The sequence below is a fragment of the Psittacula echo genome, assembly GCF_963264785.1.
Source record: "Psittacula echo genome assembly, chromosome: 4".
In the NCBI taxonomy this organism is placed as follows: domain Eukaryota; kingdom Metazoa; phylum Chordata; class Aves; order Psittaciformes; family Psittacidae; genus Psittacula; species Psittacula echo.
Window position 1 is genome coordinate 56,277,923 of NC_137738.1, and position 576,716 is coordinate 56,854,638.

General features: G+C 39.2%; 12 protein-coding genes across 23 annotated transcripts; 6 read left to right on the forward strand and 6 right to left on the reverse strand.

Moving 5' to 3' along the window:
• Window positions 1-12,779: 12,779 nt before the first annotated feature.
• RFX6 (regulatory factor X6) lies at window positions 12,780-49,543 on the reverse strand (the record flags this gene model as incomplete). Its single annotated transcript, XM_080615836.1, has 19 exons — window positions 12,780-12,946; window positions 13,817-14,035; window positions 15,034-15,543; window positions 16,171-16,380; window positions 17,206-17,328; window positions 18,406-18,523; window positions 20,693-20,802; window positions 22,060-22,204; window positions 23,936-24,095; window positions 24,589-24,638; window positions 27,043-27,156; window positions 27,250-27,327; window positions 29,719-29,826; window positions 34,811-34,838; window positions 37,908-37,985; window positions 45,031-45,092; window positions 47,322-47,445; window positions 48,926-49,082; window positions 49,360-49,543. The coding sequence occupies 19 exons, from the start codon at window positions 49,541-49,543 to the stop codon at window positions 12,780-12,782; spliced, it is 2,745 nt and encodes a 914-aa protein (XP_080471962.1).
• Window positions 49,544-69,349: 19,806 nt separating this feature from the next.
• Window positions 69,350-87,509, forward strand: GPRC6A (G protein-coupled receptor class C group 6 member A; the record flags this gene model as incomplete). The annotated part of the gene is made up of 6 exons (XM_080616371.1): window positions 69,350-69,543; window positions 71,123-71,426; window positions 79,692-80,519; window positions 83,763-83,975; window positions 84,899-85,022; window positions 86,389-87,509. The coding sequence occupies 6 exons, from the start codon at window positions 69,350-69,352 to the stop codon at window positions 87,507-87,509; spliced, it is 2,784 nt and encodes a 927-aa protein (XP_080472497.1).
• Window positions 87,510-92,951: 5,442 nt separating this feature from the next.
• Window positions 92,952-99,680, forward strand: FAM162B (family with sequence similarity 162 member B; the record flags this gene model as incomplete). Its single annotated transcript, XM_080614598.1, has 4 exons — window positions 92,952-93,069; window positions 93,410-93,521; window positions 97,143-97,251; window positions 97,461-99,680. The coding sequence occupies 4 exons, from the start codon at window positions 92,952-92,954 to the stop codon at window positions 97,557-97,559; spliced, it is 438 nt and encodes a 145-aa protein (XP_080470724.1). The 3' UTR covers window positions 97,560-99,680.
• KPNA5 (karyopherin subunit alpha 5) lies at window positions 98,021-119,632 on the reverse strand. 6 transcript variants are annotated; one of them, XM_080614593.1, is made up of 15 exons: window positions 119,499-119,632; window positions 117,208-117,341; window positions 114,783-114,884; window positions 114,602-114,701; window positions 113,722-113,816; window positions 112,802-112,933; window positions 112,028-112,116; window positions 110,706-110,805; window positions 109,269-109,432; window positions 108,115-108,193; window positions 106,413-106,538; window positions 105,136-105,263; window positions 103,313-103,491; window positions 101,469-101,684; window positions 98,022-99,468 (listed from the first exon to the last, which is right to left on the reverse strand). In XM_080614593.1, exons 1-14 carry the CDS (start codon window positions 119,500-119,502, stop codon window positions 101,497-101,499), a joined length of 1,620 nt encoding a protein of 539 aa, XP_080470719.1. In that variant the 5' UTR covers window positions 119,503-119,632; the 3' UTR covers window positions 98,022-99,468; window positions 101,469-101,496. The 6 variants fall into 6 exon arrangements, with proteins under 6 accessions (XP_080470721.1, XP_080470720.1, XP_080470722.1 ...); XM_080614595.1 differs by having other exon boundaries at window positions 98,021-101,684; window positions 109,269-109,338; window positions 110,711-110,805; XM_080614594.1 differs by having other exon boundaries at window positions 98,021-101,684; window positions 119,470-119,602.
• A 66-nt stretch (window positions 119,633-119,698) lies between these two features.
• On the forward strand, window positions 119,699-129,991 carry ZUP1 (zinc finger containing ubiquitin peptidase 1). 5 transcript variants are annotated; one of them, XM_080617010.1, is made up of 9 exons: window positions 119,699-120,033; window positions 121,099-121,209; window positions 122,173-122,282; window positions 123,044-123,212; window positions 124,668-124,856; window positions 125,174-125,342; window positions 125,992-126,143; window positions 126,492-126,712; window positions 127,937-129,991. In XM_080617010.1, exons 1-9 carry the CDS (start codon window positions 119,718-119,720, stop codon window positions 127,982-127,984), a joined length of 1,485 nt encoding a protein of 494 aa, XP_080473136.1. In that variant the 5' UTR covers window positions 119,699-119,717; the 3' UTR covers window positions 127,985-129,991. The 5 variants fall into 5 exon arrangements, with proteins under 5 accessions (XP_080473136.1, XP_080473137.1, XP_080473138.1 ...); XM_080617011.1 differs by having other exon boundaries at window positions 126,564-126,712; XM_080617014.1 differs by lacking the exon at window positions 119,699-120,033 and adding an exon at window positions 120,063-120,257.
• Window positions 129,992-133,685: 3,694 nt separating this feature from the next.
• Window positions 133,686-144,292, reverse strand: RWDD1 (RWD domain containing 1). Its single transcript, XM_080616684.1, has 7 exons — window positions 144,169-144,292; window positions 142,374-142,439; window positions 141,034-141,164; window positions 139,867-140,010; window positions 138,317-138,449; window positions 136,585-136,647; window positions 133,686-134,810 (listed from the first exon to the last, which is right to left on the reverse strand). Exons 1-7 carry the CDS (start codon window positions 144,242-144,244, stop codon window positions 134,698-134,700), a joined length of 726 nt encoding a protein of 241 aa, XP_080472810.1. The 5' UTR covers window positions 144,245-144,292; the 3' UTR covers window positions 133,686-134,697.
• Window positions 144,293-147,692: 3,400 nt separating this feature from the next.
• On the reverse strand, window positions 147,693-176,299 carry LOC308220292 (calcium homeostasis modulator protein 5-like; the record flags this gene model as incomplete). 2 transcript variants are annotated; one of them, XM_080616131.1, is made up of 3 exons in its annotated part: window positions 147,693-148,867; window positions 149,614-149,718; window positions 175,760-176,299. In XM_080616131.1, the coding sequence occupies 3 exons, from the start codon at window positions 176,297-176,299 to the stop codon at window positions 148,463-148,465; spliced, it is 1,050 nt and encodes a 349-aa protein (XP_080472257.1). The 2 variants fall into 2 exon arrangements, with proteins under 2 accessions (XP_080472257.1, XP_080472258.1); XM_080616132.1 differs by lacking the exons at window positions 147,693-148,867; window positions 149,614-149,718 and adding an exon at window positions 172,749-173,138.
• On the forward strand, window positions 156,333-177,915 carry TRAPPC3L (trafficking protein particle complex subunit 3L; the record flags this gene model as incomplete). Its single annotated transcript, XM_080616133.1, has 5 exons — window positions 156,333-156,419; window positions 158,672-158,769; window positions 163,172-163,271; window positions 177,023-177,208; window positions 177,796-177,915. Exons 1-5 carry the CDS (start codon window positions 156,378-156,380, stop codon window positions 177,913-177,915), a joined length of 546 nt encoding a protein of 181 aa, XP_080472259.1. The 5' UTR covers window positions 156,333-156,377.
• Window positions 177,916-181,602: 3,687 nt separating this feature from the next.
• On the reverse strand, window positions 181,603-184,348 carry LOC308220110 (calcium homeostasis modulator protein 6-like; the record flags this gene model as incomplete). Its single annotated transcript, XM_080615896.1, is given in 3 exon segments — window positions 181,603-182,019; window positions 183,816-184,084; window positions 184,087-184,348. Coding segments are annotated over 3 exon segments (948 nt in total).
• A 10,495-nt stretch (window positions 184,349-194,843) lies between these two features.
• On the reverse strand, window positions 194,844-377,482 carry LOC308220632 (dermatan-sulfate epimerase; the record flags this gene model as incomplete). Of its 2 annotated transcripts, XM_080616878.1 has the most annotated exons (17): window positions 194,844-196,758; window positions 198,791-198,998; window positions 200,472-200,711; window positions 204,546-204,799; window positions 215,582-216,050; window positions 242,323-242,415; window positions 257,104-257,272; window positions 263,649-263,807; window positions 264,595-264,713; window positions 286,709-286,806; window positions 289,857-290,031; window positions 363,207-363,288; window positions 368,865-368,944; window positions 372,291-372,397; window positions 373,519-373,590; window positions 375,237-375,328; window positions 377,390-377,482. In XM_080616878.1, 17 exons carry the CDS (start codon window positions 377,480-377,482, stop codon window positions 194,997-194,999), a joined length of 4,272 nt encoding a protein of 1,423 aa, XP_080473004.1. In that variant the 3' UTR covers window positions 194,844-194,996. The 2 variants fall into 2 exon arrangements, with proteins under 2 accessions (XP_080473004.1, XP_080473005.1); XM_080616879.1 differs by lacking the exons at window positions 242,323-242,415; window positions 257,104-257,272; window positions 263,649-263,807; ... (7 more) ...; window positions 375,237-375,328; window positions 377,390-377,482 and adding an exon at window positions 226,920-226,947.
• COL10A1 (collagen type X alpha 1 chain) lies at window positions 349,522-356,284 on the forward strand (the record flags this gene model as incomplete). Its single annotated transcript, XM_080616920.1, has 2 exons — window positions 349,522-349,660; window positions 354,393-356,284. The coding sequence occupies 2 exons, from the start codon at window positions 349,522-349,524 to the stop codon at window positions 356,282-356,284; spliced, it is 2,031 nt and encodes a 676-aa protein (XP_080473046.1).
• Window positions 377,483-392,134: 14,652 nt separating the features above from the next.
• Window positions 392,135-444,344, forward strand: FRK (fyn related Src family tyrosine kinase; the record flags this gene model as incomplete). Its single annotated transcript, XM_080615897.1, has 8 exons — window positions 392,135-392,565; window positions 415,542-415,663; window positions 423,752-423,915; window positions 424,550-424,718; window positions 434,290-434,448; window positions 439,728-439,909; window positions 442,067-442,232; window positions 444,136-444,344. 8 exons carry the CDS (start codon window positions 392,135-392,137, stop codon window positions 444,342-444,344), a joined length of 1,602 nt encoding a protein of 533 aa, XP_080472023.1.
• Window positions 444,345-576,716: the final 132,372 nt, after the last annotated feature.

Here is a 576,716-nt window from a genome sequence, read left to right on the forward strand (position 1 = left end):
ATTATAAAGAACCCCAGGGAAAGAGATTGGCTACTAGAAACTGTTATTGGACTTAGCAAATATGATCTCAGACACCCAAAGTTACTCTTCATCTCTCAAACTCTGTAAAATGAATTATAAAGGGGTAACACAATTGTAAGAACTCCTCCGTGTTGTAGTGTCATTGTTGGAGCCTGTTTTCCCTCTTTCTTTAACTTCTGATTTTATTCTAGGGGTCAGTGAGGATGAGTGGTGAGAAAATCTGTTGAAGATGATCTCCAGTTTTTCTAGTTTTGCTTTTACTTTCATGAGTTCATATCTCTTGTGACCAGGTTGCCAAACCCTACTTTTACCCACAGAGCTTGGTAACAGAGCGGTGCCTCACAGCACTTTGTATGTAGCATGTATAGTGAGTATCTTACGCTGTGTCATAACAGAAGCAGATGGGACTGGATTTTAGTATATTGCAAATAAAGAAGAGCCAGACTTCCTCTGACTCTTCAGGCTCCATGTTTGAGTTGATGTTTATAAGGGATGCAAGCCAATAGAAGGAGGGTTTGACACTGTTAAAGAATACATAGAATACATACACACTCAGCAAAGACCAAGAAAAAAGCTCTCAGCTGCAAGAACACAGCTTAGCAAGGCTGTCCTACAACATGCTGTAGAGTTGCTGTTTTCCTTGCATGTGAAATATAAAATTTGTGTCATTTGAAGTCATCCTCAAATTGTCCTTTCCCTGTGTGTTCCCATGTCGTTTTATTTTTTTCTATAAAATCCAGTATAAAATAGGACATTGCTTATTTCACTAAATTTTATTTTCATTTTATATATAAAAACTTTACCTGGTCATCTTTTTTACCTCTATATTCATTCCTGGTAAGGTGCTAATAACTGTCTCAGTTGTATGCTTGTAATATTGGACTTTACATGCAACCTTGCTGAGCCTCAGCTTGCAGTACAGTCCTGCAGTTCGTTTCCTTAAGGTTGTCTGTGGCTCTCTCACAGCCATTGATACTGAAACAGAGATGGTTAACAAATAGAATCTGGGAAAATCAGTTGATCTTCCGTTTGCTGAAGGCCTGATGGAGAGCTGTACTGCAGTAGCTAATGCAAAGTTCTGGTTAAATATTGTCCTACCATTTGCACTATACCGTCTGTTGTTTTTACACTGAAGGCTTAGCAGAGGTTGGAGGCAGTATTGACTTTGTAATTAAACTATTTTAACTTCAGGATTTTGTAATCACCGAACTTAAGCCATCTGTTATAGTACATGGACAATTTCCCCACCCCCTGCTTCACCCCTCCTCTCTGGGAAAAAAACGCAATCATGTTTTTAATGGCAAAGCCCCTCATGTGATGGGGGTAGAAAGGGAGAATGAGCATAATTTCCTTTTTCTAAGACAACATGTTCATGCACCTTTCACTCCTTGCGAGAGGAGGTGCATGTAGGACTTCCATGCCTGGCTCCTCCTGTCTCCCGGTCCTAGGAGCAAAGCAGAGGGCTTCTTAGTGGGGGAACTCCTTTTTGTGACTCGTCAGGGGCTTCCACTGGGAGAATTAAGGAAAGGGAATGGAGCCGGAGCTCTACCAAATTAGAGCCTGCCAAGTGGGGTTGCTCATGGGGGGAACCACTGAGCCCTTTGTGCTTAGGGAAAGAAAACAGAAAAAAGAGTTAAGGCAGAAAACAGAGCAGCAGTTTCGTGAAGCTATTTATGTCTGTTGACCTACCTGTGTTTCTCCCTTGCTGACCAGGATATCCAACACCTTGCATCTGAAGCTCTCAATAAAGCTCAAGCAGCAGCACCACTGCACATATAATCTTGAACAAATCTCTTACGATTTGCCTGCTCCTGAAAGTCGCAGTAAGTGTGAAGAAAGCCATAGCAAATAGTTCCAAAGGTATAAAAATCCAGCATTCCCAATCAAATGAACATTAGCATTTGCAACACCAAATTCACCAGTGTAACTGTCAATGCTGAAAAGATGATCTTAGCTGGATCACTTATCATGGTAATATTGCTAGGTATTAAAGCATGGTCTGTCTTTCTATGCATTGGTAAAGCAAATGAACAGCACCTTTTCCTTTCTCCCAGTTGTGAGGGATACTTTTGTTCTGTTTTGTTTCACCATATTGATTTGGTCTGCAGTTTCATCAGATCCAAATGCATGCTGAATGTGTGCTGAGATAAAGTAGGGGTTTTCCTGTTTTGCATGTGTAAAGTTAATCAGAAGTCTGGCTCCTTGATTCCTGGTTTGCTGAAATTAAATCACTAGGACAGACATCTTTGTGCACCCCTTAGATAAAAATGTCTTCTGCTTCACCTCACCTCAGTTTCGTGTGTTCACTGAAATTTTCTTACTGGCTCTGCTTGGCAAAGCTCTTTTGACCACTGCATGAGAGAAACGCACTCTCACGTCTTGTCACATAAAATAAAGGTATTGAAAACAAAGAACGAGTTACAAGTGGCAGGGAATTTTTCCAGTTATATTGAGCAAAATTCACTTTTTTCTCTTGTTCTAGTTTCCTAAAGACAATTTTTCTTTCAGGACAGACAAAACTGCTAAATTAGACGTCAAATGTTCTATCTACCTACCTAAATATCAGATTCAATTGTTCTCCCGTTTATCATGCCTATCATACAAGTTGTGTAGATCTGTGCTTTGATCTCAGCCCAAGTTTGTTTGGCATCATAGCTTCTGAAGCTCTGTTTTGGGGACAGCAGATAAAGAGGTGCTTGTGAGAAGCAGACTTTTGCTGTTAAGCAGTGGAAGCACACCAGGACTCCTGAGGCTGCACTTATGCATATAGGTAGAAGGCTGGCCACTATTTGGTGTGTCTTATATGGCTTTCCCCACCAACTTAACAAACCTGTCTCAGGAAAATATGGTTCCTTCAAAATTCCCTTAGGCTGAAAGAAAACTGGTCAATGCAGCATGATTGTAGGTGGGTGAGAAATTCCATGTAATTCAAACCCGTCTGACAATAATAACCACTGTTATCAATGATACTGGGTTTCACTGATTTCTATGCTCCTTGTAAAGATATTGCATGTTTCTATGTATTTCTTTTCCTAAACAAGGACCCTTATACCATGCTGTAGTAGTGAAAAAGTGTAGCATTTTACACAGTGCTCCGTAGACCAGAAGCAAGACCAGTTCCTGCTCCCACCCAGCACCACTGTGAATTTTGTTTGTATCTCTGTGGCTCTTCAGCATGCCCTTGCCTGTCAAAGCCATGTCATTAATGCCAGTCAGTGGGAACTGCTGAGTGCGCAAAGCTTCGGAAGAACTGTTTTCCTACTTAAGAAACTAAATGCAGATGTGGAAGCCTTGCCTTACCTTTCAAACTAACAATAAGATGAAAGGAGGATAGCATTTTCAAGCTTTCGGCCAGGAGTCTCATGGGGTTTTAACACGTTTTCATGTGTTGTCCTCCTCAGCATTGCATGGGTGAAGATCTGTTTCTTTAAAGATAGATGGGTATGTATTGCTATAGAAGTAAGTTTTCTATGAATTAGGTGTGGATATTTTTTAGAAGGTGTCTTCTATTACTTTTGGGATTAAGGATTAGATCGTCCTATGTATCAAAAGTTCTCTGCACCCATCAGCATTAATAAAGCCAGACTTCAAACTCCATTTTAAGAAATACTTTGGCATCTGTTACCTTACCTCTCCTCTCTGGTCCTCTCTCAGCTTAGCCACCAGCACATGTAACACGTAGCCAGATGTTGATTAAACACATCTTCTCTACTGCACACTATCTGAACATCATCCAACTTCAGGTGAAAGGCAGTGTGATACCCAGTGCAATCTGCTCTACTTAGTGACTAGTATTTCTTGGAGGTTGGTGTTAACTCTGTGAGGCTGCAGCTAGGCTGGGGCTGGGGCTCACAGAGTAGCTCAAGCAGGTGGGCAAACATCACACCCCACCTTCACAGACTGCACTGAGACTTTCCAGAGCCAACAGCCATGAAGGGACTTAAAGCTTGTCATGTACTAACTGCATAACTACCACATGTCCTGTTGCAAACCAGACTTTTCAACCTCAACTAAAGCATCTCAGATTCCCACAGGATGCATGGAGAGGCTCATGTTTCACATGGAAATCATATGAGCCACAATCCTAAGAATCTGTCTGAGCAACAACTGCTAAGCAAAGGGCTTTGCTGAGCAAAAGCATTCCTCAGGGACAGCCACCTGCCAAGCTCTATTTTGCCTGGAGGTAGATGAGAGAGGACACGATTCCAATCCTAAATAGTTCAGCTTTGCTTGTGTCTGGGTTGTGCAGGACTCAAGGCCATATCACTTATGATAGATCATGCTTTGACTGCTGGCAGAAGTAGTGCGAACCTCATTCCCAGCTTCTTGAAGAGATCCCAAGACCTGTAAGGCTACTCTTGGAAATCTGTGAAGGGTTAGTGAGGAAAATGTGGTTCACATCCATGACGTAGAGCGTACGTGGATCCTAGAGAGACAAACTTTTGATTTTCACTCTTTTCCAGCAGAGAGAACTGGTTGGCTCAAGGATGAAGCCATTATTCCAGCAGTTATATGGGATGGACTGCATAATAAGGTGATAAAGACCACTCTGCAAAGAAAAGGAGCGAACCAAGCTGACTATAAAGACTATATAGTCTTCAGTTTCTTCTGATAACACTGTTCCACTTCATGTAAACTTTGGAGAGGGATCAGAGATCTGATTTTCTTCCAGGTGAGCAAACGTCATGATCAGCTGGAATACCTCAATGTCAAACTTAATCTGTGGCTTGGTTCATATTTATTTATTTAAGCAAAGTGTTCCATCTCCAGTGCAATGAACTGAGTCCATTTCAGTCTCATCCTCAATATTTTACTATTTTGAAAGTTAATTTTCCTAGAATTTCCCACACATCCTTCATTTAGAATGAAATTCAACTTTCAGTTTTAGAAGGAACTTAATAATGTAGGTAGCTTTTCATATTCTCTTTTAAAATTCTTTAAAAATTACCCATACTATCAATTATACAATGATGAGTATTTTTGTAGTTTCAGAAATGGAACTGAGTGAACTGTTACATCTAGGGCACTAAATGTAGTCCTTCAGCTCTTTTTCAGTGGCAAGAAGCTCGATAACTGCTGTCTTAAGGATGCCCAGAGATCAGCCATGAGATGTCTAAAATGAAGGTACTTACTAAGAACTGAAAGCTGGGGGCTAAAGCTCACAGCTGCTGCGGATTGGGTGTGGAGGAGGATAAAGCCAGTATATCAGCCAGTGGATGGCACACCTACATGGGAAACAACATGTAGAGTCAAAGTAAAGATGCTATTAGAGGATGCTGTACATCTGGGCTGATTTTCGAAGGCTGATCATACTTTAAAGATGAAGCTTGGTAAAGGCAGTATTAAACAGAAATGAAATTTGATTTATTGTTCACCTCTGTATTACATACAGTTGGTATTTTTACTGTAGCGGGGATTTTCTAAAACAGGTCATTTTAGTTAAATTTTTAATGATCTCTATGTATCTTGATGCAAAATAGGTAACTAATCCATAAAGTCAGCTTCTGTACAAAACTGAATGATATGAAAAAATTAAATATGACAAGAAGTATAAAGGCATATAATATCAAATTCTAAATGTACCATTTCACTGTATGTCTCTTTTTTACTGTAGCAACCAGGGCACAAGGGCAGTATCAACATGTGGCCCTTTATTTGATCAAGGATAATAATCAACTAAGCCAAAAGGAAGGGAAGTAGATTTTCCTAGTTCAGCTGCTAATATAATCTTTTACGTGTTTCCAATTGTGTAACCATTGCTCCATGTAGCATTGTAACATACAGCTATTGTTAAATGGGGAAAACCTGTGCAAATAAAGAATCCAAAATGTAGAGAAACCATATTTGGTGGCACTAATCGTGTAATGGGCATGATATTTTGCCTCCCTCCATTTCAGATCCCAGCCCTGGTTTTATCCTCTTTTGCCTGCTCATGCCTTCATTGGCAAGCTCAGACTCTGGTGAGAAGTGATTCTGCTGAGCCTTTTAATTGCTACAAAAGTCTGGTGACCATGGAAGCTGTATAGTTTGTGGTAGAATCTCTGCTTTCTGAATTTTTCATCATCCCAGTGATGTTGATCACTTGAAATCTGATCATTAGCAATGATGCAGCATCTCTAAAGGCTACAGATCTTATATTCCTTCCATCAAATACAGCGTTCTCATCTTAGGCTGTGAAAGATGCATCTCTTTTCCATCAGAGAGGTTTCAGCTAAGGCGTGCATTGATCCTGGCTTATGCAATTACTGACTTAGTCCTAGCCTATTATTCCAACTTTTAGCTGAAGGTAATGACTATGTCTGTGACTCTTACTAATTTCAGTAATGAGCACAGATCCTGGGAGGTCTTAAATCCATAATTAGTTCATTGCTTCATGTTGGCCTGAACTCCAAACATGACTTTAAATTCCCCAGTGCCAGTATCAGAAGTATGATTGAGAATGTGGTCTCCATCACCCAAAACCTCAAATCAGTCTCACTCATTTCTTCTAGACCTGGCTTTGGCCTAAATGGCTCATCTTCTTTCATTTCCAAATGTAAATTTCGAATAAACCTTAAGTCTGCTTTTAAGATTAGACCTTGAAGAAATCATATCTAGATCACCTGGTCTGGCAGTAGGTTTCATATGAGTTCAACAATTCTTTGTAAATGCAGAAATAACCCACTTTCATCAGTTTCTACCCAAGTGAATCTTGATTTTAATTCTGACTGTAATATTGATCTATACTGGTCTCTCTGCTGTCTGTTTTATGTAGAACTAAGCATAGTTCATGAGTCCCTCTAAGCAGTAGGATTAAGCCAAGCTCAATGGCCACTTCTAAATCCAATATTGATTCATGGTCTCAGCTTCATGTTGACACAACCCCTGAAGTTAATCCTAATGCCAAAGCTAACTCAGATTTAAGCTCCATCCTGAGTTCATCACTAAGAAGAAAGCAGCAAACTTTCCTGAATTAACTAAAGTTAAACACACCACGCAGACCCTACTGGCAAGAGCCAGTAAGCCAAGCTCAGGCATTATGCAGATTTATCCAACATTGTAGCCTGAATCCAAGCCCATAAACTCAGTTATAGCTGTTCCCAAATCCTACAAACAGACTTCTCATAAAATTTAGACCTGTGACCTGTTTCAGACAAGTGATTTAGTACAGATTTGCAGGCCCTTATTTGCAACAGTCATAAGGTCCATACTAACCAGCCCACCCTTGGCCAGACTCCATCCCCAAGACTAATATCAAATCTAGTCCAATCCCTAAAGCTACATTACTGATTCCAATTAAACTGTAGCCCAAAGCTATTCATAAAAAAGGCTGTTACAACCTGGGGCATATTAGACGTAAAACTAACTCTAATCTATCTCTTCTCAGTCATCAAAACCAGGTAAGGCTTCTTGCATTACCTAAATCTAATCACTAGCAGGCAGCCTCAGCAATTTTAAGCTTGGCTTGGTGGCCTCTTATATTTTAGTACAGTAGTATTGGCTGCTGCAGGACTCCTGGCCTCTAGCAGTACATCTGTGTCCAGAGATAGTGCATTAATGACTTGCACTTCTTACTCTCTTGCCTCTACAGATTCTCTGCAGATTCTTGCATTTCTCTGCCTGGTCTTTGGTTCTATTCTTAACAGACTTGGCTTCTTTAGTGTCAAACACCAGTTTTTCTAAGAGTAGTAAAATCTCCACAGTTTTGCTTCAAGTGCTGTAAGAGCGGTAACTTTTTTGTCATTGTTTCTTCTCTGGACTGCTTACTCCATAAGCCTAAAGTCCACTTAGTTCTCATCCCACACTGAGGGAAACAGCACTGTGCTGAATCATATAAATAATCTGTTCCTATTCCAGCATATCTGTAATATTCTAATAGTCTGCCTTAAGTATAAAGTTCTGCTAAATGGCTCATCTCTACTCACTGCAGTGCAGGCTCCCTTCCTCTCTGTGACCACTGATCACCCACATACTAGATGGAGATAGCTGGCAGGATGCTGATCTGACCTGTAAGATGCATATGGCATTTGGGATGACAGTATGATACACAGGCTTAATTTTTAAGAATAATTTCACTGTGTTTTCACTACATATTTAGAGGTAAAGACAAACTTTCTTTTGCTAATTTGAGTCTGGAGCAAAATTTCCATAGCCCTAATGGGCAGAGATGAAGAGCTGCGCTTCTCTTCTAGCACAAATTCTAGGCACACTAGAAAATCAGTTCTCCAATATTGCTTTGTCCTAGCTGATATAATTTAGCATTATAGAATCATAGAATCAGCAAGGTTGGAAAAGACCTTTAAGATCATCAAGTCCAAGCATTATCCCAGGACTGCTAAGACCACCACTAAACCATATCACTGAGAGCCTCATCTACAAGGTTTTTGAACACTTCCAGGGATGATGATTCCACCACTGCCCTGGGCAGCCTGTTCCAATGCCTGATGATCCTCTCGGTGAAGAAATTTTTACTAATATCCAATCTAAACCTCCCTTGGCAGGCTGTTATTGTTTGTCCTATCATTTGTTACTTGGGAGAAGAGACTGACCCCTACCTCACTACAACCTCTTTTCAGATAGTTGTAGAGAGCGATCAAGTCCCCCCTGAGCTTTCTCTTCTCCAGACTAAACAACCCTCGTTCCCTTAGCCATTCTGCCTGATTCTCCAGACCTTTCTCCAGCTTTGTTGCCTTTTTCTGGAACCACTCCACCACCTCAATATCTCTCTCGTAGTGAGGGGCCCAGAACTGAACACAGGATTGAAGGTCAGCCTCACCAGAGCTGAGTACAGGTGGATGATCACTGCCCTGGCCCTGCTGGCCACACTATTTCTGATACAGGCCACGATGCTGTTGGCCTTCTTGGCTACCTGGGCACAAGCTGGGTCATGTTCAGCTGTCGTCAGTCAGCACCCCCAGGTCCTTTTCCACCAAGCAGCTTTCTAGCCACTCTTCCCCAAGCCCAGAACATTGCATGGGGTTGTTGTGGCCCAAACGCAGGACCCAGCACTGAGCCTTGGTTGAACCTCATACCATTGGCCACAGCCCATTGATCCAGCCTGTCCGGATCCCTCTGCAGAGCCTTCCTATCCTTCAGCAGATCAACACTGCCACCCAACTTGGTGTCATCTGCAAATTTACTGAGGGTGCACTCAAGCCTCTCATCCAGGTCACCAATAAACGTTAAAACTGGCCCTGACACCGAGCCCCGAGGGACACCACTAGTGACTGGTTGCTAACTAGATGTGATGCTATTTACCACCACTCTTTGGGCTCGGTCAGCCAGCCAGTTTCCAACCCATCAAAGAATACACCTATCCAGTTCATGAGAAGCCAACGTCTCTGTGTGAGACAGTGTCAAATGCTTTAATTAAATCCAAATAGACAATGCCTACAGCCTTTCCCTCATCAACCAGGCAGATAAATTTATCATAGATGGAGATCAGGTTGGTAATCAGGACCTGCCCTTCATGAACCCATGCTAGCTAGGCCTATGTTTTCCAACATGTGCTTTATGATCTCACTTAGAATCATCTGCTCCCTGACTTTCCTTGGCAATATGGTCAGGCTGAGAGATCTGTAGTTTCCGGCATCCTCTTTCCTGCCCTTTTTATACAGGTGTCACAGCAGCCAACCTCCAATCCCCAGGGACCTGCCCACTAGACCAGGATTGCTGATAGATGATGGAGAGTGGCTTAACAAGCTCCTCTGACAGCTCCTTCAGCACTCCTGTGTACATCTAAGTGGAGCAGGAGGTCGCTAACCATTTCATCCTGAATTATGGAGAATTCAATCAGCTCCCCATCTCTCTCATCCAACTCAGGAAACTGAGTACTCTTAGGATAGCTGGTGTGTCTATGAAAGACTGAGGCAAAGGCAGCAATAAATACCTCAGCCTTTTCCTTATCCTCAGTCACTAGGATTTCCCTAGTCCCAGTAGAGGACAGAGGTTCTCTTTGGCCCTCCTTCTATTTGTATAAGAATCAGTTGTACTTAGAAGAGGAAGCAGATTTGACCTGTTCATCCATTTCTTTTGCCTTTTGTAGCACCAGTTCCAATTCACTGATATTGGCAAATAAATGAAAAGGATTTCATTTTTCATCTTTCCTGCTCAGAAAAAAAAAGAAGTTTTTTTTTTTCTTTATGCAATATTAATTTGACACTAATTGTATTCAATATGTAAAATTTTTTATCACAGATTTTCTGGCATGTATATATTAAAATCAATTTATTAACCTATCCACAAAAATGCACCTGACCTGAGTAATACAAAACCATTAAGCGGCGACTCCATTGATTCTTCGTATTATTTACTGTAATGCTGCTATACTACCAAAGGTAAAAATCTTCCCATAGGAAATCCATGAAAGATATGAATTATTTTATTTCCCACAGACAAAGCCTCCTGAATTAATCAAACCAATATTTGACTGAACTAATGGGTTATAAACTGAAAATTTCTGATTTGGTTTTGGTAGTTACAGTTATTATGGGTTTGTTTTGTTCTGCAACACTATGAGAGATTTCTCTTAGCTGGCTATTTGTATATTTGAATATTTTTTTACTGCTCTTTTCTGCTGATTGATTGATAATGAACTGCAATCTACAACAGCGTGGTACTTCATGCTACTCTGTGTTATGAGCCATCACAAGAATCTGCACATCTAATGATATAATATTGTTTCTTATCTTAGATGAAGTGCAGATAAAGTAATTTACACCAAAAAAACCCACCCTACAATGCAAAATGGTTCCCATGAAAAATGGAAAATGACTGGAAATGACGCATATAAATCACATATGAGTCACTATGTACCACAAACTGTGCTTTTTATGTAGGGCCTCATGGACTAAGACCCTGTCTGCTAGTGGCTGCATGCTTCCTCTAAATTCTACATATTGCTCTCACATAAACTCAACAATCTGAAAGTTTCCATCTTGATTACTTATGCTGTGCCATTCGTCAGCAGAAGGAGCCAAGCACTTCTGGGTAGTCACATATTCCTTTCCATAATGACACATCCCTTACCTTCACACTCTCCTTCCCCATCTTAAATCACTTGGAGTGGGAAGGATCTATCTCTTTATTGACTATAGACGTGACCCAGTTACACAGAAAGCCTGACTTTTATAGGACTAATTTTAGGGGCAAATATATCCTGCTCTGAATAATCATGATGAAATAACTCTTTTGCAGTACTTACTTGACTTGCTGTAAAGCCTTGCACAATGTATATTTGTTTGAACAGCCTGTATTACCACTTCATGTCATTGGAAATTTGTATTGAAACCAAAGCTTTTTTTGCATCATTATGGCATTTTTGATCACAGCAGAAGACTTCATCCTGAATTAGAAAGCATAGAGCTCAAGTCTTCTACATCTCAATTGCTGAAGTATGGTGTCTCATTCTGCATAAAAGTTTTTAATATCAGGAATTATTAATGAGCTAGCACAATCAGTGCTCCTTGTGATGCAGTCAGACTTCTCATGATAGAAACTAAAGGAAACTATACAGGATTAGGAGTACAAAACTTACCATGATACGCTACTATCAAAGTCTACAATATTCAGGATATATTCGGTAGACTGAATGGAATACAGACATCAACTAACCTCAGAAGACTGGATTTAAATCCAAATCTGAATCTGATATTGGGACAATATGATTATAAAATAGCATCTGTTATTTCATGAATGTGTAGCAAGAAGCTTGCTTTGTGTGTTCTTTTCTTCCTTCTCTTCAGTATCATTAGTGAATATTCTTCATCTGATTTCCCCAGAAGCATACAGAAATGCATGTTTGTATGCAAAATATCATGGCACTTGTAAAATATTTTTCTATTAAAGTAGTCAGTTGGGAGGGTTGCAGTATTTTTTAATCATCTTTACTATTTCTGGTGTCAGTATACACAGTTGCTCTAAACCCATGAAAGCTGATGGACATTTTTTTGTGGATTTCCACCAGCAGAAATTCCAGGTGCATAGCACAAGTAATTTTGAAATCCTGTGGCATTTTGTGGCATTGTTTCATTTGTTTCAGTTATCCGTCTACAGTGGCAGGCTACTGCAATTAGATAGCTTATGATATTTTAACGTTTCGTCGGGTTTATTTTAAGAAAAAGTGGTTTATTTTATAAGAAAGAAGAAAAAAAACCCAACAAAAAACAAAACTCAGTATCTTTTATTTATTTCCTGAGGACTTTCACTTACACAAGTAGGCACTAAATATTTGAAATTGACTTTTTAGAGCACAGCAGTAAAAAAGTAAGAATTTGGCTTAGTTTCATTTAAAACAGTAAAAATTGACCTTGTAAACATTTCCATAGGAGGTAGGATACTTACATTTGACAATCTGTCAAATAAGAGAAAGTAAACAGTTACTCTGTGGTCCTAATAAATAATGAGCAACACAGGCATTAAATAAACATCTTTATACAAAAAGATGTAAGTGAAAGACTAAAATAGCATTTTTAATAAATTAGGAATAGATGTAATAATTTCTTTACAACTTAATCTTGCTTGCAAGAATCACTGGCTCTTTCTGCTCACCCAGAATTTTTAACTGAAAGGTTGTAATGGTGAAAACAATCCTGAGTGATTCACAAGTAGGACCCAATTTGAATATAGTTATTTTTTTCTGCGTGGAGGACTGCTAATATCCCTCCTTTAACACCTATATGTAATACTTTTCTATTCCATCAACTCGGAGGGGATTGTATCATAGCCTTAATATCTGGATTTGGAAAGTAAGTTTAAAGGCACTGACATGACTCTCCCAGTTAAGTTCCTCCAGCAGCTGCTCCCATGAATACAGTGTTGATTGGTGGTAAAGATGACACCGTATCTCTGCTTGGTGGGCCATGGGGCTCCAGAGTTTCCTGAGAAGGGAACTGACCAAGTGTTCCATACATGCACTGAGAAGAAGATGTGGTTTGCATGTTTGAAGCTGTGGGGAAAAAAAAGGTTACCATAATTGCGAGTTTTCTATCTATTGAATTTAACAAAAAAACCAATCCAATTTCATCTGATGGAGACCTTACCTACCAGGCACATTATCTGAAGGGTGGAAATGTCAACACTTTTATACTACACTCAATTTACCTATACTTCAATAAATTTTCTTCAGTGGCACTGAATTCTTGCAGAGCCTTAATGAGGTAAGTAATGTCTGATCTTCTGCGCAAGGCTAACAGGTAAGTAGTAGGAAGAGGTAATCAACAACAAAACAAACAGTGCCTTAGCTTATATCTTCCATGTAACACTTTTTTGGAATGTGAGAAAAAACTCAGATGCCCTTTATTTAATGCACATACCAAAACAAACCCTTTGGGGTTAGGTAATTTCACCTAAAATTCACTGTCAGTGGGAGCTTTGCCTAAGACACACAACTGTGGAAGCACAGGACAGGAAGGGACTATGGCATAGGAAGCATATGTCTAGACATCTCTGACCCAGGGTTCATTTGATCTGTGTGACAGTGAGGATCCTTAAGAGCCCTTAAAAGAGTTCAGTCCATTATTAGCTCACTTAATAGCTAGTAAGTGTTTTCTAATATGGATTTTTCTGCAACTGAGGCCCAGGCCAGTCATTCCAGTCCTCATGGACAATGGGTCATAGTCCTTCTTATGGAAGCAAAGAGCTATTAAACCCGCAGTCCTGCAATATTAAGTAAAACATATCTTATGATGCCTTACTGAGCCATTTTATCTCAGTATTGCATCTTATATGCTATATATATGAGCTACAGTCTAATACTCATCACTTGTTCGGATGCTAAAAAGTTTGTAGCTCTTCCTCAGTCACTGGCTATACTTACACATAGGAGTCCGACAGGTGATTGAAGGTGAGGACTCTGTGTAGAATGAGCCTCCTTGTTTTCTTCCGCTGTCATCCAAGATATTCAGTGGATCATGTATATCATTGTATGATGGCAACGAACGAATGCTGCTTACACTGCTGATTACAGAAACATGTTGATCCACCATTGTTCCAAGTCTGTGAGATTCTGGATAATTTATATTGTTTCCATAATACCCTATTGAGAGGAGATTGGAAAAAAGCAGAGTGAAAATACAGCTGAGGAGAAAGGATAGGGTAGGAGCCTGTGACAACCTGGAACAAAAGTTAATTGTTACCAGCTGAGTCCCTTGAGAGTAAGATTATTTATGTACTCATACAGCCTAGCAGCATTAGAAACATATGCAGTGATTGACACCAAAAGAGGGGTGGTAACATGGGAGTAAAAAGATCCTAAGAGTTCAGTCATGCCTTCAGTACAGAATTGCCCTTCCATTCTAAGATCAAGAATCAAACAGTAGCCTACAGTCAGTGGCCGTAAGAGACACCATGGAGACTCCTATCTACAGTTCAGTGCTCCCTTCTGAAAAGCACCATCAAGGAAAGTACACATGGAAAGAAAATCTGCATGATAATACATACTTACTGCTTATACAAATCCATACAAATGCAATAATTACACTGTGTCTTTCTTCCAGAAGAGGGAGATGGTTTTGTTGACCATATCTCTAAAGCAGATTGGTGCAATAACTTTATGCTTGAACAAGAGAAATATTAGGGATGATGTCTCAAACTAATTCTAATGCACATATTTATACTGTGTCTCACCACTCTGACCTTGTGACTAGAACGGTCCATTATGCTGATCCCAGAGGTAAGCTATCTTATTCCTTCTGTTTCATAGTAGATGTCTGGGGGGCTTTTCAAGAGATTGTTAAATCACAAGGTCAGCCTGGTTTTGCTTCCTTTGTGCAAGACATGGCAGTGGTTCCAAAGTAAGATTAGCATAGGCACAGCAGATGCATTTGAGGTCTACTGAGAATGCACCAGAGGAAAATAAATCCTTAAGTAGCTTGTTAAGCTACTTTACAATCTCTGTCTGTCATCAGAGAAGTGCAAAACAAGAAGGTATAAATAAGAGCTGAGAAACATATTCCATAGAAAAAAGCAGATAAAAGGTGTTTTACCCCAGCAAGGAAGAAAAACAGAAGATAAAAAGAAAATATCTATTAATACCATTGGAAGCATTAGCAGGATATGCTGCTCCTGGGCATGTAGACACGGAGTTGCTCAAGAAGTTGAAACTCCCAGTATTCAGAAACTGCGTATTGTGTGCATCCTGAGACATGGATGAGGGACCATAGCTAGAAGGGGATCTGGCATTGTATGGAGACACAGCACAACTGTTGCTGAAGTAGTCTCTGGAGAACTGCTGTTCACTCAAGGCACTGAAGCGGCTGTGCTCTGCTCTGTGGTGGTAAACTCCTGGAGTGGAATGGGCCTGAGTTCTGAACATCATCTGGTAATTGGAATTGTTTCCATAGTAATTCTGATTAGTTTGTGACAGTGTCTGGTAAAGGGGTTCTGAATAGGAAGAGCATTGTGAATGTGTAGATAACACTGGATCTACACTTGGAGGTCTCACAGCCATTGGCCCCTGGTTGATAACACTTCCTCGGCTGACCATGGCTGGTGAAATGGGTGGAGTCATCAGGTGACCAGTGCTTTGAGACAGTTCCATCTGACCTGGAATAAATAAGCATTAGCTGCAATCAGAATTCATACTGCAGTACTGCTGAATAGAGCAGATCTTTTAAGACACTGTCGCTCTAGTGACCCCCACCTATACAACCAATGCTCTTTAATCCATGGCTTCAGGGTATGAAGCTTCCCACTTTCATTGTCTGGCTCAGAGGCTGTCACATTCAATGAGAATGTCCAGCAATTGGTGGAGCCACTAAACCTGGAGGTATTTAAAAGATGTGTAGATGTGGTGCTTAGGGACATGGTTTAGCAGTGGACTTGGCAGTCCTAGTTTAACAGTTAGACTCCATGATCTTTTTCAACCTAAGTGATTGTATTGTATGCATGTATGAATTACAAGTCACATGTGCTCCAGGTGTTACTGTTCATTCTGTCTTCACAAGAACCAGCCAAGAGCTATAGAATAGTTTTATCACTGTTCCAAGAGGACCTATTACTGGCAAGGCTCTACAATTGCCATTTTCTGTAAATCAACACAGAGGTTGAGTTCATCAAACATTATTTACTAGAGGTCTTTATAAATGCATATGGTCATTACAGCAACATGTTACTGTGGACTGAAAGCCTAACAAGGAAGAGGAAGGACAAACTACAAGAACTGATACATACCTGCCAGATGCATATTCTCGCTGTCTCCTGCGGCAAAAGGGTTCAGACCAGAAGCTACACTGCTTGGCTGACTAGCTGACAAGGACACGTAGGTTTGCTCTGCTAGACACTCATTTTTGACTGAAGCGTCACTGGGCAGAGGAGCAGCTTTGTTACGATTTGCTAGGAAGCAAGAGCTGGGTGATGCAGTAAAGGTGGCTTTGCTTGCATCTGGAAGAGTAAGTGAAAACTCTTGGTGGCTGTCACATATGCTCATTGCACATAAATTCATCATGAGTATATAGACAACATATGAGCTGCCTGATTTGTTCATATCTTTGCTTATTTCAAAACATAGTGAAGCCTCCATGTTTTGCATGTAGCCAATGAATACAAATATTGCCCTAGTCTTAATCTTCCCAGTGGAATTGTTTGTATCATATTCCCTGACCACAGATCTACATCACAGAGTATCAGCTTCTTACTTAACTTGGACTTAAATTTGATCCAAATCAAACTTCATTCATTTTTATAGCAAAGGGCCTGGAGAATATGACTTCAAACAGTCTAACCTTGAACAAGCCCAGTAGATGGAAAATGTTATGTTTTTTAAATTCATTTTGCTTCTCTTCCACATGCTAATACTTCAGCCAGATGCTAAACAGGGCTCCAAATTTGTGTTCCAACCTTGCAGGAATAGTTACATTTTAGCAACATTTAATATGTTCCTAGTTCCAGGCCCAATTACATATTGAAGCTTTGGCAGAAAAACTGGATGAGGAATTTGTGCTACTTATACCTCTTCTCATACTTCAGCTTGTGGACATTCAGATGTACCTACAAGTGTTTGTTGCACCCAGAGATCCAGTGTGTTCACATTCCCACAAAATGTTATTAAGGGAACTATGGAAGGAAGATGGGAATGAATTGCTGAGGGGTCACAAGCTTTTCAAGTGAATTTGACAACATTGCATATCGCTACACCTTCAGGAGAAGACAGTAAGCTTGTTTTCTAAAAATATTGGAGTACATTTAAAAGAACCAAGCCCTAGTTACCTAAATTCTTCATGTATTTGTCCAGTAGATTTTGGAGTTCTTGTTCTTTGTCATTGTTGAACTGTGTCTCCATGGCGAGCAGGATGTACTCATCTAGTAGCATGCGAATCAAATGAAAAGAACCTTTGGGAGGAGAAAGAGAGAGAGTAGCTAAGTTATCTTTGTGACCATCTCTCACCACTCTACAAGAAGCGAGTGAAACAAACAAATAATTGTGGACTTTAAATGACCTGGCAAGACCAACAAGGTATAGTGCCTAAGTTCTAGCTCTAATCTCTCTTTGCACTGGCCCACCTAGCTCAATTGTTTACTGTCCTGTAGGCTATTTGACCACTAATTACATCAAAGAAAAATACTGATGAAAGTGAGACATGCTTTATACTTGAAGAGGGCACACAGTGGAGCTAGATAAGGCCAAAGTCTGCTAGAATACCTCTGCTCTGCTTCTGTTTGCCTTGTGCTAAATAACCAGACAATAACTGGTGAAGTCTTTGACCTTATTTCAAGGATATATCACATTAAAAATGTGTGTCGCCTTACAGCCATTTAAAATACACTCTGAATTTTAAATTGCAATTTACCTGTGGCTAAACTTAGGAAATTATGTACTAGATTCACAGTGAGTTTCACTTGCTCTACCATCTTCTATTTTATAAAAGTTTCTTTCTGAGAGTCCCCAAAAAAGTAAACACTTCCAAAGATGGACATGTGAAAGTTAGGTTTTAAAAACCACAAACAGTTTAATTGACTGTCTACTGATCCCAGAATTAAACGAGTGGTGATCTGCCAAATTCATTTTGCTTGTGTTAAAACATAATATGCACAAGAACTTCTGCACAGCTGTATTTTTTTTTTTTTTTTTTTTTTGCCAAACTGATCCACATGTAAAACTAATGATTTAAATCTTCTCTCACCTACACTGAGGTATGCAGCTATATTTCCATTGCCATGTTAAAACAAACACAGCTTTTCAAATGCAAAAAACACCCTTTTAAAAATGAACGTGACACTGCTCACCAACAAAATATTGCTAGCATTTACGATGAAAGGCTAGTTTGAAAAGCACATTACACAGCATTTGTGGCTTTAAGCAAAGAATCTTTAGACTGGGATATGTTCCTCTGCTCAGGAAATGGTGGAAAGCTGGTAAGTGCTAGCACGTATGTACAAAACATGAGAGGTTTTATAAAGCCTAGGTACCAAAACTTGATGCGTTGTTTAGAGTTAGATTATGCATCACTCGAGCACCGAAAAAACTCCATTTGAGAAGGAAGTCTTGAGCTCTCTTCTTTAATGACCTCCCATTTTGCTTGCTTGCCTGAAAGAGAGTAGTAAAATACTGGTAAGTATGCGAACTTGTTTTCTGCACGCACAAGAATTGAATATTCTTGACAGTTCAAGGAGTCTTTGACTTGAGCTGATGTGACAGGGTTGGATCAAGCTGCCTCATTCAAACTATCTTCATAATATGTGTCCTAAAGTGATAAAGAGCATCATTCATTTATTTCAGTGCAATCAGAGCAGAGGTCTGACAACGTTAGATGAAGCAAACTGCTTACTGCTTGGGCTCTGCTGTGCCCTGAAGATATATAAATTGCCTCATATTCTAGTATTAAAGATGCCAAAATGTTCTGTAAATATACAGGTGTACAGGGCAGAAATAAATTTTAAAAAACCTACCCTCTGCCACTACGTTATTCCATATAAACAGTGAAATTAGTCTTTGTACTTGAATGTAGTCTAACACTGGCCAGACTTTCTCTTACAAAATAGTATGTTTACTAATGTAACACTGACACTTTTAATGCTGCTCATTTCATACTGTCACTTCGCTCTGGCAGTGATTTTTTCATGTGGTAACGTATGCCCTGTTGCTTTCTCAAACAGCAAGCAGAAAGAAGCTGTTGTGTGAATTTGACAGTAACCACAATTTGGCATGAACAGAAGGCAGACAGCAACGGAAGGATTACATGTTCTGTAAATTATTAGCTTCTGCTTATTTGACCTAGCCTTCTATCAGGAATCATTGGTATTTCTTACCCTTAACTACAGGAAAACAATGCTAGGAACCATACCTGTTAACTTTAATAATAAGATATCACATAGTAGTTGCTGAATGAGAGAGAGTGTCGCCCTTTCTGCCTGGCTTCTTTATCAGAAATTGTCATCTGAAATTGTGGAATGAATTTTAGACATAATCATTCAGTTCTTTAGATAAGTTGTGATTGCTTAGCTTCAGTGGGAGTTTTACGTCTAGGTAAGTGTGAATGAGGACTTGCTTTGGCTCTGCTACCCTGAATCATTCGAAGCTCCCCACTGTGCTGATCACTTATGACAGCAAATATCAGGAAACTCAAAGAGCTTTAAAGGAAATAAATTATCACTGTCTCCATTGAAATTTGGGAAAACACGTGAAGAAAGGAAAAAAGACATGCCTATGGTTGTTTTGTAAGTGGCAGAGTCACTGTCCTGCAAGTCAGTCAAAGCTAACTGCACTGCCTCCTCCTCTTGCATCCATTCATACGAAGATGTTCCCTTAAACGGCAGATAAAATATTCCATTTCCAGATAGAACAAGACCCGATGAGAAGACCAGTGTTCAGCTCTAGCAAGCAATGGGTAACAATTTATTCTGCTAGTTCACGTTAATTAGAGCCATAAATTGGTAAATATCTCTTACTTGAGCTATAACATAGAACTCAATTATTTTGTTCTGAGCCATAGTGTAATCATTCATATATAACTACATGCATATAAATACTTGTGATTATAAAGCATCTTGTAAATCAGGAGGAAAAAAAAAATCCCATCAAACCATCAATTACTGTGTTAAGAACCATAACAAAGCTACAAAACTGTATCTTTTATATCCTGGTCTGTAGAAATTCTTCTACAGACTTCTGAATTAGCTACTTCTGAATCCATCTGCTACATTAACTTACACCATTCAAATACCATGAAACCATAGAATCATAGAATGGCTTGGGTTAGAAAGGGCTGTAAAAATCATCTAGTTCCAATCCTCCTGCCATGGGCAGGAACACCTTCTACTAGACCAGGTTGCTCAAAGCCCCATCCAACCTGACCTGAACCTGGAAATAAAGAATTGCTTCTCTAAGGAACAGCTTCTGCTCATTCACTGAGCAATATACCTGTGTTTCTGCATACACATATAAGGTGGATGGGTTTCTTTCATGTACACTGCTGACTTTTATGTTAAGATACTTCTTAGTTTGTTGCACACATAAGATGGCTTAACAGCACTCAATAAGATTAATTGGAACTAATGGCACTGGAACTTTTCTCACCAAATTAAGAACTCCCCTGTTACAATAAGGAGATGGGAGCAGAGATAAGAATTCCACAAAGGTAACCAATGGGACGACCTAAATGTAAGGGGACTGTGTAAGCAAGGAGACTGTCTAACTGTGTGAGGAGTAAGGGCAGTAGGATTTGGTCTTGAGTCAGACAGAACATTTGAAAGGTACCTTGATAACCCTTTGCTCAACCACAGTATCCAACCATTCAATAAATGATTCCACAGTGGCATTCTTCTTTAGAAGGTCCTTCAGTTCTTGGAACACTGTAATAGAGTCATCTACCATGTAAAAAGGAGAACATATCATTTCATGCCATTCTGAATGTGAGAAAAAGCCACTCACCAGCAATATGACAATATTGTAGCATGGAAAGGAAAAGCAAAGAATTAGAGCAGTAAAGAAATAAGCAATTCCCCAGCAAAGCAAGCAGACACACATTCATCACACGTACACATTTAAACTACTTAAGCATTACAGTGATACAAGTTGTAAGACAATGAAGTTTCATAAGAAAATAAAAGCAAAAAAAAAAAAAAATCTGTTAATTTCAATTCCTTTTAAGATTCAGCCTTGAAAACATTTTTATTACTAAGTTTAGTTGTAAAGCTTTCTCTGTAACGTGGCAGATTGGTACCCTCTCTTAGGTTTACCTTATATTTTACAAGTTTGTCACAATAAAATATAAATCTAACTCCATAAGCTCCCATTTTCAAAAACCCTGCCTGAATGACCAGGTAGGTCTCTTCTTTTTCCTTTTTTTTTTTTTTTTAAACCAGTGTGGAAGAGCACACGGAACAAAATAGAAAACAATTACACAAAAAGCAGGAAATGGGCAACTCAAATGAAAATGTGAATAGGTTTCTGAACCATTAAAGACAACAAACTTTCATGATCAAGTAATAATATTTAGAGGACAACACACTGCTATTCCTTTCAGCTCTCCAAACTCTGATCAACATGATTCCTATGACAAAAGCTATCTTTTTAATAGAGAAAAAAGCTATTTTTTTTAACAACAGGTATGTATATGAAACTTAACACTCTCCACTCTAAGTCTGTGTATGAAAATAGCTGTTATATTTCGTAGAAAATTATGCATTTTGTTAAAGAACAACATGCAGCAAACAAAATCTATTCATAAAAAGAAATGTAAAGTAGCTCAAATGTCCATTAAATTAAGCCATAATGATGTGGAATTTTTGAGACATATTTCAAAAATTGATCTGTGCTAATATGCTCATATGATTAGGACAAAACTAAAGAGATTTGATTACACTTAGCAACTGACATGTAAATGATTTCTTTAGCAACTGTTTCTGACTTCTCAGCCCAAGCTTCTGTTCTTGTAGGACATGCTAGGGCAACTAACTGGTTTTCTTGAGATACTGAAGTTAACACTGAGCTAGACTAGAGGACACAGGGCATCTGTGTGCCTTTTCTCAGTCCATCTTGAAGTAGACTGGCATGGTATGAAACAAAAAAGCTAATTACTTTTAATGAGAGATATATATATAGATATATCACCATGAACTTACATTCACTGTAGACCTCCCCATCAGAGTCTGTGCTCCCTGAGACTGCAAGGAGTGCCTGAGATGCAATACTATTCAAATCAACTTTTTCAATATCTGACACCATGGAATTGACCACATGCTGATCAAAAAGGGCTGGCCGAGCAATCTGGAAGAGAAGTAAAATGTTGAGACCCTGTCATGGTTTAATCCCAGCCTGCAACTAAGCCACTCATTCACTTCGCAACCCTCTGTGGGATGGGTGGAGAAACGGAAATGTAAATAAGAAAACTCATGGGTTGAGATAAAAACAGTTTAATAATCTAAAAAAAAATAAATAACAGTAACAATACCAATAACAGTAATAATAGTAAGGGGAAAAAAATAACAGAGAAAAATACAAACCAAGAAAGACGAGTGATGCAAATGAAAACAGTTGCTCACCACCAACTGAGTCCCTGAGCAGTGCCCCCTCTGCCAACCTTTCCTCAGTTCTTATTGCTGAGCATGATGCCATATGGTATGGACTATCCCTCTAGTCACTTCGGGTCAGCTGTCCTCCCTGTTTCCCCTTCCACATTCTTGCCCACCCCCCACCTACTCTATGGTGGGGTGAGAGGCAGAAAAGGCCTTCGCTCTGTGTAAGCACTGCTCAGCAGTAATGAAAACATCTCTTAATTATCTGCACTCTTTCCAGCACAAATCCAAACCATTAACTACTCAAGCCAAAACCAGCACACAGGCACAGCTGAGGATCACCTGAATAACCCCTCAGAGAAGAATCATAGAATACTTAGGGTTGGAAAGGACCTTAAGATCATCTAGTTGCAGCCCCACCACACACTAAACCATGCCACCCAAGGCTCTGTCTAACCTGGCCTTGAACACCGCCAGGGATGGAGCATTCACAACTTCCCTGGGCAACACATTCCAGTGCCTCACCACCCTCACAGTAAAGAACTTCTTCCTCATATCCAGTTTAAACTTCTCCTGTTTAAGTTTTACCCCTTGTCCTACCACTACAGTCCCTAATTAAGAGTCCCTCCCCAGCATCCCTATAGCCCCTGTTCAGATACTGGAAGGCTGCTATGACTACTGTGCTTGTTACTGTGCCCAAAACTGAAACATATTCTGTTTAATCATGGCTGGGGCTTTTGTAGATCAGTTGAGAAAATGTTTCCCTTCCACTATGCTTCTAATGCTTTTCTAATGTGTCTTTCTATCAGATTATCTTCCTGATGTCACATATGTGTTACTTCTGTCTTAATATTTATGAAAGGGAAAACTAAATTAAGATGAATATATGGTGCATCTACAGTTATTCATGAGGATTACCACCTCAAAGCCCAAGCTGTTAGCACTTGAGTTCCCAAAAGACATTGTATCCTTTTGTATAATCTACCAAAACATCACGTGGAGGTGCCTTCTAATTGCAGATACCTGTATCTTGGCCAAGTCAGCTTTGGAGCCCTCGGCTACCTGTCACTCACACATTCTCCTTTCAGTCAGAACTTAAAAACAAATAAGCTCACTAAAGGACACCATGGAAAAGACAGCAAGCCTTTGCTAGGCAAGAAGGATCACCTTTCTATTTTCCAATTTGGAGCTAAAACAAATACACATCTATTTGTTTCTATGCTTCATCATTTGATTGCCTAAAGTTCCCATGAAAGTATTCCATCATAACCATGGTCTTTTCTCTCTCTTCCACTACAAAAGTTTGAAGTTTTGGTCAAATCTATTTATGGTCATTTCCTTCTTGTGTGGATAATACTACAAGATGATAAGTGTTCCATAGCTGAAGTTGAACCTTGAAAAAATAACGTATTGTATCTCATAGCCTGAAAGGTGCATGAAATATAATTGACAATTTTTTTATATATAGTCTTATTTTTTTTACCTGTGCTAGGTGTAGGAATGATGTCTGTCGTTTCAGGGAGGAAACAAATCTTCGTGCAATAGGCAGTTTCTTATCTGTCAGATTTTCTGGTAGATTTTCCAAAGAGGAAATAACCCACTGTTCCCAGTTTTTTGCAAAATTTCTTATATCTGCCAGTAAACTATACGAAAAAAAAAAAGTGTTTTAGAGAAACATCAATAAACTTTGCCTTGAATTAATTTAAATAATTAGGTTTCAATCATGATTAACAGAAGATTCAGAGGCAACTTACATAATGCTTAAATATTATTGTGATGCATAGGCTACAAACCTGAAAAATAGTCTGGAAAAAGGTAATAATTATTTTTCCTTAAGCAACACAAGTACATTTATTTCTTTTTTGATCTTATAGGGTGTTAGTGTAGAAGAAGCTTATTACAATATATCCAACAAGCCAGTAAAATGGGACATTAAAATACTGTGCAATATTCAATATACTGTGTAATGTTCTATAGCTGTCTTCAGAGCTAAGTGTATTTTGCCATACATATGCTACTGTTCTGAAAAAGAGAATAAATGTTGTAAGAAAATTTATCTGGGATATAGAATTTCTGCTCTTTACCTGGAATATGCCTAACAAACATCATTTAGCATTATTACTGACAAATACCTACCTTTCTGGCATTTCTTGCATTGTTGCAGGGATAAGTACATCTGTAAGGACCTTCAAAAAAGTAACAGAAAATTATATCAAGCTTCCACTGGCCATTTATTCACTCATATCTTTCTTGTCTACTTAGACTGCAAAGTGATAAGGACAGGAAATTAATGCAGAATAAAGACATTCAACTTATTGTCCAGATACTTAAGTGTTATTTAAAGCAGTAATTATTTGAAGTGATTAAGTTATTTAAAGTGATACTGAAGTGTTTGAGGCCAGGTTGGACGGGGCTTTGAGCAACCTGGCCTAGTAGAACGTGTATCTACACGTGGCATGGGGGCTGGAACTCGATTACCCTTAAGGTCCCTTTCAACCTTCAATGAGATTCTATGGTTCTATGATATTTATATACCTAGATGTCTCCCATCACTATTAGATAGGAACACATGAGATATTTTTATATTTAGGTAGCTCCCATTCTAATGTATGCCAGCATGCCAATAAAACAGGAAAGCGCTATCACTCCTATGATAGGTAAATCAGTAGAAGTGAGATGCATAAACACACTGTCTTCTCTAGAATCACTGCGAGTCTCAGTAAAGCATGTCCTAAGTCCTCATGTGCTATTAGCCACTTGAGTCTTCTCTCTGCCATACTGAATACGGCACTGAATGTGTTCAGAGTTTTGGACAAATGCCCGGCAGCTAAGTATGATGTAGAGCTGTTTAGGAAAAAAACTGTGCCATCTGGCATGCCTTCTGGGGAATGTTATTGCAGAGGGCAAAGCTGTCAGCTTATATCCTAAAAATCTGTTTCCACTACTGATGTAAATGGTTAGTTAACAACACACCAAAATTTCCTCTTCTTTCTGGCAGCTGTGCTGTCAAGAATATCTAACATTATTATAAGTGAGAAACAGTAAGACACAAAGAAGAGACACAATAGTAAATTTCTAAGCTTTTGAGAAATTTTGTCTTACTTGATTTATAACTTAGGGCTCCTGTAGTGTTTCTTCTTCTGTCACATTAAAAACTTATTACAAATAAAGTTAATATTGGCAGCACTTTTAGAGCAAGGAAAACCTCATAAACTTACGGTGCAATATAACCTCTACAAGTAATGAGGCTTAATGGCTCATCTCCAGGGCAGTAATTATGATCCTTGATGCTAATTACCTTTATGTCTCCCTGTTAGTTAAAACACCTCTTCTAACTTTACAGTTTGATATGTTTCTAGTAAAAACATATTTTCATCTTTTCTGGATTTTTCCATCATGTTTTTGTACATTAAAGAATGAAACAGATGACTGTAACACACTCAGTGATAAACAGTCCCAAGTCCCTTGCTTTGACTGCTTGGTGTTTTACTGTTAGCCCTCATAGCTATTTCTTCCCATTGATAGGTGGTCCTGAAATTTGTTAAAGAGAAGATGACAAAACTTTTCTATTCATATGGCATGTTCTACCAGAGGAACCTAAAGTACTTTGCAGCTATGAATTAATGAACCGATCTGATGTTCCAAATTAAAAGCTCCAGTGGCATTACATTTTTTCCCCAGTGTTCTATTAACTAATCCTGACCTTACAATACTCCTCAGTTTCACTTAGTTTCAGCTATTTCTGTGATCATGCTGTTAACTAGATTAAATAACACATATGGCACAAAACCTCTGCAAAACAAATGTTCCATAGATTTTTTTAAACCCAGACAAATTCAGTGTGCAGCAGTTTTGCTGGTACATCCAGCAGCACAGGAACAGAAGCAAAGTGTAGCAGGCAGGAGAGGCAGGAATGTCTTAACCCAGTATTCTTCCAGCTTTGTAACATGAAGCCTTGGCCTGACATAACCTGTGAGTAGCAGATTTGTGTGTGGAATTACCTCACTGATCTGCCACAGACTGTCTTTGCTGGTAGAAACTGCAATAATCATAGACTCATAGAATGGTTTGGATTGGAAAGGTCCTTAATATCATTTAGTTCCAACACCCCTGCAGTGGGCACGGACACCTCACGCTAGACCATGTCACCCCAGGCTCTGTCCAGCCTGGCCTTGAACACTGCCAGGGATGGAGAATTTACCACTTCTTTAGCCAGCCTGTTCCAGTGCCTCATCACCCTTACAATAAAGAACTTCTTCTTTATATCTAACCTGAATAATCTTTAAAGTAAAAACAAGGCTTCAGTTTCCATCCAGTCTTAATTTAGCCTCGTCAGTGAAGCAGCCAAGCAAGTAGGTCAGGATTTTACTGTTACTGAGCATCCTGTAGTCACATAACAAGTGTTTAGCAGAGCTGAGACTGGACTTCAGCTTTTACATGCACGAAATTTCATGATTTCAACTGAATCCTTCCTGATTTACACAAGTGAGAGGCAGAAAGCAGCCACAGCATCCTGTTATTCTAACTTCAATGCTGCTTTTACACAAGCAAAAGCTGTAATGTACCCATGAAGCTAAATGCTTAACTTACCTTATACAGTATTGAGTCACAAACACAGAAGATGTCAACAATGATGGGATTTTCAAGCAGAGGAAGAAGATGGTCAGGCATTCCTTGCCAAAAATGTAATAAGAAATGCTGAATCTAAAGGAGTAAGAACCAAATTCATGGACATAAATAACACTTTCTTGGCTCCCTGTGCACATATACCAAGAATGTGTGTTCAAACAACCTTACCTCTTCGAAGTTCCCATTAATTGCATTGTCAAGGACACACTGACAGTGTGTCTTGTACATCATGATAAGAGTATCTACCTATTTTGGAAGAAAGAAAGATTAAACAGAGTTTCTTAGCTCTCTCCTTTACTGCTAGTGATGTAGATTTCTGCTTTCTGTAGTTAGTATTTAAATATAGATTATAAATTGTATTACAATGCATATGCACAAATAGGCAGCCTGTATAGCCAGAAGTAATGAGGTCACTCTAGATTTTATTGACATCTTTGAGTCTTGATGCTGTTGTCAGAAATGTAACATCTGAGACTCTATACACTATGAAAATGTGGATATCAAAGCAAGGCAATAGCTAGATTATCCAGTCAGATGGCAAAGTAAATTCCCCTTTCTGAAGCTAAGATTAATCCCAAAGAGTAGCGCAAGTTAATCATTAGGCTACTATAGGCGTCTATGAGTGTTCTGAACCATCATCTGGTTAGACAAATGAGAAAATAGCTGCCAGTCATTCGGTCAAAGTTTAATCACTGCTTTACATGAACAGAACTTTAAAAAGCAGAACTCCCTTTCATCTCATCAGGCTAATTTATCTGAGTGGAGTGTTCTCCCATTTTAATAACTCTTCAGGGGTGTTACAAGACTTTGTAAAACATACTAGTAAATTTTAAAATCTGCATCAGATTATAAATCAAGAAATTTTGCAAAGTATCTTAAGGAAAGAAAAATGCTAGCAAAACCATTCTTATGGTCCAGAATTACAGAAAGTTTGTCACAGCTTGTGAACTTCTCTGGCAAACCAATATCAGGTTTCAAATGTACCTAGTACCACCTTATTTCAATAGGCTTAGCATACAGATTTCTTTGAAAACAGATCTTGCTGACTTTCAGATCTGCTTCTGTAATTACATATCTTTGAAAAACACGGGCAAAGTGTGAGATTCAAGAACATTTTATAGATTTTTTTTTTTTTTGAAGGGGTTGATGGAAGTTAAAGGTTTGAGTAAGCTTTTTTCAGAAGCTTAAAATGAAGAAATTATCAATCTATTTTAGCGCTGGCTGCTACATTTATTAATTCCACAGAGATTTCAGTTGCATGCAACTTCTTAGGAGTTTAATGCAGGAATCAAACTTCATGTACAGGATCTCTTCAACAGAGTACCTAAATATCTTAGGTTCAGTAACCCTTGGCCAGATAAGGTGAAGAAAGTGAAAGATGGTAAGAAAATAAAACAGGAAACAAGACAGCAAGGAATGAGGAAAAAGCACCAAAGAAAGAGAGAGCAGCAGACACATAGAAATTCATCTCTCTTCCCACAGTCTTTTCATAACTCCATGAGTCTGTCCACAGTCACCTGCAAAGCTCTGCTGGGCCCCCCATCATCTGGTTCAAACATCAGAGTAATTAAATGCTTCAACCCAAAATGAAGATAAAATGAGTTGCATCTTTTTCTTCATTGTTGGAGAGGTAAAATTCAGGTTTGCTTACACTACGGTGTTGGGACTGCATGGAATCTCAAATGTTCTTCAGATTTAAATGTTACAAGAACGCTGTATATACATGAGAGATGTCAATTCACTGATGGAGATTATAACAGCAATTGATGCACACTGCTGAGTACACCAATTCTTGTGTTTTCTTTAGGAACTGTAAGATTTGTGGCTAAGATCTCTGTCCTACAGATGGCTCCTTTTGTTCAGTCCTCACAACAGGAATCCTCAGCTTCATGACTTTCAGAGATCATAAACCAAAGGGATCATAAACCAAAAAGCTTTAAAGCAACATCTCTCGAGACAGCCACCATCATGACCTGTACTGGAGGCTAGACTGGAGAGTTCTTAATGTGTATCAAAAGGTTTCTAGTACAGTTCAGGAATGTAGCAGCCTGTAATGTGACCAGAAATAACACAAACGTAGCACACAGAGAAGGAGTCAAACATATAAAACATATACCAGCAATACTTCTAACAGAACAGTTACTTTTAGGATGAGCAATACTAAGTATTGATTTGGGGAATAAAATTTTACTAATTTAAAAAAAAAAATAATATATGTTCAGATTTTCACAGTCTCTTTTCCAGCAGTTAATCAAAAAGAGCAAAGTTCATCTAATTATTTGTTGTGCATTATTTGTTCTGATCTAATCAGAACAAAATTGACCTTAAAACCAAAGACATTTAGAATGAATACAACTCTCAGTTATTTGTTTGTTTTGCTCTCCCATTCTTACATACCATCAGTTTGTAAAATACCAGGTCAGTTAATAGGTAAATAATTCAACCACCTTTCCAGTGGAAAGCCAGTTAATCGGTGTTAGTAAAGGTTTGCCCCCTCTATAAATCAGTCACCTCTGTTTGATTATGGACATTTCTGGCTCTTTCATGTCAATACCTCAAAGGCTAAGATATGAAGAAACATTCTGTGGTAATTTTTGATCTGTAAGTAAGTCAGAAGAGAAGTAGCTCACATTTTACCTTGTCTTTAGAAATGCACCCTTGAAGCAAAAGGTGTTGAGCACTTGGAAACTCTGGGAGGAGAGTCCCAGTTTTGGAACTCAGAGAATATTTACGAGTGAAACCACCCTGAAATGGAAGGGGAAAAAACAGGAGCATTGAAATAACCAATACAGATTCAACTGAAGCCAGAAATTCATGCCAAGTTGCATATTATCTCACAAGTCTCTCAACATTCCCGAATATTTATGTTCAGATAGTCTTCCAAAATACTGATGCATATCCAGACTTGAGTTCCAGCTCAGGAAGGTAAATAGATATGTGCCAGATCTAAACTACACCAAATGCAGTTTGCAGAGTAATGCAGCCTTTAAACCACGTTACTTCATGTAATTTTACGACCTTTGGGTTGATCTATGTTTAAAAACTGAAGTAAAAAATTCTCTCCTCTACAGTGTGGACTGTCATACCCTCATGGAGATATAAAACCCAAAGTTTTATTTAATATGTATCTTGCTAGCAGAAGGATCTAGAGTTGTGGAGATATTATTGCTCTCCCTTGCTCTCTTCTTGCTCTGATAGTATGGCAATAGTGACTTCTGCTGGTTTACTATGGCAACCATTATTTTAGTTGATCATAAAGTTTGATAATATGTTACAGTGTTATGGATGTGATGGTATGTAGGGTCTACAGACACTTACGACCTAAGTATTTATTATTAATCTCTTTGTGATTGTTGCAGACTTGACATGAAGCCCCAGTTTCACATATCAGTAAGAATGGTATTCTTGGACATTTAGTGTTCTCCAGTTATTGCTGAGACACGGCCAGTGTTGACCTTGATACAAGTTAAATTCCTCCTGAATTATGCTAAATTCTGCTAAGTTTCTTTCAATTCTTAGAGTTCTTAAGCCTCTTAAACTGCTTTAGCTTGTGACATCTGAAATATTGTAGACACATCTTGTACTAGTGACAGATTGAAAAAGTATCTTGAATAACTATTAGATGCTAACCTTTGGAGAGATGGGATTGAAGGGTGAAACAACAAGCTGCCTTGCATATGTGGATACTGACTGTTAAGCAACATATGGTAAATCAACCCTTATTTAGACTCCTAACCTAATACTTGCACAGAATCTGATTTAGTCTACTTCACAGTAAAGCTGAGCAATAACGTTCTGTAGTGATACAGTGTTACCATGCTTATATTTATAATGCACACCACATTATGCTCAGTGTGCTCTCAAATGATATAACTAAGATGAAACCCTCATTCTCAAGAGAACCAATAAATTCTGTATTATGATTCTGTCCTTACTGATGGAATTGTACTTATTCTCATAGAATGGCATTCAAACCCAGAGAAGACTATTTGGTTGAAACCTTTGGTTCCATTTTAAGCCACCCAGTCTATATATCAAAGCAGTGTGCAGAGCCTTGAGAGGCCTTCTGCATATACCTGTGGTAAATCCATTACATCTGTGCAGATTCCCTTTGTACTAATGGATGGATATATAATCATGCAAAAGACATCTGAATGGTACTTGAAGCGGCCTTTTCCTACCCGTTTGCATACAGTCAGATTTCACTGAAGTAGAAATAGTAGGTATATAGTATAACACATAGTATAAAAGTGTACAAAGGGGAGTATTTTCCTATAAATGTTGACTCGTGAATTAGAGGCCAGTTTCAAGGGAAATTCTCTCACATACTGCGTTCAGAAAACTGTAACTGACTTATTTACCATGTATGTATCTCCCTATTTTTATAGGGTGAAATGTCTGCCAAAACAGACAGCAAGGAATGAAAGCATACACTATGTAAACACACTTTGACTGCCCTATCTACTATTCAAATATGTATAAAACTCTAAGTCAAAGAAATTGAAGAAATGTAGAAACATTAGTACTTCTTCCTGTCAATACTTCTGTGGCGTTATAGTTGCCTATCAGTACCAGGAAGTTCATTTTTTCTTTTTTAATAACAGGAGTAATCTTAATGATTTTATTATGTAATTACCCATGGAATATATTAAAAGTTCTGATTAAGAGGGATTAGTCCATTTAAAAGAAGGCAGTGATGCTGGTGGGAGGTTTAAGAGAGGGTAATCTGCAATGATTTTACCTTGCTAATGGTAATGACTGTGCCTCAGTTCTAGGCTTAATATTTTAACCCACTGCCACTTGCCCTTTCAATTTAATGCCATCTGTTTCTAATGACCATTTAACATTAAGATAATGACAGTAATATTATCTGTCTAATTAACCATGCAGACTCTAATGGTGCACTAACTGGTTTAGATAAAAGAATTTGCTGATATCTCCCCCTACAGAGAGAATACTAGAAAATGTGATAAAACATACCAGAAGTAAACAGTGTCCCTGGCACTCAATAAGTGTTCATTCAAATGCCATTTACTCAGTATATTTAGACAATCAGTGCTTTAACATCTTTTCAATGTCTTTATGTTCCTATTGAGAATAACACCTTATGCAATCATTGTAAATCTTTCTAGAATACCTAATTGCATGTACTTTTGAGCAAATGAATAAGGATATATGTTCACTTTTATGAAAGTACGCTGTCTAATCTTCAGTACACTGAGATTGTTAAAAAAGTTTTGACCATGAAAGATGTTTTTGTTTTTTTTCATTTAAGACCTGCCTCAGTAATTCCAGACAACGCAGAGCTAGACAATCAAAAACTCATACTGATGTGCTCTTTCTTGCTTATTTTCCCCAAACTCTCTGTGATTCTTTTTCTGGGAGGGCAAATGTATTAAACTTTGGGAGGACAAATGTATTGAACAGGTTTATGGGGCTGTTAGTTCCCAACCAGATGGGGAATGCCACATCAGAGATGGAAGTAAATGTGCATTAATTTATGCCAAGGGAGCCAAACATTTCCCATCTCAAAACTCTGAAAGAATGAATGCTGTACTAGTACTCACGAATCCTTGAATATGCTGGGGATATCCCATGGCATAGCACTATCTTTTTTTGATAAGATAGCTGATTACCTGAATGGTGAAAATGCAGCAGATCTAATCTATCTGAACCTCACTAAAATACTTGACATGGTGTCACCATGGGAAATCATTAGTTATGATGATGAGAATGGGGATTAGTACAAGAATGTTAAATGTTTAAGAAACTGACTCCAACTGAAATGCTAACAAGTTGTGTTGACAGGGAAGCTACTTGGTTGAAAAGGGATTGAAGATTTTCAAAGATCAGACTTGGAGCTGATCTCATTGAACATTTCATAGATTAAATTGGATGATTTAAGCTAATGAAATCATCAATAAAGAGGAAGACCAAGAGGTCATGTGGAAAGATCTGGATAGCTTTGAGATAACAGCAATAAATGGGATGAAAATCAATAGAGCAAAGCTACACTTCCAGGGACCAATAAGAACTTCTGCTATCAGCGAGGAGCTGCTTATCTGGAAATGAAAAAGGAGAAAGACTTTCTGTGTATCAGTTGATCATAGAGGGTATATTTAGTCTTGTAAACTAAATGGTGTCAAGAAACATTCTCAGGCAATGCTAGAACAGTGTTAATGCAGAATGGCTCCTGGCATTTTTTTGGCCCGTGCCAATTACTGGCCTCCCAGACAATTCCTAGTAATGCCTCAAAAATACCTGCATGCTAGGGACTTTTCTCTGTGGCAATGTGGATGAGATGTGCTTATGTTGTTTTGTAGGTTCAGGAGCTTAATAATAATACATGCAGGCCATGCCATGCCAGTTGAACTCAGTGTCAAAGCAAAATCCTGGGAACAATTCTTAACCCTTAATGTACAATAATCCATAATTCTCTAGTATGAATGTGTCCTGCTTTAGCAGTAGCAGTCACTTTTTCTCCTTCTTAGTAGCTGGTGCAGTGCTGTGTTTTTGATTTTTGGCCTGGGACAGTACTGATAAAACTGATATTTTCAGTTGCTGGTCAGAATGTCTGACCAAGGACTTTGTGAGTCTCATGATCTGCCAGGGAGGAGGGGAAGCCAGGAGGAAGCAGAGACAGGACACCTGACCCAAACTAGCCAAAGAGGTATTCCATACCATAGCACGTCATGCCCAGGATGTAACTGAGAATTACCCGGAAGGGCTGGATCATGGCAGGGTGGGGGCGAGGTACCGGTCGGTGAGCGGTTGTATTCTCTTCCCTTGTTATTTCCTTTATCATTATTATTATCGGTGGTAGCAGTAGTGATTTGTGTTATACCTTAGTTATTAAACTGTTTTTATCTCAACCCGTGGGAGTTGCATTCTTTCGATTTTCCTCCCCGTCCCTCCAGGAGGGGGAAGAAGGGGGGGGGGGTAGTAGACTGCGTGGTTCTGATTTACTGCCTGGGCTTAAACCACGACATGGCAGTGACTATATCATAGCATACAGTAGTGAAAATGTAGGTTTCCTGGGGGGGAGAGGGGGGGTGACGGGGAACCCACGAAGAAAACCCCAACAAATGAAACCAGAACAAAAAAAACAAACACAGTTCTAGAATTCATCAGAAGGCACATATCCAATAGAAATTGGAGATAAGCCATTTACAAGTCTCTATGATTTTTTTCTTCTATAAAGATACTCAAATGAGAACAAGTAGAGTGAAAGGCTATAAGGCTGATCAGAGGTGCCTAGAAGTGTTGCTTGTTCCATCTAGCAAGTTAAAACGGTGAAAATATGTATCACAAGAAAATGTCATAAAAAACCAAAAATTAGAGACAGACAATCCTGACCAAGAGGTATACAATTCTGTTTATTAAAAAACACCACCTTTTGGCTTCCAATCAGATAAATGAGATACTGAAAAAGCCAAAGTTATGGATGCAAAAAAATTAATATAGAGCTTGATCCTTTGCTTAAGAGGGTCTATTATGAGCCTCTGTGATTATGGGCAACTGGATCAGAACCGGAATCCCAGAAAGTGCCTTCCAATCTTATTTTTCTTTGAATATTCAGAGGAGCAAATGCTCAGCTCATGAAAAAGAGATGTTACACAGTCTAATCTTCAATGAAAATATTGTTGCAATTTTCAAAGAAAAGAAAACCACAGATCATGTAATATTTCAATTATAACAGAAGTAAAAGGAAACACCCTACAACACTTACCTCGTTCTTTAACTTGCTTCCAGAGAACCTTTGAAAATAAACACATTTGGTGATTTTTTTCATAAGAGGAACATTTTTAGAGTTTGTAGATATAAATACAAATAAAATAGATCGATTAGAAAAAAGATCACATTCCTCCAAATGTAGTTACCATAAAAACCATGCTTTTTTTTTTTTTTTTAACTTCTATTGATTTGCAAATGCCTGAGGATGTCAGGACACCTACTTCTAAAACATGATGATTCAGATCAGTGACTAAATGGTAAAGTATAAAACACAGTTTCAGTTTTTTCTTTGGATCTTTACAACTTCATAAATAGCAAAAGGGCAGCATGGGTATGAGTCCTTAAGGTCTTTACCAGGAAATACAAAAAAATCTTTGATACAGCTGACTAAATTAGAAGTAGAAAAAATATATCTATCATTTACTTTTCTTATGAAAATGAAGAAATCATAGTGATTTTCTGTTCTTTTTCACCACAGCATTATTTGGATACAGGTGAATTGCATTTCTGAGATCAAAGATTCATTAACTGGCAAAAATGTATTGCAGTATAGTGTATGTCCTACTAAGGGTCTAATTGAGAGATTCCCAGTAAAGTCATTGGACTATCAGGCAATTCTTCAGTGCAGAAATTAGAAGGCACACTTTTTAAATTATAACTACTGAACCAGACAATGTGTAATTACAGAGATTCTACGGGATCAGTATAATGATAAATGTTGTTTGATTATTGTTATTTTCTGTTCTGCTAGCTGCCAACTGATAAGATAATATAGGCAACATGAAGTCTTATAATTATTAGCAGCAATATTGTGTTTTCATGCTGTTGAGATGCTCTGCTGGCAGGACAGAAAACCAGAGGCTGAGCAGTTGTCCCACCCAGGCCAGGCACAGGTGCCTGACAGCTCCCATCATGTGATGATCCAGCACACATTACCTACAGAATTCTCTTGGTTGTTGATAGGTAAGTATGAAAGAAGACATCACTCAGCGTGTTACAATGTGGAGCTTATTACCTTCACAGCTAATGTATTTGTCACGGACTGTGGATTTCCACATGTGCAGCAAAATGTACACAGAATGTACAGCAAAAACATGAGGCAGCATCTGCTAACATCGTTCCTTCAGAGCCTTAATTGCTAGCTAACGCTACCCTTCACACAGTGCTGTGGATACTAAAATGATTTTTGGTGTTAGCGTGTTAGGTATGCTCCTTTCACAGCACAAGGCTTGATATTTAAATGAACTGGGAGGTCAAATTTAGAGTGGAATTTAAGGATTCAGGCATCTGCAACCCTGCATTTAAGGACTATTGTACTCAGCTCTATTACCTAAATCTTCATACACAAATACCAATTTAGTTTGAAATAGCAGTAGAGGCCTATATTTAGGCATCTAAAGTGAGCCCCATTGCCCCTCCTAATCTTTTCACAAGCTGCCATCTAACATGTAACCCTTGTGGTAAAGGCCTTCATATGCCTGTATTTGTGCACGAACATGGTGTGATCCGATACCATTATCAAACCCTTATATTTTCACTGCCTATTTCCCCCCAGGCTTAATCCAGGAACCATATGTATAGTTCACCTACCAGAATAGACATCAAGGGAGAGATTTTATGACGGATCCTTGTATACAGCAGCCAGCAACTGGGAGATTCACTCTCAGTTTTGAATCCCCATACTGCCTCACTCTTTCCTTACCCAGAAGCTTGTTCTTAACCCCAGGCTACTGCATCATTCTCTTCACACAGAAAAATCCAACCAGACTGCAAAATGAGCATTTGAGCTTCTGTTCTAAATCAGCAAGGGAGGCAATTTCAGTGCTGGACCTGGAAAATTCAACTTCTCATACATGAGCGCACAATTCCCACACAAAGACAAGTTTCCTAACTGGTGAATCTAGTGAGTACTCTTGAAAATCTTAGAGAGTATCTGTGCCACGTTTATGTGAGCGTTTACTGTTGGAAATGCAGCTGTGGGGAATTTTGCAGTACCTCCACTTTCTTTGTGTTCATTGTTGCTGGATTCTGCATAGACAGAGCCTTACACGAAAAGGGCACTGGCTGACATAAAACTGATGACTAAGAGTGATTATATTCCCTTAAAAGAAAATAATGGTCTTTTAGTCAATTAAATAAGCAAGTTGTTCAAGATAATTCTGTATTATTAAAGAACCTCATCTCATTGTGTACCAGCAACACCTCCACAGCTCTGGATAAACACTGGACAAGGAAATGGCATATTTCAGTCTATTACACCTTAAATTCTGGAGTGGAGAGATCCCTCATTTTAAGCATCATTTACAATCAATTTTTACACTTGTCGCATTGTTTGGAAAAAGTCTCTTTGGATATAACCTAAATCTGCCAGCAGTTGAATTTTCTATATGTAATCATAAACTCATTTATCCCTTTCCTTTCTCAGAGTCCCCACTTAATACAGATGTACTGCTGTAGGCAATGAAAGCCGTCGTTCAAGCCATATGTGAACAGAGACATTTGTTTTATGAACTATTAATCTTTGGCAAACCAACAGGCAGCTATCGTAGCGTATTGATCCTGCTAGCTGTCCCTTAAATAAATATAATTAGAGCTTCCTGGGTTAGGTTTAAACTGATATTAGCCAGTCAAAGGACCTGTAAATATTAATCTACACTGACCCCTCCCTCCTGCCCCACAGGTGTCAGCTTCACACCATTCTACAGACATTTCATAATGGGAAGCTGTCCTGGGGAAAGAACTCAGAGAGTGACACAAAAGCAAACAATATGATACAAGTGTTCTGGAAATGGTGTTTTGATACCTCACACAAAATTGAACAAATCCTTTGCTGTTATAAGTTGGTACAGATTGACACTGACTAAGAAGGGCCATACTGGAAGTCACTACCAAAAGGCCTAGATCAACCTGTTAAAACAAAATCATTGTGTTCAGGGAGCAAGCTGCTACTTACCTATAGAAATACAAGACACTGAGATAGGGAGCAATACTAGTTCTGGTATCAACAAAAATTAGTGTCCCACAGATACCTTCCTAAAGGAAGGTTAAAGTTAGACCTTCACGGACTAAGTCTCAGTCTTATGTTACCGTACCTGGTTAAGCCTTTACCAGAATACACAGAGTGATAGTATGCACTGCTTTCTTTAATGCCAATTCCATAATAGTGATACCTGTGGGGGGAAAAAAGGAGTGTTTATGAGTGATATATCAAGTAAAGCAAATTGTCAAATTGATTTTCAATGCTTTCTGAAAGCTTTTCTTAACAGTGTCTACCATTTCCTTTCACTGACATGAAACAAAATCTGGTCTCATAGAAAACAGTATTGTCATGATTTGATCCAAAATTCAGGGATAGGGTCTTTTTTAAATTTAAAACACTTTCTTTCTTACAAGAATGTAGCTGGGAACAGCAAATCTCCCAGAAACATGTTGCATCCCTTTTTCCCTAATGTGCTTTCTCCCTCATTTTATTTTATTTATTGAGAAAGTGCTGGGTTTGATTTACGGGTTTATTTTCTCAGGCTTACCACTGTTATATTTAGACAGTCCTACAGAGCACTTCCCAGTTGAAAATAGCTCACCAGTGTACCCTATAAATTAGTGTATAGCCTCCTATGAATTAAAATGCTAACTTGTCATTTATTCATTCTTCTTTCAGCTTGTAGGCTGATTGACAGAATTATTCAGCCACTTAAGCAGTTCTCATCCGCATTTGTCTTCCTTGCTGCCCTACTTCAGATCACTAGTCCCAAATACAGATGGAAGAAGGAAACATGTTTATTGCTCAGGCTCTGCAGTGCTGAGCTCAACACCTTAACCAAAGACACTAAAAAGGGTGGGTTGGTGCTAAGGGAAACAGCTATGCAGTATATACTGCTTTCCAGTGATTTTGCTACAAAAGAATTGACCTTCAGGAGAAGGGCAGGAGAGCAAGCTGGGGGCAGCTCTTTCTTTACCAGTCATAGCAAAGTTTGCTTGAGTTCATCTATCAAAGGTGATAGGCCCTGTCTTAAAAATCCCACTCAATAGATTTAGAAACTGATTGTGTTAAACCAAATTTGTCTAAGAATGTTATGGACAGTATACTCAGGTTCATTTGGGTTTTACTGAAGTTAGCTTGAAAACCCCATGGCAGCTGGTTTAGCTGAACTGCTTCAAAGTAATACTTGTAGTTCAAGTACATTGTACTGTGCTAGTTCCACGGAAACTTCTCAAAAGCTTGAAGAAATCCACTCTTACGACACAAAGCCCCCAACAAATAGTCATAGAACACATAAAAGTTTGCAGCTCATCTCTGCTGTTTGTGGTGATACCCATTAAAAGAAAGTACAATTTTACTGTTTGGGACAGTCATTTTTGTATGGGACAGTCACAGATAAGAACAAAACCCTCAAATACTTATATTTGCAAAGCTAACTAAAGCCATTAGATATAAAAGATGCTTAAGAAAATGTTCATTTGGGTGATATATATTTGCTCATCCTAGGTAGCTATGAAAATCTCAGCTGAAATAGTTATACTATTTGTGGACAGTCTGTGGTGTGTATTCAGGATTTTACAGCCAAGAAATTTGAACAGAAAGTGGCTGCTGTTAAATATCATAGCTTTTACTCTTTGCCTGAAACTGATGAGCCAACATAATACCACTAGATTGCAGTGGCACTTGGTGACCCATGGGAAGGCAAATAGTTTCTCCCCTGCATCTTTACTGTTAATTTTTTTGCTTATAACTGTATTCTTCTGAGGGATGGTGATGTGGTGAACTGACAACTTTTAAATACCCGTTAATAGCCAGAAGCTGACATAGGACCATGTGCTCATAACCATTCTCTTTTTACCCATCAAAGTCAGAGCTGACTAATCAAAGCAAAGTGACACCTCAACATGGTTTAGAATGCCAGTGGGACCTTTCATTAAGTGCCCTACTGCTAAACTGTTGTCCTTTGGTTCTCATATACTGCTGTGTCATCTATGTTGTGAGCTGAAGTCCTGAAGGTTTTCAACCACTACTTTTGGTTTAGAGTATTACACAGATAGACTTGGGCCAAAGACCCAAATCTGGAAATTCCTAATATTTGTCAGAGTTCTAACACAAATGCTACAGGCATCGATATTTTTTATTCTTTCATGACAATTACGCAATTTTACATGTGACACAAGAGGTATTGAAAATATATGTGCATGGATTCTTGCAAATAACAGCATTTACTTCATCTTGGCATTGCAAAGGTGGTGCACTGAACAGGATGAAAACCGAAACAGAGCTGTGACTACTTCTTAACAATGTTATCTGCACATTTGTCATTGGCCATGTAAGCAAGCAGTGGCCTACATGTCATTCCAGCACCCTAAATCTCTTAGTTGTAACCACATGCCTTTTTTAAAATTCTAAAGCTAAAACTCCATCCTTTCACTACAAACTTGGAATTCCCTTCTGTTAAAGTTGGAGTGGGCAGAGACAAGGAAAAACATTACTTCTTCACAAAGTTAGGATTCAGTATCTAGATTATTCAATATCTAATTCAACATTAACATATTCCGGCTAGAAACAGGAACTGTTGTATGATTTGGATTTTCAGGTTTCCAGTGGTAGACAATACACTTGTTCCTCCTCCAACATATCAGAATTTCCTGTTGTGACATTTTGTTATGGAGAATAGGTAATTTCAGTGCCTATTCTGAGTGTATCAAGACATAGTAGCTACCATTCCAATTTCCTTCAGCAATTTGTGTAGTTGAATTTTTAGCACTAAAAAATACAGCTTTCTAGTCATGACACAGAAGCAATTAAAAAAGAAGTATAATCTGTACTTTTCAAGCTCTTTTGGGCATACTTTGAGGAGTAATGAGTTGTGAAGATTTTTATTCTCTCAGAAGCCAAAGTTGTTAGCTGAATGGCTTATTTTGGGCTCCCTGTTGAGAGTTGAGTATACCCATCCCAGACACACTGATAACATCCTTAACCTACAACTGCAGGTAACTTCTCTCTGTGTCTTTATATGCATATTCCTATGTGTATGTGCAGTATATATGTATTTTACTATTTATATTGCTATTATAGAATTAATAAAATAAAACCAGTCATCACAAGCAACTTACTATCAATTTTTGTAACAAACCTTTTGAAAAACAAGCTGAACTGCTTTCCTCTTTTAATTTCAGTGGTTTGTTGTAACATATGTTCCTACACAACTAGTAGCCCTGATTTTAGCATACACTCACACAAATGATAGCTGATAAGGAAATGATAGGCTTAAGCTGTTGAGGGACTTGCAATAACTTGTTATCACAGGGGCCAGCTGCCATATCAGTTTTATTAACCCACTAAATCACTCCTAATAAATAAGATAATAGTTTTCAGACATGACGGATACAAGCTAAGATTCATCATTGATCAAAGTCTACAAAGAAATTAAATTGTAACTTGAGCTCAAAGAGTCCCCTGCGTGTATGGACTGAGCAGTACGTACGTTTCTCAAATAGCTGCTCCAGGTAACCCAAGTACCATGAAGGCTATAACTGAATTCTAGCAGTGACCACCGTATGTCCAATATTGCCTATGCAAAAAGGTGTACTCAGAACCTACTGCACAGACAACTGTTGCTTATGAAATACTGAACTAAGAGAGCAGTTTGCAGTATTTATCATGCTGGATCTTCTTCTACTTAGCAGGAATATAGAAACCTTCCCCTACAATCATCAATCTGGAGTGATTAGCATAAGCATGCAATGAATGAAATTAATTAAAAAAATTGCATCCAGTGCATTGTACCTTCTTGGCCAAATGTTTAAATGAGTGTTTTGGTACTGACACTTTTGTACAAATAGGTTGTTGGATGTAAACACAGACAGAGACACTCTAGACTCGAACTTCTAGGACCCCTTTTTAAGTCTCTCTTTTGCCCAGAACTGGAGATGACAAATGCTGCTTGGAATCAAAGAACTAACATTTGTGTGTTTCACACCTTAAAACAGAACCTGTATCACACACCTAAGAGCAGAATTTCTTTCTCAAACCCAATCCATGCTCATGAGAATGCCTGAAAGAGCTTGGCATTGTTGTGGTGTGGGAGAAAACCTATTTCTGTCACCTTGAAGATGATGGAAAAGGAACTGATTTTCTTTGATTTCTGAGCACAGTCAGGTTCTATCAATACACTACTGTGTGTGCATGCAGTGCCCAGTAAGGCATTTCATTCCTTGATATATATATAAAGAATAGTGATTCTGTTGGAAAGGAATCATCTTTTTCCTTTTATGCTTTTGCAGCATCTGGTGCAGTAGAGCCCTGGACCATGATCAGAGCACCTAGGCAATGCCATATGAAATCATCACTGTTAGTGATGATATCACTATTACTGCTCATACTAACATTATATTGAAATAATATAGGAAAAACAGAAACAACGTCACTACACTACCATGCTTAAAATATAGGGTTTAATTGCTAGTAAGAAGTGTCTCTTACCAGTCTCAGTAACCCTGCTTTGTTCCACACAGAAACAGCTTACAACATTTAGAGTTCATGTTGACATAAAAACAAAGGATAACTAGTCATTTTCTGAAACTGATGAATAGTCCCTTAATTTGCTTATTAATTTAATTTAAATACTTCTGAAATCAGATTTATGTTACTAACTGCTACCAGGTGAAAGCAGAAATGAATTTGCTCCTCAGTGAGTCTGTGGTTCTGAGGTGAATACGGTTCACAGCATCAGAGATAGATAAATGGATAATCAGAGACCATTATTTATACTGCCACTTCTCTACAACTGCTTGCTGCTCTATTCAGTCTCTGAACTGGAGATATTGTTACTTGTGCCTTTTATGAGGTCTTTCTTTTACACAACAAGAACAATGTAAATGTATCTTAGTGGAAATGAGAATTGAAGAGGAAAAGTCTCCAAGGAAATCTCAGATGATAAAAAAAAAAAAGGAAAAACAAGTGCCAGATGTTCAAACAAAACCTGCCAATGCCTCATCCCTTTAAGGAAATTGTTCAAGAACAGTTAATCCATATGAAAATGTGGCACATAATACCACCAAGGTCAATAGAGATATGGGATTTGCTGAAGAACTGTTGGGCATGAGGCATTTCCATGCTCATAATGTTAAATGTCTTAGAGAAAACGGGAATATAGTGACACATGTTCCAACACAATTTTGTAGCTAGATTTCCATGTCACAAACTAGATTTTCAATATATTCCTTTACTTAATAGAAGTTGATTTACAATGTTTTAAATTATGCAGACACATGATATGTTTGGAAGTTTGGATCTTGACTGGATCCTGATTATCAATTCATTAGATATGTCAGAACAAAACTCTGATGAGCATTTGGGAGACTTTCCCCCTTATATTATCTCATTCATTATAACTTGAAAGTGGTTCTTCAAATACGTTGGGTTATGAGCCTGTGTAAGACTCAACCAATGCACTGAGGACTTAGTAGGTTGTCAAATATTCCTGCACAGATTGTACCAGATATCCTAAAATCCTAAAACCAAGCACAACAACATGAATCAACCTCCCAAAATTATAAAAGTAAACAATGAGTTCTTTCAGACATTTGTTACATATTGCAAAGCACTGGGGAAAACCACAGCCTTGTATTTATTTTCCTTTACAGTCTCCTTTCATTTTGAGTTTTGCTTATAAATGACTGAGAGACAATAATAACTTTGTCTTTCAAGGCAAAGTCATTCAAAACAGTTTTCTCAAACAAACAGAATGTTTGAGTCTCTTCTACCAGTAATTCGGGTTTTCTATCTTATTAATTGGCAAATCACTTTGCTAATTTTCTGGGGTTTAGTTTTGTTTCAGTAAACCATCATTCCTCTGTGCTTTCTTCTATAAGTCAAGGATAGCTTCATGAATCTTATTCAGTAAGTACATAAGAATAATTTTAAGCATGAGAAAAACCCTAGGGCTACTCACATGTTTAAAGGTATGCATCTCCTAAAATATTCGCATTAATAATAAATGTTCAATTTCTGTGTTTATACAGAAAGCTGGACACAATATCTATCTTAATTTGCTCTTCATAGAAATAACTGATTTTTTGGAGAACCTATTCAGAAATCAATAGAAATGCACAGATAAGGATCTGGTCTAAATGGCATTTGGGATTGAAAACCATTAAGTTTCTGGAGGTCTCTTTAAAAGAACAAAATTATTTAACTAGCTCTATTTTATGTTGAATGGTGCCAGCACATTATTTAGGTTTAAATATTTTTTTTAAACTGGATATTAGTAAACACTGAAATAACAGTTTAGAGCACAACGCTCAGAAAATCTCAGAGCCAGACTTGGTTTCAGGCACTACAGAGAACTGTTGCATTTGTCACTCCCCAAACAGGGATAGAAGTTTTCTTAGAATTGCCTAACTCATAGCTTGACCCTAGCAACATCCTAGAGCATTATTTTGACTTCTCTACATTCCTTAGCCAACATGCTAGGCAGTTTTTTTGTTTCCCTATAAGTGGCATTCCCCTGTTAAAAAACAAAATCAGACTGGGGACAATTCATCAGTCCTTCCCCAGCAGTCTTGATATCAGGATGTAGAAGGGAGGATAGATGTAAGCAAATATGTTGCTACCACTGTTCACCACTGGTTTACTATGACCAAAAGCATAATGTCAGAACTAATATAAATATCACCACAGGTGATATACAATTATCTGATCTATTCCTACAGCCTAATATTCCACAGATCAAATATACAAATTAACTGTATACATTATTTATGAAATGACTGCGCTATAGGTGTGTACTTTTCAGAGTTTTTATGAATTACCTGCAACATAGACAAATGTATTCCTTCTTCTCAATTTAAGACAATGTTTTTTTCCTACTGTCTTTAAATTAATCCATATAGTTATGTAAGGAAGACAAATCTAACAAAGAAAGTTGTTAGGCTTGCAAAAGGCAAAGAAAACCACAGTTATTTACAACAAATGCACAGTTTTATAAATATAAGGTTTAGAACCTTAATTAGTTTAATTTTAGAAACTATGCCTGAAGTAATGTTTTCAAAACTCAAACTCTTTATCAGTTTCATTATTGAACATTATCATTTGCAGCTTGTCATCTGAATAAAACCCCCATGCCCGTCAGGATATTTTATACTAATTATATATAGTGGAGACACGGAAACACATGTCATTCATAGAATGAATTCTGTTAGTGGATACACAGATGAAGTGCGCCTTACTTTGAATGGCCCCTTGTTCCAAGCCTCCTTGTGGTAAGGAGAGGGAATTTCTGGCGAATTGTCTAAAGAGAAAAAAAGCTGTGTTAATTTCCAACACTGGTATGCTTTCTTAGCAATCTGTTCATAGAAGAATAGTAGTGTTAGTATATGGTGTAATGTAGTTCATGAATAAACACTTGTGACACGTCACAACAGAAACAATTAAGCATGCAACACTATAGGCTTGGAGAAAAGTGGCTGGAAAGCTGCTCGGCAGAAAAAGGCCTTGGGGTGCTGACTGACAGCTGAACATGATCCAGCTTGTGCCCAAGTGGCCAAGAAGGCCAGCGGCATCCTGGTCTGTATCAGAAATAGTGTGGCCAGCAGAGCCAGGGCACTGATCATCCACCTGTACTGGGCACTGGTGAGGCTGCACCTCAAATACTATGTTCATTTCTGGGCCCCTCACTACAAGAAAGATATTGAGGTGTTGGAGTGGATCCAGAAAAAGGCAACAAAGCTGGAGAAAGGTCTGGAGAATCAGTCTTAGGAGGAACATCTGAGGGAACGGGGGTTGTTTAGTCTGGTAAAGGCTCAGGGGGACCTTATCACTCTCTACAACTACCTGAAAGGAGGTTGTAGTGAGGTGAGGGTCAGTCTTTTCTCCCAAGTAACAAATGATAGGACAAGAGGTAACAGCCTCATGCTGAACCAGGGGAGGTTTAGATTGGATATTAGAAAAAATTTCTTCACAGAGAGAGTGCTCAGGCATTGGAACAGGCTGCCCAGGGCAGTGGTAGAATCACCATCTCTGGAAGTGTTCAAAAAACATGTAGATGAGGCCCTCAGTGATATGGTGTAGTGGTGGTCTTAGCCGTCCTGGGGTTATGGTTGGATGATCTTAAAGGTCTTTTCCAACCTAGTTGATTCTATGGTTCTATGATTCCATGTTTTTACACTGCAAGGGTCCTTTCATCCTTTGTCCCTCTTGCTATGTATCTCCAGTCTCCCCACCCATAAACTTCTTCCTACCCTTCCCAGCTGTTCTTCCCTTCCATTTTCACTTCTACAGTTTAAAATCTAGTTTTCTTTACCAGGATCCTGCTTCCTTCAGGTCCCTAAAGTGCAACTGCACCTTCTGCTTCAGAGACCTAAACAAAACCAGGGAAAGGTCTGCCCTCTAGCCATTCTGTTTACAGTCAAACAACTAAAAATAGATTTTTTTTATTTGGAAAGTGTGATCTGAAGGTTAAAGCAAGCAAATAGTCTCACAGGTACTTCTGTGTCATTGACTATCAAAGTGTTGAACAGTCTTAAACTTATTTATGCTCACTAAAACCCTATGAAATTTTCCTTTAGCTCTATGCTGCACATAAAGAATTCATGTTACGTGATTTAATCCAAATCAAGCAAAACATTCTGTCACTGTAGTCCTGAAGTTGAGATTAGCACCCTAAAAACATCCTACTCTTCTTGTGAAGAATGATGTTTAAGGCAAAAGGTTTATTAAGTGAAAAAGTAATTCGGTAATAGAAGTAGATGTAAGAAGTATCTACTAGATCATTGTCATAACAATGTTTATATGGAAAGCTATCGTCTTCCTCATTTATACTGAAACTGTAATGAAAATTAGACACTTTCTCAGTATATTCAATTCAAGACAAAAAAATTGGTAAGTGAACATTTCATGAACTGGATTTAAAACGCATTATTATTATTGAATTAAATCAATTCATTTTGCTATGTATGAATAATGACTAGATCAGTACTGTTTTAAAAAAGATGATCCTTGAAGCATTTTTGGTTTCCTGTTTCACTAACTACTGAGAATTTAATTTGGAGAGTTCACATTTCCCTTTCATTAAATGATTTTAGGATTAATTGTACAGAGGGGTAGAAAAGAGGATGAATCAACAGTTTTTCATTCAGGAGCTCTCTGTGTTATTAATTTTTATTCCTCTTCTTGTATTGCTTCTTGTGTCACATCTCACTTTACGCTGCCTTTAGTATAATTAAAAGTGTCCTCCATGTCAGATCTGGTTTTGTGGAAAGAACCCTATTAACATCATCATCAAAAAGGAAAATAAAAATCTCTCTGAGAGAATGCCTTTGTTTGTATGAAATAGCAATAAATGAAAGGGAATCTCAGTTTCCTAAATCTGATGTCACGAAATCCTGTCATATGAAACAATGTAGTCTGATTCCATGTGTGTAGAAAATATGAATTTGAAAGGAACTTCAACACAGGTGTACTAAATTGCAATTCCCTCAAAGTATTAATACAATAAATTATGAAAGCATTTACTCTTTACCTTCCCAAAAGTTGCAGCGCAAGCAGGTTCCAGCTTCTCTTTTCTGCAGAAGTCTAAATAATGTGCATATAGGATGCACCGTGGTAAACAAACTCCTTCACAGACAATGTAGTTTTCTTCCAACCTGTACAGAAAAAGAAACTGCCAGAGTAAGAAGCAACATTCCATGTCTCCTGATCTCATTTTCCTTCTGGATTTTGGTACTGCCCTCTTCTTTTTTAATTTTACTGAAAAATTCCATGAAAACACCCAAATAAGTTTCTCCTGAATAAGGCAGATAATACAGACTAACTCCACTCTTGATGCTTATGCTAGTTGCAGAATATGGGAAACCTGGGGCCAGGCCCCTTTTCTTCATGAGTCTTTTTCAATGTTTGAACATTTTGTTTTATAGAAATTATCATCACCCATGAGCCAGCCTCACCCTGAAAATAAGAGCACTAAGTAGACTATGAAAGGTTTAAGTCTGTCCTTTGAATAGAGCAGGAGCTTGGACTTGCATCTTCTGTCCCACCGTATTTTTAATACCTGTGCTAACATGTCTTCTTTTCCTACCTTTGCTTTTTAATGTCCACGCTGGACCTGAAACCATTTCTTGACCAAAACGTACTGAAAAGCAAAGAACTGGCTTTTTCTGAAAGGGGTGCCTTTTTTATGTAGCTTCCGAATCAGTTTACAGAATACAAGTGCCTACTGATGGTCATTATAGCAAAACTTTAAAAACTGAAGTAAAAAACTGGCTGTCTTCACTTGAACTGAACTTTTGGTAACAGCTGGGTATTTCACTGTTGCCCTGTTTCTTTATCAGTTTACATTATTCGCTATTCCTGGGATGATGTGCAGTCTATTTCTTTTTCAAATTACACAAATCTGTAAGAAAATACTGTGTAGTAAATGCTGCACAAAGAATAGTTTTGCACTCACTCATCAGACCCAAATCCTTACAATTTATGCTCTAAATCAGATGTAAACTAGACTACGAAGCTGAGTAATTTGGGTTACTCTCATTTTTCAGTTAGAAGGAAAAAAAATAATCTAGATTTACAGTCTGTATTTGGCAACTAAATTCCATTTAATTCAACACCACTCCTTCCTAATTTCAAATGTGCTTTAATAGAAACATTTATCAGTTAATGTCCGCAGAATTTTACCTGCTATTTGGTTATTTTTTGCCCAGATAAAATGAAGTTATAAGTTCCATGCAGGATAGATGCTGATGTAAAAATATATATCATAAGGCAGTGAAAATCTAACAGCCATAGCCTTAAAGGGTAATTAAAACATTCATTCACAAAAGTAATTCTTTAGTAATGCTTCCTTTCTACATTTTTTTCGATAGGTTTCATCAATAGCTACATACTGTGAGAATGTGTCAGAGATTTCGGCTGATAAATCCCTGATAGAAATTTGGGGGTGGATGTCCTTATTCGTAGACGAGGCTTATCTGAAAAAAAACCCCACCACTAACCAAACATCACCCCACAAACCCACAGATTACAATTATTCCTAAAGGCTCTGTGAGGTGCAGCACTCCTTGCAGCCTCGGCTTTTACAGGAAGGTCCCCCCGGGGAAAGGCGGCAGCGGCTCGTCTGGGCAGCCCTACCATTGCAGGGTGAGCTGCGTCTGCTTCTTCTTATCCTTCATGATCTGCGCGACGCTTCTCTTCGCCGACGGGCTCTGGTTCGCAGCTTTCAGTGCGCCGTCGCGAGTGCCTACATCCTCTTCTTCCGAGGACAGGGCTTCGCTGTTAAAGCGTGTTTCTGAGCGCCGGCGGATGAGCAAGAAGAGAAACCCAAGAGCATCGTTACCGTCCGGCAGCACGCCGCCTCCTCCCGACGCGGCTGCGACCCCGTAGGCGCCCGTTTAACCGTCCGCCCTGCCCGCCGCTGCCGGAGGGGACGGGCCGGGCCGCCCGAGGCAGGACCCCGAGCAGCACCGGCGGTTCGGTCGCCCGCCCCCCCCCCGCCGCGCCTCGCCCGGGCTGCCCGCCCTGCCCCTCGGCTGCCACAAGCGCGCTGCCGGCACCCCACCTCCTACCTGCCTTGATGCCGCCGGGCAGCGCGGGCTCCGGGAGCCCCCTCTCGGGGCCCTCCGCGACACACAGCCCCTCCTCGGCGTAGGGCAGCAAGTCAGAGTAGCAGTCCTCCTGCGCGGCGGAGGGCACGGCTTGCGCGGCAGGGAGGTGCAAGAAGGCGTCCTCTTGCTCGGGTCCCTTGGCCATGCTCCTCACCAGCGTCTGCTCAGCCCCATGGGCGGCGGGACGGGGCGACGGCGGCGTTAGGGAGCAGGGGGCTGCTCCTGAGCGGGCAGAGGCGGCCCGCGGGCGCCACTCCCTCCTCACGGCTGCTCCCCCGTGTCCGCGGAGAGAGCGTCTCCTTTGATTCTGTCGCTGACGGGAGGCAGCGGGGAGTTCTGCCTGTCCCTGCCTGTTCCTGCTTCCCGTCTCCCCGCCCGCCGTGGTGCTCAGTCGGGCTGGTCGCACCTGGCCGGGAGGGAACAGGGCATGACTGGAAGCCCGGGAGGTTCAGGGGAGCCTGCCTGGAGCAGATCTGCTGGGAACTTAATCATTAACTCCCGCCAGCGGTGGCTCCCGCTTGTGTGAGGGTGCAGCTCTTGGCCCGCCGCCTCGTCGCGACAAAGACGAGGCGGCCGCAGGGGATCCCCGCATCTCTTCAGAGCAGAGGGCTCCTGCAGGGACTCCCCTCATCCACTCCCGGTGAGAGCAAGGGGTGCTGATTGGCAGGCATTTCCAGGGATGGGGCAGCCGCAGCCTCTCTGGGTAACCTGTTCCAGTGTCTCATCACTCGAGAAGAATATTTCTCACCATAGAGAAGAATATTTTCCTAGAATCTAATTTAGATCTACCCTCTTTCAGTTTAAAGCCATTACATCTTACCCTGTCCCTCCACACCCCTGTCAGAAGTCCCTCTCCAGATTTCCTGTAGGTTCCCTTTAGGCACTGGAAGCTTCTCTAAGGTCTCCTCGGAGCTTTTTCTTCTCGCGGCTGAACAAACTCAACCCTCTCAGCCTGTCTCCATCTTCTGATCATCTTCATGGCCCTCCTCTGGACTCACCCTCTTGTGTTGGGGGCCCCAGAGGTGAATACAGTACTCCGGGAGGGAGTAGATGCACCAGAGTGGAGGGGTAGGATCACCTCCTTCAGCCTGCTGGTCATGCTCCTTTTGATGCAGCTCAGGATGCGGTTGGCTTTCTGGGCTGCGAGCACACACTGCCAGCTCATGTTGAGCTTCCCATCAGCTGGCACCCCCAGATCTTTCTCCTCAAGGCTGCTTTCAATCCAGTCTCTGCTCAGCCTGTATTTGTTCTTTGGATTGCACCAAGTTCTTAGCATAATCAGTTATTAGCATAACTCACTGAGACACTTCAGCTTCTGGTTTCAATGGCTTTGTTTTGAGGTAAAATCACATTTGACCCTCTGACTTCTTCTGTGACTTTTGGCTGACCTGAGTGCTTCAGAATTTGGCCCACGAGGATCAATATTTCTACAATATAATAAAATTTGCCAGCTACTAATCCTTGTGTTGAACTTTTGTGGGCAAAATTCAATGTCTTTTTGGTTGTAGGGACCTAAATGTAGTTATTTCTTAAGACCAGGATTTTCCTTTGCTATGACATTAGAATATCCGCAGTGATTCAATGAATTCTAACTATCATCAACACAGGGATTAACTGAACGAGGGGTCCAGTCCAGGGACCAGCTGGTTTTCATCCTGGGATTACAGACAGATATCATTATACCTGTATGATCCAAAAATAATTTCTCTCACTTGTTCTTAAAGATGTCCAGTGATGGAGGATCACATCATGCCTAGATCGTCTGTCAATTAGAAATTTGTATTAGTATCAAACAATCTCCCTTCAGCTTGTGTCCACTGCTTCTTTTTTCTATCTGTATAAGAACATGATTACTTCTGTTCTATTTTTGTCACTTTGCCAGTATTTGAGGACTGATAGCATGTCTCCTTTCTGGCTGTCATTTCATTTCCAAAACCAAACAAGTACAACTTAAAAATCGTGACACCTTTCCACTCTTGGAACTAAACCAATTGCCCTAGCTTTGGTTTTCATCTTCCACCTTAATTATTTCACCCCTCATTACCTTCTTTCAGACCATTCTTGCTTCCATCCAGTTCCAACCATTCTCTTTGTACCATGTTGCTTCTATTTACAGGCCCATTTACCAGTCTGTTGGGCCAGATTCAACTCTGCCTTTAGTAGCATCTTTGCTATTACTTTTGTTCATTTGCCTGACTTCCTTAGAGCCTTTGCCTCACAAATGCATTCTGAAGCACCTATTCCACCATAAGCAAGTCATCACTAGTCCATCTTCTGCTTAGGACCTTAAATGTGACAAGTTGTTGCACCTGCCTATTGAAGGTGTTGATTTGAGGCAACTGAAAAGGTCTTTTACAAAATAATTAGCACACTCTGTACTACTCTTTTTACCTCAGGGAGTTAATTCCTGGTTTTCTGTTGTTTGATGTAGTCTCAGAAGCATTCATCCTGATAGAAAGGTCATATTTCATATAAAAAAACCATATGTTTTCATTATCACTTAGCATTCTTACCCTTGTACTCTCTTCAAAGGCTAGTATCATAGTTAGAAAAGTGCTCTGAGTCCTTCTAAGCACAGATATCTGAGCTGCAAACCCAAATTTCTCAAAATGGATTCCATACTAGACAAAAATCTTCAGCATCTAACTCAAGTTTTTAGCCAATGGTCCATCTATAGCCTCAATGTATTTAGAAGAATAGACTCTTGGACCAACCCTCCTGCAGCAGGGATGGTTTTTCTCCCTGCGCTGTGTGCGAATCAGGTCAGCAAGATCTAACAAATAATGCAGCAGATGGGAAGAATATCCCTGTACTTTAGTTCATTACAGATAGATGTTCTGTAGGTGGTTTAGGAGTCAAAGCAGTAATTTTAGAGCAAGGTATTTCATATTTTGCCTAAAAAAATATATATATTTAAGTTAGCAATGTTATAAGAAAGAAAAGCCTTTCTCAAAGGCCAGATCTGATTCTCATCTGTGTCTCAAAAATTTGTCATAGCTGAGAAGAGACAGTTTCCCTGGAAGCTGGGAACATGGCTCTCATCCTGTATCAGTCAGAAGGCTGGCTTCTGCTAAGCAGTGCCTTAGACACAGGGCTGGGAAAAACTGTACCAACATTTCCTGACACTAGAATCGAACAGTGCAGTGCTGAGCTGTTTGGAGAAGAGGCCAGGGGAGGCTCAGAGTGGTTCATGTTGGCCTGAGATATAATTTTCTTTTTATCATCATTAACTCCACATTTGAGCTGTTGGTGACTTTACTGTTTGGTACAGGCTGCAGAACAAAGTGAGCCAGAGGGTACTGAGACCTCCTTCTCTCTCCCATTCCTGGGATTCAAAGACTGACTGTCCCCTCACAACACCTCTTCTTCACTCAATCTTTTTCTGAGATCTGCAAACCGCCTCTGACCAGCAACTCCGTGTGTTCCTGCTCTTTGCTGTAGCGAAGGATGGACATCAAAAACTATGTCAGGTGACAAGCCTACCCCACGTTTAAGCTCCCTGCTGCTGGGGTGGGCTGTGCACCCAAGATACATGATCTTAGCCTTTGGGAGACAAAAGGGAAGGGACTGATGCAGAACTGGGGTAGCTGGAGCCAGAAGTACCACAGACATGACAGCATTGCTAGGGCTTAGGAATAGTTATTATCATTTTGTGGTGTGTACACTGAGAATTATGATGCTATCAATATTGCTCATTACTGAGTGAAATCTGAATTATGAAGTAGAACTGTTAAATTATATGTCCACGTGTATCTATTTCTTGTCATTGTATTCAAAAATTGCATGTATGTGTGTGTATATATATATATTTATATATTTAACTGAAATCATGGCCCAGAGAGGCATATATTTAACTGAAATCATGGCCCAGAGAGGCGGTGGGTGCCCCATCCCTGGAAACATTCAAGGTCAGATTGGATGGGGCTCTGAGCAACAAGGTCTAGTTGAAGATGTCCTTGGTCATTGCAGGAAGGTTGAACTAGGTGACCTTTCCACGTCTCTTCCAGCCCAAATTGTTCTATGATTTTATGATATGTCCTTGAAGCATGGGATCCCTCTTGTCTAACTTTGTCTCAGAGTTAGTTTTCTGAGTCTGATGCAGTCACTTCAAGTCTCCCTTTATAGTCAGTACAGAAGAAAAGGTGTCTCCCAGGGATAATTCACACCAGCCACATTACCCACTGATGCAAATCATCCTCTCACAAATCTGTTTCTCTTCCTTGTCTGTACTGAGAGCCTAGGAAGTCTTCCTTAGTTTAAAGTGAATTTTGTAATGGTTCAATCCCATCAAAATTCAACAGATTCTCTTACGCAGCCTGAAGTGAATGCTCAGGCACACGTGCTCTGTAGCACAGTAGAATAATTTTTCAATAATTTACATGTGAAATATCTTTTATATCAGCACTCAGATATCACACCATTTTATCTTGCTGCAGTGTTCCTTTTTCTTGTTGCCAACACAGCACATTGAAATAAAATGTTTTTAACTTTATTTGTATCAGTGTGAATTGCCAGTAACTTACTTGAGGGATTCTGCGTGTTGTACTGGAAAAGGTCTGGAAGGTAAATGCAGCAATAGAAACACAATTTGTTATTGATCTCTTCCTGTGTAACTTCATGGTGTTTGCATGAGTGTTGGAAACTGTTTCACCTCATATCCTCGCTCTGATGCGGTGTTGATATCAGGACTATTTGATAGACTCTAACACCTATTTATTTCCAAATATGCTGACAGTATATTTGGAATATTTGGACAGTATGTATGTAACAGTATGGTACATACCAGTATTCCACAAGGAAATAATAAATTTCTCATTATCATCAGTGTTTGTCATTCCCTCTGCCTTGACGTAGCATGATTCTAGCTCTTCTCAATGCTCCGTTTCTGGTTTCCTGTGACTCGTTACAAGGAACAGTTCTAAATGCCAACAATTCCACAACAATTCCAATAAGATTTTTTTTATTTTCTTTTTTTTTTTTTTTTTTAGTTTTTGAGATAATTTTTTTCTCAACCAAAAAAAAAAAAATAAATCATTGCACTAATCTAAAAGCCTCTCTGCATTTTGCCCTGTCATTGACAATACCTGTTGAAATTATATAACCAGGAATAAGTTCTTTAATCACAAAAATTTATTTAGAGAAATATCTATCTAAGAATTAAAGAGTCTAAGCAATGAAGCATCCTCCATAATATCAGATTTATTGTTTCCAATAGTTATCCAATCAAACCTTTTGATAAACTAATTGTAATGATGGCTTTAGAACATCATTCACTATCCAGAAAAATTCTTTGCCTTTCCATGTTTATTACAGTTTATTTTCTGAGCCCTTCCTAAGGTGCTTATACCTCAGCAACTTCTTCTAAATAATTTCTCTCAAGAACTTGTTTAGTTCTGGTGGCTTGAGTCACTGCTTGTGTGAATACAATCAAATGAAGCCAAAGCAAATGAGAAAGCAAAGGGAAAGAAAGAAGAGGGCCCTCAAAGTTTTACCACTTCTCAATTAGATCTCTCTTCTTCTACAGAAGAGGATGCTCGTACTGTCCATTTCTTCCACACAGTGATGTGGCTTCTCTGAAACTTGAAGAAAAATGAGGTGGGGAGAGATGCAAAGTGGGATAAAGGGGGGAGAAGTATCAGGCAAGGAAAGAGCCATCCTTAACTGTGAGGCCAAGGACTTCTCTCAGTGGGGAAGGGGAGCATCCTTCACTGCTCAGCTGGGCCAGCCCAGAAGCTATAGCGGAGGACTGTAAACTGCACTGGTGCCTTTTGCCCTCAGCAAGCTCTGTGAGCCTTGCTGCTAGTCCTGATGCTGTAAAATCACACAAATAAGGCTGAACTTTCTCTATGCAGCCAAGAGAATGAGTGGATAATGTTCAAAACTATGGAACTGCAGTCAGCATGGGCTACCCGAGGGGACAGCCATGCAGCTCCGTGCTGTGCACATGTGCATGTGTGTCTACACAAACATACCACAAGAAAACAAACTGATTATTCAAAGGATATCATTGCCCCTGTGCCTGACTACTTCTACCTTCTGGCTTTTAAGTTCCCACTGCGGCTTATTAACAGTTTTACAGCCTGCATTATATCATCCTGAACTTCTTGAGTTTGTTTTCCTAATGCTGAAAATCTTTTCCCCACTTGTCACTGAAAAGGTCCACAAACCTTCACTTGCCAATAGCTATACGAGCAGTGTCAGATCTGTGAAAGCAGAGGCTTGTCTGACTACTTAATTCAGCATAGAAGTTTAGGGTTCCCTTTGTAAGGAAAAAATGCTGGCATCCAGTAGATGGTGATGTTTAATAATGTATTTCCTGCTCGGTCTCCAGCTGGTAGGGCCAGACATATCTGTCTGTCACATTACATTTGGATATTTTACTTATTTCTTGCTCTTAGAGTCACAGAATGGTTTGGATTGGAAAGGACCTTAAGATTATCTAGTTTCAACCCCCTGCCATGGGCAGAGACACCTTCCACTAGACCAGGTTGCTCAAAGCCCCATCCAACCTGGCCTTGAACACTGCCAGGGATGGAGCATCTACAGCACCTTTGGGCAACTCGTTTCACTGCCTTACCACCCTCACAGTAAAGAACTTCTTCCTTATATCTAACCTGAACTGCCCCTGTCTAAGTTTAAACCCACTACCCCTTGTCCTATTGCTAGAGACCTTGATGAAGAATCCCTCTCCGACATCCATTCACATGCTTTCTACAGAAAACCCATTGTTTTGTATTAAAGTAGACACTTTTGTTTTTCTTCCCAAAGAGGAAACTTCAAAATAAATAAACTATCATTATATATTTGTATGACACCAACCCCTTCACAATTCACATATCTTTACCCTCTACAGGGAGACCCCACATTTTGTTTGTAGTCAGGGTAAGTGCAGGTGGGGACTTCATAGTCTGACCTCATGTAGCTACATGGAAGTAAAAATTTCCCATGCTTACCTCTCTCTTGAGCTGATGTTAGACAATTATCTGAGGTTACTTATCTTGATCTTAAAATGCCGTTTTTCAGTATCTATTCTTTTTTCCCTTTGTCAAATTAGGAGAAAATGTTTGTATTCATATAAGTACATGCTTCTACAATCTTGCAGACTGAACAGCCACTTAACTACTCGTGTATTTGCACTGCGCTTTGGTGGGCAGGATCCAGGAAAAGAAAAGTAAGGAGGCCAGCTGAGTTTTTCACTGGGCAGCTACACAAACATCTCCAGATTCTCTGTGAATGACCCAAGAATAGAGCTGAATTTAGGGAATATGTTCGCCCTTGAAGAAGTGGTTTTGAGAGTTTCTGCAGATACTCCAAGTAGCTCTATCAGCAACACTTGTTCTTGTATACCTAGCCAATCTGCAAATAACTGCTAAATAGGTGTTAACAGAAGCAAACCACTAAAGTCAAGGGACTATTCTCTTTATGTAAAGCAGAGTCCTAAGGGCTCTACCACCAGCTGGGTAAAGCTCACTATGAGCTGCATACATGGGCAGCTCACCAATGCTAAAACCAGGTTGTTTTCGCCTTCTGTGTCTCTCTGGCCACACTATTTCTGGCCACACACTCCTGCTGCTAACCTTGTGCCAGCTTCAGCACTTGTCAGACACTTCTCTGACATTCACTGACATAACAGAAAACAAGACCAGAAAAAAGCTAGTGAAAAGCTTTCTGACATTCCAATAAGTTTAATCAGCCAGGGAGGGTGATGAGAGCCAGGATACAGGTGGGACAGTACAGCTGGGACTGAGAGAAAGGGAAGGAGGATGGGGAAGGACAGAGGAGGGAGAAGGTATGTAAAACTGGAAAAGGAGCAGGATTTCCTTACTTTTGCGGCAATAAGACCTGCTTAACTGCTTGTGGAACCACAGACCTATGAATAGTTGTCATGGGTAATGTGCAACTAGCAAAAGGTACTTTGCAGATTTATGCAGGTTTCTTTGTACAAATGATCTCCCAGTTGCTGTGCGAGTTTACAGTTCTGTAATGTATTACTAATCTCTTCTTTTTTTTACATATATTTTTTGCCCAGTCCCAGGCTTGACTTTCCATCTCTTATGGAATATTACCAATGTCCTTCCTGCTATGCATGAGTAGAAGTGTGCTGCCTTACAAAGCTGCCAAGTGTTGTGATGGGGTATATCTGATTCTGGTGTTCTGTTGCTTTGGATAATTCCGGTTTTCACTCGAGATTTTACTTTTTTTTCCCTCGAGATTGATTAGCCACAGTCTACGGAAGGCCTCAGGGACAGACTGTGCCTTCACTTGGAAGTTACTCAGGCCCTCAACCTGGAAACAAGACCACTGCTTGCCCTTTTGCGTATTCCTATTTGTAGCATATGGTCTGTATTGGGATGGAGAAATGAAGCTTGGAATCTGTTTCCTGGATGGAGAGGCATTCATGCATTCACTAGTCTATGAGTTATAATAATTCCAGCAAGTTTTTCTAAGGTTAGGAACCAAGTGTTTGCAGCTACCTGCCCCTGATTGTCACTGCCAAAATGGTGCTTGCCAGAAGCTGATACTTTATAGTGAATTATTATTAAATTCTGGGACAGAAGAAAAAATTATGACATTTTTCTGCATGACATATTTGGACAATATTTTTTAAATAATTTTTTATATATATTATACTTAGTCACAGACAATGTCAGAGCAATTCAATGCCTGATCTAGAGGCAATAGTCTTCTTCCCAATCACTTCAATTGGCTCTTGATTAGGTTTTTATTTGCTAAGTAAATAAAAGATAGACGTTCAGTTTCCCACATGTACACAATCATAGTGTTACTGTGCTCTAAGTAAAATCACATATTCTTGCCAGTAACAGATTCTGGAATCTGCTCGGGAGGGAAATGAATTCTGATTGATATCTGTGTCTTTGAAGTGATGTTGCTTACTGTGAAAGATCTCTTATTTTCAAGTACAGAGTGGTCATCTCCCTTTCAACCCTAACCATTCTAAGATTCTATGCAGTTTTCAGAACTTTGGAGCACAAATACTGGCAAAAGACAAGATCCTTGGGATCGTTGGCATAGTGGACAGAAACCCAGCCGTTCCTTGGAGAGGGCACAGTGTGAAGCCTCACATGCCACAGAGGATCTGTGTTGAGAACGGTTTCTTGGTGAAGAGGTACTAGATCTGCCCAGTAACTGTCAAGTTCTTGGTGGGCAGTGTGCTTTCCAAATCACTGATGTTAAATAAGCAAGCTTGCTCACTTCCTACTCTGTTCAACACATCAAGCTAAAGGAGGCTGAGTGTCTCCTCAGTCCCAGCCAGCCTCAGCTAGTCCTTTACTTCACCCAGAACTCCTTCAACACCACCTGTTCAACCTGCTAACTGTTTTGAAAACATCAGAAAGGTCTTTGCTGTGTCTCTTATCAACAGATTAAGCGAACAGAACATTTGTGCAGGATTTAGCAGTACATCCCGCTGCAATCTGAACAAACGTGAGCTTGAGTTAATGGCATACTGAAGTAATGGATGGGTTATTACAATGGTACTCAATAAAAGCTACTAGAAGAGACAGGTCTTACTGCTTCCTTTTAGCATGTCTGATTTGCCCTTGGAAAAGTCATATGCTCTCTCTGTAAAATAAAGTTAAATGGTTCCTTGGGTTTGGTTAGCCTGTAAATCTTTTTGGGGAAGAACTGTTTCTTATTATGTGCAGTGCCTAGTGTATAAGTGCCTATAGTACAAGTGCCTATAGATGCTTATAGTCACAAACTATGGAAGTATTACAATTCATAGTATACGCTGATATTTATGAAAAGTGCCATTACAATTATCTTGTGCAGGACAAAGAAGTTCTTACTTTTTGATAAGTATAGGTTTTTCCTGACTTTTCCATGCAACCTTCCTATTATTCTTTACAAGGACTCCACAAAAGATTCTCTCATAATACTTTTATTTCAACAGTCAGGGGAATCCCACAAAGAACTTTGTCAATCCCACAATACTTTCTATTTTAGGGTGAAAAATGATAAGATGTGGTAGCAAAGACCTGCCTTTTGTCTTTAGCTATATTTTTAATTTTTAATATACATGTATATAAACCTGCAGAAAACAGATATGGATTTATCTGCTTGTTTATCTAAATTCCAATCAAATGTTACTGCTACACTTCATTAAAAACAAGGCACTTGGACATGCACTGTTTACAAATGGGAAATAACATAAATAAAACAGACCAAATAAGGGCTAGACCTGGCGAGAACAGGAAAACTCTCATGGGAATGAAATTAATAAGAAACTCTGGGGACTGCGTTGCTTCAAAACATTTTCTGTTGGATCAATGGGATGAAATAATTCTGACCCTAAGATATTCATTTAAGAAGGATTTTTTCTCTGATATTTTATATAGCTAGCAACAGGCATGTTAATGTCTACTGAAACAGCAGCAACTTCCTCAAGTCCTCTGTTAAAGTAGAGCTGGAAAGGCAGTTTGAAGTACTTTTAAAAATCCTGTGCCTAAATTAGTCTTCAAACAAGGATATTATCTGTACTGTAAGCATAGAGGAAGCTGTGTACTTATGTGCAAAAGGGTTTAGGAGAGAGATTGCCAGTGGTGGTGTATCTGTGTTAAATCCTCTGAAACACAACTTCCCAATTAGTGAACACGAACCAAAAATGTTTTCCTTCTATCCTCTTTACTTATCTCACAGAATAAAATTATTTTTAAATTGAATATCTGTTAGAATAGATCCCCTACCTAAATCTGGAATGCCTCTTTGGTTTGTATTTTCTGATTACTACGTGGTAATGAAAGGTGACTCCAAGCCAGGAGAAGCATAACTATGGGCAACCTCCAAGGACCAGCATTTGAGATTTTCTAAGCAAAACTGCTGTAGAGAATTTCATTCTTCTTAGCGTAGATCGCTGTCCAAAGCTGCACAGGCCCACGATGACTGTTGCTTTTTCTTATCCTCTTGTAGAGGAGTTTCAGTGTTGTTGATAGCAGCAGGGTAGGTGACACAACATTGTTTGGCTCAGTCATATCTAGTATCATGTTGGGCAGCTAGGAAAAAACTGAATCAAGTTCACATACTCATACACCTCTTCATTCTACTCCCTTTTAGAGAATGCACTGTTTTTTTGAAGTGAAATGAGTTCTGTCATTAACAAGTCCGTTTAATTCTTAAAGCACTTGACAGTGCTGTTAGGGAAGCGGATGTGTTTTGCTCATCATTTAGCAGTGGTCTAGTCACTTAGGTATCAAAATAAAGGATGTATAATAATTACTTCTAAAAATATTCACTTCCAATTACAGTTGAATAGTTTGTTGTTGATTTGGGTTTGGTTTAATTTGTGCATGAGAAACAATAATAGAATCATAGAATAGTTAGGGTTGGAAAGGATCATCTAGTTTCAACCCCCTGCCATGGGCAGGGACACCTCACACTAAATCATGTTACCCAAGGCTTTGTCCAACCTGGCCTTGAACAGAACCAGGGATGGAGCATTCACAACCTCCCTGGGCAACCCATTCCAGTGCCTCACCACCCTCACAGTAAAGAACTTCTTCCTTATATCCAATCTAAACTTCCCCTGTTTAAGTTTGAACCCGTTACCCTTTGTCCTGTCACTACAGTTCCTAATGAAGAGTCCCTCCCCATCATCCCTATGGCCCCTCTTCAGATACTGGAAGGCTGCTATGAGGTCTCCATGCAGCCTTCTCTTCTCCAGGCTGAACAGCCCCAACTTTCTCAGCCTATCTCCATACCGAAGGTGCTCCAGTCCCCTGATCATCCTCGTGGCCCTCCTCTGGACTTGTTCCAACAGTTCCATGTCCTTTTTATGTTGAGGACACCAGAACTGCACACAATACTCCAAGTGAGGTCTCACAAGAGTAGAGTAGAGGGGCAAGATCACCTCCTTTGACCTGCTGGTCACGCTCCTTTTGGTGCAGCCCAGGATACGGTTGGCTTTCTGGGCTGCAAGCTCACACTGCCGGCTCATGTTCATTTTCTCATTGACCAACACCCCCAAGTCCTTCTCCACAGGGCTGCTCTGAATCTCTTCTCTGCCCAACCTGTAGCTGTGCCTGGGATTGCTCTGACCCAGGTGTAGGACCTTGCACTTGTCATGGTTAAACTTCATAAGGTTGGCATCAGCCCACCTCACAAGTGTGTCAAGGTCCCTCTGGATGGCATTCCTTCCCTCTGGCGTATCAACTGAACCACACAGCTTGGTGTCATCGGCAAACTTGCTGAGGGCGCACTCAATCCCACTGTCCATGTCACCAACAAAGATGTTGGACAAGACCGGTCCCAACACCGATCCCTGAGGGACACCACTTGTTGCTGGTCTCCAGCCGGACATTGAGCCATTGACCACAACTCTTTGCATGCAGCCGGCCAGCCAGTTCTTTGTCCACCGAGTGATCCATCTATCAAATAGATGTCTCTCCAATTTAGAGACAAGGATGTCGTGTGGGACAGTGTCGAACGCTTTGCACAAGTCCAGATAGATGACGTCAACTGCTCTGCCCCTGTCCGTCAGTTTCGTAGCCCCATCATAGAAGGCCACCAAATTGGTCAGGCAGGATTTCCCCTTAGTGAAGCCATGCTGGCTGTCACCAAGCACCTTGTTGTTTCTCATGTGCCTTAGCGTGCCTTCCAGGAGAATCTGCTCCAAGAGTTTGCCAGGCACAGAGGTGAGACTGACTGGTCTGTAATTCCACGGGTCATCCATTTTCCTCTTCTTGGAAATGGGGGTTCTATTTCCCTTTTTCCAGTCATCGGGAACTTCACCTGACTGCCATGACTTTTCAAATATGATGGCCAGTGGCTTAGCAACTTCATTCGCCAGCTCCTTCAGGACCCACAGACGGATTTCATCAGGTCCCATGGACTTGTGTATGTTCAGGTTCCTAATATGATCTCGAACCAGATCCTCTCCTACGGTGGGCCTAGGGACTTCATTCTCACAGTCCTCACGTTTGCCTTCCAAGACTTGAGTGGTGCGGTCAGAGCCTTTGCCAGTGAAGACCGAGGCAAAGAAGTCATTAAGAACCTCAGCCTTCTCCAAATCCAAGGTAGCCAGTTCTCCTGATAGCTTCTGGAAGGGGCTTACATTGTCCCTAATCTGTCTTTTATTCACTACGTACTGATAGAATCCCTTCCTGTTATCTTTCACATCCCTAGCCAAGTTTAATTCTAACTGGGCCTTAGCCTTCCTAACCTGGTCCTTAGCTTCCTGGACAACATACCTGTGTTCTTCCCAGGCTGCCTGTCCTTGCTTCCAGCTTTTATAAGCCTCTTTTTTTCCTTTTGCATCCCTTCTGCTGCACTTCCTTCTAGTTGGGATGCAGCACTCCTGAGCTTGCAGTAGGTGATCCTTGAATATCAACCAACAGTCTTGGGCCCCCCAGTTTGTCTCATGTTTTTCTTATCACTAGGAATAAAAGGAAAACAGAACTTACCCAGTGAGTGATGGAAATCTATGTAAACAAGTTGATGCGTGAAAAGAAGGTAACAGTACGGATTTAAATTAAAAAATAGATGGGAAAACAATACATGCACTAACCTCAAACTCCTGAAGTTCTTTTTCATCTCTGGAAGGGAAACTTTAGAGCAACTTGTAGTACACAGCTTTATGCTTATCCTTTCATATTTTAAAGTGGGTCCTCTAACAGAAAACACTGGTAAAGCAAGTAACCTTTTAAAAATAGATATTTAAATAAGATATGCCTCTAGGAAAATGCTAACTTTCTTTTTTCTTTTTCAAATAAAGGCTCCTTGCTTTTCTATGATATCATGTGATTTCTGTCTTGCAGTGTGGCAATAATCATTTCATCAACACAGGTCACAATAGGAGTACCTGAAAACTGCAGGAAATTGAATGCCTGAAAATCTAGTCTGGAGAAACATAAAATGAAAACATGAAAATTCACACAGCTAATGCCTTTTTCTTTTTGTCCTTGGTTCATTCTTGTCAATTCTCACTGTCTTTTGGATAGCAGCTGGCATAACTTGTTTCTTCTTCCAACTAATGAAGGTAAGGATAGTTGTTCTACCACCCTCAGTTTTTAAAGGCAAAGACATTTAATACCAAACTTAAGATCAGTCATGGTTTTATGTACTGTTAGCTGGTTTGTACTGTATTTCTAGAAGATGTGGATAAGCAGAATGCTCAGGGAAGTAACTGCAGATTACTCATCCAACATGATCTCATCCATTTCCTGTGGCATGTCTTCAAAGACAACTTCTTGTCAGAAGGCAGAAATGATTTAAAGAAAAGTCTTATTTCCTATTTTCTTATTAGTTAGTAATGCAGTTTTTCTATGTATGTGAGCTCTCCTTAACCAACAGGGTACAGTATTCTGTAGGAAGTGTGTCAAGTGATATGTTATTCTGCAGGATTATAAGATTGAACATTTTTAGCAAGGAATATTCCCAACAGGTTTAGTTTATGAACCTTTTTTTTTTTTCAGTCTTTAACTCTGAAGATTAAAGTCAGTCTCCAGAGTGACTCCTGCAGATTTGCTGTTTGGGGTTCTTTTCCTTATCTGAAAGGAATTTTTATGAGTGTCACCTGTTCTGCCTGTACTCTCTTTGCAATGTATGTTTACTTTTATAACACAATCAGTTAAACCTTGTAAGGTGAGCTGAGACCTTTTAAGATCTAAAAAGAAAACCAAAATAAATAAAAAATTCCAGAATAAGGGTGACAATGACAACCTTGAATCAATTTAAAAAAAAAAAAAAAAAAAAAAAAGTTGAGACCTGATGTCCTAGAGTCCAAAATGTTTTAGAGTCAATTTTAAATGTATTTAAGCGTCAAACCAGGACAGCCCAGGAAGGAGGCTGAAAGCAGTGTCACAACCATCCTCTAGGCTGGTGTTCCAGCACCTTAGTTTTCCACTAGAAGTACTCCAGCAAGGCCATTTGCATCAGGGAAAATTCAGCTTTCAGAGTACATCAGCAGCACATTATGGTATTGTGACCTGATAAAGAAAAACAGGGGTCGCCTTCCCTGTCTTGCAGCTCAGCTGACACCCTCTAGAGGACAAACTCAGTGAACTTGAAATCTGAGGAGTTAATTTCTCGGAATAAATGTAACTGTTTGCTTTCCATCCAAAATCCATTTCACCGTTGATGTGTTTTTAATATTTAAGTTTTTTATAGCAGACCACAAATCAAAATAATGGATATTCTCCAGCCCATTCTTTAATTTTAATATTTCATATTAAGCTACATAGAGTCCCAGGAAATAGAATATTTTTTTTAAAAGACAAGTAAAATTAAGTAATTAAATACCCATCACTTTTTTGTTGTGGTGTTTTGGTTTTTTTTTTACTCCATCGTTTAAAATTCCTTACAAGAAACTCAGTAATTCAAAATTGTTGGGTTAAATACAGTGGTTCTGTTGGTCTAGAAAGATGGCAGTCCTAACCAATGTTTACTCTTCTTGATGTTTTGACCTCATCATTATCTATTTTCTTTATTAGTATAGATGTAGTCTATCACACCGAAAGAAAATGGCTCCATAAACTGATTGCATGGAGATTCAAATCATTTCACAAGGGACAATTCTTTCTTCCTAGCCTGGAAGGTGTCAGTGTACTCATTTGTAATGGCTTCCCTGATGGCAACAATGGTTGCTTCCAATTGCAACCAAAGGGTTTTTTAGTTCCACATGTTTTCCTTGGTTTTTCTGGTTTTTAAAGTGTTCCCAAATTCTGCTCACGGTCAATATCTACAGAGCTTCACACTTAAACTCTCTGGTTTTCTTTTTGATAGATTAACCTTCAACCTGCCTTTCAGTCTTGGTTGTGAGGCCCAGAAGTGAAGTCCACATGGACTTCAGTAAGACCATGAGAGTGCAGCTGGGCTACCTAGAAGCCTCTCAAGCATGTTGTTTACTGTCCCAAAACAAAGGCAAACCAAGAGGTGGTTTGCTAGCCAAAGCAATAGGATACCATATTGGCTCTGGAGTTGAAGGGACATGGCAGCAGACACAGGCATTTCTACTGAGCTTCTGCAATCACAGCACTTACAGTATTGCCAGGCTCAATTACAGTTATGCAAAAAATAATACTTTTTTAAATAGACACTTCATACAAGGTATGCTCCTTTATTGCAGCACTGATTTTCACTTGGATTTGGCTTAATCTAACTTGTTTTCTCTTGCCTGGTCCTTATGTTATTTATTACTTGTATCAAAATACCCTATAGAATCTGGGGGACTATCATAAATGAAGGACAATAGTTATTCTAAAGAATTTATGATCTGAACGGAAAGACATTATTGTTCTGTTTCACAGATATGGCGTGAATCAGAGGAAGGTTAAGTCTAGAGTTTCAAGGCATTTTGAAACTACTTAATTTGAAAAATTGATCCCTTCAGAAACCTGGCTGCAAGCACCTGACTAGGGTTGGGAAGTCATGTGCATATCAGGCACAAGAAATCAGTGGTAGCATTGGGAGCAAAGCACTCAGTTCAAAATTCTGGCTCATCTTCCTTTCTTTGAACTCATGTTTTCAGCAGGAGCAATCAGAGGAGGGGTGGTCACTCCAAACTTACGCAAGCATCAGCTTCCCTGCAAATGATGGAGTTTATTTGAAATCTGCTGGGTTCTCCAAATAGGACAATCTCCCTAGTGTCAGGATGGGTCCTGTCTGAGTGAAAAGGAGTTATCCCACTCTTTTGAATAATGGTGAGAATACCCAAATTTCTTTTTTCTCTCCTTAATTCTCCTCTTTGCTCTATGTTGGTTTGGAAACAGCACAATTAAAAGCAGTATAAGATGAAAGTGATAAGATGATAGTGATGAAAAAACTCTTCCTCTGTCTGACTGGATGGGCTTCAGAGAAAAGGTTGGAATCTAAGCCATTAACTTCTCCATGAAAAACAACTGCTAAAACAAAGAAGTTCAGCCAAAATCTTCATGTTTGTTTCCTGCACAGTACAGTCTTTCTTTGCTCGACCAAGTTACTGACAGTTGCAAAACTTCCTTCTGCACAAAAGCAATAAACTGCCCAGGTCTAGAGGCTGTAAGCCCAGGAGAGAGGCAGGTGGTCCATTCACTGGTATCCACTGCTCTCAGAGTACACTCAGCTGATCGCATACTCAAGTTCCCCTGGCTTCTCTTGCACATTTTGGATTGTGGATTCTTTCAATAGGTTGCAAAAAATTTACAAGAAGTCACCTGCAGGTTTAGCTTGACAGGGCTGTCTTTCAGAACCCACCTATTATTCTCCTCCTCAAAGGGAAGCTGAAGCCTATGTAGAAGAAGTAGAAGAAGTAGCCATATTGGCACAGCAGCAGGTAAGTTTGAAGCATACAGAGATACTAACAGCGTATCTTTGTGTCCCACGAGATCCTCCAAAGCCTCTTGGAATTCATCTTAGCTCTCAGAATAGTTCCGGGTTTGGTAGGTCCTGCTTTCTGCCTTTGCACAGTCTATTAATGGCTGTTTCCTAGAATTCTCCTGAGTGTTATTCTTGATTCTACCTGCCAGGAAAGATTCCTATGCAGACAACTGTGAAAGTCTACCAATGTTATAATAATACATCACTAAATTTTAAGCAAAGAACATTTTACCACACACACATATCTACTGGTATTTAAATGTCAGTGAAAAAGGATATTTGCAAACACTTCTAGTTAATTCTGCAGTACTAGCTTATGCCGAACTATCTCAGTAAAGCGTCTAAGTACTTCTTATCACTATCAGCAATCATGATACAGGTCTTGAAAACAAACAACAGCAATAAAACCCCTTCCCTGTGAAAATACTCTACACTGTGACATAAACTCTATGTAGTTGAATGTGAAGCACACCTCATTTTGCGGTGTTTCTATAAATAACATTAAATTATGCACCAATTAAATGTGATGTTTGTTTTGTCAACTTCCACTTTCCAAAGTGACCAAGTAAGGGTTTGGGGTTTTGTAGGTAAAATCCTCTCCTATAGAAATTAGTAGCTTTTTAGAGACTGGCCAGAGTAAAGTTTCTTTTCTGCTTCTAATAATAAATTATAACAAATTTGAAGTCTCAGCTTATCAGTACTGCATTTCCATCAGGTCCTTAATGCAATACTTATTACAGTGTTACAAGTTACATATTAAAGGCACATGGTTGAATATTTTTTGTGACTTGCTTAAGCTCCAGTCTTATGCTTTAGCTACATCTAACTATACACAAGTTTTATACATAAAGTTATAGGCACAGTCAGGGTAAAGGAAACACCAGGGTATGTGGAACTAGGCTTTAGGGTGTATTACATGGGTGGTAAGGAGTGAGTGCATTAATACTGGCAAGTGAATGTCTCACAGCTCAGGGCCAGAGTTTGACAGCAGATATGCTGTTATAAGTCAAAAGGAAAACCTTTGGAATAACTGGAATTTTTGCAAGTCACTGCAGAAACAGAATAAATTGGTATCATCGTCTGCCCATAAATACATGGGATCAGATACTTTAAAGAGAGTGCAGGCAGCTGTTTAGTATATGCCCTGACCCAGGAGTGAAAATGCTATATGGAAAGAAAGAAGGCAGATGAAAGAAACACGATCTGTTGTAACAAAGAAGAGGCTGAATAGTAACTTAACTAGGGATTAGCACTTGCATTTGCAAGTAATATGTCTGTTACATTTGCATTTGCAAGAAATACTGTAAATGGAAATTCTAACCACAAAGAGACTAGTGAGGAAGAAGAAAAAAGCAAAATACAGTAATTCCAATAATTTATATGGAATGTATTATGCTCATTAGAAAGAATATGTAACAGACATCCCATTTCTCTTTTTTGTTTGCCAGGATACAAATTTTTATTCCAGTGTCAGCCCCAGCTTTTTTATAATACAATCATAGACAATAAACACTATGACCCCATTGTCTGGAGAGTGTTTTAGGCTTACTATCAAAAGACACAAAATCTGAAGAAGCCATTATAGGAAACAAATAAAAAAACAGAAATAAGCCGATGTCAAGAACAGAAAGTGATTATTGTGAAATCTGTGTCTTTTACATAAATTTACATAAATTTTACATAAATTGGGATTTTTCAGCAGCATCGTCATGTTTCTGTCCTACTAAGGTTCTTTTTGGTGTTTATGGTTGGAGCTTATGAAAGCTGAGAGTCCAGCCTCTGTTTCTCTTTTCCCCCAGTTCCTTTCTGATACAGCATCCGATTCCTGCAAATTTGAGGGGAATGGTGGCACCAATAACAGCTGCATCTTGGTCCTCCTGCAGCCAAGGAGCTGCTACACATGTCAAAGGGGGAAGAGAGTCAAAAAACTCGGGTTAATATCATGTTTTCCCACTGTTCTGTGTTTACCAAACTAACCAACAGCAGACGTGGCCTAGCTTGTAAATACAGAACCTGATCCAAAGTCCACTGAAGTCCCTAGGAGCTGTGTATGCATCAGAACCATGAATATCAGCTTATACAAACCATTTTTATACAAAAATTTTAAAACTTACAAGAAAATGGTTGAGAAAAAAGCAGTCTTTTGATAGTTTGGGGTTGCGGGGTTTTTTTGGACCAGAGTCTGTTCTATAGCACTGTGTGGCAGAGGGATCTTTTTTCAGTACTCTTTGGACCAGACCTTAAAATACAGTCACAGCAATATCAGTACCAATTGGTCAATCAGTACATGATTGCTTCTTCACGCCTACACTCAGTTGGAAGGAATTCAAGACAAGCCCAAATTTATACCAAAATATTTGCCATGTGTTTCAGGTATAATGAATTCTGAACACAGCAGAAGAGATTTTATGTCCAAACATTTCCTGCAACCTCACATTCTATGTGACAGCATTGCTTTACTACCTTCAGCAAAATAGCCTCAGCCAGTGAAGCACAGACAAGCACCTCACGAGGTGTGGCTAACTTTCGAGTGCAGCCTTTTTCCTTTGCTGTTTTATTTATAGGTGACATAGGAGCCCTTGTTGGCCCTGCAGTTAACTTAATAGACTTGAAGCTGGTAGAGAGCAAGTGAAACAGAAACATGGCATTTGTTAGATTTTTGATCCCCTGCTTTGTGATCGGCACTGATATCGCTTTCTCTTGCCAGAATACTGATGACCTTGTGGGAGCCAGTTCTCCGGGGGACATTGTTATTGGAGGCTTGTTTGCAGTTCATAGTGAAATGATGCATCCAGAAGAGCATCCCATCAAGCCAGTCATTCAGAATTGCGCTGGGTGAGTAATACTTGAAATTACGTATATAACAAAGAAGAGATCACTGATATCGGTCATGTACCCCTTACGTTAAGATCAGAAAAATCTGGTTCTCTCGCACTTCTTAGTCTGTAAGAAGACCTTGGACATCACATGTGTAAAATAATACACGATAACGAAGTATGGCAAAGTTACAATGAAAAATACTGTGGCTGCCTCAGGAAGGAAATGAGCACTGGATCCTGTTTCAATCTTCATATAAAACCAAATAGCCCTGGAGGTTTCTGAAGCTTGTCTGAAGTACTCTACTGTGCAGTTGTTCATTATTTGTTATGAAGTTGTACCTACATGATTTGAACACAGACAGAGTGCTCAATTTTACCTAAGCACATATTAAAGTAATCCCCTCGCTTCACAGGGCATCTTAGCTGTAATCTATGATGGTACCTTGCTGGCTAGATCGTAATTACTGTTATAATTACTGTAATTATTACACTTTGTATTATAATTGTGGCATTACGTTAGACTATATAAACCACAACATGTCACATATGCTTTCAGGTTCAGACTGTGCATCAGAATATTTATTTCGTGGGCTCCAAATCCTACTGTGCTTGAAACAAATTTTTCTGGAAACAATGCAAAGGAAGCCTGGTGGAAAATTTTCATTTTAAGTGCACAACAAAACTTTCCTAAGCCCAGGAATTCCAAAAATGCATTTTCTTTAATTTTGATACAGGTGCAAGTCCTCAAATTTTATTTGAATTTTGCATGCAACTTAATCCCACATCTGAATCTAATAATCAGTCGGACACGCAGGTATCCATGTGGATTTATTTCAAAATGGTGACGAAGTTCAAAATGTTGTCAGTCTTCCATTATTCTTCTATGGAGTCATAAAGTGCCTCGGGTCCATCTGAAATTAAATTTAGTTGGCAAGATTTGTAAACTTCAGAGAAGCTTGCCTGAGAGGAGGGTAGCTTGTGCTAGCACAGTTCTGATTAAGCATCTCATAATATCTACTGGAGATAAGGAGAATAGCTGTACTAACTTCATCAGGTTTAGAGAGGATTTTGGGAAAATCAGTGCAAGTACTAGAAGACCTCAACCTCTGAAATATTTTCTTCTCTTCTGACATATTTGGTCTTTTCTTTATTTCATGCTTTTATTTAAATAAAAAAGTAAATTTTTATATAAACTTACTGGGCAGAGGTAGCAAATTGCAATAGCTTCACGGACTTTGACAGATGCTTCCTGAATATATTACTTGCAAATTTTCATATAACATGAAATTTTATTTTTAGTACCTGGTTATTGGTTGTTATTGTTTGGTTTGTTTTGGTTTTTTTCCAAAAAAAACACCTCTGTTCAGGTATATTTTAAGATTTGTGTTTATTTTGCTTAATCTCCCATTTAGGCGAGGCAAAAATACACAGTTTCTAATCTTTGTTACACTAAACCCCATGCAAGTCACACAAAACATTCTATCACTTCTTTTCAGTAGTTGTCAAATTCTAAGGAATATATTCAAAATGCACTTTGCTTCAGCCTTGTTCCCAGCAATGTTTTTCTAAAATGAAACTTCTGTGTTTCCTGACAGCTTTGAAATTCAAATTTTTCTTCAGACACTTGCAATGATACATGCTATCAAAATTATCAACAACTCAACGCTGCTCCCTGGAGTTACTCTGGGCTATGAAATCTATGACACCTGTGCAGAAGTTACAAAAGCCATGGCATCTGCTCTGAGGTTTCTGTCTAAATTCAATTCTTCTGAGGATGTTGTGGAGTTCAAGTGTAACTACTCAGACTACATCCCGAGAATTAAGGCTGTCGCTGGAGCCACCTACTCAGAGGTGTCGATGGCAGTTTCAAGGCTGTTGGCTTTGCAACTAATCCCACAGGTAGGTTTGAGGCATTTATTTTGGTTTGATCAGAGGGCCACATTTACCACGTTTAAAATAAAGGTTTGGTTCTGATTACAGGGATTGCAAAAGCCACACCTGCTATAAAGCAGGATTTGGCTCAACCTAAGAACATCAGGAGGGGTGGGATTCAGTTCCAAATGAAGGGCTTGGTTCACTTGACCAAAAAGAGGCAGCAAGGGATATTTTATATGCCCAAGGCACATGCCTCTGAGTGCTATTTCAGGATGATGCTGGGCTCATACTAGCCTGGCAATGCCATTAGTCAGTCCTGAATGACAATGCCAGTTACTCCAGTGTGCTTTGGGTGACACTCAAGGACTTTGCTCAGGCAGCAAAGTTACACCCACCATGTCTAGACTGGGTGGTGGTGACTATGACAATACCCAGTTTCATGCGTGGGGTAGGGGAGGAATCAAATCAAATTTGGCCAGTAAGTTGGAAATTCTCTCCTGCCTGAGAGAGATTAGACATTGGAGTCTGTCATAACTGTTGGCAGGGAAGTGAAGAATATTGCTCTTAAACAGTTTTACTCCTGTTACTCTTCAAACAGTCGTAGAAGAGAGAGAACACAACCCTCCAAATCCACACTAGTTCTTCACAAAACATCCTTCTCTATTTCTGACCTCTCTAGGACTAGTAGTCCCACACTTGCACTCAGGCTGGTGCTTACATTTCTACTTTCACTACTGTAAACCAGTTGCGGTCCAGGCTAGAATGAACAAGGGAAAAAGAGATGGACTTCCACACCATCCTCTGTTCCACGTTAGGTTGGGCAATTTCAGATAAATTACCTCACTGCAAAGTATATGGTAGCCAAACACATGGAAAAGACCTGAAATCTGAACCAAGCATAACTTCTAACTGAATCTTTTCCTCTGCAGTGGTAGGAAGTAATTATGACCTTCAGCTCCACCACAGGAGCTACAGTAAGTATGAAAAACTAAAATGCCACACTTGAACATCATATAGAGGCAAGTGATGAAACAGATCTGCTTGGGAATGCAGAAATGAAAAAGGTGACCCACAGAGGTTTCTTACCAATGTCATCTGTAATCTTCTGACACCAATAAGATTTAGTACACCCCTCCAGACGGGTGACTCTCATTTTGGAAAGCATGTATTTAAAAGAACTGTCAAGCAATGTGGGAAAGTGTAATAAAAAAAACCTCCTTTAAACAAATAGGAAAGGATTAAAACTAGAAAGATGTAAATAACAATGTTCCATTTACATTTTTCTAGCTACATTCACAAGAAAAAAGGTAGCAAACTGTTTATCTAAAAATGTTCTAGTATTCTGCAGTATTGGTTACTGTTTATTTTTCTGGGAGGTTCTAACAGACTTAATGATCCTTTAAAAATACTCTAATTAAATCTTGGAGACAATATATATATATGTGTGTGTGTGTGCATGTGTAAGTGCTCAAACAATAGTTAATGCTTCCAATGTTTTAAATATTGTTTTGAATAGCAGGTTGATGGTATCTGAACAGAGTAGAACAAAATCATTATACCAGCATAATTGTCATGCCCATTTTGAAAAGTTTTATTCTCTGCCTTCACTGAGTTATGTGGATGAGAATAAAAGTAGTGGAAGTGGTAGTGGGCATGTGTCTGCATCCTAAGAGCAGGGTGAGGAAACCTGCCCCATTTGGCTGCACCTTACTGATGCTCACTGACAGGAGGAGGGAGCCTAGGTCAGGCTGGATGAAAGAGGAATTGTGGCAGCCTCAGGTCTCTTGCTGGCTGTCATGGTTTAAGCCCAGGCCGTAAATCAGAACCACGCAGTCTACTCCCCCCCCCCCCACTCCCCAGAGGGATGGGGAGGAGAATCGAAAGAATGTAACTCCCACGGGTTGAGATAAGAACAGTCCAGTAACTCAGGTATAACACAAATCACTACTGCTGCCACCAATAATAATAATGATAAGAGAAATAACAAGGGAAGAAAATATGATACCGCTCGCCGGAAAAGAGCCCGACCGAAAAGAGGACGTGCCCTTCCGGGTAGCTCCCAGTTACATCCCCGGGCATGACGTGCTGTGGTATGGAATACCTCTTTGGCTAGTTTGGGTCAGGCGTCCTGTCCCTGCTTCCTCCCGGCCCCTCCTCCTCCCTGGCAGAGCATGAGACTCACAAAGTCCTTGGTCAGTCTAAACATCGGTGTTATCAGCTCTGTTCCGAGGCTGAAAGTCAAAAACACAGTGCTGCAACAGCTACTAAGAAGGAGAAAAACTGACTGCTACTGCTGAACCCAGGACAGTATCCACCCCTTGTTCCATATCATTCACGTCATGCTCAGATCCCACATTTTCCATATACCCTCACTCTCATTTCAGTCCACTGTTATCTTAGTGCACGGACCAATTCCTATAAAGCTACTGAGTCCGTTCGGTTCATGATGTTGGGCTCCATCTCTTGTAACAGTCTTTCAGAGCAGGAGAAGCTGTGTGCAGTGTTGGATCGTTGTCTGCTGATGCTGATCATTCCTTTACTGTAGAACTCATCCGGTTCTATCAAAGTTCATTCTCTGTTGGGATGATGGTCGGAGGGAAGTCAGGGCCAGTTGCTGGTGCCCTGCAGACTTCTAGTTGATGGCTATAGCAGGCAACAGCGTACAATTGAGTTCATTGTCTGTTTTCCCCTAAAATCAAATCCCCTTGAGGTACGCATCGGACTTCCCCATCTTCCTGCATTACCCACCAAGTATATCCAGGTCCCTGAGCAAAAGCAATCCCACGAGTGGGTTTGCCTTTACCTGAAGCAGGAATAACCCAGACTGTCTTCCCCAGCAAATTCTTCATGTGCACCACAGGAACTTTGTCCCCCTCTACAATATGTAAAAGTTCTGACTGTGCTGGGCCAGCCCTGTTGGCAGATCCTCTGGTGTTGACCAACCAGGTGGCCTTTGGTAAGTGTGTATCCCAATGCTTGAAAGTTCCCCCACCCATTGCTCTCAGTGTAGTTTTTAACAGCCCATTGTACCGTTCGATTTTCCCAGAGGCTGGTGCATGGTAGGGGATGTGATATACCCACTCAATGCCATGCTCTTTGGCCCAAGTGTCTATAAGGTTATTCCGGAAATGAGTCCCATTGTCTGATTCAATTCTCTCTGGGGTGCCATGTCACCACAAAATCTGGTTCTCAAGGCCCAGGATAGTGCTCCTGGCAGTGGCATGGGGCACAGCGTATGTTTCCAGCCATCCGGTGGTTGCTTCCACCATGGTAAGCACATGGCGCTTGCCTTGGCGGGTTGGTGGGAGTGTGATATAATCAATCTGCCAGGCCTCCCCATATTTGTACTTCAGCCATCGTCCTCCATACCAAAGAGGCTTTAACCGTTTGGCTTGTTTAATTGCAGCACATGTTTCACACTCATGAATAACCTGGGCAATAGTGTCCATTGTTAAGTCCACCCCTCGATCAAGGGCCCATCTGTATGTTGCATCTCTGCCCTGATGGCCTGAAGTGTCATGGGCCCACCGAGCCAAAAATAATTCACCTTTATGTTGCCAATCTAAGTCCATCTGAGCCACTTCAATCTTAGCAGCTTTGTCCACTTGTTGGTTGTTCTGGTGTTCCTCAGTGGCCCGACTCTTGGGTACATGGGCGTCTACATGGCGTACCTTCACCACCAGGTTCTGCACCCGGGCAGCGATATCTTGCCACAGTGCAGCAGCCCAGATGGGTTTACCTCTGCGTTGCCAGTTGCTCTGCTTCCATTGCTGCAACCACCCCCACAGGGCATTTGCCACCATCCATGAGTCAGTATAGAGATAAAGTACTGGCCACTTTTCTCGTTCAGCAATGTCCAGGGCCAGCTGGATGGCTTTCACCTCGGCAAACTGACTCGATTCACCCTCCCTTTCAGCAGTTTCTGCAACTTGTCGTTGAGGACTCCATACGGCTGCCTTCCATCTCCGATGTTTTCCCACAATACGGCAGGACCCATCAGTAAACAAGGCATACTGCTTTTCACTTTCTGACAGTTTATTATATGGTGGGGCCTCTTCAGCACGCATCACCTCCTCCTCTGGTGACATTCCAAAATCTTTGCCCTCTGGCCAGTCCATGATGACTTCTAGAATGCCTGGACGACTGGGATTTCCTATTCGAGCTCGTTGTGTAATTAGTGCAGCCCATTTACTCCATGTCGCATCAGTTGCATGATGTGTAGAGGAGACCCTGCCTTCGAACATCCAGCCCAGAACGGGCAACCGGGGTGCCAGGAGGAGCTGTGCTTCAGTGCCAATCACCTCCGAAGCAGCTCGAACCCCTTCATAGGCTGCCAGTATCTCTTTCTCAGTTGGGGTATACCTGGCCTCAGATCCTTTGTATCCCTGACTCCAAAAGCCGAGGGGTCGACCTCGAGTCTCCCCTGGAGCTTTCTGCCAGAGGCTCCAGGTAGGACCATTCTCCCCAGCTGCGGTGTACAGTACATTTTTTACATCTGGCCCGTTCCGGACTGGTCCAAGGGCTACTGCATGAACTATCTCACGTTTAATTTGCTCAAAGGCTTGTTGTTGCTCAGGGCCCCATTTAAAATCATTCTTCTTCCGGGTCACATGATAGAGAGGGCTTACAATCGAACTGTAATTTGGGATGTGCATTCTCCAGAACCCCACAGCACCCAAGAAAGCTTGTGTTTCTTTCTTATTAGTTGGTGGAGACATTGCTGTTATTTTGTTGATCACATCTGTAGGGATCTGGCGACGTCCATCTTGCCATTTTATTCCCAAAAACTGAATCTCCTGTGCAGGTCCCTTGACCTTACTCCGTTTTATGGCAAAACCAGCTTTCAGCAGGATTTGGATTATTTCCCTCCCTTTCTCAAAGACTTCTTCCGCTGTATCACCCCACACAATAATGTCATCAATGTACTGCAGGTGTTCTGGAGCTTGCCCCTGTTCCAGTGCATTCTGGATCAGTCCATGGCAGATGGTAGGGCTGTGTTTCCACCCCTGGGGCAGTCGGTTCCAAGTGTACTGGACGCCCCTCCAAGTAAAAGCAAACTGTGGCCTGCACTCTGCTGCCAAAGGAATTGAGAAGAATGCATTGGCAATATCAATCGTGGCATACCACTTGGCTGCCTTTGACTCCAGTTCATACTGAAGGTCTAGCATGTCCGGTACAGCAGCACTCAATGGTGGTGTGACTTCATTCAGGCCACGATAGTCTACTGTTAGTCCCCACTCTCCATTAGACTTTCGCACTGGCCATATGGGGCTATTAAAGGGTGAGCGGGTCCTGCTGATCACTCCCTGACTCTCCAGACTACGGATCAGCTTATGGATGGGAATCAGGGAGTCTCGGTTGGTGCGATATTGCCGTCGGTGCACTGTTGCGGTCGCGATTGGCACTTGTTGTTCTTCGACCTTCAGCAACCCCACAACAGAAGGATCCTCTGAGAGACCAGGCAAGGTGGACAGCTGCTCATTTTCCTCAGTCTCCAAAGCAGCAATACCAAAAGCCCATCGGTACCCTTTTGGGTCTTTGAAGTACCCTCTCCTGAGGTAATCTATGCCGAGGATGCATGGAGCCTCTGGACCAGTCACAATGGGGTGCTTTTGCCATTTCCTTCCAGTCAGGCTGATCTCAGCCTCCAGTACAGTCAACTCTTGGGATCCTCCTGTCACTCCAGAGATATAGATGGGTTCCACCCCTTGACAGCTTGACGGCATCAGGGTACACTGTGCACCGGTATCTACGAGAGCTTTATACTTCTGTGGGACTGATGTGCCAGGCCATCTGACCCACACAGTCCAGTAAATCCGATTGTTCCCTACCTCCACCTGGCTGGAGGCAGGGTCCCTCTAACAGTCATCACAACGTTGGACACCTAAATCGTATTGAAAGGGATTATTCTTCGTTATCATAGGAGCTGGAGTAAAATCAGCTCTTCCGCTCCATCTGGGAACCTGCTCACCAGAGACTGAAGCCGCAGCTCTCATGGGATGATTAGTCTTGACCCTTGTTCCTATTTTCAATTCATGCACCCGTTCCTCCAAAGCTGAAGTAGGTTTTCCATCCCACTTCGTCATGTCTTCTCCATGATCCCGCAGGTAAAACCATAGGGTGGCCCGTGGTGTTTGCCTTCTATATCTTCTGTCTCGAACAATAGGACGTCTTTTGTTAACAGCTGAGACGTATGTTGGTACATGTGAGGAGCTGGATAAATCAGATAGATCGTCCCTCAATTGTTTGACATCCTGGGACAGTTTTTCCACAGCTGAGATGATGGAAGGGGTGAGATTGTCTTCGAACTCTCGGAGTTTATGAATCATTTCATCCACTGTTGGTGTTACTATGTCACCCCAGGTTACCGTTGCCAATGAATGGGCATATGATGACGGTGCATTCCGTGTAAGTTTTCGCCACATGGGTCGTGTACATTCGACTTCATCTGGGTCTATGGGTATATCTCCGTTATTCGGTTTGATGTGATAAATCATCTCTACGATGGCTGATTCCCTCAGAGACTGGATGCCTTTCTCTAAAGTAGTCCACTTGGCCGAACGACTCGTAACATCGTCCTTGTATGGAAACCTTTCTTTCACAGCTGCCAAGAGCCGCCTCCAAAGACTGAGGGACTTTTTCTCTCTTGCAATTGCTTTGTCAATTCCCCCTTCTCTAGCAAGTGATCCCAGCTGCTTGGCTTCCATACCTCCTAGTTCGTGACCATCGGCCCCATTGTCCCAGCATCGGAGCAACCAGGTGATGATGTGCTCCCCTGGTTGACGGGTAAAATCTTTTCGCATATTCCGTAGCTCGGTTGAGGTCCGAGGTCGAGAAGTCACCTCTTCTTCTTCTTCTTCGTCATGTGATGATGACTCCTGACCAGATGCTGTCCTGAGTGGTGAATACATTGTTTCTTCATCTTGCTTCACCCTTCTTGCCTCTTTTTTGCTTTTTCTCTTGCGTAGAGGGGCAATCGATATTGGTACAAATTGGTCCTCTGGTTTAGCTGCAGTCATCACTGTGGTTTGAGTAGCAACAGTACTTGTCGCTGGGGGTGGTGTAGCTGCTGTGGTTGGAGCTGGGGTAGCTTCGCTATCTGTTGCAGTTGGAGTAGCGGCTGTACTTGTCGCTGGCGGTGGTGTAGCTGCTGTGGTTGGAGCTGGGGTAGCTGCACTGTCTGTTGCAGTTGAAGTTTGAGTAGTGGCTGTACTTGTCGCTGGGGGTGGTGTAGCTGCTGTGCTCGGAGCTGGAGTAGCTGCGCTGTCTGTTGCTTCGCCCTCAGATCCAGGGACATTTTTTCCCTTTTGAAGGTGCTGGATAGCGTTGAACAAGGCCCGGTAAGCATAGGCCAAGCCCCAGCACGTTGACATGATTTGTCCCTCTCTGGTATGACCAGGATGACAGCACACCTCATTTAAGTGTTTCACTAATTCTTCTGGATTTTGCAGTTGTTCGGTGGTGAAATTCCAAAACACTGGAGGGGCCCACTGACCTAGGTACTTGCCCATACTATCCCACACACCTTGCCACTCATGGCTGTCCAGCCTCGGGGAAAATCTCTCAGTCCCCCTATTTTGTCGTCTAACCCCAGACAAGACCCAAACCCGACTCTGCTTAACTCTTGAGATCAGACGTAATGGTTGTGAACAAAACACACTCTGTATGCGTGCCAACATGGTGACCCCCATCACAATCAGCAAACAGGTCTCAACAATATTAAAAGGCCACTCAAAAATTTCAAAACTCTCAAACGATGCTGTAAACGGTCTGGGAGGGGCACTGGGAGGGTAAAAGAATGTCTCCTTCATAGGTTGACCACCCAGGAAGGAGAAAAAAGATGTATAGTTGCTAAGCATTTGTATTATATACCTCCCAAAGTATAAAGGTGGTGACCACACTGGGAACACAAGCCAGATCAGTTTCATGATCAATCCTTCTATTGTATTACAAGTCATTGCCACAAAATACAACGAGACAACAACCTTAGCCCAAGCCCCACACTTGAAAAACACCAACACAGCAAATACCGGCTCTAAGTAACCTACGGCATATTGAGACTGTGAGATCAAAAACAACAACTTTGAGAGCCAATAAATCAGCATTGTGACGAGTGACTATTAATCCAAAACACTGAATGCTTATCACAAATACGATTAGACACACTCCGGTCAGATCTGTCGTTATCTCAACCCTTCGTGCCCCACGTTGGGCGCCAAAAAAAGAACTGTCGTGGTTTAAGCCATTGAAGGAGACCACCTCTATAACTGAATTGTTCACTCTTCCTAGGTCAGTCCTGCATCATCAGCTGAAATCCTCAGTGACAAAATCCGGTTTCCTTCTTTCTTCAGGACTATCCCCAGTGATTTTCATCAGACAAGAGCAATGGCCCACTTGATCTGTGAGTCGGGGTGGAATTGGATTGGAGTAATAGCCATTGATGATGACAATGGGCGGTTTGCTGTGGAGAGCTTTGGGGTCCAGGCCATGGCAAACAATGTTTGCATAGCTTTTAAAGAAATGCTGCCTGCCTACCTCTCTGACAATACCTTTCACACCAAAGTTGATCATGCAGTTGAGAAGATTGTCAAGGAAACCAGAGTAAATGTTATTGTTGTCTTTATGAGACAGTTCCACGTGCTGAAACTATTTAAGAAGGCAATTGAGAGGAATGTAAATAAAATCTGGATTGCAAGTGATAACTGGTCATCTGCAGTCAAAATCAGTACATTTCCCAATATCAGACAGCTGGGAACCATTGTGGGATTTGGATTTAAAAGCAGAGACATTTCTGGTTTTCAAGACTTTCTAAGAAACCTTCATGAAATGCCCACTGACAACAACAAGTTTTTACGCGAATATATTATGCTTTTGTCAGTCTGTGCACACCTGGAATATTATGATTTTCAAGCATGCATTTCAAACCAGTCCCAGGATGATCTACTGCAAAATGTTGAGAATAAACATCACATCTGGAAAGATGATTTTTTGAATGCTAACATTGAACCAGGATTTATCCATAGTACTGTACTTGCAGTCTATACCATTGCTTATGCCATTAAAGGGCTATGCAAAAACAGAAACTGCAAGGATCCCTCTGCCTTCACACCCTGGGAGGTATGATGTTAATTCTTTCAGGTCTCTTTCTCTTTGCATAACTTTAATCTCATTTTTGTTCCCACATTTGTGGATTTACTAGCTTGGTCCTCTTACTAAATCACTTTTTATTCTTGTTCCTGCTTTCCTTCACCAACTGAAATCACAGACTATGTGCTAGAGCAGCAGTATCTAACTGCTGCAGAGACAAGAACTAGACTCCAGATTTGTCTCCCTTTTGGCCCATGTAGATGCAGAGGCTCCTGGTGCTAAGCCACGGCTGTGTTCTGCTGTAGATAGAGAACGATTAATGCATTTCACATATGGATAGCTTACTGATGGTGAGTAACTGCATGCTCACCATCTCCTCCTTCATGGGCACCACAGCAGTGGCTGTAAATGCATGACTCCACAAGCGTTAGAAGGAATCTTTACCTGCTGGGCTTCATTAGTTACCCTAACATTTTCCCTGCCACCTTCAAAGAGCACACAGCTTGGATGAAGGTTCCAGTCTGTAGGATCCTTGCTGGAATGTCTTGCTAGCTACTTATGTGAGATAGAATAAAATGTATAGTCGATCTACAGTTGATCTGTCAGGTATTCAGCTACTAGTGGTCAGTCCTTGTGATTTACGACATCACCTTCATGCTAGAGCCAGAGCCCACAACAGTCTACCAAGGGGCACACAGCCGTGTTCCAGTGCCAGGCAGAAGTGGACCCCGTGCTACACATCCAGTGGAAAAGGAAGGACAAGATTTTGGATCCTGGCAAGCTCCTGCCCAGGATTCAGATAATGCCCGATGGCTCCCTTGTGATTTACAACACACATGTATTTACTTGTCCATTTTTTCCCTCAGCTTCCTTTTTTCCAATAGAGGAGTGGATGAAGTGACAGAAAATCAAAACCTTTGTGTGCATTTTTGTCCAAAAACTTGGAAAATTCCAACCAAAACAAAGCAGCAGTTTATCCAAGAGCCATTTTTGTCAATGAAGTGCTCTGTGAGAAACAAAATCGAAAGCAGCCCTGGTCCACAAGCTAAACTGGCTGCACCGCATCCAGTATCTCAGCAGATATTTGGTCCACAAACCACTGCAATACACAGCAATGAGTGCTCCCGAAAGATGGGGATATTGCAGGATAGGATCATTCACCAAAGAATTTCAATTTTCCCCACTCTTTCTCCCCGCCCCATCTCTCTCTGTCCCTCTGTCTGTCCCCCTCTCTCTTGAGTTCAGGCTGTTTCCTCCGTAATGAATCTTTACTTCTAAGTGAAAATGCAACAGACTATTTCTCTGTCTGATCTTAATTTATGCTGAAGTGACTGGTAAGAAAATTAGACAAAATCTTTAAGATGGGTGAGGTACTTGTTATCAAACTCTATCGGGTGGGAAAAGAAAAGGAAAATCAGACAAGTAAACCTGGCCTGACCTTTTACCCAAGAGCCTGCTCACAGGTATTCACTTTTACACACTTTTACTCAGAGGATTAAAAGTTAATTTAAAAGTCAAACAACCACTGAAACACTGACTTGCTCTGACCTCTTATCATAGGTCAGGGCAGGTCAAACCAAGATAGGGGATTTGAAATAATAATTACAAAATAAAAAAGAAGTCAGACTTTTACATGAATTTGTAAATGCAAATGGGACAAATTCAGGACTGCTCTGCAGGGGAAGCAGCTCTACAGAGCTGCATGTACACCATTGCTGAGTTAAATCCCAAATCACCCAAATTAAAATTCCTATTAAAAGGCTAAGAATTCATGAAGAACACTGAGGTAGTTATTCTCCCTGTGCTGTTTTCATAATCCATTTTCTCTTCGTTAAACCGAAATCCTCTAGAAATGGATAGATATCCATAGAGCTTAAGATGCAACTAATCCGTATCACACATCTCCACGTACAGAAAAATGAAATGCATTGGTGCTACAGACTTTGCAAAAATAACCGTAAGTTACATTAAAACATTGCTAATTAATTAGCCCCTTCTGTCTGAAACTCAAGATGTATTGCAAAAGCTCTGTTCCCATATTGTTGTAGAAAGTGGAAAAGTGGAGAAGAGAAAGACTAAATGACTAGCCTCAGTATATACAATAAAATAATTGTATTCAGTCCCACACAACTATGCCACATCCAGCTCAAATGTAATATTGGTTAGAAGTACACTGTGGTTCTTCATAAATTCGTATAGTTGCAGTGAGAGTACATGAATTCTCCAAAAAAAAAAAGATGTTATACGTGAAAAAATGGTGTGTTATATACACCGGATGTGTTCTGTACGTATATGTTCGTTAAATGATACAGATATCACAAATGGATCCATCTAAGAGCTTGCTTTTCAAAGCACATTTTAATCCATTCTTTCATTAGAACCTTGGGGTTTTTTTGTTGTTAATTAATCCTTGTTGCCAAAAATCACTAGATCTGCAAAAGGATAAAGTCTTTGCTTCAGTTCAGAACCACAGTAGCTAATGAAAGCCCTTCTGTGGTTTCCTTATGAATTGGGAGTGAGTTATGGGCCTTAACTTGTCCTTTTCTAGTTTCACACAGAAATTTTTGATCTGGCTGTTTGTGATGAGGGAGACAGAAATGTACCCCTGTTGAATGGAATCGGTTTTGATATTTCCTATAATCTATCAAATATTCCCTAGCAGTTTATTCCTATTGTGCCATTGATCACTTCATCTGAGCAAGCTGGCACATACTGTTCATTGAACAGTTCCGAGTCTCACCTTGCAATACACAATATCAGTCAGAGTCACAGCTGAAAACAATGTTAGATGTTTTCAGACACGCTGAGAAAGCTTACTCTGGAAGCAAATGTTACCCATACCAATTCTGGTGACAGTAAAGTAACAACAGGATCATTGCTCACAATTGTTCCTTACAAGAAGAGGAGTTCCAAAAGGCCATTAGTACTTGCAAGCAAACAAAAATCTTTTCTTTCCCATTGTCACACCAAAATTTCCAAGGCTGGAAAAAAATCTAACATGAATATTTGTACACATGGCATAGAGTTCAGAAATGATGATTCGTTTTAATTGATAGATTCTTGAGATCAACAGGATTGTCTAAATAATGTAATTCCACGTCTAACACCAAATTAAACAGTTTTAAAAAATTGGTTTTATTTTGAAGATTTCTTCTACTTCTAAGAAGCAACATTTCTTTTCAACCTGACATTCTCATAAAGGCGTTAAACTGCTAAGTTTATCCCACTGACATGATACTGATGTATGTTATCATTCGTTATGCTTATGTTCAGCTTCTTGAAGAGCTTAAAAATGTTACAGTCATTTATGATGATAAAGAAATCAAGTTTGACTCCAACGGAGACATGAGCACCAGTTATGATGTATTTCTTTGGAAAGAAATTGATGGCCACATGAAAATCACCACTATGGCAGAATATGACCCACGGAAAGGAGACTTTATCTTTGAGGATGAAGAGAAAAAAAAGGCATTTCTGGATTTAAAGGTAACTTCTAATTTCTTGACATGTAAAATTTGTTTCATATGTTTTCTTCTCCTCCCAGTATTTACAACTGAAGTATGTGTCAGCTAGAAATCTCTCTTGTGATTTCATGTTCTCCTTTTAGACCAAAGAGCCCTCCCAAGGGCATATTTGACCTTTCATGCACTTTCAAGCACACTGAGAAGCATGTCATCCTGTAAGCAGGCTCAGTGATTTGAGACCAAGTTATTTCTCCAGAATGTTTATAGGAGGTTTCCCAAGAGGAGAACTTCTGTCTGTCCTAAGGATGCTATTCCTGTGTCCCTCAGGACTGTTGCTCCATTTTACAAAAATGGTCTTTGGAAAGAGGACTTGAACTGAGACCTGAGAGAAGGCCCTGATCACACACCATGGAGTGGTGCTTTGTGACTCAGGGTTGAGCTGCTGAGGTTCAGGAACGTTAGAGCTGAGGTGCAAAGCACCCACGCAGGTGTTTCTCCTGAGCCCAGATATCTCACATGGCTCAGAGCAGCTGAGCAGGGTTTCAGGATTTCTCTTGGGAAGTAGTCCACTCAAATCCCTCATCAGATGGAATTTTTTTGGAGCTGATCCCCAGAAGAACTAAGTTCCAGGTTCAAAGCTGGATGAGACACCTTGATCTGGATTTTAAAGGTACAGACAATTCCACTGATTGACATCCACTGCCAAAAAATAAAATTGCCAGGTAAGTAATGCCCCATCCTGTCACTTGCTGACTGTGCAGAAAAAATGCAAGAAACATGGAACCTACAATGCCTTTCTCCAGCGTCATTTTCGTATTCTCTCACAATACGTTAGATACAAATAGAGAGCGCAAATTGCAGAATTCCTGGAGATTTATTTTAAAGTTTCTTAGTAGTTAGTTAAGCCTGAGCTGATTTGTTGTTGTTGTTCTCTGCACACTGCAGAAGGTTCAATCAACATGCTCCCAGCACTGCACACCAGGACAGATGAAAAAGGTTACGGGAAGTCCACACACGTGCTGCTATGAGTGTGTTTACTGCCCAGAAAACCATTACAGCAATCAAACAGGTAAGGAATGGTGATCCAAATAAAGGCTTATTTAGACATCAATACAATGGTTTTGTTTGGGTATAATGTGCCTTGGCAACCATGGGTATAATTTTGGAGTGGGATTAAAATATTTGTTTATGCTCAATTTCCCAAATATGAGTGTTCAGCCTATAAAACTCTGTTTAAATGCTTTTTAGAAGACCAAACTATAAGCAATTAGATTGTCCAGCTGACTAGCATTATCCTTTGTTAGGATGCAAAGTCTGGCCAATTCATCAGAGCCTGACTCTTGTTTCCGTCTTTCTGCAGTACACCCAACCGAATAAGGAAGATTTTTTTTTATGATGATGGTGAGACATTATGTTGTGGGTTCCTCTCCCTGGCAGTGTTCAAGGCTGTGCTGGACAGGGCTTGAAGCAACCTGGTCTATTGGAAGGTGTCCCTGCCCATGGCAGGGGGGTGGAACTGGATGATCTTTAAAGTTCCTTCCTACCCAAACAATTCTATAAGTCTAGAAAGTTCAAGGGTGATACATTTTGCTTACCAGTTAGGGTTCTTCTATCTTACCAGGGAGTACTGCAAAGTTTGATATAACTGTACAGCAATATTTTGTATTATCAAAACTGACATGTATTTTACCACTATCTCATTTATAGGTTTGAGAACAGAATTTGTAAGAGGAAAATTAAATATGGAAGAGAGAGATGGAATTAAGAATATTGTGGTGCGATGTACTTTAATACCCTGAGAGCAGAAGGAAATTAATTTTTAATTCAAACAATTGTGAACTTTCTCCATATCAGAGGATAGGAATTCTAAAGCAAACCTAACATGTCAAAGCATAATCTAAAGCAATGTTTGTTCTTGCTGTTGTATTTCAAAAGCTGTCTTTAAAGAGAAAGCAGGAGTTTTTTCTTGTCAAAATAGGTAAATGAAAGAAGCATAGTTCAAATTTCTGCAAGAGAACTGATTTACTCTCAAGTCATTATTCAGGTGTCAGTTAAAGTTTGCTTCCCCTGATCTCTGGCCAGGTCACTTATTGCCTGTCAGAGATGTCCAAGGCAGTTTCAGGATCCTGGTCATTCTCCTTGTCCCCTTCTTGCCCCTGGCTGCAGGCAGCCCCTGCTCCCAGCTGGCAGGTATTCATCCATTGCTCCTTCTGCTGCTGCCACTGCTGCCACCAATGCCACCCCTGCCACTGCAGTCCTGCAGCTCCGCCGCCTGGACAGCGACATCAACAGTCGGAAGCAATCAGCCCTGTGTATTCCCCTTAGCATCCCTTCCCACATTGCTCCTGTACCTCATGTATCTCAAGCCTCGATATTTCACTGTGGGGCTTATTTACATTGGGTTTCTAAGTTATCTTTCTTCTTCCTGCTTTCAGATATGGATTACTGCTACCGATGTGACAACAAAACCTACTGGGCTCCTGTCAATAGTAGTACATGCTACAGCAAGGCAATCCATTTCCTCGCATGGACTGACTGGTTTGCTATTTTCCTCCTTCTCCTCTCTGCTTTTGGGGTTGTGTTGGTTTTGTCAATTAGTGTAATATTCACTAAGAACTTGAACACGCCAGTTGTAAAAGCATCTGGGGGTCTAACTGTCTGCTACATTATTCTCTTCAGCCACTTCTTAATTTTTTTAAGCACCACCTTCTTCATAGATGAACCCACAGAATTCAAGTGTAAAACTAGGCAAGCCCTCTTTGGCATAAGTTTTGCACTCTGCATTTCATGTATTTTAATCAAGTCACTAAAAATTTTACTAGCCTTCAGCTTCGATCCCAAGCTGCAGAATTTCCTGAAATGTATGTATAAACCTGTTCCCATTGTGGTCACCTGCACTGGAATTCAAGTTATCATTTGCACCTTCTGGCTGATATTTAGGACACCTTTTGTAAAGCAAAATTTCTCAATCTCAAGAGCAATAATTCTGGAGTGCAATGAGGGCTCTGTTTTGGCTTTTGGGATTATGTTGGGCTACATCGCTGCCCTAGCCTTCATTTGCTTCATATTTGCCTTTAAAGGTAGGAAGTTGCCAGAGAACTATAATGAAGCTAAATTTATCACCTTTGGCATGCTAATTTACTTTATAGCGTGGATTGTATTTATCCCTGTCTATGCAACTACATTTGGCAAATACCTGCCAGCAGTGGAAATCATCGTTGTTTTAATATCCAACTATGGAATCCTCTGCTGCACTTTTCTTCCAAAGTGTTATATCATCATTTACAAGCAAGAAACAAACACAAAATCTGCCTTTCTCAAAATGATTTATACGTATTCCTCCAAGAGTGCAAGCAGTGTTGCTGTTAGTCAGATTTCTTTGGATTCAAAGTCTTCTAGCTCCCGAGCTACTGCCTCAGACTTGTGTAAATCTCAGCAAAACTCTGTGAATGGAAATGGCCATTTCCAAGTGCCTGGGCAGACACTAATAAAAGGGAAGGCTTTTCCTAAAAATACTGTAAGGACTACGGCCAGGAAAAGACTCTCCAGCATATGACGGGTCAGCGTTAAAGTACTTGAAGATGAAAAGCCATCTTCGGGAGCCATTTCTCTTTCAGGTCTCTTTCCTTTTGCCATACCCAAGGAAAGCAGGCCACACAAAATGCCTCCTCCCCTGGTACTTAAGCAGTTATTCATTACCAGGTTTGAAAGGTTTTCCTGGCTCACACAGTCAAGCCTTGCGGCTTGCCTTGCCTTGCGGGCATCATGAGGTGCAGTTCCCTTCAGCAGCTCCCGTTTTTCCCTGGCTGCTCACATAGACCTGCAGGAACCTATTTCACAATCTCACTTCCCTGAGTGGGGCAGAAACATCAGGAAATTATGATTTCTCACAAGCATGTAGGTGGGACAATATGGGTTTACCCCACTTTTTTTTGCATCTCTGATGCCCAATTGTTTAAGGAGCTCTTCTTCTCACCTCACTCTGTTTTACAGATCAAACAGAACCCTCTCCCAGCCTTTGTTTGCTAGGATAAACAAGCCCAGTCCTTTAGTCTCCACTTTTAAGATAGGTTTTCCATTCTCCTATTTTTCCATTCTCAAAATAACCCTTTTCACCTGGTATCAGTGAATCCTTTTTTTTCTCCCCAGAATTGCACATCTTATTCCAGACGAGTGCTGCAGTAACTTTCAAACTTCCTTGTATTTAGCGGGATGATAACCAACCAGAGATTGGCCTATCTAAAAATCTAAGAACTTCTCTGGAGTTCTGTAGTTACCTGTATGTTCATCTACTTTTTTTTCCTCACACTCAAAGAAATACACTGATTCACCTCATGCACCTCCTCTGATCATGAGGAGAGACAACCCACTATGTTTGTCCCCTGAGCTGAAGATCTAATGTCAGTATGTAATGTCAAAACTTATAAACACTACTTGTTTCCTTTCACTAGCATAAATAATGTAATGACAAGGATCAACATGAGCACATCCTTGGAATTATAACTTTTTCATACATATTTTAAAAATATGATTTTCAACAAGAAAATGACAATGCACCATTCCAGTAAGCAGAAATAGCACAAGAATGAACTGACATGAGCTGTGCTGGATGGGTCTCTGCTCTGTAGCTCCGTTAGTGCAGCTATGCTGTGCCTTCTGTGTGAGAGGAACAGAAAGAAAAGCTCCGAAGAGGAGGAACTTTTCTGTCAGGACAAAAGGAATTCAGAGCCTTTTCCAAACCCTAAAGAGTGGAGCTATGTTGCCAGTCCAGGACTGTGAAAAATATTTTTCTGTGTTTATAAAGCCAGACCATAGAAACTTTGCTATATTAACCTCTGTGCCATGTTACTGGAAAATAATACTAAATCCCTTGAGTTTCATCCATGTTTCTGTTTAAATCTGGAATAACTGGATGTTGTGCAGGCCAAAATAAAGTTCAGTAGGTTTGGTGTTATACAGGCATATTGCATTATTGTTATGTACAACATATCTATTTTTCTATCATTTCTATTTATATATTGTAACCTTTATCTATATGTTTTTTCTACTCATGTTTTTTTAAAAAATAGCTATAAATCGCATTTCAACAATGGACACAGGCAATTAAATCATTGCCTGTGTAGACTATATATATATATACACTATGTGTCTGTGAAGCCATTTTTTAACTCATTTGAATGGCTAGTGTGCAACTTACACACTTGAGTAATTATGTAAGTTCTGTAGATGATTGGAAGAATGGAAGTTTATGCACATTTATTTCTATGATGAATGCTGCGCATACATCAGTTGTTGCAAGTACTGTTCTGAATGTGAAGGCGTGCACAATAAGGTTAAAATTCCTGCAATTTGGCTGCCAATGCAGCAAGTCTCTCCCTAGAAGAAAGACACACAGCTTTCTTTGCACAATGACTGTCAGCACTCAGCTGGTTAGGAAAGTTCATTTGGCTTGAACATTTTGCTTGTATTTATTGTTTTCAAAAGGGTTGAGCATAACATGTATTGAAGATATATGAAAGGGGATGATTAAAGCCATATTGTTATTTAAAATTGAGTTTGTTTATTTCATTTCCTTACTTTTTCCCTTGAACAGCAGCAACACATGCAGCTGCGCAGTGTTTCCACTGCAGATCTCAGACTGCACCTTAGATACATGTGTTGGGTTAAATAGGACATTTCCTCTACAGGACAACAAGGAAAGTGTCTTGAGGAACAGGGTGTGGTGATAGCAGTGTGAAATCTCTACAAAGGTATCTTTAAGGAAAGACATCACATCTGTCAGAATTTTGCAGGAGTCCTACATGCTGCATCTGCCTCTCCAGCTACTCAGGTCTTCACTGTAAAGCACAGTCATGCTAGAGCTGAGAGGACGTAACAGATATGCTAGCTAGACTTGGAAGAAAACAGACAGATGCTGTACCAAGCTGTATTACATGTTTTCAAATGCCTTGTCTGCAAGAAACAAGTGATCATATGTAGGTAGAACATAAGGGGCTTTTGCTACCCTATACAGAAAACATGAAAATCAGGGTTCATGATGCTAAAGGGAGCATTTGCAAGCATTACACTTCCCACAACAGTAAGCATGCCGGCAATCTATTCCCGTTACCAGGCATGGGGACACTGAATGAGCCTGAAACAGATTTTCACCTTCAGAGCACAGAACAGGAATCACCTTCCAGAGTCATAATGAAGCTTTGGCATGGGCTTCCCTGACTCATGGGTCAGACTGCAGGGCCAAAGGGATCAGCTCTTCTTTCTGGCTCAGAGCATGCTCTGCTTGCTTATGTTAGAAAGGTCCCAGCACCATTTCTTAAAGTACTAGCATCCATGTGTGCCCACCTGCATGCTTTTCACCTCCAAGAACAATTAGGGAGGGCAAATGTCCCCAGTTACAGTGCTGTTCATGGAGAAGTGAAGTGAGAATGCCATTTGTTGAGGTCAGCAGGAGGCTTCTCTAGCTCTAACCACTATTTAACCTTGAGTTTTACGTAATTCATTGCTAATAATGCCAAATTATTGTTTATATATGAATATATAAATAATAATAAATATAATAAAATTAATAATAAATAATATATTATTATCATTAATATTATTATTAATAATAATTTATTATTAATAATAAATAATTATTACTTCAGATGTACTCTGAAGCCACTATTACACAGTGTACAGTATCTTTAGGGAGAATGAAGACTATGAAGGCTAACAAGTTTTTTTAAGTCCTGTCCTCCAGGGGATAACTCCCTCAAGATTTCAGTAGCTCTAGCAGCTGTGCCGATGCCTTTCAGCTGCCTGTAATCTTTAGAGCAGTTTTTTGGTGAGTGCTGAGAGCTATTTGTGTGAGCTGCAGGCTTTCTCCCAGTAGCTCTGCTGGCAGCAGTTTGAACTACAATGACTCTTAAGTGTGTGGGTTACCAGCATGACTAGCAACTAATAGTGGCATTTGGGGTGCTGCTTATGATGTATGATGCTCAGCAGCCTAACTGTGATGTGCTGACTGTTCCTACCTCTCCCAGCTGTGCATCCAGGGCAAGGAGCACTGCTTGACACCATACCGCTCCCTTTGAGTAGGAAAAAGGCAAAGAGGTTATGGCCAGACTATAACCCCAGTATCACACTCTAAGTCAGTTCTATTGCTGTGTCTTCGTCTCCCTGACAGTGGTCTGAAATGGGACAGAGCTGCTTGGGGCAGGGTGGGAGTGAGCATCAACATCAACAAGGGACTGAAAATAAAGTGCTTTTTCCAGAATGAGATGTTGTCCAAATGGCATTTTAATAACAAAACAAAACAAAAAAACCCCAAAACAAACAAAAAAAAATTATAAAAAAAAAGAATTAAGGACACTAGAACTCACTTTGGTGATAAATTTTTTATTTCCTCTTCTCAATAGTTTGCTCTCAGAGAAAGCTGCTTACCTCTGGCTCTGCTCCTAAAATAGAAAACTGGAGGGTCTGGCTACAAACGGTTTAAGACTCCTCATTCGTGCCGTCACGCTGAGCACCGGACTTTAGCTGCTGCCGGGCAGTGATCCATCCCTGGGGAGTGGGACTTCCTCTGTTCATCTGCAGGCCTTCTGGCTTGGTGGCAAGATGTAAAATCTTCCATTGTTCAGTGCATCAGACCCAATTCTGTTAAGACATGGAGTTACACCATCACTGGTATCATGCTGACATGGGCTGTTGCTTACTGAGTATGTATTCTGTGATGCCTTTTCTGATGGATGGATGGATTTATTTATTTATTAATAAAGGTTTATTATGTCCAGAATGTGAAAGGGAAAAACCAAACAAAACCAAAACTTTTTCAGTTGAATCATAGAATATCAGTTTGGAAGGGACCATCCGGTCCAACCTTTCTAGGCAAAGCATGACCTAGACTAGATGTCCCAGCACCCTGTCCAGCTGAATCTCGAATTGTCCAACCCTAGGGTGTCCACGACTTCCCTGGGAGATTATTCTAAGGGCTGATTGTTCTCATTGTCAAAAATTTACCTCTGGTGCCCAGCTGGAATGTGCTCCAGTGTAACTTGTGCCCATTACTCCTCACCTTTTTCCATGTGACTCCTCGTAAAATGGGAGTCTCTATCTTTGGAAGCACCTTTTAAATACTGGAGCATGGTGGTGAGGTCTCCTCTGAGCTGCCTTTTCTCAAGGCAGAACAGAAACAGTTCTCTCAGCCTTTCTTTTTTGCTTTCTTTGCGAAGTGAGCTTCGCAAGTTTCCCAGTCCTCTGATCACCTTTGTGACATTTCTCTGGACCCTCTCCAGCCTGTCCACTTCTTTTTTTGTATAGTGGGAACAAAAACTGAACACAGGATTTCAGGTGTGGCCTGACAAGTGCAGAGTAAAGTGAGACAATGACATCTTTATCTCTGCTGGTGATACCCTTGCTGTTGTAACCCAGCATCCTGTTGGCTTTCCTTGCTGTAGCTGGACACTCTTCACTCATACTGAGCTTGCTGTTTACCAGGATTCACAGGTCCCTTTCCACAGAGCTGCTCCCTAGCCAGGCAGATCCCAGCCTGTGCTGCACTCTTGGATTGTGCTTTCCCAGGTGCAAGACCTTAGACTTGTCCTTGTTGAACTTAAGCAAACAGAATTGCATGTAATTGAATTAAACAGAAAAACGTGATGAGAATCAGTGGTAAGACAACAGAGGCACTGATATGGGCAGGTCTGTGTTGGTTGCGTAGAGCTTGCCTTACTCTAAATCATGCCTCTGAAGCACCGCGGTGGTTTCTTTAACCGAGTTTCGCCTGGACCGTTGAGGTACCAGCGCCAAAGCTGCATCCCGGCAGTGCTTTAGGTGAGCACGATGGCCTTTCAGGAGGACCAGCCCCCTCCTTGCCGGCGGCTGCTCCGCCCCGCGCCGCCTCGCCTCGCCTCTGGGAGCAGCTGGAGTGGTCCGCGGAGCGGGACCTGGACAGGGATCAGGACCGAAACCAGGAGCGGGACCGCTCCCGCCCCATCAGAGGGTCCTGCCGCTCCTCGCTATGCTGCCGGCGCGCCTCCACCCAGGGCGGCTCCTGTCCGCCTCGCCGCTTCGCCTGCCCGCGCCGCGGGGAGCCGCCGCCGGCGGGGAGCCCACCCGGAGCCCGAGCACCACCCGCGGTAGGGACGCCGGCGGGAGAGGGACGGGCACACGGACACGGCTCCGCGCTGTCGGGGAGGGTTGGTGGGGAGCAGGGCTGGGGCCGGGGCTGTCCTGGCTCGGGTGGACGCGGGCTTTCCCTGCTGGCTTGGGTACCCGCAGGCTACGGGGAGGTGCGGCCACGGCGTGAGGGGCTATTCGAGATACCCCGTGGCGATAGCTGCGAGGCGGACACCTCGAAGTTTAATCCCTGAGCTCTAGAGCAGTACGGGCAGGGTTTTCTTCTTCCACCTTTCCTACCACCCATCATTCGCTCCTAGTGCAAAGTGTGACGAAGTGCTTTTTTTCTCATTCTTGAAGCCGAGCAGGCTCACAGGGTGGTTGCAAGTTACAAGCCTTCGAAGTTTGACAAAAAAATCCTCGTCTGGACTGGGCGTTTCAAGACAGAAGAAGATATTCCTCAGAGGATCCCGTAAGTGCGCTGCTCTTGTCCAAGGGGAACATGGAGCTGAAGGGAAAGTGGTGGCGTGATCCTCATCTTGAGCGTTTCCACGGAGCTTGAACCAGTCAGTTTTTCAACACTGAAAACTTGGAAACAAATGCGAGGGCAGAAGAGTTTCCTGTCCTGGTTAGAGGTTAAGATGAAAAAATGTTCCTTACTGGAGTCCCCAGAGTCTGGGGTTAAAAGCTGGATCCATCTCAGTAGATAGCCTTGGTTACACTTACGTACTGGCTTGTTTATTTTGCTTATTCCTAACATGCAGTTGGAGAAGGATGTTATTGGTAAACTGATATAGCTCCCAGTCTAAGGGAGATGACTGTCACTGTATAATTTACATCCAATAAATTATGATTTATTATAGAATTTGAGGAAAAATAGAGAAGACAGTTATGAGAGAAACATACCCCACCAAGGAAAACCAAGTACTTGATGTAGCCTTAGCCTCCCATTCTTGCTGACCTGCTGGACTACATGATCTTTGAAGGTCCCTTCAAACCCAAACCACATCGATTCTGTGGCTCTTTGACTCACTGGAAATTAGCATCCCTGAAGACAGTCAGTCACTGAACACACAAACCTACTCCAATGCTGACTGCTGCCTTTTTCTTAGGATGTTGGACAACATCTTGGAGGTTTCTCTACAGGGCACAACTTTTTATCATCACAGGATGACCATGGTCCCTGTCTTGGGTGGCGTGTTCTCTTCATCAGGAACTGCAGAAATAGGACAAGGGGGAATGGGTTTAAAGTTAAGCAGGGGAGATTTAGGTTAGATATAAGGAAGAAGTTCTTTACTGTGAGGGTGGTGAGGCACTGGAATGGGTTGCCCAAAGACGTGGTAAATGCTCTATCCCTGGAAGTACTCAAGGCCAGGCAAGGCCTTGTGCAACATGGTCTAGGGTGAGGCATCCCTGCCCATGGCAGGGAGGTTGGAACTTGATGGTCTTAAGGTCCTTTCCAACCCAAACCATTCTATGATTCTGTAAGCAGCATGCAGATCTGTCTCAGGCAGCAGGTACATTCTCTGCCTTCTCCTGTTGGCTCCTGATGGTTTTACTGGTGGTTGCTTAGCTGGACAGTGGCTTTCCAAATGGTCCAGCCTTTCTTGCACTGTGTTGATTTCACCATCTTCCCCTAGAGAAAGGTTCAGACATTACTCGGAAGCTCTTAAAGCTGTTCAGGTCTTTGGGAGGTGTTTATAATGAGGCATACATTTGCCAGTCCATGCACACGTACACATAGTTCTGTGCGGTAGCTGGCTGAGCAAAGTGAGTGTCACCACTTTATGCTTTCTGGGTGAGCAAAGGCTTTTTAGAGCTGTAAGATCATAACTAGTGACTCATTAGAAGTTGTTGTGAGACATTAAAGCTGAACTGTGTTGCTGCTTTAACAATTAAAAAAAATAGACATAATTGCAAGCTATTCTTACCTGCAAACACAATATAGCTGCTGAAGGTAGTTTTACTAAGGGTCAAGTCTGCTGTCCTTATTCAAGGTGGTTGTGGTTTGTTTTTGTAAGATGTTTTGTTCTGTTTTTAAGAAAAAGCTGTTACTGACTGCAGATGGGTTTACCCAGAGTCTTCATTAAGGATTAAGTAGCAGAGGCCCTAACGTGCAATTAGGGAAGAACATAATCAGGTCTGTGTTACTTAAAGCAGAGGCAGTAAGCAGGGAGAAAGTGAAAATCTGCTTCAGAGGAGTTTCAATTAGTGTGCTGTGAAATATAATTAGGTTAATAAGCCACCCTAATAACATTTATGGTTTTGCTTTTGTTGCTACAAATGGATTAGTGGATTAATGATTTTATGTGCTGGTCTGATGTGCAGTTTGCTTTAGAGATGATTTTTACCATTGCATAAAACAAAAGCAGTTACTTGGAACTGCAGGCCTTGTCAGTCACCTGGAAGAAACACAGGAGGTGCAACACGTTTGTGTTGTGTGTGTTGGCAGGGAAGGGGGTATGTAGTGTGGCATAGCCGCTCATGAGGCTTGCCCTCTTCTGTGGAATTAAGCCTTGGAGAGCAGCATGGCAGCCCTCAGCCTTGGTACAAATCTCTGGGCAGAATTTCTACCACAGAAACCTCAGCTCTGCCCCATCCCACCGCCCATCCTCTTTGAAGTAAAGCTAAAGGTATTTTTGGGCAAAGAGATTATTACAAGATTTTGCTCGCAATATGAAGTCAGTTATGTCTGTATATCCTTTTGCCTATATATAAAACCATAACTATATATTATGTATATTCTTTATCTTATGACCCTTTATCTTTGTATTTATATATAAACCATTCTTATGTGACTTATGAAAGGAAAATAGTGTACAGCAAGCATTAGAATCATAGAATGGTTGGGGTTGGAAGAAATATTAGAGATCCACCTAGTTCCACCCCACCCTGCCATGGGCAGGGACACCTTCCACTAGAGCAGGTTGCTCATAGCCCTGTCCAGCCTGGCTTTGAACACTGCCAGGGATGGGGCATCCACAACTTCTTTGGGCAACCTGTGCCAGTGCCTCAGCACCCTCACAGTGAAGAATTTCTTCCTAATAGCGAATCTAAATCTGTAAGTTTAAAGCCATTCCCCCTTGTTCTGTTACTACATGCCCTTGTAAAAAAACCTCTCTCCGGATTTACTGTAGGCCCCCTTTTATGTACTAGAAGGCTGCTGTAAGGTCTCCCTGTAGGAGAGGAATGAACATCTGAAAAACTGTACTCCGAAGTACAATGTTTGACTCTGAAGACTTGCTGAAAGCTTTGAGACCATTTTAGTGATGCAGACATTTCCTGTCCCGCCAGTTAGCAGCAGCATGCAGCCTGCCTGGAATGATGGAGGGTAGAAACGGGAGCATGTCAAAAGGCAGCTCGCTGGGTTGTATTCTTGCAGCAACTCCTGCCAGATGCAGGGCAGGAGTTTTCATTACTTTTACCTTAGATGACCAGCAAAAGTAATCGTGTAGATTGTTCTTGTTTAGTTATGTGATCCTGTAACAGAGAGGAGGCTGATGCCAGCTGCCCACTTTGCAAGCTGTTGTTTTTCTAAAGAACTAAAACCTCTTCATTTGTAGCAGTTCAAGCTCTGTTTTAATCACCTACACACGTACGTGAAGTTCCTAACCAATATTATATGGGACACCATCTAAACAGATGTGACATTAATTACTAAAGTTGATTTTGGGCAAAAGGAACTTACTTTCACCATATCTCATTGGCACCACATCTATGTCTCCAGCTTTTTAAAACAGATAAACCCAATTTTACTTCCACTGTGTTTAAACAGAGCTAAAGGAATGATGTGTGGTAAATTTACCCCAAATATTTGAATACAAATATTTATTGCAGGAGTTTTGTTTTGGGTTGTTTTTGGTTTTTTCCCAGCTTAAGAAAGAAAGAATTTCAAATCCATTAGATGTTGATTTTCCACTGGAAATGGGTTAGGGTCAGAAAATGAGAAGTTGTTGGGCAGTCCATAACCAGTCACAGCAAGCTGGAGATGCATCTTTAAGAAATTGTTACTTTTCCATTGTGTTGTTAAGTCTGCGATGCTTTGAAGAAGAGATACTTCAGTTTTGTAATGATTCAATAATTTTAATTGCAGGCCAGAGATGCTAGATAAGGCAAGAAACAAAGCTCGAGTTAAAGCTTGCTACATCATGATTGGACTCTCCATTGTTGCCTGTTTTGCAGTGATTGCCTCAGCCAAGAAGGTGAGTACAGCACTAGCTGATTACCATGTAGCATGAAAGCAGACAACCTAAACAAACAGCAGAAGCTTACACCTGTCCTCACTGTAGCTAACCCATGACTCCACTGCCCCTGACATGTAAGTAGCTGCTGGCCGTTCTTGAGATGGGGTCCCTAGGGTGCACCATTATTCCTACTGTGCTACTCTAAAGTGGACGTTCTACCTCTGCAGGCTGCTGCACGTCACGAGTCCTTAACAAGCTGGAACTTGGCAAAGAAGGCCAAGTGGCGGAAGGAGGCTGCGCTAGCAGCGGAGGCAAAGACCAAGTAACTTCACGCACAACGCTGAATGTCCTTGTGGGAGCAGAATTAACGGTTGCTGAGAGCAGTTAGTGAATGTCCCCAGTAACCAGACAATTGTAGTATTGTACACACAGGAGCCAATAAAGTTAGTTACAGGATCACAAAAAGAACTGGAGGGTCTCTTTTATTAGAGATGCTCAACGTCCTTGTTGCATATAATTAAGATTAAAGTGTTTTGCATATGATTGAAATTAATTACTGCTTTTAAAGGAGAAGAGGTAGTTTCTTAAGAATGACAGGTATGTTTGGTTAAATATTTGCAAAACATATTTAAACCCCAAAAACTTTGTCTGGTGACAGTGCAGAGTTTTACAATGCACAAATCAACCAGTTTGAATTCATTTGCCTCAGTGCTGTATTCAAAAAGGCAGATGCATTTTCCAGTTTAAGCAGCCACACTTATTCAACCACTAAGTAAATACAACGAACATCTGTAAAATAGGTTTTATTGGTTTCTGTACGGTATTGGGAGATTTAATATTCCATAATATTGCATACTATTAATGTGTTCTGTTACAGTAATGGGCCTTTGGCCTGGATTTAAAGATGCACTATTACTATCTGAAGTTTATACAGGCAAATTTAGTTCTCACACGTTACATGAACATATTGTGCCGTAAGTAAATGAAATTTCTCATTCCAGATTTCAGTGAACTCCTGAGATCACAGTTAAACTTCAGGTATCAATTGGCAGATGTATTACAAAAATCCTCACTTGTACAATTTAGGAAATTTAAACCCAGCATTACCTGTGGAGGATAGACAATAGTGCAACTTTTCTATTTTTAAAAAGACAGACCCAACAATAAATATTTTCCAGTTGAAAATGTGTTCTACAGCTAGCTTATTTCTGTGTCAACATTATTACTATTTTCTGATTGCCGCTAGCAACAGTGTTTAAAGCAAATACTAGGAAATTAAAAAGCTGTATGAACCAGTCCTCAGACGAAAGTGCAACAAAGAAAAAATTAGATATGATTCAGTGTGTCAAGAGTAGGGAACTAAAAAAAATAATCTTATGCTCTGCGTAGTTGCATAGATTAGCTAGTTAATATTCACATTTAAGCAGAACAAATGGTACCCTTTTAATTAAAGCCAAAACCACAAACCTCTGTATTTTTAAACACTTTGTAACTGATGGGGCACTCCAGAGTCCATATCTAAAGCCAAACTTAAAGATTTTCCTCTCACAGTTAATTTTTTTTTTCCTCTATGCTGGTTTCATCATCCTATTCACACCCCTGCCTGCAAATGACTACACCAGAGTTGGCCTTAAGTCATTATCTCTGTTTTTTTTTTATTGTTTATGTATGTGCTTTTTAACAAAGTGGGATGTAAACCCAGTGATAATATAGGAGAGGCCATCCTGTACATTTAACCTTTAAAGAGCTTTCATTAACAATTTTAGGCTAAATCATATGTTGAGTTTAAATAATGATTTCTATTAGCCAAAGTCATCATTTTTAGTTCCCTTCTAAACCATTACACTTAAATGTATCAGAGGCATGAAATACAGTTTATCTAAATGCGTAAAGTGCAGTCACTAACTGTTCACACATACAGAATAATATATCCACACAACTGAAGACATTCTTTCAAAACAAATGTAATACTTTAAATGTCCCCTCTTTTCTTCATTTTCAAGTCTTTACGTAAAGATTTTTATAGTTCAGGTTTGGTTTAAATTAGAGAGGCTTATAAATGCAGTTTTTACAGGGTTCTCCAAATAAAAAGCAGGCACAGCTGGTTATGTTATCAAAACAAGGTTGTTAGAAACAACAAAATACCCTGTTACCTGAATATTTTTCTTACATTAGAAGAACATTGAAATTCAGCATTTACTAGTCATCCTGGTAGATTTCCATTGTTACCCTGTACTTTGAACAGATGGGGGGGAAAGAAGGAAGGTCAGTATATGAAAACCTAAAACTATGAGAGTAAAAAGGGCACAAATACAATCATCTAACATTATATGAAAATTTGGCAGCTGTACTCAAGATTATCACACTATTCAAAACTGTTGTATGCTGTACAAATCTAGGTTTAAAGTGTCATTTGCTAAAATATCTCATTATTCAGAGTTCATAAAGTAACAGCACTCCTGTACACACTTCTTTTACCTTTCACTAAAAAGACTGAAGAGGTTTCTTCCCTCCCAGTTACATCTTTAGTCAAAACTGACCATTAATCTTAGAAAATCCACTTCAAGTCGCATGTTCAATTACAATATAGTATATATTGCTGTAACATCAAAGTGAAACATCTTAGAATCTTAACTTGCATGGTAAAAAAATTATAACTATAAAATGGTACTGCAAATGATGCCGCCTTTAACCTGTATTTTTCAGTGCATTATAACACTGTTTAGTGGTAAGCACAGTGCCATAGGGTAAGTAATTTAAGTTGAAACTGCAGCTTTTCATGAAGCATGAAATGCTGTTATATGTCAAGGATTTCACTTAACCTAGGAGTTTGATATTAATACAGGTAATAAAAATAATCATACTTCAGAGTTAACCCAAAGTACTGATTTCTCCAAATAAGATATACTACTAATACACCAGAAACACTACTTATATGCAAGTCAAAGCAGAGCATACATTTTTCTGTATTCAAAATTGTTAAGGTAAAAACCAGAATTCTATTTCTTTTAGTGTTTAACAGCAAATACTGTATATTATAGAGCCTAAATATTTAGATGACATTAACTTCTAGTTAGTTTTGGTGTCCACATACTTAATGCTATTTACAGTACAACAAACTTTTCCTTCAACTGGAAAACAGTAATTCACTATTCATTCTTCACTGCAGTATTTCTATTGTCTTACCAAAAGAAAACCAAATTAGTCAACTTAAAGAACAATTCAAATGGTGGTAGCGTATTTGGTCAAAAAAAACCCAACACCTACTGTCTAAACTTTCAAGAACCTACTGTACTAGAAAGGCAAACATTGCAATGTTTCTCAAACTAAGTGGTGCTACCACACTTTGACAGGAGACAGCTGTAAGCCATCTGCTTGGTGATTTGTGCAAATCAGCATCTCTGTCACTCATAATCGCGGCATTCTTGTGGTAACTACAGCAACTGCTTCCACTGCAAAGTACTGTACTTGTGGCTGACTTTTAATGCCATTTAGCAGCTTTAATTACAGAGTCAACACCAAATGACCAGCAAGTTCTCTGCTGATTCCAATTGGAAAACTTCTGAAATAGTTCTCATTCCACATAATTCAGAAAAAGCTTTTTCATATACTCAATATTATATTAGGTAATTAGCATTATATATGTATATCTATTATGTCTTTAAATACTTTTTATAAATAAATTCCAACAGTGTGTGGTAAAGTAAGTAATGCATAAAAGTTTCACAATTTAAATAAATATTTGTCACATTCCAATTCAGCTTCTTGCAAGCTCATCTTTAATTCATGCCTTAGTTCTGAAGCAATGTTTTTGCTTCAATACAAGAGGTAGATTTGATAGAGACTGGGCAAGTCAAGCCTACTGCCAAAAATGCAACTGTCAGTAACTGTATTGCTGATATGCAGTTTGAGACTACATGAAAATTTCAGAACCACTACCTAAAATTCTACAAATTCTTAGCTTAACAGTTCTTGTTAAATCACATTTAATTCTTTACCTTAGACATTATTACTCACAGTTGTTTTCTGTACATAAGAGATAATGAAAAACACAAACACAAAACAAGGAACAGTTGTTATCTAACACAATATATAAAAGTGCATGAGCTGTTTCTTCATCTATTTCTGCAAAACATACTCAGCTTTTCCTCTAACTTTGGCCATAAAGAAAAGACCTCCGAGGAAGAAAAAAACCCAAAACCAAACACCTAACCCAAAACCTTACAAGTATTTACATTTTATGCTTGTCTTCACATCAGTAGTTTACAGCTGAAACCCCTCCATTGGAGCCTCCTGCTGTTGAAACAGAAACTGCTGCTGACTTTCATCGACTTGAGGTGCAATACTGGAGTCCTCTTCTTCAACACCAAAGTAATGTTCTATGAGTTCAAAAGCCTTTTGGTAGATCTCCTGGTTTTCATGCCTCTGGAGAAATTCAATTTTATCAAGTCCTGAAATCAAAACAAAACATTTCAAAATCTAGTTGCTTAAAATGAATGATGAATTCAAAGTTAAATTAATTCAATTGTATTGAATTAATTTCTGAACCCATGTATTTCTAGTCTTCTATTTCTGCTGTCCAAGCTAATTTTAAAACTACGCTAACAGAGTATCAATTAAACTAAGGAGGAGGAGAAGGCAGCAGTTCCAATACCTACAAAGAAATACGCCATGCCTACAAGGAAATTAAATCTGTGTAGAATTAGGACAGCACAAAAACATTTGCAATAGCAATTTCTAATGTCCCTATTTCTTTTCTTTTACTCTTTCAGTCTTCCTCAACTCTAAGTCCTATTATGGAGTTGTCACTGGGCACAGTCTGCTACCTTAAAACTTACAAATTTGAAGATACTATCTTTCCAAAGGCTTATCTCTTTGCCAGCTAGAGAACATAACCTTCACCCTGCTGACAGAATTAAGCACTTGACAGTCACAGTTAGGTTGATTCAAAACTCCTTTTTAGCTATTTAAGGTAACTCAGTTTTCACTTGAGTTGGACTAGGAAGAGGTTGTAAGAACTCTTCTGGTGACTAGAGGCCAAAGCAATGAGGGTGATATAATTAGTTGTTTCCCTTACTTATACCCTACAGCTTCAGCGGCCTACACACTTAATTGGTAAAAGAAAAAAAGAACTTAGACATTCAATGTTGAAACTATGAATGGACTCAAAATCTGGAACCGAATAAATTCCAGAAGAGTATTCAGTACTTTGCAATCTAATGTGTAAGTAGTAGTAAGTTCTCCAAGTACACACCTGATTTTAGAAACAAAACTCTGCAACAAGAATTTAGATTTAAAGGCTGCTTTATAGAAAAGTTACTGCCATCTAAACAGATTTAATGTGGTCACCTAGAATTATTATTAGCAGTTTCTGAAACACAAATGTCTGCAAATTTTGTTCTGTCAGAACTACAAAAAGGTAACTCTGTAAATAATGCCAGTTTTGCTGTAAGCCAGCATTAACATTAATTTTGTTAAATCAAAAGCATCTAGTCATATAATTCCAAATAGTCATTTTAGTTTTGATATGCTGCCTTTAAAATGTGGTTTAATTCAACAACTCTTAAGAGAGTAAACAGAACAAAATACTTCTACAAATTAAATACAAACTTATTTAACTTCATTACCTGAAGCTGATTTTGCCGTTACTGATATTTACTATGCTAAAAAGTGATCTGACTTTGGAAATTAAGTAAAACTCTGATCTCGCATCTCTGTTGCGAGTACCACACAGGACTATGTATTAAAGTAATAAAAATGTATTTAGGATTGGCTGATAAACTCATCCAAACCAAGGTTCCAACAGATTAGGACACCCGTGTGTTAAATATTCCTGAGAATGTTTCTCCTGAGGGACATTTCATAAACTGACCACAGACAAACATTCACAGGTTTTCTGCATTTAACCACTTTCCCATCATGTCAGATTACTTACGAAACTTTAATGTCCACTTATGCTCAAAGTAATTCTTATATTAAGCTTACCTACAAATTTCAGAACAGTTCATAATGGTTTTGTTTTTTTACAGCCTGAAATAATGAAGTTCAGATACATGGATTATAAGAAGTAATTTCTTACCGTATGCTTCCTCTATAAGGGCACAATAAGGATTAACGCCCATTCCATTTTGCTTAGACTCTTGCTCTCCAAGGCGCAGAATATTTTCAAGTCCATTTAAAGCCACCTGTACTATTTTTGAATCCATCACAGTCAGGAGGTCACACAGAGGCTTGGTACAACCTAGTGCTACCAAATACCTTTGTAACAGCAGAAAAACAGAGGGGTGTGGGAGGAAAAAAGAAGGACTGATAATCCAGCACATATATACTGACATGCCATTCTATCATTACTGGTCCTTAATTTTGCTTTAAAAAAGTGACTGAAGCAAAAAAAATTCTAGAACATGTAACAACACAAAAAATAAGCTTAGTCTGAATTTTAATGAATATTCTAATTTCTCCTAATGAGAAAACATAATGTGCATATTCCTAACTGGATGTGGAATTTGGAGTCTTTTCAACTCCTTTTCACTTATCTTCAGATGGGTCTAACTGAATGTAAGAGAAAAAGTTCAGTTTGGTAGGAAGTTCTTTTCTCAGACATCCAAAATTTGGTAGTGGCAAAAATATCTGTCTCTAATGTGTTTACTTCATAAGAACACTGGACACTGCTCTGTGCTAGTATAGTCCACACTGTCAGCTCACTAAGATATTAGCATTGCCTATTACAAAGAGAAGGACATAATTTTAAGTATATATAAAAAAAAGAATATTTGGACTCTGAGTATTCTATTCCTTTCTCTAACTTTGCGCAAAATTGTCTATGAACTTTTGGAAGTCAGAATCTGTGTCTTTGTTTCTAGTAAGAAAAATGAAGACAGTAATGTTTGCCTGCATCAAAAGGTTGCTTAAATTAAGTTTATTTAGTGGTTTTTAATCATCCTGAAGTTAGACAGTAGTACCTTGAGGACACAAAAAAAGACTAAAATTTCATGACACAGGTAATATATCTGTATTCTCTGACAAGAATTTACTTTTACCATGTTACGAACACATTAGAATTTATTTAAAATATGCTAGATTTTAAGATATTACATTATATGCACAAAGTAATAGCAAAAAAACCCACCAACAAACTTTCCTCACCTCTGATAACCATCAGTGGTTAAAAAAAAAAAAACAAACAGAATTGTTTACATTTAAAACAAATAAGCATGCATTTATAGCAACAGATTTCCTATATGCTATGATATCACTTTCAGTTCTGGCTTCCAAATAATACACTGCCATCTATAAATCCATTTATCGACTGCTGATTCAAACTGATCACTATTCTGACGGTATTCAGGGAAACTAGAAAGTATTTTATATTAGTCATTCAAGAAGTCCAGTCTCTGAAGCACATACACAGCTACTGACAGTAAAATTTTAATCAAACTCCATTTTGAAAAAGTTTAGATGCCTCCTTTAAAGTAATGTTGATAAGTAAGTTTAAAATATATGAAGAAACCACTAAAATTCCTGAAGTCTCTCCACAAAGATACAATCACATTGCAAAAGTTTTCTAAACAACTCTTCCAGAGTTCTCAATTTTCAACACTGACACTGTTCATTAACTGTTCCAGTTGTGTGCGTTCTCAACTCTGGAAGATAATCCTGTGAAAGCTTTATATGCAACACTACTGAAACAAAGTAGCATCAGTCAACTTATTATTAAGTCTACTGCATATATTTCACTATTTTTTTCTGAATTTCTACATTTTTAGTCCCTGTACAGACCATTTCAAGGAATTATAGTTGTGTTTAGGATTCTGTTGCTGTTTGTGAAGATTCAAATCCAGAAATAAAAATGCCTTAGAGAAGATACTCAGGCAGAGACAATAGTAATATATACAAACTTACCTAATCTGTTCATGGGTTCCTCCTGACGTGGCATTAGTTATGGCCCATGCTGCTTCTTTTCTGGTGCGAAATTCAGCTTTTTGAAGAATTTCAATCAATATTGGAAAAATATTTGCATCTATAACAGCCTAAGCGATTAAATGGTAATATTTATTACTGAAGATTAAGTATACACAAAGAACACTAATACACTTCATTACAAGAGTCAACAATGTCTGTTGATATCAGTGTTTTCTTAGAAATCACCACACAAACTAGAAACATCAAACTGAAATTCAGAAGAACTATTCCAACATTGCACTGCAGCAGCCATCCGAGTATCTTTTTTTGATTTCTTTGTGTCTGGTGGACAGAATACTGCTTATTGAACAGGCACATTTAAAAAGTTCTATGACATAAGCACTAAACCCGAGTTTTTGAAATGGAGATCAAGGCTCAGAACAAAACTTCACTTTGCCCATTTTATTCAGGTTTGTGGAATCCATAGAAGGATTAATGTCTCCAATTGGAGACATCAAGTAGTAACATTTTCACCTCTGAGTGAAGTATGAAAAAAAAAAAAAAAAAGTCATACTGAAACATGTACTCTGACTCAGAATTCTCATTTTTATTGACCAGAAACTTTTTTTCGGGTAGCTCCAAATACCTGGAGCAATGATCAGGATTTAGTAATTTCTGCAAGGATACAAATCAATCATCATGCAAGTTTTTTATCCAAGCAAAATGTTCAACATTACTAAATCGGCAGAACTGTCCACTTTTCCCTGGACTTTTTGGAAGATGTTTGTTTCAAGTTTTTTAAAAGAAAAAATACTTATTACTTTAACATATGTATTACAATGCAAAACAAAATTAAAGAGAATTTTCCCACAGGGAAAAATAACAACTGTTGATCTCAGACATAAGAGAAGTATCCTTTCATTTCATTTATAAGCATCAACCACATACCTTTGAGAGAAATTAACCAGTTTCTCTAGTACAAATCATGACAGCTATTTTTAAAGTATTACTTTATTATTTTTAAAGTATACTCTTAAAGTATCATAAAGTAATATGATGCTTTAATCATTTTATTCAAAATTATAAAAAAATAAGAGATTTATAGGAAATTCAGACGAAAAATGTAGACGAAAACATTTACATTAGGTAAAATAATACAGTTAATAAAACAAATAATGCAGAGTCGATGTAGTATCTACTTATTTCTCATTGTGAAGGAGAACCAAGTGGACTAGTAAAATGAAAACAAACCCAAGTAATAAATATACAGGCTTTACCTGAATCTGAGCTCTGTTTCCTGCAGTAATATTAGAAACAGTCCAGCATGCTTCTTTTCGAATAGATTCCTTGGGACTACTAAGCAAGTGCAAGAGACAGGGTAATGCAGAGCAGTTCAGAATCACCTAAAAAAATTTGAGAATTTAAAATTGGGTTCTAGAATATACATATATATATATATATATACACATAGACTTATGCAATATACATATGTGAGAAAAACACTTTAAAAAGAATTAATTTGCAACTCATCTATATTATACAAAGTATCACAGATAATATCCTGCAAAATAGAAGTGTTTCACGCTGTAGTATGTGAACAGACAATCCAGCAATTTGAAAGAATCTCCCCTCATTTAAGTTCAGACCAGAAGACTCACAACAGCAAGTCTAAATAAGGCTCCCCAAGGTTAGAATATGAATAACTGAAAGTATAAATCTAATTTGTATAGTTATTTATTAATTTGTCTTTTTGCAGAGCAGATGTTTTCTGTTAAATTCCTCAGCAGAATCCTCTCTGTCCTGGCTTTGGCTGGGATAGAGTTAATTTCCCTCACAATAGCTGGTGCAGTGCTGTGTTTTGGCTTTAGTCTGAGAATAATGCTGATAACACATCAATGTTTTAAGTTGTTGCTAAGTAGTGCTTATTCTAAATCAGGGACTTTTTAGTTTATCATGTTCTGGCAGTGAGGAGGGGCACAAGAAGCCAGGAGGAAGCAGAGACCCAAAGTAGCCAAAGGGGTATTCAATACTACAGCACGTCATCCTCAGCATATAGAATGAGGGGGAACTGGTTGGGAAGCGCTGATCACTGCTCAGGTCAGGCTGGGTATCAGTCAGCATGTGGTGAGCAACTGTATTGTGCATCAATTGTGTTTTCCAAATTTTTACTTCTCCTGTCTTTCTTGTTCCCTATTACTATTATCATTGTTATTATTTCTATTATTATTATATTTTACTTCATTTCAATTATTAAACTGTTCTTATCTCAACCCATGTTTTTCACCTTCTTCCAATTCTTGTCGCCATTTCACCTGGGGGAGTGGGGATGAAGGGGCATGAACAAACAGCTTCATGGTACTTAGTTTTCAGCTGGGCTTAAGCCACAACAGTCTCTATAGGCTCACAACAAATAATGTAATTCACTGGTTTCCTTATTTTCCCTTTAGACTAGGTCTCTCAGCCTTTTAGACGCCATTTTCTTTAAAGCAGAACCTGACTTAGTATTTCCTGCATTTCTTCAAACTCAATTTCATTGCCTAAAATTAAAATATACATCTTTAGGACAAATGGCATCAGTAAAACTATCACACATGAATTTATGGACAAATCAAGTACAACTGCTGAAGTTAAAGTTTTCACTTGTAAACACTGGAAGAGTTAAAAATGGGAATGATAATAAGTAAATGAAACTCCACTAAGGAGGAAGAAGAAAGTGGGGGAGGGGGGAAGGGAGAAGCAACACTTACAGTACCATACGGGAATGAAGCAATCCTCTACATTTAATACTGTAAAACAACGCTCATTATTGCAGTAACTTAATGTTTAAAATAGCAGCCCATACTGTCAAATTAACAACACAGAATTATACAGAGCTCTTTAACTGACATATGCAGATACCTGTACTGGACACGTATTGTGTCACAATTTTTACAAAATTCTATCCTGCCTATTATTTTTTCTTAAATCAAGTAGTCTTACCTGTGTTTGGATATCATCCCCCGTAACAATATTTCCAACTGCTCTTAATGCAGGGGATACCACCTTGTAATCATTATGCCTGGAGAGAAATATTAAATTGCTTGATATTACTAAATGTTAAAGTATAGTTTTGCATTTTCAGTGCACAAGGTTCACTTCAGGTGCTAAATTTTTAGTTATAAAAACCATTGTATTGCTTCTTACACCCCCCTGCTTAGCCAAATTTCACAAGTGCAAGCCCACAACTGAATTGCTCAAGCAAAGGGCATCTCTATGGAACAGCACAACTTAAAGCAATCTATCTGTCCAGCAAACTCATTTCACCCAGCTCAAGTATTATTCAGTACAAAACTGGAACCTGCACCATTCAATAGCCATAGCAACAGAAGGGGTGTTACTAGGGCTACACTAAACTTACCAGCCCCCCTTTTTAAGTGAACCCCCCTCTTTTATTCTAAGTCAATAAGCCAGTACATGAAGCCCATATTCAACCATCTGAGGTGTGGGGGAGGGAAACCTGTTCTACAGATTCTACAAAAACCAACCTCACTGTGTCCTGACAGGTATACTAGTGAGCTTTCCACAGGGAACTGTGCTGAGCTGTCAGTGCTAAGAACTACTATCCCTGACACATTCTGCAGTCCTCATGAGAACACAGGGATTTAGTCTCCCTCTCTAGGAAAACAATGAACCATAAACCAAATACACAGGAACAGTTTAAAAGTGGCATAAGCCTGCTTTTGGACTTCCCAAGGCCAAGAACTGTCTGTATTGCAACTACATCTCCTAGAAAGGTAAGAAAATAAAATACAACAGTGAAATTTAGAAAGTTAATAGTAAGATGAGATGAGAAATTAATTTACAATTCAAACTGGGTCTTCAGTCTTCACCTTTCTATTCCTCTATGTAAATAAAATCCTACCTTAGATTTTAAGCAACATAAATTAATACATTTGGAAAAAACTTTTTTCACTGTCACTCTCAGGAAAGAAAAAAACCAGGAGCCAAGTAACCTATCAAGCAACTTAAAAGGTTTCAGATAAATACATATTCATCACTCCATACAAAAATTCAGACTTAAGGTGAGAAAAGACAGTGCAGTCTGAATCTAATATTAACAGTACTGTAAAGACATTTATTTGGTGAAGACTTACATAAGCAACTCTACCAATCTTCGACACACTCCAGAATCAATAACAGCCTGAATTTTATCATTGGGACCATCTGAAAGGTAAGAGAGGGCCCAGCAAGCATCTGCCAAAACATCGGGGTCACTGCTAAACAACAGTCTTGATAAAACATTCAAGCAAGGAGCAACCTAGATTAAAGAAAAATATTGCATAAAATTAGGTGGTTTGTCTTTTTGAAGTTTCAGAGAACATTCTGCAAAGGCATAAAGGTGAAAAACTATTTCCTGCCAAAGCACATGAGCTCATTAATGAATCAGGATCTAAGCAGAACACTTCTGCTTGATATCCAATTCAAACAGGCAAACTGGATAAATTCCGATTCACAGACTATTTATTTAGATATACTACATTAGGTATATAATTGTTCATCAAAAAAACATCTGCTTTTACAGATGACTAGGTGATCAGGAATTACTGATGCTTTTTTGACTCACTCAGTGAACACAATTTCAAAGTAATAATGTTTTTTGATATTACTGTTTTTGTAGAAGTACTGGATGTTATTTGTAATAACCAATTTACAATTGCTTTTCCACAAAGAAACTGAAGAGTCATTCACAGAGGACTCAGCATTTACTGAACCAAATCAAAGATACAACAGCTGGCTTGGGTTCTCACTATAACTGTAGTCTCTGGCCTTAATCTCCTACAGGTTCCACACAGACAAGAGCCAAATGAACTAGAGCATCCTAACACCACCTGGAACCTGACAAGTTTCAGCTGTATAGCTTGGGAATTTCATATTCTTTGTAGAGCTTAATTCTTTACCTTACATCAGTTATGCAATTCAGCCTTCTTTAGGGGTCCTGGTGCTACTGCAAAGGGCAAAAAGCAAAGGAGCTGTTCTTATTAGTAGCTGCCTACAGGGCATCCTTTCCCACTGATGCTTTAAGCATTTAAGCAGCAAAAAGTCTTGCCTTTTTTTTTTGTTTTATTACTACCAGAACAAAACACTGCTGAAAGATACAACTTAAAGCAACTGTGAGGTGACTGATGAATTGACATCGGAAATTCACTGGTTTTGCTAGCATCTCTCCAAGAGTTACATAGCAATGACAGTAATTACTACTTCAAGAGGTAAGCGTCAAGACATGTAAATTCTCTTTAATGATCATTTAATGAACATTCATAATCATAATGAACATTCAGTGTTCAGTTCTTCAAATCTTTTTAATGCCATTAACCTCACGAGAAATTAATTGAAATGAAAATAAGAAGCTAATATTCCTACTAGCCTCTAAAGTCTTCCCATCTTTATAACCACATACTGGAGAACACTGTGTTACATTAAAAAGATAAGTTGAGTCTATCTCCAGATTCAAAGAGTGTGTGTTACAACATGTTACAAGCATAGGTCTTCTTTGGCTTTCTGATTTGTAAAAATGAATTACTTTATTATACCTTACTGAAGTCTGGAGGTGGGTTCTTTCCTCTACAGAGATTTGAGAGAGCCCAGACTGCATTTCTAGTTGTTGTAAGACGATTTGAATTTGTTAACAGTCTGTCAAAGAGACAATAATAATAGAAATAATCATTTCTTATTTAAAAGGTGGTTTTGTCTGTTATTACTAACAGTACCTCAAATTTGGAAAAGAAATCCTAATACTGTGTCCCAATCTCAATTTATTTCTCTTCATAGCTTGCATGCTGCAAAGCTTTTTTTTTTTAGAATCAAGTGAATCTGAATAGATTATTTTGTGTGGACAACTCATTACCAAATCAGGTATATGTATATAAAGTAAATCACTGCTCATATGAAAAATCATTCAACTAATCTTTTCTGAGAGTTTTCAGAAGGGATGGAAGATGGAACCCTCCCCTGAATTAACTTCAATGTTTTCATTCAGATAATACAATTAAAATAAGAAAAATAATTTCATAAAAAGTTAAAACTTAAAAGATCTTAAAAAAAAACCAAACAAAAAACCAACCAACCAAAAAAGCACAGAAACAAAAAAAAACCCCACAAAACCCCAACACCCCAACCTTTACTATTTTTGCTGAACAGAATGTAAAAGATTCAGCAGCTGAAAAATGAAGTTTACTTTGAGATACGTACCAAAAATCTAAAGCTGTTAATCCTCAAAATCCTCAAGGAAGGTAATCACAGTCTCCTCTGTATTTTAAGCTATTTTACAAATTTCTAAGGCATTTCCTCTGATAAAGTACATTTACCTCCTATTGATAGTGTATAGTAAATGCTGGAATGATATTCCTAGCAAAGAGAAACTTTCTGGTGGAACATAGCTCATGTAACAGCTCGTTTGCCAGGTCACCCCAATCAAGCAAATGGACAGATAGCAACATTGGGTCTTGGAGCTACTGGAGGTGGACAAACCAGTTTACTGCCCAGCCAGTTGGAATCACACAAATGCACGTGTAAATTAAATCATCTGTCCCACCCTACATATCCAGATTTCTGGCAACACAGAGTTCTGCACAATACAGAAATTGCCATAACTGTGAAATAACACTTTTCTCCTTTTGCAAACATTAGGAAGTTTACAACCATGGACTACCTAACTAAAGATAAGCATGAAGCTCAAGTAATACAAAAAACATTGGATTCATAGTAATATAATAAATGAGAAACATTCTTAATTTAGCAAAAGGTTTATATTCTTCTTAAATAAATTTTAAGTTTTAGTTTACAGTTATCTATATTGGTATTAGCTTATTATTTTATTATTATTAATATTACAGTACTAATTTACAATACTTACTCCAAGAGGGGTGGTAGTATTCCACAGTTCAAAACAAAGTCTCTGCATTCTGCATTATCACCAGCAATGTTACCAAGAGCCCACACTGCCTTAAAAAGCAAGCAGTCAAGTGAATTTATAAAATTTATATAGATCATATCTAGATATTTTACAGCAAATATTATATAATTTAAAATCAAGTATCATTCCAAATATAGCATTTCAGAAGACTAGTGATTTTTATATTACATTTTTTGTGAACTTGCACAAAGCCAATTACCTATTCTGAAGTCATCCTTTCAAGTCTTCTGTTATGAAAATATGTTGATTCACATAGGTTTTTAGGGTTTTTTGTTGTTTGTTTTGTTTTGTTTTGTTTTTTTACATAAAAAGTATGTATATACTGTTTTCAATAGTTACATGTGTTACTATGTGTAATAGACGGAATAAAACTCAAAAGTTGCAAACAACATATAAGGAATAAAAAAAGTTACATCACAAACTTTCACCATGCAAACTTTGAAACATGCTGAATAAAAGCCAGTAAATTACAGCCTCTCAAACATAACAACCCCCTCCTCACCAAAATCAAACCAAAACACAAGAGAAATTATATGTTTTCTTTAAATTACTCAGTAACATGAGATAAAGTACAGGTTCAAAGAAACACCAAAGGCATGTTTTTTTCTTCTTGATGCGAGACAGATGGGCTAGTAGGCAAATGGGGCTCAAAGCCTCTCTAAGAACATCCCCCCGAATTTATGAACTAATTTTAAGTAGTTATAAAACAGTTACCTGCTCCTGTACATCTTCATGTTCTGAACTAAGCAACTTAATAAAAATTGGAACAGCTCCAGTTTCAATTACAACTTTGGTGTGTAGAAAAGTTCCAGAGGCTATGTTTGTCAAAGCCCAAGCTGCTTCAAACTGTTTAGTACAAAGAAGACCATGTTAAAGCACTGAGCAGTAAAACTTAATGAAAAACAATTTGATGCAAGAGTCACAGAGGTCAATCTTCCAACATTTTTTTCTCTTTCCACTAAAATGCAATTATTACTATTATTGTACTTCCTATACAATAGAATAACTGGCATTAACAAAATCTCCACTTAATAACAACTACCAGTAGTGAAGTTAGCTTTAGGTTTTGGCTTGCAGCACGAACTCTAAGGAAGATTACAGATCTCTATTAACTAGTATAAATCCCTTCTGTTTACTTCATATTAAATGTAATTCTTCTAGTATGAATGTACACAGGGCCTAAGTTCCACAAGTAGACAGAACTAGTTACTTGTATTTTAATTATCTATTCTTCAAGGGTTTCCTAAAAGGGTTTTGTCAAGCCTTTCTGTTCCCTCTATTTTTTTTTCCTTCTTTTCTAAAATTTCCATTGAAAAGTACTACAATACACTCAACACAAACAAAACAGATTCTGCTTACACATCAGTGTTGATGATCTTAACATACAACTCTGGAAACCCTCCTGAACACATTCTGCTTTCAATACCCAAATATTTGAGCAGGTGAATACATAACCCTAAAGACTACTTGGAAATTGACACGAGTTCAATCACAGTTTCAGTGGCAATGGCTGACATTTCAAACTAAAAATTTATAGCTTCAGTGGTTAAAAATAATAAAACATGGCTATTAAAAAAAAAAAAAAAAAAAAAAAATCCCATTCCAAACCCCCAATGAGTACGAACCAAACTCACTTGCAAAGTGTAATTCTCATTCCTCTCCAGAAATTTCACAAATCTCTGTACTACTCCTGGTTTTTGTATAACTTCATCTATAGGTGGATTAGGCTCTAAGGAATAAAACCAAACACATTTGTGTTAAGCCTAACAAAAATCAACCAACCAAACAAAACAAAACACAAATTACTTTTTCAGTATGACACAAAAGATAATTCTCAGTTTTTATCATAATTTTTATCATTCAATCATTTTAATCTCAAATGAAGGCACTAAACTCTTGACTTTAGAAGACTGCAGTATCATCTCCATAAACACCCTATCATGTATAATAATACTAACATGTACTATTATCCATTGGCACACTAGTAACGCATTACAAAACACTGTTCCTTCAATCAGCACCTCAGGTCAGAGGAAGAGCAATTATGATTAGATACTATTTTAAATGACCACGTATACCTTTACCCATCATGCTATACAAATACTAGCATTAATTTCAGACTGCATGTCTTAGTCTCAACAAAAACAAGTTGCAACTGTTCTCTGGCACCATATAATTCTTCTCCCCTCAATTACAGAATGAGAATCACGAACTGAATCACTGCAACAAGTACTGTAAGTAACGTTAGTGTGTAGTTAGTTACTGTCCTGGACACTCCAATCAAAATATCCTTGCTTTTGTTACTTTGCCTGAAAGAGTTAACATTAGAATAAAGAAGCTTTCTGTGTTTAGCCATTAGGTCGGAACAGATTTGGCACAGTTTCTCTACAAACAGAACTAGAAGCTTCAGCAAGCTGTATTTTAAAGTAAAACAAAACTAAAGGTTAACTGACTACGACTAAAATAACACAAAAGGAACAACAACAACAAAATAATCAGGCAATGTGTATGTACCTTTAGATAGCAATTTTCTGAATTTCTGAGTTGCTGTGAGCTGCTGATCAGGATCATCCGAGAAAATCATCTGCACCATATCTACTGTAATAACTTCTTCCTAAAAATGAAAGGAGGATTTCTTACATCTAGTACTATGCACATTAACAGATAACCTTCTAAGCACACTCTAAAGTATTACCTCTGGAATAGGTACAGTGGAGCTGACATCAGGATCCTGAATTGGACTTTCTACCATAGATTCTTCATTTCCCGGTAGAGAAACATTTCTGCGTTTAAACAGCTAAACAAGGAAGAAATTTTGGGAGTCATCAGTACTCACTCTATGCTAAGTTTTAATGACATACACTTGAAGAAATGCTTTCACTAATACTACTCAAAGTATTTCATTTACTCACCTTCTCACTCATCCATGCAAATAGAAATCTACATGAAAGTTTAAAGAGCATAAAAGAGAAAAACACTACCATATCTGTACCTTGATAAACTGCACACTTCAGAGAGACACTTAAAAATTCAGATTCATTTTAATTAGCAAAGATCCATATTTTTTCCACATGTGTGAAAAAGATACAGATATTTGTGCTTTCAGTCTTTTATCCCTCACAATTAGCATTTATTTTTAAGCAGGAAATGGTATCCTACAACTTACTTTCTCTGTTTTTAGTTTATAGGTTAAAATCATCAACACAGAGCCAACGTTTGTATTTCAGCACACTGCGTTCCTCCCTGCAACAGAAGGTCTAAGATCTATGTGCTTTCTTTGAATGGCAATTAAACAGTGCCTGTATTTCAGGTACAATTGCAGAAAGATCAAAACAAAAACAGTATTTTAATATAGCTGGAGAAAAAACAGTGTAGGTTCAAGGTGAAGTTTTAAATTATGTTACATTAAACATTCCCTATGTCCAAAAATTACAGTGCATGCAGCCAAAAATCCATTGTCTGCTTGCACTGCCTACGTTCAAAATACATACCTGCACTTCAGTATTTAATCAGCTATGTTTTATGAATGCCTCTTCATTTTCTGGCATACAAGCAAAATATTCACACTAGCCTGTTTTCTTCCAGACACCAAACCTAATTTTTTACAGTACTACATTTACAACTACTGCAATTAACAATTCCAAGAATATTAACATTGATATCTTTAAAAATAAATTTAGAATCTCAGTCCCGTTACCAAGATTTCACTGTAAGCACAATAAAGAAACCTCCTACTAAATCCTGAAGGTTTCATCCTGTGGGTGTCTATAGACACCTAGGTTTCTACTATTGTACATACCAAAACTGCAGAAGCAACTCCAGCTTACATCTACCCATATTTCAAACCAAGGCATTCTCTCCCTTCTTCAACACACTTTTGGACTGAGCACAGTCCTGGGCACAAAACAACTGCAGAATCCTGGACGTAACCAAAGTTTAACTCCATTTAATCCCACAAAGGCAGAAGAAAAAACATTCCTCTTCAGGAAGACCAGCCATTCTTTCTAGCACTCAATAAGGACACAGCAGCTCCTGACTGACATGTATAAACTGTTATTGTTTGGGATCATGGTCTGTCTACCACTTATAATTTCTTCTGGAGCAAAAGCAGTCTCATCTCGCTGCATAAACAATGTTGTCCCCAGCTCAGGAAGAGTCAAAAAGCACCAGTCCAACATATTCAGATAAAGGAGAACATAACACCATTCTCATTGTTACGACAGTTAGCACAGGAGAAAAAACACCCCTTATTTTCATAATTTACCTAGGGAGTATTTACTACAAAATACACAAACAAAACTTTCAGCAGGAACTGCAATGCAGTTACCCATTCACAGGTAAACGCTCCAGTATCATATGACTTCTTACTCTTACCTCTCTGGCCTAACTAATTTAAATTCTTTTCCATGCAGTAGCATCACTTCCCCAGGAGAAGAGTGAGCATTCCCACCTCAGAGAAGATTGTAGATCAGTGCTCTGGACACTCTCTAGGTTGCAGGAGACAAATTCAGCCACTTTAGGCCAAAAAGAAAAACAAACTACATTCCTTAATTTCATGGCAAGAAACTACTAAACATTTGGGGTAAAAGAACTAACACAAATCACTGAATTACACAGTGCTCCATGTATTCCAATCACTAAAAATTCAATAAGGAGAATTGCAAATTATATATATTCAGGGATATATGTTCAGAGATCACTAACTGGCAACCAACTTACTAAGTTACCGTAGAAAAGCTCTTGGGCATTTGAAGTATGGCTTCAAAGACAAAAATAATCCTCAGCCTTCTAACAATACAACTTTGGCTCAACTCTCTGGAAGAGAAGGCAAGGTTTTTACTCCTTACTGGGAAAAAAAGTATCCTTTCAGCCCAGTCTTACGTGTGTAAACCAAGACTAAGCATTAAATTTAAGACACAGCTCTCTCCTCTGTGTGCCCTAGTGACTTCGGTGCTCCTGTTGACTTTTTTGAGAGGTGCCTGGTGCTCCCCAAGACTGCACAGAAAACAGACAGTCAATCTGGTGCTCTGGATTCTGCTCCATAGGAGGAGTCTGCTCAAGTCCTTTTATGTGTCTGCATCCAGCTTCATAAGCACTTAACAGCTCACCAAGATACTCACTTGTTCTTCCCTTTTCTGTTTCCGAAGCTGGATTCCCTCTTCCTCTCTCCGTCTTCGCATTTCTTGGGGATTAAGTGCGTTATTCTTGTAGCTTTTCATTCTGAAATTATCTTTACCCGGGCTCGCCATGTTGTCTATTAAAAAAAAGGAAAAAAAAAAAAGTAAAAATTAATCCAATAGGCCAAACCTTCCAAGGCAAACATGGTATCTCTTTTAATACAAAAGTATCTACAGCAGCAGCTATATATTCCTGTAGCTGCCTGCAATACCCAGTTCATCAGTAAAAACCTCTTAAGGTAGAAATCAAGAGAAAAAGCTTTGCCTAGACAGGCATTTCTAAACTGCAGATTAAACTTCAGTTCATCTCACAGATCAGATTTTTCATTAAAGGGCATAATCTCCTGCAAAAAGAAATTATGGGTTTTATAAGCAAACTGAGAAACTAAAAGCAAAATTATGTTGTTAATTTTTGATTGTCACAAGTAATTTGCTTCCTCCTCTCATAAAGGCGACATTAAATGTATTAGAAAATAAGGACAAATCAAAGAAGAAAACCTGCAGTAATTACTGCTTCATTTAATATACTACTGCATTTTTTATGCTTATCCTGCAAACATAACAGAGAACCTAAAAGTTGTGCTTAATTTCCTTCTAAACTGTATGCAGAAGAACAAATTAAGGGTCAGTAGCACCAGACAAGCATACTCTTTCCCATTTTAAACTAATGAAATGATTGATTCATTCTAATTAACAGCTCTTTTGATGGATTAGAGGATTAGAAGCTGACTGTCATTTCAGGCATATTGGTTGGAAAAGATAAAAATGATAAAACATGATTCTGTCACTGGAAAGATCAAACTGACTGAAAAAGGCCGTTAATAGCATGGTGCTAGCTTTTAAAGCTAAAATTGTAACCTTCATCTGAGAAATAACTGTCAAAAATATGATTTAAAACTCTACATGAACTCTTACTTGTCTGGAATTCTTCCACAAGAAGAAAGCATCTGAACTACAGCTCTTGAAATGTACACAACTCTCTCTGAACTTCCATGCTGGGACTACATTTCTTTTTTCCTTCCCTTTTTTAATGAATGTATCAGCAGTACCACGGACTGCTGAGCAATAAACATAAGCTGCGAGAGGAAAAGAATCTGCAGATGTACGTTGATATCAACAAGACACTGAGGACTCAGCAGCCTGCTTCACCCAAACACATTTGCTTCACAAGAACCTTAGTAAACTACTGCCATCTCTGGATCAGGAAGATAAGTGTGCCACTGTCTAAAGCAATTTTCTCTTAGTTGTCATGTAACTTTCAAGGTACTATTTAAGAAGATCATTTTCCCAATAACACTACTAGCTTAACTAGTCCTAGAACATCGTCACTTCCTTAATCACTCACACCTTACCAATTTAGTTGTGGAAGTGGAACTGTGAGGCCAAGCAATGAAACAAACAAGATAAGTGTGCACTCAAAAAGTCCCCCAGTTTAGGTCTCCAGCTCTATAAAGAGTTACAAAAGCTCAACTGGAAGGAAGATTTCTTCAGAGCTGTATTCCACAAGAAAGCTTATGATTTTATAGCTTCATTCCCTTCCCAAGGATTTCGCTATAGACATCACAAGGGCAAGAAGACTGGCAGCCCCTGATGTATTCAAGTTTCACGCCTTCTGCATCTAGATCCAAGGAAGTCCACGCTTCTGCTCTGCAAATTACGCTCGTTTTAACACTAAATCCCTCCACCCACCACATCCTGCATCTCGCCCACTTGTTGTGCCTAGACTAAGCCCTATCCTACTAGCATTTCTTTCCTCCCTTCCTACACAAGGCTCTCTAAATACCGCGCTGTACTGTATCAGCGTCCCTTCCCAGACTGGCAGCGCCGAGGGAGGCCAGGCACTGCCTGCATGCTTTGCACCAGCCAAGTCAGACCGCAAGCCCCTCGCCGACTGCTCGGCCGTGAGGACACCCACCCCGGCCGCGAAAAGTGACTGGCGAAGCGCTTCATCCACGTCTCACGAAGAGGGGGTGAAATCCCCCTCCGACAGCAGCAGGGCGGGAAAGCTGTGGCTTGGCAGCTCTGTATCTGAGAAAGCAGCGGCGAACAGAGCGGGAAGACCCGGTCCCAGCACCGACTGCCCCATCTGACGGGGACCGAGCTGCCGCGCTCGACAACGCCCCGCTGTTGCCTGCGAGAGACCGGCCTGCGCTAGAAGGCTTATGGGGCACCGCACCCAGCCTCAGAGGAAGTACAGCTCCCTACCCTTTTCCGCCGGTTCCCGGCGCTCTTACCCATGGAAGCGGAGGCGCCCGCCGCCCTCCAAGCGAGCAAACCCCGCTCAGCTCAGCGCAGGCACCCGCTCGCAGTTCAAGATGGCGAACACCACCCCGCCGCGCTCCGCACAGACCGGGAGGGCGGGCTCATTCGTTCCCGGCATGCTGCGCGCGAGCAGGCACTTGCCCCTAGGCAGGAAAGGACGTGACGTGGTACGTTTCGGTATAGGGAGTGTGATGTTGTTGTGTGGCGTGTGCGGCCAGGCGCTGTCCCCTGAGGAGGTGGCGGCGGGGTACCGCCGCCACCACCTCCGGCCAACAAACCCCGACCTCCCTCCCTGTTGCCCGCTCTACGGCGCCACCGGCTGCCCGCCGCGCTGCGTGGAGTGCCGCCGCCACACCGACACGGCGGAGCTGGGGCCGCCGGCAGCCCGCCGCCCGCCGTCCCCCGAGGGGCTGCCCGAGTGCCCCTTCTGCGGGGAGGCAGCGGGGCCGGAGCTGGAGGCGCACCTCTGGGCTCGGCACGGGCACGTGCTGGGGGACCTGGGCCCAGGTGAGCGGCGAAGGATTGGGGGTCGCGCCTGAAAGCCGCGGAGGTTGGGGCTGTGCCAGGGCCTCACCGCCCGGGTGACTCCGCCGTGTTGGGACGCTGCCTGAGTGCTCCTTCAGCCGTGTTATCGTCCTGGAGGATGTGGCTGGAGAACCCAGAGAGTGTTGGGGATGCGAGCTAAGGGCCTCGACTGAAGGCGGTAGGGGAAAGTCGCTTAGAACGTGACAGTGAGTGAAGGCAATGCAGGCGTCGCTTGCAAATTCTGTTCCAGAGCTGTAATGCTGACGAACCCGTAGTATTCTGCGTGCCCAAAATATGCTGTCTGTATCAATTAAAGTAAATTGTAATGCTTTCGTGTGATAGGGAGGTGGTTGTTAACGTATTTGGCATATAACTTTTGCTCACAAAAGTTTGACTTGTCCCTTGAAGTCTCATTCTAGACGGAATCGTAGAATACCTGTTTGGAAGGGACATCAAGAATTATCTGGTCCAGCCTTTCATGGCAAAACATGACCTAGACTAGATGTCCCAACACCCTGCCCAGCTGAATCTTAAAAGTGTCCAGTGTTGGGCAATCCACCGCTTTTCTGTGGAGATTATGCTGATGGCTGTTCTCATTGTGAAAAATTTTTCTGTAGATCCCATAGAGCAGTTGCAGGACATGTTAGGGAAAGGTAGCTTTTGGTTTGAGGCAGAGACTTAGGAAAGCTCCAGCACTCATGTGTTACGAAGTGCTAAACATTGGCTTGGAGACCACAAGGATATTTTGGTGAATGAAGTTGGAGTAAGGAAAATCATTACTTATTTGAGTACTGTATCTTATTCTAAGCATAGCTAGAATCTTATTCTAACTGTCCAAAGTTGCTGGTAACTATTTAAGAAACTTACTTATCTTAGACTGTATCAATTAGGGGATGATTCTCAAAAAAGAAAAAAAAAACAAACACACACACACAAAAAAAAAAAAAAAAAAACCAAACCAAAAACTAAACCACCACAAAAACAAAAAAGAAAACCCACCCTACGAATTGCATTAATCAAGAAACTGCATTTCTTCTTGAAATGCAGGAAATGGTGAACAGCTTTACGAATGTCCAATGTGTAGTCTTACCTGTACAAACATTCAGATTCTTGAAGAACATGTGGATTTACACTTGGCGGAAAACAGCTTTTTGGAAGGTACGTGAAAAGGATGCAGTCTTGATAATACTTGAAAGCATTGACAAGTATTTGCATGTTGTAGTATAGGATGTCGGACAAAAGTTAAACTGAATATTACCTTATGTGAAAAGAAACTGACACATATACGACGAAGTTAACATAGTTAATAGCAATTCTCTTGCCCAAGCTTCTACCTGCTTATACGTGGTAAAAGAAACACTTGTCTGTGCACGGTTGTTAAGTAAAGTCAGTGTATGTTAGTCAAAAACTAAAGCTCAGAGTGAAGAATGTTTAAGACGGCAATATTATATTTTCTTCTAGCTCAATAGGAGTTTTACATACACATAGTTTTACATAAATGGAATCTAGAGTGGCACATTCCAGTGGGATGAGCTGCAAATCTGTAGCTTATGAAAACTTCATATTTTTTTCCTAATTCTTTTCTCTTAAATGCTTGTGCTGATTCATTAGGTATAGCAATAAAGGAAAGGAATCAAAATTATTTTTATCTATTAGTATGGCTGATAAAATCCTGCAGATTCCCTATCTGGTTCTCTGATCCTAAATTTGGTTTAGTTACAAGACTGCTGGTAGTGATCCTAGAAGCTAATAAGGGTGTGATATTCAAGAAGCTGTGACTTCTTGCTAACAGTGAAGTGAAACATAGCAAACAGAAGCTGCTTTTTTACTAGTAGAGGTACAGGCATTACTCGCCAAGTAATTGCTCCTGTAACTGGTGAACTGCATCCAAGTCAAGATTCTTAGTCTTGGTAAACTGAATGCAGTCAGTCCTGTTTAATGTTCATTGCTAATAGCTCAGATTAACATAGGATACATCTCCTAAATTTAATGCCCAGTTGTGTTTATGTATGTCTGCTTAGAAAAGAATCTTAAAAAAAAAAAAAAAAAAAAGAAAATCCACCAAAGTGGTGTTAACCTCCCAGTCAAGTCCTCTCTCTTTGGAATGTTATTCCTGGCTAGGTGAAAACATGAGAGATCTAGAACTGGCTCAGCAGCTCCAAACTGAAGAAGATAAACAGCAGAAATCAGAAGAAGAGAAGCAAGAGAGGGAAGAATTTAAAAAGCTGCAGGTACAGTCCTGTTTCTAAATGGTAAACTGGTGAACAGTTGTGCCATTAGAAGCTGATGTGCCTATGTTGGAGCTGCAACGGCCAGGAATTGTCATGCCAGGTCAGACCTGTGCAGTCAGACAGGCTGTATTGAAGTAGTGATGCGGGTGTGGCTACAGGCAGATACAAGCTTCTCAGCAATGCTCATCCTGGCATCAGCAATGCTGATGCCTGCCTTGAGCTACTTGGGCTTACTGCTTTGAGTGATGCTGGCTTGGGATGAGGCTGGATGCTCATAGGGCATGCTGTACTCATCCCACTGGGGGCCTCAGCAGGCCTGCTGCCTCATACTGCACTCTGCCTTGCAAGGCAACCTGGAGCATGTTGCCTGGCAGAGTGCTCAAAGCCTTCAGCATGCTCTTTTGAATACCATCACCTGCTTCAGTGACCATTCGCTGCTGGGTCTTGCTTTTCTCTCTCCCACCTGACAACCTTTATAGCTCATTTCCCACTCTCACTACCTCGTGGCCATTCACTGCCTCTGTGCCAATGACTGGCTGCCCAAGAGGGAGCAGAGGGATGTTCCTCTAGGTGTGGCTTTCCTATTCTCACATTCCTATTCAGGACTAAAGCCTGGCAAGCTCTAAAACATAAATCTGAAGTTTCTATGTTTTGCTGTTCACTGCTTTTCAAAGTTACTGATTGTTCATGCAGCTTCTCAAAATCAGTAAAGGCTCATTTAAAAAATGTGATTTAAATCATGCACATTCTGTCCCTAACAGAGACAGTATGGGTTGGATAATTCTGGAGGCTACAAGCAGCAATTCCTAAAGAATATGGAAAGAGAAGTTGATAGAGGAAGAATGCAGCCTTTTGATTATCACAAGAGAAAAGCTGACATGATGGAAAGCTTGGCTTTTGGTATAGATGATGGGAAAACAAAAACCTCAGGTAAAAATGCTGTAACTGTACAATTAAGACTGTACTTTTTAGACCTTTGTTGTAGTGGCCAAACTTGTCTTAAAGTAAGTATATTATTGAATGTTTAGTATTAGTTGTATTCTAGTTCTAATCGTGATTTTCTAGATGAATCTATCCTATCTTAGTCCTAAACTAATAAGGAAGTTGAAGCTTAGTGTATTTCTAATTTTTATTCTAATGTGAAAACTTTTTTCTTCTTCTTTTTCCTATGGAACCTTGGAACCATGTTGTTTGGTTAAGAGCGCAAATACAAAAAGTATCAAAAGATACAAATGTCTTATTGCAAGTTGGTTGTCCTTGAGTGTATGCTTGTTTTCTACTTGCTACCCATTGGTCCCTGACTTAATGTAGCGATTAAAATTTACAGTTGCTTTTTGTCTTATTTCAGTTAATTGTAGTAACATGTTAGTGGGTCCCAAGTAAACACAGTGTTCATCTGATCACGAAATCCAGGAGAGCACTGGGAGGAGTAGACATCTACTTGACACATCTTCTTTGAAATGTTTTATAATTGGTACAATCATACAGAGCCAATGGATTTCATGGTCCTTTTCAAAAGGCTTCTTGTCTTTACTTACCAAGACCACAGTTCAAACATCTTTTAGCATATTGCTAGTTGTTCTAGCTTACAAAATATCTATCTGGTTCTTGACAGGTAAAACAAAGTTTCCTCTATAAAATGTATTGAGTGGAAATAATAGATTTAAAGTTTTCATTCTTGGCAGTGATTTAGACTTCAGAGAGGAATTCAGAAAATAACCTGTGGCTTTGGAATAGTTGTCTTCACAGTAGCACAGCAATAAAGGGCCTTTGAGAATTTACATTTACAGATTGGAGAGAGCATTCCCAGGCGCCTTCTTTCGCGTAACACAAGAGGATTTGGAATATCCTGCAAGTGGATTTTTCAAACAATATTTGTAGTAATTCTCAAATTCTCTACCATTTTTTTTCTTGCCTTAGTTTCTTCAACAAAAAATAGTTTGTGGGGAAAGAATTACATAGTATGCATAAGTATTTCCATGGTTTTAAGGGGAGCTTGCATTGGAGGTGGCAGCAGCATAGGAATGCTTTATTGGTGATGTTATTTTTCCTATTTCACTGTAATAGTTCCTATGTGTATCACAGCTTATAATGTAGTCCAGGCTGTTTAATTTAAAATATTCATTGCTTAGCAGGAGTGAAAAAGTAACGTGAATTTTGACAGCTTTATAGTGCATGAATTCATCAAAATAAAGACCATCAAAATTAAATAGGTGTAATGTCCACTGGTTTTGTGATTTCGGTTCTAGATGTAATGTAGGATCACTTATAAATTTTTAAATTAATTGTCTTAACCTGTGTCTGTTCCAAGCTGGGGAAAAATGTTTTCATGGCAAACTTTGTAGTTCATTTTACAGATAAACTTTGTATTTCATCTTCTTTTAGGAATCATTGAAGCATTGTGCAAGTACTATCAGAATGAAAACAAAGATGTGAGGCGTGTATGGCTTTCAGCAGGAGTAGATCACTTCCATACATCTTTGGGCGACAGAGGTTGGGGTTGTGGTTACAGGAATTTCCAAATGCTCCTTTCCTCACTGTTGCAAAATAGCCTGTATAAAGACTGCTTGAGAGGTATTAAACAAAATGCTGCCTATTCATTTAATGTACACTGGATGACAACCTTCTGAATGATGTTTTGCCATTTCATTTACACAGCAAGGCATACTAGGTCAATGATACCTATTAAATGCTTGTTATACAACTGTAGCTTCCTGTGGAAAGATTCAGAGGGGTAAATACTGGCAAGGCATAATGTGGTTGAAGTTTTAGCTTTAGGTTTGTTTTGGTGCATCTTTGTAACATCAACTGCTTCTTATAAAAGAAGCTGAACATTTTTAATAGACTATTTCAGTAACTGTGACCACCATTCAAAACCTTTTCTGTTCCAGATACTACAGCAATTCCTAGTATACCGAAGATTCAGTCAATGATTGAAGATGCCTGGAGAGAAGGCTTTGATCCTCACGGAGCATCTCACTTCAACAACAGATTACATGGTTCAAAAGCATGGATAGGAGCGTGTGAAATTTATTCACTGTTAACCAGTATAAGGATAAAGTAAGTATTGCTTTTTTTTGTTACTATGTGCTAGTTTAAGTGCTGTAACCTTCAAGGTCAGAATTGCCAACTGTGTGATTATAAAGCCAACTTTGTGGGTTTAAATTTAAGCAACCTATAAAAGATCTGGTTTTGCACAGCATAAAGCTGTGTAACTGCTTATGCAGGTACATAAACTGAATAACTACTTAGATCTTTGAAACTTGGTGAAGACTTACACCACGTGCATAAAATCAAACATGCTTAAAAACTTTATTTCTCTGGAAGAATCTGAATTTCAGCTATTCACAAATATAATTTTGAAAGCTGTTAATTGGATTCTGTAGTGTATGTGTATCACATACAAAAAAATCTAACATTTTAATTTTTGCAAGCTCCAAAAGTTCTTCTTAAACTGAACGATGTTTCTTTGTTATGGAATAAATTTTCCAGGTTTGAACAGTATATATTGCTTTGCTTTGTAATTACGTGTCCCCTGCTTCTGTATTTAAAAAGAAAAGAGGGGAAAAGGGTTAACAACCACTTGATGCCTGGAATTGCTGTGTTTAGAGAACATTCTTGGTGCAGAAGGAACTGAGAGGTGAAAAACTGTTTTAACAAACAGCCGACTCGAAATCTTATTTTTGCTTTCCTTCTAAATGTTCTGTAGGTGTCAAATCATTGACTTTCACAAACCAACAGGCCCTACAGGTACACACCCTCGTTTATTTGAGTGGGTTTTGCATTACTATTCTGCAGATAATGGAAGTGGTGCAAAGGTAGCGTGTACTTCCAAGCCACCCATCTACTTGCAACATGAAGGTCAGTATCACAATACACTGATTTCTTTCTATTCTGTATCTTTTTTTATATGTGCTGCAAATCAGAGCAGCATTTTATATTCTTTCTTCATTTAATTGAAGGCATGACTTTATTTCCTTTTTTTTTCTTTTATTTAGTAAGAACAACATTAATGCTTGTATTTTTATTGGATGAAAGAGCTGGATGTAATTGGGACCTAAACTTTTTGACATCTGCTGTTTACTTATAATGATCTTACTAGATTTCAAGTAATGTTTTTTTTTTATCTGAAAATAAGTAGTATGCTATGAAGAAGAAAATGGGATTTATGTGTTTTCAAAATACTGAAGCTTGATATTTTGAAATTAGGTCATAGTCGTACTATTGTTGGAATAGAAGAGAAGAAGAATAAAACCTTATGTTTGCTACTGTTTGACCCAGGATGTCCTTCCCAAGAAATGCAGAAACTGCTAGAACAAAACAGTGATGGTACTAGTCTCAAACTACTTCGGAAATATCTGGGTAGCTTAAAAGAAAAACAATATCAGATAGTGGCTGTAGATGGTGTGCTCGCCTTGGAAGAGAAGGCTGTAAGTATTTCAGAAAATAGTTTCTGTCTAAGAAAATTGAGAAGAATCTACATCTCTTCTTTAATATGCGTGTATGGTTTCATGGTGATATTTTTTTCATCTCTTCACTTTCCTTGTTGTTCTTCTTTGCCACTTTCTGCTTATTTGTGAATTGAGTAATCACAGGCTATCAAAACCAAAAATCATTTTTCATGTAAATGCATGCCACCTTGATGTAACTGACAACTTCAAAGTCTTCTATGTAGCTTGCAGATATTTGCAGATGTAAATTAGGCTTTTTTTTCTTTCATTTTTTTTACAGGGTTTTCTTCTAAATAACTTATTTTGAACATAAAAGGTACTTACAGAATACCCATAGTCCAGAATTATGTTCAGGGGTTTTTACTGTGACTTTACTGTAAAGCTATGGGGTGTCTGTATATCAAGCCTTTGATAGTTGAAGAGCAAGGCTCACAGAAACTGAGGCCTAACCATCCCATGTCTCCTCAGCTTGGACACTATAACCAGTGCATTCTGCTTTCTGAAAGTACTTAGATCTTTATATATTCAGAACACAGATCCGAGGAACTTATGTGTTTGAGCTGTTGACAATAAATCTTACCCACGTTTCACTTTGGGCATCATAGCTTTTTAAGACTTTGGAAGTCTTCAGGTGAATGTCAGATGTAATTGTTGTTTCTTAAGCTTTCTCTTTCTTACACTAACAAATTGATACTGAGGACCCATGTTCCAGTTCTGTGGTGTCTTCTCAGCACTATTCATCATATTCTAGCACTAGCTTCAGGGTGGACTTCTATTTAAGCTGAGAGGTAGCTGATGACTGAGTTACCTGCTCAACTGTATTTAACATCTGTATATTAAAATGAGGTATTAAGTGTTTTCTGGCCCTGAACATGTAAGGAATATCAGTTAAACACAGCCATCCTCTCTTCCTTCTATTGGCAAAAGCTTTAAAATTCAGGACACAAGAAAGAGAAGAGTATTGTATGGGATTTGTGTGTTGGGGGGTGGTGGTGTTTGGTTTTTGGTGTTTTCCTCTTTTCAAAGATTTGATTTATATTTAAAAATATCAGTTCTTTGGAATTTTGTCTTGAAAGCTCCCATTTAATTATGATGAAATATAACCTCTTATACTAGTTAAGCTTACAAAACTACTAATTTGGAAAATGTTCTTTAAAGTGGTTTTTCCGTTCATTAAACTATTCTCTTTCCACCTTTTGTTAGGCCCGTTGCCATGCTTCTCAGGTCTTAACATCAGAGAAGATTCCTTAAAGGATGCCTTTATTACCTATTTCTGCAATTTGCTGGATGCAAAACATGAAACTTCTGGACTGTGACCCTATCTCCATGATTTCTAGACTTCAGCTATGTCTCCATAAATGCCTGGGGGCTCTGGAGAAGCACAACACTGGAATAGACCTGTTGGTTTGCTCTGCAGTCAAAACTCTGCCCTCTTGATGACTCTGTAACTCTGAAGTATTACAGTGCTTGTCTTAAAAGAAAATTTGGTATTTTCTTTGTTGCTTAAATTACCAAGCAACACCTACCATTCCATAGCAAACTATGCACCACAGGTAACTGCCAGTAAGCAGTGGATAGATACTGTGGAACTACTTTATTGGAGTGCTAGGTCATGGTTTACCTCTGTAAATATATTTATGCTGCCTCTGTGGCCAGTGCTCTGTTGCTTACCAAATTTGATCAACAGATACCTATTATGCCTCAGCACATTCTCCTGCAGCTATTTGCAAGTACAGAGACAGTTTAGAGATTTCACAATACAGTATGTTCCACGAGGGATTAATTTGCTACTGAACTTCTTTTCAGTAGGTTAGCTGGTTCCTCTACATATGTGTCACATGTAAACATGAACGTGTGCTTGTGGGGTGGATCAGTGTTAGCATTGGCTGTGAGGTCTAACTAAGATAGTGGTGTCCAAAACGTGGGGTGAATGTGCTTTAGGGGCTGCACAAGACAATCCACTGGGGTATAGGGGGGTATAGTATCCTTTTTTAATTTCTATTTTTGTTTATGTTTTATAATGTACATCCTCCCAGGTCTCAGAGGCCTCTCAAAAGGATGTGTGAACTGATTGTCGAGTAGGGTCTTTGTTGTGCAGGGTTAATGCCATTTAAGAGGCTGCAGCTGTCTGCTGAAACAAGTATCTTGGGCATTTAAGGCACCCTGCTATATCTAAGACATGCTGCTCTGGCAGAATGTAAGCATCATCCCTCGCCAGCAGGGCAGCTGGAGGCTGGGAAGGATGGTTGAGTCTGTTGCAGATAGCACAGGATGCCTTTGTGTAAGCAACTGAATCATGCCATAGCATCTGTTTACTATAACTAGAGCTTAGATACTTACCTTTTCATTTAGACTCTTGCTTGTTAACATCTAGATGTAGGTGTAGGAATCTTACCATTAACCTGCTTCTGTCATGTTTAATATACTCTGGCAATAAGAACCAGTAGTTTTTGGAAGTATGAAACACATGAACATATAAAGGTATTACAACCCATAAATCAGCAATTTTTCTGAAACATGCATGAAAGTAAAAAATTTAAACTATGAAAATGGATTAATTTCAGTAAGTATGTAAAAGTGGCCTTTAACCTGTGAAAGAGTTAAATATTCAGGACACTAGAGGGGCTGAGACTAGGAATATAGTTTCTGGGAATTGGGGGACCATTAGCTGCCATATTAGCCCTGCTCTATGTGGCATATGTTCTTAGGCCATGTCAGATTTGGCAGCCATGTGATTATTTAATGTCTTGCAGATAGACTTCAGTCTGCTCTGTACTGTTCCTTCACCTCCGCTGTGACTGTGGCTGAGTCTGTTCCTGGCTAAGACTGTGCTAATTCCAGACCAATGCATGTTCTTTACTAATCTGACACTGTGCCTGGATATTTAAGCCTTAAGCAGCAGGAATTGTAGCTCAGCCCCAGCTCTTCATTTCAGCTCTTCACTGTGTTCAGCCTGCCATTGGGACTTAGCTGGTGTTTCAATGAAATGCTATAATGTGCCAAATTTGAAATAATCTCTTTGTACTGGCTTGTACATGCTGTTTGATTCCTATGTAATCACAGCAAAGCAGGTAGATTGTAAGTGAGCAAGAGTGGGAATCTCATTTGATCCAGCTGAAGATGCCATTACAAAGACTGTTGAGATGGCAATTCCTGGCACCTACTGGACAAAAAACAACCATTTGAGATGCTTGGTTGTTTGTGTAAGCATGACTTTATGCCAAAATCCTAATAAATTTTATTGTGTTTGTTTTTTTCCTTTTTGTTTTATATTTTGTGGTTGGTTGGTGGGTTGTTTTGTTTGGGGTTTTATTTGTTTAACAAGTGCTTTGGGAGTGTCAGAGCAACACAGGCCTAATTACACATTTTATAAAGGTCAAGTTCCTGGTGTCTCACTTCTTTTAGCTTGACCCCAGGAATGCCATGTGTAATGGTCCAAGCACCTCAGGTAATCATGGTATGACAAGCAATAGCCCTTTCAGGGCATTGTAGCTGGGGCAGGGTAGTGGGGTAACTTTCAAACGTTAGCTGGGCACCACTGGAAAGAAAGCAGAAAACAGCAAAATAACCTGAGGGAGACCCAGGGCTTTGCTTCCATTGCTACCAAAAGTTTGCCCTGAGAGAGAATGCATTTTGGCTCGATGCTAACTAAATTAACTGTTGCCTCTTGTCAGACTGGGTTCACAGAAGCTGAACTTTTTATAATCTTTGTCAGAGAGACAACAGGATCCTGTTTGGATCTATTCCCAAGACCCTGAATATTTGGTTAACTGAGGGGTGAAGAAACTGACAGTGTGTTCATGAAATTCCAAGATGGATTTTGATTGACTTCCTAGCAGGCAGGGCAAGAGAAGGAGTAATACACTTTTCTAATCAGAAGTAAATCACAGAGACGTCATTGCGGAGGCTCCTAGCTGCTTGTGTTCAGCTGCAAGCTGTATTTTCTGAAAACAGCGCAAGAGTGTCTGCAACCCTGCACAAGGCAGAGCACAAACTGATGACTGAAAGGCCTTATGAGTCTGCTATATATCGAGTGCTGATGCAGTTTATTCTTTATGTGGATTTTATTAATTCTCAGAAAAGCTTCTGGTGATTATTGTGATAATAATAAACTTGGGTTTGCCAGAAGCCATAAGTGTTCTACCATGATTTTGAAAATGTGTTCATTTCTCCTTTGGAACAGTGTCACAGCTCTCTCTAAATTCAAATTTGAGGGACAAAATATTTCACTTTTTTTCGTCTATTTATATTCAATTTAACTTATATATGATTTTTGCAAATACTTCTTTTATATATACCATGATACTAACTTACAAAGACTATAATGTGAATGTTACTGAAGTCATCCATCTACTTCTAGTATGCTAGTAATATTCTAGTAATTCTAATGTTTTAATTCTAATTCATATTGCTTTATAAATGTTCTTAGTTGAAAGTTCTGGTGAAAAATGTGTATTCTGGTGACCCTAGGTTTTTCTCACAGAAACAGTCTTTAGCACATGCTAATTATTCTCTTGGGCTATATGACAGTGGATTTCATTGCACTCTCCAGCCCTGAAGGTGACCGAATGCACTTCCCTGAAGGGGAAGGTGAGTTTTAAACCCTTATCCCTGCTTCCTGCTATGTTGTCTACATGATCAAACTGTGGTGACTGAATGCTTTTGGTTGGTATTCAATCAGTGTCCTACAACCAGCCACAGCAGGATATGATACCCAACTTAAAAAACGTTTCAAATAATTTTGATTTCACAAAAAGCATCTAACCTGGGCTTTCCGTTTTGTTTTTTTGGTAAAGTATCATTCCAGTTAACATAACTTGTTTGCTTCTTTCACTGATCCTAAGGGACCAGCTCTTCCTTATTTTCAATCCACCTATTTTAGCCTTCTGATACATTTTATTTGCTTTCTTCCTGGACAGAATTACTCCATGCGCTGCACAGTTAGCTGCTTGTATTAGGCAAAGGTGACCTCGTATGATTAGCCTATAAAATATTTCCATGTCCTTCAACAGTATAGCCAGATCATCTTTACTTTTGGAACTTTGCATCCCCCATTCCCTCCTTTCCTCCCCACCCCACTTATGTAGCTTGTATAACCAGTGCAGCCCCTCACCTCCAAGTTTGAACTTCCCACAAGGGGACCAGAGACCTGGAGGGAAGGAAAAAGCAAAACCAGACACATAACCCTTAGGTTTTCTTTGCTTTAAAGCAGATCATAATGCAGTCTTAATTTGGATGTAAAATCCTAGGCTTTGCAGCATGCCTGAGATTGTATTCCTACAGCATCTTGACATGGTGGGCACCATCCCCTAGATTTTAATAGAGTTCAGGCACTGACTATTCAACAGTTTAGCATGATAAAAATTAAGCTCTGCTCATAGTGCAGTGTTGCAACTCAAAACAGTCTTCCTTGTGTATGCTTTGGACTCAGGGAGTTAAAAGCAAGATAGAAGCAAAGTTGTCAGCACCATGGTTTTGAATTACTAGAATTCAAGCAAAGATTATCAATGTAGTTTATTAATACAAATTTGACTTTAATCCAAAGTACGAGTAAACTTTACACATTTCACCTAAACTTCTTCCACCAAAACCCCTTTCTCTCAGTCCACTACAGCAAACGAAAACATGCAAATATAGCCAAGCTTACTCTCAGTCAAATTCACTTTTATTTCACAGATGTTAATTGATAACAAAGCTAAACAAATCTGAAGTTCAGATTCCATCATTGAAACTTGTTCCAAAGACTTGAAGGAATAGAGTTTACCCATTTTTATGTTTTTTGTCACTTCAACCCTTCTTATTTCCTCTGATTTGAAATACAAGATGTAACAGTGAAAACACATTTTCAGATTTTAACTTGTTTGACATAATTTTAACAGTTTTAAGCTATACATCCTCTGCATGAAACTCAATAAATATGTTAGTGTGAAAACGGACTAGAAAAATCTCATTAATCTAGAAATACCATTAACAAGAAACTTTCTTTCATAAATAGATGATTCTTGTCTGTGACCCACTCAGAAAATTTTCTCAGATTATCACATTTTGCACAGATTACACAGCATTCTTGGATTCAGTCCAGATATAAAGAGAACCAGTTTACTCTTTTTATAAAAAAATGCCAGTTTTAAACATACATAGCTGAAAATGGAAAGCAGCCTTGAGAGCTGAATGTTTTTTATGCAGCTGAATTGAGACATACCAGAAGTACATTAATTTCAGTGCTGAAGAGCATTTTAAAGCATTCTAGCAATTACACAGGAAGCTGGATGTAGTCACTATGAAGCTTTCAAATCAACCGTATCTTTGGAAAAGTCAGATTTAATACCACATTAGCTCACATTTTAATATATTTGGTAACTCTGCTGGAACACAGATCCTGCTTATTGCTTTGAAACATTCATTATCACTGAAATCTAGATGCTTGTCTAGAGTTCTTCATAGCCAAAATTAAAAAGATCAAATAGAGGACAGTAGGAACAAAGGCACATGGTTAATTTATAAAAGTATTTACAGGGTACTTTAACATTTATTTCTCTCTACTAGAATACAAAGAGAAAAGAGTACTGAAACATGTTGAAGATCATCTGAAACAGGTATTCTCCAGCTATTTGGAGCAGAGGATCTTATACACCATTATTTCCAGAATTAAATTTGAATATGGAATTTCCAAATATTAAAGTTCATAAATTTATTATTCCCCTAAGCACTGTGATACTTTAGTGCAACCCTCTTCAATGGTTGAAGCTGGCATAGTTAAGGCAGTCTACTAACAGTATTTTATATTCAGCGCACAGTGTTTTATCATTGAGGTGCCTGGTCATTCTCTGTATGGAAAGCTGTCTTCTGAAACCCTTGTCCATGCTGTAATCCTTCTAGCTGATGCAGCCTCAAACACAGCATTTAAACACACAGTTCTCGCAGTGTTTGGGGGGTTTTTTGGAGGTGGGATAGGAGGAGGAGTCTAACACCAAGCTAGTAGCTCCATAAGCAACTCAGTAGGATAATTAACATTGCTGAATTGTTTAGTAACCTTACTGTACATTGGCAACCTGTAAAGGTTAGCACAACAAGATGCTTTTAAAACATCCATTACATTCAAATCTATAAGCACTCCACAAATCCTGGTACCATAATCTGCACTCCACTAACAGGTATTTTAACACAGTCTGTTACCAAAAGCAAATTGACTTTCCTAAGGCATTTCCCCCCACCATGAAGTTCATCGATGCACAAGTTCAAAAATCCCAGTAAGAGGACTTAATTTCATTCAGTTTCTTTTTCCCCCTACAGACTTAAAGTTAGCATTTTAAACTTAAACATTTTGAAACTATTATTCTCAACTACGGCAAAAGATTTTACTTTAGTAATATGGAAATGGTTTCCATTAAACTTTAAAGGCTATGTCTTATTAAAGGTGACTACTGCTGCCTAGCTACAGCTGATAGGTGAGGGCACCAGAACTGACTTAAGTTTTATAAAATTTCACAGAAGAAAAAAAAAAAGAAAAAAAAAAGATAACTGCACAGTATGAAATCCCTTTTATTCATCAAGCTGCCCATGTATATCCCAGGTGGAAGATAGCAGAACAGCTGCTCAGCCTTCAGACGCAGGTGTGTCTAGTGCTTGCTATAACATCTTTCTATCTTGCTAGTTGTCAAATCTCTTCAAAGGATAATTACAGAGGTGGGAAGGAAAAGATATGAGGAAACAGAATAGCATTTTCAGAGAGGTCAATGTCCCTCAAAGTTCTCATTTGAAATATTACTATAAATTTATTTACGATGAGAGTCATCAGAAGACCATTCTTCTGGGTTTAAAATATTTGTTTTCTTTTTTTCAAAGAAAAAAGAAATTCAAGAAAACCGATACACATTACTAAATCCACAGATGCTGTGGTTTTCCTGCCTGCCCCTCCCTCCTTACATACGTCCGTACTGATGACAGAACCAGTTCAGAAAAGTCTAATCACTATCTAAATTAACAGGGTTGTAGTCAGGGTCATCCTCTTCATCCTCCAACTCTAGATCATCCATTTCTTGGAATAAAGATTCATCAACCTCCACACTGTTTCCAGCTGCAAATAACAGAAAAATAATTTATTTTAATGCAACTATGAAAACAGTACCTCAACAACAAAATACACAACAGTTTTTTCATACTCAGACTGCAATGTCAGTAACTGTTAACTTACTTGGGCTTTTATATATAAAATGGATATAGAAAAGGAAACAGCACATTTTATCTCTTTACAGCTAAAGCAAAGCTTTCTCCTCATACCAAAACCCAGACAAGAGAAATGTCACACAGGACCTCAGAATCCACTGGAAGAATGAAATTAACAATTACAGTTCCCAGAAGCAGAGGTCCTTTCTCCCAGGTATTGTCAAAGCAGGAGCTCAGGACCTCACAGCTGGAACAGGTACAACTATCAGCCACAAGAACACATAGGGTTTATAAAAAACCCAAACCGTGCACACCATTTATATGCCTACATACATACATTTGCTTTCAGATTTAAATTTTAAAAGCAAGGTGAAGCTTTGCATGCTTTCACATTTTCTTCTGAAAGAGATGATGCTAACGTAAGGATAAAACTTGAGGACTACTGTTGTTTTATTTATGTGCATCAGCAGCGACATCTTCTGGCCACTGGATAAGGATCTATTTTTTTTCACTGGATTTGAAAGAGCCTTTATGACCGTTTCCATTTAAAGATAATGACGTTATCCTATTTAAACCGTGAAAATTAGTATTACTTATTACCTGGTACCATAATATTAAATTGCAGTTAGCAAACTGTTGCATTTATGATAGAATGCAAACAGCAATAAGGACAGGAATTTTTAATCACCGATGGCAACAGGATTGAAAGTTGACACATTAACCTCAAGACATTTGGGCAAAGAGCCTAAATAAAGGTCTGTTCCTCCCTTGTGACAGCCAAATGTTCCATCAACAATCCTTCTCCATTTTATGCATTTTGAAGGAAGACAAGGTTAACTTATGCTCTCTAAAAGAAACTCAACTCCCCCACTACTGCCATTTCAACTTTATACTCACTGGTGTCTGATGTTCATGAACAACTTTTTAATAAAAAAGAAGCTACCTGCACAGAAAATTCTTGACTCTCTCCTGCATTAGATAATGCAGCTACATTAAAGAATTGTCTTAAGTAAAAAAAAAAAACAAAAAAAACACCACACTTTTAAAATAAGGTAACTAAGATGCAGTACAGAAAATTAAGCAGATATGTAAGTACATTCAATTATCTCCAACAGATTTTCCAAGTTTAACATCTTTTGGCACAGGCTTACAAAATTTTCAGCTGGCACCAGAGCAGATATTCACAGTAAGATAATAGACAAATCTGCATGAAGAAGAACTGGGTTGCACAGAGGCAAATTGACCAGCAAGATGTTTACTATTGGTGTTGAGGTTCAGACAGAAGGAGACAGAACTTTAAGATCTGTGCTTAAGACTTAGGTTAAGAAGACTGGTTATTAGGAAAAAGAGAAAAAGCAGGTTTTGGTTGTGGTTTATTTTATTTTGATTTGTTTTGCTTATTTTTTATTTTGCTTCCAGTCTAAACTTGAATAGAAGTAACAGAAATAAGATCAACTAAAGCTCAAAACCACAAATGAATACATTTTAGCATCTTGAAAACTGTTTGTTTGGTTTTGAAGGACGTTAAAATCATGTCTGTTAAATCTGCAAAACTACTTCTTAGGAAGTTGTTCCAAAGTAAAAGTGATACTGAAGTAAGATGTTAATTCAGAAATAAAGATTTTACTTAGGAATTTTGACCTCTTTTAAGCCACTGCCTTTCAGTTGTGGAAACAGAAATTTACCTTCCTCCAAAAACTGGATGTCAGAAGTGTCAAGGTTGTGATCCATTTCAAACAGCTGTTTACCTAGAAATAAAAGACAAAATAATATATAAGCAAGTTAAATTCTGAAATAACTATCAATTAAGGCAACAATAGTTAGCACATATATTTTAGGCTTTTCAACTTAACCAATTCAAGCAGCCTTCTTTTTCTTTTTAAGCTGCTCATTTCTGTAAATTCCCCATTCTGATATTTTGACTATTCATCCAGGATTCTTTCATGCCAAGAGGTTTCTCCTCCTACATGTGAAATGGGTCAGTTTCTTAGTCACTTTAACGTTACTAAGGCTTTAATAATTGGGATTGGAGAGGGTACTGCCCTACAGCCTGTACTCAGTCCTTACTGCTTTAGTCCTCATCTTGCATTCCACAAGGAAGATTCTGTGGGAACTGGAAAGGAAATTAGCTGCCTCCATCTTTGTCCATACATCATCATTCAACAAACAACTTGGATCTACAAACAAGACACCAGCTCCTACACACATATCTGTGAAGGAAACATCACACAAGGCAAAGCATTTCTTATTAGAGGTAGGGAAAGAAAAGCTCAGGACTCTTTCTACACAAACCACTCATCTTCCATCTATATTTGCCTTGCTTATGCAGTTTTCTGCCAACCAGACTGCCTAGCATTCATAGTAAAACTTTCAAGACATCTCTAACTTCTACTTGGGTTATGCTCTTGGCATCTAAGAATAAGCCTTGTTCTAGTTTTGTAAAGGGGAGCTTCAATAAACTAGGCTTGTACAGAGGAAAACAGACACAGCACACTAACAATATTTTTAGGAACAGGAAAACTAGAAGAACCCTGATTTCCACTATCTCATCTCTGCAGATTACCAAATGCATTCCCTTCAAAGGGGAATCAAGCATGTCCCCTGCCCTGTACAGCTTTTCATTAAACTTACTACCATTAAATTCCATCTGTTAAATTTCATCAGAAGTAGCCAGAAGACTCAGAAGTTTTCAGAAGGGAGGAGAAAAGATAACAGTGACATAGAATGAGGACAATGGCCATCAGGTTAAAAAGTAAATGCAACATCACAGGAGAACTAGTCCAAAGCTAAGCTGTGGAGAGTGTGGAGGAGGATGCCCAAGATTTAACTCTTACCTAGGGGTTCTCCTAATAAAGATAATTTCCTCCACATTTTTCCAACCAGCTACAGAGTTTGCTTTCTGCTGGACAAACTGTGATCTCCAAAGGACAAAGCCTGAAACCACTGCTGTCTTATTCTCCAAATATCAGAGCCATTGTAAGCTTGTCACACGCAGCAGCCATCCTCTGTGTTGCTTCAGTCCAGCAACAGCATTCCTAACTTTTAGATGCACCTGAACGTTCTGCAGTCACTGTACAATTCAGTGCAATAAAGGCCAAGTCACTAAACTGATGCTATTTCTGCCAGAACGTTTGTCAGCAGCAGCTCTAAGTGGTATTTCTGTCTGGAACTAAACCAAAGCAGCTTAAACACACTTTGGGAACTGTAATGAGTTCAGCAGAAATCCTGAATCTATTAGCTTTTTATTTAGCCCAAAACCTGCTCCCAGAAAGGCTTCATGTGACATGGGGGACAAGAATAAAATACTGCATTAAGAGTTTATTTACTACCACCATCTTCCAGTGTAAAAATTACTTCTAGGCTTGTCACTCTAGTCTAGTAACATTGCAAAAAGTTCAGGAACAGTTAAAATCATACCGCTTAATTTATTTTTGCCTGCTTGTTCCTCTTCTTTCATTTTTTTCCTTTTTATTTCTAGGAGTTCTGCGTCAAACTTTGCTTTCCAGTTTAGGAAATTCTCAATGGTAACAGGAGTGCCATGAAAACGTTGCTGAAAAATAACCAAGCAGAAAACAAGGCTGCAAACACAATTTGCAAAGCTGTGAAAGAAGATGAGCATTCTCTTAATTATTTAAATTACAACATTCCAGAAGCACTGCTTGCTGTGAAGTATTCTGAGAAATTAATCCTAACCCTGAGAATACACAAAGAACACATTCTTGTTGTTTTTTGTCATAGGCCTCTCCCTTTAGAGAGCTGTACCGAGGTAGAAATTCTCATGGAAAAACCCCACGTACTACTTTTGGACCTACAGTGCCACAGTTAGCAACATATCACTAATACAGATTACCCATAAGCAGCATTTCTTACCAGCTCTTCACTGCAAATTACACCTAAATACTTTCCATTAAAATACATTACCCTTCTGTGTTGTTGAGACAGAATCACAGAATCCCAAGGGTTGGAAGGGACCTCAAAAGATCATCTAGTCCAACCCCCCTGCAAGAGCAGGGTAACCTAGAGTACATCACACAGGAACTTGTCCAGCCAGGCCTTGAGTATCTCCAGCGTAGGAGACTCCACTACCCCCCTGGGCAACCTGTTCCAGCGCTCTGTCACTCTCACAGTAAAGAAGTTTTTCCTGATGTTCACATGGAAGCTCTTATGCTCCAGTTTACACCCATTACCCCTTGTCCTATCACTGGACATCACTGAGAAAAACCTAGCTCCATCATCCTGACACTCAACCTTTACATATTTGTAAGCATTGATGAGGTCACCCCTCAGTCTCCTCTTCTCCAAGCTAAAGAGACCCAGCTCCCTCAGCCTCTCCTCATAAGGGAGATGTTCCACAGAAAGGAGTATTTTTTTTTCCAGCTACTTTTCTGTCATTTTCAGAAATACTGAACTTTCCAAGTCCTGCCACCCTCTAGCTATTTCTGAGGAAGAAAGTGAAGACTCAGTAGTTGGTCTTACCACACAGCACATTCCATGAATGGAGAAACTATTCCACAGCGGCTGGTAGAAAGGACATGTGTAAGGAGGACAAACTGGTCACACTTCCACCCTGCCCACTCAGTCTACCAAGAAAGAGAGACTTCCTCAGACCATGCTGCCTGCGTGCAGCATGCCATATTTTAGCTTTTATTGCTCCACATCCCTTTGTGCCTCCTCAAAAAACTGGCGACAGCAACTTTCATTTCATTTGCAAAAAATCCCTGCCCCTGCCTTACAGAGTAATGCTAGAAGGAATTGTGGACATTCAGTACATCTCCAAAAAGACTGCTTTAGAAAATGGGGGGGAAGGAATAACTTAAGTGCACTAAAGAATCTTTCAGTCCTTAAATTTTAATTATATCAACTTTGATTGATGTTCCTCTCCCACTGCAACTGAGAACTGCTCCTGCATCAAAACCCACACTCAGAAAAAACAGGAAATTTTTAATTGAAAACATTATTTTACATACTTTCTCTTCTTCTTCTGCTTCTCTTTCTTTCTGTTTCTTTTCCTCTTCTCTTCGTGTTTTTATTTGATCCACTATTTCATTTAATTTCTCCTGTACTGCTGAGACTAGAGTGAAGATCATTACCATTCCTAAATTTTCTTCTACCTACAACACAAAGAAGGCAACTTCAAACAGGAGAACCTCAAGCCTTCAGCAGTTTAATGCATGTTTAGAAAGCAGTATGCTGTGCAAATGCAGATAACACAGCTGAGATACTCAGCGCCAGCCTTCAAAGCCTGCTGTAAAATTCAAGCCAATTGGCCAGTTACTCCAGTTAAAGTTACCCCCAAATGGATGTGAAGCAAAACACCAATGATAAACACCTGTCCATAATGCTTTCAATATATTATAGACATCTGGAACACCTTTCCACTAATAAAGCAAAACCCATAGTAGGAATACAGCTTCAAGATTTGATTATCATAAATCACAAGAGACAACAGTCACTCAGAACCTCTCCTCTCCTGCAATGGCTTATTTATTCCTTAATCCCATTACATGACCCTTTGAAGTGGGACAGTTACCCATGGAAAAAACACAAAAACAAAACCAAGAACATCTGTTGATGGAAGGAAGGTTGTAAGAACTAAACCGTAAAGAAAGAATGCTTACTGAACATATTATGGAAATTTTAATGCAGGGATGACTCATCAAGGATTACTGAAACCAAGTAAGTGTTTCCTTCTCATTCCTTCACAATGTACTCTCACCGATCCCAAAGGTTGAAGAGTTCCCCCGAGTAATTATGTTATTGAAAAGAATCAAGAGTCAATTTGGCATTTTTTAATCTTTCCAAATAAAATTAAAGTGGCTTGTTAATATAAATATATATATACACAGTTAAACAAATTCACCTTAAGCTAGAACTGCAGAAGAGGGAAAACCTTAGAGCATTTTCATTTCATTATCACACATGTAGACACTGAATTAGCCCTATATATTACCCTGTTAAAATAATTGACCTCAATAATGTCATTTACCAAGCTCAAACCTCAAAGTTAGTCCCTACAGTAAGGAACGGGTTTCAAATCAATAGCACATACCTCAGGAAACAATTAATTTTTAGAGAAATTCAGGCTAAAGTTTTCAGTGATACCAAGCTGAATTGAGATATTCCATTTTCCTTACCTGTTGCTCTAGTAGTTTTATTATGTCCATGACATCATTATCATCAAGATTCTCCTGTGAGACTACTTCATAAAGCGGAGTTTCATCAGGATATTTCTCTCTATAGGTAAATTTAAGGGTTGTTTGGACAGCTACAAAATAAAAAAAAAAAACCACATTTTTAAGGTGATAACTCTATATAACTTTGTGTATTCTGCTACTACATTAGCAGCCTAAATGTTTTTAAACATAAAATACCCCTGTCTTAAAGGAACACTCCTCTTACAGATATGTTAAAGCAATATGAACAGATTCAAACATAATGCAAGAGTTCTGAGAAATTAAGACAAAATTTACCCTTATAAAGCTATTACAGACTATTAATGTCTGAAAAAGTCTTTCTGAAGACTGGAAAACCTTCAGTGATATGGTAGGTACTAGAGCAGTAATCTTTTTTCCCCCCTCATATTCCACTTAAAGCTGGAGAAAACAAGGAAGAGTCCTAATAAGAGATCTAGAGAGAATCTCAACATATTAATTCCTTAAATTCTGTGTGCCTGACTGGACTATCAACCTCTGTGTTGAGAACCAGGGCTTCACATAAATCATATGACAAGGACAACATCCAGCATAAGTTATTAACTAGAGAACTGCCTAAAGAGAACACATTTAATCTGAAGACTCCCAGAGCCAGGATAACATGGAAACAAGGCAAAAGAGAACCAAGTTCCCTTCATACATCCTGCCAGACTACCATGGAGTATTCTTCCTTTACTTTCAGACTCACAGTTATGGCAGCCAGCAGTCCCTTCACCACTGACACCTGCTCTGAGCACAACTTGCTCCTTTAAAACCATATGAGACAGCACCAGTTTCTTCCTTCTAATACAGACCAGCACCTCTCAAACTTACTTGGAGCAAGGCTTGTTTACAAGAAGCCCATGCAACCACTGACACCCAACAAATACACCAGGACTTGAGACCTTTGGGTCTTTGCTCTGGAACTTTTCCTTAAGGGCTGCATATTCACAGGACACAGACTCAACTCTTCAATGTAGCTGATATACATACAGTTTCTAAGAAAAAAAAAAACAACAATCCCCTCACAACATGGCTGTAAGCTACTACGTGGATGATGACAACCCATACTTTACGAAGCTTTACAAAGCATTTGAGATTCAGCATGTCAGAAAGCAGCCCTAGTGAGAGAGCACAACCTTTCTGTAAACTAAACACAGACTGCTGGAATCCTTGAACTACATTTTCTGAGGAGTGTTTGCAGAGGTATACCTACTGTTGGCAATAGAACTAGGCTTACACAGAAACCCCTCCTATAGATGTCTAAGACATGGTCGACTTACTTTCACCATTTTCTCCTGCTTCAGATGTCACAGTGATTGTGAAAGTTGTTGGATTTTCTGACAATACTGTTTGAAGGAAAAAAGAAAAAAAAAAGACAGAGATTGCTTGAATCAGACAACTACTTCTTCACATCATTAAACTTGAACTTCTCAAGGACTAATTAAGCAAGGAAGCTCCTGATAAAGTGTTAACGGCCTTTTTACTCTATTAATAAATACTTTCTAATTAACAGCTATCTTTCACATGGTGTGAGTTTGGAGAGCTCTTTGAGTGACACCATATAAGGATACCAAAAAGTTTCTGTTTTGGAAAGTTCTGTTTTGGAAGTTTAATTTTCCAAGAAGTGCAAATCTACTTACTTACCATCAAACGACTTGTGTTAGCGCACTCAATGTCTGCGGAAAGCTCCCAAGCCAGTTTGCTTTACTGCACTAGTAATATGTGCGACGAGCATTCAGCGCACTCTTAACCCTGGACTATTTTGACAGTATACCTGCACCTACTTCTATATTTAGGACAGCTTAACGTAACAATTGCTTCTTAAAACAAAGAGTGAATACAGAGTGCTTTCCTTCAAGAATGTACTACATGAAATTGCATGAATGAGGCAGCCAGAAGACAGATAACAAGTGGCCCTATAGAGACACTCAAAGTGCAAGTCCTGTGATCTAAAGTTTCAGACCAGAAACTTCACTGCACAATGGTGGGTTGCAGACCACATCCTCAAATAAGGGCTGCTCTGTGTCACTGTTACAGCATACGTCCACTCAAGTATACACGCTCTCACAGTATTAACTGAGTTTTACCTAATTGCTAATATGCTGCTACTACTACCATATTCTTTTTCTTCTTTTAGATATAAGAATATTACGTGAACAAATAGTAACTTGGAGTAAGCATCAGAGGCTACATGAAAGTATATTATTTCCAAATCATCATCAGTGATGCAGCATCCCCAGCTACCAAAGATCAATTCATATACCTTTGAGATAAAACTAAAGAACCTAAAAGATTTTCAGATTAAAGCAAGAGGCAAATATCTGTGTGATGAAGTTATTGCTAACCAAGACACTGTGGGACTTCATGCACAGTGGATACAGTGCAGGAAGGAAACAAAAAGTGCACAGATTTTGTCACTGTTAAAATTCTTTGCATGCTGAGCACCATAAATCACTTTGAATTAGTCTGCATGGCAGATACTCCGAATTGTTTGACAGTGACTAGGAAGTTCTGAAAACCTAATGACCAAACATATGCATCAGCTTGAAGTTTTAGCAATAAAGCATACTGCACCTGGGAATTAGAGCTCGCCTTTGTCCTACCATAGACCTGCAAAGGAACAAGCCACATACTGGCAATGTACTTGAAGAGAAAACGACCCCCAAGCACCCCAAAGCACCGGGTGCGTCACGGCTGTGAGAAGCTGCTACCAGAAAGGTAAACCGGCCGATACACAAGCCCAAGTCTCACTTAGGGCCGCATCTTTTGAAAAGCTTCTCCGAAGGGCATCCTTCCCCCAGCCGCAGCGGCGCCGGCACACCGGACCCGGTGCCCATGCCGGGTTGCCACACCTGGGGCGCCGCATACAGCAGCCGCTCGGACCGGCACGGGAAGCGGAAAGCAAGCAAAATCAAAACGCAAAACCACTCGACCCGTGCAGTTAAAAGCCGGTGGACACCCAAGGGGGGTAGCCCAGGCAGGCACATAGCGGCTGTCGCCCGGCGGGGCCTCCCACTCCTCCCTCATGCCGGCTCAACGTGACGCGGAACGAGGCGCGGGCCCCACACGGCTCACCTGTGAACGAGTCCGGGTAAATGGACTCCAAAGCCTCCAGCTCGTTGCGCTGCTCCTCGCTGTAATCGGTCATCATCGCCTGCCGCCGCCGCCGCCGCCGGCCATAGGCCGTCCACACCGCGAAGCGACCCCCGCCCTCCGGTGCCGCGCATGCGCACTTCTCTCCGCCATCAGCTGGGCATGCCTGGCCGCGCCGTCCCGCTCGATCGGTGGTGGATGGCTTTGGTCTGAAGGGAAGGGAGGAGGTGTTGAGGTATCTGTGCGTGAGGTGAAAGGCAAAGGGGTGGTTGTGAGGGTCTAGGCAATTGTGTTTACGGCTTTTAGGTTGACTCTCTCTGGTCAGCGGATTCCAGTATGTGCTGCTTGGGTTCAGTAGTGGGCAGAGCGGGCTCGATGTGTTTCCCCGCTTGCACCTGGCACGTTGTCCCAAACATCCTGCGTCCATCGCCTGCGCCACGGATGCCCTGGGCTTCCGCCGCCTGGTGGGAATAGCAGGGATTCCAGTAGGTGAGGTAGGCGGGCTCCCGCCTGGAGAGGCACGCTTCAGAGCTGCTGTAAAAAGTGCGTTGCTGTCGGGCAGGTCTTCACTCTTTGTCATTGTTTCACAGAAAATTTATAGGGGTTAGCAACCTGAAGGGGATTCAAAACCGTTGGCGCTAGAAATAGCATAAGCGTGCCATGGAGGCAGCTGAATGTGTTTTTAGGCTGAAATTTGAAGCCAGTATAGCTGGAAAAACCAGTTGAGGGTACAGCTTGGAGTTAAAAGCACCTGCTTTTAATTAGGAAATGCTCCCAGGAAATGTTCACAGTGATTTCTGAAGTCGCTGCTGCATAAGCAGCGTTGTTACGTGAGCAGAACCCAAGTCATCAAGGCTAGCAATACTGGGAGCCCCCATACTTGGGAGATTACACGCAAGGATGAATTTAAGACTGTTGAGGGTTAAGCAGCAGCAGATGCTGATGGGTGCTTGGTACACAGAGTAATTCTAAGGTACCTCAGTTCCCTGGGCATATGGCCAGCACTTTCTCTTCAGGTGCATTTTGCAAGGCCAGAGTTCCCAGAAAACTTTTACCATGGACATAAAGAGAATCATTTTCACTTCAAGTGAGCAAACTACAATTCTGAATTGATTTTGGGTAAGATGACTCAGGTTTTAGCAGGCACAGTTAGACTGTTTAGTACAACTCATTGATTTTTCTGTAATCACAAATTCCTTTGAAAGCAGTGCCATCACTTTCAATCCATGGCATGTTTCAGGGAGCGGGGGAGTGTAAGGAAATACAATAAATCACCTACAATACTCAGCTTTATTTAGTGGATTAATATATGCTAACAGGTTGATAGGCTATTTGTATACTGGCAGGTTGACTTCAAAATGATAGATAACAGTCAGTACTTCCAGTCAGTATTTTAAATTATAAGTGAAATCAAACAAACACAAACAGGAAAAAAAAAAAAAAAACAACTCAAACAAAACAACAAAAGCCACAGGGCAAATAGTAATTGGGACAAAATTGGAAAATATGAAGTTGAATTTGAAAATTAGTTAGTTTAGAAAGTAGTTAAAACAATTGGACAGCTCACTCTTAGCTGCAAAATATTGCACCATTTTATAGTGGTAATTTAAAACAATCCAGGTATATTGCACTTAGAAAATAAGGGAAGAAGTGGAAAGAACCTGAACCCACATGAAGACAAGTCGTTTGTCATTTGGATCTAGACATCAGCATAGGTTTTTTTTGCCAAATGTTCAGATACACAAATCAGTTGCATGTCTTCCAGATATGCAGTGTTCTGTCTTCAATAAAAAAATCACAAAGGATTTTAAAACTTAAATTAGAGATTGTGTTTACTAACCAAGGTACTTTGATTCCTATGGAGTTCATATAAACTGTTCTATTGCCTTTTATTGGGTTTGCATGGAAAGATTTCAGGATAGCAAAGGGGGAGCTACAGAGGGCAGTGAGAAGTTGCCAGAAGCTTCCCCTGTGACTGACAGAGCCAATGCCAGCCAGCTCCTGCCACTGGCCAAGGCCATCAGCAACAGCCTCTGGGATAACGTAGTTAAGAGTTAAAAAGGAAAACAGCAAACCTGTGCAGCAGAAACTGCAGCTGAAAAGAGGAGTGAGAATATGTAAGAACAGAAACCTTTCAGATCCCAGGGTCAGTGCAGAAGGAGGGCTCCAGGCACCAGGGCAGAGATTCACGTGGTACAGACTATGGTAAGACAGGCTGTGACCCTGCAGCCCATGGAGATCCATGGTGGGTCAGATCTCCACCTGCAGCCCATGGGGGACCCAAACAGGAGCAGGGGGATGCCAGAAAGAGGCTGTGACCCTGTGGGAAGCCGGTACTGGAACAGGCTCCTGGAAGGAGCTGTAGCCCCTTGGAGAAAGTAGCCCACGCTGAAGTAGGTTTGCTGCAGGGCTTGTGACCCCATGGAGGACCCATGCTGGAGCAATTCATGACAAACTGCAGCTTGTGGCAAGGATTGGAGGGCTGTTTCCCATGGGAGGAATGCAACACTGGAGCAGGGGAAGAGTGTGAGTAGTTCTCACCCTGAGGAGAAAGGAGTGGCAGAGACAATGAGTGATGAACTGATCCCAGCTCCTGTTCTCCATCCCCCTGTGCTTCTGGAAGGGAGGAGATAGAGAATTTGGGAAGGGAGGGGGGAAAAGTGTTTTAAGAATTATTTGTTATCCTACTTGATTTGATTGGTAATAAATTAAACTTACTTCCCCAAGATGAATCTGTTTTGCCCACGACTGTCATCAGTGAGCGATATCTCCCTGTCATTATCTCAATCCACATACCTTTTGTGGCTTATATTCTCTCTCCCCTGTCCAGCTGAGGAGGGGAGTGATAGAGTGGCTGTGGTGGGCAGCCAGGATCAACCCACCACATACATGAAAGTTTAGGATTCACATGAAATACATATGTGGGAATTTGTAACAATTTTAGTGATGTAAATATGCATCATTCTCATTTTTCAGTACATACATCATTTGCAATTGCCAGAGTGTTTGCTTTTGTTTAGAAGTTTAATTCTTCATGACTAAACACATTTACCAAGATCTACAATTTAACATGCTTCTGGCTCATTCATTTTCTACTAAGATATAGTAAATAATTGTATTTTTCCACTTCAGTACTCTGGGGTCATTTATTAACAGCAGATAGCATCCTACAGTCTAGCATATGGCTTTGTAGCACACACGTGTACATGTGCACATGGCAAGGCAACACAGGAATTATTAGGAAAAACTCCATGTATGGATTCCACCTTCCGCCCTCCACCCTTATAGTTCAAAACAACTGCACAGGAAGAAAGTTGATGAGATGCAGTAATATGGCATCATACCATACTGAATTAACAGAACATCATGAAACCTTCTCTCACTAAATTCAGTAGGTTTTAATCACAGTAGCATGACTAAATTGCAAGTTTTCCACAGGCAGAGCAGACCTTACACAAAGAGTGAGATTTGTATCCCACCCAGATTTGCTATTAGCGTAGTGGGCAAGTATACAAGTACCGAAGAGGTTTTCAAGTTTATCTAGAAGGAATAGGAGACTGACCTTATTGTTGCTTTCAGCTGAAATACATTTGAACTTTTATTTTCCACATGTAAGCATTCATACAGCTGATATATTTCACAGTCCTTCATCCTGCGCTTCTCAGTGGGCATTTTATCTCCTGACCAGAACTGGAAGTTGGCTTAACAGTATATCTAGGCTCAGTCTTCATTGCTGAAGTTTCCCCTGCTTCTGTTCTGCCGTAGACACAAGCTTTGCTTGTGGTTAGCTCAGTATATTCACACAATACAAGAAAAATGCAGAAGAGAAAAAATAAGGCATTTCTGCTAGGGGTCACTAAGACAAAGCTGAACATCTACTTTTGTTCTGTACAGAATGGGCTGACTCCTAGGATTCAATCAGGGCCTAGCTATTAATTTTTAAAGATTTTTTTTTTTTTTTTTAATGGTAGGAAAGAAAAAGCATTTGAGAATTACTTCCTCTCCTAGTGCATACACATCCTTTTAGCACAAATATTAGAAGGCAGAGAGCTGCAGCTTGAAACAGCCCATCCTAATCTAGACATAAACTATCAGACCCACAGGAGTCAGGCACCATCAGGAAAGGTATCTGTAAGCATGTGCTAAAGGACTAAATTAACAAGATGTACTTGATCACATACTGTACATATCAATGCAGTAAGACATTGGAAGGTTCCAGATCAGATCAGGCTGATGTCCTGCTTATCTAAGCAAGGTGTTGGTGGGGGTGTGGCCCTCAGACCTGTGTTCTGATCACAGGGTCTTCATCAATCTTCAAGTATTTCCCATTTGCAGACCCCTTGAGTGCCCAGTCATGGAGGAGACTGTAGTCATAGTGCTCTGCATCCACTCGTTTTAGAAAAGCCAGTCCAGAAATGGCTTGCCACTCCTTGAGAGATGGGATACGGATTTCCTTTACATTTTCAGTCCCTGGGACAAAGCCAAAGAACTTCCTTACATGCTGCATGGCATAGAGCCTGGAGTGCTGGTCTGTTGCTTCATCAAAGAGCTCCTGCTCATTGTGGACATAGCTGCTCCAGTATCTGAAATGCAGAAAGCTGAGTGGGGAGAAGCAGCTTGCCAGGCAGTAAGACAGGAAGACAGTGATGACTACCACAGCAATCAGAAGCCAGCCAGCCACCTTACAAAGAAAAAGAAGGAATCTGTTACAGCTGAAAATACTCACAGTGGTAAATTCTGAGAATAAGAAAATCCATAAGATGATCTTTACTTGTTTTTTCTGAATAAGGTTAAAAACACAGAAGTCTGGCAAGGGTGTGTAGCCATCAAACCCAGTCCCTGCCTACTGGAGGTAACCATGTAGTAAAAAGTCACTTTCTGTCAAGTTTAAGGAAGTTCTGTTATACATTTTGTTAAGGATTTTGCCTCCACAGCTATTACTGTGAGAAGAAAAGCCATGTAATTCCTAGCCTATGTTAGCTTACAGCCTATTTGAAACCAGTTTTATCTGAAGTGACAACTTAATGTTCCCCAATTTACCCAGTATGTAAGCTTTTAGACTTAAGCCTGATTAAAAACCAAAGATTTTAGTTTGGTTTATGTGGAGCTCTTGCAGGCACCTCACTCACTCTTCATACCCTCCCTGGCTTTTGAACTTGTATTTGCCTTACTTAATCATATTTTTCAAGATACTATGCAAAGAAAATTATATCCTCCAGTAGCAGATAACAACCAGGACAAACAAACATAGTAATTTAGATAGCTAAAGTTCAATTCCACTTACAGGAACAAAGCAGGCTTTGAAACACAGAGATTTGGCACTCCAGAGGATACTGATCCTGTTTTATTCTAACACTTTGCCTGCTGGATTAAGCGTAGTTCTCATCATGAGAGATACAAACAACACAAGCAACACGAGTTACTCACTTGTGACTGGTATCGGAGTAGGAGAATAACTTCATCTCTTGCCCGGGTCAGCTCTGGAGGAACTAACTGACTGCATGGAAATGCAGCCAGTATCCTTCTACATTCACTGGCAGTAATATTAGCATTAGCTTCATAATAATGCACAGGGACATACTCACTCACAGCACACACATAATATGAACCATTTATCAGAGTGACTGCCAGCCAGGTTACTGGAGCAACCAGTGCTCTCCCAGTGATGCTGCATAAGACAAAGCAGACTAGTTTGCATTGCAGTGACTGGTTTGGTGTAGTCTGTCCCTCAAGAGACCTTTTGCCTGTAACCAGCCTCCAAGTCTGGTTATTCAGTGCATAGCCAACAATCAGAAGGATAAGTGCAGGAACTCCAAGGAAAGCCAGCCCATAGATAAGGTTCTGCCCAACATGACATGGACAGCTGAATGTAAAAAAAGAGAAAAGCTGCTGCCCACCAATTGTTACTATTGCAATTATAGCATTAGCAATAACAACCTCTTTGCCTTTTAGAAAAATTAACCACTTTGGAAGGAAAGTCATCTTATACCTTACTCTAAGTCAAGTCTAAATTTTTATGTTTAGTTAATGGCAGAATAGAACTGAACAAACTCCAGCAGCTTAAAAAAACCTCCCAGAAAATCCACACAAGCCTCTCCCTCTCTCTCCCATAAGTTTTCTGCTCTAGTCCTTGACAACTGAAGCTGGTTTGCTAGCTTTAAATATACTTACAGTTATCAAATCAGGTGTTTTAATTGATTAAATTATTTATCTCAGCCATTGTGGAACACAGCTTTTAGGCAATTGTTAGCACTGCCAGCCCCTTGCTAATTGTCTGAACCTAAATAAAGTCTCCCTACTTTTTGGATGACATGCAGTGCTACCAAATTGATGGCTACCTTCTCAGGGTTATTTGGCAAGCTGTTTGCTAATCAGTGGTTATTAGCAGAAGCATGGCATGGGACTAGGGGGAAAAAAAACCAAAAGAGATCTTTCAGGTATTCTGCTTAAAAATCCAACCAAACAAAGCCTTGTTAAGTGGACTGATTGTAAAACCCAAAGCATTTAAAATAAAACCAGAAAAGATCCCATGAGTTTCACAAAGTTTGGAATCCCAATGCTGGCTTATGTCAGTTCTGGGGCAATTTGTTTTCCAGACCCTGGAGCCTGAGCTGTAGGTTGCTGGTGGACCATGAGGATTTTAGTGTTCCGCCTGTAGGTGGCAAGAAGCTAGCATGTCTCTTTTCCTGAGAGTTGAATGTTGACTTTGGGAAGGGTTTTTTTGTTTTTTGTTTTTTGTTTTTGTTTTTTTTTTTTATGACACTGTGTAATCTGCTATTCACACAGTGTAAAACCAGCTTCAGACGTGCCCATGATAATAGCTGGCGTTTATATAGTGTGCTTTTGGCTACAAGGGTTAAGATTTTCTTTAAGTATTGTCAGTCCCATTATGTGGACAGAGGTAGATAGAAATTTTTCAGTTAAACATTTCCAGAAATGGTTTCTGAATATTGGGGTGTATAATCTGTGCTCTCATCATCTCTCACAAATCAAGCCTTAAACAGAGGTTCGTTAAAAATGTTTCATTCCTGATAAGTTTCTCCAGGTTGCACTTTGTCTTACGGTCACGCTATCCAGTAGTTCTGCACGTTGCATATGCTAGGCTGATCTGAATATGCAAAAAGTTGTGTTAAAGTTCTGAGAAGTCTGCTTGTATGCCAGAGACACTCTCACAGCTGATACGCACATGGATAGCATGTTATACATGTCTTGCCTGTATACTAAGCAAGACTTTGTTCCTCCAGTGAGCTGTTAGGGTGGGCACCTGCTTGTCTCCCCAGTCACAGTCTGTGAAAGAGGTCCTTGCTAGTAATTAGCTTTCAAAACTATGTGACACCATTGCACAACATTAAAAGTGATAGAGAAGCATGCTGAAACATCCAGCAGCACTTTGCCACAGCTTTTCTGGAACCTGTTGTTGATTGTTTGGGCAGAGTAGTAAAACAACAAAATCCTGGTGCTGTCTGAACACTGCCGTTTGGAAGCTTCATTTTCTTTCAATATCACAGGATTTTCAGTAACTTTTTTGTTTTTTCCCTTTACTGGTGGCATTATATTAAAAAAACCCCACCTCCTTTAAATTCAATGTAATAAACCCATCGGGCTTTAAATTCAGTGTAATAAACCCATTACAAAATTATTTTGAAGGTGTTTCATAAGAGTCTTCCATTATACCTCAGTTCATTTTAAAGTCTCTGCTGCTGAGCTTTGTTTGGGAACCCATGTCTTATTTGGTTTATAAGGGAGGAAGGCTTTTCCAAGCATCACTTGTTTACTCAAGAAACACATTAGATGTGAAACTGAAGAGATGTACAACACTGAAATATTCATAGTCAGCCTGAGGCTGTTGAATGAGGCAATTTATACAATCAATACAGCAACTTTGTACTGCTGCATTTTCACTTTGGCATTTGCTTTCATGCTGTGCTGTAAATAATCCTGCTGGGTCATCCTATTATAGAAAAAATTACAGGGTTAGATCCAATTAAGAGCTTGGGCGGTGCATCAGACTTGGAGGTACTTGCCTTTTCAGAGGAACCCAGAGTCCTGAGGTAGACGTTTAAGCCCTTTATCCATTGCCCAGGGAGAGTTAGGAGTGAGTGCAATCCAAAATACCACTACCTGAGGTGACATCTCTGAGGCAAAGAAATGCTTATACCTGTTGTCTGAGTCAGATAAGACACATGGGCAAAACTTAGCTATAGTTTCGCTTGTCATTTTGCAGGACAGTGTCAGCTTGAACTCCCTGCAATGAATCTCACTTGTGAGAATAAGTGATTTTTTGGGGGAAGAACTGAGAATGGCTTGTCATTTTCTTTTAAAACGTGGCTATTGGAAGGCATATTACATTTGCCTATACACTCCCATGCACAGGCAAACAGGTTTTAATCTCTTATCTGCTTTTTCTTGAAATAATGCAGCCATGGCAAAAAGGAGAGATTGGTTTCAGTTCCCTTCTACACCTGATCTAGTCAAAACATGTTCACTCATCTCTTTCTTCCAGGAACTCAGTTGTTAGTAGTGTGGAGTTGTGAAGCTCTGTATTCTCCAGCCTTTCTGCCATAGTTCTACCAGTTGCGCTTAGTTACCCCCTTTTTTTTAATTTTTTTTTATTTTGATATTTATTGGATCACAAGAAGGTAAGGACTTTGTTATCCAATAACCAGGAGAAGTTGTAGAGAAACAGGGAAGTGTTCTTCTGTTTTCCATCTGGAGGTTGCTTCCTGTAAAGTTTGAAGGAGGACACTGAACTCTGATCTCTCTGGTCCTGCACAAATCTTTTCATCATGGAGTTAACACTCAGAAGGCTGACATTGTATGCCTCCTCTAGCTGCATTTTGAGTTATATTTTGCATGGAAGTCAAGCTTGCCTGTGTGTGTTAGAAAGCATGCTACAGATTTCCTGTGGGAGCATAGGGGAGCACTGCCCGTGTCCTGCGTTCTGCCTGGTCACAGATTAGCTTCAGCCTTCCAAGTCATTTTTATGGTCTCTCTGGCCTGGTTGAGGGAGAAGTTCCTGTTTCCTTAAGTAGGACATGCACTGATGAGAAAATAATCAATAAGCTTTATGATAAGGGAAGAATAAAAACCTGTTACTGATTTTTTTTTAAACTTATATCTTTGCTTCAGAATTCAGCTGTGCTATGAGACAAATTTGTATGACATTTGAAGTGTCTGTAGTGAATTTCACCAAAGAGTAGATACCCAAATCCAAAACCACTCTCTTGTAAAGAGTTCCTGAGATGCCTAACCTAACAGAGGAAGTTTCAGCAAGTCAAGCTGAAATGCTTCCCAGGCAGGGCACTACAGGCAAGGTACCAGCAACTGCAGTGGTTTATTCTGAAATAGCTAAAGCAGCAGCCTTATAGGGCTTTGAGTAAAAGCACTCATTTGTGATGTGAGAAACCTGTGTTCAAATGCTGGTTTTTCATGTAGATTCAAATCCCTATCACCTACCTTCTTGCAATTTGAAAAAATTTAATGTTCTGTGAGTAAAATATTTAACACAAGACCTATTGAGCTGTAGATGGGGAGCAAACAAAAGCCTGATCCTGTATTGTGCTAATTTGGACACGCATGTTTTGTGGTAAGCATATTCTTGTTTTGCCTCAAGCCTTTTTTTAAGGCATTTGCCACCTAATGCATTATTGACCTTTATATTACACTCTGGGATATTAATGTTTGGAAGAATCCTTAGATTCTGGGCTACTAAGGATACCCTTTGCTTAGCTCTACAGGTTTCAGCTTTCTCAGAATAACCAGTCCGCTATAAGAGATAGAGTGATGCCGAACACATTTTCATGCTTTTGAACTTCAGGAGAAATGTTGAGGCTTGGGATTTGGTTGTTTTGCTGTAGGTCTTTTTTTTCAGTTTTAACAGGAATAAAGACAACTGTCGCAGTCTAATGCTCAATGCAGTGTGCCAGATTAGCCTTCTTGGAGCTGAAGGTTAGAATCCTCACCTGACAAACAGACCAAAAGGGAGGTGCAGGGCGATGCTAACTTCCTCACTATTCAAATTACCTTGGGTTATTTCTGAGGTGTCTATGTCAAGGTTTAAAACAGGTGCCAGATATGTGCCAACCTCTACTCTTTTCACAGGGCTGCAGGTGAGATGACAGTTAAAATTAAGAAGTTGGCTTTGTTCTGTGCCTGGAGATGTGGATGCAGTCCATCATTGACTTGTTTCCTTCACTGGAGCCATTGAATCTCCAATTTATTTGGACACACTGTTTCAGCTTCGTTTTCTCAATCATGTGCAAAGCTTTCAAAATGTAATGCATTCTACCTAATGTGTCATATTATATGTGTGAATTCACATATACACATGTGTGCATATATGTATTTTCCAAACAGCGCTGATGTGTTTTTACCATGCATTACACTGTATGGTCCACAGTGTTCCTTCATGATTGTAATATTAATAATGCAGGCTGAAGTAATTCATCCTTATATTCAGAATGAGATAAATAAAATGGTGCTCATTTACGGGCAGCCTTAAGTGCTTTGTGATGGTTTTGTTGCAGTTAAATTATGCTAATAATGATCTTTTAGGGCTGTTTTTTTTAAATGTAATGCAGTACACTTTTATGAAATATGGGATGTCTCTTACAAAGAGATACATCCTTGGTGCTTGTTGCCAGTTGAAGACAATCTGAGAAACAAACCCATCTCAGACTCAATTTAGAAATGCAAGTAGCTATCTAGAGAATTGTGATGCCTGGCTTTTATAATTTATTTAAATTTAGATATGGGAAGTAACTACAATACTTTCGCTTATAAAATTGAGTTGGATATTACAGGGCCAGAAGAGCACCTAAAAGAAAATTAAAGTGGCTTACTGATTGTAAAGTTGTCACCACCAGCTCATTCTGTGTAAAATGAAAGCTTTTAGGATAACTATGTTTTCCACAGAAAAAGCTAAAAATCCTTTTATCCTATTCTTTTTTTTGTTGTTGTTAAATTCTATCATAATTTGAAACTACTTTGTTTTTAAGTAAATGAATCCTTCCTATCCCAAATGAATCACATCTGCTGGGTTTTATGTATCTGGAGTAGTAAATACCTGTTATTTCACTCAGCACCTAATCTATTAATTGGAATTTAGTAACAGCATCGCATTCAGATGAGGCCATGTATTTTTAACTGCCTTTCCTGAGAGAACTCAGAAGTAATGTATGTGGAAATAGATAAACCCTGAAAGGAAAGACAGCTACCTGATTAATTTCTTAATTCACTAATGACCACAGTCTAAATTTATTGCTTATCTAAACTAAGAGAGTAGACCAAGTTTACCTTAGGGGAAAGCAGAAAAAGTAAATCAAACCTTCCTGGATGTTTATAGCAGGGATGTTTACAAATAGGGCCTATAATACGTTAAGAATGATATAAAATCTCCTAGAAACATCATTGATGAATGTGCCACTTGCACAAGCTGGCAGCTGTAGCAGTTACACAGTTTATTCCTTTGGGGGTCTGGGTGCTCTAGATCTGTTCTGCCAGCTTTGCAGACACGTGGTGGTAGTAATGCCCTATAACCCACACTGCTCTGCCTGGACAGGCATTACCTTACCAGAGTAAAGCAGTCAGAGCTGTCAGAAGACTATAGCTCCTTTAAGTTGAAAATGATAAATTTTTAATAACCTTGTGTGGCAGTATCTTTAGGGACATGGTTTAGTGGTGGACTTGGACTTGGCAGTATTTGGACTTGATGATCGTAAACGTCTTTTCCTACCCAAATGAATCTAAGGTTCTGTGATTTTTCAGAGAGGGAGCTTTTGTTAACTCTCCAAACACCAAATCCTGACACAAACAACAGACTGAATTTGCTGTCCCTAAAATCGTTAAGACCTGTTAATCTCTTGTGGCTGCCCAGTTTACCAAGGCTGTTTGCTGTGTATTTGATTACAAATCATTCTTATGGATGTAGTGGTTATTTATGTTGTGTACAGAGGCAGATCTGTTGCTGGTCAAATTCCTCCCAAAGGGCTCAGTACACGTAGAGAATAGGAGGAGCATCAGCAGCATTACAGATTGCAGCAAACACATTTTGTGCAAAAGGCAGAAGAGCAGAAAGGATTAAAAATTAGAGAAGGAAAAGAGGAAATACAGTGATCGTGAGAAAACTATGCTGCTTGAGGAAGAAAAGACATAAACTGACAATCAAATACATCAAGCGTTACACAAGCAACATGTCTCGTCCACCAGGAAGAAAGCAGGAGAACCACAAAATAGTAAGACATTTTTGTAACGTGTGATTAAAATTGTGCGTGGGCTAAGAACAAGCTTTTATTGTATTGATACATTTTATACATTCGTATTTCTGATTAGCCTGAAAGTACTGAAAGGAGGGGGATAAGTCTGCCAATATGAGATCAGGGGTGCTGGTGGCATTTATGGCTACAGTGTGACCCCCTTTAAGCTGCCAACAAGCTGCCAGCTTTTAAGCAGTGACATAAAAAAAGCCTGCCCACAGGCATAGTTGTGACACCCATATCTGTGTATACATATATGTATAATAAACTGGAGACAGAGGAAGTTGCCAGTGAAGAAGAGAGAACATAGGCAATTCTAGAAAAGTGATGACAGACTAATGTTTTACTTTACGTCTAGTGCTGAGATTCTGAGCAGGCTTAGGAAAGGTGGGCACAAAGTTTCTGAGATTGGAAACTGTTCAGGAGCAGAGGTGTAAGTGCATAGAGACATTTATTATCAAAGATAGAAATTCCAGGTAAGCTTATGTGCCTCTCTGGTTTGATAGTCATTAAATGAAATGTAAAGAGAAGGATACCTCTGTTCTGTGTTTGAATTGCTCAGTTCCACACAGATCTTTCTTCAGGAACATAGAGCCTTAGGAGTCTTTGTATGGTGAATGATGAATTGTTGATAGGAGCTGGGAAAGTGGAGAAATTCCAGGAGTCTTTAAGACAATGTTGTGTCAATTTCTGAAAAGGGGACAGAGGTCTCCACTGAAAAAGAAATAGAAGAATATAATATAATTAAAGCTGAAATATGTTTTTGCCATAAAAAATACTCCCAACAAATTGCAAGAGTGGCTGATAAATACAATTATGTTGATGAAGTATGCTGAAGTTTCTTTCGGATTGTTGTCTTATTACAACATAGACTTGCTGAGATTACAGAAATGGAGAACCTGTACAACATCCATTTACTGCATTAAAAACTTGTTAATGAGAATTTGGCAAAGTTTGCAATATTAATGTAAACAGGAGTTATCACCAAGGTGAGTTTAGGAAATGGTTCCATACTACTTAAGATTTTAACCAGTGACTTCTTTAAATGGGAGCATTGATTAAACTCCAATCTTTTGATGCAAAGGGAGCAGGAAGAGATCTTTTGAACAAGCTGTTCTTCCTTTCCTTGTGTGATTCATTCTAATGTTTTATTGGTATTCACTATTATTTTTTCTACAGGCTATAAAAAGTACCTGTAGTGTGCCCACATGCCACACACCTGTAGTACTTCCTTTAATTAATGCCTGTCTAAGAAGTTTAGGGAGAGTCAACCTAGTCTCTCACCTAAGGGCCAGCATGTACTCCTGCTCAATACAGCCAATTCTGCAGTGCCATGGACGTGGTCTGGTGGGGCAGGGAGAGAAGAAAACTTTCCTCCAGATTGGAGCACAGCTAAAGAACCCAGACTAGTGCTTGTGACAGCAGCTGTGCAGAGATATGACTTTGACCTTTTCAGTTGTGTTCCATGCTCCTTGGGCAGGTGGCTGTAATCCTCACCCATCCCTTTCATCCTGCTCATGCTGGGGAGCCATACAAACTACATCTGTACTAAGATACAAAAGTAATATCACAGTCAGATTGTCCAGCCATTTGGAGAACTAGTATTGACAGCAATCCAACTTACATGTAAAGACTGATAAAGAAAAGGAAATGTCAATGGGACTGCTTCTTTTCTACTCTGCTTATCATTATTCTTTACTCTTGTGCTGAATTATAATATTTTGTCATTATTCTGAGCCATTTTTTTTAATCTACTTTTTATTTACTGGGGAAAGCAGCTGTTAATTTGAATCATGTCAACCATACCTTTGTGAAGGAACTGGAATTTCGGTGTATATAGTGTTTTTCCTATTGTAGAAGACTAATAGCTCATTGCCTCTATTATCTTTCTGCAAGTAAATGGTTGTCATTAATCTTGGATGGCATTTGACAGCATTTATCAAGCCAGCATACATATGTGTGTCTATAGGATGCAAGAATGCACCTGATGAAAGTATCCCAAGAAACGGTATTTCTGACAATCAAAATCCCTGTACAGAGACTCAAGTGATGATCAGTTCAGGTTCTTTCACACATGGACTGTGGATTTCAGTGATTACACATCCATGGACAAAAGTTTCTTTATTACTGTAAATATTATATTTGCTTGCTTTTAATACAGTAGCAGCTCACAAGTGTGGAAAAGTTTGATTCTAGTTTTCTTCATTTTTGATTTCCATCCTTTCTGGCAGAGCAGAGAACTTTTTGTACTCACGTATGGGGCTTTGGTAGCCCAGCTGTGCAAGGACTATGAAAAGGATGAAGATGTCAACACCTTTTTAGACAGAATGTAAGTACTGCTTTAAAAGGTCAGCCTTCTTGATAAAGCTATTTGTCCACCTATATGTTACATTTCAGCTTTATGTCCGTTATCTTATGAGTTCCAGCACTCTGTCTAGGATTACAGAGATCAAAGGGATAAGGTTCAATATTCTGTCAGCAGAAATAATGCTAATTTGTGAATTAAGATCAACAATTACCTTTTGAATTCTTAGGAAAAAAGTGTCAGGTTTGTTTTGGTAGCTTACATTTGTTCCTTGTTGATCTTTTGTTATGCTGATTAATAACATAAACTTGTAAATTTCATCTCTTATATCCATGTATTCAATTTCAACTTCCACGTTAGCCCTCCTCTTCTATTTCTTTGTACTCATGTTATTTCAATGTTATGTCAAACTAGACAAGCTTTTTGTTTCTCACAGGTATTTTCTAGTTGACATGCATTTCTGTGTTCACTGTTGATGTGGCCTTCCTGTGGCTTCCCCTCATCCAACTACACTGTGGTTTTGTGACTTGTAAAGCTAAGTATCACAACTCCAGGTTGTGGGAATTTGACTTAGGTGATTTAGTCAATACGCAGCCTCCTTTTGTAGTCATGTGCCTTCCCGAGGGTGTAATTTAGGAATCTGACTTGGGTACCCTGAATTGACCCCTGTGGGGTGGCTGTGTTCTCCCCTCTATGGGTTAGGGGCAGACAAGCCACTCACCTTTAAAAGACCATACAACAATGGGCGAGACAGCACAAGTGGTTGATGAGGAACTGATATTTTCATGGATAACCTGTTTTGGAAAATGAAGATCTTATGTTTATAGGAACCTGACATCCTGACTGAGATTGTTAGACAGTATTCTTAGCTCTTTCTCTCTATATATGTATGTACATATATAATCCGTAGAGAGAAAAGTATGTTTCACTATGCAGTTGCCAAATAACTGCTTGACAATTTGTTTTGATTTGACTTTGTAAATCTAAGGTATAAAAGTTGAAGAGGATCTAAGTAGTCTTGGACATCACCAATACATACCTTCCTAACTGCTGATGACATATTTACCAATGTTATTGATATTAATACTTTCACAATAAATAAATATTTCATGTTTCCTGATGCATGACATAATGCAGTTTTAAACTTCACACTGCCAAAACCACTTTTGGGTCTTGTCAATGCATTAGACATCAGATCACTTTTTGGCTGCTTGTCAAAGACATAGTACAAAATCAGTAAGAAAATCCATCGAGTTTAGGCTCCTTCACTGTGTAGGGCCTCTGACAAAGAGTCAGAGACTGCCAACGTCCACATAAATGGACACAAAATATTCCCTAAAAATGTTTCTGAGTTGAGTTCAGATTCTTTCATAACATTTGTGTTAATCTCTTTCCCTTTTTCAATAGGGAATTAGTATAGCTATTTTGCACACGCTGTAGTTACCGACCTTTGTTATTAAATGAGAGCTAGGAATAAATATTTGTTTTATAAAAAATTCCATTAGATTCCATCCTTTTTCATTTCTCTGAAATTGCAGTGTTTTTAATAGAAAATGAAGGTGGTGGTGTACTGAAACTGTATATTAGCTAGCAACTTCTGGATTCTTTCTGCAACTAGTAGATGAAGGGAGAGAACATGTTAGGAAAAAGACAAAGAGGGAAAAGCAAAAAGTGAGGTGAAGAGATAAAAGGATAAAGTGAAAAAGATTAGGTGTGAGTCCATCTTCCTATGGATTTTCCTGGTACTTGAATGCTGCAATGAGGCTGTCCAGGATTTCATAGAATCGTAGAATCATAGAATAGTTAGGGTTGGAAAGGAACTTAAGATCATCTAGTTCCAACGCCCTGCCATGGGCAGGGACACCTCACACTAAACCATGCCACCCAAGGCTCTGTCCAACCTGCCCTTAAACACCACCAGGGATGGAGCATTCACAACTTCCTTGGGCAACCCATTGCATTGCCTCACCACCCTCACAGTAAAGAACTTCTTCCTTATATCCAAACTAAACTTCCCCTGTTTAAGTTTTAACCTGTTACCCTTTGTCCTATCACTACAGTCCCTAATGAAGAGTCCCTCTCCAGCATCCCTATAGGCCCTCTTCAGATACTGGAAGGCTGCTATGAGGTCTCCATGCAGCCTTCTCTTCTCCAGGCTGAACAGCTCCAACTTTCTCAGCCTGTTTTCATATGGGAGGTGCTCCAGCCCCCTGATCATCCTCCTGGACTTCCTCTGGACTTGTTCCAGCAGTTCCATGTCCTTTTTATGTTGAGGACACCAGAACTGCACACAATACTCCAAGTGAGATCTCATGAGAGCAGAGTAGAGGGGCAGGATCACCTCCTTTGACCTGCTGGTCACACTCCTCTTGATGCAGCCCAGGATACGGTTGGCTTTCTGGGCTGTGAGCGCACACTGCCGGCTCATGCTCATTTTCTCATTGATCAACACCCCCAAGTCCTTCTCCACAGGGCTGCTCTGAATCTCTTCTCTGCCCAACCTGTAGCCGTGCCTGGGATTGCTCCAACCCAGGTGTAGGACCTTGCACTTGGCATGGTTAAACTTCATAAGGTTGGCATCAGCCCACCTCACAAGCGTGTCAAGGTCGCTCTGGATGGCATTCCTTCTCTCCAGCGTATCAACTGAACCACACAGCTTGGTGTCATCGGCAAACTTGCTGAGGGTGCAGTCAATCCCAATGTTCATGTCACCGAGAAAGATGTTGGACAAGACTGGTCCCAACACCGATCCCTGAGGGACACCACTTGTTACTGGCCTCTAGCTGGACATTGAGCCATTGACCACAACTCTTTGCTTGTGGCCAGCCAGCCAGTTCTTTATCCACCGAGTGGTCCACCCATCAAATTGATGTCTCTTCAATTTAGAGACAAGGATGTCATGCAGGACGGTGTCAAACGCTTTGCACAAGTCCAGGTAGATGACATCAACTGCTCTGCCCCTGTCCGTCAGTTTCGTAGCCCCATCATAGAAGGCCACCAAATTGGTCAGGCAGGATTTCCCCTTAGTGAAGCCATGCTGGCTGTCACCAAGCACCTTGTTGTTTCTCATGTGCCTTAGCATGCCTTCCAGGAGAATCTGCGCCAAGATTTTGCCAGGCACAGAGGTGAGACTGACTGGTCTGTAATTCCCTAGGTCATCCATTTTCCCCTTCTTGACAATGGGGGTTATATTTCCCTTTTTGCAGTCATCAGGAACTTCACCTGACTGCCATGATTTTTCAAATATGATGGCCAGTGGCTTAGCAACTCCATTTGCCAGCTCCTTCAGGACCTGCGGATGGATTTCATCAGGTCCCAAGGACCTGTGCACATCCAGTTTTTTAAGATGGTCTCGAACCAGATCCTCTCCTACAGTGGGCCTAGGGTCTTCATTCTCACAGTCCTCACGTCTGCCTTCCAAGACGTGAGTGGTGCGGTCAGAGCTTTTGCCAGTGAAGACCGAGGCAAAGAAGTCATTAAGAACCTCAGCCTTCTCCAAATCCAAGATAGCCAGTTCTCCTGATAGCTTCTGGGAAGGGCCCACATTGTCCCTAGTCTGTCTTTTATTTGCAATGTACCTATAGAATCCCTTCCTGTTATCTTTCACATCCCTAGCCAAGTTTAATTCTAACTGGGCCTTAGCTTTCCTAACCTGGTCCCTAGCTTCCCGAACAACACCCTTGTATTCTTCCTAGGCCGCCTGTCCTTGCTTCCACCTTTTATAAGCCTCTTTTTTTCCCTCTAAGTTTCTTCAGCAGCTCCTTGTCCATCCAAGGAGGTCTCCTGGCCCTCCTGCTACACTTCCTTCTAGTCAGGATGCAACACTCCTCAGCTTGTAGTAGGTGATCCTTGAGTATCAACCAACAGTCTTGGGCCCCCCTGCCCTTTAGGGGCTGAACTCCGCAGCCTGGAAGTGAATGCTGTGTCATGAGGGGGCAATTGTTTTCTTCTTGACAGAGACAGTGTGAGATGAACTCTGGGGATCACAGGGGAATGGATGGAGAAAGTCTTGTGCTATGTTATTCTATCCTATTTTTAGTGACAAAGCAGTATTAATCAGGTGTATTATTTGCATACTATTTCTATATTGCATTCATATACCTAACATATAATATTTATTCACATATGTAAATATAAATGTATATATAGAAATTGTGTATATAAGCAACTTTCATATCATCCTCACCAGCAGTATCGTGCTTAAAGGAGTATGATTCCTTAAATGACTGCATGAGCAGCAATCCCACTATGCTGCAAAATATGGCAGAAAGAAGAATCTAGGCCAGCAAAATCTGTTGCCCTCAAAGCCATGCATTTGGGAGCATGCAGCTGTTTTGCTGAGAAAGCACAAGAAAGAGATTAGGGATATGGTAGGTGGAAAGAAGTTGTCCATTTTGAATGTTAACTTTCTTTGTTTTCTCCTTAGGGGATACGGCATTGGTGTAAGGCTGATTGATGATTTTTTAGCTCGTTCAGCTGTGAAAAAGTGCCGCAGTTACTCTGAAACTGCAGACATGATTGCACAGGTAAGTAACATTTACATTCTCTAGAGATTCATCAGCTTCAATGATCTTAGCTTTTCCCTCCTCCTCTGTCAGTTTGCTCCAGAACACTTACTTACATTTTCTTCTATATCATGGTTGTTTAATCAAAAACCCACTCCTCTACACAGTCACACCCATGCTTCCATTGGGTGAAATACAGCCTTTTCCTTATCTATGACTTTGCATCAACTAATAGCTCACAGAGGCTGGCTTTGAGAGGAGGCATCAGTTTCTACCGGCATAGCATAGTGCTACATCAGGCTGGGGGGTAGGGGGAGAAATCAACAAAACACAAAAAAATGTAATTTTTTGTGAGATAAGAATTTTTTTATGGTCTTGATAAACCCACAATGGTAAGTTTACCATAAAGAGTTGTTAGAACCACCGAATTGGTTCACATGATCATTGCCTTTTATATCTGAGTTGAAGACAGAGAACATAAAATGGGATACCACCTGTGAGAGGCTGCCAACCACTGACCTAAACTGACCTTGAGTCAATGGCTAAGCTGTGAAATAGGAGCTCACTCCTCTAAACGAGATAACAGGGTTTTATTGAGGGACAAAGTCAATAAAGCAAAAGCAACAGTGCTGGGTGTGTGACCGTAACCAGAAGCGCACTGATTAGCATTTGTTACAGGTTTATATACTTTCACTATTGCATTAGCCATATACATATTCATAATTCCCACGTATAGGTGGGGAATATTATAACTAGCTCCAGGAACTTATTATCATAAGTCTCCTCCTCTTAGCATCTGCACACTGCTCTGTGGTGATTGTGGGCAGGGGTCTTGAGGGTGAAGTAAGCAGTCTTCCTCATGCAGGCAGGGGTCTTCAAGATGAAGTAAGCAGTCTTCCTCACAGTGTACTTTTCGCCTTTGGCACAGTTGGATGCCCCAGTAATCACAAAACTAGCTGAAACCAGCCATATCTGTAACTTTTCTGATAGCCGGCAAAGATTTAAAACAGTGTGACCCTCATACAAAATTTATTGCAAGCAAAACAGGACGGGCAGACAAGGAGTATCCAAAGCTAGCAGATGTTTGGGAGGCACTGTCTCTAAACTAACTGATAAGTAGAAGGATGGTGTGAAGTAATTCACTCATGTTTAGTGGGGCCACTAAATTCTGTTATCTCACCACAGACTTACAACACAAACATTGTTCTTTATCTTCAACCGAAGTTAAGCTAAAAGTACTTTAACCCTATATTTTCCAGGCACTAGCTTTCCTCATATCAACCCCCCCTCCCCCCCTTTTCTTTTACCTTTACAAATTCTTTTGCTATGTGACTCCATTTTGCTGAAGAGTTCTGGCCATTTTCAACTTGTTGTCTAATCTTGTGTCTTTAGCGAGCTTTGTGAACTCATACAGTTATATCCACATAGCAACACCTATGATTTGCGAAAGCCAATACATTTATGTGTTTATCACATAATCTGAAATTAAAATTCTTCTATTATTAGTAGCCCATGAGATGTTTTGCCATTAGAAGAATTAAAAAGTTTCTTCTGGTTTGCCGTAGCTTAAGCTGATTTCTTCTACCCTTGCCAGAGAACGCAGCAAACAACAAAAAATGATGCAGTTTTAACAAACTTTGAATCATATGTTCCCTCACTCCTTTTTGATTTCTAGGAGCAAAAGCATTTACCATCTCATACAGACGTTAAATTTTGATATTGTTATTCCTGCCATCTGAATCTCCTCAGCATCTCCATAATTATCTTAGATGTTTTTTAACCTTAAAATGATAATACTAAGAGGAAACAGCAAGAGTTTCTGCAAAAGGACGACTCAGTGGTAGCAGAGAAGAACTGTAAGAAAGGAAAGTGAGAGGAACATTTTCCTGAGTACCCACAAACATAAAATAAAAAAGATAAAAGTAGAGTGGGTACTTTCACCTTCTTTGATGGAAATGACCTTCTTATTGAGTAGTTGTTCACACTACTGTCAGACAACAAAGATCTGGGAGGAAATTTAGTGGCAATACAGGGCTTTCTAAAGATGTGGGTTTGTCCCATGGGCAAGTCAGATTTCTTGGGGAAGCTCAAATTGAAATACATAGTACGTTCAGTCCCTTTAGACTGCTGAGTCACTGTAAAGATGTGGTAGTTCATAGATATTGAATTGGCTTAGACTAATGCTTGCTTAGGTCCTGGTCAATGATCTGCTTTATCCTTTATGATTTTCAGCTATGAAGTGTTGCCAGTGAAGGTATACCTGGCCTTTCCCAATGGCAAAAATTAACCACACTTTATAAAAAAGAATTGTTTCATAGAACGAATAGGGTTGGAAAGGACCTCAAAGATCATCTAGTTCCAACCCTTCTGCCATGGGCAGGGACACAAAAGGAGAGAGAGCAGCGCATCAGTTAATTGAACTGAGATTAATTTCCATTGGCTTATTTTAGGAGACAAAAATGTGCCTGACTTTCATTGCTTGAGAATCATCGGCAGCATCAGTTAAATGTAAGCATTACGTTTAACCACTGATTGCAGAACTGGGAAGCAGCAGGCTTTCTATACACTGAAGTAAGACCCCAGTGTATGCTCGTTATAGAGGAATATCTTAGATCAAAGTATATGTGGCTGTTATCAGGTGGTGTGTAGTCCTGCTCACGTTAATCATGTCAGAAATAGCTATGTTACATCTGAATAAAATGGAGGGACGGAAGGTACCTTATGATTCCAGAAATGCTTGTCATAGAGAAACTGATGGCTGTCACAGAACTAGAGAAAGGACCTCTTTGCATTTGTTGTTGTTGGTAGGGCTACAAAGTGCACATGTGCACAGAACACACGTACACCACTACCTGCAAGTTTAAAGCAGAAAGAGGTAACTTTAATTACTAAAAACCAGCCAGATCCCATTAGCTCATAAAAGAGTGGAAACTATATTTCTTCCTGAAGTAAAGTGTATTTTGGACTCTTAGGTCAGGATGATGTATAACAAAGCGCTTCCTTTGGAGAAGCTGAGCCAGGGTATAGTATCCATTTGAGATAGTGAGGGCATCTGAATGAAAACCACAAGACAAGCAGCATTTCAATCACTGTATTAAAATATACTGTCTCATTAAAAAATGATGCCAGGCTGCAAAATCACATTTTTTTCACTTTTATGTTCTTTAGGTGGTATTTTTACTTTATTTTCTCTGGATTTTCACATATATTCCAGATATCTGTTTTTCTGGGTCTTACGGCTCATGGTTCCCTTATTTACAAATGCATTAGTACAGTTGAACCATCATTCTTAAATACAGGTTATTCAACAACAAAATACAGCAAGAAATTAACCATCAAAGTAAGGAAAAATACTCTATTTCTCTCTTCAAAAGACACTAACTGAGAGAAATAAAATTACTTGGAAAGATTGGAACAAACTTTAAAGCACACACAGTCTCTTGAAAAGACTATTTTTAGCAAACTAAAAGAGGAGTTCTGTAATGGTATATCCTTTCTAAGACAAAATGTCATATGGAAAGCATTTTCAGTTTTCTTTGACAAAATATTTTTATATGGTCTTCAAGCACATTTGTCTGATGCATATACCAACAAATCATATGTAAAATGACCAGCAAGTAACTGTAAATACGCCATTAATGTTACTGGTAAGGAATTGCAGGGCAATGTACATGATCTCTTTGACTCTTCCAACAGTAGCACTCTCAGCCAGGAGAAAGTGCTTAAATACTTAACTGCACTAACTCTTCTGAGGTAGAAATCTGTTTGAGGGTGAGTGTGTAGAGTAAAACCAGTTCAAAGTTAAAGTGATTAAAGCAGTTAATCAGTTAAAACAGTTAGAGCCAAGTGTCCTGTAAACAGCAGTTATCCTGCAGTCCTATGGAAAGCAAAGGAGAAGTCTGTAAGATCAGGCTGTCAGTGTTCCCTGTGGGAATGGAAAGAGATGAAGCAAAGGAAAAAAGAATGAGTACAAAGCCAGCTTGCCATATTAAGAAATAAATACAAGAAGAAAGGTGCACCTAAGGCAGTGACTGAGGGCTTAAAACTTCAACCAGTGGTTCAGACTGCAAAGCCTGGGATTTACTGCTGCCTTTTGCTGGAATGGAGAAGGGCCAACAAGTTTTGATAATGAGCCAAAGTGAGTTCCTCTGCACTGATTTTCCGTGGTGCTCACTAACTTCTTGTGTTGGTGCTGTGACTTTGTGTAGTTACAATTGGGATTGAATAAAAAAAGATATGTAAAAGTAGGCTTTCTGCTTACTGGCAAATTGGGGTAAGAAAATGGAAAGCAACTGAGGAATGGTATTATGATCTATTGCAGTTTAACCGCAGCTGCCAAGTGGGTACCACAAAGCTGCTCACTCACTCTTTCCACCCCTTCCCTGGTAGGATGGGGAGGAGAATAAGAAAAAAGGTAAACCTCCATGCATTGAGATAAGAATAGTTTAGTAATTGAAACAAAAGTAACATAATAATGATTATAATGTTAGTGATGATGATGATGATGATAATGATGATGATGATGATGATAAAAATAAGGGGGGGGGGAGAGAGAGGAAGGAATAAACACTGCCCCCTGAAAAAAAAAACAATACAGCTGCTCACCACCCACTGATTGATGCCTAGCTTGTCCTCGAGCAATGACTGGTCCTTTCCAGCTAAGTCCCCACAGTTTATACACGGGGCATGATGTTCTGTGGTATGGAATATCCCTTTGGGTATTTCAGGTCAGAATCCCTGTCTCTGCTCCCTCCCAGCTTCTTGTGCCCCTCCTCTCTGGCAGAGCATGAGACTGAAAAGTCCTTGATCAGAGTAAGTGCTGCTTAGCAACAACTAAAACATCATTGTGTTATCAGCACTGTTCTCAGACTAAAGCCAGAACACAGCACTGCTAAAAAGGAAATTAACTCCATCCAAGCTGAAACCAGGACAAGAACAAAGCTCAGTTGAATAAATGATGTCCAGGACTGGATTCAGAATTTGGATCTGAGTATAGCTGAGGATTACTTTTGAAATGAGATGATAATTTTTCTCTATAATCCTACAAAATGAAATTTTCTCATAAGACCTTAACATCATTTATCTGATTGAAAGAGACATAAAGACACCCCAACTTCTGGTTTTAGATCTAATCCTAGACAGTAAAGTCATCATGCCCCAGGAGGTGTCTGTGCATGCTGCAAGTGGGAGCAGCTGGACCATACCCTCTGGTCCACAGTGAACTAGTGCTGGCTCAAAGTTCCATAGCTGCGTTTGTACAGTGCTGTGCCTAAGGATATATCCCTTGCTGAAAAGCAGTGGCTGAAGAGATGGAAGATCTTTGGAAGCTCAGTACCCCCTAAACACAGCAAGCAATATGGCTCTTCAGCTGCTTGTTGAGAGGCCCTTGAGGACCAACAGGGCTGGGGTAATCTAACCATGTCACCCCCAATGCCAGAGCTGTTGGGCTAAGAGATGTGATTCATCTTCTCATGGAAGACCCTGGCGCACAAGGTCTCTGTATATTGACATATGGCTAGTTTGAAACTCTGGCAAAGGCTGGTGGAATTTAAAAAGCTGGGAAATGTTGCTTTTCAGATCTCAGCAGCGAGAGGGAAATGCATACAAGAGGTTGCTGTGCTAAGTTATAGACAGTAAACTGAAAAATAAAGTTCTGCACTGTAAAGAGTAAAGAAAAGTTTGTGAGTACAAGGAATTAGCAACAGATGGAAAGACCTTTAAAGCATTTTGCTCTTCCCAAACACTGACTGTGGAAAAGTACTAAGAATGAAAAGTATGCTAGAAAAAATGTTATTTGGCTGCCTTTCACTTTCTAAACAGATTAATTCTGGTCCTTCATTAATCTTGTTATTATGTAATCTAAGATGATAGTTTAAATTTTTTAATAGTCTGTATTATCACTTACTTTGCAACATTACTTGCGCATACACTGTTTTGTAGTGAAAAGTCTTCAATAGTATATAAAGGGATTGATGAGTTAGTGGCTTCCTAAATATTTCACTAATTCTAGACAGTATTGCAGCACCATCAAAATGTTAATGAATTTTGTTCTTGCTGCTTGAGAGAGATCAGATACTGTTTGAGACTTTGAAAAAGGGCAGTGGTACATTGTTAATTCTGACTGCATAGATTTCTTGTTTGATGTTAAGCAATATATAATCCTATAGAGTTGCAAGTAACATTTTCAAAAGAGAGATTTTGCTTTATGTGGGTATCATTTTGATTGTGAGCCTGTGTACATATTCTTTTTACTTCCAGTTTTTATAGATAGAAATGAGACAGACTTATGGATGCAACTTTCAAAACCTCACATTCATTTTACTTCTCTGTCTTTTAGAGTCACAAAGGAAGATTCTAAAAAACCTTTGTTTTATCCTCTGGGAAGTTGTGTATGGTAGTTTTAAAGGCATTTCTGTCCAGTCATAGCCTGGTTTTAAAAAAAATGTCCATATCTGTTCATTGCATTACTTATGTACTTATTTTTTCTGCTGAGACTTTTTACAATTTTCATTATAGCTTTGCAATTTTGCCTTAATTTGGTGCTCCATTCCAAACCAGCTATTGGTTTTGTACAGTTTCTGTGTGAGTTCTCTTTTACACAGGAAATTTTAATAATAGAATTTGGACAGATTCATCATACCAAAGTGCAAAGTACAGCTGAAACTAAATTGAAAGCATATGAGGGCTTAGCATGGTTAACTAATTTCTGCTCTTATAACAAAGACTTGAAGTTTGATGGAGCCGCAGATGTGCAGTGGAAGAACAGTTAAGAGAATTCAAATGAGAAAATTGAGTTCTCACAGAGGAGAAGAAATAGTAAACCATGGGACAAAACATAGAATTGAACAGAAGTTTCTTGTTTATTCGTGCACTCATATTTTGGTGGACATCAAAGTTAATGCAAAACCTAAATTTTCCAAGAGAAAATGTTGATTCTGCTGTTTGGTTTCTTTTCCTCCCGGTTTGTTTTGGATAGTGTTGACAATAATCTTTACCTCTTTCCAAGCTGCCATGGTAGCTGCTGAGCTCTAATTCAGGGACAATGTCGATACAAAATAGCTTTTGTGATAGCTGCTTGAAGGACAAGGTTGAATTTGCCAAAACCAGATTCCATTTGAAAACATAGCATCAAATTGGCTTTTTTTTTTTTTTTTGTCTCTTTTTATAGAAGTACCCACATGTCAATTGCATTAAGTCACAGGCATTTTGATAAGACAACTCAGAATAACACAGCCCTGGGAACAAGCTTCAGTGAGAGACTTAGGCTCCTACCAGGAACACATTGCAGTACTGTGTTAGTGGCTGCTCTTGGACATGGAGGCACTTGCAGCATGAGCTACCTATGAACATGAGGCAGGGTAGAGGTGAGAAGAGAATGCACCTTGATTTTGCCCCTCCGCAACAAAGAAGAAGGCCAGATTAGGAAACACTCCTGTTTCAGGTGGTCCTGGCTACTTGGGTGCAGAACTTTGAACTTTCTCCTGCAGAAAAAGAAGATGCCCAAGCAGGATCCCTCTGTCCTCCCACCTTTCCCTTTGCCATCTATGCTTTTGCATCTCTGTCCCAGCTATACCACAGTATACCTTACATCAACCTACTTGTTTCCCATTTTCCTTTATTAGCTCTTTAACCTAATTAGTGGCCTCTCTTTTGCATCCCTTCTTGCTTTGGTTTTCTGTGGTATCAGCGAGGAAGGAGATGGAAAGACAGCTTTGGCAAGGGAAGTTTGGCCTGGACAGTGGGGACATCCTGTTTGGTGGTGTTTCCTTTCCCCTTGCATGTAGGGAGGAGGTGATATGAAGCTGGGCAGTAGATGCTGGGGCATCTCTCATAGAGAAAGAGAAGACAAATGGGGAGGAATGTGTACCTTGGAAATACTTGCTATACCAGGAGAGGAGCCTGGGGAGAAAAAAAGTGTATGAGCCAGAGATGGTGTCAGACATGCTTGCTGTTGTGACTTTCATGCTGGCAATGTTGTGCTTGCGCTTTCAGCACAGGTACATTTAGGCCCATAACGTGTTCCAACTCTGCTGCAAAGTAGGTCAGCTGGGATAAAAAGCTTTAAAACATTTGCTCAAAGACTGCAAGTTCTTCAAAACACACAGAGAAGATTTTAAGCACACAGTGGAATTAGCTCTTGGATTTGTTTTTAAATATCTCTGCTGAAGAAGACCAGTGAGTATGAGAACAGCTGGGCAGAGTACCCCAGTTTATTGATAAGGACTGATTTGAGCAGAGCGAAAATATGATTCTTTGCAAACTCAAGGAGACTGATAGTTAAATGCTGCATAAAAGCCTACCCCGACACCCTGGATACCCTGTGTGAGAGCCATGTGGTGAATTCCAAATGGGTGAGGTAAAGCACAGGACTCTGGGGTGAAACACATTTGTCAGAAGCACTGATTGTGCATTTGTCACAACCTGCATTGCTGCTGGTCCCTCTTACTCCAGACATTAGGCTTCCCGAGATATTCAGTGAAATGAAAATCAACCTTCTGCAAAAATATTTTCTTGTCTTAAAATGTGAAATTTCCTTCCAGGCCCTCTGTCGTATGCTGTCTGCAGGTCCAGTACAAACAGTATTACAGAGTTCTTCAGGCACCCAGTGCCTGAAACCCAATCAAACCCACCAAGAGCTTTATGCCCATACAAAGAGAAATTTTCACTGAGAGAAGATAATACCAAGTACTCTACGGTGCAAAGTATCAGTGATGTATTTTCATTATTGTAACAAAGCACTAATAACAACTGATCATGTTTCAAAATGAGATGTTATTTTTTAACAAACACACAAAAATGGCAAACCATTTGGTAATTTCAAGCCGTTGGTACCATATATACATTCCTGCTCTAAGATTTGTCTAAAAAATTACCTGGCACATCCCTGTCAGTGGAGGTCTCTGCCCCATGTCCTAGGGAGATGTCTCAGGGACTAGAAGAGTAGGGCTGGTCACTGTGACCATCCATGGTCAACTACGTGCAGCAGGAGTCCAAAGACACTGAGATCCCCTGAGTCACCACTGGTACCTCAGGAAAATGCTGTACCTGCAAATGGTCTGCAAATGACTCAGAAGCAAGATCTTTAGTTTCTGTGGGCTGTCAGAAAGCCACACACATTATATTCACATCTTTTAAATGGTGTTGCTTCAGAGTAGTTTCTTGATTTACATAGGACAAGCATACTATAGTGCCTTTAACATAGGAAATTGTTAAAACCCTTTTGCAGAAGTCATTGTCCATCTCTTTTTTGCTGTCAGCTGTTGATGTGTAGCCAGCAACATCATTAGAGTATGAACCCTGGGTGCTATGGAGGACTGCATGAAGGAATTTTCATTGGCATTGGGAAATAATTTCATTGCATCCTTTTGAGCGAGTTTGTAACCGGGGAAGAACATGATGAAGAAGAAAGAGGCCATTGGAAAAAAAAAATGCAGAGATGAAACCACCTAGAAGTATGCTATATTAGCAAGATATAAAAAACCTGAAAACGTATTTGTTCTATGGTATTTCCCTTCTGTCTACAAAGTCCAGCACTGTCTCTCCTTCTTCATTGATTTCTTTCTGGCCTTCTTCAACTAGCCTGTGAATTGTGCTGTAATGCTGTTTGCTACTGCTGAAAGAGTAGAGCTGGGAAGCATCTTCCCATGCCTGAAAAGATGGCAGGGGAATCGCTTCTGGTTCTTTGTTCTCAAAAAAGCACTTCAGGTTTCTCTCGCTTAGCTTGGTGGCATAAAGCTGGAAAATCTGCTCCAGTTGCTCCTTCTCCTTCCCCTCGTACACCTTCCAGAACATCAGCTGGAGGTGGCTGACTTTTGACTGGCAGCTGACACAGCAAGTGGCTAGCAGGGAGAGGAGAGCTGTGGTAACTATCACACACCAGCCTAAAATCTGGGAAGACAAACAAAACGAGGTTCAGGTTAAAAAGGACCAAGTGGAAATGCTCCTTAAATCAAGAGTGTCTGACAGAGTGACCACACTTTGTACAGAGGGCTTGCTGCTCCTCTTGGGACCCAACCATGGAGGTCTCATCACAGGTTACATTCAGTACTTGGCATTTGTGTTAATGGGGTGCCATTAACTCTGGCAGTGGCAGGTTCAGGGGCAGATGATCTCCAATCAGATCTCAACTATAAGACTGTATGAAGAAAAATCTAAGGGAAGTCTAAATGATCAATCAAATAATGTTATGGCTGAATAGAGCTATACAGAAAACAGAGCAAAATAGTGTCTGAGTAATTTAGAGAGGATATCAATGAAAGGTTACTGCAAGACCATAACCACCTGGTATGTAGCATATCGGAATTGCTCACAGAATTTGTCACACAAAGGGAAAAGTTCATAAAATAAAATATCACAATCACTAGATGGTAAACGGTTTTCTGTCTCCTGAAAGTCTTAAATAAAATTACTCAGCAAGAATTAGGATTGACACAATTCTGAATTGTGATGAATTAGAATACCAAAAAGGGTAAGTAACTTTTGTCCCAGATCAATCGATCTCTTAAACTGTGACTATTTTTAGATGTGCTGTTTTCAGGCTTCTTTTTAATGTTAAATTAAAATGTTTTTAATTAATAAAAAATACCCCCCCAAAAAATAAAAAGTAATTAGCAAACAGCAATATAAAAGATGGGCTTAAATTTAAAAAGTGTTCCCCATTTCTGATACCAGGAGATTCACTGAAATCTATACTATTCTTGTGAACTTTTTTTGACTTTGATGAATCAGCCCTTTGTAGTGGAAAATAATTTTTATGCCAAAACTGGTTTAAAATTACCTTCTTGTTCAGTCCTGTGAGAATGCTGGGAGGAGAGGGCATGAGAAAGAAAAAATAGCATATGCATTGGCACTGTTGTACAGCACAATTCGTCTATGCTGAGTTAGAAATAGTTGCTGTATTTTCAGAGAACTTTGGGTTTTTCTGGTAGCAACTTCAGTTTGACAAAATTCTGTCAAGAACATCTTAAAAAAAAGAGCTAATTCCAGGATTAGAGCAAGGGCTGGGGGTGGGAAAATATCCCTGAAATTGATACTGTGGGATGTTCTTTTCTAAGGAGAGCAAGGTTTGAATGCAATTTTTTCATTCCTAGCAACACCGGCCTAGCCAATAGTTTTAGCCACCCACTGCACTGCAATGTGTAACATCTGCAAAAGAACAAACTCTAGTTTTCAAACAGTAGAACAAATTCCAGTGTGTAACTCCAGTGTGGAAAAAATTTTCTAGGTTTTGGAGACCTTTATGGACTGGAACTGATTTCCCATGCTTTAATAATGATCACATGGAGAGCTGCAACCTTTCCCACGTGAACTCTTGCACTGATGTTAAAAAAATAACTGCCAATAAAAATACATATTTTGCTGAGGGAATATAGCAAGTTTCCTCTGGGAAACAGAGAATCTTGACAGACTGTTATTCTTAGATACTGGTATGGAAGAATAGCTTCACTTTCTTTTATTTTTCCAGCCCTTTGTACTGACCAATGATTTCTGTGGGTATTTGAGAAACTGTTCTTTTTAGCAGCTTTTTATTTTCTTGCAGCTTGGAGAATGAACTTGTATATTCTCTTGCTATAAACTGAGTCACTGGTCTTTAACTATTTCCTATACATACAACTTAAAGTCGTAACAGCTATTTGTTATTTCCTTCTAAACCTCTCAAATAAATTGTTTTGTCTGCAGCGCAGGCTTTGGCTGCATTCCAGTCCTATTTGCATGAGGACTTGAAAACAAAACCAGCTCTCAGGGAGGAAATAGTTCCAGGTGGATACAATTGTCTGACAAAAAGTTGCTGGCTCTACAGTTTTTCCTTCCTGCTGACAATCATCTTTCCATCATTTTTTTTTTCCCCCCTTAGTTTTTATTTTTTGTCTCTGAATTTATTTACATTACAAGGCAGTGATCGGAACTGTATGACACAAATGTAGTGAAATGAAATACAATCTCAGCTTTGTGTGTACTGCATGTTTTATTTTAGTGTTTCTCCCTTCCTCCAAGCAGGACAAAAACATTCTGTCATCTGGCATCATGAACATGAGGAATACAAATGGAAACATATTATGTAAGCAGCCATAAATCTGTCACGTCTTATTTTCCAGTATTTTTCTACTGTTAGTGACCTAAGATTTCGTTGTAATCAGGATGATATAAAATAGGAGAATGTGGTATGGATTTTTTAGTAGGGCAGACCCCTTTAATGGTCTGACATCTGTTAATTCAGCCTCCTAAACAATCCAGCAATTTTTTCTCTTTAGAGCAATCTTCATTCAGGAAGAAAACTTTAAGTTATCTGGCCTTATTGATCCTGCCATCAGTGGGGACCCCCAGGAAGTGTGACGGAGCTCAAACTGAACTAAAAGATGTATTGATTGTGTTTTGCAAGGCTGCATAATGCCAAAACTTTGTTTATGTGAAACCAATGGTTTTATCTTAGCATCTGACATCAAGATCTTCCACAGATAAATCACAGTGACAGTATAAGCTGCATAATGCTCTTTATTTATTTTTCTTACCTGGGACTGTGCTTGAAGAGTTCGTTTCAGTTCATCACTCTCTGAAAAGGGCATGGAGCTTTTGTCACAGGCAATCTTGTGTAGCTCTTCAAAGCACTCTGCAGATTTGCTCTGGCAAACTGCATGTAAGTAGGTAGGATGCTTCAAGCCACTCATGGCACATTCGTAAAAGGTCCCGTTGAGCAAAGCCACAGAAAGCCACATCACAGGGGCTACCAGTGCATTTAAAGTGATTTGTCCGAAGATGTAAAAGAAATGGCAGATATTCCCTCTGGGGAATATTTTTCTGGGATTTGACCAGCAGCCTGTAAAGAGTTTCCAGGTCTTGCTGTTCAAGAAATATCCAATAACTAGCAAAACAAAAGCTGGAGAGAAAAGAAATACCAAACCATACCTGAAGTTTTCATTGCTGCAGGGACATCTGAAAGCAACAAGAGAAAACACACGTTCACCTCCCATTGTCAGCAGTGCCATGAAACTGTAACCTATAGCGGTTTTCTGGTTCATAAAGAACTTCAGGATTGTTTGGAAAGCATCCATGTTTGATACTCACTGGAGAGGTAAAAATCAAGACGCTTTTATCTTTGGTTGGAGCAGTCTGTAGTATGTAGCAGGGGAGAGCTCTCCAGAGGAACAGCTTGCTGCTAGCCTGCCCACATACACGCTGTCTAGATAATGCGGTGATGTCACTGTCTGGAGAAATGCACTCACAGGATACCCCTCCACTTCCAGAGCAGATGTTGCACATTTATGGTAACATTCATCAGTAGTAGAAGGAAAGCAAGTAATGCTCTGTATAATCAAGTAAGTTTGCAGTCTTGGCAGTCTTATTCTTGGTGGGTTGTTTTTCTTCATGACTGCGGATGGAGATCACAGTAAAAACACATACCAGTTGCGGGAGTTCTTTGAGCTGTGATTATCAAAGTTGCTGGCAATGCAGTGAACGACCTAATATAGGTGCTAATGGTCTCAGAAGAGTGCGACATGTCTGAAAGACAAGTGATAAAAGTAAAACCACTTTGTGTGGGGTTGTAAATGTAGACACACCAGAGATGGAAAAGGCAGCCTTCTGCTGTACTTCACATAGCTCCAGATTCGCATCTCTGGCTCAAGCTGATCATAGAAGTGACAACTCTGATTTCCAGCCTGTCTGGCCCTTCTCCTATTTTCCTGGGGTAGAACTGGTCTACAGGGTGCTGCATCTAAAATTTCACCTATGGCTTGCACACAACAGATTCAAGCAAGAGTTTCATCCTTTTGCAGGTTGCTTTCAAGATGTACCTTGGGGTCACTCCTAGTGTGAGCTGCAGTAACACAGCAGGAAATGAATTCTCCTTAATCCTGGACAAAAACCCACTAGTGGATTTTGTGGAGGAGTTGCCAGCAGAACGAGCATCACTTTGCTACTGTAACCTCCTCTGTGGGGTGATTCGAGGTGCTTTGGAAATGGTAAGGAAGTGCCATGTATTTTTTCCATTCTTTGTTAATATGCAGAGGCACAGGAAAGCAAAGCCACTTGCTCAGGTAAATGAAGGAAATTTGTTAGTGTTTAACCTCTCTCTCAGATTAAATGTCTACATCTAATTCCTAGGCTGCTTTGTGTTTCTGTCAATATCTAATTTGTCAGACACCTTATGTTTCAAGAAAGCAAAATCTGTACAAACATTATATATGTACATCATTCCAGGAATTATAGTGTCTGATATAAGACTAATTAACAAAAGTATTATTAATTCATGACCAGGAAATTTTGTGAACACAAAATCATCAAGTTCATCATGTAATACAGGTTCTTAGAAGAAAGCAAAGCATTGGAATGAAGGGTAATGTATTATACAAATTTCAGTGTACATAAACTTAGTTTTTACTAACTTTGTTGGGAAAGTTATTTTAAAACAGTCTAGAAATCTGCTTCTCATGAATCCTGAAAAGCGGGTCCCCTTATGACAAGAGAGAGAGACAAAGCTTGTTATTCTGGAGGAGTGGGGGAAACTGGGCATTTCTTTGCTTAACTGATCAGACTTAATTCTTTCTAGGTTCACTTAGCAGCAGAAGTTACCTTCCTCCAGGACAGGCTGAAGGGTGATGCTGTGACAGAAATAGGAATTACATTTTTAAGGAACGCTGAAGACAGAAAACACAAAAGAAATAAGTGAAAGAAATACTGGGAGAAACCCATGCTGAGGGATATTTTGCACCTTTTGTTTCTGAAGAAGACATGCAGGGTAAAAATGGCTTCGCTGAGCCAGGTTTGAAAGGTGAAGAGAGCTGGGCAGCAAACAGGAGGGGCAAAGCAGGGGCAGAGCAATGTTAATTGTCATGGCACAGATACCAGTATAAGATCAAAATGGCCTGCCCTTCCTTCTCACGTAACCATGCTCTTGAGCTGAGTGGAAGTTTTATCTCAGTATTTAGTGCACGCTGGATGCAAAATACTCATTTGGACACCAACTGTTTTCAGCTAACCATGACCACCTTTCCCCTTTCTGTTTTTTTGCTAATGTTTCAAAGCATGGTTGCTAGGTGGTGTTTTATTTCCCTGGCTATTTGTGGTTAGGAATAATGAATTAATATTCTGTGACTCCTGGATATAGTGTCTCGCTGCCAGGTGCCTGTTTTGATGAGTAATGGTTTGCTATTCATTGTCCTCCATACCGGATGTCCTGCTTTGAAACCAGAGAGTGATGTGGCTTCACTGATGCAGGAGCCTGTTTGGTCCATTACAGCTCTTTCAGACCCCAAGTGCACTTTTGCCAGCATGGCAGTTCAGCCCTGTGCATGCATGTACATCAGGCTGCAGCACTCTGACAACTGCAGCAGTGCTTGTGTTGCTTCGAGCTATGGTCTTTTTCATGTCAGCCTGCTCTTCAAGAGCACTGGTTTTATGACCAAACTGAACAAAGCATGGCGTATTTAATGTGTTATCACTGTGGATCTGTACTCACCTAAGGAAACTCAAATAAAAATTCAGAAAATGCCACACAAGTGGTTTGCTGGTCGTTATGTCTGTTCTTGCATCTTCCTTTTCGCAGTGGACTTGTTACCACAACGTGACTGGGAAGCAGAGAAATAGCAGCCTTGCAGAGGCCTGAGTTATAGGGAAGGTTTAATGTTGTCCTGTGTAATGCAAAATAATCTGAGTGAGGGTTGGACAAAACCCCAAGTCCTAGCACAGTACCCTACCCTCAAGGCCAGCTCAGCTTTTCACTGAAGCACTTGTTTTAAACTGAAATATGGACCCTCTATACAGTTCAGTGAAGCCCAGAGTGAACTCTGATTTTATTGCTGTTGATTTGTAGCCTCATCTCCTTTTTTTCCCTCAGTCTATTTACCTGTTAATCCTGCTAAGTGAGGGACACATCTTGGGGACAGTGGGGTTCATTTCCACTAGATCTGTATGATCTTCATGATAATGTTTCTCCCTTCATCTTAATAGTGTTGTACAGTGGTGGTTTAGTGTAATGGAGCTTTAAGAGAACAATTTTGTACAGAACAAAACCTAAGCTATTCATCACCCAGCCTTGGGCTCAGCCCAACATGCCGTTACCTGGTGCAAAAGAGGAGTTACAACCTGTGACAACATATTACAACCAGGAAAAGAAAATTTCGCTAACTTTTTTTTTCCCTTCAGTCAGGGCTGGAAGGTCTTAAAGAATTTGCCTCATTTCTCTACCTGCTGGTTATGCCCAGCTGGCTGAGGTGGACATGTTGTGACTTTGGCTGACCACAAAAAGATCCTTTACAAGGCCATGGCCATTTTTCTTTTCTCCAGCAACATCCTACCAACCAAATATTCTTCTCTTTTTATTATTATTCTCTGTGCTGGGCAGACATGCTCAATGCACACATATTTTGCCGTTAGTTTTTTTTGTATTTTCTTCCTGCACTGGATCACCTCATCCATTGTGTTCTAAAGATGGAGTAAGTAAACGTCAGTTAGAAAAATGGTAATAAACAATGAATAAAACAGTGACCAACACTACCATACCATTAGTTGCTGACATTAACTACCCTATGCACACACAGCTCTTGCTTGTCTCACTTGGTAGCATATTCACAGAAGTGTTCCTCCATGTTTCAATTTAGTGTAGTTTCTTCTTTTGAAGGTATCTAAGAGAGCACTCACAAATGTGCTAAGCTTATCTCTACAGTTTCTTTCATTACAAATATAATTACATACAGAAGATATGAGTGTTACATGAAGGTGAGAAAAAAGTAAAAATGCGAACATGACTGCATGCAAAACCAATATATAAATACCTGCTTCTATCCTTATACATAATACTTTCCTTCTCCCAAAAGTCACTTTATCAGTGAAAAATAGACTGCCAACATTGCCATCAAACTTGAAGATATATATGGAATCCCATTTGAAGACTTTCCTTACTGATTTCAATTAGAAAGGCTGGCTCTGTGTCTTCCCTGGAAAGCCAAGATAGCTTTGTTAATGAGACCCTGGCAGTTGCTTCTGTGATGTAGTAGCAACTCCCCAACCAGATGCAGCTGAGAGGATTAATGTGAATTCTGAGGGTGTTTTCACTGCACTTTCTCATCAGGAGATGAAATAAGGCATGGTTTGTTTCTGCAGGCTTTTAGGTCTATCCTGAAGTACTTTATTATACTTGTAAGGTAAACTCTTGGCCCTGCTGCAACAAGGAACATTTTGGCACTGACTGCAGTGGGACCGGGACATTGTTTCTTTCCCGTTTCTTTCCCATTTATTCCCGTTTACGCCACAGTAGTTTTACCTTTCCTTAGATATCAGTGAACAGATGAACTCTTCAATAGGAGAGGTAAAATGGAACATTTTTATCTGAACTATGCTTTCTGGAGGCACAAGTGACAAGTTGGATACTTGTTATTATCATCAGGTTTCTTAGAAGGGAAAGAGCACTGAGCAAGTCACTGACTCTGTGACAAAATGAATGCTTTTTGAAATTGTTTTTTACATAGAAAATTAGATCTTGTTTTCCCTTTATGTGTTATATTTTCAGTTTATAGTAAGAATCAAGCTTCCAAGCAAGTTACATTCAGCTAGTAAAAATAGGCTCTTCCCTTCTTTCCTCCTTAGAAAAATGTCTGTAACAAACAACTTAATGGTATTTCTCTCTGTCTGTCTGAATAGCTTCCAAGTTAGAGTTTACTATCTAGAAAGAGATTTCTGGGAACAGCCTGGACTCGCCTCTAGAGTGCTCTCTAAACAAACAGCTTTTCAGAGAAAAACTGAACTGGCTGGAATTCTTTTGCTCATCTGTAGAAAGTATAAGCAGCTGAAATCATTCTGATGGATTCCTTTGACATGCACAGGTAGTTCCAAAATGCTGATTGCTTCCTAGGTTTTAAAAAATACAGTCCTTGCCTTGAGAAACCAATTGACTGAAAGTAAGTATTTTAGTCTAGAGCTTGCGCTAAGCTCCCACGAAAGATACTCTGTCAAGTGAGAGCTAATAAACTAAGATGAATTTCTCATCAAAACTTCCAGTCCATTTTTTCTTTTTGATACTGCCAAGTACAAAGGTTTGGTATTGTCAGTCCAGCTGCCAAATGCCCCCAAGATGTTTGGTAATAATTTGACATAGTACATGCTGACATCTTTGTGGATGATGATTATTTTGCACATGCGGTTCTTAATGAACAGCAACATATGAAAACTTCCATCATGACAAATGTATTTATTTAAATGTACTTAAGCAAAAGTAGTAAAGTGCATTTTTAAACAAATCTGCTGAGGGTTACAACTATTAGCTTTTACATACAATTTGCGTAGATTTCAAGAAGAGCACAGAATAAGACTCATATCAGTAGGGCTGAAAGATTGCCAGTATTGCAAAGGATTTGTTTCATTAAAACCCTGATTGACTTGCAATTGTTTCATTCACAAATCCTAAACCAGTGGGATTCTGATCTCCTTTCCCAAGTCTGACGTTGCTTCCTCTGTTTGTGTTAATATACTTGTGTAGCATGCTGTAATGCTGCTCTTGTGAATTAAAAGCATACAAAAATGAAATCTTCCGCCAGTCTTCATTGCTGGGGGTCTGAAACGGTGCTGGGTCAGTGGGTTCAAAAAAGCAATTCACATTTCTTTCTGACAGCTTGCTTGCATGCTCTTTAGCTGTGGCCTCAAAGAGCTCACATTCCTTTTCTGAGTAGGTTTTCCAGAACTTGAGCTGAAGATAGCTAAATGGGGAGCAGCAGCTGCTGATACACTTCGCAATCAGTGCCACAGTCATGATGGCGGTAATCAGGAACCATCCTATCAGCTGGGAAAACAGATAGGCGAGTTAATGGTGGGTTTGCACAGTCATATGTAGGAGTATAGAACTTAACATTGAAGCAGACATGAAAAGTGTCAACAAAACCACCCTGGAGTGCCTGTAACAGCCTGCTTGCTGAGGAAAGAGGGGATCCCATGCACACAGTTCAGCTAGTCTTTCAAAAGGTTGTGCACTCCTGAGCTGGTTGTTGGATTGAGGATGAATACCAAAAAAAGAGAAAGTGAAGTTCTTTCCTCATTTATATCCAGCTTTCTTAACCTTAAAGGCAAGATACTGACCAGCAGTTTCTGCAGTTGTAGTCGCATTTACAGTATAGAGGGTGCAGAATCACTCTGTTCACCTCTGGTGCTGTGAACTACACCTGCTGACTGTGTTTTATCTGCTCTTGGAAAGTAACTGCTCTCCCTCCTATCTGAGCCTGTAAAAAATAGCCTTGTGTCCTGTGTGCTTGTATGCAGGACATGGATTTGACTATCAAATATGGGAATTCATTCTTGTTTCATGCATGATTTCAACATCCCTAGGTAAGTCTCAGAGGCCCCACCTAAAGCGGGTGTCCTAGAAGATGCTGGTCCCTCCGGTACCCAGTGGTACTTAGCTGGAAGCTCCAGGCATCCACTTTCACCTCAGGCTTTTTTTTTTTTCGAGTGAAAAACATTAAGTGCTAAAGAAAAATGAGTTGTGCTCTTGTTTGTTCTTAATTTTATTGGAAGCAAATCAGATATTAAAAATATTGGTCACTAATAAAAGTGGTGTCACACTTTTTCTGGGTTTTTTTGACTGGTTTCTTTTAGATTTCGTTGTAGCACCAGTTACAGTCAGTCTTCCTTGATATTGCTCCTTCCTGAATTCCATCATATAGAGTTTGCCCATTTCCCACCTTTTTCTTGGAGGAGAAGCATGCTAAATATGGTAATTTAAACACTTTTATTGTGGGTTTTTTGTTTGTTTGTTTGTTTGTTTTTTTATGTAAAAATTTTTATTGTTTTAATACGCTTTTGTACTAAACAGGAACTTATAAAAACCTAAATACTTAGAATCTCTTACAAACTTAACTCCAGGAACTAGCCTTAATGTTTTCATGAGAAAAAGTGACAAAACCTGATTTTTCTATTCAATAATGACCAAACAAACCTAGAAATCAGACTGGAGTGCTGCCAAAATTTGGGGGCTTCATTTCACTTCAGACAAATAATTACACCCACAAGTGCTGATTTTTTGATCATGTAGCTTGCCCTCAGCACAAGAACACTTTAACAAGATAAATACCTGTTTTAACTGTTCTAGGAAATTATTAATATGTTCAAGCGTTGAAATTTGTAGTCAAGCTGTCATTTGTTTCACTTGCCAGTTGTCTGTTTCAAGGAGACATCAGTTTCCTCTTTATTTGTGACTTGAGCTTCCCCTCAGCTAACGAATGCTTACAGAAGTTTGAGGTATATAGAGAAGTGGAAAAAGAGAAGAACTGGCACCATGCCTAAGTTAAATGAGAAGAAAACTTGCTGTGCAAAGTTCTGGTGTCTAGACTGGTTGCCTGACCAGCTTTGACAGAAGTTTTGTAAACTGCAGTGCCAAACAACTGCCATGCAAACATCCGAAACCAATAAATAGCACAAATACACACTTATTACTTTTCTGGTAGTGGTTTTTTACACATGAATTTTTGCGAATTGTGTACCTTTAATAATTATATAGTGTGAGAGAGGGGGACTGTGTACCCTACCCATTGAGAGGCCAGGGTTGAAACCCATAGGATGAAGAGCAGAGCAGCAAGGCTTTACCTGGGACTGTGCCTGAAGGCTGAGGGATTCACTCGATATCTTCTCCGATAACTTCTCATCACAGGGTATTTTGACCAGCATCTCATGGCACTCTGCTCCTTTATCTTTACACATGAGGTTCTTTATCAGGCTGCTCCCACTGGCCATGCACTCATAGAAGCTGGCTCTGAGCAGGGCCATTGCGAGCCAGGTGAGGGGGGCCACCACAGCTCTGGCTGTTGCCTGTAGCAGCACGCAGAAGCAGCCAGCACAGGTTCCCCAGGGCTGCAGCTGCAGCTCTTCTCCGGAGTGCAGATGCCAGTCAGCAGGTGCCACATCCTGGGGTTCGTCATGTAGCCGAGCAGGAAGAGGATGAATGCAGGCACTGCGAGGAAGACAGAGCCATACAGCATGTTCCCAGAATTGCAGGGACACTTGAACACCACAGCTGAGAAGATGTACTCCATAGCAGCTGTCAGCAGGGACACAATGCTGTAACCCAGAACAGTCTGGTGGCGGATGCAGAAATCCAGTGCCCTGTGTAAGGTGTTCATTTTCTGCCTTCTCTTATTCTGAGGAGAGTGAAATGTCAGTCAGAAAACGGAAAGATAAAGCCATCCTGAAGCCACCCCCAGTTTAGAGAAGCTTGCAGAGTTTTCACTTTCTGTTGGCAATGGTGATGCAGTGGTGCAATGAGTGAGTCATGAAGCAGCTCTTAGAGGAAACAGAAAAGGCTCACTGCACACTGTCAAGGTCATGAAATTCAACAAACTGAAGTGCAAGGTCCTACACCGGGGTCGAGGCAATTCCAGGTACAGCTACAGGTCCTTTCCAACCCTAACCATTCCATGGTTCTGTGATTCTATGATTCTAAGTGGAGACCACAGTGGAAACCCCCCCAGTAATCAACATCAAAGCAACAAAGATTTGTCTTTGATTCTGTAAAAAAATAGTTTGTATTTGTCCACACCATGCATTGTAACTAGCAATGGATTAAACCTTATCATCTTTTAGTGAAGATTTTCAGTGAGGCAACAGATTCAGTGTGAATAAAATGGCACAGCAAGTAGTTTCCACTGAAACTCCAGTTACCAGGGTGCCATTTGCCAGGAATCTGACTTTGGACTCCCTCCTCCATAGCAGGTAGTGATAGCTTTGTGGCCCAGAAAAAAAATCCCACCCAGAATCATCAGAAACTAAGCAGATGGCATGAAGTGGAAGGCTTGCATAATGTACAACAAATATCTGGAAGGGATTGCTGGGCTTGGAAGACTGGGCTGCCTGAGAAACATTTGCTCTCAGAGCCAATAGGTTTCAATCATGCGCCGGGGGAGATCCTAGCTAAGGTTTGCCATGTCTAAATCTAGATGAGGTGAACTGGCACTCAGAATTAAGGAAACTGAAGCTTTGTTACTTGCTCACAGCCATGTAGCTGAAGTTCTCTGAGGTGATGTAGACAGTGTGGTAGTTTGCTGTCATCACATGCTCTAGTGACACACAGATGTGCAGCTGGACTGGGAGCTGATGGTCACTGTCATCTTCTCTGCCACTTATCTGGGATTTTAGAGTCGAAATCACCTGCCTCTTGCATGAACCAGGAGCTCTCTGGCCTGACTGGGTGCATCAATTTGACAACAATTTGACAAAAATTTGATGGGTGGACCACTCAGTGGATAAAGAACTGGCTGGATGGCCGCACGCAAAGAGTTATGGTAAATGGCTCAATGTCCAGCTGGAGACCGGTAATGAGTGGTGTCCCTCAGGGATCTTTGTTGGGACCGGTCTTGTTCAACATCTTTGTCAGTGACATGGACAGTGGGATTGGGTGCGCCCTCAGCAAGTTTGCCGATGACACCAAGCTGTGTGGTTCGGTTGATACGCTGGAGAGAAGGAATGCCATCCAGAGGGACCTTGACACACTTGTGAGGTGGGCTGATGCCAACCTTATGAAGTTTAACCATGCCAAGTGCAAGGTCCTACACCTGGGTCAGAGCAATCCCAGGCACAGCTACAGGTTGGGCAGAGAAGAGATTCAGAGCAGCCCTGCAGAGAAAGACTTGGGGGTGTTGGTCGATGAGAAAATGAACATGAGCCAGCTTCAGTGTGTGCTCACAGCCCAGAAAGCCAACTGTATCCTGGGCTGCATCAAGAGGAGCGTGACCAGCAGGTTGAAGGAGGTGATCCTGCCCCTCTACTCTGCTCTCGTGAGACCTCACTTGGAGTATTGTGTGCAGTTCTGGTGTCCTCAACATAAAAAGGACATGGAACTGCTGGAACAAGTCCAGAGGAGGCCCACGAGGATGATCAGGGGACTGGAGCACCTCCCGTATGAAGACAGGCTGAGAAAGTTGGGGCTGTTCAGCCTGGGGAAGAGAAGGCTGCGTGGAGACCTCATAGCAGCCTTCCAGTGTCTGAAGGGGGCCTACAAGGATGCTGGGTAGGGACTCTTCATCAGGGACTGTAGTGACAGGACAAGGGGTAATGGGTTAAAACTTAAACAGGGGAAGTTTAGTTTGGATCTAAGGAAGAAATTCTTTACTGAGAGGGTGGTGAGGCACTGGAATGGGTTGCCCAGGGAGGTTGTGAATGCTCCATCCTTGGCGGTGTTCAAGGCCAGGTTGGACAGAGCCTTGGGTGACATGGTTTAGTGTGAGGTGTCCCTGCCCATGGCAGGGGGGTTGGAACTAGATGATCTTAAGTTCCTTTCCAACCCTAACTATTCTATGGTTATATGATTCTATCAGGACTATGATAATCCTGATGGATTTTGAATGCTGTAACTTATACTGCACTGATTCTTCCTGAGCGTTATCATGGCACAGAGCTAGATCCTCATCTCAGGCTCAGACAAACATTCCCTTCAGCTGTGCCATCCTGATTTTGGTACTGGCTCCTTCAGGCAAGATAGCAAGGTGTGATGCTGCCTGTATCGCTCCATGCTCTACCCACGGCTGCAGGAACCAAGCATGGTGGAAACAGAATGGCTTGTCAAAACTCTGTGAGAAGCTAAACTACTTTCAGTGGACTTTTGGAGTAATTTAAACCTTCCAAAGGCTCTTTGCAGCTCTTTGGGCAGCTGAGTAGATGGCATGGAGGGTGCCAGAGCAGGCAGGGTTTTGTGGGTGGCTGCTGTGCTCAGCACGGAGCTGCTGCTGCAGAGTCAAAATGCCACTAACTGAAATGCTTGGCTTGGTCTGGAGGAGACTTTGCTTTGTTATTATGCAGCAGAATTGTATAATAAATCGTATTTAAAGACATAACTCAAAAAGGAAGGAAAACCAGCAAGAGTGAATCAGACTGGATTGGACCAGTTAGTCTGGTCACCTCTAGGTTACAGCAGATCACTGAGGAGCACAGGGAGAGAGGAAACAAGATCAGGAACACACACCCCATGAATCTGCATTTCAGGGATTTCCTTTGCATCTAACACCCATTGAGATATTTCTTCTGTAAATTTGTCTGGTTTCAGTTTCAACCCACGCAGACTTGTAACATTCAAACCATCATATAGCAAGTGTGCTTAACCTTCATTCAAACCTGACACCACGCCGTTTGATGCCCCCTAGTTCTGGAAGGGAAGAGACAAAACAGTGGATCTGATCCTGGTGTCTCCATCAACTCTTGATCTTGTACACCTTTATCATAGCCCCTTTTTTCCAGGCTAAGAAGTCCCTAATGTATTTAGTTATTCCTTTCTTGATGTATACCTTTGTATACTTTTTTTCTTTTCAATCCATGTTGCCGCCAGAGCCATTCTATAGGGTTCAGGTATCATTTTTCACATGAGGAAAAATGTGGAGTATACCAGATTTGCACTGCAAATGCAGGTGCAGCAGAATCACAATTTGCTACAACGACATACTGAGATGACTTCATTTTCATAGAATCATAGAATAGTTAGGGTTGGAAAGGACCTTAAGATCATCTTGTCCCAACTCCCCTGCCATGGGCAGGGACACCTCACACTAAACCATGCCACCCGAGGCCTCATCCAACCTGGCCTTGAACACTGCCAAGGATGGAGCATTCACAGCTTCCCTGGGCAACCCATTCTAGTGCCTCACCACCCTCTCAGTAAAGAACTTCTTCTTTATATCTAACCTGAACTTCCCCTGTCAAAACTTGAGCCCATTTCCCCTTCTCCTATCTCTACAGTCTAGGATGAAGAGTCTCTCTCTGGCATCTTTATAGGGCCCCCTTCGGATATTGGAAAGCTGCTATGAGGCCTCCATGCAGGCTGAGCAGGCCAAGGTAATTTCTAGAATTTTAATTGCTTTTTGATCATCTGTGAAGCACTGAGTTGATATTTTAGTCAGCTGTGTATTATAATAAAACAGTCTCAGTCCTGGGAGGTAATCTCAGTCAGCTCTGAGTCTATTAATGCGTGTCTGAAGGCAGAATTTGGTTTTGCTTTGAACACCACTTACTCTAGACTGCATTTCACCTGCAGTTTTGCTTTCTGGTCAGTCAGTCAAAGAAAGTATATCTGCAGTCATTTAAAGCAGAGGCTTGTTTTTAAATATCCAGAATAACTTTGTATTATTGGCAAACATTCTTGCCTTGATTTTTACCTAGAGGCAGCTAGAGGCAATGAGTAGCATACCTTGAAACCAGAATTCACCATGTCTGAGAAAGTTTTAGCAGATGTGGGGACGGCAGAACTAACAGAAGCAAGGTGAAATCACTGCAAAGGCACCTCATCATGGAGACAGGGACATAGGCTGCCTCTGAGAACCACTGGTTTAACAAGGAAACCTAACGACCAGCAGCAGCTCCCTATCTGGAGCAAATAACGACCACACAGGGGAAAGAGTACAGCCAAGAAACCCTGCTACTTCTCTTTCTGAGCCTAATTTTAGCAGTGTTTTATTTATCTGTAATAAAATATGATTTCAGGATCAAGCTTCCTGGAAAAAGGGAGGGGAGCTCTGTGTGGAAAAGGATTAACCCTCTACTCCAAGCAAACACATTTCCAGTAAATACTCACAGGAAGAGGTGGGAGAGGGAAAAGAGACCACCCTGGTTGGTAAGTGGGGGAGTAGCTGTGCCAGGAGCTGAGTGGGGCCTAGCCATGGCTGGGCTGAGCCTAGCCTTTGGGCAGCCTCTTGACCCAGGGGCTGGAGGATGCCCTGGGCGGGAGGAGCTGGAAGGGCAGGGGGTGCAGAGCCCTACACCTAGCTGCTTTTGACACCCTGTTCACCTCAGAGCACTGCTGTCCCAGAGCAGCGCTTTCTTGCCATCTAAATTAACACTTGTCTCACTGCAACAGCTGTAAAGCATTAATGGGAAAGTATTCAGAAAAACAGTATTTTGTTAAAGAACAGAGAATTCCAATTTAATGGTTGGTTTTGCCTTGATTTGCACTAAATGTCATGCCTTCCAAGGGAGATGAAAACAATGTCAGAATGAAAAACATGAACATTTTTAGAACAGAATGATTATTTTTGTTATTTGAAACATCTTTTCATTTTGAAATATACTTTATTAAAATGAAAGGATCAGGTGAAACCAAATTGACTTGTTTAACATTTAATCAAGTTTCTCCTTAATGTTTTCATTTCTATCCTTTCATTTGCAGCTGAGTGATTCTCAAGCATTATCTACGTGCAAAAAGCTGTTGTCTAACTAGTTCTGTGGTTGTATCAAATACAGAATCTTATGCAGGTCTTAAACGCAGTGTGTGTGTCTGTGTGCATGCATGCTTGGGGGTTTTGCCAATACCTATTGAGAAGATCTTGGTTTAGTTATGTTAGTAAGTCCTTACAATTGGTTATTTATTTTTTTGCTGGGAGACATCCGCTATTTGTTTGGGATAGCAAAAGGCAGGTTTTGTTTTTCTACAAATCATTCTCGTTCTAGCAGCTCTGACCAAGGCCCATCCTGTCCCAAATTCCTGCAATTATTCTTATTAAGCTGAACTTCCTCTTCACACTATTAATTTAAAATCTTTCGCATCTGTGGATGCAATAGAAAAGAGCACCTCAGCACTGGTTTTCTTTTTATAACAACTGCATTTGCTTGCTCAAGTGAAAGAGCTGTAAGCTGCATTTCTCTGTGCCCACTTCAGAAAGACATACAGGAAAGTCATTTTATTCTAGGAAAATTCTTGTAACGCCTTTTGTCTCATTCCAGCTGAAATCGGTACTTAACTAGTGGGCGTCTTGTCCGCAAGCAGATCTGCACCTACTTTCCAGGTGGACTGACCTCCTCTGGAGGCCCATTACCTCAGTTTGTGAAACCGAGGAAGTTGTTCTGACTTTATGGTTGAACCAGTCTTTTCACATGTTTGTGAAGTGTCACACAGCTCAGTGGCACCACATAAATTGTTAGTAGTACTAACACTTAGCAGAGCAGCAGCCTAAGAAATAGCACTGTGACTGCACACGTACAGCTTACAAGCATTTGTGCACATTATACTGCTATTTTAAGGCATTACATTTATTTGCAGTTTTGGCTGAAAGCAGGTTTTAATGGGTAGGAAGGAATCAGGTCTGCAAAACCAAGTGTAGCTCTGAAGGGGGCTCTGATGGGTGAGCTGTGGTACAGAGTCACACAAGCCAACTGCACTGTTTTTCCTCTTGCTATAATTTACTGCTGCTCTTTTAACACTATAGGTCCACTACAGATCTCATTCCTGAACAGAGAGGGTCCTGTAACCCAGCCCAAGTGCCCTACAGCAACCAGCAGTGTGAGGGCTTTACTGGTCAATCTAAACTCGTCTTCAATCTATACATGCCATAAATAAGTCTTGAGTGATTCTTAAAGTGTTGGTTGTGGATTATGTGAAAAATATTTGCTGAATTTGTAAGAAAATATATGGTATTTTCATAGGATTAGAAAGGTAGAAGTTGTCAGGTTTTATGATGAAATTATGGAGACTTAGTGAGGCATTTGAAATCAGGTAAATCACCCTGGGCAAACAACTAGGAAGTTCTAAGAAAACAAAGCTCACTCTTTCTCACTTACTATGGAAAATGAAAGGCCATAAAATTACTTTGCAAATAACTTTTGCACATTAAGCCCCAAATATGTCTATACTTTTATTATAAATGTTTTGCATTCTATGTGTTCTTGCTTTCTTCAGGTTATGCCATCATATCTTGCTGTCTTGGAACTGCTGAATAGCTGGGATTTTATTCTGTTCCACACCTTTTGTGTGTGTGTCCTCATGCTATCTGATCGTATGCTACAAATTATGCTCTGTACTTATCATTCAATTAATCATTCTTCCTCTTTTTAAACTTTAACTAATTAACTAGTTCTGCAGTTCATGGTAGTATGCCCCTTTCCGACATCTCCAGTGGGGGAAAATGTCCCAGTGCAGAACTACAACTATTTTCTAATCACTATATGCTTTCAAATATGAAGAAAAGCTTTTCATCAGGGGAAAGTACATAGCCCAAGAGAAGAATCTGATGTATTTCAGACATATAATCCTTCAGAATAAGCTTTGATCTTACAAGTTTTAAAAAATGAGGCAATATGTGCTCCATTCCCTTTGCTTCCTTAGTTACAATGATGCATATAACATACACAGCTGATTTTTAGCTGGACTCAAAAAAATCATTGAAAAATCTAAGAACCAGATTTCACCCTCACATATACACAGCTACCTGCGGGCTGAATTTCCATTCAGTTTGGTCAGAGTACACTGAACCAACTTTAGACTAATTTAGACTGCAGCCCTGAAATGAAGCATGCATGACTGAACATCAGCTATTGAGTAGAAATTGAATGAAGTCAGCGGTGTTTCAGATGACTACAGGAACCCATCCACATACACTCAGTTATAGCATAGCCATCTTTTCCTGCAGCTGGAGATGCATGATATTAACATTTTTAGAAACCAAAAAGAAGGAGAATAAGAATGGTAGCAGAGGCATGTGCCAGAAACAGTTCAGTGTTGTAACTCCCTTTAAAATAGGCAATGAAAGTTAACTTCACTACTGAGTACCATACAGACACATTTCAAAAGTTGTTGAGTATACCCAATACAAGATGAAACTAGCGCAAAGTGCCTCTGCCATGGACATAAGGGTCACTGAGTCTGCTTCTCTCTTGTATTTCAAAGGACACAAAGGCATGGACAGCATCCTCTCTTGTGTCAGCAGGCACTGAGGAACACCAACCCTCTCCAGGCCTCCCACCAGCCAGTATGGCTATCTGAGCTGACCCCTTTTACCTGCTCTTCTTCACCACACTGTCTAGTAAAGCAAGGGCAGCTCAAGATTTTTCAGTGTATGCTGCCACCTGAGGACTTGAACTGTTTCTTCCTTGTGACACAGAGACTTCTACCCAGCAGCCTGGGTTGCTGGTTGCTGATGGCATAGAACCATCTATCCTTCTGTTTACTTCAAATTTCATTAAAAATTATGATCTTCGATAAAGAATGAAAGAGACATGAAGAACTGCAGCAAAGAATGGAAACAAAGCACAACCATTGGAGAGGGACTTTTTAAGGGCTCTGGCCTGGAAAAGAATAAGTCAGAAAGTATACAAGATTAATGTTGTATCTGAAATATACTCAGCACAATTAGGCTTCATCACTAGTTGAAGCAAACTTCAGTTGCCCTATTTGAATTGAAGTTACATCTACCTAAGTGCACTTCAGAATGGCCAGTAATGACAGTCATATGTAAGAAACTCATAAATCTGTAACAGAAAAGTATGAGATGCAAGCACAGGCTTGAAAACCCTTGGATTTCCACTTCATGCTGAAATGGGTCTGGTCTTCTATTCAGGAGAACAGACTGGTTCAGACATTTCATTTCCCTTCACCCCATCACCACATGTGCATTATTCATCTGAATGCTGGTCTGCTTTAAAAGCTGCTTTAAGACCTGGCTGTGAGTATGGGCAGCTCTTGCAGCCACCTTTTTCCTTTTGCATTGCTAAAATAGTGCAGGGAAGTGTAGTGTAAATGAGACCTAATGTGCATGACCACACCTTGCTTTCTAATCTCTGTAATTCTTCAGTTTCATTTGATAACTATACAAATCCCATACTAGAATTTAGATGCCACGTTACGAAGCAGACCAAGAAATGCAGGTATTTCTCAAAAGCTTTCTAGAGTATAGGCTGGTTTTCTACAGCTGATTGCTCAAAGCAATAGCAAATAGACACAGTGTACATGTGCATAGATGTGAAATAAAGTGAAGTATTTGTATTAACTCCACTGTTGACATTAGCCTGATAAAGGCTGAAAGCTACCACAGCTCTTTATTTTCCTTTGTCCTCAAAGAGGGCATGGATACACAAGCATAGATAATTTGCTTATAATGCATAACAACTCCTTGAATTATCCTGGGGCAGTTTTATGGCACTGGCTGCCAGTGGAAGGATGTGCCTGGCCATACAAGACTGCAATAGTACTTGCATCTTGGTTTTCCATTGACAATAATATTACCTATTTCAAAATTAGTATTACCTAATATTGAAAAACTAACCAACAGTGTCTTTGGAACTGAACATAACCCCAATGCTATTTCTGCCTGTCTTCATGTCATCACAGTGCAAAGGCAGAAACGAGGAGATTCCCAGTGATACACAGCCTGTCACAATCTAGTCATACTTCCAGCAGGCATGACTACAAACGTAAGAGCTATACTGGATGACACTTTCCAGGCGCAGCTCCCTTCACCTTAAGCAATTAAGTGGGTGATCTGAAGTTGGTGATTAACTACCCTACATGCCTTTTGCAATTAGGGAAAAGATGATTCAAGGTCTTAGGTGGACCAAATAGCTATCTGAAGGCTCTCTTTCTCCACTGACTGCATAGATCAGATATTAACCAGGGTTCTAAATCTTTGCTCAAACTAAATGCACCAAATTTCTTTAGATAAATCCAGGCATTGCAACCTGGAGTAGGGCTTACGTATGTGAATACAGTGCTCAGAACTGGCTCAGTAGCTGGAAAATATTTTAATCAAAGAACCACAGAGACAATTATAATGTTTTTATTTAGCAAATGTACTGGAAGAATTGTTTTTCTGTAAAGACATACACATATACCCCAATTCCATACAGCTTCCATTCTCTCAAATACTTTTTTTTTTTTTTTTAAATCAGTTTAATGAACAGAAAGGGATATATGTGGAGATGTCAAACTTACTTTTGTCATAAACCACATGATTCTACTTACCACTAATGCCCAAATAATTTACCTGGGGCCACTTAAGAGCTTGCAGAACCCTTGCTGGTGCTTTATAGAGAACAGGCTGTTCACACAATTTTAACTGCCCTCTGGTTTTAGTCACGTGCACAGCAAAAAGACATGAAATACTTCCTTAATACCTCTTTTTCCATACTGCAATTGCTGAGGTTGCCACAGGATCGCTTTGGTTTTTGTTTGTATTTTACAATTGCATATTGAAGGGCAGTGATATAGGACATTTTTTTTCCTACTAAGATGTTCTTCAAACTACAGAAAGCTTTTGTGAAATGCTGCCTTGTAAAATTGAGAACAGACCCTACAGTATTTATCCTTCTACAGTCTACAGTTGACTGAAAAATAAAAGGTTGGGGTTTTTTTCCTGAGAATTGTGTTCCTTTATACTTTGAGTTAGCCATATATTTGCCTTCTGCTACTGCCTACTACTGTTGTGCCTTTCACCTGGCAAGTACTGACACGACTGCCTTTTCCCACCATCCCAGATAGTAAAGCATGGAAGAGATGACATGATGTAAGGATCTGCAATAATTATACAGGAGTGTACCGTATTGAAGCATTCTTTGGTTTGGCAGTGAGAAATTAAGTCTACTGCTAAGATCTGCCTCATATACTTGTGTTTGAATGTCCTTTTCTTAAGAGAATGTCCATAGCAGCCTGAAATGAAAACTCACTAAATGCAAACCCAGTTCTGTATAAAAAAGCCCTTAGAAACGCATCTAGTAAGAGGGCTCTCCTCATAAAAAAATTAATTACATCTTTACATTACTGAACTCTGATGAAAAAAGCGTAACATCCCCTCAGATGCAAGGCCTGACTCAAAACACAAAAGAGGAGTACTTATTAAGTACTTAGTTTTCTGAGATATTCATTGCTTGTGCTATTCCTCCATCCCTTCTGGTCTGAAACCAACCTTCCCCCAGCTGTTTTTGGAATGTTTCAGAAATAAGAAGATAAACTTTGGCCCTATTAGGGTTGATGCTTTTGCATAGACATATATGACCATAAACTGGTCGACTAGTTGAGGTCTTCTGCTAACATTGTGACTGGGAACAGGAAGAATACAGCCACAATAATATACAGCTGTCTACTAAAAGTATTGCATACAGACATCTTTGGCCATGCAGTCTCTTGGCCTTCTGAAAATATGTGAGCTGCATTGCTAACATGACAAAAAAAATTGCAATGTTGAGGATTAGAAAGAGACGGGTATAAGAAGCTGATATTGATGGGGCACTACTGCGAGCAGTTGTCACCATCTGTGCTAGCTCTGATCGGCCTTTGATTGACACCCCAGTTTTGTGCTTCACATAAGTAATATCTGCAAAATCCAGAAGATCTTTCATTTCCTCATCTTCATCTATAGGCAACTCTTTTTGCGCTTGAGTCTGTGCCTTTTGTCGCACTCTTCTTTCATTTACCTCAATTTGTGCAAAAATGTCAGGAACGGCATCAACAAATTTGTAGCCTTTGGCTACCTTTCTGTTTTTCTTTGCTCTGCCATGTTGCTGCTGCTGCCTCTGTGAGATTGCAAATATCCTGTCAATGGCCTCCTCTGTCTGTCTTTTATCTGAAAACCTCAGCAGGCGCTCAGCGGTCTTCCTAAAGCTAGCCGTGTTACGTACACGAGACAAAATCTGCTTCTCAAGCTGCTGGAAAACAGGTTTAAAATGCTGCAGGTTCCTCTCCACAATCCCTATGTAGTCCTTCACTTCTGGCACTGCAGAGCTCCTAATGGCAGAGGCTCGGTCAAAGACAATTTTCTGTCTGTCAGCAATAACCTGTGCAAAGGCAGAGCGGGACCCATCCTCAACAGGCCACAGGTACACTGCATAGGCATGCTCACTGGTGGTAACGAAAACATCCAGCTGTGGGGAATCTCCATGGACGGTGAAACTCTGCACATCAACAGAGGGCCCAATGAAAAGGTAAATGGCCCTCGTGATGGGATGCCGCAAGAGGGTTGTTACATTCACGTAGTTTGTCCCATTGTAAGGGTAGCCCCGAGGATACATCCTTGAGGTGATGGTAGCTTTCTCGCTGTGGCCAGTGTCATCCATCCAGTACATCTTATATATGCCATCACGTTGCCTAATAAAAGCCCCATGGACATCATCAACAACTGTTTCTTCAAAAGGCACATCCACATTGTGGAAGAAACTGGTTGCTGCCTTCAGGGGACTGTCATCTTCTAGATGGATCTGGTCCACTAGCAAAAGAAGCTGGGGATGGAGAAGTATGAGGTTTCTTTGCAATTTTCTCAGCTTCAGTTTAGGATTGTATGCACCCACTCCTTCTCCCCTGATAAACACCACTCCGCTTCTTTCCATGGCGGCAACCACTCGTCCCTGACAGTCACCAGCCAAGTCATGTTTATATTTAAGCCACTTTGAGGAACAGTCTTCTGTAATCTGCCCCTCCCATGGGGAGAAGCAGCTCTTGGACACGGCAGGAGAAAACATCAACACATTATTAAAAAAAGTATATTTTGGCCCATACAGGGCTTCTGTTATGAAAGGTACACCATTGGGAGCAAAAGTAAAGGAGTTTTGGTCCGGGTGTTCATGGCCAGCATTAAAGTTCCTCCACCCCCGGATCCACTCTTTGTACTTGTTCTTATGAACAATATCATATATTGCACGTCCTCCCAGCTTTCCTGACTTGAAGGAAAGGAAAGGCCTGTTGATTTCAGCTGGCAAAGCACTTCCATAGGTTACTACTCCCCAGTCCTCAAAATAATGCAGCTTAGGAACCCCGTAGTCTGGTGGAGGTATAGAGCGCAAACTTGCATCATACCTGGCAAAAAGACAAGGAAAATGGGTTTATAAATCACTTGACTAATTCCATTATCAGCACCTGTACTAAATTCAAAAACTGATTCCATATTTACATCAAGGAGCAAGCTAACAGTATAAAGCCCACACGTGCTTCCTGCTTGAACTAACTGTATAGTTGTAATGGTATTTATCATAGTAATCCCTACTCAAATTTGTGATGTGCTTTTTACAGAACAATAGCTGAAAGCATCTGCTCCACATTTAAAGGAAGCAATCCTCCTGCAGTCTGAAAATAAGAGTACCTCTAATTTCAGACTAGCTACATTTTGTCTTATATCATAAAACTACTGACTGCAATACAAATCTTTAAAAATGTGCATTACGACCAGGCTGTAGACACTGTTTATTTTGCACTAGACATCAACATTTGCACCTATTTTTTGACTATTTCACCAAGAAAAGCAGATTACCTGTTTCCCCAAGTTGATGATTATAGAAGTGCATAGTCTCCAAACAGAATTAGCAATAAACTAAGAATTGATGAACAGGCATTTTAAAGGATAAATTATTATGATTTATATCACTTAGTGTATGTTAGTTCCCTTCTCCAACTAAGCTGAAGAAAAACTTGCATGGCTTTCTTGTGTAAATTGTAAGATACAAGACATTTGGTTTAAAATGAAGTTTTAATTCCAGAAAAGGTTACAAGGCTCATAATTTTTTTATTTGATCTACAGGAGTTAATAATCAAAAAGCTCAAAACAACCATGGAAAACAAATCCTAACCTTCTGGTATTGTTTTTAAGCAACCAAAATAAACAAAACCGTCATTAGGCTCTGCAATACTTCTGTTAGATGGTTCATTTCTACATCCTCTCTACAGCTAACCAGGAGCCCCTGTCAGGACCTGGACAATCACAGCTCATGTCCTGCATAAGGCTTTGAATAATCCCAACCAGTACGGGAGCCTGCTCTGTATCTAGTGCTCCTTGATGGAGATTCCCCCAAAACCAAACCTCTTTCCTGAGACTCTAATTCAAATGGCCATGTCCACCACAAGAGCAACACTGCAGTGCAGGGAAAAGGCAATTGTTGGAATATTCAGATATTTTTTTTCTTTTTATCTTTTTTTCTTTTCATATATTCATGTGCTCTCAGAAAATTTCTTTCCCTTTGACAACAAAAAGTATTTTATAAGTATAAATTCCCCAGATTTCCATGGAGATGCAGGAGAAAAGAATGTTAGAATGGGTTTGTAGAGGAGAGATTCTATATTTTGCAAATAACAATATTAAGGGTGCTTGGAGCCTAATAAACATGCATTGTTATACGCATATCATAAATGCAAAACAGTATCTATTCAGTGATATTTTTCTTCTGAGAGAGAGAAATGGAGCTACACTGGCTCCTTGGAAATACACTTGTCTTCACGGACTGAGGGAGTTTATATGCATATCTAGAGCATCTTGGGTCTTTTTCATTTCTTACCTTTAGAAGATTGACATACAAGTAAGCAGAGCTGTAAATTACATGGGAAATATGGATCTAGTCATCTATTATGTTTTTTTCTGGGCCTAACATATGAAGTAGTGTGCAAGAACAACTAATAGTAGCCTTACTGCTTACATTACTTTAGCTTTTAAAAGAAAGTTTATATTACTACTTAGAGCTTTCAGAAGAAAACTATGCTTTAAATATTCACCTAATTAACTATGACAGAACACAACGGGATTAAAAATAACAAGAATAGACCAAACAAACCAAATACATGCAAACAAGTTTTCAGTCCTTTTGGAACTGCTTGTATTCTATAAAAGCAATAGACAACAGAAAGAAAATGAAAAAGCAAATGTAAGACAAGACCAAGGTGTTCCCTGTAGCAACGTATACTGTGCATCAATGCTAAGTGAAGGAGTCTTTTGAGCCAAATGACTAGACACACATGCCCAGCTTAATCTTGGCTTCTACAGTACAAATATAAAGATAATGAATTATCATCAATAGCAAACAGCTGTCAGGTTCCTTTTGAGCCCACTCATTCCCTTTCATACCAGAGAAATTCAGTGTGGAGAGTGCACCACCTCTGCCCTTTGGATGCTGTCCCCGGGCCCTCCACCACTCGGTTCCTTCTGATCTGCTCTGCCAACCAGTTCCCACTGCCGTTGCGCATGACGAATTTGTCAAGGAATACCAGCTGGCTCTCTGGCCCGTAGAACCAGTTATAGTTGGAATCTGCGATGGCCACAGTTCTCTGAAACCCTTGGGAAAAAGTGAAAAGGAATGTAAGAAAGAACAAATAAATGTACAAAGATGTGTTTGTAGAGCATGACGGTGAAGCCAAGCAGTACAAATAGACACAAACAGAAGCAGCCTTTTCAGATGTTTATAGACCTACTTGTAAATGAACCGTAAACAGGTTACACAGGAGCTGTTTCCTTCTGCTGTAGCTAACTTGAATACTCACCTTTCTTCTTTGGCTTTGAGCTACAGTCAGTCAAAGTATTACAGAAAATGTAAGCAGCACTGTCCCATCCACTTCCTCTTCTCTCTCAAATCTGGCAAAGGTTCATAGCTTTCTTTTTTCCTATGTCAATCCAGACTTTCCAAACCAAGAAAACAGAGGTAATTTATTTTACCCCAAGGTAAAATAAATCAGCTTCACCCTAAACCAGCTAGCATGAGCTCACTTTGCTCTTAGGAAAAGATCCCCAGTAAATGCCTGAGGTTTCACACGGAGTCAGCACAATTCCTTATGTCCCTGTACTGGCATGCTAAAGCTGCACTCAACCCCCTTACATTCGTGGCTAGATCTGAGGTTCTTATAGCCAAAATAAAGTTATCACAGTCTTTTTAACTAGGAACAGTATAAGTTCCTGCAAATAAGCAACAGAAAACCATCATCAAAAACTTGAAACGCTGCTTAAACTCCAATCTTTTCTGAAAGCTAGAAGGTTTCAGCAATATTTATTAACTTATAACTGGTTTTGTATTTGTACATCTCCATTTTTCAGTCACAACTAAGACTTCAAATCAGAGATGCTAAAACTCACTGCAGTAGAGAGATCCAAAAAGAGAACAGAAATATTAAAAAGTCTGCAAGATTGACCTATTATTGAGTCATATATTTTTGTTTAACTCTTACGTTGACAAAAGAAAATGGTTCATGTACCCCTGGACTGCACAGAGAAACCTATAATTTGGTTCAGTGACATTTTCCAGAAGAAAAATATTATAATAAATAAGCTATAAAAATCCGTTTTAAAACTGGTGATCATGTAAAACTTCCGTACACTTTATTGATACTTTTACCGTGGCTTCATCATTTGCTGTTTCTTTCACCTAATCTTTTAGGGTGATGATTTTTGACAAACAAAAATATCAATATGAATCTTGAAGAACATTATTTTCCAAACAGAAGCCCCCAGAAATAGGTCTGTTTCAAACTTCAAAAACCAGAAATCAAATTGTAAAGGACTGCTTTTTCTCCCAAATGATATTTCTATCTTTTCACTGGTTTTAAAAGCTGGAATTTAATAAACAATGATCATTAGTAAGCAGTGCTAAACAAGGATGTTGCTGTTTCAATGAATGATGAAAGTAAAATCCAAGGAACAGGTTATTTTAAAAAAATCCAAGTACAAAGTTATTTTTCAAATGACCTTTTTCAAAGTATGAACTTTACAGCTGCTTCAAGAATTACAAGAGTCATCTTCATTCACTCAGTGGACCTACCTGGCAGGACAGTCCTGTACATAAATGCAAAGTGCTGCTTGAGCCAGGGGTGGCTGAAGTGATTGATATCAAAGTGCCTTTGGACGAGAAACATGTACTGAAACAGCGATCTAGTTGTGTAGCTGCCATAAGCCACGCCTTCATAAAGGGAGCCATCTGTGACCTCCTGCAGCAGGACTACTGACTTCTCCATGATGGCCAACACTTGCTTGGTCCACAAGTAAGCTTCCTGAAGATAGCCTGAAAGAGAAAGATGTTGGCAAATCTGATTACAACACTACAGATCAAAGATTATGTCACCTGTACTCCCACAGTGGGATCCGTTACAGCAAGTAATCTGCAATCCAAAGCTCTATATAATATGTATATAATATTATATATATATATGTGTATATATATAATATATAATATATATAATATATATATATAATCTATATAAAATGTATATAATACAGCCTAGTGCTGCCACATGTGTCCCTGTAGTTCTAGGGTGTAAAAACACTGTACTTAAACACAGCAAAGCGAGATTACGTGAGCAGGGAAAAATTATCAAACACCTTTTGCTAATTATGTGGGATTATGCTTTCCATCTTAAAAGGAAAGTTTCCTTAATGCATTCAAGACATGCAAAAAGGGAACAGCCATGCCAAGACTATTTATTGTATTTAAAATTACAGCTGTATGAAAACAACGTAAAGTCCCCACTAGAGGGCTCCAATAATGCAAATATTCTGATCAGTCATTTTTCACTGTCATGATCTCCAGTGTGGTAAGGAGATCCTCAGACTTTAAAAATACAACGTTCATATTTGAGCTGCAGTTAACTGATATTCTGCTAATTTGCTCTATTTTAAGACATGCTCCATTCTACTTACATTTACAGTTTGTTGGACAACCTAAAGGGTTATCCAAATAGAAGTTATTTTGGAAAAATTTTGCATGGTAAATTCCAAATACAGATTCCTCATTCCCAGAATAAAATTAATTTTCCAACTAGGTTAACTTTCAGCCTCCACATACACAAGCCCTAAACAGTTATATTTATTTTCAAGAAAAATCTCTCAGAGATCTTGCTATTTTGGTCTGCCCTACACGTATCAGGAGCTGGGAATAGGTTGTGACAAGACTTTCCCAAGGCTTGTCTGCATTCACCAAGGATGACAGCTTCAGTACTGCACTTCTGTATTGCAGAAGTCAGTATGTGGATCCCAGCAGAGGAAAGGCTACGTGCCTGCTCTTATTTTCTTTTTGATTTCACTGGCAAGAGAGGTTAGGGCTCACCAGAGATCAACTGCCTTGTACTTCTATATGGCAACTTAGTGTCTGTCTACCCATCTCAAAGTGTCTGGGCACAGACTTAACCAGACTTATTTCCACCGTACAGCAGAGCTCAGCTGGCATACATTACACCCTATTACGTGGTAAAGTGGTGCCTGCTGAATGAAGAACATGTGCCAGCATAAGGGAGTATGAGCTACATTCAAAGCTGCTACTTAAGACTGCATTTATGCTCAGAAGACTGATGAGCAATTCAGACATCCTCCTAGTCAAGGCTGCCAAATCCTGCTCAGTTAACAGAGACAAAAAAATTGTGAAGTCTAAGTTAAACAGACAACCTGAATCTAATGTGGTATTTCTACTGAAGAATCAACCAAGATGGGAAAGCCCTGAGCAACAGGGACAGGTGATGCTACTTACTTCCACTTACTTTACTCACAGCTATCTTGACGATGCTTCATTACTCTGATGGAGTTGGCAGCACAGGGGTCTGTTCAAATAAAACCCTAAATGCTTCTGCTCTTGTTTTCCCTTCTGACATAACAGCCACAACAGCTAGCTTCTGACTACTGCACTAGCAAGAATGGTATTTTCCATAGCTCAGCACAGTGCATTTACCATTGTAATATATGCATTTACCAACATATATGTGTTCTGTTTATTTAGTGTATGTCTATGATTTAAACCTATGCTTGTAGTATATTAAAGGAGCAATGAAAAAAGTAAGAGACTCAACACTCTGTCAGGCTATACAACAAACCAGAACAAATCTCACCTAAAATTAGCAGTATCTGTATCAAGTTAGGCCTTACTCAAGTTTCTTTTTTGAATACCTGAGTGTTTAATATCACTACAAAGACTATGTGTGTGTCTAGAATTCATTTTAATAAGTTTCATTTTTCATTCCCATTACAATGTTTACATATTTTTAAGCTGGATATTTAGCCTCTGCATGCTTCAATAGCTCAATTCTGTTTAAAATTATTAGTTGGAATTTAAACCTTTTGGGAGGAAGTTTTACACTAGGATACATTATTTGCACTTGCTATGCATCTGATACAGGAAGAATACTATGCTCACTCCCTTTCTCCCTACTTTTTTTTCTCCTTCAGAAAAAACCTTTCATCTTGGAAAGAAAAATTTTTAAAACCCTTTTTTTTTTTTTTTAATTTTAGGCTTAAATGTCTTTTTTTTTTTCATAAAGTTGCTCTATATTGAAAAGAACTGATTTTTTTTTTCATTTAGAAATATGCAATCTGTTCTGATTTATTTTCATTTGAATTACCACCACTATTTTCAAATTGTTCAAGTGTTGCTCTATTTGCCTTTGCCTCCTGCCCCCCATCAAAAAACCCCACCTACCTTTGGTGAAAGAAATACTGTCTGGCTTTATTTGTGATGTTATCATTGTTTGGCACAAAGCATACTTATGATCTACACTCTAATGAAAAGCAGAGTCATCTTGCAAACTGCCGGCTTTCTGCAGCAATGGAGGCTTGGGGAAGGATGGAATTATGAGGAATTTAGCAAAACCCACTGAATAAATATGGTCTGAGTCTTCAACTTGTGGAAGGCAAGACAGGAGGAAAGGGAGTACCTTACACATACACTTTTGCTGCTTTTCAACATATGCACATTGGGGAATGAGCTTGTTTTTGACAAACACTTGACAAAAGATGTTCCCCTAAATAGCGAGTGCCGCAGTTTTTTGTCACACTTCTTTGGATATCCAAAAGATCCAATGATGTGCAGATGCGCCTTTGCTTGGCAAGGCTGAGCAGATTGGCAATGCCATCAGCACCCAGAAACTAGATTTTCCTTGACTTGCAGCAAGTAAATAGTTCCATTGGGCATCATGTTTTCAAAATACTTCTAGCACATGTTAAATAACCACTTGACAAAGTACTGACATGTTGTCATAAAAGCAGAAGCTGGCTCCATGACTTCCATCTCTCAGCTAAAGTACCACTGGGGTTTAAAGTCAGGATGTCTTATCTGCTCTCTGACTCTGTGACTATGGCTCGAATTCTTGTTTACACAGAGTATCACTTCAGCAGGGGCAGAGGAATAGCTCCAGGCAGAGCAGCCAAAAGTCACTGGAAAGGTTATCCACCTGGGAATTGGGAAGTATAAGTTTAAGTTCCTGAAGCAAAGAAGGAGATGACATCTGGCAGACACCTCTTGAAAGAAGGTTGGGGGGTGCAATGGCATAGTTCAGAGGAATAAAGGTAAAGCCTTGCCTATATCCACAGAACAGAACCTGTTCTGAGGTCCCGAGCTGTGGCCTTTGAATGGATAAAGTTACACCTTTACAGCTCTCTCAGGGAGACAGGACAGAAGTTTTGGATGAAATTCCAGGTTATCCTGTTGTCTAGGTCCCAGCTCAGAGCATGGGGTATTCCTAACTGCTGACTTTCTCAATATATTGTGTAAGGAAACCAAGTGCATCACTCTTTACTGATAATCTACCTGGAAGACCCTGTGTGTAAATCTGGGCTAGACAGACTATACACAAGGGGATTTTTAATTCTTATAAACAATGAGGCAAGAATTTCAGAATCATTTAGAAAACTGGATTTATATACATAGGTATATATCCATATATACTATACCTTGTACATCTGCTCATAGATGTTTTTTTCTAGTCAGTAAACTATATTTTTCTAAGCAGCAAAAGAACAAACCCATTACTGCTGTAGTCTCAGAAGCATTTCTATCAGTTCCTGAACTCTGCTGCATAAATAGCTGATTGAGTTGATACACTTCAGAAAAACGTTCCTATGGTTTAGCACATACCTTGATTCATCAGAACAAGGCTTCCTGCCAGCAGGGCCACACAGTTGGTAGGCTGGTGGTTGTGGAGGTACTGGAAGCCCCATCCACGTCTGTATGATGTTTCGTACATATATCCCGAGGCATTGGCAATTACCTCAAGAAATCTCTCCTGTTGAGTCTTGCTGAGATAGCTGTATAAGAAGTCATACGCAGTGGCAAAACCAACTAAGGAGTGAGCAAGAGGGACTTCATCCCATGGGGCATCCTTCACTAGCCTGTCAATAAAGAAAGATGCCAATTAATTGAGTTTCACCTACTTCTTTTTCTCTGTGATTGTACTGTGAGTTGTGTATGACTTGATGTCTCTTAAGTTAGGCAATTAATGCTGAATTTTAACACAGTAGCGAGCTACTTACCAAGTCTCTGATACCATTTCTTTTTTTCTTTCCAGTATTTAACATAAAACAGAGGTAAAATGATGCCACTACTCAAAACTATTTTATAGGAACTACCTGCTTGTATCCAATGATTACACTGAACTTTGCAAAATAGTAAATTTGTACCAAGAAAATTCATAATGCAGGTAGGGGTACTGTAGAACAAATATTTCTCTTAAATCAAGCATTTATTGTGTATCAAAGACTAGTTTTACAGTACTTACAGTACTTCAAGGCCATGGTTCTACAGAAAAGAAAATATGAGGGAATACCTAGTGAAAAAAAATCTTTGATAGACTGAACAATGATCAGTTGTTTTCCTAGCTATTCCCTTCTGTCACTTTCTTTGCAATATATCTTTTGTTACAGAAACGAATCTTAAATTGTTGAGATGAGAGAGTGCAATCAGTGGAAATTGTATTGTGCTCCTGAAGACATGCACCTTCCCTGCTTTAACTATGACTATAAATATGATTTCATCTTAATTTATATAAGAAGTAATGTGACCAGATGACCAAAAGAGCAAGATTAAAAAAAAAAATCCTCATTCTGCTCTAGGAACATTTATTCGCATTCAAAATGCACGAATGAATGACTTAAAAATTATTACCATCAGCCCAGGGCACTGCAACTATGGTAAAACACCACATATATGAGTGAGAAAAATGACCTTTAACTTTTAGTTCAGCATTTCTAACATCACTGGAAAACCTCAAATTAACTTGGCACATTCACACCTGTATGTAAGGAAAGTCTCTGTAGGCTATTTGATTAGCTGAATTTCCAACACTTTTAAATGTTCACCTTCTTGAAGCTACAATCCCATTTTCTGCTGAGTGAAGTTATGCATTCAGTTTATCTTTTTTCAAAATGAAATATTTACCTCACAGAGTTTTAATTAAATACATGAATGCATTCAGCATTGATCAGCAGGATTTGAACCAGGGGTTTTATTGGACTAGAGTTTTTTGTTTGCCCAACTTTTTTCTTGGTTAGCAGACAGGCATTGACAGAAGATGGCTGTGAACAATACAAGACAGACAGCTGTAAGTGTGGTAACAAGTAACTGTCAAAGCATCAGGAAAAAAGTTCTAGAAATTTATTACTCATCATCTCCACATGCATTCTCTGTGGTCAATGTCAGGAACATCTCTTTGACATTCATTTTTCTGGTCCAAAATCTAAACTTACTAGTGAAGACTTCCAGCCAGGTATAGGAAAATATCTTACTTATGTTTTCACTTAATTCTTTTGCTAAAAATTACAGACCTGTAACACAAAACATTTACATGCTTTTCCTAGATGCTCATTCTTTTTGCATTTCCAGGTAAACTGGAAGAAAATGTAGCTGAACTGGTCAAGCAACTCTTCTGATTCTCCAGATTTATTTATACTGTGTCACTGAGGCACAAAAATTGAAAATCTGAGTTAAGTGGTTATCTGTCAATCTCAATTAATCCTCTGTGTCTCTATTCCTGCATTTTCATCTTTTCTTATCATGGAAAAAGTTCTTAAAATGTTGGTAGTCTTGTATGCAAACGTAAAATTGCATTCTATGCTGATGATATGCAACACCACAGCACCCTGATTGCTATCAGAAATCCTCTGACACATGAACATACCTTAAACCAGCTGTACCATGAATCCTAATTTCCAAAATATTTTTAGTTTTGCTTGTCACTAAACTATAGTACATTCAGAAATCACAGTTCAAATGGGTACAGGAAGTATCACTTTAAAGGCCTCTGTCTGGAACAGTTACAAAATGAGGCTAAACTATATATTAGGTGGAAGAAAAAAACTGACAGAATTTAAAACATTTAATTCAAAGTTCAGTCTCCTTGTAACAGACTACAAATTGCTAATTAGAATGTGCTTAAAGCTATTTAATGATCTTTACGTGCCTTCATCTTAAATGAGATTTGACAGTGGAACTGATTTATTGTAACTTTCATTTTGAAGATGTATGCTAACTTTATGTTCCGTTTCAAATGCAATATTGCATCAAATTCTATAGTATAAAAGAGATTTGTATAGTAAGTCTTGTATAGAGTTTAACAGAGGAGATGCACACAAGGAATAGAGAAAATTAAAGATGACAATTTAAAGACCCTCATTTCTAAACATACAAAACCACAGTCAACATCTGTTCTTAAAATGCAACCCTCTTGAAGTAGTAACTCTTCAGCTGATACAAATCAGGGCACCTCCATTAAGCGAATTTCAATGGGAACAAGCAATGTACACCAAACAGTGTGGAAAATGATTCACAAGAAGAATGGTCAAGTAGCAAGCATTAAATGCTTTATGTATCTAAATTACACTCTCATTTTTCAAACGTATCTCTAGTGTCAGATTTGATAAACAGCCTGGCTGATAAACTGTGGGAAACCATGATACCATAGGCTAGCACTGAACACATTATGTGAAAAAAAGTTTTCAGAACAACCTATTAACTCCTCTGCTCTGAATTATTGAAGAAGAGTTGTCTGTATTTACAAATTAAGATAGGTAAAAACATGCCAATGCTTTGCATTGGAAAACAGGCAGAAAACAGCTATTTTCTAAGCCTCTCAGGAGTAAAACTTAACATCAGACACTATGAACCTCAGCTTAGCAATTAACTGTGTCTAAAGACAGCAAGTAACCTTAACCTCAATGTTGCATTAGCCTCTTTGGTCTTTTAAAGGTATCAGATGTTACCAAAAAGAATCCAAAGTAAATAAAAACATCTATAATGGATTCTTTAGTATAGAGCAACTACTTAGTTGCAAACATAAGCACTCCTAGCAGACAACTGTTCCAAAAGTTCCAAAACGTATTTTAAAGTAACAGCTAAACCATAAATGCATCCCTATGGAGAGTAAAAAAAACCAACCCCGAAGTATTTTTTTTATACTTCTATACCTATATCTATCTGTATTTGGAAGAGGTCCTTATCTGGAAATGTGAGAAGGTTTGTAAAAGAGCAAAAGTGATGGTTTCCTGCCTAATGATTAAATGCCATAAACATCCTAAGTCATATGCACCATTCTGCACAAAGAACTGTAATCTGGACAAATTCTGTGAATGGCACAGGACAAACAGATGCCTGGGTATTCTTTCAAGTTCTCTTCATCTGCATCATATAAAATATTTTTGTTATTTTATTTTAAACATTAAGAGTCTGATATAAATCCTCAATGAAGAAACTGGATAAATAAGGACATCATGGATAAGGTTGGTATTATGTATAAGTAGTATGCTTTTCCTACATGTGCTGAGAATTTTTGCATGTTGCAACATGCCTATCTGTTTTAGATTTGCCACATTCTGCAATGAACAGTGCAACTGAAGAGGGAGTTAAGACCCAGTTCTTTTTTAGTCATCAATTTATGATGTCAAGAACCATCAGGCATGCAATGCATGTCCAACGCTAGGAGTGTACATAGCACTTCCACTAAATATGATTCTGTGCTCTATATACATATACTGATTGTATACAATTTTGGATGGGAAGTGAAAATCAGTATCAACAACAACAACAAAACCAACAAGAAATATTGTAGTAGAATTAGCACAACCTCTCAATTTCTCGACAACATTAATGTCTCCTCTCTCAGCAGAAATAGCTGTCTCTATTTTTCCCTCATTTCTGTCTACTACTAACTACTTCCTTACTGAAGCAAGAAATATTAGCATTTCTCTAAGAAATATAAGCCAACAGGGAAAAAATACTCTCTGCCGAGTTCAAGGCAGGATTTAAATCAAACTCTCATGCTTAATCGAGTTCCATGATCATGGCTTGAGGGATGTTTAGAATCGCCTTTATTTCATTTTGTATCCAGAATGTAAAATCAAGTTGAAGCAAATAGGAAAATAACACTCTCTAACTTGAGAAACAGAATACCCTCCAGGCACTGAGAGATCTGATTTCTGGCCTCAAGGTCAGTAAGTAATATGGCATCACTGCATGCAAAATGAAGCATTAAGCACATCCTGACACATATATTACACGAGTAATCCACACCCTGAAGTTTAATGGTCCAAACACTCAAATGACAAATTACCTACTGCAGAATAGCTCCTGGAGTTTGAGGGCAGATTAAGCTAATGATTGAAGGAAGCATGTCAGTATTCCCTCCTCAGTACTGAACCTCTCACTCTTACTAGGTGGATGCAAAGGAAATGAGTATTTTCTAAAGACAGGTGAAAATTAGTTGAAGGACAGCCCTCTAGTACATTTTGATGCAATTATCTTAGACAGCTAACAGCATGGTAGAGATTAATGCACATTAAATGTCAATTGTGGGTAAAAATGTTTCATGTAATGGCGCCAACTGACCTCTTGATCTTGAAATCAATTGTGTAATTGTACAGCCTTCCCAATGGCAATGCTTTGGCACTCCACAGACCCTTGCTATTGTTCTGACCCACTTCTGGGGGAAGGAGATACAGCTTTAAACCTCCAGTCAGGCAAAGGAGAGAAATATTCTTCTGTGTCCATAGGGAACATACATACCAAGAGGGAGTATAACCAATGGAAATGAGACCACCAACACTTCTTTTACAAACTTGACTAAATTTTCAGTATTTTTCTTAACAAAGCTTCCAAACCAAAATATTTTCTTGTGCTCAAATAGAATATTTTCTTCACTAATGGAACAGAAGCTTCCAATTTTTGTTTTGGAAAGAAAAATCCTTGAAAAAAATCTGTTTCATCCAAAGCAACCTCTCAACTTCCACCTTTCCCACATTTTTCTAGTTGGCTGACAAAACAGAAACCTCATTTCTGCATAACTTAAGTGCTCAGTCATTTGCAACAACAAAAACATTAAGAATAAGACGCATCTTTGAAACATTGATGATTTATATTTCTGGTGTCTAAACAAGAAATAAACAAGAAATAAACAAACTTGTCTTGTAAAACAAGTTTGTCCTATCTCTTTACCAGTTGTATTTCAGCAGCAGCCACTCTGACATGCTCAGGTTCGTTGCAGCTCAGTTCACAGGGAGACAACCAAAGGAGTGGTTAATTGGAAAGGGCTACATTCATACCAATATGGAAAAAAAAAAAGGCAACACAAAATGTTGTCTCAACATTTTTCAGAAGTTTTAAGAGCTTTCTATAAAAGTAGGGTTGTACTGCCTACGTGCTGAGAAGGCAAGTGGAACTTTACTCCTTTGGAAACTCATCTACTTTCTAGCCTCTTTTTCTCTGTTTCCCCATAGGTGTATAATCATCATTCTGCTGCTTCTGAAGCTTCTTTCAGATCCTTTTCTCTCATTTTCAGCTTTGATCACAAGAGAGTCCTTTTCACACTGGGCTCACTCTTAGTATTAATTATGATCCTTCTGTGTCGACACATTAGTAAACAAGAACTGAGCCTGTTTCAGTAATCCTCAGTGCCATATTAAGCAGACACAGAAGTTTTGTTATTATTTCAACAGATTAGTTCTTGTAGCAAATTTTTATATGAGGCATGTCACAAAGTGAGCTCCCTGTAGCTACCACAGAACTTCAGTTTCTATTTATCTCTTAGAGATCCTATCAATTACAAAAGAAGGTGTAAAAGAAGCTCTTCAAAATCCAGCTGGACATTTAATTTCACAGTTATGCACAACTTCTATTTTTAAATGCTACATATGAAAAAGATAAACCCAGCATGAGGGTTTGATATTTCACTTACTAACATAATATATATTCCAGATACCAACTTCATCTTCCTACTCTTTTCTTTTTCTTCCTCCCTGTAAGAGGCTATCCCATTGTATCAAGCTTCTTTTATGCTAACTTCTATGCCTTAGTCTTATAAAACCCTCCTAAGTTTTCTTTAAAGGTGACTGTTGGATTATTTGGAGTCAAACAGATGCCCTAAATCTCTGTGGTGTCAGCACAGAGACTCACTTTATCTCAACTCAGCACACATGAATTTATTTTAGTTATACATCTATCTACACATTTAATTATTTATATTTATGTATTTTTACTTTGTAATCCATATTGTTCAACACCAAGCACTACCTGGATACTAACAGCAATAGTCCTACAGCATGCTTCAATACTTCTAATAAACAGGGACTAACAGAAGGCTGAAGGATTGCTGTTTAACAAGAAATAGCAGAAAGGTCACAGATTTGTTATGCTGAAGCCTTCCCTTAGCTTCTCCTTACTTGCTGCTATTCCCTTGGAATGTTTGCACGTGCTTGACAGTAATTATCTCCCCTGTGAAACCCACCGAGCCTGGCTTACTGTCAAATCCCGCACCTTACATACGTTGGTAACATACTTGTCTTTAAAAAGAGTGTGTCAACTGTGTGGAAGAAAAAAAAAAAAAAAGCCAAACAAAAAACCCCAGAAATTTCTTGTTTGGCAATTGCACATGGGGACATCTTTCCTGCTACTGTAAGAAGGGTGCAGAATTTGTGAACCTACATGGTATTTGTTTATAAGGCGGGCTTAGCAAAGATGAGAGTTTTTCACTGCTTTGTCCAAAACACAGAATCTGACTGGACTCTTATTTCTGCACAATGTGCGACTCCGATTACATCATTCCACTCAGTGCGGGAGCAGGCCAAGGCAGCATATGGAAAGAATCACGAGTACAGATCCCCTCAGCCAAAACGCACTTCTGGCGGGGAGCGCTCTAGGGGCCAGTCAGAGATAAAATGCCAGAGAACGCATCTATATCCTCTGTTCTCTGTAAAATAAGATAATACACCTCAAATATAAGGACAAACTTTCCCTGAGACTTTAGACAGCATCTAGATATCAAATCCCAGGAAAACCAAGTGAGTTATTTAACACCAGCTTTTATTTTTTACAGATAAAACCATTAAAGTCCATCTATTTTTTCTGAAATACTAATGCACTATGTTTCCCCGCTCCTGCTAGTCTCCAAAACATTGGCCATTCCCATATTATTTTGGGTGATTGTTATAGTTAGCTATTAGCCATTGCCCTTTTGTTTGTTTTAAAATGTAAGTCTATTCCAGGATGTAGCAATTACAGATGATCTGTTATGAGCAGCATGCCTATCAACATCCGTTTTTATGACAAACGGCTCAAGCTCTGTTAGCCTACATAAATGGGAACACAGTGAAGGGTGTACTTTGTTATGTGATATAAAATGACTAGTGTAAGAGATGAGAAAAGACAAAACTGCTTAATTACATGCCTCTTCCATGCATGTATCAATTACCAGTAGATTTTCTCATAATTGTATCCTGAGATATTGAACCATATTTAGACTACTGAGGATTCTCGCTAATGTAAAGATGAAATTTAGAATGTCAGTCTTCTTAATCTTTTGGCATTCTGGGACAAATAATCAGTGACACTTTATATTTATTTTATCCAGCTACTGCACACACATCCAAAATCCACTTTTGTTTTCTGGTAAGGCTTAAATTTTCTTTAATGTTGCCACAAAAAATTAGAAAAAACTCATTCAACTGAATTTTTATTTTCTTTTAATTCTAGAGCTGTTTTAGAGGCAATGCCATGTCAGCAGAAGTAAAAGAAATCCAGATTATACTGTTGAAAGAACCAAGGCTGCTGACAATGAACCTATATGAGCACCAGATTAAACTTTCCAACTTTTGTCAGTGACAAAAACATTTTTGGGCAATTTACATGGCAGTATAGGCACCTACATTATAGAGGAAGTCTAGAGAGAGAAAAGTTCCTCTGATTTACTTATCTTATTAATACCACTCTGGGCAAGCCCTCTTTACTGATGACATAAAGAGTTTTGGCAGAAGAGTGCCCTAACATGCAAGGCTTCAAACTTGGGCAACATCAAAACTGCTTTTTTCCATCCTCCTGATCAGAACACATGACCTCAAATTATTTAATAAAGATAACATTTGTAATATATGACCCAGAATGATAGTTTTCCCCGAAGTCTAAGGAAAACTAAACATGCCTACATCGACTGGACAACATGGGGTTTTTTAAATTGCATTACTGTGAAATGCCAGAACAGTTTATGTACAGTCTTACACAGTGGTTTAGATACCATAAAAGCCACAACTCTCCTACTTGCCATGTTAATTTTTGTTCTCCTAGTCTTACCCTAAGTGGAGAAGTGTGTGCAGTAACGTGTTTTCTGGTACTTGAGAGCTGAGTTTCTGAGGAAAAACAGATATACGTAATTTGTGGGCCCCTCCTTCAGCTTCTGAACCTGCTGACCTACTAGAGCAGAGCCAGACAGAGCAGTACATACCACAGAGATGTTGCATTGATACAGTTTCCTTAAAACCACTGCTGGACAAGGGAGAGGGATCTATATTACTGCCATCACTGATGGCCCTATAGCACGAACTATATGTTGACATCATTCAGCCATTAGTTCTCAGGGAAAAACAAAACGGAAACCAGATTTATGTTTCTGTCACAGCATTTGAAAAGCTGGCCAGTTGGAGGTTTGCAAAGGCCAGCTTACCCTGGCCCTATTGCCTATGTTTCTGATTTCCTCCTTCTGTATTTTCCCCATTAAGTACATTGCACTCACTTCTTTAGCAAAGCGTAGAACCTTGATTAATCCTTGATTGTTTGCTGAATGACATAGGGAAGGGAAAGGTGGGAAAAACATGGTTTCTCTTTTACCAAGGTAACACAAGATACTTGAGAAAAATAGGATTTTGGGCAGGTAAGTATCGTCAAAGCCAAGTGGAAACAGGATATTGGCTCAGTTCTGATTGGTATCTGCTCAGCTGGGATGAAGGAGAGCATTATGGCAAGCGACAGAGGGACCACAATTATTCCAGGGCAGGAAATATAGGACACAAGGAACTGAAATGAGGTTACTGAGACAGTAAGTGAGACATCAGAAACCAAGAAAGAAACAAATAAGTTCCACTACTCAAAATAACACTTGCTCCTCTTTCTTTTTCCATTAAAACAGATGGCCATGTAACTATGTGTTTATACTACCCACAGCAAGTTAAGAAAGAGTGTGAACAATGAAACTAGGAAGGAAGGTGTTGACTTTGGAGCAGTCTGTAGGTTCTGCTGGAGATGGTTACACATCCTTGGATTTACCTCTAGCACTCTAACCCTCTGCCAGCGTGCCAGGAGAAACACAGAATTCTTCTGGAGGAAAGTAAGACGGAAGCTTTGTACTTCTGTACTCCAGTGGAAGATTTTGGAAATTACCACCATCCTGTTGTGCCAATACCTTTCTTCATAACTCCCATGTGTCCTCTCTTCTGTGACGTGAGAGAACTTAAGCCCAGTGTGTCCTTTCTCTCTCCCACCACTTCTTTTGTTCTAGTTCCTGTATTTCTGTGGCATTCATATTTTAATATTTAGTATAGAGGAACCCAAACCCTGTAATGTCTTTTAAATCATGCCCAACAGGAGGATATGGATCCCAAGTTATGCTGGCTCAAATCCAGCATAATTCCGACAACAGCCCATGGATGGATGCCATTTACAGGACGCTACTAGTTGGTCTTAACCCAAAGAAGGTAAGGAATAGTAATTTGAGCAATGAATACTGTTTGAACAGCTAATGCTTCTTCTTGTGCTGGCTTGAAACATGACTCAGATTCCTGCTGAGCTGCTGCCACCACAGAGCTGTAGAACAGCAGCTACAACAGAGGGGAGTGATGCCCCATTGCAGCTCCACCTCACTGCCCTTGGCAAGAGGCATGTTTCCATTCTCTGACCTCCTCAAAGTGGCAGCAACCCTGCACCTGTCTGCAAGGCACAGTGAGTGCAAGTGCTGCAGGGGGGTAGAAGAAATGCGCCTGCCTGAGGCAAAAAAGGGAGATAAATTGCTGGTGGGTCTGAAAAAGGAAGATGAGTAGGAGGAGAGAGAGCCTGGGGTTCCAATTGCTAGACTAACTCCTGCAGTTAGAACATTAGCTTCTGTCCCCATAGAAAGAGTGTGGCACAGTGAGGACAGAGTAACTTGCGGATGATAACTCACATCTAGGTTAAATTAATCCAGAAGGTGGTTATGAAAATGTAAGTTAATCAGGCAGTTCCAGTAATCAGATAGACAACCATCTTTACCATGTCCTAGTATGTTTTAAGGAGAGGCCCAAGAACTGTTAAGCCAAGCAGAGCTGCAAGTCTGAACTGTAGCTCAGACAGATGTTACAGCAGGCTGCAGAAACTCAAGCGTCATTTTTACCTACACCTGTAAGTTTTTCATAGTTCCAGGTCCCCCTTCCCTGAATTCTTTCTAAGAAGATATGTACAAGTCTGGGGAAAAAAAAAAAAAAAAAGTAGAAAAACCCCAGATATTAAATACTAACGCTTTTAGCACTTTTGATACAAATCAGATGTGAAACCCTGCCTTCTGATTGGGAGTGTGTTTGGATTTTTGTTGTTCTGTTTTGGGTTTTTTATAGTGGTTTTTTACACCTTACAGCAATTAGGAAGGTACATAAAGGGTTATGATGCTTCTTTCAGCATTAATTTGCTAAAGGGTAAGTCCAGCGAAGGTGAAAAGCTATGTGTCACTGCTGGTCCAGATGAGAGTAAATGCATTCAGCAAGTTAGTCGCTGTTAAAGTGAATGTTAGAACAACTGAAATAATATAAGCGATTCACTCACTCACTCCTCCAACTGCAAGCAGTTTATATGGTAAGAACAACTTCAAAAAAAAAAAAAAGACAAAAATCTACCAACTAGGCTGAGCTGCCATCCTCTCCATGTAATCCTTGGCCATGTTGATGGCCTCGATGTTTTCAGGGTAGAGTATGCAGAACATCGCCAGGGCTCCAAGGTTGTTGCCATAAATCTCATTCCATCGAGCACTGAACTCCTTCGGGTCCCAGGGAGGAAGGTACTCCAGGGGATTTGACAGCATTGTTTGTACTGCTTCAATCAGACGAGCTGCAATGTGCCTGTGTGTGGTGGTGGCCTGGAGACGCAGAGTCTCCATGTCCCCTTTGGAGAAGTAGAGCATGGGGTAGCTATCATAGTTGGCATTGACAAAAGGAACCATCACGTCCTGATCCTCCCTGGCGCCGTAGGCAAAGGCGAAGCAAACCGCATGTATGAAAAACACACTTGGGGCTCCCCGTGTGTGAGTCCTCATTGTGGCATCAGATCTCCAAGTCTCAATGGCAGCCAAACCATCTTTGAAATATCCTATGGCACATGGACATGTAAGAGAAAGTTAGAAAATTAATCTGTGAGACACTGTAATTCAGCATGCTCTCTAAAAAAGACAATTCCATCTAGACTTAAAAAAACCCCATGTATTGTCCCAGGTGGCTTTCAAGTAACTTCTATATGAATACTTCAGACAAAATACCTACTGAGCAATTCATTCTAAAGAAAAACCCGTACACCTTGAAGAAAGCCCGTCCCTTCCAAATCCTTCTCTCTAGTAGCTGATAGGAGGCAAAGGAACACACTGACAGCTCTTGTACTTGTATTTCAAATAATTGCAATGGTGCCTAATAGGAAGCAGTGATGACTGTACTGGCAAGCACAGAAGGACGAGAGGGGAGGAGAAAGGGGAAGAGCAAGGGGAAGAGCCAAGGAGCTTGTGCTGGCAGCAGCCAAGCCTGCGTGCTGCCTTGGCTGATGTTAGCAGCTGGAGAGGGAAGGATGAGGAATGCTGGAGGTTTGCGCGGGGGTCATTTTATACTGTGCTTGAGGCCTCCACTTCTGACACGTCCTCAGTTTTAGTTGGGTGGTGTTTTTTTTGTTTTGGTTTCTTTTTCTATTTTTTTCCCCCTTTTTCTAACCAGAAAGAAAAAGTGGCAGAGCCTTACAAAACCAGCTGAAATACCTTGTCTTCAGAGCATTTTGGGGTTTTGAAGTATTATTATCATCATCGTCATTGTTACCATTCTTTTTCTAAGGGGCTCTCCACTTTGCATGTGGCAATTTACTGCCAGCTACCAAGAAGGCAGAACGTTGAATGAAAGCACATATTCTCCTACATACATGACTTCTCAAAACGTGCTCAAATGGCAAATCTATGCAGAGGTTAAATGCAACTATTTAAACATACTAAGTTACTTCATAAAAATTACCAATTATCTAGCCTGAAGTCTCAGATAAAACATGGCCATGATCTCCCTGAGGAAAGCCAGCAAATTCCTAGAATTCTTCCGAGGGGAAAGGTTACAGAAACCAGACTCAAGAGACACAGTTTTATGTAAATAATGAACAGTAGTTTTCAATTATTAAAAGGAGAAATAGACAGAAGGAAAGAAAACCTAAAAAGAAACATGAAGTGTTTTTTTCCATGGAAAACCTGTTTCATAGGATTCAGTCATAAAACTCTTAAGAAGCTGAAGTACAAAGCAACCTTTTATTTCTCCCCACAGCTCCCTACCTATAGATGCCAACATTTTCTAACCAAAACTTAGGCTGTTAAAACCTTATTTAGAGACCCACATCCTGATTAAACAATGTCATTAACATGTCCATGGACAATATGACAACCTTGATAGACTAGATCCCTCCATGACCGCTGGGTACACAGACCCTCCAGGTGCTTGTGTTCAGCTCCTAAAATGAATTTGGAAGCAAGCGTCTTTGGCCAAAAAGTACATCTTTTCCTGGGCATTCCTGCCTAGAGTAAAAATAATATTGCACCCTGTAACTGCTTACATTTATAGATCACAGTAAGTAGCACAATTACTTTAACAGAGCATGATCGAAGATGACATTTTCATAGCATTTTAATGCATTTCGCAAGTAAGTTTTGCCCCTTTTTTGGATGTAAACCGATCATTACAGGACTCATTATGCAGATCAAAAGGTGGTTTACTTGGTAATGCTTTCACAATATCTACATAGTCTCACCACATACACACATACAAAGAAGCATGCACTGAAGTTTATCCAAACATACTCAAGTCTACTTGTATTCTCATCTATAAATAAGGAGACCATGCAATAGCATATTTTGCAAGGAAGGAGGTAAAACCCAGCCAAACCAGTACGTTATGTTTGCAACTCAATGTCATTTTTTTAAGCTGTTGAAAAAAACCTGTTTTTTCATAATTAAAAAACTTAAAACACCGTAATTTTTTTTTAAAGTCTCTATGATTCTTCAGAACTGGGGGCAGAGAAAAGAGCCTAAATAAACCCAAAAACCTGAAAAAAGGCAAAAAATGTCTGTAACTTTTTTTCTGTGATGACTATACACTGAAAGAAGTTTCTTGGCTTCCACAATCAGAAAAAAAATCCCAGCTAGCAGTAAGGACTTAATGCATTCTTTCACTTGGTTTGATTTCTGTAAATATTTCTGCACATCAATGAAGATTAAACACATATATATAATTTTAGGGATGGTTTTAGAGTTCCCTAAATTAGGGTCTTTCTAACCAGAGCTTAGGGAATATACAGGAAGGTTTCCCAGAACTCCTTCTTTGTCAATCTGGACACACATTTCCCAGCGTTTCACCATCACCAAACACCTCCAGTGTTGTCTAAAACCCTAGTCCATACTTTGAGAATTCAATAATCCCCCTCATTTTCTCCCTTCATGTATATGTGCATTTAATAGAGATGGTAAACCTTTTTTTTACCTTGGATGTAAGCAACTAGCTAACCTAAGCATCTAACCACCCTAAGCAACTACCATACCACACTGTTTAGACTAACAGCAACATAACTGGAAAACTGACCTATAGTATATTCATAGGCAGCATATTCAGAGTCAAGATCTGGAAGGAAGTCAACAGGCACTACCAAAAGCAGGTCTACAAAGTCATTCTTATTTATTCTTGGTTAAATTACACTGATGCCCTTCCTATGATGTGAAGACAACCACCCGTGATTCAGTAGGGCCAGCAACCCCTGTCCCGTAACTTTGCAGAGCTCAGGTTGGTGTGTATGGGAGGAAGCAGCTACAAAAGAGTCCACTTTCCTTTCATCCAAACCGCTGTGGAGGCACCAGCCACAAGTATGTGGAGAGAACTGCCCATGTGAGGTCCCAGGATGTATGACTACTCAGGAGACACTGCAGGCAAGCTCCCGGCATCTCTGCTGTGGAAATGCTGGCTTTCCTCTGCCTCCCCCACCCCTGAAACTACCTGGCTGCTGCCAGAGAAGGTGGGAGAAGCCCTGACATCCAGCTAAAGTATCCAACCTCTGTGCCTGTAATAATAGAATACATAAATAAATAATAGTTTAAAACTCAAAGTTACCATTTAAAGTCTTACCTGCACATATTTAACAACTTTTGGGCGGCTCCTGTTTTCCACAAGGGTTCTCCTTATTACTACCTGAACTACCTCCACAGGTATTGGCTAAGAGTTGTGTTCAAATATTTGACATAAAATCTGTTCACCATACTGACAAAAAGCAAATCTCCAGGTTCGGCCTGCAAACTTTTACCTTAGACAATGACCTCTGAATCACCAAGGGCTTAATTTTCGTAATTTTTTGCATCACTTCTTGATAAAGTATTAAAAGTGAAAGCAAACATTTCCTACTTGTTTTTTTTTTGTAATGCTCAATTTAATGTTGAACAACTTTGTCACTATACTTTGTCACAAATACATTATAAGATCACCTTGTTCGGCCATTCAAAAATACTAGCACTAAAAGCAGTTGATAATAAACCAAGCAATTTGAAATAAACTAACCAATTTTAGCGCCCAATGTTAAAACACGTAAGAAAGTCATAGATATTTTAACAAGAAATAATCAACCTCCAGCAACAGCTGTCGCCACACCATTACTGTGAAACTAACAGGTAATGTTGGAAAGAGAAGTGTCTGGTATCTTGTCCCATTAAATGGAGATGAGCGTGCAACTTTTTGTATTGATGCTGACAGCTGCCAAAACATAACTGCTTGCCACGAGGAGTGCTAGGTTAGATCACAGCAGAGAAAAGCAAACTTCTGTAGGAACTTTCTTTTGGCACTTTGTCCAAATACCTCAAATAATTAGCAAAACTTGTCACACATGTTGCAGCTGACTTTGTTACTGACACGAGGAGCAGCATCTATAAAGCTAAATTAATCAGCTGGAAACTGTAGTGTTTTAAAATCATGACACAACAACTGAAGAGCTATTTTGTCCAACAATTTCACCACTGATCTAAATATTTTGATTTTAAATTGAAGAGCAACTGAGTCCTCTAACTGAATCCAATGACATTTAAGTACTAAAAAATGTGGGGTAAGTCTACGAAAACTGAGAGGTGAAAGGGTCAATAGAGACTAAGTCCCATGTATACTGCCATTTGGTTCTTACTGACTCACAGAAATAGATCTGATACAGCAAAATGAGGTGACAGATGAAGTGGGACCAAGGAAACTATAAACTTATCTTTGTACTGTAACAATCACAATAAATCTACTGACCTAAGTCCCAAGCTGTATAGTTCCCACATCTCAGCAAATAGTACTGCTGAGTCCCTCTCAAAGCTGCAGGGCTAGACATCAGTGCACAAAACTCCTATACCCCAAGATAAGAACAGCTGCGAGTCCTTTCTCCACCTGCCTTTTGGTAAGTGAGATAAAATCAATGACCATCTGTCTCTCCAACAAAAATGCTGGAAAGGTGTAAAAATCACTGCTTATAACTTGAAAAATACCTATTATGACATTAACCACCAGGCAACGTTACTTCCTTGCTTCCTCTGTTTTTTTCAACATGAGAAATATGCTACATCACAATTACATAATGTCAAAAGTATTTAAAAGCTTAAATACTGAAATCCCAAATATAATTCAGAATCAAACCTACAATAAAGTACAGCTCAGGTACCCAGGTGTTAGCATTGCCCTTGTTCTGAAGTGACCTGGAACACTTTGAAAGAAGCTTTATATCAACTTATATGTCTGAAAAATGTGCTATGAGAATCATCAAGGCAACCAGAAACAACCAGTTCCTATAGGAATTATCAGCATATGACATCATGTCAGCAGTCAAGATATAAACTTGTATCCGTCCTTTGATCTACACACAAGAGTCAATAATCTATTTCCAGCAGTACACAGCTGTGTGAGACCATCATTCTGGGACAATGGACAGTTGTACAATCTCCACAATTGTACAGATAGGACAACAAATACCAAGTATTTTGTAAGTTTACAGTAAGATGTGTAAGGTACCTGTGATGCAAGTTTCATCTGTTTATTCCTTTCATTTAAAAGTTTGTTTTACCACTGTATATATAAATTATCAGGACATACACATGCACACAATGAATGTTTAACTTTCTCTCTGCCTCAAACAAAAACAAGATTTAAATTGTCTGCATGCCCAAATCGTAATTCGGGAATTTGGATTTTTCTTCCGTTTTTAAATTTATCCTACTGTATAAATGCTTTCTCAATTATTTTTTTTGGTTGCATAAACATTACTACTCCTAACCCTTACTGGGATCTTTTATTATGTACTTCACCGTATAGAATGAGTAAGAAAGTAATTTTGATATCCAGAATCCTGAAGGCAATCATCCCCAACCAGTACAGACACGCCTGTTAAGGCATCCGCATTCAGTGAATGAAAGCTCAGTCACTTTTACCATCAAAGGCATAAAACTAAAAGCTACCACAGAAAGATTTTCCTTAGAGCACCAGCATTTCATCTTCAGCTGAAGTGAGAATTTTCATATAGGCCAAAAGGATACGTTCACTACTTTTATCTGCTCCAGTAATGTCCCAGACGTCAACCAAACTACTCATCCATCTACTACACTGGACACCTTTGGGGCCTAGGACGATGACAGTAACAGATACTGCAGAAACACAGAACAAAAGCACCTGTAATAATCTGGGTAGCGAAACGCTATTCATGTGGCAACGGTTAAGAAGTAATACATCTGCCCATGCACGCAGACCCATTCAGGTGGTCTGTAAAGCTGTGAACCCTTTCACGTGAGGTATCAGAAGCCATGCTTAGGGCTTCCTTTGCCTACAAAGCAGAAGTGCAACTGTGCCTCACAAGAGGAAGTGAGCAGGTGAAGAAGTTATCTGAGGTAGTCAAGAGCATGGTCCCTGCGTGAATCAAGTGGTACAACCACGGTGCACAGGAAGAGCTGGAAAACCTTCAGAGGGTGATGGCAATGCCCAGGAGGTGCAAGTACAGGACAGAAAATAATAAATCATTAGTGCAAACATGGAAAGCAAACTTTACCGCTGTCAAAACAGAATTCCTCCTTCTGCCTAACCCAGCCCACTCAGACTGCTGCATGCCATGTAGCTTCCCTCACTTCTTAGGAGGCCAATTACAGCATCAGAAAATATGATAACAAGACTAGTGTTTCCATTTCTGACTTTAATTTCTATCATCTTTCCCAACTAGCACTTCTTTGTTAGCCTTGACCTTTACTCTTCCAAATACTTGTAAATGTTTTAAGTTCCCTGGCTTGTTGCTGTCCTCAACTATGTATAATTAACAGTTTTAATCTTATTGTTTTAATTGTCCTTCATTCAACTGCTTCCAAGATGTTGGAAACAAATGAAGTGTTTCCACTGGAGTTTTACCAAACCAGTTCTTGCTCTCTGTATATGTATGTATTTCTCTATAGACTTCAGTAGCTGAAGATATCAAATAAATATTTTAATCTGTAAACCATATCCATAGGATGTCATATTAATAGGCAGGAATTCTAGAACACATCACATCCTTCAGTTGCTATGGGATCAAAACTCATTTTAACACTTAACATGTTTCCATATCCTGTTTATGTCTTGGTCTTGCATACAAAACTATATTGATTTTTTTTTTGTTAACTATTTATTCTTGTGCTAGGTTTTGGCAGGGGTAGAGTTAATTTTCTCCATAGTAGCTAATATGGGGCCGTGTTTTGGATCTGTGCTGGAAACAGTGTTGATAACACAGGGATGTTTTTGTTACCGTTTGAGCAGTGCTTAGGCAGTCAAGGTCTTTTCTGCCTCTCACCCCACCCCACCAGTAGGCTGGGGGTGCACAAGGAGCTGGAAGCGGACACAGCCAGGACAGCTGACCCCAACTGATCATAGAGATATCCCATACCATATGGTGTCATGCTCAGCACATAAAGCCAGAGGAAAATGAAGGAACGGGGGATATTTGAAGTTGTGGCGTTTGTCTGCCCAAGTAACCACTACATGTGATAGAGCCCTGCTCTCCTGGAGATGGCTAAGCACCTGCCTGCCAAAGGAAGGAGTGAATGAATTCCTTGTTTTGTTTTGCTTGCGTGTGCAGCTTTTGCTTTACAGTACTAAACTGTCTTTATCTCAGCCTATATGTATTCTCTCACTCTACTGACTGTTTGCTAGAGGATAAATGCCTCTGTTTGTAGGCGTACGTTGCACCCAGAGAGACAGTTACATCTCTCTGCAGATCAATACACTGTTCATTATTATTGGTATAATTCTGTTATGTTTGCTGCTTTCATCTGTTAATCCCATTATCTGCAGTTTCTATGTATATCTAGATACAGCATACAGTTCCTTTCTCTCACCATAGATATAGTATACATTACCCAAATGCAGCTGATTTTTTCAAGGTACAAACTTGGAAACATGGTAAAATGCACTGGTCTGTAGTTCCTTCGGCTACTGTCCTCAAGGCTGCCCTTGACAAAAAGTGGCAATTACATTTTCATGGACTGACTCCTCAACTGCCGATGGAGTTAAAAGGCTACATTACTCCCACAGCTGGTGTGAGCAATTTGTGTGAGTAAGCATCAACAAAGCCATTAAATTGCAGGTTAACTCTGAAATTTATAATTGTATAATCTCATTTCTGACCTGGAGTTGTGCAGGCATGGCTCTGGCAGCAGCACTGAAACCTGACAGATCGTTTTGGCAGAAAGTGTGATGCACCACAGCTCCAAGGATCTGATTAAAAGGCTTTGAAATGATGCAACAGCCACCAAAATACTTTCAAACAACTTTTGAAAACACTTTAACAACCCTGGGCAGCCATTTGATTAGAAGACTTAAGAGGGCATATGAATTTCATGCAAAATATTCTGCAGTTTTAGTATTTCTAATAAAAATAAAATTAAAACCAACCAACCAAACAAAAACATAAACCAGGACAACCATGGTGAAAGAACTCTTCTGTTAAAACTATGTTTATCTGGTATGAGATACAATACTTGCCTGACCAGGGTCCCTACAACCCGTTTCCTGCTCTAAACAACACTATTGCTGAATCCTGCTGTATACTCTGTGAGTCTAAGAAAAGGGAAAAACAGAAAGAAAGGCCAAACAAAGGTAATTTCAGACCATGTACATAATGGCTGCTTCGTGCCTGGGCTTTCACACCTGATCATGGCCCAGAGCAGATGAAGGCATTATGTCAGCACCTGATGTGAGAAACTCTTTCCAGTGCTCCCTCTTTCATGTGATTCCCAAAATGACCAGACCCCTTGGTCAGCTCTCTGTTACCAGCCCTCACTCTTGCTAAACTTCTACTGTCAAAGCATTCATGAGAAAGATCCCAGGTGACATCAGCTGGATTTCTGTTTTCCTTGCAGCCTTTAATCCCCTTCTCTGCTCTGCTCCCTTCCTGAGTAGGTAACTGAGCCCGGGCAAAGTGCAGTGCACAAGAGTTTGGGGTTTCTGCTAATGCAGCTCTGTCACATCTCACCGTGTCCCAGCTGGGCTAACAGACATCAGTACAAAGCTTACCCATCTAAACAGAAAAGTATCTCAAAGGATGTGATTTCTGCCAAATATTGAGTCTATAATAAGTATGTGGCTACAGTCTTGAACACAAACTAGCACTATGGTTTAACAGCTTTAGCGGACTACACTACTGTAACTAAGCTCTTTTATCTACCTCTGCTGAATGGAGACAGCAAAGAGGTGTAAACAGCCAGGACAAACTCACTGCTGAGGTATCATATTTACCAATTAAATATCACTTGCTACGCAAGAACCACATTCTCTTTCACTCACCAGGCACTTGGATTACCAAGTCTCAACCAGGAAACAATGGTTATGGAAAGTTGTTTCTCTATTTTTTTAATCCCTTTAGGGAAAAAAAAAAAAAAAGGGGTGGGTGGGTGGGTGGGTGGGGGGAACACGCTTTAGTTCTTGCAAAATGTCCAGGAACAATAGCACCAGTAACTAAATTTCTTTCTGCTCATGTTGTGGTATGTTGTGGGTGCCAGATGTGCAGGTTTCCACACACAAGCCTAAGAATGTGACTCAGTTTTTTAGCTAAATGCAATCACTTCTGAGAAAAGGGACACTTCAGTTTTACAGATTTATTTACAGCCTCATTTAATCCCAGTTCTCACTGCTCAGACTGCTGGGTACTGATGGATGTGACCATTTCTCCACCAGCATACAGACTCACTATGTTAATTCTCAACCCAACAGCTTCCTGGTAATGGAATGACTTTCTACTATCACTGATCTTTATCAAGACTTCACTTGAATCCAGTTTTGGAAAAGCTTACGTGCTTGCCGTCACTGTACTTGAGGAAAAGAAATGGTACACGGACCTCATGAGCACAGAGTTTCTAAAAGTATGAACCTTTAGAAAGTACCTTTAAACTAGCTTTCACCTGCTCCTTTTTACTGATAAGTGTATGCAAACTAAGAAAATCACACTCAACATTTAGCCAGGTAATTAAACACATTTTCCTCTCCATGGTGGCGCAGGCAGTTATTTAATATCTAGTCAGAATATCTAATATACACTGTAATAAAACCTGAGCTCTCTTAGGCAACCAAAATCTATCAACTTTTACCATACACAACCAATTTGTTCAGTTCATGTATTTCTTCCTTTGCAGTCCATATTCTCTATGGCCAAAGAACAAGTTTTAAAAGAGATTGCATATGAATATGCAGTGGAAAACCAGCACCAAGTGCTTCTGAGGTCAGTCTCCATAGGCAAAGATACAGATATGTTTATAAACTAATCTCATCTCTTGTTCTTGTATTACATAACAGCACTCAGTTGTTTCTTTTTCAAGGCAATTCAGAATTATGCAAAGTAGTACAATGCTTCAAACAAAACAAAAGCAAGCTCTTACTGTAAATAGCAAGAGAAGAAAGTGACATTTGCTTAAAGCACCAGTAGTTCTGTGCCAGTAAATTATTCTGTGTTTCATATATTTTGGTTTTGCATCCTAGTGAAGTTTACAGAGTCAAGAAAACCCCAGTCCAGAACTGCTACTTTGTTGACTTTCACTAAAAACTTGGTTGATTTAGGTCACTGAAGAAACACACATAAGCAATGACCCACAGTAAAGGAACCCGTAGTTGAACTAGTACTTAGCGCTTCTGTGGAAAAATGCATCCAAGGATCTCCAAGTAGTTATGAAACAAATTAATTAATTAAACTTCTCAACACCCCGGTGAAGCAAGCAAGCACATTTATCTGTTTTATGAGGAAGGAAACAGAGCCATGGAGAGGTGGAGTGACTTGCTCAAGGCTACCCAGCAAGAGTCTTTCAGAGTAATAAACAGCATCTGAATTATTGATTCCCAGTGCTGCCCTTCAGCTGAATTGTTCATTTTATTTTGAAACGCTGAGTTATAGCTGTTGGCATGATAAACATAATGTGGCAATATTTAGCTGAGATTTTCTTTGTTTAGACTATATTAAAACTTTAGTGATATTTAAATCGCAATTGATCTTCTTAGGGTGACCAAAAATCTCCAGCTAGTTGAGCAATATTTCCTGTATTTCATTCACAATTGTATTCATTTCTTATTTCTTGTTTATGTCCAAAACAAGAAGACACTCCAGCTTGAAAATGTAGGGAAATACCATGGCCTTATATTGTTTCAAGCGGGAATGACAGAAAAGCAGAGAGAATTGTTACTTTCATTCATACCAAGCCGAATTTTAGGAGTTGGCACGAGATACACGGAGTGCTGATGCATCCCCTTCATGCAATACCAGCTAAAGGAACTGCAGCTTGCCGCCCTGGGGCTGGGGAGACCGAGCTTCGGGAGTTAACAGCTGTGGTCCCGGGACTTTACCAACAACAAAAAAAAAAGTAGCAGGAAGTTGCACGGGGCAAAGCGCTCTTTTCCTGTCTCTCAGCTCCCCTAGGTTTAGGGCAAGGATGCTACCGCTTACCTTTCACACACGCATGTTTGGGAGGCTTAACTCGGTAGCAAAAGGCTCGGCGGCTCTTGCGGTAACGGTGCTAACGGAAGAGCAGAACGCTGTTACCCACGGCGCCCACAGCTAAAGTTTCGAGCAGAAAAAGCCACGTCTCCCTCACGCACCCACCTCGGACATGGGGCCCACCCTGCGAGATGCCCAGCACCTCCGCAACGTTGCGAGTATCCGACCGGCGGTGACCGGACAGCCCGTACCCACCCCGCCGGGGACAGCCCGAAAAACCCCGTGCCTGGAGGTTACTCCCTCCGGGACACCCCCGGCCACCACCCCGCGCCTTCCCCACCCCGCTCCGCACCGCATCGACCCGGGCCCCGACACCCGCTGCCCGCTAACGCCTCCGCCGGCCGTTCTCCAGGGATGGGGATGCATCAGGTATGGGATCGCTGGCTCCTACCTCCCGCTTCCCAAACCCGCCGGTAACCGGCGCCCCCGGTCCCGCGCGGGCGAACGGGCGCTCCCGAGGCCCAGCCGCCCGGCAGAGGGGAGGCTCGGGACGGGACGGAGGGAACGGTACTGGAATGGAGCGGAGCGCTGCCCCGCACCGCACTGCCACTCACCGCCGGCGGCCCCTGGCGCGGACCAGCCTCCCGGCAGCCAGAACGTTTCTCCTCCGCAGCCCCAGGGGACGAAGCGGTGGGGGGGAGCGTTTTTCAACTCAGGAAGAAAATGACTCCCCCCTCCCGCTCCACCTCCCGCCTCCCCGCCCTCCGCCCTCCTTCTTTACCTCTCCCCGTCCTCCTCCTTTTCTCCTGGCCCCTCACGCCATGGCGGCCGCGGAGAGGGGCAGCGCTGCGGTCCCGCTCTCTTGCTGAGGGGACAGCGCGGAGCGAAGCGGCGAGGGAGCCCGCACGGCCCCGGCACACGGGCTGCTGAGCCACCCGGCCCTGCCCAGCGCGCTCGGTTAGTTCTGTGTGTGCTCGCTTATTTATTTATCGGTGGCGTGCGCACAGCTTTCCCTTCCCCGCCCGCTCCTCCCCGCTCGTACTTCACGGAAATACCCTGATTCTCTCTTTTAGCGAGAGGACTCGTTTCTCTGAGGGGAATGTGTTGGCCCCGATAGCAGGGTGTCGGCAATTCGATTTTCTGCGCCTAGAACTCCTGGCAGCGGTACCGCGGCTCGGGCAAAGGGGCTATGGAGGTTAAAGCATCCAGGGTGACTCATTCCTATGCAATATCCATCTCTAGTTCTGTCCCCACACTGCAGAAGAGTAGTAGGACCTCCCAGCCAAAAGTTCTCTCAAGCCAGCAAAGAAACAAGAAGGCCGATTAGTCAATCTGCTCTTTTATATACGGTGTGACTTACTTACGTAGATGTTTCCCATGTAAAACAAAAACCTGAACCACCATGGTCGTTCAAGCCAACCATCCTGACACTTTTTTTGCAGTCACTCAGTAGAAGATACTTACGAAAAAAATATAAAAGAGGATAAATTAAATTATCTTTTTTAGCAGTTCTCTTTGCCTTCACAGTCTTTCTAACAAACATAGAGAAACAAAAACCCCCCACATGAAGAATTCCAAATATTTGTCAGGTTCCAAAAGCTGAGCATGTTTTATCATCTTCAGACTATTGAAATGAAAATAAGAATATTTATATGTGATAGGGCACGATGGTGTCCATCTACGTAAAGTTTACATTTCACAAAGCTTACTCTTCATTTTAATAATGTGTGTACTGATGTTATGGGATCCATCAGTTCCCCGGCTTTAAAATGTAAAAGGTGTGTTTCTTGAGAATGGTTTTAAACAGGCCCTTTGTGGTTTACACTGTGATTTTCTGCCACTCTATCGAGATTAATAAACTTGTGGAAACTAGATGAAACTAGAAACTATACATTTCCCTTCACTCCTGTGGTATTTCCCAGTGCTACTTATTGACAGTCTCAGCGTAATGAGAAGGGATCCACAAGCCGTTGCTGCAAACTCTGAAAGCAATGCCAGAGCCTGGAATGAAGCATTACTCTTTTACCAGTAATGACATGTCTAAAAGCTCTAAGTGCTTCAGTTTCAGTCATGCAAACACTAGATTGATCATTAGAAGGTATGCTTCTAAGCGGCTATGTGAATAGTGCTATACTATACTGCATTGATAGTAGAGTTGTAAAATACCAATGTTGTGACACGAATGAGCACGGGGAAAGCTACAGACTCCCCCCATCAGATCAGATGTGACTAACAGGATGATTCTACTGAAATTTCTAAAATCATCAGGATTCCTACAGTGATAAGCAGAAGGTGCCTAAGTCCTAGTCACATGTCTGCATCATTAGGTATTTAAATGTATTAAGTGGCTGACTCTGAGTTAAATGGAATTAACCCTTACAATCCTATGGAACAGCATAATACCTGAATGGCTTTTGAAATCCTGACCATAGTCTGTGGTTGTATCTATCTGTATTGCAGAGAAACTGCACTATGCTGCCTTGTCATGACTGAATAGCTGTGCAAAGGACACTGTTTCTGTCTGTTTACTTGGGGTTCTTCCTCATAGAGAATGAGCTTGGATGGGCTAGGACCTTGCTTCATGCACATCCAAGTGCTTGGCATGTGGTGGAGATAGATACATACTGTCGTGGTTTAAGCCCAGGCCGTAAATCAGAACCATGCAGTCCACTACCCCCTCCCCCCCACCTTTCTTCCCTCCGCTTCTGCAGGGACGGGGAGGAGAATCAAAAGAATGCAACTCCCACGGGTTGAGATAAGAACAGTTTAATAACTAAGGTATAACACAAACCACTACTGCTACCACTAATAGTAATAATGATAAAGGAAATAACAAGGAAGAGAATACAACCGCTCACCAACCGGTACCTCACCCCCACCCCGCAGTGATCCAGCCCTTCCAGGAACTCTCAGTTCTACATCCTGGGCATGACGTGCTGTGGCATGGAATACCTCTTTGGCTAGTTTGGGTCAGGTGTCCTGTCCCTGCTTCCTCCCAGCTTCTCCTCCTCCCTGGCAGAGCATGAGACTCACAAAGTCCTTGGTCAGTCTAAACATCGCTGTTATCAGCTTTGTTCCCAGGCCGAAAGTCAAAAACACAGTGCTGCAGCAGCTACTAAGAAGAAGAAAAACTGACTGCTGCTGCTGAACCCAGGACAGTATCCACCCCTTATTCCATACCATTCACGTCATGCTCAGATCCCACATTTTCAATATACCATCACTTTCATCTCAGTGCACTCTTATCTTAGTGCACGGACCAATCCCTATAAAGCTGCTGAGTCCATTCGGTCCATGATGCTGGGCTCCATCTCTTGTAACAGTCTTTCAGAGCAGGAGAGGCCCATTGCAAAGTCCACCCCTCGATCATGAGTCCATCTCTGTGTTGCATCTCCGCCCTGATGGCCTGAAGTGTCATGGGCCCATCAGGCTCAAAATAATTCACCCTCCCCTCCAGCAGTTTCTGCAACTTGTTGTTGGGGACTCCACACAGCTGCCTTCCATCTCCGACGCTTCCAAAGCACTGGAGGGGCCCAGTGGATTAGATACTCGCCCATACTGTCCCACACACCATGACACTCATGGCTGTCCAGCCTTGGGGAAAACCTCTTGGTCCCCCTATATCGTCGTCTAACCCCAGGCAAGACCCAAACCTGACTCTGCTTAACTCTCGGGATCAGACAAAATGGTTGTGGGTAGAACACACTCTGTGTATGTGCCAACATGGTGATCCCCATCACAATCAGCAGGCAGGTTCCAAGGGTACCCAAAGGCCATTCAAAACCTTCAGAACTCTCCAATGATGCTGCTGTACTTGTCACTGAGGCTGGTGCAGCTGCTGTGCTTGCCGGCTCTCTCACCACCAGCTCCTCTTTTTCTGAGTCCAGATCTTCCTCCTCTGCCTTGCTGGAAAGTGCTGCGGGGTCTCCTGCATCCTCCTGCGGCTCAGGCTCACGAGGCTCGGCAGACGGCTGCTGGGGAATGCTCTCGGCCGCCGCGGGGCTGAGCTCGGCTGTGGGGCTCGGCTCCTCCACCGCCTCCCGCTGCTCGGCAGCCGCCTCCTTGCCGGCCTCCGGCCCCGCTCCCGCCGCCGCTTGGTCCCCGGGGCCGCTCTCCCGGGCCGCTTCGGCCGCCGCCGGCTCCCGGGGCCGCTCCCCCTCGGCTCCCCGCAGCCTCACACAGACGGAGGCGAGGACGAGGGCCAGGACGGTGAAGAGCAGCGGGACGGCCAGGTACAAGTCCACGGCCACGTCCATCCCGCCCTGCTGCCGGAGCCCGCCCGTATTACAAGCCATTACCATAAAGTACAATGAAACAAGAACCTTAGCCCAAGGCCCACACTTGATAAACCCTAACACAGCAAATACCGGCTCTAAGTAAGCTACAGCATACTGAAACTGTGGCATCAAGAGAAACAACTTTGAGAGCCCATAAATCAGCATTGTGCCTCGGTCAGTTCTGTCGTTATCTCAACCCTTTGTGCCCCACGTTGGGCGCCAAAAAAAAACTGTCGTGGTTTAAGCCCAGGCCGTAAATCAGAACCATGCAGTCCACTACCCCCCCCCCCACCTTTCTTCCCTCCGCTCCTGGAGGGATGGGGAGGAGAATCAAAAGAATGCAGCTCCCACGGGTTGAGATAAGAACAGTTTAATAACTAAGGTATAACACAAATCACTACTGCTACCACCAATAGTAATAATGATAAAGGAAATAACAAGCAAGAGAATACAACCGCTCACCAACCGGTACCTCACCCCCACCCCGCAGTGATCCAGCCCTTCCAGGAACTCTCAGTTCTACATCCTGGGCATTACGTGCTGTGGTATGGAATACCTCTTTGGCTAGTTTGGGTCAGGCGTCCTGTCTCTGCTTCCTCCCGGCTTCTCCTCCTCCCTGGCAGAGCATGAGACTCACAAAGTCCTTGGTCAGGGTAAACATCAGTGTTATCAGCTTTGTTCCCACGCCGAAAGTCAAAAAACACAGTGCTGCAGCAGCTACTAAGAAGAAGAAAAAATGACTGCTACTGCTGAACCCAGGACACATACACAGAGTGGAGAGCCTCAAATCCTCTTTGCCTTATGTCCTCATGTGTGAAATGGGGCTCATCTTAATTCCCAGTAACTCACAGGATGCTTGTCAGGCTACATAAATAGATTAAAAAGTATCAGATAATTCAGAGGTGTCTGAGAGGCAAGATCAGCTGCATGGAGACCTCATAGCAGCCTTCCAGTATCTGAAGGGGGCCTACAAGGATGCTGGAGAGGGACTCTTCATTAGGAACTGTAGTGATAGGACAAGGGGTGATGGGTTTAAACTTAAACAGGAGAAGTTCAGGTTAGATATAAGGAAGAAGTTTTTTACTGTGAGGGTGGTGAGGCACAGGTTGCCCAAAGAAGCTGTGAATGCTCCATCCCAGGCAGTGTTCAAGGCCAGGTTAGACAGAGCCTTGGCTGGCATGGTTTAGTGCGTGGTGTCCCTGCGCATGGCAGGGGGGTTGGAACTTGATGACCTTAAGGTCCTTTCCAACCCTAACTATTCTATGATTCTGTTATCTGCCCATTCTAGATTAATTTCAGCCTTGCAACTAATAGTTTTGAAATGAAAATGATCCCAGGTTTAGCAGTTGTCATGAATACAGAACAACTGAGAAAATTAGCCTAAAGGTGAGAAGGTTGGAGGAAGATGTGATATGTCCTGGTTTCAGCTGTAACAGTAATTTTTTTTTCTCCTTCCTAGCTGCTGGTGCAGTGCTGTGTTTCGGTTTTAGTCTGACAACAATGCTGATAACACACTGATGTTTTAGTTGTTGCTTAGCAATGCTTATCCTGATCAAGGACTTTTCAGTCTCATGCTCTGCCAGTGAGGAGGGGCACAAGAAGCCGGGAGGAAGCAGAGACAGGGCTTCTGACCTGAAATACCCAAAGGGGTATTCCATACCACAGCACATCATGCCCAGTATATAAACTGAGGGGAGTCACCCAGAAGGCTCAGATTGCTGCTCAGGTCTGGCTGAGTATCGGTGGGTGGTGAGCAATCGTATTGTGCATCACTTGTGTTTATTGGTTTTTCAGCTTTCCCCTTTCAGTTTTATATTCTCTCCCCTTGTTATTTCTCTTATCATTAGTATTATTGTTAGTAGTAGTTATTTATATCAAATAACTTCAGTTATTAAACTGTTTTTTATCTCAACTCGTGGGGTTTATATTCTTTCAGTTCTCCTCCCCATCCCACCCAGGGAGGGATGGAAGGGGAGGGGTGAGCAAGTGTGAGTTGCTGAGTTACCAGCTGGGCTTAAATCACAACAGATAACAGCCTTCAGCTATGTAAAAGATGCTGAAAAGAAGATAATAATCTCATATCCTCATTCTCTGAGAACAGCATGTAAGTTGCAGTAAGAGAAATTTAAGCTAAATAGGAAAAAAGGAGTATCTGTAAGGGTAAATGAAGCAGGAGTAAATGGCCTCTCTGTCCCTAGAGGCTTTTTAAGTACAAGTTGGACATATATTTGACAAGAGCAGCTCAGGTTTAGAAAGTCTGATGGATCTTGCCTTAGAGCAAGGGGTGGACCAGATGACCTGTCAAGGTCCTTTCCAGTCCTGTTTTGTATGATTATGTTCAAAATGCTACTTGCACAGGCAAGATTATGGCTTCTTTTTGATCTTCCTCTGCCCTTTACCTCTTTAACCATGGGTATAACCTCCCTTGCTAAGGTTAAGCTTCTCCTGATGGTCTGCTGTGTGCCTTGCTGCGTGCCAGTGAATTTGTTGCTGATGACAGCAAGAGGAAAACAATTAAACAATAAAACAATGTCAATCTGGAGCAGAAATTCTGGGTGGGATCCATCTAACCTCTGGATGTGTCATGCACTTTTGTTCTATACTTGACCAGCAAATACCTCTGATCTAGGCACGTTAGACTTTCTTTATAACTGCAGAGAAAACCAAATAATTTTAGGGCAGAATTCTGTCAGATCTGACCTGTTTTAGATGTCTTCTTTAGGATGTGATGAATCATGTTACATACCTATTCTTGCCACCAGCCATAAAGCTGGTTTAAATGACTGACTCAGTAACATACCATTTTACAATTTCCAGTCCCTTGGCGCTGCTGTTCCTGGAGTCTGTCACTCCCTCTCTGCTCCCAGGTATCAGGACCCTAGTTTATTTGTTCCCATCTTCTTTTTTACCGGAAAGGTCCCTGAGATTAATAGTTTTTGTAGCTGTCATTTCCTTAAGTTACATCATGCAACACTGACACATGCAGCAAACTGACCTTTCAAGTGGCATTGCTCCAGAATGGATTTAGGAGAGGAGCTAGGTTTACCTTTTGGAGCTAAGTTGTGCTTTGGCCAGTTGGGCAGACTGTGTTCCATGGAAATTGTTTGAAAACTGTTCAGTTCAGACAGCATTCTACTCATAAGTCACATGCTCTTTAATTTTCCTTGGCCTTTATGTCAAGCAACATTACCAGGAACATGAAATGTCTGATGTCTGATGTCTGGCTGAGCCAGATGTGTGTGGGAAATGTTGCTCTTCCCCAACAATGGCAGTTTTTTTAGGTCACACACATTGAAGTCCTTGTCTTAGACACCAAAGTATACAGTGCACATCTTGAAAATGTCTGCCACATTGGAGACACGGTGAGCATCCAGCTCCTGGTTACAAGGTCTTGGTAGCATGTATCCTTTTCTTTCGCTTATAGTAAATTATGTCTGAGAAGTGAAAACTTCCAAGAAGGCCCCATGGTTATCTGTCTTGCTGGGAAGGAAATGCACTTTATTTTCCTGCTGCATTGCCCAGCTGGGTCATGAGGACATGAGGAGGGAGCAAGCCCTTGTTGCTGTGCTCGGGCAGTGAGAAAGGAGGACAGGGGGTTGCATGAAGCCAGTCATGCAGGGCTCATCCTTTCTGGAGGAGATACCAAGGGTCTGCTGATGCTTCATACATTTTAAGGCCTTTGGTTCCCACTTAGTGGTGAAAACGAGCGGGATGATTCCTTTCTCTTTCTTTTTGACTGAAGATGTTAGCCTAAAGAGGGAAGCTGTTTGTCATTCAGCCTGTTCCACATACGTAGCTGTGGCCATTCTTTTCTTTCTTCCTGACCAGGCTATGCAACAGCATTTTTTTCCTTTTATTTTGCCTCTGTGTTTTTTTTTTTTGTTTGGTTGTTTTTTTGGGTTTTATTTTGTTGGTTTGTTTTGGTTTGCTTTTAAATACCTCCTTATCACTGAAGTCCTATTCTCTGTGTCTCTTTGGTCTCTAATTTCCATGTAAGAGGCACTTCTACTTTGTCATTAAGTGTCAAAACTCTTCAAATGAAGAGGCAGAAAAATACAAAATTCTCCAGATTCTTTCACTAATTCTCCAAAACAACTGATTTTCTTATGACCATAACCCTTGTGTTCCCTTTATCTTTTGTGTCCAGCTGTGACGATTTCTGATCTTAGCGCTGTGAGCTAAAATCTGTAGGAGAAGAATGTTACACCAGTCTCTTCTTGTAGCCGAACTGCAGAATTGCAAATCTGGATACTTGCGCAATGCTCACCCTGCCTTCCTTGATTGGGGCTGCTCTGCCCAACTCTTCCCCCTGGACTTTGTTAGTGCCACATGAAGGCAGCTCTGATTTTCAAAACTTATCCCATTATGCCTCATACAATGAAATGTTGGCTATCTTCTCTTTTCCAACCAGGGTGTGGACCAGACAGTGTCCTGACTTTGTTCTTGGTCCTACTACATCTTCCAAGTTTATGAGAGTGTTGCATGATGCATACCATTTACTGCTGAGGGATTTGGGGCTCTGGCTGACTGTGCAAACAATGGGCAGAAATAGTTACAGCTCCAAATCTAGGTAATGAAAAGGAATGGCCCGAAATCAGCCCTGAGAATCTGGAAGAATTGGAAATCTTGAAATCTTGACTAAGGTCATCAGGACAGCTTTCTGGCTGGGACATTTAGTGTGGCATGAAGCAATTCATCTCACAGGAAAATCTAGCTGATTGTTTCCTATGGGTCTCTCAGGTGCCAGGTGCATTTACAGGACTGGAAGTATGTGCTAATGTTTCTTCCCTGCTTTGTCTGGTGCTACCTCTACGGACTGAATATGCTTTTCTCTTTCCTACGCATGCCGTGTTACTCTTCTACTTTGTGGTAGCCGGAGTACCACAGTAGTAGGGTAGCTGGAAGGGGAAAGCACTAGATGTGTTTCCTAAACAGCTCTTCTGTGTGTGTAAATGGAACATCTTTCTCTGCTTTACATTTCCTTTCTTCCCTTTTCTCTTGCTTTCTTCATGTGTTCAGCCTGGTTTAGCCCGAGGCCAGCAGACAGAAAGCCAGATGAAAAAAAATTCCTGCAGATTTCTTGGGGAATGGGAAGCAGCTACATCAAGGTAAAAGACTGGTGAGTGGAGACAGATTCATGGTCCTCAGACTTGTCAGAAAGACAGCAGCCATAAAGTAGGTACTTTCTGTGAAATGCCAAAAGTACCTGTACCCAATCAAAAATGATGTGCATCATCTGGTCTGTGCCTTTCAACAGCAGAACCAGTTTTATTGCTTTTACATTACTGTAGACATCAACTGGGTTTAGGTTTATCTCCTAGTCAGGTTGCCTAACTGGCCTGCTCCTCCTTTAGCAGTTAACCTTCCCTTTCTCGGGTGACGATGGTGGGTACTGTGCAGACTCCTGTTCCATTTGTGCTGCTGCCATTTTGTGTCTTGCACCCTCTAATTTGCAAAAGTGGCTGGAAGCCATAACATGGTTTTGAAGTGGTTGCACTGGTTTCTCACCCCTGTGCAAGTATTTAGAAGTCATTATGGCCATGTGTGAGAGAACTACGTATGTGCTCTGGCAGCGTGAGTGGGAAGCACAGGGGATGTCTAGCACAGTTCTGATTAAATCAGTTTAGCTGCAGCCAGGCAGAAGTTAGATGCGGCACTTCAGATGTTTGCCCTTCTGTGAACTGTGACATCTGGTCAGCTGCAAAACCTCCGCGGTCTTGCCATCTTGCCAGAGGACTCCTGCGGGTACCCACCTCATCCTGAAAAGATTTCCCTTACACCTTTGTCCTATATTCAAGAAATGATGGCCACAGTAAGTAGTCCACTGAACTGTAGGTAGGAATCCCCAGTTTGCTATTTAAAGATGCTAGCAAAGCTTTTTGAGCTGGAAATCTCTGAGTCTGTTTAACTTCCTGGATTCCATCTCATTTTGGCCCTGATCCAGGCTCTGTTTTCAAGTTAAGCATTTCTATTTATAATGCTTACGGAAAAGCAGGATTTGTTTCTTGCACTGAAAACATTCAGAAGAAAACCTCTATTTTTTTACGTTATTTTTTTCTCTTCTGTGACTCACCAAGGGGGTTTGATGTTCCACTTACTCAGAATTGCAGGAAACAAAATTATAGGCAACTGGATTTATAGTGGGATTGAGCCTTTCCCTTGGGGGACTCTGGATCAGCTATATGCCTGCTGGAAGGGGTGGTTCATGGGCAGTTGTTAGCAATAGATGCCTGCGGCTACACCATTACAGCCATTATACCATCGTAGCTGGTGCTCTGCAGAGATAAGGTTCCCGTAGCTTAGCTGCATGCTTTCCCTCCGAAATCTGATGCTATGCTTCAGCTGAAATACTATCTGCCTCCAAGCATGTGTACAGAAAGAGGCTTTTCGCGTTTTAAAACTCAGTTGCTGAAATGTAGCAGAAAACGTGCCTTGCTCCTTCCATGATGCTGAGGAGCTACAGGCTGCCCCATGCCGTGCCCCATGCCGTGCCCCCTTGCCAGGGGAGTCAGAAGCAACATCTTCCTGTTAGATCCCTTGCTCTAGTGTGTAATACTTCTAGCTCATTGCACAGAAGTGACTTTACTTCTAAACCCAACTTTCTGAGAAGCTGTACTGTAAAACATCAATGTTGTGTACAAAAGCGTGTTTTACCTTCCGTGCATTTTTGTTTCCTGTGTTAGCAAAAGAAGATTGACATGGAAACTCAGACACTGCCTTCTCACAGTTGGCATCTCTCTGCTAATTTATACGTTTTTACACTCTGCTATCATTTGCCTTGGTACGATTCAATGCATATCTGGCCCCAGGAGGAAAGAGTTAAAGGTGAAACTATACTTGGACAAGTCATGGGTAAACACTTAAAACAAGGCCACTCTGAGTAATGTAAAACCACATCTCTACTGATGGTAAGAAAGATGATTACAAATTGTATATTGGTCTGCATAGCTAGAAAATACAGCTATATATCTATAGGAAAGAGAAGCACGACAAGTTCAGGTTGGAAACTATTCATTTTGCTAGGGCAATGGGTGTTTGCCATACCCCACTCCTCTCCCAGGTTGGCTTAGGGCTCCTGTAAAGAAAAAAAAGTTGAGGTTTCTACAGGAAAGTGACTTTATCAGGAAAACACAAGTGAAGAGTTTTGAATTAGAGCAACCTCAGGATGAGACAGCTTTTACTGATGATTACATGGTTTGCAACCTGGCTATAGCCAGATCCGATCCAGAGCGTGCCATGACTTGGAGCTGGGATAGAGTTTATTTTCCCTCAAAGAAAGATCAGTGTTGTGTATTGTGTGCGGTAGGTGATTTTCTGCATCCTATGTTACAATACAGAAGCTGGTAAGTAATGTTCAATTTGCCAATGAGGTATGTTACAGTTCTTCAATTTCTAAAGTATCTGCCAAAAAGGTTGCTAAAAACCTCACAGCCTATACAGCTGCTGGCAGAGCGCGACCTAGGAGGACATGGCAGGCACGGTTTTCAGTTGTCATAGTGAAACAGTCATGCTGTTGTCAGTTGTTATAGCCAACTGCTGCTATAAAACATCATGCCAGGCAACGTGGGCAGGGCTAAAGGTTATTTATATGAATGCAGATAACATTTGGAGCATACGGGTCATGGCAGGGGATGGTGAGATCAGTGGCTACAGAGTATCTTAAGCCCTAGGATACTGGAGGGTTGGTCCAGCCACTTTGCCTGGGGCACTGGAGACTTTCCACATCCCAAAAGCTCTGTCTGTCACACATCTGAGTACAAACTCACCTTTTTGTGATATTGCAGCCCTGTTTTGCAGATGGTTTTTTTTTTTCCCCTCAGTAGCTGTCATGCCGGGCTGGACAACGGCTGTTTGCTACTTACCCAGATTTAAACCAGTTTTGCAGATGCTGGTTCCTGGTACCCATCATCAGTCAGATTTTCCTGGGAATTCCCTTAGGAACCACTCCAGCGCTGCTGCAGTATCACACATCTGGGACTCAGATGAGCTGGAGAGCCCTAGCAGCCCAGAGAAACACCAGCCTCAAAGGCCTGAGTCCAGCAGTGCCCCATATCTACCGTGGATAAGCTATCTGCAATTGTTTATTTATCTTTCACTCACTGGGGATTAGGAGGCCTTTAGTTTCCAGGAACTAGCCCTATCCAGGAAACACTTGCCGTGAACTCTGCTTTGCCTCAAAGCTGTCTTCCCTATAGGTATTAAAGGTATTCATTTACTAAAGGCATTAATTTATACCAGGTTTTGGTTGATTTAGGTATCTCATTATGGGTGGGTCAAGTTTTGCTTTGTTCAGGGCTATAGCATGAACCTTTCCTTGCACTGCTTTGTGATGACCTTGTCTACCTTTTTGCTTTTTGCTGCTCAGCTATAAAGCAAATTCAAAGAACATGTATATGTATATATATATATTTCTTTTTTTCAGAAATATATCTCTTTATGTTAAAATTCAGACATGTGTGTTTTATACCAAAACAGATGCGAAAAGAGACTCAGTATTCATTCCTGCTTTTAAGAAAAACTGTGGCTCTCAGGGCTATGTAACCAGACACAGTGATTTTAATGAATCTTTACAACTTTGTCTCCCTGCTGATACTCAAGATAGTTTTGCAGGCACTTCAGTGATCTTTCTGTCAATGGCCTCTCACAACAGAATCCAAGAAATTTCAGAGATTTCCAGGGGTTAAGAAAACAAAGGAAGAAGGAACGATGGTGTCTTTACAGTGTCATGTTAAATGTGGCAAGCTCTCCACCAATTTTCTGCCATGTGCATTTCTTCTCCCTGGTCTTCACAACACTTCCAGTTCCAACAGCTCTCCCATTCCACAGCACTGATTGCCCTCCTAAGATTTGTCCACTGCCAACCTCTGCTTTGTAGTAAGAAAGACCTGTATAATTTTCAGAGATTCTTGAATAAGAGGAGTCTTTAGCAAGAGTCGTTCAGTCCTGATTTCACCGGAGCTCTGTTTTTCTTGCAGATGCTTCTGTTACTCTTCCTTAGTCTTCTTGCAGCCACAGGCTGTGGTGGCACATGAAGTCATGCTTATAGTAGCCTTCTGTTGTCCACTTCTTTCTCTGCTACTGTGTGGTCCTTCCTGCAGCAAATGCAACTGGCCGGTGACAGCCTTTGTCAGAAATGGGTACTATCATCTCCCATTTGAGCAAGTCTGAATATATATTTCTTCTGGTGAGCTTCATGTTCAGGTTGTCCTTAGAATCAGTCACCTTTACATTAAAGAAAATACTGCTTCTCCACCAAGAAGCCAAGAACCAAGAACTATTTAGATGATTTTCACTCTTATTGATTCAATTCTAATTAATTTTCTTAAGAAAAAAACCCAAGAAAAAAATCCCCAACCTAAAAGATCAGTTCCAAATTCAAAACAACAGAAGTGTGAGGGTACATAACATTATTTGCAGAGGATTACTTGATTCAGGTTAGAATTTCAAATGATGCTGTAATCGGGGATCTGAGATTTTAATCTGGGTATCTCTCTGCTTAATACAAATCATGTCCTTGTCATGAGCCAGATTTGCTGCCCAAAACATAAATGCTAATTAGAAAACTTCACAATAGACTCAATAAGTAATACTTGACTTCTTAAGTATTTTCAGCCTATACTTTTTGTGGAGGGGAATGGCCCTTCCGCTTCCCTTCCTCACCCACCTTTTCCTTTTAAGGAAAGATTTTTTATGTTTTTTCCTCATTTGTTTTCATGTTTCCCTTTCAAAAAATGATGTTTAATGTTAAATTGGAAATGCTGCACATTGCTTTTAAGTATACTGGACTACAAGAATGTAAAAATAACATCCCATGTAAAGATAGGAAGAAGAAAGATACGGAAACAAAAGCTGATATCTCTGAAATGAGATGGAATGGTGTCTGTGTCTGATTCTCACATCAAATATTTTAACTGGTGAACCTGCAAAAACATAGAGTGAGCTGCGGTGACATAAATTAAGTGCTAACACAAGTTAAATCCATTCTAATAATTTTCTAGGCCTAAGAAAGAAAATTCTCTTGAAAACAAGAAAATACATTTTCTGTTTGTTGTTCTTTAAACTTTGAGGGAAATTTATCCCAAAGTCTGCCATCCTAGTGTGCCAAAACTAAACAAGTATCTTTGATATGTTTTTGCGTCTGCTACCCTGCGTAAGTTACCAAAGGCTCCCTGCCCAAAGCGCTAGAGAACAGGTCTTTGGAACTGAATCCACAGAGAACAGGATTCCTGTTTACTTAAATTAGCTGATAAGAAAGCACATATCCAGCTTACGCTTTCAGTCCTGCTTCCCTTCTGGGCCGAGGCTGTACTTAGCAAAGATGGCTCTATATAGCTGGGTGCTATATCCTTCCTACTCTAGGGAGGGTTTCCCAGGGAGGTGGAGAATAAGGGTTTGAATCCACTCAAGCTGAGGTTTCCCTCTTTCTCCAGAAGAGCTCTGACTCGAGGTACTGAAGACTAAAGGAGGAAAAGGCATGTAGGGAACCTTACTGTTGAATAGTGGTTATGCACTTTGACAAAGGCTTTTAGGACCATCAGTCAGCATTTAGTTGCCTAAATCTCATTCAAGTCTCTTTCTGGGTATAAATGCGTCTTCCTATGTGGGCCTCAGTCTTTCTGTATCTCCAAGAATAGTTACAGTTGGAGAATAAATTCCTCAGAACCTGTAAAACACTGATCTATGGTGATAACCTGAGCCGTCCGAGGTAACTCAATGAAATATGGTAGAGCAGCTGGTTCATGTCTTTTCTGGGCTTGTGGTAGTAATAGTATTACCTTACATAGGGATAGTAGCAAAAATGTCCTTGAAGTTGTAGAATGTAACTTGGGATGAGTTATGATTATTACATTTCTTGAAGGCTTTGGGCAGTGCATACAAAAACCCAATAGCACTTTGCAAAAGGTAGTGGTGGTTGGAAGGTTTGGAGAAGAATGCATTGCTCACCTGTTCCGGCTGGACTAGAGAAACAAGTGAAACAAAAGGCTACACAAAAGTCTGCTTTAATCCATCATTCTATTTTATGAAGCATCACACAGCATTTTCACCAATTAGCATTTGACAGCAGTCTAAATAAGGACCACAGGGTTATTTAAGGAAAAAGCCAGCAACTTATTTCATAGTCACTGACTCCTCACTTGGCAGCATCACTCTTGGAGGGCTTGGGTAGTACCCGTCAGTTGCTGACCTATTTGAGGAAAATCGTGTAAATCTATAATCCAGCGGTAAATCTGAAAGACAGAAACATACCACATCTGATTAGCAACACAACCCCATATCACATAAAAAATAAGCCTGTAGTGAATAGCAGTACTTCTTAAGACCTTGAGCTGTTTGCTCACTAGCTTTAGAACTCAATCAGATTGTGTGATTACATATTTACTGGATGTGTTCAGCTGTCCAAAGGATTGACTTTCAGAGTTTACTCAACTGCAGCAAAGGATATTCAGTTCCTTGATTGCTGAAATAATGCTAGTCATAGAAAATGATTTAACTAATGCTGGAAAAGTAAACAAAAATCTTCATTGAGCCTAGATGGCCTTTTCCCACTAGAACACTTTCACATTCATTCTTCAATTTGTTACCTTTCTCTAGAAATCAGCAATCATAAGAGGGCTATGTTTAAGACAAAAAAGTCTGTTTGGTTTTTTTGGTTGGGTTTGGTTTTGGTTATTATAGCAAAATTCCCCAAAGGCACCCGCTCTTAGACCTTCCTGCAGTCCAGTGTTAACATCATTTTGTATTAATTCTTAGAAATCTGCACTTGTAACTTGGCGTACTCATCACTTCCAGTTTGTAAAGAACACTGAATGCATTAAAACAGTTCTGAACAGTCAAAGCTTTCTTTTCTGTACCTTTTTAAAACTCTTTGCTTCCAGCAGTGACCCACCCACCCTCACAGACAGAAAAGTGATACTTCCCATGCTCACCTCGCATTCAACGTTCAAGAAACCAAATTAAAGCCCCACACAAATGAGACTTCATTCCAGAAACAAGTACCCTTACAATAAATGAAAAAAAACCCTAAACCAAACAAACCCCCCAAAAATGGTTATGCTCCTCTCCAGCTTGTCTGTTTAGAACCAAAGCAAAAGATAAAAACGATTACTCAGCTCATCTGAACAGTAATTTATTAATGACGACTGTTATCTTTTTCCTTTGGAGTAAGTTTGGGGCGATGATAGCCTATCAGTGTGCTACAATTCTTTTTTAATTTTTTTTTTTATTTTTGAATTCAGCAGCATTTGTGAAACAGAAAACGCAATCTTAGCAGTTTTGGCACAAACAACAGGAAGTTCAGGTCTGTCTCACAAGTGATTCACAGGCAGGCACCAGGACAGCATCCAGGTCTGCAGCTTTAAAGCCATATTAAACATAACTAAAGCAAGCAAATTAGTATTTAGATCCAGCTGAACAATCACGTAGAGGCTGGAATGAAGTACGACTAGGAGGAGACCTGATTGGAAGTAAATTATGCTTTATTAAGTGGGTTACTTCAGCTTGTCAGAGTACATTTTCTCATTTGGTTGGAGTCGAGCACAGCACAACAGGCAGATGTTTTTCTAGTCTGCGAAAGCCCAGTGGATTTACTGGCTGCTGAGTCCATTTATGACAGCTCTGTTTAAAACAAAGGTTTCCAAAATAACAAATAATAATGAAAAAGAAGGCAAGTATTTCTGAGTATCTTTATGAGCTGTAAAAACACATGCCATACAGTTATTTTTATATAAAAAGCTTTCACTAGCTTTTTAGTCTAGCAGTCTGGAGTCTCCCAAAAGTAGTTTAACCAAAGGGAAGCACAAATGGGGCAGACTTGCTGCAGAGTTGCTTATGCTGAAGAGGAGAACCATTTGAATCAAAATGGTCATTTTGTTGATATTTCCTGTTAAATTAGCTTTACACAATCAGTTTAAACACCAAACCCATACAACAGACAATGCATAACACTCCAAAAGAGAATAATTACCTTTTTACGTATTCAAACCCCAATCTATCCATTTAAATATCGCCTTTGTCTGAGTAAGCTGACTTTGGAAGATGACCAGAAGGCACTTATATTTAAAAATGTTGCCCAAGGCATCCCTGAAAATTGCATGAAGCATGAACCTGACATTATTCTTCACCTATGAAGCAGATATTATGTATCACATAGGAAAAATATTCATGTATTTCCATTTTTTTTTTCAGCAGTGATTTTATTTGCTGCATCTGTTGCATCTGCTTTGCCCAGACTATACAACGTTTTACATTATTGCTTGATTTCTGATAAAATCTGGACTGATCAGAAAGGCATACTTGGAATCTTAGTAACTATAAATAAAAACACAGTGGGGGGACACCTTATAGAAGTCTTACGATACCTAAAGGGGGTCTACAAGAAATCTGGAGAAGGATAAGACAAGGGGTAATGGGTTTAAATTGAAGGAGGTGAGATTTAGATTAGATATTAGGAAAAAATTCTGCACTATGAGGTTGGTGAGGCACTGGCACAGGTTGCCCAGGGAAGTTGTGGCTGCCCATCCCTGGCAGTGTTCAAGGCCAGGCTGGATGGGGATTTGAGCAACCTGGTCTAGTGGTAGGGGTGTTCGAACTAGATGATCTTTAAGGTCCCTTTCAACTCTAATCATTCTGTGATTCTATGATGCTATGAATAACGTGAAGAATACAGGGATAAAATTAATATTTATTTGTTTTTAACTGAGGGAATGCAAAACCCATATATTAAAAAAAAAACACCAGAAAATCCAGAAACTGTCATAGATGAAGACTGCTCATTTAAACTAAGTTTTTTGAAAACTTTTCAACTTAAAACAAAATGCAGTTGCCCTGGATTGCAAAAGTATCATGTGAAATGTATAGCAATGTTCAATCCATCTTCTTTTGATGTAAATGGCAGTGGTATCGCTAGGTCCAACAATACTGTCTCGTCAACAAAAAACAGTGATACAGGTGTGCAGTCTGCCTTCTGGACACAGCAGCTATTAATTTAATATCTGGTCTTACTCCATATTATCACTGCGGACATACAGAAGAAATAAGCAACTCCATTTTCACTAAACTGACATGCTCGCACAGGCCACAGCTTGATGCAAAGGCATGCAAAAAATAAGATACAGTACTTGATAATAAAAGCAGTCTCAGGAAAAAAAAACCAACAAACAAATGTTGCTTATTTCCAAGTTGTTTGTTTCCCTGTGTTTTTGCCAGTAGATTTCTTCAGGTTCTGCTACTGTGCGTGCTCACAACTGCTGCTGTTATGGTAGACCTTTGCATCTTGGCACCTACATCCCACCTAACCCTGACAGAAAGTCCTAAAGTAGGTAGTGGGCAGATATGCAGTCCTCTGTGAGAGATAACTTGATAGCGAGGCTCTAATTGGTTCTAACCTACACTGATGATAAATTCAGCACAAAACTCATCCAACACTGCCATTACCCTAAAAAAAAAAAGCCAACCCCAAACCCAAAACACCGCCCTGAACAAACTAAACAGCTTGAGGCTGGAAGAATTAACTAGCTGGCTCTATCCAGTTGCTTCAGTACAATTCCAGAATTTTTCTGTCATGTAGGCAATTCTTATTTTGTTCCCAAGACACATAGGCTATTCACTTTTAGAGCTGTAGACTTTTAGAAGTAGGATATGGAGGGTCTCAAGGTCTATGTCCCTTTCTAGATCTACAGAAACTTCAAGTACTAGATGTATCGTCCTGAATTGCAGTCCCATTCCTTTCTTTGCTCTCACTCCAGAGCCTGAGTGCGAGTGATGAAAACCACTTCTTTTCTTTTGCAGTGACCATTCAGGATTATTAGCATTTCCCAAGACCTTGCTCAACCCTCATGGTTTATATGCTGTAGCCTGAGCTCAGAAGCAAGAGTCCTGCCCTGCCCTACCTTGCCTGAAGGACTCCAGCAGCCTTGGTGTAAATAAAACTGCAATGATGATATTTAAACAGCAACCACTGTCAGTAACTGTGTTCGAGCTACTGTGTTCCAGCCGCTGTGTTCCAGTTCACAGTATCACAGTATGCTAGAGATTGGAAGGGACCTCAAAAGATCATCTAGTCCAATCCCCCTGCCAGAGCAGGAACACCTAGATGACGTTACACAGGAATGTGTCCAGGCGGGTTTTGAATGTCTCCAGAGAAGGAGACTCCACAACCTCCCTGGGCAGCCTGTTCCAGTGTTCCGTCACCCTCACTGAGAAGAAATTTCTTCTCAAGTTTAAGTGGAACCTCTTGTGTTCCAGTTTGTACCTATTACCCCTTGTCCTATCATTGTTTGCCACTGAGAAGAGCCTGGCTCCATCCTCGTGACACTCCCCCTTTATATATTTATATACACTAATAAGGTCACCCCTCAGTCTCCTCTTCTCCAAACTATAGAGACCCAGCTCCCTCAGCCTTTCCTCATAAGGGAGATGCTCCACTCCCTTAATCATCTTTGTCGCCCTGCGCTGGACTCTCTCCAGCAGGTCCCTGTCCTTCTTGAACTGAGGGGCCCAGAACTGGACGCAATATTCCAGATGCGGTCTCACCAGGGCCGAGTAGAGGGGAAGGAGGACCTCTCTCGACCTACTAACCACACCCCAGTTATCCAGACCCAGGTATTAAGTGACATTAATTACAACATTGTGCTCTGATTCTTATGTATAACCATATCCACACATCTATTTAGGTGTTACAGATGGGTTTATTTCACAGTTATTAAGTTGACAACATCTCAGTTTCTGTGTGCTGTTCAGTTAGTGTAAACCAAGTAAATGAAAGCCACAAGGTTTTATCAGAAGAAAAGTCAGAGTTCCAGCCACAAGGAAGGAAAAGGAAACCACAAGAAGAAGGGAAAACGTAATATTCTCAGTGAGTGACCAGGAAAATATTTGAGTAACTGAATGGAAGACAATTATAATCTAATCCAGACACAGGCCTGCTTGATAAACTCAATGCTCACTTCTAATATTTTCTCTTTTTTTTTTGAGATTTCCCTGAACAAACCAACACATTGAGCAAATATAATCTTAACCAAGCTTTTTAGACGAAAGGCATTTTTTTCAATTAAAAGCACAGTCCAAGACTGAAACAGATTTCTCCCAAAATGCACAGCAGAAATGTCAGGAAACATTTTGCAATATTGATCAACAAAAGCAAAGCCAACATTTTTTAATCATGACACCACAGCAGCATCCCTGTGATGAGTGAGAAACCTTACAGAAAGCAGAACTCCCCTCCCCTCACTGAAGTCTGCAGTCAGCAGGGCTGGAGCCAGGCCCTGCAGAGACCTTCCAGTAAACAGCAGGGTTATGTTCTTAAGTGAATTCAAATATATCCTCCCGCTTATCACCAAGGAAAAGGCACAGGGAAGAAAACCAAAACCTCATTAGTGAAACCCAAGTTTTAACTTGAAAAATCTTTAAACTGCTTAATTGTAGCAAATCTCAGAAAGCAGACAGAGCTCCATCTTACAGCTCAGCATCCAGGTGGTGTGACTGCAGAGGCAGACTGTCAGTCAGTATCAATTCCCCTTTTACAGGAATTCCAGTAATTTACATTGGCTTAGGAGCTTTACCATACATGTTTCCTTGTATTTCAAGGTTGCTAATGAAGAAAAAGGAAAATATTAATTTCTTAATGGTAACAATTTCTAATAATAATTTCTTAACAGAGACTATAAGCACAGCTGCCACAGGGGAGCTCACCAGTCTGGCTGCACTGTTGACCCTTTACTGCAAGTAAATGATAATGGGTGTTGGGTTTGTCTGAATACTCAATGTGTTTATCTCCTGACCCATTTCTACTTTATAAGAGTCAAAGCAGGAACAGATCAGAGCGTGAGCGAGCGGACTAGTGGTAAAAAGGAAAAATACCCAAGGTCACAAGTAAATTTATCTGATAGCAGTTATTTTTAGCAAAACTTATACGTACCCTCAGCAAGTTTGCTGATGACACTAAACTGGGAGGAGTGGCTGACACACCAGAAGGCTGTGTTGCCATTCAGTGAGACCTGGACAGGCTGGAGAGTTCAGCGGGGAGAAACTTGATGAAATTCAACAAGGGCAAGTGTAGAGTCTTGCATCTGGGGAGGAACAACCCCATGTACCAGTACAGGTTGGGGGTTGACCTGCTGGAAAGTAGTGAAGGGGAAAGGGACCTGGGGGTCCTGGTGGACAGGAGGATGACCATGAGCCAGCACTGTGCCCTTGTGGCCAAGAAGGCCAATGGCATCCTAGGGTGCATTAGAAAGGGTGTGGTTAGTAGGTCAAGAGAGGTTCTCCTCCCCCTCTACTCTGCCCTGGTGAGACCGCATCTGGAATATTGTGTCCAGTTCTGGGCCCCTCAGTTCAAGAAGGACAGGGACCTGCTGGAGAGAGTCCAGCGCAGGGCAACTAAGATGATTAAGGGAGTGGAGCATCTCCCTTATGAGGAAAGGCTGAGGGAGCTGGGTCTCTTTAGCTTGGAGAAGAGGAGACTGAGGGGTGACCTCATCAATGCTTACAAATATCTAAAGGGTGTCAGGATGATGGAGCTAGGATTTTTTAAGTGATGTCCAGTGATAGGACAAGGGGTAATGGGTGTAAACTGGAGCATAAGAGCTTCCATGTGAACATCAGGAAAAACTTCTTTACTGTGAGAGTGACAGAGCACTGGAACAGGTTGCCCAGGGGGGCTGTGGAGTCTCCTACGTTGGGAGATATTCAAGGCCCGGCTGGACAAGTTCCTGTGTGATGTACTCTAGGTTACCCTGCTCTTGCAGGGGGGGTTGGACTAGATGATCTTTTGAGGTCCCTTCCAATCCTTGGGATTCTTGTGATTCTGTCTGATTTTCCTAAACAGAAGGTCAGATGTTTGCTGTACTAAAACAAAGCTTCTGAAATACTGAACAAAAGGAAAGTGTTCCTTCTGTCAGTTACATGAAAGTCTGCTGCTGTCTATACACGCTGCAACTCAAAGGTTAGACAGCAGGAAGGAGGGTATCTGTGCAGTGTTGTATGGGAAATGGGGGACTCTTCAGCATAGGTATGCCTTATAGAAGGAAGTTGCTAAAACTCCTGAGTTTGGATGTAATTTGTGATATGAGCCAGTGCAGTTTATTTCAGGGTATCTAGGAATAAAGCCAATTAACTAAGCTCTTTAGAGGGAAGGCATTTTTCTTTTTTTTTCTTCCAGTTAAATTCCTGGGCATCCTTGAATAAAGGAACAAAGACTAAAACTAGCCTCAGTGAAAATGCAGGTTTGCTGCTTTAATTTCACCTACATGGGAGCTTTTGCCAACACAGGTGTACTGGTTGGAGATCCTGCCTGTGGATCTGCCAGTAGACATTTGTAGCATGATCTTGGCTTGAGGAAGATCTTCACTGCCACAGGGGTTTATCATTGGTTACTTTTCTGATGTACGTAACATGGAAGATTACGAAATTGGAGAAAACCCAAGTGGCAAACTGTAGGGAGATGTGGAGCAGCAGCTTCACTGTAATAGTTTTGCAGAGGTATGAGTGCCTGGGGGATGGAAAGACCATGCCATTGTTGCAATTGCCCGTGGTGTGCAGTTTCACCACAATTATCTTGGGAGTAACAATTAGCGTTACTTTGGGTCTACCCTATGTTTGAAAGGACTGTTGACTCTGGCTTGAACAGAACAGCTGTGCACAAGGCATGCACTATACTTGCATCTGAGCCTGATAGAGTCTGCAGCAAAGGAAAATCTTAGAAATTCCTTTGTTGTTCTGTGTTTATATAGGAAAACATTATTTGTACATGAAAGAAATTTCTCTCATTTTCGTTTTAGTTTAAATGGGGATTTTTGGAGATCCCTGGAGAAAATAGCCCTGTGTAGTTCTTTGCTTGATCTGGAACTGATCAAAAGAAAAAATTGGACCATAATATTTTTAAATATTTAGATGAAGACTTAAGCTAAAAGAAATCCTAGGAGAATGCCAAGATCCTAGTAGCAGGTGTAAGTCTTTTAGGAATCTGTTAATTAATTTCTGTTGGAATGACTCATCCTGGATCTAAGGGTGGTGGGAAGGTCTTCTGAGGTAAATTGAAGAAGTTAGCCTGAAAAGCGATTGTTTGAGGTGACAGGTATTTGCGATTGATTAAGAAAAAGAAATAAGTTGCATTTGAGACTGTGCAGGGGCTATATTAAAATAAATGCAGTGATGATACACCCCTTTACTTTCATTTTGAGGTAAACTCACCAAGATCTAACTTACTCTTCAAACTTGGGTTAATGTTGTCATATTTCCCTCTCTTGTAAAACAAATGCTTTCTTTCCTTTTCCCTATTTTTTTCCCTTTGGATGGGTTACAAACATTGGTTACCTTAAGGTAAAAAGCCATACACAGAGACACATTAAGCCTCTATTGTGTTTTTTTGGTGTGTTTTACCATCTAAATCCAGAGGGAATATGTTAGGCACCAATCCAGAGTACATAAATGCTCCCAGCAACTTTTTCTTGTACATGTGAGGTAGCAGGTTGTGTAAAATTCCAGCCTGGTCAAAGAAATATTTCCAGTATTTCTAATACTTGGTGACTTACCTATTTCCACATTTTTCACACTTAAAAATTATCAACACTTCCTATTACCAACCAGTGTTTTTAAAGAAGTGATGTAAACCCACCTCATAAGTCTGCGATCTAGTCAAACCCCAATTATAGCTATAATTACAGCCTGCAAATGAAATTATGCTGCCTGAGTTGAAGGGTAACTTTAAAGCAGAAATGACTGTTTCCCCCTTTCTTAATGAGTTGGCTCATGAGTTCTCCCTTTAATCTTTTAGAGGCAGCTGTACTTTGACATCTCACAGTGCAGAATAACGATGGCAGGAACATTTCTGTCAGTTATCGGCTAGGAAGTAATCTTTCGGGTTCTGCATGATTTGACACAGCCTTCAGGGGCACAAGTCAGTACACCTTTCTGGAGGAGGGCAGAAAGGCTGATCAAACTGTAGTACACTGAAAGCTGTCCTTTCTATGTTGAAAATTACTACCAAGGAGTCAAGTCCTTTGGAAAAGCTGGGGTCTGAGACCCTCTGGGTCATGAAGACTTTTTATAAGCTAGTTCTTATTTACTGAATAATAATTTGTTATGGTTGAAATGCAGCTGATTGTTGGTTTCAGTTACATTTTGCAGCAGAAAAAAAGAAATGCATTATATTTGTCTGTTCTGTTGAGTATGTTTTTCTTTCTGTTAAATGAAGAACACTGAAACTAGTGTCCTGGATCAGAGATACAGGATTTACATTATCTGATGCTTTTTAGCTTACTTTTCGACTTAGAGAAAGATGCTATAAATACATTCAGAACATGTATCTTCTCTCTAGTAATTTATCTTTGCTACCTGTTTTTCCACTCGCATCAAAACCTCAGAACCAGAAAACCACAGAAATGTTGTTGTTGTATATGTATACCAATTTTCACCAAATGTAAAAAATATATTTCTGCATAAAAAGTTTCATTATAAAAATGACCTCTTTGGACTTTTAATAACAACTACTATTTACAGCACCTAAGCCCCAAAGCAGTTTAAATCTTCAGAGCATTTTGATAAACTTAGTTTCTAGATGATATCGCGTAGATACCTTTTAACACTGTAGCTGCTAAGTAAAAGCATGGTTTTAAGATAAGGTATTAAATAGAACAGGTTACTGCTAATTAACAAGTAATGTATAATACAGATAGTTCTATACATTTAAGGAAATTCTATCCTATTATTGTATTATTTGAATTATTAAGAACACATAGTTACCACTCTAGTTACAGGAAACCCTAATTTAACAGGAGCAGGATTTGACTTTAAATGATGTAATGTCAATGAAAAACATAGTACTAATGTATTAAAATATGGGTGATTTTAATCTTCAACTATAATTATGAATGATACTCTTCAGGATAGAGAAGTGAGCATGCGGCTACATGGTTAGTGAAATTCATGAATCCATAGTAATAGTTGATTCAAGGGCATTCACCTTTAAAATACATGTTTAAGAAAGAGCTTTAAGTTTGCAATTTGTAGTTGATCTGTGATGGGCAAACCCAGCTATCTGCAACCCATGCGTGGCCAGAGCTGGTGCCCCAGCCACAACTTCCTTGGGCTTTCCACTGTGCAGATAATTTGCAACTCTAAGCAGAAACATGAACTTCTTTGCCATGGTTCACTGGCAATTTTATCGTTATATTTATACAGCAAGCAGGCTGATGACTCCAACTCCTGCAGAAAGTGTCAGGGTACAGATCTGTAAGTGTCTTTAAAGAGACAGCTTTGGTGAATTATAATGGAGATTTTTCTCTTGTACTAACTAACTGAAGTAACAATAAGGTGTGAAGAAAAACTAATGCACCCGTATGGGCAAAGCATGATAAGATTTCATACAGCATGCGAGATTTAAAAGACTGCATTATCCTCATGCATGACACAAGCTTGGTTATCAAATCACCAAGATGGAATAAGCTCTGTCTTCACAGCACATTTACCATTAAACTAATTCTTCTCTGAAACTCAAGAGGCTTGCAGCTTTGTTCAGTCTCCTATACTTGCTTACAGTAACTTTTAACCCTATGACAAACCTCACCACTCAGAGGTTATGAGACAAGTTCAGGAGATCAGGTTAAGTAACAATCACAAAATTTAAAAAAGGGTTTTTTTTTGGGATTCTCCTTATTAGGATTTAGACCCCACTTAAGCTTTTCTTTACAATGAAGAAAAAAATCCCAACTTACTAAAATTCCCCCATAAACTCTGAAATTTCAGTTACTCATCATGGAATTTTTTGAAGTGGTACTTTTATAAAAATATTAGCCACAATGAGACTTAAATGAAAAGCATTAGCTTGAAATATGTGTATCAACTTTGGAATGAAAGAACTGTTTAACCAATACCCATCTGCAATCATAGCACCAGCTACCGTTTATTTTACCAACTTCTTCCTAAGAAACTTGCTAAGTAGATAAGATATTATTTAGATTTGATCTTCTTTGTAAATCAGGGAGATCTTTCATAATTATTGTTGGAATTCCTATGTGATGCAGGACTAATCATTTACATAGGTATCTGGAAATTTGATCAGATGGCTAAAGTGCAAAAGAAAGTAAAGTTCAGATTATTCAGGAATGGTAGGTAACCTCTCTCATGGATGGCTCATACCAAACTCTCTGAAGTGGAGGAGGATGTATCAGAATCTGATTTATGCAAAATGTCATTTTTCAGGCAGATCCCCACATATTTAATTTCCAAATGTGAGCATGATTGTAACATTCCTACAGTAATGGATCCTGGTTTGGAAATTTCATTGTTCTTGAAAATGGTCAAAATCTGTAAGCGAGCTGTAAATGAGGAGAGATTCAACAGCAGGAAAGTGAAGAAATGGATGTGATCGAGGCATGTAGAATAAACAGGAGTAGGGGCATTGGCTTCTACTACTTCAGTAACCATGTATTGTCAATATAATCATGAACTCATCAGTTTTCTAATACTTGAGAAAAACTTCCCTGCTTACTGAAAGTGGGTAAGGAGAATTAGCTCATAGAAGACTTGCAAAATATTTAGGAAACTTTCAGCTTAACTCATCTTCTCCTACTATTACAAAGATATACTCTTCAGTTAAACCTTTCTAGTGTCACCTCAATGTCAAGGTGAGTGTCTTAAATGACATTATCTGATTGACCTTTATCTGATTTCCACTCTGAACGGAGGAAGGTACACAGAAAGTATTATAGATGATCCTTTCTGTTCTTTGGGCAATTCTAACAATAAACAAAATGTCCTTTTTCATGCACAAGAATGCCAATTCCTGTTCAGGGACTGTCAGGGGAGTTTAGATGACAAACTATGAAGCAATAATCTGCAATCCCACTAATACTTTCCTTGCCAGAGGTGAGATTAAAGTCCACAATTTCTGATGCATCTTTGAATGCAAACCGCTTTTGAGTCAGATGCTGAATTTTTAAGTAAAGATGATGACAGAAGATAGAAGAATGACTACATTCATTAGCACAGAAAGCTAATCCAGAATGGATTGGATTATTTTTCACAGTTGTCTTTTCCTAATTACATATACAAATTGTGTATACGCTCTGTTATTTTATACTTTGAATGGCCAAAACCGCAACAGCAGTATTCCCTGTGAAACCCTTTTCCTACAATGCTCTTTGCATCAGATTAGTTACATGTATAAATTCTTCAGGTGAACTATCAGAAGGCATCTGCACCAAACTTACAACATCTTGGTGAAAGAAGAGAACTGTGTAAGCCGTTTCTATTGCAACTTCTCAATCCAGATCTACAGTTTACTTTTATTTTTTTTGACGTATTTCCTCTATTTAAAAAAACGGAAACAGGCATGAAGGGTTTTATTACCGAAAATAAATTCCTGATAACTCTCTCAAAAGAATTCTCCTATGAACTTTGATGACAGTGAGTTATTTTTGTAAAACATTGCTAGTATTAAATAACATTGAATAGCTTTTGGAGTAGTTTTTTTTTCAATGAAAAACGTCTCTTGAGAAGTAAACCAAGCTGTTCTTTATGCACAGATATATATTGCATCCAAACAACATGAACTGATTTTAAAGTTAGCACAGCAGTAATTTTCTGCCTTTCACCAAATATTTCTGCAGATTGTAAACTGCTGGGATATTGAATTGTACGTGGCACTTCCCATCACTCACATAGAGGTACAAAAGCATGGTGAGACATTGCTGATAGAGAAGCCCTGGTGAGCCCATAACTCACAGGAGGCTGCAGCACACCTCTGAGGAGGCATCAGCTCGTTTGGCTGGGTCAGGTTGGGCCAGGGCTGCCAGGGTTATAGCAGCTGGTGGCTGGGAGCTGGGCTCGGGGAATCTTGAGGAAAGGCCTGTGTTTTTGCAGCTTGGCAGTGGCAAGTCCTCTGCTGGTCATTAAAATAGCTGAATAGAAAAGGAAAAGCTGAAGCGCATCAAACTTGCATAACCCATTTGAATCTCTTTTAGCTAGTTATTCCCAAATAGCTGCAGTTGAACTATGACTTACAACTGCAGCCAAAAACTTCAGGGCTTGGCAAAGCAGGGGCTCTCACAGCTTGCTGTGACAGGAGTCAGACAAGGTATTCGAGAGGACTCAGGAATTCCTCAACATCCATAATAATGAACATCTGCTCTTCAGTACAAACAAACAAGAAATACCACTCTCTGTAAGAAGTCAGAGATGTTTTCTTACCTTTATCTTTGAGGCTTTCAGGCACACAGTTGCAAGTTAAAAATGTTATTTCTCCCCTGTCCTTTAGCTCTGAGGGATAGCTTTTGCAGACACTGGGCCTTCCCCAGCACCAGTCTGACACAGCGAGGGAGTGCACACAGTGTCCTTTCTAATAGATAAGCAGACTTTGCAGGTGCTCCAGCGCTGATGACAGGCAGCTATCTGGCTCACTGATTTTACACAGCTAGGTCTTTCTGGTTCTCACCCCTTCATCTGTAGCTAGAAACTTGGTGGTATGTTTTCTGGTCTAGAGCCTTTGCTAGCTCTGCAAACTGAGCTGTTGTTGCAGGCAGCTGGCTGGGAGGCAGTTTCACAGTGCTGCTGATCCATGAGTTTCCTCTAGGCCAATGATTCCAAAGCAAGCTATAGAATGACTCTGGGAAAGGTATTGGAAGGGAGTTTTACAGAAGTTACCTCTCCCTTGGCAAATGACCCTGGTATATTTGGGCTTTGTACCTTTAGGCTGAAATACAGACTGCAACATGGCAAATATCTGAAGCATAAATAAATTGTGGCATAATACGAGTTTTCTGCTTTGAGATATCCTCACAGTGTACATACAGGTGTATAATACGGTTGCAAAGGACAGGTCTGTCATGTGTTGTGGTGTAGAAATAACTGCTGGGCAAATCTGAAATCTTCTCTTGGAACAACTTTTTATTCTTTGGAGTTATGGATGAAGTAGGCAACAGATGCTGAACAGAAGCGTTGGTAAATTAAATGCTTACTGTGTTCTTCATACAGCTAAGCACCTAATTAATTTATTCCTTTAGATATGGTCTATTGATACAAGTTCAATAAGGCAAAATGATTGAGGATATACAGATACAGGGTCTTCACCACCACTTTATAATCCAACGATATGTACTGCAGTTGTGAAGTTGTTGCAGCATTACTGCTACAGCTATTGCTAGGAACCATCCAAAATAATGTATGGTCCCTCCAGGGCTGAAAATCAGTGGAGATCAGAAGATCAGCCATAACTGAATCTTTGATGCAGCTTTGATGTAAGAAGGTAGAAAGCCTGAGCTGGATTCTCAGGTGAATTCTTGGAGAACAAGACATTGCTTTTGATTTTCCTGTCTTCCAAATAAGGAATATGTTTTAGGCTCCAGCTCCATCCATAATGATGCAGTTTCAAAAGCAATACACACATTAAAAGAGAGAGAGAGAAAACCTTGGTCCTAGGCATTCTTAGCTTCATTACATTCTTGTGTTTGTTCATCTCCCTTTCAACTGTAATGGGCTAAGTGAGCTGATTGAAGAAGGATAACAAGCCACATCAGAAAGAAACATATTTGGAAGTGTAAAAACCCCAGGCAACTTTGCATGTGTTTGTTTCCTAATGTAACTCACCATTGAAAGCAGAAACAGCAAAATACTGTGGGGAAGTCCTTACTAAGTTTAGGAACTAACCTACAGTCTGTTAAATGCTGCATCCTGTTTCTAACCTAGGACAAATTAAACATCTAGTGTTTGCAGAGACAAACAGTAAGTGGTGCATCAGACAATTATTAAAAGCACAACCATCAAAGTAATTAATAGCCACTAGCATTAACTGTTGTGTGAAACGAACAGAGTATTTTTGAGTGTATTTTGGATACATGTAATCTCAAAGATAGATTTACAGTATTACATAGTTACTATGAATACTACACATTCATTAGGAAAAAACCCGCCATCTTCCTTACCTGCTATTGCTTCAAGACTAGGGATTGCAATAGTGCTGTAAGTGCTAATACATTTACAGGACCATGTGCGAACTAAGGTTTCCTCTGCCTTTTCCAGGCCTGGCAATCTGTCCATGAAGAAAGAGCCCCACTGTTTAGATACAGAGTAAGGAGCTTTCAGCTGATTCCCCTGAAAGAAAAATAAAACAATATGTAATTTAAAAAGAAAAACAATCCTTTCTCTATCCAACCACAAGCATTAGTTTAAGGAACTCCAGAATTTCTCAAATTTACTGGAAAAATTGTATTGTATCTCAGGAGCAATGTGACTTTAAAATGTTATAATTCAAACAATAACAGTCTTTTAACAATAACAATCAATTCCTCCCATAAATCCCCAAGCTCCATTTTACACAATTTATGGATTCCCTAGCACATAAAAAGCTGGCTTAATCTTCTCTTTTCCCCATTTTTCTGTTTTCAATAGTGTGCATAGCCTGCTGCCTTTCTCTGCTGGAAAAGCTAGGTACCTGCAGCACCCATCCTAGACCTCCTCCCAGGAGAAACAAGTCTCCTGGTGCTGTATGGAGTAACTGTGAAGAATGCATCATGCCACCTGTGTTGCGTTATCTGTTTCTGAGTTGAGGAATGAGTGAGAACAGAGCTGCAGGATCCATGGGGAGCCATCCAGTTGCCTAGCAAATTGTGAATAATTGATTTTTTTCATGTATATTTTCAGACAACAACATGTAGACTCATTATGTTTCAAAGAAAGCATTAAAGCAGCATTGGGAAAGCTGGTATTTTTAGCAGTTCATCTTGAAACCTGCTATATATTGCCAGAAAAAGCTCCAGGAGGCCTCTACAGAAAGATGAAAAAATGGAAAACAAAACGAAATACTATAGAAAATCTGTTCAAGTAATTTGCGTGCTAAGTAACTTTTCAGATGAACACCGCATAAAATAACAGATATCCTAGTATGTGCCTCCAGATTCATGAAAAATGTGGCTTATTCAGCCTAGAGGAGAGAAGGCTCAGAGGAGACCTTAGAGCAGCTTCCAGTACCTAAAGGGGACTCACAAGAAACCTGGAGAGGGATTTTTGTAAGAGCCAGTAGTGACAGGACAAGGGGGAATGGCTTTAAACTGAAAGAGGGGAGATTCAGATAAGATATTAGGAAGAAGTTTTTCACTGTAAGGGTGATAAGGCACTGGCGCAGGTTGCCCAGAGAAGCTGTGGCTGCCCCATCCCTGGCAGTGTTCAAGGCCAGGTTGGATGGGGCTTGGAGCAACCTGGTCTCGTGGAAGGTGTCCCTGCCCATGGCAGGGGGGTTGGAACTGGATGAGCTTTAAGGTCTCTTCCAACTCAAAAAAGTCTGTGATATGATATGATTTAACCCTTTTCTTAACAGTTTTGAGAATCTGCTGGAATAATTTGTGTTTATGACAGAGGTCTGTGGCTTTTGATCTCATGAAAGGTGTGGATCCAGCTGAACAGATCACGTCAGTAAACACATAGCCATTCTTTTTGTGATTCTGAGTTAACAGTTTTTTCTCTGAGCATAGCTGAGGGTGAGGAGGAAGCGTTGATTTGGGCAAGTATAAATAGTGGTTTCTGTCTTCTGATATAAATAGGTTGGAAAAAAAAACTCCTTATCTTTTGCTTCAAAACAAGCGGTTAACTTAAGAGCTGGGCTCTTTTGTGGTTTTAGTTGGAGTTTTTTTGCTTCACACACGGGGACGGCATCTTTCCCTCCCCCTCAAATGTTATCTCTCCATGCAAATCCTAGGATGTTAAGTCAGTTAAAATGTAAGTGCTATGCTGAATTGAAATCTGTTTACCAGCTGGATCGCACAAGCAGAAAACTTGTAAGGCTACTAGAGCTGATGAATCAAAACAACAACCCCAGTACTGGCCCACAGCGTTTGCACAAAAGACAGGGCCTTGTTTACTGACAAAAGAAAAAATCTGAGGCTTCTGCTTTTTCAAATGTATGACTAATACAACAGGCAATTAACATTGCAATCTGAGGAAATTAATTCATTTTTTAAGAGCTGAATCTCAGAGTGGGATTTTCTCCCCTATTACGAAGGAGTGAGTTACATTTTGTATTTACAGCCCAAGCCCTTAGTAAATCCAAACCCAGCTAGGTATGAGATTTGTCATCGAGTCACCTGGTAGAGAACCCCTGCTATTTTGCCGCTGGCTTATCTCCACGTGACTGGGATAGTTTGGTAGGCTAAACCTTGATCTCAAATCTGGAAAGAGCTGTCAAAACTTTGCCCACATCCTTAGGAAGTATTGGACATTGCTCCCTTTCCATTCCTAAGTGATGCCTAGAACAAGTCCGTATTTCACCTGCAGCTTACATAGCCTGCAGTGAAGGACAGACCACGTACCATAAATCTATACATAATCTGTGAAATGAAGCAAAAGTCCCCTGTTAACATCGCTGGTCCTTACAAGCCTGGAGGCACACATTCAACAGTGGGGCTAGAAGCTCTGGAAGGTGCATCAGACACCCCTGCAGTCCCCAGACATGGGGTTTGCTCTTGCAGCATGATAGTAGATCCTGGGAAGTGCTGAGCAATCCCTCTTTCTTACGCAAAATCCCCAAGCATGTGGTTTGGTTTCAGGCATACTGGTGAGACAGTAGCAGGTCAGATGCTGATTGTGTCAGCTGAGGGTACAAAGCTTCAAAGACTACATCTAGACTGTAGAGAAATAAAAGCATGGTATGAGGGTTCCCCAAGTCCCAGGGCTTTCCACTAAGTTGAACCACCTGGAATCCTTACTATCACCTTTGCTTTATTAACTGCGGACAAATAAGGCCTGTTAACAGAGCAAACAGGATCTGTTAATAGGACCCTTGGGTAACACTGGTTTGTCAGCTTACAAATGACCTTTCTAAAATACAAACAGGCAGGGAGCTGAGCTCTGAAGTTTTTCTACATTTGGTAGAGAGGTGAAAGAAAGAAGGATGTAAAGGAGACTGGAGTGGAAAAATCAAGTATATATATATATATATAATACCAAATATATAATATATATATATATATAATACCAAAATGCTGGTATTTTTTAAAGGCATTATTTAGATACAGATATGCCATCTATGCCATCATCTTTGTCCCAAGTGCAGAGCACTAGGATTACTTTACTGCATTCAGTCTGACAGATGGGACTGACAGCTATATGCTTTGTGCCAAGCTAGTTAAACCATTACTGACTCTTAGTGCCAAAAAAAAAAAAAATCAATGCTCAAAATATGGTTTTGCTGGCTTGGCAAGTATTTGAGGCGTTTCTGCTAGCACAACTGTGCTGGTCACAACATTCAGATGTCCCTGAATAACACATCCATGCTGGGTGTGCAAATGGGCAAGCCTGCCATCAGTCTAACTTGGCCCAGAACCTGCCTCCTGCAAGTCATACGCAAATACAAAACATTTCAGGCTGTTCCTGAACGTACTATCAGATCTATGTTACAGATAAATGGGAATAAAGAGACAGAGCCAAAAGGCACAGAGTAATTAGCCCTGTCTATGGTCATGGCAAGGGAGTCTCTGAAATTCGAGGGGTTTAAGGGCCCTGACCCCTCCAACAAGCCAATCACTAGGCAATACCATAAAAATTAGTTTTACTTCTAACTGCAAAAATATCCGTATCTGCCAATAGATTCTTTGATTCCGTTCATTCCTATAGCCCCAGGGTTTTTTTTTGCTGACTAGCTCCTCCGTAATTGTTTCCTTTGAAATCCTAGGACAAATTCCAGCTTTTCTTCGAGTTTTCATTGATGAAATTGATCACATATTTAAAGAACAGAAGGCAAAAACAAAGCCTGCAGCCAAGGAAACAAACTCCCAGATCTGGGGGGAATCTTGTTTCAAAACAGTGCTTGATATTTGCCCCCCCCCTCCCCGCATGATGCAATACACTTAGGAGTAATTGCACAAATAGGTTTTAGTTTGCTATTCTCTTGCTGATTTGGTTATGACTCATACACTTTAAAGAACTGCAGTAGTTACCCTAATTTCAGAGTTATGTGTATCTGGCTAATATCATGCAATTAATTGAAGGGAAAAGACAAAAACTGCTAATGAAAATGAAAATTACTAGCCTCCCAGTTTGTGTGTGTGGAGGTTGTTTACTTCCCGTCTCTTCATTAGTGATGAAATACCAGTTAAACAACTGAAAACAGGTTTTTGTAAATTATTTCAGAAATATGCAATTGCAAATTAGCAGTAATACTTTATTTCTTTAATAATATTTTATAAAGATTGATAGAAAGGAGGAGTGCATATTGTATTAAATTTTCAGTCCCTCTCTGCACACACAGCATGGCATAGGAAATCTGCAATAGTGGTGCTTTTTTTTATTGCCAGTGAATGACCAGGCTGATGAACAAGACTAAATCTAATCTGTTAGTGCCCAGTTTTCCAAAAACACCTGACATTGTACAATCCTTTGAATTGGCTTTTTTCCCCTCTTAACCAAAGGGTTAATGGGAGAAATTGATGGGGGAAATGAAAATAAAACTTTCATAGGCTTGCAAAGGGAGTCCCTTTGAACTAGTCCTATTAAGTTAGTGGTGTCCAGTCAACTGCAGAGATATGGATGTGACCTGTTCAGACTCCAGTGAGCAGCGTGGTAATGAAATAACACCACTGACCTGCCACGGCCCCTCTGGTTCAGGTTCCTTTAATCAACACAATTCATTTCTCCCTTGCTTGCTCGCTGTCAGTGGTAGCGGATGTAAACTGAACAGGGGTTGTGTGTGGCAGCTGCAGTGTCCCCCCAAGATACTGCAATCTCTTATCAGGAATTCTACAGCGGTAGTAAAATGTCAAGCACCTGTCTAAAAGTCTCAATTTCCTGCTTGATAACTGCAGTGATAGAAAAGATGGATCTTGTGAGCAGTCAGCCAGAGGTATTGCAACAACAGAAAACCAAATCATCACGAAGGGCTTAGAAACGCATCACTCAATAACTCTTTCTTTGTATTTCCAGGAAAAGAAACATTTTATGTCTGGCTGTTTAAAAATGTGTGTTTCAAAAGCATCTATTGAACATGCTTAAGAAACAATAATTGAATAAAAAACCCCAAATCTTACAGAGATGTAAGCTCTTATGCAGCAATGCATCAGTGCCCAGACAGAGAATGAACAAATTTATGGAGAAGAATGAGTTAAAGCATTAATTAATTAAATCAAATTATATTAACCTATGTAGCACTACTACTACTCTTCCTTTCCCCCCAACCCCCATTTCCTGAGAAACCCGTTTTTCTCGATAGGAGACTTGACTTTGTTTGTCTTAATTTTTGTATTAACAACCCAGGAAATAGCCTAAGCATTATTATATTTCTGTATTTCAGTGATTGAAGTGTCCTTATGTGAGCTTAGTTTAGTAGGGAACATATAGATGCATCTATTAAAAAACAAGTAGAGAAATAGATGTCACATCTACATTGTTTTAGTACCATTGAAGATACCATTTTCTCTATAAAACCCAGGGGCTTTAAAAATGCTTCTTAGTTGGATTAAACCCATTTCTAGAATGAAAGCACCCCCCAAAAACCTTCCTATCAGTAAGTTAACTTTTTAATCACAAAGAGTAATTATTAATTAAAAACAAAAAAGTTAAGTGCTTTTCAAAGCAAAGTGCAAAAAGCATACGTATATCTCTCTGCAATTAGAAGAAAGTAGCCTATTTATTTAGGAACATAAAAAAGAAGACACACTCCAAACGGAGAGTAAAGCTGCACTCTATTTCCTACACAGGACACACTGGATGTCAAGTGCTGCCGTGTTGGCCATCTGAATGCTGTTCTTATCTATTCTGTCCTTCGTCAGAGAAGAGAATGATAAACCATAGTAACCTTCCACCTTCTGTGGGTGGATTAAAGAGCATCTATAGTGCTAAGGCCCTGCTTCCCAGCTGTGATCAACCTGAAAATCACATTATTTATCTGAGGTAACTATGAGTAATCTGTATTGGACCAGACTTTGAAACAGTCCCTCTTACCTGAGCTCAGCTGCCACCAATATAAACAACCTACAAGGGAAGCAGCAAATTACAAATTCTTTGTATATATGGAAATCACAAGAAAACTCTATCTCACAGACAGAGAAAGAAAGCTTTAAAACAACTTAATAACCTCTGTGTTTACAGTTGGCTACAACATGCAGGGAAATGTCTTGAACTCAGCAGAGTTCAGGCACTGAATCTGTGATAAGTGCCATGAAATTTCTCCTTGTAGGACAGAGAACAAGTTCTTGTAACTGAAAAGGAGAAACTATGGGGTTTTTGGTAAGGGAAAACACATACAGCTCTTTTTCTGAGGTTGGTGATTTAGCCTCTGGGTAGAGGCTCTGTGTCACCCATGCAGTGCTGAGCTGGGACAGAGCGGCATCCTCCTGGTGAGGCCAGGAGGATGTCTGCGAGAGATGCTGATTCTGCCAGCACCCTGATAAGATAAGCAGGTTCGTTCTCAGCACAGGTGGCATAAGGCTTTTTTGCAACTTTCTTTATTCTGTTCCAGGAAACATCTGCAAGGAACCCTTACCTCATATTTTCCTTTCTTCTCCAAGGGCTCAGATTCACCCTCCTCAGGCACTGCAACTTTGTCCCCTAGAAGCTCCTCTAAGATGAAGACAGTTTCCCAGTTGCTATAGTGATGAGCTGGGAAAATATCTGAGTGCATGCTGTCACCAAAATAAACAACCTAAAAGGGAAGCAGCAAATTAAAGGTCCGTTGTATCTGAGGAAAACACAAGCAAACTGTATTTTACAGAGAAAGAAAAAGAGCTTCAAAACAACCTAATAAAAATTCCTCCATGTTTACAGTTGGTAATGACCCACACAGATCTTAGTGTCACAGCTTGGGGTTTTATCTTCAAAATCTATGAGGAAAAGGCTGTCCCTTAGGCCCTCCTCGCTCTCACCCTCCAGGGGCATTGGACAGGGATGCCTGTCTGGGACTGGCACAGGGGACACTGCTGAGTTTTTTGATTGACAAAAATAGCCTGCCAAGAAGCAGTGGAAAAAGCTACCGAGAAAATACACTAAACAATGGGAATTAATTTTGGACAACTCTGGAAACAAGGGAAAACACAGAGCATTTGTTGGTGACTGAAAACTCTTCTGTGCCCGCTAGGGTTTACCCACTAGGGAAAATGTGGTCCCACCGTCCTCAGTGAGCATTTTCACCCATCCAGACCTGTAATTTAAACAACATGATCCTAGTTTTCACTGATGTCACCTTTTAATATATTTGTTCTATTTTCACAGGGAGATGGTTTTTTTCCTGTTTACAGCCTGATTCACCCCAAAGCTGCTGAAATGCATGACCATGCACACAGGATAAAACATCTAGGAAATTTACATATTCTAATGATAAGAAGGCTCACATGCTACTTCTAGTTCTGAACTGCAGTCTGTTAGAAAAGAGTAAGTGTAACCAGAATGAAAACTGGTAATTTCAGGAAGTTTTACTCTCACTTATAACTTACCTTGGGATCCAACTTGCCAGTCATCTTCTTCAGTAGTTCAGAAAGCTGGACAGCATTACCTTGGGAATACCAGCCAGGCTTGTCCAGTGATAGCAGAGCCTCCTGCTCCTCGTCATTCTCTGAAACCAACAAACAAAAACGCTCGCTGTTAGTGAAAGGAGTCCATATTCCTGTGTTCGTGACACCTGAGAAGCTGCTGCACGCACACAGCTTGGAGATCACAGTCTATTTTGGCATTATACTAGCTCCACTGTATGGCTCTTGACTGATGGTTCAGTCAACATGTTAGGTAGCTGGGAGTAGGCAGACATTTGTGAGAAAAGAAGCAGCCAAGCCTTGTCTGCAAGGGATACAGGAAAGCTGAGGAATCAAAGTCATAGGCTTTGCCTCTGAAACACAGCAGCAGTAGAGGCAGGAAACCACATGGACCAGACTGACGGAGAAGACGCTACAGACGTAATGTGAAAGCATGAGATAAGTCAGTCTGTAAGAGACAGCATGCACCTCTCCCCACAGACAAATCACCTACTACTTTTAAACACTAACACAAATGCAACAAAACAGACTGAGGTATGGGTATTTGCCAGCCTTAGATCAGCACAATCAATGAGAAGTTCCAGTTATCATCCAGTTTTGAAGAAATAACAAGGGGACAATACTGCTGCTGATCACGCAGTCCGCATTGGCACATATCTGCACTGGCATCTGTCAGTGAATTGGAAAAATCAGCAGAATCCAAAACTCCCTGGACATCCCTCAGCTGTGCCATAGACTTTGTTTCTAGCTGGTCCCAAAGCAGCTAGATCTGTCTCGGTGTCCATGTAACCTTATTGTTCATTCAGATCCATATGCTACTGCCCAATGAACTCTCTTCAGCTTCTTGCTGAAGCCAAAATACTAGCCTTAGTGAACTGATAAACTACAATTTCATCACAAATAATAATAATGTCTTCTGTCTACTGAAATTGTTAAACAAAGGGGTGATTTTGTTATTCAGTCTCAATCAAATGTCACACAGTATCACAGTATCACAGTATGTTAGAGATTGGAAGGGACCTCAAAAGATCATCTAGTCCAATCCCCCTGCCAGAGCAGGAACACCTAGATGAGGTTACACAGGAATGTGTCCAGGCAGGTTTTGAATGTCTCCAGAGAAGGAGACTCCACAACCTCCCTGGGCAGCCTGTTCCAGTGTTCCGTCACCCTCACTGAGAAGAAGTTTCTTCTCAAGTTTAAGTGGAACCTCTTGTGTTCCAGTTTATACCCATTACCCCTTGTCCTATCATTGTTTGCCACTGAGAAGAGCCTGGCTCCATCCTCATGACACTCCCCCTTTATATATTTATATACACTAATAAGGTCACCCCTCAGTCTCCTCTTCTCCAAACTATAGAGACCCAGCTCCCTCAGCCTTTCCTCATAAGGGAGATGCTCCACTCCCTTAATCATCTTTGTCGCCCTGCGCTGGACTCTCTCCAGCAGGTCCCTGTCCTTCTTGAACTGAGGGGCCCAGAACTGGACACAATATTCCAGATGCGGTCTCACCAGGGCAGAGTAGAACAGAGGGATAGAAGTCAATACAGTACTTTGATCTGACTTAGTTGTAACATCAGGACTTCAGATTTTCTCCTTTATAGAATTTTTCAAAGTACTTTAAATGTGTTAGGAAGAAGACTAAGACAAAGCAATTTTCATTTGGTTAGAGACTGCTGAAAGCTGGAATGCAAATTCTGGAGAACAGTGAAATGACAAGAGAGCTTTATATTTAAAGAGCACTGAAGATGTACATGACGCAGTACATTGGTTCTTGAAAGAAGTAAAGGAAGAAGTGAAATGTGGGAAATAGGTATGTGGAGAGACACAATAAATAATTCTTTAGTATTACAAATCCAAGAATTTGAATGAACACAGGGTTTATTCTCAGACAATATAACTCTATGTTAAGAGCATTTTATAAACCAGGAAAAAAACAAGGAAAGTCAAAGTTGATACTAACAATTCATGTAGAACTTGTGTGGAAATATCTTTTCCTTTGTTCTTCTTCAGAAATCTAATGATAATAAGTATGATAACATCCATTAAAAAAATCTTAAATTCAGAAATCCCAACTTCCTGACTTTTAAAATACTTTTGACCAAACAACTTTTGATGAAACAGAAGTTGCCAAACTTCAGCAGATTTGTTTTATTTTCCTTGTATTTTTAGACATATTTTTAAGGCTGGCTGAACAAGTAAACACAATCTTCAAATGATATGGACACAGAAAGGAAACTTATGAAAACAACTCTTTTGATCTGCTATCAGAAGTTCCTTGTGAAGGTTTGTATAGCTATCATTGTCTCTCCATTCAGTCAATCAGGAAAACGCTAGAGAAAAATGGAGCTATTATGAGAGGGAGTTTTAGAATCAAAACACTGCATTTACAATAGGAGCCTTAAGTATTACAGCAACACCAGAAGGCTCCAGCCAAGAGCAAGACGCTATTTTGCTACTTCTATGGAAAGGCAGGAGGGGCCGTCCTGATGGAAAAAAATCACTCTAATTACATGGTAGAAGATCTGTCACTCTGTGAGATCTATTACTGTCACCCTTCATCTCAACTTGATGCATCTGGAATTTAGGCTTCTAATTTACAGTTACAATCTGAACTAATTGATCAGGAACCTTCTGTAGGCAGAAGAGACCACAAACAACACTTTCTAGAGGTGCCAGCTCTGGAGACGGACAGGGTTTAGTTAAGTTAGGAACTGATTTATAAGCAGGGAAATGAAGGGAAAGTTCAAAGCCTCGTTTCCTTCCCTATGCTTGGAGGCAGCAAACGGCACTGAGATGTCTAATTCATTATGGGAACAACTTGATTTTGGAAGGAGCTTCAGAAATCTGAGGAATCAGGAAAGGTCCTTTATAATATTTGAGTTGTAGGGTCATAGGGATAACGACTCTACACTGGCAAGCCTTGCCTCAAACCATCTCATACGGCTGCTTGTGCTCACAGATCTAGGGGTGACTTGTCAGTTTTATCTCTGTAACCTGAAGTTGGAGGAAATGAATGCTGTTTCAGCTGCAGTAAGCCATTAACAACAACAGTTTCTAATCCAGTTACAGTTTCTCGCTGGCAAAATATAGTAAGAAAATTATTCTTCAGCACTGGCTCTTAAGGCCTCTTGTAGCAGTTCTGCCGTGTAAAAACTGATATGCAACAACTTAAAATCCATTAATGGCACCATTGGCTCTGGCTTTGTATTGTATCTATCAGATAGCAGCTATGTAACAGCGCTGAGGAAATCTGTGAATTTCCTGCAAAAATGCTGCATAAATGTGATTACGATAGTTCCTAATATATTTTAGATATTCCAAGCCTAACATTGGCTACACTCAGACAAGAGGAAAACTGCTGCTGACCTTCCTTCACTTTGCTGTTATTGATTTGTAAAAGTTCATTCAAAGGTCAGAAATGCTATAAATATTCCTTCAGCAGGAAGAAACACATACACAGGCGGGGATGCTAATGCTTCAGGTCTTACAAGCTGGGAGGAAAAGGAGACATCCTGACAATTTCAAACAGACTGGATAACCCAAAAGAATTTCTTAGATGATTTAGACAGAGCAATTTGCTTCCTTCTGAAGTCTAATATATCACTCCAACCCGGATTCCTGGCTGCAGCCTGCAAACGTGCCACAACATGAAAGGTAAAGGTAGCAAGCAAGTAAAATTAAAATAATTAAATCCAGAAAATCATTCTGTTAAAACACTCACCCAAACGTCAACAGTGATCCAGAGCAGGTTTCCTAAGGGGAAGTTACTGTTCCCTTTTAAAAACAACAAAAACTTGCCTTGTGCTGGGACAGTGTTAATATTGCTGGAATGGCAGTTTGCATATGCTGTATCTGACAGCTTGGGAAATGTTTTCTGATTCAGAAATGTAATTCCATTACAATTAGCAGATAGGATTTTGCAGATAAACCGGTTCACTACCAAGACTCACTATCCTTTTTCTTGTGAAAATCTTGATTGCCTTTAAATTTGCATTGCAGGTTTATAACATGGGCTGAGGAACATCTGTTTTCATTCTGACTGAATATGTGAAAAATAATAGTGAAGCTGATTCCCATTTAAATGATAACTGGTGGTAATTTACTTTGGCACAGAGTTGCTCCTTGTGAAAGACTCTGCACATGCTTACTGCCATCTGCTTTGCTATCCATTTATGGATTATACCCACTGAGATGGAAACCTGAACACGTGCAGTGCTGAGTCGGTGTCCACTCTGGATCCTCAGCTCAAGGTCTGTACCTGGATCTCTATCCCTAACCTGGCTGGCATTTACACTGTTAAGCCCCAGGTCATGGGACACGGCTCTTTTTTGGGAAGCCTGAGGTTAAGAGAGAAGCTAAGAGATGAGGGTGAATTTACCCTTCAACAGTTATTCAGCCACTTATTCACCCAGTTTCTGGCTATTCATCCAGGTTAACTGTCATCAGCTCACCATCCTCAGGCCACCACCCTCTGCTGCTCCTCTGTCTGGGTGCGCTATGGTGAGTGTTGGTTACCAGTCAGGTGAGGACCCACAAGTAACTCATCCAAGGACACCTCAGAGACTGGGGTATGAAAGCAACTCCAAGGCTCAGAGGCCATGCCAGCTGAAGATGTGCTAGATTTAATTGCAGTGTATGTACAGCTCCCCATCAGCCCCTTCTGCCTTCCGATCTCTCTCTCTTGCCAGCCTTTTACTTGTTTCCACACAAATCTAGTTAGACCAACTATTAGGGTTGATTCTGTTTTTTTTGTTCCTTTGAACTGTGCAGCAGAATAAAAACGTGGTGACTCCCTCACTGCTTGTGCCTGTACCTGCTCCTGCCTCTTCTCACCTATGGGCAGCTCTTGTGGGCTCTCACCCATACAGGCACTTAGCACAGATAAGGCATACGCATTTAGCTCACTGAAGCCCTGGTTACCGCCTCAGGGGCTATTGTAAAACAAGTACATTTTATGATCCACAACTATCACACTTATACACCACTCTGCAATTTAAAATAATGTCATTTCAGGCCCTGAGGGCATCGATATAAAAGCTGGGTTATGTTCCAGCTTGGCTTGCAAGCACAATCTGATTCTAGATGGCATTTCAAGCTCCCCTGAGAAACACAAACTCTTTCCCAGAAGGGGTCTAGGGACAGAAAAGCTCATCATTTTAGAATTGAGGCAAGTAAAATCCTTCTGATGGTTTCCTCCTGTTGTAAAGGTAATGAGACAGGATGACATAAGCTGTAGATTTTCCCTGGGGGCATGCTCTCCATGAAGAAACAAGTACTTACAAGCTTGCTGGAGGTAAAACTTCATACCCCATGGGCACCATTCTGTAGGGAAGCACCCAAAATTCCTATGTATAGACTGTCCACTTTTGCTGGGTGGTTTCCAGATATTACTGTGTGTTTCATCATCCCTGAATTACTTCTGTGCCCTGGAAACAGCTGTGAGATCCATCTGCCCAACATGTGCCCCAGTGCTTGCCAGTCTCCTGTCTGACTGGACAACTGCAGGGAAGTGATAAGGAACAAATTATTCCCTCAGCATGTGTGCTGAAATAAAAGGTTAAGGCTTCTCAAAGGGAGTACTGCTTTTTTGCTATCTCCCGTACATATCTAGCCTGGAATACATAATAGACATTTTCATTAACTTTTACATGAAAACTATTTATATAGCCACATTGAGTTATGATTATAAGAAAGCTCCATTCTTTTTTTCCTGACTAATTACACAACCTCAAATCCCTAGTTTAATTTTATTGATTAATTCTGTCTGAAGTTCCAGCTCTCCAAATACTGGCTGCCTCTGAAGGGGTAGTTTTATGTGAACCTTTAAAGACAAACTTACGATTCAAGATTCCACCTTCCCTGGCACTCCTTCATATATGTACTAAATTGCGAGTATTTTTATAGGTTGTTAATAATACTTAACAATTAAATAATAAAAAATCATAAAAAATATTTAATTATAATCAGAATATGATGGCATTAAATAGTTAAGGACCATTTTCTATTTGAAAATATTGAAACTGCCACTTACAGTTTAAAATCAGAGATGACAGAATATCAAACATATCAGAAAAGAATAAAATATCAAAACAATCACAGTGGGTGGTCTTATTCAGAAGCAAATAGACTTTTTTTTTTTTTTCCCTGATATGTTTTCTGCCTTACATTGTCTCCCTTTGCATAAGATAATGTTCAAGAAGCACCGAAAGACAGGTCAGGACCTAACATTGATTTTAGCTTCAGAGATTCTCCCCATGGAGACATATCTCTGTTCATGTATCATCAATGAGACCAGTGGGGATTTTGCAATTTTACTGCAATGAGGAGGAACCTTAGATGCTTTTATTACATTCTCTAACATTTTGTATTATTCTCTGAATTTTGTATTATTACTATCCCATCTAGGAAATAAACCTAACCCTTAAAAAATCTGGGTGGTGCAGTGTACCCTTGTGCACATTAGAGTCCATCACAGAACGCCTTTAATAGGAAGTGCTTAAGAAATATAGCGGTTTGCAGTTGGGCTGGTGAGCAATTAGGTGGCTCTACAAGTTACAGCTAAACAGGAGAAAGAGGAGAACATAAACTAGGAAACCTCCCCAGACCATGGGTGTGCTGGAGTGGGGGCCAGCTGTAGAGCAGCATGGCTAAGCTGCAGCCAGATCCTTGACTGTGTGCCTTGCCAAGAGATGTAGATGATGACAAAGATGTCCTTAGAAGGGTGCTCCTCCTTGGGGATGCAGCAGGGAAAAAGCCTCCTAATACAGCTAGCTTGGGGGATTCTGGTCAGCTGCATGGGGGGAAGATGCTGCACCCACGGTTTGGTCTGGATTAGCCTGGCTTTTGGGATGGGGAGTTGCCAGTTCTGCCACTGATTTCCTATCTGACCTCAGGCATTTTATATATAAAGAGAAGTGCTAAAGCTCTCATATATCTCAAGTCCTCCTATCAGTGTAAACATATTAAGGTTCATGAATTATTTTGGTGGCAACAGTAGTCATTTAAGTGGTTTAAGAGTGAAAAGTGGCATGAAGATGAGAGACACAGAACTGCATTTATGTAGACTGGATAAAAGAACAGATAACTGCACTGTGATGTTGCTCAGGCCTTGAACGTGGAGGTGAGAGACAACAGGAAAACTCCTGAGAGCCAGAAGAACTAAGAAATGTTTTAATCTTCTTTCCACTGCTTTGTGCCTCTTCTGCCCCTCTGCAGCTCCTGTTGATGTAGGGTGTGTTCACCAACCTCCTTGTTGAGACAGCCTGTGGCGGACAGGGAGCACAAGGGAAGGACCAGGCATGTGCATGTGACAGAAGACAAAGAGGTGATGGCAAGTTCAGTCTTGAGGTCTGGGGACAATTTCATGGCCCTGTGGGCCACAGTTACGGATGAATTCAAAGGAGGGATAAAGAACGTAACAGGGTTAGAACAGCTGGCAGATACTTCAGATGCTTTTTAACGTCTGCTATGGGGTCAGGCATGTCAGGGAACACCAGACTGAAAAAGAACAAGGAACCCTGTTCATATTGGGTCTATTGGGATATAGTAGAACTTCATATTTAATAAATAAAACTAAAAATATTAGAAAATAAATGTTCTAACAAAGAGGAAAAGCTTTTATGTGTGTATGAAAATCTCATTTATGTGTTTATGTAAATCTCAGAACAATGTAACTGGGCTGGAGACAGCAAGGAAAAATGGAAACTATTCCTTTCTGGAAAAGTATGTTTAGTTACTCTTTGATGGCAAGACTGACATGAAAGATTTGCAGTAATGAGTTTTTTTTAAGAAATGATCCCTGTGACACTTCCTATAATACTTTTCCAGTTCCTTATCTGTGCATTTCTTGTGGTTTGCAAAACCACTTAGTGTCTGTATGAAATGCACTTTACTGTGTTTCTCGGAACCAGAGCATTATGCCAGATCTCCATATGCAAGAATTTCACAGATAAAATGTCTTGATTCCAGAAAAAAATAATCATCTTGGAAGGCTCAGCCTTAGTCGGGCGGTATCACAGAGACAGCTGAGATCTGTGGACAGTAATACTATATAAAGTGGTTTTCACAGCAGATAAGAATCAGGTAGAATATATTTACTAATGAAAAGAATAAAGTCCTGGAGTTGCTAACTCTACCTAGAAAAACATGCAACATACATATTGAAGTTTAAGACATCTAGAGACCTAGGTGAATAATAAAGACAGATTGAAGAACAGAGTAATGAAGATGATAATAATACATCACTTTTACCTTTTCTTGAACTTTCGGCTTGCAAGAAATAATTCCCTTCTGAACATCAGCTGCAGAGGGCTTGCTGTTCATCTAAGCAATGCAGTGTCCCACAATCACTTGCCATCCAAGAAATGTCTGGTTTTGTGCTCTCTGACCTTTTATTTCCCTGTATGGGCTGGGAGAGGCAGAGCTGCCCCGAAGCAGGTATTTAGAAACTGACAAACTGAGGCAGAGATGCACTGTCATATCAAAGTGAACCAGATCTCAGCCCAGGCTTTGGTCATGATTCCTCCTCATGTTCTCAGCCCATTTCTAGTGCTTCCTACCCATCTTCTTTTACTTCTTGCTTCCAATAGCAAATCTGATGCCTGCAGTACAAAAATCAACATGTGCTTTCTGCAAAAAACAATCCTACAGACCAACCTTAATAAAAACTTGACATTTTGGAAGAGCACACAAGAGAACAAGCTCCTTAATGAAAACCAGCACATACATATTCATGGAAACTATGCTGAAGGGAAGCTTTCTGCAGTGGTTGCCAGCTCTCGTTCTGCCAGGAATGTACCATACACAACACTACTTTTGCTCTACTACAAACTGCCTCAAGCCCGATTTCCAGATTAACTACAAATCAAATCACAAGGTAACTCTTCATGAGGTTCTCTGTCTGATCATCTACTTATTTTTGAATCCTACAGAAGAAAACAATTAAACAGAGAACAGAAATGAATAACTCCCCCCCAATTTCTGTCATGTATTGCTTACATGCATGTGATCTATGTCAAAGAATGTTTTTTACCTGCAAAATCATACTGGTAAGTCCCCCATGACATAGGTAATCTTTCTTTCTTCCAGAAATTCTTTGTGGACTTTGACAGTTGTTTAAGAACTATAACATGAAGTTATTTTTCACAGGTTTGCACTGAGTCTTAGTGGAGCAGTAGAGTTTACGAACTTGTTTTGACCCATCCCACAGGCAGCCAGACCATAGGAACAGACTTGCACAGATCACGTCTTTCTGCTCTGCAAGCAGCCTGGTTCCATCTAGTTGCTAAAAGACTGTTGTACAGGAACATTTGAGATGTCCTAAGGTCATCCAGCACCTTATTCCAACCTGGGAAACTATGGGTCTTCCATAGGACCTATGCCACTTCTGCAAGACCTGTGTTTGGGTTCCTTGGGGCTTTTGATTAGCACTGGAGAACTATAATTAGGCAATGAGTGCACCATGGCTGGGACTCAGATGCAGAAACATAATGTAAAGGCTCTACACTAGGAAGCACAGCAGCACTGAGTCAGCGGGGCCAATGTGTTCTGTACAGCACAGGCACTGCAATTTGGGCACCTGCCCTCCACTGATCATGTTGGCTCTCTCTTCATTGCCTGCAATAGGAGTCAGCTGAGGAATACCAAATGATAGATAGCCAGAGTAGTTTCTATACACTGCGGTTTCTGTATCCATTCCTGGCGCTTGTTTCAAAATAGACCTCTGTGATTTTTGACATATGACATCACCTTACAATGTAATTGTGAGTCAGTTTTTGCTTAAGGGAGAGGCTTGCAACTCAATGCAAACAAATTAGCTCCTGAAACTATCCATTTCTCTGATACAGGGGTGGCAAGAAGAGAAGCCAGGTTTTGAACTAAGCTGCAAAGGGTGTAACGTCCTACTTTATAAACAGCAGTAGAGTCTGGTAATGATCTGCATGAGTTAATAAACTTTCCAGTGGGACCTTTATTATTCCATGAACAAAATAAAATGTTTAACCTTCTTGTATTAAAAATGCACAGAACAGATCAAAAGGAAATATGCATTTTCTTAATGCCAAAATAGCTGCTGACTTGCATATGACTTTGTTTCCCAAGTGTTCCTTTAAAGTCTGTATTTCCAATCCAGCTCTTCCCTCCCAGTCATGGGCACACACTCTTATGTGTGCTGGGAAATAGAATGAAGGTGAAATGTTTCATATAACATATAAAATAAAAAAAAACCCCAAACCTTTCAGTCTAGAATTCTGGATATTGAGTTACCTGTATAAATAATTGCTGAACATTCTTTAGGTATTATGTTATACTAGTCTGAGCTCCCACATATCCAGTGTAAAGGAGCCACAAACTCCTTGATCATTAAGGGTATCTCTTAATGATCTCTTCAATAAATTAAATTTAGCTCACATGTCCCTCAGACGCAATTGCTTAGCCAACCCTTCCAGTCCTTCAGCATTTCAGTGGAGGAATAAAGATGAGAACTGAAGGCAGTCTTTCAGAGTGGGTGCTGCTAATGCTGCAATGACAGTTAGTGTTGCAAGCCTCCCTCATGTATGGAAGACGTGTATTTGCTTTTGTCTTCCTTATGGAACTGGGTCTTCACTTTCAGTGCGAAATCTTCCGTAAATCGCAAGTCTTTTTCAGCATCACACACTGTTAGAGTATTATCACACTATAAATGTGATCTATGTTGAGTGCTGACTGCTTTGCTTCTAAATCTTGCATAAAGTTTGGCTCTCTTAGAGACTATGGAGGAAAAAATCATCTCTTCTTAATAATCTTTTCATGTGTTGAAGGAGAATTCCCTTAAGTCAGACTAGTCTGTTTGCTGAACAGTTTTGTCTGGAATACAAAGTGGTAATTTAGGCATTTTGGCTTTGGTTTTGAGAAAACAGACTAGGATATGGCAATTCACATTCTGTGGGGATTTACTACAGAGAGACAACTGGGTTGACAGGCCCTTAGCAGCTCATTCTGCTGTAAAAACAAGCTGCATTTTTTTGATGAATCTGGCTTCCTAAGTGTGGGAACTGTAGTGCCTTATCTCTCTGGTACTGCAGGCAAAATCTGTATCAGACTGCATCCTAGTTCCATTCTCTGCTAATATGCTGAAATAAAAAAAATAAAATAGTAACAACAGAAGGGGATCACAAAACTATGATTGAGGATTTTCTATACATCTTAATTTTTAATGGCCTCCCAATGCAATTATATATAGCTACTATATGTAATTCACTTTGCAGTTTATATAGTTACTGAATGTTGTTAAAACAACTGTTACTTTTAAATCCTGATGTCACCTCATTGGCAACCATATTTAAAACATCATCAAGACTTACAGATTTTGCAACCTTTTTCACAGAAATAGGTCAGCTGATAAACTTCTAAGTGAGCAAGCTTGGAAAACTTAAGATAATTCACCATATTAAGAAGGCATTTGATATGCTTGGCGGTGTTCAAGGCCAGGTTGGATGAAGCCTTGGGTGACATGGTTTAGTGTGGGGTGTCCCTGCCCATGGCAGGGGGGTTGAAACTAGATGATCTTAAGGTCCTTTCCAACCCTAACTATTCTATGATTCTATGCTTCTCTATGAAGGAAGTTTCTTCCATTAAAATTAAACATAAGCATCACCTGATTTAAGAAATCATTGGTATGGAACTGTCTTCCAAAACAAACAGCTGCTCTAGCTTATCTCTTTTCAATGACTTGAAAAAAAAAAATTGAATAATTATAGAATAATTTGAAAAATTTCATTATAGAACACATCAAGTTCATAGGTCCAATTCCTTGAACATATAAATGATATATCAGTGAACCATAAAAGTAAATCCAGTGGAATTAATTTTGATTATGTTATCTTTATTTCCCCATTTTGATAAATCTTTGGAAAAGGCTAATAGGATTTCCACAGTCAAGACTCCCATGAAGTCTTTATGTAAGCTTAGTTTACAGTTCTTCACTGCTTCTGGATTAGGACATTGGAAATTTTAGCTAAATATATAGATTTGCCAAAGATATGATTATGGGCAGGTCATTAAATCTTGTGGTCCCTTGGCTTTAACAGAAAAGCCAATGCTTCTGTTTTTCTGTCACTTGTTTATCTGGTCTGCCTGTGGGCTCCTTGAAGACAGAGACTGACCCTTATCATGCGCTTGCACAATACCTTACAGAATTGGTGTTTGTGTTTTATCCAGGCCTTGAAAATAATGTGATATAATCAATAACTAGGATTTCGCAGTTAGTTAGTTGCTGTAACTCCTTTTGAAAATGAAAATCCACTTTCCATGCACAAAGAATTCTGGTTTTGGAGTACTTGGCAATTATGCTAAACATGTTTTCCAGTTTTAACAAAAGGGATATTGTTGATATCATGCTTTTGAAAGCAGCAGCTTTAGCTTTATTTGAACTAGCTTTCTGTAATATTCTTATCAGCTTTATGCCAAACATGGTATTTAATATCAAAGGTAATCAGCTGAAGCAACCCCTGCTGTCTTTATGCAGAAGCACACTGCAGTTTTTCACTGTTTTGATTTTTGGATGAATAACTTCTTATTCCTTTTATCCTCTGAGGTACTTTGAACACTATGCAAACATATAAAGAAGTTGGCTTGACACATTCATTTTCTTTTTAAAGAACGATGTGCATTGGAGAATGGATCCCCAGTTCAGCATTCATCTCGATACTCAGAAACAAAGAGGGTGCCAGAGTTCAAAGACTATTTATTTTTTTTCTCTCTCTCTTTTTTTTTTTTTTTAATAAGCAAGGAGCTGTTTATCAATAACAGTGGAAATGATGAGGCCTATTTTCCAATGAAATTGTGTCTTGCAATTGGATTCATTGAAGGTCTAACAGGGTGCAAAGTCTCATGGATGCTCTTCCAGTAGCTGGGTAATTTGTGGCCAGACTTTTCTGGATGAATACTCCAATATCTAATCAGGGGTAAGATTACACTGCAGCCTTTCTCTGAGTTGGCAGTGACAGATTAATTTTTTCCTTTCCAGCCTGTTGAGGCTGTAATATCTCTGAGAATACTAGGCCACACTCAAATGTGGTTGAAACTGCCTTACCGATCGAGGTTTGCAGTAGGAGATGGGCAGAAATTCCTACTTACACATGCCATATGATTGCATATGCCTTCATGTTTAGGAAAACAGAATAAATGTTAAAGAATTAGTTTGTGTCCTGGTAGCTCCTCTGGCTAATATGGTGGAGGCATAAGACAAAGGAGCTCAAAAGGCAGCACCCAACCCAATTTCCAGTGGATGGCTTGACTGATAACCAGGTACCTCCCATGCCAGTTAGGAGGGGCCATCAGTTGAAATCCAGCACTTGGCCCATGCTCCAGGTTTACAGTCTATTGCTGTGGTCAGGCCAGCACTGTGCCCTCCCAGTAGAAACAGAAACTGAGGTTGCCCACTCAACCTCTAGCTTCTGATGTGCTGTAAAATGCCTGAAACCCATCACTGATGAGAATGTGTATAAACAACACAATGACAAGCTGGCTTCACAACACTTCTGAAGCAAATACCAGTAAAGCCCGTTCAAATAAACCCAGAACAAACCAAAACTGCTCCATTCCTCTTCCTAGGGGAAAGCAGTGGCTTCTCTGCTAAGAAGGATGTTCATTCATGGCTTGACTTCACGAATGAAGACTTGGGAACGGCTTTACCCACGCTTACTACAAGCGCGCTGATGATAAAAAGGCCAATGTGGGATAGGCAAATCTGGTTGCAAAAAGCACAGTGAAAGGTCTCCTTGGGTGGTATAGGCAGGGCGCGATTCTTTCTACGTTGTCTTTTCTCCTCTACCACACAGTCTAACTACTACAGGGTGGCTATTTGCAGAAATTATACCTGTTTAGCTATGGCAGTGTATGTACCATCAGTGAAAACTGCAGAGTGGCCTCTTGCGTCATTTTGCAAAAGGGTTATAAATGATACACTATCAACTAGTAATAAAAGGTACTTCCTCAATTTCTAATTCATTTCCTCTGCAACAGAACCAAAATGTTTAAACCGCTTGCTTTTCTGAGGCAATGACCATCAAATATGGTAGGCAACTACTTTGAAAATTATCAGAAAAGAAAGCAGTTTTATGCTAACATTTTTCTATCATCTGTTCAAAATGTATTGTGTCTGCTCTGCAAAAGGATATGGATAAGCCCTGGCCCAACTTTATTTTGCTATTGCATCTGCTTTAAATGTTTTCACATAAACCACCTTATTGAAGATGTAAAAAACAAAATCCAGACTGTTATTATAAACTAAAACTATCAAACATGAAATAAAATTCAACTGTTAGAAAAGAGGTCCTTAACTACAATCTCCCATCTTATCTATCCCATGATTTAATTACAAATGCTGATGACACAATAGAAAATAATTCCCAAACTGTTGGTTTCAAACTACACACAGGTACTATCTAGCAAACTTTAAAAGGACTAATTGGTAAATCCATTTGATTCCAATGTAACATATGTTGATTTTGAAAATGTTTGTCTATAGCACATAAATAATACTGGGAAACTGTAAGTTCCTGACACAGATGTTTACACTGTCAGAAAAAAATCTGTTGAGTGGCTGGTAGCTGTGTGAAGGTGGTCCATGAAGTGGAATAGTTTTAGACTAAGATCATTTAAACAAAGGATGGGAGGTGAAACAGTCAGCCAAGGAGCCTGACACTGTAGATTTTTTGAAACACTCTCTGAGCTTCTTCGGTGGATGCTGAATATCCTTATGAAAACAAACCCTGCTACACGAGATTAAATTTCTTTGTATCTGTGTCCGACTGTCAGCCCTATTGGCCTACCCTAGACTGCTTTTCAGAAAATGGAATCAGGCATTGACCATGCTGCCAAAGAGGGTGTCAGCTGAAGGAATCATGTTTAAAAGGCACTTGCATAATCCTTACGGATTTTCATAGTAAAAAATAAAAAATGCTCAGGTTCTATTACTGCATATGAAGGTCTTTCTATTTCATCATCCATAACAATTAGTTGCTTAAAAAGAAACTCCTCTTTATCCAGAAATGATGGATAAAATGAAAATCTCCAGCTGAGATAAAAGTAGGGAACTATTTCTCCTTGGTGGCTTGGGTATAGACCAGATACTTTATACCTTAAATCAGTGGACCTCCTATTGCCACCTATGTACAGAACCTGTTTCTGATTTTAAAGAGTTTGGAGACTTTCACCGTAACATCATGATCTCATGAGGTACAAAAAGATCTAGCTTTGAAAACTAGAGTACAAAATGTGATTATTAGTTATAACTTCTTTTTCTTCTTGAACAGTGCCAATACACTATGAAGAATTGCTAAACAAGAGTTCCTTGAAAAGAATTGCATTGCTTTCACAGACTATATGGCATTGTGGGATGTTATAACAATGTAATGGCAGTCATTTCAGGAGACATATGGGAAACTATTATAGACTTTATTCCTCTTCAGTAATGCAGTCTGCAGCCAGTGAAACCTTTACATGCTACTCTGTCACAAGCTCTCAGCAAATACGCATTATTACTTTGACCTGCATTGCAGAATATTTCCAGACAGGCTGATATGAAGAGGCACTATCTCCAGAAAAATGGCAATAAACATAGCTGCATTAAATAAAGGGACACTCTGAGTACACTGGTGTCATTTGTGGATGATGGTGTTTTTCTGCTCATGACTTCTGAGAAGTGGGAGAAGAGGTTCTTTATGGGCTTCCCTGCAGGCTTCCTGAGCCCAGAGAGGCTCTGGGAGAGCAGCACCGCCATCCCCTGCTGCACCTGGTGAGCAAGCTGAGAGCGCCAATCCAAGCAGCACATGGGTAAATCAGTTTAAGGTCTCTGACACATTAGACTTATTTCAGAAGTTGTCCTTGAGGCAACCCTTTTGAGATTCAGAAAACCCTGTCAGAGTGAAATCCCTCTCCTCTGTGTTTTTATATGCGCTGCTCTGCTTTTAATCTGCTTCCTCCTATGGTCTTCCTTTCCCATCACCTGGCTCCCCCAACCCCTCTCTAAGTCATCTTTGGCTCACACATGTGCTCTTATGCACCTCTGCATTTAGGTCAGGAGATTTTCCTTTCCCCTGTCTCCTCTGGATGCACCAGGGATTCATGTGAAACACTGGAAGAAAAAAGTCCTGTTTAATCCCAGCAATGACCTCTGGCTGGAGGAGATCAGCACAGATCAAATCTGTAGAAAATATGACAGTCTTTGCAGACTGAGGACCACACTAATACATTTGTGTAAGGATTCACTGGTGCAGCAAAAGATTAGGTTCCTACCGGGAGAGTGAGCTCTCCACCAAATAACAAGTCCCTACATAAAAACACCAACAACTGTGCTACGAAGAGCTACAGGCTAAACTGTAGCTCTTAACAGGCTTAAAACTGTTTTAAGATTTAAATCTATACTTAAATATAGAATCATAGATCATAGAATAGTTAGGCTTGGAAAGGACCTTAAGAGATCATCAAGTTCCAACGCCCTTGCCATGGGCAGGGACACCTCACGCTAAACCACGTCACCCAAATCTGTGTCCAACCTGGCCTTGAACACCACCAGGGATGGAACATTCACAACCTTCTTGGGCAACCCATTCCAGCGCCTCACCAGCCTTGCAGTAAAGAACTTCCTCCTTATATCCAATCTAAACTTCCTCTGTTTAAGTTTTAACCCGTTACCCTTTGTCCTATCACTACAGTCTCAGATGAATAGTCCCTCCACAGCATCCTTATAGCTCCCCTTCAGATACTGGAAGGCTGCTATGAGGTCTCCACGCAGCCTTCTCTTCTCCAGGCTGAACAACTCCAACTTTCTCAGCCTGTCTTCATACGGGAGGTGCTCCAGTTCCCTGATCATCCTCGTGGCCCTCCTCTGGACTTGTTCCAACAGTTCCATGTCCTTTTGATGCTGAGGACACCAGAACTGCACACAATACTCCAAGTGAAGTCTCACAAGAGCAGAGTAGAGGGGCAGGATCACCTCCCTTGACCCACTGGTCATGCTCCTTATCAGATATGAATATCTGATACCAATTACAAAGGAATTATAGCAACTGAGCTATATTGCAGATTGAGTTCAATGTGTTTTTGTTGTTTAACCAGAATTTTCTAGAGATGGCATTTATGTTCCTCAATTGAGTTAATGCAAAACTATATAAATGGTATATTCCCTTGTAATGGTGCAATATCTGTTTCAACACTTCCACATTTTTAATAGATATTCTACAGTTTTACAAAAGGTCTTATAAAATTTACTGGGTAGTATTTTGGTATTCTTCTGGCAGTAAAGAAAGAGGTCTCAAATAAAAGGAATGACTTAAAAAGAAGTTTCATGGCTCACACATTTAACTTCCAGGAAAATGAAGGCACTCCCTTCCTGATCCCACTCCTCAGGCCTAAAAAGCCTGAGACTACAAATGTATAAAAATAGTTATATAGGATCAGCCCTGATTCTCCACCCAGTTCTGTATCCCATCTCTGGCAACAGTCAAGCCCAGATGTTGCAGAAGACAGCAGAAGAAAACTTAAATAGCAGACATGGGATCACATCCTTCTTCTGAAGTCTTGCAGCCCTTAATAATCAATGACAGTCTGCACTCTGGAAGTATGTAATTTTACATCTTGTCCCATTATTTTATTTTCTAATTGGTTTATAGCGTTGTTCTGTATTTTTAGAAGGCTAGAGAAGAATGACTGAAAGAGGAAGAAAGCTTCTGCAGTGAGTTGTTAAAGTGGCAGTTTCTGTTACTAGACAATTGAGAAAAAATGGGAGGACTGAGCTTCCTAAATTGAGGGCTACATCATGTAGCAAAGGCACCATAAGCTGGACAGAAATTCAAGTGCAAGAATAAGGCAGACAGCCTGGAACTGCAACTGAAAGTGGACTCTGAAAACCTGAAACTCTCCAGGAAAAGGACAGCAGGTTAGTTTCTTTGGGCACTGGGTAACAGCACACTATCTCACAGAAATACGGCATCCACTGCTACTCCATACATAGAATTGCTTTCAGCCTGTATATATACGTACACAAATATATGAAGATACACACACATTTTAAAATATGCATTGTACATTAAGACACTGAATAATCAGCAACACATTTTCAGTTTATAAAAAATCCAACAACAACCCAAAACAAATGTTCAAAAAAGACAGTAACTGTTTCTGAGCTAGAAAGAAAAGATATAAAAGTCTTATTTAGTACCAAGTGAGAATTCCCATGTGCATACAGATTTACAGAAGGATTTCAGGGTATTTAGAGTTATCTTTAGCATTTCTATTTTAGTTCATCATTCTAAAAAATATATTTGACAAAGATCAGCGCTGGCAGTCAGGCTAGTAATCTGACATACATTAATGAGTGATGTGATAATGGGAAAGGTCTGTTGTCCAATGTTACAGAAATCTTGGTGTACTGCAGACTATTAGATGAGTCACAACTGTATTTGCCGCTTGTATTCCTTCAAGTCCTTCATGGAATTATATATTATTTTAATCTGGATGAGGTTGTTGAAAGCAAAGAAAATCCTATGTTCTCAACATAGGATTTACACAAACATTTTTGAGCTGATCCTTAGATCCAATAGCTCAAGATATTATTAGTACTTTCAAGAACCATATAAAGAATTTCCCTGTGTAAAAGAAAATGTAACCTTGTGAATAACAAATAAATTATGGGGAATTTGTATTATGGAGGAAAGTTGGGTTTTTTCTCATATAGCACTGTTCTCATAAACTATGCACTTTGCTACATAAGCTATTTCTGTACAAAAATTTATGTATAACACTTTTGTCAGGTGAAAATAAATGTGTCTGTTCTAAAATCTGTAAAGATTTTAAACTGTTCCTCCATTTAATAAAATGGTAATTTGAAAGACAATTATGCAAATGAAAGAATTAATGATTGTGTTTTTCAGCGCCCCAGTTCAATAAAAAGCAGTCACATAAGTTTTTTAAGATTTCAAACAGTGTTTTGGTTGCTTTAAACGATGCATGTCTTGAAACTCTAATGAAGCAGTGATGCATTTTTAATTGCACAATTAAAATAATTTTCCATGGTTTCTAAAGGGATTAGTTCTAAAATTACTTGTCTACTGAAAAAGCATTTCTGCAGAGCAGTTGTCTGATATTACATTTCTAGACAATGCCTTCTTTGTCATCTTGTCCTGTTTCTCGTCCACCGTCAAATGTTTACTGAACACAGTCTCTGTTTTGAAATTACTCACTGAAAAGAATATACCCTTCTCCTTAGACAACTTCAAAACCTTTCCCTTAGTAAATCTGCAGCAAAAATCCTGTTATATATCAACAACGTTTAGCTCCAGTACACAATGCAACATTTGGGGTGTTTGAAATTAAGAACACAGACCATATTTTGTGCCTTAAGTCCATTTATAACAATTCCTTTGGAATAGAAGATAGTACGGTTTTATTAGGAATTTATTGTAATTCAGACCCACTGATGGAAGAACATGGCTGAAACTCAGCCCTGGAGAAATGGATAGGAATGATAAACAGTTATTTCAGTTCATTTTCTGAAACAAATTTCTTCATGGAACAAGCTTTGTTTCACTTTCTTGAGCTTTTTCCCCCTAAATTACACTAACAAAGTTTATTCTTTGTGCTTTAAGAAAATATTTCCTATGATGTCATAGAATCAGAGAATCATAGAATAGTTAGGGTTGGAAAGGACCTTGAGATCATCTAGTTCCAACCCCCCTGCCATGGGCAAGGACACCCCACACTAAACCATATCTACTTCTATGTTTTTTCTTATTTCAAAGCAAAACCTAGGAAATTTTGTGTCCCTGATGTATTATGTCCAGTGCTGCAGAGGAAAGAGGGTCTGAAGCACAGTGGCTAACTAATCTCTTCTTCAGCCTGAAAATATATAGTGGCAAATTGAAGACAGAAACTAGAAACTGAAATTTTGACTTTTCAGTGACTCTGACATAAAAGAAAGCCTTAAGAAAATTCTGGAAACTGGAGAATTGCCGCTCCATTCCCTTCCTTCCCCTCCCCCTCCCCCCCGCCATGTATTGGAAGCTCCACCGTATGCTATTTCAGAAATGAACTATGTTCTTTGGTATATGCAGTGACTGGGTAAAACTATCAGTGCCTCCTCTGAAGCTGTATGGCTGTTGTTAGGAACATAGAGGGAGGGTAGCAAAAGATACATTATTAAAACACATTATTATTCTGGACATTTTCTATTTCATAGAATTGCTCCTATTTTGATTTAAACTTCACATACTCTTAAGCAAGCTCTTCACTACTTCAAAACACGTCTCTAAAAACCTGTCCTGTATGTGTAAGTCTTTGTTTTGAATGATCTGGTTGGTCTTTAAGAAGAAACTGCCATTCGAATACAAATATATATATATATTAAAAAAAAAAAAAGTCCAGCAAATTATTTATCTGATGATTGCTTTAGTTATTGTTTGTGTCCCACATCTATTTAGATAGATGAGGTCTCTACACCTCCATTCTATTCTGTATTAATAAATTATTCATGTAATGAGTGATGAACCCTCACATGAGCCTCTTTGCAATGCCAAAATATAAAGTAAATGAAAACCAGTCAGTAAGAGAACTCCAGGAAATGCTGTTCCTGTCTGAATGCATCAGAAAGAAACAACTTCATTAAACTTGGTACTTAGAATCTAATAAGGTGATAAAGTTAATGCTACACAATATTTCTCAATGCAGACAGTAATTTCAAGTCTTCTTTCTTTATTCTGCCTTTGTTTCCACAAAAAGCCCCCTTGACAAAATATTTTGGAGGCTTTTGGCTGTCTGTTAAATTTACTGAAACTGGCCAACAAGTTCAAAAGTTGCTGGCTGGATTACTGACAGAGGGACACAGCAGGATTTCCTTAGGAAGTCAGGTTAATCAGATTGTTTAAAAAACATCTAAAGTGAATTATATTTTATTTTCAATTTGCATTATATGAAACTAAATACAAGGCCTGAAGAACTGAGACTTTTTTCACCCTTTATGGTTTTGCCCCTTCCTCCCCACCTTCATATAAATAGTTTCAATTTCCCTTCTGGGTTTATTTTTTCTCAGACTGTCAACTTGGCAGTTTCCTATTTGAACTAATCCTTTAAAAAGCACATTTAGGATATTTCTTACTTATTTTCCATATAAATATGTGAAAAATTAAAATACAGTTTCAATATAAATTTCCGCTGCTCATTTTAGTTTTACTGTACAAGTTCCACAGGCAAAATTTATTTTGGGCTGTAGCAGATGACTTTCCTGTCATAAAATGCTAAAATACATTCAATATATGCTCACTTACACTATTCTGGATATAGGATTGATTTTCAGGTAACAATTAATCATAAATGTATTTACCAAGCTTCATCCATGTTACTATTGTTAGTTGTAGTTCAATGAACACCGCTCTTATAAATGTATTTTGTCACAACCTTAATTACCTAATGGACAACACTGCCAAATGTTCCAGATTGTTTTAATTAAATTGAGTACAGGGGCACTTCCTTTTCACCTACTATGTCATTATTTAGCCAAAGTACATACATTTAAGACTAGATTTCCATCATAAACCATTTCCTTCAGCCTTGCAATTTTATTTGTATCATTCCTTGAATTTCCTTGAAATTCCTGAAATATTTCTGCTATGTTTTTTTTTTTTTTTGACTTGACGATCTTTAAGGTCTTTTCTGACCTAGCTGATTCTATGATTTATTGCCTCTGTATGACCTTGTCAGCACAGTAAAGGATTCTTCCTCTTTCATTAATCATGCAATACCTAAACCCCAATGCCATTTTTAATCCCTGCTGTAGCCCTGCCTTTTCATTGTCCTCATCACTGTAATTCTTAATTTCTCAGTTGTAAGAGAATTTTTTACTAATATCTCTGGAAGAGTGTTGCGTAGAGTCCACTTTCCTCCCCAAAGCTAGATTTCCAAAATATGTGTTCCTGTTTTCCAGTCCTCTTGCTTTTATTTCTCTTTTCTTTTTCATCCTCTCTTTACATATATATATATATATATATATTTTTTTTTTTTTTAATAGAGGTAAGCAGATGAGAAGGGAGTCACAACTGCAACTTACCAAGAGTTCGGAAAGGTCTTTGGTTTGGGGTATGGGAGAAGAAACCAGGTTTCAAAGCATTTGTAATCATAATGTCAAAATACTCTTCAAAATTGTTTCTAGAAAGTAAAAGAAATTGTATTAGTTAAACTCGTGAACTAGCTAGGATGTCACTAAGTACACTTTAAGATTTAACGAAATGGCAAAGCACTTCTTTAAGGCACCTTTTTCTGTAGCTTTTTTCCTGATGCTTTTTCAGTGTCACTACTAGACTTCTTTTCCTGAGGCTGCAAAAAGGTGAGAAGACAGCTGCTTGAGAACCCATAGTGCTGATGTATATTCTTGCATGGAACAAAGAAGCCACAGATGGCAAGTCCAGGGTGGGCATAGGCACTAAAATGCTATCAACAGTAGAGGAAGTTTACTGGAAGTAAAGTAGCTAACTGTGCCATTTTCAAATAATCCACAATCTCCCATGAGAATGAGATATCTTAACTAAAAGACTGTATGCTCTCCCTATGTGCTTATCTTCTAGCTTTTATTTTGTGCTCTAAATTACATTCCAGCCTTAAAATAGAATCTCTTCAAATTTCCTTCCTCTAATGAGAAAAAAATCTCTTGTACGAAGCTACTGATTTTATGAAAGCCCCTACCTTGTATTACATTACTATGTAACATTATGCATGATAAAATCTGTTCCACTTACTGCTTGTGCTTGGTATAGTGGCCTGTGATTACATAAATGGCTAAGACAAAGGGTAGGATGTTCCTCAAATAACTTCAGCCATCCAAAAATTGCACGCTGAATTCGCAGCTAGTGATCTACACCACAGACAGACTCAATGAAGAAACATCCACAATCTTAGAAGGCAATTCTTCCCACTTATTTCAATGTAATTTTATGGTACAGAAGGAATTGCCAAGGATGATGCCCAGTGTTTTCTTCCCACTAACCACAGAGGAAATCAAGATGACCGGCTTCAAAAAATTACTTACTTTTAGGAAGTGAAAAGGTGAAATGACACTCACTCAGCTTCAGTGACTATGTGATGATTGACTCATCTTTAGGTGTGCTCCTGCCAACACTAAACCACTCAGTTAACTGGACATGCATTCTCATGGTAGGTAAGCTTGAAAAGTCACACCATGATATTGCTGCTTGCGTGAATGAACTGCCACTTGCTTCTGTAGGTTTACATACCTTCCACACTGATCCCAGCAATATGTGTGTGCTCTGCCTGGGAAATGGTTCTCATTTTATTTCCAAAGATTTTCTCTTAGACTTTTCTCCTTACTTGTTAAAGACAACTTGGTCAAATGAACACAACTGGGATAGTTTGCTCTTGTAACGGTATATGATACGCTTCAGCAAGAATTTCTCAGCACTGATTTTATGTAGATAATAATTTTTCAATCAAAAAGGAACCCTCTGAATAAAGTGCAAAAATATTAACAGCTACATGGTAAGGATAGTAGGAGTAACAGGCTAATACCTCACACACATCTCTGCTTTTCATCTTTATCCCTAGGTTTTTCTCCATTTAATATCTGAACTTCTCAGTGTCATACTGGTTAGGGAAAGAAATTAATAAAGGACTACACAGACACAATTCATAAGGGTTGATACCAAGAGTAAAATGCAGTTAGCCCGATCTAATTAAAGTTAACGGCAGACATAATAGTTGTGAATCTAGAATATATTCCAGTACTGCAAAAAGCCGCATAGATGTGTAGTCTTATTGTCTGATATAAGAAGCATGAAACAAATAAAAGGAATTAAAAGGTTAGAATTATTTTCAGGAAAAAAAGACCTCAGTAATGTCTGACGGACACTGGAGTACTCCGTTCTCCAGAAGATGTATTCGAAGCCATGTCGCATGAGTCACTGGAAAATGACTGTAATCAACACTGTAAAACATCCTACACTTATGTGGAAAAAGAGTGATCCAGTATCCTTCTAGCAGACACCTATCTTTCAAGAGGCAACTGACCCTCTCTGCTTCCTTGTTTACTGTATTCCAGTGGGATCTCAACAGCTGCCTTAAACACCTGAAATGTTATTCACCAAGGAAACAAAACTGAAAATCTTTATATGTGGCCAAGAATTTAGCTTCATACCAAATTTTAATTCAGAAAACAACTAGACAGATCTAAACAAAAAAGTTCAATCGAAGGCATCTTACTCATAAGAATAATTGATTTTTCTGAGGAGGTAGATTTTCCCCTAAATGAGCAATTATAATTGCTCATGCCAGGCAGTGAGAGCTGGCACAGCTGGTGCTCCTTTTAGCATTTAGGCCAGAGAATATAAAAGAGAAGTGAAACTAGCAGGACTGGTTTTGGAAGGTAGCTGTGTTTTTTACCTTACCTGTGGTTTTCTTATTGTGTTGCTGTATTCACCCCCCTGTTCCCTTGCCCATCCAGATAGCCAAGGCTGGTTTGCATTGCACTACTTTGTTTCTTTGATTCATTTATGAAATAGTCTTACCATATCATCCACCTAGCTATTTGCATCACTGATTAATTAATTTCTAGGGGTGTAAGTGATAGCTCTGCTGAATTTCATTGAATTTGACTTGAACAGTCATGTTCTTAACAATACAGCTAAAAATATCTGTTGTGATGAGCAACTACCATTTCAACCAACTGCGAAGTGCAATGAACTACCTGCTTTATCTTTTCTGCTGTGGTCTATAAATGCACATTTCTCATGCACAGCCATCTCTTGGAAAACCCCACTGGGAAGAAGCATTTGTAAGCTTTTACATGCAGATTTACTGCAAGGAAATGAAATATTACTACTACTTGCCCTCACCACTGGAGAAGCAAGTGACTTGAATAAGACAGTGTAGCAAAAACTTATGATAAAATTGGGATTTAGATGATATAATGGCTGCTGGCTGAAAGATATTCCCTGTCATCTTCAATCCCATCATGATGCTCAGAAAAGACGAAGGATATTAGTGTGCTGTGAATCAGATACAGCTCACAGGCTCACAGATAGACTACTTTGCCTCCAGTACCCTGTAACACTCTACTAGAGAGAAGCCCATCAGAAACCTCAGATCCAAATAATTTACAACACATAAAGAAACTCAAATTAACTTCCCTATAGCTCAAGCTTATCTATTATCTGGCAGATATAATTTGAAATGGACGTTGCACTTACCCAAGAATATATTCACACAGAAGCCTGCAATAGTCACTGTGAGAACTAGTAATTAATAGCAGAATCTTCCCAGCAGTCTTCAGTTGTTTCAGCCACTTTTTTACAGAGTCGGGACATCTTTGTAAATATTTGTCTGGATGATTTTTCACTTCTGGGAAATATGTACCACAGTCTTCTAAAAAATTAAAACATAATAATGCATTATCCAACCCTGCTAGCAAACCGCTTAATCCACACAGCAAATATCCTTTTAAGTGCAAGAAACACAATTTTAAGAAGGCGAAGAAGCAAAGTTAAAAATTTTTCCTGGGCTATAACTCAATCTAAACCAAAAACCCAATCAAACCAAGAAGATACACTGCAGCAGAAATAACTTTGTATGACTTTTTTTATTATGACTTTTTTCATTACGGAATTTTCATAGCTATTTTGTTTGATGTTCTTTTGCTCATTAGTTTTACAAAGCAAATAATTACTTCCTATTGCAGTTGCTCAATATGTGATTTTAAAGTTAGTTTAATGTTTAGAAAATGGGAGGGACCCATAATTCCTAACAACATCTGTTCAGTTATTTCTGACACTGCAGGTTAGCACTGTCTGATCAGTAACATATATTTAAATATTTTTGCATTTTTCATAACTAGCACTATGAAAGATGATGAAACTTGCAAAGACTCACATGTGGAATACTGGGAATAGACGCAATCCCCCCCCCCCCCGCAAATTCCAATTCCAGCTTCAATAATGCTTTTTGCTGAACATATCAGCAATAGAATTTTGCAAATACATTTGGAATGTAAGATTTTAAGAAGTGTGCAATAACACTAACTTGGCAGTAAAAGTTACCTATTCATTAAAGTCACCAGTAAATGTTTACCTCATTATAACCCTTAGCTGATTAACCAAGATGTCAAATTAACATTAAACTTACCTTTTTCATCATTCCTATGATTTAAGACTACATACTTTCTCTGTGCTCAAACCTAATATAACTAAAAATGTCAAGCTACTTAAAGGTCTAAAAACAAACGTAATAACCGTAGAGACAGAAATGATACCAAGTATTTGGCTCTCGGTGTGTGCTATACTATAATGAACATCATCACAGAAGATTATTTTTCTTCCATCATTTGTTCTATATGCAACTGTCTGTGGTCAACTTTGCTGAATGATTTAATAAATCCCAGACATTACTTAGCTTTCTGGTATGTGAGTAATGCTGTTCTCTAGTTTGAAAAAATAAGATTTAAACCACTTGAACTTTAGCTATTTAATGAAAGAGAACATGTATGTTTGAAACACTAGTATCAAAGGAAGACTGAAAAATGCTGGATGCTAAACATAACACTATTTCATAAATTACACATTCAAACACCTAGAGATGACAGAGAAAAAAAAGTCTCTCAAAAGAAGTTCTGAACTGGCTGTTATCACTGCAACTAAACAGGAGGCAAAACTGTCTTATTCTGTACTGTAACTTGAACAGATGTCTTCACAAAAGCTAGAGAGCAGACTACTATATCTGAGGACAGTCTCTCAAACAAAATTTCCCAACTCATAACTAGGTCACTATTCCAGCTCTTCATAGTATTTAGGTCAGGCTGTGTAATAGCCTATATCAGGGGAATAATGCTGCCAGCATTATGGGATGCCATGACATTTGCCTTGAGAGCTAGCCAAGACCAATGAGTTTTTTGATTAAAATAAGCTGATTTACAAAGGAATGTTACTTGTAGTGTTCCCTCTTCCCCCTGACCCTCCCCTCCTTTTCTGGGGGCATGAATAATGAATATTATTTGGGGTTGTTAATGTAGTTTTTAGGAGCAGAAGCTGCATTTTTTTTCCCTAGCATTATCATTAGTAATAATATTCCATATGCTATGGTATGACAATTTTAATTTGATGTTTTGGAAAATGCACATTATTATATGAGAATGAACGGGACACAAACAAAGCAGGCTTGGCATTAGCTCTCAAAGGTTTAAACAATTAAAAGAAACATGGCAAAGTTAATTTATACATACAGGGTAAAAAGATCTGTTTTACATAGGAACTTGACTGTTGGACACTTTGTTTTTCTTTCCTTATCAAATGCCTCCCACCCTCCATTGACCATTCTTTGACATGCAACTAATTTAAAGATTTTGACTTAATTTACTTCACCCTGTCTTTTTTGTCCATACTCTGTACAGTATCTGCTATGTGATAAATCTATATTTGGCCTTTTGAGTTCCATCTGCATTGGAAAAGGTCAACAACTCTGGATTCAACATATGAAGTGAGAGTCTTCTTGTAGTTTTCTACCCAGACCCTTAAGCCCAGCTATTAATTGCAGACAATCAGTTCCTGACACTGGGATCTGAAGTTTGCCTCTGGGCTGTTTGCCATATCAGGCAGAGGTACCTTAGAAAACCCTCATTAAAGCATACTCTACGGCAATTAGGCCAATACGGCCCAGGAGAATACAGTTTAACTTAATTCCTAACATAGTATTGCATCTCGTGAAGACAGTTTTGTTGAATACGTACTCATACCTGTAAAGGAGTTTAATAACCAAAGCTTGCAAGATTTTATTGAAGCCAAACAAAATAAAAGCTGAAAACCTTGTTTGTTATCCCAGGCCAAGAGCCAGTTTTGACAAGGTCAGCAGAGCCACAGGCACCTTGTTGGCAAAAAGAGTTGTGGAAGTTTTAACATGTGATGGAGAAATAGCAGTATGTCAAGCTTTCACAATCAAATGGAACGACCTGACAGTGAGAAATGAAGGATTTTTTCCAAGGGCATATATTACCACTATGACATATGCTACACTTGGTTTTCCTAAAGCAGGAAAACCATAAAAGTAGTAAGAAAACTCTATCAAGCAAAGAGCCAGTGAGAAATCAGAAAAGAATTCATTTTACCAGAGCCAGCAGAGGAAAGGTAAAAGTGAGTTAATTGTAACAAAAGTGATCTGATGCAACTGTCATACAGCTCTGTTCTTAAAAAAAGCCCCAAAAGTAATTCTACAGACAAACACCATTCTTGAGAAATAAGAGATGTCTCTAGCCTGCAGGACCTTCCTGAAAATGGTTATGGACTATCCAAGTTTCAAAATACTCTTAAAAGTGGAACTATAATCATGCTTTAGAGAAGCTTTGTTGGTCCAGAAATTCACTGTTATTAAAATGGTGGACTTGTGGTTACCACTACAACTGACAGTTTGTCATCTGTACACAGCCTAAAATATAACCTCTACATTTTAATCTTTTTCATTAATATCATTTAACATACAGCTATATGGACACTGAGATGTATTACAGTGTACTCCCAAATCAGTGAAAGCAAAACAACAATAACAAAACATGTTCCAACTTTCACCTTGAATGTCTCTACTGCTTTTCAGTTGTCTGTATGCATGCCAAAGCCTACACTAGTAACCTCTGGCTCTTTGGCAGTGTGAACACTTTCTCAAATATAAGAAAGAATTTCATAAAAAAAAAAAAAAAAAGAGAAACAAGAAGACCATGACAATTAACATAACAATCAACACATTTACCCCCTGCGATTGTATGAGAAAACTTAATCCAATGATCTGGAGAAAGAAAGAAAATGTGCATTTCATGCACAACTTTGTAGCATATTACATGTATGTTGCCATGGGGCATATACAGTTTTTTCAATATCCATTCTTGCCACTAAACAGCTTGGAAATTATCTGAAATCTCTGAAATACAGCCTGGGATAGCATATTAGCAACTGGCCTCTGTAGTGATTAATAATCATCTTCCAAATACACTTTAAAAAATAGTAATTGCCTTCACAGTCCATTAAGTATCCTTTCAGAAAAATATACTTACTTTTTAAGCAGAAGATAGAAATACAAGCAATTAAAATGAGTTGCCTAGAACCGCCACATATAAAAGCCTTGCCAGAGCCTCTTATCAGATCTATGTCCTGTTGTACCTTCAAAGCAATATAATTTCCTCTATGCATATTAGCAGAGGTTCTCTCAGTGCCCAGTTTGGGGTTTGTTTTTTTCTTGTCTCATCTGACACTGTAATTTGATCAAGATGTTCTCTGCATTGTCTTGCGTTACAGTTTAATTGCTTGTAATTCAGCTCTGATAGCTAGTATGATGGGAATTCTGTAGAGCTGGAAATGCAGAATCCCCAGACCAAACTCAGAAAGAGGCTACAAAATACATGCCGAGACTGGCAGAAGTCCATCAGCACAGACAATAAGCCAGCCTTTAATCCAACTCCTCTACTACAGTCACAGAATTACTTTATTGAAGTATGCAGTTTGATGTTCTAATACAATACGTCTATTTGGGGAAAAAAATAATTGTGTTTTTCTCTTGTGCTCTTTATTACACCACTTCTTCTTGGCAGGGTCAGTTTACACACTATTGGCTCTAGACTCGTTTGGACTCGATGTCTGTAAATCCAGGACACTGCAGTTTTCATCCCGTAACTGTTATTTGGATTATAAAAAAGGCAAGTGTTCAAGAGGCACGTTTCTGGCAAGGTTTCAGAACAGAATTAAAACACAGGAACACAGTGTATTTTTCAGTATTGTCACTGCTTCTAAGGGGCACCTACCTGATTGAATTAAAAACAATTTATCCACTATTTATACGATTCAGCTAAGCAGAGAGGTATGAGGCTGAAAAAGTCCTAGATGAAAGAATTCAGCCAAGAAAAATAAACTTTAAGCTGCCAATTTGTAGCTTGCATTTAGTGGCTTTAACAACTAACCATCCCTTACAATGAAAGTAGTATTTGGGAATGTGACTTTTCCCTCCTTTAAATTCAAATGCAATTCAACAGTTTAGCTATCAATACCCACAGCCAGGTTTTCTGCAGCTCTGATGCGACCAAGAACTTATGGGTAAGTTGCAGTTATTATTTGATAAACAGAGTAGAGCTGAAATAAAATGTTACTATCCATAGTGATGCAGACAACTGTATTCATTGTATACTGCTTTTCACTGTAGTCCTGCAGCACTTTGGGATTTTAGAGTGAACAGAGACATTTCTTTGACCTCTTGTTCTCTTGTCTAAACAAACACATCCAACAACATGAATGTTCAACAGAAACACAAGAAAAATACCTTCATTACAGAAGATTTTTCAAAATAATTGCCATTTCATCAAACGAAAGGAAGTAGGGGGTGATAGTTAAAATTACATTAGACAAGTTGTCTTTCATTTCCTTTCATTTAAGCTCAAGTGTGTATTCTAGTAGGAGCAGGAGAAGCAAAATGAGAGACAGAGGGAAGGAAATGTTAACATAAAGCAAGATAAGAAAGTAGAGTGAAGCATGAAGCAGGGATGACTGGGCAAAATATGGTTACATTCTGGAGGCCTGGGTTCAGGCACTTATCAGGAACAAGGAGCAGCAGGAAGAGATAAATCATCCCTTTCCTTCCGCTAGGAGATAAAGATGTTTAAAAACAGAATAAAAGGATGAGCATTCAGTAAGATAGGAGGTTAGGAAGAGGCAAATGTCATAAGAGCTAAAAAGAAATGTCATGGTTGTCAAATATTCCGTATTTTTATGTTGTCTGCAATTGTCTCAGTTCCTTACTGTACAGTTTCTTAACAGACCAAAGTGTTAAGGATCCTGATCCAGTTCAGGCAGGAAGAATACTAGCTATTTATACCTCTTAGTTAACTAGGAGCAGACATGAAAAGAGGATACAGAGTCTGGAGACAAAGGAGATGTTAATATTACACTACCAAATCTCTTGTTCTCACATGAAAAATAAAAAAACAGAGAAGCAGTATCTCTGGGAGGAGAAAAGGAAAAAAAAAAGGAGTATGTTGGCCAGTAGAGACCAGGAATTCAGAATGACATCTCCATGAGTTGCTGCCCATCATGGGGCCGAACTTGGCAGCAGATGAACTTCTCTGCTTGTTGTAGCTAAGAATTAGCTTGTGTGCCCACATCTATGATGGCTTCCATACAGGGTATCTTTCAAGCTACTCTTCTATATACAAATAGAACAGGAAAGCAAAGGGAAAAAATGTCAGAAATTAGACAAGATAGAAGCTAGGAAATATGAAAAGAAATACAGAATAGACCAGTATTAAGTTGTATTCTATTAATAGTGCATACCCGTTGATAGGGAACATGTGTGTCAAATAAAATTAAAGAGAAAACTTTTCCTCCTGTGTTCCCAGAAAAGTAAGGGGTTTTATGATTGCAAAGTAAATGCTTTGCATGTGGCACTTCAGTTTTGAACAAATGACATTATCAATGGAAATACAGATCAACTGATCTGACATTTGCCTCTTTTGCCTGTGTATCTGTTAAAGAAAGTATTTACAGCTCATGTAACATTAACCTCCTCAATATTTTTATCAACATCCAGGTCCGGTCAGACAGAAATAGATCATATTTTCTAAAATAATAAACTATTTTCCAGTGATGACAACTCTCTGTTCACCTTGATTAATTTTAAGGGGAAGACCATAAGGTAAGGATCCATGGTGGGCTAGGGAAAACATGACTACTTTTATTAATAGCGACTGCACGGCTACATAAATATTTAATATACTGAATGAAACACTTCAGCAGAACACACACAAAACATCACCTCTGCAAATACTTCATGGGTCACTTCCTCTTCTATTCATTTTCTACTCCTGTGGCCTACAAGAAGCTTACACCAAAATTTAAAACGTTTTGGTAACTAAAGACAGGTTTCAAGCTAAAAGGAGGCTGAACGATTAGAAATTATTCTAAGGAAGCCAAGAGGAGCTGTTCTTTCTCCTGGTCTGATAGAAGGAGGCAGGAACCAATATGCTCTCTCTCATCCTCGCATTTCTGAGGTGAGATTCCCATGCCAAAGGCTGTCAGGAACAGCGCAGCACTTTTAGCTATATTTAAATGGAAGTCACAATGTCAAAATTGGAGGCTATTGCTGCTCTGCCACCTCTTAGCTGAACATCACCCCCACCCTGCTATCTGCGTTCTACAGTGGACTGAAGACCTATGATGGCCAGCCCAAAACCTCAAGGCTGCAGGTTTCAGGGCTGGTCCTAACCAAAGTTAGCTTCAAGGTGAGGCTGTATCTCTTCACGAAAACATAACTTCATTAACTACTTTTTACCAAAAGCCTTTCAACCAACCTTAAAAACAACCATTTGCTGACACCCTTCTGCCCCTCCTATCTGAAAACCAGCCCCATTTAGTCTACCCCTAATCTTAACCCTCTTGCTTCCCAGTCCTGCCTCATCTCGTATCACATCAGCAGTGTTCTGGGTTCAGAATGGTCAAAGCTCCTAGAAGTGCAATGCCACAGCCAGATGCTTATTTTTTTTTGCAAGTAGAATTATTCTTGCTTCTTGTTGAGGTCCACAGACAGTGAAAACCAGGCTATTTTCGTATCTTATCTGTTCTTATCAGTATCCCCAGATGGCTGAGACCAGCCCAGAACACTTCTACCTTGCTGATATTCCCGCTGCCAGAGTTAGCCCAACCCTGCAATCCTTGTCCTGTCTCATCCCATGCTTGCAGATCCCTTCCTCTAGTAAAGGGTAATAACACAAATTAAAAAGTAATGAGAAGCACATGGTATGTGGCAAAGTTTGCAGCCTGACTTCATGAGGGCCGCTAACACATGGTATTTGTTAGAAAGGTGTCTAACATATGGGTAGTTTGGATGACCTTCCATAGTTTTGTATACACAAAACCTGGAAACAGAATTTGTTTTTTCTTTTCCGTCTGGTTTTATGCTAATATTTACATCGACATAGCAATGTTTCCACAGTACACTACAAAGCAGGAAGGATATACTTTGGAGGTAGAAAAGCATCTGTTGCTACATTTTAGAGGAAATATTTTCTATCTCAAAATAATTCACTTCCTTTACATTATCATGGTATTCTGCAGTGTAAGAGACCAGATTTATCAGACCATATGAGATCAACTAATTTTGGATGACACCCTTGTAACTCATGGGCTGAGCACTGAACCTCTGCAGAGGTAGCTACTATTTGTTGGACAAACATATTCAATCAGCATGATTCTCCAGAACTTCATAATCCCTACTGCAATATGAATCCCTGCTGCAAAGTGAATATTCTGCAGGTAGAAAAATCTGTTTTGTTCCATGGTCAAGAATGTTGTCTTATTGGATTCATGCAACACACTAACCTACACTTGGAAGTGAAAGACAAAAAGGTGATACAGTGATTACTTAAAGCAACAAAATCCACATTTTTTCTCCCGTTAAAGATTTACATGGATCATTTGTTACAGAAGTATTGCCATGGTGTTAGTATTTACAGGGAGACAACCTATCAGTGGGAAATTATGATAAATATTCTGGAAATCTCCCTCTTCAGCTATACTCAGACTACTGAAGCTACCTTTCTTTATACATTCATTCATCACACAAGCTTGTTTTTTGCCATACAAGTATATTTGATATTATTCTTCTATATACATTATAAGTATTTGTACTGAACATCTTCTTTTCCCAACAAACTTTGCACACTTAAATGCCTGTTAAACTCTACCCGGGGTCAACTCACACATCTTTAAAACACATCCCTGGTAAACACATCATAAAAAAACTGCAAAACAACTTAGGACAGAAGGATGAAATTGTTTTGTCAACTGAATACAGCTGAGAAGGCGAGAAATGGGATCTGCTCAGGATGCTGCTGTAGTCTAAAAGAAACGTAGGCACCTAGTTAGACAAGAAGTAAAATATTAGAGTACATTTTTATTTATATATCTGATGAGGTCTACTTGAGCCCACTGGCTTGCATGAAACATGCTGTTGTCTGGTGTGGAAATGAATGTGAAATGTAAAATGAAGAAATAAAACACAGTCCATAAGTATTTTATAATGACGCCTAGGCTACAGGTTGCTTATAAACAAACTAAAAGCTTCATAAACTAGTTCATGGATGACACTGCAGAAGTGTATTTCCAGTTCCCATGTATTAAATAAGTATTAACAGGAAGATGTAGCAAGAAGGGCCATCAGGATAAGACCCAAAGAGGTTGAATGATGAGAAGAGTTGGGTCATACTTAGAGATTGCGGTGAGGCGTAGAATAAAGGCATTCATTCACCTCTAAGAAGCCAGCACAGCTGGAGGAAACAAACCCTACATGTACATATAGTTGTTTGCCATCTAAATAGTTCAGCCATTTGGCACTGAAAAGAGAGACAGCAGCTTTCCTGAGTGGAAACTTCTTTCAGGCCGTAATTCTCCAGTCTAACGTGCGGGTGGTGCCATCTAGCGAGGAGAGTACCCCGCTCCCTGAGAACCCTGCGGGGTCCCAGCCCTGAAGTCATCCTTGGGTGGGGAGCTACACCGCCATCCTTAAACACCGCTGCTTCTCTGTTATCAAGAACTATCAAACCATGGGTGTCATGGGGAGGGCAAATCCCTGTTATTTCCTAGCTGATCACTTTTTTTTTCCCCCTGATATTTATTTTTCTTTTCTCTATTTATTTGCCTCCACGAAGGCAGAAGGCCCTTGGGAAATCCCCTACAATTTACAGATCAATTTTTAAAGACAGAACAGAACTGAAATGAGCAGTTTTACAGAAATGACCTCAAATGACAATGATCCGCAAACAGCAACCATCAGAAGTCTGTCTGTGAGGGAAAGCTTAATGGTAAAGACTAAGTGATTTGACAGCTTAAACATAAATCTAAGACAGAAACAATATCAATCTTCAAACATGCAGAAAGCTCCTGCTTGAGGAAAAGAAAGAAATAAAAAATAATCTGTTCTCTGAGACTTAAGGTCAATGAGTCAAGAAGCAGTGAGCTTATACTTCTGCAAGCCTAGATTAAAGATGCTAAGAAAGTTTCTAATCTTAAGGATACTGACACATCGGAAAAGCTGCCTAAGAGGTTTCATGATCATGTAAGTGCAGGTCCTTAAAAGAAGCTAGAAAATTAACACCTAATACATCCCTTAGGTAGTGGTGGGCTAGATGCAAGATACCTTCTGTAGCTCCTTAAAGTACTATGATTACATATTACAGATGTATATTTACACCCATTGCGTAAGTGATGCTCGTGTACATATTCATCAACCTCACCTATGGATAATGATGCCTATGATCATATCAGAAACCACATTTCCTTGTAGGCAGTAAAATGAACGAATTCAGCAAAGAGTAGCAGCACAGCTGTTGACTTTTTGCTATTAATGACAAAGGTTTTGCCAATTTGAACAATATACAAAATAGAGGTTTGACAACTTCATCAAAACAAAAGAGGGAGACACAAACTGCTGACTTCATGCTCCTTTCATTGCAGACCATCCCTCTCCCATTTGTACTGCTAACCTGCCATGAAAAGGCTGAGAGGAACATTCAATTTCTAATGTTGCTCTTTTGAGCACAAAAATCTATTTATTCCATTGCAGTGCTATCAGCTTGAGAACAAAGACAAAAAGAAACCTGCTTTCTAGAAATTTAACAAGATGTACAGTCTCTATTAAGAATGCTATAAAAATTGAAAAACTAAACTTATTTTGTGCAAAACGTGTGTGTTGAGTTCATCACTCTCTTACAGAGAATGGAAAAAAAGAAATTATTTAAAACTATACCTAAAGAGCTGTTGATAAAGCCCTTGCTGGCCAGTCTGTCTACAAGAATTTTGAAGTTTAAAGCCTAGGGAAATCCATTTAAAAGTCACAAAGAAAAATCTTCCAGGTGTTCTATTTGTGATTCTGCATTCTTTTCTCTCATGGTTTTATTCTTCATTAGTTTTAACATTATCCAAACAAGGCAAAGAGTTAAAAAGTAAACTTGTAAATGTCACTTAATATAAAATAGATCCCAAATGAACAGCGGTTAGCCCAGATTATTTCCAGGAGTGAGCATGAGGAAGAAGAAGTGTTCCTATAAGGAGAATTGTGCAAGAAACAATTATTTTTATAATTTCTCACAAATTTCTCTAGGATTCCAGATTTTCCCCTGACCTGCATCAGTATTAAACAGAAGCCCTTAAAATACAGAAAAATAAATACGGCAGAAACACACATGCACATTGACTGGTACTTGATTACTGCGCACAAGTCCATTTTGCAGGGCAGGCAGAAGTACTGTTTCTGCCTTGCTGGAACACGGTTCCAGTCTGCTGAATCCTGGTGCTTACTTGATTTTGGTTTTGTGCTTTAATCTCACTTATCTGACCCTCTCCACTTCATATGGCAACAGGGACTCAAACTTTACAATACCTGCTGCATATGGGTATCTTAATCATCAAACCTGGAATTAAGTCTCTGGCTGTGTGTTTCAAGCTCATGCTTTGGAAATCTCAGTCTAAAACTGCAACCTAAATCTGGCAGAAAAGGAATGATGTGAACACAGGCCCTCTTATATAACATGTAAATATCTAAGGATACCTGATATGCTTGCTCTCTCCTTTTTTTCTCATTCTAATTAGAAATAAATTAACTGTTCATGTGAGACTGTGCATCCTTACAGCCAGTTCCACTGCCATTTTCTTGCAGGAAGTATCCCAATTTTTTGTTTCTCTGCCAGAGTTACGGAGATGCTAGCATGGGAAATTCAATTTGACAGCAATCTTGAAGAAACTTGCATGATAAAGTAGCTATATTTATTTATAATTAGGACAGTGAAGTCCAAACTTTTTTGAAGATACATTTGGATACATGTCTAAGTGTGCTCTCGCTTTGAAAGAGACCTCTTACAGCAAGTGGATTGTACTCTGGATAGACTGCACGTATTTAGACAGACCACTTAGACGTTTTAGGTCATCTGTAGGTTCTATCAATTGAGAACTCTTGCCTTTATGAGGTCATCTTTGTATGGATGTCTGCAGCTGTGTCTGTTAATGCAAACTTTAAAGGGCTCCATCTCTCAGGTCTCTTGCAGTGGCTGGCAGGCGTGGCAGCGGGTGGCTGGGAACCCACACGGCATATTACAGCAGTGGGCACTCCTGGTCATCCTCCTGCTATTCTCCTGGGTGGGTGGGCCGTGGAGCAGAAGGGTTTCCCTGAATCTCCACTCCTCCACCAATAGTTCTGCTCCAATTCTCTTCTCCTCGCACTATACCTTCAACTAAACACTTTGATGAGAAAAAACAAGGCAAGAGCCTCGTTACCACTCGAACCCTCACAAGGCTGCAAGGAAGAAAGTCCTGTCATTCAAATACCACTTACATGGGGCTTAGCCAAACAGGACAGAATATTTATGAAAGGAAACACTGCATGAACAATTTATATTTATACATTTTAAATGTTTATAGAAGCAGCTTCCACTGAGCAACAAAACTCTTCCCTAAATATTTAGGAAGAAACCACACAAACAGCTCTTTTGTTTTCCAGACTGCAGGAAAGGTTATTAAGTCCCAAGAAAACAAACCTGCAAGGAGTCAAGTCTGCATGCAGCTTATGCAATGCAGAATGAATTTCGCCAAAAATGAAACTTAAAATTTAATCCTCATTCACTTACTTTTTGGACTGACATCTGAACATTAATGTCAGAGTCTAGTGTTAATCTCATGTGTTAGATAGGCTTTCTTTTATTATCTCCTTTCCACTAGAAGATACTAATTGAATATAGAAAATGTACCAGTAATTGATGCTGGTCTTAATCTGCTTATAGTGATATAGGACACAAAAAAGAGCTCTCTCATTAAAATGCTTCTTTCAGGACCAATTTTAAATTGTATCAATCATAGTAGCTACATCACAATTGCTTTTTAAAAGGAATTTCCCTGTTGTATAAGGACTCAAGATAAGCAAGAAAGAAACAGAAGTAGAAATAAGGTTTTCTTTTTCATTTTTAAAAGGAAATTGTCAGGCGCCAGAAACCATTTGAGTATCAGAGATGTAACTGTGTCTGATAACACTACACCTGCAGATCTGTCAGGAATTTACCCATAAAAAGTGTTAAAAATATATTAAATTGACTCTGAATTTATCTTTTTTACCTTCATACTCTTCCCATGGTTAGACAGCCAAAGTCTATGATATTAAAAGATGATGCTGGTTTTCTCTGAAAATTCAGAACTACAGTTTATGTCAGTATCCTGGTAAAAGTCAGGGAATCCAATTTAATGCTGTTAGTGTTTATTCCCTTCACTCACGACATATAAGAAATGGTCTCTAATAAATCAAAGATGCTGGTGGTTTTGCCAGTAGTATGTTTTCTATATTAACATGATCAAATATAACGTGTCAAAGTGAGGACAGAACACAATGTCTGCATCCAGCTGTTATAACTTAAACCTGCCTTTTGCAGAAATTCAAACTGTGGTAATACAGTTTTACTGCTGGCTAGAATGAGTAAGTGTACAATAAAAACTACACTAGAAATTAAAACAGAGGAATGTGTAAGACAGCAATTATAAAATAGTCAAGTGGAAAAATATCTGACAGTTTAGAAGAATGCTTTCATGAGTGAGAACAACCAAAAATCCATGCAATAGTCTCTTGTGGACAGATTCGGTACAGGCAGGACTGGAACAACAGTCAATATTTAGGTAAGCTGCAATATGACTGGGAAAATTAGTCAACTGTGAGGTGCCTTGATGTGGCACCTATTTGGATGCCAAAGATGAATTCCCAGTGTGTGATTATAATATGAGTGGTTGCTGTCCATGAAATCAGTAATGTGTCTGCATTTATAGACTACGATCATTCACCTACAGAAATGTTAGTATGAGGACAGCATCACATGCTGTTATGAATGGAAAAATATAGAAAGGTTATAATATAATTTTTCTTGGAACTTTTATTTAACCTCATGCTCTTTCATTATTAACTCACCGCAATTACTGTGTTAATGAAAGTCTTTCCTGGTTGCATTCTTGCATAAATATTTTTGCCCAAACAGTGGTAGTGCTACATAGAAACAAAAGTTATCACGCCATAAGCTGTCTAAACAACTTCTATCTGCTTCTTTCAAGGTTTATACACTTCGAGATGTATGTAGCTGTCAGTACTTGACAATAGCTGACTATGTACTATTGAGAGATTTTACAGATCAATAAAAGCATGCCTCTTAAGGATTTATTCATATTCCAATGACAAAATTCACACTGACTTCAATGGGATAATAGTCTTCAAGGATTTTGTTCCCCTAAATATGAGTCTGAGCATCAGTAACTCAAAATTATACACTCAAAAGACACAAGCTGATTTTGTTCCTACTCCTGCTCTCATTTTCATGTCTGTGTTGCAGATGACTGCAAGTGATCAAACAAGTAAATCTAAGCAATTGCCATCTGGCAGCTGAGAACTTGTACCTACACACCTGCTTTCTTTTCTCCCTCGTTTAGGCAAATGTTTTATATCACCGTGGGGACAGCGTTAACGTGCACATACACGATCAGTCACTCCATCTCACCTGACAGGCAGTAACTTTTTATGCCATTTGCAAGCCCAGGAACATGCCCTACATAACATGCCAATCTAAAAACACCTTTTAAGTGCTCATCTGGGAAGTTTAAACTCTTCCTTTCCAGCTTCTTTAGAATGTTCTTTATGTGAGCCAAACAAAAGGGATATAGAGATGATTGCAGGAGTGCAGGACTGGGAAAAGCACTCTGGCTTATTAAGTGCAGAGAACTAAACCAAACAAGTGACAGTATTTCCCCACAGAGCAGTAAGAAGCTTAGGCATGCAAGAAACCTCAGCTGCTACACACAAAGTTTGCCTATATAATATATGTCATATGTTACTCAGTTGACTTTGAGTTGTAAGCATCTATCTAGATTCTAATGTAACACAACTACATCACTCCAAATAAAAAACCAGAAAGCTGGCTTATTCAAAGTTTTCTGTCATGTTAAGGTAAAGAATTATTTTTTCCCCAAATAATGACATAATATGGAATATCAAATTCGTGTAGGAGGTGAGATCTGTCTTATACTGAGAAATTGAAGGAGTTTGTTTTTACAGAAATTGTTTGTTCAAGTGTAAGAGAAATATCAGCTTTGTTATTCACCAATAATGTGTTTAGTAATGACACCATTCTGATCTGAGCGAAAGAGCAACTGAAGGATGTAATAAACTACTAAAATTGATACAAGTAGTTTGGATAGCTATAAAGTAGCTTGTTATATCTCTGTCAGTATTTTTAATCTGCCTTTCCCAGGCAGCAGTCAACTTCCTGCCTTTTCAAGTACTTCCTGTCACCTCCATTGCTATCCACACTACCTGTTCATGACAGCCTGGTCCTGATCCTTCAAAGAGTAAAAGGCAATTGTAGCATCAATTTCACTGGGAGTAAGATTGAATCCTTAAAATACATCATGTCAGATGCACATAAGAGTTGCGTTCTTTCCACAATTCGGTAGTCTTAAATATAATTCCAGTTCAGTATCAAGGATAATTCATGTTCCCAAAATGTTTTCTAGAAATATTCTGGGAACGATTTAAATTGGAAGCTTACTTACGTGCCATTCTGTTTCAGCTTAACAGATACAGCTTTACATTTTAAACAAAATCTAAAAACCAAATAACAAGCTATGATTTTACATGAAGATTATAAAATGAGACCAACAAATAATTTTTCTTTAATTCTGTAAGCACAAAACTTGGGAATACAATGAAATAATGTAATGAAACGGAAGGATTATTTATAAGATGCCATTCAGAGGAATATAGGAAGGTATGCGTACTGCTCTTTGTATTTACGTTCATATTTGTATTTATATTTTGCAATTAAACCTTAGTGCGTCTCTGTGAACACACTGGCTGCACAAAATTTTGTCTTACAGTAAGATACCATAAGTTTTTAAAATAGTTTTAGAGATCTTGTAAAGAAAAGATTTCCTCATTACTATGATGTAATTAAATTATAAGCCTGGATTTAAATGCCACCAAGCACTGGCTCTATTAAAACACCAGAGGGAGCAAGTTTCACAGAGGAGTGAATGTTTTTATTGAGACTCTCCCAGCTACTAAGTGTTCCATCATTTCTCCAGTATCTGAATTTAGTCACACTACCTGGAATGGCTGAGGGTACGCCAGTGAAGGAAAGCCCTTCAGCTTGTGCTAAAATACATAACAAGGAGCCATGAAACAGCAGAAGTGAGGATGTGCTTCTTTTGGATGGCTGCAGGTTTTTACACACCAAGCTTAAGTGATTATGGGATAAAAAGCTAACAGCCTTGCTGTCTTTGTTTAATACATATTATTTTGGTACAGACAGATTTTTACAGCTGGACTCGCACTTGTCCTTCACAGCACACACAGCACTCACAGACTTGGTTGTGAGTCACACCGCTTCTAAAAGAGGATTATAAAAAACCAAACAAACCCACCTATGCAATGAACTGAATTACTTGGTAAAACCACACTCCCTTGTCCTCTGTTAAGGACTAAAGCTAGGCAAGGCTCAAATAGAAAAAGCTCCCTATATCAGTTGTGTCTTGATAATTTGCGTCTGAAAAAACTTAGACCTGAATCAGAAATGACCTTGTTGCTGAGTCCTAACTGGGAACTGAAACTGTTCAGCTGCCCTTAAGGACTGACCAAGTGACAATTCAACGTATGCATACATCATTAATACTGTTTAAAATTTAGCTATGATAAAATCCTTCTATGTCATTACATTTGGGCCCAGATTTTGCCACCCTTAGAAAGACACCGTCCCCTAGAAATTCTAAAATTTGTTGAAAATATTTCAGAAGCGTCTATACAGTTATCAGAAAAAAAAATAGGCCTGCAGTAATAGAATCATAGAATGATAGAATAGTTAGGGTTGGAAAGGACCTTAAGATCATCTAGTTCCAACCCCCCTGCCATGGGCAGGGACACCTCACACTAAACCATGTCACCCAAGGCCTCATCCAACCTGGCCTTGAACACTGCCAAGGATGGAGCACTCACAACCTCCCTGGGCAACCCATTCCAGTGCCTCACCACCCTCACAGTAAAGAATTTCTTCCTTGTATCTAATCTAAACTTCCCCTGTTTCAGTTTGAACCCATTACCCCTTGTCCTGTCACTACAGCCCCTGATGAATAGTCCATCCCCAGCATCCTTGTAGGCCCCCTTCAGATACTGGAAGGCTGCTATGAGGTCTCCACGCAGCCTTCTCTTCTCCAGGCTGAACAGCCCCAACTTTCTCAGCCTGTCTTCATACGGGAGGTGCTCCACTCCCCTGATCATCCTTGTGGCCCTCCTTTGGACTTGTTCCAACAGTTCCATGTCCTTTTCATGTTGAGGACACCAGAACTGCCCACAATACTCCAAATGAGGACTCACAAGAGCAGAGTAGAGGGGCAGGATCACCTCCTTCAAACTGCTGGTCATGCTCCTTTTGATGCAGGCCAGGATACAGCTGGCTTTCTGGGCTGCGAGCACACACTGAAGCCGGCTCATGTTCATTTTCTCATCGACCAACACCCCCAAGCCCTTCTCTGCAGGGCTGCTCTGAATCTCTTCTCTGTCCAACCTGTAGCTGTGCCTGGGATTGCTCCGACCCAGGTGTAGGACCTTGCACTTGGCATGGTTAAACTTCATAAGGTTGGCATCAGCCCACCTCACAAATGTGTCAAGGTCCCTCTGGATGGCATCCCTTCCCTCTGGTGTATCAACCAAACCACACAGCTTGGTGTCATTGGCAAACTTGCTGAGGGCACACTCAATCCCACTGTCCATGTCACCGAGAAAGATGTTGAACAAGACCGGTCCCAACACCGATCCCTGAGGGACACCACTCAGGGAGCAATTAAATGGCATCTAATATTGTGGGCTACTCAAATTATATGATTCAGAAGCTCAATAATATATTATAAACCCCAAAATGTTTCATGCAGTGTAGCAGACTGGGACATCTCTAATGATCACAAATCTGTTAAATTCTCATACCTATATTGCGAGCAATACATTAAGTGGCTAAGTGTCAAAGTGCCTAGACCTGAAGTATTTTCCTGCTTCCAAAGTGCAGGCTGAAAAAAGGAAAACGGTCATGGTATGTGGCAACCTGAGGTCTGGTGGAGTGCACCAGCACAGCCTCATGACTGGGAAGTTACCACAATGTTTCAGCTCCCACAAATGGCATGGCAGCCATCATTCTGGATGTACCTTTTTATCTGAAGTACTAAGCTTATGCATTTCCAGGGGTTCAGTGCAGTTATGTGAGTTCAAAGTTTCTGTGAGAAGCCACTTGGCTTCTATTTTTTGTTTGAATCATGAGTATTTACCATGTTCAACTGGAGCCCTTCTGTTTTCCCATGCATCTGATTCAGTGGCAGCTCATGGTGAGAGGGTACCAGGCCAGTGCTGTTAGCAAGCCTCATTCATATCATGACAGCCACCTCTGGATGGGACAGTCTTGCAATGCAGCTTGTTCTAATGCATCTTTTTCTCAGACAAATGCTATTGTGACTACAGGTAGCAAGTAGTATGACTCCATCACCAAACTGGTATACCAGGCCTATGGAAGAAGAGTTTTTAAAGATTGGCAAGTATATTTGAATGAAAAAAATAAATCCCTGATTTCGTAAACTCCACAGAGCATTCTTCTCTCTTTGTGGTTAAGTAGGGAGGTCACTGTAATTAGGGAGTCTGTACTTTTCACCTGACCTTACTGAATAAACTTACTCGCTGTTGGATCACTTCACTTGTGTTTTTTTAACTCCAGGACAGAGGCTGTCTGGCACCTATGCAGGCTACTGAGATCCAGCAGCGCTATCACTGCTTCCCTACTTGAAACAATCCTTTCCAGCCCTCTCACATACCACACAGGTCTCCTAGTTCAACTCTCAAGCTCCCAGAGACCACAAAATATTTGGCAGTGCAACAGGTCTAAGATCTTTCCTGTTTGGTTTTGCTCAGGGCTCTATAACGCAAATAGCTGGTGCAAAGGCACAGGAGACTTAAAGGGATTTCAGCAGTGGTGTTCTCCCCATGGGTTTCTTTTGCTCTCTGTGCAGGCAGCTGTACTGATATCCTCCAGCCATTTGGAAGTTAGTTTCCTTTTGAAATACATATTAATGCCACATATTGGCTTTCATGCTGGAAGGTGGATGCATGCCATATGCCCAGTGATTGGACATATTTCACAGTGTTTTAAAATCTACCAGCAAGACAGTTCAAGTCACCTTCTAAGACTGATGCAAGTTACCAGGTTAATAACTCTGTGTTGAAGCAGAAAACATGGCTTCCTGACAGATTTCTTCCACACTTATAAATCTTAAAAACTAGCACATGCTCATGTATCATTTTTGTTTTTAGTTTTGTCAGAAAATCAGATACCACTAGCGTCAACATTTAGCAGACACTTACCTGCTTTTAATGGAAAATCATTTAGATTTTTTTTCTGGCCTACTTAAACTGCACACATGACTTCTGGTTCCTTTTCGTCTCCCATCCTTTTCTATGTCTTCTGTTTCGGTTTTGCTTGTTTTTTTTTTTTTTTTTCTTTTAAGAAGAAGCCGATCTCTTTTTCCTAAAGTTTGATAGCAGTTACAAAGTAGCTATCATCCCATACAGAGTTAGACCCCATATCCCATCAGTATTCTTTCTCTTGTTTTTAATCCTGTTAAAAAGTACTATAATCACAACACTATATATCAAATTTCAAAGAATTTATACATTTTATTTATCAAGCAAGTTTATATTCAGCAGATTTCTGCTTTGGACTTATAAAGCAGTTTCAATAACTTCAAATTGTGTTTCCTTTTTTTTTCTGGTGAGGAGTCGTTTATATTGTCTAATTTTTCTAAACCAGTTTTTCTAACTTAATGCAGAGACTGAGGCAGGAACACAGTTGCTAATTCCGCAGAGGGACTATCACAGAAGGCTCACAGCTAATGTTCTAGTGGCAGCTAAATGATTCTGCCCAGGCTATGTAATTAGCAAACTGAAGTGTACTGAATACATAAATAAATAATGTCTAAAAACCTAACCAAGATACCTTTTAAGTTAATTCATCCATCCCAAGAAATCCTGAAACAATTCACTAACAGGACTTACTCAAGGAGAACAGAAAGTATTTTCCAGTTCATGAGGTCAGGAGTAAGTTATTAGCAATCAAACAGACCTTTCATTATTAGTTTGTGGGATCCAGTAAGTATTTTTTTCTTGAATGGTTTTATTTTGCAGAACTGGGAAGTATTGGTTTCCTTCTCTCCCCTGCTAATGACTAAGATGCAATGGCTCTGCTAGGCTGGTCAGAGGTAGAGAGGCAAGAAAAATGTGTGATGTCTCCCACAGAGATTCTTTTCTCTGGACAATTTAAATGTGCCATGAAAGCAAGACCTGTCCAGGTCAGCTTTAATAGGAAAGAGGATTCTTGCCAGGGATTGTGGTTACCCTCAAGACTTCATTTAAATCTCTTGGGAACACAAGTATAAAATTCCATTAACTGCTTGCTATATTTTAGCTTTCAAAACCAAAGCCCTAGTGTGCTTTATAATGTAGAGGAAAAACAAGGAGATTGAGAATATTACTGTGTTTTTAATTAATGAAATATACACCAGCAAAAATTTGAATATTGTTTGAACCACAGAGGGGTTCTAATTCCTCATTATCTTTATTCTTTTTGTCTTTTTTTTTTTTTTTCCCTACTAGGAAATCTAGAACTAAAAATGAATAAAACAAGCACCTCCAGTATTACCTTATTAAAATACACTTCTTTCTTTCTTTCTTTCTTTCTTTCTTTCTTTCTTTCTTTCTTTCTTTCTTCCTTTCTTCCTTTCTTCCTTTCTTCCTTTCTTCCTTCCTTCCTTCCTTCCTTCCTTCCTTCCTTCCTTTTTTTTTTTTTTTTTCTAATTGCAATAGGAATGTCCCCTTGTTGTCACTCCTCTCAGGAACTAAACAATATTCACTTTTCCTTCACTGCACCCCATGGGAGGGACCCACACTGGAGCAGTCTGTTCCTGAAGGACTGCACCCATGGAAGGGACACAGCTTCATTTCATCATCGAACCTAAGAGTGCATACATTCAGGTTCAACTCAAAAGAAAGTGTTTAAAGATGCTCATACTGTAACACTAGGAATGTTTCTAAATGTGCCCTTTTACAACTGTACACAATTACACTGGTTAGAACATCTACAATGGTTTCTCTTACTGCAAAGACTGTTTCTGTGAAAGCTTTGCTTTGTTTGAGTTTCCATATTGATTACCCTAGTATGTTTCCTTTTGCTGCAGGAAAATTTGCAGGTGCAAGCAGAACACTGGCAATGTCCTGAAACTATAAGAGATCATGGAGAATAGTAGTGCTGGGAACTCCTGTCTGCCACCCATGTTTTCCAAAGCAGATTTTCATTGCTTTCATCACACTGTCATGAAGAAGAGTCAGAAGCTCCCAAAACAGTTTATGCCAGCACAGAATCACAGAATCACAGAACATCAGGAATTGGAAGGGACCTCAAAAGATCATCTAGTCCAATCCCCCTGCCAGAGCAGGAACACCTAGATGAGGTTACACAGGAAGGCATCCAGGCGAGTTTTGAATGTCTCCAGAGAAGGAGACTCCACAACTCCCCTGGGCAGCCTGTTCCAGTGTTCCGTCACCCTTACTGAGAAGAAGTTTCTTCTCAAATTTAAGTGGAACCTCTTGTGTTCCAGTTTACACCCATTACCCCTTGTCCTATCATTGTTTGCCACTGAGAAGAGCCTGGCTCCATCCTCGTGACACTCCCCCTTTATATATTTATATACACAAATAAGGTCACCCCTCAGTCTCCTCTTCTCCAAACTATAGAGACCCAGCTCCCTCAGCCTTTCCTCATAAGGGAGATGCTCCACTCCCTTAATCATCTTTGTGGCTCTGCGCTGGACTCTCTCCAGCAGGTCCCTGTCCTTGAACTGAGGGGCCCAGAACTGGACACAATATTCCAGATGTGGTCCCACCAGGGCAGAGTAGAGGGGAAGGAGGACCTCTCTCGACCTACTGACCACCCCCCTTCTAATACACCCCAGGATGCCATTGGCCTTCCTGGCCACAAGGGCACAGTGCTGGCTCATGGTCATCCTGCTGTCCACCAGGACCCCCAGGTCCCTTTCCCCTTCACTGCTCTCTAATAGGTTATTCCCCAACCTGTACTGGAACCTGGGGTTGCTCCTGCCCAGATGCAGGACTCTACACTTTCCCTTGTTATATTTCATCACATTTTTTCACAGCCCAACTCTCCAGCCTGTCCAGGTCCCACTGGATGGCAGCACAGCCTTCTGGCGTGTCAGCCACTCCTCCCAGCTTAGTGTCATCAGCAAACTTGCTGATAGTACACTCAATTCCCTCATCCAGGTCATTGATGAATATATTGAATAATACTGGCCCCAGCACTGACCCCTGAGGCACTCCACTAGATACAGGCCTCCAACTAGACTCCGTCCCATTGACCACAACTCTCTGGCTTCTCTCCTTCAGCCAGTTTGCAGTCCAACTCACCACCCGACCATCCAGTCCACACTTCCTCAGTTTAGCTATGAGGATGCTGTGGGAGACTGTGTCAAACGCTTTACTGAAGTCAAGGTAGACCACATCCACTGCTCTGCCATAATCCAACCACCTTGTTATGTCTTCATAAAAGGCTATGAGGTTGGTCAAGCACGACTTCCCCTTGGTGAAGCCATGTTGACCGCCCCTAATGACCCACTTATACTTGATATGCCTTGAGATGGCACCAAGGATAAGGTGTTCCATCAGTTTTCCAGGGATGGAGGTGAGGCTGACCGGTCTATAGTTACCTGGGTCCTCCTTCTTGCCCTTTTTGAAGACTGGAGTGACATTTGCTTTCCTCCAGTCCTCAGGCACCTCTCCCGTTTCCCAAGACTTGGCAAAGATGATGGAGAGTGGTCCAGCAATGACTTCAGCCAGCTCCCTCAGTACCCAGGGGTGCATCCCATCGGGTCCCATGGATTTATGGATGTCTAGACTGCTTAATTGCTCCCTAACCCAGTCCTCATCAACTAAGGCAAACTCCAATTTCCCGACTTCCTCTGGGTCCTCAGGGGTACGGGGCTCCTCAGGACAGCCTCCAGCAGAGTAGAGAGAGACAAAGAAGGCATTCAGCAACTCTGCCTTCTCTGTATCTTCTGTCACCAAGGCACCCACCCCATTCATCAGTGGGCCTCCATTACCTCTGGTGTTGGTTTTATCTGCCATATATTTGAAAAAACTCTTCCTGTTGTCCTTGACCCCTCTCGCCAGGTTTAATTCTAAGGAGGCCTTAGCTTTCCTAGTTGCCTCACTACATCCTCTGACAAAAGCCTTATATTCTTCCCAAGTGGCCAGCCCCTCCTTCCATGATCTGTAAACTCTCCTCTTCCATTTGAGCTTACCCAGCAGTTCCTTGTCTAACCACGTAGGTCTCCTGGCTCCCTTCCTTGATTTCCTACGTGTCGGGATGCTTTGATCTTGAGCTTGGTAGAAGCAGTCCTTGAATGCTAGCCAACTATCTTGGGCCCCTTTACCTTCGAACAGCCTTGCCCATGGGATTTCCCCCAGCAATTGTTTGAAAAGGCCAAAGTTTGCCCTGCTGAAGTCCAGGGTTGCGATTCTACTTGCTGTTCTGTTCCTGCCGCATGAGATCCTAAACTCCACCATTTCATGGTCACTACAACCGAGGCAGCCCTCAACCTTTACTGCTTCAACTAGACCCTCCTTGTTAGTGAGGATGAGATCCAGCAGTGCTCCTCTCCTAGTCGGTTCCTCCACCGTTTGCATCAGAAAGTTATCATCAATGCACTGGAGGAACCTCCTGGACTGTGGATGGCAGGCCGAGTAGTCTTTCCAGCAAACATCAGGGAGGTTAAAATCCCCCACGACGACCACAGCCTGTGACTGTGAGGCTGCTCTCAGCTGCCTGTAGAAGGCCTCGTCAACTTCCTCACCCTGATCTGGTGGCCTGTAATAGACACCTACAACAGTATCACCCCTGCCAGCCTGCCCCTTAATTCTCACCCACAGACTCTCAACCTGCTCCTCATCTGTGCCAGGACAGTACTCAGTACATTGTAGATGCTCTCTTCCATAAAGAGCAACTCCGCCACCTTGCCTGGCTGGCCTGTCTTTCCTGAAAAGGACATAGCCATCTATGAGCACGTTCCAGTCATGTGAACTGTCCCACCACGTCTCTGTAATTGCCACCAGATCATAATCTACTGACCGAACACAGGTTGCTAGCTCCTCCTGCTTATTCCCCATGCTGCACACATTGGTGTACAGGCATTTCAGGGCGCGAGCTGAGCACACCGATCTCACCCTACAGGGATGGGAGGCCTCCCAGTCCTCATCAATTCTAGAGTGCTGCCCCACTGGTGCCAGCCCAGCTACAACTCCATCCCCCTTCAAATCCAGTTTAAAGCCCTCCAAACTAGCCCTGCCAATTCCTGTCCCAGCATCCTTCTACCCCTGCGAGATAAACCTTTCCCACGTATCACTGTCTGGACTGGTGACTTATAAAACCAGCCGTTATCAAAGAATCCAAAACCCTGCCTGTAGCACCAGCACTGATAGGTCACTTTTAGGACTTGTCCTACACAAGAGTTCTCCCTCTGAGATGAACAGACAGCGCCAGCTACGTAACTTACAGCTATAACGCAACTGGGTGAGCAAAGAGAGAGAACGAGAAGTTTCTCTCTGTGGCATGGAAATTTCCCAGATGTGCAAGACGAGCAGAAGACTTCCTCATGAGCCACTTCTTTATTTAAAAACCTAGCCTAGTAGAAGAGCAGCCCTTAAGGATGGGAATCACCCCACCTAAGGCTGACAAACCCTAAATCTGTACAGGATGGCAAGGCTTCTTTCATGGTCAGTGGAAACAAATGGGTGTCTCTAGCATGCTGGTCCTCCCATGCCAGTGTACACAGATGTCTAAAATAGATCATGTGAGTCACACGCTACAAATGCCTGTTTCTTTCCTTTGGTTAAAAAAGGAATTCAGACAACAGATGCCTAACTGTCGATGTCCAGTGTTCAGTGACATGAAACCCAGTCTGGCTGGGTAAGATTTATTCAGCTGGGCCAATTAAACATGAACATCTCTAAAATAGGAGATAGGAAACAATGATTAGGCAAGAATGAACTGGATTAAAGAACACCAAATGAAGAACTGCAGCCTGTGGGAAGGACTCACATCGGAGAAGTTCACGCAGGACTGCCTCCTGTGGGAAGGACCCCACACTTGAGCAGGGGAAAAAGGCATAAGACTGATTATAAATTATCTCCTTTTTCATCCTCTTCCTCCACTCTTTCATGAAAGATGAGTGTTAACTATGCAGATTAAAGGGTCTTGCCTCAAATATTGACTATCTTATGCAAATAAAAATAATTTGGGGAAAATGAGATGTCTTAGCTTGAATACAGCCAGTATCAGAGGGCATGGAGACCAAAGAAACCTTTAAAGTAATATTTATGCAAAGTTATGTGGGTTTGCTCCTTTTACTTGCATTCACTTTTTCATAAAACTTTGCAACTATGCTCTTTATTGCAAATTCTGCAATTAATTATCTGTATTTCAATTTAGATTAGACTAAGCTGAACGAAAAAACCCATGGTAACTAGCTGATCCCAATCCTAAACATCAGGATACCACAGCACGTAACAACAGGTGTTTCTGCTTCATTCCATACCCTGGGTTGAGAAACTGGCAATATGGAGATTTTTGCAAAAAGGGTATCCCAGTGACCTCTGATTCTCATGCAAAGCATTTTTGCATACAGCAAATAGTGCAGAGTATTCCCAGAGAGGCATATAATAGCCTCCTTTCACATTTGCAAAAGAGAATATTGTCCTCTGTACTTCATTAGCATCTTTCCAAAACCTCATTGACTAAACATTTGAACAAACAAGCTAATTAATCCTTTCTCTCCACTTAATACAGAAGAAAAAAAAAATAATGCAGCCAAGTGTCATTGATGGTGAGGTGTTCTGACTTCTTAAGAAAATATTCAGTTGTGATATTCTTTGTAACTGTACTCCCTTGTTTATTGAACTAGCTTGCTAGGATCATGGTCCAGTTAGTTCAGGGAAACAAATGGAGGCAAAACGAAGCAGCTGCAGTCCAAAATAGCATTTATCAATTGTATTTCTCCTTTCTTGTAAAGCAAATGGCTCAAGATGGTTGCCTTACAAAGCACTTCTAAATCAAGACAGCAAAATGCCCCACACTGTCAAGGGAGAGCCACGTCCACTGAGTGGGACGTGTCTACAGGCTAGTCTACTACCTTCTAATGACTTAAAATTGTGTGTTTATATCTTAATCCAAAGTTCTTTGTAAAAGTTTCTACTTAAGCTACAGTCACTGAAAACAAGCTCTGATTGACCAGAAACTGTCTTAAAGAGTGCACAAACAACATGAGCTAATTTTACTATTAAACATGCATAGCTATTAATTTTACCTTTAAAATAAATTACTCAGCACAGAAAACATATTTTAAAGTACCTTTTCAAGAGCTCCTTCAAATTTATCAGTAAATATTACTCTTCTCAGACAAAAAAATTCCTAAAAAGACCAACATATTCATGAAAGACACCTGAGTTTCTTTACATCAAATCTTCATGTATTAACTGGAACTTGCACCTCAAGGAAAGGGAAATCCTTTTATACACTGTCTCCAGATCCAAATGGACAAATAATGATATTTGATAAAGCAGAGAGCCTACAATGATTGAGAAAAGAAAACTGTCAAAATGTCAAAATTAATTACTCCTTGAAAAATATGCTTGAGGAAATGTCAGGAACTCCTTTATCTATTGGAGAGGAAGTGAAAAGTAGCTCTGGGGAAGAAGCAGAAATATCGTAGTAAAAATTAACACATGATCCCCTAAATAAATGGAAGTGTTCAGTTAAGACAATGTGGTGAGATAAGTATGTACCCATAATCACAGTCAGGGCACTAGCAAAGGTTAAAAAGCTTAATGTACTTGATTCTACTCACAAGCCCACTGTCACCTCAGAACTCTGAAAAATGGCCATATAATACCAGATCAAATAGAAAGGATTTTTCATGAAGATGTTACTTAGGCTGAGCTACAAAACATGCTCAAATCATAATGGGATTTGTGCTAACCCCAAAGAATAAAAAGTGACTCAAAACTCTTAAAATCTTTTGCACCTAAGGCTCTATGTTAACATTAGTATAAAATTTGAAGGAAAGAATAATTAATGGCTTGAAGGTAAATGGACAACAGAATAAACTGTAACTAGCTTTAATAAAGGTAGGTCATGTCAGAGTAGCCTGATTTTTGCCTTTGATAGGACATCTGATTTTCCAGACAAAAGAACTGTACAGGGAGATCAGATTTTATCAGAACTCCAGTAGAACATTTGGTAAGGTGTCACAATGGAGATTACTAGGTAAACTGGAAAAAAAGCAGGATTAGAAAAAGACTATGAAAGTGCTGACTAAAGTAACTTGCAGAGGAAATGCCAATGAATTGTGCTGAAAGGGGAACCTCTGGGCTGAAAACAGATTACTCCAGTAGTGCTCTTCCTGGATTAATCTTGGCATTCATTCTGTTTACTATTTTAATTTGTGATTTCACCCCTAAAATACGAATGAATACAAGAAGTCTGAAAAAAACCTGAGAAGCACTGCCAGTGTGAAGGGAAAAATAGACTGGAATAATAAATATAGTATTAACTGTATTAGGGACCAATGCTGGAGCAGCTCATGAAGAACTGGAGCCTGTGGGAAGGACTCACACTGAAGAAGTTCATGGAGGAATGTCTCCTGTGGGATGGACACCATCCTGGAGCAGGGGAAGAGTGTGAGGAGTCCTCCCCATGAGGAGGAAGGAGCAGCAGAGACATGTGATGAACTGACCACAGCCCCCATTCCCTGTACTCCCGTGCCACTGGTAAATTAAACTTTAATTTTTATTTCTCGTTACTCTTCTCCAATTTGATTGGTAATAAATTAAGCTATTCTCCCCAAGTCCAGTCTGTTTTGCCCATGACAGTAATTGGTGAGTGATCTCTTCCCTGTCTTACCTCAACCCATGAGCCTTCCATAGTATCTTCTCTTCCCTGTCCAGCCAAGGAGGGGAGTGATAGAGTGGCTTTGGTGGGCACCTGGAATCAGCCAGGGTCAACCCACCACATACTGGTACCTAATTTACATGTTGAAATTTATGATTCTTGAATTACAGAAATCAAGTTTGATGATGTAAAAAAGTATGTATCAGTGTGTCCACAAATCAAAAAATCACTTTAAAGGTGAAGCCCATTGTCTAAATCAGACCAACATGACTCAGACAACACCCAGAATTCTACTATAAGGAGCAGAGTCTGATTGCTCTATGGCTCTAATGGAAACACAACTAACAGCTATTAAATTCATTATAAAAGGGCTAGTAACTAATTATTCAGAGTAAAGAAACAATGTTCAATTAGAATTGAAGTAAATCTGTGTGTGTACACGTGTCCGTTTGTTTTATGACACTGATTTCTCATTGATCAAAAGGTTTAATGATACATTCAGATTAGAACAGCAAAGAAAATGTGTGATTAAACGTCAACTAGTGTATGAATTGAGAAAAGATATGCAAATGCAGTGTTCACAACAATTATTTGATTTAAGATAAATAAAAGCCTATTAAAGAGTTATATAGCTGTACACTCTGTATGCAGGATTTACTGCCATGAAGTCAGATTGTATCAGTCATGTGATTTTGGTAGTCTTTTCTAGTATTACAAATTATGCAATAAAAAGTAATTTAAGACAAGAACCCAGGTCTGGTTTACATTCAGAACAAGATTTGTAAATAGGATTAAAAATATTTCTCCTTCAAGGATTTCCTTTGCTGTGAAAAAGGCATGAAAAGAATGAATCTATAGATAAAGCACCGTATCTACAGCTAGGTTGGGTTGGCATTTCCACTCCTGAACTGAGTGACTGCTAAATTTCTACCAGTCAGTCAGGATTTTCCACACCAGGCAGCTGCATCATGATAAATTTCTTTACCTTTTGAGAAAATACGATTTGTAGAGAGTTTCAGGAAAATTATTTGGCCACTGCCAGAAACGCAAAGAACAAGAAAAACTTTTTTTCAAAATAATAATAAATAATAATAATAATATCAACAATAATCACCACCATCACCTAAAAATCATAGTAAAAAACTCTTACTTTTTATAATATGGGTCCTTGAAACTTATGTCATGGCACCAGCTGAGTCCGGTGTTAAAGTGCTCTGGTTTTACATTTTAGCAACAATCTAAAATGCACACTTCTGAAATTTGCATTACGGACGCAGTAAAACTCTCCAAAAATTCCATCTTTCCTATGCATTTTCTATTCCTACATAGCGCTGCCGTGCCAGTAGTATTACATATTTCATTACTCCTGCCTAGAAACTCAATACACCCTGTTCCTAGTCTCCTTAGCACAAAGAGGATCTCTTCTGCAATTGTTCCCCCAGTGAAGAAGCAGCCACAGCTGAGAGCAATGAGCTTCTCAGTTCTCTAACTACCTTGGTATTCTGGAGAGGAACAAGAGTCTCCCAAGAAACTACATATCTTGAAGGGAACTAGGGTGAAATTTTTTACAGAAACAGACATGGGAAAGTGGGACTAGGAAAATACGAAGGGAAAGGTGAAGAAGGCATGATCTACTGTGAAGGAATGATGGTTTAGCACCACAGATATGTTTACTACAACAGCAGTGATGGGTGAAAGGCCAAGTACAAGTACATTTAACTAAAAAAACAAAAAATAATTTTAAATCAGAACTGACAAAGCCTGATATATAGAAACCACTTTATGGAGACCAACAGCTATCTGCTGCCAAGTCCTGTCTTTCTCAACACTCCTGCAGCACTTACCACTCTAGACTATAGATACTACAGTCCTAAAGCGTGGAATTAAACTGATGCTTTAAGGAAGTTCAAATACACAGTAAAGTGCTAGCTCAATAAACACAAGACAGGAAATGTCACTTTCATTATAAATTCTATCACAAAAATCGAGTCATGTATCCATTATGTGAAGTAAATGGCTGAGACTGAAGTATCTGAAAAACAATGTTATATTCCTTGTACAGCACAAAAAAATGAATAATCACCTGGAAAGAGATGTGCCTGGTGACAGTCTTGTGCCTCTACATGTAGAGAAGCTCTAAAGTTCAGTGAGGAGACTCTCTCCTGAAGTCACTGCCAAAAATGTCTTGGAAATGAATGGGATCACTGCCCCTAGTGCAGCAATGCCCTAACACTGGCATTCCCACTTAGTCTTCTCTATGGCACTAAGCTAAAATTTTCAGCCAAATGATTTTCATTCCAGGTTTAGAGTCATAACTGACTTGCAATTTGAATGAAGCTAATGTTATATCAGAAACTTGCTCATCCTTAGAGTGGACTGACTCATTAAATGGGGGCAGATAAGCATCTCTCAAAGGATACATTTCATGTAGCAGGATTAAAAGGTAGACAAACTAGCCCCACAAGATTTTGGCTACATGCAGAGAAGAATCAGAAGTAAAAAATATTTCCCATATCATTGCAGATAAAATTCGAGGTCATAGAGCCAGTTATAATTCTGATACCTAAATAGCGAATGATTTCACACTAAATTTTGAAAAATGGTTTGAAATATCTCTGAAACTTAGGTGCAGGGAACATGACAATTAGAGTTGCCTATATATATTAATGGAAGTATATAATTTTTCTGACACTGCATTTTGAAAGAGCACAACAATGTAACTTCAATGGTGTTTAAGAAACGCTGTTAAGATGCAGTTACAAGTGTCACATCAGAGAAATATAAAATTGAAACAGAGACTGTAAAAAAGACAAACCTGCCACAACCAAAGGATATGATAATTCACACCCTACATGGATGCATTATAATCTTCACGATTTATACTTAATTGTTAAATATTTTTTTCTTCCAGGGGTGATGACAATGACTGAATGTACTCCAAAAGCAATGTTTTCTTCCTTAGATAACAAAGAACTGTTTATGCTAAATGTAAATATCAGCATAAATCATATCTTATATGAGCGAGATAAAAGCAAGAAAACAAGAGATAAAATATGGATTCAATAAAGCACAATGAGTCATTTTTGACAGTTTGGTACAGGACTACTAGGCATGAAACCAGTGTTTAAAATATGGAATTTTCAAATAATCTAAATCCAACACTTGAATTAATAGATTCAGAAGCAGTAATTGAAAGAAAGAAAAGATCTTGATTTGAGATTATTCTCTTGGATTCCAGAAACACCAATACTTTGCTTTAGACTTGCCTATCATTCCTTAAAAAGGAAAAAAAGGCACAGATATTGTATCTGACCCATACTTTCACAGAAGTGGAAAAATGGATAACAGACAGGAAGACATTTGTAAGATCTAGGAGAATTATCTCCTCTTTCTGAAATCTGAGTTTTGCTACAAGAATATGAATAGAGTAACAAACATTGGAAAATGCTGTAACTTTCCCTCATTAAGAATCAATTTTTATTGGTTACAGAACATAAAGGAATTTGTTTTCTACTCTCCAAAAAACCCCATCCCATTAGAAGGACATGTCAAATAAGTTTCATGCTCCTCTTTAACACAGATAAATAAGAACATGAGGGTTAAATGAGTGAGAATCCCCAATTCCCTTCCACCTCTCATACAGAGCTCTTTTCTGCTAGGAAACAAAAAATTATTCTCTCCTGGAACTGAATCAGAAGGCAGACCCGTCAGTCAGTAGCCAGCGTATGATTCCGCTCAGCTTTTCAATAAGTTAAGAAGTCCAAAAGCCACCAAAAAAAGCGTTTTTGAATGAGAGGGCTGCTTCTTTCTAACTCTTCTGAAATGTCTGCTGAGCACTTCTGTGAACCATGCCTGCTGCAAGAGGAGCACCTCTGAGTTAAGAAAGCAGGGATTTTTGGTGACAGCTGGCAAGCAGACACTCCCTCTATCGAGGGACAGCTTTCATTCTACTAAAAGGTAGGACAAACACAAATTCCTATAGCTGGACACTTAAAAGGAACTAGACCAATGATTAAAATACATAGCAATTACAACCCTCCCCCAACCATAGTGCTCTTAAAGAAAAAAAAAATAAAATCGTGTTTTCTAAGAAGCAAAATGTTTGTTATATAAAAAAAAAAGACACTTCATAATATATACTGATTTTTGCTTCTATTTTATGATTATACTAGCAAGCATTGAATTATTGAGTAATAAACACTATTGCAAGTCGGAAAAAGACATTCCATTGAAGTCTCAGGAAACTATACAAAATGTTAAAATAGCACTAAGAATTCCACTCATGTTAAATTCAGTGCTTGAATAGCAGAATGATTTAACTGAGCCTTGAAATGCTTTTAATATTCGTCTATGCAATGTACATAATCAGAAAACTATTTTTGCTGTAATTCAATCACATTTCCAGGGGGATTCATTTTGAATGGGGGTTTTGTTCTACTCATTAAGCCAATTGAAATAAATATTACTTGTCTCCCAGATTAATCATATGTTAGATTTTTACAAGCCTGATAATTTAACAAATTAGAGACAATTAATATTTCCTGTGTGTTCAGAAGACTCTTTAAAATATTTCAAAGCAACCTTGTACCATATTAAAGCCTTGTCATACTTAAATTAGCAGTAAGCAAAAGTGCTTGAGCTTAACAAAAACTGCACAAAAGTGTTGAAAAATTAGATTGAAAAAAATAATTTTCTTTTATTTGTTTTAATATCTGCTGTCACTGTTGAAATACATTGGAAATGTATCTACATGAAAATGTGCAAAAATATGGTAACAAAAATGACCATCTTTTTGGAAGAAGCAGCTTATCACAGCTATAAAACTGAGGCTGCATTGAAAACTGTCTCATTTTTTATTTTCTGTCTACCTCCCAAGATTTCTTAGAAACTGATTTAGCTGGGTTTAGGCCAAAGGGGGTGAAATGCTTCAGGTATTTTTAACAATCTACTGAGTAATGTTTAATGAATACATTTACCCCATAATCCTTCTTTGAACTTTAGGTGCCTCAGCAACCAATTGTAGTATTGGCCTTATTTTACATAAAACTTGAAGATTTGAAAACTGGCTTTTGAAGGAACAAAAAATAAATTCAATGCAGATGTCCCTGCCTATCGCAGGGGGTTGGAATTAGATGGTCTTTAAGATCCCTTCCAATCCAAACCATTCTCTGATTCCAGATGACCCTCATCATGCTAACTATTATAGCTCCACTGTATGGCCACAGGTAGACTAAGCTGCGTAAGTTTCAAAGTACCCATCTCAATAAAATGAGAAATCATATTAGAGTTTTACTGTGTTATACATTAATACAGGAAGGCCTAAATAAAGCATAGGAAACCACCAATACAACTTCTTCTGTGCCTTACCTTACTCATACTGTAAAGTGCAAGTATGGGCTTATCTTTGCCCACCCACTTCATATCTGAAATTAAATAATGCATGTTGATAACTCAAAAGAACTTCACGGTTTGCTCAATATTACCAAGAGTACTTCACACCTAATAATCTTGTAGGCTCTTAAGTTTTAAGTATTACATTATTTATATTATTATCTTTTTTTTCCTGTGTTTTATCTCTAGCATATTTATGTAAATGCATTTGACCTAGTTCTAACTAGAGCTTTTGTTATAAAAGGTTCTCAGATGTATCTTAGCCCGGTAGGGGCAGGACACAAATAAGTCAACATGCCCCAAAACCAGTCTTTAAAAGGAAAGCATAAAAGCTGTCACACCTACATCTCTATTATGCTCCACAGCCTTTCTATACAGTAGAAGTGGAGAAGCAGAGAATCAAGGACAGAATACAAATGCTGGGTATGTTTGTTAACTTTAGAATTTAAGGAAAATCAGAATCTTCAAGCTGTTCAGTGTTTGTTTTAAGAACATAGGTCCATGAAATTTGCTTTATAAAGGCAAAAAGTCAGGGCAAAGATATCTCAAAACCACGCAAATGTCTGGGGAGGGAAACAGCCTCTGGCTACTGAAGCTGATTTTGACTCAGGGTCCATTTTGCTGTAGAACCTCCCATCCCTCTAGTCTTCTCCCCCCAGACTCCTCCTCCCTAAAGCCCCCAGCTTTACTTCCTTTTTCCCAGTTCCTCCCAAATCTAATCTTCCTTATCCCACACTGCCAATGCTTTGCCTCCCAGAATTCCACTCTTAAAGTCTGGCGATAGCATGCACTGCCACTTTCAACCAAACTCCATCTCCTTTTCCTGCAATGCTCCCCCAAAACCTATTGCTTTCCCCCTTCTACTTCCAATTCCTTTCCAAACCTTTTGGAACAGAATAGCATAGCACAGCATAGCACCGTTCATCTGGAAGCGACTTACACTGATCATCTAGTCCAACTGCTTGAACACTTCAGAGCTGCCCAAAAGCTAAAGCATGTTATTAAGGGCATTGTCCAAATACCTCTTAAACTGACAGACTTGGAGCATTAAGCACCTTTCTAGCAAGCCCATTTCAGTGTTTGACTACCCTCTCAGTGAAGAAATGTTTTGTAATGTCAAGTCTGCACCTCCTCTAAGGTTTTACTGTCAAATTCTCTCCCACTGAAGCTTGACATCCAAGTACCCTCCTCAAATTATTCTTTTCCTGATCCACCCTGTCCAACTCCATATTTCATCTGAAATCTGCTCCTATAAAAGCCCACCTTTCACCAGTCTAGTCCTGTAGCTCCTGACACTGGAATTACTCAGTATTACTCAATGTGCTCAATACTTTTTGTGCTTCTATTTCTGTGTAACAAAATAAAACCACTAAAGACACTTCTAGAAAGTAATCAGCACTTCTGAAGCTTGGCATGTCCCTAACCTTAGTTGTGCCAATTCAGTGTTCAAGACTGAATATTAACAGTTGTGCTTCAGAAAAGCTCATTAATAGCCTTTTATTCCAAGCATTTGCAGTTATATTGATAATACTAGCTCTGTAATGGCTCACCAACTCTTTAACGAGGTCTGTTCAATCAGTCAGCATGTTCTTAGGGACTCATGTGAGATAAAGGTATGCTGCAGGAAATCATCACCTGCAAAGATCTCTGCAGTGACCATGAGATCAACCCCAAAACACCTTACCAACAGGAGCAGTATTAAAATAAGAGAAAGCTGGAGAGCACCCTAAAGAAATGGCCTTCCTTTATGCCTAAATTGGTATTGCCTCCAATAGCATTAAAAATTTAAAAGCACTTACTTTTTAATACATTTTTGCATATAAAGCAGCCAAATGTATTTTTAAATGCAACATTACAATTTTTATTTGTTCAGAAGACCTCAGCAGCCTGTTAAAAAGAGGAGAATGCTCTTCCTTCACTTTAAAATGGATATGCCAGAAATTTTTCTATGGTACAGCATGCAACCTTCCCAAAACTACAGGCTTGAGGCTTTGTGGTTAGTGAAAGAGTTTAGCAAGACTTGCCATGAAAATTGATAATTCTGCCTTTTAAAAGTAACTTGGAGAAAGAAAAGTATGCATTTTAACAATAATGACCTAAATTACTTTGTGGTATAAATCAAAGGAGCATATACTTAATGATATTAGATGGAGTGAGAGAGAAATGTACTAGGACAATGCTGTTTTTCCTGAAAATGGCCATTGCTGATTGAGCTTTATTTTTCCATAATAATCAGTTACTGAATGCAGTTTTTAAAGATTCAGCATTATCTTCCATTGGTAGCCTAAAAGATCTCCAAAGTGTACGAGTGCACACATCTTAAGTTTAAGATTTTCATTTATTGCATTATTGCCTGCTGCTCTGGCCGTGAGCACAATCATCACAGTTCAAGTCCCTAACTCCTGAGGGATAACTGAGTATTGACTGGAAGCACAGCAGCTGCTTTGGGCCACAGACAAGGAGAGCCCTGGCACAGCACAATTTACCAATACAAGCATACTAAATACCATACTAATATGAGTTTACCATATCAACAATATTTCAGAAGGCTGCCAATAGATCTGCAGATCACTTACAGCATAAAGGAATTAGCAAGATCAAACTAACACAGCTGCTTCACTGAAAGCAATGAAACTGTAGCTCATATAAATGCTCTGGATTGCCTAACCTGGTAGCAAATGTTGCAACAGGGATAACCTGAACTTAAAGAGAATATAAGAAGTCTGAGTAACTCTGACAGAAGAAAAAATCTTATTTGTAGCTCCTCCAGTGTCAATTGCTTTTCCGCTTCTCTTCAAGCTCAGTGACTTTCTACAAGCATGTGGGAGATTGCAGATTACCAGCCCTTTCCATACTGTCACCATTTTGCAGTGGACTCAGCCTGATTGTTCAGTTATAAATCAAACACCAATGCCACATGTGCAGTTCCTCACAGAACAGTGTATTATTTATTACCAATCACATCAATAACTACATGTGCTAAATTTTCATTTTTAACACTTACAAGAAACACGATTAGAGCTATTTATTTTTGCATCAAGTAATTTTCTGGGTCAAGTTCAAAGCATACATGTATTTAATAATTCTGCCTCAAGATTATTAAAGGCTTGATAAATTTTTCTTTGTCAAATTTAGATTAGATTAAGGATGGACTTGCTTGTTAATTATTTGGGGGATCAGAAAAAGGTTAGTTGCTTACTAAACTAGTTCAGAGAATCTAAGTGATTGTGTGTTTTTTTTTCCTCACCAACTTATCAGTGATTTTTCTTCTCCTTTTATTACTCTGAAAGCACTCTCTCCCTTACCCTCCCCATAACTTGCAACAGTTTAATCACTCTTCTCAAACATTTAATTTTCATGCCCACTGTCATGTTTATTCACTACACAGGTCAGGGAAATGTTATTTATCAACTTTTTATAAATACTATTCCTCTTGAATGATAAAATGCTGTTTTAAACATCCTTTTCACCAGAGTCCTTTTTGCATGCCTTGACTGCAGGGCTATAAAAAGTTTGTCTTTTTTTTTTTTTTTTTTTTTTTTTTTTTTACTGAAAAACTGATCATAGCCTGGAAAATTTTTACAGAAAGCAAAATTAATTCAACTTGCAAATACTGCAGTAGTAGCTTAGATTTACAACTTCCAGTATTATCTGCCCCCCTTCAGTCTAGGGGGCTCAGCCAGCCCACATCAGGCATGATATGATCTTCCACTCTCCCACCAGGGAGAGGAAGCAATGCCACAGATGACTCCTGTTTATGGACAGGATGACCATGGGTACCACACACACACACAGAGGCCCAGCAATGGTGATGCTATCAACTTTCACTTTATGTTAAAGAAAGAAATAAATCACCAGAGTTCAGTCAAGAATAAATATAAAATCACACTTAAGGATTTTCACTGAAAAATCAGCCATGTAGACTGTGCTAGTGGTGTCTGGGAGACAACTCAACCCTAAAAACTATTCCAGGATACGATCACCAAACATTTTTTTGTGAAAAATGGGTAAAGACAAATACCATACAATCAGGATAAAAAAATAAATTGATTGAAAATAAGTTTTGAACACGAAACAGAGGAACAAGAATTTGTTTTAATCATCCTAAGGCTTAATCATCCCAAGGCTATCTTTTAGTTCAGTATTTATCTTTCTCTCACACTTAGTACTTATATGGAGCATAGAAACCATCACTGATTATTAAAAAAAGAAAATAGTATAAAAAATCCCCAACCAATACCAAAGCCACAGAACTCTACTCAGCAATTTACACACAGAAAAAAGTAGAATAATTATAATGTTGGGGGAAACATCTAGATCTTTAACTAGGAACATCTGCCCCTCAAAGACAAACTTTTGGCCTGTATTAACGGATCCATTAGGACAGAATCTGTTTAACTGTCAGGATACAACTAGGCAGTAACCTGGGGGGTAATGTTTCAAGCGTCACTGATCACAGCTCTCTACCTTTGCATCAAACAATAAACGGATCCTTCGAATAAACAGAGGTTGTCTTAGAATCATAGAATCATAGAATAGTTAGGGTTGGAAAGGACCTTAAGATCATCTAGTTCCAACCCCTCTGCCATGGGCAGGGACACCTTACGCTAAACCATGCCACCCAAGGCCTCATCCAACCTGGCCTTGAACACCGCCAAGGATGGAGCATTCACAACCTCCCTGGGCAACCCATTCCAGTGCCTCACCACCCTCTCAGTAAAGAATTTCTTCCTTATATCCAATCTAAACTTCCCCTGTTTAAGTTTGAACCCGTTACCCCTTGTCCTGTCACTACAGTCCCTGATGAAGAGTCCATCCCCAGCATCCTTGTAGGCCCCCTTCAGACACTGGAAGGCTGCTATGAGGTCTCCACGCAGCCTTCTCTTCTCCAGGCTGAACAGCCCCAACTTTCTCAGCCTGTCTTCATACGGGAGGTGCTCCAGTCCCCTGATCATCCTCGTGGCCCTCCTCTGGACTTGTTCCAACAGTTCCATGTCCTTTTTATGTTGAGGACACCAGAACTGTGTAGCAAATAGGTGAAAGGAGTAACTATACATGTTGGATTCTTTAAAGGACAGAATAGGCCACGGACAGAAAAGCTGCATGCTATGGTCAATTCTAAAGCAGACAGAAACAGAATGAGCATAACATGTTTTAGATGATAGGCTGGTGTTTATAAGGAGGCGCAGTAGGCAGTGGTTGCAGTCAGTGTGCTCGGGTCATTACCTTGAGTAGCATTATCTGCTTATTTTTAGGACAGCCATCCAAATGGGTGGCATTAAGGAACATCATAATCCTTTGTTAGGCCACTCTGCAGATTATGCAAATATAATACACAGAACTGACAGGGGTCTTGCATCAGACACTGGAAGAACGCAGTAATCAATAGCTCACCCTGTTCTCAAAATAAGTATAACATAAAAATCATACCCTATTTGATGAAATAGAGGAAAACAAAAATCCATTGGTTCAAGGTTGCCTAAGAATAATATATGTAACTGAAACAAAAGTATTAAGTCTTTATTAGTACATTAGCTAATTATCTTTAATATTTTTTTCTAACAAATCAAAACATACCAGAAAACTAAATTTTTATCAGGAAATCAAAAGGAGATGGCATGATAGGTGTACATCTCCAAGTATTCAAAAATCATGACTGAAATCTCAAGAACCACAAAATTGAACCCAAACTGAACAGCTTTTTGACCTTTAAATCTTTTATGATGCCTACCCTGTTCCTCCTTTCCCCCAAGCATCTGCTTAGGACTATTTTAAGTCAGCACACTGGGCTGCAGGGACATTTGCTTGACAAAGTATGCCACTACATTCTGAAAGTTTCTTTGCAGGATCATCTACAGCCAACTGTTTTAAATACAAATTTAAACATGTTGCCTGTGTTTCAGTGAATACGCAGATGTTGACCTTCCCCTGTTGCTGGGTATGCAAAGCTGCTATTTCATCCTTTTTGAACAATAAGAAATCTTTTCCAGCTTTCCACTCCAACTCCTTTTGCATTGCTGTCTCCTTTTCCTCTCACACTTTCCTGCTGTCACATGCTTCCTCCTACACCTCCCAGCTGTTGCCAATACCTGACAATTTTCAGTCACTTTTATGCTCCACTTTTACTCTCTCCTCCTATGATGCAGTCTCTAGCACAGGATTAGGTCACAGTCTGTCCTACTCCCCTGCCATGGCACAAGCCACCCACAAAAGGAGTCCAACCTTGGCACTCTAGTGGAGCCTACCGGCATGGTCCACCTGCAGCTGCCTGACCAACCTGTGGGCATGGACAGGAGGGTGACCACATCCTGGAGTCCTGCATGCCTGCACTGGAGGACTGGCTATCTGATTCAAGATGCCCCCAAACTATTAAGTAATCCAAAAGGATTTAAAACATATAGAGTGAGCTGATATAATCAACCTTTTAAAGTTATAAAAGATACAACATAGCTAATTTTCAGGACTTCAGTTTACTTCTAACCACACAATGGAACAAATGGTTGTGTTTTACATGGAAGATGCAGGTTTAAAAAAACCCCACAAAACAAGCCCACCACTTAGCTTACTCACAGTGAATAAGCTATCTGTGGTGCTGATGGCCACAGCCAAAGACCTGAATTAAAAATATGGGCTATGAAACATGCTAAGTGATTTATGGACCTGCTCCTTCTCTGCTCACTCCTCCAATCCAATGCTGATGAAACATCTCTATACTGCTCTTTAACTTTCTAACATTGGAGAAAATAAACCAGCAAATAAGGTTGATTAGTTTTGACTATCTCAGCTAAAGCTGAGAACCTGACAATTGCCATACCTAGCAGAAGAGAATGAGGAAAGCACAGATGGAAGAATGAGGAGGAGCACAGAAGGATAGAGCTAGGGCAAAGGAGTTGACCTTTTGGTGGCAGCAGTCCACTAGGTGGGCTCAGCTGTCAAAATTTGTCTTAGCTCATAAAGACTGTAATTAATGACTCCCATAATTTCACATTTACCACAGGCTACTAAGCACATACTTGCATGTTGCTGTTTTGACGCAAGGTAATTCGTTACATGGCATGTCCCAGAATTATAGCACAGAAATAGAGGGATAACAGCATTATACTTTGGACTCTGTCCAAGGGCTGGCGGCTTATCCTGTCTCCAAACTACTTTGAATTAACAGACCACAACAGCATATATTACTCATAAAATGTGAACCTCCAAGTACCTACCCCTGGAAAGACATATAAACCATTCCAAAGGTTATAGCACTTTGGGGAGGAAAGGTTACTGTGTAAGAAAGAAGCACATATCTTGCAGAAATGTAGGGGATTTGGAGGTATAACAACATGCATTTGATAAAGATGTGTAACGTGTGAAATTATTTAAAGTCATTGCTTAAAAATAAGATAAGAGATGTCAGGTTTGGAACAAAGTTCTTCTCCTCCTGGCATTTTAGATGTTAAGGTGAACTTTAGCAAAAATGTCTCTTAGTGTTACAGTTTTCTTAGGTTTATGCTGATCATTTGTTAGGCCAAAGATTATCTTGAAAGTTATTAAATTAGGAAGCAGCATTATATTACAAAGAAAAAGAGCTGGAACACTTATAGAATATGGAAAGTCACTTGCAAACACCACAAATGCTGAAGATATTACTTACTTTGGCTTCTGGTTTTTTCCTATTAAAGAAATTTTTTTTGTAAAACAAGTTATGCTACCACAGTGTAAGATGAGAGTCCCCTTTTGCTATCCTTACATCTAAATCCAACTAGTACTACTCATAGAAGCAGGCACTACCGAGAAATAAAATGGCAAGAATGTGGTACTCAATAGTCAAGGGGTAAATTTTCTAAATACAGTCTCTCCAGTGCCAAGCAGATGATATTTTCTGTACTAGACTGAACACTTAAACTGTTGAAATAAAACACATATGAAACGGTAGGCTGAGCTATTAAAGGTAACCATAATGTTGTATCTGTGCAAATTACTCAGAGACACCTTTAGTTTTAAATAGAAATGTAAGAACACTCAGGTATGTATTCTTTTTGTTCTTTACAAACACTTTTTCCTCTAAGAGATATTTCTGTCCTGGAGGCAGGAAGATAAACCCTGCCATGTTTGTCATCTGCAGTGACCTGTGTGTGAACAGGTCTTCTCTGTTAATTTCTCCTACTATAATGCAAGGGAACATAACAAACAATTTCTGTTGGATACAAATATATGAACGTTACTGGAGGCTGCTGAAATGGCTTTGATAGGATGGCTAGGATGCGCTAAGAAAAAAGTTCTTTTCAACCATAGAGTTCTCAGCCCACTACATACCTTTGAGTAGTTCCTCTGTCCTACTGAATAATGAACTGGATATAAGGCTGTGCAAAAAGCCTTTGCTTAGTTCTATATATGTATTAAATGCATTACAAGAGATACAACTTGTTTCCATTTTATCCTTAAGCATACATGTTTATCCTTAAGCATATGCAATAATTACATATGAAGTTATGTGATATCATATAGAAATATTATTATATATAGGAAGTGAGAAAGATGTGCAAAGGAAGGAGAAATGGAAAGGGCAAACTGCGCTACTCAGTTTTAGACAATGTCACATGCTTTGTGCCTTTTTATAACGTGTTTTGTGGAAATAACGTATTTTTGTATTTCATCACATCTTTTCGGAAACCTAAGTTGAAACTCAAAATGCAATAAAAAACCCCAATGTATACATTAAGCATTACAAATTAATAGCTACATGCACCAGTTGACCTGCTGTAATTTGTCGACTTCCGTACTTGGGCAAACAAGAGAAAAACAACTGCATTCCAGCTTTATAAAAACCAGTGCCCTCCCAGGCTAAACTCTAACCACTATTAATAATTTAAATATTTTCTCCATCCTCAGGGTTAATATGAATTTTACTTTTTCTTTCATGAACCGCTAAGTAAACAAAATAGGTCTATAGAAAAGGATAAGTTCAAGTAGTACTACTTATAATAGAAGATAATGATTTCTTGTAAGTGTACAAATAATCAATAGCCATCTGACACTGGTATCTTACATTCTCAACTAGGAAAAAATATGCTTTCTCTACTACCACAGAAAGCAGTTCCACGTTTTAAAACGTTCAGTTCAAATAAGTAACACTGTACCTCCTTGCTCAGTTTAAAACGTTTTAATAGACCTTTCAACTAACTTGGCACTGCTTGCCTCTCATACCATGTCTGCTTAAAGGTCCTGCAGCCAAAGTAAACATGTTGTGTTTCATGTGCAAAAGCCAGTTTGGAAAGAGAAATTTATTAGTTGACCATATATAACTAAGGTGGAACAACTAAATTAGTGATGGGAAAATATTTCTTAGCCTTCTGTCACCTTTTCCAGGTTGAAGGTTGCCCTTCTTTTCTCTCTCTCACTATAAATACATATACACAACACACACATATATAAAATTTCATTTGCTTTTAGTAAGAGAAAATGAAGACCATATAAAATAATGAAATGAAGCCATAAACTTCCCAGCCTTTCATAATAATATTTAGAAGAAAAAAGGTTTAAGGGAAAAATATATTACACAGTTTTACCAACAGAAAATTTTTTTGACTGAAAAGTGCTTTTAAGAACAACACAGATTTTAAAACATTATTGAGATTTCTTTCCATTTGTGGGGAAAGAGGGAATTTAGTTACTGAGGAATATAATGACATTTTCCAACAGCTCACTTCTTCAACCTTGTCATTTTTATCTCTGTTCACACAAAAACAATCATACCTTGCATATAACTGCTTCTGCTGCTCTTTCAAGGTATAACAGCTCATTGCTAACGCTGCATTAGTAGCAATGTAAATCAACGTTCCACGGTTCCCTTAGGCTATTTTGGAAGCTTTAACTAACCCATGACAAGGTGAAAAAGTATGCATAGATGAACCGGAAATTCACAGACTGAGCTAGGTACTAAGTTGTAGCAGCATTAAACAACTTGGACACTTTTTTTTTTAATTAATACCTGCTTTGGAAAATCCATACTCCATTAAGTCAGGCCAGTATAAAACACCTACTTGTAGCCAATGTTGCAATTATTAAAGCTGTGATTGTCCTCAAACAAGTCAATTTCTAGAGTTTTCTGTTCCTCCACATTTTCTGATGTATAACTATACCTATTTGTCTAACAGCAACAGCTAGAAAAAGTAAAAAATCAGTTAGGACTCATCAGAGTGGATTCTTAATTTTTATTTTTTTTTTTAATTGTCATCAAATTCACTTTTGAGTCCCCAAATTTGTCTCTCATAATAGCACTGGCTGACATAATAGTAGATACTTCTTCTAACCCATGTTTGGAGGCTCTTTCTGCTGTAAATCAGCCCCAAAATATCGCTTCTATCAGTAGAGTACCGAACGCATTTTCAAAGATAAATTAAACTGTCTTCTGTGACTTCTGACCTCCTTTATGGAGGAGAAAAAAGGCACAATCATACTATCCTAAAAGATAATTGTTTTCTCAACCATGTCATGGGGCTGTTCGTGTGCTGTAAGCACAACTTTTTCAGCTGAATCAGTAACTAAAAGCATGAGTCAACCTTTGAGCTAAAGAAGGCGGCTCTTATACTATTATCTGAACTAGCCTTTTTAGGAGACAAAGACTAATGCTACCTCATGTCACTTACACAAATATTTAGCTGTTCACATTGTCTAGTGTTTAAAGCAGGGCTTTTGATATACCTACCTTTCCAGAATACTAACACAAAGTACATCTATTTAAAATGAAGAAAGACAACAGCTCTAGAGACCTTCTTAGGGATGAGGCTGTGGGTTGTTTTTTTTCATTTAGCTTTGTTGGGGTTTTTTGTTTGATTGCCTTTTTATTTTTTAATCTTTTTTTAAAAACTGCAGTAGGTCTGTTTTCTCGGAAAAAAGTATTTCATATATAAGTTTAGCTACAACAGATGTTCTCTGCTAAAAGGAAAATATCTGCTTTTCCAATGGCTGTGGAAGTATTTATCTTTCACTTCCTTTAAAGTTGCTCAATCATCATGTGAAGTTCTAGGAACACAGTGTAACAGACACCAAAGCTGTTCTTCCTGAATCCACTGCTTCACAGCATACTCTATTACTGGTTATGACTATTTGTTGTAAACCTTACCATTTGCCACATACCAACTACCATATTTTGCAGTTCAGAATGAAGAAGTTGTTCTGCTCAAAATCATAAGCTCACACAATCACAATAGGATTTCCAGCCTCCCCAGCCATCCAGCTCCAAAACTGTTTTCCCCTAAGTGTCCCACAGAGAACTGCTGCTTGGAGGACGCTCCTTCCAATTCCCAGTTTTGTATGCTCTGACATTTTGATGGAAATAGTTTGGTGTAAAAGAAAGCTCTTTTCCCTTTCCAGCCACTTTTTTTCCACCCTTCTCATATTCTGTAATGGTACTACTATTTCTTTTTGCTGCAATTTGATAATTTATTTTTAGGTGACCAGAACTGGCAGTTCTACTCAATCTGTTGGGCACAGCAGAGACATCTACAAAGGCAGGCGCAACCTGACTCTGCTTACACCCTGTCCTGGCTGCATACAAAGCAATGGTGGCCTGGAAGCAGCTGCATTAGCATGGATGTCCCCTCACTAATATATGTATCAGTGCTCAGGTGCTGCAATGTTCTAGGTCAATCACACAGTTCCCAGTTGAGGCATGCTTCACACCCAGTCAGCCTCTGCAGAATTGCAAGTCTGGTGTCAGCCGTATGGACATGCCCTATGGTCTCAGAAGCATGCCCCCATCAACCCCAAAACAAAAACAAAAGACAAAAAATATAAAAAAGCAGAATTTGCTTTCTGTAGCTGGCCAGAGGCACAAAATATGCTGAGGAGCATCCTCCTGTAAAGCTGCAGCTGCTAAAGAAGCAACCTCCCCATAACTCAAATGGAAGTACAACAAATCTAACAGGGTCAACTACACATAAGCAATGGAAGATGCAACGTAGCACTTGTGAAGAGTTAACAATGACAGCCAGAGGAAAAGTACAACCTGATACCACAGTCTCAAATATAAATTGGTGTCCCAGATTTATTTCTGTACAAGTCACAGAAAGGGTTTTATATCCGCTCTTCTGGCCAAAGGAGCTGTTTTGGTGTCTCTCAGCAGAACTTGCCAGATGCAATTTCAGTCATGCATCTGTCAACAGCACCACTGTGAAATACTTCATGTAGGTCATGTAGGCTTTGGACCTGTCAGCCCTGCCAGCATTCTTTTGTTGACTCCAATTTGCTGCCACAACCTTATTTCTACCTTAGCCTCTCCTGTTTAAACTCATTTTCCAGCTGAAAAATACACTTCAGACTAATTTAGCAGACTATCCCAATAGAAAACCTTTGACAAGTGGAGGACTTTTGTCAACATGGACAAAATCAGGATTCAACAGACTCTACTTACAGATGCAGGGGGCCAGTCTAGACATTCCCTCTGGTGAACTGTACAGTCTGTCATTCTGCTGCCCATCATTTGCAGAAGAAATGAGTTTTAGTGTGTAGAACCTGAAATAATTTTGACACTACTCCTAATTTTGCTTTCGGAAACAGCCTTGTTCTGAAGCACAACAAATTAATTGAGCTCTACATGTAAAAGCATTAATTCTCAAAAGATTATTATATTATTTAAAATTGTTTTGGAAAAGAGAAAAGAAAAAAAAAAGATACTTGAAAAAGCAAAGATTCTGATGCACCTAAGGTAAAGTCTCAAGAATAGTTCAAGGAATGTTCCTCCTTTGATAAGGAAAAAATGCTCTTCTGTCTTTTGAATTTGTAGACAAAGATATTAAAATAGAAATTATATAGAAAATTAAACAGAATTTTTACAAAGTTTTGCTATACTTCTAGCAGTGATAGTTATCTCTTGAACGTCAATTAGTATGAAAGTTGAATTTTAAAGTCAGGAACTAGTTGAATACTTTCTATGTAATTTCATAATTTTGTCTGAATTAATTTTTTACATCACTTTTCCAAAACTACTACATATTTTATAATAAAAAATTAATTTAGGATTTTTATATATGGCCTGAAAATAGTTGTTGGAAACAAATACTGAAGATGAGGTGGTGGTAGGTAACTCTTAATCTCCAAATATATAGAATCATAGAGTGATAGAATAGTTAGAGTTGGAAAGGACCTTAAGATCATCAAGCTCCAACTCCCCCTGCCATGGGCAGGGACATCTCACACTAAACCATGTCACCCAAGGCTCTCTCCAACCTGGCCTTGAACACCGCCAGGGATGGAGCATTCACAACTTTCTTGGGCAACCCATTCCAGTGCCTCACCACCCTCACAGTAAAGAACTTCTTCCTTACATCCAATCTAAGCTTCCCTTACTAAGTTTGAACCCATTACCCTTTGTCCTATCACTACAGTCACTAATGAAGAGTCCCTCCCCAACATCCTTATAGGCCCCCTTCAGATACTGGAAGGCTGCTATGAGGTCTCCACGCAGCCTTCTCTTCTCCAGGCTGAACAGCCCCAGCTTTTTCAGATGTCTTTTATAAAAAAGCATATTTGTAAAGATTATTTTTGCAAATCTCTTATTCAAGTTGTATACTTATATACAGTTTATGCAGACGTATACATGTATAGATTAATAGCAACACATGTGGTGCATCAAAAGAAACAGAATATATATCATCTCCAACAAGCAGAAAGATGACAGGATAAAAATCTGATCGAAAGAAAAAGAGAGATGAAAATGGCACCATTGAACTAATTTTTAAAGCAGTATTTGGGAGAGAAAAGTATTCTCAAAATACTACACTAAGAAAAAATCAAGTTGCTTTGGAGATACAAGACAGATTATATGTCTAAAGTAGCCATCTATGATAGTTCCTGATGCTTAGATTCTCCCAAAACAAGGCCATATAGTTTTACAAAGTTCAGTTCTCCTTGCATACTAAAATATTCTAACATAGACTTCACATTTAAAAGCAAAGAAAAAAATCAAATCATCAAAAAGAAGCTCCCCTATTTAGCGCAAAGCAGGAATGCTCCTGAGAATCAGGATCAGTGTGTGAAGCAACCAGAGTTACCACAGCTAAATAAAGGCTAGGATGTTATGCCCTTAAAGAGTGGGCAGAAACAGAAGCTACTGAGCAAGCTTATTTGGCTTGTGTTATGACAGTCAGAATGAATTATTGTAATGAGCTGGTCTGGCTTCAACCACTGAAAATATTTAAAATTATGTTTTGCTCAAGGGAGAGTAAGTCAGAGATGCATGTCAAAACTCCAGAGAATTACTGGGAAACCTGGTAATGATTTCTCCAATGGCAAGAAGGCTCTTCAGTCTCATTGAATTTAAATCAAATTGAAGAAAACAAGTGGCTGAGCAACTGCAAGAAGAAACCCGAAACAAGTGGCGTATCATAAAAATATCCGCAGCATTTGTTTCCTTCTGGAAGAAGCTCCTGTCAAGTTCATGGACATAAACAAAAGTGCCCTGAATTCCAAAGCAGACCTGATCAAGCAGACGGCACTCTTGGGCTGCCATCACAGCAGAAACATTTCAACACAAGCCTGAGTCACTCAAGCAGCTTCTGGAAGCTAAGTGCCAAGAAGCAGGCTTTTCTTTTTTGCTTGCATACAAGCAAAATGAGTGAGAACTTTAAAACTTAGTTTTTGTCCTGTACACCCAGGCTAGCATTCAAACTCAGACGACTTGCTGAATGGGAAAGATGCTATTTAAGGTGAGACTGACAAAAAATTCTGCTCTCAGCATCATAAATTGTAAAAACAAAATTAGAAAATCCAAAACTTTCACTTAGAGTAGGTGGCAAGTCCTTCTGAATTTTCAGGATTGCTGGCTTTTGTCTCAGCTTGCATTTTTATAGGAACACACTTTAAAGTGACTCAATGGACAGATGGACCAGCATCTTCGGTGGTCTAATGCTAAATATTGAGTTTCAGATCAAGTGTTTTTGAAGACATGGAAAATATCACTTAAACTATGTGCTAGTCAAATTATTCTATTTAAAGCAGTGATTCTATGTCAATATGGTCAGACAATTTGCAGGCAGAATACAGTGCACAATGCAGCAGTTTCTTGCTACCTATCTAAAGCCTCTATTCTAGCCACTTCAAAAACATATTTCATTCTCTGGGCATCATTTTTCAAAAAAGGACTCACATCCTACTCATGCAGCTTGGCTCCAAGGAACCCCTACCTGATAATGTATGAATATCAAAAGCTGGTATCAGGAGCCGCAACAAATTATTCCACACATGCCTTAGATGGAACACAATAAACAGCACAAGGAAGCAACAAATACACAGAGAAGCAGACAGCAAAGCTAAATAGCTGGAAGATGGAAAGAATGCATAGAAAGAACCAGTGAAAGACAGATAAGACTTCATTACTAAAATTTATTCCTTGCATGTTTTATGTGTGAAATGTGCATGTGTTCACATTTCTAGTTAAAAGGTAACTGTCTTCTCCATTTACATCCACTTGCACCAGCCCAGAGTCTTCAGAAGAAGAAATCCTGCAGCTCTCAAGGGAATGAAAACACATTCTGATTTGGTGTTCAAAAGAGGATAGCTTGAAAGCAAAACATGTTTCCTTTGTTGCTTGCTTACAGTTTCCCATCTTGCCTTTTGCAAACTCTAGAAAGCAACTTCCAAGAACTGACAGGCTGAGAAAAACATTAGCAGTTGAGTGGAGGAAAGAGAAAGGGCAGGTATTCTTAAAATGTATTATTTTAATATTAATGATATTCTATTAAAAACAATTAAAAACTACAAAGCAAAACAAAGCAACAAAATCCTTTGTAGATTCTTATCAACAGAAGAATTCAACTGTTTACGAGAAGAATTATTCACTGGAACAGCCTCCTCATGGACACGGTAGTGTCACCATCACTGGAGTTTTTCAAGATGCAACTGGGCAAGGTGCTACATAATCTCACCCAGGCCCCCTTTCCCACAAAAGGTTGGACCAGATGATCTTCTGAAGTCCCTTTTAAGATGGGCTGTTTTGTGTTTGCATGATTCTATTGATTTCTATGATTCCACATCAGAATCTTCTGCTGCTGCAATGTGTCCCTCTATGCTCCCAAAACCAACAGATGAAGAATCAGCATGGATCATAGATAAAACAGCATATAAGTTTATACACTTGTTAAATGCCATTTAAATTACTTTGCATAACAGAACACTTCTGAAATAAGATTTTACACTTTGCCACAAGACTAAAGGTAGCAGTACAAGCAGAATGCTCCTGCCAGATCTCAGTTTCCCCGCAGTGTTGACACTCTCTACATGACTAGCCTAAATATTTTCCCTTAAAGCACCTGCAAACTATCAGTGCACAAACAAAACACCTGTTCTAAATTACCTGAGAGACTCAGGGACAGAGTACTACATGAAGGCCTCAGAGGGAGGAGTCTGCCAAAAACTTAGCATAGTTCACATAAACATCCTGCGGTCATCAGCGAAGCCCAATGTGGAATCCAACTCTGAAACCTAATACAATTTATGTACACAGGACATACCAGAAAAGATCTGGATTTAGACAGGTATAAAAAGGAACCAGGAGCAAAATACGCTAGTAATGTCAATTTTACTTTTACTTACCAATGCATAAGTAAGCAAACACATCCCACCATGGGTCTATAGACTCAGGAGGTCTATTTTCTGAAACAATAAACTCTCTCTGAATGACCTAACATGCATTCTTAGTGACCTAATATTTCAATGGACAAACAGGGCTATGTTTAGGTCCTGAAAAAAAGGAAGAATGTTTGAAGATGCTCTGCTTTATATAAAAGTATTCCAAGCTGCTAAATGAAAGGTTTTTCAATCCAAAAACCAAATTCCAAATCTCATTTCTGTAACTTCTACTGAATTTGCAAACGGATCTTCTGTTTGTAAGGATCCTTTCTGATTCTACTGCATCTTAATTGAATACTGAAGTTTATTTCCCACTTATTCCAAACTGGAATCTGCAGCTTGTGGGAGGCCAAATCTCTGCACTATCTGAATAATCTGGAATATGTGCTAGGGAAGACAGCCACTTAAGTTACATCCCTCTTCATTTCTGTCTGAGGTGAACCCATAAAGAACTCCAAAATACCTGGAGTAGATATTCACTACAGATCTTGCTCAGCTCCCACTCCCTTATATTTCAATGCTATTGCTGCAATGATCAGATATATTCCCCAGCCAGTCAAAATACATTTGAAAAAATAAAATTTTAAAGCTCTAATCAGAAACAGAACTGATGCAATTTAGACAACAGACTTTCTTTGCTGAAGGTTTTCTAAAGTTGACCTTCAAGCACTGCAAAGACCTACTAAATCCAATCAGTAGTGAGAATAAAAGGAAATTATAGCAGTTTCATACTTAAGACTATAGTGAGTTTTAAACCTGTCACAACAGTATGATACATAGCAAAATGAGTGCACTCATGAGTATGCCTAAGACGCAAATGCACAATACACAACATCAAATTAATGTAGATGGAGATTGCTCATTCCCACAACACACTGCAAGCTAACCACAAAGCATTTACCTTCCTTTCCCTCTGATTTGCAGCAGCTCAACAGAGGCTGCAGCCAGACTACTAAGTAGAGTAAAACTGCTTCAGCTTTTCAGCAGTAAGGTCCAGCAGTCTGAGTACACCCAGAAAGGCTGAGTTCAAGCACAGGCTGAGGCAGTTTAATTTCCAACTCAGTTGTGCCCAAACACCATTTATTTCTCTTGAATTTGTTACACAGGCTTACATTCATGTAGTATGGTGAGCTACTCAGAGGTCTTCCCTGTTTCATGAAAGTTTGATCAGAAAGCAGATGACCTGAGCACCAGGCATTGCAGTGTCCTCCCTCCTCTTCCTTCATCTGTTACTAAAGAAACCCACAGGTTCTGCAAGAATTTCTCAAGAAAGATGTTCCATGAGCTAACCATGAAATTCAGACTCCATATCACTATCTACATTATGCTCCTATTATACTCCTATATATGCTCCTATTATACTCCTTTCCATGTCCCATTTCCTATACTATATGACTCTCTCACTTCCATGTCAGGGTCCTAATTCTTTATCCTGGTTACTGCAGATTGGTGGAAGATATCCAGCACGCCAGAAAATCTTCCTTGAAATCTGGTATCAGTCTTCTGCTGTAGCATATGTCATTGGCAGTAGCTGCTGACAGCAGAGCAGCCTCCTCCTTGTTTCTGGATCATGAGCAAAAAGGAGTCACAGAAATTTTATCTACATCCCTCGCTAAGCTAAAGCCAGAGAAATTGTTTCAGAATAAAAACTGACTTTCCTTTATGACAACATAAATCTTGTAAAAACCTAGTCTCAGCTAAGTGAAACTAGACCCAGCCCTATTAATAATCATCAGGAACAATTAGGCTCCATGGACTCAAGCTTATTTTGCATAAGGGAGAGAGTACAGAAAGTTTATATAGAATCACAGAATCATTCAGGTTGGAAAAGACATTTAAGATTGAGTTCAATCATTAACCTAGTGCTGTCAGGTCCACCACTAAACCATGTCCCTAAGCACCATGTCTACATGTCTTTTAAATACCTCCAGCGATGGTGACTCCACCTCTTCCCTGGGCAGCCTGTTCCAGTGTTTGACAACCCTTTTGGTGAAGAGTATTTTCCCAATATTCAATCTAAACCTTGCCTGGTGCAACTTGGAGCTGTTTTCTTTTGTTATGTTACTTGTTATGTAGAAGAAGAGACCAACATCCATCTGGCTGCAACCTCCTTTCAGCTAGCTGCAGTGAGTGATAAGGTCCCCCCTCAGCCTCTTTTTCTCCAGGGTAAACAAGTTCAGTTCCCTCAGCCACTCATAAGATGTGCACTCACCACACGCATATCCACCCATATGCATATCCACCAACAGAACTTTTAAAGTTTCAATAAATGAAAACAGCAGTATCTAAAATGCTAGACTTAAAGAAGCCAAACAAATCCCTCATTTTTAAAGTGAACTCAGACAACTTTTATTTAAAGTCTGTATTTCCCCAACACATACACCTTTGGCACCTGTTTTTAAACACTGCAGTTTAAAAACAACTGTGCCAACTGTCCAAGCCACAGCAGGTTCTAAGGTCAATGAATGAGACGATTCATCAGGCTGACTACCTGCTCCAGTAGGTACACTAGAAAAAGTAGCTGTTACACCTATTTTTCACCAACCATTTGGAAGATTCCCTTAATTATGGGATATCTTAGGAAGCTGCTTGAACTTTTTCACCTTTGGGAAAGTAGGAGTGGTTCCCACCCTTCTTTTAACATGACTTCTACTTTACTTACTATGGTCCAGGGGAGTCTGACAAGGAACCTCAAAGTCCAGCAGGCAGAGAGGCAGAAAATGCTACTAAATAATCTAATAAAAATCAGAGAAAAATAGAGCATGAATTAAAGAAAGCATTAAGATACTCATCCCTACTCCTTCTCAGGAAAATACTACTATTTAGCATTGTTATACATTTATGCGAATGCTCTTTTTACTGTTCCATATCAGGTTTTCAAACAAGAACATCAGGAACTTACTAAAAAAGAAAGAACACTTGCAGTAAACTTTAAACACCAATTATATATTTCAGGTGTTTAAAAATCATTTAACAGATCCTGTGAAATTATCTGGACCTATTGAAAACAAGTCTCCCTCTTTCCATCATTCCCAGGAAAGCCTGACTGCATTTTAGTCCAAATCAAATTCTTGCTAATTCAGCTTACAGAAAAGCTTCATAAACCATTGTACTGACACAACAGAGTGCAGCCAACATCAGGCAGAAAGCTGAAAATTAGCATCTCCAGCTAGAACGAGCTGGAAAACTATTTACCTGGGTATGCTTAAGCCACTCTAGAAACAGTTTTGTTGAACCTCCTTGTCAAAATCCAAACTCAAATTTACATATTTTCATATTTGCTTAGGCTATTCAGTGGTCAGGTCCTTTTCTTTTTTTTTTTTTGTCCTAAATTGTGCACAAAGTTGACTGGATACTTCTACTCCTCCCCTCCATCAAGAGGATGCAAAGTCCTGCCATCACCTGCATGTTTACACTTTTAAACAGATCTAGTGACAATCCAAACTTTAAATGTACAAATATTTACACGACTTAATCAGAAACGCATTTGTGGGGGAAAGCATTAGTATCAATATATAAAAACAGCTTTGTGTTTTCAGGATTTTGAAAACTAAGCAGTTTTCATTCAAAGCCACGTATCTGAGTTGCAAATTAATGCATGCATTTGAACAGTATTTGTTGTTTTTACAAGGGAGGGACAAATAAAAGTGAGGGAGGAATAAGGTCATCCCAGCAGCATACCCAAGGCACTGGAAAACATCTTTCCTAACACCAGTACTTCTGTTTGGTATTTTTTTATACTCTAGTATTATAAATTCTCTAAGACGGGTGAAGAGTACCTTATCATTACACGAGCATAATGAAATCAGGCCACAAACAACACAGTGCTGTCAGAAGGCACTTATCAACAATACTACCTGACTCTGAGGAATAATCAGTGTATAATCAGAAATTCAGGTCAGTCTCAAAGCTTTCTCTATAGCCTAGGTGGGATACATATTTTCCTGAGGTTTCAGCATGATTATTCAGTGTCTCTGCAAGTCAACTCAGTTAGAATACAAGTATAAATATTTAACTGGGTGTCATCTATTTAAGTATACTGCTATACTAGAGCTCTTGTGATCAAGAAGATCAACAACCTGAGCTGAACAGAACAAACTGGTCAGCAGTCAGTTCTGCTGTGCCAGAATAAATACAGACCATCTTTCCATTACTACTTGAAAGCAGGACATTTATTCAACCACAATTACAACTGTTAAAAGAATAAGGACTTTAAATCTATAAAAAGACTAGTACAGGTGTGTAGTAGTAACACAGATTCTTTTGTTTTGTTTGTTTCAAAGAGAGAATTTTTATCGTGTCTCAAAATATGAATACAGATAGGACTGCACAGCCCTGCAGATTACCTCAACAAGCCTCTATGAATTACTAAGTACAACATACATTCTGAAACTCAAAACCAATGTAAATTATTTATTTTGCAATTAGCAAGGTAAATATTTTCCTCACCAAGATATTTTCTAGTCCCATGCAGTTCAAGTGGTAGCATGGAAAAGGAAAACACCCTCCATATAAATACAAAGCAACAATAATTACAGAAGTAACAACAACAAAACCAACCAAACAAAAAAAGTCAAACCAAATCAAACAGCTTTCACACAGCTACTGAATTCACAAATTTTCCCACTTCCTGTTTCTTTGGGTTCGTTTGATTGTGAGCAGCAAGAAGCTAAAACCCCTCTGTATTAGTTTTCCCCATTAAGGTACAGTGGAACACTTTGTTCTTCTGCACTCCTATTGAGGGTTTACCTTGTTGCTATCATAGGAGTGTGCAAACACTTCACCATTGTGTGACGGAAAGGAAGAGAGAACAGTCTTAAACCATGGAGTTGAGATGATTTAGGAGTTTCCAGAGTGTCATAAAGTGCATTGCAAAATAGGAAACAAAATTACTCCTTTAATTTCATGGTAGGCTTTCAAACTCCTCTTAGACATTACTAAGCACTTTTCTTTGAGAACATAATAGTGGAGACTGGAGAATTTCTTCACCAGAGATGGTGCTACAAGCTAATCTCCCAGGTTTCTTAGGTACTGTAGTTTAACATAAATAATAATTATAAGAAAGAAAAAAAAAAACAAACCAACCAGGATTAAGACTAAAAATTATTAAAAGTAAGACAAATTCCAAGTTAAAGCTGTGAATTAATGCTTTCAAAGAATCCACAGTTATATGCAACTAAGCACATCTAAGTGCTTAGATGATGCAAAAATCAAGATCACAATGTCAAAACAATAAATATATGCACATTCACACTGAAAATCCTCAGCATCAGGAAAATACATAGCCAGTTCCCAATTACTGCAAGGACCTAGCCCAACCTTACTCTGATTTTTGCTTCTCCTCTTTCTTTTCTGGTTTTTTTTTTTTTTTTTTTGAGGGTAAAGATGGGTATGGGGTGTGTGACAAGGAGTGGTTGCTTGTTTTATTACAATTTATGCTTAATTAAGATGTTCCACATTTCTCCCTTGTAAGTAGTTGCTTATTGTGGGACTTACTCAAGTCACTTTGTGAGTAACTTGCAGGATTTGGAGAAAGTCAGTTCCCATTTCCCAAAAAATGGTGTCGCCTCAGTATTACTTATATATGTGTTTTCACTGACTGTGGTAGTAAGACACTGAAGCAATAGGGGGTTTGGAAAGCATGTGCGAGTGCATGCTTTCTAACAACATCCAACAAGCTGAACATTCAGTCAGCAAATATGACGAAACTGCAGACGGTTGCAAATGACATTCAAAACTCTGTGATTCCAGTACTTACTTCACATAGTCCAGAAAAACGCTATTTTGAGTCTTTTTATTGCAGTTAAGCATAGGACTTAAGCTATTACATTGCCATAACACCTACCATGGCTACCTTAACATGAGAAGAAGCAGCCAATACATAACTAAAAAGTAAGTTCTGGAGTAGTGAAAGAGATCAAATGTTATTACAGTAGTGGGACTGGGGGAGCAGCAGGGAGCAAAGACACCTTCACTTGTAAGCAAAGACAACCTTCTAAATGCATAACTAAAACCCAAAAATATCTGAATGTTTATACTTTGAAAACAGGTATGCAAATAACCTTTCTTGTTTAACATGTGCTGTTACTGTAAATAGATATACACAAGTGTGTCTACTGCATGTATTTTTGCATGTGCAAGTATATACCAAAGCCTACCTTTCATATGCATGCTTAGAGCTAAATATGTGTTAGCACTCTGCCAATAGGAAATGTCCACAGCAACAGGGAAAACACACAAAAGCAGTGAACACCAATTCTACCTCAATTTCCCACACCCACAAAAAACAAAACCTCAAACCAAAGAAGTAGCAGTAGATAGCACAATAGGGTGGAGCCTATGTTAAACACAGGGACAACAGGTTTGCCTGTATATACCTTTTGACCCCACAATCATCCCTATTTATGCAGACATACAGAGATTATTCATCTTCCTGCCCAGAAGGAGGCAAGGCAGGAAGTGAGGCTCCTGGGCAAATACCAGTGTACATTATTGATGCTTTTGTAACCTAAGTGTGCCTGCTTTGAGTGTATTTATGAGTTAGGCTAGAAATTAGCATGAAACTGTGCGTGTATAAACCTGTTGCCTGCTGTTCTTAACTTTCTTAACCAAATACTATCAAATCAGCAACAACCACACTTCCCACTGAGGGCTGTGTATTTAAATGTTTTAAAATCAAAAGCTATTTTTGGATTTATGTGAACCAATAAAATGGGCTGCAGTTGCATTTCTTCAAAGAGGAAATAAACTCTATGCCCACAGACTTGCTGCCTCTGTCAAATGCGGATGACTGGATTCTCTTTTGAATTTAGAGACTAATTTTCAAACGAAGCACCTTGCGAAGTCACACAAACAAGTTAAGGACAAATCCTCCTTCTCCAAAAGATTAAAAAGAACTGAATGCACATAGGGAGAGTAGAAATGCCAGCTCAGCCATGCAAACATTCTCTGAAAACCACTGCCCAAATTGGGCCTGCATGCTTAATGGAGAAAGCAGGTTTCAGTCTGAAGACCCCTGCAGCAGAAAAGGTTTATTAACAAAAACGGAGCATAGTGTTGTTTAGAGGATGACTAAGAAGAACTGTTCAACAATACATTAAATAAATTACTGTAGCAGTCAAAGTCGCAACATTAATACAGCCCTCTAGTAAGCAAAGGTATTAGCACAATTGTAAGCAGAATAGACTTGATGGTCCATTGGTCTCTTTCAGTACAGTAACTTGTGTTCTAGGATATTTGCCATAATACATAAAAGCCAAAAAAGTTGAAGAGTGTGGAACTAAACAAAGACACAAAGCAGGTAAAATTCAGCCCACATTAACCTGTCATTCCACAGGACAGCCATGCAACTGAGGGCCACCAGCCCTGTCTTCTGGTCGGAACTCACAGTAATGCATGTTATTTATTAGTATTCCTATAACATAACACACTAGTACTCTTGCCTAATTACAGTATTTCTACAGTTGGCATTAGGATATGGGTGCATACACATTCCTCTGCATAGATATTGCTTGTACTTCACCAAAAGGCTTCCAAGACAGCTTCCACAACTGGTATAAATTAATTTGGAAAATAAATACCTGCTCACTTCATCAGGACAGTAACTTGTAGCACATGCTCATCTTTCTTTAGTAACAACACACATCATTCATCTTTGTTTTCCACTAGTCTTTGGTGCTAGGGAAATAAAGAATTTCAAATACATCAAAAAAATCTAATTCCTAGAAGACTGAATACCATATAACAATGTCAGAGGAGTCTGAAACTGGCAAAGTTTTAATGAACAGATGATTTATATGGAGGTATTTTTGCTGTGATTTTTTCATAAAAGTAAAGTTATATTTAGTTCTACAGTTTCATCATAAAAGAGAAAGGTTTGTTTCTTCTCTCTTATTTCGCCCTTTGATCTTATGTTTCAGAGTCCGAAACAATTCAAGGACTGACAGTTACTGCTTATTTAGTCCTGAACATTAATCAAAGTGATGCTGAAACACTCTAAGATTCCATTATTTATTCAAAAAAGAAATTACAATGTGTTGATACAGTCTATTAAGCAAGAATGGCTTAACAGACTTTCTTAATGGCTAAAACTTGTTTATAATCTGGAAAAAAAAAAAAAGATAAGCTGTGATCAAGCTTGATCCACCAACACTAAAACGGCAGTAGTTCAAATTTAAACTGAAACTGTTAAATAGGAAAAGTACAGCAACAACTGCATTTGATTGAACAAACCTCCAGAAAAGCTCAAAAAAGCTCCTTCAGCCCGAAACATCAGCTTGTATCACACTTTCAAATTTAAACAGTATGATTTCAACACATTTATTGTAACTAGAGACAAGGATGTTTTCATTGTGTAAGACAAGACTGCATTTCAAGAATTCATAATACAGAAACATTATGTGCAGAATACAAAATATATGTAGTACTGCTCCTCCAGCATCGAAACAGAAGTCTAGGAATATAATGTGAAGATGAAAATCTCCTAAAATAATAACTGCTTAAAAGTAATCTTCAGGTTCTCACATAGCTTCCTTATTAACATCTTAGTTGATTTTAAGTTCTCCACTCATATCCCAATGAACTTTAGTGAGGTTATTCCTGAAAGTAACAGCTCACCAACGTTCAAAAGGTATACTTCTTTTCTTAAAACATTTACAGAGAAATAAAACCAAATGAAGCACTTAGAATTACCATCCTTACTTACAAGTTCATGATTTTTTCCAAAGTTACCTTTCTCAGTTCTAGAAACAGAGGGGCTGTAGAATTTTAGAAAATACAAGCTATGAGTAATACAATTTCAACAATAAGAAATCCAAGGGAAGAAGGAAAAAACAACAACAACAAAAATGTAATAGGATCTAGGATGACTGCCCAAAATAGCTTCCCCCACCCCTAAAAATCACATATGCACACAGGTAATTACTGCTTACCGATTTCTGGGGAGGAGCTTATGCCCAACAGTCACCCAAATAGGGGAAAAATTGTATAAAAGCTCAAGGGTGACACTTGAAGTCATCAACTTCTGCTCACTCACCAGTGGCAGAAGGACTCCTCAACAGAAGAGGATTCACTGTTTTACCACTCTCCACTGGAGCTCCACAACACTTTGGTATGTTATGATTTCATTTCATTCTATTTAGCTTTGAAGATAACTTCTGCAGGATACATGTTGTCTACCTGGGGAAGGAAGGGGGTTGATATTTAAGGGCCAGTGTCAGCATCCTTAGTGCCACTGCAGCTATTTGAAAGGCTGCAGATAAAAGCCAGTTTTCAAGCAGGTGATGTGAGATTTTTGCCACTGATGCTGAAAGAGCAAGGACTTCGTGCTTCATTTGCTAATAGACAAAGGCAATAAAGTCATGGTAGAAGGTCTATGTATTTCCACTGAAAAACTTTCCTTCATTTCAGTAATTCTGATTTATGCAACTCCTGAATTTACTTTTGGAGCCCTGAGTAACTAGGGAAATAATCAGTGTTTCTGAAAACAGTGGTTTCTAATAGGCTGGCATCTATTTAAAATTATTATTTTCCTAAGAGTGAGACTATTGCCTCTAAGCTATCTATACAAGAGTTCTATTGTTCAGAGTGATAGCAATACTGTTTCCCTTTTTCTTAGAGGATTTTTCACAACTAGTGAAAGCAGGAGAAGTAAGCACAAAATAACATTACTTTTAATACAAATACTTTAAGAAAACTTTTTATTCATGCACAACAGAACTGAACAGCTTTTCTTTATAACAACCTTTTTCTCCCCTTTCTAACAGAGCGGAGTTGGAAACATGCATCTACAAATATCCTTACTGCTGCTGTTTTGTCTGAACGTTGTCCATGGTAGCGATGGATATTTTTCTGAGCGATACCAGAAACAATCCAGCATCAAGGGGCCACATTTTCTACCATTCAATGTAAAAAGTCAAGGTAAGTTTACTGGTTTTTTTGATAATAAACTAACACAATTACTTCTAGTGGGTCAAAACACTAAAATCAAAAAGCTGATTGTTTAAACAATCAGTTGAACAAAAGCTCATTGTTTACACTCTTCATATTCAACTTTTACTAACAGTTTAGGTTTATTAAAATAATTTCATCACTGCAAAAGGAAGTGGAAGTTGCTCTGGCAGTTGCCTCTTATTGATAATGATGCACACGTCAGATTTTTTTTAGTTTTGCTTTGCTTTGTTTTTTTACACAATAATCATTAAAGGCATATACAGAAGTCACAGCTACAGATCTTATCCTCAGTGGTGGGAATAATACAACATGGTTGTGTACATAATTATGTACAACAATTATCAAATTTCTTGATTCAACACAGATTTCTAACAATAGATCTGTCACCTACAGCATTCAGAAAGAACTTTCACATGTTCTGTCATGTCATCTCTACTCAAAACAGACTGTCAGTGTGAATGTAAACATACATCCAATACAAATGGCCAAATGAAGACCTGTTTAAAGTCTAGAAAGGCAAAATAAGTTGATATATAGTCACAAAAATGTGTCATAAACCTCTACATAGTTTTTTCATGACTTATTTAAGCTTATACTTTAACTATCCGACTAATCTTGTAGTAATATAACACTTCTAGCTTTATTATAAAAAGTTCTCTTCATTTCATTAATCAGTCGTATGGCAGATTGTATGGGCAATTTATAATTGCGATGCATTGTGACATCTTATTTTTGGTTATTTTCTCTGTCCTTATAAGTTAAATGGGTGGCTATACTTAGTGTTTGAGTTCTGTTTAATTTTCCCATGCTTAGGCCAACATACATTTTTAAACTTGAAATCAAAACTTCTGACTTCCTAGGTACTGGTTTTATTTCATGAATTGTCCCCCAGAGTATGATCAGGAGTCTCAATTCATAATTATTATAGCTGAAATTAAGAGAACTGAATCTTCCTTGTAAACATTCCACTCTTCCAACCAAAAACAACATTATTTTCTTTCAGACATCAACACGCTATTCAGAATAGCTTTCACTTTTGCTGCATCCCACCTACTTTTGGATGTAATAAACATACCTGGGCAGAAATGAGGAAACTGAATGAGGGACTTGGAAAATAGCATTTCCAAATAAGCTTCTGTTCACCAGAAAAAGGGTATTTTAGGCTATATCTGCATTAGAAAATAGGGTAGCACAACAGAAGCAGATCTGGAGAGCAGACCAGTTGCTACTCAGGACATTGCATCCACACTACCTTCATTTAGTTTTTTATTCAGAACAGCTCTAGCTTGATCCTAAGGACTAGATGCTCATGAGCAGCACACATTGGGTCCAAAGTCCCAGCCCTGGTCTCAGCCCAATCAGCTCCAGCACACATGCTCTAAGAACACTCTGCTGTAAGAACCAAGTGAAGGCATTACGGCTGCAAAACTTAACCCCAAAATGTTCTTCTGGGCTGTACCAAAATACTCAGTTTCATCCATTGCCTTCAGCATAAGGACTCTCAGATCAAATTTAGGTACACATACATAAACAGCTATTCTACGGATTTTCTATCTGTAATTCCCACTGACTTAAAGTTGCATTTCCTCTCTCTCCCCTCATTAACTTTTTGTGGTGTTTTTCCATGACTTTATTCAGAATAATTTACATATTGATATTATTTATAACTGAGAAGTATTAGATCTACATGTGAAAACTGCAGACCTCAAAAGCAGGCACAGCCTACAGTTTTACTGATGTGGGAGTCCAGTAATTTAAAATTGCTTGATAATTTTCATTTGGGGAATAAATATTAAAATGGAGAACTGGAAAACCACTGCTATTCTCCAGTCTCAAAAATAAACTATTGATCTGGAAAATCCGATTGGGAGTTTTTAGAAGAGTTTAAAGAGATCTTTAAGAGATCTCTTTAAAGAGACTGTTAAGAGATCACCATTTCAAATCTGGGATGATCACAGAAGAATAAAATAGGAGGCTACAGAACCAAATTCATCTAACTATGGTCTAGTGAGTTCTTCTACATGCAAGCATCATATGGCAAGCTTTTCATCATAGCTTACTTTTCTTACCTGGCCACCAAACACTGGCTTCTAGAGATTTAGTTACCATTAAATTCTTTTTTCGTTTTGTACAGCTTTGTCAAAAAGCAGCCTGGAACTGAAATTTCATTCTAGGCCCAGACTGGTGACTCAGGACAACATGTAATAGATCATACAATTTCTGTTGGCAATCAAAACCTATTAAAGCTTCATTTAATTTGGTGAAATTAACAGTTAAAAAACCCCCAACAAACTCTTGTTCTTGATAGCTATCCAGTCAGAATATACTTTCCTTTCTGAATGCATTTACTTTTATAATTTTTTTTGTTTAAATTACCAGGATATAATTTTTAAACCAGTAGCTCCTTGGCTTGAAATCTCTGAAAAGTCCCAGTTGAGAATAATCATTGAATTAAATCTGTCTGTTCAGCAGTGCTTAAAGAAGGTGTTATTATAGGCTACGTTAAAGTCTTCGCATTTAATACATAAATAAGGTTTGACTGCACCCAGAGAACATAAACCAATTTTGCATCAAGATAAGTGCCAAAAAATACAGAAGAGTAGCCAACCACTACTTCAGTTTTCCTGTTAAAAATCCTACTACATTAATGTATTCAGCTGTCCCTTCTCAGATGACTTACCATTGTCTCTAGACAGCACAGTTACCAGACATTTTAATCTAAAAGCAGCATAGCTTTGAAACAATATAGCTCCTCACAGAAAAATCTCTTTTAACATGAATACTGACAAAGGTTTTAGCATCTTATACAAAAAAGGCAGCACTCACCACTTTGTGAAGCTAGGACTGACATTAAGTTGCATCTAAAACATGGTAAAAAGGAAGAAAGAGAACCACTTTGAAGCTAAATTCTGAAGAAATTTGCCAACAACAGGTACCCACATACATGCTTTGTTTTGGATCCGATGCAGTTGACATAAACCCATATTTGTATTTTTACCCTAATGCTTTACAACTGAAACAGCATTAGCTCAGGAACCTGTTTAGGTATTTGTATTGAAACTTTGATCTGACCTGCCTGAGTTCTCTGATGCTAATAGACAGTTTTTGAAGTTCTATCCATAGATAGAAGCTATGAAATAAATTCAGAGTCCCCCAGCACAAGCTGTTTTCTGTGATGGCAACTCTCTTATGATGGCAAAGAGAAAAATTGTGTAAAAAACATTTACATGCCACTTCTGCTACAGGGTACATGTTAATTCTGACATATGTGATGTAGTTTTAAAATTTGCCACATATTAAGTCACCTCCTATATAACAAGGAAACCAACTTGCCACTGCACCCGCTTGAACCTGGGAGGTCAGCACTAAGAAATCGAACAATATTAGTAAGATACCAAACACTGCACCGGACTTGCCACTGGTATTCACAGATTCTACAATCTCTTTGCAGCTGAGGAGGAGATATGTTTGCATTTTCTGTTTGTCAATAAATCACTTTTGCTTTCTTTCTATGTGTAGGATTTTAACAACTATCTTCCTTTTCATTGTCTTAAGGAGAACGAGATAGAAAAGTATGAAAATAAGGCAATATGCATTTGTGGGGTTTTATGCATCAGCAAAAAAGAAAATGTGTTGTCTATACTTGGTAGCTAAGAACAATTTCCCTGGCAATCTAGGAAGAAGGCAACCTCAGAGATTCAATATCAAACCACAATCAAATGTATTTCATATACACATCTTCATTATTTTTTAAAATACAATATGTATAAGAACAGTTTCTCATTTTTAGTTCATCAAGACTAGCCACAGATTGGAAAAGCAATTTATTATCTGAGACAGAGAATAGCAATTGAACAAACTTTCACATATACACACAAACGCTCCTTTCTTTTTGTAAGAGACTAAAATGCAAATGTTAGCTGATCCAGTTGTTGCTCAATTGATGTTTATTCAAAAAAAATTGATAAATAGAATATATTGCCACTATAAAAGACAGAATCCTCTTCCTGTATCCTTCAGTTCTTAATTTTAAAATTACTTCTTAAATTAATGTTCATCATAGGCATGGCATTTCGCTCTATAATGCTGTTAACTGCTGGAAACTACTGAAGTAACCATATCCATGTTAAACTTGTCTGTAATGTCCCACAAGTAAGCATCCTAATTCCAACATGAGGCTGCAAGCTCGCCCAAAGAGCACAGAAAACTAAGCAGTGAGCTTGTTTATTCCTTTATTTGTAACATTTGGTTAAGTGGCTCCACCTGCTGTTTTGATAACTAATAAAATTAAGTATTATTAACAGAACAAAACAATGCCAGAATTCTGAGTGCAGTAAATTAGCAGTTGTGACCTTGCCTCAGTGTGAAATTTTCATGACAAATAAAAATCTTTCAGACAGTATTTAAAAATACAAGATTCATATGTTACCAAAAAAAAAAAAAAAATCAACCATGGCCCATATTTGGAAAGAGAGGTGGGGAATGATGACAACAAAAACCTCACTACTTAAATGTAACATGAAAGCAGCTAAACCTGCACGGGAAGCTTTCTCTAACATCAGATTCTCAGTGATCAAGCAATATTAGAAACTTGAGTTCTATGAGGTTTAAGTTAGCACTTCACATATTTCTCCACCGTGCTACAAGTCTGCACATCGTTATAGCTGCCCTGGCTGACCTGGTTTCCTCTTTCTCACAGGTGTGCAGGTAAGGGGTGAACAAGGACCCCCTGGTCCCCCAGGCCCTATTGGACCAAGAGGACAACCAGGTCCTGCAGGAAAGCCAGGCTTTGGAAGTCCTGGTCCCCAAGGGCCCCCTGGTCCCCCAGGACCACCTGGATTCTCCGCGGTTGGGAAGCCTGGCGTGCCAGGTCTGCCAGGAAAGCCAGGAGAAAGAGGACTGAATGGTGAGAAAGGGGAAGCTGGACCTGTTGGGCTCCCAGGACCAAGAGGGCCACAAGGACCTCCTGGCACTCCAGGCCCCTCAGGACTGTCTGTTCCTGGCAAGCCAGGCCCACAAGGACCTCCAGGAGCTCAGGGGCCAAGGGGCCTCCGCGGTGAGAAGGGAGAGCCAGGTATCCCTGGTATAAATGGACAAAAGGGAGAGAATGGCTTTGGCATTCCAGGCCGCCCAGGTAACAGGGGTCTTCCAGGCCCACAGGGACCCCGGGGCCTTCCTGGTCCTGCTGGGGTAGGGAAGCCTGGTGAGAATGGTCTTCCAGGTCAGCCAGGTATGAAAGGTGACAGAGGTTTACCTGGTGCACCTGGAGCGGCTGGAATCCCAGGTCCTCAGGGTCCCCCAGGAGAACCTGGAGAAGTTGGCATTGGCAAACCTGGGCCAATGGGACCACCAGGAGCAGCTGGCATCCCCGGAGCCAAGGGACACCCTGGACCCGCAGGCTTGCCTGGATCCCCCGGCCTTCCAGGATTTGGAAAGCCAGGATTGCCAGGGATGAAGGGACACAGAGGGCCTGAAGGTCCTCCTGGCCTTCCAGGCCCTAAAGGAGACCGAGGCCAAGCTGGTGTGCCAGGAGAACCAGGGCTTGTTGGGCCACCAGGGAACATGGGCCCTCAAGGACTCAAAGGCTTGCCTGGTGAGAATGGCCTTCCTGGTCCCAAAGGTGACATGGGTCCTGCAGGTGCCCCGGGATTCCCAGGGGCAAAGGGTGAACGGGGTCTACCAGGACTAGAGGGAAAACCAGGATACCCAGGTGAGCAGGGTCTTGCTGGTCCTAAGGGACACCCAGGTTTCCCAGGTCCAAAAGGTGACACTGGCCATGCTGGGCTTCCTGGCTTGCCTGGTCCAATGGGTCCGCAAGGAGTTAAGGGAGTGCCAGGGATCAATGGCGAGCCAGGCCCCAGGGGGCCTTCAGGAATACCTGGGATCAGAGGCCCCATTGGCCCCCCTGGCCTGCCAGGAGCCCCTGGAGCAAAAGGTGAGCCGGGAGCACCGGGACTGCCAGGCCCAGCAGGTATTTCTACAAAAGGTTTAAGCGGACCTATGGGACCACCTGGTCCCCCTGGGCCTAAAGGCAACACTGGAGAGCCTGGCTTGCCAGGCCCCCCAGGTCCTCCCGGTCCCCCTGGCCAAGCTGTAATCCCACAGATACCTGAAAGCTATGTTAAAGCAGGAGAGTCTCGGGAGATATCTGGAATGTCCTTCACGAAAGGAGTAAACCAAGCTCTTACAGGGATGCCAGTGTCTGCTTTCAGTGTCATCCTCTCAAAAGCCTACCCTGGGGCAACAGTCCCCATCAAATTTGATAAGATCTTGTACAACAGGCAGCAGCACTATGACCCCAGAACAGGAATCTTCACCTGCAGGATTCCTGGACTGTACTATTTCTCCTATCATGTACATGCAAAAGGAACAAATGTTTGGGTTGCGCTCTACAAAAATGGTTCCCCACTCATGTACACCTACGATGAGTACACAAAAGGATATCTTGACCAGGCTTCTGGCAGTGCTGTCATCGATCTCATGGAGAACGATCAAGTATGGCTCCAACTGCCCAATGCAGAATCTAATGGTCTCTATTCCTCTGACTACGTTCATTCTTCTTTCTCAGGTTTCCTATTTGCTCATATCTAACAACATCCCATTTACACTGTCCTCACACTCGCTCCTTCAGACCCTTTTAACTGTGCGCTGATGTGTCATCAGCAGGTCATGCTACTTCAATTTTTCAACAGAAATGGAGGAGGGAATGAGAAGGTGGAAGAGAGTGGTTCAAACCTAATAATATTGTATGTTTTTAGAGAATTGTCATAAGAAATTTGTTTCAAAATGATCAATTGTCTGACTGAATGCAACATTAAAATTTTATGAATTAATATAATGCACCAGCTTCTCTCATTTTTGCCTCTTTTTCTAATAATATTAAACCAAAATTTCTATCACTTCTCGTAACACATAAAGTAGTCATTCCAGAACTCTATATCATCCTTCTCTATACCTGAATTAAGTTAAGGTATTATTCAAAGTAAACAGCCCCAGATATAACACGGTCATCACAATAGCTCAATAATATACTTCAGGAACATTCTGTTACCTGTCAGCATCACCTTTAACCTGTCAAACAGGAGTCAAGAAAACAACTCTAATACAGTGCATACTGTGTCACAGTTTTAATTTAGTTCTACTTCTCTTACTTATGAATAACTACCTTGGAGAAATGTAGATTTACAAATTATTACCACTTACTGAAGATCAAGGACTTTCATGATATGAAAAAGCAATCAGATTTGGAGCCTGGAAATCCACTTAGCTTTAGTAAATGTACATTTTGTAATCTGCAGCAACAAACTAGTTCAATACTTTTAAGCTCCTAACATTCTGCAAAACTACAATATTCAGGGTACTATAAAAAAAACTGACATCAAATCCAGCCATTAAGACTGTATCCTCACAAGCCTACAGACACTCACAAAATCGGAATGGCTCTGCCACCCCAAAATTGTAGACAATCTTTCCGCTGCTTTTCCCTGAACAGTTCATTCATCTAAACACAATCATCTGGGGAATATCTTTTACTTAGATGGTAAATTTATCAGATGATGACAGTAATTAGTCAGTAGATATAATCATATTTACCATAGATACACACTCTTACTCATACTCACATGTCTTAGAAACATTAGACATCATAGTAATCTGTTACGGAACTATGAAAAGTTTATGGTATGAAGTAAACTAGCTTAGTAAAATTAGTGCTTACAAATTATGAAATTATAATAGTTTGAGCTCACATTTCTTCCAATGACAGCTGCCACTCATGCACTTTGAAAGTATCATATCTATCAAAACTTTATGAACTTTTAAACTATTAAGCTTCATTTTTTAAAAACCAGAAGTTTATAATCACTTGCACTAAAAGTAGGTAGGCCTATATTGACAAGTTTTGTCATATTATCATTTCTTCACAAAAACAAAACCTGAGGCTTGTTATGTTGTGTATATCTGAAATCAGCAATTTCCCAAGTACTTGATAACACACTGGGATTAATAAAAAAAACAAGGACACCCTTAAGTTGATCCATCATTAGCAAAACTATATAATGGTTTGGAAACTGTAAAGAACTACCAGGAAAGTAACTTCACAGAACTGATTTTTTTTTACCTTATTCAGTGCTGTTGGATGAGGAAGCCCGTGGTTTAGGCTATACTTTAGTAAAATAACAAACCCTTAAGGAGAGAGCGTATGTGAGAACTGCTTAATTTAGCAGCCAAGTAAACCTAGAAAAGCAAACTGGTACTATTATAAACTCTGCACACAAAATGGTTGTATTGAAATAATACAGTGGATAGTACCACTATTTATAAGTAGCAATCCTCCTGTGATACTTTTAATTTAAAGCCAAAATAAAACTCAGGATACTTGAGTCAGAATTGTCCCCACTTTTCTACTTTCCTGGTTTAGGCCAAATATTAATTGCAGATCTCCTAAGAATTATGTCATTTTTGCACTAAAAAAGGTTTTCCTGTGCATTCATTTGCATTAGTTCAACAGCACTTTCCAGTATTTAAAGACAGAACATGCTGCTATGTCCATACACTTTGAATCAGGTTTTGTCCTTTAATGCTTGTGTTCCTTAAATGAGCACATAGGACTTCAAATTAGTCTACAGGTTAGTACCTCATGCCTGTCTTTTTGAAAGCTTTTCATAATTATCGAGACATTAAGCCATTAAGAAAGCAACTCTAAACACTGAAAAGCTAGAGATGACACACAACTGAGGCACAGGCACAACTAACACCTTGATTTTAGCTTTGGATTCTCAATTTAGAGGGGACCTTGAGAAAATCTGTAAGATTTTTAAGTTTGGTTTTTAATGCTTTCTCCACATGAAGCTCAGCAACCTATCTAAAGCTAAAGCTCTTTCAGAAACCACATCTCTTCTATATCATGGGCATTAGAGGTAAGAAAATCCAATATGAGACTAACAGCCTGTAATGGTACAAAACTCGCTTCCAAAGAACTACTGAATTTTCTGAAGCTTTAAGGTGGCCAAACACATGGAGCGCTCAATCCCTTCTGTATCCAGCTGGAAAGCCCAGTAGAGAAGTGTAACACATACACTTGCTACTATCTTTGTTGTAGTTTTCACAATTAAGCAAATAAAGATTTCTCATTACTGACTACTTCGAATGTTTTGCAGAATTTACGGATGATTGATTTTTTTTTGGCCACAAAAGCATCTTTTCTTTTTGTTTGTGGTATTTAAAGTTGTATATAAAAGATATAACACGCATCACAGACCTCTAGATTCATTATCTTCTGCCAACACAAAATGGTAATGCCATAAGGTTGTGATCAAAACCCTCCATGTTTGGGTGTATGTACATACATTTTTGGGTACAGGACAGAGTAGTTTAGAAAGATCTAAATTTTACCTCCCCAGAGTAACACTTCCTCTGTATCACATGACACTTGAGAACACTGATCAATCATATAAACCTTGTTTTTTTAATAACTTGCATTTTGTCTTTTGGCTTTATTTTTTTTTAAGTCTTTCATTTTCTTTCTCAGATAATTTTTCTTTTTGTAAAAGATGATCAGTGACAAATTTCTCATATTTTCCTCATATCCTGAGGAAACATCCCACCAAGTCTTTTTAGAACAATTTATGAAGTCCTCTGCCATAGTAGCCATGATCTATTTACTTTCAAAATTAAACATAATCTCACGAACTGATTGAAAATATTACAAATACATCACTTTCACTATGCAACCAAAGATGCTATAGTTTTGAGAAGTGTCAGGGAAAGGCAATGTAAGAGACAGAAACAAGCCTTTAAGAGAATAACTTTTTACAGAATTATGCTTTAGGAAATTATATAAGGCAAGTTCCTCCTACAAAAACTACTTTTCTGTCAAAACCCCACCAAATCTGAAATGCTTCATATGGAAATAATTATACAGTACTTCAAGCCCCCATTACTCCTGAGAAGATCAAACTTTATTTCTGTAACATGTTGTGGATCTCTGTCCACATATTTATCTAGTGTAAAATACAGTGCCACATGATGTTTCCTTTAAAACTGCATAATATTCCAGTAATAAGTTCACAATTTACAAAAAGGATTCTCAATTTAATTCTCAACTTGGATAATTGCAAAGGGCATTCTTGCGGGTATTATTTGACAAGAAATGACCATTATGCAAATATGAGTATCTGTATTTATTGCAATCAGACATCATACTTTCCTAATAGTACTTTTTAATAGATTCTCTTTATTTTGTTTCAGTTATTCTTCACAAAGAAAGGTTTGAATAACGCAAGACTTTTGGAACTCTATTACTTTCCCTCTACAAGCCTCATTTCTTCACTTCTTTACAAGCACAGGAGTGGGTTAATATCCTTCATTAAGCTGAGTCAGAACAATCATTCCTATCTGAAAGAGCCATCCAAAAAAAATATCATAGAGCAATTATCTAAGGCGATTACCATAACTAAGACAATGAAAAGCAAAATCCACCAGACACGATTATGATCAAAAAAATCATGTGAAAAAGCAAAGCACATAGAGAAACAATGGCATACTGACAATAAACCAAAGTGAACCGCAAACACTTCACAGATTTCAAAAAATAAAAGGGTCAGTCGTTCTGCTCCATCACTGACAATGGCAGTACTAAGATGGTGTTTCAACTTGGGAACTTTGTGTTTCTTCAACCAACCTCTTAAGTTTGCTTTTGAAATTTTACCTTCACTAACTTAATAAGCACTGCTTTCCTCTGAAGGGTTAAACCCTCTATAACATACTGGGGGCATGGAGGAAAGTCAAGTGGCTGCGGTTTCCAGGCCATGCTCTGAGCTAAGAAAGGTGATTGGGCTGAAGCAAAGTTTAGGAGTTTCCTCAGGAAGTTATGTTAAGCTTGTAACTGGAAAAAAAAATCTCTTTGGCATAAACTTGTGACAGAAAATTAGTATCATTATTCCCATTTCACAAAGGGCCCTGAAGGAAAAAGATGTACAAGACAAATATCAGAAGTAAATGATACATGAAGAAACTACCTCTGGTTCTTCTGACTCCCTGTTGAGTACTTCATCTACTGGACCATGTTATTAAAAGGAAAATAAGACCACTGTGAAGCCTTTCAAAGTGATGCATGACAGAGCATAGACCCTAACATGTATTAAAATATTTAAGTAGTATATACAGTCAGCATTGTTTCACTTCTGATTTTACAGGGCTTTATTAAAAATAACTCATACCTATCAGTTACTATGTTATTCAGAGCAGCCTGTGGAGAAGGACTTGGGGGTGTTGGCCAATGAGAAAATGAACATGAGCCAGCTTCAGCGTGCGCTCACAGCCCAGAAAGCCAACCGTATCCTGGGCTGCATCAAAAGGAGTGTGACCAGCAGGTCAAAGGAGGTGATCCTGCCCCTCTACTCTGCTCTTGTGAGACCTCACTTGGAGTACTGCGCGCAGTTCTGGTGTCCTCAATGTAAAAAGGACATGGAACTGTTGGAACAAGTCCAGAGGAGGGCCACAAGGATGATCAGGGGACTGGAGCATTTCCAGTATGAAGACAGGCTGAGAAAGTTGGGGCTGTTCCAGCCTGGAGAAGAGAAGGCTGTGTGGAGACCTCATAGCAGCCTTCCAGTATCTGAAGAGGGGCTATAGGGATGCTGGGTAGGGACTCTTCATTAGAGACTGTAGTGATATGACAAGAGGTAATGGGTTAAAACTTAAATAGAGGAAGTTTAGATTGGATATAAGGAGGAAGACCTTTACTGCAAGGGTGGTGAGGCAATGCAATGGGTTGCCCAAGGAAGTTGTGAATCCTCCATCCCCGCTGGTGTTCAAGGCTGGGTTGGACAGCGGCTTGGGTGACATGGTTTAGTGTGATGTGTCCCTGCCCATGGCAGGGGGTTGGAACTGGATGATCTTAAGGTCCTTTCCCACCCTAACTATTCTATGATTCTATGATTCTTGTATTTTCACTGTTGTGAAATACGCGCTGCTGTGTTATGTTGTCTCATGACTTTTATAACAGTGAATGAGGTATATTAAAATAGGTACCAATTCTGACAGGAGCTAGAAAGGATTAAGTCATATCACACATTTCATATGCAGATTCCATGCTTACATATACAAATAAGTACCTGATAGGTAAGTATATGAATAAACGTACAAATGTACACACAAGCAGACACTCATATATAAATAAAACCGAGGGATTATTTATGAGTTCAAGAGTCAGACTTTGACTTTTGTTTGACATAAATTTCCAAAGAGCACTTTTAAAAATTATTCTTTTTGCAAAATGCTGCATGATCCACACCTTCTAAAGCAAAAAGCTTTCACAAATTGAAAAAAAAAAACCAAAAATGCTAAAAAAAAAATAATAAAATAAATAGAGTTGATTAGGACTGGTATATCAGTGGGAAATAAAGGATAAAGGTATATCATGGATGAATGAGTTCTTAGAGGAATTCTTAACTACCAATCACTTTCTAAATTCCAATGAAAACACAGTACCAACAACAAACAGAACATTTTAGGAATATCATGCTGTCTTTTACAATACGCATCCTGACATCAACTTCTTTTTTTGTTTGGAACCTCTCTGAGACAATTTTACCAATTACATTTGACAAGAATATAGCAAGTAGTACAGCTCTGGTGAACAAAAGTTAAGTTTTAAGAAGGTCCAGACTACACCCAAGCCTAATGAATGCTGCATTAACAAAGGTAATTCTATTGGAAAATACTGTCAGCAAAATTATAGAGAATTCTCAACTGAGCTGCATATAATCATTTTACCAAAAAACCCATAGTAATTCAAAATAATTTCAATTAACTGTGTGCACACATAAAATGGTCAGCCATTAGTATCAACTTACTATTTATATGCCTAATGCCTAATAGAAACTCTGAAGCTAAGTCTGTTGAAGAACAGACTTAACTTATTAGAAAATAATTTCTAGCTGAAGGGTATCCAAGATGTTCTTGAACTCTAATTTGCATTACAGTATTATAAAGTTGGCTTTGGGTGGAGGAAGGCTGTTTATAAGAAAAGAATAAAATACATTCCTTTGCGATTTTTAGGAAGTTTATAACAAAATAATAATCTCCTCAGTATTGTGTCAATAATATATGACGAATTCTAATAAAAACTAGAGAGAAAATTATCAAGTATTAGTTAGCAATTTAATTTTTTTCCCAATGCATTTATGATTTTATTTATGATTACAAGAACACAAAGAATAGAATCAAAATACAGTTTGAGGATGCCCACATTACTGTATCAATCACAGCAAGAAATTGTTTTTCCTCTAAATTCAGTGAACTACCACAAGTATTATTAAAGACAGCAAAACAGTTTCAGCTAAATGAAATAGAAATAGCCATGATAAAGACGCTCTGTTCCAGAATAAGCACGTGTCTACTGTACAACTATTTGTAAGCTTTAAAGTTAAAAGCTCCGCGTAGCCTACAGTGTACTTGAAAATGTATTTGCTCTGCAATCAAATGTAATATTTTCAGTGATCCCACTTACCTTTAAAAGCTGATATTTTATAATTATGCTGGATAGCAGCCACCATGTCCTTCCAAAAGTCATATTTTTTCTGACCATCATGCTGTAAGTGTGAAAAGGAGCCTAGTCATTATATCAAGTATCAGCTATTTTGAGCTTTCATATTGAGACAGTGACAGGAATGCCACTAATAAATAAAAATATGTGAAGTAAAATAGCCTTAGTAGGATTCGGTATGTCAGCATTTAGTAGTACTTTGGGCAACTGCAGGTAAGTTACCTCTTGTCTATGGGTTATGGGGAGTTATGGGGTTATGAGGAGCAGGGAAGGAGAAAGGATCCATATTTGGGATGAGTTCTGAAACGCTACAACAAACAGGGGCATTAAACAGAACAACAACATGCTGAATGAGCCATCTCACTAATATTTGGGGATAAAAAAGCTGCAGGTACTGTACTTAATTGGCAGGCTGACATTACCTACAGCCTGGCATTCATATCACCTTCCACCCTCAAAACTGGCAAACCCCCTTAGCTATAATAATGCCCTTCTGCCAATAACTCCACCCTAAACACTAAAACATTCCTCCAGAAGCCAGGCTGTGCAGCATTGCATTGCATTGTACTCTGAAGACTGCCAAACCTGAGATCCGACAGAAGGGGAGGGGAAGATGATCTGTGGTTGTGCAGAGTCTCTCGCCATTCCTATAAAGCTGCCCAGGCACAGAAGAGTTCTGGCTGACCTCAACCACACCATCAAGCATCTCACCAAAGGAGCGGAAAAGCTTCTGAACCAGCTGAGCCTCACAGCACTCAAACTCCACAAATTTTAGGATGCTGAATCAAACAGATGCAATCACACAGCCAGCCAATATTACAGAAATTAGCTACAGAGCCTGTAAGAAATGCTCAGAATTACAAGGTAACCTGGCAGCAATAAAGCAGGTGGTATAGTTTCTTTGAATTTGTGCCCTGTGGAAAGTGTCTTTGTTGTGTTGTACAGGCTTTCCATACCTACATTACAATAAAGTTTAAGGCAATTTGGCGAGAGGGGTCAAGGACAACAGAAAGAGCTTTTTCAAATATATGGCAGATAAAACCAACACCAGAGGTAATGGAGGCCCACTGATGAATGGGGTGGGTGCCTTGGTGACAGAAGATACAGAGAAGGCAGAGTTGCTGAATGCCTTCTTTGTCTCTCTCTACTCTGCTGGAGGCTGTCCTGAGGAGCCCCGTACCCCTGAGGACCCAGAGGAAGTCGGGAAATTGGAGTTTGCCTTAGTTGATGAGGACTGGGTTAGGGAGCAATTAAGCAATCTGGACATCCATAAATCCATGGGACCCGATGGGATGCACCCCTGGGTACTGAGGGAGCTGGCTGAAGTCATTGCTGGACCACTCTCCATCATCTTTACCAAGTCTTGGGAAACGGGAGAGGTGCCTGAGGACTGGAGGAAAGCAAATGTCACTCCAGTCTTCAAAAAGGGCAAGAAGGAGGACCCAAGTAACTATAGACCGGTCAGCCTCACCTCCATCCCTGGAAAACTGATGGAACACCTTATCCTTGGTGCCATCTCAAGGCATATCAAGGATAAGAGGGTCATTAGGGGCGGTCAACATGGCTTCACCAAGGGGAAGTCGTGCTTGACCAACCTCGTAGCCTTTTATGAAGACATAACAAGGTGGTTGGATTATGGCAGAGCGGTGGATGTGGTCTACCTTGACTTCAGTAAAGCGTTTGATACAGTCTCCCACAGCATCCTCACAGCTAAACTGAGGAAGTGTGGACTGGATGGTCGGTGGTGAGTTGGACTGCGAACTGGCTGAAGGAGAGAAGCCAGAGAGTTGTGGTCAACGGGGCGGAGTCTAGTTAGAGGCCGGTATCTAGTGGGGTGCCTCAGGGGTCAGTGCTGGGGCCAGTATTATTCAGTATCTTCATCAACGATTTAGATGAGGGAATTGAGTGTACTATCAGCAAGTTTGCTGATGACACTAAGCTGGGAGGAGTGGTTGACACACCAGAAGGCTGTGTTGTCATCCAGCGAGACCTAGACAGGCTGGAGAGTTGGGCTGTGAAAAATGTGATGAAATATAACAAGGGGAAGTGTAGAGTGTTACATCTGGGTAGGAACAACCCCAGGTTCCAGTACAGGTTGGGGAATAACCTATTAGAGAGTAGTGTAGGGGAAAGGGACCTGGGGGTCCTGGTGGACAGCAGGATGACCATGAGCCAGCAATGTGCCCTTGTGGCCAGGAAGGCCAATGGCATCCTGGGGTGTATTAGAAGGGGGGTGGTCAGTAGGTCGAGAGAGGTCCTCCTTCCCCTCTACTCTGCCCTGGTGAGACCACATCTGGAATATTGTGTCCAGTTCTGGGCCCCTCAGTTCAAGAAGGACAGGGACCTGCTGGAGAGAGTCCAATGCAGGACGACAAAGATGATTAAGGGAGTGGAGCATCTCCCTTATGAGGAAAGGCTGAGGGAGCTGGGTCTCTATAGTTTGGAAAAGAGGAGACTGAGGGGTGACCTCATTAATGTTCATAAATATATAAAGGGTGAGTATCACGAGGATGGAGCCAGGCTCTTCTCGGTGACAACCAATGGTAAGACAAGGGGTAGTGGGCTCAAACTGGAACACAAGAGGTTCCACTTAAATTTGAAAAGAAACTTCTTCTCAGTGAGGGTGACGGAACACTGGAACAGGCTGCCCTGAGGGGTTGTGGAGTCTCCTTCTCTGGAGATATTCAAAACCCGCCTGGATGCCTTCCTGTGTAACCTCATCTAGGTGTTCCTGCTCCGGCAGGGGGATTGGACTAGATGATCTTTTGAGGTCCCTTCCAATTCCTGATATTCTGTAATTATCAGAATCATAGAATCGTAGAATAGTTACGGTTGGAAAGGACCTTAAGATCATCTAGTTCCAACCCCCCTGCCACGGGCAAGGACATCTCACACTAAACCATGCCACCCAAGGCCTCATCCAACCTGGCCTTGAACACCGCCAAGGATGGAGCATTACTCCTCATTTCACCTCATTGTCACCCTCTGTGCCCTGACCACTGCACTGATACCTGAATAATGACCCCTTTTGCAAGCTTAAAGCATTTTCTATAGATGGAAACATTAGAAACTAAAAAAAAAAATCTCAAACCCTTAATATTGACAGCAAAAACATGTATTCTATATATACACTGAAGTAAGCTCCTATTTCAGGCCTAATCTGACATGGAGGCTTCCAGAGTAAAAGTCCATCCTCAATTTCACAACCAGCAAGTCACACAACAAGGCCTTTTGTGCATGACTGACAAGCTCTATGGCAATCTGCTTACCATCCACCGGCTCTACAGCTTAAGAGCTGGAAAGATACAATGCTGTGGCTTTCAAATTGTTTTCTAATGCATTCCTATACCAAACTGCCACAGAAATACATGAAGGAACTAATAAAGAGAAAAGATCTCATATATGTCAAAATTCAGTTAGCTGCTCAGTCATTATTCAGATCAGTGTTCAGGAGATGCTGGGGAACACCTATCTAGAGGTGATGGCACTAACCTACACCAGCATTGACCTTGAGACTGGTGGATTTAACTGCCCGCTCCCCTCACATTACACGTGGTTAGTTTGCTTCTTAGTTTGGGGTTTATGGGATATTTTCTGTTTGTTTCTTTGAAAAAAAGAAAAAAAAATAAATCAGTGCAATGAGCTAATAGTTGCTCAGAGTGCTGTTTTGAGGACAGATGGCTTAAAAGCGGGTACACTTCCTTCAAAACACTTGACCGCAGAGAAGACTGAAATAACTGACAAACTATTTCTGTGAAAATCTATAGCCATCATATATGAGAAAGTCAAGAACACAGACTGATGCCCAGAAAGCAGAAAGAAAACTGTGCATGCCCATGCAGTCCACCATGGCTTTGGTGCCACAATCAAATGTGATTTCAATAGCTGAACTATCAGACAAAGCAGTATTTTGTGTAGCTCCTCAATGAAAAGGTCCAAAACACCAAAAAGCTCCTCTGTTTTGTCTGAAAACACATAGGAGTTCTGGCTGTGAACACAGCAAAAGCAAATTCATCTTTACAAGTGTACAGCAGCCCAACACCCAGCTCAAGTCTAAACCCACTCTGAATCCAAACCTAGCAGTTCTTCCATCCGTTTCCAGTAGAAAACTTCCTGATCCTAGAATGTTGTCTGAAAATGGTAAAAAACCGATCCTTACTAAACAGGCTTCCAGAACAGGAAACAGAAGCCTCTGCTTCCTTTTAGAAATGCGGAAGAAGAAAGTGTGATGGTTTCTAACACTTAGGATTCAGCATTTTGCCGCCATGAGAGCTGGAGAGGTCTACCACCTCCTGCCTTACATCTTTCTCATCTGACTGATGCTAGCCTTCCTTACTGTAGCCCTCCTGCTGAAACTGGGTCATCATCTAGTAAAATATTCAAGAACTGCTAGCTGATAAAGAAGGTGCATGACCCACTTCTGGTACCTTTCTGGAGAAACACCATTGGTTTAATTCTCTCTGGTTAAAGACAGAAGTGATCCAAAGTCAGAGCTTCAGCTTGTGAACTAGCAACTGACTGTGAAAGCTTACTACACACATGCTATGACACGGTTTCTCTCTCAGTGAGCAGGTGATTTGTGTCAAGTCTAAATTAAAGTAATGTAATGCAGGTGTTACATCAGAGACAGGGTTCTGAGCCTTGAACAGCTTAGAAGGAGATTATCAGCCACAAACTTAAGAGTCTTAAGGCACACCTGTCCTCAGTGCTTCTTGAGAAGCTAGTTTTAGCTAACTTTTCATGGAGCACTTGCACTTGCGCAGCAATATACTCAGCATAGTATACTGGAGTGGAGGCTAAAGCATCAAGTCAGCTGATACCCATATCTTAGCTCTAAATTCAATGTTTAGTGCTGCAGTGCTTTGGTACATTCAGCCAGATTACATCAGTACTCTTTTTACATTGATATACTTACTGTATGAGAAGAACCCTCTCCTACTCCCAGCTGCACACAAGTTAAAGATTCAAGCCTTCTTTAACACAATCAAATCAACCAGCATCAAACTTCAACAGTAGGATTCAGAACATTCTACCTATCTAAAAAGCATGAGGAAAAAAAGTTCAAGCAATTGTACTTTCCTCCTTGAAAATTTAAGTTATTCTTTGGCAGAGAAAAAAGCCTGGATACTATCTGGATACTATTCTAGAGGTGTATTTACATCTGTGTACACAGATCAATACATTTAAGCCAAAACCAAGTTTCTAAAAGGATGGAATTAAGCTTTTAACTCATTAACACCTTGCAAAGTAGCAAACCGTGTTATTCAGAAGACTTAGATTAGATTTCATTCAAGTATCATCAAGCCTAATTAAAGGAGATTCTAAGAACTATATTCTGCATATCGCAGGGTAAACTTGAGGAAACAGTGCATTTCTATCTTAGTTATTTGTGCCCTCTAGTGGAAGTACATTTATTGTGAACATGCCATGCAGCTCACAATTATCTTCAGAGACAACTTTAACACACCAAGTTCAACCTGAAAAATTCTAAACAAGAAGAAAACTGGAGACCTTAATGTTGTTCAATACACTATTTGTATGCATTTAATAATGCATCCAAAATACATGGTGGGGGAAGAGAAGGATAATGCAATACTTAGCTTTAAACAATTTAGTTCTTACCTGATCTAAGCTGTCCACAACCCTTGCACACAAGAGAGCTCCTGGCAGATCAAAATAATTATCATACAGATAGTATTTAGCTGGAAAAAATAATTTTAAAAAATCTTTGTTAAAAATCCATACTGTATGCTTTAAGAGCAAGTTAAAAAATACATTAAAATAATAACATAAGCTCCTATTTGGATTTTACTGATAATAAGCATTATCTGCTTCACAATCTGTGTTAGCCTTTATTCCCACTTCTGATTCTGATACCTGGCTACTGAAAGTTGTTCACCTATATCAAGGCAGTGAGATTTTAAAAATATGTTTTAAGGTTCTAAAAGTTAAGGTGGAAGAGATGGAGGAGAACCATGAGTTTTAAAGAGTCAGGACTGTATCATTCAACTCTTCCAAAGTACCTATTTCCCTAGCAGTGAAAATACAAATAAAAAGTTTGAGAATCTGTTCCAAAACCATGTGGACAGGTCTTACACAAAGCGTTGTCCTTCGCACACATGCATGCTGCTGACAGCCCCTTCCCAAGAGGAAGCATGTCCCCATTATTACATGAGCGCCAGAAGAGAACTAAATGAGGAGGGTGCCCCCAGGCTGAGGTCATGCTCAACAACTCTTTCCTAGGAGTGAAATGACTTAACCAGTGATGTTTTTTGTATTCATGATTTTGTCTGTGCTGTCTCTTAGGTAAATGAAAGAACAAGTCAGCAAAACACTCACAAGGGAGACCAAATGCACTTTTCAGTGAAAAGGAAAAATCGCATTCGCTGTATGCCCAAGAAAACATTCCTCTTCTACCATCTTGCAAAAGACTACTTGCAGTTTAGAATAAGCATCATAAACAAGTTTATGTCAGCAAGATCTCAAGGAAAATATCTCTATTATACAGCATAATGCAACTTAACACTTTATGTGTATTACTCACAATTGCCAAGATCAAATTAAATGCAAAAGAAGCACAGAGCAAAACACAATTGTAGCCATAGTGCCTTCAAAGTGACTCCCATCCTAAATCTAATAAACTTCAACTGCAGGAGGAGAAGTTTTGTTTCCAGATCTGCTCTGTTCTTTGCTTTTGCACCTAGGCCTCCAGTAACAGCACTGGTGGTAATGACTCAACAATTAAGAAAAATCTAAGATTTGCAAAATGTGTCCTAAATGAGACAGGCTGGTAACGTCAGTCCACTTCATCAAGGAACAATGTGCCCACCACTATAACCAAAACATGTCTCTAATGTCAGCTCATTTGTCTCATAGAATCATAAAAAAAGAACCTTAAGATCACCAAGTTCCAACCCCCCTGCCATGGGCGGGGACACCTCACACTAAACCATGCCACCCAAGGCCTCATCCAACCCAGCCTTGAAAACCCCCAGGGATGGAGCATTCACACCTTCCTTGGGCAACCCATTCCAGTGCCTCACCACCCTTGCAGTAAAGAACTTCATCCTTATATCCAATCTAAACTTCCTCTGTTTTAAGTTTTAACCCGTTATTCCTTGTCCTATCACTACAGTCCCTAATGAAGAGTCCCTACCCAGCATCCTTGTAGGCCCCCTTCAGATACTGGAAGGCTGCTATGAGGTCTCCACGCAGCCTTCTCTTCTCCAGGCTGAACAGCCCCAACTTTCTCAGCCTGTCTTTATATGGGAGGTGCTCCAGTCCCCTGATCATCCTCCTGGACTTCCTCTGGACTTGTTTCAACAGTTCCATGTCCTTTTTATGTTGAGGACACCAGAACTGCACACAATACTCCAAGTGAGGTGTCATGAGAGCAGAGTAGAGGGGCAGGATCACCTCCTTCGACCTGCTGGTCACGCTCCTCTTGATGCAGCCCAGGATACAGTTGGCTTTCTGGGCTGCGAGCACACTGAAGCCAGCTCATGTTCATTTTCTCATCGACCAGCACCCCCAAGTCCTTCTCTGCAGGGCTGCTCTGAATCTCTTCTCTGCCCAACCTGTAGCTGTGCCTGGGATTGCTCTGACCCAGGTATACGACCTTGCAACTTGGCATGGTTAAACTTCATAAGGTTGGTAAGCCCACCTCACAAGTGTGTCGAGGTCCCTCTGGATGGCATCCCTTCAGCTTATCAACTGAACCACACAGCTTGGTGTCATCAGCAAACTTGCTGAGGGCACACTCAATCCCAGTGTCCATGTCATCAACAAAGATGTTGAACAAGACCGGTCCCAACACCGATCCCTGAGGGACACCACTCATTACTGGTTACTGGACATTGAGCCATTGATCACAACTCTTTGTGTGAGGCCATCCGGCCAGTTTTTTATCCATCGAGTGGTCCACCCATCAAATTGATGTCTCTTCAATTTAGAGACAAGGATGTTGTGAGGGACAGTGTCGAATGCTTTGCACAAGTCCAGGTAGATGACATCAACTGCTCTACCCCGTCCATCAGTTCTGTAGCCCCACCATAGAAGGCCACCAAATTGGCAAGGCAGGATTTCCCCTTAGTGAAGCCATGCTGGCTGTCACCAAGTATCTTGTCGTTTTTCATGTGCCTTAGCATGCCTTCCAGGAGAATCTGCGCCAAGATTTTGCCAGATACAGAGGTGAGACTGACTGGTCTATAATTCCCTGGGTCATCCATTTTCCCCTTCTTGAAAATGGGGGTTATATTTCCCTTTTTCCAGTCATCAGGAACTTTACCTGACTGCCATGATTTTTCAAGTATGATGGACAGGGGTGTAGCAACTTCATTCGCCAGCTCCTTCAAGACCTGTGGATGGATTTCATCAGGTCCCAAGGACTTGTGCATCTTCAGGTTCTTAAGATGGTCTCGAACCAGATCCTCTCCTACAGTGGGCCTAAGATCTTCATTCTCACAGTCTCATCAACACCTAAAGTATAAAAATCATCAATATCTAAAGGGGGCCTACAAGAAATCTGGAGGGGACTTTTTACAAGAACATGTAGTGACAGAACATGGGGGAATGGCTTTAAGCTGAAATAGGGGAGATTTACATTAGATATTAGGAAAAGAATTCTTCGTTATGAGGGTGGTGAGACACTGGCACAGGCTGTTCACAGAAGCTGTGGCTGCCCCATCCCTGGCAGTGTCCAAGGCCAGGTTGAACACGGCTTTGAGCAACCTGGTCTAGTGAAGGGTGTCCCTGCCCATAGCACTGGCGGTTGGAACTAGATGATCTTTAAGGTCCCTTTCAACCTAAACCATTTTATGACTCTACGATGATCACTGGTGACCTAAATTTAAGTTGAACTTTTTCACTAGAAGTTGAAAATACTAAAAAACCCCAAACCCAACAAAACAGCTCTCCCCCAAAACATTTACCTATTCCAGTAATTCTCAGCTCAAGTATTTTTAAGTATTTGTGATAAGAACTAACAGCACGAGGCACTGAAGGGGCCAAAGCAATTTCAACAAAGAGGACATGCTAAGGCATAGCTACCTGAGCGGGAAACCATTCCGCTGACTGTATTAAAATGCTTCCACTCCCTCCTTCCATACGTCTCCAGGATCTCTTCATTTGTCATACTCTTTGTACCATGGCTTGCCCTATTTGTGTTGTTATTTATAACAAAACAAAAGAAAAAGGTTGAAGACAGCCAAACTACTCCTTGTGCACAGTAATTCATAACAACTGAATACTTCGGTGCACGCAAGTTGATTGAAAGCAACTCTCTTTATAATGCAGAAGTTTCCCAGGACCTAAGCCTTTAGCATATACATTACAGTCCTTGATAAAAGCCTTGCTACACAGAGGTTTGGTTGGCTGGGAGCACAACTACTGTGCCTCACCTGCTAACACAATCATTCTGTATTGCTCGAATGTTCTCAATTGTGTGAGGACACTCACTATACTTAAACTATCAATATACGCTGCAACAATAAAAAGTGCAGAAAGCCTATACATCATTCTGAAGCCTGGTAACATTCACAGAATGCAGGGCAGAACTATGGAAAAGTGCTAGTTTGAGCCCTGCAAGCAGCTGTGTAACACAGAAGTACACACAAGCCTTTTTAGGAATTAAAAATCAAAACAGCAGTCTTCTATGTTTAAAGAAAAAAAAAAAGGAGGTAAAGAAGAACTAAGGATGTACTGAAATTATGGCTGAAGGCAAAATATAGCTTTTAAGAGAAAAGAAAAAAACAACACAAATTTGAAAGCAAATGTGTCAGTTTCTGTGTTTAATTTACCTCAGGCTATTTAAACTACGTGTTGTAAGCCTGAAGAATTTTGAATGTGTATGGTATAAAGATAATAGTGCTCCCATCACTAAAATCAGTCATTAGCTTTGACTCCGAGTCAGGTTTTCACGGTCCAAAGAAAAACATTACCCTGGATCACAGTAGAACAGGATCAAGAATACACTGGTAGCCACTGAAAAAGTGAAGTTACCTTCAAGATCAGTACGCCCTCAGAGTCTTAGACCTTTATTAAAAAGAAGATATTCTTTACTATCAGCTAACATGTAAATATTACGAAAAGACTGCATATGTAACATTAAAAGACACTGAGCACCACATTACTAAAGCGTGTTTATACTTTAACATCTAATAAATTAAAGTACACCGAAATTAATTTTTAAAAATTTAGTAAAACTGAGGCATGGCTTTCAGAAAGAGGATAAAATTTTAGTGTCTGCTTAACAATATAAACTTACTGTCAATATTACCTTAAAACTGTTCCATCTTCTGCAAGTTTCAGGAAGTTTCCTTCTTCAATATCCAACACCAAGCCTTTGCAACTAGAATAATTTTATTTTAAGGAAGAAACAAACAATTAATGCTTTCAGAGGAATGCCTTCTTATGTATCCGTGAAATGCAATTACAGAAGCTATACAATGATGCTACACAAAACCAACCAAGTCAGAACCCTTCAAACACTTCCATGTTTGAACAATGCTCTGTATATGCAAATACGCATTACTCAACAAGGACTGGATTTCATTTACATAGCAAATTCCTAGTGGCTGTTCATACAGATAAGGTTGGAGGATTAAGGTCCAAATATATACAATTAAGAAACGTGATATTTAAGTCACTTCCATTAAAGAAATCGCTTTTCTTGGTGGCAACTCCCCTGCTTATTATTACTAGACTGGTAACACCAATTATTAGGACAATGTTCTACCTTTCTCTTAAATGAGGCAACTGAATATCCAAGGAACAAGGAGAGTAAAAGCATTGCCATGCTAGCCAGTACTAGCAAGGTAAAGAGTTGTTAGCATAGGGCAGACAACAAGAGTTTCTAACTCTCCTAATAAGTCTACCTTCCAGACAATTGAATCTGTTTGCTCAGGTTGCTTGAAAAGTTAATTCAGAATTCAGTGGCTGGAATAATAATGAATGAGACTGGAAAAGTAATAACACCTTCATCCTCTGTTATAAGGTAACCAAAGGAAAGAAGGTATACCAAGAAGGCAGGAAGCAATCCCCAGTGTTTCACGAGCAACACCTGGGTGAGTAGCACCAATACACAGCTACCAGCACTGTAGGCTTGCAGGTCCACATTAATGAACCTCCAGCTCCAATAAGGGACCAAGACAGAGATATCTAGATCTTAACAAAGAATTTCATGCATCAAAGGCCTCAAAATATGAGAAATACAGATACATTGCTTGTCTCATGGAAGTTGAAATTGATCTTGTTGGAAACTGTTCAGTGAAATACTGACTTGTAAAAATAACTGATCAAAACCATCACACAAAAATGTGTTACTTAAAAAAACAAAACAAAACAAAACAAAAAACCAGTAAACTGTTTCTCCTAAAAATTTTGTGATTACTTGGCCTTCAAGCTCCCACTCTGTGGCCTAGATAATAACCTATCCAAGTTGGAAGATCAGAGATTCAGGTTCAAGCTCCTGCTCAGAAATCACTGAATTCAGAGCACAGACTTGCATTTTAGTGTTTTGCATCACAGCTTTGTGTCTGACATGCCACCCAAGGGCTACCTCCTGGCACCTCACCTTTCCACAGTTCCTTAGAAGGCTGTTGGGATTATTTTGCCTTACACAAACAAAACCACATCTGTCAAGATAAAAATGACTAAATTCTGATGGTTACTGGATTTACCAGTTGAACTGAAGGTAAAAGACAAAAGAGAGAGATAAAATAAGAGAGTAAGTCAGACTAAGACTTGTGCCTAGACAGCTAGAAACACAAAGCAAGCTTGGGTGCTCAGTTCTCTCTTCAAAATATCACCTTAGAAGTATCTCATGACAAATATTTGTTCAAATAAGTATTTAAAACTGTTAGTTTGGATTTATCTATTGGGCTTGACAATCAGGACAACAACTGCCTAGCAAAAGCAGCTGTTTCCCTAGCTTTGTAAAAGTTACAGCTTAAAGGAAGTTATGAAGAAAGTTTCTGTTATTTGCAACGTACTCACCAGAAGTCTAAGCTGTCTGGAGCTAGAGTCAGCAAGTCTTTGTCATAACCCTTTTCTGTTACCAGGTATTGGGCAAAACTATCATATATTAGCTACAAATGAAAAAAATACATGCATTAATTATATTGATTAAGCGAGACCAAAGAAAGTCCCCGGAAAGTGACAAAATGCAAGAGTTAGTGCCTCCTAAGTGATATCAAACCAGGGAGCCCTGTCTCACTGCATCTGCTAATAGGAAATAGTGCTCCGCATTATTTCTGTCATGGCTGCAAAACAGCTCAAGATGCTCACACAACAGTTCTGGTGCAAGGTGTCCAGCATAACCAAGTTTACAGCATTCTACCTTATTGCCCCTGTGCTTCAAGAACATTGGGAAACCAAGATGATAAGTACTTCAGACTAGTCACTACTTCCCCAATCTTATTTTGTTTTGCTTTATAATTTTAAATATCATAGTTACCAAGACTCAACAAGTGGCTTCCAAACCAATGAACAACTACCCTTAGGGCCATTTTAAATGTATTGAGAAGAACATATTTTGAAGGAAACAGGCAACTATTAAGAAAGTTTCTAAGACCAGAAATAACACTGTTAAAGCCTGTTACAACAGTCAGCAATTTATTGATGTAATATGCTGGTAAAGTACGTGGATGCTGCCAGGCCCTTAAATTACCAGAAATGGTAACTGCTCCCTTTTTCTCATGGTTCTTTCATTGAAGCTGTTCCTTGGACTTCTTTTTTATTTATAAATTACTAAAGCTGCTCTTAGAATGAATAATGCCTGAGAAGGATTCACATGAAGGCCAACACTGGAAGAGTAAGAACTAACTGCATCTTCAGCTGTGCCTGTCAGCCTATTTTATTTCCAATAAATAAGGAGGAATCTCATGGGCACGTATCAGCCTGTCTCTGTGCTGTGTGAGAAGGGGAAAAGTGAATTAAGTTTAATAAACGTTTAGTTTTTGTGGTATTTTGGGGGGATTTTTTGGGGGGTTGTTTTTGTTTTTTCTCTGTTTTGTTCATTGGTTTGGTTGTTTGGTTGGCTTTTTTCTTTGGGTTTTTTCATGTGTTTTTGTTAGGTTGGGGTTCTAGGGGGGTTTGTTTGTTTTGTTTTAAGTTTTATTTTTCTTCTCAAAACTCTTCCAGTTAGCAGTTGCCTTCATTGTACAAAATTCTTACTGGGAAGAATGTGCCTGTGTAAGATGCTACATGTGTGGCACGACAGAGAGAACATGGAAGGTAAGCCTAGAGTTGCAGCATTTCTATCAAGAACTTAAGAGCACGTAAAATTTATAACTTTATACTATTGAACCGCCTGTTGTAAGGAAGATGCCTCTCTACAGAACGTCAGCCACAGCTAAAGGAAGCAATGCAGTTTTTGAACACAGGATGCATTGAACCATGCCTATTTATAAATGAGACTCCTCCAACATTTGCTTCTATATCAGATTATGAAGTATCATGCAATTAGTTACAAGTTCTGTGCAGTGAACAACACACTGTAGATGAATGGAGGCAAAAGGGGGACAGTGGGACACCACTAGTATCCATTGTACGAGTTAATGAAAAATTATCAGGGAATTTAAAAAGTACCAGTAGGGAAAAAAAAGCGCCAAGGACGGTTATGCACAAACACATGCCTGTAAGCTCCTCTCCGCAAGCGACAGCAGGGCTCAGTCTGAGATGCTAAGCGCCTTTAAGCTCCGTGTTTTATTTTAAGCATCAGAAAGTTTGCACAGGCCGCCTGGCCAAAACGCTGCAGGCTTCTAACTGTTTGCAGCATCCCTAGGTTTGGCGGGGGGGAAACACTCCACCTTTTTCTCAGCGGCGCTACAGTTCGGAGAGCTCTCAAGCGGCAGAGCTTTCAAGGAAGAAGACATGGCTGTCCCCCTCGCTTGAGCAGAGGCCTGCTGAGGAAGCACCCGGCAGGAGCTGCGTTTGTGTTTCTCCTCTCTTTTGGGGTTTCCCCATGGTCATCCGAGCCAGCAGCCTCGGGGCTCGCTGCCCTGCAGCGAGGTCCCGGTCCCCGCGGACATCGGCACCGGCCACCCGCCTCCTGGCACTTTCCTTTAGCTTGGGCAGGCGGCGGTCGGGGAGGAGCGGGGGGTTGCGCGGTTCCCAAGCTGTGCTGTGCTGTACCGGCCCGCACTCACCCGTGCGCTCTGCGTGAGATGATACCGGCAGAGCGTGTGGTCCAGGTCGAAGCCCACCACGTCGCAGTCAGCCAGCGAGAAGTACTGCTGCATCGCCGAGCCGCCGCCGCCGCGGGGAGGCGGGCGGAGGAGGAAGAGGCAAGGGCGGTGCTTCCTGCACCGCGGGGCGGGGCGCGGGGAGGCCCTGCCGCTCTGCGGGTCTGCCGTCACCTGTGCGGTGTGAGGGGTTGTCCGTGGAGGTGTGGGGTAATGATGCTCGCTCCGCCCCAACCGGCCGTCTGTGTCCGGGGTGCTTGATGGGAAAGCGCCCGGCGTCTAGCCCGGAGGTTAAAAAGGCGGGTGCAGAGCAGTTGGGCGGAGGTGTGTTTAAGCGCTCGGATTTAAAAGGCACGTTTCTCACACAGGCATCGTGTGCTTGGGAACGGGTGTGGGGACGGAGTGGCTCTCGCCAGGTCAGACCTGGCTGCAAGTCGTCGGTGCGAGGTACCCGGAGAGTCATTGCTGGGAGCCGGTGAGCCGGGGTAGGAGGGGAGAGGAGTTAGGTTTGTGGTAGATGGTGAGAGGGTAGCCACACCATAAGGGCCCTGCTTCATGCCGTCTTCTTACGCAAGTAGACAAGCACGGCTGCTACTTCATTATCCAAGTCCCTGCAGGATGTAAGCATTACTAGACGCTATGAGCAACACTATACAGTAAGGCATACTATGCTCTCCATTGAGCTCTGAAAAAAACAAAACCATGGAGGTAACTAACTACCTTTTAATTTATTGACAGCTTTGGTAGGCAAAAAAAGGTGTAACATGAATAATGGTACAGCTGCCTACAGGTGACATTATCAAATGGGTGTTTTATTAGGTACTGGCCCAGCAAGTATTACCATATCACAATTAGAAAGGAAGTGTTGTGTTTGAAGGAAAGTGAACAGATGAGAGTTACATTGACTTAATTCTGTTCTCTGTGGTTGGACTTGAATATAGTGGCTCGTTAAGGCCAGGGTCAGGATGCTTAAATAGCTGGGCTTAACAGCCTTGTTTGCAGGACATCCTGATTCCTTTCTACAATTCTTTTCTCTTTGTTGATTTGATTCACAAAAGGTGAAAAACACCTAGTTCAATTACTGTGCAAATATTTATTACTTTTAATTCGTGTATGGTTATAACTAGAATAAAGAGAGACCAAACATACTTGAATTGAGAGCAATTGTTATAAAACATTGAATGCAAATCATCTTTTTTTAGAGTTGCCTTCCTGTGTGCAGCTGTGTGGTGTTTTGCAGGTGGGTAAGTTGGGGTGCATAACCATAGCAGCAGTGCACAGCAGCAGTTTTGATTACATGATAAATAAACAATAATTATGTTTTCATTATATCAAATTATTTGATTTTTGCAGGATGGTTCAATGATAATTTGGTATTCCAGAGCAAAATGCTTTTGAAATACTTTCAAGTAGTTGACTGGGATACAGCGTACTTGTGTATTAAAATTCAGTTTGCTATGCTCAGGTAGACACAGATGAGAGAAATTTAAATAGCATGACCTATCACATATGTTTAAAAATGCTACAGAGAAGTTCAGTATCAGATTAGAAAGTGGACTAGATGGGAAAATACATAGAAATAAGGAATGAAAATTCACTAATGCTAATAGTATGACAGGATGAACACTTCAGGTTTCAGAGCAAAAAAGAAATGGATTGCATGATTTTACCTCAGCTTGTTGTAGAGCAGCTTCTTTTAAAGGTTCAGTACCTCCCACTGGCATTAATATACCTTCCAATGCTGTTGTGCATATATATGCACACCACACATTATATATGCATTGTATATTTTATGCATTTTAGCTATAAATTAAATAAATATATGCATATATGCTTAAATAGAACAAAATTACCAGGCATGAAACCTGAGCAAATACTTTCAGGATCATACCCGCAAGAGGGATCTATGCCTCTAAAGCATAGCACAAAACCAACACACTGTAGTGTTGAAACATCTGGACAGATATCGAAAATCACATATTCATTGATAGAATCATAGGGTGTTTTGGGTTGGAAGGGACCTTTAAAGATCATCTAGTCCAACTCTCTTGTCACAGTATTCATTATCAACTGAATATAACCTTGAACACCACACAATTAGATCAGCAGTAATGACAAGCTGTCTTAGAATTTACTACACAAAAGTACTAATCATATCTAATTTTAAACCACTTTGAGAAACAACTGTTACCAATGGAGAGATTCCACAAGTTAAATTTCAGGTATGTGAAGCTGAAGATTAAATTGGAGGTATGACAGCAGGAAATATAAAAAATGTTGATGAATGGAATTCATTTTCAGTTCTGAGAAAAGAGAAGATAAATGAGAGAATATCACCTTCATCTTCAGTATTCACAGCACAAACCTGGTAACAAGAAAGTCTCAGAAGTTTACTTTTAGCACAGAACTCCAAGTTTTATTTTTTTTGCCTTTAAAGTGTTGCTTTGTCTCTCAGTTTCTTGCTTTCAGCTGAATCCTTTAAGCATACTGATATCCCACTCTAGGGCTTTTCTCAGAAAAGAGCTGCCTTTAATCAAAATCCTCTGTAATAACTGAAATACCTTAATGTGTTAACAGCATCCTTTCAGATTATGTTTTCAGCACTGTTTCAGATTTGAGGCACCATGAGCTGCTCAGAGATGTCCACTTAACTGAGGTTGTCCTTTTGGGCTATCAGGTCCTAACTGGTAATATTTTAGGTTTTCCCATGGTTAATTTATGCATCACTGATTATTTTTATAAGTACATGGTATTAATCCATTGAGTGCTCCCCATGCTCAGCACCCTCACGATTAGCATCCTGCAGGAAACACCCATGAAGTGCGAGATCTGACATGTCAGAGCCTTTTTAGAGACACACGAAAGTGCATTTCGGTTTTCATTGTGCCTCGCTTCTGCTTTCCACACAGAAGAGGCTCTTTCCAACATGTAGCTTTAGGGTGCAGGAGCATACTAACATGCCTTGGAGAGTGAAAGGAATGTAACAGAGCGCAGTAACATACATAAAGTCATGAGAACCATATCGAAATACCTCACATAAATCTTTGCCGTCACACAGAAGGTGCAGGCCTCTTAGCAAGTTCTCCAGCTCCTCGCTTTCTTTGTCCTTAAGAGGGCAGCATTACGATACAGTGGAGCATCTCTGAGTTAACTTTGAATCATCAGCACCTTAATCTATTTTACTTTCCTTAAACTTCGTCTTTATATTTTAAGGCTATGTAAGCTGACTTTTTCAGTTGTGTTTCCTAACTATGCAGTTGCAGCCATTTGCTTATTTAGGAAAAAGTCATGAGAATTTAGTTAAAAAAAAAGGAAAAGGCTCTACATATTGCCACAGTATATAGTAGCGCTGTGTGAAGGTAAAACAAGAATTTAGACAAACAAGAAGCATTTTCATTTTAGACAAGTAACACGTTGTTATGCAAAAGTGAGCTGAGAACAGTCTAGAATTTTCCTTGCTTGTTTTTAAAAACAGATGAAAATACTTTTGGAGTAGAATAAGTCAACCCAGAAAGTGCTGGGTGTTTTTATATAATTTATTTTAGCACACTGGTAAGAGCTACAGTCTCAGGTTTGCACTTGATTTTGCTTTTAACCCATGAGGCTGTTCAATACCCAAGAAGATGAGTGCCTTACAGCCCAGTATCCCCTTTCTGCACTGGCAGAATATCTCCATTCTCCTTGAACCATGATGCCTGCTCTCCCCACTGGAGTAACTCCATGCCCTTCACAACACAAATTCCCTATCTGAGAATTGTCACTTTCATCCCAGAGTGACAGGAGGACAGAGCCCACATCTCAGGCTTACCCCACTGGCCCAGCTCAGGAAGCTCTGCATGCATGTCTCCTGAGAGCTCCCCTTATCCTCCTCACAGTCGGGGGTAGCCCACAGGGAAACACTGCTGTTGCTCTGACTTCACTCCCACCTCAGGTATGCTCACATATTAGCCCTTTTGGTGCTGCCGCAGCATACAACTCCTTTAACAACTCCTGAAAAGCCACCCCACAATTCCCACCCTACAGGCAGTTCCTGATAATGAACCACTACTCTTCTGCTTTCCCTCTTATGCCTGGATCAATAATCAGATTAAAATACAATGCAGTTGTTTTGGCGTAATGATGCTGTACCTATTAAAGGACCAAGGGAGCGTAAAGCTAGCTGCATCGCTGACCCCTCAATCATGGCTTGAAAGAAAAACTCACTAATAGTCAGTGGGAGTCACACAGTACAAAACAGGTTTCTGGGATTTTGTTTGAAAGTGTACATTCAATGGGATTCTTCACATATTTAAGCAGGATTGCAGGATTTGGCTCTATGTTTTTAACTTTAGGACACTTAGAAGGAAACGCGTAGAAACCATCAGAGAAATCAAATAAGAATATACAGGAGCAGACCTCTGACTTATTACAAAGTGATGCTTTATTAGACATAGATTAACAACTCTAATTTGTTTCAAGGATAACCTGGTTCTCTGTGAGAGAATGAAAACTGTCAAGAACACATTTGCTTTGTAAAACAGTCACTAGCATTTACTGTTTCTTTAGTAGACCTTTAAAAATTTATCAAAATGGTACATAGTCCTCAAGGCATCCCTCTGTGACACACAGGGTGCCTTGTTCCTAGGTACAGAATCCTGGTGAACAAGCTTGACTATTGCATTGGGATTTAGGATTATCTTAAAGAGATTTCAGAAGTTTTACTGTTTATTGTGTTATTTAATAGCCTTTTTATATGGCATAAAATATATACACATTAACTTTTTCAGCAGAATCATGCACATACAATTTATAGCATCCTGCTGGGAGTACTGATTACATCTGGCACCTTGGTAATATAGTGGTTACATTCTCTGTCTCACCAGCATAGAAATGAGAGACTCATGCTGCTAGAGATTCAAGATTCCCCAAACTATACCCAAGAGATCACTAAAAGGTTAAACGAAGAGTAATCTACTAGATGCTGAGAATCTTTCAGAAGCCTGCTTGTTGTCCTTATCACCTCTCTCAGATCTTGTAATCTAATTTAGGCTGTTCCCATGCAACATGAAAGAAGGAAACGAAAATCAATGATTTTGGCAGTGTGATTAATAGCCATGACTGATTGCTGGACCCTTAGTGAGTATATATTTTAAAACTCGGGATAGTTTTCTAAAGGTCCTTTGAAAGATTTTTCTTTTTGAGCTAGATGGATGTTACATTTAGTCAAAAGAAATTGTACTGGAAATATGGACTTTTTTATGAAACTATACTTCCAAAGTAGACCTTGTATGAATTTTATGGTGAGAGAATTGTGCAGTTTCTATGATCTGTGGGACATGGCCTTATTTCTTCTATGTTTTGTTGTTTTTGTTTTGTTTTGGGGTTTTTTTGTTGGTGGTGTTTTTGGGTTTTTTTGTTGGTGGTGGTGTTGTTTTTTAACATACTATTTTTTTAGTTTTACAAACTTCAGCATAAAATCCAGAGGAAGACTCCTAAGTTCTCCATCCTCATTTCCCATTCATTCATGGTGTATTAGGGGGCAGATAACTTAGTTGCATATGGCTTCAATTTCCTCATGAGTAAAATTGGAATATGTTTAATTTAGACATTCTGAAGATTTCTGAGTCATTCAAGAAGGTTACAGGTTTGCATTTGAAGCCTAACACTTGCTAATTATTGCACAAAAGATAAATTTGGTGTATTTCAATACACAGCCTGCACAAAAAGAGCAGCCAGTGGGAAATGCCGCAACTGTAAAACTATGGACATGAAGATAACAGAACCAGAAAAACCTAAAGACAGTCATCTTTTTGCCTTGGGGCAGGATCAATCTGCCTACAAACATCCTTAATAGACAATTGTCTAACTTTGTAAGAAGGAGCAAAGAGCTGAGACAGTTTCTTCTGATGTTTAACAGTCCTTACACACAGAATGCTGAATTTTCACCCTGCCTCCATGTCACGCCAAAGTCTCTGCTGCTCTAATGCGTCCTCTTTCTTATGTTGTGTCCTATTCCTTGCAAATCAGGGAACCACGACACTGTACATCAGCCTTCTATTTCTTTGAAGGCTGCTATCATATATTTTCCCACAGACTCTATTTGTTTAGTTATTTAACTTCTTTCCTTAAAGGCTGAGGTGTTTTGGGCCTGCTTATCTTTCATTCTCAATCTAGATGATATTCATTCATCATTCATTCATTATCAAATTGATTAATATCTATTTTTTATTTTATTTGATTTTTTTTTTCCTGGAATCAAAACCTGGATGCTTTGCTCCAGTTTTGGCCTTCTTAGGGCTGAGTACTGAAATAAGGAACCCACAGTAATGTAACACAACAATCTGTGTTTTCAAAGTAACATCCAAGTTACTTAATTCATTACAATCATCATCATGTTATGATTTTCAAGATGAAATTCTATCCTATCACTATGATGAGATCTTCCTCCCTCCCCTTCTTTTAACAATAAGTCATCTTTTCTACCTGATCTTCTATTTAAGAAATATTTTCTTCCTTGTGTGTTCATTGCTGAGCATACTGGACACTGACACTGGTGTTCCTTGGAGCTGCAGTAATAAAATTCTAACAGTAATTCTTATAAATCTCAAATATAAGATCTTATTTGGAATATAAATTGCATTTGATATTTACTGTTCTGTTTTTGCCTCTAGAGGGTGTCTAATGATCTGATGAAAGGATAAAAAAAAAAAAAGCCTCTGGGTTTTGATAAGAAGGATGTGATCTAGAAGAATATATGCTAAAACTCTAAGTGTATACTAAGCATCAAGAAGATTCTATCATGCTGATGTAACTCCTTAAAGATCTGTACTCTGTTTCTGTGTACCTCTGTGAAGTAGGTCGAAGCCACCTCTTCTATTTTAAGGAAAACAGTATGTTCTCGTTTGCCTATGCTATTGTGTTGAGTATCATGCTCTTCTCAGGGAAAGTCGGCTAAGGTTTAAAGCTATGGAAACAAAGAGAGAGGAATATGAATTTGGGAAAATTTTGTCAGAGAAGGAGAGTGAATTCTTTTGTTTAGTACAACAGAAATTTGTACCACAAGTGCTCACTGCAGGTGAGTATCACTAAAAGTGTTTACTTCCTATCCCCTTTCCTTATGTTTACGAATACCGTGTCTTGCATGTTGGGTGGTGTTCTTTGTACAGCATCTCACTGCATATCTGTGAAAGACATACAGCAGAAAGAAAAGAGGAGGTAGGAAACTATAGAGGAAAGATATAGGAGAGAGGGAGAGAAGAACACATAAACAAATGGAAAGGAAGAAGAGTAAGAGTATACATATTTGCAGTACAAGTTGCATCAGTTTCATTTGTAAAACTCTATTTTGAGCACACAGGAGACAGGCCAGAATGATGATGAAACATGGTAAAGAAGTAACATCACGTACTGCATCTTTACTTTTACAGAAAGACTATTCTAAACATAAGTCAATATCTGCTAAAAAAAATAATGAAACATTAATTGTGAGAGTGTGAGAGTGACAGAGCAGTGGAACAGGTTGCCCAGGGGGGTTGTGGAGCCTCCTACGTTGGAGATACTCAAGGTCCGGCTGGACAAGTTCCTGTGTGATGTACTCTAGGTTACCCTGCTCTTGCAGGGGGGTTGGACTAGATGATCTTTTGAGGTCCCTTCCAACCCTTGGGATTCTGTGATTCTGTGATTAATCGTAAAAATTAAATCCTGCTCTCAATTAAACCAATGTTTACAGTATATTGTCACTGACTTCAGAGTAAGAAAACCATGATTTTAAGACCATTTATAATGGGTCAAATAAAGAAATAAGTGACTTAAGCATCGTCATTTGTTGACCTTCAGATTATACCAGTGCTTCTGAAGATGGGTAGATAAGAAAACAGTTTTTAAATCAATTGTGCCCTTGGCCATAGCTATGGTATGGTGTTTAAGATAGATTGTTTCCAGAGTTTAATTCATGCCCTGGCTGCTGTTTCCCAATATAATTTTGAAGTAAACCCCAAGATTATAGCTTTTTAATATGGAAAATATACAAATGCACATCCTGAAGGGACTCTGAGGCACTTCTGATCCTGTTCCTCTGGCTTGAAAAGACAGTGTCTTCCATGTTGGTGATATTCTTTGTACAACATTTCATTTCATACCCGTGAAAGACAGATACAGCAGAAAGAAAGCAAGAGATAGGAAACTATATAGAAAATATACAAGGAGAGAGGGAGACTTAGTTCGGCAGGTTGATGGACCATGCACAGGATACATATAATCACTGGAACTGATGGTAGACCCAGCCCTTTTCCTGTAGAGATTTTATCTGCACAAAATCCTAGTGTGTGCACAATTTACAGCGATGTGGAACAATCTGTGTAAGTATGGTTTACCTAGCAGGAAGAATAAAAGAAAAATGGTGTTGAGAGGAAGGTGCTGATCTCTTCTCCCTCATAGTGATAGGAGACATGGAAATCCTTTGAAGCTGCATGGGGAAGGTTTAGACTGGACATTAGGAGGCATTTCTTTACTGAAAGAGTAGTCAAACAGTGGAACTGATTTCCTAGACAGGTGGTCAATGCCCCAGGCCTGTCAGTGTTTCAGGGGCATTTGGGCAATGCCTTTAATGATATGCTATAACTTTTGGTCAGCTTCAAAGTTGTCAGGCAGTTGAACTAGACAGTTGTAGGTCCCTGTCAGCTGAACTACTCTATTCTAAAATTAATATCTAATGTTTTTCTATTGGTTTTGCGTGTAATATTTCAGTAATTTAAAGTAATTGAAAAGATGGGTTCTTTTATATAGTGAATCAATATATTCTAAGTTTTAGTTCCTTGCCTCTCTCACATACACAGTACAGGAGAGAGTGCTGATTTTATTTTTCGGAAAAAACCCCAACACTTTCATTCACAGGTGAAATCATGAGAACAGTACTTTGATATATTATTCCTTTCCATCCATCTCTCTTTTGGTTTCTCTGCCTCTCTTGATGCAATTGCGACTTCTTAAGATAGAGATGGTAAATCATGTTCGTAAGTCATCTGTGGCATAGCATAGATAGAGTTATGTGAGAAATTATCTTGACCCGTCATAAAATCTTCATAAATATATACACTTTCTAAATTTAAAACCTCTTCATAACAGGGTCAGTTTTGGAATACATTTTCTTAAAAGAATGGGAAAGTCATGTTCACGGATAATTCTTTGTCATCCACTTACCATATCTTTTCCCACTCACAGATAGTTTCGATTAGAAGTATTTTTCATGCATCAGAGTGCTGCAGTGGTTTTATTTAGAAAGGCTGCTTCATGGAAAGCAACTTAACTTACAGTTTTTAGCAGTGTGTGCTGTATATCATGTAGAATAATGTACGATAAACTGAAAAATAATGGCTGAGGTCTGGTTCCATTGCACATAATTGCAAAACTCACATTATATTAGGCAGAGCGAGATCTGATTGTTTGAACAAATAAAGATAGTTTCTATTCTTTCAATTCTTGACAGAGCCTTATTGCATTGTGTTCATTTGTTGTCAGACGTAGCCTGTTCTAGGCTCAAATTCAGCTAATAAATAAGCAACCCTCATCACTGAAGCACTTGAAAATGTACTTTTAATGCTTTTCAGAGTAGAGATGGATTACTGGGTCAGCCTTATGAAAATAAATAGCCAGAGTTTTCTCATTACGATTGTAAAAGATTTAAGGTTGGCAAATGCCGAATCTAACATAACTCTATGTCTTTGTGGATTTATGGTTTAAGATTATACACAAAACCAGGAAAGTGATTAATCAATAAGAATAAACAATCTTGTCAAGAATAAAATTACACACATAATTTATTTTCATTGAAAAGAATGGCAATTTGCGAATTACAGAAACAAAATGGAAGTGCTGATTAAATGGCTTTTAAAAAACCTACAAAGTGGTGGTAATGTGTTCCATTCTAATGTGAAAATGGCAAGAAATACAGCTGAAAAGACAGCTGTAATAAAAAAATTACTGTGCTCCATTTTAATTTGTTACCTTAAAAAAAAAAAACCCAAACAACACAACTTTAAAATGTTCAATCATTTAAATTATTTCCCAAGCACAGATTCAGAGCAGTATTCATTTACTTTTCTTATAATTTCTGTAAAGATCATATTATTCGAATATTTTACTTTGCTGGAACGTTTTCTTGCTTTATCATAATGTATTAAGATGTTTTTCTAAGTGAGGTATAATATATCAAATATTTAAATTAGCATATATTAATGCATCAGTATAATGACTTGAAAAAGATTATACAATATAGAAAGTTATGCTACAGGCAGAAGTTTCATACATTATTTAATTATGATTCTTGTATTTTATGTCTTAATTTCTCATTTTCCCTCATGGAGGTTTTTCCTTTTTACAAAATTTGAAACAATTCTGGAGGAAAATGTTTCTGTTGTGATCTCATCTTATTATGAAGAAAAAAGCACTCTCTTTTTCAATTTCCACTTTGAACTGACTCATATTTATTAAAAAAACTCATGGTGGATATTGTCTTGGAATATTCTTTTTTTCCCCAGCAGAGTACTGTTCTGGCTGTAATTCTCTGCATGGCATAAGGAAATTGTTTCAAACATCATGTATCATCAGTACCAAAGGCTGGTGCTCAGTGATCTCCATTCTCTGTCTCTGAAATACAGAGCAGCATATTTATGAGGTGGAGGATGGTTCAGTTTTTCTAAAACTCTAAGGGTTTATGTAATTATACCTGTAGTTCCATACAGACCACATACAAATCCATAAACATAGGAAATATCTGTAATGAAAACTTGTACAAGATTGGTTTTGAAAGTGTGGACCAGAAATAAAAATTATATCTAGAACAAGACTTTTGAATTATTATGGATTCAAATCTTATATGTACTTATTTAATATGCCTCAGCTTGATAACTTAATTCATGCAGAACAGTACCTCATTCAAAGAGCATTTCAATTAATATCAGTGTTGTGGATTAGGTTTGTACTAACTTTACTAAAGCATATCATATTAACGCATTATTCTTCTGTCCATTCAGTCAACTAAGAGAAATGTGTTTCACCACCATGTTTAAACATGATTGTTTTGTAGAATAAACAAGGCCTAAAGAATATTGACTTCCAGTTAATTAGAATTTGATTTAATGGATTTAGAGTACTGCAAATTAATCCTTTAAGTGGGTGTAAGGTTCTTTGCAAGATTCTTACTTATATAGGGCTTTGCAAGTGATATGCCAAATATAAAAAGTTACTTCAGATATCTGTCATTCTCAAACCTATAGCCTCATTGTGAACTTTTTTCTTTATTGAGCAAGGAAATATACTTTAAAAGCAATGGGGAATTGTCTAGTTTGAAGGGGGAAAGTACTACTAGATTGAACAGATTTGTTTGCTTTTCTAAAATCTAAGTTTATATCATCCTGTCATACGCAGATTGTAAATGATCCATCTTTTCTTTAAGGTGTTCCATATTTCAAGAAACTACTTGCAATACTAATGAGGTTTTAAATAATATATGGATCAGAATACTAAATTTCAGTATCCATACTGTAAACGTGCCATACTGGTCATAATCATCTTTCTCACTAGCTATTGCTGGCTGTAAAAATGAGGTGAGATTCTTGTGTCCTTCTGAAAGCATTTTTGCTAATAAAATTCATCAATATGTCTGATTAAGTCTTTCACAGACAGTTTACATCCAGTGGCTTATTTATTTGGACAATTTCTGGTTTGACACTCAGCCTCCAAAACAAATTAATTAAAGAATAGAGGGCCAGTAAGCAATACAAATATGTTTGGCCTCCTCTGGAAAAAGAAAATATAGTGAAATGCAAAGCAACAAAACTAAATTAAGTCTAGAAATAGTTGCTGCAAAGATTATCCTGTAAAATTATATGTAATACCAGTGGGGAGGATTCGGACAATAGTTTATATCGAAAAGCCCCATAATATACATCCTGATTTGTTCCAAACTGTGAGCATGAAAATTAGGATTATGGGATTTATCTGTTGGGTTTGTTGGGTTTTTTCCAGTAAAACCAGCAAGAACTATTTTTATTACCTGTTCATTTTTTCTTGCCTGTGATAAAATTATATAGCCTCTAAGAGATAGAGTACTGCTTTATTTTCAGAAATTCAGATAATCCTCAGTGAAGAAACCAGGATGGGAACAAAGCCTTGCAGAGGCACTGCTTCAGCATATCCACCACAGCTCAGCCACAGTCCTGCCCCATACAGACTTCGGAATCTGCTCAGCATTTCTCAGTAACCACACTCTTCCCTCTTTTTGGGGAGAGTTTTTAATCTGACTACTGAATTTCATGGCTATTTGTTAAAGCCTGCTTGTTTCATAAATAGAACTGATCCTGAAGAGTTGGTTGGGAAGTAATCTGATTTATGGTTATTGATCACTTCCAGCAAAAGTCTTTCTGGTCTTGTAAAGCCAAGTAGGGCCATAAATTTGGAGACAAGATCAATTTAATGCCTGGGTTTATTTCAGGTAAGATACTCATATACACAAATGTTTGTAGGCTTAAGCCCCATTCTAGCTACAGTTACAAATATTTATCTGAGTGGTCTCAGTGAATGCAGTGTGATTTCTAATGTGTATTCATATTGGTACCTGAGCATAAAGATGGGTCTTGAACTAAAAAAGAACCATACATGAGATTGATTCTGTACAACGCAAGTAGCTCTATTGTCATGATGAAACTATTCTGTGCAGTAAATGTGTATGCAAATCTTTGCTGGATTAATGCCCAAGTTGCCAGAACCACAAAACTACAGGAAAATCCAATCAAATAGTTAAACAGAAAAAAACCCAGGTTTAATACAATTTTTCTAATATTGTCTGATTTTAGTAAATATAGACAATTCTTTAAACAAGACTAATGAAGGTAGTTTCTTTTTCAACACAGGCCTTTTCTGACTTTACCTATTGTCCTTCAGAGCCAATAAAAGAAAATATTTCTTGGGTATCTCTGTTTTTATTGATCTGGGTAGTGACTAATAATTGTTGTGGAGAAAAAATAATCTCCAGTGGTGCTTCAGAAACTAAATGCAATTTTCATAATCTGCAAAATCAGTATGCCATTTTTTTACCAGACCCAAAGTGTTCACTACAGATTGTGAGGTTTATTGATCACTTAACGTGTATAGTACTTTCATCTTTACTCAATGTCTTTTTCAGCACTGCAGAACAGGACTAGATAAGCAGTTCCCCATCCCTTTTGAGTGGAGATGCACCAGAAAGTGAAGAAGTTTCAGTGGGAACTTCTTCCAGTCATCCCACAGCTCCAAGTCCATCACTAGGCTTCTGCCTGTGCCACTGGTCTCCTCATTTATAGAGGACTGAGACACATAATGAAAACAAGTGGCTTTGGTTTCTAAGTGACTTAGTTGGCTTTTCTTTCTAGTAAAGCAAGAGAAGCCAGCAACTCTAAATGGAGCTGAGAGAGATGTGTAAATGGTTTAGGAAAACAGCAGTTATTCCTGGGGGACAGGGAGAAGGAGCCAGCTTTCTTTATCACCAGGAAGCTATAGGTTCATGTGTGGGTTTTGATTGACATCTCCTCTGTAAGAGTTTGCTTCTTACTGAAATGCCACCACATTGCTCAGATAGATTATCTCCTGTGCTTCCTGACGCAAGCATTGCATGTTCCCCAGGCTGTGGTGATTTCCAGTTGTTTTAAAGCTTGGGCTGAAGTACTGGGATGTGGCAGTCAGCTCTCCAGGCTCCTTTGGCACAGCAGTATCTGGATGTCTGTATGCCAGTGTATAGGTGGTTTAGAAATGGGAATATATTGGTCAATGTAGTTTTATTAGCTTATATGGTGACTGGAAGGCAGCTGTCACTTTTATATGTGGTTGATATAATTAGCCAACCATCTAGGGCAACATTTTTTGGCAAGTGTCTTTGTTTCCTTAAAATGCAGAATAAGGAATGAATTAAAATCTATTGCTGTATTACTGTAAGCCCCATGCCTGAAGTACCCTGTAAGAAGTGCCAAACCCAACTCAGTAAAAGGAAATGCCAGAGGACTGGTTTGAAGGGCAGGTGCTCAGCTGGGGAAAGTTCCCCGAGTGTGAGTGAGAGCAGAAGCCACAGATGCAGTCCAGGTGAGGGCGTCTACCAGCCTCAGGCAAGCAAAGGCTTCCCTCCAGGAACTGAAACCAGTGCAAACCAGGAAACAAAGAGAAATATTCAGGCTGTCCACGTCAGAGACTGCTAAGGAAATGGGCAGGTCAGCTTAGTTAATCATTACCAGAACAAACTTTACAGGCGTTCACTGCTGATCAGATGACAGGACCCTATCTGAGATGAGAAAACACCCATCCCAAATAATAAGAGTTGAGAAGCCTCCCTTGCTTAGATGTTCTGGCTTTGTTGTTTTGCTGTGGGAGAAGAGGCTCCACGCTCCCTCATGGTTCCCGGAGCTCAGCCTAGCGCAGCTTTCCTGTTCTGAAGAGGAAGTGAGAAATTCCCTCCACATGTGCTCCAGCACTCGAATGCTCAGGTTTCAGTGCCGATCCAGGAGCTGCCTGTAATGAGCGCTCAGTGGGCCTCAGAGAGAAGCTTCCAGCTGTGCCAGGAGTTGTTTCATTTTGTGCGGAAGCAAGAGGGAGAGAAGAAATCCTGCAAAACACTATAATGTTGATGGTGCAAAAATTGGTCTAAGGGTATTGCAACTGGGAAAACAGAAAGAAAAGTAGAAGCAGAGGAAGGCACAAGGAAACAGGATGGGAAACTTTTGTCAGAAGCACTGCGCCTGTTTGGAACCCTGCATCCCGTTCTTATTCTCAGGGAGAGATGGTGAGCAGGATGAGAAAGTTGGCCAAGTCTTCACCAACCTTGCTGTGGTAAAAGATGACTGCCAAGCAGAACAGAATGACAGAGACAGTAAGATAAAGCAGAAACCTTTACCTCCACTGCCTGGCCAGCATCTGGTGAATATTTGCACATTTGTGGCACTCTTCGACTACGAGGCTCGCACTGAGGAGGACTTGAGCTTCCACGCTGGGGATAAGCTTAAAGTGCTGGATGCATCCCATGAGGGCTGGTGGTATGCTAGGCTTCTCCTGCCAACAGGGTCAGTCTGTCCTGGCCGCAAGCTCCAGGGCTACATCCCTGCCAACTACATAGCTGCTGACCAGAGCATCCAAGCTGAGCCGTGAGTACCCATGTAAAGCACAGCACAGTATCTTTTCTGTCAGGTTAAATAGGATTGGGACAGGAAGTTATGGCCTTTTCTCTTGCTGAGGAGCACCTTGCCATAGTCAGCCTCTAGTGGTCCTATCAGTGATAACTGTAGTTTGCGCGTTCAGGGGAAGGACACTGTTGTCACAAGAAAATAAATTATAAAATGCAGAGTGTTGAAGGTTTTGGTTTGGTTTAAATAATTTCCCTTTCTGATATACCCTAATCACATGTTTGAGAACTGCCTGGGAATAGCAGGTGGGTTAGCACTACTATGGTTCATTATTTTTGTTTGCATAACTGTAAGAGTCTGTCGGATGCTTCCCAGAGAGTACAAGGAGATGACCCCTGCCCTAAACAGTTTTCAACCTAGCCAGCTGCAAAGTTATCAATTAATCCGTTTTAGGAAGCTGTCTTTACACCTTCTTACAAAAGTTGGGTCTCAAACAGCTAAGTTTTTGATGGCTTTCTCTGCATTATTTTTTTCTTCTTTGGAGGCAAACCTTTGCTCTCAGGAGAAACTAAATTGGAGTAAGTACTGCAAAGGGCAAAAGAGTGGATATAGCAATAGAATACAAATTTAATTTGTTAAATTTTCACAGAGTTCAATTATGCAGTCCATGTTTTTCTGCCCAGTCAAAACATGTCCAATCTTATTTAATATTCTGAACTAGAGCAGAAATCACACAAAATCTGTTCCTTAGCTCCCTAGTGAGGATGAGTAAGATCTGAGTCAGCCTGGGATGCAGAGTTATTTATGTGTGTTACAGTCAGAGGCAGTGTTTGCTTAAGTAGGTCTGACTGCAGTTCCAGAGGTATGTTTTGGCAGAAATTATGTGTGGAAAGAGACAGGAGAAATAGCATTCATTATTAGTCTCAGAATTAATGTTGACTTTAGAGGGATGATGTTGCATCTTTTCAGTTAAATCTCATTTGGACCTGAAACATAAGCTCTGATGTGATCTGCCCACCATAGTGCCAAGGGCTAGGAAAATTGGCTCAGATATAATTATGCCAGTCTTTTATCAGTTGTGCTAGAGGCATCTTAGGGCTACTGTAAGATTCCTGTCTAACCTGAAGACCTTAATTTCTAGAGTCTGACCGGCTGTTTCTATTTCTGTATTCAGGCAGACAACCCTTTCAATGTTCAGAAGAATTCTTCCAATTGCAGAAATTAATCTGCAGGAATGGCATTTTCTGAACCACTAGAGAAATGGTTGTAGGCTCTAATTCAACTCAGCTTGGCCTTTGCTCTCTTTCAAGAACTAGTTTTATTACAAGTCATCTAAGATTTCTGCTTGCTGTTAATAGTTTGAAAGTAATTTTGCTCAGTTGTACAACACTCTGAGCTTTTAAGGTCCCTCTTATCTTTCTGTACCTACAATATCAAATACAAAGTTAAGGTTGCTAAAGTGCATTGTTGATAACCTTTGTTGTTTTCTTGTTATAGAATCGATTTAATTTTATTTTACTCCTTTTATATACCGTTCTCCCTTTTTTAATAAAGACTAAGTTTTGGCTAAAGATTTTTCTTTATAGATTTTTAGAACATTGGAGATAAGAAAATGGAGAGCTTTTACAGCTCTTTTTAGTTTCATACCAAAGTTAATCTGGCTAAACTTGTTGTCTTTTCTCAGATTACCTTCTAAATCAGTTGGCTTTAGTGATTTTCTTATGTATGAAAAATTGCTGTCATGCCACACACATATAACCATAGGCTAACTGAGAGAGGAAAGGACCTCTGAAAGACATTTTAAGCAATTCTCCAAACTCAGACATGGCCAAAATAAAATTAGACCCATTTGCTTAGCTGGGAATTCCCTGTCAAGCTTTCCCCTCTCCCACTTTTAGTGAGGATTTTTTTTGCTTTGTATCCAGTTGGAATATTCCTTTCTACAATTTCTTCCAAGAATTCCTTTTCACTCACCCTCTTCCTTGCTGAAGCACCTGTGATTTTTTTTCAGGGAGAAAGTCTTTCTTGAACTTTTCTTTGGTATAAAAGAGAATGAAGTAAACTAAGAAGAAAAGTGAGAAACTCATTCTTTGTCCTCATTTGGATAACGGTTTTTCTTCCTGGAAGTCTCTTTGACTCCATCAAATATGACTGATGTAGTGCTGATAAGGTGATAAATAACTGGATGAAAGGGCAGAAAGGATGTGCAGTATCTCCAGACTGAGGAAAATAAAAATTAAATACTATTTATAAGAAAGGGAATTTTCATGTATCCTTGGCTATCAGAATGTTCCATCAGAACTGAGACAGACTGAGATTTCTTTACTGTGTTGCTCTCCTCAGACCAAAGTTTATTGGCAGAAATTGTATGCTAAAATTGAAGGAAGACTTCGTTTATACTACATTTTGCTAAAATATTTGTATTATATAATATGACAACTTATGCCAAAAGTCAAACACTTCTTATTTATGCATAATATCATGTTAAAAAAAAAGTTTCTCTTTGGCTTGAGTGATCCCTTCCAGTGTGAATCACTTGGATAAAACCATTAACAATCTATGTGAATAGGGGAAGGTGAAAAAAAATTCATGGCTTGGGTTTTGCCTGCTGCAGCGTTGCAGTCCAAATGTGTGCCACATAAGATTAAAAAAGTCCAAGGAATGCACACCTGCTACCATGAAGATTGGTTTGGACAGACTGAGGAAACAAGGAAACAAGGCTCTTCATTTTTATATTTACCAGTAAAGCATCTTCTTATTGCTGATCTTTTCTAGCACCTGCAGTACTCCTTATACTAACAACAACCTGTCAGGTGGAGGTATTGTGAAGGGATTGTGCCTAGTGTCTCTGAAGACAGGTGTGTTCTCCTGGCCCTACCTGGAATAGGTGAGACAAAGCAGGGGAAGCATTCGTCTAGCAAATCATAGTCACACAGAGAACTTTCACTGCATGAGAAAATGTATCTGTTACTACAAAATTGTTATTTTATTTAGTATCTGAACAAAAGCAGATGCAGACTATGCTAATGATAAATTAGCCACTGTGAGAACACTTGGTGCTTTTCTTCTCTCTGCATCACAGATTGCATTTAAGACCACAAGCCAGACAGATTTTTCATTTCTAAGGAAGTTCGAGTGAGGTTGTATCTGCCTAATCTGATGGCATCAGAATGCTCTTCTTTCTGGGTTTAAACACATAATTCAACTTGCATGTCCAGCAAAGAGCAATTCAATTAACACCAGAATATGAATTTAATAAAACAGATTTCTTTGGCAAGGAGTTTGACCTTTTTTGTCTCTGTGCTCTTTCTGTGCCTGCTTTTCTGCACTATAAACAGGAACCATAGTAATGCATTCACCTGCCCTTATTTTATTATTGCCAGTTGTTTTAACTAAACAAGAAAACGACACAGTAGAAATTGGTATGGACAACAAATACAGCCCAGCTGTACAGTTACTTGTATTGAAGAAAAAAAAAACCCAACCAAACAAACCAACCAAACAAAAAGAACTCACTGCAGGAGTGACATGAATTCTTTATTTCTAGAGGAAGGGAAGAGTGTTCTTAGAGGGGGTCTTACCTGCCATCCTGATGGACCAGTTGACTACTGAAAGTCAACTTCATACACATGTTCATGCCAACATTATTAACACAAGACTGCTGTGCTGAGGGAAGTAAATCCACACAATTCGTAGTAGATTAGGTCAAAGAAGATCACGATTACTTTAAACTTTTGCCAGTTTCAGAAACATTCCATATTTCAGACAGATTTCTTATATAGGAATTTCCCAGCTGGTGGAAACTGAGCCCCAGACCTAATCACAGAAACCTCACCAGTCAATTCCACAATGAGCATTTTAAGCAGCTCTTTGAAAGCAGAAGTGACTTGTAGGTTATTTTTGTCAATCACCTTCTGACCTGGCTCAGCTTTAACTGTTTCATACACTGAATCTGAGTTGCTGGATGTGAACAATAAAGCATTCCTTGGGCTGACCTGTTTCAGACTTTCTGCAAAGTCAGGCTGATGGGGTATCTTTAGTTTATGTAGGTCATTTTTCAAAGTGGTATTTAGAGCCAAAATGTCTGGAGACCCTTTTTAAAGGGAAACCGTAGATTCTGCTTAGCAGCTCAGAAAACTGAATGTAATTCACTGTGGTTTCTGTGCACTCCCTCTCTCTCAGTCTCATAATTTCTCTCTCTATTACAGTACAAACTCCTGAAGACACCATCAGCATCAGCACTAACCCTTGTATTAGAACTGCTTATTGCTTACATGACTACGCAAAGTAGTAGAAGGCTATTCTCATATTCTTGGATCCTGTTAACATTAAATGCAATAGCTATTGTCATATAGGTTTTGGTAGAAAAGGTTTCTTTATCATAAAAATATGTATTTATTATAAATCATTGAAATAATAGTATGTGAACTCATTTGAAATTCCATCTTTTTTTTTAATTTGAAATTTCATCTTTTCTTTCATTTGATATATTTTATGTATGTGCTTTTGTGTGTGCATACGCATGTACATACACACCATAGACAAAGTTTGTAAGACTGATACTTTTAAGACCATGCGAAACAGCCCTGTGAAAATACGTGTGTATTGGAAAACCAGAAGATCACGATTTTGAAGCTTTTTGACCTTGAGTTTATAGCATCTCAAGTACCCAAAGTTTGGAACTGGCATGCATGTTTTGGAGTGCCTTTCTTGAACTTAAATGATTGAATACTATTGAAAGACAAAAAATGTAATCACTTCTTTAGTTGTGGTTGAGCATTCAGTGCTGTCTTCAAGTACATCTCAAAGTTTGTCTTCAGTTTTGCTCATTTCTTAACTATGCCAAGATACACTGGAAACAAAAGGAGGTAATTTACAGTACTGTGAAATGTCAGATTTTGTCAAGTGCCAGAAGTATTTAGACATCCATGTGTATAACCATGTCCAGAAAATGTGTGTCTCTGCTCAGAAAGCTGGAAGGAATTATGGCATTGTAGATGAGCAATTCATGCAAATTTGTTCAATTTAAGTCAGCTATTTTCTGGCCATGTGTTGTGGTTTAAGCCCAGGCCGTAAATTAGAATCACGCACTCTACTTCCCCTCCACCACCACCTTTCTTCCCCCCACTCCTAGAGGGACGGGGAGGAGAATCGAAAGAATGCAACTCCCACGGGTTGAGATAAGAACAGTTTAATAACTAAGGTATAACACAAATCACTACTGCTACCACCAATAATAATAATGATAAGGGAAATAACAAGGAAGAGAATACAACTGCTCACTGACCGGTACCTCACCCCCACCCCACAGTGATCTAGCCCTTCCGGGAACTCTCAGTTCTACATCCTGGTCATGACGTGCTGTGGTATGGAATACCTCTTTGGCTAGTTTGGGTCAGGTGTCCTGTCCCTGCTTCCTCCCGGCTTCTCCTCCTCCCTGGCAGAGCATGAGACTTACAAAGTCCTTGGTCAGGGTAAACATTCTGACCAGCAACTGAAAACATCGGTTTTATCAGTATTATTCCCAGGCCAAAAGTCAAAACCACAGCACTGCACCAGCTACTAAGAAGGAGAAAAACTGACTGCTGCTGCTGAACCCAGGACACCATGTGGTTTTCTAAATATACAACCTTGCCTATTTAAATTCTGAGAGATGAATAAAATTCTTCCTACCTTGTTTTTATTTAAAATTAGTGTGTACATTATACAGTATAATAATGATATAGTAGTTTCCATTACCCTGTTGTGAAAGATTAGACAATAATTCATGGTAAGACCAGAAGCAATACCCTTAAAACCTACAAATGTAGCCAGTTAGTTTTTCTTACTGCACTGTGAAACCCAGGTGGCCTTTACAGTGCCTTTTAGAAAAAAGAAAGACCATATACTGGACAGAATAACTCAATAGTCCTCTTGGATGTTTTTTCTTCAGACTTGGTAGGAATTAACGTTGTGCATGCTAGCATAGATTAGTTGATTTTGAGCAACGTTATTGTAAAAACATTTGCCAGATATTGTACAATGGTTACTGTTTCCTCAATAGTTGCCTTTGATGGCTGTCTGTGTAGCACAATAGAGAGCTGTGCAGAGCTGACTGATCTTTGAGTAGGTTTAGAACTGAAAAACAGTAACCAACGGTTCAGCCAGGCTAAGAAGTTCTAAAGCTAGGCTGATTTTAAACAAACTAGGTCATATATCTCTGTGAAGAATCATTTTCTAACATGTAAAAAGCACTGTTGGTTTTTAGAAGACTTTTGGGCTTTCTTGGTATAGGATCATACCTGTATTGAAGAGATTAAGTCATGAAAACATGAGAGATATCCTTCACGGTCAGACCAATGACCCCTCTACCCCCATTATTGTGTTTAAGACAGGATTTTATGAAAAGTCCACAGGCCTGTCCACTTTCTTTGATCTGTTCCCTCTGCACTTCACCAGAGGCTGGAACTATTGTATAAGCAATGTCAGAGGGTACATCACTGCCATATCTAATTACAGACCTATTGTCAAGTCTGTTTAGCAGAAGTGCAGGTGTTGACACTGCACAATTCTTTATTCGTGCCTGTGGGCAATGACCAAGCTATTAGGAAAAAAGCCCAAATCCACAATGAAACAACAGAAACCAAAATCCAAACCCCACAGAACCCCCTATCGTCCCTGCAGAAAGTTTTGTATTCCTAAACAAGTGTTCGACTTTCTTCTTTCCGGATTGCTGCTTGCTTAATCATGGAGTGACTCAAAAAGACCCAACATCAAAATAAATAGGCACAAAAGGAAATCATAGAGCTGCACAGGTCCCTGTCAAATTCAGGGATCAGTTTTTACAGACCACACCTGCCTGCCCCATCTACACTAATCAACTCGAGTCAGCCCAGGCTGTAGACCTCAGTGAGTTTACCCTCATGGATTTACCTGTTGATACATTTTGCTTCCTATCAAAGATGTGGAACTAAACCCAGGGTGTGTCCTGTTATTATCTTACACACATTGTCTTCAGCATGAGGTTATAGCAGAAATGCCTCGTGCAAACATAATAATGATGCCGCCTTCTATAGCCTGGTTTAGACAACAAAAAATTTACTTGCACTTTAATTTTAAAACAGATTAGTAGAGAAAATATGATTAATCAGGATTCAGATGCTTTTCTGTAATAAAATGTTTTGTTCCTTTTCAAGTTATGCAAGCAAGATATGCATAGCAATATATATACTTTATTAGGTACTATTTAAAAAAAGATGAAATATTACATATTTACTGCTACATATAGGAAGAAAAAAGAGTTTTCAGTGGTTTTTAAATAGAACCATATGGGACATACTTGATGACCCTTCCTGTGTTAGAACTTTCAAAATAAGAGATTAAACTTCTTTAGTTAAGAAGCTTATTCCTCACAGGCATTTTCTTAAATGTTGACATGCAGGTTTGCACTTCATAACTATGAAACCTGAAAGAGTTTACAAGACATTAAAATGGAAATCCACATCTTTGCAGTTTTCAATTCTCCAGACATGCCTAGGATTCATCTAGAAATAGCTTTTCAGAAGATCAAACAAAATATTGATCATGAACGCTTTCCTTTTCTTCATCACTTTAATCAAACAGAAATACATTTTTTTTTCTATGCTGGTACACTGATCTTAACAAAAATTGGAAAAACAAAGGAGTGAATTAAATAATAAGTGATGTTTCCATAAAGGATTGCACTAATTGACATTTTCATTATTTGTATGCAGACTACTCCATAATCTATATTTTGCATTATAAATTTATCTGCGGTAACATCGGTAAGCATTTTCCCTTAGCTTTCTCTCACTAAAGCAGATACAATGCTAGTTTAATTAATAACATTTTTCTGTGTTTATAGCACAAATGGTTTTGCAGCACACCTTTTCAAACCTCACTGCAAAAGAAGAGATAAAAAAGAACTCTAAGACTCACATGTGGGAATGAATATACACCATGGGTTTCAGAAATTGTGAGAACTCACAGAACTCAGTCTTTTGAAACTACTGATCTTTTCAGTTAGTGGAAGTCTCTATAAGGGTATATAGAAGGAGTCTCTGCTCCCCTAAGGTATGTGGTGAAAGAAGCCGTATACAAGAACCTGCAGAGACAAACCTGAGGGACATGTGTGGAGGGAGGTGGTGATGAGGACAAGCCTGCTCAGTCACATTCACTGATAAGGATATGTGGAGTGTGAGAATGTTTCTTTTTCAGCAAGACTATGAGGGGACTTTGCCCATAGCAAAACACACAGAGACACCAAACCTGACCGATTAATGTTAACAAAGACAATAATCAGAAATAAACCCAGTCAGTCACACTAACTGATGGGCTATCAAGAAACGACATACAAACTTGGACTTTGCAACCAATAGGGATGCACACCTGTGAGTCCAGGATGTTGGAGGGGTTTGTGGAGCTCTGTCAAGTGATAAAGCAAGGTTTAGGGGAAAAGGATTAGATAGGAATAAAGAGGGGGGAGACAGAAAGGGGTATAAAAGATGCTGTGCACATGTAAAATGGGAATAGTCAGTACATTTGCCTGACTGAGCCCTATGCCTGGTCACCATATTCTGTTTTCTCATTATATCCTTTCTTAACTATCTCTCTGTTACCCTCTTGACTTCCTGAGAGTGTAACCTTACCCTCTGTCCCATGGGTGAGTGCTGCAAGGACTGTCAGCTATGTGGGGACTGGTGTGACTGGGTACTGGGCCAGCAACTGAAGTCAGAGCAAGGGTGTAGGTGCCCTGACCTGAGGTGTCAGCTGCTGGAGTGAGCCAGGTCTCAATGCCGGATGCTGGAGTGGGTAGGGTTCTCAGCCGCCACCCACTGGGGTATGTCTCGAAATCAGCTGCTGCGGGGACCTTCTTGTGTGAGATGAGTGTGGGTAGGAGGGGCTGGGATCAGATCAGGGTTGTTGAATGAAGCTGGTATATGTTGGTCTGTGCTGGTATTTGAGGGGAGGGGGATCTGCAAATGTGCTTGTGCTTGTGAATCTAGAGAGAGGTGTGTATGCCATCACTAGTGACCTTCTAGCTCTGCCAGCCAAAGCAGAGGAGGAAGGGACTGTGCTTGTGCTCTTTGTGAGTCCTGTGAGCACCTACATGAGTGCTGTTGAAGGCAGCAGCTTGTCTGTGGCAGACTGTGTGACTGGCCATGTCAGTGACTCCTCTGTGTCTGTGTGTCTTTGAGACACATACCCGTCTTCACCACCGATTGAACCTGCAAACGGGAAAGCACCAGCTACATTCCTCAGCATGGGCAGACACCCTGTGTCCCCCAGTTTGGGGTCCAGTGGCCTAGCAGGAGGTCCCTGGAATGCAACAGCTGGAGGAAGTGGTTGCTCCCAAATCCCCTTATGGTCATCTTTACCTCTGCTTCAAAAAATTATGTCTTGGCTTTCTATTTCTTTTATTGTATGCTTTTCCCAAATGCCTGCAGATTTATGCTTAGAAGTATATATATATATTCTCAGCCACTGGCATGGATGAATCAGTATCATTTTTATCCATAGAAAGTCACTGGATGTTTTTTGCTGTTCCAGAACGACAACTTGATTAGTTTGGAAAGATAATGATTAGTTTTCTGAATTCCTGCAAGGAAAGAAAAGAGAAAATGAGATCTTGTTCTTATTACAGAGCTAAAATGTTTGAAAAATCACCCAGAAACTTCCTTTGATGCTGACATACCTTTCTAACATGGTGTTGTGATCTCTTACAAACGAAACCATGTGTGTGGGTTTTGGGCTGATAATATACCAACTGATATGGAGTTTGATGTGTTTTATTTCTTGAAGTCAAAGGTGTCTTTAGTGTGCCACCCTTCCCATCTATCATCCTGAAAAGGTTGCCCTGAAAACCTGGAGACCATTTGGTTAAGAAATTTGTCACCATCTGAAGGAATCATTCTGTTGTTTGGCTGAGGGTCACCTGGGAGTGCCAGACTGCACAGTTCCTTTTTGAGACTTCTGGGGACAAGATTGACCTGGTTGTTCTCCACTGAAAGTTGACTTGAGAGAGGGTAGGAGTCTGCTCAGACTGCTGGCGATAGGCTGAATGTGCCCAAGTGAATGTCCAAAAGGGAGCTTGGCACAAAACAGAAGGAGAGATCTCCTCTGACACCAGTGTCCTGTGCAGGTAAGGTGGGGCTTTTTCTTTCTGATGGTTTCTTCATTTCTTCTGTACTGAGGTGAGTTTCCCTGGGAGAAAAGGAAATAATTTCCCAGGAATGATTTTCTCAAGAAAATCAATTGAATGCTTTTGGAAGCTGTAATGGTTTTAAGTGAATGTATGATTGAACATTTTCTTGTCCTTTTGAGTTTCCCTTAATGTTAAATCTATTGATGTTTTTTGTTTTCTCTGTACCATGTCAACATTAAGGCTACCTCAAGGTTTCAGCTTTATTTCTCAGTTGTTATGCATAGCAGAGTTATTGCTACTTTTAGAGTATATTATGGTAGTAAATCAGTACTTTTGTTCATTTGAGTTAACAAATGCATACAGGTACTGCTAGCATTGATGAAAGACTTTACAATGCTATTTGGAAAACACTATCCAGCAGAAATAGGATCTGAGGAACACAGTTTACATTTTTTAAGGGGGAGATGATTATATGGCTATATTTCACACCCAACATCCAAGGCAATGCCCATTAAAGCCAATGCTAGCCTTTCACTGACCCCAAAGACAAGTTGTTTTAGAACAACTTTGAAACGCAATGAAATCCTTATCTAGGTACAAAACCACTACTGGGAGCAAACTTTGATGATTGAATTTAGTCTCTTAAGTAGGAGGAATACCAGGGACTTATGTAACTAAATCACCACAGAAAAAGGGATATGATATCACTTTAATGTACCATTTATTTTCTCATATAGAAGAACTTCAGAGCAGTTTAAATGATACAGCATGCAGATGACCAATATTATGGAGAATGAAAGCAAATGTTGAAATTAATTACACAATACCAAAGTTGGGACTCAAAGGATGAGATTTATTTATGGAGATTTCTGCAAATTAACTCTATCAGATTGTGATTTGGTTGCTGGTTTTTTATCTATTGTTCCTATTCTGCAGTGAAACTAGCATTGTGTGAGCTACGTTAATTTGCAGATTTCATGCACTAGGCATTATAATACTATCCCTACAGGAGAAATAATCACTTTCCAGTCATTACAGAGTGCAAGAGTAGCCAAAAGTGCAATGGTTTGTCATTGCAAAGACTCAGGGCAAATTAATTTCTGTATTTGAAGCACAGTCAACTGCTATTATCAACTATTGAAAAATTACAACAGAATCACACAACAGTACAGTTGTGGCCTACTGAAGTACTTACTGAAAAGGTTTATACACAACCTGTCATGGACCTTTTAGACTAATGCTCAAGTAATCTTTGTGTACGTTTACAACACAGTAAATTTGTTCTAGAGTGTAAGAGGAAATGCCTACCCTTGTGGTGGTTTTTCCCACACTTACTCACTGTTGAACATTACCTTATCCAAACAATCCCACACAGCTATTTACTGTAAAAGTCCGTAAAGCCCTGGCAGGCCCTTTCTTTAGGGCACAGATTATTATTTCTAACAAAAACAATGGAGTAACACAAAACAAAGATATTTCTCAGACCAAAACAGACTTCAGAGGCTCAGAGTCCTCTTTGATACACCTGCTGCCCTCTTCTCATGAACTAGTAATCTCTTGCAGTTTCTTCATCTGGGCTCCCCGAGCGATTTGTTAGTGCAATGTTGAGCTCCTTTTCGGTCTTAGGTATACGCAAGGTCAGTCTGCCAGGGTAGCTGGGTGTTTCACACATTTACTGCAGTTACATTGCAGTCATTGGGATTGTGTGGAGTAAGCTACTGTTCAGTGTTAAAGTCAAGATTTTGTTGAGTAGTAAAATTAAAATATGTTTTTAAAAAAGGTGCTACACAATGTAAATGTGGTGAATCTGGTCCTTGAGTCTAGAAGTATAAAGCTTTTTTCCTGTCAATAGCCTGAAATTTCCCTTCTTGCTAAAAAGAAATGGTAGCAAAGGATCTGCCTAATTTTGGTGGTAGCTCATGTACATTCAGTCCCAAAAGGAGTACCTCTGATGTGACAGTGGTATGTTCTCCAAATTACTGTATGTGAGCATCTATGCATGTTGTATATCCCAGCAAGATGGTGACTGTGGTATATCAGAGACATAGGCTTAAATAGGTTTAAATGGCTTCATTTTAACTAATTTTAAAACTAAAACTCTGATAGAATTAACTCTGGCCAGGTATGTCAAGGACCACAAGGAAATCTATGGGTATGGCAGTGATAAAAAGACTAGGGAAAATGTGGGCCTTCTCCAGAAGGAAATGGTAGAATTGGTCACATGGAACATGTAGAAGGCTGAGGTACTCAATGGCTTTTTTGCCTCAGTCTTCACTAGCAAGTGCTCCAGCCACACCACTCAAGCTGCAGAAGGCAAAGGCAGGGACTGGAAGAATGAAAAACTGTAGGAGAAGATCAGATTCAATACCATCTAAGGAACCTGAAGGTGCACAAGTCCATGGGACCTGATGAGCATCTGTGGGATCTGAGGGACCTGGAGGAAGAAGAGGTTAAGCTACATCATATTTGAGAAGTCATGGCAGTCTGGTGAAGTTCTCACTGACTGCAAAAGGGGAAACATAACACCCATTTTTGAAAAGGGAAAAAAAAGAAAGACCTGGGGAACTATAGGGTGGACAATCTCACCTCAGTGACTGGCAAGATCATGGAGTAAATCCTCCTGGAAGCTATGCTAAGGTACATTGAAAATAAGGAGGTGCCTGGTGACAGCCAACACGGCTTCACTAAAGGCAAATTATGCCTGACAAATTTGGTGGCCTTCTAAACTGGGGTTACAGCATTGGTGGCTAAGGGGACAGTGGCTAATGTCATCTACCTGGACTTGTGCAAGGCATTTGACACTGTCCCACAAGACATTCTTGTCTCTAAACTGCAGAGGCATGGATTTGGTGGATGGACCATTCGGTAATTAAGGAATTGGCTGGATGGCTGCACTCAAAGAGTTGCAGTCAACATCTTGATCCTCGGGGGTTGGTACTGGAACAGGTGCTGTTCAACATCTTTGTCGGCGACATGGACAGTGGGATTGAGTGTGTCCTCAGCAAGTCTGCCAATGACACCAAGCTGTGTGGTTCAGTTGATACGCTGGAGGGAAGGGATGCCATCCAGAGGGACCCTAACACAGGAGAGGTGGGCCTGTACAAACCTTCAACAAGGCAAAGCGCAAGGTCCTACACTTGGGTTTGGGCAGTCCCAAGCACAAATACAGGCTGAGTGGAAAGGTTCCCTAAGGAGAAATATGTGGGGGTGTTGGTTGACAAGAAGCTCAACACAAGCCTGCAGCATGTGCTCGCAGCCGAGAAAGTGAACTGTATCCTGGGCTGCATCAAAAGAAGCGTGACCAGCAGGTTGAGGGAGATGATTCTTCCCTTCTACTGCTCTCATGAGACCTCACCTGGAGCCCAACATTCAGCTCTGGAGCCCCCAGCGCAAGAGGGGCGTGGACCTATTGGATTGAATCCAGAGGAGGGTCACAAAGGTGATCAGGGGGCTGGAGCACCTCTCCTGTGAAAACAGTCTGAGAAAGCTGGGAGGGTTCAGTCTGGAGAAGAGAAGGCTCCGGAGAGACCTTAGAGCAGCCTTCCAGTACCTAAAGGGGGCTCACAAGAAATCTGGAGTGGGACTTTTTATAGGGGCCAGTAGTGACAGTACAAGGGGTAATGACTTTAAACTGACAGAAGGGAGATTTAGGTTAGATATTGGGAAGATGTTCCTCACTGGGGTTAGTGAGGCACTGGAACAGGTTGCCCAGAGAAGTTGTGGCTGTGTTCAAGGCCAGGCTGGATGAGGCTTTGAGCAACCTGGTCTAATGGAAGGTGTCCCTGCCCATGGCAGGGGGGTTGGAACTGGATGATCTTTAGGGTCCCTTCCAACGCAAACCATTCTATGATTCTATGGTGATTCTATAAAAGATCCACTGTTTCATGGATGAATGTGCCACTTATTTCCTTGTTCTCATGTTCATGATTAAATAAGTATGGGAAGAAAGAAAGGAAAAATCACTCCCTTCTCCTGGAAGAAAGAAACAGCAGTGTTTCTCAAGAGTCCTCCATTTTATTTTTGCATCAAATCAAAATATTTAACGTGGTCTGAAATAAAATGAGAGGTATTACTTGGCTGTATCTTGTTTTCAGATAACTTAATGCCTTCTGAAAAAAAAATAAAAAGAAAAAATTATTTAATTTTGATGTAAACTCCATTTAAAAACAGAAACCAGAAAAACTTTAAATGTGAAAAATTTTCAAATGGAACACATTCACAAGTTAAGCTATATTTTATTTAGTAAATATATGGAGAACCATAACTTAATTTTCTTTCCTTTTTTTTGCTTCTACATCTTTTCTGTTATCACCTCATATTCTGGCATCTCATCAATAAAATTCTCTCAAGTCTTAATATAAATTTAGTGTTTATGGAAAAATGCCAACCAGTCAGCTATAATCTGTTGATGAGAACATTAACAAAATATTATCCAAATACAAAGAGCAAAATATCTGTTATTTTCCAAAACTGTGTCTCACATTGTAATGGTTATTTAAAGAAACATCACACTGTGATTCTGAAATACAAAAATACAAAATACAAAATACAGTGGAACCTACAGTCTGCTGCTACAGACAGTCACTTTCAAGCATACTTTTACATAAAACATAACATAAACTGATGCTGCTCTGTAATTTTGATAGATCTTTGCTGAACCTTCAGTTTTTCACAGCTATTAACATGTTCTGTGTTTTCCCATGTGGAAAAAACCAGACTTATTCCATCCACTGCCGTTGTGAAAAGACTCAGAAGCTCCGTGTCGCACACAGAAAGCACGCGGGTAGTCTTCATTTTAGTTTGTGATAAGTTATTCAACACCAAGGATCAGAACCATATGCATGACTCAGGTCTTTACGCAGGAAGCAAATTCACTGTAGTTGCGAAAGCTTAAGTGTGCTGCCCTATGTAACCACCCCTGAAAACCTGAATTTCTAGTTTCAGTTGTGGGAAACTAGTTTCTGATTATGGTAAATAAGTAATTAGAACTGAGCTGTGGCACTACACGTGTACATTGTAAATGATTTAGTATTTCAGTTATTGTCCAAGTCAAGTACTTTCTGCAGTGTGTTAAGATTGTAACTAATTTACTTATGTAGATACAGAATGTTCTTGTTACCTAAGCATCTTGTAAAAGACTTAATCTGACTCATTTGTTGATGATGGCACTTTGGTGAGTAAGGTTTAAACCAGTACATTTAGCAGTGACCTCTAGTAAATAAATGTATGATGAAAAATGAACGTTAAAGTGTTCTCTTGGCAAGTATAAACATGAGTGGTGTGGTGAACTAAGAAAGAGAAAGGGAAAAGATATGTAGAGAACAATCCTTACAGTGAGAGTTAATCTGGGAAACTGGTTCAAGAGAGATTCTGTGAAATTGTTTACCCAAGTAGGACTGAAATTGCTGCCAGAGACACATGCCCTGGGGGAGCAGGATAATCAGCATTTGCTAAGCAGGTGCAGCAGCTCTGGCAGCAGGAGGTTATAGCCCTTGGGCAATAAATGCAGTCCTCAATTTTGTCTTGCATTTGTTTTCTCTTCATTGTTGCCTGTTAGCTCTGACTTCCTCCCTTCTCTCCTTCCATCCATTTGATAATATTCTACAGTCCTCTCTGCTCTAAATTTTTGCTATCCTGTTTTTTCCCTCCCTCCTGCAGCATCCTATGCATTCCTTTATTATTAGCTTCAAATTTCTTCCTCTTAGATTTTGTCCTTGTCCATCCTTAAATATCTGATAATGAATGACAATGAGAGATAGCATTAAAACAATCCCAGGGAAGCCCGTAGAAAGAATTAAAGAGGAAGGGTTCAGTTTCCAAAGAGCCTGAAAACAAATCTTTGATTTTCCAGCCTCTGGCCAGTGAAAGTCTGTGAAACCTGGAGGAATCCTGGACCTTTCACTATGTAGATTCATGTGCCATCTCTGGGAAGGCTTGCGTTTTTGAAAATACTCATGAAAGGAACCTTTTGCAACTTTTCATCTTCATTGTTTAGCCTGAGTACAGATTTTCGTGGTTTTACAGCGTGCTTTTTTGTGGTGTGTTGTTTTGTTTGGTTGGTTTTGACTGTTTTTTCTTTTTTCCTCTTTTTTTTTCTTTTTCCTTTTTTCTTTTTCCTTTTCCTTTTTCCTCTTTTTTCTTTTTCCTCTTTTTTCTTTATCTTTTTCTTTTTCTTTTTCCTCTTTTTATTTTTCTTTTTTCCTTTTTCCTTTTTTCTTTTTCTTTTTCTTTTTCTTCATTTTCTTTTTCCTTTTTCTTTTTCTTAATTTTTCTTTTCCTTTTTCTTTTCTTTTTTCTTTTCCTTTTTCTTTTTCTTTTTCTTTTTTCTTTTTCTTTGTCTTTTTTTTTTTTTCTTCTTTTTCTTTTTCTTTTCTTCTTTTTATTTTCTTTTTTTTTGCTTGTTTGGTTGGTTGGGTTTTTTTTCTGATGTCATCATCAGGTTCACTTGTAGACTGTAAAGGGAAAATTGAAGCAGCCAGTGCTCATCTCCCATGCTCTCCTTCACACCTGCAGTTCATCATTTGTAAAGGACATCTGTTTCTTAACTTTGTTATATCCAGAAGGCTTTCATCTTTGCAGTGATATTTCTTAAATTCTTGAACTGTCAGCTGTTGGAGAAATTATATTACTTCATTAGTCCTATATTTAAGGCAGCCTAATATTTTCTATCAGAAGAGCTTGTTTAGTGGCATATAATTTTTCTAGGCTTTTCCTGATTGGACGTGAAATTTCCAGGGTTGATGCCAGGCACATGCTGCTTCTTTCTCTTCCTGAAAGCAAAAAAAAAAAGTAGCTCAAAATAATATGGGAAATCCTTTGTGCATGTACTTTGGAGGAAGGGCTTGATACTTGGTAGGGGACATTGCTACATTAAAAATGTGTGCTTTCATGCTATCTAGGACAACTTTGCTTCAAACTAACCAGGCCTTTGAAAATAAAATTATGTGGTAACTGAACATATTCATTAGAATTTTACAGCTCCATTCTATATTTTTGATATTTTGGGAAAACCCAGCAAGTGCTTGGAGCCTTCCTCTCAGCACAGAGGACGTGCTGGTGGCACCCTTGGTAAACTTCTGTCCCTGCTCCTGCAGTACTGTTTATCCACAGCAGACTGCAAACCTGGCACGGATTAAAAGCTGGCTCAGCAACACTCTTTGTCCTGCATGGATGACAACAGTGAAGAGTGGAGCATGCAAGCCTGTTCAGGTTTCCATGTGCTGAGTAAGGGCAGTGATCACAGGATGGTCATATGATGAGCATAATTGAGTAAGATCCTGGAGGATCTCCCTGTCTCTCTTCCTCTGTCTCTAGCTTTCCATGCATCTCTCCTTGTCCTCTGTGGTGCAGAAGCTAGCAGCTGTTGCTCTCTGAAAAAACTACTACCTACTGCACAATGCTAAATTCCATGAAAGGTAGGCACTTGGCATTTCAAACTGGACATCCAAAATTAGTAGAAAATGCTATAATAATGTAGTATAATACTGTCTTATTGCCTTAGTCCCTTTCTGTGAAGTTTCTACACTGTAAAATATTTTATAAGCAGAAGTGCCACAAAAAGAATTTAATGAATGTTCATAAGGCATTCAGATATTATAGTCATGAGCGCTATAATAGAAGCTGCTAGGAAATTAGTCATCCACGTAATTTTTATAACTTGTATTGAGAGCAGAGACTAAACAATATACAATAAATAAACCCTATCTACGCAATGACAAAACAAAATAGAGGCTAACTATTCAGTGATCAGCATTCATATTAACACTGTAAGAAACACTGGATGTGGCCATGTAATTAAAGATGGTATCGTATTGGACTTTCCTGAAAATGGCTGAGTTGATGCCAGGAAAGCAATATTAATATTCCCATCTCCTAACTTCGGAGTTCTTGACTTTACAGTTACAGTTTTCTATGACTGTTGATTTCGAGACATTTAAAATATAAACCTTATATACTGATGAAGCTTTTCTTTATCTGTTTTAGCTATTGCACAAGCTTTCTCATTCCAGAAGAAACTGGGATATATTTGGTTTCATTACATATAGTACCTATTTTTCATTGTCCTCATCCAAGACTATTGCTCAATGTTTTGTTCTCAGTCGAAGAAACCTTTTCTTCTCCTCATAGCCTAATATGGCAGGCACATTAACACACTCCTGTTAACCTTCTGGAGGGCCAGATAGCCTGTTTCATGGAATCATAGAATGGTTTAGGTTGGAAGCGACCTTAAAGATCATCTAGTTCCGATCTCCCTGCCCATGCAGGGTCAGTTAGGATTAGGAGAGAGTTGAATACTGGTGTTCCAGTGTGACTTATGGCTGCTGAGGGGCTGTCCAAGGAAGATCAAAGCTGCAAAAAGCAGCTTGCAGGCTAAGGCTCAAACCAGGTCTAGTATTAATGTTAAGGCATGGATTTAGGATTAGAAGAGTGATAAACCCTGGAGCTCCAGTTTGAATAAAGCTGGTAGGGTCTGCCCCAGAAAAGACTTGTCTCCCAAGAAGTGTTTTTTCTGGACAAAGACTGGTGAGCTTTGGCTAAAGCTCAGCATGCACCTTGCGTTATAGTCATGAGTTAGAGTGTTGGGGATTTAGGATAGATCAAGCGTAGAGGTCCAATGTAATGGGTGGAGGGAAAGCTATAAAAGGGCTGTTCAAACAATCATAGAATCAACTAGGTTGTAAAAAGCCTTTAAGATCATCAAGTCCAACCATTACCCCAGGAGTGCCAAGACCACCATTAAACCACCACTGAGGGCCTCATCTACAAAGTTTTTTAACACTTCCAGGGACCATGATTCCATCACTTCCTTGGTATGCTGCAAAAAAATCCCCAAACCCCCAGTGTTTCCCCTGACAGCTTTTTCTTCTGGACTATGGCTGGGAATTCTTTTGTTTGGGTTTAACTTTGAGCGCTGGATAGAGTTACTTTCAGGAGAGAAAAAGAGCCTCTAGTTCCCAGATTAGTTGAGATCTTCTGTTAAATCATCAGTGTCTGCCTTGAATGAGTGCATTACACTGATACAATCAGAAGGGGATATTGCATTAGTGGGAGGACACACAGGGAATCAAACTAATTTTGTAGATTCTTTTTTTGGATGGGGTTATTGGTGTTTTTTTTCTTTTTCCACTGGGGTTTCATCTTCTTCTAGGCATGTTGCCACACACTGGAAACTTTTCCGGTGGTATAGCATTGCAGAACTTTGGCTCCCTTTGCTTAGCGATTCTGTCAGTGTCTATGTGGCATACGATAACCCTTGGCCTGTGTTACTCTTCCTCTCTTCTACTTTCCTGCCATATCTTTCCACTGTAAGAAAAAAGATGCAGAAACAGAAGTACCTTTTTTTTTTTTTTTTATTGTAGCAGATTTTTATATAGCAAAGCAGAGGAAGACAAAAAGCAGAGGCATCATCTGTTCGAAGTAAGGACTGTGCTTGTTACAGCACCTAAATGAAGACAGTTTTTTCTGTCCTCAAAGTCCTCCTATATATGATGACCAGACCTGACCTAGAGGCAGGCTGGAATTTTTAATGAAGGGATTCCTGAGACCAATGAATAGTTTGGAAACCAGGTATTTTGAGGAAGCTGCTGAAACAGTCCCCAAAAGCATATCTGGCATTCTACCCTGAAAAGGGAGCTGGGATGTTGGATGCAGTGCTGGCCAAGAAAGCAATGTTCCTTGGTCCCACTGACAGAAGAGCACCATTACTGTGCTAATCAGATAGCTTCTGCTAGAAACAGAGATTTATACCCAAGTCCGAATGCCCTCATTTGTGGCATACCTGGTAATCTACTGATCCTGCATTGACAGTTGTGACCCAGAGTGATCTGGTTGCAAACTGAGGTTCAGAGTGAAGCTGGGTGAACTGCTAACTCAACCTTCTCCTGAGCTGTCTAGTACCAATATAGCACACTAAAGTCAGAGAAAGAGCTGGTTAAATGATTTGTGCAACGCATCTGCTTGAAGTTTTAGTTCTGCTTTGCCAAGCATTGTGTTTCAAAACCTTCATCTGTCTTTGAGCTATAAAACACAAACAGATCTGCCAAGGATTGGGTGTTGTTTTGGTCTGACCTTTGTATCCCACAGAACAATATGTCATGGTGAGCAATTACTTTGATTCATTATTACTCTTTGGAGCACTTTCCCCTCTAAGAAACACACTTTTGAATGAAGTATAATATTAAGCCTTTTGAAGCATAAGTTCTATCACTAGAAATTGAAATAAGCCCTTCACGCTTCATAAAAGGAATTTAAACTTCCATTTATAATGAAAATAGTATTTTAAATTCGGATGTGCTTCTGTTAAAAAAAGTTAAATTAAATTATTTGCTTTGAGGTTAAGGGGTTATTTTTCACAACTGTTATTGCTTTTGGTACTGTATGATTACTATTGCAAACTCAATGACTTTGAACTAAGAATCCCATATTCAAGTGCTATTAAAAGTAATTTTCCTTGTATTTTTCTGAAACATTTTAGTCAGATCGTATAAAGTCAGGCAAATGAGGTAATACGCAATATATGTCCACTTTTCACTCTCCATAATAATTGCTTCAGTTACACTTACCTTCTCAAATACTGTTGCTCAAATTATCTTCTTTTGCAAGTCAGAATCTTTTAACTGCTATGTTTACCTGGAGTCAGAACCAACATATTACATATCCTCCATATAATCTTGAATAGTAAATTCATATTAATGTGAATAAAGTTTTCCCAAACTAATAAACATAAACATGTAATTTGAAATATTTTGAAGTCAAAGGAACAGATACAGATGCCTAAATATAATAAGTACTTATGTATCTTTTTCCAAAATTGTAGTCTATACTGTAGACAAGGCTTTACACACTCAGGTGTGATACTATTTTTTCCCAAATAAACCAACCGTTTCCTCATGTTGCCTACATTGTATTACTGCTCATGTTTTCAGCTTTGGTGACTTGAGTTACTACACTATCAGTGTATATACAAATACTGGGCCATGTAAAGATTATACTTGTGGCTATCCTGAACATAAAATTCAACCTTACTAACAATGCTTTGGAAGCTTTTTTGGCTTCGGTACAAAATGAAATCCTTTTGAAAGGGTTCTATCCTCTTAACCTGTGCAGAAAGGAGACATAAAATTATACACCTCTTGTTATACACTCTTATGAGAATCAGTCACTTTGGATATTACTAAGTTAGATCTTCTAGTTCAAGGAGGAAAGCATCAGTTCAATTTTTTTTTCAGATCATGTAGTTTGTTAGTTTTCCGGTGTTCTTATCAGAGAAGGTGCATTTAGATATTTCAGAAGGATTCGAATTCAGTGTTTAGGGTACGTAAATTTTCTTTGGGACTTGTATAGGGTTGAACCTATACTCTGTCCTCTCATTCCTTTGACCAGAACCTCAGTTAAGGATTTGAACATTGACTGCTTAGTTTTCTTCAGTCTAATTAATGAATTAATTTAATTCATTAGTTGAATTAATGAACATATTTAACTAAATAAAATTACTACTAACACGTTCTGGCTTTCTAATGAGATTCCTCTCCTTGCCAAATACATATCAAGGCCCATTTTATCCAAATCATCTTCAAGTCAGAGGACAGGAATGCAGTCTGGAATATCTGGGTTTCATTTTCTTTTGTTAACACAGCATATTCAGTGTAGGTTGGCGCCGTCTGTATTTGCCTCTTTGTATTTCCTCTTTATTCATACAAACCCATTTTTCATTCCTCATGCTTGCTCAGCCAAGGTGTCACCCAACGTTCTCATTTATTTCCTCCATTCCATTTGATGATTACAAGCCTTGCAGATACTGAAGTAGTTTTTGCTGATGACTCCTTTCGTACTTTCCACTAGTAATTGACAAGTCAAGTAGTTAATTGAATAGGCAACTTACGTGTGGTGCGATACATTGATTTATCTAAAAAGTCTGCATAATAGATTTAGCTGTGATTAATTTAAAAGGAGTTGTCCTGTGAGTATATGGCACATTTCTGATCAGAATTTATCACCATTTGCTTCAAATAAGGGGTGGAGCTAATCTTGGAAAGAGCTTTGTGGGTTTGCTGGATGGAAGCTGAATGCTGCCCCAGTTGAAAATGCTGACTCATCTCAGTCTTATTTCCATTTAATTTACACTCAGCACAAAGCAACAAAAATGCTAAATAGTACCTTGAAAGGAGCAAACTAAAGGTCTTACTTAAATGAGTCCTTGTGAACTACAAGGCTTTGTGAAAGAGGAAAAATATGTTTTAAAAGGTATATATAGGAATAGATTTTCACAGAACATGGATGTTGAGATGTTTACCGTGATTTGAGGGACATACTGGTTTTGTTTGTCTAACAGCAGCAGAGCTGAAAAACTGCCAGTAACTCATTTGACGTATCAACGTGGCAGTGGAGTGGGGAAGGCTGCAAGGTGGTTTATATCTTGGAGCCTGTGAGCCCTTCTGCAGCTTTAGAGAATTTTTGACTTTTAAGATAATGGGATGTTAACATATACCTGCACCTCTACATAGCTCAAGTGGCATCAATGGACTTAGCACCAATTTCTGCCACAGTAACTTTGGCATAATATCTTGGTGAATTTTTCCTGGGACAAGACCAGTCTATTGCTTCTTGTTCCCTTGAAATTAGTAGGGCTTTCCATCAGCAGTAAAATCCAGATTTCACTCAAATGTGTAAGCAATGTTTTCTAGCAATAAATTTGTTGTGTAGTTCTTGTTGGCTTTTTTCCCTCATGCTACTGAAATTTAATTAGCATAGCACAGATTATCTTCTAGTAAATATGCAGCATGTTTATAAAAGCTATGTTTTTTTCCTGGTATGTTTCACTGACTGGTAAAATTAATGTTTTTTATTTGTTCAGATGGTTTTTTGGCCCAATCAAACGAGCAGATGCTGAGAGACAGCTGTCAAGTCTTGGAAACCAGGCAGGAGCCTTCCTAATCCGAGAAAGTGAAAGTCTAAAAGGCGAATACTCACTTTCAGGTATATTCTAGTTTTTCCTCTTAAGCAATGTTTAAAAATTTCCCAGGTGATCTGGACTTTTTCATTTTTGAGAATGATAAACTCTGAGCATGAAAATGAAATTAAGTTCATAATAATATTTCTTTCCCAGGAGGTATATACAGAAAACTTGGCAAGAGTAATTTGAGTTTTTACTAACATTTTTATAGGCTTTTTTTTATTAATATGCTCACAACAGAAATTAACTTTCTTATGCTTAGGACTTCTAGTGTGCCAGCTGTCTTAAAATAGAAACTATTTTCTTGATTAAAATGCCAAAAAGTACATTAGAGTTGTACGCTACTGTTCTGATTAGTACACAAAATAAAAATTAACCATGTTGGCAGATATTTGCAGTTAAAGAAAATGAGATTTCTGCTAGAGCACGCCCTTAGGTTTATATTTATTTGTATTCAGGGGAAAAATGATAGGAAGATCTTCAAAGCTATACTGAAGAATATCATATTTCATAGAAAAGTTACTTGTAAACATCAGTAGAAAGTTAGACTTATGATGATGATGGATATTGAAATTTATAAGTCCTTTCTTTGAATCTGAAAGACTATCAAATAAGGGCACATATTTGATAATAATTGTACTTATTCACAACAAGATGACATGTCATCTTTTTCATGTCATAGATATTTGTCTTATTAGACAGTAAATGTGATTGTTTACTGTTTTTTCTCCCCACAAACTTTTTCTATCAAACGTGTCATACAGGTGTGAGTAAAGATAATTATGTTACCCCTGAGATAGCAAAGCTATATGCCCAAACTTCCTAATGTGCTCTACTTATACAATTCCTGACATCAGTAAAGACTCTAGATATTTGGGAATAAACAGTAAGTTGTCATGTAGAATTATGTCAGTAAAATGAGAGGCATCTTGTGCATAACCAAATTCGTTCGTATTGACTCCTTTTCTGCCTGGATGTTTACATGTGAGTCACCTTCTGACTGTTACAGAATCACATTAAGCAGCTTAATGAACTTTTGACACATTCTTGGTTTCTTTTCCAAATCATAAGAAAATGGTATATACCCTTAATATCTTGTGGTAATAGGAGGGCTGGTTTTTATTGTCAAGACAAAGAAATGTATGTTGCCTGTGGAGTGAAATACAGGGAAGTTTATGGAATAGACATGATATTTACAGTTCTGGGAGAGTTCATTCCATAGTCTTCAGCTTGCCCTCCAAGAAATTTGTTCTTGCCAAGAAGCACTTATAAGAGAGTTAACATCAGCAAGGAATCAGACTGCTCCCGAACTGTGACAGAACTGACCTCTGTGGTGCACACTTTTACCCAAAGACTGTATTATAGCTGCAGACCTTTCAAAATGCTTTTCCTCTATATGCCAACTTATCCCTGTCTTACTTGCTTCAGCTTCAAGTGTTCTTCATCAGTGAACTGATTTCATCCAAGGACTGGGCTAGACCAATAACAGTGTGGCATTATGCAGGGGAGGATAGATAGGCCTGTATTATCTGCTTAATGCTGAGAGTTATTCTTTTTATTATTCTCCAACTGTAGCCTTCTAAAAAAAGATACAAAATCTTAATTCTTTACCCTTCATCCTGACTAATTCTGTAACAGGAAGGCAGCAGTACTTTATGTAAACTATGAGGTACTGCCGAGAAAAATCCATGAGAATGAAAATAAATATCAGGCCAGCTTTTGTGGTAGGATGAGATTGCCCTTTGATGCTGCTGTTTAATTTTTTCCTTACCAATTGTGGATAGAAGCTATAGTCTATCTGCTTCAATATATTTGATTCAATTATACAAGCTTGTGGTAGACATTTTTCAGGATTCTTATAAGCTTATCCAGGAACAGGAGATTTGATGATTGCTGAGAACAGCAAGATATCAAACCATCAATGTGGATTTCTTCCATGCTGGTTTGATTGATGAATGAAGGGAAGAGTGGTGCTGAAAAACATAATATATGGGGGGCAAGGCTCCAGCTCCAGGAGCCAGCTCTCCTTCATACACAAACATGGCCTGTCCTCTGAGCATGTATGCATGTATATATGTGTCATCTGAGATTTATTAGACATCTGTGCTTTTAGGCAGAGAAAGGGAATAAACTCTGAAGCAGTCTGTATTAATGACATGATTTACCAGTGCTGCTAGATCTTTTAGCAGCTCCCCAGACTTGAACGTAATTTAGCCTCAACATGCTACTTCATCCTGAAGAGCTAAATATTATTTGCTGCTCACTGAATAGGCTTGAGTGAATGACATCTGTTTGTGTTGCGCAAAGTTTTTTGCTTCAAACCTAACAGTATACATAATGGTCTAGACATTGTATGTCCATAATCTCACTACTTATGTTTACTTTTGGGAGAGCTAGTTCATTCTAAAGCAAATGATGAAGTGCATTGTACTGTGGGGAGTATTAATTGGAAGAAAGATTGTTTAGTCCACCAGATGCTATGGAAAAGGCAGTTTTATGACTTTCTCCTCTTTGTTCCACCAGAAGGAGTTATGAGACACTCAAAGCTGAGGCAGAAAAGCAGTGTTTTCTTGAGGAATGTTGGTTCAGAACTATTTCTTTTCAAAGCTTTTGAATGGCTTCTACCTCCATCACAGCTGGTACACCAGCAGGGGGGAAGTCAAAGCCTGATATTTTGGAAATTTTTGTGTCCCTAATTTATATTTCCAATTTTTTCAGTGCAGAAAGAATAGACCCGGAAGGTCCCATCCTCTGTAGGACTGGTTGCATTTGCTTTACCTTCTACTGCTCATTTGGTTTAATTCCACAGTAGATGATAATGTGAAGAGTGACAACCTGGCTTTCAGAATTAAGGTCTTTAAGGAAATATCATAATTCTCTGTCCAGCCTAACATTTAGGTGTAATAAATACAAGAATGAAAAGAAGTTGAAAAGAGGAGAGATTTTTACCCAAGCACCCATAAACTGATTTTATGATTTTCAAGCTGGATTTCATACTCATATGTGCAATGTATTAGAAACTTAATGGTAATGAAGGAGACAAATGATCTCCTTACGAAAAAAAAAAGAAAAAAAAAAGAAAAGGAAAATAAATAAACACTACCTTTCATTAAAATGACACTTTTCACTTCTAACTTGATTTGATGGGAAAACTCACAGTTTTTAAGATTTACATGATAAACGACTATTTAAATTAAAAACAAAAAGTCATGTTCAGAGAGGTTTTCCTCATCTGTGAATGGTTAAATGGGAAACTCATCAAGCCAGATAGGACGCTGAGATGTGTTGCTATAATTTTAAAGTGTTTGACATTTTAAAAATAGGTTTTCCCATTTTAAAAATGCACATGTTGTCGACAGATTTTTATGTTGATGACTCCAGCATCTGGTGTGAAATGTATTAAATTTTAAACATGTTGGTGCCATCTTAGACGTTGCCTCTTTTTAATTAAAAGCCATAATTTAGATGTGCTCAGCTTAATTGAGTGTCATTGCCAATGATAGCAGGAGGCTCTCTACTTCCCCCCTCACTGAATAATGGTATCTGAAAGACCAAAGGCATTAAATGACAATGTAAATGGTTTATGTTTTCTTCCTTTTTTTTTTTTTTTTTCATGTTCTTTAAAAGGATTGTGTGGTTTTCTCTAGGCCAGACTTGGTTTCAACACAGGGAAGAGTAGGTTGTTGTTTAAGAAAACAGACTGGTAGGAGTGGCAAAATCATGGCCATAGCAGGAGAACGATTTTGGATCAGCCCCTGCACGGGTTCTGTGCTGGTGAGAGTGATCTCAGAAGCCACCCTCCTCTCACATCCACTTGGCATGGAGAATGAGCACAGCTTCTGTTGGCAGTGCTGCACTGCCAGTGCTGCAGAGGACTGCTGACAGGAGAAGTGCTGGAACACTGGTTGTGATGGTGCCTTAGTGTCCCCAGGATTGATCTGGTGAAGATGTGAATGCTGCTGATGCCACTATAAATTTTTCTGCCCTGGGGAGGGAGAAGTAAATTATTTATTCTCATTCTTGGGATGGCAAAACCTATTTCTGCATGGCCCAACCTTATGAAGATAGGAAGCAGGGAAAGGAGAATGTTTCTGTTAAACTGAAACATGAAGAAATCTAATGGGGAGCTGTCATTCTTTTGGGAAGGACAAGTTGAGAAGAAAACCACTTCAGGCTTCAAACCCAGCTGCTCTCCAGTCGTGTGAATCTGAAGTTGTGACCCTGTTCTACTTAGCAGTTTGGCAGGGATGTAGGGAAGACTGAAGGCACTTCCCTGAGTGACACGTACCCTGAGTGGTATTGGTCAGAGGAGGCACACTGTGATTCAGTGCTGCAAGTGTGCAATGCAGGATTTGTACAGCCAGAATCAGCCCTGGGATAGAAGTAAAAAAACCCCTACCAAATACAGCACTAAGCTGCTTATCACAAGAAGAGATAGTATCAGTGCAGAAATTCCCTCCAGCTTCTCTACATGCATCACCGCCTGACCTGGAGACTGCCAGTTGTAAGACTTTAAGCAAGGCTTATTTAAGAAATTAAAGCACTTCCTTCTAATCAGCTCTTGCATTAATATTAGCTGCTTCACAAATAATGATTATAATGCTGCTGATAAATTAAGTAGGTAGTCAAACTACTGTTGCTAGTGATACAGAACTGAGACTGGATTAACAGTCATCCTGCTGGCCTGTTATTCAGTGCATCTGTCGTGGTTTAAATCCAGCCACGCAGATCATTCACTCTCTCCCCCTCTTCCTTCCCCCACTCCCGGAGGGATGGGAAGGAGAATCAAAAGAATGTAACTCCCACGGGTTGAGATAAGAACAGTCCAGTAACTAAGGTATAACACAAATCACTACTGCTACCACCAATAATAATAATGATAAAGGAAATAACAAGGGGAGAGAATACAATACCACCCACCAATCTATAACTAGCCCAACCCAGCAGTGAACCAGCCCTTCCGGGTAGCTCCCAGTTACATCCCCGGGCATGACGTGCTGTGGTATGGAATACCTCTTTGGCTAGTTTGGGTCAGGTGTCCTGTCCCTGCTTCCTCCCAGCTTCCCCTCCTCCCTGGCAGAGCATGAGACTCACAAAGTCCTTGGTCAGAGTAAACATTTGAGCAGTAACTAAAAACAACTGTGTTATCATCGCTGTTCCCAGGCTGAAAGTCAAAACTACTAAGAAGCAGAAAAAATGCCTGCTACTGCTGGACCCAGGACAGCATCATAAATGGCAGTTCATTTGGCCAGATGCATTTTTCCTGTGAACTTTGGAAAACTCATTACATTTTCAGCCTGTTGTTACTGAATTACCCTTTCTTTCATATTGCTTCAACCCCCTTTCTAAATGATACATCACAAAAATATATATGCATTTTATAATTAAAAATATATTAATTATGGATGTTAATTAAAAAGAAATGGAATTTGAAAAGTGTGATGTTATTATACTCTGGAGTTATATTTACAAACATTCTAGTTTTTGGTTCTCATGCAAAATTGCAAGTTCTCGGGTGTCTAAAAATATTACCTGTGGCAGATATGAAATCCCCTAATGTTTTCAACAGCTCCTTTATGCCCTCTGGTGGTCGGGGATGACAATTGCACAGTACGCTAGGAAAATATTTGATCTGACATGATAGTACTTAAGGAAAGAAAGTTTTTCCTTTGTAACTTAATCAGTTAAAAGACAAATTATAATTTATATCGCCTTTGTTAATTGCATGCAACAAAAAATTTTCTCTTTTTTTTTTTTTTTCTACATATGATGTATAGCTGTCTGCTGTATCTGCTACTATAACAAAAGTCATTGCCAAACTTCATGGAGTGTTGCCTGTATCAAAGATCTATCAGCTCTAATATGTCCGGAGGAGAGCAATATTAATATTGGGCTTTTTTATAATTAGCATTTCAAATGTACCATGCTGAGGCTGCTTTTATGATTGAAAAATATTTAAATTTTCTATTAAATTATTTAACTAAGAGTCCCCAGTGGTCAACATTACCGAATTGAATATGTTTGCTGGAATTTTGGCTACTGAAATACATACTGCAGGTAAAGAGCAGAAGGCCTTTTCCCTATGCCTCCCTTTTGCTTTTCAGACTTCTGTCTTGTGCAAGGGGCTTGAGAACTGGACAATGGCAATCTCCCAAACTGATGGATGTGGAAGGAGACACCTGGTCTATTGCAAAGGTGTAATGTTTGGTGATGAGGACCAGGATGGCAACTGAGGCAACCTCCTTCCTTTGAGATATCTTTCTGCATCCATCTTATTGTTTAAAATGCAGGCTGGGAGACCGCTCTGATTTTTCTCCCCTTTTTTTACCTGTTGCTACGTGCCTTTTACCAAAATTAGGTGCTTCACATTTAGTCCTACTCCAGTGTTTCTCCTTCTGACCTATTCCCCAAGCTCACTAGATTATTCCCATTTGCCTTTTTTTCTCGATTCTCAGTCTCACTGGTCCCCAGCCTGATTAGGCAGCCTGTTTCCCTTCACCTTGCTTCCACACCAGCTCTAACAGGTGACAAAAATACCTCTCCACACCTTCAAATACTCGTCTCACTTAATCTCATTACAGCTTGCTACTATTCCTTGAGCTCTAAGCATTTTTCCGCCTGCAATTCCTAGGATCTGAAAACCTCCTTCTCCTGATGCATGTATCTTCTGTTTGAGATGCAGAAAATTTATCACACTACTTATCATTGTTCATTGTTCACTATTAATATTAGAGTTAACAGACATGACATTAGTAGTATCTAAATCCCTTACCCTTCAGTATGTAACATAAACTCTCCATTGCCCATTGGAAATGGACAGTGGTGTCTCAGTCATGGAATGTCATGCATCAGCAGCTAACTCCCAGCTCTTCAGAACTGCCCTCTCTGTTGATGCTCAGCCACCATTGCTACTACTGATATTTTTTTAATATAGGAGATCTTTAAGCTAATGGTCTCCAAACTTTTTTGATTGTGCACCCCTGTCAAAAGATTTTTGGTCTTAATCCCCAATATGCGTTCATTTATTTATTTGTAAGTCATATACATGTACTACTGTACTGATAGATTATGTACATTATAGAACATACACACACACAAAAAGGATGAGATAAAGATGAAATAAACAGCATTTTAAAGTACTTATTTTATCTTATTTATTAATGGTACAAAAATACTTTTTTCCCCACCCCAATGGATTCTCTTGAGTACTCCCTGGGTTGCATGCACTCTGCTTTCAACACTGTTGCTCAAAGTCATATATGATGGAGACATCAGAAATGGCCATTACAAGCCTAGTATTCCTTAAATAATGCACTAGATGAATGACAGTCCATTTTTCATTTGTCTGTCTCTGGTCTTTGCTGGTCCAGATCTACACCAAGCATGCAGTGACATGCTTCTTTCTGATACATCTAAAGAATGCTCACACAGTCACAGGGGAGGACACTTTGGGTGTCATGAAATGTGTGCAAATAACCTGCAGAGGGTGAGGAGAACAAAGTCTTATTGATTAGGAAAAAACAGATTAGAATAAAATACATTTCAAGGGAAAGAAAGTCACCAGCTACTTGAAACAGAGCATTATTGGCCTGTTTTTTACATATTCCAAACATGCACAAAATGCAGTAAAACCAATGGAAGATGTGAGTGCTTTGCAGAGAATCATGGCCATGTGGAGGTTATATCTGTTTGCTCTAAAATGCCTGCCGGCCCAGCAGCTGCTATTTGGAATGTTAACACTGACAAATGAAATATTAAAAACTGATTAAATGATTCAATTAGATGCCTCTGGCTGTTTTTGCTGTCCTAAATGATGGAAAGTATGAGCTGCCTCAAAACAGATGTATTTATATATTTTTGTGTAAATTCTTATGTTGTAAGGAAGAATCTCCATACCTAAACAGCTGAAGACTTATAGGCTAAGTATGTTAGGTATCTAAACAGTGAACTTTGGTTTGAAAGATATTTTTCTAGCTGTCATCTTTGAAACTAAAATAAATTATTTTAAGGTCCTCATAAATATATTTAGGAACCATATGATGCTTTGGCCATAGGTTATATTGTACCACTGCTATAATTCCTGGAAACTTAATATGTTTAAATTTTCTTAGTTTTTGATGGTGTGTCTGTAAAGCACTACAGGATCAGAAAGCTGGATGAAGGAGGCTTTTTCCTAAGCAGAAGGAAAACTTTCAAAACTCTGAATGAGTTTGTTGACTATTATAGTAAGAACAGTGATGGCCTCTGCGTCGTGCTTGGAAAGCCATGCCCAAAGGTAAGAGTGGATGCTGCACTATGCAATGCACTTTTTGCAAGCTAACTTATCAGAGATCAGGCAGAAGGTGTTAACCCCATATCTGCTTCTACCAGTTCAAAATGCTGATGATCTGCCTATTTTCAGAAAGTTCTGGGTAGTGCTACTCTTTCATTCTTGAAGCTGACATGTTAATAATAAAACACTATGGTGTTTTGGACAAACTGTCATGTAGTGTAGGAGAAAATATGCCACATCATGATTTATGAATACTTTTTTATAAATGTATATGGAGATGAAATCTCCAATGTCATAACTCTAGCTGTCCATAAGTAATTACAGAGACAAAACCACAAGGTTCAAGCAAGCAATACGTCACTGTTGGAAAAGCTTGCTAGAGGGATGATTTCTAATTTTTACTTTTAATGGCAGAGTATTTTCTTTGGAGTATTTCCTATTTCTCACAAAAAAAAGAATACCCAGGATGTGGGCTGTATTTTATGTTCTCAGCTCACTTTATCACATGTGTGTACTATAAGGAAACATTATTTATATCAGTTATGACTTTACATGACATAGTTAACAACAACTTGCATATGCTGTTGAAAAAATATTAGAAGTATCAATTACTGTATTATTTATTTTCCTTTACCAGGTACAAATTCCTACTACTTTTGATTTGTCATATAAAACTGTTGATCAGTGGGAGATAGACCGAAAATCTCTGAATTTTTTGAAAAAATTAGGATCTGGTCAGTTTGGTGAGGTATGGGAAGGACTGTGGAATAATACCACCCCCGTGGCAATCAAAACATTAAAACCAGGTATGTGAGTTACTTTTAAATGCTAATAATATGAAATGCTAGCAAGGGTGATCCTTTATTTTTAAAATGCTACTGAACGGACAGCCTTTCTGTATATGCAACCATTCTTAAAACCTATGCACTTAAACATGAAGGTTAGTACAGATCAAGGTCCAGATATTTTTTGGTATTTTGGATTAAAATTTTGTACAGTTTTCTATTTCCATATGAACTGAAATCATTCAACGTCTATATTACATAAAAAGGCAACCCTAGCAAGGACATCTCTTTAGTATGGTCTTGCTTGTATGGTCTTGCTTGTAGGGAATTGAATGACTGCATTTCATCAATCTACTACTTGTTTGTCATCTGCAGAATTTCTTCTACTGACTTAGATGCTATATTATAATGATTCCTTTGGTAATATAGAATACGTACTATGTTCAGTTTGTATTTAAGAAGTGCTTTAATGTTAATATTGATCAATTGCGATTTCTCAAAATTTTTAACACTCAATATTTGCATATAATATAGGCTTGTTACTAATACAGCTTTTAACATTTTTCTTAATTATTTTTTATTTACTTCAAGTAATTTGTGCATTCTAAATTGACAACGTTAAATACCTGCCAACAGATGGCAAGAACCACATAGATAAGTGTCGTGGTTTAAACCACAACAATAAGAAAGGTAGCCTGGATGATATATGTGTTTTTTAAAAAAGAGATAATATAATGAGCTGCGGTTAATTGAAAAAGCTTTTGCTGGGCATTTATGATCATGTTTCAGGAAGCAGAACAGATTCAGATCTTTGATTCAGAATAAGAACAATATGCCTGAGCTCTGCTTGAATGGTCTCCTGAACAGGGAGGAATTTAAGCATGTGGTTTAGGACTATCTTGTATCAGGATATTGTTTGTGTTTTGGGACTTGCAAATCAAAAGCAAAAAAAAAGGCACTTTTTTTTCTGTTTAACTGAAATTAGAGAAACTGCTCAGACTAAGAACCCCCTTCTACTGCAGTACTTTTTGTAGTATCATAGTTCAACTGGGAAAAAGGGTTGTTTAATCAATACTTTTTCCATTTCTTTTTTTTTTTACTCTAGTCTGACTCCTGTTAAGGTCAACAGTAGTAGTCCTATTGATTTCACAGTGTGTTATATTAAGTTAGGGAAGATAAAATCTCCACCTGGATGTGATGCTTAGATAGCACAGTTTGTGATACAATATTGTGATAAGGAAATAGAGCATTGCATTTAGTGGTGCTTAGAATAAAGACTTTGATTATTAAAGCCACCATGAGAAACTTGATAGGTGATACTGAATCCCTTATCACTGTACTTTGTGAACTATCTCATTCTACATATCCAGTTCAAACAGTCTCAAATGGAAGCATTTAACCTTGTAGTACATTTCTCTAGGGAATTGTCCTCTTCTACACAATGTTTTTCACCACTTGGAGTGCCTTACTGTAATCAGCACATTGGTTTTGCATAGCTTGTTCTCGTTACTCATGAGCAATAACATTTCAATAATTAAATACCCTCACCCTAATCTAAGTAAATGCTTAGTTTGATACTAATAAAATTGCAGCAGAGGCTAGGTTTGGCAATTTTATTCATCATAATAAAAAGATGATAAGTGAATGGAAAACAGTAGTTCTGTGATTCTATGATTCTATTCTATGAGTAATCAAGAAATACGTCATGTTATATGTTGATGACTGAAGCTTCCAATATTCACATAGGTGACATTTCAGGCTTCAAGTGTAACACACTGTAAAATGACCATGTCCTGTTGCTTGGCTCAAAGATCTAAATCTTTACACTGGGGGAGTAAAGAGTGTATTTTAAATCAAAATCTTTTTGCTAAGCTGCTTTACAGTATAGACCTGCTGGAAAAAGAAAGTCATCAGAACAACAGAGGAATGTGATAAACAGAGTATTCTGTCAAATATTGGGGGCTGAGATAGAGAGGGTTCTATTAAAATGGCTTTACCTCAATAGAAATTATAACATGGAACCATGCTCTCTTTACCAAGTTGGAGCAGGTTAATCAAGTAAGGTAATCAGATAGCAAACAATATAGAAGAATAGAGTGAAACCAGTACATCATAGATTTGTAGGCCTGAAGAACACAAGGGATTTTGGCTATTTTGAATTTTTCTGCTGAGCATTATTTTGCAGTGTGCATTTGCCCTATATCGTATAGTCTGAATACTTGTCTGGTTTATGCCATTTCACTTCACCCTTCTGCTGATATAGAGTATTTATATTTAATCAAAACACAGCTTGTTCTTTCCTATATAGCAAGTAGAAGTCTTCAAGTCCTGAGGTGGAAGCACAAAGAGAAGTTACCTCTGCTGTCTTTGACAGTTTCTATCAATGGTATATCACTATGTCTGTAAGAATGTGGGCCTAATTTCTCATCTGGATTTACTCGATGTCTTCTCTTTGACACTTGTTATGTCTTCTTGTGATAAAATAAAAGCTTCTATGTATGCATTATTTTTTCTTTTTGTTCTGGGTGTGTATATGGAGCAAGTTAAACCAATTTTCAATTGTCTTTAGAAAGGCTAAATATAGTTTCTTGTTATATGGCGTTCCTATTTGTGAGGCAGTTTTTCTGGACTCACACTAATTTAGCTCTTGCTGCTAAAAGGCATAAAATGATTGTGTTTAGGTACATGACCTTCCAACGTGTAGGAATAATTAAGCTTCCAAAATTCTCATGATGGATTTTTTCCAGAGCCAGTTCTCACTTGATGCAAATGTGTGATTCCTGACTTGTGAATAATTAGGGTATTCAGAAATCTGTTTCCATTCCAATCTGAAGTAAGAGCCAATTTTTTACATATTGCACACAAACTGGAAATTTCACAAGTCTTTCTTTCAGAAACATTGAGGCATAGCATACTAGATACATTTTCCCTATTTTTAGGCATCTAACATCTTAGATATGTCAGGCTTTTTTAGTAATTACTGGGAAGAAATAAGCACTTACACGTCAGGTAAATCAAACTATAGATTAGAAATGTACATTATAATGGGAGAATAACATGTTATTAAAGCATGTTTCTTTCCATCGATTGCAAAGTCTGGGCACCTGAATAATGGCCTACAGTTGGAGGAGGCAAATTCAGCTACCAGCAGTGTTCTGCAGTTCCACAGAATTTACAAACGTAATAAAACTGAGGAAAATGTTGAGGTGGTGGAGCCTATGAGATCTTAAAGTGGTCAGCCTTGGAACCCTCTGACCAGGAACTGCAGAAGGATTTGGTTCCTAAGGAGGCCACAGAAAATGTCTTCTGATGAACCTGGTGGGGTGTCACCACCTGCCTTTATGATTAGGGAGTAGCTAGTGTAAGCAGCTTTAGCATTTGGGGTCTGCAGTTTACTGGCTATGGACAACAGCTCCAGGCACAGTCCTTATGGATTGTAACAGAAATTTTGAAGGAGAAAGAACTCAACCAGAGATGTTTTCCAATTTAATGAACCGTCTTTTTTTTTCAACACATTCCTGTTTCTGCTAGCAATTTGTTGTCCATCTCTAAACAGAATATTCAATACTTCACTATCAAGAATATCAGAAGACGAAATCTATTTATCCAAGACCGATTTCCCTCCCCTGACTCTTTGGAGACTTCCATCAAGAGCCAGTAGTAGATTATGGAGACCTTCAGAACATGAGAATGATTAGTCTGTGATCTTTGTATTTATACACGATTTCAATTAATCTTGCAAGAAGAATCACAAGACTCATGATTAAATTAGAGTCTTTTGGTGTGGTGGGTTGACCCTGGCTGGATGCCAGGTGCCCACCAAAGCTGCTCTATCAGCTCCTCTCCTTGGCCGGACAGGGGAGAGAAAATATTACAAAAGGCTCATGGGTTGAGATAAGGACAGGGAGAGATCACTCACCAATTGCTGTCACAGGCAAAACAGACTTGATCTGGGGAAATCACTTTAATTATTACAAATCAAATCAGAGTAGGATATTGAGAAATAAGAACTAAATCTTAAAACCACCTTCCCCCCACCTTTCTTCACAGGCTTAACTTTGCTCCTGAATTCTTTAGCTTCTCCTCCACAGTAGTACAGGAGGATGGGGAATGGGGCTGTGGTCAGTTCATCACATGTTGTCTCTGCTGCTCCTTCCTCCTCATGGGGACAGCTCCTCACACTCTTTCCCTGCTCCAGGATGGGGTCTTTCCCACAGGAAACAGTCCCCCATGAACTTCTCCAATGTGAGTCCTTCCCACGAGCTCCAGGTCTTCATGAACTGCTCCGGTGTGGGTCCCTTCCATGGGTGCAGTCCTTCTGCTCCAGCGTGAGTCCGCCATGGGGTCACAAGTCCTGCAGCAAACCTGCTGCAGTGTGAGCTCCTCTCTCCACGAGGCCACAGTTCCTGCCAGGAGCCTGCTCCAACACAGGCTTCCCATGTAGTCACATCCTCCTTCAGATAGAGACCTGCACCATCATGGATCTCCACGGGCTGCAGGGGCACAGCTGCCTCACCATGGTCTGCACCACAGGCTGCAGAGAAATCTCTGCTCTGGTGCCTGGAGCACCTCCTGCCCTTCTTCTTCACTGACCCTGCTGTCTTGCAGGGCTGTTGTTCTCACATATTCTCACTCCTCTCTCCAGCTGCAGTTTCTATGGTGCAGGTGTCTTTGTTTTGGTTTTTTTTTATCTCTTAAATACATTATCCAAGAGGTGCCACCACCATCACTGATGGGCTGAGCCTTGGCCAGTGGTGAGTCCATCTTGGAGCTGGCTGGCATTGGCTTTATAGGACATGGGGGAAGCTTCTGTCAGCTTTTCACAGAAGCCACCCCTCTAGCCCCACCTCTACCAAAACCTTGCTGTGCAAACCCAATACACTACAACCCCACCTCGGTTAATCACATATTTAAGAATGTTCATGAAAGTCTACACTGATCATACTAACTTCACAAACTTCTCTCACATCAACAAAAAGAATTCCCCACACCAAGATCAAAATAATATCATCACAGCACCAAAGTGGACAATTTAGACACAGCCCACCCCTTGTGCCTTCACCACCATTACAATAACTGATATTCCCTGCCATTCCCAAATGAAATTCTAAAAATTCAGTCCATGTTTTGCTTGTTACCTCTCCTTATTGTTGTTGCAATCTGTTGATTACAGTGATTATATGAAAAAGCAGTAGTAATGTGATGCCTCATTCTTTTTGTTCACTGGTGTTTGACTCTGCTTTGGAGACATCTGTGACATTTTACCAGCAAAAATATAGTGATGGATGTGTGAATAAAAAACCTGAAACACAAGAACATCTTTGCCTTAAAGAACATCTCTGACTTTTGAGTTGTTGACCCACAGTCATCAAAGAGGTGTAGGGATCAGCAGATAGAAAAATAGGAAAATTGCTATTTCTGTTCTTGGCTTTGCACGCCACTGTCTTGATGTAGGTCCCTGAACATGTCATTTCACATTTCTGTTTTTATTTCCTCACTGCGACATTATTTTTTCTATTTAAGTGGAAATCATTACAGCAGGGATTTGCACTTTGTCCTGTGCTGAGTGTGATGGATTCTCTAGAACCTATTGTCTGGGGTAGCTTGCTTCTCCAACTGTCAGCGTGTAAAGCAGACATCTATCATCACCAATTAATCCTATCTGAGAAAGTTCCTTATGCCTATTCAAGTTGACAGATGCATTTGTCATTACCACACTGTAAAGCATCTCCCAAGCTTCTCTCTTTGCATGGAAACTGCCCAAGCATTTTTTTTATTTTTTTTTTTTCAGGAGACTTTCCCAAAATAGTGTCTGGGTTGGTGCTGTCAGTGGAGGCATTAATAGTATTTTCAGTTCTTCAATATGTCATCTCTTTAGTGCATACACAGTGTAAAATGCTCTGCACTCAGGAAAGCCACCCAGTTTCCCTGAAAAGAGAAACTCCATTTTGTTCAGTACCTAACCTTACACTAAGTTGTAATTTCACTGCTGTATGGTGAGAAAACTGCTCGGGGATTGTTAGATACCTGAGATACTCTCCTGTTAATGTGAACAGTTTACATTGTCTCTTGTGTTACCAAAAACTTGGTCTTTTAAATGTTATATTTCTTTATTACACATAATCTTATTCAGAAGACCAAAATATACGCTCAGTGTACTCTGTACATTAATTCATTTTGAATAAACTTATTCAGAAGGCAAGGTTGCTCTGAAGTACAAGGGTAGTTTGAAGTAATTTGGGAAAGTTTATTGAAAGTTGCGAACAAAGGATCTCAGGAGGCGTTTGTTAAATATTTAAGGGCTACTTACCTTTAGGCCAATGGAAGCTGGAAAATGGCTGACCTCTCTCTAACTCATTTCCATATTATGAGTCTTTATCTTATACTGTAGTTTTCTCAGTACTGGAAAAAAGTATTTTCAGAAAGAAAGTAACCAGAACTAGTACACCTGCTTTAAGTAGGCTTAAACTAGAGGTGATTTCTGGCAAAACAGCGCATCATAGACCACATCAAAGAAACAAATTCCAACATTTTATTCTTAAGGACTCTGACATTTACAAAAGCATTTTTCATTCAAAAAAACAAATTATCAAAACCTTATTTTTTCAGGTATTCATCATTCTACTCATAAACTGGTGTCTTCTACAATGGATACTTCTTGTTTCTGTAGAGGCTCCTGTTAACTAGTTGGTTTTTGATAAAGTGTTTTCTACTTACAGTAATCTGCTCTTGATACTGTTTAGCACTTACTACTGAAAATATACTTCATCAAAACCGCCTGTAATTCAGCTACAGACTAAGGAAAAAAAGCCCAGTTATCTGAAACTCCATGTGGCATATATTTTACATATTTCACTTATATATACTTCCTCAAAGAAATGCATTGGAACTTCTTTGGCACTATTGTGACAGGCTTTATCTGTTGTTTGTAACAATCATGTTTGCTTGGGTTTAGAAGCAGTTTCTCCTTTGCTTATCTAGTTGGTAAAAACTAATCTTAGACAAAACACTGATAAAGACACTTTTTCAGTTAGCATCCAATCAACTTATTAACTACAGTATAAGAGCTATAGGGCTCTGGGGGGTTTTGGTCACTGTCTGCTACTTGTGCTACTTAAAGATATGAACAAAATAAAACTGGAGGTTACATAGGCTCTTTAAAATATGCAGGAAATACTAAGTGATCTTTGTCACTGGTTATCATTATTATAATCAATTACTTCTACAAAGTAAAGAAGGATTTGCTGCTATTTGGATAATAGAATACTTCCCCCCTGATCAATTTATTGGAAGTTGTCGCATGTGAAAAACAGGTTGCTTGGTTTCAGTTGTTGGAAGAAGTTTATAGCATGATTAAACTGAGAGACTCCTTCTAGGCAAACTTTGATGATGGGAACAAATCAAACTGTCATTTTCTGTGGTGTGAAGAAATCCTGTATAATGATCCATAGAGGAGGGCAGGTTATTTGGTAGACCCCAAGTTAGTATATACTTTATCCTTCTTAGGATCAACTTGTCTAATTTGGCACTGATGTTAAATCACTTGTCATGCTTATGCATTTACCTTTATAGGCAGAATACTTCATACCACGCACCTTCTTTATAGACTTTAGGGTGATTTCCATGATAAATGCATATATCTTAAAAAGAGTAAGCAAATGGACCACAGTATTAAATCAGTACTAAGGTGAGTCCAAACTCTATAAACACAGCCCTAGTTTTCTATTTCAAAACCTAAGATTGGTGTAAAGTTCAAATAGAGCGGTAAGAATTGTGCTGCTTTAAACAGGAAAAGGTCATAGCATTAGTATTGCAGATCTTTTTTTTTCCACCTGACTGTCCTAATCTCTGTTTTATCCAGACCAAATATGAGTCATTTGCTTTTCATGCAGGCCACCACTTTCCTACGACAGTGACAAAAAGAAATGTGTATAGCCTGTACCTATTGAGATGTATTACTGGCTGCTATCCATTTATTGATAACAAGGAAATCCATTAACTTTCACCATTCCTCCTAAGGGCAGGCTACACAGTATTGTCAAATTGGACCCCATGGGATTGCCAAGGACACAGGGGAGAGAAGCACCTGTCCCTTGCAATAATCTTTGCTCTCACAAGTTACAAAGTCAAGTGGCTCTTTTTTCATAAAGCCCGTATCAGAAGCATTTCTGAGTCATTCCTTTTGCATTGATACAAGGGTATGAAATCACACATCATTGCTATGTTTTGGAAAATAGGTTGGAGCACTTTTCAGGAGGTGGCATTCAAGGTAGATGCTAGGGTGAAGGTGCCCATGCTGAATTACAAGTGCATTCTGTAGAACAGGTTTTCTGTTGCAGTTTTATTGCTGAGCCGTTTAGCATCCTCCCAGCATTTTGCTTCATTTAAACATTCATGTTTGGAACAGAGCCAGACTCCCAAATGAACCTTGTTGGTTACCTAATGTTAAAAAAAAAAACAAAATAAAGACTCTTGCAGCTTTGGTTTCTCAAATGACTCATTCTGCTTACACTAAGAAAAGAGTTTGGTTTTAAATGTGGCATAGAGCAAACTAGACTTGGGTACATTTGCCCTTCCCACCTACACTGAAGACTTTTCTTAATGAAGCTGTTTTGATTTTGGGGAAGGAAATATTTGACTAGTTGGATAATTTCACATTTGTTTCTACAAATATTGTAAAGGTAGATGTTATTTACCATCTTCCTCAAACATCTCAGAATATCTGATCTCTACTGGATCATTCATAGAGAAAGCTCTGCTTCTTGATTTGTGTATACTTTTTCTAATCAATTCCCTGTTCAGGACATATGAGCTCTAACACTGAATATGACACTGATTTTAACTCACTGTGCCATTTCTGTATGGTTTCTTTGATACAGTTTATGCATTGGCTCACTGTGTGTATGAATAGATCTAGAGATACTATGACCTTATCTAACAATTAAAAAGTTGGGATCATTACCCATTAAGATACTTCTTCATTTAAGGGAATGTAAAATTAGTGTTACATCTATGCATACATTGGTATTTCTAATAACATTGCTATTATGTGAATCTTATATATAGGGTTTTTTGTTTATTTATATAAATGCACACATCTACTCCTTATATGCTAACATGATTTCAATGCTTTCAGGCTTTGATGGCTGAAGCAGAAAAAATGGTGCAACAAATTCTTATCACAACACTATTTTTCAGTCAGAAATTTTATCTTCATTACCTAGGCACCCTTTCCTCAGTCTTTGGTCATTTCCTTAATCAGCTGTAACATAATTGTTTGCTTAAATTATACCAGTTAACAGTCTATCCTCACTTTTTTTCCTGTTTGGAGGAGGCCAGGGGGTGGGTAATTTTAGCCTTTATATTTCTGGAGGCTGGAACACATATGTTCCCTGTCCCTGAGCAACTGGCATGGACATTAACTGTTTATTTCCGCTGCACTGTCTGTTTTCTGTGGGAACTGTGAAGATTTGAGATGCTAATGCACTTTGAAAGACAGAAAACAATCTCAGTTATTCCCTTAAGACTGCCAGGCTGGTAGGAAGGCCTTTAATAACCTCAGCTTATGTTTTGTTATATACTGTTGTTTCAGGTTCAATGGATCCAAAAGACTTTCTGAGGGAAGCACAAATAATGAAGAACTTGAGACATCCAAAGCTTATACAGCTTTATGCTGTCTGCACGTTGGAGGACCCAATTTACATTATTACTGAGCTGATGAGATATGGAAGTCTTCTCGAATACCTTCAAAGTAAGCAAATGGCTATAAACTCATTTCAAGGGGTGTTACAGGTGACAGTTTAGTAAATACACTAACATAAAGATAGAAGTACAGCAGTCTGGTTTAATACAAAGGCTACATTATTTGTCACGTGTGGGGATGAGAAAAGAGGAAAGAAAGAGGTTTATGATTTTTTGACATAGAATCATAGAATAGTTAGGGTTGGAAACGACCTTGAGATCATCTAGTTCCAACCCCCCTGCCATGGGCAGGGACACCTCACACTAAACCATGTCACCCAAGGCCTCATCCAACCTGCCCTTGAACACCGCCAAGGATGGAGCACTCACAACCTCCCTGGGCAACCCATTCCAGTGCCTCACCACCCTAAGTGTAAAAAATTTCTTCCTTATATCCAATCTAAACTTCCCCTGTTTAAGTTTGAACCCGTTACCCCTTGTCCTGTCACTACAGTCCCTGATGAATAGCCCCTTCTCAGCATCCATCCAAAGTATTTTCACAGTTTGAATCTTGCCTTATAATGACCCACATTTTTTTCACCCTGTTCTATGAGTAGATGGGAATATACACTGACAGAATAAAAATATAAGCATCCAGAAGGATAGGTTATTGTATTTGACATGAAATAGAGGCACTTCCACAAAATGTACTTAACAGCTTTGAAATCCATTACTAGGCAGGGATAGCCTTTCACTGTGAATTTGTCCCTTGCCTATCGCATCAGGGCTTTTATCTCATCAGCACTTCAAAGTGCTCTTTTGAAGGCAAATAATAATTAAAAATAAAGTTGTACAGCATGAAGCAGAGTAGCATAATGATTGCACTTCAAGTTCACCCCTGCTATTGAGAAATACTTGACTCTAGTCTTACCCGTTTTCAGTTTAGCAGATGTCTCTGAGGTGCTAAGTGTCTTTAAGGCTGTCACTATCTCTTGAAGACAAAATGTTCACTGCAATTGTCTTGCTGAATTTTTTTTCTCTGTCCAGCCCATAAGGCAGAGCCCTGCTAAATACCACAGACAGTATTTACCGTGTTACATGCCTTCTGCCATCTTCTCTCTGGAACCATTTTTTAAGTGAGGCTGAGACCAGGAACAATTACAGCAAAAGAAATCTCTGGTAGAGTGACAGCCCCACCAAGGAATGGGCTGCATTGAGCTTGGACCGGACCAGCTACAGGGTTTTTTTTAAGTGGCTAGAGGTAGCAATGCACAAATTTCATTTAAATTCTTGTCTTTGATTCCTTTGTGTGCAGATTGCTACTTATCTGATTGAAAGAGCCTGGCACATCAGAAAATGATTGCTGTGCATTAAAACATTTATTGCACCACAGAAATAGCTCTGAGGGAGACAGGATGAGTCACAACTATTGCAGAGGTGAAATTAGCCTGGTTGTGGACAGAGTACAACATGTCCAGGACACATCAGCTCTGCATCCTGTGTGTGGATCAGTTGCCAGCACATGCACAGCAGCTTCCCTTGCTGTGGGCAATGCACGTATGTGGTCTAATCTTTGCCCAAATCCTCATTCCTGTAGCCCTGGAGAGACCGAGGAAAGTCAGCTGGTTCCCAGGCAGCTGTCAAGATAACTGTAAAAATGGCCGGTTGAAACCCACACTAATGGTGTGTCTCCTTGTCTGATGGCCTGTGCTCAGGGAGATAAAGAGAACTGAGAGGTGGAGGCAGAGATCCAGGTACTTTGATAAGTGTTAGTCAGAGAAAAGTTGTTGCCGTCAATGACAGTAATAAGGAAAGAGATTTGAAGTTTGTAAAGCCCTGTGACTCAAAGTGATCTGTATTGGCTGGTGATCAGTGCACAGATCCTGATAAGCTTTCTTGATACTCAGCCGCTGCAGGAAGATATTTCCAGAAGGCTACTGGGTTTCTGTGTGCACTATGGGTAAATATGGCAAACTACAATAGAGAGAAAGCCCAGAGATTGTTCTTTGGTCAAGTTTCCCCTCCTAGAAATGCATGGTATGTTTTTCCAGCTTTGAAAATTCCCTGATATTTCATGCATAGTGACTATCTCATACCACCATAATGACAGCTACTTAATAATGACGGGCATGTGAATTCCCTGTGCACCCTGTAAATGTACTTTGGGATACTTCTTGATGAACACTGCTAAGCAGAGTTATTGAGCTGCCACCAATATGAGAAAAATGCAACTGAAAACTTTTCTTTGTTATTAGATGTGAATGAAATTGGCATAAAATGTATGAGTGTTTTTATCAAGTCTGATAGACCTGGAGCTTGTTCTGGCAGGGACACAGTCTTGAGGTTCAGTGAATTATTACAGAGGCAATGCTCTCAAATGGAGAAAGTGCTGCTTATTTATTTATTTATTTATTTATTTAATGTCAGACATCTGTCAATGAGAATATTTTCCTGTCTGGCCTATATGAGATGTTGTGAATGATTGCTTAGAACAGGGTGTAGACCCTAAGCCTTCTTTAATATTTTCTCTAATAAATTTTTCGTATAAGGGCAATAGTTTTGTCAAAAAATATTAGTAAAAAAGGACATGGAGGCACTACATTTTCTTTATAGGATAAAGAATAAGTCATGGGAAACTTTTATAAATTCACCGGTAGTGCCTGGTTTTGAGTGTGGAAGTTACATTAACTTTATTCTTTTGTTGTAGTTTTTCCTCCTTTAAAAAACTTTAAAACAAGCTGAAGTACATGTATACACATATGAATGCAGCTGTTAACTCTTCTGACCTGCTCTGAACTAGCCACTTGGGAGCTGGCTCTGGTCTGGAAATCTCTGTAGTTGCACTAATGTAGTACTGTGCTTGAACTTGTGTGCTTGGCTGGCCCAACCTGGAGTTTTGGCAGTATAGTCAGAAAACTTTATGAGACAACTGTACATGATTTGGACTTCAGATCCCAAAGAGAATTGTGCTTTCATCCTCTATCTTTGTGCAGTTTGCAGCTCCTGGTCAGCTGAGGCTCCTCCTTACAGCTTTTTCTTCTTTAGCTCCAGAGCAGCAGCAGCGCAGAACCAGCTCACACAGAGAAACCCTCCAAGCAATACTTCAGCATCCAAAGCAATTGTGGCCTCTTCCCCTCCTCAGCCCATATGCTAAAGACAGTAGGCCAGCCCGATCTGGGGTACCAAACAAGGCCTAGTGGAAGAAAAAATCTTTCAGCTGCAACTTCACCATTAGAGGTGGATCTCATCCTTGTCCTTTAGCACAGTGCACCTGTGTGTCCTGCAGGGCATAAGACAAGGAGCGGTTAGCAGCTCCAGCTCCTGTCCTGCACTGAAGCAGCTCATTAGAAACACGAGGCTTATGAGTCATCCTTTTTCCCCTGTGACATTGCTGTGTTTTGGCTCTTGAGCAAGCTTGTATCAGGCTTGTCTGGAGCATTCCCAGAGCAATGACAAACCTGTGCTCAGGTCTGCCTGCATCCTTGTCTGCTTTCACCTGGAGGTAGTTCACAGCCTGTGCAGATGAAGGAGCAGTGTGAAAGGGAACGTAGAGAGAGGGATTTTGAAGTGAGTCACATAAGCTAGTTTCCAAACCCCAGGTACTCATGCAAGGTACTTGTATATATTTAGTTATTTTCTGATTAAATACTACATAAATATAATTTATGGATGTATATCTTTGTCCAGCAAGCTGAATAATAAATGTTGATGTCTGCCACTTATCAGAACTGCAAAAATTTAGAGCTCTATATTATGCTGTGGCCTGATGATATATTTTCTTGATGGTCAAGCCATAGATTACCACACAGCCTGATTTTTCTTCCCATCTCTTTTAAAGGTCAAGGAAACTGTTAAATATATGTGTGTGAGAGGAAAAGACTTTCTGAGTCAACAACAGAAATAAATAATCATAGTGCTCGATTATCATGACAATGACTTTAGCCTCAAAAAGGAAGTAGGACAATGCACGTACAGGGACAAATTTAATAATTTAAAATTCATTTCTTTTACCTATTCATCTCAGAACATCCAGATAAGTAGGAAATTCAAGGCCTGGAGATTGCAGAATAGATTAATAAACAATGGAATTTCACACTCTTCATAAGGGGTGATTGCAAGGTTAGGTCAGATAAAATGCCAGAACTGGAGGAGGTTATGCAAACCAATGCTAAGACACGCTTTCACCAGGAATCAATTCAAAGTAAGCAATAGAAAACCACCAGCTACAAATGTTTTATTTAACAGAAAGGCTGTAAGGAAAAGTCACCATCGTAATGAGAAAGGAGAACTGCTATAAACCTTGCAGCAAACATTCAGCTTTCTGGTATTGTTAAAATTCTGAAACAGAAAGTTGAAACCATTTTAGAGGCTACAGAGGTAGGCACTCATGCTTCAGTGTTGCAGCATTTGAGTTTAGGTGACAGTGATGCTTGAATATAACACTGATTTGGCTTACATAGATTACCTTGGGGTATAAATTCTTTGCTATGAGGTCAGCTGTCCCCCCAAAAGCCACAAAGGCCCTGAATTTGTATTGTAATGTGTATACTCCAATGATTTCTTTTAAGTACTTGTCTTACAATTTTTGGCTTCAGTTTTTCATGGCCTAAGGCTCTTTCCTTCATTTGTGGAGGGAGGTTGCTCTGCTCAAATTTCTTCTCCTACTTTATTTGAACAGCAATTTTTGATTGCCAAATCTCTATAACTGAGACTTGCTGATCTTACAGCAAGTGGTCAGAATGGCATGCACATTGCTTCAGAAAGTCCTTCTAGAGAGGCAGGCAACTTGAAAGCAGCTCAAGGAGTCCTACTGTTGAATAGCAGCAGCAACAGAGAGAACAGTATGAGGCAGTCAAGTGGACTGGAAAGTGAAAATGAGAGTTGCAGTTGACAGCAGATGGTATATTTCCTAGCAAGAATTACTGGAGAACACGGAACAAGGATAATCTTGTGCTTTTCCATCTTCAGTCAGCTTTGGCTACTCTCAGTGAGTACTGACATTAATTCTCGCAGTTTGAAACTGGTTATGCACTTGTCAGAAAGGCAAACATCTGCCTTTATATTAGCAGATAAATGCCTTTCCTTTAGACTGTGTCAGCAGCTCCTTCCAGGCCTAGATCAACTGCTGTGTTTAGTATTTACTCTGTTAAAGAAGATGGGACAGGCACTGTTACTCAGTTGTCGTGAAGTTAGCTGCATGACTTTTAGTTGTGTCATTGACTAACCTCTTCCATTTGGTTGGGCTGTTACTTTATTGTATTGCATGGCTGTTTGAACAAGACAGGATATTATTTATATGTTAATAACATAAATATTATGTTATCTTTTCTTTCATCTTCTTTTAAACAGAAGATGCAGGCTCCCAAATCTTCCTGCCACATCAGATAGACATGGCTGCTCAGGTGGCTTCGGGGATGGCTTACCTTGAATCTCAAAACTATATCCATCGGGATCTGGCAGCCAGGAATGTTCTTGTTGGTGAACACAGTGTTTACAAAGTGGCAGACTTCGGACTTGCAAGAGTTTTTAAGGTGGGTTGTGAGAGGGTGAACTGGCTCTACTTTAACTCTGGGTAACAAGGTGGAGGAGGTCAACTAAAAGATGAACTGTAGCTTCTGCATTTCTAGGTTCAGGCAAAAAGCATGCCCAGGGAGACAAGGACCTCTACTGTGTTCACTTGTATCCTCTATCTGTGTTATCCCATGCAAGGTTAGGAGCTGGCCTATGCCTTTGTGTCAGTCTGAAGATGGCGTCCCAGTGTCTGCTTCCCACTCACCCACCAAGGAAGGAGCGTGGCAAGCAACACCCTTTGCTGCACAACCTTTGTCCACAACACTAGTGTCTGCCACATGGAGAGAGATCACAGGAATGATGGCAAGATTATATTCCTGAGCCTGTGAGGGAAGGCATAAAAAAGTGTATCGACAGCTATTCTCTCTTCGTTCACTTCCCCACTGCCTCCATGATGCTTGCAAGTGCAGGTAGTAATAATAAAGGGACCTTATTCCTCTCCATGGCTAACAGTGGAGTTCATAAAGTGATCTCTTAGAGCTTTAAATCTGATGTAGTTTCAAGTTCTTTCCCATTGCACTGTTTTTTTTTCTCTAGCCCTTGAGGATGTGGAATGCGAAGTAATGCTGACCAAGATCACCCTAGGAAAGAGCTGTGGTTTAGAAATGAGATTTCCTAACTCTGAAAATGATTTTATCAGAGTTGGAAAGATTTGGTTTGCCATATTTTATGGATTTCAACATGTAATCCATAATTTCTGAGGTCTTATTATTGTTTTTATTGATTTATGTTCTTGCAGTGAGGAGGAAAACAAAGAAAAAAGCCCTCTGCTTCTCGTTTGTTTTTTTCCATTCAAGCAGCAGAAATTGAAGTTCATAACAGAGTTGGATTTATTACACACTGAAGTATAGAATAATGACTAGACAATGGCATCAAAGGACTTGGAAAGTGCTTTTTTGCATAATTTTTATTCTTCTAGTTATGCATAAGTTCAGATTGCACATTTTTTAACATGAAAAATATATATTTTTAAATGAACAATGCTTACAATGGATAGTCTTCCTTTGTCCTCACTAAAGAAAGTAATAATTTACAAGTGCTGACATTTCTTGTTAAACCTGAGCTTTATTGAGATACTCTGTCATAAAGTCATCTTGGCAGACTTTCTTAGGAGTATTCTGTCTCCTAAACCAAAGCACTAACATGGTCACATTCGAAGATCCCAGAGTAGGTGTGAGAAATAAAATCTGTATTTCTGTATGTGTTAATTAGCATAACAAAATAATTTCTTGTTTCTAGAGATGAAATAGTATGGTCAAGATGCTAGCTGTATCAGTAGATCAGTAGATGTAGGTACAAAAGAGTAACAACCAGTCTTTTCAGAAGTATAGGGCACAACAGACGGGAAATGCACATTCTGTATTAAAAAAAAAATCAAACAAAATCTTGTACACATTTGCCTGGATTTGCATGTGAAAAACCTGACCAAGGTTTGGATGTGACCGATATACGCTAAATTACATGTAGGAATCAAAGACAGAATAAAGTTTAGACGTCTGTGCTGTTAAACTTTAAGGACATGATTCTACAAATTTGCAAGTAAATAATTTGTCTTTTTATATGTGCCTTTCATCTTCACTTTACATGAATTAATTGGATCCACCGTAAGCTAATATTTTATTTTGAATCACTTAGAGCTTATTCTTTAGTCCCCAAAACCTGCTTAAGTGATTGTTATCAAAGTCAATGGCCCTTCAACACTGCAATAAATCACAGAAGAAACATTCTGAAATTTATTAGCTCTTCCTCTTGCCTTCTCTGTTTACTAAAGACCAGACATAGAGCCATTTGGTCTGTAGTGTCAGCAGGATGCTTACACTGCCACTCCTGACAGACTTCAAATCTTGCATGCCAGGTCCAGAATTCACAGTAGCAGGTCATAATTAATCATGAGCCACTCCAACGCTGTGTGCTCACTTGAAATGATGAATGCTTTAGAAAAGCCTCTGATGAACAGTAGCATTGCACAACTGTGAAGCCCAGTTCAACAACAGACTTCAGAAAGTGTATGCTTTAACACCATGAAAGGCAAGTGCTTGGATGAAAGATGATAAGGTTAAGCACATGCTTAGCTTAGTCGGGTGCTTAAGTGCTTTGCCTTGTTTTACCTGTGACAGGTGGAAACTGAAAACATATATGAAGCTAGGCCTGAAACAAAACTTCCAGTGAAATGGACAGCCCCAGAGGCAATCCGGTACAACAAATTCAGCATTAAGTCAGATGTATGGTCATTTGGAATACTTCTGTTTGAAATAATCACCTACGGGAAGATGCCTTATGCTGGTAAGTGCTTTTACCTAAAGAATGATGCCTAATGTTTTCTTGCTTTAAGAATGACACACACAAAAAAGTTGAGTGCTTGTACTATGGGCATGTTAAAGGTTAAAATTGTAAATACAGAAGAAAGGCTGCTCAGAGCTCAGATGAGGTCCGTTTAGTGGGTCAGACCTTCTGGCTGCCCCAGGCTTCCTGGAAGCTTTCCAAAGTTTGTGATTAGCAGCCATTCAAGCTTTCTCTGGCGGGAGTCAGCCCGCACTGTGCAGGCACCTAAGCCAGCTGGCTATTTCCCTCCAACATCAGATCAAAGATGCCAGTTCTTGGAATGTGGAAAAAGGGAAGGTTTTTCTGTCTCCCACCCTGCCCTTGGTGTTTTTTTTTTTTTTTTTTTTTTTTTTTTAGAAGGAGAGAATTTGTTTAGGGTTTGGTTTTTTGGGGGTTTATTTATTTATTTATTTGAAGATCTCTCATAAAGAAAAAGATTATTATGTGTGAAGTAGTTCTGCACAGGCACTTCAGGAAGAAGGTGAATGAAAAATAAATCAGGTGGTTTTACTCCCTTCCCTCATATTTGACTTTTGCATTGGAAAGCCTTCAAAAAGAGAAGGATCACAAGAATTAGGAATAAAATGTCACCAACCTTAAAAGTATGTGAACTGCTATTATTCCTAGCACTGTGAGAAATGCTCAAGGAACTGTGCCTCCAGTAACACAAGATATCAGTGAGATGATTGACTGTGACTCATTTTGTGCTGTGAGGAGAACACAAGGGAAGGACTAAAGCAAAAAAAAGTTATGCTGCATCTGTATAGGCCTGAGGGGTGTTGCGTTCGTCATAGACTACATTTCACAGGGTCCCAAACTGGTATTTCCTGTAAAAGGAAAAATTGATTTTGTTTTTGATTCCTACCCTCACCGCCTGTGAAACTGTTCTGAAAAGAGAAAAAAAAAATGAAAGGAAACAAAAGCCAAAACCCCTCAACTCTTTCTTATATAAACTATAGGTCTGGGCGTATGGACACACATACATAAATAAACTATTCAAGTATAAATTATATGTACGAAAGACCATAATTCTCACTATTGCCTGAAAATATGTTCAGCATTATCCCTTTTGCAAAGGCATAGTTTACTTGTGACTTAAACAGTAAAAAATGTCCTTTTGCCATGGCTATTTGCTTACTTAATGTTACTTTCAGGAACTTGGCCTCAGCAATCAATTAGGAGAAGAGGTATGTTGATACGTAGTGGGTAATGTAGAGAAGAAATACCATTTAGAGATCTAGGGAAAAGAAGAAAATGTTGCACAATTCAAGATTTACTTAAAAGAGTACAAAATTAGAAGGCAAGGACAATAGTCTTAATATAGAAATGTATAGCAAAGGTAGGGGAGTGGTTTCTTCTCCATGACTTGTAGTGACAGAGCAGGCAGGATGCCACCACACAGCTGCACCAGAGGAAATTTAAGGGTCACATTAGGGAAAACTTTCTAAATGTGAGAAATATCAGCATCAGGACAGATTTTCTTGGGATATTTTGGAGTCACTGAGACTAGAGACATTTAAGAATAAATTAAGGAAAATAAATCTCAGAAAAATTTCAGCAAACTCATGTGGTGGAGAAAAAGCCTCCCACCCAGAGCAACCCATTCACTATGCCTCTCAGGTGGCTTAGTTGGGGCAAAAGAGCTGGGAGATGCTGGATGTGTTTTTAGCTGCTGGTGTGGGATCTTCTAGTGACTGCTGTGGCTTGTGGCCATTGAAGGCGCTTGCTGAGGCCAGCTCTGCCCTCAGCATGCAGGTGTACTTCTCGGTGAGGTGTCCCATTGCCTCATCTCAATAGCAGATATGGACACATGGCATCACTAAGTAGACCCCCAGCAGTCTGATGAACTCCTTTCTGCTTGCAGGCATGCCAGGACACCAGGTGGTCCAGATGCTGGACAAGGGGTACCGACTTCCTCAGCCAAAGACCTGCCCGGCGCCTCTCTATGAGCTGATGCTGCAGTGCTGGAACGCGGAGGCAGGTGGTCGCCCCACCTTCGAGGCCCTCTGCGGGCAGCTTGAGTGCTACTTCGAGGCCGATTCCTCTGCCTATGCCCATGCCCAGGCTTGGTGAAATGAACCCCCAGGCGGGGACGGAGGGACAGGCACTACTAGCATGGCTGTGGAATCAGCCTGAGCCCAGATGTGGAGATTCTTAGGGGGTGCTGAGGAATTCTGGTGTGTTTTCATCCCTGTGCTGGTACTCAAAGACACTTCAAATTCTTGCTGCTGGCAAGTGTTTTGTGAGACAAAGCATCAGGGAGCTGGAGGGGTGGAGGCTTCTAAAAATTAAAATGTCTTCTATTTATTTTTTAGACACCAAATTGCAAGAATGAACAAATGAAATGAGTGTTGCTCAATAGCTACTGTAGCGTTTTGTCATTTTTCTGTTTGGAATGATTATTTGCTGTTCCTTAGATTTTTTGTTCCTACCATGTTGTTCTCATGAAGGAATGTGATGACTCTGCACAGCAGGATCTGTGCTTCCAAGGTCCTCTCATTGTAAAATAATATAAAAATAATGCTGTGATGGTGATGATGGCAGAATCCAGATTAATTGCCCTGCTTAGACTGTACCTGTGCTTTGCTATATCAGAAAATAAAACAGATGTTCATGGGAGAAAAGGAATTATTTTGTGCTGTGGACGCAAAGAATGATTCTTTTTAATTTGTTTACTGTTCCTCTTTTACAAGAGTAAATATTATTAGATTTAAAAGCTGCTTGTTCTTAATGTTATTAAACAGTGCCATGGAACTGATGAATTACTGTCCGTTGAGGTGTAAGGATTTGTTTTGTAGTTCTTCATTTTAGGGATATTGGAGGAGAGGGTATTTTAACATGAACTCAAGACTGCCTTAGCCTTCTATAGTGACACCCTTTCCTATCCTGCTGCCAAAATCACGGGCCCTTTTCAACAGGACAAGACCCAGGGGCAGATCTAGGTATTTTGCAGAGGAACTAGCAATCCATGCTTCCATCTTCTCCAGATGAAACTTTAATATAGGAGATTTAAATAATAGATGGTCCATTTTATTTTGTTCCATGGGGAAATGGAGCTCAAATGCTTCTGCTAGCAGTCTTTTCAGCTGCAGATTTTAGAATATTTTTGCAGTTTGTCTAATTTACTACAATATTAGTTCTGCTAAAATCTGGTATCACTCTGACAGTTTTATGTTCTCAGTTAGTCTTAGAGAACCAAGTTTTAATTATTTACTTATGAAGCACAAGTTAATTATTTAACAACATAATGCAGGAATTAAGAGCTGTACTGTGCTAACATAGTGTGAGCTCAGTATAAGTGTTCTACCATTTTCTTTTAATATCAAAAAAGGGTATAAATAAATGAAAAGATTCATTACTTTAAAGGCTGGGTGGCTTTTATTACATCTTTTTCATTTTCTTTTCTTCTCTTTGTACTTCAAATCCATTCAACTCAGTGCATTGCTTCTAATTTTTAATTTCCTTTTCCCCTCCTCTACTTTTGTAAGGCAGCACACCTTTCTCTTCTTTCATACACATTCTTGCTATTTAAAACTCCTTTCCTTATTTATTGTTTTTCTCTGCTTTTTATCTTACTACACTCGGAGTCTTCCTAGCATTCTGTCTCCGTTCACCTTCATTTTCTATGCACTGTTTCTCCCTGCTAACCGTCTTTATACTAATTAAATTTATAAAGCATGAGGCAACAATAACTAATTAGCTGTCATAGCATCCATGCAATTTTGGAAAGTAATCATCCACTCTGAAAGAAGAAGAGGTTAAATGGCTTTGCAAAAGCCATCCTGATAAGAATTGGCATGAAGGGAAATGGGAGACTCCTAGCTAAAGTCTCCTGCTGTCCTCCATCCATGTTTGTTTTGAGACTCATGCTAGCTACTGGCTCATGGCCCCAACAAGATTTTGTTTATGAATATCAAACCTCCATCAATCCATGTCTCTCATCTGGCTAGGAGCTGTGTTTAACAGAGTTACAGGATGAGGTTAGCAAATCCCACAGAGCAGGTTTATGTAATAAGAATAGGAATGCTGTTATTTGGAAAGATCTCTGCCTCAAGCTTGCAATTTTGATGTTCATTCACTATTTCTAAAATGACTTTTCAGACTTAAAGCATTAAGAGTGTTGCAAATGAAAGTTGAGTTTGCCCAACTCAAAAGAACTGTTGGTGAAAGAAATGCAGTTTTAGAAGCACAGACGTGTGCAGCTCATAGGTGAGTTGCCAGGAAAAAAAGAAAATTAAAAAAAATGACAGCAGGGGAATAGCAAAGTTTTCAGAATTCCAGATTAAACCAACTGGCCCAAGCTGCTCTGTACTGGCCTCTGCCCTTGGGTGAAAGGATCTTGTAGGACTCTACTGAAGTGATATCACTAATTCTGAATAAAGCACACCTGTATGGTAACTATCCTCTTAAACCAATACATAGGGAATAGAAGGTCTGTTCATCCAGATAAGCTGAATACTTTGTAATTTCTCCTGTAGCCAAAAGGGAGAGAGAAAGGCTCCTTGAAATGGTGAGTCACTGCACCAAAAAATGGGTGTCTCCTCTAAAACACCCCTGGCAGGTTTCTTTCTGTTTGCTACTACTAAGTTATCCAGGAGAGATGAAACTTTTTGCTGAGGGGTGTGTGCAATAACCCCCATGTTACAAACTGAAATTAGCAGTTCCAAGCTACCTCTACCAAGCGTGGCCTCATGAACCTCCTTTAGCTGAGAGGAGCAGAGGGTGCAAGTGAGCTGCATCCTACTGAGCTGTGTGAGGAGCGGGCACCTGCATGTGATGGCCTCCAGGTAATACAGCTTGACATGTTGGTCTGCTGTTGACAAGCACGTTCCTCTGCTGCTGCATCCTGACATTTTAACTCTTCTGCTTTCTTGCTGCGTGCTCTCACAGCCACAGCCAGTTAATGGGGTTCAGATATGCCAGCTGCCTGTAATATGTGCTGGCCCAGGGTGGGAGGCAAGCAGCAGTACTGGCCGAAAGCAGGGTATAGATTCGCTTTGGTGCATCTCATTATAGGCACTGCATCAAAGAAATTATTTTATATTCATCTTTGAGGCAACCTGTGACTCCCCAAGGCAATGTAATGTAGAGAAAGAGGTGGTCAGACTGTGTCTTCCAAGCCTGAACACCATTTCCACCACATTGGCACGTGTTCTGCACCCTCTTTTCTTAGCAGAAAGTCAGGTGCCTGGTTGAGCCCCTTTGCCACTATCAACAATCCAACTGAGGTCAACACTGGAAACCACAGATGCTGCTATGAGATCCAGTGGCTTCTTTTTGTGGCTTAAAACCATGCACTTCCACTTGCTGCCTTATTTTGCCTATCTGTAAAATGCTGTTATACCAGTGAAATGATATATACTCTAATATGAGCTCTAATTTTGCCTCTCTTTTTCCCTGTTCTGGCAGGGGAACAAAGAGAAAAAAATCAGCAGCACAATGGAATTAGCAAAGCTCTGGAAATAGAGAGTAACGTGGAAACTTATCATTTGTTTTCAGCTCTTTCCATATTTTTGCAGTCAAATGGCTCCATTACTGAAAAAAACTGGAGGAAGAACGTGGCAAAGGGTTATAAAACTTTGCAGATTTCAACTTGCTTACAAGCGATGCAGCAAGCAAAACTATACTTTCCAAGTCCAATTTCATTTTATAATAATTTTATTTATATGACAGATAACAATTACAGACAGAAGTCTTTGCTATTACTTGATTTAAATTAAGCATCAAGGTTATCATTTCCAGTTATAGTGTACAGCAAGATGAGTTTAACTTATCTCATTCTGTTCTTGAGGTCTTTTATGTTCAAGGTTCTGCTAGAGTTATCTATTGCACTTGTTTTTACCTGATGGATCATGGAGGGAAAATAATGGATTCAGTTATGAGAAATAGTAATAGTTTTTTTTGAACTGACATAAATTTCTATGTTTAGATAGAATAAAAGGATCAGAAAAGTTGAATTTTCTACAATAGATGAGTCCTTGTAAAATTCACTTCACATAAATTGCACTGAGATGTCTTTTGTGTAATGTTTTATTTATGTAATTCAGTTATTCTTTGAGAACTAAATCATTTTATGTGGTCCTACAAAAGATAACTTGAAAATGTCCAACCAGAAAGAAAGAACCTTTATTTTTCTTAAACTCTCCATTTTCCAGGAAGCAATGCAATTGAGCTGTAAGCGTTAGGAAGTCCCTAGTGTTTATTTTTTACTTCTATTGGAGAACCTTTGCTTACCTAATCTTCATTCAAGAACACATGCACGGATACTAAACATGTCATAGGGCAACAGGGAACCTGCTATCACTTGTACTGTTTTCTTTCTTTTCTCCATTGTATTTGGTACTTGCCCTCTGAATGACTTGAGCAGCAATTTTCTTTGTGCAGATTTGTAACTTACAGCACACAAGAAACTGAACTAGCACAGTGCATTATTTTATTGTGGTTCAGACTCAATAAACTATCAGTGCGCAGAAATGGAGCACACAACTCATTCAAGTGACCACTCCTTATGCTCTCCTATGTGCTTCTGTTTCACTCCTTTACAAAGTGCTGTAGCATCATGTCCACTCAATGCTCCCATGCTTATGTTGACTTGCTGGTCAGCTATTTGTAGTGTGTGGATCTCGGAGCAGATAAAAATGCTGCATGTAAGAGCTGTGCCACTGTGCTCAGAGAGACACAGATGTGTGGTGTATTTTTATGGAAATCTGTGTGGCTTCCATTCTGTTCCAACAACATATGGGCCAGATGTGTTCTCCAGTTTGTGGGAGATCCCTGCCTTAGTCAGCTGCTGCAAAAGTTTGCCTGGAAGAACTCTGCATATGCTCAACCAAAATGCTGAACTGGGATCTATGAAAGACTTCATTCTATCCGCGCTTGCTGTTAGCAGGTCCAGGTAATTTATTTGTTCAGTCTCAGGCTTCTCAGGAATGACTAATACAAAAGAAAAATATCAATGACATTTATAAGCAAGCTGGGGAAATCACTGAAAAGTACTTTGGCATTTTAATCTTCACAGCTACATTGTGCTGAATAATTCAGTTCTCCCTTGTTTTGGTATAAAGAAAATTAAAATGTGCTTTTGAAGCATTCAGTATTCTAGAAATGAATTTTAGCTAATTTCTGGATCTAAATATCACTAGAAATGAAAAACTTGATGGAAAACTACCTTGGTTCCCACCACTATTTTCAACAAAATGAATTCTGCAAAAATCAGGCAGATATGTGAGAAGACAGGTATACAACAACTTCTTCATTTCTTCCCTCCAGTTCTTTACCAATGTTATTACAGTAAGATTAGAATTCCCACAGAATAAAAAGACTTCTTAGTTATGTTGAGGAATAAGAGTTTTTTTCTGTTCTTTTTCTGAAATAAAAAAGTTGAGCCTTGAAGATTATAAGCTTGTTGTGCTATTTACACTATTAAAGAAAAGCATATTGCACTGCATTGTTTTCTCTAATTTCTTTGAGATAAATATCTAAGTATACTGACTGGACTTCTGTGTTTAAATATACTAGAGAATTCAAATGTATATACAGCATTATACAGTTTGTTTTCTATCTCTCTGCAGCTGCAGTTATATCCCTGCTTAGAAGAATATCTAATCATATTAAAGTTTTTCTTTTTGGTCATAATGGTTTTCAGCATTGTTTCTTCTCTCACTTTTTCTTTCAGTTCTTAATATTTCAGAAAATTTACTTGGCTGTTTTTATACTATGATTAGTTTATTTACATTTGCAGTCAGCAAAACCTGATCGTATTCCAAAGTGCTCCATTACTCTGCCAAATATTTATAATTACCAAAAACAGAATACAGTGTATCTAGTGCTCTTTTTCGATGAGCCAGTTTCTTATAAACAAATACTTGTCCAATATGTGCCATCACCAGCATCTCAGTTCCATATCCCTATTAGAAATCAGAAGAATGAAAACTGAGTTTGCATGTTCCTCTAGAGCTCCTTGGGTCTGGATTATTCACTTTGCACCAAAATAAAAAGTTTCAAAAATGTATATCTCACTGTTCTTTTTATCTCACCTTCTGGATGTAGGCACCAGGTCTCCAAAGTCAGCAATGACACCTGAAGCCACATTCTTATCACAACACTTCAATAACTGTCTCTCCTCTTCCAGTTCCACCATTGGCATTGTGAGTATCCTTAGCAAGCTGGCTCTCATCCATACTTATCCCTGCCAGATAACAGATCTGTTATAGAAAGAAAGACATACAGTAACAAGCCCACAGGTCTTCTTTTAATTATTTAACTGTTGCTCTGCCATACACACACACGCACACATTGGATTAAGATAAGAAGATCCTGTCACAGCTGACCTTAGGAGTTAATGAGAAATAACTCAAAGATCTTTGGGACCCCTCAACTATCAATGAATAATATTGCCATAGTCAGATTAATAAAGTACTGGATTTTGAAAGAAATGAGATATGAGAGCTGTTACATCACAAACTTCACAACAACCTTCCCTAAAGGAGAAACACAGGCCTATTTCTGTAGGAAGGAGTAGTAGGAAGAGAAGTACATTGATTGCAGGGCAACAGAGATTGTGATGATTCCCTAAATTCCTAGCATTAGACTCTCAATATTGACCTGGCATGTTCCTGTAAGACTAGAATTAGAAAATGGACTGGACTTTCAGTAGAAGAATCATTGACACAGGGCATGACTACAGTCTAAGATGCTATCAAAGTATAAATCTGCAACTGTGGTTGGGTTGGATGGCAGGCTGGTATGCTCTTTTTCTACCTGTACAGTGACTACATGAGGGTCTGACTCCCAGGCAATCTGCCTCAAAAACAAACACACCTTGGAGACCAAAACTGAGAGGAAATGTCATCACTGTCCATTGTCTTTAAGGAAAATTCTGCCTTTGGTTACAATCCTGTAAAGCAAACACTGGTGACAAGTATTTGTGCTCTGTGGATGTCTGCAGGAATGCCCCAGCCAGCTTCAGGTTGTCCAGCTGGGATAAGTGCTGTTGTCTGGCTATGGCTCTTTGAAAATAGCAGCTCCTAATTGAGATCTTTTCTGACTGGATGTGGGTGAGACCTCTGATTTATGAAAAAACACTGGTACGTGCTGGAGCTCACACACAATCAAGGCAATGCTCTTGCCTTTGCAATTCTGGAGGTAAAGGCTTTGTTTTGGCAAGTGTTTATACCCTGCTCAGCTTCTTTCCCATGATCTTTGAGAGAGTTTAGAAGACTTCAAGTTGCACTAGCAGAAGACCCACTCCTACTGCCACTAACTTTATATATTAGCAGAAGTAGATTAAGGACTTAGGTTAACATGATTTTTCAGAAGAGTATAACTACAGGAGATGAGGAAGGAAGCAGAGAATTTGAAGAAATTAATTGTTTTTTTGATCAGTTATCCATTTCCATCCTTAGATTTGTATGGATGTTTCATTTTACCCTTTTCACTTTGTAGGTTTCTCAGCTTTTTTGGTCTCACAGGAAAACCTAATCCTAGCCAAGGCTATTACTAATGTCTATTATATTCTAGCTTACTTTAGCTTGAGAAGGGTAACATTTTAGTGTCAAACTGACTGCGTCAGCTGCAAGTTGGAAACATCCCTTTACCAAGCTCGCAACATGTAGTTTTAGCTCTGTATAGCCCAGTAATGCCACAGATTACTGCGTAGGGTCAGCGGTAGGATGAAATATCTTCAAGGTGATCCAAAAGCTCTCCCCATCCTGGCACCACAGAGGTATGTAGTTATATTACTGAATGTCTGACTCCTGAAACCACTTACCCCCTCCACTTAAGAAGCATGCAATGTAGCTATGATTTTCCTCTATTCAACTGTCACACTAATGAAGGAAGTGTATTTGCTAATCCTTGCCTTATGCAATGATAAGATATTTCACTATACTTGTGTTTTCTGGAGGCCTGATAAGTGCATATCATACCCTCTTACAGGTCTCAAAGCTCTAACATAATTTTATGAAGTTTTTTTACCCTTCAGATAAGAGATGTGGCTCCAGCAATCTATTATCATGTGAAATGATTCTTAAAGACAGTGATAAAGCATCCAGAGTGTTAGAGAATAACCATAATTTATTTCTTTAATTCTTCATATAACTAAATTATAATGAGATATTGCACAAGATTTATTTAGGATGGGTTTTTGAACTTTATTGCGGGAAACATGCTTGCAGTTATAAATTGTTTATTACATTGGCCTTTCTTTACCTTGATCTGTGGAATAACTGTATGCTCAACAGTGAATTCTTAATGTACTTTACAGCAATATAATTTAAATATAGTGCAACTGTCAAATATTGATTTAGAGTTAACTTATGACTGATAGCTAAATCATAATGGTGCTGCTTCTTCAGGCTAAAAACATCTGACCCCTTACTTTATTATATTTTACATTTTATGACCAAAATTAAACTTATGTCCTTCTAAAATTAAAATTTACAGTTGCATGCTCTCAACATGAATATATTTCTGTGGCAGTTAAGAAACCTTCTGGTACTTCAAAGTACACCAGTCTCTGTAGTGAGAGCAGCAATGTGTCATTCATGGCATCTATCTCCCCACTTTGAACAACCAGTATCTTTGGATCAGAGCAGAGCTGGGGGGCAGACTCACGTCTCTAGGCACCTCACAGCTTACATTAACCGGTTGGTTTCTATCCTAATGAGTAGGAAGCTATGAAATAACAATATAGCTCAAGTTTTTATACATGTATTTAGAGATGCAACCTATAAATTCATTCCTTCAGAGTAGTTAGCGACAAACATCAAATGCCAAGATCGGATGACCTGTCTTCTGCACATTCTGATGGTAGCCTTGCAGAAACGCCTGGAAGAAGCAGAGCGTTGCTACGAATTAAGGCATTTGCACCAGAGGTTGAAGACTGGGGGTTAAAGGAACAGCCAAGGACAAACAGTAGCCCTGGCTGGAAGAGCACCTTCAGCACAGGCATTGCATCAGGCAGCAAGCTGACATAGTACATGGCTGGGTGGCAGGTATGCCATCTCTCCCTGGAGGGAGGCTTTCTAAGGAGGGCTGGTAGCTGGAGGAGGGTACAGTTGCCCCGTCTGGCTGCTGCCAGGTGGTTTCCAGCCTGAGTCCCCCTCCTGGGCGTCCCCTGCCCTTTTCTGTTTCTCTGTGTTTCAGCTTAAAGAAGGGACACTGCAGCAGTCCTGCAGCCTTTGCAGGATATATTTCTTAATTTATTTTTTTTTTTTGTGGTGGTGGTGGTAATGTTTTTTGTATGTGTGTGGTTTTGTTTTGCTTTGGTTTGCTTTGCTTTAAAATTTGCTTCAGCAAAGATGTAAGTGGTTTAAGTTATGGAACAGCCTGAGAGGTAATGTAAAGACTTGGGTGGAGACCCCTGCATGGGCAAACTCCCTCCTTACTCCATATTTCACTAAAACATCTTTCAGTTACCATGCCAAACACAGTACTGACAAGCAGGTGTTTGCTCAACCTGATTTTACCTTTTGTGATCCTTGTAGATGTTATCGGAATGCTCTGCTAGTCTTAAACTCGAAATCAACCTTTAACATTTCTGAAGAATTGTGAAGAATTTCCTTTCCTGTCTTTCCAGACAGGGGAAAATGGTGTAGGACAAACCCTGAATGTAGAGTCTGACACTTGCTAGAGTATTTGATTCCTGCTCCCTCTCCTTCATGGAAGATTACTGAAGTCCAGGAAAAAAGTAGAGCAGAAACACACTGGTATAAATAATTCAAGGACACTGCTGTTTCTAAGATGGAGCCGGGAGAAGTCTCCCTATAAAACATTAACATGACATTTTTGAATTGTGACAGGGGGATTGGGAGAAGAAAGCTTAAGAATGAGCAGAGCACTGTTCTAAGGAAGCAGAGACTGTTTTTTTGTAACTGCAAACAAACCTGCTTTATCGCTGAGTTGCACACTGGCTTCCAGGGATTATGAGTTGGGGAAAAGGGAGATGGGGTGGAGGAGGGGATATTAAAATCTTAGAAAGTCTTCACAATAGGTTACAAAAGATCTGTTCAGTGCTACTGTGGGAAATCAGAAAGAGGGTCAGAGTCAGATTCCAGTTGGGTTTCTCTGCTCTTCCATTCCTTCGGCTACAACTGGGGGGGGGGGAAGTGATCCACTTGCTCTGCTTAAAATGTTGAAAACCCCTTTTCCTTCTGACTGACAATTTGGGATCTGCCTGATTTCCCTGGAGACTCCAAAGTACAAAAGGTGCAGCGAAGGTATAACTTTTATTTAACTCAGTAGATAGTAACAATATAATGATGCCAAATTCACCCATCTGATAGAGCATTTTTTTCGATTGGGAAGCCCTACAGCAATGTCAGATGCCCTCTATTTAATGACATTCCTGTATCTTAGAACTAAAATACTATTTTAGACAGACTGAAGACAGGTTTCTAGGTGAATAAAGCATCTGCCAGGACTAGAGGCAGTGAACAATGTCTTATGTTGAATGGAGCAACTATGTAGAATTTATGAATTTGTCACTGTATTTTTTGGCTTTGTACCTATAGTTCAAATCCTTGAGTCCTATGATTCGGCCCTATGGCCTTTCCTTTTTTCCCCATAGGTGATTCAAGCTTTCTTTTCCTAATGCATGGTTTTCTGCAAAAGCAATGTCTGCTACCTATATAGAAGCTAGGGATAAAAGTGACGCTCACAAAAGGCTAGCCTACAGAAGCAGATCTCCTTCTCTTTTTCTTTCTATATATAATTTGTATATAGTACTATTTCACTTCCCAGCTGAATTTCTTTCTTTACTGTTTTTGTCCCTCTTGGGTTGATATTTTTTGCTCCTCTCTGTCCTGCAGTGTGTGATTTTCTTTTCATCTGCTCACTGTTCCTTTTCCCCCAGATATACAATGCCAATAATATTTGAGTCAAATTTTTAACAGATGAATACATTTGAAAGGGTACAAATTGATCCTGCCCACTTTGCCCATGCAACATAAGGAAATAACACCATTTCATAATTAGTGAAAGGTGAGAATCAGAACTATGTCTTTGACTGAGTTTTCATCAAATAGAGGCCCCTAACATGGAAATATCTTGTGTGGTGTAGATTTGTTTCGGCTTCCTCTTGTTGTGGAATGCATGGCAGAAATGCCTGAGTTAATGCTTTAAAAACATCCTGAAAAAGAAGACTCTCAACTTCCAGGCCTGTTCACCATATAGAGGGGTAAATTTGAGGAACTGAATGTCTTTCCTGAGAACAGCAATCAAGCTTTCCCCTGCAGGCCAGGTTCCCATTCCACTTAGGCAGGCTCATGATCTCCTGTAAAAGCAAACATATTTGTTTGGGGGCATGGGGTTATTAACTCAAAGGAAGATAAGAGCTGTATATGCCAGCCCATGTAATTCTGAGCAGAGGAGTATTTTCTGGTGTATACTGCTTGAGTTTGTAACAGATTAGGAGATACTATTTTAAGGCTATGTGCTTGTTTTCCACGCAGTTTTGTTTGTTTCATATCCTCCAAGGCATCAGCTTCTGCAGCCATCCACACATGCAGGTGACGGCTGAAAGTATCGCTCGGCAGGTCATGCTGGCACAGGGTAGCATTTGCTGTGCATCTCCATGCCAAAATTCTGCTGCCAGGATGCTCCAACTGTTCGCTCTCCATTTTTGTCTTGGCTGAAGGAACAGCCACCTCCTGCCACGTCTGCTGCTACAGAGCAAAAACTAGATTCTCACCATTATCACAGTTCACCAGCCAACTCCTTCTACTTCTACCAACTGCAGAATGGGCATGAGCAATCACATTTATTCAGTGTGCTTGCTTCCCACATGTTAACCCAGGCATCGCTTTGGTTGCCAGTCACTTGCTCCTGTGCCATTAGAATAATACATGTAACGCTTCTCTGTCTTTTGGATGGAGGTGAAACTGACAAGATCTCACTTGTAAATCACATGCTTGTCTTGACAAGCCAGAAAGTTTCATTTTCTGAATCAAAATTGCTAAGTCAAGATACTAAGAAAGAATCCCCTTCTTACACTAAGTTTGACATGATGCTTGGCAGTGGTAGGCTGAGTAGCCATGTGGGAAATCTGTGAGAGGCTTCAGATGTTTCCTTCCCCAAGAACTGGATGTGAAAGCTCAGCTCTAATGTGCTGAGTCTTTGTCATGAGCGAGCCAGGCAAAACAGGGAATGATTCTTCACTCCCAGCTGCTGGTTGATTGATGGGAACTGAATTGGTGATAACTCTGGTGGGAGATGTTTCCCTGTCTTCCATCTGGAGCTGCTGTGTTATGACTCACAGAGATGGCTATTGAACAGGCTGGGCTGGCAGACCTTCTCCAGCAAGTCAGACCAGAAGCTGGGGAAATACGCAAGTTATCCAGGGGTGCTTGGAGTGAATGGAGTTTGATGTATCTAATGACGATAGCTTTCATAAAAACACGCAGTGCTGGGAAATTGTGGAGAGTAAAGGGAAGACAGAGTATCTCTCTATCTTTAAGACAAGGAAACAATTGCAGATGGCATCTTCCGCCTCTCAAGACTTGCTTCATCAGGGCCATATTCTGTCTTTGGATCTGCTTGGTGCATTACTGTAAAGTGATTCTATTTAGCATGTAAAATGGTGCCAGCTGCCAGTTGAAATCACAGTCAGACGCTATCTTGTTTTCCTTGAGTCCAGTGTCCTTCTCTGTCTGGTATTTGTCATAAGGTTCTGAACCAGATAGGTTGTTACAACACAGTGTGATAGACAAACAGAGATGTAATGCTATCTAAACATGACATTCTTCTTTTAAACAGCATTCATTAATGGATATAAAGTAGTGTGTCTTCATCTGAAGTAGGTGTAATATTAATAAGTTGCTTCATTTTTGTAGCCCAGGAAAAGCATAGAGCTCTCAAGTGAATTCAGGAGAAAAGAAAGCAAAGACATAAATCATGTTGTATGGTACAATGAAAAGGGATATCACATACCCTAATGGAGGAGATATCTGGGGCAAATATGCATGTTACAAAGTATTTGGAAAACACCGTTCAGTTTCTATGGCTTTCTTAATATACAGGGCGGGGGAGAAAAAATGTTTCTAAGTCAGAATATTGAAGAAAATACTAAGAGAGTTGCCCAGAGCACGGCACCTTTATGCTGAAAATATACTGAAACTAGTCTGTGTACAGAATTTCTACTGCAGTTCTGGGTAGAAAACTGGCTAAAAAAAAAGTCTTTTAACTCTATTCACAGAGAAAAATCTTCACATGCAGACTGCTGGGGATGTGAGGTCAGACTATGAAAGCTATTCAGCTGCTTCAGTTCTGAACAAATTATCCATATAATCCATATCATATTAAAAGAAAAAAGTAATTTAATGCCTGGATTTAGTTTTTCATCCAAAGGTAGATGTTGTTAGTCTGTTTGTGGGGTTTAATTTTGACTTTTTTTCTATGGGGGGTTAGCTTTTCATTTTACTTTATAATCTACAAAGTGTAAGAACTTTCACAATGTTTTCTACGTGTTAAAGAAATTCCAGTTTCTGTAATGATTGCTTTTGCTGGTCAATAAGTTCAAGAGATACATACATAGCACCAGAAAAATAGTTTTCCTTTTAAAATTTTCTATAAACCTTTAATTATTTCTTCTCTTTAACTCAATCTTTAATTTCAAACTCTCATTTTACTGTCTACTATTTTTCCTTCTTTTCATCTATAATTTAGGGTATGGTTTAAATATGTAATCTTATGTAATCCTTCATACCTGACAAATACATGCAATCTCCCTTCTTTTGTATCTAGTTTTATTTGTAGCATTTTATATGAGTTACCCTTTTTGGGGAAAAAAAAAAAAAATTATCTCCCTGAAAATACAATTGCTCTGTGACTAATTTTCATTTCATAGATTGGAATGGCCCTTAAAAATAAAAATAAATGAAGGGCCACATATTGAAAGCAAAGAAAATGCTCAATTGAAAGCTCTAATTGAAAGGTTTGTAACCTTTGGTATCTATCCAGAAGTCCCACCTCTAAGCTCTTTTGCATTCAAAGTGAAGTGCTAGCACACAGAGAAGAAACATGCTGAGGGAAATGATTGCTGCTCATTTCTTGTCTCTTTAACATTGTTGGAATTCTTCAGCCAGCTGTGCAGTGTTCTTGTCCTTCATGGTGCCTTTGAATAAGCGTAAATGAGATTTTCTCATCTCTGGTAGGCACGGGTTTGCTGAGCAGGTTGTAGATTAACCCAAAGTGTTTAGTAAGCTTTGCAAGTTGAGAATCTCTCAAGCGACTTCTTTCCTCTGGTTGCAGCTAGTGGGCTGGCAAACCTGTAACACCAATGAGATTTTAATTTTTTTAATTACTCTGTGTTAAACTTTGATGACATTTTCTGCATAATCTGAAGAAAAGATCTGTGTAACTTTTTAACAGGTTTATTGGGTTAAAGAGGAATTCTAAACATCCCTCTGCTCCAAATGATATAAAAGCTATCACCACTGGAAAGACTATCTATGCAGAGCAATGTTTGACCTTGTCCAGCATAGAACGATGATGTTCATTAGATGCTGTTTGTGCCTAATAGTTAGGTAACAGAGCTACTCAAAATTTCTTGACACAGAGTCACACATATAAAACTTTGAAATACATGTTACTATGAAGAAAAGACACCAGAAAATGTTTGTTCTGATATTTTCCCATTTTTTTTATTAATCTAATTACAGGAATTTTAAAAATGTGCATCCAAATAAAAATATTTTGTCTTAAAATGTCAATAAAATTTGTTAATGATCTAGCAAGATACAAGGTCTAAATTCTCTTCATATGTCACAGTGTTTTCTTTCAGTAGAAATAGAAACATCTTTCACTGCTTTTTACGCTAACAATTTCGGAATTTGTTCTGAATAAAGACAGCACTTCTGATTTTCATTTTAATTATAGGGCAATTGGATAATCTTAAAATCTCTATAGAAAGAGAATGTAATTTTCCCTTAAATAACTTGATTTAACACAGCTAGTCTCTAAGAGATCTTCTTACCTCCCCAAACAGCGAATAGAATGTCTAGACACCTAAAAATTAAATTTTTATATCATTGGAAACCCAATACTGTTTGGTACTGTGGTCAAATGAATTATTTCTGACCTATACAACCCCTCAACTATCAAAAGTTATATTACTTTAGATTATCAAATAATCTCTGAGTTTATGGAACTGAAAATGGCATTCCAATTAATTCTATTTTTTTAAAAGTAGTGCCATTAGAACTACAATTAAACATTTAGAAATTGCTCAATGAAATTAGATAGTTAATATGAAAACACAGCAACAGTAACATAAATTCCACATTAACTTGCAGTGAAAACCTGTTGAAACTTTCATTTAAGTAAAATGAAAAAGAAACTGTAGTGTTTCACTTATCCCCAAACAAGATGTGCCTTATTTGTCAACTTTTAAAGACTGTAAAAGAAAAATACTGAAATCAGTTTTGAAATTGTGCAACATAAAAAGAAAAATGCAGAATCATAGAATGGTTGAGTTGGAAGGGACGGTAAAGGTCATCTAGTTCCAACCTCCTGCCATGGGCAGGGACATCCTCTACTAGACCAGGTTGCTCAAAGCCCCATCCAACCTGGCCTTGAACACTTCCAGGGATGGGGCATCCATGACTCCTCTGGGCAACCTGTGACAGGACCTCACCAGCCTCAAAGTAAAGATTTTTTTCCTAATTTCTCACCTCAGTCTCCCCTCTGTCAGTTTAAAGCCATTCCCCCTTGTCCTGTCATTATATGACCTTGTAAAGAGTCCTTCTCCAGACATCTTTTGCTGGAAAGCAGCACTGGAAGGATGGTATAAGGTATCCACTGAGCCTTGTCTGCTCCAGGCTGAGCAACCCCAACTCTTAGCCTGTCTACATAGGAGAGGTGCTCCAGTCCTCTGCATCTTTGTGGACTGAGAATCTGTCCTCTGGACTCACTCAGGCGGGTCCATGTCCCTCTTCTGTTGGGAGCCTCAGAGCTGGACACAATGCTCCAGGTGGGTCTCACAAACATGGACTAGAGGGGGAGAAAGCAGAATAGAGGGGTAGAATAGAACATTTTTAGGTGTAGATCAAAGTGCATACTCAAAGTGGCATAAAATCTGTGGATACAGACAATGCTTTTTATTATACCAGGTAGTATACTGGGAAAAAATAGACAGAATTTGGATTTAGAGACCCTGTAATGCCTTGAAAAAGGGTTTCTCTGCTTTATTTTTCTACAGCTATAATAATTCTAATACTCCACCTTTATTTGCATATGTCTAAACACTATTTGTTCCAAAGTGGGCAAAACCCATTGCAGCTGGGCTAGAACTAAAGAATCCCAAACCTTACCATGTACATTATGGCTGCATGTCAATTCCAGCAGACTTAAACCCCAGGTTTAAATGTTAGATAACTTCCCAACTACTTGTTTCAAAACTGTCCAAGGCTTTCACATCTCTTTGTCCCTTTGGATCAGTATAAAGGAGCTCCTATTGCTGACCAGTTTATTTCAGAATGGAGGTGAACTCTGCTGTCAGCTCCAAAACACAGCCGGGCAGCTGAGCCATCCTTTCCCAGCTGGGCTCGTGCCTAACTGCAATACAGCAGGTCAAAGCATGGAGTTCAGATTCTGGCTGAAGACAGCATGTGCATAGTTTTGCCAGTTCAAGTTTTCTTACCAAGGGCAATGTATGCAAAAGAAGGTAGTAAAGAGGCCAGAGATGAAAAAACTTGTCTCCTCTTTTTCCTTTCCAAAGTGCCAGCCTGTCCAGTCTGAAGTCAGTGGCAATCTTCCCACTGTCTATTATACTGAAAACTGTCCAGATTGCCTTAAAAGCTGTAGGAAAAAATATCATTGCCTTCTCCAGGGACTGGCTTACCCCTTAATGCATCTTTGACAATGAGGCGCAGAGCTGCTTTTTATAGAAGAAATGTGAACTCCTGTGAATTGTTCAATAGTCACTGCACAGCTCTTATTACCAGGTTAACTAATTTATCCTGGTCTTACTATTCGAAAGTCACAAAATTTACAAAAGGCAGAAAAACAAAGCCTGAGCTTCCAATTCATATACTCAGACCATGCTCACCATTTCATTTCTGTGACACACAAGCTGTGCTGTGTTCTGCAACTTCGTTGTTAGCCCTTTATTGTTCTTAATTCTTTAATGGCCTTTTATGTATGGATGTTAAGTGTCACACATCTCCAGAAGCATCTAATGGAAACCAGCGTATACAAGCACAGACATGATGAAGGGCTCTCAGAGGACTGTATAGTAAAAATGGAGTGTGGTTTACTGTTTACATACATAGATAAAATGTGGTTGTTTTCCTGCTTCATTGTTCTGTATTTTTCCCTTGATGGGGGAGTTCTAATTTTATTTCTAGTGTGAGTGCATATAAAATCTATTCAGAAATAATAATAATAAACCACAGATTTGCTTGAGCCGCCTTATTATTTAGCCACTCTTCAAAGCATTTAAAAAGGTAACAGCGGAAACAGAGAAACCTGGGACAGATTACTGAGACTGGCTGATACACCCAAAAAAATGATTTGCTCATGGTGATGCATAAAGAAAGAAGGACAGTTTTAATCTGTAACTCTTCCCAGATAGGGTTGTTTTGGATTTTTTTTTAAAGCGTCACTAACATATTCTTAGACCTGTGCAAAAAAGAAGAATTGCACCCAATTACCAAAAGCAAGAACTAAATCACAGTGAGGTCTGTTAACAATCAAACTGCATTAAAAAGCTGAAGCACATTTTTTTGTCAGGACGCAACACAATTTAATTATCTGATATCCATCTAAATTATTTTAATTACAACGTGAGAAGGTAAAAGAGTACCTATAAATGTTACTAACTTCTGAGGTTGAGGATCCTATAGAATGAAAAAATATTGCAGTTCTTTAACTATTCCTGAGGTCTGATGAAAGGTTGGAAATTACCCTAGGATTAAACTATCCATGACAGAAAATAATACTGATGAGGTGATCTGATTTTGAAACAGGCACACATGCACTTTCTCCACCACAATGCAATGCCTTCATGTCTCAGGATCTATCAGGATTAATAGTTTTTAGCCCTGACATGTGAAAGAGCAGATGTTCTGACTTACTCATGAAAGTTTGTGTACACATTGAACTCAGTGAAGACTTGATCGCGATGTCTTATTGTGATAGGATTTATTGTTGTTTGGTGAAACCCAAGTCAGAAATGCTTTTCCTACAGATTACTGAGACCTCCACTACTTTTCAGAGCTACCTTCCCCTCAGTCCAAAAAGTAAGTAAAACTCAAGTCATCAGGTCATCCAACTGGGGCAAAGAAGATTCAGTTATTTTCAAATAGAGTAGAATGGAAGTCTTCCATATTTAAGAGGAGTACCTTAGTTCACAGGTCACTATCTGCTAGACTTCATCTTCTTTCTTCCGTCCTTCTGGTTTTTACCAGAATTGCATCATGAAAAAAACTGTCCTATCAAGAACTAAGTTAAAAGGGGTCTATTTTTATCACAAGTTTTTATTTGCCAAATAGATCTATTCCATTTGAAAAAAAAAAAAAAATAAATAGGAAATTTCTTATCCAATGCAGTCTGAATTTAGTCAACTCAGTGTAGGTTCCCTCTAGATGAGCTCTCATCTCAGTGTGATTTCTTTTCTTCCTTGCACACTAATCCGTCTCCCCAAGCCATTGCAACTTCCCGTTCCCCTCCTTCCCCCGCAATGTTCCTGCCACAGGCTTGTTGATTAGACAAAAACCAGTCCAATCTTCTCTTTCAGTTTGGGAGTGATAACTAGCTGGTCCAGTGATACGTAATTTATTGGCAACCAAACCTTTATGTTGGCTTAAGAATGACACAGTTGCTCTTTAGGGCAATGCTTGCATAATGTATCTTCTCAGACAGTCCTGTTGCCAAAGCATAATATCCTGCAGTCTCCTACCTCTCAGGTACATCCACTTGTAAATTTTGAGTGGTAGCTTATGCTGTCTGAAATGAATAATGCTGTTTACTGTGAGCCAGCCATAGGAACTGTATTGTCAGAAGCAGGAATGCATGTTACTGGAATCATAATGGATTCTAATAGCATTATATAAAATCTCTATAAAGTAAAATTCTATTATACCTATTCAAGTATTCTCTTGTACTTATGTTAAGCAATGACAAACTAATTACTAACATTCAAATCACTTAGTGTTCCAATTGCTACATATTCTACAGTTCACACTTTGATTTCCATACTCAGATCACGGGATACCTGTAGGCCTGGCTCAAGGCCAGGTAAGTGGTTATACCTCCCTCTTCTTCCATTCTTGCTGTACTTCATTGTGTTACTCAGTGAATATATAATTAGGATTTTTTTTGGAAGGGGATAAAAATGATACAACACCTCTATTAACATTTGTAGATTGCCTTCAGATCCAGCCTTTTATTTGTTATGCCTGTGTTATGCTGAAAGAAAGCATGCTATTAAAAAGCAATGCTTGCCTGGTACAGAAATATAGTAATGCACAAACAAACCCGGTAATTTTTATGATGAATACCACATCCTGTGGATAATGATTTTTAATATTTCCAGAGAAAATCTATTTGGTATGGTTAGACTGGAAATGTTCAGTGAGGAAAGTTAACATTATAAGAAGTGGGTGCAGTGTGGATTTAGTCTTTTGCGCCTGTTGAAACCAAACCAGACATTTTCAGAAGAGAAATGAAAATGGTATTCTCCTTTGTGAGTCATCTGCAATAATAATAATAATATTACTTGAGATGAAATATTTCTTCTCACCTGAGTACTGCAAAGGTCTTCATAATGAATAAATCTCATGATCACCTTTGTGCAAATAGAGAAATGGAAGCAGAACAGAGTGACTGAATTATTAAAGATCACTTGATACTTTCATGGTAGAGCTGTGAATCAAGTTTCTATGTGTATATACTCCAACTTTTGATGTAGATTTCAGTTAATTGGTCTTCAGATAACTACAGTTTCAGTGTCTGCACTTTGCAGACTAGTCTTTGCAGCTCCTTTTGTAGATATTGGAGAGAAATTGAAAGGAAATTTTAGACTGTATGTGATATAATTTGGTTTGTTGTCTCAGAACAGGATGGACCATTCTTTTGACTACAAACAGAGCCTGGGGAGACTAACATGGATGTATACATGAACATTTGTTGACATCTGCATTTATTCAAATGAAACCCATAGTTAATTAATTGCATCAGCACATTAATTATTAAATGTGCTCCTGTAGGATGCTATGTGCTATGTTAACAATGTTACACCAAGCAGAAATGACAACTAATATACTTTCTGAGCAACATTTTCCAAGTACCATAATTACCTCCTGTACTTTCTCTTTCATCAAAATACTTAATGCTGAAGGATGTCTTACAAAAAGAATCAGTGAATCTACTTCTCCCACATAAAAATCTCCAGGAAATATTAATTAATTAATGTTTAATTGAGTACATGATCTTTCAATAAAAACATTTGTTATCTACATTATTCAGAGGTATTATTGGGAAGCATTGTGACAAGACGTGTTTTCTTTCCAAAGCTCCCAAATCTCTACCAAGACTTGCACAAATTTACCTCCAAACAAAGTGTTAACAACAGATAAACTGAGGCAGAAAAATATGACTTGCACAAAACCATAGCAGGCTAATGAAAAAGAACGAGAGTCAGGACTGATGCTGAACCTCACAGACACATTTCAATCTGTTAACTACAATCATGATTACTCTAAAACACTGACAAGTTAAAAAAATTCTAGTTCAGCTTTGACAGTTTGAAACAAACCAAAAGATAGTCTGTTTACTCTGGTTGATTTTCTTATAAAGAACAGGTGTGCCTTTTCATTCACAGCCATGCAGTGCAAATGTAGTCATCAGAGGCATTGTACAGCCTTCTGTAACTCAAAGTGTTTGTTCTAAACCAGACGTTTTCATTTCTAAGCTTAGAGACCTGAAAAATCCAAGGAGCGGTTTCCCCCTTGCAGTGCTCTTTGGAGGACACATGATGGAGCCAGAAAGTTCACAAATAGTTTCTCCAGATGATCTGCAGCGAAAACCAGCTAACACATGCTGGCTTCTCTGCAATGTGTCCAGAGACAGAGGTGTCAAAGTGCTTTGTCACCAGTGGCCATTAATGAATCTCCACAAGCTCACAGAGCAAACACAAGCAACTAGCACCTGAAAAGTGTCTGACAGAGTCTAACGTTTCAGTACATTTCTTTGGCAGAAATACCTACACTGGGGAAGGGGAATGAATTCTTAAGATATTGGGCCAGAAGATATTGCCCTGCAAGATCCCAGACCTTCCTGGGTTCCTTCATTATTCTCATCTTCTGGAGACACAGCTTCAAGAAAGGTGGATTTGAGACTATGTCCCCAACATACAGTACGTTAGATATGTCTTTTGAAGCTTTGAAATACTTTTTTCATGAGATTTTTGCTCAGAATCTGGGATTGTTTCTCTGTGAGTCTAATAGCAAGGATGTCTTTTTCTCATCTCTTTCTCTGCCCTTGGGCTTCTTCGGATGCAGATGCAGAAGCAAACCAGCTGGGGACTGAAACAAATCTTTAACCCTTGCCTCTACTCCCCTTGTGCTAATGGATAAGCTACTGGTTTACACAATCAGTACAACTGGTTAAGCTTTGCTGTGTTTGCTGGGTCAGTTGTCACTTTTTCACAAACTTGGGTGTAACTTTCTCTAAGTTTACACTGCAATGAATCATAGAATCACAGAATCGTAGAATAGTTAGGGTTGGAAACCATAATAGCATTCTGTATTTGCTATCAAAGAACCAACAAAGTTTGAAAAATATTTACACAAAAAAAAAAATGCCCCTTTTTGAGCTGTAGAATAAAACTTCCACTCTCCTTTTCTCCTTCATCTCTAATTCACAAAGTGGTGGAAATTCAAGCAACTGGTTTGGAAATTAGGTGGGACACTGTAGCCAGAATTACTTTGCAGGGAACATTTCAGAGTTGGTAGGAATAGTCACAAGTTGTCTTAACATACTTCCTTTCATATACAATTTTTGGAATTGTGTGATCCTTCTGAGGAAGTTTCATTTTTTACTTGAATCTAGATATGACAAGTTGAATATCACTGCATCTTAAGTATCTCCTGAAATACCTGTCTGTGTTCAAGGTCTGTCTGTATATATGCAGAGTCAGATCTGAATTTTCCTCAGTAAAAAAAACCCTCATTTTTTTTCCCTCAGGATGTCTTTGAAGTGCAAGATGCTTTAGAGAAAGTGAACTGGTTCCTTTTATTTCTATTGCCCTATTAGCCAAATTTCATCACAGGAGTAGATTGTACTCTAACCAGTAAGATAAATTAATTCCAGTCTTGTAGCCCTCACCTACAGTGGATGATCTAAACCACTCAGAATTGTACGGTTCAAACCCCTTTTGAAGGATTTAGGTAGATAATGGCTCTCTTTCATTTGTAGTCTTCAAGTTAAGAGCATATATTTTGAACAAAACACTGAAGCTTGAATAAAACTGTGGGTTGGATGCCAAGGATATCCAACCAGTGGAACCCCATATGGGCAGCAGGTCAGAGGACCCTATTGCTATGGTTCCTTTGCCTTCTAAAGCTGTGAAAAAAAAGGAAAGAGGGGGGAGGGGGAGGAAGGGAAAGAAAGGCAGAAACCTAAAAGCCTAGGCAATAGGAGTTTTCTTTTACTTTCATTTGTGTGTTTGTGTGTCTGCAACAGTGATTTTTGATAAGATGAATCAACAAAGTGTTTCAAGTGAAGATAGCGAAAGAATTCACTGGCATATACAGACAGTGCTGAGGTGTTTACAGTGAGGGACACTCTTAGTTAAGAATCATGTGGAAATTGCAAGTTTCCAAATGAACATAGGAATAAATAATGCTTATGAGGGAATTTCTCCCACAGGCTTAGTACTTTGTTGTTCAGCCTAGGAAACCTATAGTTATTGATTTTAACCTGGACACTATCTTTCCCAGCTGGAATGCCTCAAAGTTTTCTTTCCCAAGGGAATCAGGGCATAGTTGTGTTTGGACTCTGTTTTACCAGAACCTGAGAACTGCAAAAAGACAGTTTAGATGCATAGTAGTACATTAGCAAAATCTGGAGCTAAGGCATACCCTTCTGGCTAAAGAGGAATAAACCAGAACATATCTGTGTCTCTTAAGGATGCTACATACAGAGTTGGTACTGCACAGGCTCACTCTGAACTGTGGATTGAATAATCACAGCACTGAACCCAAATAAATGTTCACTGTTTTCAGGGTCTGAGCTAATATTGCTGTGAGCATGTAACTCTGCTGTGCTCTGTTGAAAGATCAACACTGTCAGATCTAGCTGAGGAACCGAGAGAAAGGTTTTGCTTTTGAAATATTTACCCTGGCTTTAATTGCTGGAGGTTAGGATGATATTCCAAGTTATTTGAGTCAATACAGGGAGGTTGATGGGGGTTATCAAAGGTATTTTAAGATACATACAGTTGTGTGATAACTGAGGTGAAAGGTTAGAAATAAAATGGACAATAGCGAGAAGTTACTAAAAAGTGATTAACAAACTCTGCAAATCAATTATATTTGTGAAGAAGAGATTTCAGGGGAGCCACTGTTCTGGCATTTAATCCTTTCCCCCTAAAAAAAAATTCACAGTACCCTGGTTATCAAAGCAGGATTTTACTACTAAGTTATATTTCTGAGATCAATGATCCAGACAGTAGTGGTCAGATCATTTTCTATTTAAATCAGGAAGCAATTACTTCATCAGTTTGAAGTGTAACAAAATCCAAACCAAAAAAAAAAAAAATAAATAAAAAAGCATAAAGAAAAGTTAGTTATGTATAGCAACATAAGATTTCAGGTAATGAATTAATAAATTCAGTTTTTGAGAGAAAAGAGTTATTGATGTGAGACTGCAGTGACATTGCAAAGGCAAAGGCTTATCACTGCACTATTGAATAAGTATAATGAACAAGTTCTGTTAATTTCCTTGCTCTTACGTTATGATAGACTGAGATTATGAGAGATTACACATTCCTATTGCATAGCAAGGGTCAGAATTCAAATGTCTATTTTTCCAAGATGAAATTCACCCTGGTGAAATTCATCAGGGTCAGCCAGCAATGATGTGTTATCTGAAAGAATCTTAAAGTCTATAATAGTAAAACTAACCCCTTCACTAGAAGCAGAGTATCAAAGCAGATCAGAATATAGCATAAGCATAACAGCACTTCTGTCTTATTTGGGGCAAAAAATAGCATTATACCCTTTTATGCACATTCCTGTGTTTAAACTCCCACTCATAGTGAGATCAAATTGGTATTCTTGGATGAATCCCAATCTTCAAACAGAGCAGGATCAGATCCAATGATACTTGCTATCAGAAGATGCTGAAGTCCAGATATTCAAATTTATTTATCCATTTATTTCTGATAAAAATTTATGATAACTTTCTGAGTCAAAGAACATGATCTAGCACATCAAAGGCCTATATCTTTATAGAACTCAGACTTAGATATGTTATACTGTAATTGAAGTAATTCTCCTCTTTGATTAAGAATTTAGTAAGAAAGATTGGAGGACAGAGCAAAAAGAATAGAAAAACCATGGCTGATGCAGAAAGACATGAGTATCTGGGATGGGTTAGTCAAGAAAGGAAAAGATGGAATCTAAAAGATGGCTATGACATGGAAGGCAATAATCTCTTACTTGACTCACAGGATATAAACCTTGTTTTCATTAAAGCAGAGAAGACTTAGATTAGACATTGAGAGAAAAGAATTTCAAGTTAATAACAGGAGTAGGTTGCTGAGAAGTTGAGGAGTTTACACTACTGGATGTTTTCGAAAACAAGCTGGACAAGCTTTTGTGAGGAATGACATTGGTGCAGCTAATCCCAGCTTTGGGCAGGGGGTAAATGCAACAACCTTTGGATATTGCTTTCTAGTCTTACTGTCTATAATTGCAATGATTTATGAGTCATCAAGCAGACCAGGTCCTTCATTTGTGCCAATTTGCATAGCTGAGAAGTTGGCTTACTGTGTGCCTAATTCTTTACTTGCCATTAATTTGTAGTTAATTATCCTACTGTTCTAACATGCTAGATTGATTTGCACTATAGTATGGTCTGCATATCTATTTTTAGCAGCATTAATGGAATGCTTGCAATCTCCTTCCTGCTTATTTTTATTGTATTTCAACATAATGTAGAATTTGCCAGACTGAGGTTAACTTTGGTATTTGTATATGTGTGTCTGCCAAAAATAATTTGATTTATTTAAGTTCAGCAGTTATTCTGTTATACTGTTTAAGAAGGGAAAATTAAGATTACTGGTTTGCATTTATTTACCTTAATTAACTTCTCTAACAAAAAATTAGGTTAAAAAGAATGGATTTTTTTCAAGCTCTTGATAATCAGATCAACCCATTTTAGTGTAACGACAAAAATATTGTTGAAATAGCAGAATTTTTAATGCCCAAAGTGCAGCGCTGTTGTTTTCAATAATGTTTTGAATGTGGGCTGCATTCCATATTTCACACTGTTGAGGAACTTCCTTCTGGAGATTTACATTAGAATTCATTCTCTAAGGCTGCTACCACATCACTGTTCTGCAAGGGTGTAAGAAAGATTACTACACATTTTGTGGTATCCCTAAACCATATGTCTGAGCAGACACAGCACTGACAGTGAGTGATGAAATCCCAGAAGAGGTTGGTGTAAGTAGAAGAATTGGGACAATTCAGATCAGGCCCCAGAAGAAACAAAAGTTAATACTTCAGTTCAAATTAAGGTGGGTTTGAAGGATCTCTTGTCCTTTTATTTGACTGCAGGTTTTATTCTAGTTTTGATACACCAATCCAATGCTCCAGAGTACTCTGTATAATATTAAAGTAGCACAATTTTCCAGACTTATATTTCAACTAATAAGGCTTTTGTCAGAAAATTTTGAACAGAACATTGAGGGGCTTCTTTGTCTCTAATTTTTGGTACCTTAAAGTTAGAGACTATTCCAAGTTTGATGCCAGAGATTAATAACCCAGAGGAAAGGGTTATTTCTCTGAATGCTGATTTCTGAGGCAACCTGGAACCTAACTTAGGTTTGGCCTGTAATGTAAAGCTACCTAAAATTGAATGGGATAAATCTAGGGACCAGGATTTCACTCCTGCAATACAATGATTGAGAAGGAGCTTGTACTTGTGCCTCAGCTGTGCAAAATAATGTGGAATTAGAGAACACAAAGCTTTTTTTCCACGTAATTATTGCTATGGATACAGCTTTGGGGGTTTTATGTGTTTGGGATTTTTTTTCTTTTTTCTTTATATAGACACAACCTGCATCTGCAGGGCAGCACTGGAAGATCAGGATTACTTTTCAGCTTGGGAGCAAAGTTGAAATAAGATGAAAATGACTGAGTGTCATGGTTTAAACCCAGCTAGCAACTCAGAACCACACAGCCACTTGCTTACTCCCACCACTGCTTCCTCCCCTGGCTTCCAGAGGAATGGGAAGGAGAATCAAAAGAATGTAACTCCCACGGGTTGAGATAAGAATAGTCCAGTAACTAAGGTATAACACAAATCACTGCTGCTACCACCAATAATAATAATGATAAGGGAAATAACAAAGGAAGAGAATACTACCGCTCACCACTTGCCAACCGATACTCAGCCTGACCTGAGCAGTGATCTAGCCCTTTCGGGTAACTGCCCTCAGTTTATATACTGGGCATGACGTGCTGTGGTATGGAATACCTCTTTGGCTAGTTTGGGTCAGGTGTCCTGTCTCTACTTTCTCCCGGCTTCCCCTCCTCCCTGGCAGAGCATGAGACTCAGAAAGCCCTTGGTCAGAGTAAACATTACTTGGCAACAACTGAAAACATCGGTGTTATCAGCGCTGTTCCCAGGCTGAAAATCAAAACCACAGCACTGCACCAGCTACTAAGAAGGAGAAAAATGACTGCTACTGCTGAACCCAGGACACTGAGGAACACTTTCAGCTACTCAATAGCAGAAACCTCCACCTAGGAGGTGTGTAAATGGCAAGGTGAAATCTACATATTAGTAGGCCTTTCATTTACTATAGGTCTCCAGTTCCCTGGATCCTATGAGTTATAAACAGTTTCTTAGTCTGGCGATGATGATTAGAAAGGAGCCCTCAGATCACCAATCACTAAATGCACCTACATTATAGTCAGCCATCTCCTATAGATTTTTTCTATAGATTATAATGATGGCAGGTTCTTCTTTACAATACTGGTATAGTTATAACTGCTATTTTAAGGTCTAAAGGAAAGTAATCCCTGTTTTTATAGCTATTGTGTTCCACTTCCAGAGAATCATAAAACAGTTAGGTTTGGAAAGGACATTAAAATCATCTGGTTCCAACTCCCAAGATGCCACAGGAAAGCCTGTATGTATATGATTTTGGATGGTTTTGGGAATGGAGGCCCATCTCATACTTTTGTAAAGACTGCAACTAAATCGAGTTTGCCCTATTAATATAAGGTGGCCTATATGAACGTATTCTCTAGATGTAGGGTCCAATTAATCTCAGTAGACATGAAGTAAATATGACCTTTTCCATTCTCAAAAGAACAAAGTCTTGGAATAAATAAGCTGCAAATGGGAGTTCAATGCATATTCCTTCCTAAGATCCTTTTAATGTGAGAATACCATTTCTGCTTTTTCTTGACAACATAAAGATGTTTTCTTGGTAATGAAAATAGTAGTTTTCTCCTACAGTGGATAAAATGTATCTATTAGCTTAAATCGATACCTGTGAAAACCTGCAGAAATTACATTCTTCCAACAGCACCATTAGATTGACCCAGCTGCAGCTTCTTGTGGAGTAGATGGTAGGGTTCACATGCTGGAAGGAAATGGGAGTATGATAGGGCAGTAACACTTGGGTCAGCAGGAGAGTGGGAAAGGAAGTGATACATGAAAATCTCTAGGCAGGCATTGGTCATGGCACAATTATTTTGTGTGCTATGAGATGATAGCAACATTACAAACAGATGGCAGAAGTGGTATTAAGATCTTGGAATGGTCTTTTCTCCTTCTCATTATGAACAGATTTAACTTCCATCAGGGTGAGGCAGAACTGTATCTCAGGTAGAAATCTCTGGGAGGTAGAGGTAAAATGCGAAGAGAAGATGCCTTTTTTTTTTTTCAGTACAGTTGTTAGATCCTCAAGTTCTTTGGGGGCATTACAGTGCTCTGTGTGTTGTGGTTACAAGTGTTCTCTGTGTGTGCCAGGAAAAAGCAATTATCTTTCAGGGTCAAGCAAGCCCTTTCTCTAGTTAACAAAGGTGAAGCATGCAGTCTTCCTCACATTATGGGTGTCCATGCAGTATAATGCAAGTGTAGTACACCAGAACTCTGAAACTTGAAGGTGTTCTGCCCTTAAACTCGGCCTTTAAAATTGGTCTAACCATGCATAAAAGACTTGTAATGTGATCTTTTTAGGGTCAGAATACAGTTGAAGAACACTTTCAAGCCTCCACAGCAGATACTGGATCAGAATATCTTAGTAGTAGTCTGGTGCAATTAACTTCCGTGCTTGATGGCTGCGCTGATGTTTTTGATTTTGTACAGTCCACAGAAATGGACTTGCTGATATGACTGCAGCTCCACAGGTTTTATTCGTATCTGGCATAGATGTCTTCCAAAAGCTGGTGCCTGATCATTTCTGGACTGAGTGTAGATCTAGAAATAAGACTGCTGCAATCAGTTCTCTTTTGTTTCTGAAGGCAGTGAAAGTGGCTTTTTGCCTCTGGACATTTGTAGCCTGTTGCAACTGTAAGTCTGGGGCTTATGGTACAATAGGCTGAGATGTGATTTTGCACAATGGTGCCATTGTGCAGAAATACAGATTAATGTGCCTAAGACAAGTTGCAAGGCTGGTGTTTGGACTAAGGAGATGAATTGATCAGATAACCACTATTATCTCCACGGTGCCATGTGTTTTTGTGAGAACTAGCTTCTTGCTTATTTCTCCTGCTCTATCTCGTATCTTTCATGTGTTGCTAATAGTGCTAGGCTAAGACTGCTGATGTGTCAATGTCAGAGTGGACAATGGGGTTCAGTGAGCTCCTTATACAAGGGCGGATGTGTATAAAATACATTGCATGATACAGATGAGTTTGCATGTATATAGTTATTGCAGAATCGTAAAATCATAAAGTATCTTGAGTTGGAAGGAACGTAAATATTAGATAATGTCTGTCACGTACCTGGACTTGAGGACTAGTATTATCCCTAAATCTCTTGTCTGTGTATGCAAATCCCATAATGAGCATATGCATGGAATATCCTAGAGCTCCATTCTGAATGTAGTCAAATGCTCCAGACTGAGCCTCCATCACACTGCTGTCTCGGGAGTGCTCTAAAAGATCAACAGGAATGTGTCCATACAGGCTTGAACTTGTCAAAGAACATGTGTGTGCCTGTTTCATCTTAGGGAAGCTCATGTTCAACTCCCATTGGCTTCAAAGGAATTAGAGAGGTGCTTAAACACTTAGTATAATCAGAAACATAAGCTCTTTCTTATCACATATAAAATGTGAGTTCAAAAGTGAATTTACTAAGATTACCCTTAGCTCAATGTTTAATATCCTTCCTTCTTGTCTTTTTTTTTATTGCACCATTGGATTTTAATTTTTTTTTAGCATCAAGGGGGATATTTTATTATGTCTTTCTTGTTCTTAATCACAATTTATATAGGCCATGAATACCTGTTTAAAGGGGTTTTATTAAAACAAGGAAATCAGTATTTACTCTAGTTTTGACATGATTTTATGCCTGTATATACATTATAGAGATAATATGATTCATTGGAAATATTGCAAAACTATTCCCATAAAAAAATAAAGATCAAGTAATAGTGTAAGAGATGCCTTTTTATTCATAATACTTATTTTTGCACATATAAATCACTTAACATCCTCTCTACTCATATTTTCATTTTCTATATAGAACGCATCACATCTTAGTTTAATACTGGAACGGGCCAGAAGAAGGACACAGTATTTTTTATATAAATGTAAAGTTTTATTTGGGAAGGAGAATGTTTTGTTAGTTACTTGAATTATTTGTGGAAAACCTATTCTTGTAACAATGCAAGAAATTAAAATTGTTAATAATAATATCCTAACATAAGGTCATCAGAATCATTCTTTGCTTGTTTATAAGAGTGATAATGGCATATTTTGCTGTCGATAAAACCAATACAAGTTAACATGTGTTAACATGTGTTGTTATTAAAAATGGTCAATATTTATTCATTTTTTGGTTTTTGATAAAATAAAGATTGATTTTATTTAAATGATTTGCTTTTTCCACAGAAGAAAATGTGGGTTGTATTATATTCTTTTAATTATACACAAAGTAGAGGAGTTACTATTAGCATAATTGTTACTTAAACTTTATATTTTTAATTACCATGACTACTTTTGGCTGTGGGATATGTAATATTGTATGTTCTCACACACTAAAGTTTACTATGAATTGAGAAACGTAGAGAAGTGTAAACTGTAAATTCCTGCTGGTTTATCAGCATTAGAAGCTACTATCAATTCCAAGTGCAATTTCGAAAAAAGACAAATAAAGTGGTCTGCTTTGGTTGTCATGCTTTACAACATCCTCCTTACCTCTCTCCCAGCTACTAAAAGATTAGTATATTACTTTGAGGTCCCTGTTGCATACCATAAATATGGATAATGCAGTTGACCTTACTAGAAGATTTCTTTAATATTGTGATTCATCAGCCTGTTTTAGTGATTAAGTATCTTTTTAATTACTGCTATAAAAAATCTTTCATGGTAAAGGCCACTTTCCCTCTGGCTCTAAACTTTTCCTTTTTTAGTATTTTTTGTATGTGGGCAAAAATTACAGGTACAGAAATACAGCTATTTTCCACTTCAGATTCACTAAACAATTAAATGTCTGAGTTCAAAGACAATCTCTTAATGTTATAAAATGATTTATAGCTTTTGTATTGCTGTTGCTCAACATGCTATTCTTATTACCCAATACAGTAACCAGTGTAGTCTGGTAACCACAAAAACTGAAAGATCAGAGAGAAAAATGTCAATTATTAGAAAGACAGAATCTTCAGCTCTAATAGATGACTCCCTAGAGTAACATCAGGAGAGCAAAACAGCTGTGTGATGAACTCACTTAGATCTCTGTCCTCAAACAGTAAGATTGATAAATACTGGCTGTGCACTCATCAGGTCTCTCTGCTGCCAACATTTGAGTCCAATGGAGATAGAGACACCAGAAACATCCTGTCTTTGCTAACCAATTCATTAGCCACATCCTCCAAAGGACTTTCCAGTCATGAACAAATGTATGACCAAATACTTTGAGGCAGCCAGTATCAAGGTTACAGCTCTAGACAGAATTGGTTGAAGTTGAAAGAGGCCCCTGGAGATGTCCTGTCCTCCAGCTCAAGCAGGATAAATCCTGTGGATCCCTGCCTTAAATTGTATCTGAGCACTGAACACTTGAATGAGTGGATGGTTCAGTATACAGTTGAAGCCTTCACAAAGGCTCAGGTATAAAAACAACGTTCACAGTCAGAGGCCCAGGTTAACAACTCGTTTGAGTCACCATACTAGCAAAAGACAGAATTTCATATTTGCTAAACAAAAGCCAGAACTAAACCCATGTGCTTACTTTCAGCTGTTTTGTCTTGACTATATGTATTTGTGCTCCCTCACCTTACTTTCTACAGTATCCATAATATTGTTGTTATATCAATAATCATAAATTAATGGAGCTAAGAGTAAGCATGCAGTGCTGATTCACCCATTATTAATAATGTACTGTCCCTGGAGAGCAGTATTGCCTGTCTTCTGCTTCTTTCTGTCTCTGAACTTCACAGCTGATTGTTATTCATAGGCCTAATTTAGATTGTAATTTCTCTCTAGCAAGTATCTTGCTCTTTTATTTACCTGCAAAGCAATGCAGCAATGATACTAAGGATGAGATGATACAGCTCCTTGCATAACAAGACGAAGGTGCTTTATTTATGAACTTACATTGCTATGTTCCTACCAGTGTGATTTTTCTTTTCTCTTTCTTCACCTAGAGTCCCTTGTGAATTGTAGATGAGCTTTGTGAAGTCTTTGTGAAGCAAAATCATAGGAACATCTCAGAGTTACCTACAGGCTAGATTTCAGCTGTGAAAGCATGGGTAGATCCAACATTAGCACTTTCCTTTGTGTAGATTTTCAGGCATATCAGAAATTGATTTACTGCTTATCCTGAAGCTTAATGATGCAGTAACATTCTGCTCATTTCTGGAAATAAAACCCCAAAACATATACTAGACTTCTTAAGAAAAGAAATTTCAAAATACAGGACCTTGTTCTTTGATTCTGTGGAAAGGAAACTTCTTTAGAAAGAGAGCATTCTTAAGAAAACTACCCTTTCTTTTGTAGCATTAATTACTGTTGGTTTTGCAAGCATTTGCCAAACTAATCCATTCATCAAAAAATAGTGAATAAGATGTGACTATGAATGATCTTGATTTTTGTGTGTTTGGTCCCTATAGCAGTATGTTCCTCAGGGAAGGAACTGGCTCTATTACATAGCGTTTAGCGCAATATAAGGTATTGTGGCAAAAGTTAATAAAATGTTAGCACTTAGTAATTTTTCTGTTTTTGATATCACATGATATTTACATTATAGCTCCATGTATGACCTGTACTGTTCCATATTATAAGTTAGGGATCAGACAGAAAAGAACCCCCAACAAACCAAACATGTATTTCTGCATTTTTTTAAAGATTTGTCACTCTTGCTGATGAGAAATTCCAATCTTTTTCCTCTCTGCTATGTATGTTTCTTCTATACCGACCTACAGATATAACAACTGCACAGCTATCAGTCAGAACAGCAGTGAAGAACAACATTCACCATATCCCTTTTTTCTGAGGAAGACCATTCATGTATGGGAGTATGTCAAACTCCACACTCTCTCTTTGTAGGAGAACATGCAATGGTGACTTTCTAAACCTGTGAAAACAGATGGACCAGCATGACAGCAATTCCCTGCTTCACCAATGTGCTTAGAAACAGGCACTTCAAGGGAGTGGGAGAATCCAATAGCTTTTCTAATTATCATGGATTCAAGAAAAAGCAATTCAGGGCTGAATGCTCATCAGTTCTGATTAGGCAAAGGGTGGTCCATGTAACTGGGAGGATGGATGCCACACTAAGTGGTGCTGGTGAGGAAACCATTGCTCTACAACCCATTGAGCCTTTGGGGTAAATTCATACCTGTGCATAATGTCCTTGTAGCAGTGGGACATGTGCCCTGACTGTTATTGCAATAGTTACAACGCAACCTGGCTACACTGCATAAAAATATATTGTATGCTGTGCTGTTGCCACACAGGAAATATTCACACTATTTAGAAGGTCACCTGGAAAAGTTTAATCTGCTTTTAAGCCTTTTTCTTAAAAAAACCCAACCCCAAACTTACCAACCAAAATGAACAACACCCCCCCACCACCACCACTATGTGTGTTAAATTTAGTTCATGTATTTCTGGCTCTCAGTACTAATCTTTAACAGCTGGGCATCTAGGCAGAATAAAAAAAGAAAAAAGAAAGGGAAGAATAAGAACAGGTGAGAGTAATGTTTCTTGCAGTTTTCTTCAATAATTGATTATTTTCTGTAGTTTCTGCAGATGTGTTGGTTATTTGACCAGCATGGTGTGTCTGTTGCCATAATAGACTAATTGAACATTTAGATGGCAATGGCCCATGGCTGTTCATAGTATGGCAAGTTTCACCAGACGGTCTGCCTGCAGTTTTCACTATGCTCACATGGGAATTTTGAAGCTGCTCAAACTCCTTTCATCTGTGACCCTCTTTATAAATTTTTGGCGTGTGTGATACTTGCCGCAGGGGAGACAGTTTGCTTCAGAAACTTGTCCTGTGGGTAAAAGCAATAGGCCATCCATTACCCTCTTCCTTCCACTCTCAGGTTAATGACTGCATTAAATATTAAACAGAGTTCCATCTCCAGAGTGTCTGTGTAAGTGATTTTACATTATCTCATTCAGCCCTTCTCTGATTTCTTCTAAAGTGTGTTGTTTCTTTCTAGCATAACTCAGTGAAAAACATGATTGATATGACAGCCATTAACAGAATGTTTAGTATTAACCTTCCTCATCAGTGAATGAAGTAGATGGTGAAAATGGAAATTAGAAAACACAGATACGATGTGATGTGATGTTGATTTCCCTTGTTTAAAGTGTTATTTTATATACAGCTTCTGCAAGTTATTACTAGCAGACATGGGGCTGTAGGTTTGTTGGAGAGATGACTGAGAAATAAATGGGACATTTTGTGCCAGTTGGGATTAAATTCGTAAGCACAGGATCGAGGTTAACAAATGCTAGAATCACAGATTCTTTTCGGTCGAAAAGAATTTCAATCTAATTTCAACCTTTACAATTACCAAGACCAACCATTAACCTAACACTGCCAACTCCACCACTAAACCATGTCACTAAGCACCACATCTACATGTCTTTTAAATACCTTCAAGGATGGGGAATGAACCACACCTTAGGCAGCCTGTTCCAGTGCTTGAAAACTCTTTTGGTGTAAAAATGCTTCCTAATAGCCAATCTAAACCTTCCCTGGCACAACTGGATGACATTTCCCTTGTCCTATTGCACATTACTTGAGAGAAGAGACTGACACCCATCACACTACAACTTTCTTTCAGGTAACTGTAGAAAGTAACAAAGTCTCCCCTGAGCCTTCTTTTCCCTAGGCTAAACACCCCCATTTCCCTCAGCCACTCTTCATAAGACTTGACCTCTAGACTTTTTGCTGTTCTTCTTTGGACTCACTCCAGCACCTCAATGTAGCGAAAGGCCTAGCACTGGTGAGTTGCAGCATCACCAGTGCCGAGGACAGGGGGATGATCACGTCCCTAGTCCTGCTGGCTATGCTTTTTCTGATACAGGCCAGGATGCTGTTGGTTTTCTTGGTTACCAGGGCACAAGCTGGCTCATGTTCAGCCACTGTCGACCAAAACTTCCAGGTCCTCTTCTGCTGGGCAGCTTTCCAGCCACTCTTCCCCAAGCCTGTAGCATTACATGGAGCTGTTTTGATCCAAGTGCAGGACCCAGAACTTTGCGTTATTGAACATCATACAATTGGCCTCGGTCCATTGACCCAGCATGTTCAGATCCTTCTGTAGACCCTTCCTACCCTCCAGCAGATCGACACTCCTGCCCAATTTGGAGTCATCTGCAAACTTACTGAAGGTATACTTGATCCTCTCATCCAGATCTTTGATAAAGATATCGAACAGAACTTATCCCAGTACTGAGACCTGTGGAGCACCACTTGTGACAAGTGACATAGCTGCCATTGTTACCCATGCTGTTCTGCTAAATTACCAGTGCATACATTTGTTACTGCATGTTTTGTTATGTGCTACACAAACAATTCTGGGATGTGATGTCCACAGAATGCCCTCTGTTGCATTTGTCAAGGTGAAAAATAAAGCGAGGTTATAACAGAGTCAAGTCCACTAAGATATATGGTTATCTTGAAAATATACTGTGCCTCTTAATAAAGCGTTATACTAAGAAAGATATAAAATTATGTGAGAAGAAGCAGTTACAGAGTGGCAGAAAATATATAGCTTTATTCATTATAGAAATATTTCTGATGGTGCAAGGTACAAAGAACAAGGAAAAATAATCCTGAAGATTTGCGCTATATCCCTCATGTCCTGCAAACAGACGCCCAGTTGGAGAGAGCAAGACAGACATGCAAATGTAGGCAGAAAGAAGACTACAATCTAATAAATATAGATAGCAGTATGTATACCTAGCATGAAAAGACATGAAAAGCCTGAAAAGAAGAAAACACAGACCTTGACCTGAAGATATGTATAGAGTGTTCAGGAAGGTATTTTAGTGTCCTAGGGCAGTATATCAGTTTAGACCAAGGTCTTGACCCTCATTGCTATTGGTGAGTAAGTCTCACTCCAAGCTGAAGCCAGTTTTAGGACAGGGAAGACAGAAAGTAACAACCACACTAAATACTTCTGAAAGCTCCCACATTGTACATTGACACATGCCTTGTACCTTACCATTACTACAACTTTGTCCCTGCTTGTATGACATGAAAAATGATGTGGGAGGTTTATTCTAACAAGGGTTTCCTTATTCAGATATTTATTATTAGCTACTTTGGATCAGAGCATAAATGAGAATAGTCTCAAAATGCTGTATCTTTTGTGTTGCTCACCTAGGATTTGGCCAAATACTGGGAAAAACTGCAGTATAACATAGCCCAACCCCTGAGGAATCATAGAATGGTTGGGGTTGGAAGAGACCTTAAAGATCATTTAGTTCCAGCACCCCTGACATGGACAGGGACACCTTTTGCTATGCCAGGTTGCTCAAAAACCCATCCAACCTGGTCTTGAACACTGCCAAGGATGAGTCAGCTACAGTTTCTCTGGGCAACGTGTGCCAGTGCCTCACCATCCTCACAGCAAAGAATTTCTTCCTAAAATCTAAGCTAAATCTCTCTTTCAGTTTAAAATCATTCCCCCTGGTTCTGTCACTACATGCCCTTGTAAAAAGCCCCTCTCCAGATTTCTTCTAGGTCCCCTTTAGGTATTGGAAGGCTGCTTTGAGGTTTCCCTGGAGCCTTACAAACTCCCACCACAGAAACCAGCATTCATTTTGACCTAGGTTGAGAATTACTATATAACTAGTGGTACTATAAAGGTATTACCATATATAGGGATCCTGGGGCAGGAGGTGCATGCTCTAAAATGTGTCTCCTAAATCCTTCTAAAGGAGTCATTGAAGACAACAAAAAAAGCAAACCTACTATCTGTGGCTGTAAGGACACTATAGAAGACCTCCACTTCCACTAGGAAAATTTTACAGGGGTAACCAATCTGAACATTAGGACTTCAATGGGGTTATTTTTGATTTATTATAATGTTAGGAAAAGGCAAATCAAGAAGGCTGCATTAGAAATGCACTGAAAATAAGAGTTGGAGCAAATGCTCTGCTTACCAGAAACCAGTTATAACTATATAGACAGCCATATAGTTGTTAAATGTTTGATATGTTTTCATCATAGTCCGTGACAGAAACCAGAGAGTTCTGCTCTTCTTTCTGGGAGCAGTTTTGCTGTCTCCATCTTATGTTCTGGTTTAAAAAGGTGTAGTGAGCACACCTCTAATGCATAGACCCAGCTTGCATAGTTGTAACCTCAATGACTGACTGCAGGTTGAAAAAGACCCTGACCTAAGGTGCCTTCCTTCAAAAAAACAAAAAAACAAAAAAAAAAAAAGAGAAAAAAAAAGTCTTCAGTCAGATAGCCGTGAGGGATCCAGAATAAAATAAGCTGCTTTGATTTCACCATTCCACTCTGCTGCTGCCCCCTAGTTCCCAGCGTTGCCCTTAGCAGCAGGTTATCTCAGAGCTGGCTGAATCTACATGCTCTTCCTGGCTCCTGGCATGCTCTCCTGTAGGCTGAACCCCACAGGTCAGGAATGAGCTGCACTAATGGCACTGCTGAACACAAAAGACTCTGTGATGGAGCTTCACAGCCTTAAGCTCAATAAAACAATCACTACAGAGGAAACTTCAGTTTCTTTCCAGCTTTCACCATTTAGTTGTAGTTAAGTCTAAACACATCACATACAGTTTTTGTTTGTAATCTAGTATCAAATCTCTGTGAACTTGATGTAATAATGCTTTTTTTCCCACTGCTTATTCATTTCATTTCATTTATGGCTTGGTCTACCCACTGTTATATCTGTAGTTAATCATCCTTACCAAACCAGCTTGCTAAGTTATCCTCTGAAAGTCAGAAGAAAGCAATCTGAAATGACGATTTAAAGGAGTGATACTTACTTGGGTCAAATAAAACACATAAAACCCAAGCAGCTATTTTCATTCTTCCTTTATTTCAATTTGAATTACATTGCTCTTTGTCACCCTCTTTGTCATTACTGTCACCCTTCACCGACATATCACTGGCAATTAACACAGAGGTAAAATGGTGAGATAACTTTTACCATATCACTGTCATTATTCTGTGGTTGATATATAGGAAATCACAAGCAAGTGACCAAATGGGTCAAAAGATTAGGATTTAATGGCCAGTAAGTAAACAAATAAATAATGATAATAAAATACCAGGTATTTGGTAACACCTTGTAAGTTGGTTTATGCAATTTAAAGTGTTATTTATAACAGACATCTTGTGTTTGTTCTATAGAAGCACCAGATTTTTCTCGGTATTTATCTTCATTTGTTAACTGGAACAGGCTGTGAAAATCACAAAGGACACACACTATCTATATAAATTTAAAAAGCCATTTTTCCCCTAAATATCTAAACACCAGTTAAAAAGAGTAAATCAGAACTGATTTAATTGGTATTTACACACACCAGCATTAGCAATTAGTAAAGCATCAGTGGGGGGAGAAGAACAATTATTGCACCCAGTCTAATTGGTCTTTTTAGATGAATTTAAAAAAAAAAAAAAAAGATTTAACCAGCTGTTTGCAGAAGGAATTACTCTTATTTTCATAAGCATATTTGTTTGAATGAAATTAATCCTTATGGGCAGTAAGGCAGGATTAGAGTTGTTTTCCTCCTCTTATTCTGTGTACATTGTTAGGGAATATCAGATATAGTAAACATTAACAGCTTGCCTGTTTAGCTTAATGATCATCTAAATACAATAAAGGATGACAGATTAATAGTATTTCTACTCATGTAAAATAACAATTGTCCACAGGTTTTCTGCATATGCATTTCCCCCTAGTTGCTCCTAGAGATTAGGAGAAGGAGCAGATTTGCCTTCTCCTGCCTTTCGCTTTTAGACTTTATTAGCAAAAGAGTAAAGGATATTTAAATATGGAACCTTCTGTGATCCTTATTCTTAAAGTCAATACAACATACACAGAACTTATCTTGCAATTGTGCAAATCTCTCCTAGTTGAGAAGGTGAAAAGTAGGAAACTTTGGAAGGATTTTACTGCTCCTGCACCTCAACCACTTTGACTAGGTGGTTGTTTTTTACATTTATCCTTCAAAATCTGTGACTGAGGAGAGATGCTGGGCATATTTTGTGAGAATTTGACAAGCTGATGCCTATTCCTGAGTTTACAGCTCTGGATGCTTTAGTGATGTGTAGCAGACTTACCACTCTAAGAGCCTATGCCATGCATTGGAATTAGGGCTTCATTCTGAGAAATCTTAATGGAAACAGCTGAAAGTAACTGTCACAGACAGAGTGTAGAATAGAAATGTCATCTTTGCCTATTTATTTCCTTGCATATTTTATTCTAGTTTATTCTATTTTATCTTATTTTATTTTATTTATTTATTTTTTTTTTTTTTTAATTTTAATTAGAACATGCAGAGTTTTCAGACGGTGGGTTTTTTTCTTTTTTTTCTTTGCATGTGATAAGTTTAAATAAGGAAATCTTAAATGTGCACAGAACTAAGGAAACATTTATTCACACAAAAATACTATGTTACACTCACAGAAAAGGTTGATTCAAAGGAATGACATAACTGAGGACTTCATAGGCAGGCAGGGAGCTGAGACATCCCTGAAATTAATGTTATTTGGAAACAAAAGGATATGTTCAGCATCATTCTTTGAACAAACTCTGGTGTCTAACCCATAGGATAATTTTAATATCACTGGAGACTCTGCATCTCACCAAATTTTAGAAAAGGGATGCAAAGCATGTCTTTGATATTTATTTTAGAATTAAAATGACCACATGACCAAACCCATCATGTGCCAGAAATTCATCCAACCAGGTGAACATGTGGCGCATCTGTTTCAGCATACTTCAGAAGATGCAGCAGCTGCAAGGTGAGGAGGCACACGAGGAGATATGTGAAAAGATACATTGGGAGAAATGGGAAGAAACACTCTTGGACACACAGAGAGAGGGGCTGCTGCTGAGGACACATGTGGCCAGGAGTGCATTCTTGGAAGAAGGCACTCCAGCCTAAAGGAGCTGACTGTGAAGTGTTGCCAAAAGTGGAGACTAGAGAGGTGCAAGAAGAAGTGATTGGCTTAAATTAGGTTTTGAGAAGGTGTTTGCCTAAGTGTTTATATTTTTTTATGTCTTCCTTTTCTTAATACTGGATTCAGTGATTACAAGTTTGTGTTCATTTGGAATAAACTAAATTAAGTAAGAATGATCTGAGCTGAGACTGTTTTTGCTACTACTGTTTATAGGACTTATGAAGATGCATGTGTGACAGTTGCCTTCTTGGCTGAGAGCATAGGACTGAACCAGAGCTCTAAGTATACGCCAATTACAGTGACATGTACTTTTGCATTAGTTTATACACTTGTAGGCATTCTCCTGCAAAAGTTTCTCAGGTTCAGAAAGGAACATGCAGTTAACATGTAACAGAAATTTTCTAGAAAAAGCAAGAGAATATAGAAGAAGATAGAAACTTCTTCAGGAGATTACTGAGCCATATATGTTGTAGTGATACTCTTGCTTTGCAGCTCAGGTCATTAACTGTTTAATTCATGCTTTGGGCAAGACAGCATTGGCGGCTCAGGTGTATGTTGCTATCTTTCACTTTGGGTCTACAGAGTGGCCTCCTGAATGAAACGTACGAGCTGTTAACTAATCACAGAGGCTTTGTAGCAGGAGTAGCAAAGTCTTATCCTTGACAGTGCAGTACAAATTTGGAGCCATAGCAGATACACCAGAGTGCATCATACTTGCAACAGGTGGCTTCATACTGATGTGGATGAATGATAGCAGATCAAAAGTGGTTGTGTTCGGCCTGAAGGGAATAGAAAGGACTACGGTGAGAAAAGTTGAAAGAATAGTAAAAACTTATGAGTACTTTGCTGAACACATCAAAAAAAAGGTTAAGTTAAATTGACGAGTATATGTAAACAGAGTAAATAACAAGTAATAAGGAAAAAAAAGCAAACAAACAAAAAATAACCCAGAGGAACATATATGTTGTGATAGAGAGAAACAAGAAGAATAAGCACCTTGCAAATGTGTGCCAGGACCTGAAATGTAATAAATTGCATGATATTCAGAGATGGTGAAGTGTGAGTATTTAGCATCTCCTGTTCAAGGAAGATTTCTGTTGTGTGTTTTTATTCTATAAAAGAAGCCGGACAGAGAAACTGAAAGAAAGTAAAATACATGGAAAGAAGTTTTCCAACATTGACATATCCAACATGTGACTGATTCAAAGTAGATCAATGTATGAAAATAAAATAGAAGAAATGAGGGTCAGTGTGTAAAAAAGTATAAATATCAGGGAAGAGCTATTGCTGCTGGATTCAAGTAAAGAAAAGATGAAAAGATTCTTTGAACTTCAAGGAATGCATTTTTCTTCCAGAAACATCTTTCTCCTCTTTTCTCCTATTAAGAGGAACTGGGTCTCCTGCACAGAATTCTTCTGTTTTGAAAGCAGCTAGAACAACTATAGCTTTTAATCTTTTTAATAAACCCCAGACCTTTCAGTGTGGTCATTCTCAATTTGCCTCTTTCTTCTAAACATTTATTTTCCATTCTGTTCAGCGCTCCAGCAGCCATGTCACTGGGTGAGTTCTGAGGACTTCTGTCAGGATTGATTCATGGAGGGCAGGGAAACAAGGTTATGATGTCAGAGTATATTCAAGGAGAACTACAAATAGAGATGAGTGAATTCCGATGATTGATTATTAATACAATCATTATCTCTGAGTTGATGTAGGACTTAACAGTTCATTAGCACGTAGTGCATAACAATGAGGAGAACACTGGTTAATTGCTTGGTTTTATTGACCCTCTAGAAAAAAGCAACAGTTCTCAACATCAACACCACTTTCTAAAGTGGACATTTATCCACAAAACCAGAAATTTAAACTTTTCCATGAGTTGTTTTACTAATGGTATTAAAGCAACTTTGTCTAAAAATGAAGAGAAAATTAGCCTATTGACTGATTTGGAGAAGAGTGCATGACAGTGGACAGGGACCTGACTAAAGGTTGTAACTAGCAATAGGTTAAGCAAGAATATGAAATGAGTAAGGGGTGTGTGTGTGTAACATCGCTGAGTTTAGTGTGTTATGTAAGAATATTTTGATTTATTCTCTGGTTTGCTTCATTTTCTAGTTTTCTTCTCTGACTTTCTGCTTCCTCTGGGTAATTTTATCTGCAAAATGGATTGTTTTACTACCCTTAAAACTGGAGCGATGTACTCTTGCTTATAAGAATTTTCACAATAGTATTATGAAAGATACAAAAATAGGTAGAACAGTCAGTAAAGCAATAGGCTTTGATCAAAATTCTGTGTGTTCTTTCTGTCTACAGCTTGGTTTATGAGTGTTGTTTCCTAACACTGACAGTTTTGTCATATGCTTTGTTATGATAGATGATCATGTATTCTTTAGCAATAGTAATTGCTCAGTAGCTGGTAGGTCTCAAAGTAGCTGCTATGAAAGGCAACCTTGCTTCCATGTCCAAACAGTGCAGTACAGTCTTCTCTTTGTCATAAAGGGGTACAAGAGGAGAGATTTCTGGCTTGTGGTTGCCTTGTCCCCTGCCTCCATTTCTGGAGACTAAGTGTCCTCTTTTTTCTGACTCTAGGATTTCATTTATTCAGCAAGTTATTTCAGAAAAGATCCCAGGCAGCCTTTCCTAGTAAGATTCATTGAACATGCCATGTCTGTGCCACTACAGACAGGAAATCTATATGGGTTAAGCCAGATAAGTTCTTTTGCTCTTGAGAAAAAAATCTAATTCTCAACAAGTCTGTAGTTTTTAGCTATGCCTTCCCACCCATAATTCTGGAATAGCAGGCATTAAGCCAAGACTGGGAGGGAAGCCCGATATTTTTGAATTTCACAGTGGGAACCATAATGGCTTGGTCTGAAATGAAAGGGATAGAGAATGATGTTTGCTTCATGGCATGAACAGGAGAAGGCTGGGGAAGCCTTAGGATTCTCAAAAAAGAACTTGCTTTATTTTCTTCAGGATTTTTTTTTTCACCTTTCCACAAATTCTGATTTTTGTACTATTTGTGAATTAATATCAAAGCCAAGAAATCAACTAAAAGAGTTGATGTATTAGAGGAACAATGTAAAGCTTGCTCTTCCCTCCAATCGTATTCCTTGTCAAGAAACTTCACAACCTCATTTAAATCTTCCTTGAAGTGGGTCACACAGGAGAGCTGATTAATAAGGTGTTGGAACTTTATGACTGAGCAGCAGACCTCTATCAACTCTGGGAAGGGGGTGTTCCACAAATAGAGCTGTCACTGCTGCAACCCTGCTACTAAATCTTTAGAACTGGCAAATTTACAGCCTGGAAGAAGGGGTATGGGCTGATCCACTCATAGAGATTGAATATGGAACGAAAATAATTTGCAACTGCAGTGAGTTGTTGGCAGGAGACTTGAACTCTAGTGAACAAACCTATCTGAGCTTAGTTAGGAAAAGTGTGTAGTTGTGCTGCCCTTCATCAGTTCAGTGACAGGCTGAAAAACATGCTAAATCTCCTAGTACAGATGCATTAAATTCATTAAATTTTGGTTTTGGTTTTTGGGCTGGTTGTTTTTTTTTGTTTTTTTTTTTTTTTTTTTGGGTGGGGTGGGGTGTGGGTTTTTGTTTTGTATTTTTTTTTTAATTGAGAGCATGAAGCCAGGAGACCAAAAAGATAGAATATTGGCTATGCCTGAGCTGCTGAGGTAATCCTGTTCACTTGCTCCCAGTACAACTGAAACAATGTCTTTGAAGAGGAGTATTCAGGTACATACCTCACATATTTTAGCAATGACCTCCCATAGAGTCTTTGTGTAACTCCTGTAATCAAAATCATACCCCTTTTTTTTCATCTTTTCAAAGTTAAAGTTTATTGACTGATATCCTTAAGAAACTGGATATAGCCTACACTTCCTTTCTGTATTTTTTTCTTTTTTTTTTTTTTCTATGTCATTCTAGGCAATCACTTCTCATTGTGAACTATACTTAGATTCCATTGCAAGATCAAGTAAAAGATCAGAATCATATGCTCAACCCCTGAGTATTTATAAAATAACATACAGGTGTTGAGTTGATATTTGGTAGATGTCAAAGAAGACAGGAGGTAAAGATGGAGATAGAATTTATGGTTAGAACTTTGTGGATAATAGTAAAAAAAAAATCCTTTCTCCATGGATTGAATCCTAAAACATTACCAGGAAAGAAACAGAGATTAAAAAAAATAACTGTACTTCAGCTCAAAGTAACTATTAGTTCAAAATAGTTCTGCAGGGTGAATAAGAAGAGAACACAAGTCTTTGTTCTCACTGATTCAAAACAGGGACTTGAAATTCATTATCACACATGCCAGATAAATATCCTATTGCCTGACCTTTCTGGTTGCTAAAGTCATTCTTGTCTCTAGTTTTGACTAGCTATTCTATCTTTTCTGGATCTGATATTCTATGATTCTATGATATGTTCATTCCTGCAAAATGTCTCTATTTTAAAGAACAAGAAGCTTTTTTTAAAAAAGCCCAAAAAACCCCCTCAAAACCCCCAAAACCTGGAAATTCCTGAACAATCTTGGTTTTTAGGAGGTGCAATTCTGTAATTACATTTAGACTCAGAAAATAAATCAAACGAGCCAGAAATGGTTCTCTTGCCCTGAGGCCGCCTGCCATGGCAGAGTTTGCATTAGCACAGTTAAAATCTCCTGCCACTTTCCACAGTGGACAGGTTTGTTAGCAATGGTTCCTAGACTGATCCACTCTAGAAATACCCTAGGCATTGCGAAGGAGAGTACTGTTTGACTCAGCCAAAACTGCAGCAACCATTTAACAGTATAGAAAGTTACAGGATAGAACTCAAAACTCGTGTTTTCAATTCACTAGCATAGATGTAGCCTGTGTATACACACTGCTGAGTCTTGACTTTGCTTAATGCTTAATGCCAATGTTAGTTATTGAATTGTGTTTTTACATCAGTGTGTGGCACAGCAGGAGCACATCAAATTAAAAATTCATAGGCTCACTGAATCTTGCTAAGCTTGATCTTTTTTATTTTTTTATTTTTTAATTTTTTTATTTTTAAGTTAAAAAAACCCTATAAAAATCACCGTAGGTCAGGATAAGTATTCACTGTTATATCTCCCTAACCTGTAGACTGATGCAGTCTGAGATGTGAGCAAAAATTTCAGTGTCAGTGGCTAAAATTTTAAGAAAAGCAGTGAATTATCAGGATGAACAAGAAAAAAATTCTTCACAACACTGTAGAGTTTGACTAATGAGCAAAAGAAACATGTCTGATATTTTTTACAGCATTTTGAGTATGCCACTGGCACAAACAGTAAGAACTGTAGGTCACATTTCTAATATATTAGGGGAGGTTTCTGTAGTAAAACTAATCTCTCTGAATAAAGCTGTTGCTTAGGAATATGCCAGTTAAAAGATTAACAGGGTGATTTGTGATGCAGATTGTCAGATAGTTAAGAAGAAAGATGAAGGACAGATGTCCAGTTGGCTACGTTGAAAAGAGAATTCGCATCTGGATAGATTAAAAGTGTTCTTCAATATTATCTTACATAACATTTCTATTAAAGGCTTTGGCACACAAGTAGGTGTGTACTAATGAAATCTGATAATGACATATGGGTAGGTGGCTGGCATTTATTTTTTAATACTAAACTAGAATCTATGATTTTAATTTTACCCCTCTGGGATACATGGGGGAGTATATGTGGGCCCTAGAGAAGGATTTTCTATTTCTTTTCAAATTTAAAAAAAAAAACCACTCTTTTTTTTATACAATTAATTTGGGAGACAGAAAGATTGAACTTGGCTGTTGCTCTTGTGAACTAAGAATATTCTTATCATAATGCAATGTTTCTTAATTTATAGTGCTAATTCAGCTTCTCTGAAGGCTCATTATTTAAAGTAACATAAAGGAACTTTTTCTGTTAGATTTTTATTGTGATGGGTACATTTAACTAATGGTGCGTTATGAGGGAACTCTTATTGGAGGCAGAAACAAGCATTACTGGAATACAAAATTAATTCATCATCCTCTGTGCTAATTAAAAAAAATAAATGAATTCATAATGGGATCACTTAATGTGCCACTTTTCCCTCCTTAATTGTCTTTAGGAGGTGAGAGAAGTATTGCAAATCAAAGTAATATTGGAAATACTCTGTGGTTAGTACAAGAAAGTAGACTTTCAAGAGTGTGTAATGTCTGTGCATCTTGTGTCTGATCTATATACATATGTATAGGTACATATTTATAAACCTATACAGACAAATGTGTGTCATATCATGAAAATCTAGAGAAATATATACACATATATGTAAACACAATCATGCATATGACTATGAACCTGATTCCAGGCTAGTATAAGACAGCAGCAACACCATTAACTTCTGTGCTGAGGATTTAGCTTTGAGGAAATTTTAGAACTGTAAGCAAGGCACACCACTCAGGGTGCACTCTCATGACCTAACACATACTGATCTAAGGCTATGTCTATCTGAAAAAGGAAGTCCTGCCTCATGTGCTCTTGGCCACATGTTTCTACCCTGGAGTCTTCATGGTGCTTGTCATGGTACGATTTAGATTCCTGCCTGGTCTGAAAACAATTCACTGAATGCATTCCTAAGGTACACCATCCAGAGGCAGCTGGAGCCCACTCTTGAGGATGAACAAATATGTCAGACTGTTTCTTTGCTCCACAACTCGCAGATCAGCTAAAGCTAAGCCATGGGTAGCATCCTTCTATTTACCACAACACTTAAGTGTGGGAGTTCTCTTTGAAGGCTTTGTACTCCCATCACCAATTAATTTTTTTTTTCCCTGTCCCATATTGTATCATTTACATCTTAATGAACTAAATCACAGTTATCTCATTTCCTTAAATCTTATATTTTGCATGCTGCTTACTTAAAATTATAAGAATAGAGAACTGAATTAGGTTGACTTTTAAATGAAATCATTAGCTAACTATCACTGAGAAGTAGTCTGATCTCAAGCCAGTGTAAGTGTAAATATGCTCAGGTAACCAGACATAAAGCATGCCAAAATCTTTTCCCTTGTTCAATTTTCAGGCTTAAGTTAGGATATAGGGGGGGGGAAGAGACATTAGAAAGCTATTTTCAACTGGTTTTAATTTATATAATGTACCTTTTTCTTTGCCATCTCCCAGAAGATCAATTTGTGATCAGAATTTTTATTTTCCAGAAATGAACAGGATTTTGGATTTTGCAGTATTTTGACTGCAAAATTTGTATTTTTTGTACACTAAACACTTCTTGCCCAAGGCAAAGAAGGAAATAATTCTTACAGCACACTTTTCTCTGGTCAGCCACAGCATTTTCATGCAAATATCTACTTGAATATGGGCTAGAAACAAGTCTGGTTTGAGTCCATATCCCAAATGAATCAGGAGCTCAGAAAAGCACCTCGTTTATCTCCTTACTTTTACTCTGTATTAAACTAACATTGGAAAGTAAATATAAGTGAGATTAAATATTTGTCTCATGTGATTATTTCTATTTAGTAAAAAACCCAGCTGAGAGTGTGGGAGTTTAAGTACATAGCCTGTCCTTCTAGATAACTATAATTCATGTTGAGACAGGTAGTAAGTATAAACAAGCTAGTAATCATCCCTTTTTCTGTTCCGTGACTGCCAACATGTCTGTTTCTGGTGGACTCCTGCGATGCATTACTCAAAGTCTTCTGACATGTGCCAGTTCTGCTGACGGGCCGCTGTCACACAGGCTTCTGTCAGGTGAGGGCCGTGAGTTGGAGTAGTGTAAAACGGCTGCAACTTTAAGAAGATATTTCCCAGGATAATTTCAAGTGCTGAATGTTGCATCTGGTAAAAAAGTTCAGAACATTTAATTCTGGTGCATATTTCTTCAAGAAATCTCTCTGGGATCCAAGTTCTTTCTGCCTTCTGCTATGGGCTTCCCAAGGGAAAGGATTAAGGGCTGATGTTGCCTGTTTTCCAATCTTTTTTGCTCACAGAACGGGCAGTCCTAGTTACTTTCCCTGACAGAGGAGCCGAAGCATGGAGCAAATTAGGAACCACTGGGGAGCAGCAGCAGAGAAGTGCTTCTCAGATTTAGGAAAAGGCTGTATGACAAGTACAATGTTTATGGTTAAAACCCTGACCTGGTGTCAAAACACTAGAGCCTGAAAAGACTGTGACTAATAGCTCCTTAAGGGAATAGGGTCTTTCCCTAAGAGACAGATAACATGGCTGTAAGGGGCTCACCAGCCTTGTTTGAAGCTGGGCCAGGGCCTTGGCCTCTGGTGGGCCTGGCTTGAGGGGCTCATGGTGGAGCTGGGCCCAGCTGTGGGAAGCTGGAGACCAGCTGGGTCAGGGTCTGACAGCCCTGCGGGCTGACATGGGCTCCTGGGCTGTGGGCATCCTCAGCAAGCAGATGGACATGTTTGGCACTTTATTGTTATGATTATGAATTGTATCTGGCATGCCTGTATAAAAACCTCTGGGCTTTTTATCTACCCCTGTGTGAAGGATGAGTAAATAGTAAATTTACTGGCATCTAACTAGTGCCACAGTTGGAATAGGATCATTTCTAATGGAGAGATAGTGACCATCAAAAAGTGCCTAAAAATTCATTAAGAGGCTTAGGAAGCTGTGCAAAGTCCACAGTAACGATGTTTTGCAAAGTGTTTAGTGATGCCTCAGTTTTGGTGTGAGGTTTTTTTTTGTTGTTGTTGGTTGTTTTTGTGGTTTGGTTTTTGTTTGTTTGTTTTGTTTGGTTTTTGTTCAGATGACTCTCAATTTCAATTAGAGTGGAGTTAGGCTGAAGTTGCTTTTGGAAAAATTAGTCCTAAAAGATTTGGAAAGGTTTGGTGTCCTCAGTCTTTCACCTCATACTGGTGCTCTGTTTCTGTTCTGACATTCAGAATTTTCAGAAGAAATTGGCTTTATGGCTCTTCAGCCTGCAGTCAGTCATCCCTAAAATTTCCCTTAATTGTAGTAGTAGGTGAATAGAAGTTTGGAAAGTTGCCTTACTGACTTTCTTTTCCACACAGCTGTTAAGATAATCTTTATTTTTGGTCTGGAAGCATAGCGGAGCTTATTTCAATTAGTTTTGTAGTTCTGAAGGTTGTGTTCTGAGGAACTGTGGAGAATTGTGTTGCACTGTCTCCTTGAAAGACAAGTCCAATACTTTTGCTAGGATTTTTATATGAGAAAAAAATATATGCTACATATGAAGTTTATGGCATCTAGAAATGATAGTGAAAACTTTTAAAATTAAGAGAATCTGTATATTAGCAATCTCTGAAATCCAGCCTGCAATAAGTACAAAAGTTAGGCTTTGAAGGGGCTTTTATTAATTATCTAATTAATGAAAGTTTTTTTGTGTATCGCCTGCTCTTCACGATATGCCTTATTTGCATATTGTTTGAGTATCTTCAGCTAGCTATTTCTTCAGGACTCCTTTTGTTACCAGTGAGGTCGGGACCTGATGCCAGTTTATAACGTGTTCTGGGCAGACATTAGTGCACACAGACAGAAGGATGCAGTGTGTCCACAGAAGCAAGTTATCCAGTGAAGGGTGTTGCATAGCTGAAGAGACTGATGCTTTGCCTGTGAAGACTGCTAGGGCCTTGGCACAAAGGGTATTTTTGTGCTAGGATGTTATTTGGAAATGTCAAACTCACAGGGCTAGTGTCTACCTCAACACAAGAAAATGTTGACTGGCATTTTGAGTAACATTTTATCGCTGTACTTGTACCTCTGGATTTTTAAGCCAGGTAATAATACTGCCAAATTATCATTAGTACTGAGAAAGCCTAATCACCATTTAAATGGAAACAAGTATTGTGAGTAAATGAGGGATATGAAGTTCATTATTTCACTTTGCAAATCAGTAACTCTTGGGAAATTTCCATTTTAATATGTTGTTTGTTTTAACATAATGACTAAAAGGTTGAGATCACATATATCCTGTGGATAATGTAAACAAGCATTTCTTTCAGCCTCTTTTATTGTCTGAACAGAGGCTCATATGCCGTAAAGTTTATTTATGTACTTACACACTTACTTTGCCAAGCACTTTCATATTTGTCATCCAACCGCCCTTTCTTCTTCTGTCTGTACTCTTAATTCCCACTGAAAATGTTTGATAATGATGGTGGTGCATGTTAATGACTTGTTCAATGTAGAGAAAAGAAGTGGTAGAATATGACCTTACTCTTTAGCCCTGTGTTTTATAGAAACCTGTATTTTCTCTGGACATGTTATTTATTACATCATTAGGTTTACATCAGAAGATCAGTGATTGTGCTCTGGTATTAGGAAATAAATCAGGCCTTGAATTTCAGAGGTGCTTTTTATGACATGCATGTGACCATTTTACTTTAACCCTGCTATTTTGCCAATGGCTATTTCAGTGGTGTTAAAGTCTTTAGAGAAAACATACACTGTATCATTTACAATTCCAGACCAGAATCATTTATATTTTCCTACCTTTTTCCCCTTGTATTTTACTGCTACTGGGTAGAATTACAGTAGCTTATCAATTTTAGGAAGAATGGGGATTGTACTAATTCAGAATTCTATATTTGAAAATAGATATATAAATATATAAGTAAATAAATGAAGCTAAAATATTACCTGGAGTAGTGGCAGATTGACTTACCAGAGAGGCTGGGATCAAATATTTTTACTTGTCTTAGTGGTCTTCATTGGGCAATTAGAACATCCTGACGTGAAAGACTGGCATGCTTTGGCTGCACTATAAACATGCTAGTGCCTCAATTGTGAATTGCTCGCCACACAGATGAATGTTTGTCACGGTCACTGGGAGACAGATGTCACAGCATAGTGATGGTCTGCTTATCATTCATGTGGTCACTTCTATTACCTCTGCTTGGACTGTGCTGACCTGCTATTAGTGGCTCTAATTTAATTTCCCCCATCAGTGTCATGGGTTTTTTCTTCCATTACTTTAGAGATTTAATTTACAAGGTAAACTCCATCACTTGAAAGAAAGAATTTCTCATGACATGAAGAACAAGTTCTTTTTGAAGATTAACACGGTGCTAGTGATTTATCTTGGTCATCTCTATGGCATGAGGCTTAAATGTCAGTGAATAGCAATATATATTCATATGTTGGTGCTATTTCCAAAAGACATGAAATAATGTATGTTTTCTCTTTTCAGATATACTACAATGTCTAAAAATGATTTTGTGCACAGGTTTATGAAAGACAGGTTACACTTTTGTTACAGCTATTAATAAGCTTCTGTGTAGTTGAGCCTGGGCTCACATTGAAAAGACTGGCACATAGTTATGGCAATGACTGTGATAGGCAAATACATTAGCACTTGTATCCTAGATTTCCCACATATTATTAATTCCAAATATTGAAAAACTGGGATGAAGCAATCCTAAATAACTGAATATTAATTTCATGTCATTAATATAATGATATGAATTTTCTAGAATAAAACCCCTGGTAGTCACTAATTGATTTCTCAGATTGTTCAAATTTGAATGCATTCACCTCCTGAAAAAGAGCAAACCTTGACTGTCTTAAAAAAAAAATAATTATTTCCTTACATAATCATGAGTGTAACTACCAGAGCATAATATAATTTTATGTGTTAGTGAAATAGTTTTAACTGTTTGCCAGAGGCTTATTTTCCTGTGTGGCTAAGAGCGTTCTCCAGGAAAATATTCGGCAGCCAGCTTTTTCAAGAATGCTAACCTGAATTAATTTCTCCTTCCTCTGGGAATTGCTGCACCTTTACAACCTCCTTTCTGAGAATGCAGCCAAGGCCCATGAAAACATGGGTTGGTCACTGAAAGGGAGTGGGCAGGGCTTTTGTACTCCAAGCAGAGAATGAATGAAGGTAAGAATGAAGGGGAGAAACCTTCTTGCTAAGTTCTTCAAGGGCTACACGACCCTCTGGTCAACAGAGACAGCAAAGGGAAAATGCACCTGTGAAAAGTTTGATTTCGAAGACGAAGGGATAGCATGGATAGGTAGATGTGAGGCTGGAATGAAATTTATGACAGATCACTTGGTAACTAGCCACAGTTTCAGTTGAATCAGACTAAACTTTCCAAAGCAGAGTGGAACTGTCTGTAAGGAGTGAATTACATGATCTTGTACTTGAATGCCTTCACCCACTCTCTGCCAGTCCACATCAAGTCAGTTTTATGAAACAGAGAAACAGAAGCTGCAGTGAAGAAGCCCAGGTTTTCCCATTTCTGAATTATAATTCAGTAAGACATTCATGTAATTTTATACTCACACATATTCAAACATGTATGTAATATACACAAGTATATATTCAAGTATATACAATGTGTGTGTGTATGTGTTGTATTTGTTTGCTTTAAAGAAAGGCAGATCATTACTGATTTTTCAGATTCTGACTGGCAATAAACTTGCACATATATATAATATCTGTGAAGAGTTCACTGGGAGTATTTGTCATTGAAACTGTGTTGACTGGAAAAGTAGGCCATGTTGCTATTTCCATTCATGTGAAACTCAGAGAGAATCAGGTTTTCTCTGTGAAGACTCAGTATTACTTATTTATAATTTACTTTCTGCAACTGCTCTATATTATTCAGTAAAAGTTAGAATTGCCTTACAAAGAAAGATCTTACCTGGAAGCTTTAAAAAGAATTTCAGTTTAACTGTCTCCTGTATTTCTCCTTGTGCTAGGGCCACCTCTTGAAATTTGACTAATTCAGTCAACAGGGGTACAAACATTGATTAGAGGGGTAGAAAATGTAACACAGAATCTTATTGGCAAATATTTTTTCTACTAATAATCCTGGCTTACCTCCCAATAAGACTTTAGTCTTCTGTTTGTGTCTTCATACACTTTTCATATTTGAAGAGGAACATTTCAGCAAGAAACATGCAGTAAGATGATATTAAATTATAAAAAAAGGAAAGTTCCAAATTTTATGCAGGTTAAGTTGCTTATGTAAAAGTGCAAGAGATGTAGTAAATATCTGAAGATAGAGTCTGTTCAGTGTCATAGATTTACACACAGAAATGCAAGTGAAGTTTTCAGGAAGCTATTTTTATTTAAGTTCAGGTTCTGCTGTTTATTTTGAGGCACATAAAGCAGGGGAGACAAGGCAGAAAGGAAAGGGATAAATTCCCCATGTTGTAGAACTCCTCCCTCATCTCAACATGTGCAATGCAGCTGCTGTGGTTTTAGAATGAAGGACCTGGTCTGGAAGGGACTTTGGGGTACTGAATGGTATAAAGGATACAACTCAAATTAGAGAATCTGGCTTATGAAGTATACTATTTGTTTAACTATTTTAAAAATATTTTCAAGCTCTTCAAGCAGTTCTGGAATGTATTTAATTGCCAAAATCACTATGTGATTTGAAAGTGAATGTATATGTTCATTTCAAAACAAATGTGTAATATTTTTATTGAAATGTCAAGCCACACATTGCAGTAAGTTAATTATGTAATTTAGTACAATGAAATAGATACTAGTCTTTTTGTTTTCTTACTGAAACAGTTCGGGGAGTGACATATTTCTTCGTTTTAGCTCTCTTCCTTTCAAGTGCCTCGGAGAAGAGGTGTCACAGCAAAAGTGATATGTGTAAGTTAAAAGCCAAACTAGCAAAACTAATATTTCCTTTCTTGAGTACGCAGCTTTTGAGCATCAAGTTGGTGTTTCAAGATATTTAGTGCCCAAAATTCCAAACATAAGTGAGAGGGTTTTTTCCAGTTTCTGCTGACAGAGCAGTCCAAATGAACGCTGACTGCAACAAGCCTCTGAGCCTTAGGAAAGACTGAAGCTTACTTGACAAGATTCACTTACTAAACCCAATGAGCATGATGAGACCCTGTCACACTAGAGTGTGACAATAACTCAAAGTGGTGGAGAAATAGGCAAGGCAGCTGAGTCACTATATTTAAAAGTCACTAATCCACTTTGGGTATAATCACTTAAAAAACCTGTGGATTTGGAAAAAATATTTGAGAGTGGTTTTCTTTTTTTTTTTTTTGCAAGAGTAGCTTTTGAAGTAATCTTCCTGACTTAATAGTGTCTGTTAAAAAGAAATTGAGTTTTATAATCAAAAATGCCAGAGGAGGAAGAGAAGAGATTTATTTTATGGTGTGGAAAAAGATTTACAAAGCTGACTGGGTTAGCTGTTATTGACAAAGAGCTCAGAGGAATTTACAGGTGTACAGATATATCCAGTAGTATTGCTCATACAAGTGTCTTCTAGTACTGGCACTAAATACCTCAAAGAAACAGCAACTAAACCTAAGGTTTTGCTAAAAAAAAAAAACCCAAACAGAATAAGAAATACATTTTAAAGTGCATAATTAGATGAGCTTTTAATGTAAAATGAGGTACAGATGTGACTGGAGATTTAAGATGTTCCAGATTTGCTTGAGTTTAAAATTACTATAGATCACTTTGTGGGATTTTTTGGACACATTGCCTCTTTCAACTCCTAGAGCCCTGGCTGTGTGGGCTCCTTGTAAGAAATGGCTGCTTGATATTCCTGACAGAAACATTCGGCTTCTGCAAGAAGGGCCATGGAAGAGTGTGGGCTTGGCTTCAGCTGTCACTAGGAGCTTGGCATCAAATGCCAGGATCCTGGGGAATGTGGTGAACGGGAGGTTAGAAGTGAATTGCTGGGGAGCCAAACCTGAACAAAGTAACAGTAGAAAGAAGGAAGAATTTCAGTATGATACATGTTTTTAAAAATATAATTTTTAAATGAAATGTTTTAATATCGTGAGTCAGAAGCTTTAGGACACATACATAGAAAGTTTTATAGTAATGGTATGAATAAGGGGCTTATTAATACACTGGAGATGTGACAAATCAGGTGATCTGATGTGAAAAAGAAAATATAGTTCACTGGGTGAAACAAGTAGGAGTTTTATGGTCGGGGGCACCTGCCATCAGTGGGCAAAATGGCAGCTTTGAGGAAGGTGAAATGGGAATGTGGAGTTCTCCATTTCAGGTTAGAGGTGTCAAGAACTGCCCTACATGTGTCCTCTTTGCTGCTTAGAAATACAGTAGCCCAACAGAGACTGAAGATTAGAGGCTACATGAAATTCAGTTACGACGACAGTTAAATGGAGAAGTCAGGATCAATAGAAGAGTGCATTGCTGGTAACCCACTGGGCTGTGGTCAGGAAAAAAAAACAACAAAAAAACCCAAAGAATAATGTTCCCATGAGTTCTGAAGCAGAAATTGGAAATATAATACAAAAATTAATTCAAGAAATATCCGTAAGATAAAACTAATTCAGCATCTGAAGTACATCTTGCTCCTAATTGGGATTGTACTTGTCAACAGTGTGAGCTGCTAGACATAAAGCAGTCCCTGAGAACAAAGAAGGGATAATCATATTTGTTAAGTTTTAGCTCACCATCATATTCCATAATGAATAGCTGCTTAAGGAAGACTTACATAATTGAAACACAGACTTACACAAAGAGGGAAAAAATCTAGGTATAAACCTGTAGATGATAATTGTAAAATCAGGATTTTTTCCTTTTAAATTACTATTAAAAGCACCTTAGTTTACATTAATGCTATCCTTCCTACTGCCGTTGAATTCAGAAGACATTTTTAAAGGGAAAGCAAACAGCAAATGCAGTTATAATGAAATAAGAAACTGAAGTACAAGATTTGGAGGTAGATTATAGCAGCTGGACAGTTAACTCAGAAAATGCAATTTTCCAGATGTAGGGCAGAGTTACACATTTACTTCCAAGTCTGAATTTACAGAGAAGAAAAGACCAACCCTTGCTTCAGAAAGTTTCCAATAGAAGGGAAGATACAATAGAGTAACTAACAGGAGCATCTGGAGGGAAGTGTTTGGAAGAAATAGGAAAGCAGCCTCTCTCAGACTTTGCTTCTCTCAGGCAAAAGTTGGATGGATGTGAGTGGGCTGAATGGGAATTACTGAGCATGCAAGGAAAGAGTGGGCTTTAGGAGAAGGAAAATATATAAATAGCCTATACTTAACTTGAGTTTCTGTGGACGCTACACACTTTTGGTGTAAATTGCTACAAGCACTTTTGCTTTTGCTCGCTTTCAATCAGCCACTGTTTACAATAGCAAGTGAGAAAAGAGGTCAGATTAAGAAGCATAGTTAGTTTTATGGGCACTAAGGAGCTGCCACTTGGGGATCTAGTCTTTGTGCACCTGGTCTGTGACATTAAACTTTAGAAGGGCTGAAGATCAGGGCTCTCACTTCTCCAGACTGAAAGCAACTGAACTGCCTTCTTGACCCACAACTCTAAGTGTCTGGAACACTCTCAGGCAACAGTATAGAAAGTGTCTGTGTACTGTGATCGGTAAAGATGTTCTCTGCCCCTACTGTCAGGAGAAAAGTGGAAATGCACTGGCAATAGTTCTGGATGTGTTTGTCATTGCCTCACTATAGGGATGACTAGAAGTCACCTTTCTGAACTTCCCTCAATTGAAATATGACATTTAGTTTGATTTCAAATATTGATAGAGGACTATCAAACTGCAATGGTTTGTGCAATCTTCATAATTTTTAGACTCTGTCCCTTAGGTTTTAGATCTACTTATGGAACAGAAATCTCATTGTCCCCCTAGCAATCATTTGCCTTCTTTTTCGGGTGTTGATAAGCTGCCTGCATTTATTTATTTCTGTCTATTGTTATTCATGGATTCTTCCAGCTGCATATAAACTTTTAAATGCATAAATATTTTTTTAACAAGGTTTTTGGGGATGTTACAGAGTGTCCCTATCTCTCTGTGTCTTTGGAGAGTGTGAGAATGTTTTTTTACACTGAAGTATTTAATTTCTCTGCAATACAGAGAAACTAAAGTTAATCTTGTTTTGATGTCAGAGACTGGAAAAAACAACAGAATTGGCACCTGTAACTAGACAATATGATTGCCAAATGTGACACAATGCAACAACTGGGCATTATTAGATCACAGGCTTCCTGGCACTGGAGGAAGCAACCATGGCCAAAAGTGTCTGCTACATTTGGTTAGAAGAGGTTGATGTGCCCTCTTGCACTTGGACCCCACAACTGCTATCTGTGAATTTCATCATTAAGTTCCAATTTCTTCTCTTGGGGCTGCACAGTCAGACTATTTTAAAGAAACCTAATCTTTGCAACTGCTGCTTTATAGTATTAGCACATCTGTCATTTACAGAATATTTGATAGTGGTGTCATGTAACATGTGCCTGTTACCCTTTCAGAAAGTACTTTCCTTTTAAATCAGACATGTTAACTTTCTGCAGATCTTGTGTTTGGGGCCAATAAGCTGGAGTGGGTCTCTATTCTATTAGCACTGATTTGTTAATGTAGTAGTGATGAAGTTTATCATAGTATGACTGAGGAAAAATTAACTGTGAAACTAAATATATTAATTTTAATATCATAAAGTGCTTGTAACACAAACAACCTGTCATTTTATGATTGAAATATATAGATGTAAAAAAATTCAGAGGAAACAATTTTTTATTTCATACAGATGGAATTTCTCCATTTATTCTGATAACGAGCTATGTAGTACCATCCAAATAATCATGACAAGACCTACTTGTGTGCTTAAATTTAAATAGACATATATATGAATTAGATTCTGACACTAAATTTCAGCATGTTTTTTAAATTTGGAAACAGAGAACAGTCCTATTAACTTCATACTAGTACTTCCAGAGGCCAAAATGAGCATATGCTTCAATCTTTGCACCTTCTTACACCTTCTATTGAATAATCTAGTAATGGATTCTCAGATGGAGTTTCAGATTAAAGCACTGAACTGTGAGAACAGCAAGCTATTTCATCTTGGCAACTTTTGTGCATATAAATTTATTCCATGCATTGTCTATGCAAGAAGGAAGTTTGTGTCGTGGCTTAAGCCCAGGCCGTAAATTAGAAGCTTGCAGTCTACTTCCCCCCCCACCCCCCCAGAGGGATGGGAAGGAGAATCGAAAGACTGTAACTCCCACGGGTTGAGATAAAAACAGTCCAGTAACTAAGGTATAACACAAATCACTACTGCTGCTACCACCAATAATAATAATGATAAGGGAAATAACAAGGGAAGAGAATACGATACCGCCTGCCGGAAAAGAGAGCCCGACAGAAAAGAGGACGTGCCCTTCCAGGTAGCTCCCAGTTACATCCCTGGGCATGACGTGCTGTGGTATGGAATACCTCTTTGGCTAGTTTGGGTCAGGTGTCCCGTCCCTGCTTCCTCCTGGCTTCTCCTCCTCCCTGGCAGAGCATGAGACTCACAAAGTCCTTGGTCAGTCTAAACATCGGTGTTATCAGCTCTGTTCCCAGGCCGAATGTCAAAAACACAGTGCTGCAACAGCTACTAAGAAGGAGAAAAACTGACTGCTACTGCTGAACCCAGGACGGTTTGACAAGAAATAAAAAGATTAATCAGGAAAAGAAAGCTTTTTAGACTCTCTAGTAACAAGTGTCTCAAATGGAATGTGCTATACAGTGAGTCTGCATGATGCAAGAATGAAATTATTTTATCTCCTATTATAGGAGAGAAAAATTATTTATTACAGTAGCTAGGCAAAGAAACAATGTCATGAGAAGGAGCAATTACAGGTTGTGAACTTAATGTAATCAGATATTATGACTTTAAAAAGTTGTTATCATTAAGGTTGCACATAAACTCCAAGCAAAAGAAAATTCGGAGACCATGATTTACATTTTCCTGGCAACCAATTTTATTTTGTATCATGAGAACAAGACTCTGAGCTACAGCAAAGGTGGGATAACGAGGCCAGCAGGGCCATGGCTTCAGCAATGTGGGAGCAATCAAGGGAGGTAACATAACCTAGCGGGGGGAGCAGGACAAGTCTGCAGACACTGACTGAAACCACCCACAGGACAGAATAATGAGACAAGTCCATAGTGCCAATGCAGGTCTCAGGTCAGGCTGGGAAGTTGTGTCACTAAGTCAGGGTCCAGATCAAGGGTGTGATTCCAGATAGCAGGGTGCCCGCAGTGCAACGTAGGCAAGGATCAAGGGTGAAGGCTGGGGCTGAATTGCAGCCTCTGAGTGATGGGGTGAGCCCAGCAGGGCTGAAAATTAATCTTTCCCCTGCAGCTGCTTCCCAGAAGCTGGACTTCACAGTGACACAGCAGCAGAGCTGGCTATGGGCACGAGTAGCCAGACCCCTGTGGAAGGGGAGCAGAAGCCTCTCAGAGTGCCTGGGGTCTGGTGTTAAACGGCCTCATACAGCAAAGAAGATCTAGTATTTACTGAAAAAAAAATTCTATAGAGTTTGCTTTTATGTATAAATTCTTGTTGTCCCACAATTTCATAACTGAAGTTGGTATTTAAATACTTTGAAGGTAAATTAAATTTTGGGTTAAATACTTGTGAAAACTCTCTCAGTTCATGTCTATGAACTACAGAAGGAAAGAAGAAACTTCACATGAGTCCTTACTCAGTCAGGTCCTGACAGTCTTTCAGAGATATTACCACAGTAGCTGGCTTCTGTTTGACCCACCACTTCAACCACATATATGTTAAATATTTCCCTGGAAGAGAAAAAGAAAGCAACAGAGGTACTTACTTGACACAATCGCTTCCTTTTTTTTCGGTTCTTCATCAGATAACAGATGTAGAAGGTCTGAGGAAGAGCTGGATGTGTGCCTCAGCTAAGCCCATTTTTCACAGAGGTCTCCTCGTCTCCTGATCCCTTTGTCCCAGAGAAGTTGAGGGCTGATAAGAAGGACACCCTGTTGGGTCTTCTCCCAGGGCTGTCCCAGGATAGCCTCAGCCCTGGTGTTCAGGTGGGACACCTACCAGGAAGACTGAGATCCAGGAGCAGCTACTGGGCAGACTGTCTCAGCTCAGCTATAGCAAAAATCCATGCTTTACATCTCTCTCTAGAAATACATGTATATAGTCCCCTAATCCTGGTCAGTCAGGGGAATAGATGAGGTTGTTAGTGCTGTTTGTGTGAATTCTGATCCCTGGATGAGGGAAAGAAGCGACAATTACAGTTTCCTTCCAGTGCTATGATAAACCAATATTTTCCATTTAGTAAAATCATTCATAAGCAAACACTGAGGAATTCAGATTTTTTATGGATTGTAAGCTTTTTATGCTATATTCTTCTCTTATTGCTGAAAGATCATTCCCTCCTTCTTCTTTCTAATTTCACAATAGAGGACAGCAAATCCATTAGGTAGATTGGCATTGAAAGGTAGGAAAACAATCTAATTCCTTGCCACGGGACTTCAAAATTCCATGAGCATTTTTTCTTCAGTTTAACTCAAGTTTAATCACAAATTCAATACTGCAACTGGGCAGTCAATAGTGTAGCTAGCCTACGGTGTAATGATTTTCAATTGAAGTGCCACTGACTTCTGTCCATAGTGATAATCTTTATTTCCATGTGTTAAAAAATAATCCTTGGATTTATTTGTATAATAGTGGATTTACAGCATATTTGAACATGATTTTCAAAGAACTGCTATACAACTATATACAGCATTTGTCCTTCTGGTGACCCCTTCTTTTTGTGATTGCAATTTTGACAGGTGCTTTTGCTTCAGGCCACTCAGAGACTTTATACTATTAACTGTGGTGATATTTCTCTCTCTTGAATTGTTCCAGGGAAAAAGCTGATGAGAAAGTTCTCCTTTTCTTTTGTTTCTCTCAGTTTCTTAAGGGCTTAATGTTAGTTCCATGGTGACAATCAAAAAGTTAACATTCACCTCTAATTTCTACAATAATATAGCTGTCATGACACAAATATTTCAATGTATGTGTCATGGCACAAATATTTCAATTTGTCTTTATGAAAACTTCAACAATGTGCATCAATATAAGTGGAAATAAATTACCAGTAGTAAACAATAACCAACAGTGAAATGGAATCACTGTTAGTAGTAAGATCCTGACCTAGATCTAAAGCCCAAAGAAATCAGCTATCTTCTTTTTATAACTTTCAAGGGACTCTGAATCAGATTTTTAGGCTATGATTAAAGAAACCTAGAGAACTTACCTGGGTAATGGTCTCACTAATAAAAAAACCACTCAAGGTCTATTGCCCATTTATCTAATCAGGCACAAAACTTACATTAGTGGCCTAGGCGACATTTCAGGGGAGACCTTTACTACGTATAGCATTTACCTTTATTTTCTTTTCTGATTTTTTAGTTTAGGGTTGGTTTTTTTTGGTTGGTTTTGTCTTTGAGCAGTCTGTTTTGTTATGCTGAACAGGTTAACAGCACTGCAATAGCTGTATATCAAAATGTTTATTCCTATCACATTCAGTTACATCAAATATGCCATAAAACTTTGATAGTTGTTGGGAGGTGAGAAAGCAATTGCACATTGAAAGCTCTGGAGGTAAGAACCCTTTTTTTAATGCTATTGTATTGAGGGAGATTTTGCTCACATGAATTGACAGGTCATTAAAAAAACCTAAACAAAAACAAGTCCCAAGCATTCTTTTTCATTTGAATTACCTACAGATTTAAATCAACATCAACATCCATGGAATTTATTGGTATTTCCTGGGCTGATGTTATGGGGATAAATCTTATTTTACATGTATCTTTATTTGGATCTATGTCTCAAAAACATTACTTACTTGTCTATTTAATGCTATTTTCTCTGAATAAATATATCTTCTTTATCTTCTTCTATGTGTGTGTATATGTGTGTGTATAAATGTATATAAATACGTATATGTATCCATTTGTCCTCTACTTATTATTATTAGGCATTCCAGTAACACTGCTGGTGCTGAATGATTTTGTATTTTTATGCTAGAACAATTCTGGCACTGAAAATAAGCTGCTTGAAACTTGTCTATGGAAAATAGATAATGTATACAGAGAGTGTCTAGTCCAACGTTTATGTCATTAATCTGGCTCCAAGGAGACCTGAATATGATTCTTTGCTCCACCACAGGTATCCTGTTTGACCCTTGGCAAATTGCTATGCCTCTGTATCTCTGTTCTTCAAGCTGCCAAATGACTGAGAATGTGCATTTATCTCTCTTGACAGGGGCAGCGTAGGTAAAGAATAGGAGCAAAGAGGAAGATTTTGAGAATAAACATTCAAACCTGACAATAAGGGGACTATGCAATACCCTCCCACACACTAAAAAAAAAAAAAAAAAAAAAAAAAAAAAGGAAAAACCCAAACGAAACAAAACCAAACCCAGCCAAAACAGAAGATAATCTATGTAAAATTATCTGGGCTACTGCTTTTGAGGGCTGATGCTCCAGTGTTGTCTGGCTTGTACTATTAGTGATGCTAGTGTAACCATGAAAAGAATGCCATCACTCTATGCATGCTGGAATACCATATTGGCAAAGGGAGTATAAAAAAGCAAATTCTTAGTCTGTTTTAGATACTATAACTTCATGACTTCAAGGTAGACCTTATTAACAATTTTGGCTCTATCCTTGCTAATGATACATTCAAGTTGTCTTCCTGATTCTTGATTTGAGCAGGATGTCAGGTAGTGCTATGAATCACTCATCATTTCTATGTTAAACTGGTATGTCTGGATATATTGAATCCTCCTCCTCCTGGAAAACATAGGGGTTCAATAGCCTTATTAAGAAGCCCTAAGGACATAAAAAGCATGCTGCATAAAACCACTGGCAGGAGGTTTATAACCATATTAAATTTATTTTCTATCCCTTTTATATAGACACCACTGAGAAGCAATCTTCATTTATCAAAACCTACCAAGAAAGGGGTAGGGGATGGTGTTTTAAGTGAGTCTTCCTGTGACAATAAAGGTAGTTACTTCAAGCTCATATTATGATATATTGAAGCAGTATATCACTAGTTAATATATGTGTAACCCATTATATCTTTCTTTATGTATTTCAGGTAATGTTTTCTTCTGTACTGAACAAAACCAGCAGTATTATGAACTCACGATCTGAATGCCTTCATAATATCCCAGAGAATGTAGCCAGTTACCTACCATGACAGAACAATGTTTTATTTAAACCAGTATCTTCAAAAATACTAAAAAATAACTAAAGAAAGGTTCCTAAATCTGTATTTAAGCACTTGAATAAATGAGGCTATTTACAGACACACATAACCTTTTCTATGCAACATAGTTGTGTTGTTCACATACACTTAAGTTATTCTTATTAAGCTGTTAGGAAAAAGAATGTTGTAATTCAAGTAGACCTCATATTAAAGATCAACAAGAGAAGAACTCCTGCCTGTAATCACCCTTGCCTGTAATCACCCTTGCCTTTCTCACTGGAAGAGCTGGCTTTAACTCAATAAAATTGGTAGATTAATAGCAAGGAAACAGGCAAGTTCTTATAATATAGCAAAAGGTAAAAATGATCAAGTTACTGGGCTCTTGGATATTAAAGAGATTAACGGCCTTTTTAATGGCTGTATGAATTAATTTGCATGAATGATACCTGGAACCTGGAGAAGAATGAAACGGTCTTAATGCAAGCATAAATGATACGTATTCACTTAAATGATCATACATTGAAAAACAAAAGGGAAAATCCTTTGATGCAAATGTCACCTTTACTGAATTCCCAAGTTCATAGAAAGTCTAATTAGGGTGCTGGCCAAGACGGCACTGCTAATGATTTTCTAAAAGGTCTCATCATTCTTTGAGTGATCACAGGATGATTAAGCAAGGTTGTTTTAAAACAGTCATTCGTCTGTTTTTGTACTTGATTCTGGTGCCAGTGTGATTGCTAATTATAAAGACCGTTGCATCTTATTTGCAATCTTGAAACATGTAAGTTTCAATATTATAGCTTTTAGCTTTTCCCAGATTATATAGATATCTTACTCAGTTTGTGCTCAAAGATCACCCCAACTTTTTGTCACAGCAAGGCACCTACTTCATCAATTCACTTGTAAAGAATATTGACCCCTTATGAGTTTCAAGGATCTCTTTGTACTGTCACTCACTTAGTAAGATGTTATGATAATATTATGGTCATATGATGATCATATGATGAATGATGACTCATTCATCATCATCTTCATTCAACAGGAGAGAAGAAATGGCTTGAAGACCATGTCATCTGAATACAGGGGTCTCTGCCTCCTTCCTTTCCTTTTTGAGAAGATGTTCGTACTTCTGAGTTGCTGGATGGACTCACCTTCTTAGGATGTGACATATGGTCTACACACAAGAAGTAAGAAGACATCAGGAACTAATGTAAATGTGCAAAGTAAGTCAACATTGTATGCATGCTGACTCTGTGATATGTAAATGGTATAGAACAGAGAAAAAACTCCATAAGTAATGGGGTCAAAAAAAAAAAAAAAAGGAAAAAAATATTCCAGATGAATGATTCCTTTGCAGTAGCATTTTTCTTCAAGTTTACTTCTGGTAAGTGGGTTTCGTCTGCACAGATACATCAGAGCCAGATAAATTACAGTTCGGCTTTACTTTTCTGCTGTCTTGATCACAAGTCACAGGAATACAAGACTAATTCTATATAAAATCAGAGCACAGCTGAGAGCCAGAGAGAGCCTTTGTGATATTAGAAGACCTCTTCTGTATTGTGGAATCTTCACCATTGCTTTTTCCTATAGGTTTCACAGGTGACACTAGCAGCATGAAGCTGGAAATTGTGAAGAGGACCATGGTAGCACTACATCCACCTTCAGATTTTCTAAAACTTTTGAACATTTCCAAGCTTGGCTAAGCTTTTCTGACGGTAGAGTTTCAAAGATGCCTTAAAATTTGCTATAAGGTTTAAGAACATAATTCCAAAACCAGGATTTTGCAAGTTTTCAAAAATTACTATATTGCAAGTTTTCAAAAATTATTATATTGCAAGTTTTCAAAAAATGATTATTAGAGAACTGTCTTACAACCTAGTTCCAAAGAAGGACTTAGAAGCTGGAGCCCTTGAATATGGGTCCTAGCTAGCACATGGTTTCCTAGGAAGAATGAGTTGGGAAGGGTATACAGAGTGCTACATGAGAGTCATTGCAGTCAGCACTCTCAGTGGAGGAGGCATGTAATGTGGCCTAAGAGAAAAGTAGTTGGAAAGAAGCAGTTCACCTTTAGGAGTCATATCACCCAATAGTAGATATTTAGAAGTAAGGTAACTAGTTTGTTTTTTTGGACTACCGTCTGTGGAAGAGGAAAACAAGGTCCAGAGGCAAGTTTGTCACAACTTGAATATAATGTTTAGAACTGGTAATTCTTAAAAATGGCACCCAGTACTAAATTCCCCCTGAATCTTCAGCTTGACATGGATGTTCAGAGATACTTTACTGATACGATTATTTCTGTAGGTTTCGGTGGGATAAACATATCGAAAGACCTGAAAGGAACCTCACCAGTGTCGACTGAAGTATTCAGATAATACATGTCGAGTACAATATTTTGTAGGACAAAATCACAAATGTTTAATGAAGCAAAATTGTTATTGAGAGAATATGGCAGAGATGAGTTTGAAATAGGACAGACTTAGAAGTGAGTAAAGATGTCGTAAGTTAACTCATTAAAAGCACTACTATGCAGACAAGTATGAGGTCTGTTTATACAATAACTTTTTTATGAATTTTATAGCAGGATGAGATTCCCAGCATATATCACTGCTAAGATATAAAGTCTGAAAATAAATCTTAAGAACTAGCAGCTAAAATTGCAATAGGCACTGCAAACTTTTACAACCACAAATACACTTTGAAATAAAAGGTTTAGTTACAGTGAATATTCTGTACCTAAGCAAAGAGCTGGCACAGATTGTCATGATGAAAACACTTTAATTTTTCATATTTTAGTAGTATTGACCCTGTATTAAATCAATGGGAAAAACACTTTTATGTTTTGTACTGACAGTCTTGCTGCCATAAATGTTTTTTATAAGTCCTTATTTGCCAGTTTGTGTTTTAGGCCATTTTCTGCTCACTGCTAGGTATAGTTAGAGAGTTTCTTGGTTATCTCACGTTCTGCAGTAGGGCTTTGAGAATCTTAGTCTTTTAACATCAAGTTTTTAAACTATGGCTGACTCCTAGCTCTTCACCAAATGAGCTTATTCTCTTTTTTGTTTTTTAAAGTTCCAACTATAAGGAAAACATGAGTCTTAATTTTTGTTGAAAACACTGAACACAGTTAAACTGAATATTGTAATTTCTGCTGAAAATTAACAGGCAGAAAACCCGTGTGGCAGTTTGAACACATTTGAGTGATACTCAATGGGAAATGCAACTCAGTGACTTGTGTTGCCCTTCTTCTTTGCTGTCCAGGCTTCCCAAATAGACTTCTTAATCATTGCTTCTTTCTGATGAAGAGAAAAGCCAAGACCAGAGAATTTTAAGAAAATGAACAATCAAGAACGAAATCTCAATCATAGAATTGCCAGTAGCAGCATTTGAAAAGAACAATTTGAGATTCAGATTGGTTTATTGCATTTTATTTTGGAACTAAAAGCATTATATTTTCTGCAAAATTATGCCTGATATCCAGTGTTATTAATATTTCTGTTATGAAAAACTACCACACTCATGCAGATCTCATAAGAGCTTATTTTAAACTTTGTTGCCAGCACATACCTGCTTGTGACCGGGTAATTCATTTTTGCAAGCTGAGTTTTGTCATTGAAATGGTTGTGAAAACCAGCATGAGTATATGCTTTTTTCCAGTGCTTTTTCCTCTTTATATTATTCTATGAATGTTCATAAAATTACTCTACTTTTCCAGTAGACTAATTACAGTACTAATATTTTTGTTTTCCTAAAATGTGTAAATTTATGAATATTAAAACTAAACCAGTGAGTTTAAAAAAGTGCAAAAATAGGCTTTAATTATACAAAGGATTCTTATAAATTAATAATTATGCTTCTCTGCATTACATCCTTACTTGTTGTTAAATTCAAGCATCTCTGACTAGACGTCATAGGCATATGCCTTAAAATTCCCTGATTTACTTAGTGGCCTTCCCTTAGGATATGTTTCTAGGTCATAAGACTGAGAAAATAGCCTTTTATGCCAGTCTCTGTACATTTTTTATTTTATTAGACTGTATTCTAGCAGCAGATGTATTAATAGAATTCGAGTACAGTTGGCACATAAATTGAGCTAACAGACTCATAAAGGACACACTTACAATACACTGATATCTGACCCAGTGTTATGTAAAGGTCAAGCAAACTAGATAGCTTTTATGGAGCTCATTATTTAATCTTAATATTAAAGAGAACCTAACGTAGAAGACCCTAATCAAGATTTGTAATTAAGTAAGTGAGAACATCATTCATAACTTGATTATAATTGCAGGGTTTTATAGCCCTTTTCCAGAAATCAGCCTCTTGTTGATGTGATGCAAGGGATTTTAGACAAAGCATGTCTTAGACTGTTTGCAAATCAGTTATTAAATGTATTATATGAATTTTTAATATACAGTGGTATTTATAAAATTTACCTCACTAATATAATGTTAAGTACTTCCAAAATCATGGTTTAGAACAGTAGGAAAAAGAATAAAAATAAAGCCAACATAATAATTGGGTTAAATTATAAATGTCTTATACTCAGATTTCATCCTCCTGTCACATGAGGTACTAACGAAACAATACAAAGCATGCAACCATCCTTGCCATGCTTACATACCTGAAGTCTCCTTTAATACACCTTCACCATATTCCAAATTAATTTTATGTGGAGGGAGTTCAAGTATCATATTAGCTCAGGTTTTTACTTTTTACATTAGAATGGCCTTGAATATGATTAATCTGAATTCTCTTTTTAGCAAACTAGATTGTAATATCTCCCTTGGTAGCATTAATATCTAACTTTTCCAGAATCATGATATCTTAAAGGTAGTAGATTCATGGATTATACATCCATTAGGCTGAAACGTTTCTACTAATGTATTGTGGTAATTCATTTATCATGATTCCACCAAGCAGAATATGGTGCAGAGTTCATACTGAATCAGACTGATTACAAAGTAAAAAAGTTTCCCTACAAATCAGTTGAAATTATTTAATGATATAATGAAAGTTGTAACAGCTCCATATCTTCTATTAATATTTTGCGTGAACTACTTCACTATCAGTGGCAGCGTTAGCTTGAATTTTTTATTTTATATTGCAGTGCACTCAGCAGCATATATGCTAAGTTTACACTAAGTGTGAGGCTGGTTCTTGCATTTGAGTGAAAGATGCAATAATACCCAGGTGACAGAATAATAGATTTTAAGATTGGTCTATCTTGCTAGCTTGCAATTGTTCCAACACAATTTAAAAACAAGCCTGGTAGGATTTTCAGATTACTGAAAGCTACGCTTTTGTGGAGATAGCCATCCCATGAAGGGGAGTAAAAGAGGAAGATAGTACTTTTACAGAACTTTGGTAGCAAGAAGAGTGATTCCTGGAAAACATGTGGTGAGTAGTATGTGGGAATAAGAGGACATAGTGTTCAGAGAAGATTAGCAAATGCATTGAAAATTAATATTAAACTATTAATAGTGCAGGCTACAGGAAATTATTGCCTTTATGAGGCAACTAACAAGCAGAGCAGCATTGAGAGTGGCAGCTTAGAGTATTCTGGGGCTCTGCTGTGCTGGGATGATGCGGTTAGGTAAGCATTTCTCCTTCTTCAGTCTTTTATGTCCCTGCTTGGTTTTTATTTCTTGCTTTAGTAGTTCTGGATAGATGTCAGATAAAGCACTGCACCAGCTACTAAGAAGGAGAAAAATGACTGCTACTGCTGAACCCAGGACACGTAATAATTTCCTAAAAGAAATTCGTACATGCATACAAATTCAAATCCACACAGAGAATGTAGACTCCAAGAGAAATATGTACTAAGTTTAAAATACACTGATTTGTACATCTCAGTAGAACTGTAAAAGGAATGGTCATGATTTGTGTAAGTACCACAATGTCTAAAATTACTATGTTCCCTGGATTAAGAAAATGGAATTCTGAGGTCTATAGCAATTTTTTTTTTTTGCATTAAGAAACTGGACATTTTTATTTAAATGTATTAGATTTTGTGAATAAAGACTCATCCCATAGAATCACATAATTATTTAGGCTGAAAGGGACTTCTTGAGAAAACAAGAGTGACACTTGCCTTATTCCAGTCTCTCCGGACACAAAGATGTGAGTGTCAGAATGTCAAGCAGGGGAAACCCAGTAACCCAGTCAGAGACACAAGCCCTTGCCCTGTGCCCTCAGTGCATCCTAGGAAGACATCAGCCTCATGGGTCAGGAGTGACACCTGTCACTTTGAGTCCCTGGGAGAGACTATCCTGAGATCACCTACAGGCTGTGGGAGGTCTCTGCTGAAGGGCATGGATTCATTAAGGGGGAAAGACTAGGGTTTGCACAGAATTTATGGTACATTAGGCAGGAAATGAAGGCAAGGAAAGGGATGAACTGAATTCCTCCGCTAAGGAGGAACAAATGTGGGAAAATAGAAAGAAGAGGACATAACAGGGGTTTGTTGGGTGCAAACAGCTGACACTTGTCTGGCCGTTTCCAGCTCTTTGTACCTGCAGTTGGTCCTGGCTTTGCATTAAACTCCATTTCTACTTGTTTTCCTGGATAAGGGACTCTGAATGCATTTTGTGTGTATAGGGTTCTGAGAGCAGCCACTGGACTGGGGTCAGGTCACAGTGAGCTGTGAGTGCTGAGTGGACCCGTTGAAATATTGCACAAGGTGCAATACCTGGTGACACTGAGATGTGTGAATATTGTGGGGGTGCCTGGGCCAGTGTGTGATTGCAGGCAAACATCACAGGGCTGGCCAGGGAGTAAAGTAAGACATTTGGGAGTTAAATGTTGGAGCAGCCATATATCTGGGCCAGATGCTGTAGGAAGCAGAAGGTCTGTATGACAGTTACTGGAGCTACCAGGAGGCCCAAACTGGATACTGGAGAGATCATGAGGCCTCCTGGTCAGCAACTGGTAGGGTAGAGTCTGGGCTGGCTACTCTTTGCCAGTATGTGTTGGTGCATGAAGCAACATATATACTTTCCATTAATGGGTTTTCAGTGGTTTGACCAGAAAGGGAAAAGGGATGAAACCATTGGTGATGGTCTTTTTTTTGTGTGAGCACTGAATGTTTCTGTTTTCATGTGAGGATGGCCCTTTCTATGTGTATTTATGTATGGTGTTTATGTGTGCATCAGTGCCTGCTGGGAATACGTGTTCAGCCTTGCTGCTGGCTGGGCCTGGGGACATGGATCTGTGTGGCAACCTCACTTCTGTGAGGTTCTATTGGCTTTGGCAGTCCCTAACAAAAAGCAAGAGAAGATTTAGTCTTCTTTATTCTATCAACCTAACAAATCTGGAGAATGTTGAAATTTTCATAGCTTTTTTAATTTTTAAATTTAGCAATGCTAACATCATGGTAACAGATAGTTGCTTGTTGGCATAACTTTGTGTTCCCCAATGAAACTATAAAACATCTTGATAAGAGCCTAGAAGGATGCTTGAAACATAATCCTACCGTGACTTTGAAAGGTTAATTGAAAGATTACAAGGATTCTGCTAGAACAGCCAAGATTTACAGCTCCAGGTATCCACAATAACTTTATGACAATGACCTGAGAACTCAAGGCAATCTATGGATTCCCAGTCTTTCTCAACAGTTGTTTAATTAGAGAAGGAAGAAATTATTAAAAAGAAAAAAAAAAAAAAACAAACCCCAAACCAGCAGGGTAAGATAATATAAGTATGTAACATTTTTAAACTTAATAGTATATCTTGGAAGCATAACAGCAGGTTAAAATGGTTTTGACTCACAGTGCTAACAAAGTGGAATATGGTTTGCACTTCCTCTGTCTTTTGTGGCAACCACTTGAAGCATGTGTTCTGTTTCAGAGAAAAAAAACCTAAACCCAAACACAGCAATTCAGCAAAAGACAAAAGAAAGATGAAGGCCAAGACAGATTTTTTTTTAAAGGTGCTTTCAAAATCAGTACTGAAACATAATTAGTGACAGAGGACTATAACTAAGCTTAAAAGAAAAGAAAATCAGCACCTACATCCTTCTTCTGTTAAGCTGTCATAAAATATTAACAGAAACATCTATACAGAGAGGTGAGTGAAAACTGCTGTTTTAAATTGAAGCAGTGAGGAAAAATTAAACCTTTGTCAAACCCCCTTAACGTTAAAATGATGTTCCTTTAAGCTTGAAATTTGGCAGCTTGGAGAAATCCTGAAAATCTGTAGTGTAACCTGAGGAATATATTAAAAGCCTTCTTAGAGGGTTGCCCAATGTAACATTAATGGCCGTGATAGAGCTGAGCTTCGTCTTCAGAATTTTTGACAAGTCTGCATCTGAAATACTAGCCTAAGAACGTTAATGAAACTACTATATAAGAAGAGTGAAAGCCACCACCTGCAAATAGTTAAAATTTATCATTACTGAAGAGCTGAAACAAAACAGCATCTGTAAGCCTCTCCAGATAACTCTGCTAATCTTCTTAGGCTCTGTTGCATAACAACCAGTTTTTAAATCTAGTATCATTATTAGAAAATGTAAATGAAAAATAAAAAATGGTGATAATTTTATTTTGCTTATAACAATAATGATGTTCTTAACTACTGATCCTAAATGGCTTCTTTGCTGATGAACTCAAAATCCTTTCCCTCACCAGGCCTCACTGCAAAATATTCAGTGTTGTATGCTTGGCCTTTCCATGTGATTTCAAGAATCCAGGATTTCTAATTTCATGCAGTGTGATCACAGGGGAAGAGGAAGCAGGAAAGCTGGTGAGCATGCCTAAGGGAATGCAGCCCATATCTTTTGATACAGCGGTCATTACTGGTCTCAAGGGTCAAATACCAAAGCTATTAGAGGATGCTGTCTCATGATCAGAGCTGTGTTCACCCCAAGAAAAGAGGAGATCTGGGGCAGGTGGCTCTGCTGAGCTCTGTTGGACTCTTTTCCATGCCAGAACTCACAAGTCACCTGGGGTTAAGGAGCTGTAAGGCAACGGATAACAGAGACGATGCCAAAGATCAGAAATTTACAGACACTAGCTGATGATCCATTAAGAAACTCCAGACACAACTTTAGAAAGGGCCAACCTGAACTTTGTAACTTCAAATTTCCCTTTTGTAAAGGGGAAAGGAGAATAACATGAAGACTTGGGGTGTTCATGGGTGCTTATGGGAAAAATGTGTCAGTGTTGTGTGTTTGCAATGAGCACTGAGCTGGTCCAGCTAATGAGTCAGGAACCTGCAGGGTTGTATGAGGGGCTGGCAGCACGGCCACCTTCCAGGTAGACAGAAGATCAATGCTGAGGGAGTCTGTGCCTGTGAACCTGGTGGGTGACATGTGTGTGCCTATGCAAGGGACCTTCAGTCTCTGCCAGCTGAAGTGGAGGAAACTGCTGTCTGTGCGTGTGTTTTATGTGAGCTTGTATGTAGGTGCTGTTGAAAGCAGCACCTTTTCTGCCAGTCTTTGTGCCTGGTTGTGTCAATATCTTCCGCCTGTGTGTCCCTGTGTCCTCTGCATGTGTGCCTCTGAGACAAGTGCTCAGCTTTGCTCATGGTTGAACCTTCCACCATGGGTCTGCAGCCACTTGATTGGGAAAGAGCATGTAAGTGAATTTCAAGGCTTCGATCCAATCCAATCAGATTTAGAATATGGAAGAGACTGTCACCCAAAGGAAATAAAGTAGATGTTATTATTTAAAGCATTACTAGTTACTAAAACCCCTATCTGGACCCATGACTTTGCTGTCCAATAAGGCAATGTTTTTTGTTTCTCCAGACCATTCTTAAACTTTCCCCTTGCTCCATTATCATGTTCTTAGATTTTTCAAGTGAGATTTATAACTGATCTTTAGACTATAAATTATGTCTACTTCATATGTTTGCATATGAAGTCCAAGGTGTACTTCTAAAATGCTGTCTAAAACCAAATAAAATTACATACACAATAATAGATTTTAATAAATTTATTTTAAAATGCATGTAGCAAATTTAAAAATATATATTCTAATTTTATATTATAACAATTACATAATTTCACTGTTTACCTTTTGACAGTTTCTAGGTTCAAGGCATTTGAGCTGATCTGTCGCAGAAATATTCTTTATAGCTGGATGGGAATCCCTCCAAGATGTAAGAGCTCTTTGGGACTTCATCCATAAAAAAGACAAATTGCATTCATGACCCTTAAAACAGGTTCATAAGTTAGTTGTCAGAATATCAAAAGTAACTAGAGACTGGACCAGGCATGGACAGACCTGATCTCAGTACAGTACAGTGATAATGGCAAGCCTGTCCTTTTCAAATACTTGTATGGCAAAAACTTTTTGGCTTGTATATGAATCCTTTGGTCTTAAGAAATTACATGTTTACTTGAGAGCAGCAAAGAATCCTTAGTCTTTACTGCTTTATTTACTCACAAAAGTCTTTCAGCACTAAAATTGTTTATTATACTTTTTGTCAGTCCTTGGGGAGAGAAAGTGAGCAAAAGCGTGAAGATTTAGAAATAAATCTCTGCTATAAATATTCATGAAGTTGATAATTTCTTTTTACCAGACCAGTGGGGAGACCACGATGACTTACAGTTTTAGTGATTTGGATACAGCATTTATTAAAAGATGTATTTAAAACCCTTTGTTAGACATCCACTCTGATTTTATGATTTTATGATTTGCAGTTATAAGGATTTTAAAACATGAAATGGTTTTGCTTGACTGAACAGCTAATTCTTAGAAGCTTAGGCTTATTTTTCAGTTGATAAAGGACCACCAACCCTCTGTATCATCTGCATTCTTAATTTTCCTTTCCTGTGTTTTTCTCAAATGTAAATGAGCAACACTGATCTAGAAAAGAACATGACCTTTTAAAAGAAAGGCTACTGCAAGGGTTTTGATTTAGGACTGCTTAGTTCATGAAAGGTATAAAGTGCCTACTACATACATTCTACTACATACATTATTTGTTCTCCCTTTACAACACAGTTTTGTCCCATATTCAGATACTCCTTTCTCTCCAGCAGTCTCCTTTCTTTAGAGATTTCGAAATAAGATTCCTTTCTGATTTACATAGATGATAAGACAATTTGGATCTAATTTTATTTCACAAGTAAAGCTCTTACTGAACTCTGTATAGGGAGAAACTGCCTGGACCATAAAGGTGGAACCCAACTGCAGTATTTTTACTTTCTTTCCACATGCTTTCATTTGTTCTGTTTTTTTCTTAAGAAATAGTGATGTGTAAATGCGAAAGCACTATGGAAACTATACATTCAGCTTTGCTCAGGTTATGCCTGTGTTTTTAAATTTAACAATTAATGTTCAACATGTTATACTGTTGCACTAAAAAATCTGTGTCTAAGATAGTAAGCTGAGTGATGCAATAAAAAAAGGATGTGAAGGTAAAATCTTTGCTAATAAGAACCTGACATCCATATACCTGGGTGATTTATTGCATTTTTTCTTTAATCTGAGACTCTACAGTAAGTATCCATTATTAACTGCACTCCTGGGAGTCAGAATCCAGGTTAGTTTAACACAAAAGTAAACAAATTTACAAAAGATGATTGGAAAGATGGCTTCAAAAGCTCAACCCCTGATCTGCTAGCTTGTTGTAAATTAGATTTGTTTATATTTATTAGAAATGCCTATACTATTATTATTATTATGAAGTCTGAAATATGCTTTCTATAAAATATTCTGAAATTTATGAGATCAGATCCTCGGTCCAGGTTTTTGTTCTCATTGTTTCGCTACAATTTTCTCAATGGTCATCTAAGAAATACCATTCTCACCTCTGTGCTGCCCATTCTCCCTATTCCAAGGATGGTTTTAGAAAACACAATTTCGGAACTGGAGGTTACATGACTTCTAAGGAAGAGTAGGGGTGATTTCTCTTAATATGAAGATAGACTAATGCATCTGAACTATTCCATAGAAAACTATATCCTAGGTACATGGATGAAGACCCACTAATTCAGAGAATACCTGCAGAGCTGGGCTCTGCCATGCACTGCATGATATCCCACAATAAGGTGATGCAATTGGAATCCCTTCACAGAATCAATGTGGAAACAAAGAGCAATTAAGTAGAATCACTTAGGAAAAAACAAATTAGTCTGTTCTTGACCTTCATTTAACAAGAAAGGGACTGTGTCACAGCAGCAATTTAGTACAGTAGTTTCTTGCAGAAAACAACACAGATTATGGCAGAACATAATTCTGAATGAGAAAACATGTAACAGGACAAAATCATTCAGTATTAGATGACAATTGATGCACGAATTGCAGGAAGGAAGAGGGAGCCAAGTTGACATGCTGTGGAAGAATTTCAAAAAGTACGAACTCAGGAGATAGTATTCTCTTAAAAAGTTCCTCCAAGATGGGCTGTTTAAGAAGATGCAGTAGGATTTCCATACAACGAAGAGGAGAGAGTAATTTTCTCCCTGTAGACTTAGTTAAGTAAAATTTTATATCTCTGCTTGTATTGGTTCAAAAAGAAGTTACCTGTTGTCTCAGCATTGTTCTGAAGCTGAAGTAAAAAACACAGCACTGCACCAGCTGAAAAATGACTGCTTGTCGTGGTTTAAGCAAAGGCCGTAAATTAGAACCACGCAGTCTACTTCCCCCCCCACCCCCCCAGAGGGATGGGGAGGAGAATCGAAAGAATGTAACTCCCACGGGTTGAGATAAAAACAGTCCAGCAACTCAGGTATAACACAAATCACTACTGCTGCTACCACCAATAATAATAATGATAAGGGAAATAACAAGGGAAGAGAATATGATACCACCCGCCGGAAAAGAGCCTGACAGAAAAGAGGACGTGCCCTTCTGGGTAGCTCCCAGTTACATCTTCCGGCATGACGTGCTGTGGTATGGAATACCTCTTTGGCTAGTTTGGGTCAGGTGTCCTGTCCCTGCTTCCTCCCGGCTTCTCCTCCTCCCTGGCAGAGCATGAGACTCACAAAGTCCTTGGTCAGGGTAAACATTCTGACCAGTAACAGAAAACATCAGCTTTATCAGTATTATTCCCAGGCCGAAAGTCAAAACCACAGCACTGCACCAGCTACTAAGAAGGAGAAAAACTGACTGCTGCTGCTGAACCCAGGACACTGCTATAGCTGAACCCAGGACACCTGTAAGGCTTGCAGGAAATCTCTTCTTCCTTATTGCTGCAAGGGGAAAAAGGAATGAAGAAAATTTTGAACTATCTTCTTTTAATTTTTGTTGTAGGCATTAAGCATCTGTGTTGTAATTTCTATTCCTTCAGCTAGTGGAAACAACTGAGACTAAAATGGAGAAAGGGAATAAAACAGGGTGCCAGACAAATTGACTGTGTCTTCCTTCAAAGAAGCTATCAGATCCCAGCTGAAGGATGAATATGTCTGTCAAATACTTGCCAAACAATATTTAGCTCACATTATCACACCCTTTTTTGTCCTGTTCTACAAGATTTATAGCTTTTAGTCACCTCTCTCTAAGCTGCATAGCTAAAATGTATAATTAAGGTTAAGTTGGATGAACACCCAGAATATGAAGGCTGCCAGAATGGTTATATCAGGCCAGTTCCCTGAGATACAGCAGTGATGTGAAATGGTTCTTTTCTTCCAACATACAATATTTGAAAAAGAAACATTTTTCATATTGCTTTTCTGTGTTTGGAAAAGAAATGGGTTTCAGCTACTCAGGAACAGTTCTGTTAGGTTACCAGCTGACAGTTGCTTCACCCTTTTCTGATCACTCACCTCTTATCTGAGACTAATCTAACCCTTTTTCATATTTTGCATCTGCAGTAGCCTCTAACTTGTTCTGGAATTGCATCTAATTCACTGTTGCTTAATTTGGAAAATATTTTGTTCAGGTTCAATGTCTCAGCTTCTGCTGCTGACAGTGTTTCAGGAAACAACCTGGCTCTGCAGAGCATTTTGAAAAAGCTGTTGTTTGAGAATGACTGGTAATAAAAGTGCAGTGGATATAAGAATGCTCTATAAATCATAGATGTGCAAATAATAAACTGCTATACTGAGCAACCAGCTCCTCAAGATCTTAATATTTCCAGTTTACACCAAGGGTAAAAACAATGAAATATTAAGTCCTTGATATATGACTTTGTGTTTTCTTCTTTCCTCCAATCTATTTGAGACAAATCTAACTGTGGGTGACACAGGTTAACACGACTATTTCTTAGGATAGAAGATCAAACCATACTACAAGAAATAAATGAAAGACACTAAAACAAAGCAAGCACAGAGGTTTTGATTGATAGAGAAATAGCAAAGTGGTGATGGTGAATGAAAAAGATGATGAGAGAGAGAAAATACTAAGAAAAATTTATTAGTATGAAAGCCACACACTTATTTGTCATCAAATCTGTCACTGCTCTGGTTATTCTATGCTCCCTGTGTTACACTGCTGTGATGACTCCATCAGGCTCTCATTGGAATCTCTCCCTGCCACCATCACCAGCCCTCCTTGGGTGAAGTCATGCCTTGCAGGGTCCAAAACTCAACCACAGATAATATGGGTTACAGGGTGTAGCACTTCTACTAGAAATAATTCTGTAAGAAAACAACATTCTGAAATGTTATATTGTATTTCCACAGTATAACTCCTTAGCATAACACATATATTTCTGTATTGTCCATTTCAATATAGAAAACCACCATAGCATAGAGTGCAGTGGAATTTAACTGTATGACTGGAAGAGAAATGTGCAAGACACAGTATGAAAAACTACTAAAAAAGTATTTCAGAAATTATTTCAAGAAAGAATTTGAAGTTCACAGTAAGATTATGCTTGGTTTTCACAGAGATGTATGTGTAAATTGCTCAGTTAATCTACCAGATATTACATCTATTGTATAAATTTCCCAGTGCATCTTTTACCTCTTTTTGCCTTTTTTTTTGCATTTGGCTACTGCTCCTATTCTCATTTCTGAGGAGCTACCTTTACAATTTTCACACTTGCTTGACCTTTTAGACATTGCTTAAAAAAATTGTAAAATCATAATATACTATCCCCAAAATGATTGGATTTCATATTCCTTTATGTGAATGGTTTACATTTAACACACCCAGCAATGCCTTTATTGTCTGAAAATGTAAGAAAAATGAAACTGAACAATTCAAGTTCACCTGATGTACAGGCTTCCCTTTAAAATTATATATCATGTCAGTGTGGTTACTGTAGCAATATCCTTTCTTCCAGTAAGAAGACAGTACAAGCAGCTTGCTCAACAACAAAGGTTCTTAGGAAATGGCTGTGATAGATTCAAATCTATACTAATTATATAAAAATCATGTTTAATATAGTATTTGTAGATATTTTAAAGCCAGCATACTGGGCATACTGAATGCCATAACAATAGCCTGCCTACTTCCACTCTCCATTACCTTGCATGATGAAGTTTAAGTAGGTGATATTAATAATTGTAGGATGTACCTAGAATAAAGTTCAAAATCTCTGTCATGCTCAGGGCCATATACTCCGGAAAAGAAGATCTGAGAAATATAAAAGTATTAAGATGCATAAGTATCCTTGTTTTTTCCTTCTGGTTTGTTATCTTGACAGTATGTTTTTGACAGAAGAAGCACAGATTCAGCCTATTCAGGCTGCTTGATGATTTTCAGTGTAAACCTCAATGTTTAGCTTACTTAAATTCTGCTAAATGTAAACTGAAATCTGGGTTGATATCCTCCATGATTACTGTCAGTTCAGAAGAGAATTTTTTGGAAACAGTTCCACAAAACCTCATTTTTTAAAAAGCATGATTAGAAAAGACTATGTTAGTTTGTTTTTTAAATTATTCTTACTTGTTTAATTGAAAATTTTTAGTGTCTCCAATGGTTCTGGCAGAGGAAACTGGATGCCTTGGACTCTCGAATGGGGTTTCTGCTGAGTTGGTCAAAATGTGTCTGTATATGACAAAGTTATAAGCCGCTCAAGAGAGACTTCTCAACATTTGTAAGTAAAGCTCTTTAGAGGCACCATCTGCATGAAGCCCACATCACATTTTCACCACATCTACCTGAGGGACAAGCTCTGTGTGCATATGCATGAATGCCATCCTCCTCAGCTCGGTACCTCAGTGCCCTTCTGCAACTGAAACGGGTCTTGGTGCTGGTGTTACCGCTGTGCTGGGCACAAAAAATGAGGGCTAGGAGACAGTCTCATTCTTGGCATCTTCACCCTTCCTGCAGACTCAATAAAGTTAAAATCAGGCAAAGGCTGTGTCTGTAGGTTGTATGGTTAAAAACTTTCCATAATAAAGCTTGAATTTTTAGCAGGGTAAATGGGAGCCTCAGTTCTTCAGTTTATTACTTTTCCAGGGATGCTTATAATACTTTTACCTGTATTAATTTTGATGCAATATGTCTTTACACATTGATCAGGTGATGAGCTAGAATTCTGCTCAGACAGGACTTCTATGGTATCATGGAGGAAGGCTATATCTAATAGGTTATTATAGGACTTGGCTTCAGATTTAAAAATGTAATAATGTTGCTGTGGCATACTTGAGAAATATTAAAAACAGAGCAGGATACTCACGATGAGATCAGAAGCCAAATAAGCCAAATGTATGATATTTTTCTGACATTGTTACACTTCTCTCTATTTTACACCTTGGAGCATATATGAGTTTTATTAATTTTCAATAATTATGTCTATATCTATTTAGTCTTGGTAGTAATTCTATACTGAAATGATTTTTATACTTCCTTTAGTTTCCTATCAGTGCTTATTTCTGCGTTTCACCAAAGTCATGAAGTCAGAAATGAGAAAGTTAACATAAGCTTCTTAGTTTCTCCAGTTTAGCTAAATCATTTTGGATGGTATGACCAGAAATTAGAATACATCTTGATGTGTACAATGGCACAAAGGCTTTTCTGTTTTTTGTTTCGGGGGTTTGTTTGGGTTTTTTTTTTAATGCTTTTTTGTAATAGTATTTTACAAAATTCATAATAAAGTCTTGCGATCATTAATAGAATGATTTTTTAGAAAATTCCTGTTTTGGAAATTAATGAGATAACCAAAAATTTGAAGAAGCCTCGCTTTTATTCTGCAGCACAACCTGCCATTCTTTTTCCTCTCTGCAGGAGACGGAAGCAGACAGGACCTGATCCTCTTAACAGAAAACTCTCAAAAGCATTTTGTCTGCTATAGAAACAACATCCATCTTTGTTTACTGCTTTTCGAAAATGACTATCACATGAGTCCACATATTACAGAAGAAATGTCATATACATGAGTGGATATAGGTGTTATAGATAGATACAGATACAGATGATAGATACAGACATAGATGAGATAGATAAATATAGATAGAGATGATAGATATAGATTAGATATATATACATATATATAGATGATCTAGATATAGATACAGATATAGATACAGATATATATATAGATGATATAGATATAGATCGATAGATAGATAGATAGATAGATAGATAGATAGATAGATACAGGTAAATAAACTTTAACACTTGGTCCAAATTTGTGAATCAAGCCGAGTTTTTCAATGTTTTATTTTTTGTTTCTTGAAAAGGACACAATAAGACCCAAGTTATGATTGCAAATGGACGGATGTATTTTTGCAGTAGGCTCTTGTATCTTAGTGAAGTCAGATGATCTTTACAGTAAAGGGCTTTTTAAATTTTTTATTGCAGTAGCAACAGCTCCATGTGTAATGGTGGCTTACATTTGAATAAAGAATAATTGTAGATAATGGGTCTGTCAGCATGAACGGATTAGGAGTCTCAGCAGTGGTTTCATCATCACAGTGAAAATACTAATTTAAAATCCTGTTTCATTTCCTTTGGCCTTATGCTTCATTACTTTAGTGGCATTAAGAGTTAATTTCTGGTGCAGTTATTTATTTATTTATTGTGTTACTTTGGTATATAACATTGCATTTTTCATAAATGAGCTTTATGTCTTTTATGGCACTTAGCATTTAATGGCTTAGTTCTAAGAAAGCTGGCTGCTTTTTACTAGTTTGAGGACTGGCAATTAGCGGGAGGTGGAAAATTTGGGTAATCGCTTGAAATATAAAGGGAGTACAAAGACTGAAGCCAAACCTGCAGGAAGACAAGGAGGAGAGATTCCTACTCTAACCTTGTCAGAGTTTGCCTCTGCATTTTCTAATGATTCTATTATGCATTAAAATACGTTATTTATAAATTTAGAGTACATATTGTCTCATAGCAATAGTGTAGAATTATATTTTTTCACTTGCAGTCTCCTATTTAAAAATATGAATTACCAATCATACTTTTAGTTTCATGTATTGTTGCCTTTTGAAAACTGTTTTGCATAGAAATTAGGGAATTAAAGTACACTTACAGGAATAGGCTATTCCACAGCATATTTGTAGAGGAGAGGAGAATTCAAGGAAAGTTTTTACGCTTTTCTGAGAAAACCACATAGCATTTCCTGTTCTACTTCAGCTGTTGGTATGTATTTTACTTTCCTCGCACCTTCATGTGACTGAATACTTTTAGAGAAGGATCTCTGTCTCCAAGTAAAGGCACTGTGTGAGGTCAGCACACTGTGCAGTATCAGAAATGATGAGAAAAAAAAGGAGTTGGATCTCCTCTGGGACCCTGTGGCTTCAAGAATCTAACCCCCCCCACCTGTACTGAAGGAGAAGAAGACAGTCTACGCTTATCAGTTTGGGAAATGGTGAAGGTTGGTAGCTGGTGGCCCCAGAAGGATGGCTCATGCAGATTTGCAGCCGCAGAATTGGACAAATTTGCTGTTAGGGCGCAAGGGGATGGACATCAACATGGTGATAGAGGAGGACAGGTGGATGCTGTGGGACATTGAGACCTTCTATAAGACCAGCATCAAGGAGGTGGTGCTCAACGTGCTGAACTGAGGCCCTGCCCCCGGCCCCAAAACTCTACCCCCAAACCCAAAACCTCGCCTCCACCTTTTCATATTCTATTTAATACTGACAGGGAGCTGGGAGCTGTGTCCAGTGAAGCATCAAAGCCAGTGGAGACTGAGCCCTTGAGCAGTACCTTGATCCTCTTACACGATTTAATCTTGGTTAACTCAAATAAATTGTTCATGAAACAAAATTTCTGATAGTTTTCTGACAAAAAGAGACTTCAGAAAAGTTAACCAGAGTATAAAATAACTAAATGAATAATTTATCAGAAAAAAAACTTTTAAAAAATCAGTTCTCAAATTTAAATTTAAAGTTCTAATATTAAAACATAATTTTTTAAGGAAGTTTTTAGCTGAGTATGAACTAAAATGTATCAAATGAAATGGAATCTAAATATAGTTAAAGTGAATACAGATGTAACATCTTGCTTGCAGTATAAGACAGTGAGGAAAAACAAGCAAAAGAAAAAAAAATCCCTGGAAAATGAAGCATGCTGGGCATTGTATTGTATACTTTAAAGGTTGATCTGCTTTTAAAGTTAGGAAGCAAGAAATCTCATTGAAATAAATTTCTGTATGGCTCTTAATTCTTCCCTGAGTCCAGGAAGTATTTGTCTCTGTCTGCTGAGGTCCTACCCAAACAAAGGACTGCTCTCTAATTCACTACTCTTCTCTTACTCTGCCAGTAGGAAAGGAGAGAGACAGAAAAACAGCAAAGAATAAAGGCAGCAAAAAAAAATTGCAAGAATGAAAGAAGACTGTCCAGAGAGAAAAAATTGAATCAAATTTCCAGTCAATAAAATGAAATGGAAAAGAGGTGTAAGGAAAAGTGAATAACCACAGGCAAAATTTTGCTGCCCCTGGTGAAGTCAACCAAAGCTGCTTCTGAGAACATGATGAATCCTTCATCAGTGCAGGAATCAGTCCACAGATTGTCAGAACAGTTGAAAGCTCATGGAAAGAAGAGAAAAAAAAAAAAAAACAAAAACTTGAGGAGATCATAAAAAAGCCTGAGGGGAACTTGAGGAAAGATATGTCTAGAGAGAAAATCAGTAACAGACAAAAACAGAAAAAGACAGGCCAGATTCTCAGCAGAGGCTGGCAATTTAACCCATTTTATGGACTGTTCCTGTCAGAGCTGTACATAGAATAGTGGTAAATAAATAATAGAATCATGGCAAATGGTAAAATATATTACATTTAACATCATCAGCAGGGTAAAACCTATACAACTGATCTGAGTATTATTTGATCCTACATTTTATTAGGGGTGTTACGTTTAGTTTCTACTATGAAAATATAACAGGTTGGTATTTTGATTTTTTTCATTAGTATTAACTAATATATTTGCTGTAAAAGTGTCAGAAAAAAGCACAAATGCAATATTGGGGTTTTTAAATTAATTTCTGATGCACATATATGGCTTCAGTCCTCTTTACCTGCAATTTCTATCAGTGACTTTTTCCATATCAGATCTTTTGCTGTATGATAATTTGCTAATGCCATATACACTGATATTCTTTCTGTAAATATAATTGTATTTTTCATTAATCATTTGTTAAGATTAGGTAGACATACAAATTACTGTTCAATGATGTAAACCACTGTGATTCTACTAAAGGAAATGGATCCACATGGATGCATTTCACACTTATCATTCTGATGATGATGTATGTTAGAGTTTATTTAGTTTATAAGTTTTCTGGAGTTAAAAGCATATAATAAAAACATTCTATAGTAGTAGCTGTGAAAAAGTGATAATTAATTTAAATGAGCAAATATCTGTTTCAATCTTTAATGGGATTATGAAAAAATCTCAATTAATTAAAAACTATTCTAAGTATCCCTACAGACAGACTAAATATGAGTTTGGATTCTAAGTTAGTTCTGGTTATGACACCAAGTTTTGATGGTGATCTGAAGTCTGTTGAAATAAATAATAAACCCCTCATCCAACCGTTTAACATTAAGCATTTTTACATAGGTACTGATTTAGAATCCCAGAAACTCGGAAAGTCAGTCATTTATCTAAGCAGGAATAAATATGGATTATCACATCTAACTTCAGGCACTCAGACATGACAACAATGCTATCACTTACTGTGTCAAAGGTCCACTGCTACTCTTCTCTACCTCCTATCAAGTATTGCCATTTGCTAACAGCTTTGAACTGAATCCCGGAACTTAAGACACAAGAAGTAAGTGAACTAATTTTTGTTTTAGAGACTGAGACTTAATTTACCAATTAGTTAGGATAAATTATCATTGAATAACTTACATTCATGAAGAAATATTCCATGTTTTCTCTGTGTGTGTGTGTGTGTGTGTTATTCATGGAGAAGCTCTTGCATGATAAATGTTGTCATAGAGTAGTAGCTTGGTTGTTAGGTTGACATTCATGTGATAGTACTAGGTTTCAATTATCTACTTGTACCAATCAATCTTTTAATTTCCAACACTGTTGCCTGCAGTAATGTCACAGCTTTTCTGTCAGACAAGAGAACTTTGCGGGAAATGTTATTCATTGCAGCTGCAAATCTGCCACTGCGCCTGGCATGGCTTGTTAATGACAACATTTATTTCAAAGAGCTGTGTTTCGCTTTGTTGCTGGAGAGTTGACTTTGTGATCGTAAAATATAATGAAATGCCAAGAAGATGAAGTGAACGAAGTTTGCCAAAAAATACAGCTAAAGTGATTCAGATTTACTAAAAAAAAAAAAAAAAAAATTTCAACAAAACAATCAGCACACACAAATACACTCTTTATATTTTGTTGAAAACATGTAATCACCTACTAGGAGCATGATTACGGGCAGAGGAAAAACGTTGGTTAGAAAACAGTATGTAAAGGGGCATGCACAAACAGCAAGTTAGAGCTTCGTTTGACTTCTTCAATCCATATTACTGGAAAGAAAAAAACTTCTTGATCAGTCTTTTAAAACAAATAAACATAGACAGCATCCAGGTCTTGTACTACTAATACTGAGAAGTCATCCCTTCTTAAAGGACTGGAACATCTTTCATGCAAGGGCAGACTGAGAGAGCTGGGACTGTTCAGCCTGGATCGGAGAAGACTTGAGGGGAAAGTATACGCATTCCTGAAGGAAAGGAATGAAGAAGAGGGAACCAGACACTTCCTGGTAGTGCCCACTGGCAGGGAAAGAGGAAATGGGCACAAATATATTAAAAATGAAACAAACCAAACAAAAAACCACACACACCCCCCAACCCCCCCCCCCCAAAAAAAAAAACCCACAACTCCTCCCACCAAAAAAAAACCCAAAAACCCACCAAACAAACAAGAAACTCCTTCTGAACACAAGAAAGCACTTCAACACTTCTGTACTGTGAAGGTGGTGAAACACTGGGGCAGGTTGCCCAGCATAGTTAATGAGTCTCCATCTGTGGTGATACTCGGAACTTGAGTGGACATAGTCTTATCCACAGCATCTTGCCTAGCTGATCCTGTCTGAGTGGGTTTGTGGACCAGATGATCTCCAGAGCTCCAGTCCAACCTCGGCCATTCCGTTATTTATGCATGTCTGGCAGTTTTCTGGGGCACTTGTCAGAATGGGAGCAGGTTCTGTGAGGGAAAGAAGTTTAGGTAAGTTTTTTTCCCACGGAAGCAGAAATTGTGCCCATTACATACATCCTAATGTTCCAGTTTTCTTGGAGTGGGAGGAATGTTCAGATTATAAGGGGATTTATGAGCCCACCACATTCCTGATACTGCTGTGAAATTGCCTCCAGTACCTGATATATTTGCTGTTATCTCTGCTTTTCACTGCAAATGTGTTATTGACTGCTCCATAAGTATATTGCTTGGACTGCATATATTATAGGTCATATTTTGTTTATCTTATAAAATGCTAGTGCCCATTGTTGTGATGCAAATAAAACAGAAAAAAAAAAATTAAAAAATAGCAATTCAAATTCTCAACAGATATATTAGCATCAAGGCAAAGCCAATCAAGACAGGGAATGCTAGACAAGGGAATAGTATCATCTTTCATCTTAGTAGAAATATAGTCAGCCCAGATGCCAAGAAATACTCATGTTGCTCTTTAACTTACTGATGTTGCTACACTTCCCAACTGCTTCTTTTCTTCTTGAGTGGAAGATTTGTTTTTTTCCTTGGACTGTCAGGTCCCTATGCTGGAAATATAAATCTCTCCCATGTTTTGGAAACTTCAGTTTCTCCACTGATTCAAAATGACAGCCACCTCTAGCCCTGTCTGGCTGGGATAGAATCAGCTTCCTTCGTAGCATTCTGTTTGGTGCTTTGCTTTGCATTTGTGGCTAAAATGGTATTGATACCACACCAGTGTTTTGGCTGTTGCTGAACAGTGCTTGTACAGCATCTAGTCATTCTCTCTTGCCTGCTGCTCCCCAGAGCATGTAGGTTGGGGATGGTCAAGGGGCTGGGAGGAACATGGCTAGTACAGCTGATCTCAACTTTTTAAAAGGTTATTCCATACTGTATGACATTTTGCTCAGCAATAAAAGCTCAGGAAAAAGGAGGAAAAAGGGGGTGGAAGTTCATGGTTCATGGCATTTGTCTTCTCAAGCAACCATTATGTGTGCTGGGGCCATGCTTCCCACAGAGTGACTTGACATCTGCTTGTCAATGGAAAGCAGTGAATTATTTTCTTTTTTTCCTTTTCTTGCATGCGCAGCTTTTGTTTTCCTTATTAAACTGTTGTTACCTTGATCCACAAATCTTCTTACCTTCCTTCTATTTTCTTTCCATCCTGTGGGAGAGGGGAGTAAGCCTGGGGCTGGGTAGATGTCTAGCTGCTGTCTGGGGTCAACCCACCACAGAAATGGTTTCTGTAACCAGAGAGAATAATTGAAATCCTTGCATCATATTATTCTTTAAAAACGACATTCCACACAATTAACTTCTGCCCTTTGAAATATTGTTTGCAGCCAAAACCAAGTCAGCCACTTACGATTTCATAATTCAGTACAGTAGAGGGCATTTCTAGTCTGGACCACCTTTACTTTTAGTATCATTTGTGTTCTAGCTCCTCAGCTGATCTCAGCTGATCTCAGCTGACCTTCAGCTGTTTATCCTGAGGAGCCAAAGACCTGTGAATCCTAACTGAACCTGGAATGTTAAACTGGATTTTGCCTTTTTCAGGTCTATGGTTTTACATTCAGAGTATTAAAACCCTTATGTAGAAAGGTTAATTTCCAAAATTAAGATATAGTCCCTTCACAGGGTTAAAAAGGTGGGCAAGGTTCATATTGAAAACAACATGTGCAAACACTAGTGTGTTTGCCCTGTTTGCTGACACACAAGGAATGAACACATCTAGTGTTTGGACACTGTAGCTCACTACTGTTAAGAATGATCATGACTGTTGCAGAGACCTAAAGCTACCTGTGAAGTATTTTTTTTTAATTTTCATGTATCCTCTCTGACAGCTTTTCAGGGACTTTTGGAAAGATACGATATCTTCACAAGTAAAAATTGGAAGTGACTAAAGCAAAGAAAAAAGTAAAGATAAAGGAATTAAGTCTACTTTAGAAAACATTTAATTTTGTACCAGCCAGAAGGAAAACACAAAAGTTAGACCTTCACATACTGTGTTTCAGAACACAAATTAGTGTCAATACATGCTAGTTGTGAAACAATACACCAATAGAGCATGGAAATAGATAGGCTTGTTAATTAATTAACCGAGGAAGAGGCAGTTATCAGCAAACTGATGGATTATATAGGCTTTATGCATGTCCTAGTGCTATAGCAAGGGCATACCACCTGCTATTCCCCATATTCCTCTTTGTAATCTCTCTGTTGCAATAGATGGAAGGACGTTTCTAAGGGCATGGGAACTTGTTCAAGTACTCTTACTGTAATCTTCAGACTTAAACACTCAAGATGTGATCTTGCTCCTAGAGTTTATTGGTTTTAGTTTATGTTTGCTAATCTATTGTGTGTTCCTAAATTAGGAGGGAAAAAAACACTGTGTGAAAAATTAAAAAGAGTGCCCACAGATTTTGCTTAAAAAACCCAAGTGCAAAGTTTTAGCTATAGACTACAAAAAAGCTGCAAATTGCTTTTGAATATTTACTCAACATTGTAATGTTCATGTAGTTCAATAGAAAGAAAATGATCCAAGATTTACAATGTAGATGTTAGTAAAATCTCAAGGTATGAATAACAGCTAGAGGTTTTGCTTCTGATTCTAACATAACTAGTTAAAGCAGTCATTTGACTTTAGAAATAAACTTTCTATTAGAATATATTAAATTGGACTCTTTTATTTCTCTGTGAAAAGCTGTTGCGTGGAGACCAAGCAATAAAATATAACTCAGATTTATGCTAGGCCTTGCCCTATGCCTTTACAGAAAAAAAGGGGCATTATAGATAATAAATTTAATCCATGAGTACAAGAAATATGGAAATATTTCTACTTTCTGTACATAGAATAAAATTCCTTAAATGTTTTGTACATGTGAAAAGAGAATCAAATGCAACCAAAGCAAGGAAAATTCCCATTAATTACCTCATTGCTTGATTTCTTTCCTCTCCATGAAACCTCAAATCAATTTATTGTGCAGTATTATTGATCTATTTGTTATTTGAGAATGCTGTCTTGTGAGCTTTTGAGCTTCCAAAGCATGACTTGTTAAATAAATAAATATTTATTTAAAATGGACAAGCTGAATAATTGTTGCTTGCTTGTTTTCCTAGGAGATTAACATGAACTTTGTCTAGACATGCTGATTGTAATCTATCAAGCAATGATTAAAGAGTAATACTTTTTGTTATACAGAGAGAATACTGAAGACATCCTTGAATTGCAATTAGAATTCTTGAGACAAAAATCATAAAGAAATAAAATTGTTCTGCACCTTTTCACTGAAATAAAGGTTTTTTTGTGGGAAGGCTCAGGTGAGAGATGTACAAGTGCACATCTTCCTCAGAATGCAGCAATCATATAAGTTAAAATAAAAACTATACACTTAGCTCATTGCTCATTCTGTAAATAAATATAGCCTACATTTAAAGGAAAAATAAATATAATATTAATAAAAATATAAAGTAATTTTTTTTGTGAACTAAGCAGCAAATATGCCCATTTTGCAGTAGAGGAAATAGAGAATGCTGCATGCGGGAGTGAATTCGAGTTGTTTTACATTTACATTGGAATGTATAGTTAATCTTGTAAAGTATTTGAGAAGCACTCTTTCTTCTGATTCCTAATTATTTACGGGTCGAATACATATCACAATCTATACAGGACTTAAATGAGAAACTGCATAATGAAGATGACTAAAATGTTAAGTAGAACAGCTGAAAACATTAGAACTGATTTTTACCTCAATCATCATTTTGATTCCCTTGGAAAGTTCAATTTAATATGAAATTCTTTAAACGGTTCTATACAGATATTACACAATCCTTATCTTTCAGCAGTAACATTGCTACATACTCACTGAAAAACTTTTCAGTGCATTTATGAATAGCAGCTCACAAGCGACCTGCCACTGTTAAGCCACTGCCAAGTCAATAATGGAGTCATATGCTTTAAGTTTCCTCTCATATACATATTGAAGGGAAATTCTCACATAGTGAAGTAATACATTTAGACAATAAACAAATACACCACTGCAGCTGGTGGATATCACTAAATTATGAGGTCTGTACATTAGGGAATGTGGAGAATGTGAGTAATAACAATGTTGTTCAATACAGCCCATCCAATCCTCCGACTATCTTTAGCCAGCCTTCAAAAAGATAAAGACAGATTGCGAACATGCCAATTACCTTGGAAAATGCACATTCTTCTCCGTCTCCTGCCAGATTTAAATTTTGTTTCCTTATATTCATAATAGCCAAACTACCTGAACATGTTGGCTGACACCTCTTCTTTTTCCCAGTATCATTGTATTACGTCCCATTTCCCATAGGACATACAGGATTGATCCTTCTTTGGATTTTTCAAATGCTCTTCTTAACAAGTTAGTGTTTTGTGCCCTTTAGTAAATTGCCTATTTCTCTAGGAAATTTATTACAAATTGATTTCACATCTTGTGGCTGAGTTTGCCCCTCATTCAAAGCTGAATCACTGCTCAAATAAGTTCTCTCCCATTTGCAACCAGAAAAAGCTAGAGTCATTCTGATAACTTCTTAGACGAAGACCCTAGGCCCACTGTAGGAGAGGATCTGGTTCGAGACCATCTTAAAAACCTAAAAGTACACAAGTCCATGGGACCTGACAACATCCATCCACGGGTCCTGAAGGAGCTGGCAAATGAAGTTGCTAAGCCACTGGCCATCATATTTGAAAAATCACGGCAGTCAGGTGAAGTTCCCAAAGACTGGAAAAAGGGAAATATAACCCCCATTTTCAAGAAGGGGAAAATGGATGACCCAGGGAATTACAGACCAGTCAGTCTCACCTCTGCGCCTGGTAAACTCTTGGAGCAGATTCTCCTGGAAGGCATGCTAAGGCCCATGAAAAACAAGGAGGTGGTTGGTGACAGCCAGCATGGCTTCACTAAGGGGAAATCCTGCCTGACCAATTTAGTAACCTTCTATGACGGGGCTACGAAACTGATGGACAGGGGCAGAGCAGTTGATGTCATCTATCTGGACTTGTGCAAAGCCTTCAACACTGTCCCACATGACATCCTTGTCTCAAATTGGAGAGACATCAATTTGATGGGTGGACCACTCAGTGGATAAAGAACTGGCTGGATGGCCGCACATAAAGAGTTGTGGTCAATGGCTCGATGTCCGGATGGAGATCGGTAATGAGTGGTGTCCCTCAGGGATTGGTGTTGGGACCAGTCTTGTTCAACATCTTTGTCGGTGACATGGACAGTGGGATTGAGTGCGCCCTCAGCAAGTTTGCCAATGACACCAAGCTGTGTGGTTCGGTTGATACGCTGGAGGGAAGGGATGCCATCCAGAGGGACCTTGACATGCTTGTGAGGTGGGCTGATGCCAACCTTATGAAGTTTAACCATGCCAAATGCAAGGTCCTACACCTGGGTCGGAGCAATCCCAGTCACAGCTACAGGTTGGGCAGAGAAGAGATTCAGAGCATCCCTGTGGAGAAGGACTTGGGGGTGGTGGTCGATGAGAAAATGAACATGAGCTGGCTTCAGTGTGCGCTCGCAGCCCAGAAAGACAACCGTATCCTGGGCTGCATCAAGAGGAGCGTGACCAGCAGGTCAAAGGAGGTGATCCTACCCCTCTGCTCTGCTCTCGTGAGACCTCACTTGGAGTATTGTGTGCAGTTCTAGTGTCCTCAACATAAAAAGGACATGGAACTGTTGGAACAAGTCCAGAGGAGGGCCACGAGGATGATCAGGGGAGTGGAGCACCTCCCATATGAAGATAGGCTGAGAAAGTTGGGGCTGTTCAGCCTGGAGAAGAGAAGACTGCGTGGAGACCTCATAGCAGCCTTCCAGTATCTGAAGGGGGCCTACAAGGATGCTGGGGAGGGGCTATTCGTCATCATGGATTGTAGTGACAGGACAAGGGATGATGGGTTCAAACTTAAACAGGGGAAGTTTAGATTGGATCTAAGGAAGAAATTCTTTACTGAGAGGGTGGTGAGGCACTGGAATGGGTTGCCCAGGGAGGTTGTGAATGCTCCATCCTTGGCGGTGTTCAAGGCCAGGTTGGATGAGGCCTTGGGTGGCATGGTTTAGTGTGGGGTGTCCCTGCCCATGGCAGGGGGGTTGGAACTAGATGATCTTAAGGTCCTTTCCAACCCTAACTATTCTAGGATTCTATGATTCTATGATATAGACACTGCAGTATAAAGTGCTTTCTTAGCACCTGGGGGATCCTTCTTGAAAGATTGTTTCTGTTTGCTGCTCTACGAACAAATATGGATATATTTCCCAGAAATTCAAACGTAATCCACCAAATCACCTTCTCTTGCATTTACAGTTCTTCCAACCTAAACTTCATTTCCTCCCTTGTAATGTATGAAAAAATGCATCAGAAAACTTTAAGTTGGATTTCAGTCTGTGACTGCAAAGAGCACATTTAGTGAGCTGAGAAACAAATTTCCTGTTTCCAACACTGGTTTTCCAAATCATGACAAACGCAAACACATATGAATAAACAATCTGCTGGCCTGCTACCAGTTTTTCTGATTCCTAATGAATTTTGTCATCCCTATTTCTAAGAAATGTATCAAAATGACAAATCTGCTTCTAGTTATTCTATTTCTACTGTACAAAATTTTCTTCTTTGCCCAAGAGAGATCATCTTTTAAGGGGACATTTTTTTGTCCCAACCTGACTGTAGAAGGCAAAATGTGAATATGTGGTTGATTTTCCACTGTGAGGGAATGAGTTACTCCAGGCAATCAAAAGTCCAGATAAAATGAAAATGAAAAAAAATGGCACATGCTTTACACATGTCACTTTGGTCTACCTGGACATGTTATCTCTACAAAACTTGAGCAGCCTTTACAGATGTGTTTATGTCTCTGTTTTAGAAAAGCTGCCCTTAAACTATGGTGGACTTCTCTCCAGGCTACTGTGGGTGACCTATATAGCTCACTTCCTCAGTACGGTTTTTCATGCACTTCATTGTTCCCCAGTTCAGTGATCACCCTTCACCCTCACACTATGAATGACATGACTTCGATGCTGACTGCCCAGCCATCATCTGTACAGGTTGATCAGCTGCATGGCATTTCCAGGGTCACAGCTCCGTCATGTTTATGTTTATAGATTATGTTATGCATGTTCATGTTATACCATATGTTATATTAAGCTTGGATTGTGTTACGGATCATGTATTTAGCTTCTTATTAACCACATTTATCTAGACTAGCAAGCATGATTGATGTGACAACATAATAGCTATGATCTTTTCTGTGTATTGCAGCTTTCCATTTCTGAGAGTTTGTTGTCTCCTCTATGTTTTGAAGCACATAAATTTAGGAGAGAGTCTCAGAAACAACAACAAAAAAGAATGCTAAATTAGAATAACTTGAGTGGAAAAGTATAACTACTGCTTGCAAATGGAGAGTTTATTAAGAATTCTCATTACAAAAATGAGGTCTAAACAGTGCTAGAATTAGCCATGGAAAGGAAAAGAAATGCTGTGTAGATCATGGGAGTGCAGTGTGCTTTTTCTAGGTGATTAGATCATACCCATATTCTTTAGAAAAATGGAATTGCTGTTAGAAAATGTTATTTTACTGTAAGAAACAATTTTAGGTCTAATGAGTTTTTTTCATAGCCTAGAACTGCTTATGCATAGAAGTCAATTTAAATCATATGAGCATTATGAAAAGTGAAAGGCAATGAAAGATCATTATGAATGAACCCACCTTCCTGAGATTTTTTAAGGAGTATTAGATTTTAATGATGAACCATTAAGTTCCTTGACCATGATTTTGTTAATTTTGGCCAGTAATCTGAAGTTTCTTCAGTTAATCTCTCTGAGATAATTAATACATTTTATATAAATAGTCTGAATCCAGAAATCATCATTCATAAAAACATTCCATGCTGCCAACACTCATAAATTACTTACTGTTTTAGGAAGAAAAAAAAAAAAGTCATTTGTTTCTAATCTGTATTTTTCTTGTTTCAGTTTATGGACAAGAAATGTTTATATATTCATCATAAGCATGAATTTAAATTCATGTTTGTATGGTAAGCAGGAGAAGAAGTAGAGAGTGATTTCCCACACCTCATCTCTACATGTAGAGTCACAAAATCATCTATTAACTTAGAATTTGATGAATAAAATAATCATTATTAGTTTCTGTCATTCTGTGGATTTCCTCCACTTTATGAACACATGATTTCAGTTGTGGACACCAAATCTGAAGGTAATCAACATACAAGACGCACAGTCAGATATGGAAGTTGTATAATGTCAGTTGGGGCTGTTCAGCCTGGAGAAGAGAAGGCTGCTTGGAGGTAAAGGGGCCCAAGATAGTTGGTTCACATTCAAGAATTTCTTATTCTGAGCTCAAGAGCACAGCATCCCGACACGTAGGAAGTCAAGGAAGAGGGCCAGGAGACCTGTGTGGCTAAATAAGGAACTGCTGGATATGCTCAAGTGGAAGAGGAGAGTTTACAGGTCATGGAAGGAGGGGCTGGCCACTTGGGAGGAATATAAGGCTGCTGCTAGAGGATGTAGGAAGGCAGCTAGGATGGCTAAGGCCTCCTTAGAATTAAATCTGGCAAGAGGGGTCAAGGATAGCAGAAAGAGCTTTTTCAAATACATGGCTGATAAAACTAACACCAGAGGCAAGGTAGGCCCACTGATGAACGGGATGGGTGCCCTGGTGACAGAAGATACAGAGATGGCAGAGTTATTGAATGCCTTCTTTGTCTCTGTCTACTCTGCCGGAGGCAGTCCTGAAGAGCCCTGTACCCCTGAGACCTCAGATGAAGTCAGGTCACTGGAGCAGTTTGCCTTAGTCGATGAGGAATGGGTTAGAGACCAGTTGATCAATCTGGACATCCATAAATCCATGGGTCCAGATGGGATGCACCCGCGGGTGCTGAGGGAACTGGCGGAAGTCATTGCTAGACCACTCTCCATCATCTTTACCAAGTCTTGGGAAACGGGAGAGGTGCCTGAGGACTGGAGGAAGGCAAATGTCACTCCAGTCTTCAAAAAGGGCAAGGAGGACCCAGGTAACTATACCGGCTATATAGTATATCAGTATATAGTATATCAGCCTCACCTCCATCCCTGGGAAAGTGATGGAACACCTTATCCTTGGTGCCGTCTTAAGGCATATCAAGGATAAGAGGGTTATGAGGGGCAGTCAACATGGCTTTACCAAGGGGAAGTCATGCTTGACCAACCTCATAGCCTTTTATGAGGAAATAACACGGTGGATGGATGATGGCAGAGCGGTGGATGTGGTCTACCTTGACTTCAGCAAAGCATTTGACACAGTCTCCCACAGCATCCTCATAGCTAAACTGAGGAAGCGTGGTCTGGATGATCAGGTAGTGAGGTGGACTGCGAATTGGCTGAAGGAGAGAAGCCAGAGAGTTGTAGTCTATGGGGCGGAGTCTAGTTGGAGGCCTGTATCTAGTGGAGTGCCTCAAGGGTCAGTACTGGGGCCAGTATTATTTAATATATTCATCAATGATTTAGATGAGGGAATTGAGTGTACTGTCAGCAAGTTTGCTGATGACACTAAGCTGGGAGGAGTGGCTGACACGCCAGAAGGCTGTGCTGCCATCCAGCGGGACCTGGACAGGCTGGAGAGTTGGGCAGGGAATAACTTGATGAAATATAACAAGGGAAAGTGTAGAGTCCTGCACCTGGGCAGGAACAACCCCAGGTTCCAATATAGGTTGGGGAACGACCTGTTAGACAGCAGTGTAGGACCTGGGGGTCCTAGTGGACGGCAGGATGACCATGAGCCAACACTGTGCCCTTGTGGCCAAGAAGGCCAATGGCATCCTGGGGTGTATTAGAAGGGGGGGTGGTCAGTAGGTCAAGAGAGGTCCTCCTTCCCCTCTACTCTGACCTGGTGAGACCGCATCTGGAATATTGTGTCCAGTTCTGGGCCCCTCAGTTCAAGAAGGACAGGGACCTGCTGGAGAGAGTCCAGCGCAGGGCAACTAAAATGATTAAGGGAGTGGAGCATCTCCCTTATGAGGAAAGGCTGAGGGAGCTGGGTCTCTATAGTTTGGAGAAGAGGAGACTGAGGGGTGACCTTATTAGTGTATATAAATATATGAAGGGGGAGTGTCACGAGGATGGAGCCAGGCTCTTCTCAGTGGCAAACAATGATAGGACAAGGGGTAATGGGTGTAAACTGGAACACAAGAGGTTCCACTTAAACTTGAGAAGAAACTTCTTCTCAGTGAGGGTGACGGAACACTGGAACAGGCTGCCCAGGGGAGTTGTGGAGTCTCCTTCTCTGGAGACATTCAAAACCCGCCTGGACACATTCCTGTGTAACCTCATCTAGGTGTTCCTGCTCTGGCAGGGGGATTGGACTAGATGATCTTTTGAGGTCCCTTCCAATCTCTAGCATACTGTGATACTGTGGTACCGTGATACCTCATAGCAGCCTTCCAGTATCTGCAGGTAGCCTACAAGGATGCTAGAGAGGGTCTTTTCATCAGGTACTGAAGTGACATAACAAGGAGTAACGGGTTCAAACTTAAACACAGAAAGTTCATGTTGAAAATAAGGAAAACATTCTTCATTGTGAGAATGGTGAGGCACTGGCACAGGTTGCCCAAAGAAGTTGTGAATGCTCCACTTTGCAGTGTTTTAACCTTTAGGCCAGGTTAGAAGGAGTCATGGGTGACATGGTTTAGTGCGAGGTGTCCCTGCCCATGTCAGGGAGTTTGGAACTTGATGATCTTAAGGTCATTTCCAACCCTAACTATTCTATGATTCTGTGATTTATGTGTTCAAGTGTTGCATTAATGTCTCAGATTTTACTCCTGAATTTTTTTTGTCTGTTGATGATAAACATTGAAATTTGCCAGTCATTTTCAGAAATGTTCAAGTACAATTAGCAATCTTAGTCTTCAGTATAGAACCCTGCACTTTGTTATATAGAGACATAGGCTTTGCAAGTAATCAATACTAATGGTCTAGTTTTATTATTGTCATGATTTAAGCCCAGCTGTAAATCAGAACCATGCAGCCACTCGCTCACTCCCCCCACTCCTGCCTACCCCCAGCTCCTGGAGGGATGGCCAGGAGAATAGAAAGAATGTAACTCCTACAGGTTGAGATAAGAACAGTCCAGTAACTAAGATATAACACAAACCACTACTGCTACCACCAATAATAATAATGATAAGGGAAATAACAAGGGAAGAGAGTACAACCACTCACCACCTGCTGACCGATACCCAGCCCGACCGAGCAGTGATCTAGCTCTTCCGGGTAACTGCCCTCAGTTTATATACTGAGCATGAGGTGCTGTGGTATGGAATACCTCTTTGGCTAGTTTGGGTCAGGTGTCCTGTCTCTGCTTCCTCCCAGCTTCCCCTCCTTCCTGGCAGAGCATGAGACTCAGAAAGTCCTTGGTCAGAGTAAACATTACTAAGCGGCAACTTAGTAATGTTTACATTACTGATAACAACGGTGTTCCCAGGCTGAAAGTCAAAAACACAGCACTGCACCAGCTACTAAGAAGGAGAAAAATGGCTGCTACTGCTGAACCCAGGACAATTATTTACCACCATAAATCTTATTATTTGCCAACTTGACCACAAATAATTGTATAGCTTCTATCAGATAGTTGCCAAAACATTATAATTAAGAATTAATCTTTCCTTGAATGTTATACACTTTCTTTCCTTTACATTTATTTTTAGAGATGTGATGGCCTGTTTTTAATCCATTTGCAATTTAATCCATGCCCTATTAGTTTTATATTCTATTAATTTTGGGTAGGAAGTAAAATTACACAGTTGCTGTGGCATATTAAATTAAAACTAGTGCTTTTATCAGCCACTTAAAAAATTAAAAAAAAAAAATCCCATGTTATTTTGACAAGATCTGATTGATATCAATTAAATTATTATCCTATTTTGGTTTTTTAATTAATTGAGCTTCATGCCAATTGTTCCATCCCTCTGCCTATAACTGATGCTACGATGACAGGATTATAATTACTTGAGTCACTATGTAGCCTTTTAAAATATTGGAAGAAAATTAACTTCCTTCAGCTCCTCTGGAATTTCCTCAGTATTCCAAGATTTATTATGAGGTAATGTTAGCTTCCAAAGAGTTTCTCTTTCAGCTGTTTAAAAATCTTAGTTGTAAAAGTCTAAGTTAATTATCTACTATTTGGGGATGGGGAAACATGGCTGCCCTAGGGAGTCCTTAAACTTTCCAAGAGTTCTTGAATTTGAAAAATCCTGTACATTAATTATATATATTTTCCATTGCATTTTTATTTTTAGAACTATTTCGATAATACTGGTGGTTCACAAATGATTTCCTAATAAATTAGCTTTGCTTTTTAAATTCCGATTTTCTCTTTAATTTATAATTTCTACTTAAATTAGTATAAATCGTCGCTACAAATCAGGGTGTTGGTGCCTAACTAGGTCTAATGTACGATATTGTTCACAGAACCTTGACTCCTGCAATGAGTGCCCCTGCTGAGTGAATTGCAATACGCTGAGAATTTTGTTGGGTCTGCTCACCAAATGCCCCAGAAGTTTGCTGTAGCTCTTCCTACATTGTCTTCATTTCCCCACACAGCTGAAAAATAAGTTGAACCTGTAAAGCTGTTGTTGGTTGTGCTGGTATGTCCATAGAAAAGGTATTTCCCGAAAGAAGAGATCCATGTTTTCCTTGCCACTTTTATATATTTTCTCCTTAGTTCTTTTCTCAATAGTAGTCATGCACAGCAGGAAAGATTCCCAAAACAGGAGCCATGGCATGCCTGACTCTATATTCCATGGGATAACTACATTGGCTGTACTTCAGGACAAGCAGGTGAGCTGTACAAACTGATCGACACTGGCAGAGAAATTTTTTCTTTGAACATCACTGGCAATTATGGTGTTGGTCAAAGGGTTTTCTTGCAAATGGAAGAGAACCAAAACAAATGTGTTCTATACAATTATACTGAAAAAAAAACCAATGTAAAAACAATTAGCAGTGCTTTGTTGGTTAGAACACAGCTGATAAGATTTTAATTTTCATTCTATTTGTCTGCTGTTATTTGCTTGTTAAAAAAATGAATTTATGTTTTTCTTTTCTAATACAGACAATGTGAAATGCTTCTAGCAAATGTATAACTTAAAACAAATTTTGTCAGCATATGGAATATTTCCTCCATTTCATGTAGAGTAACCATAAGTGTGGCTGTGATAGAATAATACTATAGCCTTAATAATCAGATTTTAAATTCCTTTACATTATCAGTTAAAGAAAACTTCCATTTCCACAGATGGAATTTACAAAGCTATTTTAAACGTAAACTGAAATGATAGAAAATCCCAACTGATATACATAACTTTTATTTTTATTTTTCCTGGTTATATATATGCAAATCCTGAAATTTCTGTTGTGAGTGGCATGTGCTATTCCTGATTCCATTTTCAATAGTAATATTTTATATTTTGAGGTTGGTATATAACATAGAGCTCATCAGCCCAAGAAAGGGATTGCTCAGGAAAGCTCCAGAAGTCTATTGTGACTCTGGGGCAAATCCAGTTGCCACTGTGTTTGATATTTTTTCAGGCTCACGAAGCACCTAACACGGTCCCTACAGGGTACATGTTCTCCCTTATGCATCACATCAAATAAGAGGAGTGGGAAAAAAGGTACTGCAAATCTGCACTGCACTCTCCACAATGACATGCTTACTAGATCAACTGGCATGTGATCCTAATGTCTCTGGCACAGTGAAACAGACTTATAGGTAACAGAGCTACCCCGGATTCCTTTCCTCCCCCATCTTATCCACTTAAAACCTTAGGTGCAAACCTTCCATTTAGAGAATATTTGTCCTTGTAGGGTTTGTTGCAAATTTCTGTATTAGTTGTTTGAAACTATATTCAGTTTCCTTAATTGTGGTTTTATGCAGTGGATATAAAATATTTATGATTTTCTTGGGACAGAAAGTTTTGTACAGATATGAATCATCATTTTGTACAGATATGAATCATCTTTCAGGTATTGTCAATGTCTGAATTGAATTTGGAGATACAGCAGATATCAAGAAGACATTAAATTTTTATAACTACTGGGTAATAGTAAAAAAAAAAAGTGACAAGACCTGACATGAAAAATTTTGGTTGTGGGTAATGAGAATTGTTTTTGTGTAATACATTAGGAGGTGAGGGATGCACCAACAAGATTATAAAAAACATATCTAAGGGTTGACTTTCCTGTTCCTTTCAACACCACCACAAACTATCCAATTAATAAATATTGCCTTGTTTTGACAGAAAAAAGTACTCAGAATAGGGGAGATGTGGCTTCTTTTTTGAATATAAATATCTGAGCTATATCACTAAGCTGAGACTGGAGGCTCCCAAGGAGCATTAACTGTCTTATGCATTGCCGCTGAAAAGGACAAGAATTGTCACCCTCAGCCAAAAAGCAGCACATGGCTTACCCATCCTAGGGGGAATCTCTGGAGGACAAACCCTCTGTCATATTCTCTTCAGCCAGAGGTAAATGAAAGATGGGGCCTGATCCATACAAAGTATACCAAGCCTGATGGAAAGACTCCCAATGGTCTTTAGATCAAATCTTTTATGTTCAGAATGATATTTAGGCTCCATTCAGCAGTGCTAAATGCAATTTTGAAAAGAACATAAGTGTGGGTTCCCACCAGGTAAGGACAATCTTCTGGTAGTGTCTTGAACTTGATAGCATTACTGGTGTCAAATGAGGCTGTTGCTGTACTGATGTATCACACTCTGCATGGCTTGATTTAGCCACATGAGTGAAGCAAGTAAGGCATGACAAGTAACATCAAAAGAAAAAGTTGTTGCGAAGCACTGACTGGTCTTTTTGGTTTTGTTTTTCCTCTTTCTCTTTCTTTGATATTCTTGGTTTACTTTTTTCTTTTTTTCCTTTTCTTTTTTTTCCTCTAATGGAGAAAAATAACTAAGCTCGTACCTTGACCAGATAATTTAATATATAAAATGGAAAGACAGGAATTTTCTTTAGTCTATTCTATTTAGATATGTAGAACTAGGGAAACAGCATTAAAACTGAAACAGCTGGACTCCTGTTATTTCTTTGAATTTGTGAGAAACAATTTTCTTCTGAGATTTAAATATCATAATTTTGCAAATTATCAGGAGAAAAAGAGAACAGGATCTCATTCACTGTGAAGCTGTCAATATGCTTGGTTTTCTCATTTTTATTTCTATTCTCATTACAGCAATTACATTCACATTGTATAATATTTGCTACCTTGACATGTGCTGAGGGAAAGATTTGACTATGTAATGGATTTTGAGAAAACCTAAACATTTCAGTACCTTTTTTTTCATATATGAACTTCTATACTTTCTTTACAGTCTCCCAAGTAAATTGTTTAACATAATTGCAAACCTTCCTAAACATTCTTTTTCTACAGATAGCTGATCTACTAAAATCACTCTGATTCTGTTTATTTGTTTAATAATAATTGCACTTTTTATTGTACTTTTTGTGCAAGAAAGTAGAAGGTATTTTGAATAAAAATGAGCTCAAATTTATTTTGGCAGGAAGTATATGTAGATTTAATTATGTACTTTGCAAGATAACAAGAAATCTCTTAACAAGTAAGAAGTAATTACAATATTTCAATGGAGCCACAGTTAGTCCTATTTGAGAAAAAATGTTGACCCAATGAATGGATAATGAAGATGAGCAATAGACACAGAACCTGATGCTTCAACAGTCATAGAATAGAATTATAGAACAGTTAGGGTTGGAAAGGACCTTAAGATAATCTAGTTCCAAACCCCCTGCCATGGGCAGGGGCACCTCACACTAAACCATGCCACCCAAGGCCTCATCCAACCTGGCCTTGAACACCGCCAAGGATGGAGCATTCATAACTTCCTTGGGCAACCCATTCCAGTGCCTCACCACCCTAAGTGTAAAAAATTTCTTCCTTATATCCAATCTAAACTTCCCCTGTTTAAGTTTGAACCCGTTACCCCTTGTCCTGTCACTACAGTCCCTGACGAATAGCCCCTCCCCAGCATCCTTGTAGGCCCCCTTCAGATACTGGAAGGCTGCTATGAGGTCTCCATGCAGCCTTCTCCTCTCCAGGCTGAACAGCCCCAACTTTCTCAGCCTATCTTCATACAGGAGGTGCTCCAGTCCCCTGATCATCCTCGTGGCCCTCCTCTGGACTTGTTCCAACAGTTCCATGTCCTTTTTATGTTGAGGACACCAGAACTGCACACAATACTCCAAGTGGGGTCTCACGAAAGCAGAGTAGAGGGGCAGGATCACCTCCTTCGACCTGCTGGTCACGCTCCTTTTGATGCAGCCCACGATACGGTTGGCTTTTGAGCTGCAAGCGCACACTGAAGCCAGCTTATGTTCATTTTCTCATCGACCACCACCCTCAAGTCCTTCTCCACAGGGCTGCTCTGAATCTCTTCTCTAAATGTGCATAGCTACAGGGTGAAATGTGATGTAACATAAGAGGAGGAACAAATTGTCATCCAAGCACAAGGTAAAATTATCCATTCCAGAGAAATCTAACTGCCCATGGTTTGGCCATGTGTAATTCCCAGTGAAGGTTCAGCAGAGAAATAATGGAGCTCTGTTTAGGGGTAAATGCATTATGTATATATAAGGGGAGAAGTTGGAATATAAATGAGCATACTCCTTTTCCCCATCATCTGCTGTCAGTAACAAGGTTCTGGCAAAATGGATCTTTAGTATGATTTAGCAGTACCAGGAAGTAGGGACTGACCTGATTATAGCAGCAACTCTCAGGCCTCAGCACTTTTGTTAATCATGTAAAAGCTTAAAGATGACTTGGGAAATAAAATTTAAGCTTCAGGGTTTGAAAGCTCTGACTGGAGATTATCTTAGCTGCAGGACTAAAACCGAGCATGCGAGCTGAAGAGGGACAAGCACCAGACCTACTGTTTAGAGCAAAGATAGAATAAACAGGACTGGGAAAACATGTTGTAGTGAGGTGGGTGTGCAGTGCAGAGCTGAGATTCACATCTGCAGGAGACAGCCACTAAGCAGCATTCTTGCTGGAGCGGGGGCTGGGATGTATACTGTTCCTGTCAAATAGTACCCAAGCCTCTTCCTCACTAAAGCAGTAGCACTGGCATGTGAGCTCCAGTGCAAGTTTGCTGCTCAAATGAAGCACATTCTAATAACTGGATATCCATTTTATCAATTTGTTTTTCTTTTTGTTTCCCATTGCACAGGCCAAAACTTGAATAGTCATGCATTGTTTTTCAGGCTGATGTTCAAGTACACGCTGGTATATCACCATATTTCCTCTATTGTTCCTCAAACACTTAGGTAATTATTGCATTCTCAGGTAGGTGTTACTAGAGGGTGTAAGTAGGAGAAAATGGGCTAAGAAAAAGATTACTTAAACATAGGTCTTGCTGTGCTAAGGCAGAACTGGTCTAATCACTGCCCAACACTATTTTGTGCAAAGCTAGTATAATGAAGCATCAGCATATCTTGGAGCTTAAGATGTGACTATTGCATTAGTAATGTACAATTACATTACTGTAATAGCATCATTTTTCTAATGGCTTTTAACCTACGATTTCATTTAAGAATTTCCAAGACACTTATTTCATACTTCAGCTTGTTGAGATATTTGTTGTTACAACCTCTACATTGAGTTTTACATACTGGGAACAAGGCATTTTAAGAGAGAGGCTCTTGGACTCATTTTCCTCCTGTTCAAACAGGGAGACAGATTTGTTAACCACTTGAGCATATAAGCATTTATTATCATGGTATTAGATGAACTTGGAATACTTGCTTGAAAGAGAACTAATTTATTTTTCTCTAAAATGAGCTTCTAGTTAATCAGTTTTTCTGATCTACGCACCAATCTACCCAGAATTCTAACTTGTTTAGTCCTTTTAATCCAAGTAGGTTATTGTACAAGTAATTATTGTCCACATGATACAAATTGCCATTTTAAAACTTTTTTGAGCTGTTGCAGAGATATGACAGTAACTCAGAACTATGTGACTGCTGCCACCCACCTTAGCTAAGTCTCTGTTTCTGACAGCCTTGTGCTCCCTTACTGACTGGGGAAGCGTGTGTAATATTTATCTGGTGTCTGAGGCAAACAATGTTTTCACAGGGAATACTCTGTAATGCTCAGGATCTAACATCCTTCTCATCAATTCAGATGTGTTTTTCTGTTTCAGGGTATTCTAATGTGAAGGACTAATCTTTCATTTGTTATCTGTAAAAGAAAACACAACTGAGTTATAGAATTTTAATGTGATATAATGAATGTATATAGAAAGTCTTGCAGAAAATACGATCTGGAAAAATCATTAGTGTGTCTAATTTTTTTTAAAAAAAGCTTAATCACTGAATAATATTCGCTCCATCCATTTGTATCTACATACTGCAACTATGCACATTTTTAAAGGGATGAAAAGACTAATTTTTCCACATGATTAAATACTCTGAGTTATGTGTAAATAACCTGGCAACTTGCCATAGTTATGATATGCATAGTTATGATATGTCAGGGCTGGCTGCAGCCTTGACATTTTACTGTACCTGCTTTTAGCATTCTGCTTATAGAAAGCTATAAACTGGTAGAAAAGAAAGGGTAAGCTGACAGAATAACCTCAGTTACAGCTCTAAAGAAAAAATTACTTCAAGAAAGCCATTTTGGAAAACCATTTCAAAGGAACAGAAGAGGCACAAAAAATGATAACTTTCTGCTCTGTGCTTTACAGTGTAACTGCCTACTATTTCATTCCGTCCAATTCTCTTGGTTTGCTTGTGTATTTCTTAGACAGCTTATTTTTTCAGCATGAAACAGAAAGTAAGGAAAAATGGCAAAAAAGTAAGTATAAATAAGTGAATACTCCACTTTTAAAAGTTGCTTTCTTAATAGGAATTTAGTTGTAGACTTTAATGCAAAACAGAGCTAAAGGACCCTTTTGTGTCTGAAATAGGAGCAAGTGAACCATTGTTACTGAAAATTAACTTCTAGTAAGATATCTCTCCACATCATTCAAATTAGATACTACTTTTAATAATAAACTTGACCAGAAGATGCCCTTATTGCTTTATTTTTCTTTTCCTAATGGCATTTGCATTATTTTTCTCTCTTTTTCTCTTCTGTTTTCTCTCTCTCTGTGTATACATGTGCACACATTCTCACTCATAGTCTTTTGAAGGAATGCTGGAGCATTTAAGCAATGCCTAAATGATGTTACTAGTTATTACTTCTGCAATAATAGCATGCAACAGGTCTATCAAAAATACATAGTGCCATACACTGTAGAATCAGAAGAAAATATTTTTCTGTACCTCCAAGACTTTACAATTTAAGTAAATAATATGTGGGGGAAATATACTGGGTTTTGCTGAAAACAGCTGCATGCGACAGGACACTTTGGACAATGTCTTTCTTTCAGCTAACGTTTACATTTAAGGTAGGTTTTCAGACAAAAATTCCCAATTATACGGATTGTGAGATTACATTGGAAGAAACAGATTGTGACCAATTTAAATGTAATAGCTGGAAAAATTAACCAGAAATTAAATATCAAGTCAATGCTAGGGCATTTTCATATATTTGTAAGGAAGAGATAGCCACTGACAGCTATGGAATCTATAGACAAGTCATCTAGGTTTAGCTGAGAATTAAAATGTGCATAAAACAGGCTAGGGAGAGTTGAACCACCTGGAAAGCCTCAACTACATTTTGCAGTGCTAGAGCATACACAGCACTCACCAGTCCTAATGAAGGATTCCCACGCAAACCAGTTTTTGCTACAGTAAGATTAAAAGCAGCTGTTAGTTAGGAATTTAACTGTAATTTTAAGAACAGTTCATAAAAAACATGATAGGATCTTGAATGGGTTATGGAAAGCATTCAAAAGTTTCAGATTAAGATGAAAATGGCAGCACCAGAGGGCAGAACATTTCTACTTCATCATAATTTAGATTCTGATGCATTCAAATAAGATTAGAAGAGGTGTAATCAAATAAAAAAAAGGAATTATTCATTGACTGCACTTAGAAGAGTGTAATTTTTTTTTCCCTAATACATCTATACACAACATAACTTGTTTTTAAGATACAAATGAAGAAAATGTAAAAAAAAAATTATTATGAAAGACTATGCCTTTTATGTGACTGTTACTAAAAGACAGTCAACTTATTTGCATAATGCTATGCCCCACACTGCTATGATTATATTTTCCTAGATCATAGGTACTGAATAAAACACTAATTTTCTGCAGTTGGGCATTTAGAAATACACATTGTTTGACACTGCCCAAGACTTTTGTTTTAACAACACATTCTTTTTCTCCCTCTGATCTGGAGATGTCACACAAGATCAATAGACAAAACTAACTACTTGATGGTAGCCTGTGCCTCTTCATGTTTTTGACTTGCTTCGTAGTCTCCCCGACAGCCCTCGCTGTTCATAGTTCAAGATTGCAGGAGTGAGTGATTCTGAAACAGAAGTGACTAATCCAGGAGCTGGAGAAGATGCTCATCATGTTAGCAAGGACTTAACAGTCAGTGTCAGATTTGTCTCTGGTTAAGCTGATTGAATATTTTCAAATAACTCAGCCAAAGCATCTCCCTAAGGGAGGGGCTATGAGACTTCATTGTTCTTATCATAGAATCATAGACTCACAGAACAATTAGGGTTGGAAAGGACCTTAAGATCATCTAGTTCCAACCCCCCTGCCATGGGCAGGGACACCCCACACTAAACCATGCCACCCAAGGCCTCATCCAACCTGGCCTTGAACACCGCCAAGGATGGAGCATTCACAACCTCCCTGGGCAACCCATTCCAGTGCCTCACCACCCTCTCAGTAAAGAACTTCTTCCTTAGATCCAATCTAAACTTCCCCTGTTTAAGTTTGAACCCATTACCCCTTGTCCTGTCACTACAGTCCCTGACGAATAGCCCCTCCCCAGCATCCTTGTAGGCCCCCTTCAGATACTGGAAGGCTGCTATGAGGTCTCCACGCAGCCTTCTCTTCTCCAGGCTGAACAGCCCCAACTTTCTCGTTTTAGTCTCTACTCCAGATTAGTGAAAAGCCATCAGGTATTAGCCAATAATCTTTAAATTGCTGTCTAATACATCCCTGTTTGAGGCTGAGTTGTTTTAAAAACTGGTTTAAGCCCTTTCGGTGTGTTTAATTAAAAATGTTCTCCTTCTAGCTAAACATTATTCAGAAGGTGGCACACTGATAAGCAAAGAAAAGAATCCTCAGGAAGTAAATTTTATCCTGAATACTGAAAATTCCATACTGAATTTTGGAGTAGCAAACACTTCATATTATCTTCATCAATATACAAAAGCATTCCTGTTACATTCAAGAATGTACATAGTACTCCAAAACTAAATATAACTGCTAGAGAAGTCAAAGCTATCATTACAGCATGTTCTATTTCTAAATAATACTTTTCAAATATGAAAATATTTATGGGAAATGTTTAAATTGCTTAATTGGAATTTTTGTATTCCAGGAAACATTCTTCATGTAATCAAAATAAGAGCAGAAATAGCTAAACATTTGGTTTTGTTGTCACAAACAAAACTTTCCCAGATCTGGTGTTTCAGCAGTCTTCAGAATCTATTTGTATACCTGCAAAGGAAAAGCAAAGTTAAAAAAAAAAACAAAACACCAACTTTTTTTTTTCTCTCAAGGAATTATGTTTAAAATAATTAAGTAGAGAAAGCATATTTTGTTTTCCAAATCTGGTCTCAGTGTCTATTTTGTAGATGTTCATGAAAGTGAATTAATTAATGCAAACAATCTCCTCCCACTTGTTGAATATAGCTGTGTCTGAATGTTTTGCTTATACCTGTTGAATAAAAATATGTCATATAAATAAATTTTATTACGAAAATCTAACCCTGATAGTAGTTAAATCTTTGGTTATTGCCCACTGTATGCAATAACTCAATAATTTGAGTTATCAGACTTTTTAGATGAACAGAGCGTATACTCTGGAGTCCATTGACTTCAAATAGAGCCTTGCAAATTGAGCCCGAGACATAATGATGTGTTCAGAAAGAATATAAATAGTAGGCTAGTCACTCCTCAGTGAATACCATGAATAATTTAGCATGCACCTATTACTATTAAATTTGACCCATATATTATCTCTCAGGTACCAATCAGAAAGAAAAATGTTCATTCCATTAAATTTCATTATAGACACTATAATTCCATTTCTTACTCCACTTTAGAGGAGTAATCCATAGAAGACAAAGAGATTTTAAGTCATCACTGATTTGTCAGTACCACATTTTCACTTTTTTTATCAGCTGCACAGAGAATGGTCATTAAAAATAGGGCATACTGGAAAAAAAAATTGTAAGTGATATCCTGAACACACATTATGACATTAGGATTATCATGTTTTTTCCTTCTTAAAAATATGACAATTTTTATAACCTATAATACATAGGAATATTCCCACTACTTTACATTTACTTCTTGAGGAACATTCCTCTTGAATGGGACCTCAATTGAAAATTCAATGCTAATTTTTGGTTTATCTGTTAACTTTTAATTCTGGACATAGTAAACAGGCACCCATAAGATATTACTTGCGTGGAAATGTATGCAGCATTATAGAATGCAAACCTATTAACAGGAAAAGGACAACAATTAATAATTTGCTATATCAGTATTACAATTGTAACAATAGTTTTAGAAAAAGACATCTTGAGTAGATTTGAATATAAAGGTAGATTTGTAGTGCAAATGTAAATGGCATGTTAACTATTATCAAGAAATTCAATCTTGAGAAATATACGCTGGTGGGAAAACTAGGAAGATACTATTGTTTGTTTTGAAGATCAAAAACCTTATTTTGTGCTGTTATTGTGAATTAACACAGACAATACTACAATTAAGTCAATGTATAATATGAGAGGATTTGGCCAAATTTAAATAATAATAGAAGCAATAGTGATAATAGTACTAGTAATAATAATAAGGTCATGGAAGGAGGGGCTGGCCACTTGGGAGGAATATAAGGCTGCTGCTAGAGGATGTAGGAAGGCAGCTAGGATGGCTAAGGCCTCCTTAGAATTAAATCTGGCAAGAGGGGTCAAGGATAGCAGAAAGAGCTTTTTCAAATACATGGCAGATAAAACTAACACCAGAGGCAAGGTAGGCCCACTGGTGAATGGGATGGGTGCCCTGGTGACAGAAAATACAGAGATGGCAGAGTTACTGAAAGCCTTCTTTGTCTCTGTCTACTCTGCCGGAGGCAGTCCTGAAGAGCCCTGTACCCCTGAGACCTCAGATGAAGTCAGGTCACTGGAGCAGTTTGCCTTAGTCGATGAGGAATGGGTTAGAGACCAGTTGATCAATCTGGACATCCATAAATCCATGGGTCCAGATGGGATGCACCCGCGGGTGCTGAGGGAACTGGCGGAAGTCATTGCTAGACCACTCTCCATCATCTTTACCAAGTCTTGGGAAACGGGAGAGGTGCCTGAGGACTGGAGGAAGGCAAATGTCACTCCAGTCTTCAAAAAGGGCAAGGAGGACCCAGGTAACTATAGACCGGTCAGCCTCACCTCCATCCCTGGAAAACTGATGGAACACCTTATCCTTGGTGCCATCTTAAGGCATATCAAGGATAAGAGGGTTATGAGGGGCAGTCAACATGGCTTTACCAAGGGGAAGTCATACTTGACCAACCTCATAGCTTTTTATGAGGAAATAACATTGTGGATGGATGATGGCAGAGCAGTGGATGTGGTCTACCTTGACTTCAGCAAAGCATTTGACACAGTCTCCCACAGCATCCTCATAGCTAAACTGAGGAAGCGTGGTCTGGATGATCAGGTAGTGAGGTGGACTGCGAACTGGCTGAAGGAGAGAAGCCAGAGAGTTGTAGTCTATGGGGCGGAGTCTAGTTGGAGGCCTGTATCTAGTGGAGTGCCTCAAGGGTCAGTACTGGGGCCAGTATTATTTAATATATTCATCAACGATTTAGATGAGGGAATTGAGTGTACTGTCAGCAAGTTTGCTGATGACACTAAGCTGGGAGGAGTGGCTGACACGCCAGAAGGCTGTGCTGCCATCGAGCGTGACCTGGACAGGCTGGAGAGTTGGGCAGGGAATAACTTGATGAAATATAACAAGGGAAAGTGTAGAGTCCTGCATCTGGGCAGGAACAACCCCAGGTTCCAATATAGGTTGGGGAACGACCTGTTAGACAGCAGTGTAGGAGAGAGGGACCTGGGGGTCCTAGTGGATGGCAGGATGACCATGAGCCAACACTGTGCCCTTGTGGCCAAGAAGGCCAATGGCATCCTAGGGTCTATTAAAAGGGGGGTGGTTAGTAGGTCGAGAGAGGTCCTCCTTCCCCTCTACTCTGACCTGGTGAGACCGCATCTGGAATATTGTGTCCAGTTCTGGGCCCCTCAGTTCAAGAAGGACAGGGACCTGCTGGAGAGAGTCCAGTGCAGGGCAACTAAGATGATTAAGGGAGTGGAGCATCTCCCTTATGAGGAAAGGCTGAGGGAGCTGGGTCTCTATAGTTTGGAGAAGAGGAGACTGAGGGGTGACCTTATTAGTGTATATAAATATATGAAGGGGGAGTGTCACGAGGATGGAGCCAGGCTCTTCTCAGTGGCAAACAATGATAGGACAAGGGGTAATGGGTACAAACTGGAACACAAGAGGTTCCACTTAAACTTGAGAAGAAACTTCTTCTCAGTGAGGGTGACGGAACACTGGAACAGACTGCCCAGGGAGGTTGTGGAGTCTCCTTCTCTGGAGACATTCAAAACCCGCCTGGACACATTCCTGTGTAACCTCATCTAGGTGTTCCTGCTCTGGCAGGGGGATTGGACTAGATGATCTTTTGAGGTCCCTTCCAATCTCTAGCATACTGTGATACTGTGATAATTATAATGATGGTAATAATAATAACAACAAAAAACCCCAAACTATAATAACAAGTGATCTTAGGTGATTCTTGATATTAAAATAATTCTAGGAAATCTTTCCAAGGATGTTTTTAAAGTACCTTCTCCTATATATCTAATTTAATTTTTTTATATGTTGGTTTCTTGTTTGCATAGTATTTTTCTTTTTTTAGATCATTTTCATGAATAAGGTCACAGGACCTTTTCTGCTCTTACTCAGAACAATAGTGTAATAACATTTTGAAGAACTAGATCTTTTAAAACACTGTGGAAAAATAAATGAGAAGATAAATCTCATAGCAAGTCCTAAAAGGTGTTTCTTGTCACTGTGAATGTGGTCAAGTACTAGTGCAAATTGTCCAAAGATACTCTGGAATCTGCGATCTCCATCCCTGTACCAGCAGAGGTCTACAGAAATGTAGCTGGTTTAATCTGTTACCTAATTTACAACCCTCTTCTCTCTATGCTCTTTGGGATTATTTCAGTTAAAAACTCCTCATTCATGATTGCTATCACCCCCATCTGCTTGTAGACTTTTGATTTGTTGTTTTGTCCCGTTGCCCTATAATTATCCCATGAGTGTTTGGGGCCATCATGGCCACTGTGTGTTACTTTGCTACTTGCTTTCACCATCATCACCCTATTAGCCAAGATCAGTATATTAATACAGAAAAATCCAGTGATCCAGTATAAGAATGGATACAGTACAGTGTTCAACAAAGTATTACACATTTCTATCCCTAGATAATTGCATATCATACCCCTCCCTCATTTCCTGTAATGTGCCTGATTGGCTTTAAGATAATTTCCAGAGGGTGAGAGATGTCTTCCTTACAAAGTGCAACACCAGGCAGCCATCCTTGCTATTAATAGCCAAGAATGCTTTAGTAACACTTCTCATTTCTGAAGTGATTACATCTTAAATCCTAGTGGAGGACAGATAAACTCAGTTACCACCCTTGGTGCTGTTAGTCATCAACGGACTTAGTGTTCAAGGGCTATGATCCACAAACTGTTACTGCTCTAATCATTCACATAAATGTAATACACAACAGTAAAAAATAAACAAAGCTGGTTTTGAGCTTATAATGATAAGCACTCAAGAATTAAATAACATCAAGATTAAAAATGTCTGCACCTAATTTGCATCCAAACACTTCTTCGTGCAAATGCATTAACATACTGTCTTTAATTACATGGTGATACGCTGCTTCTTCTGTAAGACTTTCATTAAGTAGAAATTGATAAGATGAGGAAGCTTGCTTGTTTAGCAAACTTTAAGCAGAAATTCTCCACAAACACAAGCAAACAAATTTTAAGATTTTTCTGTCATAAAAATAATTTAATTCTACAGAGGATCTAAGTCCATGAAAGTTTCAAGTGAAAGAAAAAATCAAAACAATTAAAAATCAATATAATTACAGTTAACTTTACCAGTCCAGAAGAAGAAGTGATTTCAGTGTGCTTCAGAATGAAAATTTATTTACAGGTGAGCCTGGCAAACATGGTCTGTAGTAGCTGGAAAGCTTATTTTTCTCATAGAAAGATACTTCTTCATATTTTTTTCCCACTTTTTAAATATATGAACTATTTAAATTCAGGTTTCCTCTTCTGGTGTTTATGAAAAGAATGATACTTTCATATCTGTGATTCTGTGATTTAAAATTATCCTATTTGTGCTAAAAGCCTGAAAGCCGAAATCAGGAGTCTCTCACTCACTTCATGGCACCTTCTGAAAGTTTTTAAAAATGTACATGTTAAACTTACACCATGTTCATCAAGGACCATTTTCTTTCATACTACAAGCAGGACAAGTCCTATCATCATTATTAAAGGATGCAGTAGGAAACATAATCAGAGAAATTGTAGTCTTTTCCTATAAGTTCCCAGTGGGGTACAGTCAGTTTGAGTGAGAAATTGTCTAGCTGTTCTATATCTAAACTTATCACACCATATTTTTTGCTATTTAATCAGCAGTGCAAATCAATATTCCACTGAAAATATCAGTTTAAAATAAAAATTAAATTTTGACATCTAAAGTCATTGTTTGAAATGAAATAGAAAAATTTTAAAGATATTTTGTGCCACAAAAGTATTTTTATATTTTTATATATAAAAAAATTACTTTGTGTTCTAGCATTTTGTTTGACTCCAGACATGAAACTTTGACTCAAAAAGAAAATACTATATCTTATTTTTAACACAGATGCAGAATTTTTCCTGGTCATTTCTCTATAAATATGTACCATGCCTATTTTGTCAGATGTCTCCAAATATAAGACAAAGTTTATGTAAGATTAATGTGTCAGTGAATACATGCAAAGAAAATTCTTACTCTGCTTTTGTGGTTTCTCATGTTCAAATGATCTGACACCAGTACTAAGCTGTCAACATCAGATACTGTATCAACATCCCCAGAACCAGAAAACCTGACTAGTATTCTGACAGTTTCCACACGATTTTTATTCAGGGCACCTCACTGACCAATAAAATTTCCCACCCTTTCTTGAGAAAACCAAATAAATGCTGGAGAAATAGAAAGCTTTAAATGTCTGACAGCATTTCTTTTTCATTTCAGAAACTGTTTCCAGAAAAGCTCTTACTTACTGCATGCAGTTTACTGTTTCTGATATATGGGATTCTTCCACCACAGAACAAGCTGGTAGCACTATGAAAAAGAAACTTCTCCATGGGTTATCAGTGACATCAGGGCAAGAGATCACTCAGTTACTTATACTTAAGAAAAAAGAATCACTGCAGTTTAGTGAAATCATCTACTGGAAGCTCAGGCGGAGTAGAAGCTGTGATTTCTGAGTGCTCTGTCTATTATTCTTTGCATGAGTCCCTCAGCAACCAGAGACTGAAAAGAAAATGCATAGAAAAAACTGTGGAAGTTTTGATCCCACTGAGCTGTTCTTTTTGTCATGTTTTTAGATTTGATTGAGAAAAGAGATGTGCTTCATCATCTCCACTAATTTTGTATTGCAAGGCCAGTGGTGCTCACCCAATGTTATTAAATTCACCTTGTAAACCCTTTAAAGATGTTATAGATGCATAACCAACTCTAAGGACAATTAGCAGCCCCAAGTCAATTGTCCATGAAATCTGCATCTGGCAGCCTCCTGAGTACTGGTGGTGCTGTGCTAAATCTGCAAGACTGATCTAGGCTGACAAATTTCAGGTTGTCCATGGCATCTGAGGATAAAAAAGAAAAGTTTGCTTTTTGTTTTTATTTGTGTGTCTATTTTCTTTTTTCCTACTGGTAAATTAACTCTGAATGTCAAAATTACTTGATCCTAACTTAAAGTTTAAAAAGTCTATTGAAGATTTGAGAATGGGAAACTAGTCCTTAGGAATGCAGCTGGAGTGTTTTTGTGTTTTCCAAGCTGTCAGACTCCACTAAACAATAAAAAGGATGTTATTGGCCATTAAGATTTGAAAAGATTTGAAAAGATTTGAGAGACCCCAAATCACAGGAATGGACTCAACAGGTGTCATGAATGGATTTGCTTCTTCTGTTTCAGAGATGTGTGGTCTCTGGGATCTTCCTTCCTTATCACAGATGGTAGGAAGAAATTCTGAACTATTTACAAATGAAATGGAAATGATGGTTTCCTATATAGCCTAGAAAAACCTTTGCTGTAAGTTTATTTGCAGCATATAGAGTTAGTATATAACTTGATTGCTTGCTTGCTTTGTTTATTTTTTGATCAGCCACCTTTAACATTTCCACTCTGTATGGTTTCTTTTTCCCAGATCTCATTGATACTTTTTTGTTTGTTCTTGCAGAAGAGTCCAATAAATTTATTCTTTATCGCTATTCCTTTGTCTACTGAATAAAATACTAATAGCTCCATTCATCTTTATGCAGGCTGCTTTTGACATCTGGAGAAGCCGTTCTGATATAAATAATTGCAACATTTGTTAAGTCTGCAAAGTAAAGACCTTAAAAGTTAGAAGATGGTAAATTTACACTTGTTTCTTGAAATGGTAATTTGCTGTCTTATGCATGCATGTTACAAAAGAGTTTTACATTGATGCTTTTTTAATAAGACTGAATCAATTAACAAGTGAAATCGATACTTTTGAATTTATTTAGCACAAAATTATTCATGTTGATTCAAATCTATTCTGTAGAGAATGACTGACTTGTCCCTGGATGGATTAATTGTAATTTCATCAGAATACAGAATATCTCAATATTTCTTAGACATTAAAGACCGCATTCTCCTCACAGCACACTAAGATCAATTGGCATTGATTTTATGAAGGGGCCTAGGCAGAGCTTGTAAAGTACAAGGCACCCACTTATTTTGTATGGCCTTCATGAAACATCTGGGTCATGACTTTCCAGAACACTTAGCAATTGCATTGTGCAGAACAAATTTTGTGACTGTTATAGATAGAACTCATCCAGGGACCGTGAGAATGAAGACCCTAGGCCCACTGTAGGAGAGGATCTGGTTCAAGACCATCTTAAGAACCTGAATGTACACAAGTCTATGGGACCTGATGAAATCCATCTGAGGGTCAACAAATCATAACTTAAATTACTTCCTAGTATTCCTCTCCTTCTTCCAGCAGTAACCGTTTTCTCCTCAATGTCAGCTCTTCTCCACGGTTTCAAGTATCACAGGCCAAACCTTCATTTAGAAATACCTCTCTTTCCCTGCTAGGGAAGTAGTAGCTATGAATTTTGGAAGAGAGACACACATGTATACACACGAGGGCTTAATAAGAGATCAATAATCACACCTGAACATGCATGTTTTTATCCACATTGTTAATTATTCAGGAATGAATAGAAATAAGCTTACTCTAATGTTTAACAATTAGTTAAAAAATAAAGAAAAAAATTGTTTCTAGATACGACACCAACACCCGAAAATACCTGAACTAAAGATCATAAAGTAAGGAACCTGGTGTGATACAGAAATGGCCATCAATGATAATGTATTTGTATTTCACATTTCATGGGAATGTCACAGTATGTTTGCTTCCATACTGTCGTGGTTTAAGCCCAGCTGGCAACCCAGAACCATGCAGCCACTTGCTCACTCCCCCCCGCCTTCCCCCCTCACCCCCCAATCCCGGAGGGATGGGGAGGAGAATCGGAAGAATTAAACTCCCACAGGTTGAGATAAGAGCAGTCCAGTAAACAAAGGTATAACACAAACCACTACTGCTACCACCAATAATAATAATAATGATAAGGGAAATAACAAGGGAAGAGAATACAACCACTCACCACCTGCCAACCGATACCCAGCCTGACCTGAGCAGTGATCTAGCCCTTTCGGGTAACTGCCCCCAGTTTATATACTAGGCATGACGTGCTGTGGTATGGAATACCTCTTTGGCTAGTTTGGGTCAGGTGTTTTGTCTCTGCTTCCTCCTGGCTTCCCCTCCTCCCTGGCAGAGCATGAGACTCAGAAAGTCCTTGGTCAGACTAAACATTACTTAGCATCAACTAAAAACATCGGTGTTATCAGCGCTGTTCCCAGGCTGAAAATCAAAAATTCTGCACTGCACCAGCTACTAAGAAGAAGAAAAATGACTGCTACTGCTGAACCCAGGACACATTCATATGCCTCTGATATATATTTAATATCTATCTATGTGTACCATGTGGATCTCATTCTGAGAGTCAGATTTTAATCTTCCTCTCCTACATTTAACAGCATGGTCTGTACTCAAACCTGATGTTTGACATAGGCTGTGCCGGTACTAGCAAAAGAAATAGAGCCAGGAAATTTTCTTGGTCACTGGAAATGATCTTCTATAGAGTTAAATTGCTAATTTGATCTATGGCACATTTCTGGCACTTTCACAAGCTGCTCCTGGACAATATTGGGGAATTGGTGCAGGCCAGAGACCATTATCAATGGGCAGTTTGCGTGTGGCCACCATCTGTTACATGGTTAGAAAGCTTGATATTATGAATGTAGACCATGCTGTGCCAGCTTGCTTCTGTGCTGGATGACAACCCCAGACACATTGATAAATTTAATAGAATGAAGAAATTGTTAAGGTACTTTTCAAAGTTTTGAGACAAAGGGCTGAAGAAGGGTGACGTGCACTCTTCTGTACCTCTGTAAAGGTCCAAAAAACTACCTTTGTCATTCACTTGGTAACCTGACTTTCTCTGAAATTACATCTATGAATTTAAATACAAGGAAAAAACATCAGGAAGATGCATTTCCCTACTTGCAATAAAACTTTCTATACTCAGGGGAAAGAAGCATATTCTTCAGGAGGAGACCATAGTTATGCTTTCAAGCTTGAAACTACCCTGTTCCTAAGAATAGGAACCATACTTTTGCCAATGCACTACAAAACTGCTGTTCTCCTCTTACCAGGAAAAAGAAAGAAATGTGGGGTTTTTTTTCATAATAAAAAGGTTTTGAACTCCCATACTTCAGAAGTATCCTGATTCCAAGTCTGTAGGAAATTGGTTATGTAAGCAAGACTCACTACCTACTTTGCCAAGCTGGACATTTTCTTTAGTGCCAGAAAAGATTTTGACATACCTGCTGATGGCGGTTTTGCTCTGAAATGAAACATTAGTTTTATATTTATCTCATTATCTCTCTTTATATCCCTGTTCAATCGTGATAGACTAGATCGACTATCTTAGTGCTGTCTGGATCTCTGTGAGCCATGACATGGTGTCTAGTTCGAGACAAAAATTCCCTCTAGGAATTTTAAAAAATAGTCATTTGTTCCCCATTTACTTCCCTTCTCTTTATTTTGACCATAATTTCCATCATGACATATGCCTTTTCTGCTTGCTACTTGTGTATTAAGGTAGCTCACACTTTGTGATGTTTCTATATGCAAGAATTACATAAGAGGAAGAGGAACAGGGAACTAAAGGCTGATCCATAATGCTATGTTGTTTGAAAGTCAGTTCTTTCCTACTTAATAGCAAGCAGATGGTTAACTAACTCCCCTTTTACTATTTTATTGTCTTGTGCCTGCTTATGTCTTACTGTACACTATAAGTCAATAACTGGATGTTGGCTTTCTTTACAGAACAGGATGACAGAGTGGATATTTGTGCGTGTCATCTTGCTTTAGTTTAATATCATCTGACTTGTTCTTAATTTTATCCTATTTAATTATTTTTAATTAGTTTCTCCGCATTTCATTGCCAATTCTGCCATGTTTCACTGTTCTGTGACTCCAGAACTGTTTTGTGAATCCAGTGCTGAAATGATTCTTAACTTTAATAATGCAAGGTCCAGACAGTGTTTGTTATTAGAATACTTAATAGACAAAATTCAAGCAAAGACACTCTACATACAGCTTTTTGCACTTGTAGTTTCATATGAGGGTTTGCAGCTTTTTAGGCAGTAAAATTAGCTAGCTAATTTTTGAAAAATGGAGATCCTATCTGGATTTTGATGATTGCAACATCTATCTTACTGAGGACATCGCAAAACTCTGACTTCTTTGTTTTGGAGCCCACTTAAAGGTCTTTGGAAAATTTGATTGCTGCTTGAAATATTTTGGTAACTGATCTCATAGCTGGCCTAATTTTATGTAGTTATGACAAAATAAAGGTCTGTAAAACAGCATGTCAGTTACAGGCTGACAACTTGCCTCTCAATATCTCTTCACCTTCACTTTGTTGAGTTTTCTAAAGGTTTCATGTGTGGAGACATGGTTAGCAAGCAAAGGTCATGTTCCCATGTCTGAGCTTAATTAAGCACAGATTCTGTGAAAGTGAGAAAAAACACCAGTTGTGTACAGTTGCCGACAGTGTAAAAACCCTGGAAGTTAACCAATAGAGATAGAAGACCAGCTGGCCAACCTTGTAGCTAAAAATTGTCTGTGAACTAGGAGCAGAGACCTTGAGAGGAGGATGTGTATATGAGCAGGGGAAATCACCAAAATGCACCTGGAATGTACCCAATGCTGTATATGCCAACCAATCACTACGGGAAGCTGTGTGTACATGGCAGTTTGACACTATATATACCCATTATTTGAGCACAATAAACGGATCACTTTTATCAATCATATTGATTGTGCTGTGTTCCCTCCGTGCGCGACGACATTCATGCAGGAATTTTTATTATCTCTTTCTTTACTTAAGAATATGTGATCCATTATTTGCAATTTCTGTGACAATTTATGATTCTAATTACTAATGAAAAGGTGCAAGACTCAGAAGAGTGAAATAATACAAACACCATTGCACATCTCTTCATCTCATTAAAAGGTGTTCTTTCAGTGTTTAAACTTAACAAACTGATAATCATTCTTACTTTACACAACTTTCTTTCTTTGCCCTCACAATCTCGTGGAATATATTTCACCTTAATGTGAATTGGTGCTGGTATTATCTTCTCTCTGCATGCTGTCTGCACCTAGTATCTGCTTTATAGCGTCTGAAACGAGCTGTCTTTTTTCTTACTATTAGGACTATTTTCTGGGTTCACCAAAAGCATATCAAGATCTACTTAGAACTAAGTTACTATAAATGTGATTGCTACCTCACTGAAGACAGCTGGAAGACAGTAAAGAATTTTTAAATACTCATATATTTGATGTGCCAAAATATCTTATATATTCCTTCATTCTTTGAGTCTTCTTGACCCTAGCATTTCTTAATCAGAGTAGAAATTCCTGATGGAGACATTATATAAGGGTTGCTGAATTGTTGTCAGGTGTTTAGGCAAATAAATAATGCTTTTTCTGATTAACATGTTTTATATGAGAAGCATTAATTTTGTTTTCCTATAGCAAAATTAAAATATTGCTGTGATTCTGTTCAAACTTTCTGGCTTAATTTTTGTTTGAGTGTAGTCCAATAAGGATAATCTAGCCATCAAATGCATTTTTATAACATTACATGACTGTATGGAAACAGTGTGATTACTGGATCTGTGCTCAGCACAGATAATGCCAAGGAATAATAATTTGTTGGGGAATGCATTTAAATTGAACATACATTTTGTTATACTAAAGACTGATTAAAACTAATAATGGATTTCTTCCACTGCTTTGCAGGAGATTTAAAAGGATGACCCCCCAGCAACTTTAGTCATAATTACATGCATAAATCCTCTCAATACTTAATTAGCCTTTCATGAAAGTAAAGCAGTTTAGTTTAATTTAGTTTAAGAATGTGTCTATGATAGTGGTTTGAGAGAATTGTTTTCTGAATGTTATTACACAAAAACTATGGGTCATTTGAAGGTACTGATAAGCAAAGCTGTCTACTTCCATTTTCCAAATCCACAACATTAAATTTTACATTATTATGAATAATATTTCCACAAAAAAAAATTTGGGGTGACAAAATCTCTTTTATTTTGCTTTGAAAAAGTATATCTTTTTTCCAGAATCTCTTCTATTATACATTATTTTTAAACCAGCCTGTGACAAATAATTGCTTTTATGACATCAGATTTCTGTAAGAAAATGATAGCTTTACTTTAAGTGAGAGAGATTTTCCGTGACAAATGAAGAAAGATTGACGTTTTAATAACAAGCAATAACAACGTGAACTACAGGAGTACAATAAAAAAGTATATGATATAATAGTTATTTAAAAGGTTAACGTTGCCAAACAACCATTCAACAGTTATTCCTTACGCAGAAAATTGAAGCAAACAATGGTATTTAACAGGCCATGACTGGCAATTGTTGAATCTTAGTGGCAGTCATATGTAGTCATATGATTTATCAATTCTTGATGTTATAAAGGAGATTCCAAAGACCTCTTACGTGGAACAGAAAATAATTGGGTAACCAGGGTGAGATGAAGGATCTAGGAGGTTCTACATCATCCAGCCCACCAGCTGAGCAGTGGAAAAACATTCAAACCAAGAAAAGCTTGAGGCTTTCATCATTGTAAATAGAAATTATTATTCTAAATTCTTTCTACCCTGTACCTCATACAGAAAATATAAAATGCTGCTATTTAAATGTCTTCACAGTGGTTTTGCAAGTTGGAGTTAACAAGGAAGACCCACAGTTTATATGTTTCCCAAATGAAGGCATCTACAAATGGGATCTGTCTGTCAGCATGTAGTAAGCAACCTTGAGCAGTCTGTAATTGTGCTCTCAACAGACCAAAAGCTGCAGAGCCAAGACTGAACACTCCAAGATCGTAGAATGTCCTGATCTCAGCTGAATTCATCAGTGGAGGACTAGTGCCATACTAGCACCAGGTCATTTGACAGAAACTGGATCATCGTAAGCCAAGTCATAGCGTATACACCCAGACGTGCCTGCTGAATTGCAGTGCCCATAGAAAGAGAAGGTTACTTAGTTATAAAGGCAGCAGTGATTAGTGAGGAATCCAGTACATTTTTACATGGTAAACTCTTGGTGCAGAGACAATTTTGAATTACATATTTCTATGATGCCTAGGGAAATACAAGCCAGGTTTGGCTGGATCCATGGGAAATACCACTTTATTAATGAAACTAAGTTTAGTAGTAATATTAAAATTTACTTCATTTAAGAGTAAGAACGAATTCCCTTGCAGAACAATGACTTTTCTCTCTGCTGTACAAGAGGACAGGAATACTTTTCTCTGACCCTGCAAAAGCCAGAGTAAAAGATTGTATATATTTGCATGAACACATGCACTGAAGCCTACTTCCACTGTATAGTTTTTATAGAAAAAGTCAGTTAACAGCTGAACAACTTGGTTGCAGTTGCAGAAAATGGCAATCAAGACTTTTCTGCAGTGCAGGGTGATGCGTTTCAGTAATATGACATTGAAAGACTGCTTCATGAAAGTAGGTCCATATGACTTTCTAGGTCTTGAGGAAGTGCCACATGTATATTACTCGTAACTTTCAGCTAATCTTTTTCTCCGCTTGAAAACCTGTTAAAGCTTGCAACAGTCAAGAGGGTAAATAATCCAGGTAAAAGTGCAGACCTAGCATGTTTTCCAGATGCTGTGTCAGTTGATTTTATAAGAAAATCTTCTGGGGCATAAGCATTTCTTTGCAAGAAATTGGCCTGAAAGAGAACACCTTCTGCTGTTTCTTTATGAATTCTGCTACTGCAGACAATGTTTCCCTATTTGTGAAAATTTCAAATGGAACTGTGAAGTCTAATTTTCAAATACTTAAAAGCCCACAGCTGGACACAAGGAACCTTGGCTGTGTATGCAGTTCTCAGGTATTAACATATGAAAAACTCAGACAGATAAATACCCATATTCCAAAATTATCTTGGATTAATTTTGAAAACACAGGTTAGATTATTTTTTATCTCTGAATCAAATACATACCTGCATACATACATATATTTGTATGCCTGCATTTATGGAAATATATGTGCTTATAAAATTTCAGCCTGAACATATCAAAATATGGCACAGTAACCTGTGATTAACCAGACCATGTTCTTCCTCTTTTCTTTCTCACCCTTTCTTCTTATTATTGTTAATTAATCATTTTACTATCCAGAGCATTAGGGTAAAAACCAGATTGCTGTTTCTGGGAACAAGTGGTTATTTATATACTGTAACTAGACATCTAACTGCTGGAGGAGTCACTACCTTCAGTTCAGTTTTTTACATTGAATCTCTCTGCAGAACATCTTCTGTTTGTTTGTTTTCTGATTGTAAAGGAAATCTAATGAACAGAATAAACTTTTGGGTTGGAAAACTAAGCATCTAACTCAATCTTCATCCTACTCTTCTTCCTTTTGTGGGGGAGGAAGGGAAAGTAATTTGAGAGCAGGTATTCATGCTTCTGATCAAGAAGCTTTGGGTTTCCTTTCTATCTATTGGCATTCAAACTCTAAATATGTACCTGGAATTTACCTTGGTAATGTATCAGCCCACAGCCAAATAAATTTCTGGAGCAGCGAAACAGATTTGAATAGAGGAATACATGCTAAATTCAGCAGATTTTATAAGTGTTCAAAATTGTTCAGGGGCTACATTTGATAAAATACGTAGAGGGGAACAAAGTTACACTTAAATGTCTTGATGGGGGTGGTGTCGTGTCTATGTCTGTGATAAGACAAATTATCTGTAGGTGACAAGGCAGCGTGTAACTAGTGCAGTGCCATTTCTCTTGTCTTCCCTGCTTGTCCTTTCCTTCTCTATCTGCTGATCATACTCATTTCATGTTGTCTGCAATAAAAACTGTAAACACTTCAGTGCTAGTAGTATATTTCTATGGCATCTCTGTGCATGCTATCTCAGTTCATCCTATGTCTGCAAATGCCACAGAGTATAAAAAGAAGTGAATTTTACAATATTGACCATATTTATTTATTTACATCCTTTCAGGTTCAGGACAAATCAATCAGTTCAGCTTACTATTTCATGTTAGCTTTTTGCATGCAAATACGGCCTACCTCATCCACAGCACATGATTTTCTTAAGGAATGTCATTACCATTGGCATATTAATTTTCCATATGTTGCCATGTGAAAATCTGCTCCAAGAAAAGGACTTTGCTCACCTATGTAATCTCCATTGTGGGCAGGTCTGTATGCGTTTCACAGAATTAAAGATGTTAAACTCATAAGAATGGGAATAGACTGAGAACATCTGTCTCCTTTCTTATTCCATAAACGTGAATGATGAATGATATTTTGGGAGGAGCTGGAAACACTGTTAATGATCTAAGATGACTAACCTTTGTTCCAGGAGATCAGATAAAAGGGGATCAACACCTTAGTTCTGCCCATTCATCTTATCAATTATTTTTTCCTTATTTCTTCACTTTTCTGGCACTTAAAGGAATATCCTCTTTATATTCAGAATTTTGTCTGGCATTGAGAGGGCATCAGGTTTTAAGAAAGGTTTCAATGCCTTTCCCAGTATGATTAGCTTCTCTAGAACTATGTTCCACTGGCCATAAAGTTTACCTGTGATCACTGACCACAGAGGAAAAGAAAAACTACTAATCCAGGCTGCCGGTGTTATCAAATGAGCTATCTGGAGTTCTCAGTGTAACTGAATCCTTAGAAGAGACAGAAAGAGGGAAAAGATATGATTCTTATTTGTGCTTCAAAATGACTCCTTCAAAGAATGGTTCACTCAAGCATCTGTTTAGTATTCAGGGGAAAACATCACTGAGAAATGTTTGAAATAATCTGAAGCCTTAGGAAAAGTAATTTCAGTGTGGTTTACTGCAGAAAAACAAAACAATCTCTGATAGAGGTAATACTTTAAGTTAATAAAACTTGTATTAAAACTATTTCAGGTTTTCTAGTTCAGCATCTTTACCATCTGTGAATTCTGATATGCCAGATGTTTACACTTAATATATCATGTACTGCATAGCATTTGCTGCAGCAGTGAGCAGTGATTCATTGATTTTTTTACAAGAAATTTTTTAGTAACAAAGCTGTAGACATTAAAACTAATTTTGAATAAACTTCCCCAGTAAGGTATAAGTTCTAAATGGTCCACAATTTAAATTGCTCACTGTGACAGCCATGTTTGAACAAGTCCTTGCATTGACTGCCAAAGTCCTGTTAGCAGGATGGTGACTGTTCCAGGCAATTTCTATATTGCATACTGTCTTGTTAGGAAGCCATTTAGAGCTTTCTGAAAGAGGGCTGCTGATATTCTGTACAAGTATTGTGTGGAATATGGATGTGAACATATGGATGACGCCTGTTAAATTTCACCACAAGTCATCTGGAAAAGAAGACAACGTATGTTTGAGTAAACAAAGAATTTGGTTGGCAGCCTACTGTCATTCCAAATCTGAGGCCGTCTGGTGTCTGGGAAATAGAGAAAGAGGCACATCCCCTGCATTCAGGAGAACACCTTCACCAAATAGTATAAGAATAGTGCTCTATATGCAGCTCCAGATTGTTGAAAGACAGCTTGTTTGACGTTCAGGGAATGGAATAGCACCAAGAAGAGCTTTCTTGAGCTGCTTTCATCTTTGCCAGCTTGCAATGTCATCATGTATTTTTGGCAAATAAAGTTTGTATCAGTTCAGTTGACAGGTCCTCATGAATTTTAATATCTAAGCTTCATATTCATGTTAGTAGCACTAATGTTACCTGAAGCTTTTTTATTCTCAGGAAGACTGAATATTTCAGAAGTTACTTTCCCTATATTTGTTCATGTATGTTTCTGTAACATGCATATGTATGCTTATGCACATATACAACATAGCTTAGACATCAAATTTTCACAAAATGTTATAATTATTTTCACTCTGATAAAAGTAAAGCAGAGGTACAACTTGGGTCTCCTGTAGTCCAAGTAGATGGGATGTCTGGTTTGGTTGGTTTTTTTTTGAAAGGACTTTGGTCTTTCTTAGTGTGGAAATGATAAGAAATTGTGTGGATATACATACTGTGTCTTATTTGATTCACGTTACAAATCTGAAGGGTGATCCCCAACTGGGATGAAATGGCAAAGTGCCAGTGGAGCACTGAGAATGATCTTGGCCTAGCACGTACAGGAGATGCATCTTTTTCAAGAGGCGATGCTTTATACAGAGGCAGCAAAACACAGATGCTGAAATTTTCATGAAAATGAAAGTTGCTTTCAATTACATTTGAGGATAGAAGCACTGTGGAAGATTAGATAAAACATCCATGCTCAGGAATAGGAAAGATATAAAGAAGCAGTTACTATTCTTCTACCTTATTTTGTGTTTAAGAAATCTGGCATATATGAAGTGAAGCAGAATTAAAACCATGCTCAGTTGTTCAAGTAGATTGATCATGAGGCTGATATATTTTTTTAAGATGTTACTTAAGTACCTTCTAAATAGACTGAAGAGAATAAAACAAACAAAAAACCCTCCAAAACCAAACAAACTCTCACCAAAAACAAAACCAAACCCACAACAACAACAAACAAAAAACCAAAACAGACAACCCATAAACTGTGGGAACTGCCTGTTCAGCTCTTTGCTTATTGAAGAGGAATGAGAATTACTAATAAAGCCTATGCTATGTGCAAAAGGTGAATATCAGCTCACTAAAATGCTAAATAGAATGAAACACAGTATCATAAATCTGAGAGAAAATTATGTATTAAAAAATAATTCTAGAGCCAGGTAAATACTCTGTACCATAGAATAGCCTGTTTGAGAACATTTTTTGTGAAAAGTTTCTTAGGCAGAAATGCAGTCAGCATAACCCTAAAATTGATGATGTACTCAAGAATTCTTTCACTGGGTAATTTTGAGTGGGAAAGACCCAGAAAGGACAGTTTCAGAAGCCTGTCTGAAGGAGATGATTGCAGTCTCCTTTCACCCAACAGCAAACTTTCTGCTACCCTTCTGCTATGCTTCTTTCAACTCCCAGTGGTGTGATATGCTCTATTCTGAGAAGGAGGTGGCTATCAATCTTCACTGGTTTTCCAGTCCACACAGGACAAGCTGCTTAGATATTCGACAGAGACAGACTCCAAGAAATGAATTTGTAGCATGGATGTTATGTCTTTTACACTGTCAAGTGAGACATTCAAGTTCCAGTCACCATGCCTGTGATTATCTAGTCTTTATATGATGATAGCTACTGATCCTGCAAGCTCTCTCAGCTCCAGCCAAAACTAAGCACGGTTTTTAAGCATCCAGGTTATGCCCATACTCAGATCATGTGAAATAGATCAGCTATTATTACCATTTTTATTGTTATTATTGTTACTCCTCTTTTTAACCTAGCTATTCATTATCTTGAAATTTAATCAAGTAAGACCGTTTGAAGCATTATGAAACGGTTTGTCATAAATTAAAATGATGATTTATCAATCATATTTTCAGATTCTTGCTTTGGTGAAAACAGTAATAAATACCTTTCAGAATGTTGATTTGAAGCAATCTGCGTGGGTGGGTTTTTTTTTTTAATGTCATTTTGACTATTGCACTAAACTTTTCTATATGTTAGAGGTAAGCATGTCTATAATAGTTGATTAAATTAAAATATTGACTGAGATAAAAAAGTGAAGGAACCCTACCATGAATTAGTAAAGTTTGTAGACACGTCAAGCTAAAATCAGGTTCAGGATGTTCTCATAAACCCAAGAAAGTACCTTAAAAACATTAATGGAACCTATAAATCTGTTAAAAAGTATGAAACTGTATATAGCTGTTATACAGTAGCTCTGAAGGACTGAGTCTATTTTCTAATTACAGCTATAGGTAAAGATTAAAAATAGCCTGCTTCTCCTGTGTATTTCCAGAAAGAGTATGGAACATAATGCTTCTCATTCACATCTTCTGAAGGAAAAGCAGAGATTTTTAATGAAACCATTCATTAGAGAAGTATTCAGCGGCTGGAGAGAGAAGAGTTTAGTGAAAATGACTGGCAACTCCTTGCCTGCCTAAGCCCTGACCCCTACAGCAGTCAGACTTTCCTCTTCAGCACTAGAGACATGACTTCAGGGAGTCTCTTCGGAGGGTAAGAGACAAGCATCCCAAACCCTTAAATGCACCATAACTTGGACCCTTGCCCTCAGACCTGGTCTGCCTAAGTGAAACTTATGGAAGAAAAAACCAATCAGAAAAGGATGTTCATGTTTAACATCCTGGCAAAGATATCTTTGGAACAAATCAGTTAAAAAAAACCAACAACCAAACCACAAAAACAAAAACCAACCAACCAAACAAAAAAACCCCCAAAGGAATGTAAAAGTAGAATTCCATTGTCCCTGCCACACAGTCTGAGTGAACTCAGCTATCATTTTGCAGTTTTCTTGTAAAAGAAATAAAGATCTCAAACCTGTGTTCCTTACACATATTTAGATATTCAAGAAGCTTAGCTCAAATACATTTATGAACAACTTGAGATTATGTCATATTTTCAACAAAAGTTGTGATACACTTCTGAGCTCTAAATATACAAGACTTTCAGGGGAAAAAAAGCAAAATCCATAGATATCCCTGCATGGTACTAACCTAATATTAAACTCTGAGCTGTGGAAAAAAGAATTATTGAAAAATGTAGCTGAAGAAATAGAAAGTTAAATAGCTTTCCAAACAGCTTTCTCCATTATGTTGGGTTGACCTTGGGTGGCTGCCAGGTGTATTATAAACACCATTCTAGCTACAAATAAAAGGCACAGCACTATGATGGGTGCTATGGGGAATGTTAACTCCATCTCAGCCAGACCCATTATATACATAAATAACAAACTAATCTGGAGTTCAAATATAGCCCAAGCAATATGTCAAGCCATAGGCTTAATCCAAACAAACTTTAAAAGTTCCTTTTTCTCTGTTACATTTTGTATTTTTTTCAGTTGTCCCATTTATCTAAGTCTTCTTAAAGCTGATACATTGTACCTTGCTACTCAAACCTTTAATATAAAACCACTTAGAGCAAGCATTTCAGTGACATGATATCTTTCTCAATGTTGCTGTGTTTACAGAAGTCTCTTGTTTTACAATCAAAGTCTTTAAAACAAAGTATAATCTACTGTGACAGTATTTCAGAAAGTTTTGTAGATTGAGCTCATTAAGAAACTGGTTTTGCTCTCCAAATTCTATAGCTTGCTTTAAACCAGTACTTTTAAATATGCAAAGTTTTAACAAAACAGTTATTTTGGGAAAGAGAAGGTGCTTCTTTGACGTAATAGGATATAGGTGTGGGTTTCTGTATTTTGTTATGGTTCAACTATTATATAGCTGAACGTTTATGTAGATGAACTATTATAAAGTTGAACTAACATTTTTTTTCCCTGCTTTAATCTTAATACCCATTTTATCAAGCTGCCAGTAATGGGAATCAAATGGAGATAGGCATTAATGTAATAGATCTAAAACAATGCCCCCAGATGAAACTGTACATGAATTTTAGGGTAGGTGAGGCTTCCTCTGCAGTGGTGTGTGCCAGTCAGTAGGTATAACAGTGGAATTCCTGGTTTGATGCAAAAATTAAAAACAAGTACAAATGTCATGTAACAATAAATTCTTCACAATTTATTGATTAATAACCTATCAAGTTCTGCAGAATATACAAAAGGAGGCACTAAAAATAAGCTACAAATTGAAGATCCCATATCTGCCTTCACTGTCTTTTACTTATTATTTAACCATTGTTCCTCATTTATGGCAATGTGTGAGTAATCAGCATCTTTTAGCCATTCATGTTACTATTCAGTTGAAATAGTGATATTTCTCAATGATAAGCAAGTTAAGAGTGCAAAGATAAAAAGAAAGAATTAAATCAGGACATTCTTTCAGATGTCCTTCCCCAGGGAGCAGGGAAGAAAGCGTGAGTGTGCTACTTCGTTGCTGACTTAGTTTAAACCACAACAGCCTTCTGCCTTAGCTAGCTTTGTTACAATGGGCTCAGCAGTGACCAGGAAGTACCTACCTGTCTTTACTGACCAGATGAATAGGTTAAACTAAGTGTCTATGTATGGAAAGATGTATTGTATACTATAGGAAATTATTTTCAAAGCATTCAGTATTGTGATATTGTCATCAAACCAAGTGGGTGAGGATAATTAGCAGACTTTTACATAAATCTCAAGCATACTGTTGTGAACCACATACAGACACAGCATGTGTGAAAGGAGGCAAAAGTAAGTTTTGGGGGAAAAAATGGAAGTTTTATATTTTTGAAGGAGAATGAAAGCATCAGCAGAGCATGAACAGCATGAATCACACAGTTAAGCGTATTTTTGGACTGTGAGAAGCTGTATATATGCTATTGATTTGAAGCTTCACAGATGTACAATTTGCTATGATGCCAGAGATATTAATATTGTTAGTGAAAGTTGTGAATTGTAAAAGATAGTAGCCATTATCTATGACATCACTATGCTGCTACACCTGATGTTAATGGGAGCTAGATCCAATGGACTCTGAAGGGCAGGGGATTTATTCTATCACATCTGCAGTGAGAAATGCTGCAGTATCAGCCTGAATGAGAGCACCAAAAGTGCAGACCCACCTGGACCCCACCTTTTCCCCACTTTTGGTCCTTTCCTGAAATATCTCACAGTAGGGTTTGGACACACCCTAAACCTCCTTAAAATATCTCATATTAAAATTTGCATAATCCTGTAAGACCCTGCAGTTTTCTCAGAATAAGTTTTCTCTTCCCCATGATGCCTTGTTTCTCCCTTCTTATCAAGTCTAGCTGAATTTCAACACGGGTTTTGTCGATCCCAGTGACATTAAAGTTCAAGTCTCTAGTATTTTCTCTGCTCTGTCTTGTTTGTTAGAATATGTCTGGGGATGCATGTCTTTTTTTTTTCTTTTTTCTTTCTTTTAATGTTAAATAACCATTTACTAGACATCTTCATAAACCAAATTTCTTTATATTTGAGAAGATATCTTCTGTGCCTTCTGTACATTCCTGTATCTTTTACATCTCCTTTGCCACTATATCTTTCACATATCCTTTACTTATTTTTATATTCTTTACATTCCACATGGCTTCACACACATGCTCTAAAGAAGCAGCCATCAAGATAATAAACCATTTAAGGAGGCTACCTTCTGTTTCCCTTTCCTTTTGTCCATGTACTGCTAAGAAACAAACACAATATGTTTGCCATGAAATAGAACAAATCTTGATCTTTAGAAAAAAAAAAAATTAAAAAAAAAAAATAAAGAGCTGTTGCCTATAGAAATAAAAATATAATTTTCACGTGTTAATATTTATATTTGCTCTCCAAATTTGAGCATTGTTCTGTGAAAACAAACTAGGTATGCAACACGTTCTACAATTTATCTTTGTAAATTTTGAAAAAATTATTCAATCCTGCCCCTCTACCCTGCTCTCATGAGACCCCACTTGGAGTATTGTGTGCAGTTCCGGTGTCCTCAACATAAAAAGGACATGGAACTGTTGGAACAAGTCCAGAGGAGGGCCACGAGGATGATCAGGGGACTGGAGCATCTCCCGTATGAAGATAGGCTGAGAAAGTTGGGGCTGTTCAGCCTGGAGAAGAGAAGGCTGTGTGGAGACCTCATAGCAGCCTTCCAGTATCTGAAGGGGGCCTATAAGGATGCTGGGGATGGACTCTTCATCATGGACTGTAGTGACAGGACAAGGGGTAACGGGTTCAAACTTAAACAGGGGAAGTTTAGATGGGATATAAGGAAGAAATTCTTTACTGTGAGGGTGGTGAGGCACTGGAATGGGTTGCCCAGGGAGGTTGTGAATGCTCCATCCGTGGCGGTGTTCAAGGCCAGGTTGGATGAGGCCTTGGGTGACATGGTTTAGTGTGAGGTGTCCCTGCCCATGGCAGGGGGGTTGGAACTAGATGATCTTAAGGTCCTTTCCAACCCTAACTATTCTATGATTCTATGAATTCTATGTTTATTTCCTCATGAATCTAAGTCTGCGTTTCCCTGTATATTGTCCATTTTTCATATACATTAGCTACTGGGAGAATTATCTGACTCTGAATTAATGAAATGGGAAAGTACAGCTCTAGTTTACTTACAGACAGATTTCAATGTCCATTGTCAGGGAAAGAGGACTTTTCATATCTTTCTGAGTAAAAAGAGACTTGAGTACTTTATCATTCCTTAATGGGGTAGGACAAAATCAGTTCTAAGGAACAGAGTAGTTAAAAAAGCCTGTGGCAAATAAGAGCTCCATACAGAGCTCTATAATAATTTCCATCTACTGTAAACATGTGTGTTGTAAGCCTGAAGTTTATGAATAATGGCTTCATTTTGAAGTAATTAGAATTCTATGCCATTAACTGCAGGAAGTCTGGATAATTGTATTTTAGAATGAAATGTCTGGGAAAAGACATTTCTGTTTCTATGACAATTTTGTTATGATTAATGATAGAAATGACAACATGCGATATAAATACAAAACAGCAAAAATTAACTGTATCCATCATGAATGACAGTATGAAAACTACAGTGAATCAGTAATCATAGGTAAAGAAGAGCTCAATAATCTTGCTTTGTTTCATATTGGAATATAGTCATCTCTTGCCCTTATTTTCGAAATGTAAGGCTTTCAGCTGCTTCATATCAGACTTTCAGCATGAAATGCTAGAGATAACTGAGTGAAAAATGAAGTTATAGTGTGTAGGCCAGCCAAGCATCATTTTGTGGGCATGCTACATCATTATTTTGATGGGGTCAGTGGTGCTATGAAAACACTTCTCCAGCACACCACAACTAATTGTGTTTTATCAACACAATAGTTATTAAAGTCAGTTCTCTTTTCTCTGGGCTAATAAGTGTTGGAATATCTTAAGTAACACAAAAATCAGCAGTTGAAACTGCTTTTGGAGTTGACCTGAATTGGTTTCTAGATAACTCCACACTCCCAGCTCCAGGAAGACCAGCTCCAGGAAGATTTAGTTGCTCATGTATTGTTCCATGTGAACTGTTTCTGTGCCCAAGCAGCACTGTGCTTCTGTATCTAAGCTAAAACAACCTCTACCAACAAGCTGGAATATTGCAGTAGAAAGTGTCTTGAGTTGCACCATCAAGAGCCTGCTGGCAGGGCTAGCAAGACTGGATCCATGTCATAACTGATAAGCCACATCAGACCAAATGTGACTGAAAAATTCTGTCTTTAACAAAAATTCATCCTATAGCAAACCGTAGACCACATCATAGGAATTGAAGAGCAGTCGCATTCCAAATAAGTAGCTTGTGCACTATGCTTTCCTCCTTCTGCCACATCTATAGGTAATTAAGGTGGAGGCAGATGTCATTCTCTTCCCTCCTGTTCATACCTTCATTAACAGTGTGGTGTATTTGCATACAAGAGTGTGTGTTTGAGTGAGTAGGCATGGGTCTGTTCAGCTAACTGCATCAGCATAATTAAAACTGAAATGACTAACATACTTAGGGGATTGTAAATGGAGGAAACTGATATTCCCATCCATCAGAAATTGGAAGTTTTAAAATGTCTGAAGATGTTTTTCAAACTTACACCACAACAGACCTTTTCAAAATAGAGGTTCTCGACAGGATGTCTTTATTGAATTACTTTTCACTGTAAAGTTTCCTAGTGGTGTTCATCATCTTAACATACTGCATTGATTTTATTTTTCTTTGTTTGACAGGTTGATGCCTTTCATTTGTGAGTTTACAGCCAGAATTTACAGGCAGGTACAGGATGCTCTGTTATGAAACAGGTGTAACTCTACATA

Coding starts and splice junctions, on each gene's coding strand:
- KPNA5 (XM_080614593.1), bottom strand. Junction 114,885..117,207: donor AACAGAAAAGGGAAGAACAA/GTGAGTATCTTG, acceptor TTCCTTGTTTAG/CTGTTTAAACGCAGAAATGT. Junction 109,433..110,705: donor CACCTCCAGACTTCAGTAAG/GTATAATAAAGT, acceptor TCTTTAATCTAG/GTTGCTCCTTGCTTGAATGT.
- ZUP1 (XM_080617010.1), top strand. CDS start 119,718: ATGTTGTTGTGTGGCGTGTGCGGCCAGGCGCTGTCCCCTGAGGAGGTG. Junction 123,213..124,667: donor TGGGAAAACAAAAACCTCAG/GTAAAAATGCTG, acceptor ATCTTCTTTTAG/GAATCATTGAAGCATTGTGC. Junction 126,713..127,936: donor TCGCCTTGGAAGAGAAGGCT/GTAAGTATTTCA, acceptor ACCTTTTGTTAG/GCCCGTTGCCATGCTTCTCA.
- RWDD1 (XM_080616684.1), bottom strand. CDS start 144,244: ATGATGACCGATTACAGCGAGGAGCAGCGCAACGAGCTGGAGGCTTTG. Junction 142,440..144,168: donor TTACCCGGACTCGTTCACAG/GTGAGCCGTGTG, acceptor TCCTTCAAACAG/TATTGTCAGAAAATCCAACA. Junction 138,450..139,866: donor AAGCAGAAGAAGAAGAGAAA/GTATGTAAAATA, acceptor GTTATTTTTCAG/CAACGTTTTCATGGCACTCC.